This window comes from Plectropomus leopardus, chromosome 6 (genome assembly GCF_008729295.1).
Source record: "Plectropomus leopardus isolate mb chromosome 6, YSFRI_Pleo_2.0, whole genome shotgun sequence".
NCBI classification, from domain to species: Eukaryota; Metazoa; Chordata; class Actinopteri; order Perciformes; family Serranidae; genus Plectropomus; species Plectropomus leopardus.
In genome coordinates this window covers 22,961,676-23,402,391 of record NC_056468.1, presented here as the reverse complement: position 1 = coordinate 23,402,391, position 440,716 = coordinate 22,961,676, and the positions used below count along the sequence as shown (strand labels likewise).

Below are 440,716 nucleotides of genomic sequence, written 5' to 3'. Positions count from 1 at the left end.
AGAGGAGCAGCAGTACCACCTCCAGACCAGCAGGGGCAGGGCAGCCAGGACAGAGGAGGAAAGGAGAGCAGGATCAGGACATAGGCGCTCAGCCAGACAGCCCAACCCTCCTGCATATACTGTGTCTTCGGTAAGAAAATATCTGTAGTAGTAGTAGTGCTGCATGAATGATTCTCTAATGGCACACATCGTCCTTTGTCATATTATAGAAATAAATACCTTTTTATCTCACTCTACAGTCCTCTCAGGGTTGTGATTCTGGGCCTCAGCCTGGGGCTACTCAGCGTAACAGCAGCAGGGACCCCAAGAGTCAGCTCCAGACCCAGGCCCCTTTAACCCCGTCACTCACCCCTCCACACCTCGGTTTGCCTCCACCTTTGTTACACTTCCTGTTAAACACGTGTAGCTCTTCCCAGAAGTCTTTGCAGTTTTTCCTCCTGTCCACCATGGTGCGTCAGCTGCTTGCATGAAATAGGTTGTTCTGTTTGTTTTTCGTTTTTGTTTTCTCCCAATGTCACATTGGCAGTAGTGGAGAGAATCATAGCTGGCAACTATTTTATTCATTTTTTAATGTTGTTTTTGTTTGTTTTTGTTTTCAACGTTCAATTGCGATATTTATATTTTTGTAATATAAAAATATGTTTGTTTGTTTTTTCTTTCATTATTGTCGTGATGCCAGTGGATAACAAATGCAGGGATTTTTATGTCTATTGAAAAAAACACTATTACAGTTTAATGTTTTTACATTAATGGAGTTTGATCTGTATAAAGTGCTTACTAATGTTAAATAGGAAAAAAAGAGTATATAACATTTTACACTACAGGTCTCATCATAGCTCTTAGAGGATTTTAAAAGGAAAAAAAAAATCAGTGGTTCTTCCAGACTGCCATTTTGGTCTCGGTTGGCGTGGATGTATGCTGTTTTCAGTTACAAAGATAAATGTATGCCATATAATTTATTTATATGAAAATTTATTTTTGTAGTGTACATAGTAGTTGTCAAGGTATTTGACAGAAGTATATTTTTAAAGAGTTTATATGTAATGATATACCATAACAGAAAAAAAAACCTTAAGGTGCACACTTTCACTGCTAACTGTCTTGTGAGACAACATCGACACCTCCCCTTCAGTATTATGTTCCGATCCTTGGAGAGAGACAGCTGTTTCTATGGGTTTGTCAAAGGCTAGCCATGAAAGTAGAAAATTGTACTAGCTCTCTAAATATTAATGTTCAAACACTGATAGAATTCTAACAAATAAAAATATTATAACTTATTTGTCTCTTTGTTCATAACTTTAATAAATGGAAACTTAAAATGACTGCTTTGGTCTGACTTTGAGTTGTTTCAAAAGGGTTTTGTGCTAAATGGACAGTCCACCCCAAAATCAAAAATAAGTATATTTCTCTCTTTGTAGTGCTTTTTATAAATCTAGACTGTTTTGGTGTGAATTGCAGATAACGGCTGAAGAGATGTCTGCCTTCTCTTGAATGCTGAGTGCCATCTCGTTCAGTTATATGTGAGAAAAGGCAGATATCTCTATGGCGATACCAAAACAACCTAGATTGATAAACAGCACTTAAGGCAAGAGAAACAATATTTTTTTCGATTTTGGGGTGATGTGTACCTGTAAAGGTGTAGTTTGATATTTTGGGAAATGCGCTTATTGGCTTTCTTCGTTCTGAAAGCAGTGTATTCGTATTTACCAGCAAATAAATGATTTCCCCAAATATAGAACCATTTCTTTCAGATTTAAAGAAATGGGTTTAAAGCTGTTTAGTGAAATCCCAGCACTACAATCATCACCTCCACACAAGTCAGAAATATTTCTGGTATTCCTTATTTTGCATAGCTACAGGTAAACATGACCTCCCCTCCCTCTCGTAGTCGTGTCCTGCAGTTTAAAACTCCGACATCTGGTCTGGAGCCCTGCAGCCCTCCCCTGCAGCCCACCCAGCTCCGCCCCTGCACCCCCCACCTCCACTCCCTGTTCCTTATGATTTTGATTGACAGCTTTATAGACTGCAAGGAAATTGGTTGTAGTTACAATACAGCTGGCCTGTTCGGAGTAATGAAAAAGGGCATGTGGCCTTGAGCTTGCTGCACTGATGGTGAGAGAGAGAGGGAGAGCACCTTGTCAACTGCATGGGTGGCAGCTATTTATTCTCATTCTCGTGGGTTGTGAGAGAAAGTTTTAGACTTGCCGTCATGGAGGAAACGCACAACTGAAGCACTTTGATCGAAATTAACATTATGTTGTAACATATATCTGCAATATAAGTGAACACAATGCTTCGCAAATATCAAGCCGTGTTCTTTCTGTTGCACTAAACTACAAATACAGGATTGGTTTTCCTAAGCCACACTCTCAACGTGAACCTCAAGGAGGATGAAGAACTCACTGACCCTGGTTCAGTGGTTAGACGCAGGCAGTAGGCATGTCATTATCTTTTAAAGCCAATAAAGGCGCACTACTCTGCTGAGTGCTGTCCAGCCAGTGCTAAGAGGCAGGCTGACATCTTACAAATGACAGGGTGTGTTTGGAGAGCAGGGTGGCAGGATGTTTTCTGTCATGTTTTGAACTTTTCTAATTCGGATTGACATTTTTAGTCTGTTGCTTGATGAGAGACAGAGCAAAGGTAGAGACTGACGCAGGTGTTGCCTGTGTGTGCAGATAGTAACGTGGGGCATAATGATGACTTTACAGTCTAGTGTGTAGGATTTGGGGGACATATATTAACAGAAAATAAGTGTATTGCCCTTAGTGTATAATCGCCTAAAAATAAGAATAGTTGTATTTTTCTTGACCTTAGTATTAGTAGTTCATATCTACAAGTCCTCATCCTTCTCCTCTCACGGTTTGGTGAAAGGAAAAAATGTTGTCCTAGAGATTTAAGTAATCATAACCTCTTAATCTGTGAGATGAAATTAGAATTCAAGTCAAATGCAGGTCTTGCATGATCTGTGGAGTAGAAAAACATTCTTCATTCAAGAATACAACTTGACTATCTGGAGGAAGTAAAAGTCGCAACAAGGTCTCTTAATGAACTTGGAGAAGGATCTGTACAGGCAGTTGTCAGCCTCTGTGTCAGGAAAAACAAACTTTTAACATGAAACTGCTTTATTCAGCATTTTTTTTTACTGGTTTTAATCACAGAGTCTGTTTGTTTTGAAGAGGAAGAGACCTCTCCAGGTAATTTGGCTCCTGGTAGAAACCTTGTGAATGTCTGGATCTTAAGTTATGGGAGAAAATTTTGAGCACACATTAGCGGGTGCTGGGATAGCAGCCCGTTTGCAACAAGCTCAAGAGCATTGAAAAAACAATGATCTTTCAAGTGAAACTGCTTTATTCTGTGTTTTTACTGGTTTTAAACACCTGGTCAATTTGTTTTGGAGAGGAGGAGACCTCTGCTGACATTTCGAGTCCTCGTAAAAACCTCCTGAGCATTTAATACCAAAGAAATCCTAACCAGTAGTTAGGATTTCTTTGGTATTGGGAGACGTTTTAGCTGCAATCTGCAATCCCCACTGCTAGATGCCACTAAATCCTGAACGTTTCTTCTTTAAAATGTTAATTTTCATAATATAATACATTTCAAACACTTGTATTGTCACAAAATTCAAATGTGGATTTTGTGACAATACAATAACCTCTGTGGATATAACAATACAAAACCTCTGTGGATTCCTGTTAAGTCATCCACCCCATGCATTAATGCATAGCAGCGAGCCAAAAATGCATAAAAGGTGAAATGTCTGCGACCACCTCATGGTTGTTTGTAAGTGACGTGGTTCATTGAGTTCTAATGTTGTTAAAGTCGAATTCATCAGCACTCCCCTTTTTTGCTGGAGGACCCTAGGTCACCAAACCAACACACCCCCCTCTCCTGGCCCTGCCTTACCCTTTAGCCCCCCTCACCTCTTGCCTCCTCACAAACGCACTCAAGAGCTGCCCTCAGAGGTGGAACTACACATATTGTGAGGGGTGCTTCATTGAAGCTAACAAGCTCCAGGTTGTTAATGAATGAGTGTTTCCTGTACCTGTCCTCTCAGCCAACAGAAAGGGGGTAGGAGGGAGAGAAAGATTGAGGGAGGACAATAGAGGAAGAGAGAGGAGGCAATTAAGAAGTTTCTCCTCTCTTGGACTAATGGACTGTTCTGCCGTGGCTCTCTGCCCAGACTGGGTGACAATGGAGCGGATACATACTGTACAACAAAGCTTTTTTTCTTCCTTACTCCTTTATTCATTCTTTTCTTTTCTTATTTTCATTGCTGTCTTATCTCAAACCTACATGTGTAAAGCCAATTTTACAAAAAGGAGTTACTGACTCCACTGTTCCAGTCCTTCTTTTCCAGCCCTCTGTCCCCCTCTCTCCCTATTTCCATCCCTCAGTCGTTCCCTGAAAGGCTTGTCCATCAACACCTGCCGGCAGAGCTAAACCCTCTGAGTGTATACTCTCCTCCACATGAATGATTGCTCTGTTGACATGACTGCATGGGACACGCACAAACACACCCATGTACTGCCGCCAGATCCAGGGCCAGATTTACACATTCTTTATTTAAAAAAATGAGTTTAAGAATAAATCTGCAGGAAGCATCACACGGTGTGTTGATACAACTCCAGATCCAGACGATTGGGGGTTTACCTTTGAGGCCTCGCAGACACCTTGAAAACCATTCAGCTTAGGACTTGTGTTTGCTTCTGTGTGTGTGTCCAACAATATGCCTGCGAACAAGTGCTGTTTGCGGGATTTGCTTAAAAGCAGCTGGAGGTTTCCAAATGCCAGACTTGAGTGACAGCAAATTAGTATAGAGTGACTAAGAACTGTGTCTCTCAGATTGTGAATTACCCGATCATACATATGACAACATCACATTTGACAATAACTCATTACTGTAGTAGCAGGCTACTTCCATCATTTGACTTTACAAAAAAAATTTTCAGCCTGTCCTTTTTATATCCTTATCTGTGTAGTGATTGACTGCCCAAAGACAAATGGCTTAGTTTAGTATAATGACTGGAAGCAATAAGAAATACAACACTTTTTATATTTTTTTTGTTTCTGTGTGAATAAGAAAGTGCCAAGTTATAATAGTAATTAATAGTAAGGCATTATAAGGATAAAAATAGTGACTTAGGAGCTCAAAAGAATGATTGAGAATCAAAAAATAATCACTTAGTATCGCAGTATAAGGACCTAGCATCTCACAATAATTAGTATTGCAGATTAATGGGAATTTTTCTCAAAATAATGAGAAACAAAACTAACTAATTATTGCAAGATAGTAAGTCATTATCTTTATATTTAGACGCAAATTCATTATTTAGAGATGCTTACTTAGTTTATCATTTCCAAGTCATTATTTTGTTAATACACAAACGTTTTCATTGTTTTGGATTCACTATTTTGATCAAGTTTCCTAACATTTCTGGGATAGTAAGTCATAATTTTAAGATAAGAAAGCCATTATTTCTGAAAAAAAATAAATCTTTTTTTTTCTTTTTCTCCCTGATCATGTTTGTCACTTTAACTCCATAGATCTGCCACTATCCATGCAGCCACCAATTGTCCTCGGACTTTCTTCCGAGTCCCAAATCCTGCACCAGCTTTCCATTTGCAATCATCTGGATGTCCCTCCTCACGCACACACCTGTCCTGCATCGGCCTGATTAATCCTTCCCTGTGCCAGAGTTTTTCCCAGCCAATCAGCTCCCTGGCCGTGTTCTGCCTAACATTTCCCTCACCTGAACTTCTTCGCCCTTTCCCCCACCTGCACTTCAGCCCATCGTTAGGCTAGTTTGTATTAAACTCCTCATTTTCAGTTTAGTTTTTGTTAGATCATCATGATCCCTTTACTTTGCCTGAGTTCTTGTTTTTTTCCAGTTGACTTTTTCTGCTGACTGTTTGCCTGATATTCATCACATCTCAATGCCCTCGTCGTTCTTCAGTTATTAAGTAAGTATTCTTAAGTATTGTTTTTGAATCCACCTGCTTGCTGTCCTGCATGTGGGCCTTCCCTACCTGTGCTGTTTCACTAAGCTGTAACACTAACTCACAATGTAGAAATACTGATTATTTTGAGTCATTATTATTGAAAATTTCTCATTACAATGACTCACAGGATCTTTTTTTCTATCACATTGGCAAAAATTGGTTTCCAGAGTGTTGCCCTGCTAGCAGTTTCCATGTTGTACAAAGGTAATCTGCTGTTGGTTGTGTACAGCTCCACATTTATGTATGGTAGTTTACACCTAAGATGACAAACAGACATGAGAGTAGTTTTGATGTTTTATTTTTTTGCCTCTCAGCAAGTGACTGACCCAAAATGTCAAACTATTCCTTAAAGAAAATTCCCTTTAAAGCACAAAAATAAAAACCACGATGGCATGTGGTGTGTCTCTTCCAAAGTCATAAGTAATATTTCTCCTCTATTCTGTTAGGAGTCTCATAGTGGGTGGTTTTGGGTGGATTTTGGTGCTGGTGTTCAGTCCCACCCTGGGACCAGTTTGACTTGGCTGGCTGCTTTATCTCCCACAGAGGGAGTGCGTTCTTCCCTACAAGACCTATCCAGCAAAATGTGAGGTCCAAGTCCCACATGGCCAGTCTTACATAAACCCAGTGTTAAAGCACATTTCTGCAGGCTGTAGCTGTGAATAACAAGAAAATAGCCATTATGAGAATGACGTGAGAAATATGCTTGGCATTTGTAGATTTGGAGAGCAGGGATGCACGGTTGTCAGGATACAAATTCTGAGTGTATATCTGCTGGGTTTGCTAATGTTGCAAGAGGGACTCCAGCATCTGTTTCCCTCTTGTTCTCTCAGTCTCACTTTGTTTGGTGGTCTGAGAGTGATTAAAGTTGGAATTCCACTTTCTGAAATCAGATGTCTAATGATCAGAGAAGATTTCAGTGCTGAGAGGATGAATTGTGGAAAAAAATTATCATTGGGGAGAAGATGTTTAGAGAAAGTTATCAAATGTGAAACTGAAGGTTACTTTTGACATATAGCAACTGTGCACTTTTTAATACATATCTACATTACAAAACAACAGTTACACTTCACGAATCCTCTACCTTTTTAGCCACGGCATGGCTCTAAGGCAACATCAGTCTGTTGGTCTCTTGGTTGGTCTGTCACTTTGATCCAGTTGGAAATATCTCTGCAACTGTACATTCATCCAAATCCAAACAAACATAAAATCACCTAAGTTAGCTAAAAAGCTGGTTTCATTTGTAGTCCCTTTGACAGATGTTAATAGGTCCTACAATAATAAAAAGAATACAATACGCAGTATAATTTTTAAAAAAATACAAAATTTAGGTAAAAAGATATACAATTAAATATGTACGAGTTAGGCACATATAGTACAATTAAATAATATGAGCAGGTACAGTCTAAATAGCAGTTTATACAGGCACAGTTTGAGTATGAGTGTTGTTTTGTAATGTAAATATATATCAAAAAGGCACAGTATAAGGTCCAAGTAGCCCAGTTTTAGTGTTGACATTGTGGGTTCTCAATAATTTCTTAACATTACATATAAATGAAAAATATGATGGTGACTCTAATTTTGACAGGGACTGCAATGAAATATTGTACAAACATTCATTACCCCCAGATTATTAATTGCTATGACTTTGTTGATCCTTTGACTTTTCCTCTAGCGCCACCATGAGGTTCACAACAATGATTTTAAATGACTTCCCGACAACTTTGTGTTTGATGCATTGCCATCACATTTGGTACAAACATTCATGTACTGCTTCGGATTAATTATAACGACATTGGGTGATCCTGACTTTTGGTGATCTAAAATTCTGTTGACCATGTCTTTGATTTTTGACCAAATAACTTGCAAAACTAATGATATAGCCTATACTATGCAGGATTTTCCTTAAAAAAAAAAAAAAAAAAAAAAAAAAAAAAAAAAAAAAATATATATATATATATATATATATATATATATATATATATATATATATATATATATATATATATATATATTATAAACGCATACAGAGTAATTCCTGTCTATCATCACTTATGACCGACTAGAAGTGTGTGACAGTTTATTTATCTACAGAGACTCTGACTGTATTTTCTGATTTTATTCTTATTTTGCTGTATTCGGGACATTCCTGGGCACAGCATGCAGGTGATGTAGGGATTTTAAAAAGGTAATCTCTGCCAGAGCATGAGCAGCGTGTATCCAAAAGGAAGCTACGAAAATCATTGACACAGCACAAGAGAAATGCAGATATAGCGAGGCGAAATGCCAAGCAGACAAACCTCGACAGTCAATCTGGGGCTGGCGATTACAGTAGTGTTTACAGTAACCAGCATACTATATCTTAAAGCTCAGCCTCATAGCAGCATGTCTGCAGGCTCAGACTTTGCCTTGCTCTCATACTGAACACTAATTTTCTTCTCATGGTTGCATTCCAAAATGGATACATAACATTTTGGATCCGACCTATTTTTTTTTAATAGCCAAATATTCTTTTATTTATACATGACATGTTCACCCCGAAAGCTTTTGTTGAACACATTTTCTTACACTCTGCTACAACTCTCCAGGAATCCTGTGAGAGAAAGAGGGAGAGAAGAAGAGTGAGGGAGACAGAGCAGCGTTGAGCTCCACGACAGCAAGGGAACCGCATCCAATTCTTAGAAACAGATGACATGATTCACTATGCATTCAGCAGCTTTCAAAGGCTTCTGCTGCAAGAGCCAGAGATTGTATCTCTCTCATAGTGTGCAGTAAAAAGCTCAAGAAATTTGCCAGAATTGTTATTACTGTTGGCTGTTCTAAACAAAAGGCTGATGTACTGTCATTTGTAGTGTTTTTCTCCAACTTTCACAGCCTCGTATTTCTTCTGTGCGGTGCAGATTCGGACCACCCGAGTCAAGCTTGAGATCTCAGGCCTGAAACAGGAGGGTTCACTTTGATAAAGTCACCAAAGAGGACATGTACTTTTCCAAGGATTAATAGGGAGAGAAAGTGAGTGTGAGAGAGTAAAGAAAAAGGTGAAATCAAGTCATAATGAAGGGGAAGAAAAAGGATTGGGAGTAAAGACAGATGGAAAATGGCGGGAGGAAGAGAGTAAAGGGGGGTTGGAGGATGGTTGATGGTGGATGGGAGTAGCCGTATGAGAGTAATTATAATGACTGATGTTGTTTACTCCCATTTCCCCTCGCATCATTTATTCTGTGGAGGTGGAAAACCCACCCACTCTTTCTTAGCGTTACAGACGAGTGCTACGGAGCCATGCCAAGCCATGTCATAATCTCTCCTCTTCCGCTAATACTGGAAGCATTTATCCTGCCCTCGGCTTCTCTCTTTCCACCCTCCTTCGCTCATATTCTGCTTCCATCAGACTTCTCTCTTTTCCATCTGCCTTTGTCCCTATCCAGCTCCCTTCTTTCTGTTCTTTTGTTTTCATTACCGCTGTGTTGACACGGCTTTATGTGACTGCCGTGATTGGGCCGGGCACATGTAAGATGTTAGCATGATGTACAGCCGTTTACACTGAAGATGACAAACTGAGGTTGGATGCTGTCATCCTTTCCCTCTTTCGTTTAATGTAGTCCTGGTGGCACTCACACACACACACACACACACACACACACACACACACACACACACACACCAGATGAACACACACCACCCACCTCTTTGTTTAAACTATGCTGTTTGTCTTGTGCCAGAAAACATGCAACAATGTATGGAAACAGATGCGTCATCTTAAGGCGCAACGACAGGGGGTTGAAGAGGGAGAGAGAGAGACAGAAAGAAAACCCACAACTAAATATTTTCTTCTGGGAGTGTTGAGCGAATATTCTGCAAAGCCAAACAAAACTGGAGCGTATGATTTCACATGTCCCTAACACTTTGTACTAAGGAGGAGGGTTTTAAAGTGTAGGTCATAAAGGAAATAATGGTGGTACAAATTACTAAAAGTACAGTAAAGTCGAGGAGGGTCTTTCCTCGGTGATGATGGTAAACACTTTGGAATTTGCTAATGATCTGCCCATTCACAAAGAGGAGAGGAGAGATTTTTTTTCTCTTCCATCTGTGCTTATTGATTCTGGCACCATGACAGATGCCTAATGAGAAACAGGGCTGGAGGAGAGCTCTGAGGACCCCAGAGGGAGCCTCAGTCTGAATCAACGCATAGAAAATATACATACGGATTTGAGTGCACACATTCACGCCTGATGTGAATGCACAAAGATGAGCTACGAGAGTATTGATAGACACAGAAAAAATGTTAAAATAAATGTAACCCATATCCACAAACACTGACCTCCATTTTTTGCCTGGAGCTCTTTAAAGTTTATGTTTTTTTAATGTCATATGGACCATAATAACAGAGAAGCACATGCTGGAAATAAAACATCTTGGCTTGCAGGCCCCCTTTGACAATGCTTAATAAATATGAAACACAGAAAATTATGCAAGTACATAGCAAAATGGCAATCTAAGACATACAACGCATAAGTCAAATATACAATGTATATACAATATAAAATAAAATAATCTAAATGTTGAGGAAGCGCTTGTGACAGGGTAGACATCTGCAGTGTTATGTTAAAGAGGACTCAAGACTTAATACCTCATTGCTATATCAAGTAGGTAAAATTAACTGTTTCAGACACAGAGACTGAATTGATGGACAAGCAGAGATAAAACTAACCTCAATATAAGTATAATGTCACAAAAATTAGTATTGCACTCAAGATAACCATAAAAGAAAAAAAAAATATTTCCTTAGCATTCCTGTTCTTTTCTCTGGGGGCAGCTGTGGGTGGTTCGATTCTCAACTCCTTCTGTCCACATACTGACGTATCCTTGAGCAACACATTGAACCCAGAGGTCTTGCATGGTAGCTCACTGCCATCGGTGTGTTAGTGTTTGCATCAATTGGGTGATTTAAGGCAGACTGTAAAACACTTTGGGCAAAAGTGCCGTTAAAATGCAGGGGACACATCTCACTCAAGATTTAGATCATGTACATTTGTTACCCCTCCAGTACAAACATTACATAGACCAGGATTTTTATTTTGGTGAAATTGAAGACATTTTCACCATGAACTGAGGGGGAAACGCTAAACTGGTGCATAAAGATTCACCAGAATGCAAGAAATTTAGTGTTTTTTACAAAAAAATTTAAGGGGGACCACCCTAAACCCACTATTTCAGGTGTGCCCCCCACCGCCCCCAAATAAACTCCTTTGAATGCAGAATTAAAAACATAATTAGATGTATTTTACCCAAGACTCCATATAATAATGGCACTATAATGGAGAGCTGTTGAGACAAAGAAAAAGAGCAAACTGTGAAATCATTACAGCAAAGTTGTTAAAATATTTTTTTTATGATTTCTTGACAAACCTGTGCCAAAACTAAATCACACACACACATACACACACACACACACACACACACACACACACACACACACAGAGAGAGAGAGAGAGAGAGAAAGAGAGAGAGAGAGAGAAAAAAACACACAACCAGGACAGATGTGAGTTATTTTCTTTCATATCTCGATGCGTGTCATATATTTACTCAGGGTTTGTGGTATATCTGTTTCACTGCTGATGAACCAATACGAATTTGTGGGTCTGCAAACTGACCCTCTCTTTCTAACACACATACACTCACACACGCACACTGAAACTTAAACAGAGACATGATTGGAGTGGAAGCTGTCGGAGAAGGATTTTAGAGCAGGAAGTGTGTAATTATCGTGGACAGAGGGGCAGATAGATGGATGTGTGTGTGTTTAACACTCCCACTCAATTTCCCTGCAATCTACTGGACTAATAGAAAGCAGGTGTGTGTGTGTGTGTGTGTGTGTGTGTGTTTCTGTGCAGAGCATGTGATTGTATGAATACACCTATGTGTGTGCGTATAACACTGTGTCACGGTAGAAACGAATGCACAGCTCTGGTATTGGGTTGTTGAACTTGGACGGTGAATGAGTGACAGGGACAAAGTTGCGTTGGGGGCCAACTCACTGACATTTTCAGGTCAAGTGGAGTCTTTGGGGGCCCAATATAGCCAAAAGGGATTCTAGCATTTAAAACATTATAAGATGAGTGCCCCCCCTTTTTGCTTACACTAATTAAACTATAGTATTCTGAGATTAATAATTCACACAAAGAACATGCACTTACATTTTACAGTGCAGTACAGTACAGTTACGCATGATTATTCAAAACTGTATTTTTCCAGACACCTGTGATGGAGTCATACTTGAGATGGCTTGTTAACACAAATCACAGTGTTGATATGTTCAAGCTTACTAACTTTAGTGTGTAGGATTTAGGGAATATGCTGGCATGAATGGAATTTAATATGATAAGTGCATTTCCTTATGTTTATTGTCACATTAAAATAAGAATCATTGACTTTTCATTACCTTAGAATTAACTATTTATATTACTACTGCTACTACAGTAGCCTAGAACGGACAAACCATATGCTGGCTCAAACACTGGCCCTACATAGGGCCATTCATGTTTTTCTATCAGCCACAGTGGCCAACACAAAAAAGTGACCGGTCCTTCCTAGAGCCGTTTGTCAATTTCTCGGCTTATTGTGGCAGAAACAGCAGAAAACACAGTTGTTGTTTTTTTTGTTTGTTTGGTTGGATTTTTTTTACTTTGAAGTGCTTTATTCAGAGTTTTCGCATGTTTAAAACACTTGTTTGTTTTGGAGAGGGAGAGACCTCTGTGGATTATTTGACTCCTGGTAAAAACCTCCTGAACGTCTTGATCTTAAATTATTGGAGAAAAATGGTGAACACACATTAGCAGGTGATGAGCCAGAAGGCTGCCTCCGACACGCCAAACACCGTTGAAGAAACACTGATTTGTTTTCAGTGTTTTTACCGGTTTTAATCACTTGGTCCATTTGTTTTGGAGAGGAAGAAACCTCTGCCAATAATTCGGCACCCAGTAAAACACCTTTTGAAAAATGAACACTAAAGGAATCCAAAAGTTTGCAATCTGCAATCGTCACTATGAGATGCCACTAAATCCCCCTATATCTTACACACTTGACCTTTAAAGAACAAATTTATGTTAATATATATTAGTGAGTTATTTTTTTAAACAGAAAATGGAGGATTAAAAGTTTAAGGTCAGATGTAACAGCTGGAATTTTATTGACAGTAATTTTCTTACTGACTGATTGCAAATGTGGAGTCTCAGCTGGTCCTCTTCTTACTGGTTGATTACCAGACTGTAACAGGCAGCTGTGTTATATGTAACCATCTTTAATCAGCAGGAGTACCAGATTAACCTGTGGAACACACACACACACACACACACTCACACACACACACACACACACACACACACACACACACACACACACAATCATGCACACACACACACACACACACACACACACACACACACACTGCAGAATGTTATATGTAAAATAAACATATAAAAAAGGTTCCTTCCCAGTTTTTATAGTTGTGAATGTGCTGTTCCCAGTAAATATAGTGAATATGTTTTTTGTGTGTGTGTGTTTGTGTGTGTGTGTTTGTGTTAGTTTGTGTGTGTGCGTGTGTGTGTGTGTGTGTGTGTGTGTGTGTGTGTGTGTGCGTGCCTGTGTGAACAGGCTTATGCATGCAGTGCTGTTTCACATTGGTCACAGAACCTCTCTCCCTTTCTCAGCCAATCCTCAGCTTCCTCTCAAAGCAATAAAGAAGCATGCTTTAAAAATGCCTGGAATTGCCATAAAGTGTGTGTCCTTTTGACTACACGTGTTTGTGCATGAAAGAGAAAGTAGGATGCGTTAAATGTGGGGGGTTTTTTCTGTGTTACTGTTAAGTTGTTTGGTCCCCTGTATTTTACCTAACCAGATCTATAAGTGATTCCCTTATATGTGAGATGTTAAAGGGGTTATGTAAGGTAAGATCTGTTCCTCTGGGCAGGATTTTACACACATCTTCTGTGACTGCTCACACCAGACATTATAAGGCTGTAGAGACTGGGTAGGTCTCTTGATTTCCTTTTAAGGCTTCTCCCTGTTGCATTTTTATTTCCTACTTTCATGTGTTTTTTGTGTGTGTGTGTCATTTTGGTTGAGCGTGACAGCCAAGTGAAACCCTTGAGAAAGGGGTCGTGACTGAAGCAGTGACCGGTTTCACGATACACCACGGTTAAATTATTATGCTATTCCTTTGTTTTTGTGTGGGTGTGTAGCAGGCAAAGTCAGCGATGCTACCAGTCCCTTTTCCTCAAGACAGACTGTCGAGCAAGTATTTCAAGGACAGGCTATCTTTATTGTTGATTCAAATTTTATATGGTTTTCACATGCTGACATACAAGAAAAATGTGTCAGAACGCTACACAAAAAATGAAAAAAAATGAATTTCAGAGATATTAGATAACAACAACATAGAATCTTTAAAATAATTCTTTAAAAAAAATCTTGCTTACTTAAATGAAGCTGGAAATAAGGATCAAGAACTGAAAGGTGGTTATTGCATATATCCAAGAGGGTGAAAAATGGGCACAGCCACTCATAATACCTAAGAAAATTGTCATTTAAAACATCTAATTCTGAATTTAACTTCAGGTTTCAAAGATAAAGTCTTCAGACAGTCAGTTAAACCACACAGTTTTATACCTTTAACATTTTTCAATAAACTGTGATATCTGTTGCTGATGGGATTTAACTGAGAATGTTCACCTGTCAGAAAGTTAGATTTTTATTTTCAAAATTTTACTTTTACTCTGGCAAATGGTAAATGGACTTTACTTGAATAGTGCTTTTTTAGTCTTTTTGACCACTCAAAGCGCTTTCACACTACATGTCACATTCACACATTCACACAAACATTCACACACTGGTGGCCGAGGCTACCGTACAAGGTGCCCCTTGCTAATCCATATATATGTACATACATTCCGATGACGCAGCATCGGGAGCAATTTGGGGTTCAGTATCTTGCCCAGGGATGCTTTTGCATGTTCCCTGGGAGACCTTCTGGTTAGAGAACGACCTGCTCTACCTCTCAGCCAACGCCCACACTGTATAACCTGCTTCCCAACTTTATTCCGTTTATGAAGGAATTCAAATAAATCAATGGAAATGCTATTTAAAAGGAAAAAAAGTAAAAAGTGACTAAGAGCTTTAATGCATGCAGTGAGTTTAGATGTTGTTTTGAGAGGTTAAAATTTGCTTGCTGTCTCTTCTCTTGTTGTTATGGAGGAAAACTTAGTGTCAACCCTGAACTGATATTAATTGTCTAACCTAAACATTGGCCTAAATTAGCACACAAAAGCACACTAAAGAAAAAAACCCACTGCACACACACACACAATCATACACAAACACAGGAAACACTGACAACGACTCCTTTAAACTTTGTGTGAGACACAAATCCATTTATGAGGGAGAGCTGGCCCCTGTCTGGAGGCGCCTCTGACAGCTCTTCTTTATCTTCTGAAAATTCTCTCTCCTCTCCATCTCTTTGCCCCTCTGTCTTTCTCTCTCTGTTTCCTAACAGCCAGACATTCAGAGTTAAGCCCAAACGGATCTGAAGATTTTTAACGGCACATTCCTCTACTTTAATTTGAATGTCTCCTTCCTTCCCCCTCCATTGCTTCAACTGTCCTCAGGCTGAGGGACAGTTAGTTCATCCACAAAAAGACCAGCATTGACACGTAGACTCACACACACACAATACAAATGTTTTAAAGAGTCATGCTGGTTCTGAATGATGGAAAAGAGAGGTAGGGAAGTACAACGTAGATGAGAAAGGAAAAAAAGGAGAAAACAGAAACAATAGTCTACTGGTAAAGGGAAGACAGATAACAAATTGGAGAGTAAAGAAAGACTGAGGTGTGGGAGGCAAGCCTCTTCATTTAAACCCTATTTATTTGAGAAAAGAAAACATCAGAAAAAGTTTTAGAATTAGGGTGGCAGTATGAGAGTTTGAAACAGTCATTGTCTTTGGACTCCTTTTCCTGACTCTCATCATTGTTGCCGAGCAGTTAGTGGATACATCTGAAAACACCAGTCTCACATTGACGTGTGGTCAGAGAATACATAAAATACTCACGCAAATTTGTCATACTAAACTTTTTCTTACAAGGGCTAATGGACTCCCAATCACACATGTTGTCGATTACACATTTGTTTTCTCAGATGGCTATAAAAATATGAATTTGTGATATGATTGAGGGTCTTAATGCAGAAACCCAAGAATGACCAGAAAATACCATCTTGATTACAAGATAGCATTCGTGAGCCGATGATTTTTTTTTCATATATACTTTTCTGGCATCAGAACACCAAAACTGAAAAAACAAGACAAAACAAAAAGGCCAATCATAAGATCAAGATTGAGTTGAAAGTGACAAAACAGACCTTTATTGCTAAGACAAACTAGAGTGCCTCAGCTGCTTGGTCAGTAAAAGGGAACAATCAATCCAATCACACTTCATTTTGACTGGTGGCTTATTTCACCGTTTGCCAGCTGGCATCAAATTGGCTTTTTCAAACTTGTCTGCATTATTGTGAGCATGGTCAGAAATAATGCACTCAAAATAATACCATTTAATGTTATCAAACACAAATTTGCACCTGGGAAATCATGAAAAAACAATACACTGGTACCCATATTTTGGGTTTTTTTGTACAAAAACACTTTCAGACAATAAACAACTTTTGAGATTCCCAGCTTGAAACTGTGCTGCACATAAAAACAAACACTATAGTTGGATTCTCTGATTCATCACTTTAATTTACAATAACAAAATAATGAGGAAAGCAAAAGGAATAATCTGCGATCTGGCAGAAGATACAGATGCATGTAATACAAAATCTAATACAAGACCTTTTTTTCAATGATTATTTCATTGTGATATTGTTTGCTCATTTTCGTGTGTAATTATTTTTGTCTGGACTCTATTAGGACGCAACATGTATGCCTTCAGTTTAAATATGAAAAAGAATATCTGGGGAGGTAGTGCATCAGGGTCTATAATCCAGTCTTGGGCTGCCAAGTCATATGGATCTGTTTTGTTTATCGTGATTAGTTTGTCCAAATGCTGTCACATGGCATCGTGTTTAAAGTACACCAGCTTGACACATTTAAATGTTAAATGCATGCAAGCACAATGCAACCACCTTAGAGGGTTTGGACTCTCCCCACCATAGTTTCACAAAATAGGCGCACCAAAACAACATTTTGAAAAGGACCACAAAAAAAGTTCGAAACAGCTCTGACCTTTGTTGACTTGACAACAAAGTGTTCGTGTATTGAAACTGCAGCGGAAAAAGTCGTTTTTGTGCACTACTTGATGTGCTTTAGGAAAACATCCAATTGCACGCAAGAAAAAAAAAAGACAAAGCACATGCTAACAGAGCTTAATGCTGCTTATCACATAGCTCATATTTTCCTCTTGTGGTTTCCAGCGGGAGACACCACACACATGCACACAGCACTCAAGGCCATCAAACAGAGCAGCATCGGTGTGTGGTGCACTGAGTCAGGCGTCAGGTCACGTAGGGCCATAGCAGCAGAGCCAGGTTGGTAATGGCTTTGGTCTGGACCAGAATTGGTAATAGGATTGGTCTGGATCAGGACTGACAAATTTGTCAGCAGCTGTGCAGCTCCTGGTCTCAGCGAGCCCAGGATAAGCTCCAGAGACTGATACACAAACTCTTAATCTCTCTCTGGCCAAACCGACCATACATCAAAAAAAAAATTAGCAATCATGCACTTTGGCTTTTCCCTAAAATCTATTTATGGTCAAGGGTTTTCAATGGGGTAATGGTTAGATTTATAATTTTCATATAATAAACTGGTAGTTTGGTCAGTAAGGGACATTCTGTGCTTTTAATGTTTTCCAAAATGATCCAGTGGGACAAAATGAGTCGGATACAAGGAGTGAGATAAAGCACCTGAACATGTAAGGCTGCAAAAAAAAAAAAAGACAAGAAAGAGAATGAGTCTGAGTTTGTCTAAAAGATAAAATTACAAATACCCATTAAGAAAATAACACTATCCTCTTTGTGCTATTACGTTTTTTTCAATAGTATTTTATTGTCAATTTGACAGGTCTGTATTCAGCTCATTTTTAGAATTAAAAAAAGTGACCAGACATGGAAATGCTGTTAGAGTTTCCCAGTTGGCTGTGATCAGACCTCCACTCATAGCATGAAAACCCACATGCATGCATACACACACACGCAGACATATGGACGAGTTGCTGCCCCACTGCGTGACAACCCGTCTCTTAGCTCTGTAATAATCACAGAGTAGCAGTACAGTAAAAACACACGTGGTTTACACTACATTTCTCTCAGCATCCATATGTGTGCCCATGCAAGCACAGGCATAGCAACACACATGCACAGCCACAAGGACAAACACACACAGAGACACATACATAAACACATGCATACACACACAAAAACATCAGTGTGTGGGTTTCCACTTTGGGCATCAAACCACACTCTCTCAAGTTTTTGCCGTGGTTTTTCTTTCCTTCTCTCTCCTTTTTTCGAGTATTGCCAGGGACCTTGTTCCAAACCCATATGCTGATGTTTTTACAAGACTTAAGACACACATACACACACACACACACACACACACACACAGAGCACCCTGCACATGGAGAGCCCTGGTTGACCTACATGTTGGCCCAGGCAGGCAGCCAGGGTGGAGCTGATGGTGAACCTGGGCCAGCGCCATATGATTTTAACTGCTGCTTTCGCTGGACATTTACTGATGGAGACACCAACACAAATATGTTACATGACAGTACTGTAATCCAACGTCGGGAACAGTTTTATGGTTTTTGATCAAATGTGTGTAATTAAGGTTAAGTGTGTGTTTATATGCATGTGTGTGTGTCAGTTTCAGGCCAGGGATCTAAATGAAAAAAAATCTTCCATAAAGCCATGCATATCTCAGATACATTCACAGCATACTGAGGAGCACCTGATAAGAAGTAATGGGATTACAAATATTACATTATAAAAGACAATGACATTGCACACATTTCTGAAAAAAAGCGACTTTAGGGGTTATAAGCATTAAAGTCGTTTTGAAAAAACTAAAATCTTTTGATTGAGAAACTTCATAACTTCTGTTATTTAAAGGTTTAGTGTATAGGATGTTGGGGCATCTACTGGCAGAAATGAAATATAAATAAGTATGTTTTCTTTTGTTTATAATCACCTGAAAATAACAATGTTTGTGATTTTCTTACCTTTAAATGGGCCATTTATATCTACATAGAGAGCAGGTCCTCGCCCATGGAGTATGACCACCATGTTTCTCTGCGGGTAATTTGCCTCCTGGTAAAAACCCTCTGAATGTCTGGATCTTAAGTTGTCTGAGAAAAAAAAGTGAGCACACATTAGCAGATCCTGAGCTACCAGCCTGTCTCCAATGAGCCAAACAGTGTTGGAGAAACACTGATTTGTAACTTTAAAGACTTTACTAAGTGTTTCTATCAGTTTAAATCCCCTGGTCTGTTTGTTTTGGAGAGGAAGAGTTCTCGGCAGATACTTCGGCTCACAGTAAAAACCTATCAGCAGTCCTCATCCGATCTGCAATCCTCATCAGCAGATGCCACTAAATCCCCTTGAATCATACACATTGCTCCTTTAATTTCTGATAATATTGACAGAAGCTGATGTGAATGTCACATTTATTTTCTATAGAACCCTGAATCAAAGTTGCCAACAAGTACAGATAAAAGTCAAATAGACTGTACACATGAATCTGAGAAAGCTAATGGTGACTCCTCACAGTTTCAGGCAGATGTGATGGAATATTTAAGCTCTTTTTAGAACTTTCAAAAGATGTTGCACCTCACAGACGTTTGTACACACAGTTTCCATGTTCTCTTCGGAAAGCAGGCCACAAGCACCAAACTGTGAGAGGGGAAACAGCACACGCTCACACATGCACTTACACACATGTTTGTGCACACACCTGTACACACACACGCTCTTGCCCACTCATATGCACACATCCAGGGCCTGGGCTTTCCTACCACAGAAATTCTGATGTCTAATGTGGAGCCACTAGACCACATTCCCCACCTTACAGACAGTGCTGCTGCACTGTAACCTTCAGACTGTGCACACGGCACATACCATGGCTTTTACATGCATATTAAGCGATATTCAAGTGGTAAAGGCATGCATTAACAGCAACTACCACATTTGAGTACACCCAGACACGTGCACAAGAGACATAAAAACAAAGCGTGTTTGTGAAGTTCAAAACCCCACACCTTACACACATATAATCTTTTTCTCATGCAGGCACTAAAGCACAAACACACATACATGCACAAGCCCGTGCAAAAACACACACATGACATTACGTATGTTTAAACAACCGTTTCCTGGTGCACTGTGCTTGGCTGCTCGGGGTCTGGCTGGAGCCTCTGGGTGATTTGTCAGTTCGAGCCATGCAGGCTGGGAACCCCTCAAAGTTTGCTTTGAGTTCCAGAGGGACACGCTCCGGACCCCTGAATTCCTGGCCTTGGTATGCACTCTGCTTCACCCTCTGGACCCTCACCCCCGAAATGAATGACACACACACATGCAGAGAGAAGGTGTACATTTTCAAATAGCAGACACACTTACACATTGTTTCAGGCATTTTCCAATTCCTTTTAACCCCTGAACCGCAAATGAGTGGATGACAGGTTTATCTTAAAAACCAAGACCAGGTAGATAAGTCAAAGACAAAATGACAATGTGAAAGTACAGATTTAATTATTCCTTTACGTTTGCATGAATGTTTGGAAAACATGGTGACATACTATGCTCAAGATATGGTTTAAGTCAGGTCAACCACTGAGATAGCGGAAAAACTGGGATCATCCTTGAATTGAATTATTTTATCCACACCTTTAAAAATAATATTTCTTTCAAAATGAGCCACTTTATTTTGCTAAAGATGTTTACATGAGGAATTTACAAAGTAATGTATTCAGCCAGTTTGTTCATAATATGACAAACATTTATCATAATGCAGTATGTTTGACAAACACTATAGTAAATCAGACTTCATACAGATTAAGGCAAGTGGGATTTAAGACATTTCAGGACCTTTTCAAAGCAAAGCAAGTTCAATTTAACAATAACCCGAACTGAAGAAAAAAACATGAACAGACTCACAAATACATAAAGTGGGGGGATTTTTGCCTAAATATTTGACGTAAAATAATAATAAAAGATAAATAAAAAGATAAATTAATTCAATGCCCTTTTAGACTTTTCAAAGACCCCACGGAAACCCTTGCACGACTCCCACGGCTATTTGACTCAATTTCCCAGCAGGCACTGCTACGATGACGCGATAGGGTGGTGCGACTGTCAGCCAATCATCTTCTTCCATACACGGAACTCCGGGAAAAGAGGGAAGTTCAGTTTGTTTGCTTCGCGGGACGAAAGCTTGTTTTCTTGTCTCGAGACATACATAATAAATGAATATAGCTGACTTTTACTCCGGGCAGATTTCAGTTTGATGGCTGCAAGTCTTTATTACACGTAAGTCCCCACTTCCGTAGCGAACGTTTACACGACTGTAAAATGAGTAACTGGCTAACAGCTAACAGCTGAAGTAACGGTTGCAAAGTCGGAGGAAAAGCAGTTAGCTTGCGTTGTATTCATGGAGTCGTAACTTAACTCCGAACCGTCTGACACGAAGCAGTAGTACTTTTGTATCCTTAAATTGAACTGGCATAGCTTTTCAGCATGTAGCTGCGGTAGGGTGGATGAAATACTGGCATCCTGTGGTTAGGCGAAGCTGTTGCACCCCGCGTTTTACTCAGGTTAAGTTGATGTGCAGGTGAAACTGCCAGATAAAAAATAAGCATGAAACTATTTTACGGCAGATTTTTTGTTTGACTTGGCATAGTAGGAAAAGCACAGGTGTATTTCTCGACATTAATGATGGCTGTGTCCCACATAGGGGACGTCTCACTGACATAGCTTGATGGGAAAATGAATGGACCCGAGCCATAGTTATCAGTTTCGCCTGTGCTTTTCCTACTATGACTCGTCCAAATGTCTGCTGTGGAAAAGGTCTGTTAGCTTTCTGTCTTTTAGATAAAAACGTCCCTGTAGGGCTGAAACAGTAAACTTTGGTAATTAATTTCCCAGTCGCCAGTATAAAGGGTGAGCATTATATGTTTCTTCAAACCGCGAATATGTTACATTTGGCTTCATACATATCGTACAACATGTCTACAGTGACCTAGTTCAGTTTGCATATATTTGAGCTTAGTTTTCTTTAGGAGGAGGAGGAGGAGGAATGGATGGTGGACACTGTGTCACCGGCTACCAAGCACTGTCCAAACCAGATATTTTAAGCCATGTGTTTTTTGTGTCTAAACCTAAACACATGTTGACCACAGCATTGTCACAACATAAAATAGTTTCAATGTATCAGCTGTATCTGAAATGTACAAATGTAACATATCCGTGGTTTGTAAAAACAATTTGTTCTGGCTATTGGGTTTACCTTCTTGGGCTTTGAGAAGATGGGATGATTGGTCTAAAATGGCTAGCCGTTAAAAGAAGTACTTGATAGACAAAAACGTATCTGAAATAAAAGCCGGCAGCCACTGCGGAGAGGGCATTGCCTCTGTATATGGGGCGCCCGCTCTACCCACTGAGCCACCACGTGCCCCTCTCATTCCTTGTTTAGATGAATCACTAATGAAAAATAACCATTCTTTGCAATGTCAGTAATCAGCATTTGAAATGTGCAGCTTTATAGTTGAATAAAACTTCCTTTTATGACTATAATTGAGACAACCCTTACATTACTCTCATTCAATCCAGGTGTTCTTAAATATAACATACTGAAGCACACACAGAAGTAAATTTGTAGAGAGTGATGTTTAACTGAGTTGATTATAATGAAATAATGTCAACAATCTTGTAATTGGAACAGCAAATTCACCCTTACCCAAAGTCCACAAGCTAAGTTTAACAAATCTTCAAAGATAATATTTGACCAGTCACATCTCGTTCCTGCTCCAGAATGTGTTCAGCCAACACCAGAGCTGCTGTCGAGTGTGTTTATGTGCATGTACATATTTCTGCCCAAATGACAGATAGTTGCGCCAACAGAGTTGTGCAAGTACAGTGTATGTGACTGTGAATTCATGTAACTGTCTGTGTGTGATAGAGATTGTGGGTGACTGCCTGTTATTCATCGATTCAGCATGCAGTTCTTTTCCACCTCTGCTTTACTAAAACCTGAGCCCCCAGCACAAGTCAACAAGAAGCGTTTGTTCCTAATTTGGTTGGACTTTTTTTTTCTCCCCCAAAATGAGTATTTATATATTCACATCAGCGAGCCATAGGGGCTTTCCAGCAGAGATGATGGCAAGACATTAAACAAATCGTGTGTAACGAGGTGATCATAAAACACAACCCTGTGGTGTCTCACACAGACCTGTCATTATTGCAAAAAAACAACTAACACACACTATTCTCAGGCTATATACAGACACGAAACACATCCTCACACACATCCTTGTGATCTGCCCCCCCACGTTTTTTCTCTCCATCATCATAAAAGGTGAAGAATGTGCTGTTTATTTCTCAGTAGGCCTTAGTGTGTGTGTGTGTGTGTGTGTGTGTGTGTGAGTGAGTGAGTGTGTGTGTGTGTGTGAGAGAGAGAGAGACAGACAGAGAGAGAGGATGCTTGATCGCCTGGAGCTTTAAAGTTCCATCGTTAGATTGTGGTAATAGGAGCTCACCACCATATTAACACAATATGCCTGAATTCATTTTCCACATATTTTTACTTCCAATTATTATTGTATTATCCACTTCTGCTCAAGTAGAAATTGGGGGATAATGCATCAGGCCACACATGCACATTATAAAATGTTTTTGGCAGATGCGCAAAAACATTCAGTGCGGAAATGTGTTATTGTACAGGGCTATTGCATAGGCTGTGTTTTTAAAAATATAAGCTCCTGTCTGTAATTTTTGAAATTATTCACACATAATGTAAATGGAAATGTGTGATTTAAGTTTTGTATTTTTATTTATATTAACAATTCTCCTCATGTTTTTATTTAAGGTTAAAATTTTACTTGTGGAATTTTTTTTACGTAAACAACATTGCAGTTCACATAAAAATTCCACAAAGTAGTACACAGATTTTTTTTTAATGCAGTGGTATTGGATTGGTACTCTTTATTAGCACCTAAGCAAGCTGAAGTATTGGAATTGGTATTGGGAAGAAACAAATGGTATGGGAACATCTTTAAAGGCACTTTTAGTGGAGAGGGTCTTTGAGGTGAGTTGGATATAAAACACTTTGAAAAGCCTAGAATTTCCTTAAAACATCTATATTACTATTACTATTCTATTCATTGAAATTTCATTTGAAGTCAAGATCGCAATGTAACAAGGGCGACCATGCATTCATACACACACAACAAAAACACCTCCCTATTAAGACTGGTTCATGAGTTATTAAACAGGATGTGGCAAAATGGTTTGTGTATGCCTACCTGTGTGTGTGTGTGTGTGTGTGTGTGTGTGTGTGTGTGTGTGTGTGTGTGTGTGTGTGAGAGAGTGTGAGTGTGAGAGAAGTTTGGCCATGTGACATGAATCTGAACCTTAGCCAACTGGCATGAACACAAAAGCACACCTTCACACACAAACACTTGACCTTCATTTCAAATTTCAACCTCCTAGGGCCAAAACTGTGGCTGCCAAAGGGAGGCGGAATTTTTGGGATTGACCAGCCTATAGAGCAAGCTGTAGAGCTGCTGGTCGCAGCTACAAATGTTAACATTGTGCAGCCCCACAAAGTAATGATGTCTAAGGTCAGATGATTATTTATTTATTTTGTGTGTGTGTTTTCCTTGGTCCTCATGACGGTCTTGTTCTTTGTCTCGCTTAGGATCTCACTCAAGTTGTAAATACATTCACCTGGACAAGGAGCAAATGTCTCAGTCACAGCCACTGATCCAGCTCCAACAAACAACAGAGCCTCTGCTGAACGTCCAGGAGATGCAATTTTGGCTGGACAAAGCAGTGGCTTGGGGCCAGGCCAACAGCCCAGACACTCAGAAAGACACCTGCCTGCTGTTGAGCAGACTGAGGGATTTCCTGCAGCAACTCCTCACACATATCAACAACATGGTGAGCAGATGTAGTAAAAAGCTGAGCATGTGGCTTGACATATTTTCTTTTGTAGACTTTGTCACAATGCAAGGGAAGCCCTGAGATTTATATACATGACAGAACTGGATATACACTTTATTTCCCAGATGCCTGTTAAGTCCAATAAAATGGCCAGTACCCACTAAGAGGCCAGTTTTACAGTCTTGACACACCTTACCTAATGAAATAAATTAGATCAGCTAATCAGTCAGGCCAAACAGCCGCCTGAGGTTAATTCAAACACCAGCACGTCTAACACACACACACAAGCATACATACACATATGCACATGCTCACTCTCCTCCCAAGCCAGGGCTTGAACAGTAAGTCCAGCGTTGGTAGGGTCCTGTGAACAGAGGCTGCTCTGTGCTGTGCAGAGGCTGTGTATGTCTGGCTGGCAGTGCTGCAGTGTTGAGTTAGTCAGGTAATAGCCGCATTGGGACCTCCAGCGCTAACCTAATGTATCCCCATATCAGGTCCAGCAAATGTGGGAAGGGGGCAGAGGACAGGAGGGGTGCAGGACTGTGAGATTTCAGTGTTACTGCGGCCTTGGCTCCTCTGTCTAGCTCTTGCCCCATAGCAATATCTGTCCTTCTGCTTTTTACAACCAAATTTCTCTCCCACATAATATACTCTTTTTCTCACGTAGGAAACCTTTTTCATGTTAGTCTTACAGTCATGGTGCTCTTGCAGGTTTTCATTTCTGATTCTCTACAGTCCATATGTTTTACTCTAACACTCTGGTGATGGTTAGCATCAGTCTTTTGTGTCTCTGTCTGTCTTACTTTCTACTTCCTCTCCATTTCGGCAACCAGCCATATATTTTTTATAGATCAGGCACTATTATTTTTATCTGTCTGTCTCCTTTTCCGTTCGCATTATTCAGGGTATACGTCATGCCGAGGTGGCAGCATGTGTAGGATGATCGAGTGGATACAAAGAAAGAAAAAATAATGGTATAGCTTAATTGGGCCGAAATCCTTTTTACTGGCAGTGGGCTCATAAAAGACCAGCTGAAGATAGCCTGCTTCTTGGCAGCATTTTGCATCCTTTGATGACTTAACTGTCCCGTGGCGTATGCCTAAGATGAGAAATACTTCTAGTTACTATTAATTTCCAGTTTAACACTTGATTAGAAAAGTGGAAGAAGTTTCCTATCTCAATGTTGAACTTTTTTAAAGATTAGTCTGATATTTTTTTGGGAAATGTGCTTATTTGCTTTGTTGCTGGGGGTTTTTATAGATACCATTCTAGTATTTCTATGTTCACTATAAAGCTGGGGCCAGCAGCCACTTTGATTCGCTTAGTGTAAAGGCCTGAAAAAGAGGTTTTCAACTAGCCTGGCTCTGTTCAAAGGTAACTAAATTCACCTAGCACCTCTACAGCACAATAATGAACATTATATGATGATCAATCTGTACAAAACAAAACCAATGTGTAAATGGCTGTCATTATGTTAGGTGCGGTTATTTGGCAGCCTATTTCCTAGCCCGCACAGTAACTTAATTTCTCCTGTGTCCAGCCAAGACATGCCCATAAAATAGACAAAATAGACATTTTTACTTTTCTGTTTTTGTAAGGATTAAACAAGTGAGATATAAATTTGTCAGATGTACAGAGTTCCCACAGTCATGAAAAACCTTGAATAGTCACAGAATTTTACAATCTCATTTTCCAGACCTGGAAAAGTCATGGGATTAATAAAAGTCATTGAAAATTTTGGAAAAGTCAGGAAAAAAAGTGGAATTTTGTTTTGAATAATGAAATTTGAGTAATGAAAGTGTTGCAGTGGATAGCTTTCACATAATGTAACATAATGGCAATTCGTTTTTAAGCTGTCAATGCCACGTAACTTTTATATGTGTGAATGTGAGATAAGTTTTGATTATCATCATGTATATTTCTTCATTTTTCTCAGCGTTCTGTTTCCTGCATGTATTCCAGCTATCTTAAATTATGTCTGATTAGATTTTAAACCGTTTTTTGAAAAACACTGGGCAACTACAAAAAAATAAAAAAATATAATGGATCCTTTAAAAGTCATAAAAAGTACCCTGGATGTAGAGGCGCTGGTAGGTGTATTTGGTTATCCTTTGACAGAGCAAGGCTAGTTGCTAGTTTTTTGGCTTCAGCTTCATATTGAACAGAGACATATAAATGTGTTACCCATCTTCTCATTTTACTTCAGACAGTAAAGCAGATAAGCATGTTTCCCAAAATAATGTTGTCAGGATGTAGAATTTCTACCTTTGATACAATACCTAAAAAATATTGATATTCCATACCATTTTCAATACCACGGGAACATTTGACAAGGAGGACATAACATTTTACATTTGTCAATGACGAATAAATATAACAAGGCAATGACAACAACTTTCCTGTGGCCCAAAGAAAGATGAATGTAGGGTTTGGGAAATTTTACAACACACTCTAGTGTATTTGTGTGCTCACCATAGTAACTTTGCCATTTAATGTTAGGGCTACTCTGATTGTGGTTCAGTGATGTCAGGACCAGAAGTGTTTCCTCACTGTTCTCTTCATGGTTGTCTATAAATTTGTCCCGTTGCCTCCCTGGCTCGCACATAATCAGTCACTTCTGTCTCAGGCGTCTATCCCTAATCAAGACAAGATACACAGTCTCAAAGCCCATTTATAACTAAGGACAATGTTGACAAGAATTTGATGGTGATTTGGCCCTGATAGTGAGTGATAATTACTTTCTGTTGCCATTGTTTATTTTTCTAGGCATTCCTGTAGTCACAAAGCATTATTAAAGTTCTTATTGTAAATCAGCATTCCTCTTTAGTTACATCACCATCACACAAATGCACATGTATACTCACACACACTGTTGTTTACCATGTGTTGTTGGGCTGATAGGAAGGCTGAGTGTGAGGGCTGTAGTCCAGGCAACATTGTTGGTGTTGTGGGGCATTTAGAGATACCATACATGGCTTATTGGCACTCTGCTTCCCATTAATGATGATGTCATCCACTTCAGTGAGTCAAGTTAATCCCCTTGTCTGTCTGATGCTGTTTTGAAAATATAGGCTTAAAGTTACATTTATGTCTTCCTTTTATCCAGTGTGTTTCCATGTTTGCATCTCCTTGTTTGTTTAGAGCTCTCTGATTATTCCTGATGAAAGGTGCATGAAGCAAGATTTTTTTTTGTATACTTATTTTCTTCTCTGAAACTCTTTTTTCTTCCCTATCCCAGGCCCTCTTTTTTCTAACCCATAAATACTTCCTCCATATTCACATACATATATACAAAATATTGCGAATATTGATGATGAGATTAATGATCCTTTGTATATTTACTTACCACGTTACCTTGCATTTGTTAAGAAAACTTCGTTTTTCTCAGCATGTTGAGCACCTCAGCAACTAAATGCAAGAGCAGAGTTCAAACACATGCTTGCCCATGTACACTATATATGCGGAAGTGTTTTAAATAGTAAGGTTGTAGCAAAATTGCATGTGTTTGGGGAGTACTGAGCATATGATTTGATAAATGAGACTTGGATTATACTGCACATGTTGTAAATGAATGTTTTGATATATTTTTGCTGTTGTTAAATGTGGCATTTTCTCAGTTTTTAGTAAATTATATTAAAATGGTCATTTTGTGGGTGAAATAGTCATTTTAAAGTCAGTATATTTTCCTCAAAACCCTATATAGTAGTAGTAGCATTTTCGTTGAGTCATCACAGACAACACAGCAAAGATATTTACAATATACACTCTAATGTACAATTAGTATATACATTTTTGCTAACAACATAAAGTAAATATATGGTGATAATGACTGAAAGGTATAGGCAGAAGCACAATGCTTATATATTATATTTGCCTACCCAACATAAAATCCTGAATTAAGTTAAGCTACCCACCAGAAAATGATAATTAAACAGAAAAGAAAAAAAACAAACAAAAAAAGAAAACCTATTTCAATGTGTTCAACTCTCAAAAATTGCCTTATAAGCCATTTGTTTAAAAATCAATAGTGAGGTAGCTAAGTCGGCATAATTCCAAAATTTAACCCCAACAACAGAAATACATAATATATAATAATATCTCCTTTTAATCCCTTTTTTAGCGTTTGGAAAGGTAAACCTACAGACATCTCTTAAACCATATCTGCACTCCTGACTTGAAGAATCTTTGTACCGGATCGGGCAGTGACTTCAATCAAATCATTGAGATTAAAGATATGTGACTTCATAAACAATGGGTTTGTGTGATCATAATAACCAGCCTTATGGATGAAACGTATAGCTTGTTTTTGTAACTAATTCTACACAGTACAACATATATGGAATTATAAGTGAGAAGTAAATAATATACAAGGATCTGTGATTTAATTTATCCTTAGCCTTGTATGGAATTGCTATGGATTTTGATATTTTACTTTTTATATACTCAATATGTTGTCTCCATGTTCATAATCTATCGCTACCCTGAGGAATTTAGTCTCAAAAACTTTCAATTTTATCATCACAGATCTTTAATTCAATATCCCCATCTATTTCTTTTCTCTTTCCAAAAATCCAAAATTTAGTTTTCTGTATATTGAGAGACAGTTTGTTCACATCAAACCAACATTTTAAAATCTCAAGTTCCCTTTCTATAGTGAACAAATAATGAAATGTTTTGAAACCCATGAAAAAACCAAGAGGTGATATTTTAAATCAGTGTCCATGTTTTTCCCACATTGTAGGATCATGTTAGGTCATGATCACCCAACACCATAAACTTCGCTGTGTGTACATGGCGGTAAAGTAAGCCAAATCATCTCTGGTTGAGCTACAGCACACTGCTTCAATTACAACTGGCTTATGTGATTTTTTTGTGGACTCCCTCTGCATCAAAGCTGTTTTTGACAGTTTAATTAGCTCATAGGTGAAATGCACGATATAGTCTGTTGATACAGGATGAATAAGTAATACTGTAAATGCACGTTGATATGATTCATGCACATGTGTGAAGACGTGCTTGTAAATTTATGTAATACGTCACCTCTTTCATCTGCACTCTGCACTGTGGGTCCCACTGCAGTCATCATATTGTAAAAATAATATCTTTAAACCAGAAAATCCCCCAAATGTATTAAACCCCAAAAAGTAATAAGATTGAACAAAAACAGTGTTGTACACCTTTTTTTTTTTTTTATTTTTACAATGTTCTCCTGAATCAAAAAGGCATTTTCTCAGTTTCCAGTTGGACTTAAACATTTGCGTGTTCTGCCTGAGAGAAGCACAATTAATGTCAAGGAATTTTCTGACAGATTTGCTATGTCTTGTCATTTTAAACTAGCAACAACATATTAGTTGTTTCTGATTCTACAGAACAACCAAGGGACCTTAGATGATCACCTTCTGTTTGGCTCTGGTTTTAAAAAAATAGTGTGTGATCAGCTCCTGTCTTGTTTTTCACATTGACTTGGACATTGCTTGTGCCATTTACAGTCACACTCTTGTTTTCCATGCGTTTCAGCAAGCTGTAGTGACATGTAATTTTAGTTTTTACAAACCAAGTGAAGGTCTCCTGGGAAAATTGAATATTTTCAAAATTAAAATCTATAAAAAGTCAGAATTAAAGGCCATTGAAGGTCTTAAATACAGTGTTTTCCCTAGCTGAAACCCTCTGGATGTTTTAATTGGCTGTGAGGTGAAATAAATCACATGGGCTGTTGTTTGAGCTGGATAAACAGTCACAGACACACACATACTTAAACTGTTATAGGTATAGCACCCTAGACCAGAGACCTGTTCTGCACTTTGCTTCTTTGTATGGTCGACATGACCAAAAAACAGAAAAACAAGGTGATGCATGAGTCATGTACTGTGCACCTGTGCCTGCCACACCCAGCCATGAAGCAGACTTATGATCTTTTGTGTTGGGGCACAAGGTTGTTGGGTTAAAAGGATCAAACAAAAGAGGATGAAACAGGTGAGAAGGTGTAAACATGTTTAATCCAGTGAAACGATAAAAGAGCTTTTATTTTTTGGATTGGTTCCAATTCGGTCATGTTTGAGTCTTGACTATGTGCCAGATGGAATTAAACAAACATAATACTGTATGTGCCTTCAACTCAGAAAACTAACCCACTTATATGATCTGTCTAAGCTAGGCAGCTCGAAGGTGTAAGATTATTCAAAATGAAAAACATATAGATGTTCTCCTTTTTGTGTGTGTGTGTGTGTGTGTGTGTGTGTGTGTGTGTGTGTGTGTGTCTGTGTCTGTGTCTGTGTGTGTGTGTGTCTGTGTCTGTGTCTGTCCCTTAGAGCTCCACAACAGAGACCCTTAAGACGCTGCCCCTCCTCGGACAGTTTCTTGGCCGACTCTGCTGGAACCCTTATGTCACCGCTGATGGTGAGTGCACCTTTGGAAAAACTTTAACACAAACTGTTGTGTGGAGGGATCAGGTCCAGACTAATGATAGCCTCTTTAAAAGAATGACTCAATTTGATGCTTATAATCGGTTATAAGAGTGTTCTGCTAGACAAGAAATAGTCCATCAAGACTGATGAACAAGCCTGTTGTGATTTTTTTGTGTCTTGTTGTCTGCAGCTACAGGCAGAAAGCTGCTGTTACAGTGTCTGTGGGGACTGTACTCAGAGCATCCAGGGAATGCTGTGGAAAGAAAAGCCAACCTGTGGATACGGGTATGGATTGGACTTTCTCTGTTTATAGGGGACTAAGACTGATGTCAGTTAGATATACTTTGATTATTGACCATTTCTAAATATATAAATAAGGCATAGGTTTAAGAAAAATGATCTGTGGTTGCTTTTACATGCCATTTTCAGTCTCTTTATTATTCACTTTATCTTTCCATGTGCACTAACTGGGTGTTTTATAAAATAAATTTTTTTGCATCTCAGGAATTATTGTTAAATTCAGGATCAAGGAGGATCAAGGTAGAGAAAGTGCTTTAGAATCCAGATTTCGGTTTGGGTTGATGCGTCAGTCATTAACTGCAACATCCCTGCTGTTTGTGGTTGGTGTCATGTCAGTCCCTATCTCTTTACCCTAATTTCCTGTAATCTCTTTACTGTAATCTCTCGAATAAAAGCACAAGATTCCCATAAAAACAATTGTCAAAGAAAGAAGGAATAGGGCTGGGCATCATTTAAAATATTTTTTGACACCAGTCCCAATAGATTACCCAGTCTTTGTAAGTGATATAGTTTATGTCACCCCAGCTAAGACAGTCTGATAAATTAAAAAAAGTGCATCACTTTACTATAATGCAGCCTTTAAAAACAGTAAAAGGCAACACTTACCATATCTAACATGTAAGATAATATCCAGCCAAATATCACAGCATTAATGTCATCAATATATTGCCCAAACCCTACTTGTTTGTATCATAACTGTCTCGTGATTATTTCTCACAATGAAAGCTAACTCACTAAGCCTAGTTTGCCTAATATAGAAACATAGTCAGTCATGATGCTACATAAAGTCATTGGTAAAATGCACCCACCTAGTGGGGAGATTAAATATATAATCATAGCTGAGGGAAGCTGTAATAAGCAGAGCGAAAATTCAGAAGTAATTAAAATATTTACGGTTCAGCTCCTTCATAATATTATTTATCTCCTGCTGTATATTCCTATCGTCAGCTGTATGCCTTTTCTCAGTATTTTCTGCTCTGATCTGTTTGCTGTTTAACCTAATTAGTTTAGGACAGATCAGACATACAGATTGATGATCATCCTTTCAACAATTACTCCAACAAACTAAAAAGAATCTGTCTTTAACTGCCTTTGGGCTGCTGAAGAGATTTTCTGTCTAATTTACTTTTAATAGGAGTTCTCTCGCCAGCCCTCTATGTCTCGTCTCCAATGGGACATGGATGATGAATGGGGTAGATTGGGTCTATGTTAGTCTAAGCCTTTTGTGCCCAAAACTGTAAAACATATTTTGAAAGCAAATTAAAATTGACTGTTTCACTGCCTCTTGTCACTGGAGAAGGATCAGCCTCCATATTATGGTTAGTTGATCTTGCTCACTGTGTTTTCAAGGCACACACACACAAAGGAGGGAACGGGAACAGAGGGAAGAAAAGATTCTGCAATTTTCAACTTTGAGAGGGTTCACACAGATGGCTTATGATAAACAATGTGGAACCTTCACATTTTTGCCAGATTAACTGTGTGTTTGTATTCTTTTGATTAATTTCTCATCTAATAAAACAGCTTGCTAATTAAAACAGTGCCTTGAAAGTAAACCTTGAATTTGCCAGATGGTCTTTGACCCATAAGAGGGGAAGCGGAGTGCATATGTGCTTGGTTGTGTTTGTGTCTACACTATGTTTGTGTTTTTGTATGGGCATGTGACTGTATATATGCATGTGCGTGTGAATTGGGCATTAACAGTAGCAAGGTTTGGTGAGAAGATAAGTATGCTAAGATTGTGAACGGTGCACATTACTTTATTAAACAGCAAGAAAATTCTGCTTTATACAAAATAACAGAGATAAACTATACTTACAGGCACAGTTCACCCCAAAATGAAGAATACACATTTTCCTCTTACCTTTAGTACTATCAGTCTAGTAGGGCTGTACAGATTTTACAAGTTGTTCACAACAGATATCTAACAAGTCAGGGGTGTTTTTTCCATATAAAGTTTTAAAGTTTTAACTAGGCTCAGCTGGACACTCAGTGTGACAGTGGCATTCACTTAATGAAGTAACAGTGCTAACAATGGGTTGTAAGTGGACAACAACATTTTTTTGCCAACACTAGATATCAAATAAAATCCAGAGACTGTATCTTATTAAGTTGCAGTGTGCTATAAATTCAACATTTCTAAGCAGAAGAGAGAAGATAATGTCTCAGAGCCTTACAGTGCAAAGTCTCTCTTCCTCACTAGCACAATGGACATTAAAACTGCTGCTCTACTTGAAGCACTCTTAGTCGACTGAGGGGTCACCGACTGATGATTTGAATTTCCGACTTTCAAAGGGCAGCCCCTACAGTCTAGTTTGCTTTAATGTGAGTTGCCATGTGTTGGAGATATCGGCCGTAGAGATGTCTGCATTCTCTCCAATATAATGTAACAAATGGTACTCAGGTTTTGGTGCTTTGAGCACCAAAAAGTACATTTGAAAAACATAACAGCAATGTCTCTTTCCAAAAATCATGACCTGGTTACTCAAATTTCTTTGTGTGTGATCAAATGTTTATTGAGATTTTCAAGAACTGGAGGGGATCATTACCATAACCAAAACGCATGCCATGATGTAGTCAACAAAGCACATTGTGGTGTAAAGATTGTCTGTGCGGTCCCTTCCCTTCCCCTCACCACCCCACCTTCAGATCCTTTACAGCATTGATTTAGGCACTGTACACAAATAAAAATATATAAAAATGATTAAATAAGACAAATAAAACCCCCCAAAAAACCCTACCCATTCCTCTAAATGCCCAACGCTGAATCCTAGAGATAAGGAAGGGACGATGCTAACCTGGTTACACAAGTTAATCCACAGACCTTGTTGTGAGCATTTCCGTGTAGGAACAATTTTCTTATGTATTCTACCTAATAGCGCAATACTACAAGCTCATCTAGCACTGCTATGCTACTTTATATTATAGCTAAGCTGAGGACGCCATTAAAGAGGACCTGTTATTCTCATGTTCATGTTCATACCTCTATGTAAGGTTTCTACAAGAACGTGTTTACATGCTTTGATGGTAAAAACACAAAAAAACTCTTTATTTTCATTATACTGTCTGTGCTTGAACACCCTCTGTTGGGAAAGGCTCCTTTCAGTGTCTGTCTCTTTCACCCCCCCACCCCCCCCCCCACCCAAGTCTATTTTGCCCTGATTTGCCTCTAAAGAGGTTTTTGCTCACATGACTTACTTGCATACGTTTACTTCCTTATTTGAAACTTTGGCCTCATTAACTATGAACAGACTTCACTGTAACACTATATATATACATAAAAGACAAAATATGGAAGAGCATAATAGGACCCTTACAATGTTGATGTTGGGTGCTTTGACCACCACAGGCCGAGTTTCATTTATATTGTCATTATATTTGAGAGAAGGCAGACATCTCCAAGCCTGACATCTCCAACATGCTGCAACTCACACTAGATTGATAAATGGCACTATAGGGAAGAGGAAAAATATTTGTTTTTTTAATTTTGGGGTGAAATGTATCTATAAAAGTTTGAAACAAGTGGTGTTAATCATCCTTGATTAACTTTTAAAAACAGTTTGGGTTTAAACTGTATTTTCAACATTGTGTAGAAGTAGTTAATTTAAGCTGAAGCTGTTGTGATACAGCAGCACTGACATTCAGAGTGAAAGGGTTCACTGGGTCCACTCATTCTAAAATTGCATGCAGGACACTACCGGATGAGAGTGTCCAAAGGGCACATGTAGAATCAACGTATAAGCATCTCTGCAGCTCCTACTCATTTTCCTTCTCTTGTCCAAAGAAGCTTCCACTCGCCACAAATGACAGGAATAGTGGGAAGCACAAAAAAACCTATTCACTACAGCTCATCCCGTCTGGGGGAGCAGGGCAGATGTATGGTTTTAGGCCAGAGATGGTCTGTCTCTGCGTCTCTCCCTGTGTCTGTGTTGTGTTGGACTGCCTGTCCTGGAATGCAGAATGCAGCCTGTTTTCTGTTAGCTCTGTCTGATCTTGCTCCCCAACATTGTTTTCTTGCTGCCTCCATAATAGACTGAATGTCTGGTGCTAAGTGGCACCTAAATGCAGTGTTTGTGTAAGTTTATGCATGTGCTTGCATATGTATGTGAGTATCTGTGCAAAAAACATGTGTTTTACTGCTACTGTATATACGGTTAGTAGCCACTCGTTTTTTCTCTTTAAATTATGATTTTGTGAAGTATTATGTCAGTATTTTACCTTTTCTTCCTCACATCTTTGCTTCACCCCCCAATCCCTGTCTGCCTCCCTCTCCACATCTGAGCTTTCTCACAAGGTTTGATGAATGCTGGGTACAGCCACATCGCTGCGGGCGATGTCAGATAGTCATTGGCTCAATCGGTCTGTTTCCTTACATCCTGTTCTAGCAGGGGGATCACACAGAGTAGCAGTATCATGGCATGATCTTTTGAGGAGATGACAGATAAGTCAAGCATGAGAGTGTAATATTAGAAGGCTGGAGGATGGACGGTTTGATAGCTTAACATTTGACGTGTGTCTTTAGTGACTCAAACAGGGTGAACCACAGGTAGTAAACTGTGGCAGCTTTATCATTGAAAACGTATTTTGGACCCTTGGCTCACATCAGCGGCTACACTGTGTTTTATTTGGAGATGAAAGTGTCTTTGTGACACTATGATTCCTCTTGGGTGGCATGCAGTTACATTATTATTTATATTTCTTCCTTTATGTTTCTTCCCTTAACTTAAAGGAAAAGTTTGACGCTTTGAGAAAAATACATAGTCTATGCACAAACAGAAAAACAAGACAGTTTGTGGTTTTACAGAGTTACCTGCTGTAAAAAAAATTTAGCTACATAATAAAGTTGTAGTATTGTCATCAGTTTGACTAGATGCTGCACAGATACTGAAAGTGGGGCCTCAAAAAATTAGCTTGTTTATTGTAGATTTATCTGATGATTATTTTCTTGATTAATTGATTAGTTGTTTGTTCTATGAAATGTCAGAAAATTATGAAAGATATTGATCAGTGTTTCGAAAGCCCAAGATGTCCTCAAGTGTCTTATTTTGTCCACAACCCGGAGATATTCAGTTTACTGTCAAAGAAAGAGAAGTGAAGAAACCCAAAACATTCACATTTTAGAAGATAGACTCTGTATTTTGACTTTTTATTTTTAATTATTGAATTACCTAAACAGGTAATTATTAAGTCAGTTGGTGGTTAATTCAGTAGTTGACAACTAATCAAATAATGGATGCAGCTGGACTAAAATGAATGAACTGTATTTTTGAACTTTCGCCAGGCTATTTCCCCCTGCTTTCATTTTTTATGCTAAGCTAAGCTACGTGTCTCTGTAATACTGAACACACAGACATGGTATTGCTCTTCTCATACAACTCTTGACAAAAATGTTAAACTATTCCTTAAATCTCTCCTTTTTCCATTTCATGGTTTAAGTAGTTGTACTTGTGTAATGTCTTTCAGATTCTCTGGACTGTTTTTTGAACAGTTTAAGACCCAAATGCGAAAACCATAAGTCCCCCACTCACCCAAAAACAAGCAGACAAAACAAGACAAATCATTGGGATTAGAAATAGCCATCACTCCTAAATTATTGTGACAAGCCTGAACACTTTTCAAATCTAAAACTAAATTTTGGATGTTTTACGATGCTGTTTAAGGCCTATTGACATCAGTGTAGTTGTAGTAAAACCTATATTTTCAGTCCTGATTAAGTGCAAAACACACAAACTGATGATTTTCTATTTTTAAGTTGGCCTCTTTAATTATGTATGTTGAAATTCCTCAAATGCATGTCCTAAAAAGATTCGTTAAGGCCTTTAATTTAGGAGGTACTACTTTAAATTCCACTTTTCTTTAAAGCTACAATTGGTAACTATTATGAAATAACTTTCATATTTGCTGAAACTGTCACTATATTCTGAAAGAAGTACATGAGACAGTTTGTGAAAAAATCATGCCCCTTCTTCTCTTCCTACTGCCTTCAAGTCTCATACGTTCATGTCAGTGACTGTTAGCTTTGGTCAAACTGTCAAACTGCTAGTTCAAACTGAATCAAGATCTGTTACTGCATTGCCTATTTCAATGTTTTCTCGGATGTTTTCAGAAACACATTTTAATGAACTGTTAGCTGTAAAATGATAAAAGTTTGTGGCATGGCCACCGTGTTGAATACAGTCGACTGAATTACCAAGGAACACCTACGAGCCGCACCAACTGTCTCATTTTACAGCTAAACAGTACAAGAAAGCATGTTTATAAAAACATTTCTGGTCAGAAATAGACAATACAGTAAGAGAATCTTAACTCACCTTTGATCAACTCTGCCTAGTTTTACAGTTTGACCGTAGTTCACGAGCCATGGCTGACCTTACAGAGAGTCCTCCTGATCGGTTGTTGCCGACCGCTCTGTGGTCTAATTCTCGCAAATGCATCTGTCTCATATAGTGACAGACAAGGCAAATATGACTAAGTTATTTTCATAAAAGTTACCAAATGTATATTTAAGGTTTAATGGGATTGGTGTAGTTTGTAGAAATTATAGTAACACCTACATTTTTAGACTGATTACGTTTGAAAAACACACAAACTGCTGATTTTTCATTTACAAGTCAACCTCTTTAATTATGTATGTTGAAATCCCCCAAATTCATGCCGTAAAAGATAATGGATCAGGCCATGAATGTAGGAGGAAATTCCACTTTTCTTTATTGCATTCTAAGTCAGTGCACCATGTTTAGGCACAGTTGTTTATAACTTAATTATTTTGCATGATCGGTCTTAAGCTTTCTCTACTCTTTTACCATCTTCTCTCTTTTTGTATCTGCTGTTTTGACCATCTAAAGCTATACTTGAGTCTTTCATTGGTTTTAGGGGAATTCAATCATGGCTTAGTAATTGTTAACAGGCACCCATCAAAACCAACCCAAGTCTTTGCCTTGTGCATTTTTGTACATCCTCTGTTTTAATTTTAGATTTATGGAGGGATAATTTCTATGGCAGCAGCATGTCCAAGCCCCCAAAGCCAGCTCGGTTGCTGTTTTTCTGTGAGAGAAAGATGACTTTTGACCTAAAGTATTTGCCATCCATCTATCCATTTGCCCTTCATCCCATTCCTCTGGTGACCACACCCTTTTTTCCCCACTCTAAATGCAGCCATCGCTGTGCGTTCCAGTCTCTCTGCCATTCCTTCTAACCAGTCTTCCTTCCCTTGCTTTTCCCCCAGCCCCACTGAGCCTCCTTACCCAGGGTGGGATAAGTGTGATTGGTTTTGTATGTACTCAATGTGCAGAGTTTGAGGGCGCTCAGATGGTAGTGATTGGGGTTGTTTTGTGAGACTATGTGGAGGGTAAGCATCTTAGCGTGCTGTAGAGCCTGGCCAAAGAAACCACACAGCTCCACCAAAAGTACTGCAGCGCTCCTCTGCCTGGGATTTTGTTTTTTCTCCTTCACTTCATGTTTTTTTTTTTTTTTTACATATTGTGCCTCTTTCAATCTCTTTCTGTTGTCATCTTGTGTTGATATCCTTTTATCTGCAGTTTGAAAGGGATTTGTTCTTTTCCAGTCTACTCTTAGTGGTGTGGTTGTCTCCGTTTTCGGTTCATTGGAGTTGTAAAAACAGATGTTGATGCTGAAGATGTGAGGTCTTGGCTGTTTCTGTTGGATCATAGTTTTCAGCTTGAACCAGTGAGTCAACTTGAGTCAAATATAGAGGACTATTTCTACAGTCTAAATCAATCCCTAATTCAAAGTGACAGGTCTTTAGGCTTTCGTCACATTTCTGAGCCAATGCCAATTAACAAAATCCTTGATCCATTCAGCTTATCAATCATTACAAAACTTAACGCTACATGGAACCTTTGTTTTTATTTCTAGGAATGTTAACTTTAAATGTAGAACAAGTCTTCCTCCTTACTAGGGTTATTATAAAAAGACACACTAAAAAGAAAATATTAAATATAAAGTTTAATAACTGGCCTCAACTCCTCTTTTGCTATTAAATGATCAAATTTTTTTAATTTGTTGAGAAAAACTATCCTTCAGGTTTGAGAGCCACTCATGACATTATGAATTACAGTACGAGTCTCGTGGTCCCTCCCTTTGTTCCTTCATTATGACTCGCTTTTTTCACAGACGAGAATCAGCGGAGTTTATTAGTCTAGTTTTATCAGTGTATGATGAGGCCCCTTCTGAAAAATGCTTGTAAAACACCAAGGCCCTCTGTAACAAAGAACGTGCATTTCTGAAGTTGCTCATATGCTGCCCATACATTCTCACTTGCTGGAATGCCTTTTCTCCGCTCATGTGGTTCAACTGATGTGACGCCAACAGAGTCGTCCTATATTCCAGTAACTAACGAGCTTTGATGTTATGAATCTTAGGGCAGATTGTTTTAAAGGCTTGTCCACTGATATACACATAAAGTGCCACTAATCTGCTGCATATTATGTTGCTTGCCTTCCCACAGAAAGTGCTGTATCAGCTTGCTACAGAAGAAGACGATGTTGCAGTGCAGGCATTAATGAATCTCATGGATGTACCACCTAAAGAGTACCATCTCAAAGTTCTGAGAAAGGTATTTGCCCTTTGTCATTTTTTTCCCAATTCTGGCTTGCCTTGATATATACTGTATGTAATTATGTCGACATATTTGCAAGTTGTTCCCTGTTCTGCATTTCAGATGGTGGCGCTGTTGCAGGAAAACATTGGGAAAAACTGCAGTTCTTTAGACGACATACATCAAAGGTACAGCACAAAAGAAACTAATGTGAAAGTCATTAATCTGCTGATTGTTTTCTCCATCAATTGTGTGGTCTATGAAATGTCAAGAAATAGTTGGGGAAAAATATGATCATCACAGTTTCCCCGAGGCCAAGCTTATGTCTTCAAATGTGTGCAACCAAAACCCAAGTTATTTTATTTACAAGGTTTCCACAGTCATGGAAAACCACGAGAAGTCATGGAATTTCACAATCAGTTTTCCAGTGCTGAAAAAGTCATGGAATTAGTACAAATCTTTGAAAGTTTTGGCAAAGATTTCAAAATTGTTGTGTGTAATGAAACTGTAACAGTAATTTTTCATGGATAAACTTCCATGTACTATAATATAACTGAAAATGTGTTTCTCAGAACTTGAAGTTCCAATAAAAAATGTTTTTTTTGGCATAGAGTAAGTATGCGGGCATCAGTTTTTGGTTGCCAAAACAAAAAATATGGTTGCCAACTTGAGTACCTAGTTGGCTGTTTCAGGTAATTAATGTACTATGCAGTAATAGATCAGCGAAAAAATTAAAATGTGACATAAAAGAATCTTTAAAGCTTTTTTATGGTAACCGAACAAAATTCTTTGTATGTTGTGGTTTGTCTGATACATTACAAAATACGAATTTTAATTCATTCCATTGCATCCATCACATCCATTGGTCCCTCAGCGCTGAAGTCTTGGATTGTGGGTCCCTCAAGTGACTCCAACATTATTTTTTTCATCAGCCTTAATTTCAGTAATGACCTCCACATTGTCTTGATTTTGTTCGGATAGCTGAATCCTCACATACAGCCGAAGAGACTGGCAGAGCCATCGCCACATCTCTTAAGTCAGTTTAAATCTGTTTTAAGCATACACACACAAATAGTGCATTTTGCTAGAAAGGGTCAGAACACACATTTTTTTTTACCCCAGGAGATATAAATTATTGTCTCTGCAGACCATTGATAAGAAGTCCATGATAATACTGATTTTTTTTGGCTGCCCCTTAAAAGTCAAAGATTCGAGTCATCGGTCAGAGACTGATGACTCGAATAACATCAGTCGACTGAGACTGCTTTAAGTTGAGTAGTCTTGTTTTTTTTTCTTTTCTTTAAGTCTGTGTGCTGTGCAGTTTACTTCAGGATATTTTGGTCCCCAGATTTTGCTGGGGAGTAAACACTCTTGACTTTCATGCCACTCTTTGGTACAGGCTGCAGTGGACACATGCAGCTGCATAGAGAGAAAACGTCTTTCTTACTGTGTATTGATAAATTTATAGCTCAAAGCAACGTAATACAATACAGGCTTTTGTTTGATATCAAGTGTCAGCAAAAAATGTTGCACATTTCCAATCTGCCGTTAGTGCTGTCAGCTTGTTTACTAAATTACAAAAATGCCACTGTCACACTGAATGTCCCGTTGAGTCTGTTAAAACTTTTAAATTTGATAATGGGAACAAAACTAATACTAATATTAGTATTGAACAGCCAAATCTAAATCCACTGGCATAATTCTGAGTTGGGTGCAGCCCTACAGATTTTGTCTGTATGACTCTTTGCAGGTGTTCATGTAACATTCTGGTGATATCAGAGGCTTGCATCCCCCTTGTCTCTTGTCCCGAGGCTGCTCCTCTTATTGGTGCACTCCTGCAGCAGCCGGTGACTTGTGTCAGGGCAGCACTTAGCGAAGACTTCCTAGAGGCTCTGAGCTCTGCCTACTCCAGGTACGAGAACAAACACATACTGAGTTTTCTGTTATGGTTTAAAGACACAACCATGTTTGTAGCTGCAATATTTCAGATGTGATAATAATGTCAGTGCTGTTTTTTCAGCCAGTGCTTGTTGTTGAAGGAGCAGGCAGTGGTCTCTCTGTGGTATCACAACATGTCCAGCCTGGAAAAAGCGGTGCTGGGCCTGCTGGAGGCTGTTCTCACCGACACAGGGTCAACACCACAGAAGGTAGAGAGGCAACTGGCAGAGTCACTGCTGGTGAGTTGGGTTTTTTTTTGTTATGAGGACTCTAAAATCGCAGCTCAAAAATGATAAAGGAAGTAATGTATTTCTCTGATAGATATGATCAGATTTCACAAAAAATGTGTTATATCCTTGTTTGCTTACAGTTGAACACTGACTTTTTGCAATTTATGAGTGAAATAATATGAAATATAATCCAATAATGCCAACCAGAAGTCCTTAGAGGCAGAGCTGACAACTCTTGTTTTGTCCAAGCAGCAGTCCAAATCACAAATATATTAATTTTACAAAGAGATAAAACGAGTAAATATTTATATTTAGAAACTCAAACCTCTGATAATTTAAAAATTACTGAAGTTATTTAAAGGTTTTAATTAATGTTGATATAAGGATAGTTGCAGATTAGTTTTCTATTAAGTGACTAATCAGTGAATTGTCTTATTGTTTAAGCTTTAGTTTAGTTCATAGGAGAAATGCCAGGTTTGTTTCAAATCTACTTTTTATAAGTGAAGTCTGGGCAAGTGTTATTTTACCTCATTTACCTCCGGCACCAACTTCTTTGACAGCATCATTGTGGGAAGGAAGCAGTCCATGACAGCCATGACAAAGGCCAGCGTAAACTCTACTGCATTTAGAGATCTGAAGTTGTGAAGAGTTTACCTTAAAGTGGAACTCTCCACATTTTAGCCATGATACCTGCAGTTACTGGTGTTACTAAATGTGGTTTAACACTGAAGCTCACAGAGTTCTAGGAACAGCAAAACAAACTATTGTCACTTTAACGAAGAAGTCAGGCAATAATAGCATTTTGCACCTAATTATTACAATGATAATAACTTTATTTAGCACCTTTAAAAACAAAGACTACAAAGTGCTTTGACAAACAAAGCAAAGCAGAGGCAAAAAACCCCACATGGATCTGAGGGACAGCAGGGCAAAAATGAATAGTGGTGGTTACCTCGCTAAGTTGGAGGTGTGCAGCCTGTTGCCTACAGCTCACTGTGGCTGCTCCTTCTGTTTCCATTACTTCCTCCAATATTTCAGACTGATCTGCTGTCAAAAATGCTGAAAAATGAACGTTTTGTTATGTAGATGCGCTTTTGATGAATAATAGCAATAAGTGCTAAGCTCTCAGAAAAAGACATTTCCTTCGATTACTTTATGATAGAAGTCAACTTCTGCTTCATCAATTTACTTCTTTTTACTGTGAAGCTGCAGCTGTATAAATGTTTGGTATGCATCAGGAGTAACTTGACACAGCATTTTATTCTGCAGATGTCAGCCCTTGACAATCACTTCATGATACTGCAAATATATAAATACAGCAATACTTGAATCATTGGTCCCATAGGCTCAAGCACCACTGTGTTACTTCATTTGGCAATAGATTGGAGCTTGACAGACATTTATTTAAATGAAAATCTTTGAGATTACCAATTGAAATGTAAGAAAAATATCTAACATCTACTTGTGATACTGTTGAGCAATGATGGTCTTGTTTTATCCTCACAGTTAGAGCTGGAGAGAAACACATAGATTGTTTCACTTGTGTACTGTGGCATTTTCTGCAATTCTATTGCCTCATATTTTGGAAGCGTTGCTGATAGATTGAATAACATATTGCTGTTGTTCAGTGGGTTTGTTATTTACATAGTTTGACTCATCTGACCTGGATTATCACGTCTCACATCAAAAAATCCATATGCTTTTAGCCCCACTTTGAACTACTTTGTAAACTGTGAAACCAAACAGTTTGAATATAAGACCTGCTCATTTATTATAAGACATGGCGGTTGTAATGTTTTTGTATGCATAGTTTTTGGAAGCGTTCCATTGCTTTTTGGTGGATCTTTATTGACTGTTTTTGCCTGGCAAACTCACACCATTTGGCTTTGCTCTGCATGCATCTCACATCATTTGGCTCGCTCTAAACTGCATCTCACATCATTTGGCTTGTGCTACACAGCCTTTACTGTGCTGGGTAAGTACTGAACTCTCTGTCACTTGAGTCCTTGGCCAGTCCTCACTTCATTTAACTTAAGATCATGCCATGTTCAAAAGTCAGAAGTGATTTTTGATTTATGGGTTGTTATTATGATTTGTTGAAGATAATGTCCCCATTACTACAATGCGATCAGAAAATACCAGCAGTGTTTCGCGTGCTTTTCATTTGGCCACCAAGGGCTGCTATTTTTCCCACAATAACTTTGAACATGTTAGACATATAAGTGCAGCTATTGTGAGAAGTAATGGTAATTAAATAGGAGAAGTTTCCCTCTGAGAAATTTGTCTTTTGCACAATGCCTCAATCTGTTTCTTTACATTAGGGGTGTTTTGATATACCTGTATTGGCAATAACTGTGATATTTAAAAATTAAATATTGTTATCTTTTGCTAATACACATATTATGATATTGTGTAAATATTCAAGTGCAATCTGGATGCATTTTCAGTAACCATTAAGTGCAGTTACTCTTTTTGTATGATTTTGTACAGTTATTGTCACAGACTTTCTCTCCACCTTCCTACTATTGAATTTTGAGTGTAATTTATTTGCCAAAAAAAGGAAACGCATATGAAGCAAAGTTCAAAGTTAATTTAACTGCATTACAGGGATGCCTGTCTCTTTCACGCTATCACTCTGTCCTATCTAATGAAGGCAAAAAAATAATCTTAAAAAAAAGTAATATGACAATTCCACTACAAAAGAAACTTGATCACTAAAATTAGGTGGGGGGAAAAAGTGGATATATTGTTATAGGTTTTGGCCAAATAAGTTATTTATCAGCATATTGAATATTGGCAAAAAAACCCAATATTGTGCATTCCTACTGCATTACTGTGAACTCTTTTGGTCGTGATAATTGCGTAGTGAAAATCTGATATCATTCCAGGATTGCTTGAAAACAACATAAAAAACAAGACAGTTGGCATCAGTGTAACTGTGTAACTGTGGTTAAAAAGGCGCTTAGTTTGTGAAGTTTTGTGTAGGCATGGAGAATTTTAAATTGTATTCTTTGTGAAATTGAGACCAGGTTTGAAGGACCAGGGTGATGTGATGTGACAGGCAGCTGAGCTGAACTCAGACAAAACACTTAAATCAGATGCAACAATATATTTCAGAATCTAGAGCTATCTTTGGAGTAATTTCTCACAGAGCAGGCATGACATAAAAATGGGGTGGAGGGGAGGAGATTAATCCATGTAGACATGTTTTCTACAAATTGTTTGTGCCAGACGTCTCTGCGTAGCAATACAATACCTTGTGTGTGCAGTTATGAAAGGCATCCTATTAACCTAGGTTGCTGATTGCCTTTGGTAGCTCGAAAATTGAGGGAAACTCTGGTGGGAAGCAAGAATTTAAATGCCAGTTTGCCTCATGTTAACTGAGGTAAAGTTTGTCAGTTGTGTCACTCCTGTTTTCTCAGATTGATGGTCCAGTTGAGCTGTGTACATAACAGGCTAGAAATGTACACTTTCACTTTAGGAACTGCTCTCACAAATTAAGACAGATTGGAACACACTGGTGTACATGTGTTTGAATTACTAATGCTGCATGTACAGGAATATGCCTGCCTGGTGACTGCACTTGATGAGCCACTAAGTTGGAGAGAGAAGTTCTGTAAACAACTGATTTAACTCTGTGTATACACGTGTTTACTTCTCTGTCCTGTCATGGATCTGTTTGTTTATCCTCTCATCCATCTCTTATTGACCTCTGTTTTTATCACCTTGCTAGTTCTCACGCACATGTGTGCAATGCAAACCCTCTCACACACATGCCTCCAGCCACCATGCTTTGTTTATGATATTGCATCTGGTATAGCGTGTCTGTCGTTAAGAGGGTGGGAGGCATACGTTTAGGTTTCACTTAGCCTTCAGGTTGTTTGGATGTCAGATGTGTGTTCACATGTGTGTAAGTGTATGTGAGTCTTCGTTAGTGTACACGTGTGCAAGAGCAAAGGAAAAAAAAGGCGTGTGAGCTAGCTGACTGGGTTGTGTCTCCTCTCGCCTCCCTTTCACTCACTTGTTTAAACTGCAATCAAAAATGGGAAACATGAAATTAAACTCACATTCCTCATTTTGGCTTGTCCCACCGCTCTGTGATCCAGTGAGAGACACAGGCCCAATAACAATAAACACTCACTTCCTGGGCCTTACTGCCAAAAACAGGATGCTTGTTGTGTGCTGTAATTGACCCTCCTTGAAGTGTTAGTGGTAAGGTATGGAGGAGGACGCTCAAAAAACCCCATCTGTTTTCACTAGGGGGAAACCATGACAGTTTGCACACATGCATGCAGGCTGGCATGCAACCCAGAATCGCACTGACACACATAAACCATATGCCAACGTACGTAGACACTAATATGTCAAGCATGTCATGTTTGATTAATGCTGTTTTCTGGCCAGAGAGGACAAAATTGAAACAACCATGTCAAAACTCAGGATGAAAGCACTTGTTTTGTGCATGTTGGAAGTTGTAATGACACCATATGAACACTGAGTAGGGCTGTTTGCCTACTGAGCTCACTGAGGTTTGTTTCTCAATTTCCGATTTCCATGTATGCCTGGACTGGAGGGGAAATGCTCTCTAACACCCCTTTACAGGATCAGTTGGTAGGTTATCGATACGTATTTGGCCTTTATCTGCTGAAATCATTGTGATATACAATCTACTTAATTATTAACTAGTGCTGCTACTATCGATTATTTTCATTTGAAAATAAAATGTTGATCAGTGTTTCTCAAAGCCCAAGATGACGTACTTTGTCCTTAACCCATAGATATTCAGTGAACTGAAGAGTAAAGAAACCAGAAAATGTTCACAATTTTGACTTTTCTTTAAAAATTGCTTAAATCAGATTTGTTGGCGCTAATATTGTCACAATACTGTGATTTCTAACTTCAATACAATTTCTAAAAGTATTGATATTGAATGCCATTTTTTATTCCAAGGGGAAAAAAATTACATTAATAACATACATAACATTATAACAATTTGGGATCATTTACAATAAATGTACAGACACTGCAGACAATGAGGATTGAAACTCTTTAGACATTCAGAATCAATGTGTGTCAATAGATTGATAATTTTGACAACACTTGTTGGCGATTAATTTAATAGCTGACATGTAATCCATTAAAGGTATACAATTCAGGATTGTAGGTTACTGTTTGTAAACCCGTTCACCAGCAAAATTGTAAGTTAATATCAAGCCCAGATTTGCTCTCATTTTGTGTTTCACCTCACTATATTTCCGTTTTTTGGCGCAATATCTATATACATCCCAAACACAGAAAATAAAACAAAATAATAAAATGCCAGTCTATACATTGTTTTTTTTTTGGGAAGCTGGAATCAGAGAATTTTGATTTTGATTTTTTTTTTCAAAAACTTACTTACTAAAACCAATTAATTGATTATTAAATTAGCTGTTGATTGATTTAATAGTTGACAATTAATCAGTTGATTAACTGTGCAGCTCTGTTATTAATTACTAACACAGATAGCAGGTTTTTATATATAAAAATCATAATAATAATCAGTTCTGTTGCTCCTTTTAAAACAGTAGTAAAAATTCTGTTTTACACTGCTGGGATTAAAACCTATAAGGTAGACTACACATGCTCATATAGTGAAGCGTCCCTGTATGAGATGGCTGAGAGATGTCAGGCTGAATAATTAGGGACTAGAAGATATGTAAACATGTCGAGAGAGGCAGACAGGAACAGTACAGCTGCTAAATGTTTTTGCTGGGGCGTTTTAGAATGTGTTAAATCTAAAACACATGATGAGTGTGCCTTAGGCAGAGATAAGAGTGTAAGTGTGTGTGTGTGTGTGTGTGTGTGTGTGTGTGTGTGTGTGTGTGTGGGTGTGTGGGTGTGTGAAGGAAGAACTAACAGTGGTACGCTGGTCAATGGGGAGAGAGGGCGAACTGTGGCTCTGTGGCAGGGAGGTTTGTGAATGATGCATCAGTGACACCCTGTGGTCAATATATATAAATGGATAGGCTTTATCATATACTTTCTGTACTTTCTAGATTGTGAGCATATGATTTTAATCGGATTTTAGAGTTCATATATTTTGTTGAACAAAACAAAATATATTGTTTTTCTATAATATTGATGTTTTTGTTGTAGGTGTATAAGTGTAAAAATTGGATATTGGTAGCACACATACATGTCATTCCCTTTCCTGCCTGCTTCCTTGTCTAGACTTCAGGACCGCAGTGGAAATAAGTCATGTGACTTTATTGCAATATCCTGATGAGCTTTGGTGCTGTATGCACATTTTTGTACTGTATTGTCATTCATTAAAAAAAATCAATCAATCAGTTTTTGTTTTTGTGTGTTCCAGCCTAAAGCCTGTGCTCAGCATTGCTCCATATTCTTGGTTGTAAATGACATCTTCAGGTAAGATGATGTTCGTGAGTTTGTGTGTGTTGTGTTTATGATTGATGCATCATGTAATGGCCTGCTGCTGAAGTCTGTATTTCTGCAAATATGTTGTTGATGTGTCACAATGGCATACAGCATAATTGTTTGTGTGTCCGACAGGTCCGTGCTCAAGCAAGCTGAAGGGAATGAGTCTTTGAAGTATCTCATTCAAACCTTTACGAGGTGTTTCCTCAGGGAGCGGGCACTGCTGCAGCATCAGGTAGGCCTCAAAACCTTCTCAAGAAAAGATAAAAAAGTCTGGCTTAAATATTTGTTTCTTTTTGGGCTACAAATAATGATAATTGTCATAATCAATTAAAGATCCAATGTGTTAGGTTCAGGAAATATTTTGTCAGAAATTGCATATAACATTTATAGCCATGTCTTTATTTGTGGATTATCATCAGAAAGACAGAGTCATTGTGCCTTACTTACCTTAGAACGAACACTTTAGATCTACATATGGAGCGGGTCCTCTACCATGGAGTCCGTCATGTTGTTTCTACAGTAGCCTAGAAAGGACAAACCTAACACAGACTATTTGCATTTTCACATGTTCTTTTGCACTTGTGGCACTTGGGAGAAGTCTCAGTTGGTTGCAATCTGCAACCCTTGCGCTAGATGCCACTAATTTCTTCACTCTAGACCTTAGATATTCCCTTTTTTTTCCTGATTAATTGACCAGCCTTTCAGTTCCTAGAATAGAGAATAGTGAATGACCAGTCTAAAACCCAAAGATATTTAGTTTACTATGCTAGAAAAAAGAAAAGCAGCAAATCACCTTAGTTTTGGAAAAGTCGTGGAATTTTGTTGTGCGGAATAAAATTAATCTTCCGGGGATAACCTTCCACGTAATGTAACATAGCAGCAAATTTATTTTCTGTAAGTTAGCTGTTGACATAACGTAGCTCTGCTATATGTTGACTTAGAGCTGCACGATATATTGTTTCAGCATCAACACTGCAATGTGCAATCATTGAATCGAAAGACATTCAATGTCAAATAAGCAAATGAACTAAAACACCTTATTTGCTGCTTGACACAAGTGTAAAACTTGTAGTTTATTTTCCATGACTAACATGACTAATACCAGCCAAGCCTCCCCCTTTAAGACAGGTTACGATGATGATCTGACGTGGTGTGGCGGCATTTGTTGTGGGAAGTAAAACTCTCCTGTGTGTGTGAAACACATGCTTTTTCAAAATGGAAATTTTATTATGGGTCCTTGAACAGTCATGGAAAGGTCTAAAACTTTGTCCATGAAAATGTTTGGGAACTGTATTTGAACTACAGTGCCTTTAGTTTACCAAACTTGATTTCTCATGTGGGTAGATTTGGTATAGCTCAGCTTCTTCCAGTGTGAGGTAATTTGTAGCTTGCAAAGTCATGCTTTCAAATAGCTTCTCAATCACTGACTGCTGATAACTTTGGTGATCAATGAATCCAAACATATTGCTCTTTAATGCTCAGTGCCACAGAAGATGAGAACTCTCCAAATTCTAAAGTTTGCAACAGATGTCTAATTATTCTTATCCACCATCTTTGGTGGAAGTGAAATGATGGTTGCTTTTGTGCCCTGGGCTTAGATGCACACACAGGGTGATGAACAATTACTTCCCCTCTGCCTGCAAAATCATTTAACATTTGATGAATCCTCCACATCATTATCACTTTATCTCCAGCTGGGACCTGGCTGCTCACACTACACACACCACAGTTTGCTCCTCTGCCTCGTAGACAATAAATGCAAATCGCTTTTAAATCATCAATTTGTGGGTAATAACTTTGTACAAATAAAACACCTGCAATATGTGGAGCTGTTAACACTGAAGTGACTGTCAGACCCCACAGATTCTCTCAGATATACATGAGTCTGTTGTTGTATAGGGGGCCTCCATCAGTACAGGGTGACAGCAGGGAATCATGTGCACTTACAAGTCAACCATTACTGTCATAAAGCCATGCAACATATGTGTAACGATGTAGGTGTAATGTATTACCTGCTGCACGGTTTTGTGACTGTAGCTTAACTCATTTTCACCCCTATTAGCCAGTAGATGGCAGTGCTACAATGTATTTACAGTGGACTCAGTTTTAATGGCGGTAGTCACACTGCACTAAACGCTACCTATTACACGCTGCATTACACATTAGCACCTACTGTATCACAGTTACACAGACTCCCATTCAAAATGTCATTTTTCAGGCCTTCAGAGCACAGTGATGTATGATTTGAGGGAAATATGATTTACATTTATGGAGCTCAGGAAAATTTGTGCTTTGTGTCGTTTTAGACGAGTGTATCTTTGAAGGCCTTGTTCCCATGGTCACCTCAGAGTCTGCTGGTTCCCCTCTTGACCCTGCCATCAGGTCAGTTTGTGTGTGTGTGTGTGTGTGTGTGTGTGTGTGTGTGTGTGTGTGTGTGTGTGTGTTTCATTCTGACACAATGCACAAAACCCTGTATTGTGAGAAAAGGTCTATTCAGGTATTCTTTAACTGTGTGTCAACAGTTTTCCTGCCGCATTGTGAGTGGGCTCTTGCGGGTCTTCTTCTTGCAAATCAATTACAGTTAATAATTGTTTTAGTGTTTTATGTCAAATATAGAAGTTGACACAGTGTGGAACAGAAGTTATACTTATATGCTTATTATATATAGCTCATGCATTATAAATCATGTCTCACTAATCCAGTCATATGCTTAGTACTTCACCAAATAGACAGACTCCTTTGTCAAAAACAGTATTTTTTTCCCTGGTGAGCACTTTTGCTAGTTTTAATATATTTTTTTTATTTTTTTTTTTTACATAATTTAGTAAGTGATTTTACCTTGTATATCTTATCTCTTTTATTATAAATCTGTATCTTTTATTATGTTTTTATATTTTATTGCTCTTTAAAGCAGTTTGAACTGCCCTGTTGTATATATATATATAATTTTTTGAATAGTTGGGGACAATTTTTCCTTATCCTCTGTGGACAGAGGGATGTCATATGCTGTTAAGTCCTCTGAGGCAAATTGTGATTTACTTAACTATACTGAGACTTAACTGAGTATGTATTGCCAGTGTTTTTGTATGGGAATCTTTACTGTTGGACGGATGCTCAGTAGGTGAGTGCAGGGGCACAGTGGAGCAGTGCTTATCAGTGTGTGCCCAGACTGGCCTGTAGGTAGGAATGATTTACATGAATGGAGCCATTTAGGGACACACTGGAGTCCAGCCAGAACTCTGAGTTAATTATTACCGTGTGTGTGTGTGTGTGTGTGTGTGTGTGCATGCGTGCGTGTGTGCGTGTGTTGAAGGGCAATTTTTCACCGTAGACTGAATGGAAACGGTACTGTGAAATGTAGAAGATCTGAGGTTTTATCATGATAAGTGTTTCCTCTGGAAAAAAGTTATAAATTTAAACTTAGCATAGCATTGTTAAAATCATAGCCTGTGGGTAGCAGACCTGGATCAAGATATGAAGCATTTGAAATATTTGTTAGTTTGTCAACCTCCTGAAGTGTCATTTATGTGAGATTTTCGTGCAACATTTGGTTCGTGGTTGGAAAGTTATTTTTGACAGAACAATGCAGCATGTGACAAAAACCACTCTGGCCTATAAGCAGTAACAGATAACAGCTGGAAAACAGGAAAAAGTAGTTTTGAGTACTAACAGAAATTTATCCAGTTCTGCTTGGAAAATTTTTGTGCCTGATATTTGGAAAGTTGACTATTATAGCTATTTCCATAAATACCATTTCATGCAAAATTAACTTGTGTTTTACTTCACTTTTTTAGTCTTTTATTTTGAAGTATTATGTATCTTAATGTCAGGGTAATCAGACTTTTTGGGGAACACACTGAGTTGATTGAAACCACTCTCATGTCTGTTTGCCAGAATGTTTTACTATTCCTTAAACATTGACTGTTGTGCTCACTTTTTATTTTGTGAAAACTAATTGATTCTAAAAGGCGCATTTATGTGCTACAAGTCATCATTGTGTCTGTATGATCTCAATCTGTTCTTGCAGAGATGCCTCCAGAGTCTTGGAGACATCATCTGAACTGGCTCAGTGGCTCATTACAGAGACTGACAGAGGAGGAAGAGGAGGGAGACAGAGACAGCAGCAGCAGGTTAGAGTGAGAAAGTGTTAATGTGTGTCTGCTTCCACCACCCTACTGAATGCCTGTGTGGTGTTCTTATTTCCATTAACTGCTGTTGAGGGGGTGGTTTAGTCAGATATTTTCCCCTTGCATCATAGCAGAGAGGTCCTGGTGCACAGCGTTGCTCCTCCAAGCGCTTATTAGAGGCTATTAGTTTCGGAAAGAGAAAGCTGTTGAGAAAAACAAGTGTTGGAATGCCCGGTAAGAGTGAGAAAGGGAATGCAAAAAAAGATCCAAAGAAGCAGGAAGTGGACAAAGGTAAAGTATTTCATATTAGCATGAAATGGAGAAAAGCAGAGAGTGAGTAGCCTTGGTTGGATTGATTTAGAGGAAAAAGAGGACGGGGGATGCAGATAAAAAGGAGAAAGCAGTTGATGTCCTGGAGATGGAGACGGCTGACTTGATACCCTCCAGCTGCGGTTTTTAACAGGGCCCATTATCCCCACTACCGCTCCATTCTGGAGCTTCATGCAAAATTCCCAAAACATTGTTGTGAGCCAGCAGTGGGAAAGTAGTATGTTGTGTTGCTCTGAGCGAAGATGCAGCTGCCAGGGCTCTGCAGAGGGGTGCTGCTGTTCATATGTGGGAGCCAAGGGGAAAGAGGGGAGATGAGGAAGAAACCCCTAATGATGGTATTAGGGAAATTCGAGAGAGAGATCCTTATCGCTCTTCTAACTTCAAGTTACAGTCTCGCTGTTGCAGCTGTGTGCCTCTATTTAACTCTGTTGCAGCTCTCTCTCTGGACCTAAAGTCCATCTTGCAAAACTTGCAGACATTGTTTTACATTTTAAAAAAATCTACAACTATGTCCTCTCTCTTTATTCTTTCAGGCTGCAACTAACACTTATTTTTATTACTGATTAACATGCTACAGGCAAAAACCTTTTTTTCATACACGTCTCTTATTTTGAGATTTTTATCTTCTTTCAGACTACTGGACGAAAAACACCCCAAATACCCATTTAGGTTTTTATGTGAGTTCAGATTTCTGTTCCGCAAATATACGCAAAAGGTGCATATTTAATTAGTTAATGCCTGATTTGCATAATTAAACATACAGAAAGTCTGTAATACAAAATAAAATTATTTTAATGTATGAAATTAACTGGGGAATTTTTATGATGATACCTATTAGCTTTATTCTATTCACCTGTAGTGTCTCCCTTAAATTCTTGTCTATCAATTGTCTGATATGGGGAAAAGCACCCATCATAGTCTTCCAGATCTGAAAGTGACATCTCCACCAAAAGAACAGACTACAAAGATATTCTCTTAGGTATCATATGAGAAAAAGAAAGGGAAGAAATCTTGGCATTTGATAAGCTGGACACAGAAGACAGAAAAAGAAACCGATGGACTCAAAGAAAGACAAAAAATTGAGAGAGCCAGGGTGTGTATAACCACAGTAAGTCAAAATCCAAAAAGCACAAAAGAAATTGCACACCAGATTAAATTTACCCTTTCATTCACTTCTATATAAGTACAAAGGACCAGGAAATATTTGTCTTCTTAGCTTAAAAACTAGTAAGACTTAATTTTCAGTTGTGACAGTGACTCATCATCTAAGCGCTGGTAACATTCTTACATTTGCTACCCCTTTTTGTGGTGTGTCATCCCTCACTTGATTCTGACCATGGACTTTAAAGAAGTGGTATTAGATTCAAAAACAAAACAAAACTCGTCAAGATTCAGGTTGGATTTTCTAGTTTGGGATTTAGTGCTATTAAAGCAGAAAACGGATGCTCATCGCTGTTTGCTCATTTCTTTATGTGCTGAAATATCACCAGTTGAAAGAGCCAATCACAGCTGTCCCTCCGTGTGACATCAACACTGTGAACAAATAATGAGCTTCAGTCTCTAATTCTGAATCAGATCTAATTGAGAGCTTTGTCTCTTTTTGATCTTCCATTGTTACTGTCAGTGGGGGCAGGACTAATAGTACTGGCAGACACTCAGAGTTGTGGCTCATTAATAAACTCTTATGACACAAATGACCCCAGGCAGCCTGTTTTTCGAGGATTTGTGTGGCAACTGGAAACCACAGTGTTTGATGAAAACTTTGGTAAAACAACATCACAGATGCATGTCATTGGCAAACAGCAGTCATGCCAATTTGTCAAAATGTATTTATATATCTCCCCTTGCTCTCCTTTATGGCCAAGTTTGTTTTTTTTTTAATTGTTGGGGCAATAACTAAATTACTGGGCGGACAGTTACTAGCCCTTTTTTTACAACCGCACTTTGGGGTAGAACTTGAAAAGGAGAAAGTTGTACATATTTACACACATACTCTGGAGAGAAAAATTGCAGCTGGGAAGTGTCAGGCTATTTAGGAACTAAAGTAGACCACCCAAATCACCTTAGTTTATAGATAATAAAATCTGTTTATAGCACTGCGACCTTATATGATCTGGTAGTTCCACTATAATGCTCTGTTTGTGACCCAACATTACAAACTGAAATTGCACAAAGATAATTGATTTTACAGAAAGTCTTATCACAAGGTCCACTTATGTTCCCAGAGTCTTTTAATTTTTAAGTTTGACAATTGATGATTTTTGCTATAAATTATTCAGTTCCTTTTTTAATTGCAGTCCATGCAGCATGTGCTGGTATAATTATGTCCTCTGGTGTGCTGCAGAGTCATTTGTCCATGCACTTCCACTGCAGCAGCACAGAAAAATCCTTCAGATCCCACAATTCCTGGTTAAGGCCGCTTTCTACCTTTAGTATTAAGAATTGTTTCTCCACCTGTCCTGTAGGGGGCACTATAAAGTGTTTGAGGCCTGGTTCCTGCTGGTCCACTGCGCCCACTGGGTGCAGGTAGCTGTGCGGCTGCTGGTGACATCAGGACCTGAGGACTGTGGCGCCCTCCTGTGGCTGCTGAACTTCTACTACCATCCCACCAACAGGGGGCACCGCAGAACCTTTCAGTTGGTAAGAATTTCTCTAAAAAAAAGAGAGAGAAATTATTTTATTTAACTAGTTTTTAAAGCTGTCAGTCTTCTTTCATTTTTTCTGTTATGAGCTGTTGTTTGAGTTTCATGGTGCCTGTTGTTTACATAGCTAACAAGATTTTCAAAATAACGGCTGACAAAGCCTTAAGAAATCTGGACCAATCACCATACATTTGCATCACTCATGGTTTCTCTTGTGCTGGAAGAGAGTGATACCAACTCTGAAATAGGGGCTTAAAAATACCAATGTATGTTGATTGGTTGAGCACAGCCAATGTAGCACTGGAAACTACCACTTAAAAAAAAAAATTAAAAATTGTAGCCGTGTAAACAGCAGACGGCACTAAACAAAAACCATAAACAACAGCTTGTAACAACAAAAATTGAAGAAAAACAGACAGTTGGACAAACAGTGAAGTCATGGCCTTACTGCACATAGACGCAATGTGGGAAATACAACGTAATTTTGACTCTGCTAAGCGAGATACGTGTAGGCTGGCTTACGTTACTTAAGCATTCTTATTGGTGGTGTGAATGCACACAGAAAAAAAAGCCTTTGAAGGTATGTAGTTTTTGGCAGCGATTCCTTGCAGGCAATTCCTCTCGGGGAGTCCCCAGAAGTGTTTGGTCTGACAACGTTTCTGTATTGACATACTGAACTTTATTTGATATGACGGGAAGAGGAAGTAGTGTGTATCATAACTCAACAACATAACAATGTGGATGGTCTGTCCATTTGCTCTTGGCAGATGTGTTGTTGAAAGCTATAGAGAAAAAACAGAGAAAGAAATAGAATACATTAAAGAATAAATTATGGATGAGCTGAGCGGGAGAGAATGAGACAGAAGCGAGGACAGAGAGAGAGAGAGAAAAGAGAGAGAGATACAGATGAGGAAGGGAGCCGGGTGAAAAGGGTGATGTAGTATTGATTTCTCAGTGAGTGTCTGGCCAGCTGGCCCGAGTTTCATCTCTCTGTCTCCTGTTTGTCCGCCTCCTCTCGTAACCCTAGGAGACTCACAGTCGTCGCCGCTGTCTCTCCCATTACGAGTTTAAGATCAGCTCACATGGGGTTGCGTTTGTTCATCATTTGTGAATTACTAATCTATTGATTTTTATTAGTAGGAAAAATACTTAAAACAATGGGGTTGGTTTCAGAGCGATTTATAAGTAAACATCTGTCGGCTGAACTGAAATTTATCATGTCTTATGTGGTTCCAGGTATGTGTCAAAGAAGCATGGGACCACCTACGCTCCCTGTTCTTGGTCTCAGCTCGTCCTCTTCCTGTTGGCCGTCTGCAGTCGTTGATCACGCTGCTGTCAACACAACCTCAGCAATCATCACAGTCTCCATTATTGATCCTGAACCTCTTAGTCAACTTTGGTGTTTTCTTTCAACAATCGCTGAGCGGATCAACAGACATTTTACAGACGGTGAGGAAACAGAATCTGTTTTCTTTCTCCTCCAAAAAATCTGTTTTCAGTAATTTCCCAATTCATGTTCCACGCATCCCCTGGTTAGACAGTTTTGCACATTGTGATTCATTGTTGATTTTGGTCTGCTACAAGATAATTTGCAAATACATGGCACTTGAATTTCATTTTTGACCATGAAAACAGCAGCTGACCAAAAAAAATCTAACCACAAGTTCCAATATATTGCTTTTTTGGAGCCTGTATCACTCAATCTTCCTTGGCAGGAAGTTATGGATGTTGATGAAGAACTTTTCATATTTTTTTGGTTAAAATTAATACGTTTTTTTTTTTTCACTTATCATTATGAAGTAAATGTTGACTGTGCTATGTAGTGGCTAGAAAATAATGACACCATCTGCATTTAGATTGGTTTTCTTTAAGTATTGCTTTAAACTCTGCAACTCTGTCTACCACTGGGTACAATCTCCTGGGAAAATAAAGGCTCAATTAATAGCTCAAAATCTGTGTCAAACATTGTGCGCCCAAGCAGGAGGATAGTGCTTTTGTCTTTCCCGGCAGCTATCGGTAGCTAAGCCCAGTTACCAAAGAGTATCAGTGTAAGTTCATTGCTGTAGCACAAATGGCAGACATAGACACTATTGTGTTAACTGTGGAAGATCAAATGCATATTGTCCTGTGTTGGCTCTGAGAAAAACAAAGTGGTGGAGTGAGAGGTTGTCTTTGCAACATCGGTGCCAACAATATCACCATTTAGAAACATGAGGAGGGGAAAAGTTGAGGTCATTCTTGACCTTCAAACGTTGCACCACAAGGTCCACTTGGTAAAAACCCACTGCACGAACATACATTTTTAGGTCTGTGATATACATGAAAGGTTCCTTTAAGTGAAAACAAAGTATAATGTCTATGTTATTGTTTAAAATGCAAAAGTTCAAATAAACTTTTAATGCACGATAACACTCACATTTTAGGCACGTGTTTTACACTAAGGTGGTTTTGACAGAAAAAAACACTAAATTAAACTTCTGTTTTGGTTTGCCTTAATAATAAATTTAATTTTACATTGAATGTTAGGTATTTTAGTTTAGTTTGTTTACACATATGTTAAATAAACAAATAAATGAAAATACAAATTAGTACATGAGCAACAGAAATGTTATGGTCAAATGCGAAAAACCCCTCTGAGGGGCTTGATCAAGGCACTTGCCATATTAAACCGTAATGCATTTACTAATTAAATTTTGTCAAGATCGTCAAGGGAAAGATGAGATGCAGCATCAAGTACACAATGTGAAAAAAAATTAAAATCACTAATACACAGGTAATCCATAAGTATAACACTGGGGAGATAAAATCAAACCTTTAACATCTTAATTATACAGACTTTTATTCTTAGAGGTAATTGAGTTATTTCTTATCCAAAATCTCTGTCCATTTATCTCAGACTCTAAGTATTCAAAATATTTAGATGGGTTTGAGTACATATCTATAATTATATTAAGTGTTGTTATAATTTGTACCATATTATACCATGTACTATATCTTTTTGAAATAATATTGTTTTGAAATAATGATGCCTTTTCAGATACCATTTTTGTGTAGCAATATGAGCAATATTCTTTCTGTCGTTGTGTGTGTAAGTCCAGGTGGTGGATCAATCTGGTCTGGTTGATGAAGCAGCGCGTCTTCTCAGCTCTCTGGAACTCAGTTTCAACGAAGGAAGCTGCTCATCAAACAACGCTAACGGAGTTCATCTCAGGATCAAGGCACTTCACAGCACACTAACACATATGCGTGCAGCAACGAACCCTGCCGAGAACCAGGCACACACGCTCACACACTCTAAAACAGGTGAGAGCGCATACACACACAAACACACACACACAAATTAATGCACAGAGTCACGCAGCAGTGAGTTCATCCTCGGCTCAGGGTTTTTTCAGGGCACCTTTGCAGAATGACAAATAGCCAGCTCGCTCTTGTGCAGATACGCTGCAGTGCAATGACAGGAGTGTGTCAAAACAGCACAGCGAGGACAGATTATGTGGAGAGGCTGCAATTATACGCACACACACACATAACATAACTACAAGGCCCACAAGGACACTTGAGCAGTGACAGATCACACTGCAAAGAAGCAGCAGCGCGTACAACGTGTCAGAATCCTCCCACTCATAATTGTCTTACAATATAAATCCTTCACAGTACATATGCCAACTGAAAGACATTTAGGTTTGAGGGACAGGAAAACCAAACGCTAGTTATGTTTGTATGAATACTATTTGTGTTTGATGTTAAAATGTTTACATGAAGAAAATTGCCACAATGAAGATACGATAAAATTTGCTATTTTATTTGCTTTGTTATTCATTAAGATGTAAAAGGACTCTCTGTCCTTTGTGCTTGATTCATAATTGTAAGTGCAGACATTTAAAAATACCCCTGGAGCCAAACATTTGAGAATACCCAACTTGTGATTCAACATAACAGACTTTAAGACTACTGACTGACTGCTGCAGGAGCTGGACAGACTGCAAACTGTTTATTTACATTTCCTTTGCTGTCGAAGCAATTATTGAGATTTTTGGCATCACGCAGAATGACATTTTGTTTTCAGTTTGGTACATGATGTACTTGATTTATGTGCTGATCAGTTTTCCTCCTTTAAAGGAATACTTCTTGTATTAATTACTCACCGTGTGTTACGTTGAATTTGTTAAAAAAAGAATCCAAAAATTGAAAACCTTTTTTATGACTTGAAGTAAACCCCATAAAACTCTGCAGTTTTATGCACGGCCAAGTAACATCCCTCAGCACATGCGTGCATTTAAACTCTGCTCAAGCCGAGCTCATATGCATGCACGTGCTCAGTGTGCCGCTCAGTTTGTGCTACTCATAGGTGGAAGTGTTTTAAAAAGTAAGGTTTATGGAAAATGCATGTGTTTGGAAAGTACTGAGCAGAAGGCTGGATACGTGAAACTAAACTGCAGGACTTTTGTGTGGGTTTGTAAAAGGTTGTTTTGATATAGTTTTGCTGTTGTTATTTGCAGACTCCAACGACTTCAATTCATGAAGAATGTTTGCCTTTTTCAGCTTGTTTGTTCAGCGTTCACTGCAGAGGTGGAAGGTTTCATGCCATCCTGTTTTACTAAATGTTAGGACGTTGCGTTGATACAGGTCTCAGTTTAAGGATTTGAAGGAAGGAGGGGAAATTGTTGTGTAGCATCATACATCAGAGCAGTTTATGCAGTAACCTTCTTTAACACAGAATCTTATCTAAATGTTTCTCATTAGGTTTGTGAAGAAAATATTAACTTGTATTTCACCCCTGTCCTGATAGATTATGCCAATGAAATCTGAAAAGTCAATATGGTTATATGTACCTAGCTGCAAATAAAATCTGTATAAATGTCACAAACATTTTATTCATATGTTTTGCTCCTTCAGTGATGGAATTAGCTTAAAAAAGGCATGCACTTATTTCAAGAGAACATTTATTTTACCTTGAACATATCAAAAATCTTAACATAAAATACAAAAGAAAAAAAGTTAACCATTAGTATTTGTTTATACAGCAGTTAAAAAAAAACATTGTTTACACGTAAAGAAATGCCCCAAGAGATGTCGGTTGTATATTTTCCACTGTTGTTTATGCCCAGAGTGAAGTAATTTGTTATGTATAAAAACCTCAAAGTATTTCCTGTCTAAACTCTTAAGAACCAGATCATGCCTTCAGACTAAACAGACATGAAGTCACACCTACACCTACACCTACACCTACACACACACACACACACACACACACACACACACACACACACACACACACACACACACACTAACTTAAACACAGCAGCTAAGGTTCTTCAACATGGATTGAGGTATAGCATTTCTATCAATGACATATCTCTCTTTCCCCAGTATCTTTTAAAACAAGTGAAATTATGTCATTTTCACTGCAGGGCTAATGTTGACAACAACATTGCATATCACTAGAAACAGCTTGTAATGCAATTGGTTAACTTGTGCCAATTTCTTTAGACTTAAATGGAAAAAGCTGCTGTACTCTAAACTTTGCCAGTTGCCTTTGGCTGTAGAGTAAGAGCCTTTTGGTGTTCACACTGCTGTAGCCTCTCCTATAGAGGAAGAGGAGGTGAGCGTGGACCCTTTACGCCTTGCGTTCCAAACTCCTGTCATCTCCGTCTGTAGTCGGCAATCTGGAAGAGAAAGATATGTTCAGATCTGAGTATTACGGAACATTTTATAGATATCTGCAATCCTTTAGCTGAACTGTTGGTATCTACCTGATAAGCCACTGAAGACTTGTGTGTGTGTGTGTGTGTGTGTGTGTGTGTGTGTGTGTGTGTGTGTGTGTGTGTGTGTGTGTTTGTGTGTGTGTGTGTGTGTGGTGTGTGTGTGTGTGTGTTCGTTCGGTCAAGATAAATAATCTAGTTCAGATGTTCAGATGAAGCCAAAGACACAGAACCCGATCAGTATTGGTGTTGGATGCGTTACCAAAAAATGTGTTTAAAATGTTGACTAAATAATAGCATTTTTGATAGATAGTTGTGAGCTTTCATGTAACGTTTATTATCAAACAGAAGATCAGCAAACTCACTTAGTTTTTGTTTTTTTTATCCAGCACCTGTAAAAGTTTTTTGGTTGTGCGTGCCCTCCACCTTAAGTATTCATTTCACAGTTATTAATCATTAAAAAATCAATTGTATATTCTATAAATTGTCAGAAAATAGTAAAAAATGTTACCAGAAACCCAATCCTAGTCCTTCCATTGCTTGATTTGTCAGTCCCACAGTTCAAAACTCAAAGATACCCAACTTACAGTCATGTAAGACAGACAAAAACACAAATATTCACAAATATTTATCCAGTGAAAAAATTCTTACAGTATTTTTTTCCGGCAATTAACTAATCTACTAAGCAACAAATCATTTTAGCAATAGATCTGTGTACAGTAAGCTGATGATGACAGATAATACAGACAACTAATTTGTCAGCTCTACAAGTTCCAAGTCAATCGGAGGGTCGACGCTGTTTTGTTACGTGTCATGTCTGTTATGCCTCTTTTGATTAAAGCGTATAAATACACACTGTCGTGGAATGATGCTGCTGTCGTCTGCTTCTGTGTAAAAATGCAAAGACAGTTCAAAGAAGGGACTTGGTTGCTGCCCTATAGCGCGATGTCTGTGTAAAAGTAGCTAACAATAATTGTTACCTCTGTAATAATGACCTTACCCCCCCCCCCCCCCCCCCAAAATCTCGATATTTACGTGAATACATTTTTTCCACAACCTCTAATTGGCTCTTGCGTATAGTTCGTTAAAAGTCTGTAGGGACCAGTGCTTGTGTTTGCTTCTGGTTCGATGGTGAGTGGACTGGACTCCTGTTCCTGCTGAACTGAGCCAGTGGTTCTATAGGACTGATTATCAGCTCAGTAGGCACAGGAAGCCGAGCCCAAATCTCTCTTCTCTCTTTCTCACGAAGCACTGGCAAGCTATGAACACAACCCCCCCCCCCTTTCCTTTTTTTTTTTTGGTCTATAATGATGGAAAAAGCAATGCCAACTCAGACTGTGTGTTAAGGCAACGTTCCGCTTTGCCAAACCCACAAGAAACCATACTGCTCTATGTTCATTTAAACAGTTGAGATTTTTGGATTTCACTAGCTGGTGAAAGGTGTGGTTGACACGATAGAAAATCTCACAACAGTGTCAGTGAGACCACTGCAAGAGAGTGGGAGCTATCCAAAAGTATCGGTACATTGTTGGCATAAAAAAAGCTTGTGAGACTATTTCAGGAGTCTGGTCATAAAAAACCCAACTATAAATCCATCAAAATCACATTCCAGCATTTTCTGTGAGTGGCATGCAAACATATTGCATCACTTAAAACTGAAAAAGTTGCCAACATATATTTTGAATTAGAATCTAATGCAACAGCTCCCTAAAATATGCTTGACATTAAAGAGACAATCAGTCAAGTTCAGATGTGTGAAGAGAAGACGGTGTGGGTGGTGTGGGCCGAATAAGTTTATTTTCGGCGTCTTTATACGATGTTGCTTTGTCCTTTGATGTGCAGAGAACCATTTCCCTCCCATTAGAGTGTAATAAATCACCTTTTAGATATGGGCTCTGATGGCAATTCCTCTCTTTTACAGGCCTTTGATGGTCATTACTCTTTTAACAGGCCCTAAATATAGGTCTAAAAATGGCAGGCTCCACATGGCCCTCATTTCTAATTCACACATCTGTCCTCGTTTAGTCGCCATTTTGTCGCTGTGAATATAGAGCGCTATAATACCTCTGTACGCCTCATATTCTGATTGCCAAAAAAAGACTGACCATTTCTAAAATACATTTCCAGCCATCTGTCACTGTTTTGATAAGGGAACGATCTGTCCAGAACGGTTTAGCTTTGCATTAAAATTAGCTGGTATAACAGTGGACTACACCCAAATTATAGCAAAGGTTAGCACTGTGGGTCAGTGTTTCAAACTTAAAGGTCTCAGTCATACATGATTTATTCTGTGCATGTTGTCCAGCTGGAGTTATTGACAGCTTGGATGATGAATGCTCTTAGTAAGAACTTTTCTGGGAAACTTTTTGTTTGTTAGGAAGATGCAAATGGACGTTGTGTAACAGTCCCCAAACGAATCCAGTTCTTTGGACAAGTGAGACAGACTGAGATTTATTGATCATTGTGTTGGCAGACAGGGCATGCTAAATAGAAACTTGCATGATAAACCTGCTCATGTTGCTGAGAAAGTTTGTCCTTCGCTTGTTAAATCGTGTTTCCTTGATTAAAGCTTATCTTGACTAATTTGGGAACCCTCTCTAAGCAGCACACACTGTAACACTTGAAAACAAAGCGTGTGGTGTGACCTAATTGACAATTCCTGCTTTCCTTGTTATCAGTGGGTGTTTTACAGGATCACAGCCTTTTGTTTCTCTGAGACGAAACAATAGAAGCTTATATCGCACAGTAAATCCACTTTAGAAACACTTAATCGTCCCGATAAAGTGAAACTGACATCCGTAAATGATTGAAAGCTCTAAAATCGTTGCAACATTTCCAACTTCTGTTTGCCTTTCCAGTGAGGAAACATGTTCAGTGAGAATCTGTCTGCTTTATGGATCTCTGTATCTCTGCTTCCTCAGACTGAGATTAGATCAGAAATCGATACATATCAGCCAGGGATGCATGGACGGCACTTTTCACTGCCAAAGTGATTTAAAGTTAAAAACTGAAGCCTTTTAAGTGTTTTTAAAGGATGATTTTTACTACTGATTTCCTGCAGACCCTGTCACCCTTATTTCTACTAGTTACCCTGCTGTATCTCAACTCAAATGTTAAATTAAAGGAAGAGTTTGACAATTTTGGAAATATGCTTTCTTGAGAGTTAAAACACATACAAATAAAATGACGGAAAGCCGATTGAGTGGATGTTAATCGCCTTATAGCTGATATATCGATGTTGGTGTAAATGTCGGCTGATAAGTTACTTACAGGAAATTACATTAAGGAAATGTCAAATTAGGTTTAAGGCAATAAAGACACAGTGTCAATGTAAACAGCCTGTGCAGCAAAGGTCACTGACAAGTTGATTTTTCAACTGTAGAATTTTCTTCTCAATATGTATAAAGAATTCAGTCAAAAAAAAAACAAGAATACTATTGGCAAAAACATTTTGTTTTCAGATTTCTTCATCTACAAAATATCAAAAAAGGTATTGTCCTAAAACATCCAGTATTGATTCATCCATACTTAATATCGAACATACAGATATGAGACTGATATCCATCTACGCATCCAACTCTGCAAGAAAGCAAGTTGATATCCTAAAATGTCAAACTATTCCTTCAAAATGCTCATGAAGCAAGACAGGGTGTTCCAGATCCAAACTACTGTAATTACTGGAGTATACTTACAAAATTAACTACACTCAAACTGCAGTGTACACACTAAATGCAGCCAATTATGTGCTATCAATGGACCCTATTCTCCCACAATGCAATACACTAAGGAAATGGAGGAGCTGCTAATGTGCTATTTATTTTTCAAGAGTCTTTAGCCTAGTCATGACGTCTTTGCCCTAACTGTGTCTGCCCTTAACACATTGATGTGATGAGTACTAGCCAATCACAACACAGTAGGGTGGGATTATGCAAAGTGCCCTTAGGGGAAAAAAAAACCCAAAAAAACGCACAGCTCAAAAACGGAATTAATCAAATTAAATTGTCTGTGCTGCTAAAAGCCACAAGACATGATCAAGCAAGGGTGAACATATTTAAACATTTGTTTTTAGTATACAGTGGTAAAGTTAAAGTTAAACCAGTATGCTATGACTATCAATGTATTTATATATACATTTACATGCATTAATCACGGTCAAATGGCACGGCTGCCATTTTTAGTAAATGCAAAACAGCTGTGTTTGATTTGAGACAACACAACACTTGAAATTTATGCACCATACAGAGTACTGAGTGTCTGCTGTAAGAAAGAGAGAATAGTGGAGATGAAGGGCAATGATTATGATGAGGGTGATGATGGAAGCCAGTGCTCCCGGATTGATGAAATATCTGTCAGCAGCATTAGGCAGCGTTTGGGTCTCCCCAGGCCTCATTAGTACTGCAAGTACAGTCTCTCTCCTGAGGTACTTGGCTCTCACCTTCGCTGGAACTACAGAGCGTGCAAACCACCATCATCTGCTAGATTATCTTTCATACTACTGTAACTAAAAGGAGGCAGAAGCACAGAGGTGGAAGTGGAGAGCAAGGAAGAAAGATGAAAGACGAGAGAAAGAACAGGCAAGGCGGGAGAGCGTAGAGCGGCGCTCATTAGTAATGTTGCAGGTTTTGAATTTGCAAGGAGGCTTGTGTATTTAATTCTTTTGAGTGAGAACGTCTCAGTGGAAAGTTTTACAGACACGCAAGTGGAGGAGAGGAGAGTTTTTTTGACTGAGGTTAGACCAAATTAAGGAAAAATGCAGGAAAAGGAAGAGAGTAAAATGAGATAAGAGAAAGAGGGGAAGGATGCAGGACAATCAGCCAAGGAGTCAGAAAACAGTAAAGGACAAAGGTTGAGGAGTTCTGTGACTGAATTGTACAAACACATATTAGAAAACTGAATTCAACTGTGTGCACACAAAAGCACAAGCACACACTGTAAAAACTAAAAAAAGAACATTTTCTGCTATCCCTCTTTTTGTCACACATGCGCTTATTGTCCTCCTTTGTCTGCTTGTCTGGGTCATGCTCTCCTCAGGTGCAGAACTTAGCCACTGTGAACAAAGAGGAAATCAATCACTGTTCACCAATCAGCTAAGCTCTGTGCCTGGCTGGAGAGAGGATACAAAACCTATCTGTTGTACTGATGTGTGTACACACACACACACACACACACACACACACACACACAGACAAAACACCCACGTCAAGACCCTCTGGCTCCCTCATCATCCATTTTCCTTCCTGCACCTCTAAACCATCAACTCAAACACAATCACACACTCTTGGATAATCATGTCTTCTTTAGTTTTAAGTTTCTGGGGGACGAACGGGTGTGCATGAGTGTGTGTGTGTGTATAGCTGGGGCTATGGTTGCCATAGTAGCCGGCTGGGTCAGGGCTGTGTGGTAATCCCTGGCAATGTGATTTTATCATAAGTCACAAATCAGCACGCCAGGAACCCTCACGGCCCAGACATGAAAGAACAAGATCCTCTCTCTGTCTTTATTTTTTATGCCGTAATGCCAGCGATGGCTGAGAGCGGAGGAATTATGTTTTCAGGTTGTCTGTACACCTGGCCATCTGGCCATCCAACCATGTGAGCGCAATATCTCTAGGACGCACTAAAGTAATGTCTTCAAATTTCGCAAAAACATCAACCTGTGGCGGTTATTCGAGTTTGATATTTTCCTGACGTATTCTACTGTGTCTTTTTAAATGACATATTATACTATGACTATTTTATGATATTTAGAATGACATACTAAAGTATGACATTTTTATGCCATTTTGAACAAAATACTTGCTATACTTGCAAAATGCTAGTTTTTAATGCTATCTTGGATGACATACTATAGCATGACTGTTTTTTAATCCTATTTTGTACGACATAGTATAAAATGACATTTTTAGTGATATTTTGTTCTTTATGAATTTCGGACAACATACTATAGTATGACTTTTTTATGCTATTTTGGACGATATACTATAGTACGACTTTCATGCTAATTTGAACGACATACTGTGCTATGACATTTTTTGCTAGATTTTGAACCACATACTATAGTATGACTGTTTTGTGATATTTTGTGATTGATATTTGATATTTTATGGGATTTTCTCATGCATTGTTCTATGACTTTTTAAAAATATTTTGGACGACATAGTATAGTATGAATTTTTTTGTCCTATTTTGGACGACATACTACATTATGACACGTTTTGTTTTGGACAACATACTGTAGTGTGACTTTTTTGTGCTATTTTTACGACATGCTCTACTATGACTTTTTAAAAATATTTTGGATGACATACTGTAGTATGACTTTATATTGTTTTGGACCACACTTTTGCATGGTATTTTGGACAACATTCTGTACTATAAATTTGATATGTATTATTCTGGAAGAATAACTATGATATGCTATTCTGGACAAAATTCTGTAGTATGACTTTTTTATGCTATTTTGGACGACAAACTATAGTATGACTTTTTTATGCCGTTTTGGACGCATACTAAAGTATAACTTTTTATACTATTTTGGAAGACATACTATAGTATGACTGTTTTGTGATATTTTGCACTACATACTATACTATGAATTTTATGTAATATCTTGGACCACATACTATATAATAATATAGCGTGACTTTTTTAGACTACTTTGGATGACATGACATTTTAGTGATATTTTGCATGACCTACTAAACTAAACTAAAAAATATGTCGTATTTTGTACAACTTACGATTGAATTAAATTTAAAGGCTATTTGGGATGCTGCACCGTACTATGACATTTTTTTTAAATATTTTTGGCGACATACTAAAGTATGACTTTTTTATGCTATTTTCGACAATATGCTGTACTATAAATTTTTCATGCTATTTTTGACGACATGCTGTACTATAACTTTTTTTGTGATATTTTGGACAACAAACTATAGTATTACTTTTTATGCTATCTTGGACAACATGCTATACTATGACTTTTTTATCCTATTTCGGACCACATACTATAGTATCGATTTTTGGTGATATTTCGGACAACATACTATAGCATGACTTTTTTATGCTATTTTCGACAACATGCTGTACTATAACTTTTTAATGATATTTTTGACGACATGCTGTACTTTTTTATGCTATTTTGGACATCATAGTATAGTGTGACTTTTTTGTGATATTTTGGATGACATTCTATTGTATGACTTATTTACATTACTATGGAGGACATTGCATGGTATGTCTCCTTTGTGATATTTTGGACAGCATATTATAGTATGACTATTCTATGGGTCTTTGAACAAAATACTTTATTATGACTTTTTATGCTATTTTGGAAGACATAGTACAGTTTGACTTTTTTATCCAATTTTGGACCATATACTGTAGTATGACTTTTTGTGATATCTTGGACGACATGCTATAGTATGACTTTTTCTGCTATTTTGGACGACATACTATAGTATGACTATTTTATGGTACTTTGATCAACATACTATTTTTTGACCACATACAGTTACATGACTTTTGTATGCTATTTTGAATGACATACTTATGTATGACTTATTTATGGTATTTTGGACAACATGCTATACTATGACTGTTTTAGGCTATTATGGACAACATTCTATGGTATGACTTTTATATGCTATTCTGCACGACATACTAAAGTATGGCTTTTTGTAATATTTTCGATGACACTCTACAGTATGACTTTTTCATGCTATTTTGGACGACACACAATAGTATGACTATTTTAGGCTATTTTGGACTAAATGCTATAATATGTCTTTTTATGCTATTTCTGACAGCATGCTATACTATTACTTTTCAATCCTATTTTGGACAACACACTTTAATATGACCTTTTTTGTAATATTTTTGACCACATACTGCTATAGGATTTTTGTATACTATTTTCGATGACATACTATAATATGACTTTTATATGCTAATCTGGATGACATTTTATGCTATTTTGGATGACATACCATAGTATGACTTTTTTTGTGACATTTTTGATGACATGCTATAGCATGGTCTTTTTATGCTATCTTTGACATCATACTATTTTACGGATTTTTTAAGGTATTATGTCTACATCTGTCTGTTATGTCTGTCTGTTGACTCCTTACCGTTACTCTGATTTGAACTGGGAAAATGCTTAATCATTCTGCGCTAATCTTACCAAACATTCTGACAAATTTTCAGCCTGAAATAACATTGACATGTTTAGACTCTGATAAAATTTGCACTTACAGGTTTTCACAAGTCAGCATGAGCCTGGCGAACACACTATCCAAAAGATTCCGTTTGTTTTGTTGTTGTTTTGTTTTGTGTGTTTATTTTTTATTTTTTTGTGTTATTTCTCTTTATTTCTTAGATGGAGAGTAAAGGTAGAGGGACAGCGAATGGATCTGTGTGATAAGGTGCGGAAGAGATCAAAATGGGGGATGAAACGAGGGAGTGATTCTGATTTGAGTAATGTCCCTATGCAGCCATTTTCATCCACAATGGAACTGAAGTGCACATGCTCACATATTTGCAACAACTTCTTTTCTTGCACAGATCAATCAGAGTGTTTTAACTACAGCAACTCTGAAGGATAAAACAAACTTTGCAAAAGAAGACAGTATTGTTACTGGACATCAGAAGTTTACAAGCAAAGGAAATAAAGCTTTATTACTGCTACTCTGGCTATGCAAGTGATGAGAGACTTTACCAGTAGCAGGAATCTGAATGTCACAAACTAAATGGAAAATTTACACTGTCCATTTCTAAATGTGTTAACATGATCAGCTGTAGTTGCATGAAACCGCATGAAATAGCGTGCCGAAACGCTCCATAACATAGAATTTTGCAAAACAGCTAAAAACATCATAATATGGCATGTCGCAAAAATGACCGATAAACAACACTATAGTATGGCAAAATATGTAAAAAAAAAATATACATGTCCAAGAAATAGTTGAAAACTGCTTAAAATAGCGTGCCCAGACATGCCATGGCATAGAATGTTGCAAAAACAGCCAAAACCACCATAATACTGCATGTGGAAAAAAGGCAGAAAAGGCAAGGTTATAGTATGTCAAAACATGACGTGTCCCAAACACAGTTGAAAACAACATAAAATATCTTGCCTAGACACAGCATAGCATAGAATGTTGCATAAAGGGCCAAAAAAACCATAATACTGTATGTCGAAAAAATGATCGACAAGGCAAGGCTATAGTATGGAAAAATGTTGAACAATTACATGTCCCAAAAACAGATCAAAACTGCTGAAAACAGCATAAAATAGCTTGCCTAGACACGCCATAGCATAATATGTTGCAACAACGGCCAAAACAACCATAAAACTGCATGTCGAAAAAATGATCGAAAAGGCAAGGCTATAGTATGGAAAAAATGTCAAAAATTACATATCCCAAAAACAGTGGAAAACTGCTGAAAACAGCATAAAATAGCTTGCCTAGACACGCCATAGAATAGAATGTTGCATAAAGGGACAAAAAACCCATAATACTGTATGTCGAAAAAATGATCGAAAAGGCAAGGCTATAGTATGGCAAAATGTTGAAAAATGACATGTCCTAAAGAAAGCTGAAAACCCCTCAAATAAGCATAAAATAGCGTGCTGAGACACGCCATAGCATAATATGTTGCAACAACGGCCAAAACAACCATAAAAATGCATGTCGAAAAATTGATCGAAAAGGCAAGGCTATAGTATGGCTAAAATGTGAAAATGTGACATGTCCCAAAAACAACTTTAAACACGACCAAACAGAATAAAATAGTGTGCCAAAACAAACTATAGCATAGAACATTGCAAAAACAGCCAAAAACACCTTAATGATGTATGTCGAAAAAATGATCGAAAAGGCAAGGCTATAGTATGGCAAAATGTTGAAAAATGACATGTCCTAAAAACAGTGGAAAACTGCTAAAAACAGCATAAAATAGTTTGTCTAGAAACGCCATAGCATAGAACGTTGCAAAACGATCAAAACCACCATAAAAATGAATTTTGAAAAAATGATCAAAAAGGCAAGGCTATAGTAAGGCAAAAATGTTAAAAAATGACATGTCAAAAAACAGCTGAAAAGTGCTGAAAACAGCATAAAAAAGCTTGCTGAGGCAAGCCATAGCATAGAATGCTGCAAAAATCGCCAAAGACACCATAATAATGAATGTCGAAAAAATGATCAAAAAGGCAAGGCTATAGTATGGCAAAACATGTCAAAATATGACATGTCCGAATAACAGCTGAAAACACCTCAAAACAGCATAAAATAGCGTGCTGAGACACGCCATAGAATAGAACGTTCCATTGTTTTATTGTAATTGTTTTATCTTTGTAAAGTTTCCTTGGGTGCTGAGAAAGGTGCTCATGAATAAAATGTACTATTATTATTCTTATTATTATTAATTTGACATGTAAAAAAAAAAAAGACCGAAAATGCAACAAAATATGATATGTCCCAAAAACTGCTGAAAACTGCATAAAAGAGCATGCCGAGACATGCCATGGCATAGAATGTTGCAAGAATGGCCAAAAACACCATTATATGGCATGTCGAAAAAATGACCCAAAAAGCAATACTATAGTATGGTGAAAGATGTAAAAAAAAAATGACATGTCCCCAAAACAGCTGAAAACTGCATCATATACCGTGCTGAGACGCACCACAGCATAGAATGTTGCAAAAACGGCCAAAAACACCATGATAAAGTATGTTGAAAAAACAAACAAAAATGCCACACTATAGTATGGCGAAAAATGTCAAAATATGACATGTCACAAAAACAGCTGAAAACCATATAAAATAGCATGTCGAAACACGTCATTGTACAGACTGTCATAATGTAGCATGTCAAAAAAATGGCTGAAAACACTATACTGTATGGCAAAAATGCTGAAAACCACATATTTTGTGATATAGAGAAGAGTATGACTTTTTCATAACATGTTGGAGGACATACTACATATACTATGACTTTTATTGATATTTTTGATGAAAAAAAAATCATACTTTGGTATTGGACCCAAGAAAGAACTTATTAGAATTTGGTCATTAGAAGTCAAAGGTCAAGGTGTCCCTCATAAAACACGTTTTTGGCCATAGTGAGTTCATTTTCTCAAATTTCACACAAATGTCTGATAAAATTTAATGATGAAGTTCTGACATTTTATATCAAAGTGTTCGAAGATTAATGGTGTCATCATAATGTTCTGCAAAAAACCTTCTGGCCTTTATTCATGTGTTTGTGTGATGCATCCATGTTCCCACAGACATGGATGTAAACTGTAAATGCAACTTAACTTGCGCACCGAGGCATACAACTGCATGGTGGTATTTCTAGTTTCTAACCTTGTCTACAAGTCTGACCTGCAGACATGAAAATCTCAAACTTAATTTGTCCTCTCTTTTCTCTTTCTCAGTTACATCTGCCATCGAAGCACAGTCATGAAAAACTCGACCTGTAGATCCTAGCTCCCTCTCTCACTCTCTCTCTCACTATTTCCTTGGTTACCCCTCTCCTCCACTCTCATTCGCCACGCTCGGCTAACCCGGCGATATGCCCCTCATTAAGCGGATCAAGAGGGATTCCAGAGGCATGTACCGGGGGAAGAAAAGAACGCGGGAGTGAGCGGGAGGGGAGAGGAGAAAAAAATGGATGGGGGAGACCACCCTTCTCCTTTAAAGGGTTGTGCTTTTTAGGTTTAAAAACACAGAGCAGGGAGTGTGCCTTGACAGACATGTTGTTTTCAGTTAAAACCCTCTCAGCCCGCCTCAGTCTAATCCCACTGTACTGTGGTCTCTGTGTCTGTGTAAGTGTGTGAGGGTGCAGAGGGTACAGGGAGGACTGTTCTACTTAAGAAAAGAATGGCGGGGGCACACAAACTGAGCAGTAAAACATAAATCCATCTCCCCACAGTGCGATATGAAAAAGCAGTGAGATGGTTGCTTCATCCATCATTTTAATTGGAGAGAGATCTGGACCTGAGCTCAGTTGACCAGCATGATCCATTGATGTTTACAGAGTCTTGTTTGGGTCAGTCCAATGGGAAGCAATAGTAAAAGTTAGGATATAAATCTCTAAATGCTTCTTTTCTTCTTCTTTTTTAGGTGTTTTACCTGCTCTGTTTATCCCCCCCCGTACTTGTAGTGTGGCTCCACAGAGAGGTTTAGTGAGAGAGTGAAGGATGATGGCAAAAGATCTGCGGGCACAGACGGATAGGCGCTACATGTGTGTGCGCTGTATGTGTGTGTGTGTGTGTGTGTGTGTGTGTCAGAGAGATTTATCAGGACTGAGCCAGATGCTGAGCACTTGTCTAGAAAGCCTTTCACATCCTGTGCAAATGCATAAAGCTGTCTCTCTATCTGTATCTGTGTGTGTGTGTGTGTGTGTGTGTGTGTGTGAAGATAAAAGCCTGTCTTGTTGTGGCTTGGTCATGGCCTAAAAAAAGGCTTCAGAGCTGTAAGTCACTCAGGTTGATGTGGACAAGTATTTAGCAGCTCCTTTTGGCGCAGCCTGTGTTGACCAAGGTCACAGACTCCTTGTTTAACCTCATACTGGCTGAACTGGAGGTGTGCTAGACAATAACACAGCTGGCTAATGTTTAAGTTTGTGCCAGCACAATCATAAACATGGGGGATGTAGTCAGTCACAATGTTCCCAATGAAATATCAAAGCATCTTCTATAATTACTCTTACCCACCTGTCTAACACAGTTAATAGACCGGTGAAAATTTTAAGTTAAATCTTAAAGGGACAGTGTGAGTTGCCGACTGTTGGAGATATAGGCTGTAGAGATGTCTGCCTTTTCTCAGATATAGGGGAACGTAGAAGGCAGTTGGCTTGTAGTGCTCAAAGTGCCAGAAAAAAATACATCTGGGAAACTCAGTTAATTAAAAAATACTTTCTCAATCAGCTTGTTACTGATAGGTTCTACATGAACCTTTGTATATGAATTTCCTGCCAAAGTTATAAGAATTATAGTTATTTTACTTGACAGATTTCTGGATTAATGTTTCGTCTGTGCTTTTTTCACTTGTTCGAAGCAGGCATGGCTCAGCTGGAAAAGGTTATGTAATGTATTTCCCTGCATCAATCAAAGGTTGATGATGATGGCAGTTGCGGGGTGTTTGGCTTATGTTGCAAGGCATGCCACTGTCAATCAAACCTGATCAAACCAAACTAGAGTTTAACCAGTTAGCCGAGTAATTGACTGAGTTGATAAATGAGAAGAGAATTATCTGGCAACTCTTTTGACACTGGATTAATTGTTTAAGTCCTTTTTATCAAAGTAGAAAAGCCATGTTTCAGCTTCTGAAATGTGAAGATTTGATGCTCTTCTCTGTTTTGCATCATTATAAATTTAATGTCTTTGGGTTTTGTATTTTTGTTTGGTACATACACGTAGCACTCAGTCCATATTGTTTAAAAAGCTTTGAAGAATAGCTGGGTTACTACAGTTCAATTGTCGAGCCAAGATCCGTTTAATTGCCTGCGCTCATTATTCAAAGGTTAGTGTCAGTAATAGCAAGGCTGTTATGAAAAGATCAGAAGCTTCAAAGAGACCTGTCTTCACTCCAGCCCTCCCTTCCGCTCTCTCTTCCTCCCTTTTCTTTCTTTCTGTCCGTCGAAACCATAAATTTCTCTCTTCCCTTCATTTAACGTGAGCCCAGTAAACCCCTCACTTTTCTAAGTCGTCAGAGAACTCAACGGGTGATAGTTGTGGTTTTACATGCACACATATACACTCACACAGCAGAGGAATTCCAGGGTCAACATTATAAAAATCACCCCACATCGAGCACAGACCGTCCTGAGCCCTCAGAAAACGCTCGCTGACCCGTTCTCTCTTTTCTTTCTTCCCTCTCTCGTTTGTTTGAGGAACACATTCCCAAATTCTTTCTCTGACAAACACATCCTGATGGCGCTGCTGTGAAACCACGGAAAAGGCCCCATTCTGAGTCTACAAACACACATGTACGCACACACACGCACGCACACACTCAATGGGATCAGAGAGGAATGTGAAGTATAGGTAGCCAAGTGACTCAAGTGTGGAGAGTCCACTGGGGCAGACGGAATCAGGATCAATCCCACACAAAGCTTTCTTTTTGTTGGTCGCCACCTCAGACTAAAAGGTCAGATATGAGATAGCAATATTGACTTTAATGTGTAGAAATACTTCCAAGTTCCCCTCCAGACACATTTTAAAGTGTGTAAAAATACTGTGCTATGATTTATTATTATTTCATTTATCATGGTTTTCCCACATTACAAAAGTAAAAACAAAACTGCGAAGGGGTAGAAGCAGATCTCCTCTTCCTCCCTCATTAAGGCTTTCTGGATCTGGTCTTGGTCCCTGTCCACCGAAGTCCTCCGAAGTTTTGCTTTCTACTTTCTCCTGCGCTGGCACAGCAATAAAACTAAATGTGAAGATTGAACATTGTGCATCAAGATGGCTAGTTTTAGGGAAACATTGTAGAAATTCGGTCATACATATCTGAGCCTAAGTCAGACTCAGATGAGTCTGTTGTGCACCAAAATTGATAATCGGCAGATGCAACACAAACGTAAGGTAGTTACTTATTTGTTTATGTCGTTCGTCAGCTAGTTAACTTGTAACTGGCAGTGGGTGCCACAGCGTTAGTGGTTAGGAAATCTGCTACCATGCTACAGAGTGTTTAGAATAGGACATTGTTATTAGATAATTATTTACAAATGTCTAATCAAAGTTTGCAGATGGATTTATTCACTCTGACTGATTTTTTTTTTATAATCCATGTAATAATTCCGCTTTGCACTGAGGTTTCAGGTTTCCTTAACGATTTTTACACAGAGATCACGCTATAGGGCTGTTACAAAGTCCCCTCTTTATGCCTCCTTCGCATGTTTACACAGAGCCAAACAACAGCAGCATCATGCCACTCCAGTGTGTGATTTTAAATAGGTTCCTACATTGCAGCATTGTCAGCATTTGCATATTAAACAATGGTTGGTTTTCACATTAGTGGCATACCTAATCTTGCTTGCGCAGAGTATGTTTGAATCTCAGACGGGCTTTAAAATAAAAAGAAAAAGGATTAACAATAATTAGCCTGATATAGATATACTAGATATACTAGAATTCCACTAATTTGCAGAGATGTGGAAATAAATTAGTGTGCAAATTTAGATTTTGTATCTCAGTGTAACTGAAAGAATACTACCAAAGATGCAGAATTACATGACGCGCAGCAGGTGTAACTACAAGAGAGAACTACATAGAGAACAAAAAACTGAGAATGAAACTATACCTCCAATGTCATAAGACCATCTCCTCCACCACTCTGCGTGCAGATTGGTCCATTTCTCCCTGGACCAATAAGAGGCAGCGTCGGGCCAGAGCCTGCTGCGTGGAGTTCTCCTGAACCATCAGCTCCCCATACAGATACACACCCATGGCCTGGAACACACACACACACACACACACAATGAATTATTCGAATCAGTGTTTTGAAAGTGTTCCACTGTATCATGCAGGACAAATGATCAACAGTTGTGTCTTTTTACCTGGTCATGAACTAGAAAGTGTTGCACGTCTCTGTAAGCCTGAGTGTATGCATGTTTGACCACCAGCTCACACCAGCGATGTCGGACCTGGAAGAGAAACAAAAGGAAAATGAGATACAATAACTATAAATTAAATAAGATACACAAAAATGAATTTCATTATTTTAAATGTGACTTTGACATAGAAAGCCTCTTATTTAAAGGTTTATTATGAAGGAATTGTCAGCTACTGTTTGTAAACAGTATCACCAGTGAGAGCAAACCCCAGTGTTGACAGCTTGGCATTATTTCTCGCTATATTTGCAGTGCTTTTTTGGTGCGGTGTTAGTTACATTTAAAGTATCCTCTTGGATGTGTATTGCTCACAGTCTAAACCTTTTTAAAAATCTTTTTATAAAGTTATGACCTCACCTGTCATGTTCAAACCAAAAGAAAATGACACAAACAGACACAAAACAAAAACACAAACAGAGGGCAGAGTCCCTGTAAATAAATATACCACTACATGCTTTGATTGGGTCACAAGTGACGATTTAGATTACTTTTTCGTGAGTCTGTACATTGTTTTTTTTAGGAAAATATTGCATAGTGTATACCTTTAAGAGACTGACCGCACAATATTGTCAGCATGAACCAAAACCTAAGGAATTACATATTAAAATAGAGTAAAAATCCAACTTTTGCTCACTTCAAACATATGCATTTATATAATTGCACTTGCCAGTATCTGTCTTTGAAATGCCCATGATTTCATCTCTGAAGTTATTTAAGGTCACCGCTATTCAAAGCTGATGAAAGCGACCACATTAAAGCTTTACCAATTACACTATTGGTACAGACAATATGAAGCTAGAGGGATAAATTACTCTTAAATATAGTTTATAACACAAATAAAAACATTAATAATAAGCAGAAAAGTGTTGATGGCAGATTTATAAACTGTTGATTTTCTTTTCATGCTTTTGGCCAGTGCACTAACACATTAATGTGAACGGGCCTTTGCCAATGCCCGTAACAAAAGACAAACGACTCATCTGACAAGCTGAGAGACAAAGCTGGAGGAGGCTGCTCCTCTGACAATGAATAGATTTATCTACAATCGGAGTATTAATAGACGTGAACTTTGTTTCAGAGAGGAAACCGTCTCAACTTAAAGTTCATGTTTAAAAGTTTGATTTTAAATCTCTGAAAACTAGTGTGAGTGTGTGTGTATAAGTGTGTTTTTACTGTATGTGTGAATTTGTGTGTGTGAAAGCTAATGCCTGGCCTTTCTCCCAGAGGATCAATAGGAGCTCTGTTGCCGCGGTTACAGGAGAGATCAGAGACTGGCTCTGTCCCTGCCTCAGCCATCATCCTTCATCATCTGCTATGAGTGTGCACGTGTGTGTGTGTGTGTGTGTGTGTGTGTGTGTGTGTGTGTGTGTGTGTGTGTGTGTGTGTTTGCGTGCATGTGCGCGGGCATGGATATGCTGTGCACGTGTATACGGGTTCACTGCTGTGAAGGAGAGAGACAGAGGATGATAAAAGAGACGGAGGAGCGATAAAAAAAATCCAGATGAAAAATCTTTTAAAGCACTGTCACTTCTTTAAAGCCTGACAGTTTCCCTTGGCTGGTTTTTTCGTGGGTATTTCAATCTCCTTCATAACTATCTCCACACACTCCGGATAATAAACTAGTTCTTTGGAGAGTACAGTGACCAAGCGTGGGTGATTGATTCTATTTCAACAGCTCAAGCTTTGGGCATTTCTACAGCGCTTGTACAGATATTCATTTTGAGGTAGCAGTCAAGAAAGGAGGTAAATGGATCTACCTGAGTGCTTTGTGACGGTGTTCACACTCTTAATTGGAGTTTTTGCTTTGTTTGTTTGTGCCAGAAATGTTGCGCTGCCCTCCACCTGTTTATGCAGCAGGAGAATGGAGACTGCTCCATTTAGATGAGCCACATTTCAATTCTCACATTACCTCCGCAACCTACTACATAAACATGAGTTTAATTGGTCTCAGAAGGGCTCTCTAGTTCCTCTTTCGTCCACATTTAAAATATTCCTTTTTCCATATATTCTTTGCCTCTGTTTATTCTGTTTAGGCTGCAGAAATCCCACATCAGACATGACAGAACGCAATGGGTAAAAGTTAAGCGTTTTTCTATCTCCTGCACACATGGGAACAAACAAGTGTGCGTCTGTTTTCATGAATGTTGGAGTTTGCACAAGTGTGTACAGTATGTGTACCCTCTGGTGCCAGCCCTGCCCTTCCGGCCTGCGTAGCCCCAGCAGCTGTTCCCTGCGCTGGGTTACATTCCTGGGGAGAGCCCTGGGGCAGAGCAGCTGCCTGGTGCACCTCTCCTTAGCCCTTTTTTTACTCGGTTTCCTCTCGCTGGGCCTCTCTCTCTGACAGCACATGCAATAACACGGTGACATTCCTTCATTTATTACTGCACTCCTGCCCCTCCTTCACCCTCCACTACCGTTGATTTAGACACATACACTAACGTACTCTGCGTGTACTTGAATTTACCGTGACAAACAAAGAATCTTATAGACAAGACAGGCACGCAAAGCATGCATGAAGTGAAGATGCGAATGCAGTGTTGCTGTAGTCTTAACTTGTCCACGCACTGTTTACAAGCATAGATGCCATGATGCAGCGTCATGCACTGATTCTCCAGCTGAGGAAAGGAAATATACTTTAAACTGTATGTAATCAAAACTAACTGCAGTAAGAAGTGGAAAAAGCAATAACTGTTCAGAGGACAACTTTCTTTTTTATAAACCCCCTCAATCTTCCTTGAACAGCAAAAAATTACATTAATTACTGATTAATCTGTCATTTGTTTTCAAAACTTATTTTATCGTGAAAATGCCAGGAAGTGGTGAAAAATGATCAATCAGAATTTAATAAAGCTGTCTTCAAATTGCTTGTTTTGTTCAGATATATTCAAGACAATAAAAGCAGCAAATTGTCGCAAGTGACAAGCTGGCACAAGGGAATGTTTGGCTTTTTTTTTTTTTTTTACAAAATATATAAAAGGGGTACTTTGGATTTTCAACCAGATTTAAGTCACTGCAGAGAGAGGAATGTGTGAAGATCAACAGTGTCAAAGCAGCCACCATGTCACCAGCCCCTGAAGCTCCCTGCCTCTCCACCGGCCAAAATCTGCTGGATGACCCAGGTGGATAAATACAGGGGGAAATGGGATTGTTGTAATCATTTAATTACTTTCCATAATTTTCTGAACCCTTTCATATATATTACGAACTGTACTTTTCACTGGCTTCTCTCTCTGTGTTTTTCACTGATCCTCTCTTGTTCTATGTTCATAAAAAACTAAAAAATAAAAGTATTAAAACAAAACAAAACTTATTCTGTGTTTCATGACACTATAATTATAGCTGCCATTATTGTTTTCATATCAAGTCTTTACCCAGTGGCACCTATTAGGACTAGAGGGGGATTTCCTCTCCTATTTTTTTGAAGGGAAGTTTTTCTTGTTCACTTGAGGAGCTGTTTTTGTTTCCAGTCTATGAAACCCACTGAGACTGTCATTGTGATGAAAGGCTACACAAATAAACTTAGGCTGATTTTTGTGGGGGGCTTTTTTTCCTAGACACTCCTTAGGTTATTCTTAATAACTTTGTCTCCTGTTCTCAGCTCCAAATGTTGTTGTGGAAGCAGATTTGATGTGGTCCAGTCAAGTCTCCAGTCACTGGAGGAGTGAGCCTAACCTGGGCACAAGCAGACAATGTGTCCTGTGTGCTTGACCGACAGATGGCCTTCGACACACAAAAGCATGCATGTGCGCTCTCACAGAATCAGAAATGATCTCACGAAATTACACACATGCATACACACATACATGCGCTCGCAGACATGGAGTCACACAGTATCTCACATCACATGAGCCTCATATGAAAGGAATGGGAAAAGTCATGCACTCTCTCTCATACATGCAAACACATGCTCCGGCTCACAGACGCACTCACACACGTATTCACGGTCACTCACACCATTCACAAAGCAGTCCCACACTGCACGCACACAGGCCACATATTTCCTTTCACACAAAATCACACACAGAGAATCTTGAGAATCACACGCCAGTCTTCTCAGCACCTTTAACCCAGACAAACTTCTTTATCACATTCCCTGCACAGTGAAACATTATAAACTTCTCTCTTAGAGCAGTGGTTTACAACTTTTTCCTTAAGGGACCCCTTTTCTATCATTGAGTTTTAGAAAAGGGCCCCCCGACTTAGCTCATGTTTAATTTTTTATGTATATTTTATGCTAAATTCAAAGCATAACAATAACAATACAAAATAACTGAAAACCTGCACAATTAACCCAGTGCAATAACTAAAGGCAGTTTGTTGAAGACCAGTGATCTGGATGACTTTTTAACAGATTATTTACATGAGAGATGAGTTTTCACAATATTTGCAGATTTTTTTTATTCTTTTCTGTATGACATTGATGATATCATGAAAAAATAGCATATCATGATATATCACATCATTTATCATACATACTTAATACCCGGCATTATCTTCTAATGCAGGAGGAAGCTGTTAAGCAGAGAGTAATGCTGTGTATAGTTTGTGTTTAGATTTTCACCCTGCCCTTATTCTGGGATGTTTTGTGGAAAGTTTATATTTTGAATAATAATCTAAAAGAATAAATATTTTATCTAGTTTTCATCACAGAAATGAATAAATTGCTGAGATACAGACTTTGGTGACACCTAAGGGGGTCGGGACCCCCAGGTTGGGAACCAGTGGCTTAGAGTGAGACATAACAAAACAATATGTAACAGCAAGATGTGCCTCTATTACTAGATTAAGTTGTAGTAATGAGAAAAAAACCTTATAAAATGGATTAATAAAGTCAATTAAATAGCAAATCAGGAAAGTCGGCCATTAATGTGGCATGAAATCATTGTGAGATGAGATTTGTACTGACAATACAGGAAGAGCAATCTATGCCATGTTTCATCACAATGCATTCTGAGTGAACATATTACTAACTGCTCTTAAGAAGCCATGACAATCACTCATATAATCCAATATTCATCGACTCTGAAAAGCTCTCATTCTCTATGGAGGTAAACAGTGAGGGGCTGAACTGCACTCAGTGCTGTGTTTGTCCAAGAATTTTTTAACAGATCATTCATCTGAAGAGGATGCAGTACCAGACAAGGAAAGGCAGAGTGAGAAAATGAATACGATCAGACCGGCAGCCAGAGAGGGAGAGAGGAGAATAAATGGCCACATTTATAAGGAGAGACGTAGGTGATTAACCTCTCCTGAATGAGATTACTAACATTAGGACGGGACCATTGCCTTTAGACAGGTGCGGCAGGAGTGCATATGTTTGTGCATGAGCAAAAGAGTGTGTGTTTCCATGCACGACTATGTGCATAATGGCCCTGTGTATTTTTAGCGAACACTGAAAGTTTTTCTTGGAAATTGCAGATGAGAATCTGCTTTTATCTGCCAGGAAGTCTGAGTAAAGAAGCCTGAACCTAAAGCTGGACCCGAGGCCAAACGCAAAGTGGCCTTGGCTTGTTGACCGTGAGGTTAATTACTAAAATTAAATGCAAGACAGTTGCATCAAGAAGTGGGTAAAGTCACTTAAACAAACTTATAGCTAAATGCATTCAGGATTCTTGAGTAAAGGACACTGCTGGTGAGGACTTCAACAACAGTTTGGAATGTAAATTATAAAAATGTCCTTAGATGAACCTTTAGATGCCTGGATTCAATAACCGCCTCAACTTACCACGTAGGACAGAACATCTGAGTTACATTACATACGTTACTGCCCCAACAAAACAGCCCGTATAATTAATAAGAACTTGCAAAAACCTAAATATGTATCAAATTTTTCTTTTCAAGACGAGCCATGTGTTAACAATGGAGGTTAGCGTGGACAGTTTACGGGCTCTGACGCAGCTGTGTTTTCACACTCCTGCTCCTGTACTGAGAGGCGGCACCGCACAGTTAAGAACTCTTAAGCCGCCAACACACACAGCTGCAGACGAAAAATACACACACTCACATACTTACAAACATCGTTAATAGTACCATTAAGGAACTTTGTGCAGTACTAAAACATGAAGCGAATACTTGTGGGATCTAGTCAGTAATGGTGGCTGTAAAGAAGAGAGCTGCTATTACAGCAGAATTTACTACACATTACTAAGCGCTGTGCCTTGGGATGGAAAAGGGAGAGGAAACCATCTACATTTCATTATTGGAGGAGATTACGGAGCTTGAATGCATATGCTCACTTGTCTGAGAGTCTCTGTGTGGGTGTGGGTGACAGGGGTGGGTAGTAACGGATTAAAAAAAAAATAAAAATTTGTTTTTCAAGGAAAAAGTACTTTTCGTGTTGCTCTTTTTTTTTTAAACAGTACGTCTACCCTTTACTCTGGTTTATTTTTTAGCCAGTAATCTATTTTTTACAGCACCACTTTTGCCATTTATACCTTTGTTTCAACAAGTCTGCTCTAAATTCAGGGACTGAGTGTAGAGAGAAAGGCAATTGAGGAGCACCTCTACTGCAGATTTGGGTTTTGGGAAAAAAATTATACAACACAGTATCATGACATTTGGTTGGGCAATATTGTATTGATACACTGATACCAACTATCCAATTTTCTATCATAAAAAAATATTAATATTACAAATTCAAATCAAACTTTTGGAAGCCTTCTATGCTAATAATATTGCTTTTTAGGTTCATTAAATCTATTTTGTTGCAATAAAACTAGAAATGATAGAAGTGAGATAAACAGACTGAAAACTTTATCTTATCAGATAAAAACAGATGTTGACCAAGTCCTTCATTAATTTGCAGTTGAAAAAAGGTAATAAATCGCAATGTATTGCAATAAATGTTATCACATGCCAAATAAATTTTTTCAAAAAACAGTTTCTGTCACTGAATTTAGTTCTCATCACCCTGATGTTTGTTCAAGTGTTTGTGTTCATGATAAGTTCGGTTTTAATGAGTTATTAAATTATACAAAGGGGAGGATTTTCCACCATGATTGACAGCCGTGACAGCCAGTTTGTGTGCTCGCATTCAATGGGGCTGCTCGTGACTGGTAGGATGGGTGTTTGGGCGGGAACTCCCCCACCGTGGTTATTGCTACTGTCCAGATGCGGGCTCTCAACGACATCACCCTCACAAGATGGCAACGCTTGTTTCCCGGATATTATAACCTCACTTCAGCATAGCGGGGGTAAGTGGGGGCGTGTCGTGCATCTTTATATATTTTTATGAATTCAGTAACGTTTTCAGGTCTGGAAAATGTGACAGTGAAGTGTGAAATTCTGACTTTTCCAAGTTTTCCAATACCGTGGGAATCCTGTCAAATGGTAACATTCACTTTTACTTGGGCCATTTTTTTACAGGAATAATTGTACTTTTACTTGAGTATAGATTTTCAGTACTCTTCCCACAACTTTTTGGTGAACATTTACATGTGTGTTTTATGTGTGAGATCTTACCTCAGCGTCTTGGTGCTGTAGGTTGTAAGTTCTCTGCAGAACACTCATGGCTGCCACACTGAACTCCTCTTCCTCGAGCAGAAGCTCTAAAAGCATCACTAGCTGCTCCGACGTCATCTGAGGAGACATAAACAATCCATGAGATTCATAGTGCTGACTTATACAAGCTCATAAAATATATGAGACTTATTATTGGATATTATGAGCAAAAAGAGTCACATTGTCCCTTACACCAGCAATTTTAAACAACTAAACCAGCAAAATTATGAACATATTGCATGCTTTGAGTCTGTTCTCAAACACATTTATGTTTATTTTCTAAAAGATTTATTTATTTTCTTGTCAGTGCTGGGAAAGGCTTGATGAAAAAAACACATCAATATGAGACAGGCAATTAATGCAGCCTCTCAAATGGAGGAAAGAGTAGCATAATAAAACAGAGTGGAAATGGCGATTAAATAAATATGATAAACCAAGCGAATCTCGTACAACTGGGAAATATTACAAAACAGGCAAAGGAGGGCAGATAAAGGGAAAGTATTAGGATTTGAATCAAGGGCAGAGAGAGAGGTAAAGCAAAACAATGAAGTTGTCTTTTTTGATATTGTCCTATTGTGAAGAAACAAAGAGAGCAGCCGTTCTCAGGGACACACGCTGCCAAAAAAAGACATCTTTTAGAACATTTAGTCTTTGTAAGATGTACGACTGCGATGAAATCCCTGATTGCGGCGATGACAGAACCATAAAATTGGGCAAAGAAGAAAGGTTTTCAGAAAATGCCTCGCTGTTGCTTCTTAATAGCGCATGTACTGATTGTGCTATCCTGAAGTAAACCTTAAGGAAAGAACCTATTTTCTTCTAATGACTAACATCTTCAGGGACAGTGAAAACTCAGTGGTGAATTTAGACGATTATTCTGAGGATGGATGTGGGCAGCGATATGAGAGAACGACTTCCTCCTCTGGAGAGAGCTGTGCCCAGCCTTGCCTGCCTCTCTCCTGCATTACACCCAGCACTCCCAGCCACATTTTCTCTCTGGTCCCAGTCTGGGACACAATTAATGGCTGACGGCCCTGCAGAGACTGATGTGAAAATAGGTATGAAGTGTGTGTGTGACTGAGCGAAGCAGAGCACAAGAGAGAGAGAGGGGGAGAAAAAAATGACAGAAGAGGAGGAAGACAAAACTCCTCTGCTCAGGTAAACACATCCAGCAAAGAGTAGCTGCATTTGCACAATATATAATTTGTAAAGAGCCTCTCCATGTAAATAAGTATTTCACCAGTATAAAAACATGAAACTAGGCCGTCCCTGCACTAGAATAATGCAAATAATTTTGATGTTCGTGCTACATGACCAGAGAAAACAGAAAAAAGGCCAAGAGGTAGAAAACCTACAGCTACCACAATGCATCACGCCTGGCAATTGCGTATTACAGTGAAACGGTAAGCTAAAAGAATGTTTCTGAAAACATTTGGGGCGAGAAATGTGCAACTCAGTGACTGAATCTTGGTTTATATTTTACTTGCGCTGCTTAGTTTTACCGTTTTTTTAAGCCTCCATTTTCAGTTTGCAGGAAGTAGTAAGGCGCTATGGTGCCCACTGCTTCACAAACTTCACTACTACAGCTAAACACAGCATTTAAATATGTTTCTGGAAACATTTCAGAGAAATATGCAGCGTAGTAACACAATCTTGATTAAGATTCGATCAGCATCAGAGGAAGAGCAGCAGGTAACTCTCTTGATCAGCTGTTAACTCTGTCTGCACTGGTGGCGGCACCTTTTTTTTTACCATGGGGAGAGAACAGATATCAGGTTAGATGGAGGGAAGTTTACCACAGTTCATCCACACACACTACCCACATTGTTTTGATTCAAAGCTGGATAAAAGTTGGCGAAACATTCCTTTAAAGTTATCTTTGGTAAACAACCTCCTAAGCACTGCTGGGAAATACCTGACCTAAAACCAGGAAGTATTTCAGCAAGTAGCTGTTGGAGCTGAGGGAATAACACCCAGACTCTAGCTGGCAAGTGGTCAAATCAAACACTACTGCTACACACACACACACACACAGACACACACAAACACTGATGATCATCTAACTCCATGGAAAATCTGATATCCAGCCTTGCCCTTCACCCTCTATCGACTCTCCCCTCTCTCCGTCCTCTCCTCCCTCCATTTTGTGAAGCCTGAGTGTTTTCTGAAGTGGCGTCTCCATCTCTAAAGGGTCTCTTTGGGGCCCACCCATGATCCTTCTCACTCTCCCACCCTTTGAAAAGTGAGGAGTCCGCAGCAATAAAACACTGCTCTCTCTCACACACGATTACACACATCCGTCTGCTGCGCTGACTGTGAGGTCCTGTTGTGCCTGTATGTACTTATGTTGCTATGGTGGTAATCGATGTGTCTGCACCGGTGTCTCCAAAAACAAATTCCTGGTCAATGATGGTACATTACAAAGCAATTTATATTATTATTATTATTATCCTGACATTTATTGTGCACATGTCTGCAGACAGAAACACGACTGTCTGTCTAAATCATCTCCAGGGTGAAGCCACCAACATCAATAGCAATTAACATCCGCTTCTAAACACCATCTACAGAAACACACACTTACTCAAGTGCTGGACTTTAGTACAACTGTGCGTGTACTTTATTTGGGTATTTCTGTTTTATGCTGCTTTATAGTACTTTTATTGCACCTACTTTCATAGGACAATATTGCACTTGTCACCTCAGAACCTGCATGATTTTTTTTTTCTGTGAATTGCTTCTGCTCAGGTGCAACAAAGATGGACTCTGCAAGTACAGCCATTGCGGGACATAGCACATTTTGTACCCTCCTTCATGATAAGTCACTTTGCGCCTCACTTGTACATTAATCAAAACAAAAGCACCTGCCAAAAGAACAAATACAATGTTAACTTATGTGGAAAAGGTGAAAATCATCCGGCCATGTATGTTTTCACAAATGTGATTTGATATGGTAAAGGATATAGGTTTCATTTTAACATTGATGGGGATACATAGTAAGTGTGGGTAAGGAATAATAAGCAGTAGTATTAAAATAGTAAACTCATAATTTAATGAGAATAAAGTCATAATATTTCCTTGTTGCCTAAAATCCACCATGCATTATGTTTTTTTAGACCATCTGACAGAGACAGAACCTCGTTTGGGACCGTTTCTAGATGAATCAAAGTTGAAACGGCTGTGAGCTGCTCTTCATCAGAGCAGAGGTGAAAAAAACAAAACTAACTAAAAAACACTTCTGATCAGGCATAGATCTCACCAAAGTGTGGCTCTTGGAATCTTCACAGTAGCTGGTGACTTTAATCAACTCATCCTTTCACTCCGAAGATGAAGCAGGATCAAGGACAAATGCAATTTTGTTTTTTAAACTTTATTTAAAAAACGACTAATACATCTATCTTCTGCCTTCTACCTCTTTGTCTACACAAATGTTAACTTCACCGGCTCAGGTCACTGTCGCTTCCCTCAGCTTTTTGTGAGAAGCACACACCATGGGGGCAACAAGTTAGAGGAAGCAGATCGAGCTGACAAAGTCAGATACAGACTTTCACACATTATCAAGAAACTATCCCAATCCTATTAGTGATACTGAGTCATGGAGGCAGGACTCGTAGTAGAAAACAAGATCATCCAACAGTTTATGTAGCAAATACACTGATGGACAACAGTTTTATTACTGGGGTCAATGGTTGCTGGATATTGATTGGGACATGTCCCTACCCAATTCTATGGCCCTAGATATCTGAAAATCTTTAAGTTGTGTCTTTAAGTAATTGCTGAAAACTTCCTCCATCACTGCCTACTGTAGCCTTGTTATCATGTTTCTGAAGGGCTAAACATTTACTTTAAGGCTCCACTTGTAGAAAAATCTTCAGACTGGTAACTAAAAATGTGTTTCAGGGTAGCATGAGTATGAGTGTGTGTGTGGGTGAGAAAGAGGGAGAGAGACAGAGAAATTACGGGGGAAAAGGTGAACTCCATGGCTGAGTACTCCCTTATTAATGGATAGAGCCTGAAGAATGGGTGCACAAACACTTACAAACAGCTCATACACACAACCAAACACACACACGCACACACACACAGTCTCATGTCATGACCAGGTCATGGGTAACTCCAACAATAGCCCTTAATAGTACTTTGCTGAAAGCACTTTACCACTGAAGGGGGAAACGTATCGCTCTCTATTTCACCGATTCATGTGAAAAGATCTCCTCACACAGACGACGCAGAATTTGGCCACAAGAAAGAAGCATTTTTTCTCTATTCTGTCTGTCAAGGCTGAGGAATGCTAAGGGTGAAGCAGACAGAATACACAGTCTTTCTCTTTCTCTGTCTCACACACACACACACACACACACACACACACACACACACACCGCTTGTAACCTCCCTCATACGGACATTATATTTAAAACAATGCACACATCAACGTATACACACTCCACTTCCGCACAAACCGCTGACACGGGTCAGTTGCAGCAGCTCTATATTGAGTTGAGCCTTTCAAGGACCTCTGGGAAATATGCTGCTGAAATGTCCCCTTCACACACTGACCTCCAAACCTCTCCAGAACAATGATACAAATACCACACGTGTGCATTCGTGCACAAATATAGACTGTTTACCTCAGTGAGAGGGCTCAACGAGATAAACAGCTACAGTAAACACAGGATATGATGTTCACCACAAACTATAAATGAAATAAATTATATATAGCCGACTGTGCGTAGATGTATGTGTGTGCTTTTGGTATTCCCATGTGAGCTGGAGAGTAATGGAGAGAAAGAGTCAAAATGAGAAAGCAGCTAAATGTTTTGGTGTGTGTGTTTCTGTACATGTGTGTGGGTGTATGTGACTGAGCAACATTAGTCATGCTACCACTGCTGTATTACATGTTAGCACAGCACAAAATGAATCTGGGCTTTTTAGCCTTTTGTACAAAATGTGAACACACACAAACACTCACAGCATCAACTGAGGCTTTATTGTTATATTTCTACCCTCAAAACCAATCAGGCTGCTGTGAAGCATGAGTTAAGAGTCACAAATAAATTGTTTTCGATAAATCTGAGTCTCAGTTGGCTGAGACTTTTCTGAGATGGCATAAAAGATGAAAAAAAAGGTTGTCCAAATACAAAAAACCCTGTAAATCTTTTTCTGTCCCTTTCCAATAATCCATCACTTGTTCAGCATTTCCATGGCAACAGCACTTAGTACCACTCTGCGTTCTGTACTGTACATAGGAGAGTCAGCCCTTGTCCCTTTTCAGGAGCCTTAATGCATTGACAGGAGTGATCTAAAATATTTCCATCTCCTCCATCTCTCCCTCACACTCTGCAAATCCTCTGAGCTAAAGAGGGTCATGATCTAAACCCCTTTTAGTCTCCAGAGAGGTCACCCAACGTTTAGCATCACATCGCTACGAGTAACCTGAGATAACCTCTGCTAACTGAATCATCGCTCTCCTACGTTTCTGCTTCTACTCACACCGACTTACGAGAAACAAACTGTTCCTTTTTACTCCTATTTTTAGGTTAGCATTTTTCTCACTGGATTGCTCTCAGGAATTTTGGCTTGAACCCTCGATCTCCTTTAGGTTGTTTGGAATGATAATTGGAGAAGGCACTGTAAGTTACTGGTAGCAAGAAATAAAACAGGGAAATGACAAATAACAGGCAGAGCCAGAGAGATAAAGAAAGAGAAAAGACACCACAGGGAATTGTGTAAAAAAAAAAAAAAAAAAAAAAAGTCAACGATTGGACTAACTGACCATAAAATCTATATAATGACTCCAAAGAACATAAAAGAACCTTTCTATGCCCTTGACACCACTGAAAGGAATACAGCGGTGTTGCTAATGCTTTCTTTTCCTCCCATACCTCCCCTCTCTTCCTTGTCTCGCTCCCTACATCCGTACCACTGAGGAAGAGAGTGCTGCTTGTTCAGTCACACTGCATTATGGGGGTTGGAGACATTGAATAACTGTGACATTATAAAACCAAACTGTGAGAGGCCATTGAATTGTGTGTGTGTGTGTGTGTGTGTGTGTGTGTGTGTGTGTGTGTGTGTGTGTGTGATGCCATTCAGCCGCTCGGTTGCCTTTTATTTCTGTCTGACCGCAGGCTCGTAAAAACACATTCTGGCACCAGCAGCTAAAGGCCTCAGCCCACGCCTCAGGTACTAAGGTTTCACTCATTCTTTCCCTCAAATCCCTCCTTTTCTCTCTGCTTCTGTCTCCATGACTGTCTGCTGACCCGTCTCCATACCAACTCCTTTTCACTCTTCATTTCACTCGACCAAACCGGGTGTCTGGCTCCTCCAATTATAAGCCCCTCTTTGCTTCCTTTATCTCTCTCCGTCCGTCTTTATTTTATACTTGATTTAAGGGCCCAAGCATTCATCTGCTCATACTGCAGCGCTGGGCTCAGGTCTCGAGGAGAAACAGTACGCAAAGCAGCTGTTAAGATTCTCTTAACAGTCATGATAGCATAAATAGCATCACAAATACTTACACTTTTAATTAGCCTGTAACTGCTCTATACAGCTGCATAGAATTAAAAAGCGCATCAAAGCAGGGCAGATGGTCAGGAATAAAACAGCAAGCAAGAGGCAAAAAATTGAAAACTAAATGATGTAAAGAAACTGTAGCTCAGGAATATTAAATGTTGGCAAGTAGTCACTGAGTCCTACGAAATCCCAGCACCAACTCTACCACTCTGATGTACTGAGTGTGAGGGCTGCTACTAATGGCTCATTTATGCTAAACATTAGGTACGTATATAGACAAAGATGGAGCCCTCTGTCTTTACTCTGTGTTTACTTCCTTCTTATTTGTGCATGTTTTCTAAAAGCTTATGGATATGGACAAAATCAAGCATAACTACCAGAGATCGCAAGGGCAAAGTAGCGTAGTTGCAGCGAGATACAATCATAGGACACAATGAAGATATCTTAAAAATGGCAAGATGGAACAAATTGGTAATAAAGTGAAAAAATTCGCCATTTACATGTTGTGATGATGTGATGATGCTACATTATTATGACCTCCACTGTCACCATGTTTGCTGCTGTCAGAAACTTTTGACTCTGTCCTCCAGTGGCATCTGTTACATGTATGTATACCAACGTAAAGGATGGACAGAAGTGTGTGGACGACGGTCACAACATTTGAAATGAACATATCTATATTTTTATGTAAAGAAGTATAAATGAGCCTTAATATTTTTTTCATAATTAACCTGCACATTATTTTATCAATTCATTGTTTTGTCAATAAAATGTCAGAAAATAGTGAAACATGCACTGTATACTTCCCAGAGCCTAAGTTATGTCTTCAAATGTCTTCTGTTATATCTGGCCAATAGTCCAAAAATCTAACGCTATTCAGTTTATCATCATGCATCACAAAGAAGAGCATTAAACTCCAACATTAAGAAATAATAAAGCCAGCAAAAAAAAACCTACCAAAATATTGTTCTTCAAAATAGTTGCAGATTAATTTTCTTTCAATTGACTAATTGATTAATTGCAGCTCTACTGTCTATACTTCTCAAGTAAAATGTGAACATATCTACCAATAAATAAAGTGTAAGTGCAACAAATAGTCTCTGAATCTACAGATTGTCTCTTCCTAAGAATAGTAGTATGACTTAGATGATTTTATTTAATTATCAAATGCATGGTCACATATTAACAGGAGGCCCCAACCGTACAGGAGTGGGGGAGTATCTGCCTGCGTGCAGACGCTTGTGTAGCAGAGTTAAGCTTAAAGCACAGCAGTAATAAGAGGACCATATAAATATAAAACCTATAAATATGATAAGTGTCTCAAGAAAAATAAAATCATACACTGTGAGGACATGATACTGCAATCTTGTGGCTCCATAAGGTCTAAAAAGACATTATAAAAAGGCCTGCTGACATCATAGGTTTTGTAAACCAATTTCAGGTAATGGATTTGAGCACGTTCACGAACAAATACACACACCCAGGAGATGCTGAAAGGTCATCTGTGAGTCACACAGTACCCTTTCAACTTGTGAAATGGAGCTGTCGTCTGTGCTACCATCTCCTCAAATTATGTCAAACCTGCTGCAGGACAGTGACGATCTCACAGATAGCATCAGTCACCGACTGATGACCTCGACGATGACCTACAGGCTGCAAATGTTTATCTGCTATCTATTCATTAATGGAATTCAGTCTTTGTTTTTCAATTTGGGATAATTGCTTTAATCAAGAACCACAACATATACAGAGGGGGGGGGGGGGGGTGCATATCTGCGTGTGTTTGTGTGTGGATATGGCTGCTGCAATCAGTCGTGAGCCTAATCAGAAGGCAAAACATACAGACAGCTTTCCAGAGACTCAGTGGGACAAGAGAAAAAATGGCAAAAAGAGAAAGAGGCTCAAGCTTTTGAAGTTTGACCTTGCAATCACAATGACTGTCTGGATCAATTGTCTCATCAATTTATCTTCTGACAAATGCGTTGACAACAAGCAGGGTGTCAGGGATGTTCACCAGCATGAATATAATGGGGAAACAAATATTCGCAGCACGTACAATACTTCGCCAATCAACAGAGCCCATTTGGAAAACAAACAAGTGTGTGTGCCTCATTTATGCTGCATTAGTCAAGTGTGCTGGAAACATTTTTGGGCATGTAAAGTGCAGCTATGGTACGTGCTCTACATGAAGACACTGTGTGTAATTCATCCCCAGTATTTAAAGACATACTATGCAGGATTGTCTTTTATATTTTGTAAACACCAGCCAATTAATTTGAAAGTAAAGGCATACCCCAGACTCACTCTTGTTTGGTGATTTATATTGCTGTTTTAATGGCTTTTTAAATGTATGCATGGTTGTATGAAAGTGTATGGTGTTTGGTATGTATGAGTATAAATGTATAGGTGCATGTGTGTACTTAGATATGAATAGTTTGGTATAAGAGTTATATATATATATATATATATATATATAAGTTCTCCTTTTTTATTATTTAGTTGTTAACTGTGAGCACAAATGTTAACTCAACTCACTCAAACTACATTTGCTTTTTTTTGGCACTGTGTCTGTTAAGCCCTTTTTTCACAGAGATTGTGCTACAGGGACACTACAAAGTCCCTTTCTCACGCCGCCTTTGCATTTTTACACAAAGCCAAACCGCTGTGGTATCATTCTGCAAAAGCAAAGAGGCCTCTGATGGAACATATAAAATACATGTCAGTGCTTTCTAAACAATAACAATGGCATAACATGGCAGTAACAATCATTTATCCTCTCTGTTATATGAAGGATTGATCTTGTCCTCTGCTCAGAGGATAAAGAGCTCCCAACCTCTGTTTTCACAATATGTGGACATTTTCAGTAAGTGTTCTTCTCCTTTGAGTTAGCCACTAACTGCTTCTAGTTGCTTTTTAAAAGACCTGCCAGTCGGGCGCACTATTTCCCTTGATGTCTTAAAGGCAAGACAACTCTGTCCCCTCATTCCACGATCATACGCAGAACAGCAAGGCAGCAACACAGCGCAGTATGCCCACCATAAACAGGCAGTGTAAAAGGGGCTTTAGGTGCTTGCTGCTTAAGGTCTGGCACCTGGTCACAACCTTTTCATAAAGTTCAGACCTCACCTAAGTGCTGTGTGGGTACTCACCCAAAATAAGAAAATACAGGTAGAGGGCAGAGTCTTTGCAGAAAATGACTCTGCCAAACAATCACTTTGGGGTGGCTGTGACTCAGAGGTAGAGCAGGTCATCCTCTAATCGAAAGGTCAGGGTTTCGATCCCCAGCTCCGATGGGCAACATGTCAAAGTATCCTTGGGCAAGATACTGAACCCCAAATTGCTCCCAATGCTGCGTGTGAATATTACTGAGTAGCAGGTGGCACCTTGTACGGTAGTCTCAGCCACCAGTGTGTGAATGTGATAATGTAGTGTGAAAATGCTTTGAGTGGTCAATAAGACTAGAAAAAGTGCTATACAAATACAGTCCATCTGCCATTTACTTCTAGTGGGTCATAAGTGATGGTCAAAGAGATAACTTTTGTATGAGTCTATATACATTGCTTTGTTTTTTAAGAAAAATCCTGCAAAGTTTATCTTTAACCCAGCCATTGGTGGTGCATGTTTGTGTGAATGTGTTTATGAGTGTGTGTTTGATCAGCTGCTGGTTGTTAGGATGGGTAGCCCCTTCCTTCCTGGCCTTCAAGTTCAACGTCTCAGGCCAATCAAAAACCAGCGTGGGGTCACAGCAGGGCTGCGAGTCAGGGGTTAAGCTGAAAAAGCACACACAGTGGGCCCAGCGGTGAGGAATGACTACTCACTCTGAGGGGGAATCAACCGTGCAAACATACACACAGAGAAATACACCTACAAAAAGTGCATTTTCAAGTACATGTACGCGCACTTTCAGCGAGTATGAGGCATGTAGTCTTTGGCTCATTGGGTAGCTTTCTTCAACACTTAATTACGTCTTTGTGCAGCCATGGAAGGTGAACCGATTGTTATGTAAAATTCTGTGTTCCTGCAATTTGGCATTGATCATGGAGGCAATTAACATGTTTTCTCTCCTACTCATCACCGCTCTGACTCATACTCATTCACACACCTCCAAAACAGGGGAAGTTCAATTAATCTCTGGCACTCTGTGCTTTGACGCAAGCCACAAATCTAACTGTCTCCAGTGGATGCCTCCCTCGCCTCCCTCTTACCATTCCTCCTCCTCCCACAAGCCATTGTTCCAATCCCAATGGAGACACAAACAACTCCTCAAACACATTTCAGATGGGCCTCTTTCTGTTTCTCCTCATCCTTTTCTGCACAGTTTTGGAAAGAACAATTCCCCTGTAGGACAGTCCTGTCACTTCTTGTGCGACTGATGTTCCTGGGAGGTAGAGACAGGCATAGGCCTCCTCCTCATTGTTACCTGCCACTTCCACCGGAAGGGTATAATAAGCCCCCTTAGATCCAACTACCCTCCATACAGGTACCCTAACCCTCCAGTAGGAGTCACAACCGAGGATTGAACCCAGCACTCAAGTGTTTTGCCCCTGCATGCACCACCCGTATGCCTTTGAAAGAGAGAGGCCTTTGAAACAGAACTGGAACAAAAGGACTCTGTGTGTGTGTTGTGTGTGTGGTGTGTGTGTGTGTGTGTGTGTGTGTGTGTGTGTGTGTGTGTGAGACACATCCAAACAGCTGGACGTCAGCATAGACAAAGAGAGAGGTGAGGAGAAAGGCATGGTGGAGAACAGAGGCATATACAATTCTTTATGTAATTGCACCACATGGACAAAGTGATGGAGAAAGATAATCCTCTAAAAGTCATAAATCTGTTGATAACCATTCTTTGTTTTTTTGTTTGCTTATTTTTTACACAACAAAGACAGTATTGTCAGTGTATCCAAAGCAGAATATGACTTTTACCTCTGTGCCATTGTTTTCTTTAAGCTATTAAAAACAGTTAAAGTGTTGTACTGGCTGATACATCCTGACTGAGAACTGAGAAAGACTGTTTTAGGAAATAAGTGACTCTTTTTTAAAAAAAAAGTAAAGTATGTATTAGAGTATGAATATGCACATTGATTCAGAATATTTGTAACAGTTTCAATACTCAATATCTGCAGTAATGATACAATCGTACCTGCAACGTGTTTTCTTATGTTCTCTTATTGTTAATGTTTACTAAGGTCACTCTGTTCTCAGCTATTAGCCAAGAAAAGACACACTGTCCTTGCAATAGCCTTGTTTTATTTAGTTTTAATTTAAAGAAAAACATTTAAACTATACATCCTCCATATCAGTTTTTCTCTGTTATCAAATTTGGAAGTGAATATTGACATTGCCATGGTATTGATACAAAGATAGAAATTTTAGTACCATGAAGACATTAGTAGACGGACAGACGGATGAGTAGATTTGTAACCTGTCTTTAAATATTTACGCTTTAAATAAGAAAGAAAGGGCTTGGGACTGAGGGTCACAGATGACAAAATGATTTTGTATGTGGCCTATTTGGTATAAAAAATAAAAAAAACAACACTAAAAAAGGGATGTTAGGGAGATGTCACAGTTAAAAGGGGATATTAGCTTACAAGTTCTTTACTTGTTGAATCCAAACTTAAAAACATACAGATCAATATGCACCTAATAGCTCTTTCAATGGGATTTGTTGGCAGTAACAAAAGCAGAAAAAACACCAAGGTACCCATTTATTATGCAAGCTGAGAATCACTTTCTTTAAATACAAAGATTCATGAGGATGAGTGTTCATGTGTAGCAATTAAACTGACTTCTAATTTAAAACAGCATTTTTGTAGAATTATATGAATATATTCATTGTTGTTGTGGCTGTTGTTGTTTTTCCATATGTCACTGGAGAGCTTCAGATGGTCTGTATCCTGTTTTGGTGGGTTTTCTTTCTGCCAGAAACAAAATTCTGAGGGAAATACTGACATCTAAATCTAAAATCATCACCATATTGGAAATCAGTTAAATCCAGATGCTCAACACAAACGCACACTAACACAATATACTCAGTTATTTCACAGATTACTGCCCACACATAAGGTACGGAAGTATGTAATGTGACTGAGGCTGAAAATAGCAGAGCACCCAGGTTTAATTTCCTCATGTCATTTGTTCTGGCCTGATCCTGAGAGGGTGAGCGCAGCCTTGGGGTCGTGGTTAAATATTATCCCTGGGGGAGAGGAAAAACTGAAAAAAAACAGTGGCTACTAGCCACACTGCAGTTTCCTTTAAGAGGCTGTGGGTAAATATTATTGGTGGTGTACACTGCTCTTTATTATTATTACGGGGGTTAATAGGGCACAGAGTCCTGCAGAAATGTCAAAAAGGAGACAAAAATGGTTGTCAGCTCATGCAATTGCGTGTTGGCAATTTTATCATGCTATTTTGAAGCAGTTGGGTTCCTAAATGCCAGCACACACACATTTATGTACACACACGGGCACCCAGGATTCGTCCATTCAAGCCTGATTTAGCTGGATGACAACAATAATGGGGGTAAAACATAACCATGCACTGCTTATGACCTCCAGTGAGGAGAGATAACATCAACTGCTGCTGAAGGATACACCGAGAAAGAGAGGTAGAGAGCCAGAGAAGGAGGAGGGAAGATGGGACGACTCTGGCAAGCAGAGTCAAACACGAAGAGGGAGTGGCAGCAGAAGACGAGAAGGGAAGCGGAGACGGCAGAGAGAGGCTAACATAGCCCGAGCCATCAAAGAGAAAGGTCATGTTCAGGAAGAGACTCCCGAGTGTGTATTTCTGCATTTGTGTGGGCTGTGTTAACGTACTTGAAATGCAGACTAAAATCTTTGTTTGTTGGTCCTTGTTGTTGTTGTTTGTGTGTGTGTGTGTGTGTGTGTGTGTGTGTGTGTGTGTGTGTGTGCGTGCATGCGTGTGTGTATGCAATATGTACTGTATGTGTGTTGTCTCCTGTGTGAACTCCAGGCTGGCTCCGTTTAAGCAGTATGAGCTGACAGAGGTATGTGGGATGGACTGAGCCCAGATATCTGCTGCACAGACAGACACGCACACACAGCTGTGGAGTCATGCACCACCACAAAGAGCCAGACACACACACACACACACACACACACACACAGGAAGAAAAAAAGAGGTAGATATTAGAGACTGACAGAAGAAACGGGAGAGAGATGGAGAGACAACAACAAGAAAAACAGATGGAAAGAAATTCAAAACTTGTTGTTTACCTAGCATTAAAACCCCGGGAAGACAATCCGTCTGTCTTTGTCCTATGATAAGACCACATCCATCTTAGTAACACATGATATCCCTCACTGGGGAGTGTGGAGCTGTCGCCTGCAGTATGGCTGTTGGCAACAACTGAATTGCTTCTATATGTGGCTGTCTGAATACCAGATTACTCCAGACTTTTGGAAAGATTAAGAGTAGTTTTATGTTGTCATCTGCTGGAAGTGGGAATGACAGCATACATAGTTTCATTGTTACGATACAATATGTTCATCATCACCAGGATTTGTTTAAAAGTACATTTCTTTCCATCAACAGCACTTTGGGCCTCATGCAGGAAGCAACACGGACAAAGGCTCTCCTCTCTTTGTATCTGTGATTTGTTCTTTTTTTGTTAGCACCAATTTTTTCTGTGATTCACCAGTGCCGTCTTTTTTTTAATCTCCACTCTTAGGTAAGAGAAAATTTCATAAGTGCTTGAGAACCCTGTCACCAAGATAGGAAAAAAAGATCTCCTTTTCACAGTCTATAAATTGCCCAATGCTAGAAACAACTTAGATTTGAGGATGAGCAGATTTCAATGGTTAAGAAAATTTGGTGCATCTGGATTTGACTTCCACTAGGCTTTTTTTTTCATCCTGACCTTAAGCAAAAGTGAAATCTGCTGTTTGTCCCAGACCTGGTGATTTTAGTCTTAATAACCTTAAAATTAAAATGACTGGTTTGTAATGCATCCTTCATCTATGTGGTATCACTCTGGGAATATTTGCACATTTGGGTTCTTGGCAACACACCATTTCATTGATAAAAATTTTAGCCCATCAATGTGTCTCTGCTGCTCAGGAACTTAGAATAGACCTAAGCATAAAGAACATATAGCATAAATACAACTGTGACCTCAACAAATGAGAAAAGAGCATCACAAACCATGAAGCTCGGTGAAGACAACCCTCGCCCTTGGACACACCCTGAGATCTTAGACACTTACTTATTGGTTTCATATGCAGGGATTTCGATAATCTTCAGCGTCTATGGGCTTTGTAGTATACAGCTGACATTACTTGATGTGCATGTGTGTATTTGTGTGTGTGTGTGTGTGTGTGTGTGTGTGTGTGTGTGTGTGTGTGTGTGTGTTTGTTTGACAAGGCTAATTGCGTCAGGGCTGTCTGAGGGCGCTGTCGGCTCCCAAGTCATTACCAGGAAAGACAGATGTTTTAGCACTCAGCACGCCGCACTCATACGTGCACACACAGACACACAAACACAACATTATATATTGTACCTACAAAAGCTATGAGGTGACGCCTAAATCAGTTTTTTTGTAAAAAGCATTGATTCATTTCCCAACACTAAAAAGCCAGCTCCACTTAACAGCCAGGGCCAATACTGAACATGACTCCACACTAAATATCTGGCCAAAGCGTCACCGAGTTTAAGGCAGTGACCTCCATGCTACAGTGCATTTTATAGCCCTGCATTATACTCAATGTCTAATTTTGAGTTTGAATTGACTCCAAACTGAACAATGTGTATTTGTGTGACCGACAAAGCGCTGTGCTTGTTTTGTAGGTATTGTGGCAGCCATGTTCTCTCTCTCTCTCTCGCTTTCTCGCTGTCCCTGATGTGTTTTCCATGTGTGCTGGAAAGACAAACACAGCTGCACTTTAATGACACTCAAATGCTTCTGGGATTCAGAATGCATGTGCGTGTGAGTGTGTGTGTGTTTGTGTAAGGGTGTGTGTTCTTTTTGACCACTTCAGTGAAAAGCCTGTTGAAGCTACTCTTGCTCTGTATAACTACCTCTCCATCTACCCACAGAACCTTGTGTTTGCCTGTGTGTGTGTGTGTGTGTGTGTGTGTGTGTGTGCGTGTGCGATCGTGCATGGGTGCGTTCCTCAGAGAGTCATGAAGCCGTAAGTGGCATTTCTGAGCAGCTATGCATACCATGAAATAGCTTGTCAGCATAGTCAATCCTAACTGGTGATATCTTTACACCCCCCCCCCTTTTTTTTTTTTTACTGTATACTCCCCATTCACAAACACTTATACATATACACACACATGCACGCAGACTGCAGGGAGTCCCCGGACGAGATGAGACAGGCTGTGAGCTTCAAATGACCCCCGAAAACAGAACTGCTGCTGAGTGATAAATGAGACAAATACACGCTGGCACTCTCTCTCTCCTTCTCACTTTCTTTCCGTCTCGCTCTCTCTCCCTCATTAACACAACACAAATGGAGCCATCTCCTCTCTCTCCTCTCCTCCCATCTCCACACATAAATCTTCTCCCCTTCTCTAACACTTGCCCCGCTGATGAATCTCTCCAGCTTTTTTTTACTACCTATCAAAAAGGAAAACAGTTTCGCTCTCCATCAGCGCAGATGTCAGGAACTTTCGGATGAAATGGAGCGTTAAACAGCCTGAGTTTGTGTAATTTCCAAGATTTTTTTTTGAGGGGGATTAAAATGGACCTGACAGAACTACAGCATCATGACAAATCAGCCAGACAAAAACACAGCTCTGTCCACCATGTTCACTTTTTTTTTTTTTACACAGTTATTTTATTTTCAGTCAGTTTATACAGTAATATCCTGTCATACTATGGCATGAGTTTTACAAGTTATGCTCTGGGGTCTTATATAGTGAGAGCATTACCAGTTACCACTGCAATAAAGCATGTGGACACGCAGCTGTGTATATGTTCTGCAGAAGTAGTGCCCGGATTTATTGCTCACTACATCAGCTTTGTCACAACACAAAAAGGTACAGACCCAAACGTTTATTCAAACAGGCGCACAAAAGTGGACTGAAAACGTTTCATTGACAGGTAACGCTGGATCAACAGCTTATTGATGCACAGTCGGTGTGAGAGGAGAGTGAATCAAACAGCATTGTTTGCCACACTGATCCCTTCATTCCCACACAATCTGTTTCTATCGGGTCAGCACTTTTCATAACAGTTGCTGAAGAAAATGACAAAGCCGGTAAGATGCTTTTATTGATCTGTTGTTTCACTCCAGCTCTGTTGTCTCTTTAGATGTTCTGGACTCTCTCTCTCTCTCTCTCCTCTGATTCTCTCTAGTGTACCTTCATCTAATGTACTCAAAGGAAGTTAGTAATCCATTCTCCAGGGGCAACAGTACAGTATGTGTCAGTCCATTTATTAATTTCAGTGTCATGCATATGAGAAAGTAGATAAGGGTATGACTTTCTGCCACTGTCTGATCCTGTCTCTTGACTGTCTACAAACCATTCTTCTTTCAGGAATCAGTTTATATTCCAACAGAGGAGGTTAAATGAAAGTGGATGCACAGCTAATAAGCTACAATAGCTTCCTCCTGTGTCCATAATCATATCGTTTCAGTCACTATGCAAAGCTCATCATTATAAATGAGGATTTAAAAGTAGATTAGAGAACTGCACCTCACTGCTAGCTCATTTCACTCTTCACCATGGCCATTTTTTACAATATATGCATGGCCGCTGTTGCTGCACAAATCCACCTGTTCATCTGACAACCCGTTACTTGTGAACATTTTACATTTCAGCCTATTGCCTCACAACATGAAGTCTCTATTGTCCACACAAACGCCATCAAAGCAGCCCGGACAGATCTCACGATGCGAGCAGAAACGAGCCCACAGAATGGAACGCATCGCTCTTTGCTTGACCTGCCGCCTGAAACCTGTCTGCCATGGAAGTCCCTAATCGGGAGCTTGATGCTTCAGGCAACACAGCACACAGTGTGACGGCTGCACACAAACCATTCATCACAATAAGGTGAGGAGCACAGCACATGAATTGGACTCATAAAAGTGAGCCATATAGCCACACATAATAAACTCTCGGTGACAGATATTCATACTGCATTTTAAATATTCCATGAAAAGCAACAGGATTGGTTCTTTTGAGCTCTGTATGGGTTGCCATATGTGTCCAAACCGGGGTTGTGTCTGTTGTTGTGTCTTGGGGTTGTGTCTCACAGTGGTGGACTCAGGGTCTGAGCTGTTGTCCTGATAATAAAGAAACACACACACACACACACACACACACACACACACACACACTCACACTCACACAGAAACACACACTTTTCTTCCGACCATTTCCCATCCTGATGTGATGAAGTCTGGCCGGAAACAGCCATTTCCCTGAATGTTCCCATCTCTCCTCCGGCATACTCCCTCATCCTTGATTCATTGCCAATAAATCACAGAGAGAGAAACAGAAAGACAGAGCAAGAAAAAAAAGTGAAAGAGAAAAAGAGAGTGGAGGAGAAGGAACAGGAGACAGCAGTAAAAAGCAGGAGATAGGAAAACAGAGATGAAGGAAAACCAGATGTGTGATGTGTTCTCGTCAACACTGACTGCTCAGGGGCGGAGTTCGCATTGCCAAATATGGCTGAGTGTACTCTGAAGCAGTGACGTATTATCGAAAGAAAAAAAACAACACAGATGCCATAAAAACACCATTACATAACAGATATGCTGTATTTCAGGGGTCGCAGTCAAAATAGAAATACAAATTTTAAAAAAGAGAGGAAGAGGTAGATTGCACTAGAAAAATAAAATGCTGAACAATTTGCTATTTGAGCTTTCTTATTGCAACCACTGATTAACTACACTTGTGCACACAACACATTTAAGTCTATGCTGACAAAACATGGACACAAATTAAATTCAGTCTGTCCTTTTAACAAAACAGCACAGACTGAAAGCATTTTCACATTTCTCTCCGGTCCCCCCCCTCCCTCCTCCACTTACAGAAGCTTATCATGGCGGAGTAACACACTGAATGTCACTTGCAAACTCCACCCAGCTAAAGAGGCTTTTCGATCATGCCCTCCCTGCTGTTCACCCTCCAAAAGGGGCTCCACTACCTTCCCTGTCCAACAATCAACATCACACCTCAGCACAACACAAGGGATCTCAGTCACCACTTGACTCGCGTCTTTCCACTGTGGGTTTACATTATCTCCTAAAATAGACCGCGGTATCTATTTGTTATAGGAGCATTAATTTTATGTTATTTTAACTCTGAGGCTTTTAGGTTTGATGGCAGAGTTATCATGAATGCAAACACTGATGCAAACACTGATGAAAAGATAGCCGCACCCTTTCTGATGTTTCACGTTGTTTCTCATCTGTCTCTGAGATACTTGGAAAAACAATACTAAGATAGCCACACCAAAGATGTCAGTGTTAAAAAGTTGATTGTACCACTTTACAGCTGTCAAACTAAAGGCCTGAAAGCAGTGTTATATGACTTGATGGTCTTGGTTTCGAGAACACTTTTAAGGTCTCTACCTCATCTCAAACTCAATTGCACTTTTAATCTGTCCCACCTCGCTGTCAGACAAACATGACTTGGTATTTAATTTCAAGACGTCTCAAGACCACAATTGTGGGGATATCACCAAATTTCCTTCTCCTTCGTGTCTGTATTTGTTTTTCTTATGGAAAACAAAGTAAATGTAAGTGTACATAAAATCCACCTCTGAACTGCCTTTAGATTATTTTATCAAGACATTTCTTCTCAGGTACACTAACACATACACGTATGTATGGCAATAAAAGAGGTTAAAAGTATTCTGTGGATGTTTCTATGGGAATGTGGATCTTTCAGATCAGTTTTAGGAGTGCCTTTGTTTGCATGTTCCATATTTTATCGTAAGTATCATGCAGTGTGGGAGTAACACTAGTCTGGTCTTGGTCTTGACACGGTCTCCACTCCTCAAAGTTTTGGTCTTGTCTCGATTTACACTTTGGTTTTGGTCATCATGTCTTGGTGTTGTTCTAGGTGGTCATGGCTACAAAGTGCCCTGAAAGTGTTAAAATCAAACTTTAAATGTGTCAAATTAAGATGCATGGATTCTTTGTTAAACTCGACACCAACAGCTTCTGCAGGTCGATGTTTTTAAGCACCTAAAAATGAAATCTAGATAGGGACAAAAAATCAAGGTCTGCTTTTTCAATTTGTACTAAAGAAGCCTTTTGGATGAAAGGTAAGACCATTTCAAGACTTTAAAGCAGGTCTGTTTGCCTCTGACTTGTCACTGCTAGAGAGATGACTTGAGTTAAGAGTTCAAACTTCACCTTTAGAAATGCTTAAAGTTGTCTTTCAGTAAAATTGGAATGACCAGCCTGCTTTTAACTTTGAAATACTGTTAATTAGTGTCCCAATCCAAGGTACATTAAATGCCGTCTCTTTCATCAGATGATGACACTGTATAGTTTAAAGAGCAGCTTGAGAGGGCGTCTGGTGGCTCAGTGGATAGAGCGGCGCCCCATGTACAGACGCTGCGTCCTCGCTGCAGCGGCCGCTAGTTCGAATTCAGCCTCGGCCCTTTGCTGCATGTCTCCCCCTTTCACGCTCACACTGTCCTGTCAATTACAGGCAATAAAAGCCCAAAAAAATAATCATTACAAAAATAAATAAAGAGCAGCTTGAGGACAGTCTGTTTCTCTAAAACTGTTGCTGTTGTTGACATCTCCTCACCCACAAACATAAACATGTTTTCACATGAACCCGAAGCAACGACCGGGAAGGTGCACATTGCCATGTAGGAGCAAATGAGGCTACAGAGTGACACTGACATGGAGGCTGACTCATCGTCCACTCATTCTGCTGCATCTGTGGAGTTATCGTGGCATGACATCGTGTTCTGACATACATTATGCCTTGAGCCTGTGTCTTGCTGCACAATCTGTGGAGAGATTTGGTGCTTTTTATCATATGTTGCTGTTTTAGCCTAATATTGCAAAGGTTGAAATCATCAGATGTGGTTCAGACAATCAGGATACCAAAAGGAATAATATAATGTAGATCATAAGTCATAATCATGATCTCAACATCATCCAAAATAAGCTTGATGGACACAATAATGATGAACCCTTCGATTTAGAAGTAAGATAAAAATAGTGTGGTGCAGAACAATTTCTGTAGGAATGACAAGAATTCAGGATTACACTATTTCCTGGATTTGTTTATCCAGAGGAAGAGCTATGTAAACACTTTATATATACAGAACCTTATCACATCTGCACCAAAGGCACTAGGATGTGTCACACTGCATCTAATATACTGTATTCCAGTACAGAAGTTTAAAATAGAACCACACAAGGCTACAGTTGGTGCATTATGAACATTTTTTTGTCATATTTGCTGAAACTGTTATTACATCTATGCAATAGCACATGAGACAGATAATCTGTGAAAAAATCATGTTTCTCCTCCTCCTCCTCGTTCAAATGGAATTTGCAAGAATTCTCAACACGTGAAGAAAAATGACCAAATGGAGCCAAGAAGTCTCTAACGCAGCTGTCAGTCATGTCAATTACCGCTGATGAACTGCATGAACTGGGGTCAAAATAGGTGGCGCTGACCAAATATAAGTTCAGAATCTTTTATTGTATTGCCTGTTTCTCACCCCGAATGTTTTCAGAAACATATCTTAGTGTTGGTTCGGCTGGTGGGCAATGCTTAGTGTGTCACTTGACTGTTTTCAACAAGGCAAGCAGAGTCAAAAAGTTTCTTGTTTTACAGCTGAACAGTACACTAAGGTGAGAAATAGACAATATAGTAAAATAATCCTGATCATATTTGATCAGCGCTGCCTAGTTTGACTATTTGACTGCAGTTCACAAGCAGTGATCAGCATGACCGAAAGCTACGTCTCTGACTGGTTGTTTCTGTTTACATGTAGTAGATTCATGTAAATGCCATTAGAAGCACTAAGGAGGAGGAGGAGGAGGAGGAACATGACTTTTTTAAATAAATCATTTCATGTACTCCTGTGTGGATACAGTGATAGTTTCAGTAATTGTACCATTTCTACCAATAGATGGCCCTAAATCGCACACACTGGGCCTTAAGAAAAATTTCATTTTAATTTTTACCATTGTATGCGAAAGAGTTAATTAATGCTACTTCGGATTTGCTGCATCTGTTACCCATTAAGTCATTCCATGAACCCTGAAAGTATTGAACATAATACGCCAAAGCTGCACTCTGAGGTTTTAGGAACGTTATGATACCTATTGATCATCTCTCCGAGGCATTTTACTGTGAAGTCCAGTTGATCAATAACAAATTACAAACAGCATCTTTAAAGAGCTGAGGAGCCTGTCGTTGCCAAAAAAGGCCATGATCTCCCGCTATTCACAGCTCTTTTCCCCTACAGGGTTTCCTGTCCTGATCAGCAGGGGCAGACGGACCCTCTCATTACGGAAACCACAGATGAAAATGAGAGCAAAATGAGGCCCATTACCACGAGGGCGTGACTAATATCCCTCTCAAGCCTCTCCACACACACTGACTGGACACATGCACACTTATCACATGCACACACGCAAGTTACACGTGTTCACAAAAAAACGTGTGCACCAAGATGCTCGTGAATCAATAATGCACCACAGAAACAAAGATGAAAGGGAAGTTGGTAATAAACTTTGGCTCTATTAAACTGACCAGATCTCAGGCTGCTCTGTGGGGGGTGTCTGGCTCTCCACTGTGTGCATCTATAGGTTTGTGAGTGTGTGTGTGTGTGTGTGTGTGTGTGTGTGTGTGTATGTTCCCTAATCATCCATGATGTCATTAGCGCTAAATGCAACCCTGGCTCAGCCTAATTCCTGCTCACAAAAAGTCCTACCTTCTCTATTCCCTCCCTTTGCCATCTCTGTCCTCTTCCTAACCGCTCTTACATCATCTGACCAGTCCAGTAATATTTCATGTCTGGTGTGCTTCTCTCATCTCCTCAAATATCCACTCTCCTCTTCATTTCCTCAAATTCCTGCAACAGATTCATTACCCTGCTGGAATTCATAACCATCAACTTCTACCCCACCACTAGTCTCGCTCTTGCTCCAATCCTCAGCTGCTTATATCCTTACTTACAAATTTCTTTTTCTACCTTTTCTTCGTTCTCTCTTTCTCTTTTCATACTGTCATTCCATCAACTAAATCTGTTTCCTTTGTATTTTTCCACCCAGCCGCATCATTTTGTGGCTTAAATCTATGTTTCCATTTCAATTTGAATGGATCTAAAAGATAACCACAGGGAATATATAATGCCCAGCGGTGGCGTCAAGTGTTGTTTTTCATATTTCAGTCTCGCTGCTCTATTCTCCAGTTGTATCTTCATCTCTGATTCATCCCAACTTTTTCTTCCCCGTTTACCTTCCCGTGTCTCCTGTGTTTTAACCGTCTTTCCTTCTTTTTGCCGATCGGGTCTGCTGTGTGATTTATAGCCCTGCAACAGGCTGGTAGATACGGGGAACAGAAAGGGAGGTCGATGAAAAGAGGAGGGGGGGTTGAGTAGAAATTGGGCTGTTTGCCGTTTGAAGTACATGAAGGAATAATATAAAATACACCTGGTCCATCCATGGGGCACTCTCTGTACCCAGAAACAAAGGAGAAGGGAGGGAGACAGAGAGGAGGAGAGAGGAGAGGAGAGGGCCGCAGGGGGAGAGAGGTGGATGGAAAAGGGAGGGGGAGGGGTCACTTCGTGTTTCCTTTCAGGATGGCTTTTATGGTGTAACTTCAAACGCTGACCTCCCACACCCCCGCCCTTACATCCCCCCTCTCCCTCGCTCCATCCGTCCGTCCACTTGTCCCTCCCTCCTCTTTCTCACTATTGTGTATGACCAAGTGGACAGTAATTGGCCATTCTTTCATGAGGCTGATTTCAGCACTCTCTGCCCCCCACAGGAAGAGGCCCTTTTGCTGCCCCTTAGAAGTATTTGTGTGTATGTGTGTGTACATTGTAAATATGCCAGACGGTAGGTATCAGGGGGTTGGAGGGGGGCTGCACAGGCTGCGGACTCTACAGGCATTTCATTCACTGCGTGCTCCAAATTATAACACAGGAATCAGAGGTAATCTAATCCCGAAAAATCATTTTCCGACGCAATTTTATTTAAATACTCTGTGGACTTCAGGTACAGCTTAAACACGTTTACCATTGCTTAAGAATAAAGCTAACATTACATCTGTTGAAAGCTGCGGTACCAAGTGCTGACGGGAAAATTAAAGCCCTAAAAGTCAGTGGGTATATACAATATTCTTGGCAATGAGTTAGTGTTTTATTTTTTTTCTTTCCAAGACTTTTTATTTAAAGACACCCAGGGGCACTTACCTAACTTATTCATGCCATAAAATGTACTGTACAAAAAAAGAGAGGCTTTGCAAATGTTTCCTACAATATCTGAGCATATTGAGAGTGATATATAAAAGCTGCACTACTCTCGCTAATGACTTCTGGCCCTCTGTGGCTTATAGATCAGTGTGCGTTCATTAATGATGCAAGCGTGTGTGCAAGTGAGTGTGTGTCAATTAGTGGGTGGAGGGGATTAGCCATCCCTTGAGAGAACTAATTAACACTACACACGGGCGCAAAACCATCTTTTTTTATTTATATTTTTATGGCATCTGTCAGCATTTTGTTAGTGACAGGAAGTTTGAGAAGACAGAGAGAGAAGCTACGAAAGTTCAAGGCCAGATTCTGGTGCACACTCCCTCCGGACAAACGTAGACATCATCCCACACACACACACTGGCCATGGCCACACACACAGGAACAGTGGCGGGCATGTGATGTATACAAGCTCTTAAAAGGTTAAATATGTGTGCGACACAACATAAACACAGACTTAAACAAGTGCAGGGTAGGCTGTCCTTGCAGACAACACATAAACAGAATTGGGGGGGATAATTGTGTTGTCACACAAACGGCAATACCGCGCAGCTCAAGAATCGCAGCTCCTTTCAAAGAGAAAAAAAAAATCCACATTGATGAGACGATAGAGGTTTTCAAAAGAGAAAGGGGACACTCCCAAGAGTTTAAAGTAGAGCAAAGGGAAAGTAGATAGAGGTCTTAATACTGTAGAGTGACTCCTACCTCTTTGTAGTTCACCTTGGGCTCTATTCTCTTCCGCTTTCTGCCCTTCCCCTGATGACTCTGACTGAGGAGAATCCATTTTACAACCTGCAGGAGGGAGGATGGGGGGTGGGGCGGGGGGGGGGGGGGGGGTGTGGGGGTGAGGTAAGGTAGTGAAGGCGGGAAAAAGAAGAGAGGGTAGAGGTAGAGAGAGACAACAAAGTGGAAGATTTTGAGTGAGTGGGATGAGACGGTGTGAAGGAGAAACAGGAGAAAGCGATGGCAAACAGAGAGGGAGACAGAGAGGAGAGAGGAAAGGGTGTACCAGACAGAGTGAGTGGTCACATCCAATAGCAGAAAGTAAATATAAACAGACTTAAGGCGCACTTTCCATCTCTCAAGTGGAAAGGCACACACGAATATACATATACACACTCTTAGTGAGCCACTGGCATGCAAGCCTTGACATTAAAGCAGACACACACACAAACTCAACACTCTATAGCTCCTTCTCCCTCTCTCGTACACACGCACATTAATTCCAACCTTTCAGCGCTCACTTGTGGTCCATATATAACCAAAGCAAACGGCCGGCTGAGACAAAAGAGTAATAGTGAAAGTATGTTGCTGTGACGGAGCCTGGAGCGCAGCAACTCCCTACACCATAGATCTCCATTAAACAGCCAATCACTATCAAGGCCAAACTCTATCTCCTCTTCTCCGCTTCAGTTTATGTCTCAGAATAAATAAACTATCTGAAATGTTACAAAAGTGAGGTTTCCCGAACACTTAAACAGCAAGTAAAGTGGACGAGTCATTTCTAAAATGCAAGACAAGACACATTCTTTGTGTTTCAAGATATTTACAACATATGTGGCAAACACTCCCTTCAGCTGTGCTCTGCTTTTATTGAAACAAACAGATTAGTAGGAGAATTGGAAAATACAGGCAAGGCAATTAAGAACAACATGGGAGCTTTGTGGGAAATCTGATAGGCGGCACAGAATGACACGCAACAGATGTACAGCGCTGTGTGCCGCACTTCACTCCGAGACAGACAGAGGGAGAGACTGAAACAGGGAGCAAAAGAGAGGTAGATGGAGTGCATGAGAGGTAGAGATAAGAGATGGTATCAAACATTACGAAACAGAGCGTGCGAATGAGACAGAGAAGGAAAAAAAGAAACCCAGACAGCAGGCAGACCATACAGAGAAATAGTGGCAGAATAACTGAGTGAAGGAGGAGAGAGTGATGAGAATCAGATGACAATGATACCAAGCAGTCTAAGGTGCAATATTTCAAATCTGAGAGCTGCCCCCAAGTCTGTCTGCCACTCCCTGAAGACGAGAAGACTGGAAAAGAGAGAAGAGAAGGGGGAAGAGAGAGTGCTTACCTCTGCTTTGACTTCTTCCACCAGCCTCGCCTGTGACCACACGGCGCTCCTTTCATACAGCCACTGAGCGACAGAGAAGAAGGGAAAGCAGTGAGCCGGGGGCAAGTGATCAGGACTGAGTGGAATGCTTTGCAGAGGCAGAGAGACAGAGAGAGAGAGACAGAGAGAGAGAGATGGAGCAAAGCAGGAAGGGGAGGGAGAGAGGAGAGGTGGGAGGAGAGGGGGGAGGTGGGAGCGCGATCACTTGTTCCTCTGACGGAAACTCGCAAATTGACTCCGGAGGATGGGAGAAAGAGCGGAGGAGAAAGAGAAAAGAAGAGGAGGAGAAGGAGGAAGAAAAGAATCACCTCAATAACTAGCAACTACAGGACTGACAGTCACCTCAGTCTTCTACACATCTACTCCTCTACACACACACACACACACACACACACACACACACACACACACACACACACACACACACACACACACACACACACACACACACACACACACGTAGAGCCATGCAAACACACACCTACACACAGAGAGCAGCTAGTAGGCACAAACACAAAGCACTTACTCTCTAACCTTATTAAGGCTTTCAGCAAAGCCACTGCTCGAGTGATGTGAATCACATATCAGAGTGATGACGGTGAGCGATGTGTGTGTAGGTGTGTGTTTGTGGTAGCGTGTGTGTGGTGGGGGAAATGAGGAGACAGACAGGAGACAGACAGGCAGTGCATGGAAGCAAGGTGTTTGTAATGTCACACAAACAAGAAATGCAGCATCATATTCCTACAATCTTGGATACCCACGTTCCCATGCAGTGTTTCAGATATTTGCGTTACCATAGCCACACACAAAGTTCAATACTATAACTGCATGCAAGAGTACTCCTCTCTGTGTATTATACAACTACTCTAGCAGAAATAGCATGAAGGTGTGTGTGCAGAAGCCAAGGAAATGGGGAGAGAGGCAGACACACAAAGGTACAGGGAGAGGGAGGTGTTAGAGTGGGCTGTATAGAATGTAGTGAGTGTTGAAGCAGTAAATTGGCATTGTGTAACAGGATACCACACGTAGCTCTTTTGCTGCCTAGATTCCCCACGACCATTCCCTGAATAGAAAGGCTTTTTGTCTACCTCAAACTATCTCTTCATCCCGCGCCCCCGTCTGTGTAGTGTCTCTCTAGTGAATCAATATCAGATTGCGTGTTCAGAAGTTACACCTCTCACTCATAAACATGCATGAGGAGCATGATCTGTATCTGCCTGAGATCAATCCACAGTTTCAGTTGAGTCATTTTACTATTTCTTTAATTTAATTGAATCTATAAGAATTAATATCCTTCAAAATCCTTTAATTCAAGATATAATTCCATACAATAATAATACTAGAGTTAGCTTCCAATACCAAAACTTTTTGATTATGCACCATAAGTGTCACTGAAATATAAAAAGCATTTCATTAATTAATACATAATTATACAGGAAAAATTGACATTAATAAAATAATTTGAAATTGTATTAATAATTCATCAATACTTTAAAAAAAGTCCATTGTTTGGTATTTCAGTGGGAAATAAAAAGAGGAATTCTAAAAATCGTTTACAAATGAAATATTAATCCATCAATAAAGGGTTTAAATTAAAAATTTATTTGATTTATTTGGTTTAAAAAAATGTAAAAACAAAAGAAGAAAAACTTTCAAAAAATGCATAATTTAAAAATACATGAATGACTTCAAAAGTATGTTTTAAAATTAAATATTATCTTTCATCTAATCAATAAGACAAACCTGTCACATTCAGCCTAAATAAAATCATGAGGATTTGAATTAAATAATTTGATCAAAAATTACATCACAAATTTGACAGAGAATTTGGTGTCCTTTTTTTTCTGCATTAAATCTTTAATGCAAACACAGGTTCGTCACTACATAAAAAACGTACTGAAGTTCGACAGCCAGCCATAATATTTAACAGAGAAAGTTTGAGCTTCGGTTACTGGCACTCGTTTTTTTTGTCATTACTTCCAATTTAGTTTTTGTTTTGTTTTTTTAGTTTCTCAGGCTTACTACCATGCATTGTTGTGATTTGCGATTTATCGATACATATCAATTCTGAATATCTGAAACTCATTTCCACAGTGTTGACAGACCAGTACTAGCTGTGCTTTCTCACTCTCTCTTATAATAATAAATGTATAGCACGGTCATTCTGCTCTTCCCTGCTACTAATCAAGAAATTTAGTTAGAAATTAGAAATTCCTGTATTGTTACAATATAACTACATTGAGGTTAATTCCAATCCAATTCTGCCTGGAAGAACAGTAAACATTTAAGCCCTTAAATACCAAGTAAAGCAGTTGAAATAACTATGTTACATCAATCTGTTATAGCTGGTTAAAAAAAAAAGATTTTATTGGTAAGCCAGGCAGAAAAAGACACATAAAATGCTAATGTAAGTTGTAGGAGTTAAGCGAAGGTATCAGGGTGAAAGCGCTGGTGAATCGACGGTAGTCTTTATTTAAACAAAGTATCTCAGCCTAGTTCCGTCATCCCAAGGGGAGTGCTTACTCATCTAAACTCTGAGGGCTAAAAAAGGCCAGAAGTGGCCTTCCCATTCTACATCTCTCACTCTGGAATTGGTGAATGTCATTGTTTATTATTAGGCCAAACCATTTCCTGCCTTTCTCCAATTCGAGCACATTGTCCAGCAATTGATGTGGGGCAGAAAGGAGAGAGAGAGGCAGAGAGTGGCCGAGAGAGAGACTTTAAAATGTGTTTGTGTCCAGTGTATACATAATACACAAGCACTTGCATTTGTAAAAGGTTTCAATCGATCTAGCTGATCTTATTAGCCGGTGACTGGCACATCAAACACAAAAAAAGCTTCTGCAAGAACACTTTGGCCATCACCCAATCAGGTGTGAGAAAACAGCAGTCCCTCCATGCTGTCTTTCCCCCCCTCAGAGGCCCCTGAAAGGCTCCAGTTACATCATCACATAATCTGGAAGGTGAAGGTTCCCAGACAGCAACAAGAGTACAGACACACAAAAATGCACATACACACAGTGGTAATTAAGATCAGTTACCATGGAGACGGGAGAATTGAAGAAGCTGTTAAAGTGGATTGATTGTGTGTGTGTGTGTGTGTGTGTGTGTGTGTGTGTGTGGCCTTGCAATCCTAGTATCTATGTGGATCTTAGAGGACAGAGAAGGAGCAGGTAACAAAGGGGATGATACTGATTCAACAACATGGTAATACAATGAACTGTAAGATTAGTTCTTTCAAGAAATAAACAGCCTTACGGAGGGGTTAAGTTCATCATCTATATTGTCATTTGAAAAATTCTCCGCTTGAAACCTCAATTATGTTGTGAGTTTTGATGCATTTATCAGGAAAGCCATCATCTTCTAGCAGTTTTCAAAATGCCTACTGGCTAATAGTCACACGTCATTTAAGCCACAGTATTTATATACTGAAAGCTATTTACTCCTATTATGAGACATAATTGCCATTATGAGAGCGTCATTACTCCGCTATTTACAGCTGTTCAATAGTGAGACAAATGTGACAGCGCTCCTCTCATCTAGGAGCAAAAACTCAGAGCACACTCCTCCTAAAAACAAGAAAAGTTCTTGTAACTAAGCTGGATTTGAACTGTCTCTGAATATCTTCACCTACATTAAAATTTAGTCAGTCGATGAAATGATCTCAAAACCATACTGATTCATTATTAAGGATGAGAGAAAAACTATGAATGAAAAGTAAAGTTAAGTGGTGTTGCCCTTTAAGGATTGACAAAAAGGTTAAGCAATGGCAGCGACAGTAAGTGGAAATGGTCTGAATATCTTAAAGTGAAAAGGTTAAGGCAAAGATGCTCCATCAACCTGTTCAAGCCAAAACCAGAAGAGCGAGTTTCCATAAACAGAACCAGTCTAGAGAGTACACAAAGATTATGAAAATTATGTCAAATACATGCACATGCCATGTATGAGAGGATAACATAAATGCTGTCAGCATCAGTGTCCAAAAACAGCAGCTGTGTGTTAATTTGTTTCCATCACCTCAAATGATAATGAAACAAAGGGCGGGAACATAACAGAACATCGCTTGTGTTTATGACTTAAGAACATGTAAAAAGCAAAAGTTTTGCTAATGTAATCTTTCAAATTTCCTTTTTTTCATCTGTGAAACAGGTGAAGAAATATTGCCAGGTTAAAAAAAATGTTGCCAACATAAATTCTCTAAGTTTCATCTGTAAAAAAACAGATGGGAGATAAAGTTTGGGCAGGTAATTTTTTTTTCTGGACCATTTTGTCAGTGTTTGTTGTTTTAATAATAGGACTGAAAACATTCATGTTTTCTTCCAGGTGAGTTTTAATGTCTACAAGCACTCGAAACACAAGGTACATATATATGTGTGTTGTTAATTATGGAACATTACTTGCTTTCTTTTGGAAATAAATGTATTTTAATCTGCTCTATTCCTCCGCTGGTGTTAGCAAATTAACAGTCAAAAGTAAATAATGCTGAATTATTGTACTATTGTGTATGATTAGTTAATTGTCAATACATTGTAATGATGTGTTTTATATACTAAAATCAAGTGTGGAGTTATTTTCAGCCTCAGTTATTGAACAATTAAATGGTAAATTATGTAGTTAAAATGGCTTGATGTATTTAGCTTTTTACTAAAATATATTATATCATATAAACTATTATTTTAAAGATGTATAAGAGTGAGGAAAGACTTTGAAGTCAGTCATGTCTGACACAGTATGACATCAGTGTATACACACAACTTCAATTACTGTTTAGGAACATTACTACTGTTACTTTTACAGTTACTGTTACTTTTTTATTTATATTTTTCCGTTTGTTTGTTTGTTTGTTTGTTTGTTTTACATGTTCGAAATAAATATCTATCTATCTATTAACATTCTAAAACTCAATCATAAATTAAAAACAGACAGAAAGAAATCAAGCGTCTTCATACCTTTGGAATTCCCGGTCGATCAAGCCAGTCAGCATAAATAGCACCGAGGGTGAGGCCATTTCTGGAACACAATGGCACAAGTGTTAGTATTATTCCTATTATTACAGCAATGACTGTTATTGCCCAAGACACCCTATGAAAACATGGCTCTGGGAAAATATTGTTGGGTTCATGGCCGACTTGAGGTTTAGGCCAACACCTTAAACAAAAAGAGGGGCACACCCACTTTTCAATACAAGAACAAGCAAACAGGCATGCACTGACAATGAATGGGGTTTGTATGTATGCATGTATAATAAGGACGTATGTGTACATGTGTGTGAGTGTGGCTGAGGAGAGGCTCAAGTGGTTTGCACATGAAAACAGTCATATGGCCATACAAAGAAAACCCACACAGTGACAGAACTGGCTTTCAAAGACTAATGGGTATGCAAACAAACACTCCACAAAGTGTCCGCACTGTGTATGCAAAATCTAAAGTACACAAAGTACACATTAAGTCGAAGAGTAACTAGACAACGTTACACTCCCCAAAGCTGCACGTGCTTTCAGGAAAATTCCACACTTGGCTGGTCTGAAGCTATTACTGTACATTTATCTGCAATGTTCAGACCATTAAAAATGGTAAAGCTTTAATTTACATTTTTTGTGTACCCATTTTCTCTCACTTATGCTCCTCTAACTGAAGCTCAATTAGTGATTTCCTATTTTTGCCAAAGATATTTTGTAAACAACTTTAACTTATCAGTATGCATAGCTAAGGAAATCTCAAGTGAACACACTGTCATTATTTTAAAATGGCATTTAAATAAAATCTGTATAGCATATGACACCCTCTCTCCTTAGACTCTTGCTAAAAAAAACTAACAGGGAAAATATAATATTCATTACATGCTTAAAAACTGCTATTATTCATTTAAAGCTTTGGGCTGAGCTCTACATTTGCTGCATTTCAACTTGTACGGCACTGCTGTACTCAACTCAGCTCGCTCTTTTTGTGATTTTCTATTGGTGAACGTAACTGGTATTTAGTCCTTTCCTGGGTTCCACCTCTGTCCTGTTTCAGAGCGAGCTGAGGCAATACTAGAAAGTGAAGTTAAAACACAGCAGACCACTGACTGGTCAGAAAGAATCATCACTTGAAGATAATTCACAAATGAAATCAGCTGAGACTACACTGAGGAGGTATTATCCGTGGCAGGAAAGACAACAAAGATAAATCCCCAGTACCAAAGGTGAGCTGAGTCAAACCATGTAGTGCAAATGAGGCAACTGTCAGACTTGGATCATCTTGCATAACTCAAACTGCTGCCTCTTAACACTTTGAGCTGAAGTCTAATGTTGGTAACATGCTCACAACTCATTCTGTGCTGACCCAAATGTCTGTGTCCAATTTCACGGCCATCCTTCCAACACATGCTGAGATATTTAACTTCAGACCACAGTGTTGGGCTAACAAGCTGAAGGAGCAATAGACACACTGACCAACACCAGCACTGCTACTGAGTATAAAAAGGTTTTAGAGAAACTGGCACTTTGTTGTGAGGTCAAGGCTGTGCTCCTTGCTTTCACACACAAGTAAAGTCTGAGTTCTGTTGCATCATTTCCTATTGTTTATTGGCTGGCAACTTTGGCTGATAGAGAGTGGGCTGTCAGTAAATTGAAGCTCATAAAAATCTGTTCATACTCCACTGTTTACTAGAAGAGGTAATATTCCCCTTAAAGTGCCAATTTGCCCAGAAACTGGACATTAAAAACGTCATCAGTGACTTCAACACAAGATAATTTCCGCTCCTGGCAAGCGGAGTTGAAACAGCGAGTATATAAAGATCATCTTCTGCTGCCACATCAACAGCCTAACACCATAAGATAGGATTACATGGTATTGTGTTAGCATAGTTTTTTTATATAGCAAACAAAAGGTTAATACAGTTAATACAGGACCGCAGATGAATAGGCTTTATGTCTCACGAGAGATGTGTATCTACCAGTTCTTTCAGGTTGAGTTAAGTATCTTTATTTCATTAGTTATTCACTTTAATGGTGATAGATAGAAAAAGTGTCAGTGACGCCTGGAAAACAGTTGTTTCTTATTCGCAAAAACCAATGAACGCATTGATTTATTTCAATGTGTATTAATACTTTTTATGTTTAGTCAAAAAGAGCAGCCATGACCCTCAGCAGTGAGTGTCTATTTTCATCCTGAGCCTTCTAGCGTGTTGTTTACTGAAAGAGGCATCAGATCCAAATATTGACTGTCCCCAACTCCCCCTGTTTAATTCAATCAATCTCTGCTGGTCCAGCAGCAGCACACTCCACATGACAGAAAAAAGACAACATTCAGAACAGACAAAAGAGTAAGAAAAAGAGGGGTGAAAAAAGAAAATGGGAAAAACAAAGTGAACGACAGACAGGGAGAAAGAGAGGGACAGAGAGAGACAGGCTGAAGAAGAGGTTAATGAGGCAATCAGGAGAAATAGAGAACTGAATGATTAAGCGAGCGCAGAGAGGGAGAGAGAAAATTAGAGAGGAGGAGAGCAGGAGGAGCAGTTATCCTTTTACACTTCAATTAATATGAGAGTGGATGAGACTGCTCTCTTAACAGGATTGGTTTTGGGAGCTTTTGCTGGTCATATTTCCACAGCAGGAACAAGAACAGAGGAACACATGCTCATACAAAATTGACTAACAAGTCACATCTGTAGAGAAAAAAAAAAGTTGTGAGGCTAAGTTCAAATTGAAAATTGATGAATAACATATCTTTAATTCGTCTGGAACTGAAAACCAGGCTACTGATACTTGAGCACAAACCAAAGTGGTTTTAATGCGTCTTGGCTTTTTTTTTTTTTTTCATTATTCATGAATTTCACTTGAAGCGTTATTCATAGCCACTTACATACCTCTCCATGTCGGGAAAGGTAATCAGCAGCATTCGCAGAAAATCCTGTTAAACAAAAAAGAAAAGAAAAAAAGGAGGCATTTAAGGAGGTGTGGGAGGAAGAAAAAAAGAAAGAGAAAGGCATACCTGATCTTAAGTCAAGAGTGCAAGGTTAAACAGTGTTTATGTTACATCCATTATTTAGTGCCACTGAAGAAACAGGAGCCAGGTGGAACACATCAAATACCATGCACACACGCGGACACACTCATGCAAACACACAGACTTCCAGGTGTGATCACTCAGCTTCATGGCCCCAGCAGAATAAACATACGTGGCTGAGCTGATGTACGGCCATCAGTTTGAAATGCTGCCGGAGCGTTTTCAACTATTGCAACACAGCGGCAATCAAGCTTACATCAGCTTCCAATTAATTTATGGAAATACCACTGTGCCTCAGAGACAGGTCAGATTAAAACTCAGTTCAAATCTGAGCTCAGATTTTATTAACAGCCTCTCGAGTAGCTGTGAGTCAACGACATTATCCATTAAGTTAATCAAGTTTCCTATACTACAGCCTCACCTGAGACAAAATGAGTTGCCCGTGGTACTTCTTCACAAATAATCTGAAGAAGTCGATGAATTGTTGCTCTCCCACTTGATTGGCCAAGAACCTGAGGAGGAAGTAGCCCTGGACAAAAGAGCAAGACAAAGACAGCAAAACATGATCCTTCAAAGACAATATAGAGAAGCGTTACAAAATCTACATTGATTACAGGTGCTATTCAAAGCACATCCAACAAAGTGTGAGCCACCTAAAACGGCATTATAGGCAGTTGTTCATAGTATTATTTGTTCTACAGCCCTTTGTTTCCTTTTTCTTTCCTTACTTTCCAACCCTCCTCTCCTAGAAATTACATTTACATATAACTAATCTGAAACAGCAAATACGTTTTGAGGAAAACGTAATGGCGAGAAAATTACATTTTCTATGAACATAATGAGAAAATGTTGCCTAATGAGGTACCTGGCAAATCACAAAAATGTTTACAGCCTACTGAACATAGGGGCAAAATATATGACAACATATCTGAGTTTTGTTCCACCAAAACAGGCAATCTTGTAATACAGTAGCCACTCATAGTGACTGCAGTATTATTTTTTTAATGACCTTTTTTTAAAATTAAAATTTAACTGAAATCATAATCTTTCCCTACCTTATCTACAGTGCATTTGTTGCTTAACTGTGACACAGGCGCCTCTGATGTTATGTTTGTTTGGTTTTTTAATGGAAATACAAAAATAAATAAATAAAATTTCCATGACCTTGCACAATGTACACCACCAACAGAACTATATCACATAACTACATGCTTTTCCCCAAATGTTAATGATATTTTTAAAGGCAGTCTGCAAATGTGAAGCAGTAGAGCTCCCAGGGTGGGGGAGTTACAGCTGACTGTTCGGTTGGTCCTTTGGTTCATTTGTTCAAAAAAAGGAAAAAAACCAAGTATGCGTTGGCACTCCGAGCGATAATTTAATGTCCAAGACTGCCCATGTCAATTACCAATCTCAAAAATGTAGTACAGTTCAAAAGTATTAATTGGGACATACAGAAGGTATGGAAACATGTTAAATGGTACTTCCACAACATTATTTTTTTGCTTCACTTGCTCAGCATTATTCAAACATCTCAGATTCAGAATCTGTTAAAACATCATTTCTGCTAGTTGGCATTCTTTTTCTTTTCCACATTTTCCATGACCTTGGGAACTTTATAAGACAGAAATCTGGATGCAGACCCAAAGATCTGGTGTTAAGGTCCTACACTTTCAATGTTCACAATCCTCCCCAGCTACCTTCTTCCAAAGCCTGCACTGTGCAATAATGTAGTGTTTCCTAACCGGAAAGAAACACCTCTGAACATAACCCAGACAGCGTTTATCCACAAAAAGGTAATTCAGAAAGCAGTTTAATAACACAGAAACATAATTTCTAGGAGACAGGGTTTTCCTTTTCTACCACCTTCATCCATTTTTCCCAATTTTACTCCCGTCTTTGCTCACCTTGAGGTAGTGGACTTGCATGAAGGTTTTGTCAGGGTTGAGGGCGTGTTTAACTGTGGACGAGCCAGACTCACTGACCTGACCAGTGTTCTCCATGTTAGGCCTGCAGAAGGACAAAGAGAGCAGAGAAACAAAAATAAACACAAGATAAGAGACAAGTAAAGAAATGTTCAGCACCACCCAAATAAAGAGAAATGTGCTCTGAAAAAGACACAAGCAGAAAAACAAAAACACAGCAGCACTGGAGTATGAAAACCTTAGCACAGAGTTTTTATTTTATCCCACTGCAGACATTTTAGTAGCAGGAAAACCACAATTTCTACAGAGCAAGAATACACTGTCAGCAACACTAAATCCAGCCACTCAGCCGGTCCTCTCAATGGCGAACACATTGCCAAGTTGCCATACTTTGCCCGAGGCAGGCTGGAAATCAAGCTGCAGATTTATAATAGCAAGCTATACTGTTTATATGACCTCACAGCGCTGCGCTCTGACTTTACAGCCCATGACTCACTGAGCGAACATATAACACTTCCACAAAAAAAGCACCCCCGTCTACAAGCACAAAAGAGGCATGCTCGGGGTTTCGCTTTCCCTGTCACCCAGATACAAATCATCCCTTCAACCTCCATAAACACACATAAAACCAATAAAAGCCAAACAAACACAGCACTGACGTGGGATGCTGTGCAATGATAGTTTCAGTTAGGCAGTATTGATCAGGCTGAGCAGATTAACTCAGTGTGCCAATAGAAAGGCCTTGAAGGATCACCCTCCTGCCAAGTCGATACGCCAGGCGCCTGGCCCACCAATCAATACACCCTTCATCACTGGCTAGCACTTTTCCAGAGGACCGCTTCATGACAGGGCCAGACACACACGCACATGCACACGCGTACGCGCGCGCGCACACACACACACACACACACACACACACACACACACACACACACACACACACACATGCACATACACAGAGGTGAATGGGATACCATAACAGTCTAAATCATATTCACACTGATTCATATATGACGCAAAAACATAAATGTTTCATCTTTTAGGTGGGAGACCTAAAGTAGTAGATTAGAAGTAGATTAGGGTTGAAGACGAAGAGGAAGGAGGATGTGTGGGAGAAATCGAGGACAGGAGATAGACAGGAATGTTTGGTTCGCTCAGTGGTCTGAGAAAGGAAGTAATCAACTTCCTGGAATTTCTAAATTCGACTGGACGCTCTTAGAAGGACTTTCATCATGTAAATGAGGGGGTGTTCCTCCGTGACTTCATGTATGTATGTCAGATAAATATTTATGAACATATGTGTTAGAAAATATCCCAACAACAATGATTTGATTTTGGAAATGCCATTTTGGAAACACTTAAGTAATAATGCTCAGTGTCTGCACTTGGGATTATTTTTTCTTTCTCCCAAAATTACACATTTTCCATTCCTGAAGCAGAAGCACACTATTCTGGGAATCTTTGGAAATGTACTTGTTTTTGTATTTTGTGTCTTATATATAGGGTTGCAGTAAAGGACGTTAATATAAAATGTGGCAAAAGTTTCGAATAATGACGTAAACAATGTAAAAGTAATCTCTGTGAGTAAAAACCCCATGCTTTAGACCTTTCCAAGTACTCTGTTTCCAAAGTTTTTTCTACTTTGGCTACAGTATGATTTACTAATTTTAGAGATATATGTAATCTCGGTTGCCAGTGTTGATAATTTCTCCCTTATTTCAGACTATATTCATCACGTTGGAGCATATCTGGTTGTATCTATCTGTTTTATTGCTAATTTTTTCATAATAGAAAGTGCAGCTACTCTCAGTTACAGTCATTTTCCGCACTAATGACATGCAAAGATGCTATGATATGCAAGACCAGTAAATGCAAACCAACCAGAGAAGATGGGGCTTTTTCCGTAGAAAGACATTAAAGAGACAGGCGCTAAAACAGAACATTCTCAGACAGAGCGTGAATACAGCCATTCCTACAAGGCATGACAGTATGAGGAAAATAAAGCGTTTTTTTTGACCATTAAAGCATTTGACCATTAGCATGTTCTATTAGAAACAAAACATAAATATGTACCTAAAAATGAGCATACTATGTCCCCTTTAAGATATAACTTAGGCTACAGTCAAAACACAAGGGTCAGATTTCAAGAAACATTAAATGCAACAGCAAGAAATATCCATATGCCTATTTTAGTGCATTATTTGGTCAGTCAGTCATTTTCTGTAATTGCTTGTCCTCATAAGGGGCGGGCTGGAGCCAATCCCAGCTGTCATTGGTACACCCTGGATAGGTTGCCAGACTATTGCAGGGCTGACACATATAGACAGACAACCATACACACTCACAGTCACACCTAAGGGCAATCAAGAGAGAACCCACACAGACACGAGGAGTACATGCCCCGGCCTACGGACCGAACCCCGTTCCAACCAGGTTTTGCACCAGGGACCCTCTTGCTGTGAGGCAACAGTGCTAACCACGACGCCACCGTGCCACCTGTATCATTTGGTGCTATTATAACAGCAAAAGAATCCCATTAATGTTAATCAAGATTGGAATTAACATAACATAGACGTTACATGCAGCTTGAGCTACATTATTGCTGCAAACAATATGAAATTATGAGTCCATTGCCTGTGATCTGTCTGCCGAGAACAGCCTCATGGAAGTGATTCTTGACTTTTATATAAACAGATGAAATTTGGATGTTTTCAGAGTCATTCTATTAAGCTGAGATAGACTCCAATTCTGTTCATCATTGTTCAGTCTTTTGAAGTCCATGCAAAGCTGGTAGCAGACATTGTGTTGCGTTAGCCTTGTTTAGATGGTAGGACCTACAATAGATGAATTTAGTGTTAAGTTACCGTAGCATTCCTGTAACTCAGAGAGTTACATCCTGTGATGCTTCATATATTTTGTAAGTATCAGCCTGTTTGCTTTACGCTTAAAACATTACTAGTTTTTCCCGCATCCCCGTTATCATATTTCTCAGGAAATATTAAATTGTTTGGATGTGTATTCCCAGCATTAAAACCTAGTTTGTAAATTAAAAGCTGCCTGTCAATATAATGAGACAAGCAGTGAACGGAAGGCTACCGGCAAAAACCTGCATTTTACAAAATACACTGTTTGTCTAAGTTAAAAAATGGCTTGCTTACTTATTCTCCCTGTATCATGGCCACAATATCTCACTTTTTTTTTCATGAAGGTATTTCTTTTACTTCCTTTCTGTCCAGTCTCCTGCCCATCGTGCCCGTGTCTGTCTGTTACAGCTGATAAGATGAAATAGACTTTTCTGAGACAGCAGGACGTGCTGTATCCCTGGGAAATTGTGTGCATGTGTGTGTCAGACAGAGAAGTACAGAGAGAAAGAGGGACTGGGGCAGCAGACAAAAACAATGACAGAACATGTTTTTCTAGAAGAGAAAATGTGTCGGTTTCCTGCGTCAGAGATACCGGCGGCACAGCGCGGCGAGGAAAAATGTTGATCCATCACTGCCGTGTTAGACAAAGGAACTCCACCCTTCCCACTGTCCAGACCTGGGATGTATGGATGTGTAAATCTCTGTCTTTCACCGTCTCTCTTTGTCAGAGATGATTTACTACAGCTTTAAGAGGAATCGCTGCTCGCTGCCTTGGAGAATCACACAATAGCTCAATGTATTGCAGAATAAACAGTGCTCTTATCTGACTCATATGCCCTGTGTGTGTGAGAGAGGGAGGGTGTTTGTCTGTGTGTGTGTGTGTGTGTAGCCATGAATACACCTGGGTGTGTCTGAGATTGAGAGAGAGAGAGAGAAAGAGCGGGAGGAAATCGGGAGCTATTACTGACAGAACTTAATGTAAAACGTACACGCATGCACACACAAACACACACACACACACACACACACACACACACACACACACACACGCACACACACACACACACACAGACACACACACAGACACACTCAGAGGTTTATAGCTCCGCGAGCCATATCCTGACAAATTACGCTGGGTCGACTGTGGAAACCGGATAAGGTAGAGCAGTGCTCCCAGCAGCCCCGTGAATCAGTGGGGAGAATGGCGTCTGGCCCAGGCTGCCCTAAATATAACTCATCTGAAATGGACTGATAAACACTGGCCACTGGGGCCCCTGCTGGAACACGGGGTGTCGATTGTGACCTACTGAACTTGGAAAAGCGCAATCTGCCATTTAGCCTCTTTGTGTGCGTTTGTATGTGTAGGGTGTGATGGGTGAGGTTTAGTATATCTCTCTGTGCATCCCATTGCACTCACTTTCTTTTCACCGGGTTCTCGCTGACATTTCTCTGTGCATTGTGACAACCAGTTTGTGTTTATCCATATTAGGTTTCAGCACGATTGTAATGCTAAGCAGTGGAGCCACATTAGGAACTTGGACAAACAGGCAGTCTAGCCCACATCAAAAGGCAGCATGGCCTCTTCCCAACTTTGGAGTGGACCAAGATCTTAGTTACATCTGAACTTAAAATGCCCCTTGACTTTAACTAAGATTTTCATCTGGGTGATGTTAAAATAAGCATCACAGTGATACAGTGACAAAATCATTAATAAAAGACAAACAAATGCACAATACCATACAAAATAACTGAGTGAACGACATCAGCAGCCATTGAACACTAACAGAGGTCGTTGCTCTGTTGACTAAAAAGGGGTCAAAGTCATCGGCCAGATAGAGATCAAGGACACCAAAAAGGACAACAAAGACCCTCCTGGACATGAGATGAGGTTACAATCTCCCCCCACAGACCATGAGATGTGCTTAAAAGCTAGTAAAGTGCACCTGAGAGTTGAGACTTTTGTCACGTCAAGTCATTGTTTTGCAGGTCAAGTTTCTTTATGCCTCAACATGCTTTACTGTACCACCGCTTCACGAAATGAGAGGATTAAGAAATGCCGTTTTCATGAGCGCCACTTAAGCAATTACTCATCTTTTCAGTTCTAATGTGTTTTCATGTAACATAATCAAAATGTATTCATCCATGCATACAGGCATGTACTTTATGCTGTGTGTGTGTGTGTGTGTGTGTGTGTGTGTGTGTGTGTGTGTGTGTGTGTGTGTGCTGTTTGCATTTTTCAGATGTTAGTTTTCTGTTGTTGACTTAACCCTGTCAGGTGCAGAGAAACCTAATCCTGATCCTCCTAATCGCCCGTGTGTCTGCCTCATAGGGGAACACCCTGATGGAGTGCTAGACAGTCACAGTTCTCAAGTGCATGTTTAACCCTTTCACTCACACACACAGTGTCCTGTTTCAAGAAATAGTCCATGTCCTAATGATTAATTCTACCATGTTTGAGCCTACAACAAATGTGAAACTTCATTATGCACAACTTTTACTAAAGGTTATCAGCATTTCAAAAATCAAACAGTCACATATTTTGTAACACAGTCACCCTTGAAGCACTAAAACCCTTTGAACCCATGGGTCATTTAAAGTAACAAATGAGTAAAATCACTGTTAATAACACTAATTGATTTGAATTCTATACACAATTAATTTCTAAGCGTTTTCATTATGTGATGACAACACATTACCAGTGAAGTGACTCAGATAGAAGTTAGTGGCAAGCAGAAGTGCCATAAAATCAATAACATCAATTTGATGTCACGCTCTGTACGGTCTCTTACAAGTGTTTATGTCAATAGCGCACTATGCTACAAGTTTCATCTCCAGCTTCGCGGCTTTTTTGACCAAAAGGTGAGCTACAATATGAAATGCACAATGCTAACAAGTGTATCCCCACCCTTAAACAGTTAAACTCCACACTGTGGTTTATACCTATAATCCCCAGATGACACTGTGCTTCCACCCTGGTTAAAAAAACAGGGTGTGGGTCCCACATTGTCAGGATCGGATGAAGAGCTTGTGTGTTTGTATGTACTTGCTGTGCTTGTGTGCAGAGCCTTTCTTAGACATGACAGTACACCTGGATTTACTTGCCACACCTGCCACACCTGTACCCCTGGAATGCATTTACCTCAGACTCACGTGTGTGTCTGCACATGCAGACACTAACAAAAGCTTGGCATACTCTCACCTCAAAAAATTGACTGTGCATGCAATGGAAAATAAGGTAGAAGACGACTGCAACATTTCCTCCTCTAGTGTGTGAAAAGAAGTATCTTAAGTACTGATACTAGAGTAACAAAATTAAGTAGTTACACCGATTGCTGATGTTGCCTCCTCTATACATGTTGAACCTCGAGTGGTTTAGTAAACCTCTACTGCAATTTAATGATTAAACTAACAGTGGGGAAGACAATCAGCAGTCAGCAAATGTGGTCAATATCATGTCAGTGTGTTCTGCTTTAAAGGGTAACATCTGTGTTTTTCAACCTCTACTCTACTTTTTCATGTTTTTCTATCTAAGTGATTAATAGGAGGGACAATTTCTGAAACTGGTCCAGCATTGGGTGAGAATGCTGCAGCCACACCAGAGTAACAGGTTACAATGTAATCACTTAGCACATTTGCGCACAATCAACTTAAATCAATCAACTTAAAGTGCTTGTTTTTGCCACTGACAGGCTCCGATTATTATCCTTAATGTCTGACAACATCATGGAAAGGATCCATACAAAGACAGCCTTTTCCTCCACATACAACAGTATGATAATTATTACAGATACACTTGACCAAAAGACACACGTTCACCTGAGGATTTGAAGTGCCTCCTCTGAGTTCTGCGACTCATCCGAGAGCCGTCTCCACCTCAGCAGTGCCTTCAAGTCAGACTGCTCTGCTGTCTCTTGTAACGAGAGCTAGAAGGAGAGATATGTAGTTAAAAAGATGAGGGGAAAAAGGGTTATAGCTGAGCAGAGAAATCAGAGAAGAAAAGATTAAATTGATTGTATAGATTGTGGTGAATTTCATCAGCACAAAGAAAAAGAAACTGCTTAAATGAAAAATCAAACACACAGTATCACGTGTAGTATCACGTTAAAAGCTGCACAGCCCACTACTGCTGTCACTGTGTTTTATTGATTTTGGCAGCAACCACAGGTCTGCAATCTATTTCTTCAGAGTCAAGCACATATCATAAAGGTGACATGATTATACAGCACAGACACAAGGAAAACATTTGTGTAACTTTAGATGGTATGGGAAAGCAAGAGGGAGGATTAGATCTGTATGCACATCAGCTCCCGGATCACAGCTGAAGTTAGTGTTGCAAGCAAAGAGTTCATACTAATGCTCCACCCTCCTCCTTTGTCCTTTTGTTTATCTATTTTTTTTTTTATCTAGGTTATCATTAATCAGTCTTATTAAGGGCTTAATAAGAAACACATCTGGAGCAGAGTGAAGCACACAATCTTCAAACTGTCAGAGGGAGCTTTACTTTTATCAGTGATCCACTTCTTTGAAATTTCCACTTTTGTGAAGAGTACGTGGCAATAGTCCTTTTTTACAATTCACATGTGGTTCAGCTCTGTTACTTTACATTTTAGTACGTCAGGAGGTTTAGGTTTGACAGTTTATTTTGTGGGTGGCCCAAGACTTTACAATTTCATTATATTTAGCCAACTCCTCTGACCTTTTAGTTTCTTCTTTGTGAATTTTTTGCGTCAGGACTTGGATTGCTGTCTTCATGAACTCCTTCCTTGTGTGCTTGATGTATGTTTTTTCCTCAGTAATGTCATGGCCAACTCTACTTGATGTGCACTCCAACCACAACAGTAACATTTGGAGGTCTTGGCACATAATTTGTAGAAATGGAAGGTTGGAAAGTCAAATTGTGTTTTCTTTGAGGTGTTGCATTTTACCAATGGTGTGAAGGTCTTGGATCAGGCTGCATGTTAGTGGTTCTACTGTAGATAGTGACAAAAGAGAAATATAGATTCGAACTGACATTATCAAAAGAAATTCAAGGACTTTCGAGTTCTTTCAAGGACTTTTTTTTCTAGGACTTCTCAAAGCAAATAACTGATTTTCAATTTATGTCATCAATATCTTCCTTTTCAGAGTAGGGTTACTTATTCCACTATTTTTAGGCATAACTATATGAAATCCTCAACAAAACATTGGAATGTCATGGAACCATCTGAAAGGAGCACAAGGGAATAATGCCAGCTGGAACTAAGGTTTCATTTTGTTTTCAGCAGAGCTATTGCATTGGCACACCACTGAAGAGGGGAAAACAAATCACGATGAAAAGCTGACTCCAAAGTCTTGTTAAGCGTAACCATGCCAACAAAGGCCTACTGGTTTTGCCGGGGTTTTAAAAATGGAGCAAAATAAATATAAACTACGCTGTCAGGAGGGGCATAATCAAGGCAGGGGCAAAGGGAAAGCATACCACAGTCAAAAAAAGAAAGAGCTCCAAGATTTCGGATTCTGAGAAATTTCATTATAATGACTTGATGAGCAAAACTTTGGTCAAGATATAGACAACCTTATATGGTTCATTTGTATTTCAATGACTTTTTAAGCACTTTGTTAAAAGAGGGGCTATTCTCAAGAAATTCCAGCACAAGAATTTTCTCCTCAAAATTAAACATTTCAAGAGCTTTGTCAGACTCAGGTATATACACATCATGTATATAAAGTCAATGAGGATGTTTTTCATTGACTGAATTTCCTTAAGACGGCCAGAGCAATCTGGACTTCATAAGTTGGCTTAACTGTATGTGAAAGCTCATGTTACCATTTAAAATGTTGGTCTACCTGGGGCCCAAAAAAATCAGCATAAGAAAGACCACCAAAAGTTACTTCTATGAATTATCTGTAGTAAATTACAATCATTAGGCAGCGATAGTACCGTACTTGTTGTGCTTGGGCCCAGATAATGTCCTCCAGGTAGGTGGCAAAGCCTTCGCTGATCCATTCCTCAGTCCAGTCTCTGGCTCCGATAACCAGGCCGAACCAGGAGTGAGCGATCTCGTGGCATATCCTGGACCCACACAGAGACAGGCTGTTCTCTACAGAACCAGGACTTCCAGCGCACAACACACTCTGGGACAGGAAAATTATATGGGGGCTGGGGAAGACAAATGACAGAAATATAAGATGAATAAGAGGGATAAAGCCAGAAATAAATTATACAAGGGAGGAAAAGATTGAAAAATGAGTGAGGGATAAAAAGGGAAGGAGGATTAGAAGATGGGAAAATAAAAAATGTTGAGGAAGTAAGAGATAGACAAGAAAATAAAGGGGGGAACAAGAGGCAACTGTGTGAATAAAAGCGATACTGTACCACTCTCCAAAAAGGTCAAAGAGTTACTGAGGTAATGCTCCACACACCTATGATTACAGAAAATTCGGCCTAACACGCCATGCACAGTAAGACAAACCAACATGTGTGCGTACTAATGATATGGGAGTCACTAACTGCCCGTCTCTTTCTCCATCTTCTACATTATTATTAGCAAAGGGCAGCTTACTCATCAAGTGCTCTTGCCAAACCTAACTGCCCTGAACAAACATCAAGAAAGAACATCATGTTCCCTGAACTGTCAACCAACAATGGGTAAAAATAAGATCACATTATTTTTTTTGTATCAAATGTTGTAGATTCATCCATGCAGGGCTCCAACTCCTCCACTTTCACTTAGTTTCTAAATGCAAATTCAAGGCAATGATGATAATTTTAGGTTGAAAAGGTTCTTATTGTGCTAATTTTCATGTTCATATTTGTATTTTCAGTTTCTACTAGAATATGTTTACATGCTTAAATGTTCAAAAAGCACTTATTTTCCTCATACTGACTTCCTGAATAAAACTGTATTCAACTCATTTTGGCGATCATCTCTTTAAGCCCCCCTCCAGAAATGCCCAGTCTGCTCTGCACCATAACTGCAGCCAGAGAATGACTGCAATGGCTGATAACGGCACTATCTAAGTGAAAAATCACCAAGCTCCCAAACAAAACCTTCACAACCAAAAAGTTTCTAGCAGGAATATGACCTGAAATCAGAGAGAGATTTATAACATTGGCAACCGGGATTGGATGCCCTGATGTTAGCATGTAGCTACATGCAGCAGTGTACTTGCAGCCAGGGAATTACTGTGTATAGTGGCACTTTCTACCGTTAAGGATCTGGTGTCTGTCTGCAGTATAGGTCAAAAAGCCCGCCCCTCCATGTTAGTGAATGGGACATAGGCCAAACTAAAAACTCAAATTACACGCGAAATAAATTTGTGTGTAATTTGATGTTTGAGTGTTTGTTTTCATGATAGGTTTGGTTTTAATGAGTTATTAAATTAAACAAAAGTGGGATTTTTCACCATCATTGACTTCATGTGCTTGCATTCAATGGGGCTGCTCGCGATTGATCAGACGGTTGTTTTGGCGGGAGTTCCCCCATCACGGATATTGTTACTGTGCAGAATACAGCTCTCTTCTACATATGTTTACCTCATTATTTTAAACTTTAGCTACATTCAACATGAACATCCAACAATGCAACATTACATACATGACAGAAAATAAGGAGAAGCACAATATGTCTTTATGGAGATTTAAATGAAAGTATTGAGAACAAAGTTTGATATATGACTGTATTTAGAAAATAATAAGCACCTGTAAATACTGAAGTTAATTATTCACTGATTTATTGAGTAAGCAACTAAATTGAAACTGAGATTGCTCTCTTCTCACAGGGAAATTTAACATATGGTAATGATTATGATCAAATTTTAGATTATGTGCACCTGAAGTGTATTCAAATCACAACTTGAGTTTGCAGCTGTGCACCCCTGTGAGAACATAATATACTGTAAGTGCAATACTCACATAATGAAATACGCAAAAACCCTTTAAGCGCTTTTTTTGGATGTCAGAGATAAGGGACTATTCTTATTTAAAGGGAAATAATTAACAGTGCTTGTGTGTGTGTGTGTGTGTGTGTGTGTTGTGTGTGTGTGTGTGTGTGTGTGTGTGTGTGTGTGTGTGTGTTTGTCTCACTCAAAAACAATTCAAAAGCCTCATTAGGCTTTTTAGCCAATAACAGCAGTTCATCAAAGCTCTGAAACAACCAAAATTGAAGAGGAAATAAAAAGGCCGTGAGCCTGAGTAAATTCCAATATAATGGTTTGCAAATGTGAGTTGGTAAATACTATTGTATATAAATAATGTTCTCCCTTAATGTCCATTTTAGATATCTGATTAAAAAAGACTAAGTTAAGAACATGGTTTTACTCTCAACTTTTCTTTCCTTCTCAATCAAGGAGGTACGTTTTAGGTTTGAGGAGGGTTTGGAAAGTTTCTTTCACTGCATTCACTAGTTGCCAGCAGAAAATGAGCTGCTGAAATAGGATTGGCAAGAGCACACACCTCAGTCAAAAACAAGTATATAAAGTTCAGTTTGATAGTAAAACTGTAGTTTAGTAAAATATTTTAAGAACTTATGCAACATGTTTGAGGTTGTGATTTTCTTCAAGTTGGCCTAAAAAAAAAAAAGGATTGTAGAGTCAAATATGTGGGATTCCTCCACCATGTTTTGCAAGAAATATATCCATGTAATACACTGATTAGACTTAGAGTCAATAACCATGCTAGCAGCTCTGTGAGGCACAGCTGTGCTTTAAACTGACTGCACACATCTGCATGCTAATGTGCTCACAATGAAAATGCAGCCTGTTAGCATGCCAGCATTTGCCAATTACCACCAAGCCAAGCCTCCAGGAACAGGGCAGGGCTTGAAAGCAAATATGACATACTGACAAAACCATAAAATTACGACTTCTGGGTCCGTCACTTCATGTCATTGAACCCAAAACGACTCTTTTTCCCCATAGACTTACAGTGTTTCCCCTACAATGTTACAGGCCTGGCACACACCGGGCCAACCTGACCCCCCGCCAGGCCTACGTTTGCAAGGTTTGCATAGGACGGCAAAGTACACTGTACTTTTTCTCCTCAGAAGGTAGAAGTCATGACCTGCTCCACTCTGCCTCTGATTGGCTAACACTCTGCACCTTTGCTTGTTAGATCGTGTTATAAGAGTGGCGTGGCTCCTTTAGAGGCAGGACAGTTTGTGTGTTTGTGTGAGCGTACGGTGTGAGTGGTCCAGCGAAAGTGTGTAAGCAGGTGACAGGGGTGTCGGTGAATGCATCGGAGTATATGGAGCAGAAGAGAGAAATGGGTCTTCGCCTAGCAGTAAAAGTAGTCAGCTTAGCAGTAAATGTGCAGAGCAAGTCACAGTTTCCAGTTAATAAATGCTGCTGCTGCTTCTCAAGACCAAGGGAGCTCCCGTCTGTTGCCTTCCAGCTGCTGGTCAAAGTGAACAAATCTCCCTTGTGCTAGCTGACTATGGTCGGGGACCTGAGACAGGAATGGTCAATAATTGGTTACGTTCAGGGTAAAAATATTAGGCAAGCAGACACAGAGGAGGGCGGGTCATGTCTTTGCTATCCTGAACGCTCTGCTAACCTAATTGTGGATAAAATAACATAATCATGAGGTCTCTCTAGACTTTCCAAAGTGTATGGATTAAACTCTAATAGTGAATTGAGTCTTTTTGCATCGGTTGTGTGACGATGAACACAATTTATCAGCCATTTTAGTGTGGCAAACATGGACTGAAGCTCGGCGAGGAAGAGACTCGCTGCTTCACGCTGATCTTCACAAGGTGTTTTGAAAATTGACAGGATTCACTGCCGTTGTGTCTGTGACTTCTTGCATGACTTGCTTTGCAGCTTGAAGCACTGAGAAACTTTCATAGGAATGAACGGGGCCCTACCTCCAATGTTGCATCGTGTTCTCTTTATACATCCATGCACGAAAGCAGCACAAATTACCACTGAGGCTGACGGGAATGTAAAAAATTAATAAGTACAAAGTTAAGGGAGTGCTAAAGTTAATATAATATGTCTTAAGGGGAACATAAACGTGTATAATAAATTTTAGGGCTAGCTATCCAATAGCTTTTGAGGTATTTCCTTAAAAAACAAACATGTCAACCTGCTGGTAACACTAAAGGAAAATTCAGGGGATCAACGAAGCCAGTAAGACACATTGTCTGGGAACCATGAATATCTGCAGCAAATTTCATGCATCCCAAACAAATTTCAAATTTTTCATTCTGAACTTGTAAGTGTTGGACAGACTGACTCGACTCAGGCTCAAGGGATTACTAAGTTATGTTTGCCATTTCAAACCACCTTGTAGTCTGAACCACATCCGTTTCATTCATGATGTTACACCACAACTGTCTGAAATGCTCAAACTGCAGACTCTCACACAGGACATGTGATTTTTAACCATGAGACAGCTCTTTTAGAACAGGACCAATAGGAGTGCTCTGACAAAGCCAAGGTCATGGCTGAAGACTTTTCCGGAGCATTCTTTACTTGTGCCTTATGTAATGGGCTCTGGGTGCCCTGAGGGGTTTAGGGCCGACTGTGCGTGAGAGGCCGGCTATTCTTCAACAGAAGAATGGGTGAGGGGTCACAGAGGTGCTAATGAATGGTGTCTCTTCTCTCCTGGCCCATATAACAACACCGGCTTGTCTACAGTTCCTTTCACACTCCCTAGATCTTAAGTGTCCCAGTCACTATTGACCTGACTTTGGTGGGAGAATTTATGACAAACAGCATGGCCCTACTAAAAAGTATTTTTAGGGTCAAACCACCCCACTACTTTGTCAAATATTCTGTATTTAAAAGTATTCATTATATTATTTCTGTCTAAAAAGTAATAAAGACTAGTTCTACCTTTTACTGCTGAGATGCGGCAGCAACAATTACTTCACCTGTTGGATTGACAGTCTACTCCCACAGCCACAATAAGCCCACATATTGCTGCTATTGATGAATTATAGTATGCTGTAAAATGAGCTGCTCTCATCAAGGGAAGATTAGCATCTTAAAACACCAGATGACAGCAGAGTTATTTTCTTTCCTTGCCATAACCTAATTATGATGACAAGTCAATTATAAAGGAAAACAGAGAGTAAAGACAGGTTAGGCTGGGTCTGCCAGACAGTCTATTTTGGAGGAAAACAAAATCGGATGTCTGAACAGCACAAATACTCTTTATTTCCCAGAGGATTGTTTTATCAGATAGAAGGCAGGCTGTTGCCTTCTGTTACTTAGGAACATGTCAGCATCATACAAAAAGGGTCTTATGGGCATAATATCCGAGACAGCATCTCAAATCTAATCCCATGTTTTTCCTGATTGCACAAACAAAAGCTCTCACTGGAGCAGGAGATGCTAACATTAGCCTTATGAGTTTCTTTGTAGACTAATCTTATTCCCCCACAATTGGATAAGCACGCCTTTGTTGTCAGTTCCAGCAGTGCGTTATATGCGTGCGTCTGTGTGTGTGTGTGAGTGAGTGAGTGTGAAACACAAAGACAGCCTTTCAGAGACGGCGCTTGCACATGCTCCTCTGAGGGATGCGGAATCCATCACTACAGTGACAAATAGTGTCATCCCACCATGGTGGGGATGAATAACAACAGCATCTTTCACATTCACTGATACACTGACTGACATTAGTTGACATCAGGGACCTGTCGGGGATACATGCATGAGAAGACTTTTACACACATTCATGCATGTGTAGCACCTGCACATGTTTGTACAACTTTCATCTCCACTATAGGTCTGAATCTGCTGTAGGGCTGAATGTTTGTCCTTGATCACCAATCAACAGTTTCTGTGCGGTTTCCAAGTAAGGTATTAGACATTAATTTGTAAGCAAATACTATCTTCATCGCACAATGTGCTTCCAAATTCTCTGTTTTGCAAATATGCAAATGTGACTCACAAAACAAATGATTTACTACAGCTGCTGATTACACCAACAATTACAATCAATCAAGCATTAAGTGATGATAACGCAACTCTCAGAAACTGTGTGGGTAAATTATACTCTGTCACACAACTTCCACTCCTTCACGTCTTTGCATCACACACTTGTTGACGAAAAATTCACAAATGCGAACATTTTCTGATATCTTTTTTTTTCTTACCCCCCAAATTATTGTGGTAGTTTACTCCAAAGTGATTGTCTTATTCATCTTCTTTAGCTTTTTTTATGGAGGTATTCTTAACTTTCAGGGTCTGTGAAAATTAAAAATAAAACTCCTCCCATTTATTACACCAAATTATTTACATAAATGATGATGTTTTAACCAACATTAAAGAACTAGTTGCAATGAAGGCCAGTTGCATTGCCTCATGTCGTCATTGTCTTTGCCAAAAAGTTGCACATGAACACACTGCAAATATACAGCCAATGGCTAACCAGCATGAATGTTCTGCACCTGCATGAGAGGAAGTAACTCTCCACACTAGCAGGTGGCGATAGTCTGTATTCATCATTCAAAAAACTGAGTTGAACTGACAATAAATTAATTGCATCCTCCGTAGGGCTCTACGTCTCCGATTCAACATGCTAAATTGGCTGAAAAAAAAACAAAAACAGCCAACAACTGCCAACTAGTGCCAACACTGGAAGACACATCGCCAAAACTGCGGTGACAGTCGCTGCCTAGCGACAGCCCAACATTGACCAACAGCAGACCGTCACCTTGGTAATCAAGGCCTTTACTGGAAGACCAAAGTTGCCCTCCACTTTTTACAGTTCTCCTTTTACTGGTGTTACTGACTTTTACCAGATGGTAAATCCGGTACCATCTTCTAGGTCTTTTCAAAAACATGATGCATTTTATATAAATAAAAGGATCAAAGACAGGTGAGAGAAAAAAAGGAAAAAAATGGTCTTGATCCTCTCGTCATGGTTACTAATAATTTTTTGATGATTAGACATTAAATGAATTTCAATGACGTGATGTCCGATTTAAATTTGACCACTGTCTCCTTTAGAGCATGTAAATTAATCAGATTTGTTGGTCCTGTCTCGTGTCCGTTTTTGATGTCTGTGATCTATGTGTGTTTATTTTTAACTGTCTGGTACAGTACCTGTGTGACACACTGCCCTTCAGTTGTACTAAAGATTTACTCTTCTCTATTTAGTCACGTTCTTGTGAACAACACATTAAAGACACCGAATTACGATGTCTGAGATTTAATTGGATACAAAATGTAAATTTTAGTCTCTTCTGTTAATTATGTTTCTTGTTCTTAATTGCCATCATGTGTTATGTCTTAAGGCTCCGGTGAAACTATTCACGAATATGCTCTGAAAATATGTGCCCAAACACTCACACTCACACATTTGCAGGCAAACACTCTACATTTTCATATGTAAAAGCTTACAAACACTGCTATGAATTCATATCCAGAGGGCGATAAACAAAGCTTATCACGATGAGAGGCTGTCTGCATATAGAATAACAGACAAAAGACCTTAGGTGACCTTTCTGATGGCGGTACCCCATTGGGTCTTAACGTACAAAATGAAATACTGATTAAAGCCCTCCTGTGCTTTCTCGCACAACAACCTCGCGACTCTGAGTCACCGAGGGTGACTTGGCCCTGAGCTTCAGAGGTGTGAGCTGGGGCAAGTCTTCAATTTGGTGAGACACAGATTGCAATAGTTTTTTGCTCCTCCATCTCTCCATCCATTATTCATCCCTCCATCCTTCCATCCATCGTTGCTGGCTGTAGGCCATTTTTTCCCCAGCGGGACACTTACATGCATAATGCAGCAGGGGCCCTATCATAGTCCTGTAATTGACATCCCTAGCCCAGCTAAGCTTATAGCTGGGACACCAGTAAAACAGCCCCATGAGACAGAAGGACGAGGAAAAAGATGATGGGAGCAGAGTGTGCATGGTGCTGCATGTGTAAATCAGAGAGAGAAACAAAGTAAAGAAAAAGATCAAGTTCAACCACAGAAAGAGGAAAACATGAAATTATGAGAGCAGAGAGAAAGAAAGTGATCTGTACAAGAAAGTGAATGATTTCCTGATAAATATTTTTGGGGAGCAAAAGATAAAGCCAGAAGTGAAGAGAAAGAAAGAAAGCATCCTCCCATCTGTCACTCTGTATGATGACTTTTGCTCTTCCCCCAAGTGCAGTGTCAACTACTTTCTGTGATAATTGTTAAACTGCTGAACTAGTGTGACACAGATGGTGTACAGCATTGCTGGTGAAATTTCTCACATTATTTGCACGTTTCTGTAAAGGTATGCAGTTTAGGCACACTTTAAAGACTCAATGACAGACAGGTAAGGACCTGGACAGAAGCCAAACAGAGAACAACAAGCACACAAACTACAATTTTGTCTGTTCTCTTCTATTCACGCAAAGGTTGGAGGACTGGCCTTTCCTAATGTCAGCTTTACGGGAAGAAGCTTTGTCTCCTTTCCCTCCCTCTCGGACAGAGTCTGTGGGCTATTTTAGACACAGGAGCCTATTTGACCAAACTCCTACCACCCTTCGTTCTTTTTTAACAAGTCTGACTTCAAATGTCTGGCATTCCAGGCTGGCTGCAGATCAGCTCTCTGCTCCCAGACGGGGCCCCACAGGGCCAGGCCAAATGCCACTCCATGTAGGGCCTGATCACATGAATGGGGGCCAAGCTGGGGCCCCCAGAGAGCTGCCCCACCCACATACACTGCATCGCATCAGAGCCTGAAAATAAATAGCAGAAAAGATATCAGAGGTCATCAGGAACGAGGAGCCGACTCTGACGCTTGAGTCTGGAGAAAATGAGACTTTGTATTGCCGGCGCATAAAAAATAAGAGGCAGGTTTCAAGGTTATACTGTAGTTTCTAGTTGATCTCAAGTGCTTAATCTTAAAGGCCCATTCATGCATACACAGATAGCTGGCTCTAAGCAGGTCGAATTTGTATCACGAGATCTGTGTGTGTCGTAGCCTGATGAGGTCCAGAATGCCCGTGTACAAGCACGAAGATACAATACATAAAGATGCAATAACTGTATAAGGTGCAGTCATAACAGAGCACCCACATAAACCAGCAGAGAATCTCAGGCACTGACATGCATACCCACAAACAAATACACACCCACATACTTTCAGCAAATCTACTTTGAATCCATATCAGCTGGGAAGTGATAGCAGATGTCTGATCCATCTGATCTCTGAACAGTAAAACAATCCACAGTGCAGTTTGTTCCATGTTTAGTACAGAGTCCAAAAACTGATGTCACACCAGAGGAATGTTCTTAAGTGTGTGTTTGTGTGTGTGTGTGTGTGTGTGTGTGTGTGTGTGTGTGTGTGTGTGCGCGCAGGATGTTGAAGCAGTGATGCTAGAGCACAGATTTAAACACACACTTATTTGTCTATAACGATGAGCTCTCTCTGTGGTTGAATGCTGGCATGTTGCCGATATATTGGAGAACAAAAAAAAAAAAAAAAGCGAGAAATCTCTGTGAATGGCACCACGGGAAACACTCACACTTCCAAGAAAAGACTTGAACAAGCAGTAGGTGGCAACAAGGAAAGAAGAAAACTACAAATGTTCTGACCCAAAAACACAAAATATCAGAACAGAGTCCTATTTTAACGTTTACAAACCTATTCTGCCTGAACTCAACAATTTAATGTGATTAATATAAAGGGGCGTGCACAGTGTTTTAATGAGCGCTAATGCAGTGCAGTATGAGTTCATCTGGCTACAACAAGCCCCTGTCAATCAGCCTAAGGGAGGTGTCGACATGACATTTACATGATATAACCCGCATTCCTGTATCACTGCGGCTATTTGCATGCAAACCCCATCATTCATCACAATGCACTCAGAACCCTCTTTTGGCTTCCACGACCGCCTCAATGAAAAAGACAGAGCAAATCTATTTCACAGGATTAAAGTTTGAGACATTTTCTTGCCTGTAGGGTAATAAATAGACTAATTTTTTTCTCTCTTATGTAACGCAAGAGAATGAGACAGTGAGGAGATGGAAAGTGAGACCGCTCAGTACTGTGGGGCTATATAAGAAGTGTTTGACAGAATGGAAAGATGGATAAGGGCAAGATCGAAGAGAAATTAGTCAGTGAGCAGAGCTGTCTCCAATACAGAGGTTTCAGGCTGCCACCCGGCCAGGCTGCCTGTCTGTCAGAGAAAAACCTGTGGCTGATGGATACAGCGTGGGTTGAAGGTGTTTGATGTAAATACTTTTGTAACAACACATTTACAAAATACCACAATAGATAATCACTGTAAAAAATGTACACAGTGATTATCACGTGACAAATGCTGTGACAAGTTACAGGAACTATCAACAGGTAATATCGTTAATTAATACATTAATTAATGTGAATGCCAAAAAGTGAATGTAAGGTAGAATGTTTAAAAATATAAGGCTGGATATTTTTCTTACTACAAACAAAATACACAAAAATTTCATTTAAAGGAACACTTCCAAATGACCATTTGTATATCAGTTACTCACCCTGTGTAACGCTAATTTATCACAACTACATAACAGCTATCACATAACATAACATATACATCTCATGCAGTATAATCCAAGTCTCATTTATCCAGTCTTACACCCAGTACTTCCCGCACACGTCAATTTTCTCTTGAATCTCTGTATTTAAAACTGAAAGTGAGACTTATGCACAGTATGTTCTATTCAGAGCCAGACTCCATTGACAAAAACAGTAATTTTACTTCACTGCACATGGGAGCTGCTGCTCTTCCACCAGCTCGATCAGATAGTGTCCCTGTGTTATTGTTTGACTTATGTGAGTCTTAACTAACCCTTTAAAACACCAAAGTCCCATAATAAAACAAGCAAACTATAGGTTGAGACAGCAGTAGTCCAGCAGCTCCCAAAAATTACAGTAAAATTACTGTTTTTGTTCATGGAATCTGGCTTTGAAGAGAGCATAGATACATTTCCCCTTTGGTTTAGATTTAAAAGGTAAGGTTTCAGCAAAAATGTATATGTTTAGGAGGTCCTGAGCGTACAACCGGATAAAAAGAATTTGTTGTGTGTGACTTTGTGAACGATTGTTTGATATAGTTTTGCTGTTGTTTAACTCAGGCCCCTCTGGCTTTCATTTATCAAGAATATCTGTTTTTTTTATTAAGAGTGTTTTATTTTATTTAGAGTAAAAGGGCATCAACAACGCCATTAGGATTAATTATGAATGTTTATGCCAAATTTTCAGATTTTATCGGATAAATGAAAAAACTGACCTGCTGGTAGAAAAAGGTCAAAGAATCAGTATCAGGATTCATCCCTTGAATGTCTATTAATATCTGTACAAAATTTAATGACAATCCTCTAAAGTTGTTATCAGTCTAGACCAAACTGGTGGATTGACCAACCGACAGACAGACTGACAGACCGACACTGCCATCCATAGAGCCATGCTGCCAAAACAGCCTATTGCAAAAGCAACTGGTAGACCAGCTTGGAGCAGAGCTCTCTCCCCAAGGCTAAAAGCAAACCCAGACATCGGAAGCATTACCATCGAGCATTTCACAGCACTTTGTTTCAAATATCTCATTTTGGCCGGTTCAGCGCAGAGGTCCCACGGACATTAAGCCGTCTGGCTTTGCACAGACAAATGCAATTACCCCAGCCTCCAGGTTCCACTACCACACACTCGCCCCAGGATGCACACCAAGAGCAGCAGCAGCGTCCCCTATGCCACACAATGGACCCATCCATCACTCCAGGGAATGGGTCCTGTGGACTCATCCATTAGTTAGTAGAATGGGTGTGCAGTGACAGGCCTGTCTTTTCCACAGCCTCTAATCCAGAGTTATGGCACAGTGCGTCTGTGTTACTGTTAAAAGCAGTACTATATGCCAGCTGTTGCCAGCAGGTTCACATCTGAGGGCAGTTCAAAGCAATGCACCATCACTCACCAGCCACTGATGACAATGGATGCATATATGACACCTGGGAAAATACAGCACGTGCAACAGAGGTTATAATTTTGAGCAATGCTGCACATTCATCCGGTCATAAATATAAAATTCAAAAACTGGCATGAATGAATTGTTTTCTGATAATATCTGAACAGAAGGCAATACTCTGCAAATCCTTTGGCATATATTCAATTGAATACAGTATAAAGATAAGCTATTTAATATTTAAACAAATTAGCTATTGTTGTTTTTTGTAAATATACATTTATTCTGAATTTAATGCATGCCGCATGTTCCAAAAAAAGTTGGGACAGGAGCATGTTTACCGCTGTGTTACAAGACATTTTCACTGTTAACACTCTGTAAGCATTTGACCACTGCAAACAAAGGCCTCTTCAAGTATTAAATAAATTTCAATTAGCATGTTCAATACTATTGGCTTCAGCACCCCTGCAACCCTGCACATTACTGTTACGGATTGGGACGTTGTGATTTCTTTATCGTTGTAGTTTTTTTTTTATACTTAATACCAATGTCTGTTCTAAATTTTACATGAATAGCTACATTGGAAAAATGAGTAATGGAAAAAAATGTGACGTGTTGAATACTTATTTCCCCTCAATATGTTTAAAGGATTTGCAAATCATTGCGTTTCTTTTTATTTATGTTTTACACAGCTATGAGTAAATCAGGCCTGTACAACTCCTCTCTTCTCAAGAAGTGGAAGAGTTAAAGGATGGCTCCTTCAGTTGTGAAAAGGTACTGTAGGAGAGCAGGTAAACCTATACTACAGAGAGAGAAGGGAAGTTGAGAGGCCGGAGATAACTAGACAGGAATGTTCCTGCAATAACAAAACTCTCGCTTAACTGGACCCTGCTATCTTCATTAAGAGCACAGAGGAAGTTCTGACCAAGAAAAAAAGAGATGAGAAAGCAAGAAAAGATGGATAGTAATGGCCCATGCTTGTGGGGTTTTGGAGCTGTCTCGTGTGTGTTCAGCAGGAGGCGAGCGGAAGAACAAGGGGAACTGCAGAGCAAAAGAAATAAAGCTCACCTAAAAATCTTAACTACTTGCAATCACTTTAAAAGTGTCCACAGGACACTCCCTCTCCTTGTGTCCAGGTGCAGGCATGCAGAGCTGCCTTTTCAACTCACCAGGCTCTTTTGTGTGGCTACAGAGGAGAGGGAGATCCACTCAAGGTGGGAAGAAAGAAACACCTCATCCTTGACTATTTGATTAACAGCTGTCTCCCGTGCCAAAAAATACGACCCCCCTCATCCCACCCTCCCCACCCTGAACCCCCCGACTGCATCTTGAAAGAGCAGGTCTGTGTCGCACACTTCTAGGGTTACTTTGCAGATCAAACTGGTGGGGAGAGCAGAAAGGCAAGAAATCCACTGAGACATCAGAAAGAAGAGGGGAGGACAAGCAGTGGGAGGACTGAGGAAGAAATGGAGTAAGGAGAAGCAGAGAAAAAGGGGACAAAACAGGTCAACAAGGAGGCAGGAGGTGCAAAGTGATGGGGAATCATGGCCAGTGAGGAGAAAGACTCATGTTAAAATCTAATCTTTTTGATTTGCCTTTTGCGGTCTGTGGTTATATTTCATCTTCGGCTTATTTAAGATAGTAACAAGCATCAATGAAGTTTCCTAAAACTTGATCTTTTCTTAATGATCAGCTTTATCTGTTAAATCCATAATCTTTAAAAATAACAAACAAAGCAAATATGAAGTCAGCTTGTGGACTCCTGTTTTTTAAGCCTCGAATTCACTACTATGGTAGTCGCCATCTTTGTTTTTTGGAGACAAACCTGATCATATCTGGACAAGAGGCTGCCATGGTGGAGGAGCCATGGGTGGATCTGACTGAGAAGCAGAGGGCACTATCTGCACTCAAACAACCAAATGTTAAGTACGTGTAACAGTTGTAATAATGAGGGAAATTAGCTTCTACAGCCAGCTTCAAGTGGCCGTTAGAGGAACTGCAGTTTTGAGCACTTCCATCCCTGTATGTTGCCCCTTGGTCAAATGCTGTTGGTTTTGCGTGATTCATCCCATCATTACTGACCCCTTGGTATATTTGTACATTTTCAGATTTATTTCCTCAATTCCAAGGAACTAGTAGTGCAAAATGCAATGAAAATCAATTTGCAGCAACCCAACTTTTTTAATCCACTATTGTTAGAATCACTCAAAATGTACATCATTATTGCATGGTTTAGAGATGAGTCAGCTGCCATCAAATTCAAATGTTCTGTTTTTTGGAAAACCACGATTCCTACAGCCAAAGGCAGGTTAGATCTAAGACTTTTTAAGGGTTTTTTTTAATGCCACTCAGAGTCAAATTTAAGATAATTTTTACAAAAACTGAAAATAGGGGAGGGGGGTGAGCTGACATTAGTTTTAGTGTTAGGCACAATTTTGCTTAAATGTTTATTGTGACATAAAACATGACTTTCTTTTTTGTGGCAGAGACAAAGGTCAAACAGTGGGAAATACCTGTTGTTTGGCAAGTTTATTTTGAGATTGTACAGTGCAATGTCATAAGAAAAATCATAAAATCCTACTTCCCATGTTGTATTATTTATAAGTCTTTTGAAAAAAAATAATTTAAGACAAGGTCTTATTTTCAGATTTATGAATTTAAAGCTTTTTAAGACTTTTTACGGATCCGCAGGAACCCTGGGAACAACAATTAGCAAACATGTACTTAGTGAAGGCTATAATGTGAATTAAGTGGCTTCTTGCATTAAAAAGGTTGCTGTTTGGGAGCAAGTCTGAAATAAATACCATCTCTTGCGACTGCATTACCATGTGGGAATAACACAATACAAGAACTGACATTAATGAAACCCAGAGTCTCAAAAAACTAGAGGTATGCTTTGGGAAATGGAGGGCAGTAATGTGAAGAACATGTGATTTCTAGTTAATGGGTTAAATCATGTAAAAACATCAGTCTGGTCCTATTAAAGATGAAAATGAGCTCAAGTGGTACACTAAGAGCTCCAGGGCAACGGGGAATCACCCTACAGGGTACTAACTCCCTCCAGCACTCCAGCTCCCGACTTCCTCCCATCAGGGACCAATGGCCAATGTAACTTCCTGCTGGCCCATAAACAAACAATGCAGTCAACTGAAGTCAGGCTGAAAATCCTCCAGTGCCACTTAGAGAGGTCAAGAGGTATACACCAGTCATAATTTTAACCTAGTGCCTGTGACAGTTATATGGCTGCCTAGTTTGTCTGTACTGCAAAAGGAACAAGCAGTTTAACGACTTGATCCTTTTTCTCCCTATATTTTCGGATAGGCAGCCCCCATGAGGGGAATGCTGGAAAGGAATAAAAAAACAGGAGGGTGAGAAATGTACCATCAGGGAACATCATGTAAATAGTTGGAGAAAAGTATTTTGGCGATACATATGTTTGCAATTTTACTTTCATAGCTTACTTGATCATCACTGTTTTGTTTTTTTTTTTCAAGAAGAATAACGCAAACACATTGCACAAACAGGCTTCTTGTAATGAGACGAGTTGCGTTACACATGCATTTAAGAATGCATGTGTGTGGGTTTATCACAGCCCGCCATCAGGTGGTCTCTCCCTTCCCTCATCACAAAAAAAACACCAACAGCAACTACAAAGGATTACACATTAATCTGGCTCAATTACAGCTTTAAAATAAGGAAAACCCAAACATCACAAACATGTTGACTCAAAAAAATGTGTTAATTTCCCCACTGGAGGAAGAAAAGCAGATAACAGGCAATGACAAATGATCTGTTTAGCATTCCTCTGACGTCATCCCATCGCTCTAAACACACATCCTTACACCCTTATTTGAACAATACGCGCATTCATACAAACACAAGCACAGGAATCTGCCTGTCCACAGCGGAGCAAAACAAAACCCTCATCACCCACATGACCAAAAGGCCCGGTTTCAACACTTGTGTCATTTCTCAACAAAAATGCGGGGAAATCACAGCTCTCTCTTGGATGCCAGACATGTCTTCATTTCGGGTACACTGCAAACACGTGATTTCTGATTAGTCCAAGACTAGCCAGCACTTTGGGACGCACAGACCTCAGCTTCAAAGAGCGAGAGGAAATGCTGTGCCCTTCCTGTCACTCCCAGTCGGAACCGAATGACGTGATCGAGATGTGATGAGATTACACATCCAAATAAAAGAAAGAAAAAATAATAGTGTGAGCTAAGCCACATACAAATAAAGACACAAATGTGCAAATTTAAACACTAACACACATCAATAATGTTCAGGAAACAATGGGAGATCTGACCGTGACAGCTCCGAGCAGAAATATTATATTTTTTCATGTCTTTCACTCACTCAAGACAATGAGCTTTTTTATGGAAAGAAAAGTAACTCTAAGGGATTTCCCGACTGTGCTCACTGAGGGCGACTCTTTCACACTGTGCTTTGTTTCTTCGTCTCACACACCACTTCATCCCTCATCCATACTTCTCTATCAATGTTTAACCATACTGTATTTTTCTTCCTCTCCCTTGTCAGCTTTTTGATGTCTTTAAGGTTTTTACTAATAGCACAGACAGAGGAAACAAAGAAGTGCTTCTACTCTCCTCTCCTAACCTGGTTTGTCAGGAACAGAAAGAAACAGCACAATTATAGCTGCTATCAGTGTCAGTCATACCTTTGAAGTTTATTTATTAAGGTTCAAGTCAAATTAAATGATATTTTTTATTTCAAATAAATAGTTTAAGACATACAAATAAAAATATATTTATCTAAAAGGACCTGCATAACGGACCTAATACAGTATATTCTTGTGTTGCATTTTGCACTGGTCCTATTTTGAGAGCTGCACTTTATACCTGTAGGGTATGCAAATTTGCAAATGTTTGAGATATTTGTTTTATGAGTTTTCTGTGAGAATTTTTTTTCATCAACTCATTTTATGATTTTGTGTATTTATTTTAGTTCTTAGGCATGGTTAACAGCATGTTTCATGGAATTTTTACATTAATAAAATCCCTGTAAACGAAGACCTCTGTAATTGAACTGGAGGGGAGCTGCAACAACATAAAACACAAAAAGAAAGATATTGTGTTGCATAAACAGTATGCCTGTTGCAGGCTAATATGCATCTGTTGATAACTTGGACAGCGAAAGAACTCTTGAAGCCAAAGTGGAACATAAGGATTAAGTTAAAATACAACAGACTGATGCTTTTTTTGTAACATAAAATAAACTAAAATTAGGTGAAATCCTATGAACTGCTGACTGGCTCAATCCCCTGAAGGCTACATTTGCGTAAGCCTAGTACCCTTTGTGTGCATTTGTGAATCAGAAAGCCCTATGGGTACACAGGGTACACAGCTCAGCCCATGAATGTAGATCTGCCCTTACTTGACTCCTTAATCTTTGGTTTCCTGCCCTCCCTCTCCATATCTCATAATAAAAACTTCATGGCACTGTGAATCCTCCCCTGTTTTCGCCTCTGCCCTCCCTTCCCCTGTATCACACTATAACAGCTTCATGCCTCCTTGCCACAGCTCCCTGTCCCTTAGCCCCTCCACTCCTGCTGTTTCCACTGGGGCACTGCACAAAAACTGTGCTTGGCTCGGTCCCAAGCGCTGGGGCCCACATACCTCCCAATCTCTAGATTAAATAGTACCATGTCTCTGAAGTTCTTCCAGGGGCTAATGGCTTTTGTTGCTGGGAATAATCCACACATCCTCTCCCACATCCTGGGGGTCCGCGGGCCTGTCGTGAACCCCGCCTTTACCCTCTTCATCTCTCTCATCTCCATCTCAATCTACGCTTCCATTTCGGTTGACCTACCCGCCTCCCGATGGCACAACCCTGTGGTTAAGTGCGGAGGCATGCAGGACCGAACCACCCGCGCTGAGGGGAGGATGCATTGAGTTGACATTGGGTTCAGACCCATGCAGGGTTTTTATAGGGAGTCGGTGCAGGTGCTGTCTGAGGCTTAATGAAGGCCTTAAATCTCCTCTCTGTCATCTGTAGCTAACTGGGGTCTAAGCAGCCAGGGCGAGAGGGATAAGTGCCTGCGAGCTATCCTCATAAGGTAAAGAAAACATCCGTCAAGCAACAACCACAGCAGAACAGCCTCTGTGTGAGCACTTGATGTCCATTCAAAATAAATACAGCAGGGAGACAGATTTTCACAAGATGAGGGGAAGGGTTTTGCGTAGATCAAAGAGCAGTCTGTATTTTAGGGCAAAGTAGTCAAAGTAAGTATGCTAAGTTGCAAACTAGGTCCAGACAGCGACCCTCTTGTCGCCCTCTGTCTTTCAAAATATCGCAGATTGAGACCACTTTTGGCTATAACGTCAGAAATTCGCACTGAATACATATTCAGGTATGAGCTCATATCCTGTCTGGGGCACTTTTCTCCAGGGAGGCCGCCGGGGGAGAGGAAAAAGGCAGACAGAGGGAAGGAGAGACTGCGGTTGCAGACCGCAGACACTGGGACAACGCTCACTGACCACCCTAATCAGTTTACTTTATCAACACAATTTTAAAAAGGCCCAGTCATTGATGGTCTTTATTTTCTCCAATTTTTCTCCTTGCCACAATCTCCAATTTTGACTTCATTCATATGGCTGCCGGCAGGCTCTTAGTCATATCTACAGACATGCCATATGCCAGCAGAAAGTGCTATATTGCAGAGAAAATACAAAAGTTGATTTCCAGGGAAACTACCACTATTGTAGAATGCTGGAGGCCAGACTGGAGAGTGATCGACCGTACAGAGAAGTGGAGAGGACAGAGGAGGATGAGAAACACAGGGGGCTTGAAGATTTAGGGACTTCATGAGGGCAAAGATAGAAAGTCAGGAGATGAAAAGAGACAGTGAAGAGTGAACAGACAGAAGCAGGACATTACAGATTTTCAGAATAGAAGGATGACAGAAAACAGGAGAGTAAGAGAATAAACAGGCTGATTAACATGGAAAATGAGTGGAGGGGACAGGAGCTAAAGAGTTGAGGTTGTAGTGTAAACAAAGAAATACAGAAGGTAGAATTATCTATAGTGCGTAGGACAGTGAATCTGTCATCCTGTGGCTTTGCGCCCACCCATCTGCCCCCAGACCTCAACTAAAACTACACACAAACATACATACATAAATACACACAGGTCTAGTGTGGAGCGGAGAGCCTGCAGACCACCTGAAATCTCTGCTGGTATGAAAAAAAAAAAGATATAACACAGCATAGTATTGACTGACCTGCTGAGTCAATAAAGCTGCGCTCAGAAAAGAGGTTAGCCACCTCTCTCATCAAGAGGGTCAGGGTTTGGGGTTAAGGTTTTCTGGTCTTTAAGGGTTGGAGAAGTGAATAAAAGAAGGAAGGACCATGTTATGCTTGGATGAAGAGACGGAGAAAATACTGTACAGTGTAAACTTGACTGAGCTTGTCAACTTCATGGCTAAAATGTTTTTTAAAAAAAGGTGTGAGAAGGTTAAGAGATGTGGTGGGAATTCGTTATAAGGAGAGAGTTGTTTGGGATGGAAAACGGGATGAAGGAAGAAAGAGGTGGTGAGTTTTGGAGACGTGGTGAGGAGAGGGAGGCGTAGTGTTTGGGAAAGGGATGAAGGGAGGGGAGGGAATAAAAAAAAGTCATGAAAAGTAGTCAGTAAATGATGGGACAATGATAGAAGACAGTACGGAAAAAGGGTTTAAGCAGAGGCCTGGTGAAAAGGCTGAAGATTTCTTTGTCTGCCAGCTTTTATGTGTTTACATTTTGTCTGGCTTCGATCTGAGTATTTTATTTCTCTTGCTGAAAAAAAATCAATAGCAGCAGAATTTAGTCTCAAACTTACAACTGAAACACATCCTTTTATAAGCACCACAGACATGCTAGCAGCTTAGAAGATAAGTCATACAGCCCAGTGTTGAAAGCGGTTATGTTGGGGGGAAAAAGGAAGGATGACAAGTGACTGAACAGAGTTTAGTGGGAGTCATGGTTGGACTCTTTAATTCAGTGAAAGATTCCAATGTGGAAGATCTCCACAAAGACGATTGAGACAGAGTGAGAGGGGTTTGAAATGTGAAGCGTGTCATTAATCATGCAGCCCAGAAACTTTTTACTTGAGAAACCAAACCAGAAGCAGCAGGATAAAGTTAAAAAATAACAGAGTGCTGGCTTTGTCGTGGCAAAACTTTGATGTTTGGTTCCTTCACAACTTGGAAATACTGTCCAATTACCAGCCTTTAAATGACAGCGGAGGACAGCACAAATGCTGAGCCACAAATGCAGAAATGTAAAGACACTCTGTTTAATATTTAATTTTAACAATGGATCACGTGACTTTGTGTAATGTGAAAAGTATTGGTTGCAGTTACACCCCCTATAGATAATCATCACCTTTGCAATTCCATTTTACGGAGCATTTTGCAGCTCATTCTTTTGGTTATACGACTTGAAACTTTATAATGTTGGTTCACTCTCACAGCTCTCATCAGTACCAGTTTCATGCACCAATCAGCAAACAGACTATTTTTGCTACTAGCTGGTAAACATACTGGATCAGTTACAAGTTACAAGCCAGATATTTCCCTGTGAAGTTTGTACCGACCATATGGTGGCCGTAAACATGCGATGCATGGATCGACTCTGACGTCATCCGAATCCACATGTTCACATAAACCACCACTTGTATAAATTGTATAAATTATTTTTTTGGTTTAGAGACCCACACTCACATGGACATTTCACTCCCTCTCTCACAGTGTCTGTAGGCTATGTTGCTCTTTTAATTATGTTTTGCATTTATATATGACGGTTGTCTTTAACTATTTACTTTAATGTATAAAGAGGCTGCTTTCAGTGATTGTAAATGAATCCCATATTCCAGCATTAATATCAGTGCAGCAAATATCGTGGGATTTTTAAGCAGCGAAACTAAAAACTTTAGTTTTAAACTTGACGGAGGAAGACAGATGTAAACTGAAATAATCAGTGAAGTTAAACTGCTATTGCTCATGCCTAAATGCACACAGCATCTCTATTAATGGGTATGCACTGCTGCAGTGGTTGCTACAAGTATTTAATAAACTCAATAACATTAACAGACGTATGCATAAGCCCTGAAGTTCACTTAAGGAGGCTAGTGTCAAATTAATGAACATTTGTTTGAAGATAAAGTCTTCCTTTTTTGGTAAAATGAAAATAGCAACAAGCATTTATCACTTCACCCACCTGCAACCCATCTACTATAAATCACTGGATTAACCGTGGTGCCCGTATTCATAAGTGCAATCTGCACATCGCCTCTGTAAACACCAATCTCCAAATCTAATGTTGCCTTGATTCTGCTGGATAAGTAAAAACGTAAGCCTTTCCCATATCAACTTCAAAGGTGATAATATGTCAGTGCTGTGTTTCAACTTTTTTCTGCTGCCCCAAAGTGTCAAAAAAAGTTACTGTATCCATCCATGACAGATTTTTAAATTATTTACCTTTTCCTTGCATACCTAATACGCAAAATACTTCCTTAAGTTATCGACAAGTTTTAAACTTACGAGTCTGTTCACTGATAGTTTTCTCCCTGACTTTCTTACCCTATCCTCTTAGCAACATTTTGCCCAATCTACACCATCCACCATACTACTGAAGACCTACTGAAGACCTACTGAAGACATCTTTACCTGGCCATGCCCAGACTGGAGAACCCTGCTGGTACGATGAGAACATCAAGGCGGGGAAAGGGATGGACCCCAAGAACGGTGTGTGCTGCAGCCAAACATCGAGGCAACAGCTTCAGGACTCCAATCTGCAAAAGAAAAGCAACATGTGTCTCAAAACAACTGAAGATCAGATGTTTATGTATAAAAACAGACGGGTAGGATATGCAATAGTTTGTGAGTTTGTATTTGCTCTATTGTGTATGTCTGCTGATTCTGTGTGCTGCAGGTCAGAGGATATCTAGAAGTTTCAAGTCAAAGGCAGCTGAACCTGTGGTTTGTTCTGAATGTTTCAGAGAGGCATCATCAGCTCAGAACCGACAGAATCACCTTTGAAATAATACTTAGGACTCTTATTCCAGTTAAATATTCCCATTTAGGGTATTGGGAATGTTTTAAGTGGCCTTTATGGGAATACAGTTTCGTACTTTAACCAAAAAGGCAAGCAACGGCAGTTGAAAACCTTTGTGTAATGACAAAACAAACAAACATTACCTGTTGCTAACTGTTTCTTATCATCTAAAATATAATTAGCACACGTCTCAGTGTTTTTTGTTGTTGTTTTTTGTTAAAACTCCACCTGGGCCTCCTGCAGCAAGCAGACGGGGCCAAACACACGGTGTGGGATCACCCGCTGGGACCTAGCCGACTGCTCAGTAAATCGGCAAGGGTAGTCGCCATGGGAACAAGAGATGCCGTCATCCACCATGCCTGAATAATCAGTTACAGAGAGACCCCCATCCTCAAGGGAAGAGCAACAGAATGTAGGATCTGAGCGGGTGGTCTGGTCTCTGCTGTAGCAGATTAAAAACAGGGGAGAGAAGTTTAAGTCAAGGTTAATAACGATAATTTAATGAATTTTCTTAGTGAAATAATATACAGTTCTTGAGTTGGTGCACCACATTTGGGCCAATGTGTCCCGTCTCTCTGTGCTCAGCATGGAAACAAAAGCAGTGGAAATATGGAATATATACGTCACAAAGGCAAACCACAGTGATCCCAAAAATATCTAGGTGCCGACATGCAATCTCATTTACTCTAAATCCAATATCCAGCGCTAACTCCATCCTCAGCATCAGAGCCGTTCCAAAGGTTTCAAGCGACATCCAAGTTTCCTTCCAGCCATTCACTGAAAATAAAGGCCTTCCTTGTAGCGGGAGATTCCTGGGGCCTGCAGCAGGCTACAGCTGGGCTGCTGCTGGAGGAAAACCATGAGGGGAGGAGGAGGATTACGGGAAACCACTGGCAGACCTGCCAACCTGCTGGCCAGTGGAGAGGGAGACCCCAGCCCAACCCTGCCCTGCCCGGCGAGTCAGCCCTCTAATGCCCCATTCTGCACTTTATATCCTGAACCTCTATAACACGTATATCAGCTTCACTTCTTTTGGTCTCCAAAAATTTCTGCTGGGCTCTGAACCCAATGTGCTATAATACAAGCTTTAATGTACCTGTCACAAAAAGCTGATTGAGTGCTGCACCTCATCCATTACCCTAACTTCACCTGCACCATTTTTGGTATAGCGAAAGGAAAGTTTCAGCACGGAATGTTAAAGGGCCAGACGTGGGTTAATAACAGTCTGGAGAGAGGGAGGTCTGACACGAAGAAAAAAACACAAGAAAAATAATAAAATACCTGCCAGTATTGAGTGTGGAGCCCTTTACTACTTCACTGATGGAGCTTCCAAGTCCAGACGTAAGGTCAGCCTCAGTCCACTCCCCCGGTCCAGACCCAAGTTTGGCTGTCTTGCCAAAATCCGTCCTGTCCCTCACCTGTCTTTCCAATGCCAGGGGAATTTCTGCTGTGACTTGGCACCAGTGGCCCACTGCCAAGGTGAAGGTAGAGGCGGGCATGGGCATCGTGACATAGTAATGCCAGACTAAGAAGCCTGCAGAGAGAAGAGGGAGGGGAAGAGAGAAAAGGATGAAAATGTCAAACTCAGGGAAATGGAGAGGAGTTAAAATGCCCAACTTTACAGCACACACAGGACACAAGACTGAAAAAATGTTCAAAACGTGCACTGCAGGAATTGAATGATGCCACCAGCAGCAACATGCCCAAACCACCAGATGGAATTTTCATAGTAGCTGCTGATTTTAATCAACTCATCCTTCAACTCCAAAGATGTAGCAGGATCAAGGACAAATTAAATCTCTTTTTTTTTTTAACTTTGTTTAAAAAGTGACTAATAAATCTACCTTCTACCCTCTACCACAAATTAATGTTTACAGTCTGGTGCAAAAATCTGTTGGTGTCTTAGCTAATTTCCCCATTCATGGCAATTGTACGGGGAGAGAATTTATATAACTCACCCGTTTGGATTTTATTACGGCTAAAAGTTATACATAATTAAGGACAGACCCTCTAGTTCCAAAAACCAAGGTGGTGACGGCTGAAATGCCGAGCTCAAGGACTCAACATGGGAGTCCACAAACCAATGGATAAAATCAGAGTTTATGTCCATCATTTATACAATCGAAGGTCAATCCCCACAGACTCCCGTGTAAATATGCTTAATCTTACAGCAGAAATAAAGATGTTTACAGCCTGGAACGAAAAACAGTTATCATATCTATCCCCACTCATGACAACTTGACCACTGTATGGAGGCTGAATTTTTATATAACTCATCCATTTAGGTTTTTTTAGGCATAAAGTAATGCACAGTTAGGGTTGGGCCCCTTAAAGTGACAGACTGTCTGCCAGGCAACATCACAGCTAACTGGTCAGATCCACCTCTTTTTACTCCCCAGCAGCACTCTCTTATCCCAGTATGCTCACCTCGGGTCACTTCTGGCTTCAAAAATACAAGATGGTAATGGCCAAAATGCCAAAAAAGTTCAAAACCAGAGTCCACAAACCAATGGGTGAATGGAAAAATACAGCTTTAAAATAAAAAATAAAGTCTTTAAGTCCTAAAGACCTAAATTTAGGATCCAACATTACCCAAATTATATTATTTCACTACCGAATCCACTTTGTTCATTTAACAAAATAAGCCAGAAAAAAAAAAAAATCAGTAACCACATTTTTTTAATTAAGGGTCAACAGATAGAGGGTGTTATATGTTGTTCACAAAGAAAAACCCTTTGAAGCAAATTTGTGATTAACAAAATCAACATTAATAAAATCGACTTGACTTTTACTGGTTGTCATAAATGGTTTATGAAATGACAGCTTACGTGTGTCCCCATCCTCAATAGGTACAGTCTGCTCCTCCCCACTCATCAAAACCACACACTCGCTGGGGGCCCGTACTGTTGCCTGCCATGTTGACATGGCAACAGGCGGCTCCTGGCAGGGGAAGAGGGCTCGGTTGTTGATGGGAGAACCGGCGGTGTAAACACACACCCTGGAAGGGTAAACAATGGTAAACTATAAACAACCCTCAATTCAATGCTCAAAGGATTCACCAAACACACACACACACGTCAACACATGAAGCATCCTCACACAGAACAGAGTATAATAGCCTGAGGCGTGTTTTTGTGAATTAATGAATCAGTATTATTCTATTCTAACATGGCTCAGAATATTACACTGCAATTCCAGCAGCAGAAATCAGAGCAAATGTGCTGCAGCAGCTTTAAAATCTTTAAGAGGACGTATAATCACACTACCAAAGCACTGTTTTATGGAATGGCTCGAACTAGTGAGTGCTGCAGGAATGAGAACTAAAACACAAAATGAAGTTAGCACTTCTGGTTCCTGTGTTTCGAAGTCGATTGTTTTTTTGGTTTAATGTCTGAAATAAAGTCTGTGGTTAACACAAGCTTAAGAGACTTTGTCTTGCACTATTAAATATGTCAGTAAATACCCCACTCAAAAAGTTTGAAGCTTTTGCTTGTCTTTAAAAAACATGTGCTAACAAATGGCTAAATGAGACTACGGGACATCTTTACAGCCTTGTGGTGGTGACGTTGAGTCATGCAACCATAGTGAAGTTTGTTTATAATTCAACGTTAGCTTTTTACTCCTGCGATTGCATTTACGCTTCAAAAATCATAGAAGTGGTGTTCATCTGTGAAGATTATCTTGCTGAACTGTAAGTATCATAAACTTCTGTTTGCCACAGAGTTTATTTTCTGCAATAATCCAAAATCCAACGGAAAATTGGCTTTTTGACAAGGGAACGCTGTTATATTAAGAGACCTGAATACAGCTTCGGAGGCATTCAGTGTGTCATAAAGCTAAAAACATGATGGTGCTGATTCTGCATCATTGGGCCCAGAGAGCAGCGCAGTAAAGACTTACGCTGGCCGAGCTGGCGCCTTCTAGTTTAGTGCTCCTCTAACTTGATTGGGGATTAAATGATTCAATCTTGCGGTTCTTCTAGGTATTCTGCTTGTTATCTGACCAAATAAATGAAATCGTGATAGTGAAAGGAGTCATTTTGTAGGGGCTGTAATGCTAAAAAAATGTATTCACAGATTTACCAACATCTCTTTCCAAATGTGAGTCGATCGGAAAAAGGCTTTTTGGGCTCGATGAGATCACGTGTCGGACTCAGAGTTGTAATTTCAATTTATGGCCTATATGAAAACTGGCTTTAAAGCCTAGCACACTTCCTGGAGGCCTGTGGGGAACCAGAGCAGCACTAACTTCCTGGTCGGCCAAAAAAAATCGTCATCAGTGCAGCACTCTTTTTGTGATGAGACAAACCTGCTGTCCTGGTCTTTGGTCCACCTCACAGAGCCTCCTGTTGGCCTCGTCTCATAGCAGATCCTGACAGCACGAGGGAACTCCTGAGGGGACGCAGCCCCCTTCTTCCTCACCTGCAGACTCCACCGATCTCTCTGAAAATGCAGCGAGGTGCCGTCCTGAGCACCAGGGGCCCGGCTACACAGAGAAAAAAGCTGGTGCTTCTGCCTCCATCGGCTGGAGGGCATAGAGATAACTGACTGAATGAAGGCTGCTTGTGAGTTCACTGACCCTGACCTTTCAGACGTCACCTCTGGTAGGAGGCTAGACATGGCTGACACAGAGGTGACGTCCATCTCTTCCACCTTTGACACATCAAGGTCACAGCAGTCCAGCACTAAGGTGAAATCATCATCACTTGTGGTTTCCCACAAATGTGAAGACTGAATATATTTGGATTCAGCTGCAGCCTGAGCCTGAGATTGAGTTACGTCTCTTCTTCTAGCATCAAACATCTCCATCCTTGTTGTAATCTCCCTAAATCCGTCTGTATCATAATCCACTGTATCCACATCCTGAGATCCACACACAGACGCACCCTGACTCCCTCCAGCCTCTTTATTCCCAGCTCTGGCACCAGCTCCAGGTTCAAGTTCATCCTCATCCTCAATCCTCACTCCAGAGCGAGGCTCCAGGAAAAGAACAACACTACCACTGATGACCTTCCTGTCAAAATGAACAGTCAGGTCCACCACATAATGTCTGACAAGTATGTGGTTTGTATTGGCTCGGAGTGGAAGGTCATCCGTGTCTGGGTTCAGGTCCCCGTCTGGCTCCATGTCACACAAATGGCATCAAAGTTGAGAATGGCTAAACCTGGGAGGCAAGAGCAGAAATACGGCTTTATTTATTTATGGTGGTTTTTCCAAGTTGTATTTATCTTAGGGGAATTTGCAGATTGTGTGTTTATGCATGTTTCAGACAAAACTATTAGTTGATATTCTATAGCTTCCTGTGGGCTGAGGTACTTTACTCTGTAAATTAAGTGTACTGTGATGAAGCCAAATCTGTCAGTGTCCGTGGGCTCAGCTCAAACTTAAATGCCAAACTCTAACTCCGTTCACACATTCCGCAAATGTTTCCACACAGGAAAACGGTTTCATGATCCCATTTCGAACTGCGTTAATGAAGCAGTATTAGCAAAACACCTTAGCCCAGCACCAGGCACAGCAGCCCATGTTAAAGCTCGCCTGCTTTATATCAGTTTGTGCTTTCACAATCCTTCCATTTAGCTTGCTTGGGGCATGAAGCACAGGCTTGGCAAGACAGAGGTGCAATTACCATTTACAGCAGGAAATCCTCAAAGGTTATTCGGTGCAGGAATATATTCATAAAAATATGAGCATACAAAAACAGAGGATAATGTCTAGAGCTACAGGAAAAAGCAAAAAACCCATAATATTTATCAGTATTTTAAGAGGATAGCTGAGAACTTCTGACTTAGGGACTGTTTGTTATTTATGAGGGGGAAGGGAGTGGGGCAAAACAGAGAAGGGATGTCAAATATTTTTTTATGCACTGAGGAGGGCCTTTTTTTTTGTTTTGGCTTAGGTGTAACATGGTTGTATTTTGTATATATTTTAAATACCCTCTAAATGCCAAATCCTTCAGGCTTGAAAGGCATGTTTTCATAATCACACCATTGATCATAGCCAGAAACTGTAAGAGAGAAATGATCATACAGTTTTCTAATTTCAGATGGTTCTTCAACACAGACGTTTTCAAGAGGATTTTCTTTTCGAAATTGGTTGTTATTTGTTGTTGTTGTTTGATGATGACTAACTCCCGTGCTGTTTGCTTATTGCATTGGCTCCAACACTACCAATATTTGGTGTGAATATATTTTACGGTGGAGGGAGGGTGTTGTATTTGCTAGCCCGTGCTCATTACAGACTTTGTCACTACTTCGGCACTACTTTGTCAGTACTTTTGGCTTAAGATCGTGACGCCAAAAAGCACCTGTTGAGTGCGCATTAAACACCACTAGTGGCGTCCGGTGAGAATGCAGCCAAACAAAATCAATCGCGGTTCTTCATACTCACACGATTGGCATCACATGAGAACTCAGAACCTATCACATGCGCATGACACACGTGAGGAGGCATCAGGTTAAAAAGGTTGCCAGTAACGTGCACGGTGGGAGGTGGATGGGTCGAACAAACCTCGACTTTAATGTCGGAGTCTGGTGTTCGCTTCCTGTTTGAAAATGATGTTTTTTTTAACTACACTTTACCGTGTGCCTCCTTCTCTTTATCCTAACCTGGCTGACATCACCTTAGTTGCATCCCAGAACGTAAAGAGCAGACGCAGAAGGATACCCACACACACACACACTCTAATAAATAAAGCACAGTCCCTTATATGTAGGCTCTATATTATCACAATGCTACTCACTTGTAGACTTGATTGTAGTTACTGTATTTCTGCACTGTTACTATAGAGTGGAAAAACAAAATACTGACTCAAAAAGTTTTTAAATGAGCTCAGTGGATTAAAGATAGATATTAAATAGATAAAGATTATTAACTTACTTTGAGAAAGGTTAAACTGTTAAAGGTCAGGGTGAATGCAATGTCCTTGCAGGCAAAGCAGGTAAAAGCTTGCCTTTCATGCATGCTAAAGTCACACCAAGTAAAATACTTCCGCTAGCCTTCATCTTAGCAATAATCACAGGCTGCAGAGCAACAGTTGACACAGTCACTGGTGACTGTTAACGCCTCACTGCACCTTTAAACACATACTGCAGTCGTATGACAGAAAATAATCGCCAAGTAACACGTTGTCGTTCATAAAAGACTGCACAAAGACGAGTCGTCTTGACTTAACGTTTGAAAGTTTTTACGGTGGCGTGAAGCTGACTGACAGCGCTGCGCGCGACAGTTCGGGCTAACTTTGTATCACAAGTCTGATGTTTGTCATTTAAAACTTTACGTCCAAAACTCACGGAACAACAGCGGTGTACAACAAAATAAAGCCCCAGCTTCACTGTATGGTGTATTTAGCAACCCGCAAAAAATAAAACTATCGACAAATTGTTGGAAATCACCGGTACTCGCTTGTTGTGAGTGCGATCATAATACATCCATGAAACAAACCTCTCTGTCATGTCGACGTCGAGCGGTGATGGCGTCACACGAACGCGACAGCAGTAGTTGTAGTTTTTCACGTGGATTCTTTGTCATTTACATATATTCAATCAAAGATTTATGGGACAATTCTTTTATTTCTTTCAGTGGAAATATATGTTTTACTCAACAATAATAAGTCGAATACAATCATTCAGTCTGAAGCCTATTTATGACAGTAAAAAATAAATACATTAAAATAAAAAAAAAATATCTAAAACAACACAAATAAAATGTTAGTTACAGTACCATTTGAGAAAAATATAACTCTATATGTGAATAAAATGAAGCACAAATTATTATAGTGAAATGGCATATTAATGAGTAAATTTATTTGCTAAATCTACAAATATTGTAAGTCTAATCTTTTAAAAAAAAGTCATATGGCTAAATAATAATAAAATTAATAATTGCAGAATCAGAGATTTTAAATAACTCCTTGAAACTTTTTTTTTTAATGTTTTATTTATTCAAGCACATAATTTTATTTTCAACATGTTTTAGCTTTATGTTTTTGCCATCTATTTTACTGGCTGACTTCATTCTTTCCATTTCAACTTGTATTGTGATTGCCATTTCAATTTAAGCTTACTGAAAGCAAAAGTTATTAAAAAAATGGTCAAGCATAAGTGGAGGCAAATGTGCATATATTAAGTTTTATTCAGGTGCTTCAACAGCATTGTATGCAAGACAAGTAAAATTTAGTACAAGACAACAGGTATGAACTTACAAATAACTGATAAAGAAACAAATGCAGTCTCAAGTGGTTGAATGCCACCAATTTATCTTAAAACAGCAACTTTTAGCAATGTATTGCATGTTTCAAAAACAGGTATACAAATAATTTATACACACGCTGTTGACTTTTTCATCTTATTTAGCCATTTTAATAGCATTCAACAGTTTATAAATAAAAGATGTACCTGAAAACAAAGTGAGAAAAATTCAAATGAGAATATCAATGTATATATAAAAGTGTATACCCACTTTTGAAACAGCGAGCACATTTACATTACTGAAACACAGTATGAGCTGCAGCATAACACAAATGAAATGTGCGTTTTCATGGATGTCAAATGAAATCAGGTTGCCACTCTCCAATACTGCAAAGCAGTAGTAAATTTCCCCTCTGGAATGTATTCTGAGATATGCAGTAAACATAATTCACATTGCAAAGCACAGCTGTGTGGAGTGACTTTTTAAAATGTTGCATTTATAGTTAAGTATCTTAGTTCCTAAGTAAATAAGGAAGGAATTAAATTTGGCACCGTGTGTATCGTAGGGAGTCGTCTATTTACAAACCGGTACTGAAACTACTGGAACATACACCAAGGTTGTTACAGTACACTCAGTCACCGAATCCTGCCTACTGAATCATATTTCCAATTCATATCATTATTTCTATTATTTATCTAAAAATACATTTCCATAAAATAAAATGCAAAATAGTTTTCATACCTTTGTAAACATCTTTGTAACTATCTGATGTAATGCCTCTACTATATACAAAAATGTGGATTTAGAGATAAGATGTGTAATTTAGAGCCACAGATAAGATATCTGCCTCCTGTGAAATTACATCAGATAACTCTTAATAAGTTAAACTTTTAGCTACTTGGCCTGATACTGTATGTCCAAAAATATTAAGACAAGAGTGGCCTTAAAAGCTAAGACAGGAAATTGTGTCTATTTTTCCAGTGCACAAATTCATCCATACTCTTGCTGCTCTAACTGGCACATTTCATGCATAGAGTGGAATTTCAGAGGCCCTTTAGCACATCACAGAATCATTTATCATCACTGAGTACAAAGTGACTTCAGTATGGCACCAAAATCTTCCACTCCAAACATTACACACATCCATTCACACATTTACATACACATACACACAGGACACGAGCAGTATTGGCACGCACATACAGGCCCCGGGCCAGCAAGGGCCTCAGAGAGGAACTCCAGTCCGCCTCTTTACTAACCCAGAGGAAATTTTTGCAGCATTATTAGGACTTGCAGATATCTAATAAAAAACAGGAAATCGACAGAGCCAAAGCATCTGAAGATTTTACAGTGAAATGCTCAATAAGCTACACTCTGCTTGAGATTCTGTATTTTTTATGTGCTCTCCTTTTGCTTCCAATAACAAACAGCCATAAAATCATAACGTGGACGTGCAGCAGGAGTTAATAAACACTGCCGGACTGTTGAGAAACTGTGAATCCTCCGTTGTGGACACTGTTCCAGCGCAGAGGAGTGCAGGGGTATCACCAGCAGTTCCTTTCCTCATTTTTCTCCCCTTTCATCTTATCTTCTCTTTTCCTCTCTCTCGGTTGTGTGACAGCCTCCCCTTCCTCTCCGCAGCACTCTCTCTCTCAGACGAGCCGTGGCATCTCAGGAGTTTTCCTCCTGAGCTCTTCGGAAACTTAGACGTTTGAAGGAATCCCTGTGAGACGGAGAGGACAAGTGGATGAGGGGAAAAGATAGAAACGTAAGATGAGGAATGAGGAGGAGGAGGAAGAGGAGGAGGGGGCAGGGCAGGTATGTGTAGGAGTAAGGTAAATGTTTCCATGAGCAACAATAGGAATTTTCATATCGATTTCACAGAGCTTCCAAAAGTAGCAGTGACATTTTTGTCTCACTTCATTCACCCATAAGCTAATGTGAAGCATTACCAAGGCCCAGGTGTTATACATGCTCACACATGGAAAGATTTCAAAAGTAAACTTGCAAACTACTCCCAGGTTGTCTAATCTGTGTTTGTCAGGGTTAGTACTTTTTTTTTTAATCTTGACTGGGCATACAGGGGTGGATGATTATCTCAAAGATGTTGAAACATATTCAACGTGCTGCCAGCTTTGCAGTCACTTTTCAACAGCACACTTTGCAAACTGGATATCTATCTTCGGGTCATTTTGTAGAATAGTGCTCCCACAATGTTAATTTATGGAGCTTTTTTTTGGCTGAAAAAGGCTGAAATCTCAGTTCACCCTGATATTTTTATAACTCATCCTCTCAGTTCTTCAGGTGAGTGGCACTCCACTCTCACACACAACAATTTGGCACACACACACGTTATGTGGCCCCTGAGATTCATATTCACAGAGCAACAATGCAAGAATCAGTACACCAAAGATAGAGCAGCTTCAGAAATTCTTATGATTCTGAAACCATCACGTTGTAACTGCAGTCACAGCAAAACGGTATCCCTAAAATCGACAGGATTTATATGGGCAGTTATTGTCTTATTGCAGATTAATCATGATCTCATGCCTCCTTGTCATAGTTTGCTGCTTGGGCAGAAGTCCCAGTGTTACTGAAATGACACCAAGGGCAGATTTCTGCTTTGTATTTTGATGTAGGATGTCAGGATTAGGCAAGAAAAGAAAGGTTTTGGCTGGGAAAAGGTAAAAGATGTCACTAAAAAACACTGCTTTGAGTGGCACGAACACTATGCTAAGAAGGGCTTTGGTAGTTTGGTTTAGGCTACAAAACTACTTGTTCATAGTTGAGAAAAGACAGCAGATGTCACTAAAAAGCAGTAAACAATGCCCATATGCCTCTTCTCCTACCCAACCCAAGTGGACTTTTAACAGTCCTTAATCTTTGTCCATTGCTCTGAGCATCACAGTGAAGCCAAGGACACTGACCAAGAGTCATATTGTGATGCCCTGGGAGTGAGATGTTTGTATATACCAATGTGTTGATAACGTTATCAGATCACTTTAACCCTCAGGTCAATATTACCATTGACCTTAAAAAAATTCCACTATCAACACGGATATATAATTCTTATTTCATTGATATTTTCATATTTATTTTTGCTGGTGATAATATCAGTCTTTGTCCAAGTCTATTCTTTTAAGAATACACAACTGATTTTGGAAGCTCTCCACATCCCAGAAGGCTGAGTAATCAATGAAAAAAAAAAAAAATGATTTGGGAGATAAGTCTGCTTTTGAAGTGCCTGCTTATCCCTGAGCATGGAAATACATTTCTAGAAGCTGTATCAAGATTACCAAGGTCGATCAAGAAAGCACTTTGTGAGCATTCGGTCTTTACTAACTTGTGGGTGCAAAGTGGCCGTGGCATCTGTTCAACACTCAGTCTGTGTACTGTGGCTCTCATTCAGCTATCAATATTTGCAGAGGTGACGCGGACAGTGTGAATGGATCCCTGCTCAATTCCATTTGTTCTCACTTTCCTTCGGCTTCAGCAATCACGAAGAGTGATAAAAAATCAATGATGTGCTTTTTGTTGTCTTTTCAAAACAGTATTGGCTGTTTGACTTGGTGGGTCTGTTTACCTGTTCTCCAGCCGCGGCCGGATGATTGGTTTATAGAGCTCAGGAATTTTTCTCTCCAGCATCGGCCTCAGGCTCTCTCTCAGGCGGTTGTAGTTCTTCTTCAGCTCCTGTTGATACTCTTTCTGGTCCGACGTGATCAGGTGCTTATTCTTCTCGACTGCCTCACCACACCTACAGGATGGACAGCAGAGCAGGGTGGAAACGGTTGTATAACGCATTTTCTCAAACGACATTGCTTGAGATGAGAAAAAAGAGCTGAATGTACTCCTTGACCTTTTTAATGTAATAACCTCCAACTTAAGAACAGCTTCGACAATAATTCTATGAAAACCAATCTGGCAGTAATCCCCTCTCTGTCCTCAAGCCTTCAGAAATGCACTGCACTGTTTCATGCTAACAACGTCCTGTAACTGCTTGACATAAATTGGACTCCTTTGCAATGCCAGAACTCTAAATGTGAGTTAACAATGTACTCGGCTGTAAAGAACTCCTATACGCCTATTAGATGTGTCCAAGCACCTCAGCTAGAATGTGAACGAAACTGTAAATGACCCACAAGGCTGTTTCAAAACACATTAAAAAAGGGGGGCAGCAGGGATAAATCACCAAATCACAAATGACTAACAAATAAAAAATCCTATTCTCCCTTATGCCTTCAAAACGAGAACCACACGATCTGAGCTGATCTAAGAGTAAAGAGCAGGTATGGGGTCTCTCTGCAGTCCTCTATCACTACATGTAACGGCCAGCATACAGAGCAGTTTACAGGAAATAAGAGAGACTGGGAAGATTGCAAACACATGTCGGAGTTTATCTCTTAACTTTTAAAGAGGGTAATATGGACACAGTAACATTGTGTAACAGTATACAGTAAATACGCAGGACAATGAGCATCAAGGACAGCTCACAAGAGTAAAGGAATTTTCAAGACAGAAAAACATCTACTGATGTGTGACTCTATCTGTTTTGTTTGAAAATTTTAAAATTAATTCTCCTGATGTAACTATAATATTTAAGTGAGACCTGTTATGCTCATTTACAGGTTCATAATTGTATCCCAGGTTTTCAGTAGAACAGCGGTTCCCAACTGGTCCAGCCATGGGATCCAGAAGTCATTAGTTCAAGGCCTCACATCAGATAAATGACCCCATATTTACTTTTATTTCAAATATGCAAACAACACGTTGGCTTAGAACACAAAGTAATGAAACATATTGCAACAATAAACAGAAATGGCACTCTAAATTAAAATCTCTGTGCCAAAAATTCGCTGTACTGAAAAATAAATTTTGTCGGTTTTTTTTACAAACTTGACATGTTTATGAGTCACTTGAGGTCCATTTAGAAGTGATCCGCAACCCACTTGCACGAAACACTTCATTGGAACATGTTTATATGCTTTAATGTTAAAAACACTTTATTTCCCTCACAGTGCCTGTGCTTGACCTGTATTCACCCTCTATCTATCTCTGATGCTCCATTGTAGAGCCTGTCTCTTTAAACAGCCCGCCTGAAAAAGCCCAGTCTGCTCTAACTGGTAACTGTTTATGGGTCCTCCAGATCTCGGTGTCCCTGCGCTGTCAATGCTGCAGAAGAATGACTGTAACACCAAAATAATATAAAATTTAAAAGAATTCTTAACTAAAATCTTCACAACTGGACACATTCCAGCAGCAGTTTGATCCAAAATCAGCAAGAAATAAACATCAGCAATCAAGATTACATTTCCCTGACGTAAACATGTGGCGACATTTAGCAGTGCATGCCAAAGCATGTAAACACTAGCAGTAACGTGTCTGAAGTAGATAACCATATAAAGAAATTTGTCACAATCTGGCATCAGCTTACAGTCAAATTTGAGAAAAATGTTGGAAACAGTATTCACAACAGTCTGAAGCCTGAGTTTTTTTGATTACAGAGGTTTGTTTTATATATATAACCAAATTTTTGGAGATTTTGGCCACATTTAATGCGATTTTTGTTAAGTACCTACAGTAAATAAGAGTGGTGTCTTCAAAAATTCATGGCTCTTCGTGTATTTGTAATACAATGTTAAAAAACAAAAAACTATGGTCATCTTTGTCAGTAATTGATAGTAGATAATCTGGGCAAAGGGGAGATGGGATGAGACAGCAGCAACATCACAGCTTATACAAAAAACATTTATGTATATATGCCATATTCATTCATTCATATTCATTTTTGTCACATTATTCCACCAATAAAAAAAAACAAACACAACTGAGACGCCTGTTGAACAAGCAAACAACCACTCCGAACATTTATCTCTTCAAGCAAAGACGTGTTAGAAATGCCATCAATACACAAGCGGAATTAAGTGGCATCAGTTTTTTAAAACCCATTTTGCTGATTAAATGTATTGATGATGATTAAATTTGTCTAGAGCTGTAGGGGATTTTCCTCTTGACTTCAAACAACAGTTTTCTTATTCCTAGTAAAGATTTTTTATTGCTTCGCTTATCATTTACAATTTCTTTCCTTAAATTTAGACAACTGCCATAATTCCAGGGTAATCATAATTGAAAGTTTTAATTTTCCATGAGTGTATAGTCTGATATCATGCATTAAAAGGAGCACACAGTTTATTGATTAGAACATACAATTTGTAAAGCTTTTGCATAAATTTGCAATATTGTGATACATATGTTCATTAAAAGATTTTTTTTATGTAGCTATATAATGCAGACCTACTCTGAAGACTAAAGTGTATCAATTAAAAGTGATGATTAAGCAGTTAACAAGCTCACAGTAATGAGCTGCACAGCAGATGACATGTTGGAGGCCTGATGTCTGATTCGGTGGAGCAAAAGATGAACAACTTAGAAAACAGTGTTTTCTTGAGTGGATTTATTTTAGAACGCCGCTGTGGAGAAGATTGGCATACAAAGGGTCGAGTGCCAGCTTGCCTGGATTTAGAATAGAAAATAAACCTTTATGGAATTACAGTAAATATTTGCCAACCTGCTTGTAGCAATCAAGGCAGCTGGAATGTGACACGAGGGTTAGAAAATGAAAACCACCTTTTGGAGGCGAACTGCAAATGCCCAGGAGATGAAAGCGCGCGCACACACACACACACACACACACACACACACAAACACAAACACACGTCTGCACAAAAGACACAAGTCTCCTACACAAAATCAGCATATCCACAGATGCATTGCTGTGGTTTTAAATTCTGTTCTGAATATTCAAAATACAATGGAACTCTTGGGAACAATAAACCTTTGCATTTCAAGAAGAAAAGGCACACAGTGATATTAAGAGGAAAAGTATCTTCCACTGTCTTGTAAGAAATGAAAAAATATTCCCTGTCAGAATGGGAAATATTATTTTACAGTTCTCTTAATATACCTGATTGGTTTCTCTAACTATCATCTGGTGTGCGCTTTAGTGGCGATTATCACTTCCATCTCTGCATCTTGACTGACACTTTGCTTTAACTGCAGGATATCAGTCTCCATCAGTCACAGTTGTCTCCGGCGCTCTTTTATCTTCCTACACTGACACCAGTAATGATGTATACATAGAGCATCCTGGAAAAGACTTTCACTCCTTCAAGTCAAGTCTCAAAAATACTGAATTTTCTACACAGAAATCTCTTTGAAGTATTGTTCTACACTTCACCTACTGAGCCAGAGCCAGCCACAGGTAACACTAAGGGGAAGCAGAAATGCAAATTCAAGTAAAATAGTTGGAACTCCTTTAGGTTTCTGGCTCTCCATGAAACTTCTTTATTTTATTTTTTTTTCTGGGGGGTTGCTCATTTTTGCATGACTTTGGTGGTGTCTCTTTGATCGTATCTTACCTCATTATAAACTCTTTGAAACACAGGCGCAGTTTATTGTGGTGACGGAAGAGCTTTGGGTCTGCTGGGATCTCATTCAGGAAGACCTGGGCTACCTCCAACGGGCCCTACAACGGGGGGCAGAGAGGGGAGGAAAAGGGACAAAAACAGACAGAGTTAGAAAGACAAAGAAGGAGAAAGCAAAAACAGAGCGGAGGAAGGAAAGAGAGGAAACGTTTGAGAGCATACGAACAAAGGAGGGATGAGAAAGCCCCTCATTCAAATGGGGGGAAATGACTTCCTAACTGAAAGCTTAATGCATGCCCGAGATGCTGAACTACAACATGAGGAAGATATCAGATCAGAGAGGGAGCCATGATTAGCCTCCTGCATGGCTAATGTCACTGCTAACCCTACATACACCCACCATTTGGCTCCCATTTGCCCAGTATGAGATCTTGTTATCCTAACTTATATTCATCATAAAACCACAGCACGCTCGCAGAGTGCCTGCATCACGACAGGCACAGTTAAACAGCTCTGATTAGCATCATAAACGCATTGGGCCTGGGCCTCAGTCCTTGGTCTGAGCCGCGGACCCACACACAGAAAGCCAGCCTCCTGCGCTGATTACAGTCAAGAGTTATATGTTTACGGAGCTGCTGAGCATTAGCGTTATGTATACAACCATCAGGTCGGAGCGAGGGACCTGTCAGATTAGACGCTGGAAGATAAAGCATAAGGGGGGAGGGAACAGAGACGCTGCAGCTAGCTTCATCATTACTCCAACATTCGCCAGGCTGGCAGGACCTGGAAGCTATCAGATCAAAGAGACCTCCGGTTCAGCATGCCGTGCAGCAGGGACATGAAAGGAAAGAGGGGCCATGAATTGACGTTTTAACTAAATCAGGGGAAAAGCAAAGGAAGGATTAGGGTTGTGGATGGGGCGGAGGCTTTGATGTGTGATCACTGTCATGGTTCCCACCTGCACTCTGCAACTACAATGGAAACTGTAAATGTGATAAGATAAATAGGGGTAAATTATTCCGTTTATTTTCCCCCCGCACATTAAGAAGAAACACTCAGAGGACAAAAGGGCTGTGTATGATACAAAGATAAATCATTTTGGGAGAAAGACCATCATTTGGTTAAGCATGAAGTATGTGATCATGTCAGCGCTAAAAGGAGCAGACAGACGGTAGTGTGCAACAGGAGCAGTACCCTCATTCCCCAAAAAATGCACAAACCTGGTTAACAGTGGCTCCCACGGAGCCTTGTAGCAGCATCTGTAACATCTTAGCATCGGGCTGTTCTCTATGTGTGGCGACTGCTAGCTCTCTAGTCTTCTTCTGCATGTCCTCGATGGCCACTTCAATAGGAGTCAGGTCAAACTGGAAACAAAAGAGAGGTAAAATTGTACAAATGTATTGCTGCAATGACTCATATTTGGAAAAACTGTCCTTAACAGGGTTTCTATAGCATACGGCAAGTTAGATTTAATATTTTTTAAATCTTTTTTTGATGCTACTCAAAATTATACTGAAGACCAATTTAACAATAGCCAAAATCATAATTGCAGGAAAAAAAAAAACAAATACATGAACCAGCATCATTTACATTTACAGTCCTGGATAATTGCATGGATTACTTACTCTCTCATTTGTGCGAATGATGATTTGTCACTGTGTTCAGACATAAAAGTATTTCTGCTTTCTGTCCCGAATGGTGGTCAGAGACCTGTTTCTGCTGACTTTGATACCCGAATCAGAGATGATTTTGGAGGTGTGGCGAAGATGAGAGAAGAGAACTGGGAAATACCTGCCGTTTGCTGGATGGTTTTCTTGGCAATATGTGTTTTTCACTCTGCATGTGGGATTCCACTGCCTTCATGCTGAGTTTGGAAAACTTTTTACATAAATTATATACAGCATTATATGCTTTGCTTTGTACCTCTTTCGGCCATGCTGCGAAATCTTGGCTTAAAGCCAATTTCTGTTGAATTTGCATTTTCCTATATAATTGAGGGTACTAGGGTGACCACTATCATGTTTTAGAATTTTTAAGGACTTGAAAATAATGATTTAAGACATTTTAATTCCAAGACCTTATTTTTAGATTGATGGAGTCAATGTCTTTGAGACTTTTTGAGAATCTACGGAAACTATGCTAAAAGTTGGTAGTTGTTCCAAATCACAAATTTGGCACTGACCTCCTCTTTCTGGATGACGTTGATGCGAGTCTTGACGTAGGGAAAGGCGTGCATGGTGGTGAGGATGGTCTTCCTCTTGTATTGCTCATTGAGTTCTCCCCGTGGCCGTCCGCTCTTGGTGAAGGGCGTGGTGTACATGAAGCGCCGTAGGTTGAAGTTCTTCTCAAAGTTCGTCAGCCGGTCTTTCATCTCATAGTCGTCAAAGAAGGGCTCCACATAAGTGATCTGGATATAAGCCTGGAGAGGAGGAGTGGTGCTTTACGGTTTACTAGCAATTTTTACCCAGTTTGCGCAACATTTATGAAAATGCACCTTGCACATTTTTTGTTATTTACGTTTTGTTTTAAAGAAAGCAGATAAACAAAATTTCTACATAAAGTGACAGCAATCCATTGCTTGCGGGTCCACTGTGTAAGATTTAGGGAGATATGCTGGCAGAGATGGAATTTAATGTAATATTTATATTTATTTTAATCTGAAAAACACTGTTAAAAAAAAAGTTGTGTCATTGTTACCTTAGAATAAGCCATTTATATCTACATAAGCATCTAGTCCTCATTTAGTGAAATCGCCATGTTCACAGCTATGTTTCTGCAATCACTCGAAATCATGCAAACCAAACACTGGCTCGAGATAGGGCCTTTAACATTTTTGTGTTTTCCTCCTCCCCCTCAGTGAAAAGTGGCATTGGACAAACACCAATTTTTTAACGTTAAACCAATAAATTGTCTTATTCAGGGTTTTTACTGCTTTTAATTTTCCGGTCCGTTTGTTTTTAAGGTGAAGAGACCTCTACAGATAATTCAGCTTCAAGTAAAAAACCTCCTGCACGTCTGCATTTTAAGTTATCAAAGAAAAAGAAAAACATTACTAAGTGCTAGGCTAATGGCCCGACTCTGACGTGCCAAAAATCATTGGAAAAACAGTTTTGTAACGTGAAACTGTTTTATTTTCTGTTTTTACTAGCATAGTTAAAGTCTGTTTATCTAGGAGAGGAAGAGTCCTCTGTTGATAATTTAGCTCATGGTAAAACCATGATCATCAACAGAAGAAACTTTGTAATGTGAAACTGCTTTGCTGTTTTTACCAGTTTTGATCACCTGGTCTGTTTGTTTTGGAGAGGAAGAGACCTCTGTGGAAAATTCGGCTCTTGAACAATGAACACTTAAGAGATCCTAATCGGGAGAAGTTTTAACTAATTGAAATCTGCAATCTTCACACTAGATGCCACTAAAATCTCAAACGCTGCTCCTTTAAATAAATGCCTGGGTATTTCAAACTCAATTAATAGTTTTTCATGACAGTACAGACAGATATTCAGCAGCAATCAGTGGTATGACATGATGATCACCTACCTTGCTGGGGTTGAGCTGTTTTCTGTCCACTGGTGTAGAGTCCTTGATCATCACCAATGTGTCTTCTCCAAAACACTGACTATAGAAGTTCTGGGATTGGGTGAAACTGTGTAGTTAGTCCACAGAATTGTTCATAAAACAATCTATTGTGACTTATATGCAAATCTATAACAGATTGCACTGCCATTGAAGGTTATTCATTTAAGAATAAAATGTTTCAAGAACACTTAAGAGCATAAAATAACTTGAATGTCATTTAGAGTCATTGACTTATTTGATTGAAGAGTGAGGCTGACATCGCATTGCTCTTTGTGACATTATTTCTCCTTTAAAGCATGTAAATGAATGCCAAGTTTGCCAAGCTCTTTAAAAAGAACTCACTAAAAGCAGATGGATGATTGTGAGTCTTGCCTTCAGTCATTCTGCTCCACTCAAAGTCTCTCAGTCATTATCAGATTCCACCAGTCCAGCCAGGCACCATCTTCCCCTTTCACTCCACCTCAATCACGGACTGATTCACAACATGCATATCAGCACACACACACACACATACACACACACTCTCTCTCTCTCTCTCTCTCTCTCTCTCCTCTGCCGTACCTCCAGCCTGTGTGATATCTCAGGCAGATGTGTGATCCCTGGCTCCTTGTAAATGAATTCCCGCTCATCCAGGTCGCCGAACTTGGCCCCATAAAAACCCACCCGGAAATAGGTTCCAAACATCCTCTTGTGGCCCTTGAGGAAAACAAAGATTTTATATCAGTCTCCAATCAGTATGACATCAGCAATATATTTTTTGTCATTATCTCAACGGCCTTTTACAAGGTCTTTATTGTGAAGAACATTTTGAGGACTTAACATTTTGATATGCCTGTAAAATGTATGAAAAACTATTCTTGTGAGCACAACAGTGGTGTTAATTGTCTTTTTCAAGGATCTTGATTATCTAAAGTTATTCTAATTGAACAATGTCCTTAAAAAACACTGAATAAAGAAATGTAGGTGACACATTTTTTTTGTAATTGCTTTTCAATTCTGCAATAGATCTTTCAACATGATATACTACAGTATCTCACTCTGTCTTACTTCTGCTTTAACTTTAATTGACTAAACGAAGCGGCCCCTGCAGTGTCATATAGTTATTACCCTCTGAATGATGTTGTCAAACGCTCTCTGAAGTTTGTCATGAGTGGATGACAGTTTTCTGAAATCTCTGTGAGCCTCGAGGATTGGTGTGATGATCTTGTAGACTTCATTCACAGCTTCATAGAGACCACCCTGATGAGACAGACAGAGTGCTGCTTAGTGTGAGCACGTACAGTATAACAAGAGGCTATATTTGCATTTAACACAAAAAAATTAAAACTAAAATTTTCTAGGCAGACTTTCTTAATATTTATAAACTAATTATTATTGACTTGATAGTTACTGCAATAAAAAAAACAAGGGGAGTGCCTCTTCTATTATCCCATGGATAAAGAGACACTTTGTAATGTTAATAATCACAAATGTTGGGGTGACATCTAGCTCACTGGGTAGACCGTGCGCCCCATATGTCTCAGGCTCCTGCAGCGGCCCAGGTTCAAGTCCAGCCTTTGGCCCTTTGCTGCATGTCGTTCCCCATTCTCCATACCACCTTTCCTGTCTCTCTCAAACTGTCCTACAAAACAAATGCCCCAGAAAAAAATCTAAAAAGATAAATATATATTTTTTTTTTAAATTACAAATGTTAATAACAAAGTGTTGATAACAAAAAAATGTTAGAATAATCATAATAATAGTAGTAGTAATGTTAATAATTACTGAAATTAGGTGATAGAAAATAATTCCTCATAAAATTAATCTCATATTTTTGTAAATCCACACACTTCAAGGTACTAATTGTGCAGGAAATTATGCAGTGCATGCACAAAAACAATAGCAGTATGTTGTTGGGACGCCCTTTAGCTCACCTGGTAGAGTACATGGGCGCCCCATGTACAGAGACTGTGTCTCGCTGTAGCAGCTGCAGGTTTGACTCCAACCTGCGGCCACTTGCTGCATGTCATCCCTCCCGTCCCCCTTTCATACTTACACTGTCCTATCTAAAAGGCAGAAGCCAAAAAAAATCTTTAAAAAGATTTTGTGTATACTATGAATTTTGGGCATAGCTACAGACTTCTATAGCCCCTTTTACACTTCGTGTTAATTAAAGGTAGGAATGTTGCTCCTGGAGTGCCAACATGCTCTCTAAAATCACACACTGGAGAGGCATGAAGCCGTCGTTTGATTCTGTATGAAAAAGCAAAGGTAGCGTAATGATGGGGCTTCAAAACTTCATATTGGCCCTATCACGTGACGTCTTTGTAAGAAAAAGGCTTATGTTAGTAACACAAAACATAAATTTCATGAATATCAGTTGCAGCTTCACTGTCTTACATTGCTGAAGAGCTCAGCAGCCTGCTCCAGTAATCCCACCAGGCCGCTCTCAGTGAAGTAGCGTCCTGAACACACCCCGTCCTCATCAGGGGACAGGATGTCATCCGACACCGCCGACTCCTCTAGCACGTTGGGGGAGATGTTCTGAGGAAAAATCAGTCAGCTAATCAATCAATTAGCCCTCTTAATCAAATAATCAATCACGTGGCTGGCTTTAAAAGGAGATGTCCTACAGTGGGAAATGGAACTAATTTAATGACCATCAAATCAATGACCTGCTGACTGCTGCAGGTCAGAGTGTCCTGTACCAGAGGTCATGAGTGTGACAGAGCTCATCGATAACACCATCATCACAGTCACTGCTATAACTGTTTGTTTTCAGTTCAGGGGAACAGTCAGTTCACATGTTCCCACAGGAGCCCGTTTGCCTCTTTTACCCCCTTCAACATCAAAGGCGTTGTGTTAAGCAGTGCCACCAGGGGACCATATTTATATGTTGACGTTATGAGTGTACAGCTCCCCCCTCTGGACACACACAGAGCCAAATTTGGAAGTAATCCAGGGGGAAATATGTGCTGTGGTGTGCTGTGCAGAGGAGGGTTTGCCTCCGTTCAGCAAAACAACCAACAGTCACAACAAACAAAGGATGAATGCTTATCTTATGTGGCTGTAACAGTTCCTTTTGCCAGTCTAGACATGTTTTTTTTATTAAATCCTAGCTAATTTGTGTAGTGTGTATGTCTGTATGTTTGTCCTCTACCTGGAAGGTGACGCTGCCAACAGGCAGGTACTTGTGATCTTCCAGCATGCTGAGATACTCGGCCACCAGGGCAGCAGCGTGGACCAGACACATCGCCGACTCAGTGTAACACTTCCTGTTGTTGTGCTTCTCTGCCATGTTCTGCAGCCAGGTCAGACGGAGGTCAGGAGACGTTTGGTAGCCCTTCGCTATCCTGAAAGGTGGAGGAGAAGGAGGGTATTGTTTTTTTTCTTCTTTCCTTGATTTAACCAGGTAAGTCTTATTGAGATTAACATCTATTTTTTAAGACTGACTTGGCCAAGGGGGCAGCACAGAAACAGACACCACTCCCGATCCCACTGACTTTTTCTTTATACATCCAAGGCCCTTCCCCTGTCCTGTACACAAGCATGAACCCCAGTTGCTGATTGGCCAAAAAAAGTGCTGTGCTGCTCAATTCGAGCCAAACTGTGTTTGTTTCCCATTGACCAACCCATGCCTGCCTGTTAGCAGTATTTTTTTGGCACACGCCAGAACGGACATTTTGGCAACTGTAAGGAGATATTTGCTAAATCCGACAAAAAAATGTAGTTTATTAGTTTTATATTGACTTTGGTGAGTTTTATACTTTTTTTCAGTTTCTTTTGGCATTAACATCGATAATCCACAACTTTAAACCACTGACGTGAGGTGAATAATGTCTTCACATCTTTTTACAATGCCAATCTCAATCTAAGATGTGCAAACCCTGTCAATGGAGGAACTACCTCACAACCCCAATAATTTCTGGGATCTGCTGCCCCAGTGCCAGACACCACAGGACACTCCCAGAGGTCCTATGTCCATGCCTCAGCAGGTCAGAGCCAAGTCCAAACCACAGGAGGGCCTCCTAGGGGTCCCGACAAGTCCTACAGACGCTCGATTAGATTAGAATCTGGGAAATGTGAAGGTCAGGTTGTGGTGTGGCATGGTGCATTGTCCTCCTTGGGGGGGTGGGGGAGGGGGGCTGCCATTGAGGAGGATATAACTGTATCTGTGTTTGGGTTGGCGTGTCAAATAGCATCTACATGAAGGACCCAAGGTTTTCAAGCAGAGGATTTCAATTTAAAAAGTTGATCAATGCTATTCACTTCCCCTGTCAGTGGTTTTAATGTTGTGGCTGATTAGCGTATAACAGTTGTGTATTGCGCTCTATAGATGTGTCGCATAAACCATTACGTCAACAAAAGCAGTTTATTCTTACAGTAGAGCAATAAATATCTCCATGAAGAGGGTGAACATCAAAAACAAAATGTGTGCATGAGAGTGAATGTGGCAGCCATGAAAGGATTTGGGTCGATTAGTGCTTTTATGGGCAACAAAAAATATGGAAAATGTTTTCCTGTTCACTGACTGCATGAATAATCATTAGCCTAACAGCATGGGAATAAATCTAAAACACTGACTGAATTTATTTATAAAGCAGGTGAGTCACTACACTACAGCTACAAATGAATTCAAGCATCTGGAGACCAAATGTCTCGTACATCAATGACCTGTATGTTCAGAGGCTTGGACCTAAAGCGTTAGGGTGAGTCTAGGTGAGTGTGTGAAGTTAACGGGTCACTCCGTGCAGCCGTCAAACACTCACCAGGTGACTGGAATCAAAACTCAAACAGAAAGGTGCATGATAAATGATACATGTAGGCGACATTAGAGCACGGTGAGGTTAAGTGCCTAAATCAACACACAGCACATGTATGCTCTCTTTGTCCCACTGTTTCCCTTCGTCTTCTCTCTCTCTCTCACACACACACACACACACACACACAAACGCACACACACTCGTACACACAGACTGTTTGCATTTGCATATACACAAAGCCAGATCAGAAGACTAAACTGCTACCACATGGTTACCATAGTGAGGGCACCAAATAGAAGCAAAACAGCGCAGACCACAGAGAAATAGGAACCAGCAGCACAACAGAGAGAGAAGCCACAGAGAGATGAGAGAGAGAGAGACTGAAGACAGAGGGAGACAAAGAGACAGCCTTTCTCAGGTGTTGATGGCGCTGCTCACCTGTACATGAGGTCCATGAGCATCTCAGGATCTTCTTGGAACTCCCTCATCTTCACTGTGTCTGACAAAATACTGTTGAGGTTTCTTAGAAGCTCATCCACCTGAAAATACAGACAAACAAATGATGAAGGCATGAGGCTTCGATCTGATCAATATCAGAAATGTAACACAGTAGTATATTATACCTGTGAGGGCAGCTGAGTATTCTTCATCTCCGTGTCCTCCTCTGCGTAGGCCAGGATGGTGCGGAGTGAACGTCGTAAGTATTCCTCTTGGAAGTCTGAGGACTTGCCCACCAGCGAGGCCAGAGACATGGTGACCTGCATCTTCACTCTTGAGAAGTTCTGACGAAGACAGACACGACCACAGTGAGTGTCAGTGTTAAGCATTTGGCAGCGTTTATCGTAACTTGAGACAAAGTGCAAATTTCTGCTATGAAGCTGAAGCCTGGCAAGCCTAAATTTCATGCGGCTACATGTTGCCAAAGACTTGATCATTTAATTTTTTTCCCTCTTGATGCCTTCTCTGCAAGCTATAGAAAAAACATCTAACATATTCAATGGCTGGACAAGGCACACTAACACATAACAGACAAACGCAGCCAACAGTGCAGTGAACATTCCTTCTTCTGGCAGACTACATTTTGCCTCTAAATTGCTTAGTTACCATAAAATGTCCAATAATGGCGAGGCCATGTGTTTTATCAGAGAAAGACAGTACATTGTGTTTGTTTGTCAGTTCCAAATTACCCCATGTGCTTCAAATTTCATGGTAGTCTTTAAAAACGTCCTATAACATACATTACACAATGTACTTTTTATACTTATTGCCCAATAAAACAATAAGACTTACAGATATTACTATTGTTTTACCTTCTACTACGACTACTACTATACTACTTTCATCATGAGTTGTTGCCTCATCCTTATATCAGTAATACCGAGCAAAACATGTCATTCTAAATATGAATTACTTTATCAAAAAACATTATCTTTTTTTGGGACACATCAGTAGGTTACCAGAACATACTTGTGATCACTCTTGCCAAAAAAACATCATGAAATCCATACAAAAACTTGTATCCTAAATAATAATAAAAACTGTATAATGAGTATCAAAGTATTTATGTCACTATAGGTAGGCGCATAAAATATAGAAAAAATGATCTGCACACTTCGATGTATGAAACATTTCTTCTAAGGTGCATTTTGACTCCTAACTAGTAATTCAATCATTCTTTTTTTCAACCTGATCTAAAATCTAAACAAACCTGTACACTGTTGTGTGTATGCAGTTGTTGAATGTATGGAGAAAATTCTAACATGCTATGAAAATATTCAATGTCTTTGGAAATATTTTGCTTGTGCCATTCTTGTTTTAGTTTTGTTTTGCCTATTGACAGCACACAAAATAAGAGAGCTGCAACATACGTCTTTTCTGAATAGTATGAAGCTTCATACACAACGTTGACCTTTGAATTTTGAATCAGCAAAGCAAGCAGTCTATTGCATGACATTATGTCTATTGTCTATTTGATTCCAGTGGTGGCTGCATAGAATTGTCTCCAATTCATGTAATCTAAACATTTCCAATAACTCCAGATTGTAAAGTACACAAGTAAAACTTAATTGCAGAAAAAGTTTCTCAGGGTGATGACATCATAAAATATGATGACAAACATTTGAAACTTCACTTAAAAACCTTGATAGAAGCTTTGAAAGTTGAAACATAACATTCAGTACAGCCCTAATCCAACAGATATATTATACAATTGAAAAATGATAATAAGCAATACTAATACCAGTAAGCTGTTATATTGTTCTCTCTCCTCAATTTATGTCCCGTGCCACCTCCCTTTCCTCATCTCTCCATCCTTCACACTACCTGTCCGAGATAACAGGCCTGACAAACACCCCTCCATCCTCTGCAGCAAGGACTGTGTGCATGTGTGAGAGTCAGCACGCTTGTGTATGTGTGAAGTCCCATCTATCTCCAGCATGACCAGCTAAGCGGGAAATGATCTCCCATTAGCAGAGACATAATCACCCATGGATCATCTCTACGGCCCCATTCTGTTCAACTGAGCATGGAGCCAGAGACTAACCACCCATCACTGCCCTCTAACTCAGTGTGTACGTGTGTGTGTGTGTATGTGTGTGTGTGTGTGTGTGTGTGTGTGTGTGTGTGTGTGCATGCTCAAAAGTACCCTGAATGATAGCTTAAGTCAACACACAACCCTCTTTGTCTTCCTCTCTCCTTTTCTCTCTCATTTTTGCCTTCTCGAGCTTTCTTTCCAATCTTTCTATAACTGGACAAGGTTTAACCACAGGTATCTGCTTTTAGTTTTCCTTTTCTGGAAACAAAACAAAGCCTTGTATTTTCTCTTGTTTAATTACCACAATTTAAAATTGAAGTAAAAGATTGACGGGGGAAAAAAGTGTGTGTGACACACGCAGAGGAAGACGCGGGCGGATGAAGGGATAACAACATAAACAAAGGAAGAGGTGGAGAGTAAGTTCTGTATGGATGAGTCATACGGCTGCTACGCTAATTCAGATCACAGCTCCCTCTGTATACACCATATAAACAAACATACGCTGGGACACACAGATGGGAAATACTCTCTTTGAACGGTAGGTACAGTGTGAGTGTGTGTAAGTGTGCTCGGCTGGTCAGACACCAGCCAGACACACAGGCTGGTCTGACTTTCATTAAAGAGTACAAACTGTAAACACAGGAAATATCGACTGCAACAGCAGCTATCGAACTAGCAGAGAAAATGAAAGAAGATACTCTATCCTAAACCCTCCTTCCTTCAGATCCGTCTCTCGTCAGTCTCCTCCTTTTTTTTATTCCCCTCCATCACCGCTTCACCTCTGGCAAAAGCATTTCTCTATCTCTATCATGTCCCTGCCCTTGAGGTGTATATACTTACACATATGTATGGAAACACACACACACGCACAGAGAGGTCTGGCTGTCATTAGTTAAAGAGGGGTAGGAACATGGGGAGGCAGACAGTGACATATCTCTTTGCTCTCTACTCAGAGACACATCCTTCAGCAAAACTTTCTGCAGCACGCTCAAAATAGACACGGAAAAGACATTAAAGTCGAGCAGGAGAGGAAAAGTGGAGAAGATAGGCTGAGATGTGTGCGACTCCCTGCTTCGATGTGTGCTCATGAGAACATGTATCAAAAGCAATTCTGAACTCTCATGCGCACTTAAATTAAATTTGATCTGACATAAATGCAATTTATCCTGCAAGCTTAGATGTTAAAGAATGTTTTATCTGACAGAAATGCCTGACATTTGCTTTGTGTGTGTATGTACATCCTTACAACCCATTGGAACATATGCACAGGAGCATCTTTTGTGTGTGTCCTTACACTGGCATTGCTGTAGCTGTATCTCATGATGAAGTAGAGGGTGGCACAGGCCTGGCTCCTGTTCTCATCGACAGGGCTGCTGCAGTACTGAAGCACCTTCTGGCACAGGTCCGCACACTGCTCTGCCTCCTCCTCAAACAACAGGTCCCCAAACTGCAAACAAGCACACACACAGATAGATCAAACCAGGTATGTACACACAAACACACACATATATTCATAAATAATTCTGGCTTGTATCAGCAGTTTGCCACCCCCACAAGCAAATAAGAACATTTAATTTAGACACAGATAGTGTTTCATGTAAACACACCAACCCACACAACTCCTCCTGAAATTTTAGTGAGTGTAACCAAACACACACACACACACACACACACACACACACACACATCATGATGAAAGTACCTTGACAACAAGCGCTCTGAGTGTGCTAAAGGTGTGAGAGAGGAAAGTGGTACTCTGGTTGCAGGTGAGAGCATGAAGTAACACCTTCAACACACCACCAACCACGCTGTCCTTACACTCAGCCAATGGCACAGCCTGGACAGGAGACATGAAAAAAAAGAACACCTGAGGATATACTGCGAAGCACAAATGAACTTTAGAACTTTAGGTTTAATATGCAGTCTACACATTTTTATGTTTCAAGCAAATACTGTATCACATGTGTGGATGGTATACTATTGCAAAGAAAGGGACTGCGTGAACGCAAATCCAGGCAAAAACGCTCAGGTGCAAGATAAAAAAACTTTTAACAACAGGGTAAAAAGAAGGTCTGTTGGCCTCCAGGTATATACTATATTTCTCTTATTCTCTTTTCAAGGCAAAAAACAGTGTGCAGACCCCCTTAGTGCCCCGAAGTAGATGGTATGGTTTAATATTGTGTTCATTCACAGTAATTGAAATTATTATCTTTGCATTTAATCTTTTCTTTTTACTAACTTTTATGGTAATTCACTGAGTGATAACACACTGGTTTGGGCAGACGTAATGTTTTAAAGCCATTCTCAAGAAAGCTGATCAGGGTTTACTCAAATATTTAATCATGAACTCCATTAGAAATTCAATTATTCATATAAATAAAGACATTTTAATAGGTTTACTGATGAAACATCATCTCTTGTTGACTCTCAGGTCCCTCTGCAGCTACAAATATTAAGAAAACCTTACTATATAGTGTAACTAATTGCCAAAGCACTGCCTACATTAGATTTTTAATGGGTTCATTTTCTCTACACACAGTGTTGCGATAGGAGTGTTCTGACCTGTACGATGGTCTCCAGCAGGTCCAGCACTATGAGGTTGGACTCTGTGGCTAAGTTTCCACTAATCAGAGCCTCCTGGTCCAACTCTGCTTTAGTCCTGATGGGAGGTGGTGACAGTAGGACAGATATTTAGAGAGGAAAGGAAAGCACAAAAAGAAGGCAGGCACAGAAACAGACAAACAACGATGACGCAAAAGGGCAAATCTTAAAATTGGCCGACATGCAAGTTGATAAGTTACTCACTTATCCTGTCTATCGTTTGTTTGTCTCCACTGAGTGAGGTCTTTCCTCCATCGTAGGTTCTCTCTCTGACCCATAGTCCTATCCATCCCTGTAAGAGATTCAAAACAAGCGAATGAGAAAACAATTATGCATGATTGAGTGCAGATTATATATATTATAACTGTATCAGAGGAATCAATGCAGTCTAAAACATGTATTAACATAATATTTTGTGACAAGAAATGTATTGTATGCAAGGAGAAAATTTGATAATTTGTATGGGAAAACTGCAAATAGAGCATACATTTACAGCTGTATTTTCACAGTACTCATACAAGATTTATGTGTCTCCAGGTTAAACCAATATTTTAAATACTGCTTAACAAAGAGCAGACATAAGTTGTACAAATTCCTCACTAACATGCAAACATTAGCACTGACTGTGTAACCTAGAATTGGTCCTTACACTGAGACTTGCTGCTGACTGCACATTTATTAAATACTGATAATACTCTGAAAATCTACACATTTACTAGTTTTGGAGGTAGTTCCAGCTCAAAACTCTGAAATATTGCAGAAAATGCAGAGTTACATTTGACAGAAAAGCAATTCCAAGAGGCATTCCTTAAAATGCAAGGAGATACATTACCTCCAACTCGTTTCATCATCTCCCCACGGGCTCCCATTCCTCTCAGCAGGGCTTCCTCCAGCTGCAGCTTGGCCTGCTGAGATTTCTGTAAGGCCTGCGTGCTCACTTTGTCACTGCTCTGCTTCCCCTATAAACATATTCCCCAAGTAGAAACACAAAGTACACAGTTTTAATATGTTGTTATAAATAAGGTGAAAACATTTTTTTTCATACACTGGTCAATTTTGAAATTTTGGGCTATTTTTCTTCCAAAACATGTCTTCTTTTAAACTGGTGGAAAAAAACATCCAAAATACACATTAAGGTATTCATTTTAGTTTAGATTTCATCTCTGGAAATGTATGCAAAAAAAGCAAATATTTAATTTGATTTAACTTCATTACCTTTTTTATCCTAGTGTCTTTTATTTTGTCTAAAAATGCATGGAATTTTACAACGCTTATTCTGAAAGTCTGTTTTCTCAAAATTATAGTTTTCTCAGACTCTGACCAAGAAATCTCCACTTCACTAGCACTTACATACACAAAACTTTCCAGTAACATTCCTATCTTTATTCTGAAGATTTTTACAAAGGGATTTATTGTTATGTCATTCATAGCCTGAGTTATATAACATTTTATTCCTAAAAAGTGACTAAAAATGTTGTTGTTTTTTATGGCTTTTGACAGTATTTTTTTTTATTTATGGAGATTAAAAAAGAAAGAGATACCCATAAAGAGATACCCTCTGTAAAAGAAACACAAAAAAACTTTAACTCTACTATGTTAACAAAAAGAAACACAAATATTGAACCTGACTTTAGCCAATGTTCGCATCAAATCTGCACATATTTTATTAAATAATGCCTCATTTGCATACTTAAGTATGAAAAAAAACAATTGTAAAAAAAAAAAAAAAAAAAACAGTCTTAACGTAAGTATTAAAATGGGAAATTTAATGGTAATATCTATATGTTGTAAATTTTGACCTTTTCAATTATAGTGTCTCCCCTTAAGTTCTGAATGATAAAAACAGATGCCATCCCTGATGCAAATTTTCCATCTGTATTTACATAAACAGAAAATGAATTTAAATGACTGCTGGAACTGTACGGATAGAAAACAAGATGATAAATGAGCAAACTGACCCCATACTCAAAGCAGGACACACAGATAGTGAGGAGCTCCAGCAGCTTGTTGAGCTGCGAGGGAGGCATATCTACAGTCCAGCGCTGAATCAGATTCCTATCGGCGTTCTTCATCACCCACAGGAAACACACCAACAAGTGGCGACTGGTGTCTGCTGCCAGGGTGGCTACTGATTTACCTTGCTGGGCAGAGGAGAACAGAGAGATAGACATGATAATGTATAATGTAGCTCTGGATGAAGGGAAAAAGCACCTGCACTCATTAAGAAACATACACACAACATCCATATGTTTGTGTACATTTGCTGCAGGTGTGTGCACATGCATTTGCTGCAGATAGTCAGGGGAATACTTTGATCTAAAATGCTTTACAGCTCAATGAATTCATATATTTCAGTCAAAACTTAAGTTCTTCCCGTCCCACTGAATCATACAGTGTATATAACAAACTAACTGTGTATCATTCATAAGCTTCTCTAAACCACAAACATAGCCGGCCACATCTTTTCACTCTGACTTTAGTGAAGTATGGTCCTCTTCCCCATCTTAATAGGCGTTAAATCTACTGCAGATTAATTTACCTTCATTCGTGTGATGATGAATCACTACTATAGAGGGCCACCGCTGCTTCACTGTGTGGCAGCTTTGATGAATGTAGCCATTAACCTCCTAGTGCTCTAGGTGTCCCACCTAGAACCTGGTTTCCAGGTCTCTCTTTCACAGCAGGACTGAGTGAAGCTCACCAGAACCAACGTCAAATATTCTAACCATATAATCAAAAACATGGCCTGTTTATTTTAAAACATACTCCATGTGAAAAATCATTTTTGTTGCTAACATTGTTTGAAGGGGAACTGCCTGAAAATGTGGAAGGAGAGCCATGTTTGGATTTGTGATGGATACCAGGCCGATGTCTCAGTTGTGTGAACATCAGTTTTTCCACAACAGCATTTCATGTAACAACATACAAGGGACTGATTCATCTCTGGGAGAGAAGCAGAGAACGAGCGGGAGAATGGCAGCGTTCAGTTTTAGTGCCCGTGTTGTTGCTGTAGCTACACTTGATGGATGTGTTTGTCAGAGAGGACGGCCCTGTTCACTTATGATGGCAATGCCTTCCCATAAACCATCTCCCGCCGACGCGTGTGTATGTGTATGTGTATGCGTGATTTTTCAGGATGGATGAAGTGTGTGTGAGGCTCTGACAGCTAATCAATCTACCTCAGTGCAGCTCACCTGTAAGGAGGCAGAATACTCACAGATACAATCACACACGCACGCGCACACACACACACACACACACACACACACACACACACACACACACACACAAACACGCACTTCTGAACTTTTAAAAATAATGAAAAGCACGCTACAATCATTTATCCTCTTAACATTAAGAAATTCCTTCAGAATTTTACCATGGATGCCATGGAAACGAGAACATTCCGTCCCAGCGTGTTGAAGGGGTTCCCGGCAATCGCCATGGCAACAGACTGATTGATGGGTGGGACATTTTCAAGGTCATCATCAAGTCCGCCCGTCTTGTTTTTCCCGCCGCGTGTGTCAGAAACTACGGAGACAGACGTGGGTCAAACATGCTAAATTGATGGATTAAATTCTGGCCTTTTCTTTCTTAACTTTTGAGTGAAAAGTGAGAATTGAAATAGACTTTAGAATCAAGCAGTCACACATGCTTAAAGAACTGATTCATACCAAGCAATATATAACAAAGAAATATAGTAGATAAAAAAAAAAATGATCAAAATACAGTTACGAAAATATTTATATGACACATTGATAATTAGCGATAACTGATGGACAAAGGACCAATTCCACTGTGTAAATACGGACTTCTCTTAAAGGCAGCAAGTTGACCAAACTGTTCAAAGGATAGTTCAGATTTTTGGAGTGGGGTTGGATGATACACTTATCCATAAGTATAAGAGTATCCCTACGGACGGTGGACAGTGGACAGGGGCAGCAACCAAATGCATTTTAGCCACCTAAAAAAAATCAACATCAAATTACGTGTATGCTCTTTTTAAATATTTATACTGCTTTACCTTTCTGTCACACAGACTTTCCAACAGACTTTACCTGTTCTTCAAGCCACTATACCTCGTTGATAAAAACAGTAATTTTATTGGAGAGAATTGCTGGTCTAACACTTCCTCAATTGGTTAGTTTGTTTGTAACTGTGTGACTTGGGTAATTATAAGGGTTAATTTGGATTAACCAAATCCACACAAAAACACAAACAAGTTACTGTAACTGATCAAGGCAGCGGTACACCAGCAACTCCCATGCTGTGCAAGTTACAATCACCATTGTTGTCAAAAGAGTCTGGTGGCTTTGAAGGTAACATAGATAACAGCTTCTGCTTCTGTCTGGAAAGGGCTGTCTGATGGCAAGATAAAGAGGTAAAAATATTCAGTATATGGTGTAAATTTAAAGTAATATTGATTTTTTAGGTGTTTTTTTTAGGTGGTTAACATATTTTTTGTTGCTGCCCCCATCCACAGCACTATATTGCTTAGCTTCCATAGTGATACACCTACCTGCCTCTTTAAACTGTATCGACCGTCATCTACTGAGGGTAATACACTCACTATGGAAAATTGCCCCATATAAGCCCACTTCAAAAAATCTGAACTATCCCTTTAGGAATAGGTGAGTTTGTGCACTACTATGCTTGCAATATTGTGGTCTTATGGTTGCAAAATATATTCTGTTGTGCGTTTTATCCCATGATTAACTTGTGTCTTTATGTATTGTATGAATCAATGCCAGGAATGACAAGATTACATGAATTTTATGGATCAACAATTATTTCAACTGCATGTATCTGAATGAGCACGAAAACAATCTATGTCTCAGAGCACTTGTGTGTTTGCATGTAATCATACCTGTGAAGTCCAGATAGTTGGTGGAGTCAATGATAATCCCCACCAGGGAGAGGTAGAGAGCAGCCACCTTAGCTCTGACCTCTGGTTTAATACAGCGATGGTCGAGATCATGGGAGCACAGCAGGCTGTAGATGGCATTGATGGCCTTTCTCTGAACCTTTCCCCTGTTAACATACATAGATGTTTTAAAAACTTGATTGAATTCACCAATTACATTACAAGTATGCAGGATTATACAGTCTTGAGCATGTTTGGGTGTTAGTTATCACAATGTGTCCATATCAAAGCAATTATTCAGTGAGCAGAAATGCATATTTTTAAGTTTGATTTTTTTTTTTACATGTGCCTTGAAAAAAAGTGGATCAAACTTTGAATGGACCAGCTACGTGATAACAAGATAATAAGGCATATGACAACTTAAATGTGTCTATGTTTCCATACCCCTCTGACTCCATGTCCAGGGCGGCACTGAGCTCTGTGAGCAGCAGACCGGTGAGGTAGTGCTGCTGCTTGAATTCCTGAGAAAGCTCAAACAGCCCCAAGATCCTCTGCTGCTCCTGGAAATTACTCGAGCTGGAACTCTAAATGGAGAGATGAAATGAAGGAGTAAAAGACGTGATGAGAGACACTGGGAAAAGATTTTTCCTTAATGCAAAGTAAAGCACTTTTTAAACAGCTCTTTTTAAACTGAATCCCATCTAATCTCATCTACTCTATCTAATACCTCCCCAAGCGCCCCTTTTCAACTCTCCTTAGCACTACTTGTATCTTCATTTTCCTGGATGTTTTCTCTTACATTGCAAATGTAAAAGCATGAAGGCCACACATTTACACTGCTCACTTTTTGCAGTTCATATGCTGTAGAGACTGTGAGACCTTCTGAGACAAACCATTTGTTTTAGGTCTTTATAAATAAACTAAAACAAACAGTGACGATGAAGCATCACCTGAATTACAAATATACCATTGCAAATTTGACTGACAACTGGGCAAACCTGTGAGGAGACAGATGGACATGGTGAGGCAGGAGCGGAGGCAGGGCTGCTGAAGTAGAGGCTCAGGTTGAGGTAGTGCTCATGGCTGCACAAGATCCGCAGGAACTCCAGACGCATGCTGATCAGTGTGGGCATTGACACACACTTAGCTGACATCTAGGGGGGGAAACAGAGCAAAAGAAAATCAGAAATTAATATATGATAATACCTCAAAAACATTTACAGAAAGGTAATTAAAATGTCTTAGAAACCGTTGCAGAAAAAAGTGGCATGTTAATACACTTCTTTCAGGATCTAACGTAAAATTGATCCTACGAGGGATGTTTGTGAATTGTCAGCTTGCTACTCGGCACGAGACAAACTGACTAGTCAGTTAAAATTAATATTAAAATTATTATTATTTTGTTTACATATAAATCACATATTGACCATATTGATACATATTCAAATGATAGGCTGTTTGCTTTGCTACTGCATCCACCCAGTGAAAGTGCTATTTTAAAATTCAGGCATTTTGCTAAAGATCTATAAACTTAAGAATATTGTTTTCAATAAATGTTATTTGTATACTTTTATTAAGTGAGCTGCTTTGTGTCATTTGTCATGCTTTGTAGGATAATGTACAATTCTTAGAATGTACGGTGCAATGTACAATTTCAGCAGCCTTTTAAGTACAATGTGGTTACTAAAAGTGTAATTAACTATTTCAAAGGGCTCCTATGATATATGCAGAACTTTTTAACCTTTTTTTTAACCTTATAGATAAAATTGTGCCCAATTTTAACTGTTATCTAGAGCTGACCCAAATACTTCAAAGTTTCAATTACCATGCAAATCACCTAAGGTTATCCAAGTTGGAAGCTGAGGTAAATCACTTGCTATGCATCTACCGATGCAGATTGAGTTATTAATATCAACAAAATATCTTTGTCGTCTCTATCACAAACACAGGCAGCAATGCCAAGTCCTCCCAAAGTCAGGTCAGGTTTGGGTGGTTGATCAGCGTAAATGAATAAGATTGATTACTCTCTTCCGTTGCCGCCACCGCCTCCTCACCGGGTCCCATCCTATCAAGTTAAAGCTTTGAATATTCGTAGGTAATTATCACTGAAGCTTCACAGCTGCAGAAATGGTACTGGTACAGCCCTACTGTTTTCTGAGTGTTTTCTTAGTTTTATACTAGTCATCTCGTCCAAGACCAAGTTCAGTTTAAATGTCACAAAATTATTCATTAGGAACATCCCCAGTTCCCACAAGAGAACTGAATTCATGTATTTAAAGACACCTTTTAAATAGTTCTGTTTTGTAATCAGTGTTATTTTACCAGGTTGCAGTAGTTTTTCACCAGCTGAAAGACAAATCCTCGGTCCATGAGAGACAGCAGGTCATAGAGGAAGAAGGCCAAGCTGATGTTGACTTTCTCTGCTTGCTCTACCTCCTAAAAACAACAACAATCGACAAACAGCAATCAGTAAGCTGCTGAGTGGATCTTGCCAAGCATCTAGCTGTGAAAGCTGAGCTTTTGATACCACGGAGGCAAATATAATTAGCACTTCTAACTCCCTGTTGTTTGGAGGACACTGACAACATGTACACTGAGGCTGAAACCGCTTCTGCCCGACCCAAGAGAACAGAAGGTACACAGACACTGTGAGGAGTTTGGGAGTAGGTTACACTGACTGAGATATTCCATCATTACATTTTTTACCTTTTGTTGTTTGACGAGGATGGTCCCAATCTCAGCTGTAACCACCGAGACAATGGTGGTGATGTCATCTTTAAATCGGTCAGAGAAGCGGTTCCTCCGAGGGACGCTGTGTTTGTCGAGATGGGACACATGCTGAGCCATGCTTTTCACCTGTTTGAGCAATCACACACGCGCACACACACGTGAATCATCAGATGAAAACAAAAGAGGAAAAACCATGGAAATGAGTGTTAACTTCAAGTCAAGAGTTACAAATATGCATTTTAACTACTAATTTGTCAAGGAACCTCAAAGATATGAAGCCCATTTCTATTAATTAAAGTGAGCATCCTCTAGTAAAGTTATTGAAGGAAGAAATATAAATAAGTGAGATGAGCTGAAGAGACGAGAGTGAATGTGAGTGATGATACACTTCCAATACTCCATAAGAGTGATAAATTGTCAAGCTGCTTGATAAATTACAGACTATAGTGATTTCAAAATGCCCTTTTGTTCACAGCATAATAAAGCCATCATTTATCTTTTAAGGTGTGTGGCCACGAGGTCAGGTATTGTTTGATGTGAGGCATTTTTATTACTTCATCCATTTATCATTAACAACTTAAGAAGTCCTCAGTTATTCTTTCAGAGCCAAGCTAAAAGCAGCCCTCAGTGAATAAAAAAAAGCACACTGACCAGCAGCTCAAAGAAGAACCAGGCATATTTGTAAGCGTTCTCTCTGCAGACCCCTGTGCTGACGACCATCTGCAGGGCCAGCTCCTCATGAAACTGCTGCAAGAGAGAAAATACACACACACAGTGATGAGAAATGGTTTCCCTTTATGGAATATGGCATATTTTATTAAATAGACCATGCAACTATTACACTGACTATCAGTATGAATTAATTTTGAAATACTGGCTGAGCTTTGAAGGAAAAAAAAAACACTGACCAAAACCCAAACAACCACAATGCCAGCGTTCTTAGTGTCACACTCCCACCATGTGGTAACCGGAGGGAACTGATGACGAAAGCTCCTCATATTTAACTATGCAGTAGCATGTTAAAAGTCTGAGTACTGTTAAATACATGCATATCTTAACAGTAAAAGGTAGAATTTTTTAAAAAAAAGAGAAGAAAAGTTAAAGTTAAAAACAGAACCAGTTAAGGGACAGATAGCATTATTCAATTTATTTCTAGGTCAATATAATGTGTCCATCTATTGATTTTCATCTGCTTATCCTTGGTCAGGTCGCTGGGACAAGAGCACTGCAGCTGGCAGCTAAAAAAAGGCTGCAATGTAATCACTAAAGCATGCGCCTACCATTAATTTACGTCATTTGGGCCACTGACAGGCCCAAATGGTCATAATAAAATGTCTGTCTGTCGGCTGCACAGTGGTGCAGTGGTTGGTATTGTCGCCTTATGGCAAGTGGGTCCTGGTTTGTACCTGGGCTGGGGGTTTGAGCCGGGGAGTGTGAAGTTTTCATGTTTCTGCTTGTGTCATTTTGGGTTTTCTGCAGGTTCTATAGCTTCCTCCCACAGTCCGTAGACATGCAGGTTAACTGGCGACTCTTAACTGGCTGTAGGTGAGAATGTGAGTGTGAATGGTTGTCTGTCTCTATGTGTCAGCCCTGTGACAGTCTGGCGACCTGTTCAGGGTGTGTCCTGCCTCTCGTCCTATGTCAGCTGGGATATGCTCCATCCTACATTATGTAAAAGATCCCTTCTGAGAAGTAAAAAAAATGTCTTAACCCTTTTGCATGATCTGATTTGTTATTGTAAATTTAAAAAAATGTAACGAGTGCACACAGTTGTAAAATGTTAAAATTCAGGTGAATGGCAGGTGCTCTTAAAGTGATACTGGTCAACCGTAGGAAGAAGGGAAGCCCACTGGCTTACTTTAGGCATACTACCACTGAGCCAATCTTGGTTCGGTGCTAGCGTGCCAGAAGTAAGCAAAGGGGCTTCCCCTCTTCCCGTTTGTTACTGTCAACTCAACTGCTGAGACTTCAGAACGAGACTTGTCACTGAGAGAGACTTGGTAACAAACAGATCAGATCAAGCAAAAGTGAGGAAACACATTTTATCTTTTTCTCAGAATGACAATCTGAGTCTTTCAGTGCCAAAACAAGCACTTTCTTTGGACATAAATTTATGGTACGCACATGCCCCAAGTGGTTACATTGCTGCTTGTTTAGCATCTGCGCTCTACTAGTACTAGACCGATTTCAAAAATAGTTGTCTCCATTAGTCACTCACTCGAAACCATGGTAAAAAAAAGAGTCCTGGTTGAAAAGTACCTAACTTTCCTTTAGGTTTAAACCAGTTCTAAATTAGACTGCAGCACAGAAGCTTTGAGCCTAATTGATTGCGATATTAAAAGGTTAAACTATTTAAGAGTTAAACCTCATGTCTTGGCATTCTTTGCTTCCATCTGCTTTTTAGTTTTCTCATACTGGGGAATCTCACCCTGCATCACTGCTGATATTTCATTGTATAACACAATCAGTTCACTTTGTGAATTTGATTAAGTCTCAGTTGGAAAGAATACATCAATTATTATTTAATTATTCCTAATTTATATGCAAATGTCTGCAACAGGGTGCTCCAAACTTTAATCAGGAACCTGCGGTGTATTATCTAACATACTGTACCATGACCAAAAAAAAAGTTAAAGAAAAAGAGACGTTTTTTTACCTTCCTGTTGGAGGGCCTGGTGCTTCCTGTGGAGTTTTGGTGGTTGTTTAAGTCCAAGATGGTGGACATGCGGCTGCCTGGATTGTTGTGGCCCTGGAGACAGAAACACACAGGTTCCATCACATTGAACGTGATGGATGCATTCATTAGAGTCAGTGTCTAGTGGCCTATTAGAATACCTAATGTACTGTGGGGACGAATAGCAAATGACTGTTTTGTGTGTAAGTGCAAGCATATTGGGATATTTGCATTCTGCACTGTGTGTGTATATAGTTTGTCGAATACATAAAACCATTAAAATTTTCTGGTGAAATACGGACTTTCAGTGAAAATTGGAGGCATTTTGTGAAGGCTTATATCAAACATATTTAATGTGTAGCAGTCTCTGGAAAAGCTAAATAATCTTCCAAATACTGAGGTTAATTCATGTGACACTGAAATCTTTACTGTTTATTCACTGTAAATCAATCTTTTATAAGGCCTTAGAGAGATTTCCGGAGGTCTGGTTTGAGGAAACCTTCTGTACCTTGGCAGAAAGGATGTTTTTGACCTCAGCATCTTCAGCAGAGGTGTGTGGAGCGGGGATGTCAGGGTTGCTGCTGCTTCGGATTCTGGACTGAAGAAGCATAGAGCCGACTGTGGCTGCTGTGGCCCGACCCATGGTGCTGTAACGGCTCTCTGCCAATGGTATACTCCCTGAATCTAAACACAGTTTCATGGACACAAACATTTTGTTAAATAAACTTAGTCGTTCAGGTCATGGTAATTCTAAGTGCTATATCGTAGGCAGCTAGACTTTTCACCACGTTTCACCAAGGGACAATAGACAGGATCCTCATGGGAAAGGTGAAATGCTTAACATGGTGTAAAACCGGAAATAAAAGGAAGCTGCGTTACATAGCAGTATTAGGCTCTGTGTGTCCTCTTGTCCACAAATGTCCTTTGAAATCATAGTGGTCCTTATAATCCATGACTTTAGGTTCATACAAAGGGCATTTTTAAAGAGGGAGGGATCTTCCACTCATTTACATGCTAAAGTCCAATCGGCTGGCTTTGGTACAGAAGGAAATACAACAAAGTTTTCAGAACAAACTCAGTATATACAGTACTACATAACTACTTTTTTCCCATATTTTTCAATTTTTTTAGTGGCTTGTCTCAGACAAAAAGTCAATCATTCCATTATATAAATTTTCTGAACTATTTCTATCCATTCAGAGATCATTAGAGACTCTTCATTCAGCTATTTCCTGGCTTTCATATTGCTTTTTTACTACCTGATAATAGTATTTGTAATAAGTATTTGTCCTGCTGTTTCAACTGGTTGGAAGGTTTCCAAAACAGATAACACTGAAATTAAAATTAAGCTCTGAGCCGATCATTTATCTGATCTCTGTATGCAGAAACATTAGGTCGCTCACAAAAAATCCAAAAATGAAGAGAAAAGATACATTTTCAAGTCTTAAAATAACCACAGTAGATATAAATAAAGGAAAAATGACAAAGAGAAGACAAAGCAAGCAAATTCATACATAAATCAATATGTCAGTACCTGCATTCTGCATGTCTTGAGGAGGATCAGGCAGACGAAACACCCAGTAAAGGTAGGTCGCCAAGAGACTGTTCCTACCCTGCTGGTCCCTGATCAGCTCCTGACTGTTATGAAGACTGTTGACGATAGACACCACTGATTCGAAAGCAATCTGGGCCAAATTGGCTGTAGGAGACAGAGAATATCATGCAAAATGTCACCATGACAAATAAATCATTACTGTTCTTTAGCAGTAGGAACTAAATTTGAATTATGCATAATGCTGAGCATTATGATTAGTTTATTGATGCAGTAACTGATCAACTGAAAATTGTTCTGCAATAATTTTAATTTACTGAGCAAAAATGCCAAACATTCACTGCTTCTTGCCTCTCCAATGTAATGGTTTGCTGTTTCTGTTTCACATCACTCAAAATTTTGTATATTTCAGTTTTGTATAGTTGGTTGGACAAAAATAAAAATCTGAAGAGGCTATTATTAGCCTTGTGATGATTTTTCTGAAATTTAAACACATTTCATACTGTGTAGACTAAACAATAAATCAAAATACATATATCTTGACAGATGATCAATGCTTGTACCCATTTTAATTTCCACTGATGGTTCCTTTAAAGTCCTAGAAGTATGAGGACTTTGTCAATAGTTATCAGCTTTGAAAAATGGCCACAAAATGCACGCAACAGCTAGAAATTTCCCAGAATGTCTGAGGTGCCATTTTTCTGCAGCAACAGTGACTTTACTTAGCTATTTGCATCAAGCTAACTGCTCACCGGTCTGTCCAGCGATGACCATGGGCTGCATGATGAGGGTGAAGAGTTTATCCAGCACCAGATGGAGGAAGAGAACCAGAGGCTCTAAACTGGAGGAGGACAGGGAGATGATGCTGAGCTTCAGCTCGTGCTCCAGCTTGTTCTCTGGAATCTTCTCATCTCTGACCCGCAGCGGGAATGTAGCGCCACCTTCCAGGGCGTGGCACAGGGTGAAGAAGCGCTCCAGGTGGTTGTCCTGGCACAGGAAAGGGATTTATTTGTCACAGATTGGTACTTGCAGAGTAATCAGAGAGATACAAAACAACAGAGGAACAATGAATGAGACAAACAGAAACAAGTGTAACAAGGTAAATGTTTTGACTACCTGTTTGCATGAGAGAAAGCGAGGGGAAGCAAAAACAGCAGTCATCATGTTTTTTGGCATTGTGTGTGCAATCACATCTCACCTGTGTATGTACAGATGACACAGCCTGCACCTCCAGATTAAAAAGACCTTTGTGACTCTCCATCCACTTGACCGGAGGATTCTGAGGAGGAAGTTTCTACACAACAAAGACACAGGAAATATAACAGTGTGACTTCCACGGCAGTATTCACTCTTAAATATGTCAATGGCCTCCTATGAACACTTTTGTGCTCAATGTTAGCACAATAGTAGCACAATATTGTCAGACATAATGAATTAGGGCAACACAATATTTTTTTGTTGTTGTTGTTGTCATGGTAACATCAACTTGAGTGATAAAAATATCACAAAAGACTGCGATATTGCTCTCCGGGATTTTTTGAGTTAGTTGAAAGAGAGAATCAGTAGAAAATTGCACTTTAAAATGTGACTTATTTTATTGGTGTCTTGTGTTCAGTTCAATGTTCAATTTATTCAAAGAATGTTGAAAATAATTTCCTTTCATTGCTTTACTTTAACAAGCTACGTGTTGAATTATAGCAGTATACTGAAAGCAGCAGAAAGGCAGAACTGAGAACAATATCTGTTTATTGTCGCAAGTATTGTTGCTATCGCAATACTCAACTGCATTATCACACATGGCATATTTTCCTCTTATGATGCAGCCCTTGAATTCATTTTTTTGCACATACGCAAATACATAATAAATGTGTGAACCTCAGGCGGGTGCAGTGAATAGTTGGCAGGTAGTCGGTCCAAGACAATGGGCAGACAAAACTGACCAGTCTGCAGTCGGTCATTATTCAACATGGGCAGCCACTAGATGGAAAACAAAAACAAGGTAAGCTGTTTATACTTTAACATCAAAAAACATTCTATGTATTCAGTTTTTAAAAAATACTAACTTTTACTAAGTTTGGTTTCTGTTTGTTAAATTTAGAAATAATGGTTGGTTAGAAAAGAACAACATCTCACAGAGTATCCAATGAGCGTCTCGCAGCTGCCGCTCTGATTCTGTTTCTGCTGGCAGCTGATGTGGTAGAAGGTGAACAGCAAGTGATGTTTTTCTGTCAGCTGGGCTGGAAGAGCCAGCTTCACTTCCTCATAGAAGTCTGGGGACCTGAAGAAGAGGGAATAACAGAGGAAGCCACACAGAGGAAGCCAGGGATAGACAGAGAAATAACAAAGTGTTAAACAGATTGTTTATATCACAAACAAAAATACAACAATGTAACACAATAATGTGTACTTGCTTGTTATGGTAGGTAACAGGGGTGTAGACTTCCTGTAAAAATTCAGGGCCACATGATTTCCCAAAAATGACCTGAGAACAGACAGAGGCAGGGGGAAGGAAAACACAAATCAAAAGATAACAAAATCTGAGATTTTCTTCTTTCCAAACAGACCCCCAAAAATTCACATAATACATCTGTGTAGCCTGGGGTTGACAGGGCTATTATATATATCTATACCAGTGACTCTGTAGTTACTGTAACTAGTTCTAAAAAAGTGTGGCTTCCAAAATGTATATAATATACACAATAACATTAATAATACCCTCGTAAAGCTGGATTTTTTAAACTTTTGTAAAAGTAAAAATAAAAACTTTCATAACTGCTGAAAACTATATCCAAACTGTATTACATGATCCATAGTTCACATTCTGGGCAAAACTGTATTGAGAGGTTAATCTGAACCTAATTTAAGGATTCAGCTGTCAAAAAAAGGCAAATTCAGGGTAAAGCCTTTTTATTACAAAAGTCCCCCTTTCTGGTAACATCCCTCCACTGCGGCTCAACGAGGAAATGCATAGGGAATTTTGTGAACCTATCTTTAAATGTTAGTGTACATATTGATGTTACAGTAATTAAGGTACACAGCGCACACACTTCCATGAGCAAATCCAGAGGTATTCTCAGGAAGAATCTAACTCATTGTTATAATAGTGCTGTGAGATCACAGATTAAAAACAGCAGCACTCACAGGCAGACAGCAGGCTGGGTCCTCTCCGCTCATAAACTGAATTTTAATGGTGATGTTTCTCGCTGAAGTGAACCTGTTGACAAAGTTAAGCCTCTGGGGGTAGATGAAGAGCAGGTTCCTACATTGACAAAGGTAGAGAAAGTGTGCCAGGGAAAATTTCTGTTAAATTAATACGTGGAAATAATAATGCAAAACCTTCTACATACAAAATGAAGCAGTTCTAAAACACATCACTAGATGGCACTGTCTGTGCAGCAACATATTAGTCATGTCATGGTGAGGTGACAGTCATGACAAGTCCAAAAAACCAGTGATTTACTGTGACCTGTGGTTGTAACATAACACTGTAATCTGTATTGAAACCTGGAATACAGGGAAATACTGCAGCTTCCACCGAACAAATGCTCAGGGAATGAAATTACCATGTAGGGGACTTGTTCACACATGACGTTACTAATGTTTCATTACAAAACCATTTCGGTGTTGATTAAAACCTCAGCTCACACAGGCTGCCTCCATATACAAGGACGTTTCACAGGTATCCTGGATGGAAAAGCCTAAAAATAGGCACTAAACTAAAAAGAGCAAAGCTGCAAAGTGATGTCAGCTCTTGAGCGATGAGTACTGCATGACTGTTCTTGTTGCCTCTGGCCTTTCAGAGAAATAAACTGTCTGTGAGGGGAAACGAACCTGTTTACACCTCAAGCTATGAATCATTTGTTTTTCGAAACCTTGTTTGTATTTCATTCTGTTCAGGTGAAAATTTTGTAAAGGCGGTTTTCCTTCACTCTTACAATCTACCTGACAGACAAAAAAACATTTCAATTAGAAGTCTTTCCTTCCACTGTGGCTTTGGATAAAGAAATGCCATAACAGTTGTAAAAGGAGCATCTGACCATTCATTTAATATTCAGGGTTCCCACACATTGTCATGGACAAAATTTTAAAAAATGTCCATGACTGTTCATGGGCCCTTAATAAAAATGTTTTCCTCTTGCCCTATTTATATTTTTCAAACATATCAGATTCAATCACACATAAAGGGAGAGAGGGAGCACCAGGAGAAAATAAAGAAATGTACTGTATGTAATGGTAAACAAAACGTTTTGCATCGACTCATAGGCTATTTGAGCTTATTTGCGTCTCTATGGCAATCATTTTGCGTCTCTTTGTAGTTGTTTTAAGTCTCTGTGGTCGTCTTGTGTCTCTTTATGGTTGTTTTACATCTCTCTGGGGTTGTTCTGCATTTCTTTGTGGTTGTTTTGCAGCTCTTTGGTGTTATCCATGTAAGATTACAGTAAAAATTTCATTACGCAAAACAAGATTTCATTACGCATAACAAAATTCCATGATTATTACTAATTCAAAGACGTTTACTGGCCTAGAAAATGAGAAAATTACATGACTTTTCCCTGAATATTACACCTTCTAACCCACCTGTAGATGTTGTGAGGGACGTAAACCTCACTGGATGGGAACTCTAGCACCTCTTTGACTGGCCGGATGTTCTTCTCAGCCACGGGTATCAGAGGGATGAGCTCAGTGGACAAACATGCCAGTGGCGTGTCGTGAACTGGAGACATATCCAGTTTTATGGAACCTGGAAGACACAAGATAAATTAAATTCACAAATCAGAGATGTGCATATACTGTACATTTAAAGTATAATGCATGTATCACATGATATCATGTCATGTCATTTGAACTCTTTGTGTAATCAACACACAAACGACAAACTTGATAATATTAAAACAAACTTATCGCTGCAGCCCTTTGTTGTTGTTATAATGACGGAGTCTATTATCTGCTAGCTTCCTGCTCGATGCTTGTTTGCTAGACTGCATGTTGTTTATATAATGCTTGCTGTAATTGTATGTAAGTAGTGGCTACGTTGTAAATGTTTGGATGTCTCCTACTGTCCTTTTTGTTTTGTTTTTTTCCCACTTTTGACATTTCCATTTTTAGCCCATACCTCCTTCCCTCAAGAGGCTTTGCCTTTGCCAGGCTGCCATTGTAAATAAGGATTTATTCTTAATGACTTGCCAGGTTAAAAAATAGCCAGGTTGAAAAATAAATGAATAAAAATAAGTCAACAATCTGCTGGCTGTAGCCAATCCTCTTAACTCTCTCCAAGAAAGCGAATAAACTAATTTTCCAAAATGCAGTAGAAATATTCCTTCAATTAATAAAATAAAACAAAAATCTCAGAATGAGTGAGATGACCTGGTATTGTCTTGACTCTCCTCTGTGGAGTGGAGGTTTTCTTGATCTCAGACAAGAACTTGAGCAAATCTTCATCACTCAAACGATCCCCCTCCTGCCACACAAACAGACACAACATGCACACAAAGAGCCATTAGGGAAAAAAAACAAATTTTTTTACCCTAATTTCCTCTAAAAGCCAGGGTGACAAGATGCAAAATAAAGCCTCGGAATAAATAAATTAATTGCATCCTTAATATAGGTAAAAATAGAGATTTTTTAGAGAGTTTTAACAGTGAACTTTGGCTTTATGGTAAAAAAAAAAATACTAGAACCTTATGGAACGAAATGTTGACCCAAGAATGAGACAAGGTCTGGCTGTAACCTCAAGCTTGTCTGTCTGTTACGTTGTATCTTGCATCTTAAGGAAATAATAGACTTTTTTTGTGTGGGTGGCAGTCCAACCTGTTTGAAGATGGTGCTGATAGTGATGGTAGCAGGTTTGAAGGCAGAAACATTGCAAAATTGATCATCCATGGTATTGTAACGCTCAGAATTCCTCCTGGGAAGTTGTGCCCGCCGATCAATGCTGCTGGATTTACCTGGAAAAAGAAAAGATCACAGAGCAGACAATAAGCATACAAAGATAATCTATAGTCATGCATATAAATGTAAGTGATCACAAGGTATTACTGTCACACAAAGACACTCATTAGTAGAAAAATACACAAGCACACACCTCCTTTTAAGCTGTCAGAGTCTGTGACATCACGGTCTATCGTCGCAGTGGAGATGACCTCCATGATGTTAACAGTTGCCCAGGCAAAGGGCATGCGATAGCGACCCAGCCTGTGGCAGAACATCTCTGCCTGACCTCGCAGCTTCTCAAGCTTGTCCTTGTTCTGAAAGACCAAAGCACTAAAAATTAATGCTAAAAAAAGCATTTAACTTCAAAAACATAGTAAGAGTAAATGACTAAAGGGGCAGTTCAGCCCCAAATCAGAAATACACATGTTCGCTCTTAACCTGTGGTACTGTCTGTTAATCTAGATTGTTTTGATGTGAGTTGCTGAGTGTTGGAGATAAAGATATTTGCTTTCTTTTGAATATAATGAAACCAGATGGCACTCTGCTTTTAGTGCTCAAAATGCCAAAAATGTACATTTGAAAAACTCAACAGCAATGTTGCTTTCCAGAAATCATGACCCGCTTACTCAAGATAATCCACAGACCTTGTTGTGAGCAGTTTCATGGAGGAACTATTTTTTCCTCTACCAAAATACACCAACCAACCACATCACAGCACAGAAGGAAGTGTGCATCTACTCGTGGATGAGAGGCTCGTCTTCGTGATGGCACAAGATGAAAACATTAATGTCGTCTTCCTCGGCTGGGCTGTAATGTTAGCTAGCTCAGTGGTGATAGGTGAGCTAGCAGAAGATGCACACTTTCTCCTGCATGTTGAAATGGTTGGTGGCTGGCTGAAAGTACCATTATATTGTAAAGAAGGCAGACGTCTCTATGGCCGATATCACCAACGCTCGGCAACTCACACCAAAACTATCTAGATTTATAAACAGCACTACAGGTAAGAAGAAAATGTTTGTTTGTTTTTATTTTAGGGGTGAACTGTCCCTTTAAATGAGAACTGTAAAAGCTCAAAAAATAATTGCTCTGTCACATTACCTTTGCAGAGTCACATTCCCTCAGTGTCATGTAGGGGTCAGCACAATCACTGATCTCCCCCTGCTGAAGAACCTTTTCAATCTAAAACACAAAATATCCTAGGTTTGTTGGCAATTAAGGCATTCATTAGGCAAGAGCAAGTGCTACAAAGACAGCACCACGCTGAATTACAGGGTATATAAATCCAATTGGGAATAGGAGTAAGTTATTTAAGACTAGGAGGAAAACAGCCTAATCCTGTTACTTGAATCCCTGATTTAGCATTTTTTATAGTTGCCATGGATTTCATTATTACCTTGATGACCAGGTAGATGTCTGGGGAAGGGTAGGTGATGGAGAAGACGGCAGATCTGGCCAGAGTCGACTGATCCACGTGTAGAGTGTGAGGTTTCAAGACGTTTTTAAACTGCTCTGTATTCAGATCACAGTAGAAGTTTTCTGATATCTGCAGGGAGACGAGATGAAAATTGTGTGATAATGTAAGAAAACTAGAAAAACGTCTCTTTACCAAAAGCAGATACATGGTTATTTTTCATTGATACAATGTTTATTGTTTATTCAAGGATCCCCTATAATAGCACATGAATGTGACACTAGTTTTCCTAAGGTCCTGCACACTGAAATACAGTGCAAACGTAGAATAAAAGTACAGACAAGGTTTAAAAACAACACAGACATAAAATGAGGATAATGACAACTTAAGACATAAAACAATCTGAATGCTAGAATAAAACCTAAATGAAAAGGAAAAAAGAAATGTATTATAGTAGTCTAAGCAGTACAATTATACAAAAATTAAAAAACCCTCCTCACACATAAAATTCTTAAATGCCAATAATACAGAGTGCAGACTTAACAGATACATACAAGAATGAAAAAAGATAAATTCATAAAAAAAACATACAATCAGTGTTGTTTGTGTTGTTTGGCAAGATATTTCTTCGTAATCTTTTTTTAAGTCATATTTTGAGGCTTTTATGGCTTTTATTGATAGGAAAGCTAGAGAGATGAGAGGAGATGGGGATGAGAGAGCGTGTGGATGAGATGCAGCAAAGGGCCGCCGGTCAGACTCGGACCTGCAGCCACTGCGACGAGGACACATAACTTCTGAACATGGGGTGGCGTTCCACCAACTGAGCCCCCAGCATGCCTCTTTGTAAGCTTTTCAAAAGTAATTTTGTCATTTCTGTTAGATATGATGTCCTTGAAAGACTCTTTTGCTGACAATAAATTCAGGGCGCAATAAAATTCAAAACATCACCCCAAATGTTTTTCAGATAAAGATAGAGGGAGTCAGTTTAGAAGCAGCTATTTTCATGTAAACCAAAGACTGATCCTGAAATATCACCCGTTCAGTCCACAACACTGTTTCTCTACTTGCGTTCCTGATGACCTCAGGCTAGGAACACAGCCATATGTCCTGGTCTGGCCTGGACTGGTGTGTGTCATGTGATCCTTTTTACTGGCAAGCCATTAACCACTCTCCTTCATTCTGCTCGTCCCACAGGACCTCCGCTATGCTGACCACACCAAAGCACACTTCACCAAGACAGTAACTGTGATCACATTACACCCTCAGAAAAGTATTCTAGGTTGATCACTTTGGTTTGTTTTCAATCTGAGTTTGATAATAGTGGTAAAACAAACCCGAAAGCCAAACTCCTGTGTAAATTTTGTGACGGAAATGACCCTGTTGACCTCAACATGAGGCGCACTTACCACAAGAGTGAAACTTCTTAAAAGACTGCAGCGGCAGAGTCCACTTCATAATGACAAATTACTTCTTGGAATCACAGGAATCATTTCTGAATAATCAAAGCCAGCTGACTTAAATAGCGTATGATGTGCATCATATTCTCATGAAACAGAGCAAATACGTCAAACTAAGTACGAGTGTTCACCGAGGTAACATTCATAATTAATTCTAACAACATTCACTTGTGAAGGTCGAGCTTCAAAACACTAAATCTGGACTCAATGGGACTTGAGGAATGTAATAGCCCTTTTTAACATTTCATGTTTGTCAGATCACAGAGGCTTTGTGTCCAACAGGCTGACAAACTTTATTTAAGAGCAAATGCTTAACATTTTCTTATGTGGCACACTTGCACATTAATATGTTTTATGTTACAATGGTGTTTTGAAAAGAAAACAATCTTCTTACAGGCAAACCCTTTAGCAGCTTTCCAGAATTTATCTTCATCCATAGTGACACTCCTGAAAACATGGCCAAGCATGATCATTTATGTAACCATTTGGCGTGGACATACCGGTGTCAGATTGTCTACACTGCAGTTACAGTAAGTACTACAGAGATGACACAGTAAGGCCAGAGATTTTTTTGTTTGGACGAAAAACAACAAAAACAAGAAGGAACTGTTACTGACAGTGACATAAGTATGGGTGTCAAGGTGGCAGAAAAAAGATAGAGCAAAGCAAAGAGTTACAAAGCAAATATGGCAACATATATGAACAGTACCAGCCGGGAGCATTATCCATTTCCGGAGGATGTCATGGCAATAGGAAAGGAGTACCCACACAATAATGTAGACCTAGCGTTAATGTTTCATCTTAACAAGCTGTGACTGCTATAAATTAATCTTGAAGAAAACATGGGTGTCCTCATTATCGTTTCCAAAAGTCTTCTTTTCAGACTGTCTAGATTAAAATGAGGCTCATAGTTTTAAAACTAAAAGGGCGTCAACAGAGTTTTCAAAACTTATATTGGTTTTTCTGGGCTAATACTGATGCTGGTTATTAGTGGTTAATGAGGCCGATAACGGATATTTGGAATTGATATGCATTTGCAATAAAATTAAAATCTTTCTGTCAATATTTAGAACTAGGAATATAAATAACTCCTACACAAAACTTTTTTAAAATGCCTTTAGCACATATTTAATCAAAACTGAAACTTTCAACATCAAATACAGCAAGTTCCCACCCACAAGGTAAAAAATTATTTAATAAGTGAGTAAATAAAAATATTCCCTGAGGTTTTACAAGGTAAAAGTTCCTCCCATGCTGACATGTTCTTTGCACTTTTTAAATAATTAATATTATCGCCAATCATTAAAATTAAACAACGATACAGATAATCGGAAAAATGCCAGAATATCAGCCCCAATAATCGGCCAGGCCAATAATCTGTCCACCCTTACCAAAAATATTCTCAAACACAGCTCCCTGGACAACAGACAGACTGAAACACATAGCTAAGTATCAACTGCATATGTTAAAAAAACACTGTTACAATCACTCATTGTGTCCTCCCAACAGGCTGCAATCTCAGTCCAGCGAAACTAGGCCTGCCTAGTCTTGTAGAAAATACTTTACTCTTCTTTTGCTAAGCAAAAGGCAGACATTTGTCATTGGTTTGCATGTGCAAAAGCTGCCATGTATAATGATACGATGATTATTAAATGCCTGTCATAAAATTGGAATGAAACAGACTGTTCTTTTTGCTGTGCTTTTTGCATGTCTATTCTAAAATATTTGCCTGTTTATATCCATGAATCTGATACCATAAGTAGGCCACTTGTTGGGTCAAATCCTGTGTGTGCACCTCGGCTGATGGACCAGAGGCATGATTAATAACCAGAGGATTATATGGAATTATACAAACATCTGCTGCAGATTCCACAGATGTGAAACAACAAAAATGATGTGAACAAAAAACAAATACAGACACGGCAGCAAAACTCCCTTGAGAAACACAGACTGTGAGGGATGCAGGAAAACAGAGAAAATAAGGCAAGCAGAAAAGTGGCAGAAAGAAAATATAACACACTTGTGGAGACAGAGAAAAAGAAAGACGTGCACTGAAGAGAGTTGCTGAGAGACAAAGTAAAAAAGAAAGTAAAAGGGTTCAGGGATAAATGGGTCAGTGGCAAACACTTCACTGTTCCACTACAATTAAATCTAACTGACAAAACAAGCTTGGCAGTTTCTCCCTCACTCAGATTTCATAGCTCTTTAACAGTCTGGATCTGTCTCTGCTCAGTGTAATAGGCAGGATGTTGTATTAACCTCCACAAGGACACACTTCAGTTCAACACATAATAAAATTAGTCATCTTAAGTGAAACATGCTGTGACAATGTGACACTTCAGCTCTGCTCTCATGGACTGACATCAGTAGGAGGCAGAACTCAAATGTCCTTGATGTATAGAGCACTCTTTGACATGTAGGTGAAGTATTTCATATAGTGCACAACTTGTGCTGTTAAGACCAGTTTATACACAGGCCATTTTTAAAAACAGGAGGCATTATATTGCACTATCTTGCCTGAGAGATCATCTTAGAGCCATCAGTTCTGCAGACAAGCTAAAAAGCAGCTGGACAGCACTGAGAGGAGGGCATGGCCGATAGTTAAAACCCAGTTTCATCTGAGAGATCCATGAGCACTTAAGTACAAACTAAATCCTTCTGGCCCCTTCATTCAAAAAACTATCCAGCTGTGTAAATCCACAGAAAACATGCAAATAGACAAGTTCAAATGGTCGACTGGAAAAATGACGACCCCTGAGACATAAACATGTTGGGATGATGAGACTTAAAACTTCGTAGATTACACTGATCCCTCACTGGCACGCCAACTGCCAACAGAAATTATGAGACCTCCCTGAACCTACAGGAGGCACATGACACACAACAGCTACCATGAAACAACAGCAGAAACATAATAATGCCATTTTTGAAGCCTGTTTGATTTTTAGTGAGATAATCAGAGGTTTGGACTAAATCCTGTCATTTTTAGGACTGTAGTTTGTGATGCCATCAGAGTCACTAACTGAGAGAGAAAATTAAGTCCTTTCCTCCTGAATTTTCTCATATTTTTGTGTCTAAGTCACTGAACGAAAGACATTTTTTGAAATTGGTACAGTATTGAGTGAGACCGCTGCAGACAACAGCAGCGAAACATGCTTCAATGTAACAATTCTAGTCATCACTTTACATGCACTAATATTACTTGTTTTTTTACAACTGACATGTTCAGATTGTTTTTTATATATACACATATATATATACATATACACATATATATATACATACATATATATATATATATATATATATATATATATATATATATATATATATATATATATATATATATATATATATATATATATATATTCTTTTCTTTTTTTTTACCTTTATTAGCTAGAACAGACACAGGAAAGGGGTAAAAGACTAAGAGGGGACGTCATGCAGCAAAGGGCTGCAGGTCAGAATCAAAGCTGGGCTGCTGCTAAGGACTCAGTCCTTTTGGGTCGCATGGTCAACCAGGTGAAGTACCAGGTACCCAGTGTCTAGTTTGCTGTTGTATGTGTCCAATAATGTTATGGAAAAAATGTTTTGTTTAATGAGTAAGACCCATTGTGCTTACTGAAAACAGCCCAGGCAGCGCTATTGCCAAACCCCTCAGACTGCAATTAAATTAACAGTAATTTTGTCATCTTAAAGACACACTTTATCAAAGTTGATAGAAACAGAATAAAACTCTCAAAAACCTTCTTGGTGAGCTTTCCACTGTTCAAACAATCACCAACTCTAGTTTGGTTTATAGAAACCCTTAATTCACCCAGTTAGATGTGGAAAAAATGCTGGCTTAATACATACTTAAATGTCCCCATTGATTTAAATGGAGTCTGGTGGGTTGGCAACAGCAATTTCTAGCCTGTTTCTGGTAAAACAAAAATGATCTTACTCTTAAACAAAAAGGTCTAACTCTGTAGGGATCCCTTCCATAATACTGTCAGACACCTATGACGATATGAGCCTGCAAAAACAAGCACTTTTAGATGACATACACTGACGGTGTGAACATGCCTTGAATGGTTACATCACTCTGCTGGCTGTAGCAATCTCACTCAAAACTGGACCAATTTTAAAAATTGTCATTCCCGTTTGTCACTTAGACAGAAAAACAAAAGACAATAGAGTCCAGGGTTGGACAACACCAAACTTACCCTTTAACTTCCTGTTAAGATACATTTAGACAGTGTTGGTGAGGGTTTACTTGTGACTAGTGTTTCCCTATTTTCTCTGTTTGACATGTGTCATCATGATTTTTTAAATGCTTCCTCATGTTGCATTACCACAAATAAACCCTTGACTGACACTTCACATGGTATTCTTTGGTAAATGGGCTGTATTTCAAATTCTCTCACAGACCCATTCCCTTACAAACAAACACACACACACACACACACACACAATGCAAAAAATTATGGCCTTTGCACATCGTTATGAAAACATATATAGACAGACATATTTTTTTTATTGATATCTACAGTACTAGTCAATTAAAGATGATTTTAACTGAAGAAATGACAGCATTTTGTGTTTTTCAGTCTCAAAAGCATAAAACTAACAGAACAAGTAGGTCAAACACCAACTGACAGACACTCTTACCGTCTCCACAACAAACACACATAATGAGCCTCACCAGGGTAGCATTTACTGCAGGGCTATTGTATTGTAAGTGGTTTGTAATTTTGTCTTACCCTTGTGTTGTGTGTGGAAAGGTGAACATGTTACACAAGCTTCCAGGACATGAGGTATAAAGTACTTTCAGACAACATTAGAAAACTGTAGGGACAACTGTAAAGCAATGTTTTCTTACCTTTTTCTTCTCTTTCAGGTCATACAAGGCCATGGTGGCAAACATGGGCTCAATGTCAATCTCAAACCTGAGCCAAGAAGGAAAAGGAAATCAGTAAAAAGTGTTAGCATCATACTTCACATACTCAACATTATTTACTCTGTTTTTTCCTCTTATACTATACTTAGAGCCTATCTACCATTTTTTTTTGGTTTCGTCTATTCTATTTCCGTGTATTATTGTTGTGAAATGTACTGCAGTAAGTGATAACATGTTTGAACAGAGGGTTGAAGGATGAGGGTGAAGTTGCCAAACCACTGCAAGCTGAGAAATGAGTTCTTTCAAAACTTTTTGGCAGTTTTATGGGTTTTCAAGAAGGACTAGTGAGATCAAGAGCAAAAGGCAGAGAAACCCTGTGTGTGTTCTGAAGTGTGCATGTGTTATATGTGTGTGTGTGTGTGTGTGTGTGTGTGTGTGTGTGTGTGTGTGAAGAAAAAAGAGAAAGATAGAGAAAAAATCCCACAGAGAGAGGGAGGGACAGTTATTCTCTGAAGAACAACAGTCACAGCACACAGCGCTGTGCTGTCTGTCCATCATATCTACTGCAAGTCTGTTCAGAACAACTACTTAAAACCTTAAGTCATGATCACATGTGACAAACAAAAATGTACTGTATGTTAATGCTAAGCAAAAGGTCGTTGTCATAAAAAGGGGGTGTTGGAATATTTGAACTTTAACACAGCTAACTGTTGTTCCCTTGTCCAACTTCAGGCAGCTGTTTAACCCCCCCCCCCCACAGTTTTATGAAAATGTATGACATACTTGATGGCCTGGCATCGGATCAAGATGCGGTCTCCAGTGTGCTCTTTGGGGCAGTCGGGAATGGGCCGGATCTCCACTGCATCTTCCTGGAATACAAAAGCAGAGAGGGGTAAAATACCAGATTTTTCAACTTTGATACAATACTTGTATAAAAAAATACTAACAACCTCTTATGATACCACAGCAAAAGGCAAAAAAAGTCCTAGGCACAAAAAAGGTTTAATTATTTTTTTTTTTATTTTTTAATAAACAACCTAAGACCCAGCATATAAAAATTCACTCAACACATGCCTCCAGTCTTGTGGTGAGTTTGTTTTTGGAGAAACGACCATCACAACCACAGGTGAGGAGCACTTGCTTTTCCTCTAAGCAGCCTTTAGCACTTTTGATATTATCAAATTTATATTTAACAGAGATCATTTGGTTTTAAAAATGTGGTATCAAAAAGTACTGATACTTGTGATGACTTAACAGTGTATTATCATATTTTACAACAAAATAAGCAAATCCCCAACTGAACTTTTGGAATATTTTGAAATATTTGCCTAAAAAAATGTATGTATTTAATTGATTATTAAAATACTGTCATGTTAAAGAGATTATTGTAATTATATAGATATATATATGTATGTGTGTGTGTGTGTGTGTGTGTGTGTGTGTGTGTGTGTGTGTGTATGTATGTATGTATGTGTGTGTGTGTGTGTATTATATATATATATATATGCAATGTTATATGTCTTGAAGTCATACTAATTAATATTCTCACACATCTCATGAACACTAAATGATTGTATATCAAGAAAATAGAGGCAACCTCAAAACCTCAAAATCCTAACGACAGTGAGACAGACAAAACCTATTGGGCAGTAAAGCATGCTGTATATTGGAAAGGAGTAATAGGACTGGTGAACTGATTGTGTCTGATTAGTCTGCATCTTCATGTTGGACAGGGACAGAGAGCAATACAGACTCACTGCAACCCACTTTGTTCTCATATGCATACACAGCAAATGATAACAACTCTCTCTATATCTCACCTCATCTGCTGGTGGGTACAGAGCAAAAAGCTCAGGGTGTCTGTTCCCCTGCCGTGCCTCCTGGTTAAAGCGGTCCAGCTCCTCATGGCTGCTGAAGGCCAGCAGCCCCTCCACTCTCTGGTCCGGGGTCAAACACCGCAAGTTAAAGTCGGAGGAGGTCAGTGTGCGGCCAGAGTCATCATTCAACCCTGCTAGTGTTGGAGACGTGACCTGGGGCAAAGACAGAGAAAGAGAGGGGTTAAGGGTGGGGGGGGGGGGGGGGCAATATGTGAGTGGAGAAGCTCGCACAATAAGACAAAAACAGGAGGAGCAAAATGAGGGGGTATTAAGGCAGAATATCCAGAGGGATGCAAGAGAGACCAAAGAGATCAAAGAAAACAAGTGCGGAGTAAAGAAAAACTATATTAATGGATATTTGGTCAAAGCCTTGTCTTCCTCCATTTAAACAAAATTATCTGCACAGCGTTTGAGTAAACAGAATTAAATGCATCCATAGTTCCCAAACCCATGTAATGCTCCCCCAAGACTTTAATGCTCCCAACCTTAATTAAATTTCAAAATCTGTCTGAACTGTAATGTTTTTTTATAGTAAAATATCAACTCCATACTTCCACAGCATGCTATAAATTATCCACAACATACACTACACTGAAAATGCAGCTTTCATGTTCATGCTGTCAGCAGATGCAACAAACAGCTAACAGGCATTTAGGCAGTCTAGACGGTTGTGTTTTGGCCTGGAGACAATGACAGTCCCTTGTTGGGCTTTTCCTGATCAAGGCTATCTCAATGAAGACAACACACAACACAGGCTTATGTTTATGTTCACTGTATGCCACAGGGAGTGACGTTATACAAGTCTACATGTAAACATGTTCAACACACATTTCCGTCTTTCCTTCCTTCTTTTAAAATTGCAGTTTTCTTGCGGTATTTTCATGTTTACCTGCATAAAAAGAACTCATTAGACTGCAGGAAATAAGGCCACTGAAATTTGCCATATAATAGGTGAGATAGGGTGGTATGAGTCACTAATGACATCGATGCCTTGTACATTAGTTGATTGAGTTCTGTAATCAGAGATCTCCCAGCAGGCCGATGGTTTGCCGGACAAAAATCATAGCAGCAAAGAGGGACGAACTGACAGCCTTGCTTGATGCAGCATAATCCTGACTTCCAGTTACCTTTCAGCAACAGCATGGGCTTGTTGGACAAAAATGAACACCATTTATATTATGTTACACTTTAATATCACATCCATGTAACTATCCATCCATTTTCATCTGCTTATTCAGGGCTGAGTCGCGGGGGCAGAAGACAGATGTCCATCTCCCCAGCAATGTTGCCCAGCTCCTCCTGGGGAATCCCAAGGCGATCCCAGGCTAGATAATCCTTCCAGTGTATTCTGGGTCTACCCGAGGGCCTCCTACCAGTGTGACGTGCCCAGGGGGCATCCTGAACAGATGCCTGAACCCCCGCAACTGGCCCCTTTTGACGCAAAGGAGCAGCAGTTTTACTCCCTCTGGATGTCTAAGCTTCTCACCCTATCTCTAAGTCTCTCAGTTTATCCATCCTACAGAAGAAACAGAATTTGGCCATAATCTCATTCTTACGCTCACTACCCAGAGCTCATGACTATAGGTAAAGGCTGAAATGTGGATGGACGAGTAAATCGAGAGTTTTGCCATCCAGCTCAGCTCCCTCTTTACCGCAACAGTATGGCACAACTTCTGCATCACTTTTGACATTACATGTTCATTGTCAATATGATCATTTTTTCAAAGCAGTTTGAAATACTCTTTCTAAACAGCTTTAGTCAACAAAACTAGATTTCTCCCTCTAGTAGCTTTGCAGCAGTTCAGCTTCCTACACTGTGAACTATTTGGAAGCTTTTCAAAGTAGCTTCCCAAACATTGCAGTGTGATATTCAAATATAGCTCTCAGACTGAAGTAAGACCTGACTGGAGAATCAAGCATCAGATTTGTAAAAGAGATATCTTCTGTTAAAAATATGCATGTTGCTTTGTTGCTTGTGTTAGCTGCCCCTTGTTTTCTGCTGTTTTGGTTGAACATGGGATTCTTACATCCACAAAGTGTGCACAAATTGGTGATACCAACCTCTACCACCTTATACAAATAAATTCAAACTCCGACAATCACATAAACACATCTCAGCTCTAAATTTTTCTCCAGGGAGGGAAGCAAAAGGCAAAATATACATTTTATGAGCATCCTTAAAACTTTCTTGCACCTGTGGATTAAGGTGAAGTACAAAAGCACACCAATGTCATTTAACATGTCCGAAGCTCGGAAGAACTCCTTATTCCTGTTTGATTAATTGCCTTTAACGTGACAATTCATCCCAAAATCAAAAATACATATTTTCCCTCTAACCTGTAGTGCTGTTTATTAATCTAGATTGTTTTGGTGTGAGTTGCTGAGTATTGGAGATATCAGCTGTAGATATGTCTGCTTTTTCTACAATATAATGGAACTAGATGTCACTTGGCTTTTGGTGCCAAAAAATACATTGTAAAAACTCAATAGTAATGTCTCTCTCCAAAAATAGAATAGAAAGATAATCCACAGACTTTGTTGTGAGCAATTTCATGTAGGAAGATTAGATAGAAGTAGATGCCGATTCCTTCTGCACGGTGACACAGTTGACGGTATGTAGTTTCATGGATTAAAAGTATTTTTTGGCGCTTTAAGCACCACAAGCTGAGTCCATTATACTGGAGAGAAGGCAGACATCTCTATGGCAGATATCGCCAACGTTCAGCAACTCACACTAAAACAATCTTGATTGACAAATAGCACCACAGACAAGAGGAATATGTATATTTTGGTTTTGGGGTGAACTGTCCTTTTAAACTGAATTAATGGTAACTGGCTGGAGCATCCACTGGCCCTCAGTAAGAGGATGCTAAGGCTGGCACTGGCACCATATGGAATTACTCAGACTCAGCTACGGGCCAGGGCATAACCTCCCTGCTGCCATGCCACATCCTGCCTGTCTCTTTCACTCCCATCATTCATCAATCTCACATCCCTGCTTTCAAACCACAGGCAAGGACTGACCGAGCTTCAACTCTGGTGAAGCTTCACCCTATCGAGGCTCCAAGGGACCATCACACCACGATCCCAGGGCTATTGCTAAAACAGAGTGGACCATAGAAGAGACCTATTAAGCACTGAGGGACAATAGTGCTGTTCTTCCCGTCTCTGTCACTCTCTCTCTGGCATGTAGCTCGTGGGAAGCCTGCGGCAGTAATAAGGGCCTTTTGGTTTGGGTGATTAACCAGAACCGGCAAGGATGGGGTGACAGGAGGGGGGTTGGTGGTGAGGGATGGTTGGGTAAGTAGCCAGAGAGGCTGGGAGTGGAGTGGCGCTGACTGGGACTTGGATTGGCTGGGACTGCCTGATGCTGAGAGCCAGGGATTTGGCCCCTATGAGACAAAAGAGCTGGAGAGAGGGAAGTGAGAGAGATGGGAACTTGGCTCGAAATAATGTCATTCAACTACTGAGGCAGGGATCAGTAATGAAAGTAAAGGATTGAGGCGTGCAGACGAAAGCTATTGATCTAAGAAAAAATGTGCCGAGCAGAATAGGAAAAAACACACATTTAATAACAACATCTCTCTGACTGTCTGGATAAACACACGGAGGTGAAAAAAGTTTAAGTGTATAATGCTTAAGTTCAGTTTTGTGTAAGCCAGGCTGAGTAAACTAACAAGAGCCACTGCCACAGTGGAAAGAGTGACAGGAATAACAAAACACTGTTGTGTACACTATTAAAGCGGACCCCTGCCACCCCAGTCTCCCACTCCTCCCTCCCATTTCACATCCAGCCTTGATCAGTATGGACTACCATACTGCTCTCACTTAATGGCTTTCCTCTCACAAAAGACATTTTAAGTGCAACATATTGGCATTCAAGGACAAAGTTGGAAAGTTTTTTGTAGTTTTGCTTCAGATTACAATTTGGGAAATACACTTATTTTCTTTTTTGGCTGATATTTAGATTTTAAGATCTGTACCAGTCTAATACACAGCAGCAGGCATTTAGCTTATCTTTTCTTAGCAAAAAAAAACAAAAACAAATAAATGACAGCTGGGGGGCCCATCAGCTGGGCTTGCAGGTCGCAGCACCTTTAAAGCTCGCTCATTAATAAATAATGTTGTATTTTGCCTGTTTTGTCTTTTCATGTTTTTACTTCCATTATCATGGAATCAGGGAGACAGCAAAGTGGATATGGTTTTAGTGGACGAGAGTTTGACAATAAATTCTGGCTGACAGAGAATAATGACAATGGTAAAGGTACACAGAGTATTTTAGAGTATTTTAAAGGTGTGCCGTCCTTTGCAAGAGAATTTACGACTGTTACACAGTTCTTCTCACAAGAAGAAAACTTGGGTGATCTAGACAACTATTGGATATGACTAGAAAAATCACAGAAAATAATAAACATATTACATTCAATTCTCTGTGAAAAATCCAACATCACAATAACAACATACTGTAATGAATGTTTCGTTTGACTGTCCTGCCATCACAACATCAGACCATTTTTCAGTCTTTTTGCCTTCTTGACGGTGTTGTCCATCTGCTGTCTACTGTCTCCCTAATTATATATGAACGCAGTATTTGGCTGCCAGGGGGCACAGCACTTTTTTTTGCAGAGCATGTTAATTTGTGATTTGAGTTTGAGCTCTGGATAGAGCCAGGCTACCAATCTTTTTTCTAAATTAAGATAATCTGCCAAACTAAAATAATCCCGAACTGGTTCATGGTTTGCATCACAGGGACTCTGTTATAAAAGCAAACTTTCTAAGAAAGCAAAGAAGCATATTTCCCAAAATGTTAAACTACTCCTTTACATTTGGACTCTTCAAATGTACAAAGTTAATACAAATGATGTATCCTTAGCTGTATCAGAACTGTAATATTTTCTGTCTTTTTGTTGTCAAGTTAATGGAGCCTTACCAAGAAACGTAGCCAAAAACCCAAAGAAGGAAAGTGAGGAATTGTTCCAGTGTAGCAACGCTGAACACCACGCTTCACAAGAACAACTGTGAAGAAGGCTGTTTGAGGAATCCTCAACCATCAGAGGGTGAGTGTGTGTGTTCAGTGTGTTTGTGTTTCTTACCGTCTTCTGCTGATTGTCTGGCTCAATGTCGGACTCAAAGGTCTGTTTTCGAAGGAGTTTGTGTAGGCCGGCCCGCTCTGAATATGCACTCCAGCCATCACCTTGGCACCTTCACACACAGACACACACACACACACACACACACACACGGTCAAAGACCCAGACAGGCAAACATATAAAAAAAGACAAGCATGGTTACAACTGATACACCTCTGCACCGCTAATCAAACTAGATAACAACAAAAACAGAAGCCTTATGCAACACAGTCTCAGTTTATGTTTGTATTGTATGTGAGTGTGTGTGTGTGTGTGTGTGTGTGTGTGTGTGTGTGTGAGAGAGAGAGAGATAGAGTGAGCACTACAATGTGTCAGACAGGAGATCCCAGTGTTTAATGTTTATCAGGCTCTCTCAGACCTCTTGTTTCCTGTCTCACAAATGTGCAACTTTTCAGACAGTTGGCACCTGCTGCACAGTCACTTTAGAGTAGACACTGGTGAGGGATTTGTTTCTGTGATTTTGGCGATCTCGGGTGCAGCTAGTTTTCCATTTCTAAATTATAAACTCCACATATAGATTTAGTCATTTTAAGATCTCCGTCAAGGTATATATCTGTTTACATGTAGAAAACATTTTACCTTCTAGAGACCAAAAGCCACGGCTGGATGTAACTCTTTACACAGTCTCTCACATGTGGATCCAGCTCCACTCTACAAAGAGAGAGGGATTAATAGGGTAAGAAGACACGCACTGTCATGCAAACACACATGCAAACATTCACAGACAACTGAAACTTTACATTCCTTCTCTGTCTTAATCTGTACTTCATGGTCAAGGTGCAAACACAGGCATGCTCTGAATAACCTAAGATAGCAGAAAGAATCATTTTACACTGCTGTGAGAAGATTATGAAAAATAAGGAAAGGTCATGTAGCCATAAACACAACCAACCTCCCCCGCAATTTAAGGAGAAAAATAACCAATAACAAAAAAAAATGAAGTAAAAAAAAAAACAAGTCTCATGTTTTGTTTTGTAAAAAGGAAGGTAGAGATGATCAACCTGGCTATTCATTTAACTCTATACACTTGATGTATGACTAAATATATTATTTTGAGTACTTTTATCTCTATGTGTTATATTTGTTAAGAAGCTGACTATGACTGATTTAAAAAGTTGTTAGATATACAACTTATGACAAACTTTCCTGAATGGGCTTGAGAATCATCTTTGATTGCAACTGAGATGTTTTTTTGTATGCAGCTTTAAGCTAAATCTTCTGCCAACAAATGAGGATTTAGTAGCTGTAAGCATGAAGACTATTTGACCAACATTAAGATGGATCTTCTTCAGTTAAACTCTAATTTTATACATCCTTTTTTTTTTAGCCAACATTTTAGGGAAGTTTTTTTTGTTTAGTGAGTGTGTGTGGATTCCTCTGTCATCAATGTCAGACATCTTGTGACTCACCCATTTTCGGGGACAGAGTGTCTAACAGTGCGGCACTCCTTCTCCACCTGCTCCACCTTTAGGTCATCATCAGGGAAGTCTCCAAATTCCTGCATCAGGGCCACGTCTCCACTTCTTAGCTGTGACATCAGGAATTCCTCCAGGTCCAAGGGCTCCACCGCTTCATATGACTGAGGCTGCAGAACAAATGGATGGAGGGAGGGAGGAATTAGGACACATAGCACCAACTAAATTAGGAAATCAAGAACATACAGGAAGTAATAGTTGCTATAGCGCTGTTTAAGGATCCTGACAGAGTGGAGTGGATGACCAAATGACTTATTTGCCAGAAAATCCTGAATGTAAATCTAACTAGGACACTGTTGATGTGTTTGTATAGTTCACATGGTGCAGAGAAGTACTGAAGAAATAGAAAAGATAGGAAGAGAGGTGGGACAGGACACGTTGAATCATCACTATTTTCTAATACCTAATACCTGTAGAGAAACAAAAGATTGAAACACATACACAAATAGAAACTGGAACAAACTGGCCTGCATAAAACAGACTTTTTTTTCCATGAATCTATTTTTAGACAAAAACTCTATCAGCCTCCACTCCAGAGCTACAGCAGATCAAAGGCAAAGCTGCAATCACTTTTATGTACAGTGCAAACAGGCTGAAATTTCCATTTGGGTCTTGGAATCAGTACATATTGTTCAAATCGTCAGTGCACATAATGAGACAAATTCCAACTGGCACTCAAAGGGGAAGATTTAACATACTTTTTCATCATTAGAAAGAGTTTGCAGGAAGGAAAAAAAACACAGCTGATGAGATAACACATGGCCCTTTGTCGAGCCAGGCGGGCGTCACAAAAGGGACCTGGGAACCTGCATGGAGCAGGTGTCTCTGTGAAGAGTGGCAGCAAACTGGGCAGACTTCCAATCTGATTACAGTCAGCAAGCTGTGGCCGATGAAAGCAGAGGCCTGGGAATAAACTTATAGAACAATATTTTACTGAAAGATTTCCTAAATAATAATAACAGGAATCCGTCTTCTCAACATTTGTTAATATATACAGCTATCATCCACAACGTTAAAATCACTGACAGGTGATGTGGATAATGTTGATCATATCGCTACAATGCATGTTATTGGGTCCTAACACTCATGTGGATGCCATCTGACACACCACCCACCCAGAAACCACTACAGATCAAGTACACACCCTCGTGGCAACGGCATGATGGCAGTGGCCGCTGCACAGCACACCATGCCACACTGCAAATACTGCTCAGGAATGGCCTGAGGAACGTTACAAAGAGCTCAAGACATTGGCTTGGCATTCAAATTCCCAGAATCCCGAGCATCCGTGGGATGTGCCAGTACCCTAGAGGTCCTGTGTCCATGCCTTCACAGGTCAGAGTCAAGTATGATCCACAATGGGCCTCTGACCTGTGGACACAGGACCCCTGTGGGTACCTTTTGGTGTTTGACATCAGGACATTGGTGCAGCATCCTTTAAGTCCTGTGAGTTGCGAGCTTAGGGGTACCAGCACAGATGCTCAATTGGATTGTGATCTGGGGAATTTAGAGGCCAGGTCGATGCCTTGAGCTCTTAATCAAGTTTCTGAAGTAGTTTTTTCAGTGTTGCATGTTGCATTGTCCTGCGAAGAGGGGCGACAGCCATCAGGGAGTGCTGTTGCCATGAGGGGGTGTGTGCTTGGTCTGCAACAATGTTGGGGTGAGTTTTGCGTGTCAGGTGGCATCCACATGAAGGCCATAGCTTTATGTCTTCCAGCAGATTATTGCATTGTATTGAGATGATCAATGTTATTCACTTCACTTGTCAGTGGTTTGAATGTTGTTGCTGATCGGTGCATAATGCACAGTGTTAAGGGAGAAAATGTTCCTTAGCACTATCCAAAAAGAATAGTTAAAGGGGAAGACCACCTGCATTAAGAATTCCAATGTTATTTCCATCACCTGGGAAAGCTCAACCAATGTTCGTGAACATGAGCTAGCCTCTCAAAGCCAGAAACCAGAAAAGTAAGTCTTAAACTCATTATGTCATAGAGTATTACCTCTGGAGCTGCTCCCTAGACACTGAAAAGGAGCTTGATTTTGTGGACCCACAGAATTTTTTTTTATTATCCAAATGTGCTTTATTCAGTTGCAGTGCACATAAGTCTGAAACTTAAAATGTACCCATATACTCTCATTGTCATCTATAACATCTTTCCTATTTCACTGTCTATGGAGCAGCTCCAGACTTTCTACTTGAGAACATCACAAATTTGAGTTTTAGCACTATAAATTTTTATTCTGAAGAGAATTATATGTTTACTGATATTTTTGTACTGTCTTAGACCATAGGAATAATAGTATGAATTTTGAGAATGGGCATAGTTCCCCTTTAAGCTTTTTTGTGCATACTGTGCCACACAGGAAGCATTTGCATGACAAATAGGTAGTGTGTGAAAGCCTGAACGTGAGAGAAAGTGTGTTTACAGGAGACAGAGACAGAAAAAAAGAAAAATATAGAGCAAAGCCAGCCACTGGCATACACACTCAGATAATATGCACACGCAGACGAGGTAGAGATAACTGCACAAACGGGATGAGTCACTGCTGTACGCAACGTTTAAACACAGAGCAAATTCCATTTGCCCTCAGACATGTTTTTGCACATCAATCCACCCTAAGGGATATTTTTCTCTGCTGAACACTCAAGAGCAAATTGTACCACACGGGTGAGTATTAACATGCAACACAAGGAGGGACGAATACACAGACAGCCAGATGGAACAACTGTATCATTATTATGTTAAATGACAGGTCTACTGTGTAGATGAAATGTTCAACTCCTCCTTGCTATAGAGGAGGCGTGAACCTCAGTGTCTCTACAGTGGCAGCCTTCTCCTTTTGTGTGTTGATCTGGCTCTCTGCCTCAAAGTTCAAACAATCATTGTAGCATGTAGCCTATTTTTCTTGTTCAGTATGGAAGCTAACAAAAACAAATGAATGCAAATCTATGCATGCCTCTGATCAGTGCCGGCTGCTCTGTGGAGTCACGAGAGGACCTAGCAAGAATTAACTCTGCTTGCCAAATGACCGGCCAGACTTTCATTCAGCATACTCATTAGTATTAAAAGTGATGCCTTTGCAACTATTTAAGAGAAATCGTATTGTTTTTACGTGTAGGAAGCATTGCAATCTACAACTGATAGAATTCTGTGCAGAAACATGTAACAATAAATAAATAAAATAAGCTTTTTTTTGATAAAATTACAAATGTTTAAAGCCATTAACTGTTAAATCAATCACTTTTGGAGCTTTGTTTAAGGAACATTTATCAGTTTAAAAAACAATATAAATCTACTGACATCACAGTTCTTGAAATGTATTGCACATCTGAGCAGGGACGGAAAAAAGACATAAAGAGATGAAAAATAATGTTCTTGCAAAATACAGCCACATTTGACCAGAATTACAATATTTAAGACAATCAAGTTTACCAATAATCTCATTCTTAAATCACACTAACAGACAGCTATGTTCATACGGAGATTGGAGACTTACCCTGCCGAAAACTGAACCATAAAAAGGAAGCGTACAAAATGGCGCACTCCGGATATGGGAACCTACAGTGTGCACCTACTGACGCTGAGAGCTTTTTGTTAAAACTGAGCCACAACGCAGCACACAGATCCTCTTTAAACTGATCGGCATATTCCTAGAAGCTAGGAACTAGCTAGAGGAAACAATCAGCATCACAAATAGTGGAAGTGGTGCTTATAGCTAATTAATATGAATGTTTAAGTTTAGCCGTGACTGTTTGAACCCACAAGATGTTTTGGCAGCAGTTTCAAACATTCAGGCAAAGTGTCTTGCAGTTTAGAGTTGAAGGGAGGAAACCGCAAGACATTAGAGGAAGTGACATCAAGCAAGGCGTCCCTCCATCAACCGGTGTTTCAACAGACAGGAACAGAAACTACAGACACACACACACGTGCATGCTGCTTATACACACACACAGGCGCTGCAAAAACACATGTGGCTTTTCCTCTTAATCTCTCAATTTGTATATGAAACCTACAACACCCGTCAGTCAACAGGCACTAAAAATAGCAGGAGAGTAATAGAGAGTCAGAATTGAGATAATCAACAGAGTGATCCGCGTCCTTACATCTCTCCCTCCTCACAACAAACATCTCTCCCTCATCTGTGTGCTAGATGACCACTGCTGAATAATGGGAAACTATCATCCCAGAGATTATAGTATTAAAACCTCTCTCCCGCATCCCAAATCCGGCCATATTAAAGATTTGCCTGTGTAAGCTGCAAGGTAAGCAGGCCCCATCCAGTGCCTATCAGTGGCCAAGGCACTGACCCATTTCCCAAGCAGGTTAGAGATTAACCGTGTTGCATGCTACAGGCTGCGGTGGGATGGACGGCCCAAGTACTCCTCCTCAAACCTTGTCAGCTGACGAGCTCAAGGATCATCACTGGTTAAGTATCAAAGGGCTTCAGCTCAGTTAGTCATGCACACAGATATGTCAGGAGACTTAGCGCCTAAGAGCTTTAGAAAACTCTTAAAAGAGGGAGATGTAGGGCGGCAGGCAGAGAAGAAATGTGAGAGAAAGACAGAAATAGAAAAAAAAGCCAGGAAGACTGACAGAGGAGTAGATGAATCTGGGAGGCAGAGACAGAGGTTCAGAGGGGTACCACAGAGAGACTAAGAGTGTAGTGGGAACAAATCCCTGCAAAGGATTACTGTGCATCATTCTGTCTGCTTGCTTAAGAAAGCAGGAATCACTAACTGTCTACCAAGATTCAACTACGGAGGCGAGAAAACAACCCGTCATAATGATGTTCAATTGTCTGCAGAAACTAAGGGATACTAGGTTTTCTAAACCCTGTTAAATCAAAGAACAGGCAGTGTCACACTGGTTTTAACAAAAGCACATTAAGCCATGACTAAGTTCCCATCTCATCTATTGTAAGAGGAAGAAAGATTCTTCCTGAAAAGAATCTCAGCTCTTTTGCAGAAATGCAGACGGCTGTTTTTGCAAAAGCAGTGCTTACGCTGTGGCAGAAATTTCTATGATTCCAATTATAATCTCATTGACTACACAGCACACTGAGTCAGACCTTCTCAGCACTAATGACAGTAAAGAGGATGTGAAGAAGATATGTGTATAGCCATTTGGGGGTGTCGGCATAAATACAGCAACAGAGGAAACCATTGCACTGACCTCCTCCTCCACTAGAGTTACATCACAGGTATTGAGTGAAGTAACATCACATACACAGTATTCATTTTTAGTCTGTCTACCTTCTTAACCCACTTTACATATTAGACAGCTGTATGAACATAAATAGGAATCCATCATTTGCAAAGTTTGCTGCATTTTTGCTTTTTTTAAAGATATGTAACTTTTTCACAGGAGAAAGTCTAAAAACGACAAGATCAATGGCACATATTTTGCTGAGGTGTGTACTTACATTATCCCAATTGGTTTAACAATGTGTAAACCCAAAAAGTCACATATTGTACATTTAAAGGCAGAGAAGGCCATTCTGGAGAAAAGTGGTTGTTTTTTTCTCATTCCCAGGTCGCTTTGAGTTGGTGGTTCGGTCTGAATATCAACCTATAGCGTCAGTGTCGGATGATCTGGGAATGAGACTCAACAATCAACTATCTGTCTCCAGAGTTACCTACTCCACCTTTAAAGTAAAAAAATATCTCACATTGCTTACTTTCCTTTCTGAAATCTGCCTGCAGCTCATAGCACTGATAGCATGAAATAACTAATAAGCCTTTTAATTCCAGGTGGCAGAGAAACAATCAAAGATACATATCCTGGATAATGGGACAAATACCTGCAGGGTAAAAATAACTAAATTCCAAAAGCCAAGGTATCTTTTAATAGAAGGGAACTCACCACAGTTAGACACACTGATGCCGAAGCGTTGGAGTTTGTTCGGCTGTGTTGAAAGCCATAGTTCCCACTGAAATGTTTTCTGATCTCTGCAGAAGAGTGCCTGGAAAAAAACATGGAAACACACACAGATTCATAAGGTTTTTTGTTCAAGAGGCAGATAATAACACCAGAATGCCATATTTGTGAGCTATTTAAAGGTTAATTTTGTGCAGAAACAGGAAAAAGCAGCCACAGCCTCATGTAAAACCTGTTTTACAATTCCACCAACATGCACACAGCGTATCTTAATGAGAGATGCAACAGCAATTCCACTATTGTTCTGACTCGCATTAGTTTGAATTGGTCAGCCATGGTGATTCCATTCAAACTATTGTTTGCTCATCTCTGCTGGCTGTGTAAAGGCTTTGTCAGGCTGGCAGCCATACAGGCGGTGGAATAAATATGGTGTCCTGATTTAAGGGTCACACTAAGCAGGAAATCAACATGACATAGGAATGGAATAGTATTCAAATATATTGGGGAGTTGGTGATGGTGTGTATGTGTGTGTTTTGTGTGTTTGCCTGTAGCCTTCTCCAAAAAGATGGTACAACAGAGGATGACAAGAACAAAGCTAGTGTCCCAATTTGTTGCCCACATTTCATCTCTATGCCACGCTGAGCTAATGCACTGTCTGTTTCTTTGTAATTAATCTACCATATCATTTAAGCCCCACCATACTCTACACAATGACTGCTTTATTCTCTGCGGTTCAATGATGAAAGGCGAGTTTTGTGTGCAAAAGCATGTGCTTTTACTATGTGTGTCTGCATGTTTTTGATTGTGCATTTTATTAGAACTGCTCATATTTGTGTATATTTCTGCTAGTGTCAAAATGAGTTTACTGCAAAATTGCCACACAGGGGAGAGTTAGAGGTGGAGGACTTAAGTAAATGGGTCACTTTCCCAACTGCTTCCCCTGTGGTCAATCTCATGGGTTCATTAAGTCCCCTCGGCAATTGTTACGTCCACCCTGTTACTAATTACCAGCACAAACCAATAAACACCAGCGCAGAGGAGGAATGCCCACATGACAAAACCACTGAGGCTGCAGAAGCATTTAAAGTCTGTGAGGCAGCTTTATGCAAACAACTGAAAAATAGTAGCATTAATGATCTGCTGCAAAACTGAACAACCAAACCACTTTGCTTACAAGCAGCTTAAAATTGCATGTCAAAACATGCGTTTCTGATAGTTAACAGTTCAATCTAAAGGGGCAAAATAAGTCTATTGGAGTCTGGTATTCATGCACATTCTGTTTCCCCCTCCCTCCTGTCAATCACATAACACACTGAGTAAATACAATAACTGAACGCCAGGAAAGGTTAAGGTATGGGTGGGAGAGCAGTATACAAATATACACAAAGAGCAAAGTCCAGAAGTGCTGCACCATTTTATTGAAACACCTAGCTGCTCCACTCATTTAAAACTCCACAAAAAAATGCACAAATATAAATTGCAGAAATACATGACTGCAAATTGCATGACAAAAAAATCTGATTTAGCATATTACACGAAGCGTATGCACACTTATTCCAACAATGAGCAGACACACACACACACACACACACACACACACACATTCTCTCACACACACGCACAAAGAGGTTTGCTTGGCCACATTATCAACTTTCACTCTTATCAGTATCAACAACATCTGTTATGCAATTCTAAAGTCACTGCATACTTCTCATATTTAACCCTTACATAACTCAGAGAGTAGACTGCAGCCTGATAAAGAAACAGCGCAGGTACACAACATACTCTACAAACACCTGAAGGCTACTCAGTCAGCGCAATCCTCCACTTCTGGTTTAGAGCAGCATGTTTGTTGAAATTGGTTGCTGTGGGATCCCATGTACGCACCCCTCCTTGCACCTGCACATCAACAACCTAGAGTTGCTCCACACGCCCACTTTTTACGCTAATGTTTAAAAGGAATGTGCTGAGTGTCTCCTTGTTAAGCAATGTGTCAGATCACATAAGCTCCTGGAGCTTATAGGGGTTGTAGGTGAGAAACTAAAGCTCCAGCGAGCTTCACATCAACACAAGGATTGACACTCCCCGCAGTTAAACCTCACTTGGAGAGGAGCAAGTGAAGGGCCAGAGTTATGACTTCTGCCTCAGACATCTCCTGTTTGGTCATATTGGTTTTGGCATGTTTGAAATGAGAATGGCTGCTGTTTAGATTTATGTGATTCTGATGTTTTAGTTAGTGATGTTTACTGCTGCAAACAAGAACGCCTTTTACTTGCCTGAGGACAGATAGTCTGATGGGTGTATTGAGTTTGTACCCTAGGCAATTTAAACCCTGTAAAACCTTCTCATAACTTGACTTCAAAAGAAACATGGCCTACTCTGTGTGCAGACTGAGCCCACAACCACTTTACCACTAAAATGTGCCCTCCTTCTATATCTCTGATTGCCACTGGAGAGACAAAGCTCATGCAGCCCATACTATAGCAGAGCATACACATACTGTAAAGTAATATTTGCATACGCATGCACATTCTGTTTGCTTACTTGCACACACTGAGACACATTCAGGGACCGTCTATAAAAAGACCGGGCAAGTAAAACAGTAATCAGCTCTTGCTAGCAGAGCCCAGCAGACATTATTTTACCACTAGTAGACAAACAGATTGTCAAGGCACACAGCATCTGTCATTCTCTTCAACGGGCTCCTGTCTTCCTGGCATCTTTTGTTGCATAAAGCCAAAGCTGTGAGAGGAAGAAGACAAAATCCAGAGTTTGGGATTTTGGTTAAATGATAGAAAAAGCAGCTTCTCTTATAAGTCTGCGTCTTGATAATGACTTTTTGTGAAACCACAAAGACTGAAGTTATGAAATCCTGTGATGAACGAACCCAGAGACTTTAAAGGGGACAAATATTTGACTGTTGACAATAGCTGCATTGCTTTAAGCTGAGAGGACACACAGGGCAAGGGCAGCTCAAGAAGACAGAACAGGAAGAGTTCAGTAAAACATAGCAACACCATCTAATACAGATCTGACCCTGTCTGTAAAAACAGCTGTTATTGAAGCTGACTGTTTTGGTCTTGAAAGCAGCTTCTGAGGTTTTTGTGCCACATCGGGGCACAGGGCTCCAGATCAGACATCTCTGAGAATGACCACAGTGGCATTTCCCAAGAGGCATATTCTTCGGCACCACTCTTTCAGTGTGATGGTGTTGTTCCAAAATAAAATGTGAGCAGCATCAGCAAATCAGTATAGACTGCAACCTCTCTCTATTGAGCAATGCATACGGGAATTCCCAACATCTTAAACATATGATTCAAATTAAAGGGCTGGGCTAAATACCAGAGAAAAGTGCAGCACAGTGATCAGAATTTAAATTTGATTGCAATATGAGAACATATTGTGCAGGTAAGGTTGTTTTCCTAAAATGAACCAGAGTCCTTTACTTGCAGCGCAGCGACTATTAGCCCTTGTCCATACATGAGTCCCGACTTGGTTTGGCTTGACTTGACTTGGCCTGACTCAGCGTGTCAACCCAGTGCACCAGAATTTGCTTCTCCACAGAGCAGGTCTACCTGCTTAACGGTGCGCCATTTACCAATGACACACATGTGCTTGTGAACCAATGGAGAATTTTTCAGTTTTTTAATATTCTTTCACATTTGCATGAACATATGCCAGATGCTCAGCTCCAACAGTGTGCTTGCAATGTCTCTGAAGTGATGTAGCGCTGCTTTTTATCTCCAAGTAAAGAAACATTATATTTGCAGTTTGCATATGGTTGAAATTCATACATGTTTTTTCAAGCACTTGAAGATCCGATCATCACTAAAGAGAGCCAATAAAACAAATGGTATGGTCAGAGTTGTCATATTGACATGTATTGAGTACAATGCAAGAAAACAATCCACCTTAGAAGTGTCTGGTAGCTGCCAGTAACCCTGGCACAGTAAATTAAAGTATTTCTTTTCTCAGTCTAAAGCTAGCTAACTATATCTATGAAGTATGCATCATTCTTCTAATGATGATAATCATTCTTCTCATTTTGCATTATTTGCAATATAAAATTAAATAATGAATAATGACGATGAGGCCAATCTGTCGGTCTTTCCCCGACTCTGAAGATGGTCTATCTTGGGCGCAACTTGGCACAACTAATGATAATAAAAACGCAAATCATTTACATGCCCTGAATTTACTCAGTGAAGCCAAAAGTACCAATAAAAAAGTCCTTAACAATCACATCACCTTGGTCATGTTGAACTTCAGTGTTTATAACAAAATTCAGTAACAATGCACTGTATCACTAAAATACACCTCAAAGAGGTCATCCATGGTTCTACAGTGAGGTAAAGGTGGGGTCTGATTACCAACCTGCTGCATATACACAGTTTTACCGTATCCAGGCTACCTCAGTGCATGTGCAACCTGATACCTCTGAGTAACCTGATTTCTTGTGTCCATGTAAATATACAGCTTGACACTATATAGCATGCATCAAGGCCTTGAGATCAAGCACTAGAAAATCAATTCCAAAATGTCAATAAATGTAAATAAATTCAAATTGCTATTAAGAGAGCATTCTCCAAGCTGAACACAAAGCCTGATGCTAATAATTACTAGTTTCCCCTGTCTGTTTTTCCATGAGATAAAATTAGAATAAGTAATCAACAGTGATGAGGACAGCACTCTTTAAACAGCTGCTATCATGGAGCCGAGCCAAAATTACAACCGACAGCAAACTCCAGCTATAAATCAGGACTGATGACACATTAGGAACACTGTTAACACACATCAAGACTCAGCACATTTTTGGCACTAACATCCTGTTGTTTGTTTATACAGGAGCTGAAAATATATCATTAATCATATCATGAACATCAATTACAGCAGCTACAGCTTTACTATGTCATGTCATAGCACTGATGAGTATAATGATTAATCATTAATCAATTTGAACATTTTGGGATGAAAACTTATTTCCTTAATCTATTTATTACTAGACAACAAATATATTTTAGGAGGTAGGATATAACATGATAGATTAACCAGACTTTGATAGTTATTAGCTGTAAAACATATAATATTTAGTCATGAATTTACTTATGGTTTTCTCCACAGGTTGGTGGTTATGAAAGAAAATAGTCTCTTATTCAAAGTCGATGAGAAAGGCCACAAGGCCAAAAAAACATTTCATCATTAATCAGAATGAAATAACATTTGATAAAGCAGTTTTGTGTGTGAGCCCGTTATTTCAAGAATTTATGAGCTGTCAGGCATACCTTTGATCTATCAGTAATGCTGTGAGACTACAAGCTGAGAAGAGTCATTTAATGTGAATACTAGATATCATCAGCTACCAAACAGCTGCTTTATGTGCCTGTGACATTATAATTATACACTGCAGCATGCTATTTCTCAAAATATGTACCTGCATAAAAGCTGGGCAGTTTCTAAAAGGTCTAAAAACTCACACACATACTGTAAGTTAAGGGACTGTTTGATAACAAGGGTGCAAACAAGGGAGGCATGTCAAATCATTTTTTCCACACTATGGGGACCTTTTATTTTTGTTTAGGGGAGGAACTTTTGATGGTTACATTCTTTATTTATTGTAAATACTCTCCAAATCAAGCAAGTTTGACTGTCATGTTTTCTTCAAAAATCACCGAAATTACACCATCTATCACTGCAAGAGACTGTAAAAACTAAACTGAATTTACTGTCAAATTTGAAATCAAACACATCATGAGCAATGAAGACTTCCATCATTAAAGTCTTTTTCTACTTGTCTCATTTCGAAAACAAACAAAACAAGCTTTAACTTACTAGCAAGAAAATAAAGAAAAAACAAAGATTTTTCAACTCCAGGATTTCATTTTTAACTTTGAATTATTAAACATTAAAGGGTAAGTTTGAAAATATAATAACATCCACTGTGCCAAATTACTGACATTGTCACTGTTCTGCACAGTTTATTTGAGAAAACGATTATTATATGTACATTTTGCTAATGCCAGCTGTGTGTGTGTGTGTGTGTGTGTGTGTGTGTGTGTGTGTGTGTGTTTGCGTACGCGTGTGTGTGTGATGTTTAAGCTCATTAGATTTTGTTGCTTTTGTGTGGTAGCACAGGTGGCTGTCATGCACCAACATTCTGCTAGAGTACACACACAGCTTGTGTTACATACAATTTGTAAAGAGGATTTGCATTTTATTCAAGAAATTAGCTGTTTGTTTTGGAAACTCTCACTCCCATGCTGTTTGGACATTTGGTATGAATATAAAAATATATGGTTATTTATGACGGAAGGAGTGTCATGTATTTCCTCCAGTCACTCAGGGAGGCTCAGGGGAAAATATTTGTAGCTTTGGAGACGGTAAGATAATAAAAAAAAAAACAACAACAAAGTCACCCCCAGCCGCCCCCTCCTCTAATAAACAGAGTATGGTCCTTAAGAAGCCTCGTAGGTTCCAGAGTAAAAAAAACCTTTCATCATCCCCGCTCTATAGAAAGAGGTCAGCCCCTCTTTTGTCACGTCATGCTGTCTATGGCAAGCCGGCACTTGCTGTGTGTGCATATGGTGCGTTCCAGTCAGCATTTCAGGAATCATTGGCCAAGCATTCCTCAAATTGAGTCCCGCTTTAAAACTGCAGTTTCAAAGCTTCTCGTGGCTACATTTCTGATTAGTAGCCCTCTCAGATAGCCAAAACTATAATTTTACTCATGATTATCTCTATTTACGCCTCATGACGTGACTCCCACCAGGCATCAGCCAGGCAGTCTACAATTATCCCTATTATCATCACTATTATCAAGTCAATCCACAGGAGGTGGGTGGCTCCTTTAGCTGCTGCTCTCTCCCACAAGCCCTTTCTCCCTCAGCTGAGCTCAAAAGTAACACAAAAACAGAGATTGGTGTGGTGTACATGACAAGAGGAGGGAAGCAGACCAAAGGGATGCCCCCACTGTGTGTCTCATACTATCATATGTCTCCAGACTTAATGGGTCTTGCTGCTATCAGCCCCATCACGCCTCAGCTTCCTGTCAGAGGGAGGCACGCACAAACACAGCAGTCATTTGGCAACACTCGGGTCGCGGGCGGCTCCGAGCAAGAAAGTGACCAAAAGAAACTTCAAACACACTTTTTTAGCTGCGTTTGAATGCTTTAACCACAGGGCAAGTCTTTTATTCAATGTATTTGGGAGGGCAATGTGTCTTTTTGACACCCCACCCACTCCATCACTCAGTGGCCCACCAACAGCCATGAGGGTTAACAGATGTCATTAACCAGAGCCGCAGGAAATCAGATGTAACTCAATCCGGCTCCCTCTGCCACTGAGAAGAATTAAACGACAGAGGCCCCACGACCACAGCTGTCCGCACACCTGTTACCATACGCTAGTATCTAACATCAGCAGAAGAATATTAAGTGTTCAGCTTCCTCTCTGTCTGCTCATCAAAACTGAACAGTGTGCTACAGTTTAATGCTTTGCAGATTCAACTGACAGTCTTAACAGTTCTACTACATCCCCATCTTTTATTTGCTTATTATTAAGAAAGAAGCATTTCCTGCTTTCAAACTGACATGACTAACAAAAAAGCGAAGTGAAACAGGAGCAACACAGTGTCCACAGAGTGCAGGACTTCCTTCACACTTCATCCTGATAGGCCATGGGACCATGGAGTTGCATTTCATCTCCCCTCTGTCTCTCCCCTCATTTCCTGTCACATTTCAACTGTCTACCATCATATTAAAGGCAAACTGCTTAAAAATAATTGCACATATTAATGCACTTATTGTCTGATCTTGTACATAGCTACCACTAACTTGCACTGGACTTAAAATGATCCACTTCTAAGTCAGTTTACATTTGGTGTTTTCATTATTTTAGGCACCTAATGTGCTGTATGTGATATTACAACACACAAACATTTTCAGACAGCTGTGTTTTACATAATATTTGTACAATGTAGTTGAGTCAATATAAAAATGTTTAAAAAACAAAAGAATTTCCTCACTACAGCTCACAACAGTTTGAGAAATCCCTGCCAACAAATTGAATCTCTTTCTCTTGCATCATCACTCACTGACCGTGCTGTTTAACACTTTGCAACCACACACTCCACAACCCCGACATGCTTATACAGCAGAGCATCTTCTAACCAGCCCCTCTGCTGGCTCATCACTGGATTCAGGCTGTGACCTGAGATCCCTCAGCAGCTGAGCTCAGCTCTGCTCAGCACAGCAGAGCGAGGATCCATGATTTCTCCAGGCTCTTAGAAACAAGAGTACGGTGCAATCGCTGTGGTGGTAGATGGACTGTTTCACACTCACAAAAAAAAATCCAAATTATTATTATCAGACATTAATCTGCAACTATTCAGTTAATTGATGTAGTTTTTTTTGTCAAGAAATAGCGTAGTATTGTGATATTTTGAGTGGAAATATTGTATCGCAATACACAGACACCAAGTATTGGGGATTTTTTATAACATAGTAATATTGCAAATACAAATTCAAATTTTGGTAGTCTACTAAAATGATAAAATCAATTGCTTTTTCAGTTCACTAGATACATTTTGCAGCAATAAAATGTGACATAAACAGACTGACAATGTTGATTGATCTGGTGATTCCTACCGCTAACAAATATTCATTTTCATCCAAGAAAGTCTTAGTTGGTGCACTTACAAGGGCTTGTAAAAGCTGCAAAAACAAGGCAACAGATTTTGGGTTAAGGGTGCCTTAAAGAGAGGATCAAAGGGGATTACAACAGTGCTGCTTATGGACGATGAAAATAAATGTGAGGGTTAACAATTTGCCCCTCCATCACCCGCTATTCTAAATTTGATCACAGCAACTCTCCACCTTCACAGTGTGACTGAACTCTTGTGCATGGTTAACACTTTGACACCTGGAGCAACATCATTTTTCTAGAGCTGTTGTCAGACACCTATCACAAGTATTTAAACCTTTGAGCCCTGAGCAAATTGGTGTGATTTTTTCTTTAAATGTGTGAAAAGGGAAATAAGCAACTTGGTAAGAAATGCTGCACAAACGGCAAGAAATACGTTGATTTAAAAAGTTATTTTTAAAAAAGATAGGAAAAAATGTCTAGGGGAAAAACAAGCTTGGGAAAAACTATTCATGATTATTGTAGTTACATATTTTAAATTAGGTTACAGAAGTATTATGATTTTTAAGCACTTTTTCAGTGTCATTTCTTTGTAGGGGGTTTTTATGTCCTTTTCCTTTCCTTTACTAATTTTTAGGTAATTTTCTTGTATTTTTCAAAAATTTCTTGCAATTTTTTTGAGCCATGTCTTCTTTTGTTGTTCATTGCCCTCTTTTCATGTTTTTTTTTTTAAATGAATCCCATTTGCTCAGGTTTCAAGGGTTAAACTGCTGCAACATCATGCACAAAATGTTCAGCGCGTCAGCACCTCACTTTGACCTGCACATACTGTACTGTAGAAGTGCCTGTACCGCTAATCATAGGAAGTATTAGTATGCTTGTTTTAATGAGTCGCTCCATGGAGGAGTCATGGTACACAATAGACTTCCATGTACATACTTCCTCCACACCTGGTCAGTGTCTCAGCAGGAACTATGACCACATCCCTCCTCATTCATAACAGCTCTATGGGCTTACACACCAGCACAGGAAATGATCATATTAGAAACACTAGATATAGAAACAGCATCCTCATGAGGGGGAAATAGGACTGATAAAATGTAGATTTGTCAAGTTTCACCATTGTTTCTCTACTTTAGAGGAAATAAAGGGCCTATAAAAGATAAATCAATGTACTAATGATTGACCACATGGCTGTCAGTGCTACCAGAAGTTAGCTGTGTCCTGAAAAAAGTTATGCTGGAGAAAACGTCGTTTATTCTCCTCCAGGCTGCTTCCTTTTCTTTCAGAGTGAACTAACCTGCAGCATTAACATTCACAACATGTGGCTGCCTGCTCCTGACATCCAACTGTCAGCACGCAGCTCCCACCCACATTTCTGAGGAGTTCACATTCACTCCTAAAAAGTCAAACCTGACACCAAAACAAGCTGAGAAACCTCCAGCACACTTTACCTGTTGATTTTCAGAGCGAAAGCCCGTCGCTCTGCGCTGTTCAGAGAAGCCATGTGTGAGTCTCAGGTCCGGTTGAGCGGTGTCGGCTCCGGTGTTTTCCTGCGGTCTCTCCGCCTCGCGCTCACCGACGCGCCGCTACTTCTCCTCGCTACAGCTCAGCTGTCATGTCAACACTCATCTTGGCTGTGGCGGCGGCGGCAGAGGCAGCTTTCCTGGGTGTAAACTTCCGCATTTGATTCGAGCCATCCCGTAGAGAGGGTGGGAGGGAGAGAGAGAGAGAGCGCGCGAGCCAAAGAGACGCGAGGGTGGGAGGGGATGATGGGACAGGCTGGATGAGGCACGCGCGCACCCTCGCTGCCGAGATAAGTGTTTGAGTTTATTTAACAAGCAGCCTCAGTTTTCTTCCCTCTGTGAGTGAGAAAAAAAGTGAGAGAGAAACGAAAATTTGTTTCTTATTGTTTCTCTTTTCTGATGAGAAAATGAATTTTATAAGTTATAACAAAATAATTCTTTGTAAAATCGGGGTTTAACCCTTTAAAACATGTGCCATTTGTTCTGAATTCTTCCAAAAACACGAGAAGGTCACCAGCATACCGAGCATCTTCACAAGAAATGGCCCAAAATGTGTTTCTTTGGGTTTGGAAGGGTTAAATAGCTTGTGAAATTTGTCAAAACGCAGCAAGAAAAGTGATATTGATCCAGGTTTCAATAGTGTAGAGGTGGTATTTGACTCTGATTTGCTAACTATTAACGAAAATAAAATGTTTATTTGCCCCCTTAAATAAATCTTGAAATTTTATTTCTAGTATTTTATTATTTATTTATTTTATTTTTCGTTTTTTTTTTGTTTTTCTTATATTTTGTGGTATTGTATTGTGAGTTGCTTTGTAATCCTGGTTTAGAAAAGTGCTCTAGAATTACAGATTAATATTAGGATTATTTTTAGTAGTCGTAATAATAGTAATAATAGTAGTAGTAGTAGTAGTGGTTCAAAAACAAAAACAGAAATCCAGAATTAATGAATAGGCAGATGTTGTTCACTTCAAAAGTTGAAGTACCAAGACGGATGTTCTTTACTTTACTCAAAAGTCCATTCTTAGTGAATGGGTTTGGGTTTAATGGGCTTAAACAGGGTTATAAATGATCACTTTTTCCTTGATATGAGATAAATCTCACCTCACCTCGTGCAGTCACAGCAGTCTGTGGTCCCCTCTCAAACGTCTCCGCCATAAACTGGTTCCTGTCGCCCTCTTGTGGTTGACACTTACATCACACCTATATCGGTCCGCCCTGAGGAACTCTAGCTGGGGCGGAGAGAAAAAAGAAACGTTTGTGAATTTATTATTAAGCAAAATTTGTCATAATTTATTATTTAACCGTCTGTTAACTTTACTAGTATTTATAATGTCCTTCCGGTCCGGCAGACTTTATGTCCCGACTGTGAATGAGAGCGGAACCATTGTCGCCGCATCAGGATTTGAACGGAGCCTCTAATCGTGTCGCACGCTGTCAAAACGTAAAGCATTAGCAGTGCGTAGAGAAGTATTTTGAGGAAACTTTAAATATCTGCACCCACAAGAGGAACAGGTAATTTGTTTATAGACTTCGTAAATTAAAAGAAAGTAGGTTTGGTTTGCTGTCGTGGTGTTACGAAGGATAAAGTCCGTGGTGACTGAGCTGATTTCAGTGAATTTACACTTTCAGTGCTAACACTGTGGCCACAGAGCTGATGTTACACCATGTTTGTGTTGTTTAGTCTTTGGTAAAGCAACCACAAATTCAGCTCATCGGTCTTTTTATTTGCGTCATATTTACGATCATCTTTTGGACTGACAAGTCATTCCCGATTTTAATCCGGCTGAGTATCACAGTAAGCTATGTGGTGTGTGTGTGTGTGTGTGTGTGTGTGTGTGTGTGTGAGAGAGAGAGAGAGAGAGAGCTGCTTGTGAAAGAAATATGACTGCTTATGTTCATTCATCTACCTTTTGTGCAGTTGTGGAAGAAATCCTCGATAAAAGTAGCAATACTGCAGTGTAAAAATACTGTGGTGAAAGTAAAACTCCTGCATTCAAAATTTGACTGAAGTAGAAGCACACAAGTATTAGCATCAAAATGTTCTTAATGTACCACAGGTAAAGTATTTGAAATAAGGAATGACCCATTTCAGAATAATGTATGTTATATTATTGGATTATAATCATTGTTGCATTAATGTGTTCATCAGATGGTCAAGTTGGTGCTATTTTTAATTACCTAATATACTGCTGGGTTGTTTAATCTGTAATAATATATCAAAATTTAGTTGATTTATGTTTTGCATTGATAATCTAAATCTGTGAAGTAAACAGTGCTTTAAAATAAATGTAGAGTACAATATAAAAGTACAATATTTGCCCCTGAAATGCAGAGTAGTAGAGGTGAAACGTAGTACAAAATGGTAATACTAAAGAAAAGTACCATATTAAATAGGGTTCGACAGATTATCAGAATGGCAAATTATTGGGGCCGATATTGGGCATTCTGTTGACTATCTGTATCTGTGTTTTATTTTAATGATCGCTGATCAAATTAATTAATTAAAATGTGCAAAGAAAGTGCCGCCATGGGAGGAACTTTTACTTTGTGAAACTCCAGGGAGCTATTTCTATTTATTCATTTTTGTTTTGTATTTTCACTTCACTTTATAAGAAAGGTTGCTGGGAACTTGCTGTATATCATGTTAAAAGTTTTGGTTTAAACATTTGCTAAAAGCATTTAAACAATGTTTTGTGTTGGATTTTGTTACATTCTTAACTCTTCATTTTTATTGTAAATGCTTATTGGTTCCAAATATAGGTTACCGATCTCATTAACTCATAATAATTAGCACTGGCCCTGAAAAAACAATATCCATCGACCCCTTATATAAAATGTACAGTACTTGAGTAAACATAGTAGGTTACATTCTGCCACTTTTTTGTGGGATCCTTCTCATACTTTGATGTACTAAATGTTTTCTGTACTGATTCATCAGGTCCAGCTTGTGTACCAGTTGACAAACATTATTTCGGGTATGGATGACGTGGTGATGGATGAGGAAGACGACTGCCCAGAGTTGGTGCCCATCGACACCCCTCCTGGTCGTCCTGCAGAGCAGATACCCGTCACCATCATCACAGGCTACCTCGGTGAGAGACTATTAATGACGGCATTAATGAGCTTATAAAGAAGATTATAGTCTCACACACTTGTCAGTCCGTCCTCATCAAAACTAGAAGCTCCGCTGGTCCTGGACCAGGGAATTGTTCACCTAATGATCAGTTTTCTTTATATACTTCCTCATAATTTCACGTGTTTGTTTCTTTACAGGTGCTGGAAAGACGACACTCCTCAACTACATCCTAACAGAACAACACAACAAGCGGATCGCTGTCATACTCAATGAATTTGGAGAGGGTAAACTAATACTGTCCTTCAGAGAAATCACAATTAGTAGTAATTTAAACTGAATATCTGCAGGATAACAAAGATGCTCGAAACTTTCTGTATTATAAACTTGCTGTCAGGCTGGAGGAGTGTTGTGTTATTCCACCAGCTTTCCACAAGAGAGCAGCAGAGTAGCATGTTTGCCCAAAACTGAAAGCAGCTCGTGTGTGTGAGAGGCTACAAACTCTCGTAGAGCAATACGTCATATTTGTATTGGACTTAAATTTGCACCCTTTCTCCAGTATCATTAGTTTTCATTGATGTTGAATTCAGCTGGTTTGGCCGGTTTTCTTTTTTTGCTTGAAATTGTTTTCCCAAAAGTGGCCCAAAAGCCTCTTACTAATTATATGTATATTATTTCTTAAGTCTTTATTCATCTTGCAAAATATACAGAAATATGACACATTTGGTAGAAAGTGCAAATCAGCTAATCTCATTTTGATTTCTCTTCCTCTTCCCTCGCTTGCAGGCAGCGCCCTCGAGAAGTCCCTCGCAGTGAGCCAGGCAGGAGAGCTGTATGAGGAGTGGCTGGAACTGAGAAATGGCTGCCTCTGCTGCTCTGTCAAGTACGTAGAGTATCTATAGTCCATTAAGTGTTAATGAAAACAAAAATTAAAGGCTAAACTTGCTGCTCTGCCTGTGTTTCAAATAAGTTGCTACAGTTTAAATTTTAAAGCCAGTGCTTCAGCTTTTTAAATACATGTCTTAAACGCTGTGCTAATGAGGGTATAAGCACAGATTTATAACACACACCACAATTTTAATTCATATTTCAGTTTGTACTGTGGTCACTGTAGACATAACCTGAGTTGGTGCCTTTTGTTGACATTTTGTTCAAGAGTTCTATAGATGCCTTTTTAAACATCAGTGGCTGTAATGTTTTAGGGACAACGGTCTTAAAGCCATCGAGAACCTGATGGAGAAGAAAGGAAAGTTTGACTACATCCTTCTAGAAACCACAGGACTCGCTGATCCAGGTAGAACACATTTTGCAAAGTGAAAATAAGAGCAGTTTCATATAAATTTGTATTTGATTGTTAAGTAGACTGTTGTTTTTTTTCAAGCTCTGGCCTGGAGAGCATACAGACAGCTTTATGCCTCCTGTTGAAACCTCATGGAGTGACCAGCTGTTTTACTAGGAGGTGTGTTGTGTGTGGGCTGGAGTCAGCGAGAGGACCTGGTTCTCCCAGCCCACACACACACACACACGCACACACACACACACACATTGACAGTCAGGTGGCAAACAACTATTTTATGCGAGAAATTCAAGATTTTTTTTAACTTCTATAAGATACCAACTCTACTGCAGAGTAATGAAACAGGGTCAAACCAGATTCAACAACTGATTAACAGAGCTGAACCTCTCATGACAGACCATATGCCACATAAATATCGACCAGCCTCTGCAATTGATTGGGAGGGGGCTCTATTCTTCACTCTTAAAGTTACTCGGTGGCGCATGAAGCCCAAAAAATTCAACTTCCACTCTGCTGCTGCATTGCTGGGCGCACAGACCAGGCGCATAGTGCGACTTCAGCTGGCCGAAAGGCCAACTGCTGGTTTAGCCCTTTGCTAACTTAAAATGGGGTAAAATGATTTAAACCCTTTGAAACATGAGCAGATTGGTTTGATTTCTTCTGAAAATGTGCAAAAGGCAAAGAGCACCTTGGCAAAACATGTCCCACAAAATTACCTGAAAATTAGTTTAAAAAAGGGGAGGACAATTAAAAAATATGGGAAAATGCACACACACACATTTGCACATTTTGTAGATATTATTATTATTATATTAACAACTAGCAGCTGTAAGTCATGTGAGAGTCAACTTGTGTAAACGAACACTATGAATATTACCATTCTGCACTTCATATCAGTGCATTCATTTTTACTTAAATTAGGACCATCTCTGCTTATAGTCTGTTCTGTCTGTTCTGTGTACGACTAATAATTCCTGGCACAATATTTAGGAATGACCTATGGAAAAACAATTCCCTTTTTTCTCTTTATGTGTCTAGATAATGGTTGCTTGTTGGATTTCTTTCTAAAGCTCACATCAGAAGTGAAACATTTTGCAACTCTGAAGACCAGACTTGTGCTGCTTTGACAGGAGCATCCAACAAGCCCATTTCCATCAGAGCAGCCAAAAAACCCCAGCTGTCTGTTCATCTCTCAGCTTTGAATCAGGAAATCAATATTAGGCCATTACAGGACGAGCGCTGTGACAATTGGGGTGTGTCGCTAAGTGACAGGTGTCAGGAGTTAGTGGTGTATGCAGACACACACCACTTGGCTCCGCAGACAGAACCAACAGAGCACGCTCAGACCGGGGCTGTCCTCACTCCCCTGCCATGTCATTGGCTGAGACAGGCTCGTTATCGACTAGGACAGGTCTGTCATTGGCCCCAGCACTGCTGCCAATCATAAAGGCTCCCGGGGGGAATCTCCGCCTTCCATTCAGGAAGAGGTTGGATGAGTTATGTGAAACATGCCACTCAAAAACAGTGTTTTCATTACGCATCCATCAAATATTTACAATGCTTTCTTATTCTCGCTTGGCAGTTTGACAAAAGTGCATTATGTGAACAAGCTGTGGCTGGCATGGTAACATAGGGTCTTGTAATAACGGCGTCCACAGGAAAATAGAAACAAACCAAATGTACCAGCAGGAGATAAACAATTGAAAGCTTCTGATATTGGTTTTATCTGCTCCACAGAGTTTGGCCCGAAAACAATGCATGTAGGGTTTCTGAATTTAAACACAAAACAATTAAAATGTAAATGCCATTGAATAAAATCAGTTCATTTTAATGTCAAAAGGATTAGGCATAGGACATTAATCCTATGTGAGTTAATAGGTAAAAATTCTAAAAATATGCTGATTTTAGCTTATCAAATGTGATTTTTTGCTGCTTTTCTCTGTTTTACATTATTGTAAATTGAATATCCATGTTTTTTTCACGTAATTTTCAGATTTTATACTGCACTTGGAAAATTTTGATGGGCCTGTTATTTTTATTATGTTTTATAGCCTGAATAATTAAACGAAATGTTAAAAGTAGTTCTGCAAATTAAGCAATATTAAAAATAGTAATTCATTTCGTCCCTGAATTTATTTAATTCAATTTAAATTTTATTGGCAATATGACATAGTTAGGTATTGCATTTGAAATCTAAAAAAAAACATTGTATAAATTGTAGATTGGCTCCTTAACAGATTCCCAACGGTTGTGAAACGTTTATATCATCAGTCTTGTAAATTGTGTGAATCCTCTCTGATGTCTGTCAGTGTAATTTTATGTAACATGCCAGTGGACTGCATTTGTATGCCTGATTTTCACTGTTATTTTAAAGGCCTTGTGCAAAAAATGTTATAGTTTAATCAGTGAATTTATGGACAAAACAAGACAAAAATAAAGAAAACTGCCTCTGTTTCTGGGTTTGTATGTATGAAAGCGTCTCAGCCATGTACGATGTAACTCACCAGTTGATGTCCTCTGGCAGGAGCGGTGGCCTCCATGTTCTGGGTTGATGCAGAGCTCGGCAGTGACATCTATTTGGATGGTAAGAAATATGACACAGTGTATCATTGTTCATCATACACTGATATTCTTGATGGGAATACTATTTTCCTCAGTGCCGTTGTGCAAAACTTAACTTCTCAAACATCACTGATCAAACTGGGTAACTTAAGAGGAACCGTTTGCTGCCATTTAAAAACATGCTAATAAATCTTAGCATGAATTTAAATTCTAAATTTAAAACTTTAGCAGACTTAAAATGCTCTGTTGTAATACTTGGGAATTTCAAAATCCCAACACAATTAACACTGATAGGTGTAATAAATGTCATTAGTTAGACACAATTTGCCCAATTCTTTCATTAGCAGGGATGGTGCTTTTTATTTGTGCTATGATTAAGAATTTCTAAATTTAATGCTTTAACAGCTACAACTATAGTCCAATTTTGAATATATTTTCCCCACTTTGTTTGAAAAGGGTGAAATATTTTCTTGTTTGTGTATCTGTTTAAATGGTGTTTGTGTCGGTGTGTGTGTGTTTGGATGACGTCTTGCTCCTCACACTAAATACTCAGCTGTCCGCTCTGTTGTGACAGGCTAGCAAGCCAAAAGTGTACTTCAAGTAACCTGGAGAAAGTGGTTTGCACAAACAGACAATTTGAAACACCAAAAGGCCATTCAGAAAAGAATGTGCACACGTTGTGTGGCACTACATTTGAGTCACTGATCACTTTTTTTTTTCTTGTTTGTCCTAGGCATCGTCACAGTTATCGATGCCAAGTATGGTCTACAGGTATGTGCTAAGACGATATTCAAGAAGCTTATTATGTCATTTTGAAAATGTCATGTTTGTCGCTGAATTGAATCAACAGAAAATTACAAAAGAGTTGATTCATTATTTACGACGTAAGCATATCAAGAAAAAATGTTAAACGTTCCGGGACCAGTTGACCTGTTTTCCTGTCTTTATTTTTTTCCTGAATGTCTTTATTTTATATATATATATATATATATATATATATATATTGGGTTTTGGATTATTAACCCAATTAAACAAGTGCACTTTTGATTGTGTTAGAATGTGATAGTCATTTTTCAATTTTTTTTTTTTAACATTGTAATGGGCTCTTTGATTAATCCATTAATGACAATGATGAGTTGCAGCCTTAATTATCTTGTTGCCAAACAATAAAGCATCAGCGGTATTTGCCTCTGAGCAATAACTAAATATTTTTTGTTTATTTCGACTTTGAAGGGTAACTTCTCTATGTTTCAACTTAGCCATTATTTCCTCATGTTTTTGTGACAACTAAGAGACTAATGTCAACAACAGTTTTTGAAATTGGTCCAGTATGAGGGAGCGTGCTGCAGCTGGTAGCCGCAATACAGGCTGCAATGTAATGGTAATGGACAATTGCGCACTGTCAGTTTATGTCCTCTGACAAGCTAAGATTGTTTTATTTTTTGTCTGAGAAGATTATGGAAAAGACAGAGACAGACCTTTTTGTAAAAGTGCAATATTTCTTTTTTTTTTTAACCAGAAACAGCCCTGAAAGCACCATCATAGTCCTCACCAGACTCCATGTAAATAAACAGTATTTTTTTTCATCGTAAAACACACTTCATTCAAAGTTGATGAAAAGAAAGTAAACCTCACAGAAAGGTCTTGGTTCATCTTTCGACTGTTCCAACAATCACCAACTCTGCTTTGGTTAAAATAAACCATTTATTCACCCGGTTAGATATAAAAAACAAGCTTGCTCTATACAAGCTTCAATTACTCTCAATTTAAATGGAATCTGGTGGGTTTGGCAATGATGATTTTGGTGCTGTTTTGGGTTTGGTTTGTAGGGATCCTTCCCCTAATGTTGTTGGATACTAGGAATAATAATCTGAGCCGGTCAGTGCTAAAAACCGTCCAGGTTAAAAAACAAAGTTTCCCTTTAAATCCAAAATAAACTGTTAAACTTGTGATTGTTCGTAAACCCCCAGTGCACAGCAGCACACACACATCCTGCCCTCCTTGTGGTATATGAAAGGAACAGGACAAGTGACACCTAGATAATGGCCTCTAATTTGAAGGTGTCATACTCAGTGAGGTGACACATTTCATGGCCTATAGGTGCTGTTCTGTCTTCTCATTGTTGAGAGGCAAGATGAAGGAAATAATGACAGAAGGAAGGAGGAGGATAACTCATAGTGAAGGAGTAATTGATATCCGAGATGTGACCATCGTAATAGGACTGTCACACATCCACTCACCTGCCTTTCCCTTCATCTGTCCCATAAAATATCCATCTGTCTGAGAGGTTTCAAGTTAACTCCCCTGGTTAAGTCCCCTGGCCTCTCACTGTCTGAAAGGCCTTTGTCCCGTGGTACAGAGGGAGTTGAATAAAAAGAATAAATACATTTTTGTCAGTCATTTCTCGAAGCAGTGTTGATGCACACAGTGTGACAGATTAATGTCAGATTGACACACAGGGGTCATGATCCAGATTAACACCTCCTGCTCTGTGTGTTATTACACATTAAACTGTTTTGTAAAAACGCTGCCTGCATCCCCGGCACAAGCACAAGAAACAAGCATGAAAATGAAAAACGATCTCCTGTGGATTCCCGTGTTGAGAAAGTCACTTAGTTCACAAAGATGAAAGACAGGCCTTTCTTTTACCAATTTATCTGTCACATTTTTGTTTTGGCTGTTGCAAACATTCACTGATATTTTTTAGTTTTTCAAGCATGTTTAAAGCTGGAACGGTATGCAGTCCACATGAGCAATTGAGAAACTTTAAAGGATTTAGGGAAATATATATTTGCAGAAATAGAATTAAATATAAAAAAGTATGTTTTCTTTCTAGTGTATACAAAACCATCACTATATTCTGTGTTTTCGTTGCCTTAGAATGAGCCGTTTACTGTGTGTCTATAGCGGGTCCTCGTCCACAGAGTCCACCATGTTTCACTGCCATCTTTCTACAGTAGCCCAGAATGGACAAACCAAATATTGACTCTAGATAGGGTCAATTGTGTTTTAGCTTCAGACACAGTACTAGTAGTAGCCCCGCCTAGACGTAATGTTTTACATGAAACTGCTTTATTCCGTGTTTTCACTGTTTTTAAGCGCTGACTCTGTTTTGCAGAGATAGTGACCTCTGTGGAGAATTCTGCTCCCAGTAAAAACCTCCTGAATGGGGCGGCCTATAGCTCACTGTGCGGCCCATGTGCCGAGGCCTTTGCAGGAACCCTGGTTCAATTCCAGTCTGTGGCCCTTTGCTGTGTGTCTCTCCCCTCTCTCCCACATTTCTTGTCATTCTACAGCTGTCCTATCAATAAAGGGAGAAATCTCTGAAAAATACCCTTAAAAAAACCTCCTGAATAACAAACACTTGAGAAATCCTAACCATGAGTTGGTACTTTGCTCATGGGACGAGTTTCAGCTGGTTGCACTCTGCAAACACCAGATGCCACAAAATCCTACACACTGTCCTTAAAATTCTTGTTTTTTATTTTCTTGTTGCATGTGTAATTTATGTCTTCCATCTCTTTTTTTTAAGCAACTATCAGAGGAAAAGGCAGATGGACTCATCAATGAAGCAGCAAGGTATGTTAGCTGAAGTTGTTTTGTTTTTTCCTATACAAATAATTTGAAAGTTTGGGACATATACTTATTCCATTCCTTACAGAGAGGAACAGCTTTTTTACGGATTAAACAAACATGATATGATATGTTAATGAGTGAGTTTTAAAGACACTGGCAGGTGGGTTTTGGATGAGCCAGGCTAGCTGTTTCCCTCAATTCATGTCTTTGTGCTAAGCTAAGCTAACCAGCTGGTGGTGGTAGCTTTATATGTACCGTATAGAGTTTTATATATTCTGTATCTAACCAGGACAGTTCCCATTGAGATCACATATTTTTTTCAAGGGCGTCCTGGCCAAGATAGGCAGCACAGAAATGATTGTAAACAGATGCAATAGAGAAAAGCAGACGATATTACGATATAAAACATCCCAAAAAAACAGTACAAGCCACGTAAGACATATATTAAAGCACTGACATCCCAATGATTCTGCCTCTAGGCCTAGGTGTTACTTCAGCAAAAAAGTGAAAATGTGTTCCCCAAAATGCCAAACTATTCCTTTAACACTGAACAAACCGCTCAGTATCCACCACACAAGATCACATAGCACGCTATTGAATGCACTCTGCCACCCGCCTGAGTGTCTCCCTGGACGTCTCTCTGTTTGTCTCTTCCAGCAGCTGTGTGATGTTGTTGTTGAACAAATACACTGATGAAGAAAGACCAGTTGCATGACCCTTTGCATTCTTGGTCTTTGTTTGTGTTTTCACCTCTAAACTAAACAGCACTCAGCTCCCATTTGAGTTTGGCATGTATTGCCCACTGCCACCCATGAACACTCACACACGTACAACTTTACTTGTTATATGCATGAAGAAGGCAGTGATGTTGTGTTTTAATGTGTTTAGACATGATTAATTGTGTTTGTTTTTAGTGCATATTCCTGTAATTGTTGTTGGCTTTGTGCAAACTGAGTCTCTTGCTGGATAAATGTGATTTGCTGGATAAATGTGAATGTGTCTTTTTTTAGGCAGATTGCTGTTGCTGACTTGACCATAATCAACAAGACAGACTTGGTGAATGACGAGGAACTCGCTCAAATCCGAGATGCTGTCAGGTGAGCTTCACATGCTTATCATCTACCTTTTTTTTAGTTACAGGGTTTTCAAGGCCATACAATACCTGGAAAAGTCATGGAATTCCACAATGTCATTTTACAGGCCTTAAAAGTCATAGAATTAGTAAAAACCTTGAAAGGTTTGGAAATGCCTAATATTAGCTTTTTACCTCTAGTGATTGCATTCATGCTTAAAAAATCCTAAAAATTGATTTCATCTCTAAAGATTATCTTGCAGAACAAAACGTGTAAGTATCATAAACATTTGTTTGCTGCAGATCTTACATCTGCATTAATCCAAAATCCTATGGAAAAATCCTGTAGACTTTTTGACGAGGGAACCAGGGTGACGCTAACATCTGTGTTGTCCTATACAAAAAATGTCATCCTTGGAGCACAATAATAATTAGTACATTAATCTTTGTGGATTACTTCAAAATTCAAGATTCAGTTTATTTGTCATTTTTCTCATGTATCTGCACACATAAAAAACAAAAAATGTTGTTATCCCAGCCCACAGCACTTCAACAGAACAGAAAAAAACTATAAAAAAAAAAAAAACCCTATATATATATATATAATATATATATATATATATATCTATATATATATATATAACTTAAGTCATTGTCCATGTAATGTCACATCACAGTAAATGTATTTTATGTTTGTCTGCAGACTATGCTATACTACACAGCTCTGTTTATGTGATACATTTTGAATAGTCATGGAAATTGTATTACAGTCCTTTAAAAGTCATGGGAAAGTTTTGAAATATGATCCATTTAAATGTGTGGGGAAATCCATTTTTTTAATCTAATTGATCCTTTTTTGAGCTCCCTATGTAACTATGTCAACAGTACATCTTGTCCCCCTTATTAGGGCAAAAAGAACAAAGTTTTATGGTAGAAGGAACAATTTATCCATCATCAAAGTATTAAACTTTTTTCCTCTCACTTCAGGTCTGTAAATGGTCTTGTCAAGATTCTAGAAAGTCAGAGGTCAAGGTAAGTTTTTTCCGAACAAAAAGTGATGCTTTTTAGCAGCTTTGTTCTGGGTTCTCTGCTTTGTTTAGTGTAACAGATGAACTCCACGTGCTGCTGCTGCTCAGATCTCTGTATCAAAGATGAAGCAGTTCAGGCGTGACTTTGCTCAAGATAAACCCCCCACACACACTCACACACGTATAGGTACACAAACTGCTGCACCCTGAATAAACACCAAACCTTCAATGGTGTCCAGTTACCCACAAGTCTTTGCTCTTTGACCCTGGGTCTTCAGGCCAATATGGTTTCATATGCGTGAACGTAGGAGCGTGCAAATATGTGTGTCTATATGCACCCTCTTTAATAGCATGTCATGTGTTATTAGACCCAGGTAGCATCTGTCTAACGCAAGCAGTGTGTATCAAAGGTTTGGGTGTGTTTCGGATCGGCTGTGCCCCCCTACAGAGTTCAGGCCAGGGTGAACAGATGAAAGACACCGTGCAGTGAGGGGTTAATCGGAAAAACATTCCCACAACTTTTTGCCTGAGCCAGTTCACTCGGTTGCCCCCAGTGTTAGTTTTAGCTGACTTTTAATCAGTGATCGTCTTCCACAGGGTGGATCTCTCTGAAGTGCTGGATCTGCATTCTTTTGACAGCAAGGATGGTGCAAAGTGAGTTGGTTTTGTCCCATTCATGTACAAAAAAAAATTATTGAGTCAGAAAAAATATTGTAATGGCCAGAAAACTTTAAGAAGCACGTACAGTATTTTTAAGTCTGATACCAGTATTGATATTTGAGTGTTAAATTTAAAAAAAAAGACTTATCTGCTGATATGTAAATGATTAATGCATAAATGATTTTAAGGGACACCTGAAATTCAGTCAAGATAAGAACTGAGTGAGACATTTTACAGTCGGAAAAGAAAAAAAAAAACCAGCCCGAATTCTCTAGCCAACAAATCATTCAATGGCAACGCTGTTTTTAAATTAACTGCTGAAACATAACTTGTCAGTGCTCTCTGGTGGGCAAAACATTTAAAAGCAACACTGTTTTTAAATGAACATACTTTATTTTTGACATTTCTACACTGCAATTTCTTGTTACTTATTGGTTAACATACCGTGTATACTCATACCAGTTAGTGCCTCAAGTAATGGTTATTTTCATTGTTAATCTGTTGATTATTTTCTCACTTAATCAGCAAGTTGAGTGGTCTATAAAATGACATAAAATAGTGAAAAAATGTTGATAAGTGTTTGTCAAAGCCCAAAATAATGTCCTCAAATGTTCCGTTTTATCCCAAATCCAAAAATATTCAAATTACTGTCATAATAGATTAAAAAAAAAAAAAATGTTAAATATTCACTTTAAGAAGGTGGAATTTTGACTTTTTTTTTATCCTTTAAAAGGACTCATATCGATTCATCAGTTATCAACTTAGTTGGAGATTAGTTTAACAGTTGACAACTAATCGATACATCTTTGCAGCTCTAGTACCGATGTTACCTCGAATAACATGTATATAGCCATCATTTTGGATTTCAAAACTTGAAAGGTTGAGAACTATTATGACTGCATTGAAGGCCTTTGATAGCGGTCAGTCTGAACTGTGTACCTAACAGTCTTTGATACTGTTGCTCATCATGTTTCTCTCTAATTAACACACTCTTTCATTGAGCGTCCCCCTGTTACACCGCAGGGTGGTCATCATATTGTATCCTCTGCAGATTGTCATTCTCATGAATAGAGTCAGTGTTCATCCTTTCATGTGAATGAACCGGGCCGCGGTGTTAAAGCTCTCTTACATGCCCTCGGTCAGTGTCTCTGAGACCAGCTGCAGAGGATTAGAGCTGTGTGTGTCCACCGGCTCCCGAGGAGTCCCCCTTGTCCCAACAGATAGCTTCTTTCCCCCTGCCTTTGAGAGTCCAGGCCCCTCCTCCCGTCCATCCCACGCTGGCTGTTTGAAGCGACCCCCCGCCGCTCCACCTGTGTGGTACTAACAGCACGCTGGGCTCAAGCTGCTGGACACAACATTTAGCCTCCTTGTGAGGTCAGGGAGAAGGGGGGGGGATTAGGAGGTCTGATGGGGAGAACAGGGACTGTAGTTTGTTTGGGGGTGGTGGTCGCTGTTTTGTAGGATTTATTTGCCGTTTCTAAAGTTTTCACAAGTCCATTCAGAGTCGTGTCATTAAGCACTGATACAACATGTAGTGTATTATACTTTGAGTCAAACAAAAGTAGACCAGAGAGGCAAAAAGTGTAGAAAGGAGAAAAAAACATGGATAAGAGAAATAAAAATAGTACATTTGTGTCCTAAGATGGCCACTTTATACAATTTTACTCAACCAGGAACATAAAAATCTTTTTTTCATGGTAGACCATATTACAAATGACTCACAGCTAAAGCAATGTAACATATAAAACACAAAACTGATCACAAACTCAAATTTAAGCCAAACTGCAATCATAAAATCAGGAATATGATTTAATGTAACAATCATGTAAAATGATTCCCCATTTTGGGGCTTATGCATCCTTAAAATAAAACATCTACTTGCATTCATCCTGCATGTTTTATGTTTTTGTTTAAAAAATTAAAATTTAATAAATACACAAAATAACAAAAATAATAGTTAATATACAGAGGCAAAAAAAACCCAGTGGGCTTATTTGAAGTCTCCACCTAAAAATGTTCAAATTTTACAACGTTATAGAGAATACAAATTTAACAGATAGCATGATAACAAAAAAGGGGCAAACTAACAAATTTATAAATATATATTAGCAATATCAATAGATCTATTCCCCAACTTTGTTTCATGGTTTAGTTTCCTGAGCAAGCATAATGATCCATGTCTAAAAAATGCATAAGTTTGGTCAGTTTTTGCTAAAAATACCCATGCAGCCAAGCCAACAGCTTTATTCTACATATTTGTTATGTTACAGTAGTTTTTATACTGTGTTTTTATTGTATTCTTCTTCTGTATATTTATGTTATTTACTGTTGGAGTACTTTGCCTTTTTTATATTTCATTTATTTATTTTTTTCCCTTTACATATGTTTATTGTATGCACCAAACACCAAGGCAAATTTGTGGAAACCTATTTGATAAACTATATTCTGTGCAGCTGACAGATACATTTGTGGAATAGTTTTAGAATATGACTGAATTTTGTTGAGGTAGTAAATGCAACACGGTTATCTTTAGAACTTTTTAAAGTGTAAATGAGTCTGTTTTGTTGGATGAAACTTCAAAAGTATGTTATGATGTTTAATCATTTCTCTCCTCTGAAAAGTCTGGCAGAGAAGCTTCAGCTTGTGAAAGATACAAGACCACATCTTGACAAGGTATGCTGAACTCATTTATTCTTTTATCCATTAACTGCCGATACTTACCTCCCTCTGCATCTCTTATGGTTTTATTTGCTAATTTATTTCAACACATCATTTCCTCCAGGATAAAGGGGATTCATTCTCCTGAGGCTAACATTGCTCCTTGCATTGCCCCGGGCTGTGACACTGGAGTGAAAACTCCCTCCCTGCTTTGGTTTTTGTGTTGAGGTTGACTTAAGGCTTTTGATGTTTTCTTGTCACACTGCAAATAGACCCGCTCTCGCTCATACACAGCAGCATAGACTCATTCAGCAGACTGCTGGCTAGACTAGAGGCTTCGAGTTACAGCTTAACAGTTGTTTGAACAGAATCCAGATGTCATAAAATGTCATATACAGACCGTGTTTCATGATATAATTAACAGTTGTGTGTGAGGTATTAATGGTAAACCTTTATTGGACTGTTTTTATAAGAGAAATTGTAGTTTCTTGCCAATGTCTACACATCAATTAAGTCCAGTTCTTCTCCATGAAGATGTAAATAATGAAAAATATTTATTTCTCATACCATTTGTCTTGACGTTTTCACATGACTCCTTGCAGCAATTAGGCCTCATCTTGTGCTTTATACCAATGACCTTTTATCACAGGATGAGGAGAGATGAGGGCTGTTTGTGTGGGTAAATAACGGCATTGTTGTCTGTTTTCCCCAAGTTCCCTTTCCCGCATGAAGCTCGACCATCCCTCAGACCCTCCTCCTCTCTCCCCTCCCCTCCTCTTCCCCATGTTGCTCTTTTCATGTAAATGAGAATGCTGTTTTTCTGTTGTTATACCAAATGACAAGGAAGTGTGTAACCTTAACACCCCAACACAAAACCCCCAAATATCTACAAAGTGTCCTTTTAATGCTGTAAGGAAGTTATGGAGAGGAGGGAGTGTGAGTGAGAAAGGGGGGGGGTCGGCAGATAAAGAGGGGTTTCAGGTGCCAAGAGGAGTTGTGGTTTTTGGCACGATCATTGACAAAGCCATCAGCCGGGGCGTAAAAACACTTCTTTTGTTTAACGTTCATAATGACTTTGCTGGTTTCTGTGAACTGAAAATATGTTAAAATTTAAAATCATCAGTGTACTGTAAGCCTTAAAAACAGCCTGAAAATATGAAATTCAAAACATAAACGCCACAAAGATTCAAGTACTGAACTTAAGTACAATTTGATGTATTTGTACCTTACTTGCGTCTTTACATTTAATGCAACCAAATACCTCTATTCTACCACATTTCAGATGAAAATGTTGTACTGCAGAAAACATACGGTCAGTTTATAAATCTGCATTTAAATAAATAAAACACCAACCTTATATACAGTTGATGAAATTGGCTTCTCTAGTACATTTTGCTGATAATGTGTGTGCGCGCTTTATTTGTGCCATTTTTACCTAAAGGGACAGATCACCCTAAAATCAAAAAACACCTATATTTACTTTTACCTGTAGTTCGATCTATCATTCTACATTGTTTTGATGTGAGGTGCTGACTGTTGGTCATATCAGCAGTAGAGATGTCTGCCTTCTCTACGCTTTAATGGAACTAGATGGCACTCGGCTTGTGGTGTTAAAAGCCCCAAAAAATACACTAAAAAAGTGTCTCCTTCCAGAAATCACGACCCGGTTACACAAGATAATCCACAACCCATCTAGAAACTATTTTCTGAACTACTCCCACCAACTGTATCAGCATGCAGAAGGAAGCGTACATCTACACTCATCTAGCATCACTGAACTAGCTGTTACAGCTCAGCCGAGGAGAATGTTGTTTTTGTTTACTTCTCGCACTATCACGACCATCAGCCTCTCGTCTAATAGTAGATGCACACATTATTCTGCACAAATTGACACAAAATGTGATTTATCTCAGTGTAAAATGTTGTAACTTTTGTAAATTCTGAATCGCAATTTCAAGATTTTTTTTTTTTAAACCACAAAATGTCCAGTTTGTTTGTTTACACATTGTTTACACTCTCATATTGTATTTAATCTTGTCCTCAGAGTATTTTGACAGTGACATTTGAAGTGGCTGGAGATCTCTCGGAGGATGCCTTAAATGTCTTCATTCAGGTACATGTCAGTTTGTACCACCGTTACTAATTCGCTCTAACACAATACACTCCTTTGAAAACTAAACAACATTTCCGCGGTTTCAGGATCTTCTTTGGGAAAAGATGTTCAAAAACAAAGAAGGGCAACCCATGACTGTCATTCGGTTAAAGGTACAGTAAAGCACAATAGTCAGCCCAGCGGGAGCAGTAATCAATAACTGCCGCTTTTTATCTGTATTAATCAGTTCTAAATGCCTCATTCAGTGGTGGTTAATGTGTCACTCGTGACTTGTGACTTTTTTCAGGGAATAGTTTCATTTGCAGGTAAAGCTCACCAAGTGATGCTGCAGGGGGTCCACGAGCTGTATGACCTGAATGAGACTCCACAGCTTTGGAAGGAGAACCCGCGGATCAACCGACTGGTTTTTATAGGTGAAGACACACACACACACACACACACACACACACACACACACACACACACAATCCTTTCACATGTGTACCTTAATAGGATTCTTACGCACCACTGTGAAGGCAGAATATCTATTCTATTATACTGAATGGATCAAAATGGCTCTTGTCGACAACTCTCTTTTGTAAAAGCTCTTTTTCTATTGTATGTTTTATTTACATATTTTTTTAAAACAAAGGTCAGATAGAGAAGAAGTCAACAGAAATGAAATCCATGTGCAGGTTTGGTGCAAATCTACTACAGGCTAATCTGAAAACCTCACAAGAGAAAAAAATATATATGTAGCAATAAATAAATAAAAAAGAAAATGATGCGTACAGAAAAGTAAACAGCCCATGTGCTTATGTTCACTTAATGGAAACCTTTATTGACAAATTCAAAGTTTAGAAGTTTTCTGATCTTAGCATAAGTTAGTCAAATTCTATGGTTTAAACCTGCATCATAGTTGCGGAAAGCTTTACTTTATGGGTCCACAATTTTCTAACTATTTCCTAAAAATGGCCACGGAATTTACCTAAAATATTTAATTTGGTACAATTTTTTTTTCAACACTGTTTTAATATTTTACTCATTGCACAGCAGGTCAGTTGAACCTGCAAAATGTGACATTTGTCAACATGCAAGCATACAAGTAAACAAAATGATGAGTAAAATTTCCAGTAATAGCTGAGCTTAAAATGAGGTTTTACTTGAGCTTTTTAGGGAGATTCTCTGGAAATCAAGCACCCAACAAGAATAACTAAAATCTAAACTAAACTCTAAAATGTTATATTTTTGTCTCAGTGTCATCTGTGATTAGTACCAAGTGTGTTATTTCAAGGGAAATCTCTTGGATATTTTTTAGAAAGTTGTTGGAAAATTACAGATTTTATTTTCCTTTTGAGTTTGACTTCTCTCAGATGTCTTCATATCTAGACCTAACCTTGAGAACAACTTTTTATTATGTTTGTCTGTTCTCTGTCCTGCAGGACGAAACCTGGACAAAAACATTCTGCAGGAGCTGTTCATTTCTAAAGTCTTGGAAGAAGCTGAGAGAAATTAGCTGCACGCCCTTCTCTCCTCTTTGCATCGAAAACTGACTATTCTGGAGCAAAAGTCGTGGCTTTGGCCATCCATAAATCTGGGACTGTGTTTCAGACGTTCTCCTGTCCTACAAGAAGATGAGGTACGTCACAGGATGGTTAAGGTTAAAGCTGTGGTCAGTAGTTTGAAATTGTGATAATCCACCACTACCTGCTTTAAAAGCTTCATTACTTCAAAAGAGTGTTTATGTTGCTGCAGTGTCGGATCTACAAGCTGTGAAACTTAGATTGGACATGACCTCTAAAATGTGTGCAAACAAAGATAAAACAAAGCTCAAGAGATGTAATCAATACATTTAAAGAAAGTTAAGATGGCTTTGTAAAAATAAGCCATTTTTAAAGGGTTTGGAGCCCCTGGAGAAGTGTTGGAAGTTACAGTGACGCACATACTGTATCAGCTGTGGTACAAGACTGATCTTTGTAAACAAGCAGATTTTAAAAAATAAATTATTAAAAATAAAGATTTTTCTGCCATGATCAATCTAAAACCAATACATGTTTTTGGCCATTTGTAGTTTAAGCTGACAACAGCCGACTATTAACATAACAACAGACACAACGTGCCTTTGTGTTCAAGTGGTAAGTTCACCATGATACTTAACAAAGTCTGTAAAGATCCTCTAAGAGCATTAACATCTTAGCTTTTATTGTTATTAAACTTATACAAAGAGTTTGTTAACTTCTGCATTTGGTCAGCAGGTTATGGTTATATTAAAAAAGGTGGATTGTTTCACATACACTATAACATACATTTTGTCAGTAAAGCCATGCTTTATGAGAAAAGTTTCCTAAAAATGCCTATAATTAATAATGGACTATAATTATTGTTAAAAGGGGCCATGCAAACCCTTATTATTTTGATAAATACAGATCAAGTTAAATTTATTCAGCTTTCCACTACAGTGAAACAGCTGTTACTGGATGTGTTTAAACTTTTATATAACATATTTGATTGGATTTCACACATACGTCACACATACCAATTCACATATTTCACATATTTAACTACTGAGTATAATAAGTTAAAAGAGAAAACCTTCAAGAGAAACACAACAAAACCAAAACAGCAACTTTGTAGAAACACAGAGTGATTTCAAAACGACTGTTTTATATTAACTAAGAACTACTTTTAATGGTTCCCAAGATGTAATGGCTTTCTCTAAGTGAGGGTTGGGTTTGTTTTTAATAATCTATATGCTTTGTTATGCATTTTCCTTGTTTTAGTAAAAACAAAATGTGTTTCTGTAGTTTCACTTAAGTTAGTGCTTGCAATACATGGCAAATTACAGTCATTTTATTTTCTGGTATTTGTTACTTTATCCTTCATGAGTGAGAACCATCTCTTTCAAACACAGTAGGCCCAGTAAGGTGAGGAAATAGGTGGAGTTTTCCCAACTTGGTCATTTGCAATGGAGATGGTTTAGCAGCACTGTTTTAGCACATATCCGCTGTTGGGCCGGTTTGCTTTGAGGAAGGCTCTGCTTATTCATCCCGGTCATAAAGCCGCGCTGCGCGCTGTAGCCCAGAGCGCACCGCTCAGCTGAGCCGTTTCCTACTCGATTGTGATGCTGATGGCCTCGTTAAGGCCACTATTGCGTCTTTTCTCTGCGGGCTGCGGGAAGCCCTACCACGGCCATTTTCATGGTCACACCACCCGCGGGCATCCAGAGGTGGCAAACTAAACGAACCAGCAGGGGTTCCGAGGGGGAAACACTCTGTTTCTTAGCGTTGGATAAGCGTGGTGTTAAAATCCCCAAGAACATCCAACCTCCGACTGAGCTACTGTAAGATTTGTAATATTAGATGATTGAAATACCAAGACCTAACATCACACATCTTTTCACGTCATGCCAGACAAAGAGCAATGCCAACATAAAGCTCACATATGGGTGCACACGAACTATTAGAAATGTTTACCATAATAGTGCAAAAAGTGATGAGCCAAAATAGCACTAGAGTGATGTAGGTGATGTGTAGAGTCCATACTCATTAAGGAATGTTTTAGCACAGTAAGCTTTCAGTTTTATTCTTTATACTTTAGTTGATTTTGCTTAATTTGATGCAATTGTTTTGTTGGCACTCATTCTAAATGTTAAGCATTTACTATTAGATGCATACATACTTTGCCATATTCATTAAAATACCACAAATTGGCATCTATAAATTGAGTTTGCTTTGCATGAATACGCCGAGCGCACTCAAAGACTCACCAAATCCCCCCACCTGTGCGCTTGCCTCCTCTGACTCCCCACGGTGAGGGGCCACTCTGATAGGTCCAGAGGGTTAATGGGACTGCCCTGCAGGGCAGCAGTCTTCCTGAATATAAAGCCTCGGCCCTTCTAACCACAGCAAACACAAGGATAAGGAACAAGCAGACTGTGGATGCACCCTTACGCATGAATAGGGCCTTTTGGTTTTTACGCACGGGAAATCTTAAATGCCTCTTTGGCACAGTTGAGTCTTATTGCGTTTTCTTAACATTCCGCGAGTGACCATGACTCTCTCCAGTGAGTTTGAAGCTTCACAACACGCCGTTTCGTCTATTGAAGAGGACGAGATTGACATAGTGGGCGAAGATGATCCAAGCCACGGGCGTTTGTATCGCAATGAGTGCGCCGGGTCCTCGGCAGAGTCTGGAGCAGATTTTGACTCCTCAGAGCCAGATTCTTCGGGGGAAAGCGAGAATAGTTTCTGCGCAGACGCACCGCAGTCCAGGAAAGCCCAGAGCAGCTCGGTGAAGCCCCCCTACTCCTACATCGCCCTCATCACCATGGCCATCCTGCAGAGCCCGGTGAAGAAGCTGACTCTTAGCGGCATCTGCGACTTCATCAGCAACAAGTTCTCCTACTACAGAGACAAGTTCCCCGCTTGGCAGAACTCCATCAGGCACAACCTTTCCCTCAATGACTGTTTCATCAAGATCCCGAGGGAGCCTGGAAACCCGGGGAAAGGCAACTACTGGTCTCTGGATCCTGCCTCTGAGGATATGTTCGACAACGGCAGCTTTCTCCGACGCCGAAAGCGCTTCAAGAGAAACCAGCCCGAGCTTGGCAAAGACGGACTTATGTTTTATTCCAACTTGCACTGCTACCGGCCGTACGGGCAACCATATTGCGTACAAGGCCATGTAAGCCCCCCGCCCGCTGCTCCTATCCGGTACATGCCTCTGCAGGAGAGCATCATGATGCCTCCCTCCTCTTATCACCTTCTACCTCAAACTTTGAACACTAAGTGCAGTGGGCCCAAAGACTTCAGAGCGCAGGTTTGCGCATCAGAACCCACTGAGCCAAAGCCCAGCCCGCAGGTGAAGTGCTCCTTCAGCATCGACAGCATCATGAGCAAACCCTCTCCCATCAGTCCACACAACCAAAACCCACAGCAGAGCCCTCGCAGTGCTTTTGGGTACGGTCATCTGTTGTCAGGCCCTGCTGCCTGTTTGGTTCCGACGCTCCTGCAGCCTCCCAGGACTCCTTTCTGCCCTCCTGCCATGCTGAGCACTGCTCCTGTAAGAAACCAGCAGCCCAGACTCTCATACCATCACTGCTGAAGCCTCTATGTGTGATGCTTTGTGAAGACACGTTCGTGTAGCTCGTTTCTTAAAGAAATATTTTAATTGCATGATATTTATGTGCGTTGACATTCAGAGTTTTAAAAAATAATCAGTGTAAATAAGATGAGTGGTAATATATTTGTGAAATTTGCTGCAGTGGAAACCCTCTCTGTGGTTGCTTGTTTTTTGTTATTGAAGTGCCAAAATAAATGTGTGAAAATGATGTGATGTTTAAAGCTCTTTTATCGGATACTTAGAGCAGTAATGTGCAGTTTGCAGATAATTATTTGAGTCAGGGCGCAGTGGAGTAATGGAAGAGGGATTAAAAAACTGTGGATTAGGAAAAAAACTTGCTATAGGCCTAGATGCTTGTTTTTAGATTTTTATTTATGTATTATTTTACTTACACAATAACAATTTTCTTATCTTGGGCTGATGCATAACAGGTGTCAGTATAGAAAGTTTAATTCTGCTCAAATTCACAATATTCGTTATTCAATCCAAACTTTTCAATTATTGTGCCTACATCCTCCCCGGTGTAGGCACAATAAGTCTATTCACTTGCACTGTCATTTGGTAATGATATTTAAAAACTATTTTTAAAAAGTCGATCCATCCTTTACACCTTTAAACACCTCTTAAGCCTAAACAAACAGCTGGCTGTTATGACGATAAAATAACTGAGGTAAAACTTTGAAGAAAAAAAACCCAAATTTAAACCAAGTTTTCAAAGCATGATGCCAGCTTTACACTTAAGCCTTAAAAATAAAAATGATCTTTTATCAGTCATGGAGAAAGTAATCATATCCTTTACTTAGGTGAAAGTAACCTACTAATCCTACATTGGAAAACTTAACTCAAGTTAAAGTATGTAAGTATAATCAGTGAAATATACTTAAAGTATTAAAAGTAGGTTACAAGACAAATTAAATCACTTCAATAAATAATGAAAGGACAAGCAGCAAATCCTCATATTGCAAAAACCTCATAAGCTGGAAAGATAAAAATGTTTTTGCATGAAACATGACTTACAAGATTAAACTATTCACTAAATTTTAATAAATTACTTGTTTCAGATGCTCTTAAATATTTTCACATTGGCCAGTTCAAAGAACTTAATTGGTAAAGTAACTAGTGACTAAAGTTATCAAATAATTGCAGTGAAGTATAAATAAAATATTTCCCTCTGAGGTGGAGTTGATAAGGAGAAAATAGCATGATGTTAAAACACCCATGTGAAGTACAAATACCTTTAATCTGTACTCACAAATGTGTGTAGAAACATTTCACCACTGTCTAAAGTTAAAAAAAAAAAAAAAAAAAGGAGAGAGACTAGGCCTAACTGCAATTTTTAAAAATAGGCTTCTGCATTTATTCCTTTTAATTTTAACACATTGAAAGCACACACAATTCTTCAAATTACTGGCTTAAAGTTACACACTGAAAGTTAATTTACAACACAAAAAACACTTGTGTTTTCTACATTATATTTGTTGTTGTTCTTTCTTTCTCCCTCAAGGTGGCGCTGTTTATCAAATATTGGCACAGACATATTGCAGACTGCTGCAGACTTCATGTGATGACCTTAGCTGGTCGTAGGCTATAATATTGTGAACTAATAAATGCCATGTCACAGATTCAGTTCCTTTTTGCATTTAAAATCTGTACTTAGAAACTACTAGAATTAGCAGGAGAGGCTTGGATGTGGAACTGAAGACCCTGAAACAGATGTGGTTAAAATGACAAAGATAAACTCTGCTCTCATGGAGTGAAGTTTTGCCCAGTGCGCTGTCATTTCCTACATATAAACTCCTATAAGTGACTCCAGTCAGGGCTTATGCCTTCATACCGGGCAGCAGACACAGCCAGTGTCCGGTTGCAGACCGGTGGTCCCGACACAATTCCCCTCCGCCGTCAATCAAAGGTCTATTTTTGGCCCGACGCTCAGCTGATTGTGGGCCTTGAAGACTGTGGCCCTCCCTGATTTTTTTTCTTGTAGTCAGTTGTTGAGGCTTATTAGGTAAAGAGGGAGTCGTCTAAAAGCAGAGGGGAGTCCTGCTGAATGTTAAGTTCAGTACTGAGGGATGCAGCTCTGAGCACAAGTTGCCGAGGTGGGAACATTTTTGGCTGGGTGTTTCCTGTCATCCCTGCTGTCACTGCTCTCAAACAACTGCTTCACTTCACCGACGAGGTCCGCCTTTGTGCTGCAGCCGGATACCACCAGAAGCAAACTTTTAAAAAACTAACTTTTGGTTGGCGTCCTCCCGTTGGGTCCCGACGAGGAGGATGGAGACGAGCCCCATCCCGGTGGTGACGGTCCAAACCGCCCCCTTCGACGACCAGCGGCCCGGTACCAACGGGCTGCGGAGGAAGACGGCGGTGTTTGAGGGGAAGAAGAACTACCTGCAGAACTACATCCAGAGCGTGCTGTCCTCCATCGACCTGCGGGACCGGCAGGGCTGCACCATGGTGGTGGGCAGCGACGGCCGGTACTTCAGCCGAGCTGCCACCGAAGTGATCGTCCAGATGGCAGCTGCCAACGGGGTAAGAAGGGAGGGGGCGACCTCCAGACATGGCATACAGACTGTCAAACATTTGTTCCATTATCTCAACATGCTTGAGACTCTTATGCACAAGAAGACTAAAGTTTCTGAATTACACTGTGAAATTAAAATATATCTATATCTTCACCAGGGCCGTAATCACCTATTTAGCATGGGGGGGCTTTTTAATAGACCCCTTAGCTGTGTTAGAAACTGTCCCCTCACTCTCACTCACTGTTCACTATGTAGTGTATAGGCTGTTAAATAGTGCTCTATGTAGGGAGTTGTAGGAGATTTCGGACACTACAGCTGTGTTCGAAACCGTCCCCAATCACAGATATAGTGCACTTTATAGTATGTTCACCATTTTGCAGTGGTGTTCGAATTCTCAGCGGTTAATTTCAACCACTAGGCTATCTAGTGCACTATAAAATGCCCACAATGCTTGGCAAATCTGAGTGTACATACAATGTAACAATGTAGCATCCAAAATCTCATTCGTTATTCTCTACAAAGTGCACTATTTGATACACAGTACATAGTGAATAGTGAGTAAATGAGGGGATGGTTTTGAACACAGCTTACGCTGCACCCCCCCCCCAACGGAAAATACACGACCGCATTGCATTGTGGTATTCGGGAGTTAAATGTAGAGTTGTTGTAGAGAATGGATCTGCCAATGATGAGCGTTGCTGCCTCGTAACTTAATAATACTGATTGACATTTACTCAATTAATATAGCTAGTTAGTTCAATTTGAGGTAGCTTTACTCGGGTAATTCCATTGGACTACTTTATACTTCTACTTAATACATTTCAGTGGGAAATTTTGTACTTTCTATGATAATAGATTTATTTGACATTAATTTAGTCACTTTTCACAGAGATTTAACTCAACAGAGTTATAAAATATCTGAAAGAGGGTTCAATTAGATAAACTAAAGTGAACCAACAGCACTATAGCTAACGTGATGTTACCCGGTTGTTTATCTAACGATAGAGACCGTACAGAGTTTGACATTCATTGTACTCACAGCAGTTGAGCAGCAGCTTCTGCTGGGATATGACAACACCATATGCACAAACCACATGCAGAACTGCTGTACACTGTAATGCTAGAACCAGTACTAACAACAATAGCAATTTGTTAATTTGATTTAGGATCTATTTGTTTGGACATTTTGAGTATATTACAGTATATTAAAGTAGGCATGAATGAAAATAAAGGAAGGAATCAGTCATCAGAAAGTTAAATCCAAGTGATACTTAAGCTGCTGATCACTGCAATGGAGAGTGAAGATGAAATAAAGTTGCCATGAATGATTATGAACATTTTACCCAAAGAGATAATCAAATTTGGGATTCAGGAGGGAAGTTCATTGTCTAAGCTGTAGCCTAGTGGTTCCCAACCAAGCAATATGAATCTAAAGGGTCACAAGATGTTTACCAGTGTAGGAAATAAGACAAAAAACAAAATTATGCTTACTATAAAAAAAATGCCATTTTTCTTTTAAAATACTGTTTGGGCTTATATCTTTTGGGCTTTAAAAGTGTAAAAATGAAAGTCTGAAGAGTGAAAAATCCCTTTTCTAATTATATGCCCACAATTCATTGACATGAATCTGAACTGTGCATTAAGGGGACACAAGCAAAGAGCATAGGGAAGCATTGCTGTATGCACTGACAGTGATTAGGTGACCCAATCTTTGAATTATTAGGCTTACTGTGAGCAGATATTGTTTTGCCACTTCTTAAAAGACGTAGTATTTTTTTTAAATCAAAATTTATGAATGCATTACATATCCACATGTTGCCTTGCATAGTAAGTAAATATTTGTTTAGCATTACAATCATGGTTGATGTACATGCAAAGACTCCTCAAACCAAAATGTGTGTGAGTTCTCAGGTGTCAGCAGCAGATAAATGCAAATAGGAAAATAGAGAAACAGAGAGAGAGAGAGGAGAAGGAAAATCCCCGTAGCTCATTTAAAACGCTTGTTCCGAGATCTCTGTGATTGGTTTGGGCCGTTTCCAAAGGAAAATCTGAAGGGAATATAATTTGTTTTTCAGATCGGTCCGTTTTTCTGCTGGCCCAGCCAAATGTCTCTTGATGTCGGCCTTATCAGCACTTCCATCCATCCTGCTCTATTTTCCTGCCGACGTGTGTTGCCCCCCTCTCTCTCGCTGTTTCAAGTCTCCAGAGCCAAACTTTGAGCTTTGGGGATCCCCTGTCATGTGGCATTGACCCAAAATGTCAGGAGAGTGGCAACTTGCATGGACTATTCTTACACTAGTCACTAAATAAACTCTAAACATAGTGGGAAATGATACCTTCTTAGATCATTACACGTTACCCTGCAGGCTATATGTGTTTCGAAGAGTACATTTCTCAGGGTTGTCCCTCGCTTTCCTTGTCTTGTCTTTATATACACATAAAACATGCCGGATGTTAGGAGGATACACTGACGTCAGGGGAATGAATTGTTCACCAGTGAGCACACTTTTATTTAGAATAGCTGATATGCAGGGGAATTATGGGATGCTGGTGGTATTACCACTTTTAGAGTAGCATAGGAATTATAAATAGAGAGTGCAGCTCTGTTATTTAGGCATCCTCTTGAGGCAGATCATTTGCTTTTTTAAAGCTGGACGTCAATTAGTCACCTGTAGAATGATGACACGCTTTGAACAACGGTTGCTTTCAGCTCCAATTGGGCAGATGGGCTCTTGAACTTTTTAAGGTCAGGGTAGAAAAAATGGTTGTTTTTTTATTTTGTGGCACAGTCAGCTCAAGAAACAATACCTGACATTATTTTTCTGCTTCATTTTTCCATAGATGGTCACTTTTCCACACAACAGAATTCATATTTATGTAGCATTCAAGGCAGCCACAAAGAAAGCAGACGTTTAAGCAAATCTAGCTGATAAGAAAGTATTCTTACAAAATGTGACATCCTGGATTGATGTACAACTGACATTGCTCCTCCTTAATATCTCTGCTGTGCAGATCGGTCGTCTGGTAATCGGACACAACGGCCTCCTGTCCACCCCTGCTGTTTCCTGCATCATCAGGAAGATCAAGGCCATCGGTGGGATCATCCTCACAGCCAGTCACAACCCCGGAGGCCCCGGTGGAGACTTTGGAATCAAGTTCAACGTGGCAAATGGAGGTGAGGACTGAGAAAAAGAGCTTGTCCTCTGGTTTCTTCTTCTTACTGAGAATGTTTTTTGTCAAAGATAGGGTCTGGGATGTTTTTACAGAACAAAAATGAATGCCAGTGTTCACTTGACACACATCTTTCTTTGTGTGATAGGCCCGTCTACTGACACAGTGATGGAGAGGATCTACCAGGTTAGCCGGACACTGGAGGAGTACGCCATCTGCCCTGATCTACGCATTGACCTGTCCAGGCTGGGAAGACAAGAATTTGACCTGGAGAACAAGTTTAAACCGTTTAGAGGTACAATACTTATTCGCTCTTTTCTTCTTTCTTTTAGGTTGAAACTGACAATTTTCCAAGTCCAAGTAGCATTATTGATGGTGCCACTGTCACAAAGACAATTGAATCGCTTTGTTTTCCTCAGAGCCTAGCAACTACTGCAGTTTCCACAGTTACTTCTGTTGTTCCACTATCCACCATTTCTGCTAATTGAAAACCTACACTGAGACTTTTTGATAACTGAAGAGAACTACCAATAACTACCACAGAAAACAAAAGCACAATATTCTTCCTGTTTTGATTGTGCTGATTGACGCACTTTCCGTGTGCTGTAGTCGAGAGTCAAGGTGTCTTTTTCCCAAGGAGGATGTATCCGGTGGTAGACAGAACTGAATAGTAAAAGTAAAGGCACCAGTCTAAACATTGATATTGTAATAATGATAAATTGAATTTAAACAAATATGTATTTCCACTTTAATGCACATGCTTGCAAACAAATACACCTTGTTCTAACTGTGTCTTCTCTGTGTTTGTAGTGGAGATTGTAGACTCAGTTGATGTGTATCTACAGCTGCTGAGAAACATCTTTGACTTCAATGCCATCAAAAGCCTTCTCACAGGACCACATCAGGTCAAAATACACATAGATGCCATGAACGGAGGTGAGACAACACATCATCTTCCTTACAGTATAGTCCCTGAGCTAGAAGTTATTGGAGATTGAACAGTTTCTTTCTCCTGTCCTCATGTTGTGGTGCAGTGATGGGCCCCTATGTGCGTAGGATCCTGTGTGATGAGTTGGGAGCTCCAGCTAACTCTGCTGTCAACTGTGTCCCTCTGGAGGACTTTGGTGGCCGACCTCCAGAGCCCAACCTGACTTACGCTACCTCTCTGGTAGAAGCCATGAAAGGAGGTGACTTTGGCTTTGGAGCAGCATTTGATGCGGATGGAGTAAGACTTCTGATGTCTACTTTTTAATGTCTTAATTTGGTTTACAACATGGAAATGCTTTATTTGTTCGTAATAGAAGCCCTTTCCTAGATATCATGGGATATCCTGGTTAATGAAGGATCACTCAGCAACACATTCATTCAAAACCTAGCCTTCTTTACTGATAAAGTCTAAATCCATGTTATTTAGACTCCACCCATAGATACCAGAGAGAGCTTTATTTATTTTTTTATTTGTTTTGCTTGCTCATTGATAACAGGAAGACAAGAAATGTACGACTGAATAATACTGTATCCATGGTGATCCAAAAAAGCAGCTCACTTTTTCCACAATGTCATCCAATAGACATTTCTACTGTATACACACACACACACACACACACACACACACCCTTTGCAAAGTAAATTAGCTCAGCATCAGGAGAATTATGTCATATCTGCTCTGTTTCTCCCACCAGGATTGGTATCTTCACAGTCATTAGCACCAGTCGCTGTAATCTCACTTTGTGTAGATTTCTTTTTTGGGGTCGCTGTTACATAATACCGTAACCAATATCTTCGAAATTTTAAACAGTAATTGTTATTGTTGGCAAAAAAGTACTAGTTTTTTCACTTATTTCTGGCTTATATTGTTCATCTGCAGCAGAACTCAAAATCCAACTTTACAGAATATTATAGAAAGCCAGTGTTTATTTTGCTGTGGAGTGATTTACTCTCATAGAGTGGTGAAGGGATGAAGTATTTTTTGTAGGCTGACTAGGACGTTAGCATCGCATTGGTTTTCTCTTAAAAAACCTTATAGGATTTTTTAATAGAATTTTTGATTATCACCAAAAATAAGCTCTGTGACAAACACAAGTTTATGAGACTTACACATTTTGTTAGCATGATGATCTTCACAGATGAACATCACTTTTATGTGTTTTGAAGCGTAAATGAAATCGCCAGAAGAAAAAAGCTATTGTTAGGCTATACACAAACTACATTGTGGTTGCACGACTTAAACATCACAACTACAACCACGGTAAAACACATAAAGACACAATCAAAAAATATTATGAACCGATAAATCTACAAGTTTGAGCGCAACTCTGTTAAGCTGTAAAGGCGGACAAGTGGGTTTAATGAGTTTCTATGTCCGATGTGATGACGTATAACGTCCCCAACAAACACTGTAGTCCCATTTAGCCATTTGTTAGCAATCGACTTTTTTAAGATGAGTAAAACCTTAAAAGCTCAAAAATCATGTTGATATGGATGTATTTTATGTTGCAGAATAAAATGTCTAAATATCTTTAGCCTGTGTTAACCACAGACTTTATTTAAGACATTTTACCAAAACCCATTGAAAAAACCCATGGACTTTAAGACAAGGGAATTGGAAGAGCAAAAAGGCTCACGGATTTCCGCGTTTTAGGAATTCACCACTCTATTTAAATTTGTAGAAATTTAAAGACACTGCATTTTTTCCTTGACAAGATTTTTTAATGCTATTCCAGCAAATCTTTTTTTAGTTCAATCACTCAACAAACATTTTATTGTTGAATGTACGCTGCAAAGTGGGGGGGTCACGTGATTCCTTTGAGGTGGTGCCTTCCGTCATTCAAATCCTAACGGTCAGCCTAGGTGCGCCATTTCACGCAGCCACTGTCCGCGAGGTTACGGTCTCGGTCGAGAAAAGTACCGCGCTCCTCTGATTTTACATATGGCTGGACTTCACCACGTCTCCCTGAAAGAGGAATACATGGACCTTAAAGGTAAGAGTAAAGTTACCATGTAAAGTGGGTTGGGTAGATACTTATTTCCCAGTTTTCATACTATTGTAAAAGTTAAAAAAAAAAAAAAAAAAAAAAGTTAAGGAGTGGCTTTTTGTGGATATAATCTTAGCAGGTAGCTATTGTGTAACAGAGTAGTGGGTTTCCGTTAGCCAGTAAGTGCTGGTTTTATGTGGTAAAATGTAATGTTGTTATTGTTGGTCATGCTATCCGGTTATAATGCTAGGTTAGCCTGTGGCGCTAGCGTGTACCCACCAAACGCGATGAAAAATGATCGCGCCTCAAGATTACATACAAAGTCAATGCAAAGACGCGATTTGACGCGTCATTTTGCCGGGCGACGCGATGGACGCGTCCAACGCGCCGCAAAAATCGCGTCGCGTCCAACGCTCGAGTTGAAATAATTGAACTTTTGCGGCGTCGTCGCGTGAAGACGCGCCGCGACAGCCTATCAGCGTTGAGATCGTCATCGACGTGCTGACGTATGGACGTCCTAGTGTTCCCTCGCAAAATCTAATCAAACCGCCAGAAACAATGGAGGAGCAGCTTATCATCGCCGTCACTGCTCACCCAGAGCTGTACGACAGTTCCTGTCCCTTGTACAGGGACAGGAACAAGAAAAACCAGGCCTGGGTGAGCGTGAGCGAGGTGCGTGGACTATCTGGTAAGTTCTGTATCTGTCTCTTGTTTGATTGCAGCTATTGGTTAGCCCCAGTTAGCATAGCTTGCTTTACTAGCATACTTGTCTAGTTCATTCAACCATAGCTGCAGTACTTTGTGAACTTCAGCCAGCTCCTGTGTTCCCTGTCTGTCATTATTGGGCAAACCTGATTAATCCAGTTGTTTCTGATCATTGCTGTGAGGTCAGACTGTGAGTGCACCTGTGCATAAAGCCAGTTCTGGTTCAACAGTGAAGTCAGGTTAATTAATTAACGTTTAATTAATTTACTTGTGTTGTTTCAGTTGAACAGTGTCGTAAAAGGTGGAAGAGCCTCAGGGACACCTACATTAGGGAGAGGAGAAAAGTGCCAAGGAGTGGGGCAGCAGCAGGGACAGCCAAGAGGTGGAAGTATCTTGGGGTCCTGTCTTTCCTCGACCCCTTTGTCGCCCCAAGACTCACTAGTGGGAACATGGGGCAGGGGGTCGAGGAAGATGGGACCCCAGAGCAGAGTAGGGAGTCGGTGGAGGACGAGGGAGAGACAGCAGGTCCATCACAGAGAGTTTTGTTGAGAAATGAAGATAAACACATAATGTAAAATATGTATATTTTTGATAGGAAGATTACTGAGTTGCATAGATGTCTCTGCAAATATATTTCTTTTTCACAGCCTCAACTAATCATCATTTTCAAAAGTGTTGTTGGGAAATTAGGTATTACTATGCCTGAACTGTATGATTTATGAGTGTATTTGTACAATGCTTTTTGACACTGAAAATGACAGTGAATACACCATATGTACAAACATAAAACTAATACATTTTTGTCAGTAATACAGAAGAAGAATATCAGGATGAGGAGGAGGCTGAGGGTGAGGAGGAGGAACCTGCTGTCTCTCCCTCAGCTCCCGGCTCCCCACCTGCTGCTGCTGTCCCTGCTGCTGCCCCTGCTGCCTTGGCAAGACCACAGTTTAGTACGTATATGACAAATGTTATTGTGATCACCTTTAGTGTTTGACTTGACTTTTTATCTGTTGCCTGATCATTGCCTGACACATGTATGCACACACACACACATATATATATATATTTGTTGGATGCAGTATAATATAATATGGTGTTTTTATGATAAACAGGACGAAAGAAGACCCAGAAGAGGGCGAGGGAGGCAGAGGAGCAACGCCACCAAGAAATTGAGGCCCTGCTCCTCGAGGCCCTGCGGGCCCGGCCACCTCCCCCCCGCTCCGAGGATCAGTTATTCCTCGATAGCCTGGCTCCTTCCCTGGAGAGATTGGAGCCCCAAGTAAAGGCCTATGTTAAATTTCAAATACACAAAATTATTTATGAAGCCAGCACAGTTGTGCTCAATTTGGAGAGTGCCGAGTAGCTTATTAGCTAATGGGGCACCAATGTCTGCAGGGAACGACCAGGCTATCGAGGAATACTGACCTTGTTTGTCCCTGAGGCTCTTCCACTTTTCTTTTTTTTTTTATGTATTATATTTTGTTTTTGTAAATTATATTTTTATATGATATTTAGTGGGTTTTTTTTTATAAATAAATGTTTTCAAAAAGTGAATTATCTTGTCTTTCATCTTCTCTCACCAGACAATTATCAAACTTAAGATATGCATGTGTATATATTTGTTGCACACCTTCAACATTTAACACTGTAAATTTAGCTTCCTGCTCTGCAGAGCTTATTAAGATAAAGTAAACAAAAGAATGTCATTTGAAACCAATTTTCATATTAACATTGAATATTTAAATATACAGTTAAGACAGCAAAAAATGACGATTTGATGAGGAATCCACTGCCCCACAATCAACAATCTGTAGTGTTTTTCAAACTCTAGACAAGACCATCATGACCCCGTTCATAATTTGAAGGGTGAATTTGTGTTCAGGAAAATTCCTGACCAGTTAAACTAAAGTAAAACTGCAGGCGGTCAGCTGCTCAACCTGGCTCTGTCTTCGGTAAGATGCTGGAAAGTTAAAAAGTGCCTAAAAATCCTGTCTGAGAGCCTGTTTTAAGGCCGTGAGTGTTTTGAAGGAAACATTTCTGTTCAGGAGTGAGTAATACACAGGCTAAATTGTATTGTAAAATGTTTTTGCCTGTTAACCACACACCGTTTAAATGATTGTAGTGCCTGCTGTTTGACTACTGTAGGTGATGTTTAGATTATTGCTCGTTGTCAGGTGAAGCGTAGGGATTGCCATGTCCATTTATCTGTGTTGTGAAGTATTGGCTCCACAGCAGCATACCTTGTGGATTGTCATGATTTTTGTGAACACCTGATAAATAAGCAATAAACCCTGTCAATTTTGGTGAGTTGATGACTTTTCCATGAATCTAAATTTTATCTTGTACAAAATAGCACAAAATATGTGGGGAAGATATACATGTATAGTGTCAGCTGTAGGTATCAGAAATGGTAAAAACCTGATTGTTGCGATATTTACTAAAAAGTATTACGCTTGATCTACTTAAGAAAATTAAGGCAACTTTATGCATAAGATGGTTTTGTACATCACGCAAGGCTAGTATTTGTATGATCTACTTAATCTTTTGTGTGTAACAAATACATTTTTCAAGTAAAGTCAACTTAGTTTTTTAAGTAAAGTCAACTTAATTTTTTACAAGTGAAAAATTAAGTTGACTACTTGAAAATATTTCTTACATACAAAAGATTAAGTAGATCATACAAAAAAACATTCTTGCTTGATCTACATAATCTCGTGCAAAAAGTTGCCTTAATTTTTTTTAAGTATAGCAGGCACTTTATCAGTGCAACAATGAGGTCTGTGGCACAGAGGAATAAGCTCAATTCATTTTTAGTGTTGATCTTTTCATAGGATTAGTTAACAATAAGCAAAACAGAATACCTTATCCTTTGATGTCACTTAAAATGCTGAAACAGTCAAGTTAAGTCTGATTGCAGTTCTCTCTTTATATTATTACCCTGGAAACTGATAACTAGACTCACATTGTACTGTATGCTGTGCTTTTATCAGGACCGGTACATGATCCTCGGACAAAACGGCTTTTTTGTGAACCCATCAGACTCAGTGGCCATCATGGCTGCCAATCTCTCCAGCATCCCATACTTCAGACAACTGGGAGTCAAGGGCTTTGCCAGGAGTGTGGCCACCAGCACCGCCCTCGACAGGTACCACACACACACACACACACACACACACACACACACACACACACACACACACACACACACACACACACACACACACACACACACACACACACACACACACTCTTCTTATACCCCTTTTCCACCAACATGGGACAGGTCTCATTCTGGTTCCTACACCTAATTCTGTACCTTTTTGGAGCATTTTAACACAAAATAAACTGGTTTAGAACCCAAAATTTGGTTCCCTGTTTGAACCAAAAAAATAGGTTTTCCTTGACCTGAAGTGTGAACCTTGACGACCTCAGGGGGCGTGTCATATTCTACAGGTTGGAGAGAGGATGCATGATAGACTTCTACATCTTCTTATCATTAATAGTTACTGCTTTTCAGCTTTGCAAACATGGTGATGCTACTTTGTCTTTATCAGAGTCCAAGCAGACAAAGACATAAAAATCAGGCGTACACGTGTCGGTGGATAATTGGTTGAACATGGTTTCAAATGTATTGAATTACTAATCCAAGGGTGTAAGTTTCCAGTGTCCAAGTGCCCAACTCCATACACTATAATCCCATTGGAAACAAAATACATATTTTAAAGTTACAAAGATGGAAGTAGAAAAAGTAAAAGTACTGTGTCCACCAAGTGTAATAAATTAGAGGAAACATGTCAAATTCAGTTCTTCCTTTAGGCCAAAAGGCTCAGTTATGTGAATCTAATACGCCTCTCTACAGAGCAGTGAGTTGAGTTTGTGTTCAGATCAGACAAATCTTTCAAGCTCTTTTAGTTTATACAACACAAACCAGACCACAGGGACATCTCATCATGTACACACCATGTGTGCTGCTGCAGTTTATGTTTAGATCTGAAGGGCTTTGCCTTCTCTTGTCACACCAACTCAACCTCCCTCCACAAACTCCTGCAGCAGCCCAATCTCTGGAGAGGGACGACACTCTCAGATGAAGACTCACCCACTATGAATAAGGCTGTGAGATCACATACACACAACCCCCGTACACACATATACTCACCGCCTATAAATATTGTTCGTTATGTAAGACTAGAGGCGAGCAGAGGGTGCTGAGTGAGAGGATGTGATCGCAGCTAAAGTCATCCCCATTAACATTGTTCCAGTAGGAAGGATCCCAGTTCTGAAACCCAGTGAGGCTTCAACAGAATGCTGCCCAGTGGGAATATGACATTTAACGCCATGAAAGGGAACCAGAAACGATCAACTGTAGTTAGGTAAACTGTGTAAATGTTTAATTTAACGGAAGTATTGTCTTCAACAAGTTGAGATAGATTTAGTGATTTTCAGTTGTCAGTTCAGTAATTTCAGTGATTGCCAACGACAATAAGTTTCTCCTATCTAAAAAATGTAGATATTTGTCTGAATATCTTTACGAGTGTGTTTGCATTCATATGTGTATGATATGTATGTATGCAACTGTATCTCTTTAAGAGTGCTTCACCCTCCAAGCTATCATTTGTACGTCAACCACTCACCCTGTGTTACATTGAATTTTTGAAGAAAACTCCATTTTCTTTGTTTTTTTTTTGTAATTGCATGCCTCCACTGTGAACGAATAATCCAGAAAGGAGAACATTCTTGATGAATTGAAGTCACAGGGGTCCATTTTCAACAACAGCAAAACTAACAGAAAATCCATTTACAAACTCTCACACAACTCATGCATTATAATCTAAGTCTCATTTACCTAGTCATATGCTCAGTACTTCCCAAACACAAAAAACGCAAAAACCTTACTATTTAAAACACTTTCACATAAACAGTCTCATGCATGGATTAGTAGTGTGCCAGGGCAATCTTGTTCATTGGCCATAGAGCAACAGGCATGAGTGAGTGACAGCAGGACTCCTGACCAATAAACAAGCGCTGGAGGCGGGATTTTAATGAATGCATGAACAGAGTTCAAACCATAGTACTTGCCCAGGTGCAATACTGGATAAACAAGACTTGGATTATACTGCATGAGTTGTATGAGAGTTTGTAAACTGATGTTTTGGTGAAGTGTTGCTGTTGTTAAATGCGGACCCCTTCACTGCAGTTCATCAAGAATTTTGTCTGTTGTTGGATTCCTTGTTCACCATGGAGATATGTGAGAAAAACAAATTTTTACTTAACAAATTCAATATAGCACAGGGTTAGTAACTGATACACAGATGGTCATTTTGGGAGTAAGCATTACTTTAAAAATTGTATTCATATGGCAATATTTTGCATTACTAGAGGCATTTTGGGTGAAAGATATTGATACAAAATGGCTTAAGTTAGCAATGTTATTTTTATGGTTAAAGGAAGTATGTACACATTGTTAGAATATTTTAAATAACTCTGATGGTTAAAATTTTTGTTGGACACTGTCCCAGTTACAAACTACAGCAGTCTAAAGTGTATTTGTTGCTGTCAGCTCATTTATTACAATATACTTGATCCTTGGTGAAGTGAGGATAGTGCTGGGTATAGCCATCTGTCATGTGGTCTTTTTAAATACTATGACCGGGAAAGTAAAACAGGGATCATAGTTAATTAACAAAAATGTAAACACTGGCTGCTATAATAGATTCAAAGCCTGGGACAACAGAGTATGACTATCGACCACCTTAACTTCCACACCCTTGCTTTTTGATGCAGTTTTTGAAAACTGCCAGGAAACATATCACTAACCAGAGTAGCTGTATATGAACAGGACTCATAGGTTGACATATGTGTTTGTGGGACTGAGTGTGCATCAGTATGTGTTAACACTGGCAGACATTAAGGAAGTGACCTCACTGCCAGTCCTGATCTCTGTGGGTTTCACAGTGGCAAATATGTGAAGCGGGATGTTACATCACAGAAATATTGGTCATCTTTGTTTATGTAGATACTCCTACGCACTTAGGAGTGTGCGCGCACACACACACACACACACACACACACACACACACACACATATATTATTTGGACACTGCTATGTGGTGTTGACTGCTCCTTGCCTAAGGCTGAGTCTTATGATGCTGAACTGTAATGATCACAGTGAAAGAACAGCTCCAAAGTTTTGCTCACACTGGCTCCCATGTCACCCTCGCCTCATCACACACACACACACACACACACACACACACACACACACACACACACACACACACACAGACACTGACCTAAGACACAAATATCACATGTCCCAGAACAACCCTGAGCGAAAAACCTCACTCCATCACACAGCTCACTAACGCTCACTCACACTTACTGTAGATGAAATAGCCTTTTTCATCAACTACTACAACTACTAAAATCTTCTTGATCTATCTTTATCTATTTTCTCAGCATTTTCCTTTTTTTGCATTGATTATAGCATACATTTAATTTCCTGGAAACTTGGTTTAGCAATCTCCTGAGAAGCAGAATTACCTTACAGTATGATGTCTATTACAGATAACACCTAAACTACAGATAATATCTCGCTCTGGGCTTTCTGAAGAGCTTTGTCAGAAATAAATTGCATTATGTAAGACTTTAATTTTTTTCTTTGTTAAACCCAGTTTCACCGACATACTCGAGGGTATGTGCTCTTATGCAAAGCACACCTACCACTTCTGTGAGCACTTGTCTGATAATTACTGGCATTGTTGCAGGACAGGGTCACTTTGCTCAGCTTCAAAATCACCACTTGAGCTCTAAACGTAGCACTGCTGTCTTTGGACGCAGTATGAACATATCTGCATGACTGCGACAAACCCCAGGAAGTGTTGAAGTGCTTAGTAGTGTGGTGTTGGACCCTGGAGTTTGCCCAAGTGTAGGCCTTTTTAGGAGAGTGAGTGGCCTGTGTGTGTGTCTGCTGAGTGTTTAGACTGAGCAGCCCTCCCCGCTGTGTGTTTATGCATAGTCAAGCAAACTGTGTTACAAAGTCTTGATTAATGTGACGGTGTATATACTGTAGGTCGTTGTGTGTGTTCAGAGGGAGTCAGGGACAATGACAGAGAGAAGGAGAGTGTTTTTGGGCTCAGATGGACAGAAGATCAGAGTCTGTGGGTCTCAGTCTTGCTGCCTTGCTTGAGTGCATGTGTGCTTGTGTCTCTCTTTTCACACACTTTAAGCGAAGGTTGATGTCAGGAGAGAGGGAGGGAGGGGTCAGAGGAAGAGAAAGTGGGAGGAAAATTTTGGCAAAGGAAACATCTGCCTCTCCTTTAACCGTTCAGAGATGGGAGGATGTAGGGAGAAGAAAGGGCTGAGCCATTGGTTTGCTTGTTACCAGGATGAAGTCCGAGTTCTCTAATCGCTGATTAGCATCACAAACGAGAGGGCTCAAATGTGAACTGTTTTGTTGTAGCTGAACTGTTTTTTCTTGTTATGGTGCTGGTTACTAGGATAACCAAGGTAATCAGAGGATTGTATTGTCTCGCACCGCTGCAATTGCCGTGTAAAACATGATGTGCTGCTACCACAGGGTGTGCTTTTAATGGATTTATTTTGAGCAGTGTTCTATTTGTATCATGTTTTTCATGATGTTTTGGTAGATGGAGAAAATAAATCAGGAAATGGTAAACACAATACATCTGTTATGTAATGTAGAGCAGGTGGACCCAAATGCAGGAGACAGGAATTTAAAAAAGATCACTCTATAATCCAAAGCAACTGAACATCACATGGATAAATTAAGTATCCAAGAAAAAAATGAACTGAAAACCAGGACTTAAATACAAACTAGAGTGATGAAGTGCAGGTGGAGAAGCAGGGCAGAGAAGCTCAAGTGAGGGGAATGAGGTGATGAGGCAGACGAACACGCAGGGAGCTGATTGGCTGGAAGACACTCAGGAGCAGGGAGGGACTAACGAAGCTGATTCAGGACAGGTGTGTAGCTGGCTGAGAGAAAATCAGGAGCCTAGAAGAACTAACGAGACTGATGTAAGACAGGTGTGACAGAAAACAGGCGGGAAACAGAGAAAGGCAGGAGGTAATACACCTGAGATAACCTACATAATGATCAGGAAACATAGTGACCTTGATGAATACATGAAACAAGGAAAACCACAAACAGAAAACGCTAAAACAAAGTCCAAAAACAAAACAGAGTATTAATGAAAATCCAGGATCATGACAGCGTTACTGCAAAAGTAAATCCTTATTTAGGTTTCATTTCTGAATGCATTACTTCAGCAGACGGCCCAGTGTTGGTCACAACCTCCCCGTTGATGGCCCTTTAGGCTAATTCATATGGATTCTTCATAGAACTTCTTCATCTAAAAAAACACCACATCTCTATCCAAAGAGTCCAAGTTTTTTTAAGATTTTTTTTTTTTTTGTAGTTCTGGTGAAATTAGCATTTGTACCACTTTCAGATGTTTATCCATTACTTTCAACTTTCTGCTTGTTAAGTTCTCACACAGTTATAAATGCAGCACTTGGTGGTATGATGTTTCACACTGAGAAACAAGTCCCGTCGGTTCCCAACCAGGTCATGCCAGACCAGTTTTGGTAGGGCTGTACTTGTGTTACCATATAAAGTTGCTGAGGTTTTGTTCATTTGCATGTCTGGGAAAAAAAACTGAAATACTTAATAATCGTTGTATAAAAATGTGAAATGCTGTCATCAGGTCTAAATACTGAAGTATACACCAATATTTTGATAGGAAGTAAGATGCAAAAGGTAGCCAAATTAAACATTGACCCAATAAACACACTTCTCTCCCTGATATAATATTATTATGGGATATATTTTGACACTGTTTTGAAATGGTGTCAGAAAAGTATTTTGATATTGATTCCACTGAACAATGTTGGTAACAGCTATAACCATTTACAGAAATCATCTCAACTTAAATTTAAGTTCTGTGTTTTCAAGGATTTTTCCACCGTTAGCCAATATGGCAACATCTTCAGTGTGTTAAATATCTGGGTTCCTGGTTCAGGTCAAGAAGAGTATTTCAAGCCCAAGAAAAGCTTCAGCACGCTGAGCTTTTTGACTTAATGCCAGCCTAAAGCTTTTAAGTTGAAGCTGAGCTCCCTTCAGAGGGGAGGTGAGGCGAGAGGGCACTGGATGCTATGTTTGGTAAAATATCAAGCCAAGGCCAAAAGCTAGCAATATTTCACTCTGCAGACTTAGAGATACTACATACCTCCCATCACTCCTCACTATTTGCTGATGCATGAGAGAGATATCTACGAAGATAGAGACGGAGAGAAAACAAAGGAGATATTGGTTGATTAGTGTGTGTGTTCATTGTGATTCATACTGTAAGGGTGTGGATCAGTTTGAGTGTAAGTTTGTAATCCTTAGCTTTGAGCCCAGAGAGTGAGGATGATGAATGTAAGCTGAGTTTGGTTATGAAATCTCAGCCTGCTCTTAACCTTATGGGGCAAAGCATCTAGATTATTTTCCTGACTGACTTTTTCTACCTCTGTTCAGTTTCATTTCGTCTTACAGACAGGAGAGGTCTTACTGATTTTTTTTCATCGAAGCCTCATCTGCTGCAGTGCTCTCCAAACATAAAGAGAAGTGCATCGTCTTACAAGATGTATTTAAGTAAAAGACAGACCACATTTACTATCAAGTGTGATTTATGTCTAAAGTCTGTTTGAAAAAGGTAGGCTTAGGTTAAGTTTGGAAAGTTACTTTAACTTTCAAAAACTTTCATAACTGAACCTATCCTGATTATTACTCAAGAACAAGGCGTTTATTGTCATATGCTCAGTTAAAACAAGTTGACCTGTACAATCGTGTGTGCGTGCGTGCATATGTGTGTGACATTTCACAATTCAAAAGAGGACTCATGCAGTTTATCACACCGGACAACAGACAGTGAGTTTTAATGACTAAAAGCTAATGTCAAAAGACAAAAACAGCCAGCAAAAGTAAAGGAGCAGGCTGAAGTAAAACAAAGTGCTGAAGAAAAGTGCAAAATCAAAACTAGGAACAAATCTGTAATCAAGGAACATGGGGAGGGAATTCAGCAACGAGCAGAGAGGACCAATGCAGACAAACTGCCGAGAGGCAAGGGGAGCACGAGGAGAGCAGGAACATAATGAGGGACAGGTGAAAAAAATCAGGGCAGGGCAGCTAATCTCTAAGGTGGGAAAACACACACAGGCAGAAAGTAAAATCAGACATGACACATTAGGAGTGAACATACAAAGAAAAGCAGGAAATGGAGTAAATATTACTGAATAACAATGCAACAAGGTAAAACACAACACAAAGAAGCCATAAATCCAGAAGAAAACAAAGTCCTCAAGATAATCGACTACAAATAAGAACCCAGAATCATGACAGTGTTATACAACGCAGTGCACCACTGGAAAAGCTCTAACTTGAGCCTTATTAAATTCACTATAAATCAAATCTATAATTAATAATTATAAAACAGAACGCTTTACTGGCACATTTAATGACAATGATATTAATGTTGTACTAGTGTGAGAAAATGGACATGGATAGACCTTAAAGTTTCACAGTTGAGAGGTCACACCTACACACGGGGGGATTACGGCCCTAAATAGCAACCGTTCAAGTTCATTCCTTGTGTCTCCAGTCACACTCTGCTGCCAGCATTTTTCTGTTTTGGCAAAGCCTGTGGAGAAGGAGGCAGCAACCACTGAACCTGGCTGGTCTGAGACTGTGTACTGTATCTCTTTAAGTACGCCTGAGCATGATTGGACAATTATCTTCCATTGCTTGATTTCGAGATTTAAAACCAAAGAATACATAATTTCTAAATGTGTTTTTGTTTGGGGAATTTCATATTGTGCGTAAATGTAGAATAGGCATGTCAACTGTGTCCCTGAGTTTGTATCAGTGCATGAAGGCTATGTATGGGTATGTGTGTTGATGTTGCTGAGTTAAAGCTCAGCTGATGCAGTCATCAGAACTTGAGAAAACATGATTCACACTATTCTCACACATTTTTGCAGCATCATTTGAAAACTGAGCGGTGGTCAGGTCAGTTTCAAGCTTGTGTTGGCCGTGTACGTGCCGTTTGAAATGTCAAAAGCTCGTCAGAGGGCCCGAGTTTGTTTTCTTTTAGGAATGCCAGGCTTTCCGTTCCAGCGCTCGCTTCCCCAGAGGGGAACAACACTGGTTACTCTTATTTGGTAATCCATCCCATCTTCTTGTAAACATCTGTGCTGGGCACAGTGGAGTTTGTTTGTGTGCATGGATGATGATTGCATGGATGTGCACAACCACTAAAAAAAACCCTGAAACCCACCCACATCCACTGTGAATTCCAACAGCATCCCACAGCACGAGAGACTGACGGTTTGTTTCTCAGGGAGCAACAACTGTTTTGTTGTGTTGAATATTTCCTCCTGCAAATCTTAGCTGGGTCCTGGGAATTGTGTTTACATTTTGCAGTGATTACTGAGGAGTTGTGGATGATGTGGTTGAAAAGTGAAATATGTAGAACTGGAAGGACACTGAGTGGTCATCTTTGTTGCAAAGTAAGTATTTCTGCAGGCCAGCGTGGCATGTGTCATCAATATTTCTAACGTGATGGAGTTATGATTATATGACACATCCAGAGGAGGAGTGGATGGTGAATGGCTTGACACCTAAGTAGGCGAGACGGCTGCAAACCACTGAGGAGACCAACAAGAGATTATTTTTAATGAGTGTTTGGACATTTTCAGCTATTTCTGCTGTGACCAAACTTTGTATTTTTATCCAAAATATCTTTTTCTAACCTTAGCTGAGTTATATTTGTGCCTGAACTTAATCACGCAACTCACAGCGTGAATTGAAAACTGAATATGTAAAATTTGAACATTTTTGTGACTTAAAAAATTACACAAATGTAACGTATCAGTGGTTTGCAGAAAAGTATAACTCCTTCTTTTTTATCATGGCTATTGGGTTTTGCCATCACCTGCTTTACTAGCCCCTGAAACACAATGGAGTTTTTCATCAAATATTTGCTTCGTGACTTTTTCTGAAAAGCTGAAACATTTTAGTTTGCTTCGCTCATAATCTGAGCTACATTTGCATCAACTACTTCACCGCAGGAATTTTGATAATTATAAAGCAATGATTATTGTTAGCATTCCACAACTACACCTCCCATGAGCAGTGCTGTCGTCAGGATTATAGGTTATGAGTCCAAATAATATGGTGAAAGGACAACCCCACTTTTTTGACCAGCCACTAAAAAATTCACAATGCACAATAATCTAAATACTGTTTTAATGCTTTTTCCGCACTATCAGAAATATAATTTCTGTGGTGAAAAAAAATCGTATCCTTATGATACCTACTAACAGTTAAATTTACACTTGAAATAAGTGAGTCTTTCACCACTGCTGGTTGGAAGAAAAAAACTGTAAAAACAAGACAAACATATCACTTTATTAGTTGAGGTGGTATATTTGTTACCAGTTTCATATATTTAAAATAATATTTGCCACCTAATGAAAGTTTATTTCATTTCATTCCAACCTAGCAACTTAGCTTTATCATGGACTCCACCCACTCCCGAGGAACTTATATGACTCTTTAGCTGCTAAAAGCGCAATTATGTGCACCAGCTATCCCCTGCCTTTGTCTCTCTTACGTTTAATGCTGAGCAGATATTGTACAGCTGGTTTATCCGAGCTTATAGAACAGCTGCTGGAAACTATGCCATAAGAGCATTGCGAGTGAACCGTTGCAGGTCATAAAATCAAAACAATGAGATGAAAGTTGCAGAGATGTTTCACAGACCTGAGAGAGACTGTAGAGATGGATGATAATTCTCTTTGGTTTCAACATTACTTCACATACAAGAAATGATTTGATCCTTTGTTGTGATAAAAAATGTTGATAATAGCACCTTTAAAGATGCTGGCTCTTAAGTACTACTTGTTAGCTTTAGTAAATCCACCGTGTAAACTTGTGCGTGTAACTGTAGAACTGTGATCTGTCCCACAGGTCATTAAAACCTTCAGTTTCCAGAAACAAAGATTAGGACATGACCTGGTGTCCTTAACGATATATCTACAACCATGCCGGCGACACTGCTTTGACACTGTGCCAGTGGCTGACTCATATGTTATTAGTGAATGTAAATCCCCACAAACAGCTTTTTAGTTGAAGCTAGTGGGTCAGAGGTTTTATTTATTTATTGGTAGTTAAAAGTCCCATATTATGCTTATTTTCAGGTGCATACTTTAATATGGGGTTTCTGTTAGAACATGTTCATATGCTTTTATTTTCAAAAAAAATTAAGGTGACTCTGTAGCTGACACCAAGATGAGGAAGCAAAAACTTTAAAAGCAGTTTCACCAGAGATGGTGCAGATTCAGGGAATGACGTACGTAAGTTGTCTGCATGACCAAAAGTTGCACCTACTGAGGCAGTTCATTTAATGTGGCCTTTTAAAGAAACCTTACCAGCGTTTCATTCTGTGGTTGTATGAAGAAGACAGTTTTCTCATACAAACGCAATGATGTGTGCAGAAACTTAAATCTGAGTTCATGGTACGCTGAATCGCATTTTCATGGAAGATGAATTTGCATGGATATATTAAATATCACCATAATCAATTGCTAAGAGTTTACTTCACACTGTTAAAAAGACAGACTGTCTTCCAGAATAAAAAGGTATTTATTTATTTTTTTATATTGGAGACTCGTTCCCTCATCTTATCATATAAAGTAATTGTCATATATACACCATCAGCTTTCCTCTTTGAACTTAAAAGCTTATAATTTTGGTTTTGGACTCAGACTCCATGCCAGTGCACCCAGTGCCAAGATCTGATTATTTTTAATTGCGGCTGATTTTGTTTGTTATTCAATATTACGTTATTTTATTTTCATTTTTGTCCAAATGTGTCAAGCCTTCTACTAAAAATGTTCTGCTTTAAAATCATGTCACTATAATTCCCTCAAATTCAGTCAGCTACTTTTGCACTGACAAGTTTTATCAGACTTACACTTTGCCCTTTTCCCCTCTTGTCTGTTTCTTTGCACTCTCTCTCCTCCCACATACTGTTCTGTCTTCACCTTTATCCCTCCCCGGGACCCCCAGCATACACACACACACACACACACACACACTCTCCCATCCTCTCTCTATGTGAGTACATGGCTCAGGTTCAAAGCAAACATCAGCTAAAAGGTTAACTCACTTTGTTCTCGCTGCCTTTGCCTTATTAAGTTATTGGATGAGCTGCTGGCAGATTACACTTGTCATACAACATTTGGTTTGCTTTATTTCAAAGGTCAGAGGATTGTGTGTAAGTTTATCTCTATAGTGGAACTGAGAAAGGTTGGCGTTACATATTAGAGAGAGATAAATACATGTTGTGTATGTGAGCAAAAAGTACTAACTTTGCTTTTGTTTCGTCTTTCTCTCTGTGTGTTTGTAGGGTAGCCAAAGCCATGAAATTGGCACTGTATGAGACTCCCACGGGCTGGAGGTACTTTGGGAACCTGATGGATTCTGGGCGTTGTTCCCTTTGCGGGGAGGAGAGCTTTGGGACAGGTAAAGCCTCTTATGCTTTGGTACACTCCACTCATAAAGACAAATTTCTGAATGCTCAATGTCATTAATACAGAAATCAGATGGCACAAAGTAGGAACAGCCTGTTAACATGTGAAGGGAAGGTCACTGATTTGAATCCCTGGGCCCGCTTGGAAAATGTGTGTGGGTGTGTGACTGAGAAATCCCCTCCGCTCAGCAGCAACTGTTGTTGAGGTGCCTGCAAACAAGGCCACTGCGACAAGACTGCACAGCCAGCTGCTGCTGACTGTGATTATGCAGCAGGGACTCACTGAAACACAAGTGTTTACAGCTAACCTTCCCTCAGATTTTAAGGGAAACTGCAGTTTATTACAACTTGGGTCTCATTTTTGTCCTTCTTTAATATTTGTTGTGATGATACTCTTCTCACCCAATTAAATTCAGCAATCTGAAAATAAATGTGATATCCCTGAAATAATGTGGAAAGGAGCAAGAAACACAAGTGGTCAGATGATCAGACAGTTGAATACATGATTTAGTTTTAAGATACTGTGAGACCAGAAGCTGATTTGAAGAGTAGATTGATGGGTTTAAAAGCTACACCAATGCCAAAATTCTGCACAGCAGTTTAGATAAAGGAAGGATTTTATAAATATGGAAGGTTATTAAGGTGGAAATTATTTTTATCCAACAGAAATGTGCCCAACACAGTGCATTGCCTAATGAGGTTGCAAAGTTGATTCAGGAAGTTGTCCTGTAAACTCCAAGCCCCATTTATGTACAAAGAGAACTGGAAACAGCATTGGAGGCTGGGCTCTGTGCAGTCAGAGTATGAGCTGAGCAAGGCTGAGATGGTCACTAATCTTGGCAACTGTTACGCTCTGCAAAACCACGGCCATCTAGGCGAAACCCCACTTTTTTGGGGAGTCGTGTATGACACCTTCTGTCCTCAGTCCACCAGGAACCAGGAAGTTGTCCTGTAAACTACAAGCCCTTGGGAACAGCACTGGGCTTTGATGCGTATCTGACAAAGGAGCCAAACTATGGAATTAAGACTTCAGGTCCGTTATGTGATGCCATTGGGCCCAAGAAGACTTTTTCCTGTAGACTTCCATCAGGAAAGAGACATCTATAAATCAGCCATATTTTTTTGTGGTACATCATCTCCCCTCTACAAACACTGAAATCATTATGTACCAAAAGCTGTAAAATTCACTTATAGATATATAGTCATTTTCCTCCTGTCAACCATGTGAGCGAGCCAGAGACCGAGCGGTTGGGAGGCGGGGTTTAAGGAAACCCTTGTACAGTTGCACTGCGGGCTAATTGATGCAGATAATCTGGGTGATTTTATACCTGGAGGTCAAACTTGTTATGGCTTTTTGCATCACTGAACAACTCTCATAGAAAGAATCCAGTTGTCTTTAAACCCGTACAGCAATGGATGTTTACAACGAACAGACTTTGTTATAATTGTAATACTTTCAAGGTTTGCTTTTGTTTTATCCTCAAAAATGTTTTGACTAATCAAGGTGTTTGTTTAAAACCTTTGTCATTTGACTGCTTGTGTTTTTTAACCCATTTGACTTCTTTTGAGCCATGTTGCTATATTTTTTACATATCTCTAATTAGCGTGCAATGTAAAATGTTATTACTACTGATTGAAATGACGGCCTACATTATGACAGGAAAATCAATGTGTTAATGAAATCAGCATTTCCCTTTAAATGTGAATATTTTTTTTCTCCAAATTTCCTTTTTCTGTTCTCTTCCACACATCATTGTGTTCAGGTCTGGAGTTGGGAGCAGTGCATCCTGACTGCCTGAGCTCAGTCAGAGTCGAGTAATAGATGTGAGGGCTGTGACCCTGACTGCATGTGTAAATAATCCCCATTCTTCTGCTATAAAAGGAGACGGGGCTCCCTGAAACACTGCAACATGCAGACAGGCCTCTGGTGGCAATGTTTTCTATGAATGCACACACACACACACACACACACAGTCAGAAAATATAAACAATTTGCATGCACAAATAACACACACACACATTTGCCCTCCCTCTACATCTGCCTCTCCTTGCTGCATTTTTTCCTGCCCTTCTCTCCTTTTTCACTTCTTCTTTTTATGGCTCTGGCCTGATGTCTTTAGTTTCCCTCCTCTCTGAGTCATTCTTTTAAATTGAGAAGACATCTAACTTTTAAAACCAAGGACAAAAGGAAGAAAAATACTTCAGTAAGGAAGATGAATGTTGGTTCTGATTAGGAGAGAAGAGAAGCTTGTAAGAAAGAGAGGAAAGTTCGAAGAGACCAGATATGAAAACTATAGACTGGGAGGAAAGAAAGCGAGGGAGCAGAGACATGGAGAGCACAGAGGACTATGGGAGCTTACTCGTTGTCTATCCATGTAAGGCCAAAAGCTCAGAGAGAGCCCAGAGTAGTAAATCATCAGAGCTGTACACCACTCCTGCTCTTAACTAACTCTCATAGACATACACAGCATGAACTATTGCAAGTGTGAAATTGGCCAGTTCTGTCAAACTTTGCTGTTCAAGTTTTGTTTGTTTTGTAGTTAGTAACATATTAAAATGTTGGCACTGTACATTTCTGCAAACTACAGATACATTTGTATGTTTCATACGTATCATATCAACTTTTCTAAAGTAACACAGTTCTGATTAGTTTGTCATCGGGAAATGAAGAGGATGGTGACTGGTGCGACATCTCGGCGAAAAAGCTGCTGAGGTGCAGGCCACTATCTTGGACCAACAAACAAAATCAGTTGTTTTTTACACACATCGGCAGCATTTGCAGCCATGATTGTGGCACCAAACCTTGGAATTTTAAGCCAAAAAATTATCTTTCTTTCCCAACCATAACTAAGTGGGTTTTGTGCCTTGCCATGTTAACCACAATGTTGTTTAAATGTTAAAAAAAAAACCTGTGAAGATTCAACGTATCTGCTACATAATAATGTACAAATGATACGTATCTGTGGTTTGCAGAAACATACAATGTCAACATTTATTCTGCTAACTGGGTGAAAAATAATACAAATTATCTTCCCCACAATGACTCAAAAATACTCATTTCAAATCTGAAAAACATTGGGTTAGCAATAGCATGGTCTTTTTCCATCATTATGCCATGAAATTGTGTTTTTGTGACTTTTTTATAGCAATAAAAGGACTGAGAAAAGGCTGTAATTATGACATATTTTACAGTGTGTGTGTGTGTGGAAAAGGTCTGGTTGTGCTTTGGCTTATAATAATTCAATTTGTATGTCCGATTAGGTAACTCCTCTGTCTCTTTCTGTGTCAGAGAGCGAGACAAAGGGAGACCGACAGTGAGACAGGGATTAAATAATAGCAACTGTCAGTTTCCTAACAGCTGTATAGTGGCTAAAGCCAGGCGCAAAGCTATAGGAAGTACACTCCTTGTCATCTGTGTTTGGTAGAGAACAAAAAAGCAAAGAATTGTGTGCTATAAAACAGACATAATGATACATTTATGTTTTTCTTATAGAATAAATGCACGTTACCTAAAGTAATACCCAACCGCTGAGTCCATTTCCAGCTCCAAGCTCTGCCGGGGAAACATTACTGACATATTCAATCATATTAAAATGTCAAAGTGCCCCCTTAACAGATACCTTTACTGCGCAGCTGTTTTTGAGAACAGAGTGATAGCTCCCCAGTGAAGCAGACCGATCCAGGGTGTGAACTACTCCCTTGTTTGTGTGTATGTGTGTGTGTGTGTGTGTGTGTTTTAGGGTGGGGAGCAGGAGACATTATTTGTGTGGGGATGTTTGGTTCGTTTCCCAGCTCAAGCACTCTCCCCGACCTTCTGTTACATACAGGGGAGTTGAATGCTAAATTCAACTGTCAGTTTACATTTGCATACTGGTTGTAATCTGTAAATCAAATCATTGTTGCATGAACAAAAAAAGTGAAAGGAATACTTTGCGTTGAAGTATTCATAGAGAGTTTGTAAACAGATATTTTGATATAGTTTTGCTGTTAAACACGGTCATGGAGGGCTTCAGAGTTTTTGGATTCTTTGTACAGAGGAGACATGTGAGAAAAAAATATGTTTTCTTCACAATGTCAACATAACACAGGGTGAGTAACTGACACAAATGGTCATTTGGGGGAGGAAGTATTTATTTGAGTCTAAGTTTGTTATTGGACTTTACAGTAATTATTAAAATTGCAAAATACTATATGTCCCACCAGGATAAGCTTTGCATCTCTTTTTTTTTTTGTTCTTTTGGGAAATATGCTTATCCTTTGTCTTACTGAGAGTAAGATGATTAGATCGAAACCACTCTGCAGATGGTTAGCTTAGCTTAGCATAAAGACAGGAAACAGGGAAACAGCCAGCATGGCTCTGTCTGAAGACCTAAAAAAACAAAAGAAGCTGCCTATGAGCTAAAGCTCACTAACAATTGCATTATGTCTCATTTGTTTTATTTCTCTTCCAGGTTCAGACCACATTCGTGAGAAAGATGGTTTGTGGTCGGTGTTGATGTGGTTGTCCATCATGGCCGCCAGGAAGCAGGGTGTGGAGCAGATTGTCAGAGAACACTGGGCCAAGTTTGGACGTAACTACTTCTGCAGGTAACTGGCTAAATAATTTCTCTGAATATCAAACTGTGCTTTAATAATGCATTTGATCAGTGTTTTATTTTTTCAATCATTCATCTCTTTATTGGTCCATCCTTGTTTTAATCAAGAAGCGATTTATATCATCTTTAATTTATTTTTAACCATCAAGCCCTGAGTTTGACTTCCTCTTTTCCCAAAAGTCTCAATTCTTGTGAATCCCTTCCAGAGCCAAATGTGTCTCCCAGGCCTTCACCTTTCTTCCATTACTCCTCCAGTCCTCCTTACTGGTTGTCACTCGTTCTTATTTTAACCTCTCCCCTGTGAGAGGCAGAGATAGTTTCTGCAGTCAACGTTCCCACTGACAGTTGCTGCAGTTTTTCATGTTCCCACAGAGAGCTTTTCTAATGTGATGTACATTTCCCACAACATCTAGATGGAGAGACAGAACAGGCCAAGGACCAGATCCAAAAAAAGTTCATAAAACACAAACATCTGTCATCATTTTGAACAAAATCAACCAATCACAGACAAAACTTGTCTCTTTCAGTTTAGAGCCTTTTTAAGCAAACCCAATGCTGTAACAGAATTATTTTCCTGAAAGCTTTTCCTCTTACTGGTGTGTATGTGTTTGTGTTTGTCAGGTTTGATTACGAAGGCCTGGACCCACGAGCAGCCTTTTACCTGATGAGGGATCTGGAGGGAGTCATCTCAGACAAAGCGTTCACCAGCCAGAAGTTTGCCGTGGGAGACCACATATACAGTGTGGAGAGGGCCGACAACTTCGAGTACATCGACCCCGTGGATGGATCGGTGGCTCGAAACCAGGTCAGTCTGGGCTAAGAGGGGGAAGAAAGAGCGTGAAAAGGAAAAGACAAGTGCAGTAGAGGTACAATGAAACTCCTCATGAAATACGAGGAGTGGAAAATTTTGTATTACTTCCATTAACGGTATAGGCTCTTTTTTTTTTTTTCAACATTTGGGGTTTCGGGCACATGCCCCCACCCACCCAATTTTCCCCAAGAAAAATTCTCCCATAGAAATTTGTAGGATCTAACAATTCATTTCCTGCAGTCTGGTGATTTTTTGGCACCAATTAGTGCCTTTTCTGTATCAGTATATGTTGGAAATGCCATGGTACTTTTTGCTTCAAACGCTGCTTCCTTTGCTTTCTGTTTCGTGGCAGATTGCAAATGTCGTGTTTGACGTTGCATTTTGACACCAGTAACTATACTGGAGGCATTCAATGAGTCGCATTCTAGTGGTTCTTCAAATTAAAAGCCTTTGCTACTTTCATGTTTTTATTGGAAAGGGAAAATTAACACATTCTAACAGTAAAAGGGGATGTGTCCTCTGAACCCCCCCCCCCCCAAAAAATCAAAAAGTGATACGTTCATATATACATAGACATAGCTGTTATAGTGTTGCTGCTCGACTTTACTGATATGGGAAACCTTTCTAGATATCTTTACAATATCTAAGATATAACTTAAATCTGTATCTTCCATTTTTTGGAACTACTCATTTCTAATCTATTTTTTAGGGGAAAAGAAAAATATGAATAATATATATGAACATACTGCATTTTGGCTGCACCTGCACATCCATATGAGGGTGCAGCTAGGTTTCAGTACTCAATACCTTTAAGTTATAAACTGAAATTACCCAGCAGCCAGTACCGAGTAGTATTAAAACTTCCCCAGTCACACACTGGCTGCAATCAACTCTTTTTGTTCCCAGATCTAGGAAAAAATGATTATTTGTATAGTTTTGCTGGCAGCCAATCGCCGCAAGCATTCTTTGATTTAATGCGATGTGTGATGGACTACTACTACTAACACTACTGCAGCAGCTGTTAGCCTATATAGTCTGTGAAGTGGTGAGCGTGATGAGTTTGACAGAATTAGCAGTTAAGTGTGATGAGATGCTACCAAAATGTTTGAAAGCATGGCGAGTACATGCCTGTGGCATCGGATGGCATTTTACGCAACTGAATGCTTCCATTCGCATCATGAGTATCGCATGAAGTAGAAACAAGGTACCAAGTTAAATGTTTTATTGGTATCTGTATCACTTTAAGAATACTGTTGTCACTATTTGTATCATATTTTTTTAAATGATACCCAAGTGAAAGGAGCTAATGGGAACCCATTTCACTGGAATTGTACCATATATTATTTCCATGTGACAAATAAATGATAATGAGGATGAAGTATGGCTGCCCCATGGCCAAAATACAAAGTAACAGACACAGTCTTTAACATGATAAAGGTATATTCAAAACCAGCAATTTATTGTATTCTTGACTATTTGTCTTAAGATGTAGTGTGTGTTGCTCATGTCATCAGACTGTTAGGCCGTTTTGCTATTTTCACTGGCCCTGTAGCAATTTAGGTCATCAACAGATAATGAAGTGGATCAGAAACTGCGGTTCAAGTCAGGTCCTTCAAGTTTCCTGGGGTCAGATCTGCTGAAGACATCTTAAACATGCACACACATTCACACTAACACCTCCTCCGAGCTCTCTTTCAAACACATGCACTCACTCATCAGTCTCTTGTGAGCTGGACCACCCACTACGCTTTACTGTAGCCTCATTAAAGAGGCTCCATGTTTAGATACGATAGTCTATCTTCCATTTCTAACCATAAACATATGCATACACACAGACACACATTACATAGAGCACATATCCCTACACACACTGATAACTCCCTCAGTCAGTGTACCCTCCCTGCCCTCTCCCCCTCAGTCTCTGTGAAGTTTACCCAGCTGACTCCCTCGGTTCTGCCCAGAAATATGTGGAAACTCATTCCTGGCGTCAACACTTCTTCGCCTCCACCCCACCTAATACCACATACACACACAGTGTGCATTTTAGTGTGTACTGTCCATCAGTCCAGTTGTCTCTGTGCGTAAGTGTGAACACATGTGTACACATGCATGGCCCTACACGTGTTCACACATGTGTTTGCGGGCAAGGTTGTGCGTACAGTTTGTTGGTCCCTTTATGTACCTTAACAGCAATAAAAGTCTCTCTGTCCCACTGTGAATACTTCTCCGTGTTACCATGGTTACAGCAGCTCCACAGCTAGTTAGTCAGTCACCCCAAAATGTGATTTAACCTCAGGGGCAAATCCTCAGCATCCCAGTCGCCCCAGTGTGTGTTATTACAGTACACATTCCTCCCAGGACAGAATTATATCAGCTGTCGTCTCACTTGCAGTCGCTCCACTGCAAGTGTGTTTGAAGGGGGAAAAGTTGGCACATACACACAAACACACACACAAATACACAAGACAAAGCATGGGGGATTTACACAGCAGTGGCATGGCAGCCTTTTGTAGTCGACTACTGAATTCATTCTGCATCGTCTGCGTATCAGATAGATGGGGGGGGGGGCAGAAATCATTGCATATAATTTACATATGCCGATACTGCACTTCTGAAATGCAGCATCCTGCAAATAAAATGTGTTTTCAGCTTCCATGTTAATTTAAAGTGGTCAAGAAAACTGTCTACTTTGTTAAGCTTATATATAGTCAATAACAAGAAATCAAATGTAGGCCTCTCTGCGTTGTTAGCTGCCTGTCTGTAAACTCCTCCCAGCTGGCCACCAATGTTATTATACATTGATATGTGGTTGAATGTAGGTTATGATGTTGGGTGATCAAAATACAATGTCAGCACAAAATTTAATACCAATGTCAATTTGACATAGAATACTGATGGTTCTTTACTTAATTTTAACCAGAGACATAGGTACTGTGCATTGCCTTTGCAAAGCTTGTTACAGACAATGAAATAAACACACTGTAGCTGGTATGCGCTCCACTCAGTGCCTCTGAGCTTTACAGCGGACATTTGTTTTTAACAGGCATTAGTCAGCCTTCTGATAACTGCTTCTCTATTGTTAGAGATGAGCTGACACACTCCCAAATAGAAAGACAGACAGACAGGCGGACGGACATCTTTCATTATCGCCGTCTCTCCTCACACAGACTCTGACATGTAACACTCCCGAGCCAAGCTCAGATTAGGAGCAAGGCGAATGGTTCCCTTTACTTTCATAACCACTGACTATAAACTATGAAGCCGAGTCACAGTTTGAGATGGGGTGACTGTCATACTGGAGCGGGGGGGGGGACCCACTTGACAGTGCACCCACTTGACTTTTTACTCCTATAATAGCTCATAAAATTCCTCTGTCCTATACTTAAAATAAACTACATATCATTTGTCTATATCAAGACATGTAGTAGCCCCCTTTATTTTTTTAGCCACGGTGATGGATACGAATGTTATGACAGCACTATTTTGGATTAATGCAGCAGTCGATCACACGATCCTGTCTTGAGTGTGTTTAAAACAAATTAGAACATTTTTCATATTCATGCTCCTTTTTTTCTCAAAACATATTGGTGTCTCTCCCCCTGAGCGTGTCTCTTGCTCTAATGGGATAAGGGAAGAGGCTCTGTGGAATTTAGGACAGATAAGACTCATCACACATCCATTAGTCAAAGAGTCTTATCTTCCTGACGTCAGCCGGCAAGAGTTGTGGTTGGTTACCCCGATACAACAATATCCTGTTTTTCTTGAAAGTGTTGAAGTTGAGTTCAAAGAGTTAACAGTGGAGGCGTTTAAAAATGGTGTGTTTTCCTCTGGTTTTGTGTGAAATTTTTCTCCACTGTCAGAATCTTAAGTAAAAATGGAAATACAACCTTAGTAACCTACTTACAACAAAATTGCCATTTAAGAAATTAATTTAGGAATGAATTTCAGAAGCATTTTTGTAAAAAGATACTGTTCTTCATTTATAAGGAAAGAGGGATGGTGCAAAGGGGGGAGGTATTTCCGAATTTTTTATTTCAATTTTGATACGACTTAGAGGTGGGACATTCAGCTTTAAATGGTTTTTAAATGGTGTTTAGATTTATTTTAAATATCCTCAGAATCCAAACCCACAAGTGGATTTAAAAGGCATGTTTTCTTTACAAATCACCAAAATCACACCATTTATCATAGCCAAAAACTGTGAAATATGGTTATTTATGCTGGAGGGAGGGTCATGTATTTCCCCCAGTCACTCAGGGAGGCTTAAGGGAAAATATTTGTAGCTCCAGGGAGGATCAGATAATATTAAAGAAACCTGAAGTTGCACCCCAGCCTCTCTGTCAATTCTGATAAAGTAGAGTCCCTAACACTTCAATATTTGAGTAGTTATGATCTTACATAACTTTACAGAGAGTACCATGGGGGACAAAGCATGAAGTACATTGACAAGGAACAACTGTTGAACAGTCCCAAGAAAACACATACTGACATCCAGTGGAGGTGTAAAGTTACTGCACATTGAAGACCCAGTTTTTCTTTTTCCGGGCTCTAAAACATTTTATCCTGCTTTATATTGTCTGTATTGATAATTTGCATCACTGTAAATAAGTAAATAAATAATAACCATATTTATATTATAGGAGTTGATAGATTATTAATACATTATAGTTTAGCACTAAAAGATTTATGTTGTATGATGAAGTTCATAATTTGCTTTTATGTTGTATGTAGTTGAATGTAGTTGTAAATTCGTAGTATGCAGTGCTATTAGGAATATTCATTGGATTTCCAGTCCAAGCCATTAATTATTTTTTTGATCGTTTATCAAGCAGATGTAGCATGTACTGAATACTTTGGCACTAGCTGTTTTTATGATCTAGTGACGGCTGTGTGTTCTGGTTCTCAGTCTGTTCGTCCCATTACAGATAAATTGATATTTAATTTGATAATGAGGGAATTTCTTCACATCTGGCACAAACGTTCACTTGGACTCGAGGATGAACTGATCAGAATTTGGTGGTCAAAGGTCAAGGTCACTGTGACCTCACAAGGAATGTGTCTCACCATATCTCAAAAATTCATACGCTAATTATGACAAAATTTTACACAAATTTCTAATAGAATAAAATGATGAAGTGATGATTTTTTTATACTCAAAAGGTCAAAGGTCATTTTCACCGCGACATCATAATGTTCTCCAAAAACACTTTTCTGGCCATCACTGAACATCAGAAATCAGGAACACAAGAGGAGACATTCGGTCGGATACTGAAATTGGTGACACTATTTACAAAACTTGATAGCCCACTAGTCAGTAAATAAATAAAATATGAATATTCAAATTGATAACGTAAACACTGGTTTGTATGTTTCTAGGGTTTAAGGATCGTCTTCAATGATGCGTCCCGCCTGGTATTTCGGATGAGTGGGAGCGGTGGAGGGATGGGTGCCACCATCCGAATTTACGCCGAGAGCTTCGAGAGAGATCCTGAGAGACAGAACAGAGAGACACAGGTACAACAGGAGTAGGATTGTTTGTGTGTGTGTGTGTGTGTGTGTGTGTGTGTGTGTGTGTGTGTGTGTGAATGAATGAGAAACCAGAATTCTGTTTGTGCATGCAAATACAACACAGGCACTTCTGTTTTATTTTTAAGTGTCACAGTAAGCTTTAAAATTATGTTCAAAATAGGTCTTTTGTTATCCACTGTTGCGCCATTTTATCACCGTAAAACAGTTAATATCAAATCTTTATTGACTTACATTAGACAGTAGCAGAACTAATGCTTCATGATGAGACAATGGTCTTTTCAGATTCTGTATATTATACGAATTATATACATAATAGATGCAAAATGTGCATACCGTCTTTTAGATTAATAAATATTTAAAAGTATATGAATGACAACTCCCACACACAACAAATCATCTCTGCTGTTTTGGTTCGGCTGCCGTAATTTTGGCATAATGTTGCCTTTTTCTTCCTTCGTACTGTTAGTTTCCATCATCACTTCTTTTGTATCACAACCCCAGAAGCCACTTGAGCTGTTATTTTGATCTGTGATTTGTATTAAATTGAACAAGAAAGAGAAAACACACAGATCGTAGCAGCTCCTGTGGCGGTAACACAGTTTATCATATAACGCTGAAATGTCATTTCATGTTCATGTGTTGTTGTAATGCAGCTTCATGCGACGCTATTGAAGCTAATTGACCTGTAGACTTTGGAGTGATTAGAAACACTAGCTTCTTGTTAGGTTATGGATGTTGGGATAGGTAGTGTACTTTAACCATACCCAGGGGTTGTAAAGCTGCTGCCACGATGGCTAGACAGCCTCATTTAGGTTTGGCCACCAAACCATACAGCTTCATCAGACAATGTGATCTCAGGTTTATTAACCCATGGTGGGACATTTTTGCCTACACCAGCAAATTAAAAGACAAACAAATAGTGTCTTCATTCTGCATGAAACTTGAGTCAAAGTTTGCATTTGAGAGTTACTGATTGATACAAGCAAGCAAAGTCAGGAATTATTATTTATTATCTAATTCATCATTCATGCAATGATATAACAAATTTCAATGTTAAATCCCCAATTTCTAACTGCAGGAAAAGGGGATCCATTCATCAAGTAATTTTTTTTTTGCTATACATGAGTCAGTTAAATGTCCAGTGTGTAGGATTCATTAGCATCTGTAGTGGTGTAATTTAATGTAATAATACTTTGTTACTCTACTTCAGTATTTTTTGGAAGTATCTGTACTTTACTTGATTTTTTACACTTCTGTCAAATCGACCTTCTACCTTCTTTCACTATAACTCCACTATGTTTCCCCTAAGGATCTTAGTTATTTACTATTTACTATTTACTACTAAAATAGGAAAGAGGGAGGAAGGGATGGAAAGATGGATGAAGGAGTGGGAGGGAAGGGATTTTGTTCTTTAAGTTGTGAAGAAGACCTTGTTTTAATAAAAATGTAAAGTACATTTTAAGAAGAAACAAACTTTTTATTAACAACATTTACTTGTACTTTTACTTTCAACACTCAAGTACATTTAATATAATAAAATTACTTTTGATACTTAAATATAGCAAATGTCAGACTTTTATTCAAGTCACATACTATAGGTGACTTCTTCCAAAGTGAGTTTCTGGTAAGATATGTACCTTTTACTTAAGTGTAGCTTTCAGGTACTTTATCCACCACTGCAGAACTTACACTTCTCCTGAGTGCCAAGCTTTTACTAAGTCACAAAAACACAAGTGGCCCTATCAAGGGCCAGTGTTTGGTTTGTCTGTTTTGGGCGACTGTAGTATAAGATTGGAGGAGGACCCACACAGTATGTAGTTACAAACAGCACATTCAAATCTAACAAATACACAATAAATCTTAGTTTCAGGTGATTACAAAATCATAGTTCTGAAAATTATGTACCGCTTCTGCCCGTAGATGCCCCTGAATTCTACACGCTGGACTTTTAAACTGTGATATTTGGTCGACGCTGTCATAATATTTTCCTTGTTCCCATTCTGAGACCTACACTGAACTCTTGGACAACCTATCATTAAAATTAGATCATAAATTTAATACCTAATCATTCTGCCCCTTAACCGACACACATAAATCATCAGACATGACACACATGATTAGACAACATGCTTATTAGACGAGGTTAATAGTACTGCAAATACTTTTATATGCACCTCTCTCAGCCACAGGCTCAGTTTGTTTGTATTCAGCCTACAACATACTTTTAATCCTCGTTTCTAGTGCATCTTTAGTTTTGTGTTATTGTGTGAGTCTTATTTCATCACCTGTGCAACGAATGGTTAAAAATAACACCATAACACAAAACCCCTGAGTAAAGTCATATAATTCTTGAGCAATGTCAGTGATATATGAAGTGCACTCGTCATTTTAAGAGAAGTTTTAAATGTGTTGAGACATTTTGTTGCATGTGGCCCAAGTTATAAAGCTGTCAGGCAGCAACTCAGCACATCTTCATAGATCATTTCTTTATTGTGCTGCAATGTTCCCACTGAGAGATTTTATGAATGAACCACCTCTAACAGTTAACAAGAACTGGGTGACAAACTAGGCTAATGTCTCTGTAGGAGACATGTGGACACAGCTTTTATAGGTCTGACATAAGTTAAAGAAGGTTATCTGCTCTGGAATCAGTTTAGCTCTCAGTTTATCTGCATTGTGTTTTTAGGCCCCAAACTCACATATCTAACACGTGTGTGCTGTTTTGCACAATAATCCGCTTAAAGATGCACTAACTAACAACTCTGATTTAGTGAGAGACTTTCAATGTTAAAGGGACAGTTCACCCTAAAATCAAAAATACATGTTTCCTCTTACCTGTCGTGCTATTTATCAGTCTAGATTGTTTTGATGTGAGTTGCAGAGTGTTGGAGATATCAGCTGTAGAGATGTCTGCCTTCTTTCCAATATAATTGAACTAGATAGCACTCGCCCTCTGGTGCTCAAAGTACATTTGAAAAACTCAACAGTAATGTCTCTTCCCAGAGGTCATGACCCGGTTGCTCAAGATGATCCACAGACCTTGAGCAGTTTAGATAGATAGATAGATAGATAGATAGATAGATATACTTTATTGATCTCAAAACTGAGAAATTGGGGTGTAGCAGCGCCATGCAGTAACAACAAGAGAATAAAGAGCACACATTATTAATAGAATATAAAGGAATATGCTTAAGAAAACTAAAAAACTAAGAGACTGTACATATATACATATATACATGTGTAAAGTGCGGAACAGTATCTGAATAAATAAAAATAACGTCAGCAGTGTAGAGTGACATGGAGCTAAGACCAGAGTTTAAAGAGCAGACAGAGGTGAGTTATTGTACAGGTGGATGGCTTGTGGCAGGAAAGATTTCCTGTATCTGTCCTTTCGACAGCGAAGCTGAATCAGTCTGTTGGAGAAGGTGCTCCGCTGTCGGTCCAGTGTGCGGTGGAGGGGGTGCTCTGCATTGTTCATGATGGCGAGCAGTTTTTTAAGTGTCCTCCTCTCCACCACCGTCTCCACGGTCTCCAGCCTGAAACCCACCACAGAGCCAGCTTTCCTAATGATTTTATTAAGTCTGTTGGTGTCACTGGCTCTGATGCTGCTACCCCAACAAACAGCAGCGAAGAAGATGGCACTGTAGACAACAGACTGGTAGAAGATCTCCAACATCTTGCTGCACACGTTGAAGGATCCTAGCTTCCTCAGGAAGTAAGAACTGTTTTCTTTCTACTGAACGACATCTGCCAACAGTATCAGCTTGCAGAAGGAAGCGTGCATCTACTCATGGACTGGAGGCTCTTGGGTTAAGACACTGTAATGAGATGGCGTCCTCCTCAGCTGAGCTGTAACATTAGCTAGCTCAGTGGTGCTAGTTGAGCTAGCAGTAGATGCAAGCTTCCTTCTGCACAGTGACATGGTTGATGGATGTGGTTCAGGTGAAAGAGAGAGAGGGGATGACATGCAACAAAGGGTCAATGTTTGGAGACAATCCCAGTCTGCCCAAGTACAAGCCCAGATGAGTTACTGGGAACCCTGTCTGTGGATTATTTGAGTAAACCAGTCATGACTTCTTTTTTTGGTTTGTTTTTGTGCACCATAAACATCTAATGCCATCTAGTTTCATTATATTCAAGAGACGGCATACATCTCTATGGTCAATATCTCCAACACTTGGCAACTCACACCAAAACAATCTAGAGTGATAAATATCTCTACAAGTAAGAGCTAGGGGCTTCCTCTTTAATGTTTTGTTATATGTTCTTCCCTGCAGGTGGTGCTGGGTCCTCTCATAGCCATCGCCCTGAAGATCTCCAACATCCATGAGAGGACAGGGCGCCGCGGCCCCAACGTCATCACATGAGCAACCAGGAAAGCACACACTCTCATGCACACACACATGCATCTAACTGCTCACACAGACAAAAATACCTTCAAATTATTCATTTCTGTACCTATTTGCATTTTTTAAATCCCTTCTCTGTAGCTTCATTTTTCTTTAAAGCATGGGTGCTTATCTCTCAGAATCGAAAGCACGATGTTCTCTCAGCTGTTTATTGGCCACTATCATGTGTCAGCTATCGAAAACATAGAATATTCTAAAGCAGGGAGGCTGTTTAATTATTGCCATGAATGAATAGTGAAAAAACAGCCAACATATTATGAATGTGCAGACTGACTGTTAATGTTTGTGGCTTGTAGTTATCAAGACTTATTGACTAAAGAGCATAAGATCATTTTTTAATTCACCATACTGCTTTTGTACAACAGTGCAGTCTTCACCTGTGATATTGCTTTTACCCGTCCTCTCATGTCTTTTGTTTTTTTCAGCCACGTCTTGCAGAAGTAAACTTTTGTCTAAGTGTAAAATAAAACAGGCGTTGCATCACAACTAATACATCAGCGAATTGCAGTTAGTTTATGTTTGATATGAAATGAATGTTCTTGCTCTATGAAGTAGTGGGAAGTTGTCAGACTCATGCTTACTACCTAAGGACGGGGTATTCAAAATGTAAAATACCAAAATAGGCCCACAGGTAATGAAAAAGAAAATATGTATTTTAGATTTGTTTGCTAATCTGGCTTTTTCTTTAATTTGTCAGTTTAAGCCTTTGGGAATGCCATATAACCATATCTGAATATATTATTTCTTTTTTTTTTTTTTATCCAAATAAACTTTTTTTGTGTGTAGCACTCGCCTTTTTTTAATTGAAACGGACAGGCCTAATGGGGACAAATAAAAACACATCAACGTGAGGTATGTTGCCCTTAGGCATTTTTGGACTTTAATTAAACATATTCTTCATAATTAAGAGCACCATGTTGTGCTGATACTATATGTCATGCGGTGATTGAACATCCTTGAGGAAAAGGAGGCTTTTGTTTTCAGAGCACAGCACCTGCTTTTGAAGCGAGTGTGAAATGTGTTGGAGCTGTTGTGTTGAGATAAGAAATGAAGAGGGTTGATCTTTATACGGCCTGAATGAGACGCAGAGAGCAGGAACTCATAAACACGCTGATTGCCGTCATTATGAGTTGAGGATATGCCAGTGGATATCCGCAAGGATGTGTTCACTCAGTCAGCCAGACATTACCTGTCAGTCATTACAGGTTATTGCCCCATCCAACTGTTTTATAATGTCAGGGGTTATTTCTGAGGTTGGATGAGGATCAATGCCAGTTTATCACCTCTGAATGTGTTTCTGTGGCGGTTTTAGCGGAAAGTGTTCATGTGTCAGTTGCAGCGTCTGATAGGTCGGGGCATGATTAGATAGAAACATTCCTTTTAAGTACTTGGTGATTAAAGTGGCGCCAACAACCGCTCTTTTAATTTATTATCTGCATGAACATAAACAAGCTGCACAGTTGCAGAACATTGTTGCCCCACCAGTATCTTTATTATGGTGAACTTTCCAACTGAGGGCTCAGGTGCGAGTACTCATAATCTATGAAAACAGCTTTTTAGGACAGTAAACGTACACCATGACACAGTAAGCATGTACGAATTCAGCACAGAACGAAGAGACTTGTTTGCGTCAGAAGTCTCTCGACAGACTTCACTTGTGTATGTGCACACTTATTTCACAGTCTTGCAATCATTAGCTCAGATCACAAGACGTGTACCTGCTTTCTGTCCCAGATGCATAGACAGTTAAGAAAGAAAGGCCTCATGTTTTCTGCTTCAGAAACTTGAAATAGTCTGCAAAAGGAATTTAATTCATTAGCCCAAATTTAAGCCTATTTTAGTGTTACTATCTGTTCTAGTATTGTTTTGTTTGTTGTCTGATTTTATATTGATTTGCACTTGTACCTGCAACTTTTTATGCTACGATCACGGCCAAATCTTCCTTGCAAAAAAAGGTTTTCATGCGAAGAAACACTCTATAAAATCAGTCAGTGTCACTTTATCTGGATAGTCCACAGATAGTTTGTTGAATATTTGTAACATTTAAACTGCTTATTAGTTGAGATACAACAATTCAACTGTACTATTTTGTCTGTCAATGTTTTATCTGTATAATATCAGGGACAATTCAATACATACTCACAGAATAATTTAGTTGAAGTGGAAATAATCACTCAGTCTGTGCTGCATAAGTGAATAGTTTAACTTCAGCTAAATTATTCTGAGAATATGTAGGCTATTGAATTGTCACATATACTCAGTAGATAATCAGTTACACATCAACAGAATAAAGCCTAAAAGTTGAATTTTTGTATCTTAACTAATACGCTGTTGAAATGTTAAAAATACTCTGTAAACTACCTGTATGCAGACTATCCAGATAAAATTTTAAAAATCTAATGTATAGGGTGTTGTGGCCAATATGGGTCAAGGATGCCGTCTGTGTAATTCCACTCTCCCTGATTCAAGTCTGACCAGAAACATTTGTAGCATGTTGTCTCCCCTCTCACTCTTTAACTTTAACTTATTTGATGTCATTTAATCCACTTTCATTATTGTTGCTGCAGGATCAAGAGACTATGTGTAGATTTGGTGGGGACATTCAGAACACTTGCATTCATCCTTACTGATAAAAACATGACAGTAGCAGAGGAATTTATTTAGACAGAATTAAAAGACATTTACACCACGAATTGATGCAGAAGAGGCACAAATTGGTGCATTAAAATTCACCAGAATGCAGGAAATTAACTGCTCAATTTTATTTATTTATTTATTTTGCAGGTGACCCCTAAACCTCCATTTCATAGATGTCCCCTCCAATGTTGAAATTAATTTTAAAGTAAGATGAACCTATAGAAGTGATCGACTGCTTCCTGGTATAACGATTGACTTCTAAAGACTAATTTATAAAGAAGTAATATTGTTAAAAGTCTTGAGGCTTGCAAAAAGAAATTTATATGCATAATCTATGCGTGTTTACCAAAGGTTCGTTGTAAACTGAGAGAAATACTTTGAACAAAAGCACTTCAGTATAATGACAAAGTGCAGCTTTAGAGCTTTTTTATTCCATAACTCAACTCAGAACAGCATCATTTACTCATTTACAAACAGTTGATATTAAACTTGTAATAATTTCATATCGGAGCAACAGTGCAGGTAAAAGTAAGTGCTGTTAGTCACTTCAGACTTTCACAGATCCATTAATACTATCCTGGTTATTTTTCACAACGCTAGGCAGCCACTCAAACATGCAGCTTATCCACAAACCTTTTGAGCAACATTAACTCAAAACCACAATTTAACTTATCCTCTTGAAAGATGTCCGGGCTGAAACAGGCTGGTTACATGGTCAGCTCAGACAGGAGAGATCAGAGGTTGAGCACCGGGTGGCACAAATATCAACACGTCTCTGTTGTCCATTACTTTGTGGCAGAGCGATCCAACCCCCTGTAGAGACGTCTCCCAGTCCCTCTGGAACTTTCTCTCTTTGTTCAGTCTGGAAATGTCTTCTGTCCACAATCTCCATTCCTGTTTTCCCATCTGCCAGAGAGGCAAAAAATGTTTCAACAGTCAGTTCAGTGTTCACATAAGGCTTCTTGCCTCCTCTCCTAAGCATCCACCTCTCCCTGCTGAAAACGCTCCACCTGACTGTACCGAGGAGGCTGCTCCCAGCTCCACGTGCAGTCTGGAGCTTCTGAGCTGTCCTGGCTGTACAGAGGAGGAGCGAGGGTCATCAGCACATTTACACCGTCGACCACGACCACAAACTCAGGCGCTGTGTCACGATCTGACTCCTGGTCGCTCTGGGACTCCTCGTATGATGGAGGAAAGGAGCTTGGTCTGCAGAGGAAAAGACACACAGTACATTAGAGACATTAGTTTAGTTTTAATAGTTTATTTATTACAGAGACAATGAGAATTAATTAATAGATAAAGGAAATTATCGAATTAAGGAACTAAATAAGATGGAATTTGCCTACAAAGGTAATTTTTATGTGCTGTCTTTGGCCAGATGTTAGAAATACACTCTAGAAATAGAGCTGAAAATTCATTTTGGATACAAAATGAAGAAACTGAGCAATTCTTTTTGTTTTGACTTTATGCCAACACAAAAAAACGTTAATTTTCCTGTATTGCACAAAGCATCCATTCAACTTTACTTAATTAGTATGATCATTTTGTTAGTAGTTTTAATTATTTTGCATTAGTAACTCACATCAAAAGAAATTGCTTCAATGTTTCTCTTTCTTACCAAAAACAGGTAACAGGTCCTCAACATTTTTGATGTTTTCACATGTATTCCTATACAGTAAAACTGGGTTGTTTGTAATTCAGGGTTTGAATACAAATAAATAGGCAGTTTTTTTTCCAACTATTACTATGATTTCACAGGTGGTCTTACCTTTCTATAGTGTAGACCTGTATGTGTTGTTCATGTCCTCCTCTCTGGTACATTTTGCTCTTCATGCTGTGGCAGATGGTCCAGAAGACTCCGATGAGCACCGCCAGGATGCCAAACACAATCATGATGTAGGCAAATATGACCCTCAGAGTGTACCTGTACTCTGTCTCCAGGGACATCAGGTAAGCCCCAATGCAGGTCAACGCAAATCCCACCCCGGGCAGAACCATACGGGCCAGAGACCATAGCTGTTTCTTCATATTCATCATCATTTTGACTCACTTGTTGCTTATTTATTTGAGTTTTCAGGTCTGTTTCTTCTTTTTTTCTGTTCACTTATGAAGAGAGACACTGGTTTCTCCTGGTTTGATCTCGTACCTGCCTCAAATAGCTTTATACTTGCCTAAACATAAATAAGTCCTCCCAAGTTTGAGTACTAACACATGTGGTTGCAGTTGAGGGTGTGCGAGTCTGTTAGAAATTCTTCAGACATAAGGGGAGGCGTCTGGGACGCACCTGCCTCCTTGGTTGTATATTAACACAGTATTAATCCGCGGCCAGAGGAATGAAAGAGAGAGGGCTGGTAGCGAGGCACCGACTGAAATGAGACGACTAGACCGAACTTCTTCACAATACAGCTGTGGGCTGCACATGTCAGGATATTGTTTAGATGATCAAAACATGGTCTAGATTGTGATTTTAGATTTGTGAATTTATTTCATGTTTGTCAGATGTTGTTCTCTACTTTCAGAAGAGAAGAAAAATGCCCTACTTAGTGGTACTGAAGGCTATGTGAGTTACATACATAACATGCTCACTTTCTCAGATGATTCACTACTGACTGATTTTTTTATGCTGAATTGTACATACATATATATATTGCTATACACATACTACATACTAAAACTCCATATCACTGCTATACAAAATTACAATAATCCTAAGAGTAAAATCTGTTACAACATCAGTGCTAGAACCTGTTTTAATAAAATGAAAGGTTCTGTAAGAGACATTCAGAGCATTATATAACAGAAAACCACTATTTACTATGTGAAGATACGCTGAGTAATGGCGTCCTGAGCAGAGAATGAAGTCACGCTCCCTCTTTCTGTGTTGTAATCTGAATTTTTCTGTTCTTTGTTGTGGAAGCCGGAGGTGCATATTAGTGAATGTGAGCCCTTATGTGTGTATCCCACTGTCTAACTAATCACCATTGTTCTGAATTGGGCTCCTACGGAGGTGAAAGGGCATTGTTACAAAACTAAGCACCCACCCCTCCATTCCCCACAGGTTAAGCTCTGCCAGCACTGTTATCATTGTTAGCACTGTTCGCACTGTTAGCACCTGCTCAGCAGCCTCCATGTTGGGAGCTGTGTACAAGCATAGATCATAGATATGTTATGAATGACGTTCATACAGCACCTTTAATTTGGTTGTATTTATCTGTCTCTTTTGTGTGGTGAAAAGGTTTAAAATCACCCGTACTTTCCCGCTGAACAGCAACAAGGTCTGAATTCGGAGTCTTTTAGACAACAAAAAACACACAATTGTGCGATACTTGTTGTTAATCCTTTGCACACATTGTCTTACATCTCTAGTCTTTGAAAATAATGTAAATATTGGGCAAGGCTGAACAAATACCTCTTCAATTCAGCAACTGGCCATATTTAAACCTGCACCATTGTCCCTCATGTTATCTTTGTTTACCCACTCTCCTCCAAATTCCATGCTCAGGGCCATGCCTACATTTACTATTTTAATACATGAAACTGATACTAAAAAGAGAACTACTATGATACAAACAGGAAGTACATTTCTTATTTTTTTATCATGAGATCATTAAATTATGTAGATAGATTTCAAATCTTCCCCATTATTCAAGCCAACTTCATTAACAGTTTGAAGCGACCAATATCACAAATGGACCAACAACTCCTAAACCTTTTACAACAGAACTTCTTTTTCAGGTTTCTCAGTGATATTTTATTGATTATTAATCAACTGTGCACAGTGCATTTGTATTTTAATATATTTCAAGCAAAAAGTGTGTCCATGTCCATTTAAGGAAATGTATTTTTTTTTATATTATAAACAGTTCTTAGTCATCACTACCAGCTACACAGCTGGCATTGAGCTCACAGTGTGAGACTGTCTGTTCTGATGAAATGTTGCACAACTTTTTTCTTTGACACAGCACAGTGGAGAAGTCATAAGGTCATTTTTTGCTAAACCTGTTTACGTGAACCAGGAAACTGCTTTACACGTCTTCAGCGTGATAGTGCACAAACAAGTTTTAGTTCAGGTTTTTTTTATAGTTTCATTTATTTACATCAAATATGTAAAAATATAATAAAGTAAAGCAAGAATAACAAAAAAAGAGTAGGAAGAAGTATACACTTCAGTCAAACACTCGAACAGTTTACTCAACATTTATCATATATACAACTCACAACACATAGACTTAATTTGAAATGAAAAATGATTTTTATCAGCCTTATTATCATTCATGTAGGTTTATTTATTTATCAGTGTATTTTAGAAGATGAATTTACACATAGTTGTGTCAATTTACAGGGCTAAATTAGCTCTTCTTACCTGGCTGTATAACATATTTTGTGTGTGTGTGTGTGTGTGTGTGTGTGTGTGTGTGTGTGTGTGTGTGTGTGTGTGTGTGTGATTTTATCTTAATTGTTTTTTTTATTTTCCATCTGAATTGTTTCTTTTTTTCTTATCTTTCCTCTCAGATCTAATCTTATGTAAATCCTGCATACTAAATGATAATATTTGCATGTAATTTGGCCATAACACTTCTAACATGCTGTAATTTTTTATACTTCTTTACACTGAAAATACAACTTCCTTGTTACATAAAGCTGAATGATTAACACTGTGGTAAGATCTGGGACAAGGTCAGGTGCACAAAACACAAAGTCTTACATTTTTTGGTTGAAGTCATCTCTTGGTAGATCTCATATCACTCTCTACAGTGGAGGTTTTGCATACTTTTATAAGTACATGCACCAGATATTTTTGGTTTCAGTTGGACAAAGCATGCTTTCTGTGCTGCGTAGGCCTGTTCAAGTGCCTTGGTTTTAAATCAGACAGGAACATATCAGAAAAAAATCACACATTTTGTACAGCTGTACTGTTTTGTGGATTGCTGTGAATTTGCCAATATGGAGCTTTGCAGAGATGTTTATTGGATAATGTAACAATTGCCCTAAATATTTTTGAAAAATAGTAGAAAAAAAGGTTATGTGATGCTACGTGGCACATATGATTTCATTTTCCCTTTGTTCTACCCTTGACCTAAAGCCTCTGCTGTGCACCTCACTCTTTATACAGTATGTAGGTCAGCATCATCATAACTCATAATTTAATGACGTTTTCATTATAAGCATACCTTGCATGGTGTGTTATGAATGAAAATCTATCCACGCCCCCTCATTGCTTGTTATGAATGCAGCACAGTCATCAGAGCTCCTATTGGCACTCTGAGAGTGTAATGGTTTTATGAACCTTATCAGTCTTATCAGTGTGGAGTTAATCCTTTGAGTTCAGCTTGGGTAGTATCTAGATATTGCACCACAGCGATGCTTTTCGACAGGTTAACACACCCCTGCGTCCGATGCCCACGTGAGATAGAGGATTTGGCTTCTTAATTGACAGGAATTACCAAGTAATGAGTGTTAATAGTGGCACTTATAATTGTTAAGTAGATTATAAATTTTTGTGGCTGCGCATTCAGCAGGCTGGCGTAATATGTGATGCCCTGTGAGATTGCAAATTGTAGTACGTCAGACTGTGTTGGTACTTCACCTGAACTGATAGCACGAATGTAATGACCTATAAGAGCAAATAAAACAGGAGAATGACACCGCGATGTGCTACATATAGCAGATAGTCAGCAAAATAATCAGAGACAAGTGTTCACCTGTGCCATGGTGTAATTCTCATCAGGGATTCTGTTATTGCTCGTGAGGATTTCAGTGTCTGTGTCATTATAACAGATCCACTGTAGGTGAGAAATCCTATTTCAAAGTGTTTTCCCTCCGTTCCTCTGGGGGCTTGTTTTATTTGTATAAAATTACTGTATGTATACATGTTTTAGGGCCTTCAGAGGCCACATTGGAGGGAGGTGTTGGCGTTCTAACATGCACCTGTTTGCCCACAACTGAAAAGAGGAAGAAAAAAAAGACACTTAAGGAAACATCATAACAGACACTACAGCCTCATCATGAGCGTCTCTATCATTAACAGATTAGTTGACGTTATCTCTGGTATTATTAGAGCTTTACAGCTGTTCCACACAGTAGCAAGAAGATTACAGTGACTTGTTTTTTTTACAAGTTTGGTTGTCTCTGTCACTTCAATCAAAGGCACTCAAAGGGTCGGTTCACCCAAATCACAAGAAAACATACAGTTTAACAATACCAACCAAAGTGCCAGTAAATAGAATTGTATGTTCCTGAAAACCACAGATATGTTACATTTATATATTTGAAATGTAGTGAAAATGATAAAATCTAATGTTTCTTTAGATTTCAGTTTTCAAATGTATGTTGTGACAATGCTGTGGTTAATGTGTGGTCAGGTTGGGGCACAAAAAGCATTTGGTCAGGGTTTGTTAAGGCTGTATGTGTTCTTTGCTGTTGTCCCTTTCCCCTCTGTAGATCTGCTCAGGTGTGCTGCATCACCTAACAAGGTGCATTGCACCTGGCCGGTGAAGGTGCTGCTTAAAAAGCTCCTTTGACAGCAGTAGAGAAGAGAGGCTTTTGTGCCACTTGAGTAAAAATAGAGTATATACCCACATGATATGCAGAATCAATGCATTGTAATGAATATTTTATCTTAATTCATGTGAATTTAAATAATATAATAAAATATGATAGAAGTTTTGCAGGAAGGAAGCACTAACTGTTGAACATTCAGAGTGTCATGAAATAAACACACTATTTTGCAATAAGTATCAAAACTTAAGGAAGTTTTGATATATTTATATCAACTTAAAGGAAACAATTCAATAAATGTAGCGGATTAAAAATAGCCATGTTGTCCTCTGTATTGTAGTAGAGTAGAAGTATAAAGTATTGTAATGTGGAAATATAAGTAAAAATTCTGCATATTTATACTTAAATGAGGAATTTGACAATGTGATCTTTATTCTTGTGAACTTTATGTGAGTTTTATTCCATCACTGCAGATGTTTTTGCACATGTAAACAACTAATATTGTACAGTACATGACACACATGTTGTCTGTAGAGGTCCAAATTAAGCACTCTTGCCCTCACACACACCCACACGCACACACACACACACACACACACACACACACACACACACACACACACACACACACACACACACACACACACACACCACATACACACACACACACCTTCTTTTAGACCTCATTATTGAGTGATAATTATAGACAGAGAGCCATTAGTTGTGAGGGACGGAGTGAAGGGCTGGTTATTAATCAGCTGGACTCTGATGAGGAGCTGCCATACCCTCTGCCATTAATACACATCACGGTCAGACTGCACACTCAGCAGTACACAAGTTCTACATACACTCACTAAATCTGGTAGGAGGACACACAGTTACGTGGATAATACGTATTTGATTGTTTAAATGATTGTTTGGTATACACATGGGTCAGTTTGTGCATACAGCAGTCATTTGCAGTACCATGAGAGGTCCAGTGGGGGTGGTGTTGCATTATTTTTTTCCACAGTGCCAGTGGCGAGTGAGCAAAAGGCCTGCAGCACTGCTTGGTAAAACTATTTAATTAGAGAATACTTGAGATATATAAGTAACACACTCACTTTCCTCTACACAGCAGGTCCAGTGTGTGCATCATGTGGAGTTAAAGTATTTCTGAGTCCTTCACTCACATGTGTAACTTTAATATGATCCATTTGCAGGCAGGGTGAAGGTTCCAGCCTGCCTGGTTTCGATAACCACGATGCTCTATTTCACAGGGGATTGTGGTTGAGATTTTTCCCCGTTTTGTCACAGATTATAAATCTCCTCACATCCAAACGCTGGATAACATCTTTATAGTGTAAAAACCATTCACGAACGCACAAGCCATGGTGTCATTTTATCATTTGGGAGATGTTATTAAAGATAAAAGAGATATCTCAAATGTGAGCCGTGTATGTTGAGAGGAAAAAAGGTCTTAAAACTTCATAAGGAAAAGAAAGGAGGTTTTAAACTTTTCAAACTTTCACTCCCACTCTGATTCTCTGTCTCTTCTCCTAAGTGGCTCTCTTACCTCTCTTCCCATGTCCACCCTCTGGTGTTACATACGCTCTTGCCTGTAGTGTTTCACTGCTCTGCCCTGTAGTAGCTGTATAAACCCTCGCAGTTGTCTGGACTAGCTGAGGCAGGAGGGGATCAATGAGGAGATCGATAGGGTCCCTGGGAGTCCTAATAGCCCTGTTACTGCTCCCTGACTCCCTGCCTGGCTGCCTGATATAGCCGCACACTGGGGGTGGGGGTATGTGTGTGTTTCGTCCAAATAGTGGCTACCCCACCCCACCCCCACCCCCAAGTCTGTACTTACACTTTGGTCATGATGCAGCACAACAGCTTTTGTAATTGTGCCCATTGACGGAGCTGATGACTGAGGATGATCTGGATACGTGGCCTTCTGCTGTGTTCACTTTCAGGCTGCATGTCATGCTCCCTGAACGTAAAGAAAAATTGACACTACTTTACTTAAAGGGGCACTGCACCAATTTTACCAGTTCACTGTTAGTGGATTTGGATTACAGACTGTATAAATAATTGGAGCAGCTGATTTGACGTCACTTATTGGTTTGCGGATTGCTGTTTTGAAGCTCTGAAATCGTCATTTCGGCTGTCACCATCTTGGGCCTTACAGGGATTCACTCTGTTTTGGAGCCAGTCACAAGTGGTTACTCAATAAACTAAATTTTTTGGCACTTTAGGAGTGGCTTCATTTTTCTGCCTCAGAGGTTGCTGCTTGGTCTGGATCAGAATCATTCAGATTTGGAAGTCCTGTGTTTTGCTATCTGGGATCAGATAATCCATTTAAATTTTATGCTAGTTTTGCATCAGATCACATTAAAAACCAAATCTGGATAACCACTGGTCATAAATGGAACTACATATTACAATTTGGATTACTAGCTATGTAAAGAACAACAGATAGAATAGCAATGTCACTTTTTTAAGTGTTTTTATTCAAAGAGACAGAAAACAGTATGAAAAAGAAGAAGACATACTTTATTAATACCTGAAAGGAAATTCTTTTTTTTCCCACTCTGTTGTTATTTACATTTTACATACCCACAGGCCCAAAAACACACACATGAAAACAGTTGTTCTTAATGTTAGCCATTTTCTTTGATTTGATACTTCTCTTTTTTTCCCTAACTGGCCTAAATGTATTTTATATTGTACAGTTAATATAAACTTCCTATTCAGTATTTATGCTTTGTTTAGAGTCCTAGTGTCTTGTCTCTCTAACCTTTCAAATATCTGGCCCAATATGATTACATCTGACTGTATTTTACCTAACAATAAGCTAAATATGCTGATTACAGATTGCAATGCATGCAACTCTTAGCAACCAAGTTGAATTGCAAGGCAGAAAATAGTAACCTATTTCAGAAGGCTATGCTATTCAAGGAATTTGTTTTGAAAAAACCTTTAAAAATGCAAGCACTTCTTTTGTATCCTTATAAAATAATATTTTGGTGGCATTTGTTAAGTAATATTTTGATAGAATAAACCTTTAAAGTATCCTATATTTATACATTCACCCAATTCACTGGGTGGCGCTGTTGCGAAAAACGAGGGTCCTAGATCTACGGTCCTGAAACTGACTTCATAATACATCCATGGCAGATCCATGCAGATCTGCGGATAAATACTGTTGACCAGAGCCCTGTTTATTCTAGTGCACTACTATTGACTAACTCACACTGACCCCGCCTACTGCGCATGTCAGTGAAAGAAAAGCGTTATGCGCATGCTATGGAGCGCCAGATTTTGAACTTTCCGACCGTTAAGGTTCTGGAACTTTCTGGACATTAGCTAGGTGGACCAATTTGGTGGAACTTTCTGGACCACTAACATTCTAAAGGAATCCTTCTCATTTGGTGAGTATTTCAGAAATCTATAATGTCATATTGTGGTGAAAATGGTTACTCTGTGTCTGGAAAACTAGTATATTTCAGACAATTTGTAACTATTTTTAGTAACTAAAGTGCTACTGACATGAGCGTGTTTGATGCGGTGCTGCCTGGTGGTTAGGCTAACAATATTTAGCTAGCTAATGAGCTAATGTAACTTTAAAGTAGTATTAGCTAATGGTGGAACAAAAGAAGGGAGCTTGCTAAAAAAACGTGGGATTCATGTTCATAGTGCCTTATGGGTGTGCGTATGGCGATTTTAGATCGTGAAGATCTAAGAAGAATATGTCTATGATCCGCCATCACCAAAGGATCGTTGTATCATACAGTGAACATTCTATCTATCGTAGTTCTACGCTCATACGCTCGACGCATCCAAACTTTTTGGCAGGACCGCAAAATGCAGACAGGACACGGGTACGTTTATTTCCGGGTCTGAGCTGAGCTGCAGAGGGAGGATGTGTTAATGATCAGAGAAAACAGCCCCCCTCCGCTGTGTGACTGTGTCTAGCTAAGTGTATTGTTTTGCATTTTAACATATTTCAGGGTTGCCAACTCTCAGGCTCCTGGCGTGTGATACACGTTTTCATCATCAGTCTTGGCTGCACTATTCAGTAACATGCACAATAGTCTTAAAATCCAAAATGAAAAAGAACCGTGATCATGATCCTGCCTCAAAAAATTTCCATATGACCGACCCCTACTTGGACCAATTTTTTTCCCTCCAGTCTGCAGATGAAATCCATTATTGGCAATCAAGTGGCTGTAAGTACTGAAATTTGACCTTCAGTGCAAGTAATGCAAGCTGCATGGTCACTTAATTACCTACACCTACAATCTAATGCTATCCAATACAACAACAGCTCTGCATAGACTCTGCCTTAAAGGGGAACAACAACCATTTAAAAAAGAAGAAGGAAAAAAAAGACATAATTCAGGAGGCTATATAACATGATGGATGAAATACTGGAATCTGCTCATGAACGTGCATATTGAAGAAAAGTCTTAAAAGGCATTGGATTAATTAATCTAAAAATAAGGCCTGGTCAGTTTCCAGTTGGAAGCTAATTTAGCTTGTTAACTCTGGGGCTAACTTCTGTCACTTTAATCAGCAGCTGGCGAGCTAGACATGGGAACATGTCTCAGGTCTTTCAGAGTTGTAGCATTTATTCTTTGACAAACAGCCTCAACTGTTGACACATCACACAGCTGCGTTTCACGTCATACTGTCTGCTCCTTTCGCCACAGCCTCACTGTCACCATCACCAGCACATACACATTTACTCTCCCTGCTTGTGCTCTCGCTCTCGCTGTACACGCTTTCTGGAAACAAAATGAGAATTTTCGAAACAGCCACAGATGCAGTGTGCTGTGGCTCTCTGTTTTTAACCCGTGCTGGGGGGGGGTACATACAATTCCTTTTTTTATTGTACATAGTTATAAATAGACACATTTTGTTTGTTATATCAATAAATGTTTTATAAATACTTCTTTATCAGTTATCTCATTTTGAGAGAAAAAAAATTAACCTCATTATCAACTATGAATTTATGGTTATACATTTATTATGTTACAAATTTAGTATTATATTGTCAGTAAATTTGGGTAAAACACAGCCATCGCTTATCCTGTGTGAATGCGCTCCATGAAACACAGATGTAGGGTGGGTAATTCTGACATAACATGAGGTAATAATAGTCCTGTGCGAATGGGCCTTATGTCTGTTGTGTTAATGGCTCCATCTCCTTATTTTTTGTCTTTCTACCAGTCCGCACTCCGTAACATGGTCCATGCTGGACTTCTGGACTCCAACCCAACACCCTCCGGTTACCACACCAGACTGAGCTACTGCCCCCAAACTAGATCTACAAATAGTAAGGGCCATTTTTATTTTCTTTAAGTCTGTGTTGTGTTTTTGGTCGGCCGCTGTGCCGACGAATCTGTTTGATTATTGATTGTGGCTGCCGTGCCATAACTATCCATCTCTCATCTCTGTAACTATCCCTTACCTCTGGTTTTACCTCTCTATCTCTCTGTCTATCTCTATTTCTCATCCCTCTTTATCTATTTGTGGCCGCTGTGCCCTGACTAGCTCTCTATATCTCCTCTATATTCCTCTATCTGCTGTGAGATGTAAGTGTCATTTAAGGGGCTATTTTGCCACCTTAGAATTTTGAGTTCCTATCTGTGTTCTGAGTGGTTTTGAGACATTGAGCTTCAAAGTTTTGCATTCATAATTACAAAAATTCTTTAAGTTGTCACAGAACAAGAATAATAACATAATAACTTAAAGTCCGTGTAAAGTGAATTCAGAGATTTGTTTCAAAGCACATTATAAATGTTGGAAAATGATTGTTGAAAACATATTACAAAGACCCTTTACTATATAGTACTGACTTGTGGAATTAGACGGTTAACTGTTTTGTCACCATTTTCCTGTTTTAAGATCTTGATGACACACTGGAGCTATACTCAGCACAACCTCGTCCCTGACAATGTAGCAGTATAGGAGACGCATCATTAGCATAGTCCCGCTATTGGGCGTGGCCTCCGCTCCTCCAGCAGACTCACCCCAAGCGTTTCAGATCAGAGAATACTGTGCATTTTTTTCATGATTTTGAGACCTTCTTTAACATATGTGGCGATTTGTTTGGTCATTCAAATTTGGTCAGGTGTTTAATACCACATGACACATGACAAAAACTCAGAAAACACATTTTAATTATCACTTTACATGGACTTTAATAACAAAAATGATATAATGCTGTGGTGGCAGTTTGGTGGTGGTGTTGTTTGGTTGGTTTGATTATCTGTCATGGCAGCCGTGTCATGACTATTTGTTGTCTATATGCTTGGATCTATTAGTTTAGATCTATACACACACACATGCACACATGCACACACAGGACCTATCGACATGCATTAAAGTAATTAGGGAGATGTTAGACTGATGGACATACTCAGAGCTCCAAGCAGTTAGAGCTTCAGTGCCTTGCTCAGGGGCACCATCCTCCAGTTTCCACATCAAGTCTCAGCAAGGTCTACAAAAAGTAAGTGCCATTTTCATTTTTCGTGTGTGCTGTGTTTTTGGTTGGCCGCCGTGCCGACCGATTTGTTTGATTATCTGTCATGGTTGCTGTGCTGACATATCTGTATGGTTATCTTCAATGGCTGCTCTGCCATGACTATCCCTCCATATATCCCCTTACAGTATCCTTCCCTTTCTCTGGCTCATCTCTCACATAAGATATATCGTGTTTTTATTTTCTTAAAATCTGTCGTGTTTTTGGTTGGCCGCCGTGCTGACTTATCTCTTGTAATGATCTTGTATGGCCACCGTGCCATGACTGTCTGTTATGCTTCTATATTTTTTAGCTTGAATCAGTATTGATGCAATAATATATTTTTAATCATTACTCCCTCAATAGGGAAATTCAGTTTTTTCACTCTTATAATCCTTACATACACAGATACACCAAAAATACACACATTGACATACATAGGCATGTCAATAATTGTTGAGTGATGTCAGAGAGATGGAGCTGCTACATAGTGAGCGCTTCAAGCAATTAGGGCTTCGGTTCTTTTTGCTTTCACCATAAGTTGTCTGTGCGTTCCAGTACCCATACTACCATATTACACTGCCAGAAAAAGGAGTATGGTTGGGGTACATTCATGTTCTTTAAGGTACACCTGCTGTTGATGTACTGTCAAAGGGTCATAGTTGGTCCATAAGCTCTGGTGTATGCCCACCTCCTCTTATCCTTCTGTCATGTCAGGCTGTGCTGGAAAGCCTCATTTCCACTAAGCAGTCCTGTTCATATAAGTACCATTAGCCTATATATGAAAACGGCTATTTATGTGGGCTGTGCCTTTTGTACTGTTGTCTTGGTAATGTTAACAATATGGTGGTGGTGGCGCAACCTGTTTATTGTCGTGTAATAACGCTGTAACAGTTAGTTGGGACGAACTGACACGGCTTAGTGCACACAGCTGCACTCATATGCGGTATGTAGACATGCACATAACGGTAATGTAGAACCTCTGAAGCTCGATCACATTTTTTACTCACCTTCAAGCTTTCAATTATATATATATAAAAAAATCAACTCTCTTAAAATCAAAATTATGTGTTTTGTCAATTTTACTGATGAAACATTTAAGAAGTAGCTCATATGTTTATTTTCGTGTGACTCCATTGCGTCACTAATGTACTTCAGGCAGTTAACATGTAGAGTTGCGTATACATTTTAGCTGGAAGTTCCATTCCAAGAAGTATGTTTATAGTTGTCTTAAATGGCAGGAGAGGCTTCGGTACAGGAGAGCCGGAAAGTCTACGGAGGCTGAAAGAGCTCATTGCAGATATGTATCAAGTGGATTCATGCATACATTTTTCAGAAACGTTTTTGTGAAGGGTAATATTTTACAGGAAGGGTATATGAACATTAATGAAGACTCTTTGTGTGTTTTTAAATTCTAGTTCAGATGAGGAAAAATATTTTTGCATTGTGTGGTATAACTGTTCCTTTTCACTTGCTATTTTCTACAAGTGCCTGCTTTAATATGTGAGGACACATTGTGCATGCATGTGTATTCTTGTGGATATTGTCCGCATCTTTGACATATACAAACATATCCGACCTTGGATAGCTCTGTATTTTCTGGTCGTTTGTCCAGTGAGTGAATTTTAAAGTTGTCTTTCCAAAATCTGTGGGAGACACCTTTTAAGATATATATGCCAGAGTTTTCAGTGCTTAGCCTGTGATAACAGCTGTAGTCTATCATGTCCTCTGTGGCTCTGAGGGGCCCCACTGTCTGAAGTCTGGGAAGAAGCGTCTGATGATGGTCGATGTACAAACTAGAGGCGTGGAGTCTTTAAGAGATGGGTGTTTACCAGTCAGGGAGGGTCTAATGAAAGACAGTATATAGTGGCATTATGGGTTGTGTAGGATCTAGTGTTTATGGAAGGTTATACAAAGGCTTCCGCATCAATTAGGATCATTTGGACCGTTGGTGTTACATTTTGCTTGTTGATGTGTGTGTGTGATGTGTTTGGGTCTGTGGGTTCTGTATTGCCTTCAGATGGGTGTTACATATTATTGGTTGCTGTATGCGTTTTAGTATAGAGCACATTAAGCTCATACTTGTAAGGCCACTTGCTGATCAAAATTGTCTTGTCTTTCCTAAATCTCTGGGAGACACCTTTTAAGTATTTTGTGCTTCTTTACCAGATGGCCGGCAACTTTGTTTGACATTGATATTTGATTGAAAATTCTACATCAGGACAATATTGAATGCCAACATCAGTTTCATGTAGAATACTGATGACATATGATGTTAATATTTTGTTGGTTTTTTAAAAAAAAATGCTTAAATACTACCTACACCACTAGCTGATGACACATTTTCAGGTGGAAATACAAATGTTACTGCACCCTTAGCTCCACCTGGTGTGCATTTGGTACTACAGAGGTTTTACTAGAACAAAGGAATCAGATTCTGTGTTTTTTATATTACAGGAAGAAATGTGTGAGGTAAAACTTTTGCAAATTTCGTAGCTGAGAGAATGGAGCCTTCCACATTGTGTCACCCAGTCCTTGTCTGCTACCCCCCTCTGAGCCCACATTGATATTTACACCATGATACAGCACAGGTTCTCTCAGTGTGCCCACTCGAAAATGAGTTGTGAAAAAGTACAATACATCAAGACTGCCAAAGCTTGCTGCTATCTAAATGCCCCGCTGATTTCCCAGATTATCGGGCTTCACACTGGCACCTCAGTTGTGGTAATAAACATGTGTAATGGAGGTGTGTTGGTGAGAAAAGGAGCAACAACAAAGTGAGTCCAGTGGCTTTTTACAATCTGAGTTTCAGGATATAATTTGTGGCAATTAGATCAAAGATCAGGAACACTGAGGGTGAGTTTAGAAAGCAGATTTCTCTGCAGTTGGGTCATCGCTGGGTTTCCCTCAAACATCAAAAACAGATGGGAAGGAAAAAAAGACTACAAATAAGCATGTGGAAGCAGCTACATCTGAGGGGCCAATGGGAAAATATTTTGCAGAATGTGGGCTTTAATCACATTGGAGACACTTTTATACTTGAGGTGTGGTGGAACTTCTGGAAAGACGTGGGCATGGAACAAACCTCAGTAAGTTTCTGCTTCAGCGCCAGAGAGAAGAAGTTCACATTTCTATCATTTTCTATCATGCAGGGATAAGTAATTAAATGCACTGAATATATACAGCTACATGCCCACACCCCCATCGGACAGTATGCCTCTGCAGCCCATTATAGCTCACCACAAATAAGTCCCAGTCATACACCACATACATCACATGCTCTGGATGCGAGGATGTAAAGTTCAAAGATCCGCAGTGGAGTCATGTTGAAGGCAGATGTTGCGCTGTATATCAAGAGTTCCCGCATTATGTTTCTCCTGGGTAAGATGATAAGATGATAAGGCCAGGGCCGTCCTGCATGGGCCGGGGGGAGAGGTAATAATCGCAGCGTATAATTCAGGGTAATGAAGGCTCCGCCACTAGATCAGCCATAAAGAATGATAGGGGAGGCAGAGGGGGAGCCGCTCACGCGTTTGACCTCCACTGGCATCCCTCCACTTTCTATAAATTTGTGCTTGGGTCTGACTCCAGGCAAAAGGGAAGACGAAAGGAAGGAGATGGACAGATGTAGAAGAAAAGGAAAAGGCAACGAGGAAGAGATGAATGACAGAGTAAAAGAGAGAGAAGGTGCACATGATTTAGCCTCAGCCAAGATGCAGGTCAAATCTCGTGCTCTGATCTTTGGAGAAATTTACTCCACTTCTTGCGTCCTTTGAGACTACTGGTCCCAGAGAGGCGCTCCATAATGTATCGAGCCGGACTGAGAAAGGACATGAAAGGAAGAGCCTCTTTGTTTAATTTCTTGTGATTGCAACAGTTTAAGGATCCTGTCAGCTGTGAGTGACACATGAAAAAATCCCCCAAAATAAACTGCGGCATCTATTACCATCAAACAAGAAAACAATGTGCCATCTCTTGCACAACTCTCTCCCACTCAGCGCGTCCCTCCCTTCTCTGTTTTCCCTCCAGTTCATCGGTATGCAGGCGGTGTGGTGGTGTACTGTGGGCAGACTGGGCTGCGCTGCTCTCCTCTACATGTCTGCTAAATGACAGTAATTATTTTCCTGGGCTGCAGGCGACTCATGCATGTTTTATTTCCACCTCCACCTCCCCCATCTGCCTGCATGGCGATGCATGGCACACGCCATGGTGGAATGAAAAAAAGGAGGAAGCAGAGAATTTTATTTCTCTCCATACCTTCCTATGGGTCCCCACTGGGTTCTCCAGCCTCGGTCCCTTTACTGAGGGGGCCCGGGCTTTTATGGTACCAGAGGGGGTTTTGCAGGGACTGGCAGATGCTGTTAAGCTGGTCTCATGATGGTCTAGACACAGATAAAGGTGCCTAATGGTGGTTCACGTACACTGACTGCAGTTGTAAGCATTTTGCCACAAAATGGCCACCGTGTTTCAATTCGGGTCCAGGTGTCACATAGTGTTGGTGGTGACATCCATCAGAGCAAGTTTCTCTTCATTTCAACCTACAGTGGCTCTTAGATAAGGACTGTGACACTGCACAACATTTTCAGCTCCAACTGAAACAAAAGAAAACCAGCCCTGTCAGAACTCAGTCAAGGTTGCCTGATGAATACATCCCATTAAATCTGGAGAACGTTGTCCCCCCCCCCACCTTCATGGCACCGTGTTGTGTGTCACGCCGTCCTGTGACATGCAGCTCGTTTGGTGCGACTCAGGGGATCTCTAATACCCCTGCAGCTTTCATAATGAACATGTGGCTTCTCTCTCTTGGGCACAATTTAGCGTAATTCATAAGCAGAGGACGGGGCATTAGCCAGATGGTGCTGTGGGTGGCATCCTTTCTCTGGCCATCCATTAGAACTGTGCTGGTGACAAAATTCCAATGTGTGGAGACGGACAAGGTATCTGATTTCAGTATACAATTGTTTATGTGTGTGAGTGTTTGTGTGTGTCTGTGTGTGTGTGTGTGTGTGTGTGTGAGCAAGTTGGTAACCAGGATCTCTATAAAACAGGCTTTCGCAGGGGATACAACTCAAACTTAACCCTTTAAAACCTGAGGAAATTGGTTTAACTTCATTCAGAAATATGGGTTGCTTTGACAAGATATTGCCCAAAAATGAATTATTACCAAATAATTCCTTATTGTCACTGTTGAAAAAGACATATTGTGTCGAAAAAACAGTTAAAAACATCATGGAATAGAATGTCAAGAAGACAAACTTTTTAAAAAAAGTCATAGTATAGTATGTCCAAATAAGCCATTGTATGCCTTATTGAAAAATTACATACTGTAGTATGTAGAAAAAAAACTATTAAAGAAGCCATAATATAGTATGTCCAAAAAGTAAAAAAAAGTTAAAAGTTATTAAAAGTTATTAAATTAATACTGAAGACATCAAAACTATGAAAGAACACATACCTGTATGGGACAATTCCATGTGAATACCTTTTCTGAAGAAAAGTTGACATTTTGGGGATGCGACGTAATAGGTATATATTTGATTTTGTTGAATGTGAGTGTAGACTAGAAAAAGATGCAAATTAAAAGAATATATCTAAAAAATATATTAAAAAGGAAGGGCTGATGGTCTGTGTATCATCCACTCATTCAATTATTTAACCTGTGCATAAATGATGAGTGATGACCATACACACACACACACGCGCGCGCACACACACACACACACACACACACAGACAAAAACATAAACACACATGAGAGTGAATCAGCACACATATCAGTATAGACTCAAACGCAAGTGTACTCTCTCTCTCACACACACACACACATTCCGGGCAGCAACTCAGCCTTGCGTGGCTCTCATTTCGTCAGTGGAGGTGTCAGGGTCCCCATGGCAACTGTATAATGGGGCAGGCCTAATTCAATCCCAGGGGCGAATGGTGGGTCTGGCGGAGACGCAGAGGGAGAATTGGTCTGGGTCTGAAACCTATTCAAGTCAGAGCTGATGTGTTTTAGCTGCCGCATGCTCAGTCACTGAAGAGAAAACATTCTGTCTCCACTCATACCCAACTTTCTCATCCACTCTTAATCTCTCCTTTTGGCATGAGTCCTCTCCGCTCTCCTCTTCCTTTCATTCTCTGATTATTTTCACCATGTTCCTCCTCAGACCTTGTTCTCACTCTGTTTATTCACTTGCTTTTCTGTAACTATTTTCTCCCTTCACTTCCTCGCCTTTCTTTCCTCGTCCTCAGTCCCCCTTCTGTCTCTCTCTCTCCCTTTGCTTTGGTCTCTATTCAATCAATACCTCATACACTCCTCTCTCTGCCACTCGCTCTCTGACATTCAGACTCAGAAACCTGATAGGATTTCATTAGTACCTCTGGATCTTGTTGTATTATTGTTATCCCTCCCTGAAGAAGACAGGGATTAGCGCTGGGGCTGGAGACAACTTAAAGTAATAAGCCTGGAGCCAACAGTCCACTATCACACATACACAGATACTGCACACGCACTCCTACACCCACAAAAGGTGAGCGGGGAAGGGAAGGGAGAGAGGAGGCGGCGAAGATCCACATGCAAAAGGGAGGAGGCAGCCAGCACACTATTCCCGTATTGTTATTACCGTACCAAACCAATCACACAGCCTCATACATGCAGCCCAGTGAGAGCGAGGCTCGCAGCTTGTTAGGGAGGGAACAGTTTGTTACAGGGGGAGAATGGAGCGTAACTCCTGTCACTGGTTCTGCATATAGAACGGCCTGGGACTGGCCCGGGGCGATCTGTGTTTGCAGATGGGGGAGGGTAGGAAGGAAGTGGGGAGATTTGCATCCCTTTGACTCTATATCTCTGAGCACCAGGGGGAGAGGAAGAGGGAGAGGAGAGGAGAGGAGAGGAGAACAGAGGACAGGTGTAAGAGGAGAGAAGTTGAAAATGTCAGAGGAGAGGAGAGGAAAAAGGGGAGTGCAGATATAAGAGGACTCAAGGAAAGAAGAGAAGGAGATGAGGAGATAAGATATATAAGGAGTGGAAACGGAGAGGAAAAATGGGGGATCATAGGAGATGGGAGAGGAGAGGAGAGGAGAGGAGAGGAGTGGAGAGGAGAGGAGAGGAGTGGAGTGGAGTGGAGTCCAGGGGAGAGGAAAGGGGCTATAAGAAGAGAGGAGTGGGGAAAATGCCAGAGGAGGAGACACGGAGGATATAAAAGGAGTCGTAGAGAGAGGAGGAGGAGATGAGAGGAGAGGAGATGAGAGGAGAGGAAAAGAAAGCGAGGAGAGGACATGTAAGGAAAAAGGAGATATCGCCTCTCTTCTGGAGAGGAGAAGAAAAAGGGGAAAAGAGATACAAGAGGAGTTGAGGGGAGAGCAGAAGGCGAGAATAGAAAAAGAAGGGGAGGAGAGGAAATATAAGAGGAGTGGAAAAGGAGGAGACGAGAGAAAATGTAAGAGAATAGGAGATACAGAAGGAGACAAGGTAAAAGGAGGAGCAGAGGAGAGGAGAACTATAAGGGGAGAGGAGTAGATTGTGTGAAACACCAAAAAATTATCCTGAAAAAAAACTGTTGGTTGGTAGCTGTTGCTGATTGGTGCCGCCGAGCTGTACTCATGCGAGCATTTAATCCAATCTGATTTACATACTGTAGTGTTCGCCACAGTTGCACTTGACATAAAGTGTTTTTCACTAATACAAGCCCAGCCACACTCATGAGAGGGAGAGAGAAGATGTAGAGCCGAGGCTGCGCTGTTCACACAGCCATGCACACAGGCTCAGAGATTGGCCATTACATTGACTTGAATAGATTTCTTGTGTGCATGAATAGCCCAGTGAGAAAGAAAAAAAGGACTATGTTTCCTCTCCATGGGTTCATATTGATATTCATAGTGGCTCTCCACACCGAGAGCACAAATGTCACTGAAAACGGCCTTGATATATGCTCTCATTCTCTCCTCTTCCTGTCGCTCCATCCCTCTTTCCCCCTTCTTTGTTCCCCGTTCGCTGGACGCTTGGTGCCTGCTGCTGCCGGAAAGAAGAGGAAAAAAAGCAGACTGGATGATGGAGCGAGCGGGGGACATCACGCTGTTACTCATTTAGGCTTTTAATCAACCAGCGATGGAATGTTAAAGCTGTCTCTACCTGTGAAGCCCGCTAACCTTGACTATAGTGTTGTTTACTCCTGCGGTGCAGATCTTCAGTCCATGCTGCACTCACTATAAAATGTCACACTACCTGGAATGGGAAGCTTTTGGCTCTGAGGGCTATTCTGCAAGCCTGAAAAAATGTGGAAGCTGGCATGAAGTCATTATCAGCTCAGACTCCTTCTCTATAGTGTCCTTATCAAAGTCTTTAACATTTTTGCCTTTGCAACACTATAGAAAATCACATCTAATGAAGGCATGGCGCCCTGTTTGATGCATTTCATGTCTATGAAACATATTAAAGGAGGAAAGGGGGAGTCAAGTGGGTTTTTCCTCCATTTCTCAGCTTTCATTGTGACATTATAAACACTGGCAGGCAGATTTAGAGCCTTTGGACAGGCATCCGGCAGAGTGTTGGCAATAACAGTGAGAGATGAAGTGAAGGTATTTTTGGGTGGGAGCGCTCGGGTCGCAGGTGCATAAATCTCTGTATATTTGTTAATTGTCCTTGGAAATCATTGGATGACAGCACTGTTGGCTCAGGTTTGTCACTCAGACTGGGAAGTTATACACAGTGCGGGGATACACGAAAAGAAAGTCAGCATTTGTAACCAAAAAAATCATAACTTGCCTATCAAGATGCCAACAATCACTTCAGAGGATTTTGAAAAGCTTTTGCACTTACAACAACCTGTTTACTGTAAGGTGCATTTGAAAGAGAAGAAAAACTTTATCGTCCAAGAGTCATGAGTGCATCTTAGCAAAAATGATATGCATAAAACAAACACCAGATGAGGCCCTGCAGAGTAGCTGCACATTTCAGGGCACAGCTCCGATCTGGTGGTAGTTCAAGTGACATTTGGCTGACTTGTTATACATAGCTTAATATCTTCCAATAGCTTATAATGATTACCGATATTGGAACCAATAAAACATTTGTGGGCCAGAAATTGTGAAAGACTAAAATTAAATGATGTGTGTAACTTTATTCTAACATTTTATGTCCCTCCAAGGCTTGTTCCGCTCTGCCTGAAAACGGTGAGAATGTCAAAAGAGGTAAAAAAGATGGCACCACAGTGTGTGCTCAGGGTGTAAGTTATGGCTGTAACTTTCTCACTCTGTCAGGCGCTTTAACCGTCTGTCCTGGAGGACACATTAACTTGGTATCCTTAAATAAAGTCCTTTAAATAAAGCTGGGGGAGTTAAATAATGAGAAAGCTGCTCCCACTGTCCTTTCTGCTTTTAAATGAACCTCTGCCTTTCTTATTAATGTCCCCTTATCGCTCATCACGGCCACTGACCCGCTGCTGTAACCCCTTTCCACTCAACCACACGAGAAGCTCCGGCAAGTGGTCGCCGCAGAAGTAATTGAGGGCAATTTTCAAATTAAAATTTAAACCCCTCGTCCATCTTCATGCGGTGGGAGGGAGTGGAGGAGAGGGGTTTTGGGGCTGATGACTTGATCAGGTTTTGCGAGCTGGGCAGGTACTCAGGCTGGGCGAGGTGGGATGATGAACGAGGGGCATTAATCTCTGTGACAGAGAGAGAGGAGTTAGCAGCGGTGATAGCGGCGCTAACGGCTTTAATTAGCATTTAATCAGACGCCTCGGGGCCGATGGAGGGGGAGAGAGGAGATCAAACTCCAACGGCCCTCTGTAAGAAGAGGAGAAAAGGAAGACGGTCCCTGTGGTAGCTAGGCTGATGCTGCAGGCTGTGTTGAAGAACACATGCCTATGATCCTTTTTTGTACTCCTGTAATGATAGCAAACTCGATGCACCACAAAGGCCCTGGACCTTTTGCAGAAAGAGGTAGTGCTAGAGGAACATAGACTCTCAGATACTGTAAATGATCAGGCTTTTCTTCGATAGTTCAACTCCACAAGTACTGAAAAGTTCATTGAAAGGCTTATTATTAAAGACAAAGACAGTTAGTCTTTAAACTGTAAAATTTTGGGGCATATTCATGGAAATAGAAAAAATCACTTATCTTGTGATTTATCTTCACTTAGCATGTGATGTGCCACTAACAGGAAGCAAATGCTCATCCAGTATTACCACTAACTGCTGGCCACAGCTGCAGCCTGGTTATTGTAAGGTACAACAATAAAGAAGGAAGATTCCAAGTTAAAACATTTCTGAGATTATGAAAGTGCCTGTAAAGATGCAACCTGCCGCTGGATAATCAGCCTGCTCTTACTTCCATGTTGTCAGATACAGATGCTTTGCCATGCCCCAACAAACCATTGGCATCTGTTTAAGACACACCAGCATTTCAGCTGACTCAAATATTACCTTATCTGTAGCAATATTAGAAACTCAGATCAACTGACATAGTATAGACAGCAAGAAAGTCCATGGAGACCAGAGTTTGGGGAGGTGGATAAGTCAAATAAATACAGCACTTTCACCCAGGAGACCGCTGTATGTGTTCTTTGTGAAACTAAAAGTCATTGTTGACTTATTTAAACTACACTACTTAAGTTACATAGTCATTTACATGAGGCTATGGTATGTCTAATCCTAGCTCTGTATGAAAACATATTCATTTTAAGACTTTCAAGACATTTTTTCCACACCTAATCAAGTCAGTTTTCTGCCTAAAACCTAATCGCAACGGTTTTTCAGAGTTAACCACGTGTTACACTGTGTTTCATCCAGGAGACCACTGTGGTATCATACAGATGCAAAAGTGAGCCTTGTCTGTATCGGACATCAAGGGGGCATGACAAAGTTTCTGTATTTGATGACCTGGAAATGAGAAGGGGTTGTGATAACAGGTAAAAGAAAAATGTTTCCACTTTTCCAACAATTTGCATGGGGTGTGCTGTGTAAGCAAGTCACATACAGAGTGCTGTTGCTGCAACTGGACTAAAAAAACACAATATCTCAGAAACGAAGTTGAAACAAGAAAATCTGATGGCCATAACATACTCGCTTTGTTTTTTTCACAAGAATGCCATGTAAGGAACAGCGGGGATAACATTTAAAGACAGAGAGGACTGCTAAACTTGTGTGACTCGACAGATTTTAGAATCTAGCAATGAACTGTATAGTAACACCCCAGTTTGCAGATTTTGACTTTTTTTGCATAAAGAGAAAATGTGAGATACACTTTATTTTCGTTTGCAGCATTTTCTAGCGACTATAATCTGTCTTACCCAGTGCAGTTGAACGTCAGACTCAACACTTAGCTTTTGGTTTGACTTGAATATATGCTCTCTATAGGTGAAGCTATAAAGAATAATAGATCTACAGTTGTAGAGGAAAATGTCAAGGCCTTGATGTGTTGTGCAGCCATAAAGTGTGTGTGTGAAAGAGACGGTGAAAGAGAGGGAGTGAATGCTCTAGATAGGAGTTTTGATGGTGATGGTGAGGAAGAGGGCTTTTGGCATGAAAGGGGCCGGTGTGTGATCATGATGTCATTAGGAGTATACAGTGAGACAGACCGGAGGAGGCTGCTGTACTGCGCTACACCCAAGGGACGTCATTACCAACTGGAACTGAGCAGGGACCTGAGCACAGGTCAGACACACAGGAAGTGGTCTCGCGCACGCGCACACACACACACACACACACACACACACACACACACACACACACACACACACACAAACACACACAAGTGTACACTTACTTGCATGGATACACATATACATGCGTGCTTTCATGCTCTGACACACATACACACACACCGTTTCTCACAGGCAGGCATCCATCACATAACAAATGGACAGTCCTGTCTGGCCTCTGACAGCAGACGGCTGCTTTTGTTGCGAAACCTGACGAATTCCTCAATATCTAAGCGGACACCTCTATGGACAAATGTGCCTCATTAATGAGCACACACAGATGGACAATGCACACACAGACACACACACGCAGACGCGGACTGAGAGCTCGTGCTGTGCTAAGTTGCAGTGTGTATACCGGTGTAGCCGTCTGCGCTTCATTACTGTTCACACACAGACAGTTGCAGTGTTTTTGTGTCAATGTTTAATGAGGGGCTGGGAGTCTGGGGACCTTACTGCTGTCAGGAGCTCCTGTAGTCTGGAGCTACCACCTGTTCCCATTCACTCCCTAAAGGCTTTAACACACACACACACACACACACACACACACACACACACAACACAGACACACACAGGCATGCAAACAAGAAGGAGCACGCACAGAAAACATGTCTATACAAACACACACACCTGACAAACTGCATACACTGATTTAGTCATCCTGTGGCACCACTGTCAATGTTAGACGCATGTAAACAGGTTATTGTGGTTGGCTGAGCCTGGCTGGCTGACAGAAGCTACAAAGACCATGGGAATATCAATTGATACATTTCATATTCCCCGTCAGCTCGCCTGAGATGACAGCGTGAAAGCTGCTGCCAGCGAGAGTGATCCCTCTATGGCTTTTTCTGACACTGCTGTCTGATGGAGATCTGAGCGGTTCTGACTGATCGGCACTCACCGATACACTGACCAGCAGCGTGCCTTCAAGCTCACGGGTTGCATCCCGTAACAATCTACAACACACTATTTGAGACAATAGTGCAGCTGCATGGAAAAAAAATTTGAACCGCTACCACCTGGTTGTATGCCTTCATGATACAGTTTTCATCCATGTTTGACCTTTTGGATATAAAATGCTATCACTTCATCACTCTATTCTACTAGACATTTTTGTGTCAACATTTGCATAAAGTTCTGAACTTATGGCCAAAAATACATTTTGTGAGGTTACCTTTGATCTTTACCAAATTCTAACCAGTTCATATTTGAGTCCTAATGGATGTTTGTGCCAAATTTGAAGAAATCATCTTCAGATACTGTGTGCATGAGAAGGAGATGGTCGAGGTCACAGTGACCTTCATCCTTTTTTTCCTATGACCACCAAAATCTAGTCAGTCAATCATTGTATCCAAGTAGACATTTGTGCCAAATTTGAGGAAAGTCCCTCAAGGCGTTTCTGAGATATCGCATTCACAACGATGTCACGGACGGACAGAAAACCCAAAAACATAATACCTCCAGCCATGAATATTGCCAACGCAGAATCACTAAATAATCTGCAGAGGACGTTATGATACATTTCAAAAAACTAACTTTTATTAAAACAAAAAACAAAAACAAAAAAAATCAATTATTGACTCATTAACAAGATTATAAAACAGTGATTTAGTTACATAAATAAATTGATATCGGTGTATCAAATCTTAATTTCATAAGCATGTATACATGGGTCATTGTAATAAATAAAATGGGAGAGCAGAAGATTCCTACACAAATAAACAAAAAAAAAGAAAAAAAAACAGCTAGAAAGACTCGGAGGAAATTGTTTCTGAAGAGAACAAGAGACACTGGACAACGTATTTTTTTCACCAAACACACGTGAGGAATTGCTTTGTTAAAGCATGAGTTACACAGCCATTCACTTACTAATTAAGGACACTAAAGCTGGGACCAAGGTGGGTTGTCTGTCACCTCTTAGAACGCGTTTGGTTGTTAGATAGATCTCCTGTTTGGTTACTTTAAAGCGTTAAGACAAGGCAAGAGAAAAGGCTGCTTTTATCTTTAATGAACACAAGATAGAAAAAGGATGCACAGAAAAAGAAAAAGTCAGACATATAAAGAAGGTAAAAAGGCAAGTAATGACAGGACAGCTGAACATTGCAGAGGAGACACTGGAGATTCTGCGGCGAATGAAAGGAGGAGTTTTTTTTAATCTTGAGCCTGTGCATAATTATCAATGTGTTCAGTTGCACAACTATTAGGTTACTCTGCAAGGGTTATATTAATGCAACATGAGGCAGACTTCAGCCAAGAGATGTCCTAAAATGCATGTAAGGCCGGACACTTAATACATGATTATTAACCAGTTTCATCCCTAATTAACTCCTGTATTATCTCCTGTATAAAGCACATTACATTTTTTCCCCCATAGGATCCTATGGAAAACTAGGCTAGTGCAACCGCTTACATGCATAATTAAATCCTGTATTTTTTTCAAACATTTATTGACCATTGGCCTGAAGTAGTCTACCTCCACCCCCTTTCTATGCTTTAGTCAGCAGGAATGAACATTTTCCTCCACCATCACCAATTTTACTCAACCTGCATTTCATGATGGGATCCAGCGTCTCAAGCATGAGGCCTTGTGAATCCAAAAAGCTGTCGACAAAGTCAGTCAAGTCCTTCTGATATGTTCTGTTTTCAACAAAAGTGGAAAAAAAACAAGAGAAGACAAAAGAGAGAAGGAGAGCAAGAGAAAGAGAGAGAGACAGAGAGATAGAGAGAGAGAGAGAGCAAACTACAGCGGCTTCAAGTATTTCACATTACATAGAATACTCTGTATAAATTAGTTAACATATACTTTCAGATCCTCCATATTCAGACATATACTATGGCATATATACAGAGTACAATAAATGCTCGCTCATGTTGTGTCGTGTTTTTGTCTTTTTCCTGTAGTCAGTCGTTCATTTGTTCCGCCTTTTTTTTTCCTGTGTAGAGAAATCCCTGAGAACGTTCTGGTTGACAATTACTGAAGGTTCCACACAATGAACTTTAACAGTAGAAAGTCTAATTTCTATGATTCACATGCACAGAGGGAAATGACACTGGCCTAGTCTGAAAAATACAATGGTGACGGTTGGGAGATGAGAGGGGACTGACATACTGAATTCGAAGCGTGTTAGAGCCAATTTTTTTTCGGGGGTGTAAGTACCGATGCCGGGGCAGTGACGTACAGCAGAGCCGAGCGCAGAAACACTCAGCGGGACTCCACATCTCCTCATAACCTTGGTCTCAATCTCCTGTTTAATTAAAAATGGTCAGCTATCGTAGATGATACATATCATGATCGCAAAATAACAAAAATGGGAGCAGGTTCAATACCGTATCATGAGGTAGTCGTCTCCCTCTGGGTATCAACTAGAAAACTCAACTTTAATGGTTATTTAGTCAGACTTAGGCTGTTAAAAATCACAGCTGTACTACATTACATTAATGTAACAATAATACTCATTATCTGTGTGTAATGTGCCGTCACGATAGCGCCTGCACACTGTCTAAAACAGGTACTTATTACGGAGGTGGGGAGGATTACAACAATAACAACAACACAAGTTAGCTAAGAGCATTGTTGTGTGTAATGAAGCTAAAACCTGGGACCCAGAGAAAACTAATGGCTGCTCAAGTGCTGCTGCTGCTGCTGCTACTGCTGTGTCTAAAGAAATGCTGATGGCGGCTTTCTGTCAGTGCTAACCCAAGCTGTGCCGAGCCGAGCCGAGCTAAGCTGTGCAGTGCTGGCCAGCGCCCGCCGGTGCGGGCCTGGACAGAGGGAGGTGCTCTGTGTGGTTTAAAGCCTTAGTTTCTCTTTGAGGATGCCGAGACATAGTTTTTTTTTCTTCTTTTATGTTTTTACATGAGCGCTATTGTAGAAGGGCCTCAGCCACTTGACAACATATAACTCAATATATACTGAAAAAGGGAAAAACGATGCTTTAAATCATAAAAAAACAAAATTAAAAAAAAGCCATTTCACTTTTCATTTTCCTCTCGCACACATGTAGAGAAATACACACAACATTCACAACGTGACAAATTTCCTCTCTTCTGAAAAATAAAAACACTTCTGTACACATAGTAGTAATAATATTATTAATAATAATAATAGTAATAATGTTTATAACAATAACAACAGCAAGAACAATAATACCGTGTGTGGCTCTGTTGATTTTTTTGTCTTCTTTTCCTTTCTCTTTTTGCTTCATTCTACAAGTCACATCCCTCTTTTTACTTGTCTATTTTATAAGTCCAAAAGAAGTTCAAAAGGCAGACTCAAGTTAATAGAAAAGTACTAGAGCAGGAGGGGAGCGTTTGGCGTCCCTCGGCCTCACCCTCAGCCGAACCGCTCCCTTACCAGCATCATCAGTTTCTTTTTGCCCTTGTAGATCTGTTTCAGGTTGTCTATGAACTGCGTGAACTGAATGTGTCCGTCGTGCGCCATCATGAAAGTCTCCCTGGCCTTGCCTAGGAACTCGATGAACTCGCTGTAGTGGCGTGGGCTGATGTGTGTAAGCCGCGAGTGCGTGGTGTTGATGTAGGCCCCGATGGTTGCGTCCAGCAGCTGCCTGAGCGGCGCCTTGTCCAGGGACATCAGCTTCCCAGAGTTCCTGCGGCTGTGCAGCGCCGACACCATGCCCGGCGTGGTCAGGGTGCACCGCCGCAAAATGTCCGAGAGCACGGTGGCGCACTTGACGCTCTTGACCACTAGGGGGATGACGGCGGCTAGCTCATTCTTTCCCAGCGAGTGGCTGAGCGCGCAGGCCCAGAGCACGTCGTTGATGGCCGGGTGTGTGTCCTGGTTGTAACTAAGGTTCAGATGAGCCATGGCTAACGTCGCCAGCTTATACGCCCTCATTGGGTAACCGCGGTGTTCCATGTAGCGTGCTATAGTGAACAGCTGTGTGTAGCTCATCCCTGTCGCCGCTGCATCCAGTACAATCTGGTAGGCTGTCTCGAAGGCAATGTGGTCCTTTTCACAGAGTGTAAGAGCAGAGAGGGCGCAGTTCTGGGGGTCCTTCATGGCACACTGCAGGGCGAGGGTGCGGGCAGATGATGCCAGGTTCTCCTGCTGGTGGCAGTCCAGGTGGAGGCGTACGATGGTGCTGTTGGACATGACAGTGGTAGCCACGATACTGGTGGCTTCTGTGGGGGTGAAAAGGGTGAACCAGCTCTGCATGATGCTGTCCAGTGCGTAGACACCTGGAAGACACAAAACGGGCAGAACAAAGAGAAAGTTGGAAGACTAAGTGATTAGATAAAGTGCATCTTGAGACAATCAGACATGTTTAAGTAGTGAGGCACACTTACCCACTTCAGTGGCACATGTGACTAACCAGCGCACCATCTCTCTCCTCCTCCAGTTTAATGTGGACAGAGTTATTCTCATCACCTGAGGAAGATGAAAAAGAAAGAACGGAGGAGGGGAGGGACAGGTGAATTGTAGATAATACATACTTAGTGGAGTTTTTGCTAATAGTTGGCAAAAACTGCCCACGGAAATTGAAATTTCTCTCCCATTCCCACTGAGGACTAGTTTAACATTTTCTTCTACAGTATGACTTAATAACTGTGAAGACAAAGATTGGATTATAGTATTTTCAACAATTATTAAATAGGGACCCATTTTTTAAATAAAAATACTCAAACTATATATGTATATTTTTTAAATATATTTTTCTATCTCTTTATTCATCAATGAGTGCATACAATATGGACATACTAACAATTACAAAAAGGCAAAAATCGATCTACAGATGTTGCTGATGTACAAAACAAAATGATATAGATAACCAGTGTGTACAGAAAAAATAGTGATAAAATAATAAAAAAAACTAGACTGAAAATAAAGAAGACAAGGAGAAGTTAAAGTCAAAAGTGTGAGGGAGGAGAGAAATGCCAGTAAAAAAATGGAGGGCATGTTCTGTTTGGGTTCAGATCCATTTTAGGTGAGCTTTGCAGCATGGGGTTTGGTTTAGTATTATTAGTTATTTTATTCAAACAACATACACATGCACAGATATGTTACCCAATTTGCATGCTTACAGTTACTTTCATATTTGAGTTATTAACCCTCGAGCAAGCCTTCAAAGTGAATACTTATGTAATTGAATGTATGGAAACATTACAAGGAATGTAGTCTGTCCAAGATCAGCTTGATTTACTGCAGCAGTGAAGGCTTGCTTGACTAATGTCGAGAAACTCTCTCGACATATTCATCCAACACTTTTTTTTTCCTTTTAACAATTTGTGTGTGGAGGCCCATGCACACCTTCAAAAACTCGTAGACAGGTTTGTAGGAAGACCATCTCTACAGATAACAGAGGAGAATTCCCACATGCTTTTCTGTCCTTACTTGCAATAAACTGAAAATACACAATGTTACCTGATGAAGGTCCAAGGACTGACATGTTGTGTATTTAAATAAAGTTTATTGCAAGTAATAAGACGGGTGCAGGAATTCTCCTCCTCTAACAATTTCTGTGTAAAATTGTGTCTGACACAGCCAGTGTCCTGTTGTGTGTTACATGTGTGAAAAGGAAACTGGATATTATCCAGAATTCATACTAGAAAACAGCTTAAATTAATCATTATGGCATGTACAGTACAAGAGCTGTAAACATTCCTTGCACAAAGATGATCAAATATCTGATTTCAAGAATTTAAAGTTTCATAGCTGTTTTAGACAGAAACAGTGGCCTTATACAGACCTGATGTGAGTAAAATATCACTCTTAACACATAAATAACAAAGGAATGTGTAAATTTTCTAGACTAAAATGGTGATTCTGCTGAACCTAAAATTTACAATGCCTGACATAAACACGCATTAACATTTACAGCTTGACCTGACAGCCTCCTAAAAAGGTACCAATAAATATAAAGCAGCACCCACTTTGACAAACGACGTGGGCGTGTTTACGTACCTGCAGTCCCAGCTCTAGAGAGACTTTGAGAAGCGTGATGTCAGGCAGGCTGTCCATCAGAGTGGCGATCTTGAATGCATCTTGTGCCAGTTTGAAGATGTGTGATGAGGAGTGAATGTTTTTCTGGATGGACTCCAGGACTGTCTCCAGCCTGCGACTGTCACCTAGTTAGGATTCGAACACAAGATTGCCTCAGACTTTGATTATATATACGTGTGTTGCTATCTAAGAGTCTCCAATAGCATCTAGTAAATTGGCACCAAAGAGCTTTTTCTGTGTACAGTATATATTTGTGTGTATTTGTGGATATATCTTTGCACCTTTGGCAGCAGTGAGCATGGTGGAGGCCAGCTCACACTGCTGAGACTCTATGTGGCTCAAGGTGAACCAGCGAGGGTAGCGGTTGGGCACCACGGATACGATGTGGTGGGGTCGTGACAGGTCACCAGACGAGGCCGTCGACTCCAACACCGGCAACCTGACAGACAAACAGACACAGAAAATGAGATCCACTACTCTGCAGAAAAAAATGAATTTAATAATGTTTTTCGAACACTTCAAATATCTTTTTTAAAGGAGCAGTGTGTAGGATTTAGTGGTATCTCACTGTGAAGATTGCAGATTGCAACCAACTTAAACTTCTCCCATGAGCCAAGCGTGAACTCCTGATTTTTAGCGTTCATCATTTAAGCGTTTATTACTGTTAGCCGCATTATCTGCAGAGATCTCTTCCCCTCCCAAACAAATAGACAAGGTGATTTAAACTGGTAAAAATACTGAATAAAGCAGTTTCACGTTACAAATCAGTGTTTCTCCGACGTCGTTCGGCTTTTTGCAAATAGGCTGCTAACCCAGCACCTGCTTATGTGTGCTTACTTTTGTTTCTCTGATAACGCAAGATCCAGATGTTCAGGAGGTTTTTACCAGGAGCTGAATTATCCACAGAGGTCTCCTCTGTCTCCTTTCCAAAACAAACCGACCCCGTGATTTAAACCAGTAAAAACACAAAATAAAGCAGGTTCACGTTAAAAAATATTTTTTTCCAATACTGTTTGGCTCATTGAGGAGGGGCTGCTAACTATGGTGGCCGATGTGAAAACTCAAATGGCCCTTTCTGGAGCCAGTTTGTGGTTTTTCCATTCTGGGCTACTGTAGAAACATAGATGGATCCATTCCCTAAGTAGATATAAACAGCTCATTCGAAGGTAACAAGTACACAACAATTCTCATTTTAAGGTGTTTATAAACTAAAGAAAACATTTTTATTATATTATATTCCATTTTTGTCAATATGTCCCCCTAAATCCTACACACTGGACCTTTAAATGAACATTAACCTGGGTATGAAAAAGAAGTTTGGGATAAGAAAGAGTGCAGCAGAGAAAAATAATCAGAGAGATCCAGAGAGACACCAAAGCTCCACGAATCATCAAAATCACAGTGAAATCAGACAGAGAGAAATACTGTACAGACAGAAAAAGTCTTCATTATGATGGTCTGAAAGTGACTTCAAAATGAAAATGACTTTAGTGATCACAGGGGGATTATAGTTAGCCGATCCCTGCAATTTACTTCCAACCTAGTATTTAATCACCTAGAAACCAAGGTATAATTAGTATTTTCTTCACTCTAATTGGTCATAATGAAGTCAGAGCCATGCAACACCTGCTAGTGGATGAAGGGGCTTCACTAGTTTCTCTCTCTCTCTCTCATTATAATACTACTGACAGGGCCAAGTCCTCACCAGTACCACACGCACCACAACCATTACTACTGTGGCCGGCTCATCTCCTATTCTGCTTCACTTCTCTTCCCTCCGCTCCCACCTCAGTTTCAAAGGTCTTCTTTCCTTCAGAAGACAGCACAACCTGGCCTTCTCTCAGCCAATCACAAAGCTAATTGAGTCCATGGGGAAATTAAGGAATTCACCTTCCAGCCCCGTAAGGCTGGACACACATCAAACAAATACCGACACACATGAATGAGAAGAGCCAGCACACGCATGCATGCACACACACACGCTCAGATAGACTCACACACACACCTGCCCTTTTGAAAACACATCAAAGCAGCCCAGTAAAAGCAATGCAATGCTAAATGCCAGTTTCAATTTCAGAGCAAAGTGCATGTGATACAGTTGCCACCTGAGTGAAGCCATGCACAAAAACAGCCTCCTCTTCTCTTGGTTTTGCCCATGAGGGGCACGAGCAGGGCCCGTCTCTCCGAGGCAGAGAGAAGGTGACAAAAACCCAGTCGAGATGCGTGCAAGTGTGAACACTGACACTTGGTGTAAAACGGAGATGTTTGGGAGCCTTAGCAACAGCCGGGTTCACTCCACACACATCTAAAGAGCTGCTAAAAGCTTCCACCACACTGGGGCCTTCTGGAAGATTCCTGGGGTGTAGCAAAGCAAAAAAAAAAAAAAAGTTCCCTGGGTAAAGATGGAGGCCTCATCAACATTCCTGTCTTTGTTTGGTTTTCACCAGAGAGCCAGAGGCCTCCATTGGATAGGAGCTTGAGAGGCCTGAGTTGCTGAAAAATAACCTCCTAAAAATGTTGGGAGGAAAATCCATACTGGGCTATTGTTCTGGAAGAAACACGCAAGAAAAAAAATAGCCTAATGGACTGCTTTGAATCATTCAATCGAAGCACAAGTACAGTGTATTCCCTGCTATGGGTGCGTTCGCATCAAGCACCTTATAAATGACTGTAAAACGGAGCACACTGGTTATAAACACGATCATCTTCTCTGCGCAATAACACTATATAAAATCTCAACTCTGTGTCAAGTGTGCTTAAAACATCAAATTAAACTCATATTTCTTTACAACACTGCCATGGCCGGGTATAAATGTTCACTATCAATGATATATAAAACACTACAAACAGTGAGCTGGAAGAGGCAATCAATCCCAGTGTGAAGCAGTGAGCGAGCTGAGGGAGGGGGGGCAGCTGTGGTGTCAAATGGGTCCTGTGGCACAGTAGCACCCTGTCACATCTGAAAGGGACACAGCAATCCTTATCACACCAGAAATATTCAAGGGTGATGATGTGGAGGGAGTCTGCAAGGAATCATGGACGACAGGCGCCATATTATCAGTCAACACGGTTAGGTAATCAGATATTTAGGAATGACTCATGTTTGACTCGCTGTTGAATTGCATTTTAAAGGGACACTTAATCTCAAGAAATACATATTTTGTGTCTTACCTGTCGTGCTATTTATCATCTAGATTTGTTTTGGTGTGAGTTGCAGAGCATTGGAGATATCGGCCACAGGAAGTTTGCCTCAACACAGATATATTAAAACTAGGTTACACTCGGTTTGTGGTGCTTAAAGTGCCAAAAAAAAAAAAATTTGAAAAACTTAATAGTAGGGATTCCCTATTAGTTTTGCTTTCTGTAGCCTGTGACCATTATCTGTTAAGTAGCCTGTAGATAAGTATGAAGAAAAAGAAAAGCAAAATGATGTGAGATAGAAGAGACCTTTTCCTTTAGTCTGATGTTTCATTGACTCAGCGAGCTTTAGCTTTAGTGCTATCCATTTAGAGGTGCTGGAATTTTAATGTGAAACATAGTTCACACTGTGCTGTCTCCACTTGTTAGCTAACGTAAGCGCACCCGGGTCAGGTGGGAGCTAGCTTGCGGGGGTACTCATTAGGCGACTGCTGCTGGTAACTGGACAATGTTGCTATGGAAACAGTGTGACCACCCTCTGGTCTCCCCTGAGGTTTCCCTGGTAAGCAAGCAGCCACATTTTGACCCGCAAAATCCCTCTGGCATTGTTAACAATGTTGGCACCACTAGCCATGCTGACACTGCTAACGTTGCTAACAGAGCGGACAGCATGAGCAAAGTTAAGAACGCTAAAGGGGGTTTGCCGCTCAAAACTGAGCCACTTACTCATTGGGTTGACCTGGGGTGAGATGGGAGGGTGGATGCATCTACTGTTAGCTCACCTAGCACCATTGAGCTAGGTAACGTTACAGCTTAGCCGAGGAGGACACCATTAATGGATACATCTTGCACTGTCCCGAGCACGAGCCTCTGGTCCATGTCTAGTTCTATTACATTTGAGAAAAGGCAGACATCTCTACGACCGATATGTCCGACACAAAGCAACTTGCACCAAAACAAGCTAGAGTGAAAAATAGTACTACAGGTAAAAATACTTATTTTTGATTTTGGGGTGAACTGTCCCTTTAACACATGCAAATCCACATATGTGAAAGATGCTAAACAAGGGAAAGCAAGGAGGATAGACTGAGATTTTGATAAAAAGCAGTCCATCCAGTTTTACCTAAATCCTGAGGCCCTTTGGGAGTTCTGGTCAGCATCACCATGACGACTGACCTCTCTAACTCACGCTCCTTTCCCCCTTTGACTATAAACACCCTTCACTTCCATAATCTATCAAACCCACATCCATCAGCTAAATGTCACATCCGCTGGAAGACCTCCACTTTATACACAAACTTAAAAGTTGGAAACCTTCGTAATGCCTGACAGGAGGGATGATGTTGTACATGACCCGAAACGTAACCCCTAATTTTGGTCCACTCCTCCTAAGTGCCTTGGATGCTTGAAATGACATCTGCTTTGGATGAAGCATTGTTTTCTACACAGAAAGTACCTCATCAGAAAGTCCTCGCTGTCAGGTGAAAAACTCAAAAATATCAACTTCTTAGTAATTTAGCTTTATTTTTAACTTGACCTCTGTGCATTTTTTTTTAGTTTTTCAAGGTGTCAAACAAGTTTTATGAACACAGAGGATTGTAGGATTTTCTCTGTCTCAGCGGTGCGTGATCATTCATTTGAGTTAAAACATGACTATTATCCACAAAGACAGACTTTGGTGAAGTCCTAATTCTTAGATATAAGCTTATGATGTTACTCCATTGTTTTCAAGTGGTCCAATTATTATCTGTATGTGTCAAAAAGTACACTCCAGTTCAATCAAGTTCAGTGCTTGGGGACCATTTTGAGGTACTTGCACTTTACTTGAGTATTTCCACTTGATACTACTTTTTGCTACACCTCCATTATGCACTGCAGCTTAAGCAATTCTAAATTTAAGATAAATCATGTACCTATCACAAAAAAGGAAACACTTGATGTGTCCTAATGTTGTGAAATCTTGTTGTTGCTGATGTTTTTGTATATTGGATATACTGTCTTGTAATTCTATTTTTAAATTATTGTATTTTCAGACAGTAACAGACTGCGTAGGTTGGCTGAACATAAAGTCAAAAGGATGTCAACTACCCACGTTTGTCATTGGTATGTTTCAGTTTATCCTAAAACTACAGTTACATTATGGATTACGCAGAGGATCAAAGGTTGTGGATTACAGCGAGGATCTAGATTCATTAGCATTGGAAGACTAGTATCTCATATGGAAATCTCATATGATAACAGCCGGCTGGGATTTTGTCTCTTTGGCTTCCAAAGAGTTGCGATAAGAACAGTCTCCGGAGAGACAGCGAGCTTCTTCTTCTTCTTCTGTGGCTGCAGTCAAATTCTGGGCAGCCCGTGAAACCAGTAGGCAGCTCCTCTGTTTTTGTGTTGGCCGCTCACACCAAGCCATCTCGCAGCATATGCTGCTCTAGCACGCTTTAATTAACTTCATGCGCGGCGCATAAACACACATACACACACTTTAAAATACTGGATATGCATTTGTGTGTGGAGGCAGTCCAGACTTCCTTGCATAAAAAAAGTGCTGGTATGAAAGCAACTGTGAAGACAAATAGAGAAAGCAAGTGGAAAGTGAAAAAGTGTGTGTGTGTAAATGAGCGAGAGAGACTTTCTCTTTCCTTGTATCAATGATAGTGTTATAATGGGTCCATTAAAATAGCCCTAGTTCCTTTACCTCCTCCTCTATATTTAACTGTCCGCCGTCCCATGGGAGCGGGGAGGTATATGCTATCATATTACACTACGCTACATTACACACATTCATTATGTGCTGAGTAGACACCCCTGGCTCCCAGGAGCGCCCATAAGTGGCCATATTATTCTAAATCGCTGGTTTCACACCACAGGAGTGAGGATGGAGGAGGTGAGGGGAGGAAATGGGGAAGGTGAAGGGACGTAGCGAGGGTGGGAGGGGAGTGGCTGACTCAGGGAAAACAGGTTTGGGACTTGAGTTTAGAGGCGCGAAGGGGACACTCAGCGGTTGGATGTGCAACCTTGAAACCACATGGCCCCTCGATGAGAAAGCCAACCATGTTGTTTTGGTTTTATTTCAGTTCCTGCCACCTCCTAACTGGTTAGGAGAAGTGTGAATGAAGTGTTTATCGTCCTTTTTGTTCTCTGTTTGTCCGACTGCGACACATGATGATACAAGCCAGAAATAAAAATTCACTTCTCATTCATTCACTAATCATTTGCCAGTTTCTCAGCGATGGACTCAGAGAAGCTTTGTAGAAGCACAACAAACATCTTCCCCACACTGCCCTCTCCCTGTTGGCCCTGCATGTGTGTGTGTGTGTGTATGTGCTTCCTCCTCTCATTACAGCCACACTAATTACACTCTCATTAATGTAATTAATATTCACTGATCCAGCTCCCACTAGTCACAACATCAAAACACAGCAGCACAGACTGATTAACACACATACACATGTACACATTGTCCACAGATGAATACACACAGGAGCTTAATATAGAGAGATCACATGGAAAATGCATAACAGGACAGAACCCCAAATGAACACACACACATAAAAACACAGACAAAATGCTCCATATTTTTTTTACAGTCCTTGCATCTCAAAAATGCTCTTATGATAACCATGATTCAACCATGATTAGAGCCTGTCTCTAAAAGTTGAAAATTTGAATCATAAATCATAAACCAAAAATAAATTTAATTGGAGGTCACAATATCAAACACTTTTACAAGCTTCAGAGTTGGATGAATCTGTATGTGATCCTCCTGTTTCAGGTGGTTATTAACTGAAATCTGAATGCAATCTGCAAATGTTGTGAATCAAGTGATGCAAAGTCTGCAGTCAGACGGGTAGACTAAGTCTGAGGTTGTAGTCCCCACTTTACTGTACAAAAACAGACATATTTTGCGAGTAACCCCCCGTTTACGAGTTTTCCGTTGTAATTTTTTAAAAGGCTCCATTAGCCTGAACTTGGGAGGATTTTCTTAATCCAAAGATCAGCATTTAAGTCTTCGAAAGAAAATCAATAAAATGTGATTTACAAGGTTTTGACATGATTACAGCAACACACACACACACACACACAAACACACACACAGAAGACCTACCGCATGGCTCTCAGTGCAATTTTATACGCCAGTTCAGCGTCATGAGGTAGGAGAGAGGTAAAGAGATAGCGGGCGAAGGTGTGCATGGGAACACTCTCTCTGTGGACGATCTCTCCGAGGCCAGAGTACGGACCAGCTGCACAGAGGAAACACACACATAAACAATGGGGGCTGCTTTTAGTGATGGAACAAAGAGGTGGAAGAAATTTACTCATAAAACAATTATCTGTCTCATCAGGTCAATAAATGTTATGGTATGGTATTTAAATTGATAGTATATTCAGTATAAACAGACAACAAAAAAGAATATGAATTTTTATTTTGTTGTATATTGAGTTTTCAATAGCCCACTGAGGACAGACTTCTCCCTCCCAGCCAGGAAGAGGTAAAGCCACGCGGCATTAAAACAAACTGTGACGTCAAAAACCATATGGTCGTGTGTGTGCAGACTCCGGCTTGCGCTCCCTCCTCCCATCTCTTCCTGCACTTCCCCTCGTCTCTGGTGGGTTATTTTAAACCCCAACAGGCTCCTAAGCCACAGACCACATCACACAGTGGCGCGGCTGCTGCAGCCTCCAGGGGCCCGCAGAGGCCTCAAAGCCCGGCGCTGTATTAGTAACGGAGCCAGAGGTGGGTGGTCGCGCAGGGGCCGAGGCAGAGCTGGGGTTTGGGTGGGGACTGGAGGGGAGTCTGACTGGGCCGAGCCCTGCAGGATGTGTCACCTCCCTCCTCCTCCTCCTGTCCTCCTCCCTTTCCCATAACCAAACCTCATTCTGCTCCAGCCCTGTAAATGTACACACTGTTGTGTGTGCACGCATGTGTGTGCTGACACAATACCCCTGGTGTTACTGTGTAAAGAGCTCATTTTGGTCTGGCCCAGGGCAACCTAGCCTCTATTTGCACCACAAAATGAAAGGATAATAAATACTGAGACAGAGTCCAATGTGTTTTTTCCTGTTTTAGCAAGAATGTGTAGGATCTCTGAGCGTGGGAGGGAGAGAAAAGAAAAAAAGGAGGCGCATTTGTACGTGTGTGTGTGTGTGTGTATGTGTGTATGTATGTGTGTGTTTGTGCGCGTAGACGGCTGGGAGATGTAAATGGACAATAAGAGTGACATATTATTTGTTAGCTCCCTCACCTTCAAGCAGAAAGACGGCCTGTTTACGGAAGATTTTCACCAGGGAGTCGTCCAGTTCCACTTCCTGCAGCTTGGCCAGTAGCTGCTCTTCGTTCCGACACACCTTCTCTTGAGCGTACAGCCCGTCAGGCATCACCCGCTGCTGGCCTAAGCCAATCAGGGCTGTCTCCACTGCCAGCGCCACGTACGATTCACCGTCTCCTAGTAATCGCTGCACGGGCAGTCGCTGGAGGTCTGCTCGGCTTACAACACTGGAGCAGTCTGCAAGGAAGAGAGAGAAAATTTAGGAGTTAGATCTGAGGGAGTTGAAACATAGGAACCAAGCTGGTATAAAGTGGTAGTCTGTTATTCTCTGAGGTTTTAGACACTAGATGCGCCTGTCTCCTATAGAAAACCACTGCGTCAGTCACTCAGCAGAGGTCCAGACCCAAAGACCATCCAAAATAAAGATCAGCGCCTCAGGAGCATTCCTCACTCGCTGCTCTACCTCAGAGGAGAGGACTATTTCTGTGAGCAGAGGAGGCAATGAGGGACAGAGCAATCGCTGAGCGTAGGAGAGGAGAATTGAAAAAAACACGAGAGGATGTATGATGAAATAAGACAAAGAGAGTAGAGGTGAATTTGCACTTAAACTGCGTTTTCTAATGTCTGCATTCAGAAGTGAGTCAAGAAATATGAAGGAACTGAGAAATACGATGTAGTATGCGGCGAAAAACAACTCAGCTGCAGTCAACAAGGCAACAATGCGAGTATAAATCATGTAGTTTGTCGTCCCATATTGAAAATCAATTGCTGCTAATGATATAACAGCACGTTGAAAATCAAAATAAAAAAAAGAAAGAATCTATGTATAAATATACAAATGCTTGTGTACTTTTTCTTCCATGGTTGTAGCTCTGTTCTTTTTGTTTAACTCTATACTTATTGTATTGTGGTGGTTAAGTTACTTGTGTGTGCAGTACATTATTATACAGCATACATCATGTATATCAGATAAAAATCATAGTGGTAACCAAGAAAGCATTAATCTGTATAAACAGATTGTGTGTTTGCAGAATCTGTGGGTGGCAGGAAAAGATTTTGGAACCGGAAGTGTTTTGGTTTTCATTTTTGTCCAACTAGTATAAAGCAGTCATGTTTGAATGGCAGGTAAACAGTCCGTCTGGAGAGGCAGAACGCATTGGCTGAAATGCAATCTGGGAACTCATCAGCTGTTGCGTGACAACGAGTAAGCTTTATATTACCCTTTTTAGAATTTGCTTATAGAGATTAGCTGAAATGACCAGTGCATAGAAGAGGACGTCATGGCCCAGATATCTGCTGATGACACTTGATCAGCCCGAAATATTGGCCCACACACCTAAAGGCTTTATCATCGCCAAACGGTAGCCGATAGGTTCCAAGACTGAAGGAATAGATAAAACATAGTCTACAGTATCATCTTTTTGGACTTAATATTTTTTTTACTTATCACATGTTGTCATAAAACCGGCTATATATAAGCTGCATTTAGCTGTATTAAAGTACATGTGCAGATCTTTAATTCAGGCTGCCAGTGGAGCTGCAATGATTAATTGATTAGAATTCAACTATTAAAGTGATCACCAAATAATATGATAATAAGGAAAATGGTTTGAGTAATTTTTAAGAAAAAAAGTCAGAATTCTCTGATTCCAGACTTTTAAATGCAAATATTTTCTGGTGTCTTTACTCCTTTGCGACAGTAATCTGAATATTGCTGGTTTGTGGACAAAACAAGACATTTAAGGATGCCATCCTGGGCTTTAGACTGATTGACATTTTTTGCCATTTTCTGAAATTTTACAGACCAAATATCCAATTAATTTATTAAGAAAATAATTGACAGATTAATCAATGATAGAAACAGTTGTTATTTGTACCCCTATCTGTCACGTCATCACATACCTGAGAGGTCTAAGCAGGTGTTGGAGCCCTCCTCTCCCCCTCGCCCCGACTCTGTCAGGGTGCTGAACAGGGTACCGATGGGATCCAGAGGGTGTCCCACCCAGCCCTCCATGTTGGTTATGGAGGTGTGGCCTTTATGGAGCAACTCTGAGACAAGACAGAGCAGATGAATACACAGTTAATAAAGACAGTGCAGACAATGGGATGATGTCAAAACCATAAACTTTAAAACACACATATTTACACACACTTTTAAAAATAAATGAAAAATTTACTTTTGGAAAGAGGAAAGTGGTTATTTCACCAAACACAAAACATCTCTTTGCGGCTGGCGCTTAATTACTCCAGCTCCCAAAAACTGATGACCCAAAAACGAGCTTCACAGCTGGAGGATTTTGGGAGAATTTTCTCCCTCTTTCTTCTGTCCACATTTTTTACCTTTCCCTTGAGTATTTATGTATGGGATGGATGAAGGATGTCACTGTTTGTATGCATAATAAGCAAATTCGGGAAAATGAGCTTTGCTTGCTAATTTGTATTCTCACAATAGAAAAAGCTTAACCTTTCTTGTGCCGGCGGAAGTGCTCCAGTTGCCTCTGCTGTTGCCGCCGTAACGTGTTCACCACAGCGATGGCCAGTCGAAGGGCTTCTCTCGGGTAACCGTGCGAACGCAGAGCATCCACCCTGGCACAGGCCGTTGGGACATGTTCTGAGGAAAAAAGACAATATTTAGCTCCAACATTCATCCATAGGCTGCTGTACATTCTCAGTCCAACTTATAAATAACTCCTCTGACACATCTCTCACACAAGCATACACCTCCACACACACAGGCTCACCGTGCCACAAGGGCCAGCCGCGCGAGTCAAAGAGGGAGCCCTCTTGGTTGTCATGGTAACAGTAGTTGGCATAGAGGTCACTGGCGATAATGTGCTGGAGGTGTCGGTCCTGCCAGTGCAGGTCACAGGCCTCAATGGCCCGTGTGAACACAGTCCTGTGGGGGCGCATCTCTGCAGGAGGAGAAGAATGAGGGGGAGATGGGAGGAGGAGGTGTGAGGAGATGAAATACGCTATCACCTTCACGTGGTGAGAAAAAGGCAGCTGAGATGCACACACGTGGTCATTTGGTTGCATTTTTGTCTTTAAGTACCAGCGTGTAGCATTGAGGGGGACATATTGGCAGAAATGTAATTTAATAGAGTAAGTAGAATAAAGCCTAGCTTAGAATGAGCTGTTAATATCTACACAGGGAGCAGGTCCTCATCACAGAGTTCGCCATGTTGTACTGCCATGTTTCTACAGAAGCCCATAATGGACAAACCAAACACTGGGTCTAGATAGAGCTATGTGTTTTCATGTTGGCCACGGTAGTTAGCAGCCCCTCTGTCACATTGGAAATATAGATTTTTTCAAGTGAAATTGCTTTATTCAGTGATTTTACCAGTTTAAATCACTGGGTGCGTTTTATTTTGGAGAGGAGGAGACCTTTGAGGATAATTCAGCTCCCGGTGAAAGCCTCCTGAATGTCTGCATCAGAAATAAGGTGAGACCAGATTTAAATCTTTAGAGAAAAAAGGTGAGCCTACATTGGGTGCTGGGTTAATGGCCCATCTGCGACAGGACAAACAGTATCGGAGAAACACTGATTTGTCACGTGAAACTGCCTTATTCTGTGTTTTACAGGGTTAAATCAATAGGTCCACAGTAAGAACCTGCTGAACAACACTGAAGGAATTATAACTGGGAGAAGTTTCAGCTGGTTGTAATCTGCAATTACAATTACTCACCACCACTCCTTGAATAACATGTTAATTTTGGGGACATCAGCATAATTACCATCAGCCGTGCAGTGCTGAAGTTTACTGCTCAAAAGCTTTAAAAGTGAGCAGGCTACATGTAAAAATCACCTTAAACAAGTCGATTGTCTTTAAATTAGTGTAAGCGAAGCAAAAGAAAACCCAAAACATGCAGAGTGATGCTTGAGATAAGCAGTAATGCTCCGTGTGTGAGATAGAGGCTTCCCTTCTGATGTTTACAAATGCAACACGCAGTGTAAAACCTCTCACCTTAAGATGCGTTATTACAAAGTAAATATGTTATTGACAGACATACAAAACTTGTCAATCTCTGACCTTGGTTGCCATGGGCACCCTGAGGCAGTGAGTGGGTGAGGTTGGGCAGCTCGTTGCCGTGGTTACCATCCTCCCAGGGGCAGACGTCCACGCTGTTCCATCTGCGCAGCTGGCGCAGCCACGACGACTTCTGCTCTGCTTTGCAGTGGGGGTTCAGTACGATGCACATCCACAGGGCACCTGGACACCCACACAAACATAAAAACACACACACACTTAAATAGCTGCCCTACTTCCTTGTGTGTGTGACAATGACGTGGTGAGTCATACAATGCAGGTAGGTTTGTCTTTTGAGGTTTAAAAAAATCCTAAATGCAGTTATCACGCATAAACTGAAAGCTGGAGGCAGTTTTCAAAGATGTGCAGCGTGCATAACATTGTTTCTTTTTTCTTTTAGTGCACATTTTGTATGCTGCCGCCATCTTGCACTGGAATACAAAAGTCTGTGAAAACAGAGAACTTAACTAGTCCCGAGGCAACGCTGACTGCACACACATCATTTTGGAGTAAATTGGAACAAACAGAATATGAAAAGTGGCTATGTCTCTGGGGAGCCAAGCACATTCAGGGATTTTACTCTCAAGACTGTTGGAGATATGTACACGCCACAGTGTGTGTGTGTGTGTGTGATGGTGTTGTACGTATGCATGTGTGTAAAGGCACTGAGAGTTTGGGAGGAAGGACGAAGACAAGGACAGAGACAGAACATGAAGAGAGAAAAAGAATACAAAAGGTGCAGAACAGAGGGAGAGCAGAAAAAAGAGAAACAGAAAATGAAATGGGAGAGGAGATGATTTGGACGAGGAGACATGGGTGAGGACAAGTGAATGAGGCTTGGCTTTGTGTCTGGAGGAGAGCAGTAGCTGCGGCTCAAAGAGGAGAAAGACAAAAGAGGGGGAGAGAGGGAGAGAGAGCGGCGCCGAGAGGCAGCATTCACCACACATCAGGGGGAGTGATAAGGACTTGGGAAGAAGGGTTTGAAGTGTGGACTTCAAAGAGACCGTACACACACTTCCAAAAATACGTGGGATTGAAACAGATGAGATCACTGCGCTGTCCTCACAAAGTGCAGAACAAGACCAAAGGGAGAAAACGAACATCATCATCAACAACAGCAGCAGAAGCAGCAGCAACATCAACCGAGACATTAGAGGGAAACAACAAAGACATAAGACAACACGACTGCTGTCCTGGTGACGGGCTTGTTGGTTTTGTGGTTTGCGGGGAAGTGTTTCTGCTGTAGGTACAGTACATCTGTCAAAAGAACTACACACTATATCAAACCAAATGACTGCATGGCGAGCTGCACTCTGTCACATCAACTAAATATATAATGCGAAGTGTTTGAAAACATTACGGAGGTCATAATATTTGGGGTTTTGATGGGGCGCGATGTACTGCATTAAACGCCTTGTAATCCACAAAGACACTCTTGCTGAGCTGCCAAACCTGCATTCACAGTGAGAGGGAGAGACTGGGCTGTCAGTGTGTGTGTGTGTGTGTGTGTGTGTGTGTGTGTGTGTGTGTGTGTGTGTGTGTGTCTCTCAGAAAGTGTGTGTGTCTATGTGGGCTGTCTTGGACACAAAGGACAAATAAAACAAACAGGAAAAAAAAATGCGTGTGTGTGTGCCTTTGTCTCCATGTCTGGGTTCGATCGCCCACCTTGCTAAATCTGTCCGTGCCTGTGCATACTGGGATAGAGATGCGCATGTGAGTGAGAGAGAGTGTGTGTGTGTGTGTGTTCACATTTGTGTAGGACAGTCATTGTGTGTGTGTGGTGTGTTTTTCCCCTCACCTAGCTCGTCCCAGAGCTGTCTGTACTTGTCGGTCATGGTGGTGCCCTGCTGTCTCCACAGCGCCAGCCGAGGGTCGGCCATGAACTGTTCTGTGATCAGTGTTAACATCCTCGCTCCGTTGGAGTCACGCATCTTCAGCATCTCCCTCACCTGCAGGAGGAGAGAGGAGAGAGACAGGTGGACGGGTTACGCACACACACATAGTTTTATGCAAACAGATGCACAAACAGAGAGCAATGAACACACAGACGCACAGAAGAGCTCTCGTAACTCAGGGACAAGACACACGGAAACATACTGGAGGAGAAAACACTTCAAAATAAATGACGGATACACAAGTACACTCACATGGAAGAGAGCACCAAACAAATTCAAGCTATGCTTCTACGCTTTTGTTCAGCCTTATTACCATGTATATCTTTTAAGACAGCCTTTTTTTTTTTAATAGCTTTAGTAATTTATTTGTGTATTTCTTAACAATTCTACATTAGTTTCTTTAAGGTATACTATGCAGAATTTTCCTTAAAATGACCCACTACAAGTATGTGGCTTTGTATTTATCTGCAAAGACTCTGACCTCTGCTTGTATTTCTTTTTCTTGTTTTTTTGTATTCTTAGACGTTTCTGAGTGCGTAGCCACCAGCCAATAGCATCACTGATGTGAGGTTGGGACCTTAATGTGGCAAAATCACAAAGATGCTAATTCTGACGGGACAAATATTATCACATGACCCCTGTGTTTGGCAAAATATAGTAGGTAATTTGAGGAGGAATTTTTTACTTGACAAATTATAGACATGTCAGATAATTACAAATTGCTTGAATTCCCCAGTTAATACTAGTCCTGTGTGAATAAGTCTTAACATGTTTTAATAAGAACAGGCCCATATCCACTCGCTGGGGGTTAAATCTATCTAATAGTTACTGTATGTATTTAAACAAACCACAGAGTCAATGCTTCCAACTGGGCAGTAGTCCGTTTTTACACAGAGGTCTGTGTCTAACGTTTAACTTCCATGGTCAAAAAACAAGTTTGTATGTGGAGGAAAACTGTCGAAACTGAGAGCATGAAACTGGAGCACGTTAAGTTTGCACTAACCAGGAGACAAAATTCCTCTCATACTGTCCTTGCTTTCTGTCGAATGTTGTTTATAGTACTTACAAAACATCTTGACTTGGACAATCGATAACTATTCAAAGTAGTTTGAAGCCCTCTGAATAGTTTGGTGATTTCAGTGTAAAAATATTCTTCAAAACTGAGGGTCAAAAAGAAAATCCATTCACCAACTGAGCCACATTTTACTTGAAGGCTAAATATTTTCAGTACTTTCTTATTTCAGAAAAATTGTCAGTGTTGTAAAAAAGTGAAAATCCAAAATGCGTATATGTATGTGTGTGTGTATGTGTATGTGTGTGTGTGTGTGTGTGTGTGTGTGTGTATATATATATATATAAAAACACAAATCTGTGTGGAAAACAGATTTTAAAAGGACTGTTTGCAGTGCACCCACTCAGAGCTTTAACCCTTTCTTTCCTTCCTCTCTGGTGCGTAACCGGCAGCTGCATCTGCATCTCCTTATTTCTCTTACTGCAAGATTCTCAGAGCCGTCTTAATCGCAACAGGGACTTATTTATTGTAAACTATGGTGGTCAGCATCTTCTAGCAGCATGAAACACAGCCACTTTCGGGTGCATTTGGGGGAAATAAACTCCAGCAAAACATTGTTTTAAACTGGTCTGATACTTTTAAAAAAATCTGGTTACTTTTTGGCAAAAAGCAGTAAGAAATCAAACAGTAATTCGCAACTGTACTTCATGGACATGTGCACATAAGAGGTTGTTTCGTTTTTTTCGCTTTATAGCGAGAGAAGTGACATTTATCAACGAAAACACTCCTAGAAAAAGCACCAGACACAGCAACTCTTACATACAGAAATGCACTTACAGCTCAGTGTACGTACAGATGTGTATGTGACTCTCGGCGTGGGTGTGTGTGTGGACGAGTGTATATGTGGCTGTCAGTAGGCGTGTGTGCTGAATAGGATATATCGGGCATCAAAGAGCACGAAGCAGAGAGACCTTCTAAAAGCTGGGCAGGGTGGATGATAATGGCCTTGCCTTGCAGTCTTTACATAGCGCACGACACATTAATGCCAGCCTAGCTGTGCACTGTAATACAGGCAACAGAGAGAACCACACATGGCTCATGTAATCATTTAATCGCAGGTACAGGGTGGTGCATAGTGCAAGCTTTTCCTCTTTCTATAGCTCTCTTTATGTTACACTTCCTTTCTGCAATTAGCTCGAGCTAAGAGGCAGCCTGCCTTTTAATGTATGTGCCAATATATGTTAAGTTGTTTTGTGTGCGACTGCTTTGAACGGAGAGAGCCTCTTTTCATAAGGGAATAGAAGAAAAGTGCACTAAAGAGTAGGAGAAAATATTTATCAACAGGGTGCAGCGGGGAGGATCAGGGAGAGGCTGTAGACAGACGAGAACACCTAAAGGGAGGAGGTGGACCTACACAGGCAGGATGAACCGTGTGCCTGCGGTCGTGTTGGTCGGGGCCGGTATGTGTTGTATGTGTGTTGTTATGTTCTGCATGTGGATGAGTGCATGTTGCGGGCTCCTGACCTTGCTGAAGAGCAGGTTGAGCTGCTTGCCCGAGCCGTGGTAACCTCCCTGCGACAAGAAGAGCTTGACTTGCTCCTGAACCTGCTCCTCATCCAGATGCCAGCAGTTCTCATCATCCACGCTGGCTCCTGCTGTGGGGTCCGGGGCCCCTTTATACAAACAAACACAAACAGATATGTTATAAATTCATCTTGCAACCTGCATAAGGCCAATGTATTCCTTGTAGAGAATGATTTATAAATAGTATACACTCCTGCAGATTATACAGAAGCATGTTAAAATTCACTACACTTAAAAGAAGTATTGCTAAATACATCTTATTGTTATTGACCACAACTTAACCCCATCATAACCTTAACAAACAGAACCAAATATTAACCCTTGACGGGTGGAGAAGTTGTCTTAACTTCTGAGAATATAAATCATTTAGCTCCACCCATTTATTTGTGTCCTCAAATGCAAGAACATTAGCAAATACACTATTGAGGGCAAAGTGATGTAAAAGAAGAATCAAAGCACTTAATTAGTCGATTAACAGAGAGTTAACAGGCGACTATTTTGATAATCAATTGAATGTTTAACTCATTTTTTCAAGCAGAAATGAAAACTATTTTCTGATTCCAGCTTCTCAAATGTGAAGATCCAATAATTTTGGCATATGTGATAGAAAACTGTAGGTTTTTGGCTACTAATTGGACAAAGCAAGCTACATGTAGACATCACCTGGGCTTAAAGAAATTTAAATTTCACTTTTTTATGACATTTTCTGTGATTATTTAAGGACGAGAAATAGATTGACTTACTAATTTACTTTTTCTATTTTATTTATGGGAAAAATGGGTCACGTTGTAGTAAAATACACTTTTAGAGATTAGAAACATACAACGTAAATACAAATTTGTGCATTATGCTACATTAGAAGACACATGATATAGAGAAAGTAAACAGATGACATCGTATGTACACATGCAGTATGTGCATCATACTACACTACACACTCACACTATACTATACATACATTATACACTATACAACATATAACCATAGAATGAATATAAATAAAAATGCTGCGAAATGAGTTCTGTAGGTTTTCAATATAAAGCAGAAACAGTATAAATAACAATTTAATAAGAATATTTAAAAAAATAACAGTCAGTTAAATGAATTATAAAATTACCATCATTGCTGCCGCAATACAATGTCACTATATGCAGTAACCTGCGACATTCACAAATTATATTTGTGTTTTTCAGCTTTAAATAAAAGATAAATAAAATAAAATAAGCAACTTAAAGCACACGCTGACAATGCAAGTCATTTAGAAACAAATAACAAATCTTCTCAATCATTTTGTCACGAGTCACGATACTTGAAAAATGGGCTGCTATTGCAGTTATAATCAATTACAATTAATTTGGCATACTCTCATGTGATCTGCCATCTTTCATTAATGTGATCCTCAGTTATTTTTCACTGTATTTGACAGTATTTCATGAAAGCTGCCAAAAGCAGAGCTAAACAAAGGATACATTATTCGGCATAAAAAGCATAAAAATTTGAAAAATGTAATGTTAAAGTCAAACAGTGACACAATGTGCTGTTCTCTCAACAAATAAGCAACACAAAGATTTTGTAATATCATATTATAAAGAGAGCATAGTATGCCTGTTTATTTATGTCTTAAAAGTACTGTCAAGTTGTTTCCCAAAGTGACAAAGTGAACAAAAATTTAAATAAGTCTGAAAAAGCTTAAAAGTAAGTAAATAAGCAAATGAACCTGCAAATGAATGCTGAACTAGGCTAAATAAATCGGAGTAATTCATTTAGATGCTTTAATCCAAATGAGTTTTAGTTTTACAGGATTATTGATGGAAGGGCAACAATCAATAGGCTGTCAGTGTCAAATAAAAAAAATACCTCCTATCACAGCACTTTTGCGATGAAGCTCGCTCTCTTGTTCTCTGAGGTGCTTATTTATTTCTGTCCTCCATTCCCAAAAGTTTCTGTCTCAATTGTTCTTTCCATTGCTCACATCTGTCTTTTCGTCCCTGTTTGTCTGTCTTCACAATTCTTCCTCCAGTGTTTTTGCTGTATGCCTCTATTTTTGATTTCCTTCCTTTCCCTATTTTTACCTTCTACTTCTATCACTACTTCAGAGTTTCAAACCAGTTTGACCATAACAAAAGTAAGCTTTTTCTTCCCTTTTTTCACTGCTTTATTTCTCTCTGTGTAGTTTGCCCTTCAGTTTCTCCCTCTTTTAGGTAAGCAGCAAAGTACAGTATCGAACAAGAGATATGCACCTTTCTTTATCTCTCTGCTAACCTCTCCGTCTCCGTTTCTGTGTCGTTCTCTCACTCTCAGAGGTAAATAACGGGTCCATAGTGTTGATTAGAAGCACAGAGTCTCTCCTTTACTGTCTGGATCTCACTAATGAGTAACATTGATCCTGCCACACTTTACCTTCATCGTGCAGTCAATACAAGTATGTGTGTGGAGGCAGGAACACACAAAGCACACACATGCACCTGCATGATCATAAACATGCCCACAATGCTCATTGACACACACACACACACACACACACACACACACACTCCCTCACCGTGGACCTGGTTGATCTCCGAGTTCTGTGACAGAATCTCGTCGGCCAGTTTCTGCGCGGTTGGCAACACTTCTGTGTGGTGGACTGAGATCAGATACTGGACGAACTTCTGCAGCTGGTCTCTGCTCATCTGGAACAGGGTTTCTGAGATGGGCAGGTGCAGTTTGACCTGTTCGGGCTTCCGTACTCTGTAAAGCGACAGTGCCACTACATGGGCGCAGTAGAAGATGTCTTTGTTGCCGCAGGTGCATGTTACCGCTGTGATCTTGCAGCGGTCGAAGCTGACACTGACGCTGCAAACGAGCTCTGGGGTCGAGGGTGTGGCAGGGTCCGTCACTGTGCCGCTGAGATGGAAACCTTTAAAAATAGTGAGAAAAGAGGAAATTAGAAGAAAGGTTGTTTTTTTGAGAGTTTTACAATGTACATAGAGGTATCAGTCCTTCCATCATCTTCTCCTAACCTCTTTACTTTAGAGCTGAAACTATTAGTCAATTATTAATTTAATCAACAGAAATTCTGATGATGGTCAATCAATGAAATCATTTCTCAAACAAAAATGCCAAATTTTCATTATTCCCTTCTCTCCCTCGGTCATATGCTTTGTTCATTCTCTTGACATTTTTTTGTAGGGATAGGCCTACTTCTTTTTTCTAATTCACTTTCAGTAATAGGTGGTGAATCATTATCATCCTCTAACTGCTATTGTTGGCACATTTAAGAATGAAAAGGGGCTTTCTTGCCTCCTTAAAAATGCAATCACATTTGCATCACAACTTGCTTGCCACCTCCTATAACTGAAAGGGAAGAAGCCCTCCTGCTTCTACTGAGTGGATCTTCGGGGTGATGCCACTACTAAGCTTGGAAAAGGCCGGTTCAAAGTTTGTGGATCAGCGGAGAAATACAACAAAACCTTGTATAATTTATAATAATAATAATAATTTAACTATGTCGAAAACTTGTCTTTGACATTAATTACTTTGGTATTCCCATGTCTGTTAAGAGATGGCTGAGAAAGAGAAACATCCAAAAGTCTGTCCAGCACGTGAAAATGTTCCTTTGGTTTCACCATAACACATGCTATTAAGACATACATAAAACGAGAATTTACTGTAGCACGTGCCATAAAAACATACATACAATAATGTATAGGCTATATAAAAACGAGAAAGTCAAAACTATAAGAAATCTTGGCAATACACATTCATATAAAATGCAACTCACAACATACAAGTCTGCAATATACACAATATACAAGTGTCTGGATTTAAAAGCTATAGTGGTCACTTCTCTTATAATTGGTTGTAAAAGTCTATTCATATCATAAGTGTTATTATTTATTTAATTTTATTTTTCTTGTTCTCAATATGTATTTATGTTTCTAGATTTTATATATTTTTTCATTACTTTAATTAAAAAAAAATATTGTTATCATATTGTTGTTGTTGTTAGATACATATTCTTATATAAATACTCTTCTAACTGAATTAACTGCCCTGAGTATGGTCACCTAGAAGGAAGGTGGCGGGAGATTTCACTCATGTCATATCTACTCAAACTATCAGATTTCTGTATTATTGTGATGAAAAGTTAAGATTGTTCTTGTATGATTGTTAGATGAATATCTTTAGATTTTGGACAGTTGTGATGGGCTCTTCTGTCCATTTTCTAAAGAAGAAACGATGCATTTATTTGTAAGAAAATAATCCTCAGACTAATTAATGAAAAAAAACTTTTGGTTGCAGCCCTACTTTACTTATTTCCTTTGTGTAACTCATTTTGTAAAAAAATCTAATAGAGCCATTTTTACTTATTAAGTTTCAAGTTGGGGTACTTGCTAAGACAAGATCAGACTTTTAACCAATCACCGCTGAGTAAGAAAGAGATATCCTGGGTCTATCGTCGAGGTTTGGCCTTAACATCTATTAAATAAGAATTGTATGACTTGATCAACTAATTGAATGTGCCCTTTAGTAAATGACATTAGTGAGTCAATAAATCTCTCAGGATGGAGTTGAACTATTCTCTCGTATGGCCTCAGTCACCTGCCAAAGGCTGCATGTTTCTGTTATCATGAGAGCATGATCAGGACCAGCTGCAGACGACTGTTATGACTCGGAGCGAGAGTCAATGAGCCTGACAGAAATCTAGATGCAGATTGGGGATCCACGGCGAGAGGAATTGAGAAAGAGATGAGGAAGTGAGCAGTGAACGCGGCTGTTACAGTATGAATTATACAGCCTCTTGTTTGAATATAACGTTTGATCTTATCCTGACTGCGCTATCCGGAGGCGCGGCTATAGTCATTATGCAAGGATGAATATGAATGAGCAGGGTGGGGTCGCCGGCAGTGGCCTAAAACACACACTGATGAGCATATGAAAGAGACGCACATGTACGCACACACTGCGCCGCTGCGTGAGATCATGCATTTATTAATAATGGGAGTGGTTAGGAGAGACGAAGGGGAGCTTATGAATGCATTTATGTGCACAGGAGAGATCTCTGAAATGCATGTGGACCAGGCAAAGACATACATCTCTTAAATATGTTTATCAAAGGGCTGAGCACACGCATGGCTGTGATATCAAGCATGTGTTAACGCAGATATCAAAGCTTTTCTGGGCCTCTACTTTAGGTAAGAAGGGAGGGGCACAAGTTGAATATTTCATAGGATATAGATGGAAGTGGGGTGAGGGGTACACAAGCAAGATGAACAGTGGTCAGGTCAAAGCTCTAATGGTTGAGGGGTGCACTTGAGGTCTAGACTCACCAAACTGATATCAAAGAGCTAGTGGTGACGAAGGTAGATGTTTGCATTGCCTCGTGTTGCCTTTATTTCAGCCAAAACTCGCACCTGAACACACCTCAAAGGCCACAGCCAGAAAACAACTAGCATGTACTTTCTGCACCAGTGTGGGAGAAAATTACTCTCCATAGCAGCAGGCGTCTATAATCTGTTTTCATCATTAAGAAAGAGAAACTGAGAGCAAATTTGTGATTAGTGAAGGCATGTCCCCTCCTACTCTCCCTTTGATTGGCTAGCACTCGTTACTTTTGTTGGTTGGGTTGGTTAGCTTTGGACAAGAGGAGTGGGATTGTTAGTGTTTGGGTAATAATGTCAGGGTAAGCCAGTCAGAGGTAGAGTAAGGCAGAGAAGGGTGAGTTATGCCTTCGCTATCCTAGGAAATGCATATCCGCAAACTGGAAGACCAATAGGGCGGATTCAAGACTCTAGTTTACCTGTTCGCACATTATTAGCACAACCCGATGTTGAAAGAACAAAGCATATTTACCATGCAATGGCGAACAGTAACCCAAAGAATTACAAACCCTTTCTGCTTAAAGATCCAGTGGGTAGGATTGTGTGGCATGTAGCCATGAGGTTGCAGATTGCAACCAACTGAAACTTCTCCCATGTGCCAAGCGTGTTAGGAGAACTACGGTCGATGATTCGATAATGTGAAAATGTGAAAATGTGAATGGCCCTATCTAGAGCTAGTGCTTAGTCTGTTTGTCCTGGGCTACTGTAGAAACAACATGGCGGACTCTGCAGAATAGGACCCGCTCAAACAGCTCGTTCATATAACGAAAACATTATGATTCTTAGTTTCAGGTAATTACACACTATGAAAACAGCCATAAATAATACAGTATATTCTGTTTCTGCCAATATATCCTCTTAAATCCTACACACCGGACCTTTAAAAGCTCAGTGGCAAAAAAAGAGTTGTTTGTTTCAGTCTTTTGCACTCATGACTAGCTGTTTGTTTGCTTTTTCACTTCTGTTTCTCTTCTCATGCACGGACCTGCAGAGTGATTTCATTCACCAAAGGGTTCTGTGGTCTCCAATGCCGATTCAACATGCTGAATCAGCAAGAAAAAGAATAAGCCAAAGGCCGACAAGAGCCGCTGGTGCAGGACACACCAAAAAAAAACTAAGGTGACAGACACTCACCGACTGCCTAACACTGACCGACAGCCGACTGTTGGCTTGGTGTGTCAGGGCCTTAAAAATGCAGGTGCACAAAAAGAAAAAAAGAGAACTAAGTAAACAGGGTCACAACCCTAGCCTATAGTGTAACAATGCTCTCAGGATGGATATAAAAATAAGACAGTTATAAAGGCCTTATATTTCTCAAAGCAGTCTCCCTAAAGCAGTTAGTAGAAAGACACATCCAGGAAACCCATTGAAACCGCCTCTACAGGAGTTACAGTACAGTACAATTTTATCAATTCAAAAGGCTCCATTAGCACAGATGTTGCAATCCTGCAAAAATCTGCAAGAGCATCAAAACAGGAATAGCACTGTTTTGTTGTTGTATTGTACAACTCAGAAGTGTTGGCTGCAAATATCCAACAGCGCAGAACTGCAGAACATTGCCATGGAGATATGCTTTTCCATTCTGGAAGCCAGCTGGCAGAGGAAGTACATGTTCGTTAACAATATCCACAGAAGAGGGGTGTGGATCGAATATGGCAGCCACTTGCATCTGCAGTGATCAAAGCTTATATGTGTACAGCTGTGAGAGAGTGAGATAGACAGAGAGAGAGAAACACACTGAATCACTCTTAAATGAGACAAAAAGGTTTACATGGTGCAGCTGGTGGCAGAATGGAGAACTAACTTATTTAGCTGTGTAACAACATACAAATGAGCAATGGCTTTTAATACTTGCTGATATGGTTAGCGTGTGTGTGTTTGTGAGTGTTAGTGTGTGACACAAGCTTATGTTTCAAGAGTGGCCCCTGGTCCAGAGAGGGGAGAGAAAAAGAGAACATCAAAAACATGTGGAGCTGAGAGAGCTCAAAGAAAAATCAACCTCTGATACAAGCACACACTCTCTTACTCACTCGCACACACAAACACACACACACACACACACATACACACACACTTATCACACTGTCAAAAAAGCAGCTGCGTTTCTTTTGCAAATGTTTTCCTTTTTCCCATAGGGAAAATTAACGGCAATACTTTTTTAAAATTCAAAACACATGAAGTATGAAAAACTACGTCGTGATAAAAGACTTATCCCTGTTCGAAAAGTCTGCCGTGTTTCCCCCTCGCTTTAATGGACACTCTCACTCTCTCCACTTCCAAGCCCTTTTCATGCGTCCCTCCCTCCATCCACATTCCCACAGCTCTTTCTCTCTCACTCTCTGACAGATGGGTAGGTAATGAGTTTCGCCTTTCCCCGTCCAATCGTCTGGGCACCGAAAACTGCCCCCCCACGCCAAAAATGCCCTTTTAATTTAGCCAAGCACCGAGTACAGGGCTATTACTGTTTAGGTACACACACGCACGCACACACACACACCTCCCATGACTCCTGGTTGGGTGTGTATGAAACCTTCAATGTCTCATGTGCTAGCTATTAGAGAGCCTGGTTTCCCCCTCACCCAGTCCACCCAGCTCCCCTCCCCGAGTGGTGCTCAGGGCTCTTTTCTGTGCATGTTCAAGAGGCCAGGGTTGGCTTTCAAAGTAACCATGGCGGCCATTTTTAGAACAAGGCCTCTGTGAGGTTGCCCTAGAAACCCCTTCTGACCGCCCTGGTGAAATCACACTTGGCCCGAGGAGCTGTGCGAGGCAGCAGGAACAGTGTGTGAAAGAGCGAGCGAGAATTAGCGTATGTATATATATGTTCAAATCCCACAAAGGCCTGCAGACCACCCACACTTTTTAGGGGGACCCACATCAAAGCATTCCCCCCAAACAGCACTTTGCTCTATCTTCCTCTCTAGTTTTGAACTTGTGTAAGTGAAGATAAGCCAGCGTGCGCTCTCTTGACCGGTGAGGACCACTTCTGTCTATTCAACAACAAGGGGCCCCAGAAATACCGGACTCCTGCTCTTATTTCAGGGAGGAAAGGCCCGAACTAAGACCTGCAGCTCCTTCAACATACATCTGCTGTGACAGAAGAATGCCGCCTTTATACGCTCCCTGTAAAACAGGACTTAGCTTCCCACATGAAGGCAGGAGGTGCGTATCGGAGGCCGGGCCTGAAAGGTTTGCTTGCCTAAGCACAAAAGTGCTCAGTGTTCCAAAATCACTGGAGTAAATTAGATTGAGCAACATACATATATTTCCGCAATCAAATTAAGATTCCAAGTCAATGAAGAAAATTCAGGCCCAGCAGTGGGGAGGTCATTAAGTTTATTGGCTGAATTGGTTCATGAGTGACTGTCACCTAAATCTAATATGGCACCGTGCAGTTCAGACAGCACTCATCCGTCGTGTCGTGTCTGTGTGAGTGTGAGAGAGAGAGAGAGAGAGAGAGAGAGAGAGAGACTGAATACATGATTGATTTCAGTGCGAGAAATAAGATGAAACAAATGGGCTGGTGTGAAAGCGAGTCAACAAAAGCAAAGAGGAAGAAACAGAGAAAGCAAATAGATATTTAAGGCCCATTCGCCTGTGCGGATTTATTTTAGCCCTGAACATTAATCAAATTACCTCATGAGCTGCAGACAGACTGAGAGCAACACCTAAATCTGACTCTGCCCTGCCTGCTAGAGCTGCTCTGATCCACAGGAGAGCACCTGCAGTGTAGTCGCAGCTTTAGCATGACATCCTGTGCATAGATAACCGGCTAAAACCCCTTTTCTGAAAAAAGACAATATTCCTACTAAGCTGTTTACATGTCTAATGAAAATAAATATTCCACTAATACTACACATGCAGCCATGCATGTTCCAGTTAACATGCCCGAACATGATGCTTATCACATTAAAATATTAAATTGAATTGAATCAAATTGAACAGAATTGAATAGAACTGGTTAAGTTTTACCTAAAGTTTAAAAGCAGTTGTGTTTCTCCTTCAAACCAGAAACGTGGGATTCTCTTTTGCATCCATCTCTGCCCATGACCTTTGCAAGTTGTTGGTTTGTGCACAACATAGCCATGACAACGCACAGAGCCGACTGTAAACAGACGAGAGGCCGTGTGTCACAAACTCCTATAAAAACCCCCAGTTGAGACACATATTCCTAATTTTTCAAATATTGCTCCTAAAGCCAGAATAATACCGGAATATCCCCCGTGTCTTATTCGAAAAATGCTAAATTTGGTAAATGGCCTAATTTGGACTATTCAAACAGAATATGCTGTTTCTATGACCCACATAAAATTTAGAATATTGTAATATGAGGAATAACAGGGGAATACTGGTGTGCATGTAACCATAGCCAGTGAGAAGAGGCCACTGGACTGGAAACCAATCTGTTTGGTCGGACTGTACCGAGAGGCCCTGCTGAAAGAAGATCTGAACCACAACTTTAGACAAGCGAGGCCCTGCAGTAGGTCGAGAAAGGGTCAAGAAATGTTGGGCAACCCCCACCTTTATTCCACCTCCACCCCACCCACAGCTACAAGACGAGTCCCCTCATTGCGGCTCCTTGAACTGGCCCAATTAATAAGCCCGTAAAGATAAATACAGGGCTTCTTACAGGGTCGGTCTGTGTGAGTAACAATGAGCACATGCGTGTGTGGTCCTATAAGGAAGCACCCATACAGAGACTGTAAACAGAGATCAATGCTATCCTGCAGGAGACCTTGCTCCAGGCGTGTGTGTGCATGTGTGTGTGTGTCCTAGGTGTGGGACAGGCTGGAATAACACAGCTGAGCTCCAGTGGCGGCCATATTTATGCCTAAAACCCTCTGGTAGACCAAAAAGCCTTTTTCCTCCCTGGGTGTGTTTTCATCACCACACACACACACACACACACGCATGCACCTACACTATCTCTGAGTCTGAGTGCTTATCCCGACAGACACAAACGAGCATGAATTAATGTTTTGAGATATTCTATGAATTTCAATGCTTTTACTTCCGCTTGAGATTCTGACAGCAAAATATGCATGCTAATCATAGGGATGGGAGGGAAGGAGTATGTGTATGGGTGTGTATCAGTCTCTGTCTCTCTCTCTCTCTCTGTGTGTGTGTGTGTGTGTGTGTGCATTGATGGCTGTGTGGGTGATTGGAGTTGTCATCAGCTGGCGGTTGAAATGACAGTCGACTACTGGGCTGCTGCCACTAAGTTGCCATGCGGTACATCAGGAATGACTTGCAATTTTCTAACTATCACTTTCAAAACGGATTCTAATTTTGCTGGATTGGGCCTGTCAGGCAGAGGTGGTGTTACTGCTCTGCTGACTGATCCCAAAGGTTGGCGTTCAGAAGGCTGACCAGTACAGAAAGACAGCAAAGCTTCTCTTTAGGGACGTGATAGACACAAGACAAAAAGAATGAAGTCATGAGAAAATAAGAAACCTGAAATACAGAGGGCAAACCTGAAATACAGAGAGGAAACAGTTTGACATTTTGAAAAATACGCTTTCTTACAGATAGTTGTATAAAAAGACACCATTATCATGTCTTTACAGTGAATGTAAAGCTGGAGCCAGCAGATGGTTAGCTTAGCATAGCACAAAGAATAGAAACAAACAAACAAAAGAAAAATAACAGCTAGCCTAGCTCCATCCTACGGTAAGAAAATCATCCTACCAGCACCTCTTAGGCATTGTATCTTTCTGGTTATTGTGCACACAAATGGAGATTGCAGAAATTAGAAAATGTGGTTTTACAGGGGAACATGTACGCAGGAGATGTGACTTTGTGGTCTCCCCTGCTGGTAGGTGGGTTTTATTACCTTTAAATGGAGCCAAGCAACCGTTTCCCTGTGTGTACAGTATTTATGTTAAGCTAAGTTAAATGGCTGTTGGCAGTAGCTCCAAATTTACTATAATATTTATCAACCTTCTCACTGATGACCCAAAATGTTGTATTTCACTGACCCAGCCCTACTTTTCCATTGACTTTTGTGCCACCAAACCTGGGTGTCTAAAGCCAAAATATGATCTTTCCCTAACCAAAAGTGTTTTTTGTGCCTAAATCTAACCACACATTCACCACAGTGTTGTTGTAATGCATCTGTGGTTTACACAAATGTACAGTTCAAACATTTTTTTATGGTGATCTGTTTGTCTAACCACATGGAGTGTATTTTGAAAAACAAATGGACATTGTTTTTGGGGCCAACAGGCTGTTGGAGAAATGGACATTTGGACTAACAGGGCTTCACAGCTTTTGGCCATCAGAGCAATGGGTAGTCCCTGCAAAATGTCTCCAAAATGTCAACTGTTTTTTTTTTTTTAAATAGAGATAACAATTTTTAATATAGCTCCAAATGCCACAGCTATTGATAACATTCAAAAAGATAACAGCATTGTCCATATAGCTACTGCAAGATAAAACAAGAAAATCAAATTGGATTCTCCCTTTAGCCGCTATTCAACAAATCTCTGTCACCGGAGAAGCCAGTAGCCTGCTAATTCCGTCTCCTGGCTGTACATTAACTATACATTATCCCAATCCATGTGCAAGGTTCATTAGTGTGAATGAAATTACAGCTGGCTGGAAATGAATGTGTGTAATTAGCAGAGGCCTGTCCCAGTAGAGCCACGCACGCTATAGACGGAGGTAATGGGATCCATTGAAAAGCCATTGTCTGGTACTTCAGGGCTCCAGTATCTTTCTAACGACAAACCTATGCAGTCAAGACGTTATAGCGCTTGCGTCCTTGTCTTTATGGAAGACGAGAGTCTGGGTCAATATGCAGTCCATGTTGGGCAAGAAGATGGCACACAGGACATTGTTAAAAAAAAAAAGTATAAAACAAAAAACATGGCAATGGACTGTTTTTATAGGTGTTTGGAGAATGTGTTTGTTAGATCTTGCACATAATTTGCACACAGAAAGTATGCCAAAATGACATTTGCTGTGCCTGTCAGAATTGATTACAGATGCGTTTCTCTTGCTTAATTTGAACTTTACCCTACAAAGCCTTTTAAAATTAATCTTCCTGATAAAACAGCTTTCAAAAATTAGACATCAAGGCTAAGAAAACAATAGAGGATTAAAAAAGTCAGAACAAAATGTAGCAAAAAGATTCTGTAAAGCTAACATACAGACAAAAAGACACCACTGTGGAAGCTAACATGGCTGAAAGTGAACAGAATTCATTTGCATATGAAAATAGCCGCGCTGGACTGAAAACTACCACGACTGTGTGTGCACATGTGCGAGTATGTGTGTGTTTTTAGGTTCACTTGTCCACGCCAGGAAATAACCTTACACTCTTTACCCTTCCCATTTCGTTTGGAAAGTCACCCGACACACTCCAACAAACTAATGCACACACACACACACACACACACACACACACACACACACACACACACACACACACACACACAACCCCACCCTTTGACACACACTCATGATGCCTTCATGCATGCACGCATATTGGCTTCAGTGACTCCCTGCAGTCAACCTCCTTCTGCTCACAAACAGCCCCTCCTTTTTCCTTTTTCTCTCTCCAATAACTGACTCCTCCCCTGTTCCCCCCTCCTATGACACACACACACACACGCACACACACACACACACACACACACTCACACAGAGCATTGCCTAGCCCTAAGCTGACCCGTTGTGTGTACTGACGTCACACACTAGACAAGGGGAGGCATCATTCCAGACAGACACACACACACGTGCACACCCACACACACACGCACAGGCCCTAGCCGAGGGGGAAGCTGCATTCCAGCACAGGCACACAGACACACAAACACACATCACCACGCCTGGCGGTGGGAAGCATGGGGAGCGCTCAGCTGTAGCGGGGAGGTGGGGAAGAGGGCCAGGGGAGGCGAGGGGGGTTTCAGAGGAGGGAGGAGGGAGGAGGGAGGAGGGAGCGATGGCTCTGAGCCAGTGTTCCTCTGAGCTCAGCACTTCCCCTTTCAGCTCCAGCCAGCCGCCAGTTTGCGTAACGCAGCCCATGCAGCCCTGCCGGCTCGTGCTTAACCCCTTCCTTCCTGGAGTCACTGAGGTCACACCCGCTGTTCTCTGTTCACCGGCGCATGCCACATCCTGGCGTATAAACCTGCCCCTGCCCAACATCCTCCAACATCCCCCCTCGCTCAGGCTGTCCCATTACAGCACCGGGCACACTGGCCCAATACTCATACTTTCACATTATTACCTGACACGGATGGAAGCAGATACACACACGTGAGCTCACACACACACACACACACACACACACACACACACACACACACACACACCACAGAGAGAAGATACATTCACCAGGAAGTAGGTTAACCTTTCACATGCCATTTTCCTTTTTAGAATATGTTTCTTCTAAAATACAATTAAAACAAGAATGTGTAATAATCTAAACACACAGGTAGCCTCTCTGAGAGTGACCTGAATTTACAGCAGCACCTTTCTTAAAGACAAATACAACACAAAAGCATTGCAACCACGAAAAATACACACCTATTCATCAGCCATTACCAAGCAATTATCATTGCCAAAGACAAATACACACACGAACCATCTTCGCACAGAATTGTTGGGATTATGAAGTTACAAAGAGTAAAGTACATGTAAGGTGGCGCAGCTATAGTAGCTTTACATTTTACCTATTCAGCTGTATGTCCATTGGCCTTCCAAGCGCTTATGTAGGCCAAAGTGTCCACTCTCCCCACCGAGATGTGAGGCCTCATACATCAGACGTGGCGCCTTACCCCCTAAAAACCCCACTGCAAAGTGTCATAGCTCACACTAACCACAGCAGACACGGTCCACGGCGGAGGGACGGGCAGAGCAGAGGGGGGAGAGAATGAGGGAGGAGGGGAGGTTCTCTTACATTTAATATCACTTGACACGCGTCATCCAGCATCTCTCAAACAGCTGCTGAGCCTGTGTCAAAGCGGCGGCCCTGTCGAAGATACTGCACACACGTATTAAGGGCGCACCTTGTATGTGCACACACACACACACAAAACAAAGGCAACCCAAAGACAAATATCTCAGCCACCTGGCGCCGTGATCGACGGGCTGCTGCAGAGAACAGGAATTACCGGGATGAAGACAAGTGAGGGAAAGAGGAGAGAGGGGGAGCAAGAGAAAGGTTGCATACGTCTCTGCTGAATCGTGGTGGTCGATTCTCTTGCCTGCGGGCTATTCCTGTAAATATTGACGTTGATGTTAGGACCACTCTCTTAAGGATAAGCTATAAAGCAAGGGGGTTAGATTTACTCCGTGCAAACTGTAAGCATCTGAAATCACACGCTACGCTTGGCCTTCTCCAAGCGTGTTGAGGGGAAATGGTAAGAGACTTTCAGGGGTGAAGAGCTGCAACCACATGAGGAAAGTGAGCTCTCTCGGTAGGTTTTCACCTTGGTCCTCTCTCTCACTCTCCCTCTCTAGATGGTTTAGGTTTCCACACTCAAGCTAAAAGCAGGCAGCTGACATCAAAACCTTCAGAGAGACCCCTATTTCCCAGAAACAGCTCTTGTTTCATGTAAATAGCTGCCTTTCATGGCTACATTGAGATAAATTGCACCCTGCTGGACAAGAGGAAGACAATGTTCACCCCGGAGCCTCTTTTGTTGACATCTGTATGCGTTGCCATGACAACACACGTCTGCCCTATGTGAGCGTGTACGTACATGCGTGTTTGCATTCATGAGGTTGCATTTGTTCGGGCACACGCCATGCATACATGTGGGTAAACACAGGCAAGCACACGGGAAAGCGGGCAGGTCCACACACATAGAAACAAAAATATAAATACCTCTCTCATTCTTTTACTCAAACGCACACAAGGATGGCTGCACAAAGGCTTGCAAAGAATAACACATGAGCGTGACCAAAACAGTGAATCAGGTTAGACTTGCTTCCAACTATAAGTCCTCGTGGGAGGCTGCAGGCAGAGAAGTTTATTACTAATCATCTTCACGTTAAAAAGGGCAAAACTAATCCAACTATGACAAAGCCTTTTCCAAAAGCCTCCAGAGGACTGCATGTGTCCAGTCGACTGGGAATTAATCTGCAGGAGGAACACAATGATGCATGACTTCATTTTAATACAAGTAGGTTAAAGATGCCAATCCTCCTATGGGATCAGCGTTACTCCATACACAGGCGCCTCTATCTATCTAAATTTGTAAAGAAATTACTGCGATTGTGCACGCAAAGCATCCACAGTATTTAATCAAATTTGCCCAAGTTACTGTTCTCATAGATGACAGAAGAATAATCATATCCATGTGCAATTACGCTGATTATGTCTCTTCAGAGACTTGTGAAGTGAAGGACTATGTCACCTCTGAGACCACATGAAACAAAGGCCAACTGCTTTGTTTATATTTCACCACGTGTCTGTACTTTGCTGTCCTCATTACGTTCATTTAAGTGCCGAAGGAGGCTACAGCGGGGGGTTTAACGGGGGAATAGAGGAGGGTGTGGGGCACAACTGAAGGGGTACATACCCAGCGCCAGAGCAACCGTAAAGGAGGTTGAGGGTCTGCATATTAATCATAAGGATGAAGAAGAATAGATGTGTGTGTGTGTGTGTGTGTGTGAGTGAGTGAGAGAGAATCCCCTCCCGTGGGCAAGTCAGCATTCACCCATGAAGTAGGTCAGTGAAATTTGCCCAAATTAGGTCAGTGGCAGTCAATGGGTGCCATCCTGGACAAGAGAAAGGATAAAAGGGGGAGAGGGAGAGAGCAGGAGAAAGAGTCTATAAGGTTAGGAGAGCAGAACCAAGCGGCTTACTTAGCTTTAACACTTAGTTAATTACTGCTGCACTGGTCCGTACACAACACACACACATTAAAAAAAAAAAAAGCATCAGTGAGGTACCAAAGCTCCCCCCAAAGCAGAGAGAGTTCTTTACAACTTCAAGCCATCACTTTTTCTCTACTCAAACATCCCTGGTATCAGAATCAGTGTGCATCAAAAGCCCGTTTTGATTGAAAACGCTTTTGAAAAGCAGTCCGATTCGCTTACATTGCTTAGGTCTGATTATTTAGCACCCCTCCTCCCTCTTCCCCCTCTAGCTGTTTGGATGGTAGCGTCTTTGTCATCTGCCTCTGTTTCGTCTAGCTTTTTCCCTCCCTTATTTTTGAAGAATCCACATCGGGAGAGAGGTTGTTGTGCGTTGTTGCCAATAAACGGAGGAACACAGGAACCTTTGAAGTCTGTGGCACGTTGTGATTTGCTTTCATCGTCCCGTATCTGTCAGTCAACAAGAGAAAACGTGACTCCAAAGGAAACTTTTTATTCCTGCCCCCTCCCCCTCCCCCCAATTTCCTTTCCTGCACGTACACACAAAAACCAAAACAAAACAACACAAAATGACAACAAAGACGGCTAGAACGACAAAAGCTGTATTGGGCATTCGACAGACAGGGAGTGGGCTGAATAATAATCTATGAGGAGTTGCGAGGTGTTCCAGAAGATTCTGATGTTGCTTCGACTGGCGCAGACCGACTCTGGGCTTCCTTGGCCCACTTCCACACAAAGGGAATGTGTGTGTGTGTGTGTTTGTGTGCGTCCCGCTGTAGCTGTGGGGTGCTCTCTGAACTTTATTCTGTCAGCCCTCTGTCGCTCATCTCAGAGCAGTTGGGTGTCAGAGAGGAGGAAGAGCATTGACAGGTGTCTTCTGTGGGCAACGTCTGTTCGGAAGAGTGATGGCAGAACCTGGGCCTGCACCTAATCACACCAGCCTGCAGCCTCGCTCTGACAGCCACAGAGGTTGGGGAGGGGCGGCAGAGGGGGGGGACAAAGGCTCCCATCCCTGGGCAGCGATCAAACTCGAGCCCCCGGCTTGCCTGGAGATGTGACAAGGCCCACTTCCCCTTTCGCTGCTTTTCCCCATCCTCCCCCTGCTGCCAATCATGTGTCATACGCTTCACACTCTCGCACGCGTTAGTGTGCCGGGCGTATGTGTTTGTGCCTGTCGATGCAAGTTAAAGAGAGAAGCAAGGAGACAAAGAGATGCACAAAGAACTACTTCGCGCGATGTGTTGAGCCAGAAACGGCCAAATGTACAAGCCGAACGTGGCTCAGAGTGAAGCGAGCCACAATGAGTTACAGTGACTAACGGTACTAGCCAGAGAGAGAAAGATGCCTGGCTGGAGAGGCTGGGTACAGGAGCCAGAGAACTGAACTGCAGCCAACCTGGATGAGGCCTCGGTCCAGATAAGTTGGGACAGTACCAGGGGCCCCAGCTACAGCCCGGCAGAGCAGGGGAGGAGGGGAGCGAGTGAATTAGCAAGAAATACAGACAGGAAAAGAGAGAAAGAGAGAGGGCAGGCTTATAGGCAAAACAGGGAGAGAGCGGAGAAAGAGAGGTTTTGAGGCTTTTCAGCTCCGAAGTGGGATGGAGGGGGATGGTTGGAGGGAGCTGCTGAGAGTCAGAGCTGGAGCCGAGGCTCAGAGGCAGGGCCAGGGCTGAGCTGGGGCTGCTGAGAGAGGAGCCAGGGCTGGAGGCCAGAGGAGGGAGGGATGGAGGGGAGGGGGGGCTGAGAATAGGAGGAGGCTGTGGCAGAGCTGGAGCTGGGGCCAGGCCAGAGCCAGGGGCCCCAGCTTTAGATTTAGTCAGCTGTTCCCCTGGCCAGCAGCTGGAAGGACGTAGGGAGAGAAAGGGAGGGGAGGCAGCAGGGGAAGACAGCACAGAGAGGGAAATTTAACGAAGAAAGTGAGAGGAGATGGAGAGGAGTAAGGAAGGAAAAAAACAGCACTGGAGAGGGAGAGAAAGGAGAGAGAAGGGGGTGGTGGAGGTTTGGAAAGAGGACAGTGGAAAAGCCATTAGATTCCTATGAGAGAGAAAACAGCGCTCAGAGCAGACAGACTGACAGAAGGTGGTTAAGGCTCACTGGCTTCGCAGCCACTCTTCCCTTCCTCCCTCACTGGTCCTCCTGCTCCCTCGTTCCTCTCCTCCCTCCATCCATCCATCCTCCTCCTCTCCTTCCGTCACTGCTGCGCTATTCTCTGGCTACCTCCGTCTCCACCAGTTGTGCCTCAGCAACAGCCCTGCTATTCATTACGCACGACCTGCAGGCATGACCCTAAACACACACTGAGATCCCAAACAGGTGCCCCACACACACATACAGCAGCACACATGACTGGGGGGGGGGCAGGGAAGAGTGAGAAGAGGGAGCTCTCTGTGGCGAAGCACTGCGGGAGGAGCAACAAGGAAAGAGGGAAGGAGATATAACATTGAAAGGAGGAGAAAGAAAGAAAGCGATGTAATTAAAGCAGAGTGCGTACATGCTTTGTTTCCATAAAAGTGGCGAAATGAGATTTGGAGTAGGGGAGCGAGGGGCGAGGGTTTGCCACAGGGCAAGCAGCCTCTGCTAGCAAAGCACTTATGGCTTATTATATTCCATTCAGATGGACCAGGCGTCTGGGATAAAAGCATTTAGTCTGTGCGTTAGTGAGTGACTCAGCACTTGGAGCCTTCACAGGTGGACCCCTTCATAACTACACAATGCATATCAATGAAGTGGCCTGCTCTATGCATATGGATCTGTCACTCCCACACCTCGGCCTCTTTTTTTTTTCCTCCTCCTCCTCCACCTACACCACCTTGTTCCTCCTCAACCTTTCACACATCCTTATGGACACAGTGTTGTTCATTTCATTTTCAGCTGGATTAATCCCTTTAAAACTGGAGCCACATCGCTTTTCTTGTGCTGCTTTCAGACATGTAGAAGTATTTTAAATCTTTGAGCCCTGAGCAAATTTATTTGATTTCTTCTTCGAAAACATGGGGGGAAAGGCAATGATGGGGGGATATGTGGGAAAAATAGGTATTTATATTTGCATATTGGAATCAATCTATTTTTAAAAATGTCCAAAAATATTAGAATTTATATTGCATTGTATTTATTTTTAAAGCCCTTTTTCCAGGTCATTTCCTCATTTTTTTAAAAAAAAAAAAATTCAGGTAATTTTCTTGTATTTTTCATCAATTTCTTGCAAATTTTCAGGTCATTTTTTCTATTGTTGATGTGTTTTTGAAAGAAATCAAGCTAATTTTCTCAGGTTTCAAAAGGTGGAAGTAATTCCACCTGCTGTTCTTTATAAAAGATTTGATCCAGTAAAGTACGAAGGTGAGAGAATGAATGGGAGGCTCCAAAAATCCCTTTGCACATTTTTGTGTTGGATTTTTTTATTCCAATTTTTCTCAAAATTAGGGGGAAACATTTTTGTGCTTGGCCGGAATAGCTGGCCTACCTCTTCTCCTCCCTTTCCCTCTCATTTAGACGGTAGACAGCCCCCCGCATCCCTCCATTGCATCCTCTCCATCACTCTCTCATCTCTCTTCAGCTCTCCCTCCACCCATCTGCCCTTTCCCTTTCGTTCTACCTCTGCGCCTCTCTATCCTGTTCTCTCCTCCCCTCGGTGGTGGTTAATGGCACAGGGATCCAGCGTGGAATATAGATCAGTGCGAGATGGATGGGGCACCAGGAGCTCCGGCCAGTCCCGTAGGTCCCAGACCAAAGATTAACTAAATATTAGCTGACAGGAAGAGAGAGAGGCAGGGACACAGCTGCAGCTGCTAGTGCCAGTGCCGGCAGAACAAACGACGGAGACTGTTTTTAACCCCCTTTGCTCTCGGGAGAGGGAGAGGTGATAAACACACAAGAGATGCAAAAATACACACATAGGGGGTGTACATACTGCCGTGCACGCGTACGCACATGCTATCAGAAGCACCCTGGGAGAAGAAGTCCACTAATCACATTCTCTCTTCCCCCTCTCTGCCGTGCCAAGGCGGATGGCGAGGGGGAAAAAAAGGAATAAATCTTTATTAGGCGATGTGTCCCTGCTTTATCGATCGCTTTGCTCCTTCCCTCCCCTCCTCCCTCTCCACCACCCCCGCTCTCTTTCTCCCCCCTCCTTTTGTTATTTTAGGCGTGTGTCTGCCATCCAGTCCAATTGAGTCAGGCTGTACATCAGAGAGGACCATTACCCATGTCTCCCTGGGCTGGACTGTCACTGGCTGTGAGGGGGGTAGGAGGTGAGGTGATGTAGCCACCCAGAAGGGACAGCTAGCCGGCTAACAGCTAGCCAGACCGCCAGGCAGACAGAGTTTTGGGCAAGAATGCAGACAGACAGGGTGGCATTAACACACGGTGGCAAGCATCCACAACAATGAGTCACAACAATGGCAGATCTGTACTTCACCTACACTCTATGGTTTCATGAGCAGAGCATGGCACAGACACAGCCTGATTTATGGTGCTAATTTTCCCACTAATGAAAGAAAGGAGCCTTTTTTCTGCAATATCTTATGGCAAAAAATGTATCCCAACATACTCATACTCAAACCCAGCACAAAAAACGCAGGGCTGAGTATGGTTTCATATTTTCGTTTTTTAATGCTGATGCCCCAGTTTTAGTTCAGATATGAAATTAATACTTTTTCCACAACTTACTTTGAGAAATAAAAGTAAGACTTTCTACAAAACCAAACCAAAGTTCTGAGGTGTTAAAAATTGTGTAACATAAGCAGTAGCACAAGGACTTTAAAAAACAGAGTCTGAGTTAATTCATGCTCACAGTTAACAACTAAAAAAATGTAGAATTTAACATTGCAAAAATAGGAACCATATCTATATATATCTTAGATATATATATATATATCTAAGATTTTACATAGCCTATAAAAAAAAGAAAAATATGAATTTCTATATAAACCCAGGGGTGATCTCTAGTGTACCCCCATATATGCTGGGGCCTTTACAGAGGCCTGAGTTCAACTCCAACCTGCGGCCCTTTGCTACGTGTTACACACTCTCTCTCTCCCATCTGTCAGCTATCAATAAAAGCCAAAACATCCCAAAAATACATAAAATCATCCTCATACACTTAGCCATGCACCGATTTTAAATGTGATAGAAACAACAATATAGATTACAACAGAGGAACCCAAAAACTTCAGCTCTCTATCTTTTGTTTAATTAAGTTCTGTTTCGTACAGTCTGATTGCTGTAGGCAGGCTGCTCTTTTACACTAAGATTTACATTTAAATCAGGAACTGACTGAATAATACGTGTACAAGATTATGAACTTCTCCACACATTCAATGCTAGCCTTCGGTGCTCGACAATCTTCAATCCTCTACCAACACAACTGACCAAAAAAGTTCTGAGGTTAAATACCCAGCCAGAGTAAAAACTTTGATCCTGTGACGTGAGCTGTGCAATAAAGTATTTAGCATGTCACACATGTTGAACACTTAGGGGTCTTCAAAGGTTTTCGGGACAAGGACCCATTAGTGGGGTCAAAACATTTTTGAATGGGGGTCAGATTAGGTAATGTAAAAATACATAAGGAAGTAGCTGCTTCTCACATGATATCCAGAGCTATTTGAAAAAAGGGAAAAACAAATGAGATAAATGCAATTTATTCATCGTTTAGTGAAAAAGAATTCAACTTTAGACTGCTCCTGAGTGTCGGCCCTCCCTGTCAACTTTACACTTCTCTGCTGTAGGCATGTTTGCTACCTAACAGGAAACGTTCGTTGCTAGGAAACCATTCATTAAATTTTTTTACCATCTGTTTTACAAAAAAAGTGTTGTTCCTATTCAGTGCATGTCAACAAACTGTATGAAGGTGCTGCAATTCTGAGGTACAGAAAATACACAAAGTAAACTTGCTTGATTAACCAATATTGTGTGGCAGGCCATAGATTTTAAGAATGAAGTCGGGGGTATTTAAAATCAGTCTGTGGGCTGCAATTGGCCCCGAGGCTGGACTTTGGACTTGCCTTCCTTAGCTGAAAGAGAGACAGCACAGGGACCCCTGCTGCATATATAAAATTGAGTTGCAAGCTAAACACGGCCGACAATAATGTGTAGGGCGGCCTTATGTGTCATGTATAAACATACCTTTATATGGTGCATGCAATACTAATCTATTAAAATAATTATTGACAGATTTGTATATTTATACATAATAGATTCAGTTGACCAAGATACATGTTAGCTTGCCATCAGTGTTTTGTACTGTAAATTAAATGATTTTTGTTTGTTTGTTTTTACGATTAGTCTGATTTTTCTTTGCTAATAATATGTTTGATTCATGTTCATGTGTTTTTTTCAGACATGAGTTAATTTTGGGGGGAAAAAACCTTCACAAAATGACCAAACAGTATTTTAGTAACTTGAGAAGTCGTAGGGTTGACCAACCTCCTGTTGAAGGCCGATGATTTAAATGACGAACATAAAAATGATGATACCAGATGAGTTTTTTGGGGACAGAGCATGCTGAGCCCTGAAAAGGTTCAGGATGATCCTCAGTACCAAGGAAACATTGGAGTGAAGACCATTAAAAAATCTTCCACCACAGCAAATAGTTCAGGCCCTGTTCCTCTGCTAATTCCAGCCAGCAGTAAACAGAGAGCTTCTAAATGTAGGGAGTGATAGCCCCTGAGGTCTGGATGCAGACTGCTAGCACTCAGCACAGCACAGAGAGCAGGAGCTAGCAAGCCGGCTAGCTTTCCTTTGGGAGATTAGACACAGGAAACACTATGGAAACATGCTGTATCTAGATAGGGGCCGTGTAAATAAGATATGAGTTTCTATTGCCTGGCTTGGGAAATGCAACTGGAAAATTGAGAAGGGGAGAAAAAAGAGATCATGAGAGCTTATAAACACAAGGAAGGAATGCACGAGAGAGAAGAAGGGTATAGGCTCAGGTATGGAGTGATTAGGAGTCGAAGAGCAAGAAAATAAGACGATGGGAAGATGAAGGGCAGGAATGAGGTATGAAAAAACCGAGCAAGCAAGGAAATGAGCAAGAAAGAACTTCTAGACAAAACTCTTTAGAAGGGCAAACTAGATTCCATAGTTGGTTGAAAGGCGCTCTCTCCGTCCCTTTGAATCTCTCTCATTCTCTTTCTTTGTCTGTCTCTCATGCCTGGAGAGCCTTTCTAGCCCTATTCAGCCCCGCTCTGCCACAGAGCAGTGAATGCATGTCTCACATGCCACACAGCCACGACATCGTTGGACCAGGCACAGCCAGAGGCACCTCACACTCCCAGGACCTCCTCCTCTGCATAGCTCACACGGCACTTGAGCCTGCCGGGCAAGAAGAGAGAAGGGGGTAGACTCCCCCTCTCAATCTGGCTCGGGTTCCCGATTGTTCCACAAAAGGACAAAAACAAAAAAAAACTGGGCATGTGCTTTGTCCCCTGCTTTGACTGATTTCTCAGGTGCGAAATTGGAACATGCAAAAGACACATTCAATCAGGCGAGCAGTCTTTTCCTTTGCTCAGGTGATGTTTATTGGAAAACAATAATGTGAGCATGGGCCCGTCTTTCAAGCACAGCAATCGCAACTGGAGGGACCGACTGACCAGATTGACCTTTGGCTTTAGTAAATCCCTGGGGGTCAAGTGAGGAGGTCAAAATTGGGCCAGCTCAATGCTGAGGGAGGGACCAGTCGATGAGTGAACACCTCTGGCAGTGTGTGTGTGTGTGTGTGTGTGTGTGTGAGTGTGTGTGTGTGAGTGATCGGGGTCAGCTGCAGGTAAACCCTCATCCTCTGCTGTTGTTTACTCTAAGGCGCCTAGTCACCGGCACCACGAGGCCAGTGTGTGTCTGAAAGCATGTGTGTGTGTGTAAGAGTGGAAACGGGATAGTGTGGGAATGATGACAGACGGGAATGTCATCCACCCTCTTATCGTTAACATGCCTCACCTTTATTCAGCCTGAAACACGCAGCCATAAACACGCTCGCTGAGCCATTAACACACAAAGTCAAACAAGCACATGCTCGTATTCACACACTGATAAGAAGTTTAAGTCCTGTGTTACTATCTGCTGGAGAATATTTTTGTCCGGGAAGTAGCCACTCTCAACCAAACAATCACTGACAATGACATCAAGAGTCAAAGTTAGTTTGTCACAACACAGACGCGTCCTTGTGGCCTTGATGGCCTCTTCTCGGCGAGCAGCGTCTATGGTAAAAGCAAGACCAAGCGCTGAAAGCTGGAGCCGAGATATTCTTTTCTTTACCCTTCTGTTTTTGTCGGAGATAGATCAAAAAGATTGCCCTTAATCTGGGACAACAGCAGGTAACTTTCTACTCTCTCAGCAAAGTATACAGTGATTATGTGCGCGCACACACACACACACACACACACACACACACACACACACAAAAAATATTGTTTGTAGCCTTTGGGCTGATCCAAAGCTGTTTGGCTTCTGGGGAGAAACAGCTGTTGACCAAATTGCACAGAGAGGCTCTGTTCTGAGGCAACAGTGAAAGCATGTGTAGTCTTTAACACGTATTCTCTTGTAGTAATTGCACGCACACACACACTCACACACAGTATACATACATTGAACCTTCCACTGCAGTAAGCAGAGTCTTGGCCTGCTTTGTGCTTATTTCAGCAGCCCATTGGTGCAAAGAGGAATTCATTAAAAAGAAAAAAAAAAAGTGAAAGGGAGCATCAGATAGGAGAACGCTGAGTGCTGCATTCCCCTGTTGTTATTATTGCCAAATCGAAGAGAGAAGGGTGGCTGGTAATAAAAGTCATTAAATGAAATAGAAAAAAGAGCTTTTAATAGGGCCTTGTCATTGTGGATTTAGTAGCCTTTCTATCGCCTGCTCCCTCTGCTTCGTTCCCTGTGCTCACAGAGAAGAGAGGGGCAGGAGCTCTGTGCAAGGAAGGAGCACTGGATTCCTAGACAGAGTCAGCCAGCCGAGGAGCTGTGCTGACGCACACCCAGCAGCCACAGTCTGGGACAGGAGACAAGTCAAGCTGGAACGGGGACTGGGGCAGACGTTAGAGAGCTCACGCAGGAACTTTATTACTTTAGCTGGTTTATTTTCACAGGAGCGATGCACGCTGATGTTGTACATTGAGCGTCTCTGAGTAGGAGCCAGCATTAGCACGAAGAAGCGTGGTCTTTGGGTAACTTGGTAATAGGACTAGGAGTGTGGCAAGGTGGCTAGAGCTGGAACCGGGAATGGTGATTTAAGAGGGGCGGAGAGGAAACAGCTATGTCTGGGATGAGGAATGAGACTGGGAGGGAGGCTGGCTCCAGTCAGGTGGAAGGACTGGAAATAAGGCTTGAAACGGCACATCTTGTGTACTGTCTTGGAAATGTGAAGTGGAGGAGACCGTTATGGCTTGGTGTATGAGATGGAACATGGCTGGCTTGAGGAAGTTATGGTCTGTGGTGGGAGTCTATCTAGAGGCACATCTGGGTCTGGGAATGGGGTTGGTTAGAGGTTGGAGTTGGAGCTGGGACAAGCATTGGGACCTTCTGGAAACTTCTGATATGCTGGGAACATGACGGAACGAGCAAAAGAACCAGCGGTCATCTATCATTCAATGGATACAGCACAGCAGCGTCAGGGCTTGCTTTATGGGCTCAAACCTTGAGGGGGCCACCCAGACTGAAAGCTTGCTAGGGCTGACTGAGCTTGTGCTGAAAGTCATTATGAGGAGAATGAAAGTAATTATCACGTTAACACATTTCAAATTTACGGTAATGCTTATTTGAACTTCAGTATGATAAATATTTGATGATACTAGAGGTGAACAAAAACCTCACCACCTGGATGATAAGTACATCCAGATATTATCCAACATCAAGTCACAAAGGAAACAAAGGTGACATTTTGGGGTTCTACAGTTGAAGGCAAGTTAGATTTAAGACTTTTTTAATGTCATCTGGAATGAGATTTAAGACCAGTTTTACAGTAATCAAATTAAGAAATCAATAACTTAGGATGAGGTTGCCTAAATGTTTATTATAGCATAAAACATAACATTTTCTGTGTAATAGTGGAGACCAATGTATTACAAAACTGGCATTTGTTTTGGGATTTTCTTGGCAATTATGTGTTTCTCACTCAGCATGTGGGGTTCTGCTGCCTTTATTCCCATCATGCTGAGTCTGAGAATCTTTATGCATAAAAAACATAGAGCCTTGTATGCATTGCCTTGCACTGGTTTCAGCCATAGCCAAAAAAACTTGATTAATAGCCAGTTTTTATTGAGTTTGCACCTCCTTGTTTTATCCTACAGTGACAGCGAGCTAGCAGACAATACTCTGGCCTGGGCACCCCGGCTGGAAATAAAATATTAGAGTTTCCATTATCCTGATCTGCATGACGTTACTACAAGAGGCATTCGGTAAGTCACCAAAAAAAAAAAAAAAAAATAGATGCAATCAATTATATTGAGGTTTTACAATGCAACATGAGAAAAAAACATTCATACATTTCATTTTTAAGGCTTCTGAAAAATGGATTTAAGACATTTTAATAGCAATTAAGGTATTAATTTTAGATGAATGGTTTAAATGCATTTTAGGACTTTTTCAGATTATTTTTAGTTTTTTTTGCCTTTATTATAGAACAACAGGGAGGGTGTAAGACAATGGGGATGACACGCAGAAAAGAGCTGCAGATTCGAACCCAGGCCACCTCTAAGCGCTCAGCCTACATGGGGTGCACGCTCTACGTGGTGAGCTACAGGTCGCCCCTCTCAAGACTTTTTAATGATCAGCAGAAAGCCTGTGCTAAACTGAAAATATTAAAAAATACATATAATGTACAATACTTTCTCTGTAGAAACCTGCACACACACTCGCATACACAGAGACGAAGTTAACGTGTTTCCATTAAGCGACAGCTGAAATGTATCCTATCTTTTTTTCCATTCAGCCGACATAATGGGACAAAGGCCTGGAATCTGCCTCTCTCCTTCTCTCAGATGCACACAGTCAGTGAGGGAGAGAGCACTTTCCCCTAAGACTCAATGTCTCTTCACATGGATGCGGTTGCTGCCCCTCTCTCTCTCCCTCTTGGACAGCCATTTGTTTACACTAGCTCTAGGCTCAGCCATGTTTCCATGACGATACAAGCCCAGGGATAGTCACATGGCTGAGGGTAGACCTGAGGCAGCCGATCCAGGATCGCTGCCCCTTCAACTCTCTCACCTGAGAGTTCGATTGACAGAAGACATCCTAATAACTTACTTTAAGTTACCAGATTCCTCCAAAAAAAGAACTGCTCATCATCAAAATCATTTAGGATAAAATCAAATGTTGTCTGGGGAATGATTTTTCAAAAAGTCCTGAGTCATATAGTGTCAGCGTCTCTTTAAGTCCTGAGTCACAAGTTGAGCCTCTTTACACCATATTGGTTTCACACAGTTAAACAGCACATTCGGAAGCATTCTGTCTCCGTCTCTCTCTGTCTCTGGTGGTTGGCATGTGGGCTCATTCTCGACGGGCATTGTAAAAAGATAAAGGCACTCTCTAACCTAACAGGAAAAATAAAACCAGATCCACCCACATGAAAAGAAACAGCCCACACACACACACACACACGCACACACAAACAAAAAGAATGAGCCCTCACCCACCAGAAATCCAGCTCAGCCTGATAGCGTCTCGCGGACAACATGCTCATGCAAGATTTATGTTTGGCATCTTAAATTCTGCACCTTTGTGGACAAAATGCTTGAAATGTCGACATAGGTCCTCAAGAAGCCTTTTGAAAAGCCTTGCGAATTCTTAGTTCAAAAGTACAAGTGTGTGTGTGTGTGTGTGTGTGTGTGTGTGTGTGTGTGTGTGTCTGTGTGTGTTCTTGCACAAACATGCTCGGTGTTACTCCACCTTTGTAAGTGGTACAGATTTCTCCTTGGCATTTGGCTTACGGCTTTGTCACACAAACAATAACCTACCAGTGTGTGCAAATATCCTTTGTTGTTTTATCAGCCCTCTTTGTTTTGCGGGTGTTGTCTGCACCTATGTGTTGTAAATTATGTCTGATATTGCCACGGTTCTGTCTGAATGCTAAGCACACGTGTGATTTAAAGTCAACAGGAAATGACACATGGCTCTAAAGCTCCTCTATTCACACACCTAGAGCGTGCTTTTATTTTTTTACGAGCTAAACATAAGGTTTAGCAGAGTCTGTGTTATGATTTTCACCATCTGTGTTTTAAAAAAAAGGAACAGGTTAAAAAACAGGGAACCACCAGCCTGGTTGTTATTTCACCGTTTCACTGACATCATGATAAAAAGAGGGTGAGAGAGAGAGAGAGTAGATGACGCAGAAACCTAATTAAGATTCTCCAGAGCGTGAACAAATTAACCTGAGTTATGAGCATGCAGAAGCACAAGACAGACACACACACATGCACAAACACACACACACAAATTCATCTCTGAAATAGGTGGAGCAGAGGAGGATGACATTCACACTCAAACAGGCATGACTGCCATGGACATTCAGTGATATTTTAAGCAGGAGAAAGGCAAAATATTATAGGCTATCTAGTCCAACAACACCACCATGGAAAATACACCAACATTGGCTACAGGATACGCATATCTGCTTTCATTCTGGTCAAATTTCAAACAGCCTCAACAAACCTCATCACTCAGATTTGGGGCAGAGGCATGATAAAATGACATGTAGCTTCATGTGAGAAATTAGCCTAACAAGGAGCGCTGGATAAATAGGCTGTAGCATGTAGCCTAATGACATTGCAGAGAGCGACATATGCCAGGCATCAGTATGTCACTCCATAGGGACATGGGGCTTACGGTAAGAGGATAGTAAGAGTGTGGTGGTGGTGGTGGTGGGGGTTATGGTTTATTTACCTCCTGGCACAAAGCCCTGAAGGCAGACAGAGGGGGTGGGAGCTAGAAACACGGGATGGGGGGGAGGGCAGGAGAGGACCTGTCATATATGAATGAGAGAAGAGGATGAACTTGACCCAGGCTGGAGGACTCAAACAGGAAGGAGGGTAATGAAGTGCAAACATGCTTTGTCATGCCATGTTAGAGCCATAGGATTAGAATTCTATAATTAGAGGACGGGGCACCATAATGCTAGCCTTGCTTTCAGCGTGATGAGCTGCCGAGTCTAAATTACACAAGGGGGCCAGAGAACAGATGCTGCGATCAGAGCAAGCAGCTCTGGAAGTTTTCTATGCCGGTAAACGACGGTCCGTTAAGACATGGACTGACAAGCCAAACTGATCTGACAAGTTGATCTAACTTAAAATGATCTCAACAATTTTCAATCAAGTAAACATCAATTAAGATCAACAGTTATATTTATTTACATTTTTCAAGGAACTCAGTTTCCTATATTTTTTTTAAAAAGTAAAATCCACTTAGCAGATATTACAGTGTCAAGAAAATTTCAACTTGGCACACGGGTGAGATTTAGTGATATTTCTGTGATCAGCTCGCACCAATTTAATTTTCATGTTGTTATGGGACTGTTCTCCGAAGCAGCATGCATATTTCATTACATTCATTTGCAGTTTTTAATGCATTATTACACACAGAGCCTTTTCACACAGGTTGAGGTTAGGTATGTGCTCCACTACCTGTTCAGCGGCTGACAAATTCATCACCGAATCGACAGCAGAAAGAGTGCAAGAGGGCCGGAGCTGGGTTTGTTATAGCACTGCTGTAACGGGGGAAGCAGTGGACTGCTAGATAACACTTGCATTCATATATGAATATTTATCTGGAAGGTTGGCATTGGAACAGATGAGCTCGCATGGGAGAAAGAACAACCCATCCATCTCACTCTCTACCATTCTCTGCGCTTCATTCTTTACTTTCAGACATCCCCTTCTCTTGCAATCACCATTTCAATGCCTCTTTCCTCTTTTGCATTTTCCACCCACTTTTTCCCTCTAGGCTTCCCCTCTTTTTCTTGATATCACCCGATCTATTGCTCTTCCCCTTAAACGCCATCCCCCTATCCGTTCCCTCTGCAGCACTGATGTATGGAAAGAGATGGAGGAAAAAAGGAAAAAGCGTGTGATTAATGTCTTTGAGAAAAAGATAAATAATCACAGGAGACTGGGGGCTGGTAGTTGGCCTTAGGGGAGTAAATATGGAGAGTTTTATAGCTGCTCACTTGGGAGAGAGGGAGGTGGAGGAGATGAGAGGGGGGAGGATAGGAATACAGCGACAGCAGATCCATTCAAGTATATTAGCTTTCCCCCCCATACACAATAACCTCCGCATCTATTCTATTGCTCTACTGTCTTTCATCATCAACACTGAATCCCATCCCTCTGACAGCACACACACACACACACACACACACACACACACACACACACACACACACACACACACACACACACACACACACACACACACACCACATGTATTGGCCCATCAAACACATACAGTGGGTCTGGCCTGGAAAAAAAAGTGCAGGGTGGTTGTGAGGGGGTGTGTGTGTGCACATGAGCGTGCATGGCTTTGTGTGGCTCCTAGTGTGTGTGTGTGTGTGTGTGTGTGTGTGTGTGTGTGTGTGTGTGTGTGTGTGTGTGTGTGTGTGTGCTGTCAGAGGGATGGGATTCAGTGTTGATGATGCTGACAGCCCCCTCCCATGCTGCCCTGCTTTTAAGCCCTCATCCTCCAGTGGCTGCCTGTCCCCTGGAGTAGATTGCATCTTTTATTTATCATTTTCTCTTCCTTTCCTGGCTTTATTTTCCCCGGCACTGACAAAAAAAAAAAATTCTGGGGCGAAAATTGCAATCAGCATAACATGCCCTCCTCCTGCTGTGTACTTGCCTGTCATCCTCCACTCTCTGTGAGCATGCAGGATGAGACTGACAGCCCGTGCAGACGAAGACACACACATGTACACACAGATGCATGCACAATCCCCCTCTGTGTTTATCAAACCCCCCACACATAATCTTTTCTCTCTCTCTTTCACACACACACAAAAACACATGCATGGCCAAAGAAAATGACCCCCTCTTTGTCACACATGAATCTCCTGACTGACGCCGTACACTATTTTACCCCGTGCTGGGTGTTCAGCTTCCTAAAGCCTCCAATAGAGTGAGCACATAAATGAGTCTAATGCTGGGGAATCTGGTAAACAGGCCAGAGAGGGAGGGAGAGCTGCCTGCCTGTCTGCCTGCTCCATGGCTACTATTGTGCACTGCACATTCTCCGAGCCCACAAGAGCTGAAGCCATCTCCACACAGATTCTTTGGAGGGGATAGTAAGCCAAGAAGTGAGAGAGAGGGAGCAGGGGAGAGAGATAGAGAGGGGTGAGGGTGGGAGGAGGAAGAAGATCATGCATAAAATCTTGTTTGCAGAATGCATTAAGATTCAGATGAACTGGGGAGGGTAATGGGATTAGAATCCTGAACCGTTTCCAAGGGTGGGGAGTCGGATTGACAGCTGAGTCTATTGCACTGACGATTGCAGTGAAATATTGTGGCTCTGGCAAAGGCAGCCAGCCAGGCAGAGAGGCAGGCAGGGGGTTGCTGAGCCTACAGCACCTCTGTTTACTCCGAGCTTTACCACAAATAATGCAGCAGACAGAGAAAAAAAAAATGCATCTTTTCCCTTTACCAGCTGCACATAGCCTGGGCTTTAACTGAATATTGGAAAGACAGCAGAAAAGCTTCTCACAAAGGTGTTTGGCAAACAAAATAGAAGCACTGTGGCTTTAAATCACCGTCCCTCCCACCCTTTCTAAATATCGTCTATTTAGCCAGCGGTGAAAAGATATAGGGGGCTTTTGTCTGCGTACCCATTGGTGGGGGCATGGAGAGCTGGAAAGACATAAAAATAGGAACAAAGTGCTAAGCTTCCAATTGGGATGGCTCTGGGCAATTCAATGCGCGCAGCTCAGTGGGCAAAAACAAGGAGAAGTGGGCTACCATTATCTGAAAATAGGCTATTCTCACACAGCTATAGGGTAGACTGGTGTGGAAATACCCTGCATTGTTTATAATACACTGGGCTATGGGAGGCAAGCCCTTTAAAAGTCTGGCGTGGCTCCATAGAAAAAGGCAAACAGTGCGAGTTAGGTGTTTTGTTTATGGCAGGTTGTTTTCCTGCATTTTTATAGTCCACTCACCGACTTGCAATACGTTGTCCACCCAGCCACCCTCCAGCAGAGTGACACCCCGTAGGAAAGGCAGCTGGGTCTCGTCATTATTGTCCCCGCTAGTTCCACTTTCCTCTCCCCCGGCGTTGAAAGAGGAATACATACAGATCTCCTTCTCGCTTCTCGGGAATGACCAGTATACGATCCTCCTCTGGACGGGCTCCGGGATCCTCTCGAACCGCTCCTCCACCCTCTGGAACGGCCACTTCTCCGCGACTCTGCGCGCCGCGATGTCGAGCAACGACTCGGGGTTGTGCGTTTTTCCATTCCCCGACCCTCCCGGAGCGGACCCCGCGCCGCCACACAGGACTCCTCCAGCCCGCTGCCCCTGTCTGCACGCCGGGTTGTAGCCGGGCCTGCAGCAGAGCCGCTTGGCTGGGGGCTGCTGGACTCGCTCGGCCATGATCGCACCGCTTCCAACCTGAAGCGCAGTTCCTCTCCGATCATATAAACGGGATAAGGAAGAGAAAAGGGCAATCTCGCACCGATTGTTTGCCGTACATGGAGAGACTGGCCTTATTTGGAAAGAGAGGCGGCGCCTGCGAGTTCCGTGAAGTCCTTTGTGTTGTCAAAGTAACCGGGATGGGCGGGATCCTGGAGAGCTGCCAGCGCACGAGTGGCGCTATAAAAGGAACTGGAGGCGGAATTCCCGAACGTCGGCAAATCCTTTGTGAAGCCGTTCGGGAGCGCGAGGGCGGAGCCCCGGCGGCCGACGGCCTTTGAAGTTTCCTTCTTATTTGAGTTTAAAGGCGGGGACTTAATCCAGGGGCGGTCTCGCAGTTTCCCACAGGGGTAAAAGGGGGCAAGAAAACTGACTTCTTTTCCTTTGGAGCCTGTGCTACCACCCCAGGCTCCAGCTTCTTCAATAACAACGTGATGGTTGTTTTCAAGGCTTAAGTCCAAAGGACTCTCAGCTGTCAGAGACAGAGAGGGCGTGGGAGGAGGAACATAAAGATATGGAGCTGGACATGCTTGTCCTCTGTAGCCACTACTCAGTCATTTTGGTCAGCTGAATGGCATTGCTTTACTCTGCTGCAGTCTATGTGGACAGTTATTCACAAGCACACTCTGAAAGACAAGGTCTCTCTCTCTCTCTCACTCACTCTCTCACACACACACACACACACACACACAGACAGATCATTTCATTTTAAAGGAGCGCTGCACAGAACACACATGAAGGTATATATATTTTTAACCCTGGTGATCAGGTTCATGTTGGACTGTGACATTAAAATTTTAAACAGAAAAGTCATGCTCTCTACTAAATTGTTTTCTCATGAAGTCTGGACATTGCCTAGAGTGTCTCTTTCACACACGTAGCACACAAGATTAGCTGCATTTACACTGCCTGTTCAAAGCAGAAACATCACGGCATCATGCCGCCTCGCCGTTCCGTATTTGCTAAAAGGAGGGACAGAGTTGTCTTGCTTCTGAGCAGAGACCAGAGATAGTAACAATGTCCTAGAGACATCTGTGTAAAAACTACAGCTGTAAAGACTTGACCATGGGCAGCACTGGTATGTTTTGATGATCTGTTTATGTTTGCAACCCACTGTGGGAAATTTAAAAAGCAGTTGTTGCAATTAGCGACTAATTCGAAGAAGAAGAGCAGTGGCCGTAAATGTCCACAAAAAGTGAAAACAATGAGCTACGTACCCTCCTTGGTAGACGGGTAGGCTACCAAAGAGGAAGGAGGGTCAAGTAGCCTGTTTGTAATTTTGCCCTAACCATCAGAATTTCTAGCTCTTCCTTTAATTTTGAGCTTTGGCCCTTACCGACAGAAGTTCCCAAATCTCATCCTCTCGGTTAGACGTTTTCATTTGCATCTTCATGTAAATGACCCTTCCTTTACACCCTTGGATGTTTGTTTTCTTCTGGTTTGGCGTGAGTCTCATGGTAGAACTGTCATTAACGTGTACGCTCGCTCGCAATGAATTCTCTGGACACTTACCTGCTCAATTCACTGACGGGCTCAATCGGATATTACTCAGATTTTTCACAGGGAGCTGGCAGAATAAAATCTGTTTAATGTCCAATACAACTCAACAATTCTGACATTTGTTTTTCTCACATAGAGCTCCTCTGGGTAATGTCTAGATAATTTCAGGTTTGCAGTGTCAAGGGGCCCCTATTTACTCACTTCAGTAGTTTGAGTTTATAAACTGCAACAGAAAGAGTCTAAATCAAAGGATGTTGGAAATTCCTTTACGTCTGGCTAGACCAGTGGGTTTTCTTGTAATCATTATGACACACACCACTAGTGAAGCTGTTTAACTATAAATTGTGGTGCAGTCATTTTATGGCCCTCCTTCCTGTCTGTCGATAATGCTAGCTGCGTCATGAAAAGGGGGCCCACTTCTGTAGGAGTAAAATAGTCATCAGGGGTTTAGGGTGCGGCTGCATTGCCCACCCCCCGGGGTTCTCCCTGCCTGGTGAGAAATGTAACAGAAGCCAATAATTATAAGGATATAACACAAAAGCCACCAGATTGGGGATGTGTTTTTAAATTGTCTATAAAACTTGGCCCAAACTATTCTGGCAAACCAGAAAGCGTGTTTGCAATGTGTTTGTCCTCTGCATGTGTTCCCAGCTGCCCCTCTCCTTCCTCTGTGAGTAGGTCTAAAAGGCTGGCCTTTGAACCGCTCTGAAAGTGATCCATGCCGTATGGACAGAGCAGATGTGGCCTAACCTGATTTGGTTTCAATACTTCCCCACAGGAAGTTCACAAAGCCAGCAGGTCCTTCTTTGTTATGTTAGTCATCTTTCCCAGAGGGCCAGTGGAGCCTTTTGCTTTTTTTTTTACACAGCTATTGCCTTAGCATTTGTTTTAATCTTCAGACAGAGCAGTTCCACACATGACCAGAAGTTTCAACAGCAAGATGTCCTCCGATTCTATATCTAGCAACAGAGTGGACCATATTGTGTTTTGTATTGTTGATCTGTATCCAATACTTTAGGCTAAAATAACCATTGTCCAGCAGACATTGTTTAATAGCAAAATCATACGACACATATACATAATACTGCTACAGGAAACCCTTACAGACAAGAGAGTGCTTGCTAAATCCAAACTCTTACCGATAACCACCAGCAGCTTTCTGATCATAGGTCTACTGCTCAGTTATTATGAAAACTGATCATAAACACCTTCATTCACTCGCAAAGACACATATGATTTCATTTCACAGAAATTTACATCTTAATATCTGCACCCTAAATAAATAAAATGGTCTCACAAATGTTGATTTCCATGCATAGTTCACAATTTTAAAATGCTTTCAACTCACATTATGCCACATGATAATAATAGTAAAGTTTATCTGTATAGCACAAAACCAATATGACAACATGCTTTACACATAAAACCACAACAATAAAACACACACACATACAGGAGTAAATTTGTAAGAACAATAGATAGCATAAATCTAAAAGTAGTTGGTGAATATCAAACTAAAACAGAGCAGTGTACATGATAATCTCTCTAAAATAGGCTCTTCAAGAATAGCCTTTTAGAAAAGATAAAACAATAAAACGAAGCTGTAACCATTCTAAATGTGAATGTTTATTACTGCTGCTTCCATTCACTACTCTGTACCACATCACAATTAACAATTTGTAGGCAATATTATACAATTTTATAACCACGGTATTAGTTACCGCCTGATTTTTTGCCTTGTGTTTTGATTATTTATCAATCTACCTTTTATGGCAAAAGGACTACATTTCCCATCCTCTATGGAAGACGTCATATCCAATCACGAGCGCGCAGTTGGGACCACACCGGTCACACTTCCCGGAACAGGGAGGAGCTGCTACTTATCTTGGATATTAACACAATCTATACTCATTGGTAAGTATATTCTGTATTTACGGTGTTATTAACACTCATAGACAATATGAAAACACGTATCCGTTATTTTTCCACATTTATATGCGTTGTTGTCGCGCCGTTTAGCTGAAAGTCGGTGTTCTAAAGTTAGGCCGTTATTGATGGGCGGGTTAGCTATCGTGGCTAACGTTAGCAGAAATGTAAATTTCTCATCCGCATCTCGGATATTCAGAGTTAATCCTCGAGGCAGATGAAGTGAATTCGTCATGTCAGCCTGTTTTTATGAGGCTGTGTCCAGATTAAACGGTTTGTAACAGTTTTCCGGATACAGCTAACGGATGCTAGCTGCGCCTCGGGCTGATGCTAGTTAGCTGTTGGTCATCAGCAGTTTTGTGAAGGACTGTGTGGTCGGAGCGCTCAACAAGTAGCATGTAAAAATTATATTAAACGGCTTAAGAAAACCAAATTGATGGCTCTATTTGTCCTGACAGTGATGTCAGTGGTTAGCATTGTGTTAAAAACGGGCTTTGTTGAGAGAACATGCTGTAAAACGCTAAAGCTTTTTGATTTACTTAAGTGAAATCTAGCGGTACAGCTAACTACTTTACAAAACCATTTTATTTGGTACTCGAAAGACATTAATTGTGGATGACCAATGTTTAGGCTGTTTTAAATTCAACAAGAATGAAAGCAGATGTATGCATATCTTATACCTATTTCGAGTGTGTTTTTTTTATGAGGGTGTTGATAATCAATAATATTTTGCCTTCCTTTTGTAAAGTAATAGTGTGTTTTTGACAATACTGTGACAGATTGTACAGCACAGTCAACTACAAAGTGAGGTATTTTTACAGAGAGAAAATTAAGTAAGTTACTTGAGCTCAGAATGACCCCAAATGCCCCCTGCTTCACATTTAGTATTAAACTGCAGAGGTTTTAAGTCTAAGCAGTACTTTCCTTACACTCTTAAAACATTTGAACATGTTAAGCTGTTTATCTCAGATGTTGTATCAGCTCTTTAATGAATGACTGAAAACTTTCAATACAGTACAGTTAGTCCAGTTGCCTTTGACTCAGCAGCAATGGGGATTTTGACAAAACACACTATTTCACTACTTATTAACTGAGCAATTTTAACTAGTAGTTTGACTCATAACAGGAAATTCTGCTAATTGTTATTGTGAATTGGATGATACAGATAAATCCTGAGCTGTGGTATGTGCCCTAATCATTAAGCCACAGGATGTCTAAAAATATTGGTTTAATTATGAAATTATGGTTGGTTTTTGTACTGTTTCTTTTCTTGCATCAATTTGTGAAAGAATCATAACTTATCAAGAATGTAATTTGCTGATTAGCGAGAAAGGTCAGATTAAGGCTAGAACTAACCATAATTTTGGAGAACCCAATGTAACTTTATAATCTTGCTTTTTTTGTGCAACCAGCAGTCCAAAATCCAAATATGCTTTATTGGCAGTACAAAAGATAGACTGAATAAATGACTTAAATAATGAGCTGATTATCAAAATTGTTGGTGATACATTTTCTGTTGGTTAACTGTTTCACTGCTTGTCTGATTGTTTTATGTATGATCAGTTTCTCAATTGCTTCTTCAGAAAATGCACTATAAACTGTAGATTGTATCCATAACACGCACTCGCACACTTTTTATATGATTATTGTTTGAAGGTCCTTCGATTGTTATGATTTTTATTTTTGTTTTTCCATATTACACTGCTTATTGTGTTTCTGCTTTCTCTCCTTTCTCAGGTTTGATTAAGCCTCACCATTGCTGACCAGGATGATTGACGTTCGGGCATGGGCAGAGTACGTGGTGGAGTGGGCTGCCAAAGACCCCTACGGTTTCCTCACCACTGTCATACTGGCCCTCACACCTCTCTTCATTGCCAGTGCACTGCTGTCCTGGAAACTGGCCAAGATGATTGAGGCACGTGATCGGGAACAGAAGAAAAAGCAGAAACGTCAGGAAAACATAGCCAAGGCCAAGAGGACCAAGAAGGATTGAGCCTGTGCATAGGATAAGGGCATAAAAACAAAAGGAGCTACCACCACGCTCACTGTCCTCTTTATTCCAAATACTGACACGGTGCCCTTCGTTGTCCCAGCCCTACTGTCAGCACGGGGCCACTACGCCTCGTGTCCGGGGTAGGAGACTGGCCCCGCAGGCCTAACAGTGCTGAGACGGACAGTACTGCCCGAAGGAGGCTCGTCCCAGTGGGACTTTGGTCAGCAAGAGCACAGTGGTCATCTGTATGATGTTGTTCTACAGAAATCCGCTGATAATATTGTGCAGCTGTTGCAACACCTTGCATTCCATTGTTAGCTCCCATGTTCTGCTGAATTGACGATGTAACGAGCATACTGGAACTTTTTCCCAAATATCCCAAATACTGCTTTCTAATTAATAAAAGTTTTCATGGTTGATAAGAAAATGTCCTCTTTTTGGAGTTAATATTGGGCTGGGAAAAGTGCTTTTAATTCAGTACACATGAAGTATTCATCCCCTCATGTTTCACTGTATTGTAACACTGAGTCAAAGTGTGTAATTAGACTTTTTTAAACTGACAGACAGAAAATACTCTGTCAAGCGGAAAAATCTCTTCAATTCAATCAAAATTAATCACAAATCTGGAGCTGCCAGTCAACTATCAGAAGTTCAGAATTTAGATTAAATAAGATTGCATCTGCGAGTCCCACTCCTGATGACTCCTTTTGTATAACCAAAAAATTAAATACAGTATGAAGACAAAGGAACATCCAAACAAGTCAGAAGAAGGATACAATAAAATTTCCAAGGCACTGAATATTCCTCGTAGTACAGAAAGGTCAGGAAACGTGTAACAGCTGTGATAAACAACTTGCTGCCAAAGATGCCTTGATGAAATATCGACATGGAGGGAGTGAACTAGGATTGTTTGGCCAAGTTTTATTATTATGCGGACAATTATTTTGTTTTATACATGTTTGTTCTTCATTTAGATCTGTTTGCAAAGATGTGTGTTCATTTTGGTCTTTGTTTTTTTAAATTTACAAGTATTACAAAGTTATTACGCTCACTATGACTCAGTGTCTGGTGGGATGGATGCTTGTAGAGTAACTGATTCTTGCATAGAAGCAGTTAAAATAGATGATTCTAAATACAAATAGGTCAACGTGCATATTTCTTCATTTCCGTCTTCCTTCTGTTGAAATGTTATTCCTCTCTGGGCTCAGAGAGTTCATGCTTCTACCCTGCTGAACTTTCTTCAGTAACTTTGTGGCCACCGTGCACTCTGACCTCAAGGGGAAGAACTTGCTACTGTGGATCAATATACTGTAACATTATTCATTCCTTCGACTTGAGATTTACAAGCAGCAGACACCACGTCCATGACAAGCAGAGACATTAACATAGAATTAAATGTAATAGCAGTTTCATGGCACCATCTTCAGGCCTGGGCTGATGTCAGACTTCAAACTGTAGTCAATAGTGATCTTATATTAATATTCCCGCAGGATTTAACTTATGCTTTTACACGCGTTCGCTGAACAAGTTATGCTTTTTTTCCCTTTACAATGTCAAAAATATATGTGCTCTGAGGGATATTCAAAACTACTACACAATTTCTGTCGTCATAGCAGACTTTCCCAGTTCGATTCTCAGCTGGAGTTTAAAACATTTAATACTAATTTCAGAGTCAATAACGCTGACATTATTTCTCACAATATCCCTCAAACATGTTACGGTGCATTAATATAGTTGACTTCAAGTATACAAGTATAAACATTCACATTTTTATTTTTACGGAACAGAACTTTCAACTAGATCAAATTTTTGTGGTCACTTGTTGGCTTCAAGATGAGTAAAGCCTCGTCTTCACTTCCTCTTCTTCTTCTTCTTGTCTTGTGTATACACAATATACACAGAGGAAATAGAAAAACAGAAATTTAAATAATGTAATAGAGTCCAATAAAATAACCTTGATATAATTGCTCTCTTTGTGAAACGGACATGGGTTGAATAAACTCTGGCAAAAATCAGTTTGGTGTTGTTGAATTGGATTCCATTATACTGAAAGTGCTTTTAACATTACATTTCAAAGTCTCAACTAAAAGTGAAAATCAGTTTCACATGGATAGTATTTATTGCAGAGCTTTTTGATTGGATTGTATTACATTGTACAGAGATCTCAGTGTATGTGGATGCCTCACTCTATTTCTTGGGATTGGGAATCCAGGTGCCGGGCTGGAACGTGTTCGCGTTTGTGGTGGGGTCTGCGCTGATCTCCTGCTTGCCGAAGCTGGTGGTGGCTGCATGGCCTTTGGCCAGAGTCTTTACGGGAGTTGCCACCAGACCCTCCTCATATTCCTTGGCCTGCAGGGCCAGATCTTTCTCCTCCACCTCCATGGCCTTTAGTTTGATCTGCTGCCTGTTAGACTCGTTCTGTAGCAGCTCCTGTAAAATACACAGATATCACATTTCTGTCAGTACTTCCTGACTATGTTTAACAATAATTTCTAGTAATATGATTAATTAACTAATGTGGCCTGGACCCAGATAGGTGACAAAAGATTGATGAATTAATTGATGCAGTTCTGGTGAAATCGGCACCTCTTGACCGTGAATCGATGAATTTCCTACCTACAGCGGTTACTACAGCTCTGACAACACTGACTGTACGCTAGTTAATGGTAAGAGACAAATATTTTTTGATCCCATTTAAATGGTGGCATAAAGATTATAGACATATGATGTCTATCACTTAAAAATATATTTGCAAGTTGAGAAAGTCGGATTTTATTGTGAAACAGTAAAAATGTGGAATTAAAGAGATGCATCTTGTGGGCAATGTCATACTCTCTCTTCCACTTAAGATGATGCTTGTGTGTTTTGTACTGAAATATACTCAAACAAGCAACTGGTCTTGCTTGTTCTTTTGCTTCCTGTCTGACAAAAAGACCAAGAGTTGCTGGATAAAACACAGCAGGCTAGATAATGTTACATTTGTGCCTGGAACACACATAAGTTACTTAGCTAGCTGGTTATTGGTGACGTATATTGTGACACGAGATGTAATTCACTGAGCCATTTCACACAAAACTAAATGGTACTATGACAAATCCGTAACAACCTGCAACTTTATTAACTTGCAAAATTATCTTTTAAATTGACCAACAGCATATATGTAATTTATGGCATAATTCAAGCAGGATCAAAAATTATTTTTCTCTTGCTGTGTCGATGGTACATACTTTTTTTTACCAGTTTCCATAGAAGACACCGGAAGGGACAGAACTTTGCCTTGCTATTAATTTACAAACTATGGCTGGCAAAACAATCAAAGGGACAACTAGCATGGTATTAACGATTTGGTAAAATCTCAGACGCATGACAAATTTAGTGTCATTTCACCCGACCCTATCAGTCATCATCTACCAAGGCCGGTGGTGTTGGAAATGTCATGGTCGCAGTTTCCTGGAGATTTGACAAAACGGATTGTGACAACAAGATTACTGACTGGAACCTTCAAACTGTCCAGCATAACCGAAACAATGATATCTCCCCCTCCTTAAATCAACTACCTCTGTTTATCTTAGAGCAAGGCACAAGAAGTCACTAGTCAAAAGTAGCAGAGACATGAAGTTGCACTGGGCAGCTTCCAGGAACAAATGTGTGTGTGGGTTGATTATGAAGTGGGGCATTTACTAGAAACAGAACAAGCGTGTACAGTTAACCTCTGCTGGTCCAATAAACCCAGGTTAAAAATGTAGTGCTTGGAACGGACTGGTAAACTAACATGACAGGAGGCATTCACAATATAAACACCCATCCCAGCTCATGGAAACAATTATAACCTGAACGTGGTCCACCAGTGGAATAGTTACCCACTTGAGCCGCAGCTAGTGTCCAGTGATGTTAGCCTCTCCCTAGCATGAGAAGCCAAAAGGGAAGGGAGGACTGGGCATAATGCTGTTGTGTGTTGGCAGAACTGAAGGACTGGAAAAGAGAGGGGAGAGCTGTGGCCAAAAAGCCCCGCTTTGGGGAGGGAGACAAACATACTGAGCTGCTTTTCCAGCCTGTTAATGACAGGATTTAATCCAATCAATTTATGTCGGCTTGGACCGGGAAGAGAGGGAGCGTGACAAGGGGTAGGGTAATGTGCTGGGAGTGAAGCCTTGGCCACATCAACACTGTCCAGCTGTCAATGGCAGCTATTGGGCAGACGCAAGGCAGAAAATTGGAAGAGAATGTTCTGGCAATAGAGGCAGGGGATGGCATTGGCCACTGGCAGGGAGAGAGGACAGAGAGATAGAAAGAGTGCCTGGGCATTGGCCTTCCAAGGGATTTCCTATAGACCCACATTTCGCCGGCCAAATAATTTCCAGCATTCTCACATTTAAAGAGCAATAAACCCAGTGAGAGGTACACGAGGGGAAAAACTGAACTCCTTCAGCATTCCCATCTTGGAGACTGCCAGAAATAAAACACAAAAAAGCAGAGATGCAGGCTTTTGCTGGAAAAAAAGAAAGTAAACTAGGACATGGTGTCAGTGAGCCCCTTGTTCGGAGGCTGTCTTTGCTCTCCGCCTCGCCATCAATGCACTTCAGCTGCTGTTTATTTTAACACCTGTCCCCCAAAGTTCCTGGATTCAGTTGGAAACTGTAAGATAAAACAAATCAAAGTCTTTTCCTTCTCCATCTTTGCTTCTTTCCCTCCCTTGTAACCAGCCCCCCAGAGTCCAACCATCAGCGCAGCGGGGAGGCTGAGGGGGAGACGTACCTCGACAGAGGGGGGCTCCTTCCGTCTGCCTCGGATCCATGCTGGAGGAGGAGGAGAGAGGAGGAAAAAAAAGAAGAGTGAGAACACCCACACAAACATATGCTGCACAAACAAAACCTGCAGTTGTATTTTAAGGCTGCAGCTATAGCATCACTGAGTTTCAGGGCACTACAGTGGCTCGGCGCAAAAACTGAGTAACCGAGCTCATTTGGGGAGAGAATGTATCGAGGGTTTTCACTTTGTTTTGTTCCGTTTCACTTAGCAAACTATAGGGAAACATGCAGAAAAGTTATACGATACACGATCGACTCAAAACACTAATACTGCTTTAGTGGAGGCAGAGCAGGGCCACTGAGTGCTGTGTCTCAGAAGAGACAGTGTGGATCTGCTCTGATCTTTGAATTTGAAAGTACACACTCTGTCATTCTCCATCAGTAGCTCTGTCCTTCTTTCTCCTCCTGAGTAGAACTGTGTCTGTCTGTCATCTTTTTTTTTCTTTTAAAGGAGCTCTATTTTGGCTGAGCTGGCTGCACAGCGGAGCAGGTTAAAGGAAGCCAGAAAGAGAGACAGAGAGAGAGAGATTTTTCTAACTCTTCCTCCAGCTAGCGCAGGGATTCTGGGCCTCTTTTATCCCTTTCTTATTTGCATCCTGATGAAAATGCATGAGGGATGGGGCGAAGCAGGATGAGGGGTTTAAGGTGGATAAAGCCAGTCTGAGACAGAGGGAACAGTTTGTATCCAGTTGTAAGAAATTTGAAACACTATTTTATGATACGGTTGTATAACACCAGCAGAAGGCGTCTTTGATAAACTCATGAATACGCTTTTCCCAACCCCCATCTCACAGTATGAGAAAAAAAAAGAAGGAAAATCAATGGATTAGCCTAGAACCCAATAGATGCAGCCATGAATTTGTTATTCCGTTTTATTTGTGCAGCACTTTGTGTACTCTGCTGGGTAGCTCTCATGTTAACATTGTCATTATCCCTGTTAGTGATAGTTAAAGCGTGCAACAGTGATGCTGCGGTCCAGACTTACCGTCCCACTCCATCGGTATGCTGCCTTCTATATACTCATATTCTGAAGGATTGGCTGCCACTACCATCCGCTTGGCACGGATGAGCCTTCCTGGGACACCAAAAAAAAAGAAAAAAGAAAAAAAAGTAGAGGCAAAGACAGTGAGAGTGAGATAGAGATGCTCAACAATGATGCATACAAAACGCAAAGGAACACAAACAAACACAAAGAGCCGCAGACACAATGCGCTCTGTCTCCTGCTCGTGCAGACCCACAGACACAGACAGACGCACAGACACACAAATACACAGAGGGATGACAGCGCTGTGACAGGCCATGGATGATTACCTCGTGGCCCTCGGGCCCTTCTCCTCAGATCTCGCTGAGTGGCTCCAAATCTGGGCTAAGCCTTTATGCAAATCAGCCTCCCTTTAACCCAACCAACCACAGCCCCCCTCACTCACAACCTCTTCCAATCACAGCGCTCCGGCTAACAATGCCCTCCAAAATCAACATCAAGCCGAGCAGGAGACAAAAGAGGTCAGATATCACAGAGAACAGGAGAGGCACGAGCTGCGTGGAATATTAAGTGCTCCTTTCCCTATCTGTATACAGCACAGCGCGCGCTAGCAGCAAGGCCACCGCCAATTATTTTTGGTCGAATCTGCTGATTAGACAAGTTTGGCTGGCACACAATGACATGGAGACGGAGGTAGATGGGTGGGCGGAGGGGTGGGCAGTGGAGTGAGATAGAGATAGAATAAGAAGGAACAAGAGATTTAAAAAGAGTGTCTTTGTGTGGTGCTACAGAGCTCACTAATAACAAGTGTTTCCACAGTTTCTCCTCGCAGGTAGCCGGATGTCCATCCATCGCTTCCCATCCCTCTGAGAAATGATGAGGCAAGGAGGGAGGAGGTAGAAGGAGGGGAGAGGGAGTGAGAGAGTGATGATGCATGGCAAACATGGCTAGGAGAAGAGAAATGGATGGGCAAGGAAAACAACACGCTCCAAAACACAGACAATCTGTCAGGATTCCATCACCGTTTCTCCGCAGCTGACTGGACATGGACAAATGGAGGCAACCACCTCCATGCACACCGCAGACTGATGGCCTTAATGTTTGCTTCAGCCATAACAGATAGCTACGGCAGAGGGATGGATGAATGATGGCACTCAAAAGTGGCTAAGTGTGTGTGCGGGAGCCTGCATTTGCTTCTTGGTTGATCTGTTTTCTTCCAATCAACACGAAAACATTCTTCATGCATGTGCTGTTCTGTAATTATGCCTTATGAGGATGATTCCTTTCCATACTTTATCCAGCCTATATAGTAATCAGGTCAGCTAATTAGGCTAGCTTTGGTTCTGCTTTGGTTCCCACTAGATTGTCACTATATGGCCTCACAAGCTCTGCAGCTTTTAGTTTTCTGACGAAAACACAGCGTTCTCTCACCTTATCTGCAAAGCTGGCCCTGCTACGTGTAAAACACATCCTATGATGCTCACATTTGTTTACATGTATGCCTTAAAATGTCTTCAGAGGAACGGTTTCCTAGAAAACCCCCCATGATAGCAGAACAAAAACAACTGCCAGCGAACAAAAGGCTGTGTTCTCTAGGCAATACTCACAAATACATTTAACAGGTATGCTAATTATAAACAGATCCTATCCATATTTGCATTGGTGTGGGTGGCAGTAGACTGAAATGGTACAATTATGATACAGTCCCCACAAGCAATGCGCTTAACTACAGCTAATGCCTAACTAATAAGCATAAAGAGAGGCACCCGCTTTTTTTTCTCTGTCTCTATCTCTCTCCACTAGGTTGCATCTCCCCCTCGCCTCTCTGTCACACTCCAACATGGCTCTCCTCTTGTCTTGTTGCTTTTGCAGCATGACTAAACCCCTTCCACCATGGCTTTTATCCTTGGATTTGAATAACAAATACAGTATGTACATATATTTATGAAACACGGCTGATCCTCCCACCACATACACATTGGGAGGAGGCTTGTCAGTCTGATTGGGAGGAATCTCGCTCTCTCGGTAATCTCTGTGCCGGGACGGAAAAAATACACAGGCCAAGGCTATATACTGTACCATTCACTACAAAGGTTCAAAGAAACACACTTCTTCACCATCTTATTTCCTCATGGGAGTCAAAATTTTAAAGACCAAAAATATAACAGCAACAACCTAACTTGGACATCGGGTTTGTTAATAAAGGATGCAATTACAGCGTATGGGCCAACTCTTCATGTAACGTAGCATATCACAATTGGCCTTGCACATTGTTTGCATAGTAATTTCTCTGCTCAGGGGGCTGCCTGCAACTAATGATTACTGTCATTACTAATTAATCCATACATTTGTTTTAATTTACACTCTAATCACAAAGCAAACTCTAAAGAGAGTAAAAGTGAGTGAAATGGATTACTTTGTTTGACCAACAGTAAACTCTTTAAATGTTACAACTGATCGCATCACAAAAAAACAAAAACATTTTTCTATTTAACTGACTAATCATTAGTTTTGGACACGACAAAAATGATGAAAATTGTCCATCAACAGTTACCTGTGTCTGAGTGATGTCGTAACATTCTAGTTAAGTCATGTCATGTTTATTTATATAGCTTGAAATCCCTTATTTTATGTCAAAATACAAAAACATTTGCCTTCTTTGTCTACAAGTTTAAAAATCCACAAATATTTATCAGCCCTCTGATTTATCTTCTCTACTTTGAACCAGTTTTACACTACATGTTCAAGGCGGGAATATTGTGAATGATTGTTACTGCAAAGTCGGGCCATTGTTATTGTTTATAAAGTGATACAGACGCATTTGTTTTATGTCATACTAAAGGCCGACGCTGTTGTGTTACACATCACATCCGTCACACTTTATTTGCTTTTGCAGTGCCTGCATGCTATCTAAAATCATACACTGTAGCGAGGAAATGATGCAGCTGTTGTTTGGTCCTTTGTAAAAATTTAAAGATGACATAAAGAAGCGACTTTGTAGCATCTTCATAGTGCTATGTAAAACTGTTTATTGTGTTTGTTTCCGTCTTTTGTTTATGTTTTGCTCTGTGTGCGTCTTTGGCTTAAATGTGTTGTGTGTAAAGGTCTATATAAAACTGAGTTGTTTCAAAATCTTTACAGTAAGATTTAACCAGTAAATTGTATTTTAATGTGAATTTATCAGTCAAGATAAGCTGATTATCATAACAGTCACTGCTTAATTCTTGTCATTATCAATAAATTAATAGTCTTTAATTTCACTTTATATATTTTATACTTACGGATACCTGATTCAGACAGTTAGCAAATTGGATGTTAGCTATTTTTCTGCTTCAGTTCAGACTTTAGAGAGACAGAGAGAGAGAGAGAGACAGAGAGAGACAGAGAGAGAGAGAGAGGTATGAAGGTGTTAGGAGCTCTCGATCTCAGCGGGCCCCCTTGTGACAGGTCTGCCTCCTCATCACTCACTAGGGGAAACCTACTTACCAGTCAAACGCACACACATGGTCTCTCTTTCACACACACACACACACACACACACACACACACACTGGCTAGAGAGCAGGCAGATTAACCTGAGGGACAGGAGCGAGGACGCTGCCTCTTACCGTGAAGGACAAACGCAGCACTGCGTTGGAGAGGGGGAGGGGCCAGCAGCAGGAGGAATGAAATCCCACCACATAAATATTCATGAGCCATCTCACCTGTCTGAGCGCGACTCATCTGTGAGCCTAGCTGTGGAACCGGGGATGGGAGGAAGAGGAGGAGGAGAGAGGAATAGGAAGGAAGGGAGGAGACAGGGAGGCAGGATGGGTGAGGGGTTGCCTTGGCAGCCAGATCAGGAGCCAATCAAAAGGTGCGCCTATCCTTCCCGTTCGTTAGAATAAGACGTGATGCGCTTCGAGGGGGCTGCTCTTTGAACCCTGAACACACCCGACTAAACTCCATCACCTGCTTCAACACACACACACTCACACACGCAAAACCCCCAACTTCACACATCAGCTCCCAGGTGAGTGCTACTGGGGGCGACCTGAGAGGTTTTTCACCTCCACAATGTCATTCTGGGGCGTCGTGTGCTGTCTCTCAGGCTGTGTATCTTTCTCCTGCACGCTGTCTTCTGCCCTTTTTACACAGAAATTGTGCTATAGGGACACTACAAAGTCCCGTCTTCATGCTTCCTTTACATTTTTACACAGAACCAAACAAAATGGCATCATTTTGCTCTAGTGTGTGATTTTTATATAGCATGCCAACATCGTGGAACTAAAAGAGACGTGATGGCCGTGACATTAGACACAACAGAGTCGGCCTCTATTGTGATATAAAACATACATGTCGGCTGTGTTTTATAAACAATAACAATGGCATAACATCGCAGTAACAAACATTTACCATCTGATGGCTGATCTTGTCCTCTGCTCGGAGGGTAAGGAGCTAACTGCCAACAGCTACTTTTTAAATCTCCCACACTGGATCGCACGCATAAGACGTCAAAACGTCACACCCATGACGCCCATCAGCCTATCCTGCCAGCTGTCCTGTTTACACAGACACCGTTTTGGCACTGTTACTTACTCCCGTGGTGGTTTAGGGTGAGACAACTCTTTCCCCCCATTCAGTGATCATATGTTATACACAGAGTGGCGAGGCAGCATAAAGACGTGTTTTAAAACTAATTTATTCCTTCCACAATCTTATAAACAATGCTGTTTAAGGCTGCAGGGATTGTGCAATAGTTTTCTGATGTTTTACCACTGGGTGTGTGCAATATGTGTTATGTGCAATGTATGTGCAATATTTTGTGTGTGTAGTTTGGTTTATGTGCAATTTATTGGTTTTATTTTGGTACAGCTAGTGTGCTGTTTTGTTCATACGTAGTTTGTTTTATTGTATGTGGGAAAGGATAAATGAGAGCAGCATCTGAGTCAGAAACAAATTTCCATAATGGGACTATAAAGTATATCGTATCGTATCGCATCGCATCACATCACATCGCATTGTTTAGTTTCATTTTGATTTAATTTAATTCGTTTCACCACCTTAAATAGACAGTGTAAAAGTGGCTTTTGATTACAGAATTAGATGTAAGGGGAACACACTTTGATTGGCAACATCCGGATATGGAGAGCCCTGTAAACTCATATAAGATCAAAACAGAATGAGCTCCAGCTGGAGGACCTATGCTCCTTATTATCAACACCAACGTCTATCCTGTAAACCATTACTTGTCTCTGAACAGATTGCAGGCAAAAAGCTCCCAGTTTCAACTCCAGCTCTCCCTCTTAATCGACAACAAAAAGAGCAGCTTTCTCAGACTTCATGACCATGCAATGTAAAGCAGTGACTTCTAGGCCTGACACTCTGGTGGAACAAAAAGCAGCCTTGAAGCAGCGAGCCCATCAGCCTGGTTTGAGCCTAGTTTATTCCTCTCCAGCTGAGCTGTGTGCTGGAGAGGGATGGGGGACCAATACCTGCATGGTAATGGACAGCTTTATGAAGATGGAGTGATCCGATAAGCATCAGTGATACAAGGGCAACCAGGTACCAATACTGACACCCTCTCCTCCTCCTCTCTCTCTCTTCCACCAATCTCTTTCTGTGTAAAAAAAAATGGAGGGGATGTGTGAGGCCTGTAACCATGGTTACCCATTAGCCCTGAGCCTAGTGACGTGGGATGAGGTTTAGAGGGAAAAGGCCAGCCGTTGTTTTGCATCAGTTCTGGTGAAAAGGAGGAGCTTATGGGCGTAAAGTAGGCTGCTGTTCCGTTTTTTATTCAGCCCTCATTCTGTTTGTCCCTGTTGCTGACGATCCCGCCGAGGCACAAGCGACTCGCGGCAGAACAGAGGAGAATAATTCATATGAAAAAGTAATAACATGCGGAAAAGAATACTCTGATTTCCCACGTGTGTTACTTTTAACTAAACGCAGGCGTACTTGAGGGTGGAAGGGATACTTTGTCCCCCTTTCCACTTAAGACCACCCATCCACTTGAAGTCTCTTCTCTGCCCCGATGGGTTATAGAAAAGGACCATGGCAAGTCAGGAAGTCAGCGTCCTTTGTGAGGCTGTGGAGTGGTGTGGACCCCCTCCTCATACCTTCCAAGCTCCTCTGAGGCCCATACGTGTGATGTCCATACACCAAGCTGTCCACCCCTTTCTATTCACCTCCATCACTTGCATCCAACCCCCTTCTTTTTGCTTCCACTGCACCTTCAGCCCCCCCACTCTCTTCCTCCATTAACCTACCTCCACCTTCCCTTTCTCCCCCTCTATCTGTCTGCCTGTTCCACCCACTCATTTCACCCTCTTTCTGTCAGAAACCCTCCTTTCACTTTCACTCTCTCCATTCTTCCCCCACTCTATAATTTCACCCCATATGTCAGCATCCCCCTTGTTCTTTGTCACTCACTTTCTATACCCCACCTTCTTTTTCCACCCTCCGTGAATCTCCCTCGGCCTTATCTCTCCTCCCGTATACTCCTTTCCTTATTTCTCTCTGCCTGTCTGCTTTATTAAAATATTCTGAATTGAATAAGCAAGCGGCAGGCTCCGGGAGATGTCTGCTTTGTGTCGGTCTGTCTGTCAGTCTTTCTGGCTGAGTTTCTGACAGACAAGGAGCCCAGAGGTGTCAAAACATCTCGCTGGCCATCTGACCAGACAGAGACGTGAATGCACCGGACACAGTGAATCTCATCCATGCTAAATGGAAAAAATAATCTGATAAAAAATATATTTCACCGATATAAAGAGGGTCCTCACATAAAACTAAGCCATCTCTACAGCTGAAAGAAGCAAATACTTTGGTGATTGGTGTCGCATGACCAGAGAAAACAGAGAAAAAGGATGCATTTGCTCAATAGATAGAAAACCTAAAGCCACCAGAATGCATCACGCCTTACCAGACGCTCCCGCTGATGGGTGATGTAATGTCGACCGTCTGTGATCTCATGTTACAGTCAAACGGTTAGCAAAAACATGTTTCTGAAAACATATGGGGCGAGAAATATGCAACTCAGGAACAGAATCTTGGATTATATTTGATCAGCCATGCTGAGTTTTATCGTTTGATCTCCGTTTTTTGGCCTCCGTATTCACTGTGCAGGAAGCTATATGGCGCCCACTTCCTGTTTACTAACGCTCGCTATTGCAGCTAAACAGGGTGTATTTGAAAACAATTTACTTGATAAAGAAGCAGTGTAACAAAATTATTCTGATATATATTTGATCAGCATTGCCTAGTTTTACAGCTTGATTGGATTTCGGTACGAGTTTGAATGAAAAAGAGGGGCCAGTGTCTTGATCAGCTGTGTACTCTTTGTATGCTCAGTTGCGCTGGTTCTCGGTTTCGCCATGGTTTACCACAGTTCATCTACACATACTACCAACATTGTTTGGATACAAAGCTGGTTGAAAATATCTCTTTAATTTGTTGTCTTCCTTCTGTTGGCCTTACATCCATATAAAATTTGTAGGTTGTGAGTCTGAGATGTACACAGCTCTACTGTAGCAGTGCTTAATAGACCTGCAAGATGCTTAAAAAATATTGGAGCTAGGCCCGTTTGTAATGTTCTACCATAAGAAATAAATGTGCCTGTTTCTCATTTTCAGCATCTATCTCTTCAAATGCCTTTTTAATGAAGTAGTTAAGCCGCTCCATGATGCTCCACCACATACACATACAAACACACACTTGGCAAACAGTATAAAGCAGGATGAGCTAAACCCACTTGGTTTCTCTATAATGATTAAACAACCTTCATTTAAACCCCATGCATTGCAAAGCTGCTGATCAATTAACGTGATTTACTGTGGCGGCTCCGGACATAGCCGTTCCATAGTAAACACTGACTTGGTGTCCTACTGTAGGATAGACCTTCCTTCATCACACCCTGGGGATCACTTGTGGCAGAATAAACAGCCATTTGGACCCTCGTCTCTCTCCGCTGTGACTCTTTCCATGGAAATATGCGGCTTGAATCAACGCTCTGATGACACACAGCCATCTGTTGTTGTGTTAAGTGTGTTTGGGCATGAAGTGGAGAGAAAACACACAATCGCAGATTTTTTTTCCTCTCCCTTATTTTAAATACAAAGCAGATACAAATGCGCGCGCGCACGCTGTGTGTAGTTGTTGTGACGCACAAACACATGTACACAATCACAGATGCACGCGCTAATACAACAACACACACACACCTCCTCCCTCGGTCCCCAGAGTCACCCATCCTGAAATAGCAGAACTGAGGCCTTTTCAGTTTTTCACTTCATAGAACAGAGCTGTGGAATCAAATAAATAATAGACAAAGAGAGAGGGATAGTGATAGGACGACAAGTCAATGCATCTTTTCTCTGCAACAGCGTGGTGCACCTCTGAAGAACCTCTGAATCCCTTCCATTCTCTACACAGTGGAGAGGACCAATAGATTAAAACTGCATGGCACACACTGCTAAAATGAATAGCGCTAAAAATACATCCTTTTCACCAAGACATGAAAGGAAACTGCCTTTCCCCTGTCCAGTATTGAGCAGCCATTGATTCCAAGACAAAGGCTACACCTCCTCAAAGAGGTAAGAAAAATAGCAATCATACAGGCAATTATTTTCAAATGTGCCTGCAGCGGCCGATAATGTCAGTGCGCCTCTCTTCCTAAATAAAGGGAGGGAAGGCAGGCGTCAAAGCTGCAGGCCCACTGCTGAAGACGAATGAGCCCATCCGCAGAATGCTTTGCTTTCATCTGGGCAGCATGACATGGCGCCCCATGCAGTGTGAGGCAGAGCCGGGGCCTGGGGGACAGACGCGCACAGAAAGAGAGAAGAATATAGATTCTCTGTTCAGCTCTATGGGGCCAACACCGAGGCAAAGACCTTCTAAAGACCAGTGGCCAGATTGCCGGTGGCTTTCTCTTGTAGCCCTGCCATAGACAACAATCACAGGGGCTCCACAGCCCATAGCACAGTGCTCTCTATGGGGCACAGAAGGCCTCTTTAGCTGGGCCTTTTCTAAAGACAGAGACGGACATTCTCCCTCTCTAGGCGTGTACTTCAGACTCAGCCTTTTCATTTTGATGTGCTGCAGCATCTGAGGAGAGGGGGTTAGAAAGCTCTCTGCTGGGTCTAGCCCTCCACACTGCCGAACTACTCTAATGTTGTGAATAGAAATCTTCACTGGACTTGCTTCAAAGGAGGAAAAATCGAGAGGCAGCAATGACGGGGAGGGGCGAGGGAAGGAAGGACTAACTGGAGGCAAATAAAGAGGTCAACTTAAGGAGAAATCTAGGAGATCAGAGAGGACAGAGTCACATAAAACAAGCAATTGCTTCCTTCTATTTTTCTGTCTTAGCAACCATTAACGTCCTCATACACAGACTAGCACACATGGAATTGCTTACGCCCCAGTTTTCTAAAGTTAACAGATTGAGAGAGGTAGAAAATGGGAGCAGCAAAGCATGGATAAAGGTAGAGAGGGATCGGCTGAACACTAGGGATGGACAAATGAATAGAAGAAGTAGGCAGAGTTGAGAGAGAGAGAGGGAGAAGAGGAGAGAGGCTCCTCACCTACTTCAACCACAGCTCGTGTGCTGCAGTGGAAAGCCCTGCGGTCCATGCCTTAAGGCCCTGAGCCCACGCTTGGCCTATCAGTTTAAGATCAAAAAGAGCCCGCTTTAGCAAGACATATGGACTGAATAATGCATCTGCTTTATTTCCACAAGGCTGGACGGGCTGAGTGGCAGAAAAAAAGAGGAAAACGTGTGCACAGTATATGTCTATTTGTTTATTATGAACATATATACGAGAGTGTATGTGTATGTGCCTGTCTGGCATTTATGAGTGTGTTTGTTTGCTTTTCTACAGGCCAACTAGCCCCTCCACAGTGTCAGTCATTGTGATTGGGCAGTGAATCCGATAGCCTGTAGCGTGCTAGAAAATGGGCTTCTGTGATGTCTCATTTGAATAGTCTGACAGCCAGGGGTGGAGGAGCAGCCTTGTAATGAATTATAAATACGAGGTGGGCGCAAGTTTCCCCGCAAACTGCTGAGAAAAGGTGAAGCACAAAGTCAAGTTCAGTCAGGAAGAAGCCAGGCTTGCAACCTGCCAGAGGTCAGCCCTTTCCAGCAAAACAAAAAACCAAAACAGTTTGGTTTCACCCTCTGAGAAAAGTAAATGTAGGCGCTGTGTGATATCTGTTAAGGCTATGTTAGTGAAAGAAAGGCTTTATTCATGTTGAATAATGTGGCACCAAGAGGGGGAGACAAACATAAGCATGTGTAGGCAGGACATGATTATTCCCAAATCACTGCTGTGTAGTGTAGCTCCCATATTAGACATATACACTGGAGTGAACTCTGCTCAACCATAATTATTCTGGAAAATATCACACGACCCTTTGATACTAATAAGCCAAAAGGTCTGTGGCTGGTTAACCAGCAGTATCATGTCTGGTTGTGCTCTCTGACCTGTGACCTCTGACCTGTGGCCTGTAGTCTGGGTAGGACCCCCGCTGATGTTAATTTAAGGTGATAAAGGCAGGAGAAAGTGTGAGTAGTGTGGACTCTGCTAATGATTTAAACACAGGAAGACAGAATTTACACACACAAAATGCATCATCATGTGTCCCCCTAACCAAGTTCATGTGCAGATGAGGACAGAACACACAGTTTAACAAATTAAAAAAAGCTCAAAATGCCACCAAATTCTCCTTTGCTGAGGAGAGAAATTATAACCACCCACAGCTCTGCTTCTTCTATTGTAGACACACGTCTTAAAGTCACTCTAAGAGAAAGATGGGACGAGTGGAGAAGGACTCACAGGAAGCCTCGGCATTGAGTCCACAAGACCAACAAGCATGTCCTTGGCCTCTTCGCAGTAAGTCGACAGTGTGAAGGACACCATTGGCATGCCACCATGGATTAGCCTGATGACACAGTTCTATTGCTTGGCTTGAGCATTACATACTGTAGCACTGCCATGTCTCAGTAGGGATATATGACCTCCTTCTAAATCCTCATCACAGACAAGTAATCATTTCCTCTGCAACGGAGAACCTGGAGGCCAGTGACAGTGGAGATGCCAGAGTTTTGCCCCCCAAAATGAGTAAAATTTTAACTGCAGTGAGCTGCATTAAATACAGAAAAAAAAATCGTATTAAAATACTTAGAAGGGAATGTTCTTGTTGAGGTGATCGCCCCATCTAGTGGCGAGCTTTATATACTACAAGGGTGAAAGGAAAGACATCCAGCAATACGATTTAGAAAGAGAGCAGTGACACATACAAAAAAGAAATCTACAATGTCAGTTTTCTCAGTGAGAATGAGCACTATTGGCCAGGAAAGTATGTACACACCATAGAAATAGATTTTTCTATGGTATGCACACAACGAATTTGACTGATTTTGTTGGTATTCTCAATGCTCTTGCACAGAAACAGATATATAGCAAAACAACATAAAACAATGTTGCAATTGTGAAAAAAGCAAAGGGTTCTGGGTTAAATATGGGTTGCATTTGGCAGGACATACAGCATGTTTATCTTCATATTGACAGTGATGATGTTTACATGTTAAAAAAAATGTGTATAAATCAGAGGCAGAATGTATATTTGTATAGTTAAACTATTTGAGTCTATTTTTTATGCCATTTTATACTTTATATACTATATACTTTATACTTACACACCTTATACTTTAACTCTATGACACTTCAGAGGCAAATTTTGTACTTTATACTTAACAGCATTTAAAACTAAAACTTTCAGTTCCTAGTTACTTTATAGATAACGATTTTTGCATTAACTTTAAAAGAGTTTATAAAATTTTAATATAAACTAAATTATCAATACATGTATACAGTTACGGTTAAAATAATTATTTTAATCAATTTATAAATTAGCTGGTTGACAGAATATGAATTCACTATATTTTTGATAATGATTTAATCTGTTTCTCTGTTTTATATATTTTGAGTTTTTCGGGGTGTTTTTTTCTGCGTTGGGTTCTTTTACTTTTAATACTTTAAGTACAAGTTCTTGATTATGCTGAATTACTTTTACTCAAGTAACATTTTCGATGCAGAACTTTTACTTGAATCAGTAGTTTCACGGTGTGGTATTAGTCATTTTACCAAAGTAAAGAATTTGAATAGTTGCTCCACCATTGTTATGAATTATAAAAATATGCAATTTACAGGTTCAGTGAAGCTCGCAGTATATATAACATAGTAATAACCACCTAGCCTATTTTAACGCAATGGGTATAAAAAGCAAAGACTAGGCTACATACAGTTCGATCGTTGCTTTTTAAAATATATATATGTATTAGTCTTCAGGGATCAAGATTGTAAACAAATTCACGACTGCCTAATGTTAGCATAACAAGCCTTTATTTTACCTGTCCATGTCCTCTGTTCTGGGATTATGTAATATTTATTCCCCAAAAGATCTGTCCCGACGTGCTCGCGTACTACTCCAAACGTACGCCGCAGAAGTCCGGCGAACCTGCTCATCTTCACAGGACTCCCCGCAGGTTTGTTGGGAGATTTTGGGGTGTATTTCGTGTCCCCTGTTAGCTGCGTGCCCTCTCACTGAGCTGTTTACGCAACAGTTCGTGGGCGGGGAAGAGAACGAATAAGCTGTTCTGTGATTGGACGGCTGTTCCTCACCAGCCAATCAGCGCTTTTGTCGTAACAGAACGTCACGTTCCAACATGGCGGCGCCTTGTTTGGAGCTGCTACGAAGCTAGTAAAAATTCATGTGAAATGAACAATAAATTATCGAAGCATGGTGCCCTTGTAATATTTAAATAGCGCATTAAGCTATAACGAAGCTTTGGGTACGATAACATGTGTTATTGGATGCACCAAATTTCAGTTTGGATTAAGAACGTACGTCAGTGTCGTTAGCATGCTAGCCCCTGAGCTAGGCTAGCTAATTGTAGCACAGGTTGAGTACCCTTTAAAGTTAAATTTCTCTCCAAGCTGAAGCAATGTTGGGGTTCCTGGCAGCAAGGCAGGCCGGTCTGGATGACCCTCTACGACTCAGACGTGCAGAGTCAACGAGAAGGTGAGAGTATGCAAGTAACTCAACCAGAAAGGAAAAGAAATGCTGTTGTGTATACATGTAGTCTGTTTAAGGTAAGGTAGATTTATTGATCTGTTTTAGTCCTGATGCAGTGTGAAAAGCATCTGCTGTTTGGTATTGATGATTTCTGCAGTTTTAGCAAAGCTCCATGTCCTCCACACATCACCGAAGATTGTAATTTAATTTTTAAAAAATTAAATGCAACAGTACATGCAAACAGTTGGCATGCTACACATCCCATGTCTAAATTTTATAGTTGTTTGTTGAGTCCTTTCTTTTTCTTGATATAATTTATTTACCCCTGCTATACCTGTCGTTGTTTATTGCACTTTTTTCACATGAAAAGTTAAAATTGTCTATATATATATAGTTCTTCTGTACATCTTCTGTCGTTTCAAAACAGGGATTGCAATAAACTCAGTTTATAGCACTAAGGGAGATAATTGATTAGATTTATAAAGCTTTATTGTTTTGCATGCTTCATAAGAATGCTGTTTTTAATTTATGACAATCTCAATTATATCAGATTAAGAGTTTAGAGATGTATGCTGATTTTAAGCTTTTCAAAATACACATTTAACGTTTGTTGTGGGGGACAGAGGGACTTCCCTCTTCTCATTTTCCATACCCCAGAAAACAAAGCAATAATTTAGGCAGAAAAGATTTTGCTACTGAGGAAGTGTCAGACATAGATTATTTGTCTCATACACACACATGGGTGCACATACACTATGTATAACCATTTCAAAACATTTCATAGAAGTGAATTTTATTATACAAAAAAAACAAAACATGCTGTATACTGTAATATCATTTTGGGGAAAATATTGACCCATTGGCCACAAAGGACATGTAATAAAAATATGAATTAACAATTCTGAGGGATAAAAATCTTTGTAATATGTTTCTTACATCCTAACTTGTGTTATTTAAAAAAGATAAAATAAATAAAACTTTAATAACAAATTTATAACACATTTACAATCCTGTTCTAAATCACTAAATACATGTACTTTGTTAGTGACTGTTCTGTTATTATTATTATCTAGGTAAGAAGAGGTTTTTTTTTTTTTTTCTGTTTGGGTTTTTTTTGTATTTATTATTATTATTTTGTATTATTAAAATAATTTATTTCTTTAAGGGTTTTTTTTCTTCTCCTTTTTAAATTGATGTATTCATTTTAATTATATGACATCAAGGACATCCGAAGCCAGGAGGGAAGGGGAGATTTACTTTTTTCTTTTGGAGTGTTAATGGACACATATCGATGAGATGCGGCTGGGTGTATTTGATTATTCTATTATAGTGGTTGTTATTTGTTTTTGTACCCTGCACAATTTCCTATGGATTTGAATGAATTAGCCGATTCGTCTAATATTGGTTTGAATAGTCTCATAATTTTGTCTCAGATGCATCATGTTTGTTGTCTGTTTCCTCTGCTGTGTCTTTTCTACTTTTACCGTATTTCGATTACCTACCTAAAAAGGCTTTAAAGATCTGAAATGGATTAATGGACTGTCCAGTGTTGATGCTTAATTCTTAACCTTTCTGTGTCTCCAAAGGCTCCTGAGTCTGAACTTGAATCCTGACAGAGACGTGGACAGAGTCCATGGAAATGGCATCAACACCATTGACATTGAAGTAATAGAGGGAAGATAGTAAGTCCACTCAGTCCTAATTTATTATTACTGATTTATTAATGACTGCATTACAATCCTCCCCTGGAACTGTTACACCTAAAACAGCAACATTTATGAATCATAAGCTGCAGCTTGAATCAAGACAAAGGTTTTTGATAGGATGTAGTAAAATTGAGGTGACTGTCGTTAAATTTTTGGCTACACAAAGCATGGGGAAATCACATTTGAAAAACTCATCCACAGACCTCGCTGTAATGAGTTTTCATTGAGAACTACACACAGTCATACTTTGGTAGAAATGAATTTAGAATCTGTGCTGGAGAGAGTGATGCTGTCTGTTAAATCAGCCCTCTCTGTTGTTCAGCATGTTGTCTGGAGGAGCAGATGGAGTGATCGTCATCTACGACCTGGAGAACTACAGCGGGAAACCACAGTACACCTGCAAGGCCGTTTGTACAGTAGGCAGGTGAGTGTTACTGCATTGACTTGTTGTGTCCATAAGAGGGCAGCATCGCATTAAGTTCTCACAGCAGCATGTCGCTCTGAGCTTGTTCACAGCCACATCCTCTGTGGCTTGACTCACAATGTTTCTGCCCCTATTTTTTTATTCATGTTTTTTTTTACTGGTAATTTGAACAAAAAAATCCTACTAAATTTAATTTTGTACAGTTCAATACATTGCTCTGATTCTGATGCAGATTAACTTGTGATAATGTTTGAACATTTTACTATTGCTTCATTAAACCTCTGTCATGAAAGCATGCACCTGCATGGCTGAACAAGGCTGCAAAGGGACGTAGCATTATGGTTTACAGTGTGAGTATAGCTTTAGTGTCTGCAGAAACATTACTTTGATTTGTTGGTACACATTTGGGGGGGGGGTTGGACATAATTAAGCATGAATCAGTGTCTATAAAGTTTTTTATCGATATTGTCACATTTTTTTACTTTTTTTTTTTTTTTTTTTTTTTTAATTTAGGTCGAGTCGGTATGTCCACAAATTCAGTGTCGAGACAGTCCAGTGGTATCCCTATGACACAGGCATGTTTGTCTCCAGTTCCTTTGACAAAACCATGAAAGTCTGGGACACTGAGACACTGAAGGTAAGAAAGTATCACCCACAGACAGGTTACTCTGGGTTACAGTTTTTCCAAGTTGCTTTGGTACTTTTCTCAAACTGTGAGTACATATTTTAAAACTTTTGTACAACCATCACCACGCAATGGTAAAAGTAGATATTGGATAAAAGTAAATATTTTTGTGTGTGTCAAATAGTCAAAATGCAACCGATGTTGTCAATATTACAGTGAACACTGTTAGTACTTTTTGTTGTAAACTGTGGCAAAGAGGGCTCTTTTTGTACATGTTTTATACAGTTATAGTTACAGACTCTCTCTTCACCTCCCTACACATGTATTTTGAGTGTAATTCGTTTTATAAAAAGAGACAAAACGCAAGATAAACAAAGTCAAAGATGAATTTTACTGATGAAATTTATTTATTTATTTCAATTTTTTTATAGATTTTGAGATAAAACTGTTATCACAGACTATTCTGGCCACAATAATTGTATGTTGAAAGTCAGATATTGTGCCAGCCTAATTTCAATATATGCTGTGTAGTTACAGCAAAGCTGAGTCAATGTATGAACTTAAAAGCATGTTCCCAAAAAACAAGTGACTTACTGCATGTTGGAAATTGTTTTAATAACTAGCTGACATTGTTTGTTTTTTATAGCTCCACCACCCTTTCTCTCTTTTTGCTCTTTTCACTATCTCTTCCCGTCTCTTTCTTATTTTCTGCTTCATGCTTGCTACCTTTCTTTGCCACACAGTCCCATATGGCAGGCCCTGAGCTGTGCTAGAGTTACACTGGCACAACGGTTACCTCAAAAGGTCAGGGAAGGGACAGAAAAGAAGTGCCGACCTTTCATTTGTTTTACTCGGTGCGTTTCTGCCTCTGTATCCCTCACAAACACACACTCATGCCCATTAAATTATTTACTGTGGTTGTGTATTTTTCACAAAAGTGTGTGCTTTGTGCATAGTCAATGTGTACGTGTGGTATTTTTATGCAAACAGAGTCTCCTCTGTGTGTGTGTGTGCGCACACCCATTGGCCGGTGCTGGCACACACTGACAGATGGGGCACAGAGAGGCTTTTTATATTTGCTGAAGAATTTGCATTGTAACCGCCAGTGCTGCTCGAGTGAGCTGCTCTCTGAGCTCTGAGCTGGCGTATCTTCACTATCTGCTTTTTTTATTTTTACCTAATACATCCTTAGAGCTGCTTCCCTGCACTGTGGTCCATTTATACCAAATTTAAACTTTTAAGGCCATGTCATTCTTAAGGTCACGCTTGCAAGTTTTATCATAAAATTAAGATTTTCATTAAGCATACATTCACAAGTATACTGACCCCCTCTGTGTGCCCGTCTCCCTGTCATTCTCTCACTTTGCTTTTCTTCAGCCTGCTGAAGTCTTCGAGTTTGAGGGCAATGTCTACAGCCACCACCTGTCCCCCATCGCCAGGAAGCACAGTCTCGTCGCAGGTGTGTGTGACAAAGCAGCCACAGTTATTACTGATCTCAGTTAGCAGAAAACAAACCAGCCAGACTACCTGCTGACACGTCTGGCCCCAGACACACCAAACTGACATCAGAGAGCTAGTGGTGACGAAGGCCAACTGTTGCGTCATTTCACGTCACCTGTGTCTGTACCAAAAAGTTGCTCTCAAACACACCAACAGCCAACAGCCAACTTAATGCTCATTTATTCTCCCTTTATGTACGAAGGTAGATTTTTCTGTTTCAAACATTGTAAACATCATTGTCCTCATACTTCTGTGCGTCCTTTATGATGGCATGGATACAGCCAATAGATGACGCTGGAGGGCAGAGTGAAAGGTTTCACACAGCAACAAAAGAGGTGACGGTGAATGATGTTGTAATATTGAACCTTTTAAAGGGAGGCAGCGTTGCAGACGGTGGAGGTCTGTGTGGCCATTGTATACATCCCGACATGTGGACGAACAATTCTTTTCAATCATTTCACTATATGTTGTTTATATATATTCAGGATTTGTTCTGTTCAGTCATTATTTAAATTTCTTTGTCATCTCCTGCGGTCGTGTTTCACTTGAATATGCTTCACTGCTCCCATCTCAGGTGGTACTGCTTTGTGTCATCCATATCTTTAAGCTCAGAGAAAACGTGGACAAATTCGGACAAAATGAACACAGAGTACGGACAGAGCCTCCGTTTGTAACGTTGAGCATAAATGAGCCTTGATGTCTCTCTCTGCACCTGGTTGAGAGGAAATAAGTCTTTATACAAGCAGTTGGTGGCAATCTGTATTTGTCAGGCAAAAACAGAAGCCAAAAACAGACGGGACTGATCTTAGATACCAGATGTCGAACGAAGGGTATTTACCATGTGCAAGCAAACAATAACACAAACAATAACGAATTGTTTCTGCTAAAGGGCTCAATGACAAAGAAATAGTCTTACTTAATAAAACAAGTTTGTTTTGAGCTCATGCCCTCTTGACTGAAGTTGTTTGTTTGATTTCTTCACTTCCGTTTCTGTTTTCGTGCACATAGCTGAACTGCCGATCAGAGTGACTGAATTCATTGTCAGAGTCCACCTTTTCCAACACCGATTCAACATTCTGAATTGGCCGAACAACAGCCTACAAGGCAAAGCAATTTTACATTTATATAAAATCTCTTTACAAGTGCGGACTAGTGCTAACTGTGTGGGACACACAGCAAAAGCTAGAGCAACAGACGCTCACATGAGGTCCGACAGTGGCTGACAGCTGATTGTCAGCTTTGTTTGTCGGGACCCTGAGACAACAGTCGCATCAGTTATTCCATCTTTCATCCGTTTGTTTCTCTAAATTGTGCACTGCATGCTTCCCTACAGCACACCGTATAACCCTCCCCTGCCCTATACCCCAGTTTCTTTTTACCCCTGGTTATAAAGTGACATGTTCCTAGAGGGGACAGGAGTGAGTCAGATGCTAGCTGCGCATTGATTCAGGTTCAGAGACAGATTTCGGGGGGAAAAAAAATCGTAAGAATTCTAGCTGCCTCCTCACCACATCGCCCAGCAGGACCAACAGGTTCATCGTGCCTGCTGAGTATGTGCTCATACATGTGCGCACACACACAGTTTCTTTGACACGCCTATTTTCAAAGCGGAGACAATTACAGTCTCAGGGGTGTTACAGATGCTTGTCTAACAAGTTACACCCCCAGAGTCTTTTATTTTATCTAAGTAGACATTTTAAGTAAATCTGTTACTGAAAAGCACCAATAGCTCATTAATTCTGCTTAATTTGGGCTGTTTAGATTTTTTATGGCATCCCAATCATCTTCTTTATGCTGTTAAATTTCACTTTCCCTCCTGGCATACATTGATGGGTGTGTTAGCACAAATCTATCAGAAGTTCCTATCATTGACTTTCCTTATTTACCACACCTTATCTGCAAGAACCTGGAACCTGGGACTGCAGGTTTTATCCAGATTAAGCACCTCTCCCTTACACATGTTGCAGATTATACTCAAAATGTATCATGATCTGTAAACGTGGACACCATTGATAAAAAGGACTGTAATACTGCATAACTGATTTATCCTTGTAATTCCTTTTATTCCAGTGTTTTAAAGGGAGCCTATTCTGCTCATTTTCAGATTCGTACTTGTTTTTTTTAGTTGCTACCAGAACATGCTTGCATGCTTTAATGTGCAAAAAACCCACTTTATTTTTGTCATATTGTCTGTGCTTGAACACCTCTTTTTAACCTCTGTATGACACACTCCATTTTAGTATCTGTCTCTTAAAGCCCCTGTCCTGAAAAAAAAAGTCTGCTCTGATTTATCAATGTTTCCAGATCTTCCGTATCTGTGCTTTCCAGGCCTCCTGGAACAGTGCCAGACTGAAGCCAATTTAACATAGTGGCCAAACAATGAGTTACAACTTCTGCGTTTGTCATGTAATGCCATGGGGCCCAAAAATACTTTTTTCCCATAGACATTCATTGTGAAAGAGACATCTGTAAATCGGTGGATACATTTCTTTGAGCATCATAACCCCTGCAAAATGAATCATTTCACTATTAGAATTTGTTCCATTCAGCCTGATTTTGAAAGTCTAGAACAGCCTCATGATTTACACAGGTTTTCACTGTTATTTCAACCTTTGGCCACTTTAAATATAAACATCCAACATTGTAACATAATATTTATATGACCGAAAATAAGGAAAAGAATTTTGAATCTCGTCCATCAACAGTGTTTTTGTGTCTATATTTACAGTTGGCACCAAAGATCCCAAAATCCAGCTGTGTGACCTGAAGTCTGGCTCGAAGATTCACGTTCTTCAGGGTTAGTGAACTGAACCACAAACACACACGTTTACTTTTACCACTGTTTTTCCTCACTCACATTAACAATAACTTTCCTCCTTCCAGGTCACAGAGCAGAGGTCTTGTCTGTGCGGTGGTCGCCCAGATACGAGCACATCTTAGCCACTGCCAGGTAGGAACCGCTAACTGCCAGCCTTTCTGTGGAGTTTCAGCCTCACCTAGTTTGACCTCAGAGCCACATCAAAGAACAATGTCATGCGCAGGACAGTCCCCGCCATGCTGCGTCCCAGCAGTTCTTGTCATCTCAGTTCCTGCCCATCTGGCCACATTGCAGCTCTGAGTCAAGTATAATGCCACCACATCGCCAGCTCTGTGGAACTCTAGTAGCCCTGTCAGTTTAGCATATGGTGGATACAGTCCCCACCTGTTTTATGCTACATTAGACCTGCTAATTAACCTATTGGGACCGGTGTGCTGCCCGTCCCTGTGGACTGTAAGTGATTTTGAAAACAACGGGCACAGAGAAGTGTGCGATATTCTATTATGGAGCAGCACGTTAACTCACAACAAAAATCTGACCTTTAAAAACAAACACTTGTGGATCTGGAGCTTTGAGCATGAATTGAACCAGAAATCTTAGTGGGATGAACAAACCTGCCCTTATTTTTGAATAGTTTATTAGGGGTGTCCTCATCACGTTTTTTTGCCCCAGATCCCAATCTGAGTAATTTGATATTAAGTGTCTGCTGATATCGAGTCGCGATCTGATACATGTATTAACCTTGATAATACAGCTGCACAACGTACACTTTAAGCATGATAAAAGTTATTAAAATCAATCCAGTGAATATGCTTGACAGTTTAATAGCTCTGCAAAGCAATACAAGAAAAAAATGTCTGCATCCAAACAAGAGTTTTTTAAATTTAATTTTTACAGAAATAACAAAGTAAACAAACTAAAAAGAAAAAAAGTAAACAAAATAAAAAAATATATATTGAAAATTTTAGTACTTGTGAGTTATATTTGTCTCCCTTTGTGTCTTCACGGCTGACTGTCTTGGCCGGGCCTTTCTTGAGAAAGAGATTCTTAATCTCAATGGGGCCAACTGGATTAAATAAAGGTTACATAAATAAAATAAAAATAAATAAATATCACAACTCTGTTAAGTGCAGCATTCGTTCTTTCAACAAAATAACAAAGCAAACAAAGTAAAATGTGTCTTCAGAGTGTAGCCCTGTAACTAAAGTACAGAGCTCTGTAGATGAGTGACAGTTCCAGTCGTGTTATAGCTGAACTTGATCATCCAGTCACAACAAATAAAAATCAGCTTACCGCTCTGTTTATTACAGCATTATAGTAAAACTAGTTCACTAAAAATAAACAACAATGTCAATTCCTATTAAAGTGGTGTAGCAAATCAGTATCTCTTATTGGAGCAGCAGCATTACTTTAAAACCTAAATATCTGCCACAAACTGTGCTCACTGTTTACAACACCTGTGTGACAGAGGATGTAAACAAAGGCTCAGGCAGGATGCATGCTCCAAAACTGGTTCCAGTCAGTTAAAAAATGTGTTGATCGGGCTTGATATCAGTCCCTCAGGTCTGATTGGGACATCTCTAGTTTATATGACAATATTTTCATTAATTAACCAAGAGAGTGCAAAAGAAAAATAACTCCCTCATTTTCCTTCTAAGTGCAGACAGCAAAGTGAAAGTTTGGGATGTGCGCCGGGCTTCTGGTAGTCTCTTCACTCTGGATCAGCACAATGGAGACAAGTCAAAAGTCTCGTCTGAGGCAGGTACTGTTACCTTTTCCTTTCTTGTCCAGTGTCTTTTTCCTCATTCATTCAGTGGGCGGGGCTCTTGGCAGATGTTTCGGTATTTATTTATAGAGCAATAAATACAGGTAATAAAGTGTGCAAAAATTAGTGGATTTCCTTGTATGCCGATGCATTTCATACATTTCCCTCCCCTTGTTCGTATCAATTTGACAATCACTGTCTAAAATGTCCTTTTAGCAATCTCACAGTATGAGATATAACTCAGAGTGCTGCTGTACAGACTTTCTATGTGCATATAACAGGAGCTGAAGTGCAGATAACCCCAAAAACATACACTGTGAGGGAACACATTTATCTGGAGTCACAAAATTTCTTATCATCTTGCCATTTTCCCGTGATGTGACGTATGTCAAGAGTGTTTTTTTGCATCCCCTTGTATGCTCAGAAGTCCATCCTGGCCGCAAATAATCAACATGTTCAATATTTATGACCTGATATCCTGACGTGAATTTGCATTTCCTAGGATAGCGGAGGCATTTTCTACCCTACTCTACCTCCGGCTGTTGCTTGAGTTGGTTCAGGCAGGAGTGAGCTTGGTAAGGGTTAGGTGAGGATGTCAAGGTGAACCAATCAGAGGCAGAGTAGGGTGGGTCATGCCTTCGCTATTCTAGGAATCGCAGATTTACAAGGCATAGCCCCAAGAATCACCAGTGCTCCCGCCGATCTCAGAGATTTCTAATGGATTATCAAACGAGATTCAACTCAGAATTTACTCGCCTCCTGCTCGCACTGTAACATTAAAAGTCTGTGTTAAAGCCGTCTCTGACTTTTTCTTGCCCATTGTCCGCCCTTTTTCTTTACAACAACAAATTAATGCGAGAGATTTGCAAGACTTCTGGCCCTGAGAGTTGGGACTGTGGTTGTTCGTGAATGGAGTCTGTTAGTGTGTGGTGTGCTGTTTTTATCCAAGTCTTTGCTGTCCACACACTGTGGACACAACACTGTTGATTTATCTTAACGTGTCATTATGTGAGGGGTCTCTCACACTTTCAACATCTGTAGGACTTTAAAAATCTTGTAGTAGTGGGCCAGCGTGTAGCTGTGATTTCTTATAACTTTCATGTTATTCCTGTTAACACGACTGAGTGTGTCTCTGTGGAGGAGAGGTCAACACTCTGCACATACACAATCTGTCTCTCCTGCCTGAGGCTCCGTTCGTGTTTGAGTCAACAGGAGCAAATGTCTGGAGGAAACCACTTTGCAAGTTTATCTTAACTGTTCTTTGTAAAAGAAGGAAACAATTGATTTTAACAAGAGTTACACAAAAAGCGTGCCGTTGATTGATAATTGTGTAGAAAAGTATGCACTGTTGGTTGTTGATAATGATGGAGGAGAAAAGAGATGACAAATGCACGTTAACACGTCTCACCTGTGTTTAACCAGTGAACACAGCTCATAATGGCAGAGTGAACGGCCTGTGCTTTACTGGTGATGGCCTCTACCTCCTCACCACTGGAACTGACGACCGTATGCGACTGTGGAATAGTGCCACAGGGGAAAACACATTGGTAAGTTATGTTTGTGTGAGAGAGAGAGCATGAATTCTTTGTCTTCATATCCTACCTGGATTAATACTTTGAATCATGCAGATGCCGCAGCTGCAGACATTTTTTTTCATTGACATTTTTGCCAAACTAGATAATTGAAAAAAGTTTAAAGAATGAATTAATACCTAAAATGTCTTGCTTGATACCTTTAAAACTGGTTTTTGTCTCCTGATCTCTGCTGTGTCTGACACAAAGGTTCAGTCCAGCTGCCTCTCCTGGACCTCAGTGCTTCTTTTGACACCTTTTTTAATTTGTAAATGCCTTCACTTGGATGAGGTCCTGTCGAAAAGTAAAGAAAATCCCATAATTATGCAGAGGATATGGATTATATATGATGATTAACTTGAAGCTGTATTTATTGATATTTTTTTTTACTACTAGGGAGAAGAGAAACACTTCAGAGCTATCACCATATCACTGGCTTAAACAGTTGTTATGGGTAACGTGATGGATAGATGGTGAGTTTAGATAGGTAGTTCACATGCAGGCTGTTAAACCAAAACAATGAGCTACATTAGAGAAAAAGCTCCACAGAGCTGAAGACTTGAATGTTATTGATTGTCAGTGCTTTTGGCAAAGTGATAATCCTTTCATATTAGTTTCATCTGATTCAGTTTTAATTTTTAAATATTAATCAATATTCGTTTCATTCAGGACATCAATCTATGAATTTATTTAAGTAACGAGAACGTATTCGATTGGCAGGCTCTGTCGTGTTTCTCCAAAAAGCCACAAATGAACAGAAACCACTGGTGTAAAATCATAGCTGTACCCGCTGAAGTTTGAGTTCATTACCAGCAGATTAGATCACAGTGACGTCTTCCCCTCTGGGTTTCCTAAAGGCTGTAACGTCTCTGCAGACACATACATACAGAATGTTGCTGCACAGGTTGTAACTGGGGCAGGAGGTCAAATCATACATGTCCTTTAATCTGTTATACAACCCCCAAAGACTACAGAACGTGATTTACACAGCTTCTTGTCATACACACTCATGAACATTTCAGTGTGTCTGTCATAGTACTGCAGAGTGAATATGTAAGCCAAATGTATATTTCTGTATAATACTGTCAAAATAAAGCTGCAGAGTCAAGATTTATTTTTAAATTATTCAAACAAAAAAAAAATATTGAATTTGGTATTAAGTTATTAAATTCAGAGGGAACATGGTCACTTTTCCTCAATGTTTAAAGGCACAGGGGAATTATACAGAGGCTTAATGCATTCACCGGAGAAAAAATATTAGCCCCCTTTTTGGGGGTTAACGAGATTATCTCAGAATAAAGAGAAAAATTTTCATGAAAAACAAATCCGCTAAAATCAAGGTTCACCAGATTTTTTTTTCCCTCCACACAAATCTTTCACAGCATATGGTGGAGAGAGAGGAGGACAAGGGCTGCAGGTTGGCATTGATATTGTGTCAGAGGTCTGAGAACATTTTTCATCGAATCTGCTCTTGTTTTTCTTAACAGGCAATTATTTCCTAAGTTCCCATTTTCCTAAATTAACGAAATAGTCATCTCAGAATTATAAGACAAAAAAATCAAGGTCCGTCAGATTATTTTTTCTTCAACATGAATGTTCGGCAGGGGTATGCAAGCATTCTTGAGAACCCACAAAATCAATTTTTGTACATGTCCATGTAAATTTTTCAGACAATAATCCATGCTTAGTGTGAAAAAACTTTTTAAAAAATCATCATTATTTTTAAGTTTTAGATAATTTTTCAGGATTTTCCCTTTTTTTGATATTACGGCTTAAGAGTGGCAATTACAGTGGAGAGAGGGGAAAGGGCCGCAGGTTAAAATCGATATTGTGTCGCAATTCTGCGAATATTTTTCATGTTTAAAAAAAAAATCTGGTCTTGTTTTTCTAACTTAACAAGACAATTATTTTGTAAATTTTCATTTCCCTACATTAACGAGATTATTATCTCAAAACCAGATTTTTTTTCTCAAGTTAATGCATTGCGCTTTTGTAGAATTGTTATGAATGGCAGTACTTTCTTTCCTGTTTGATATTCTCTGCTGGTGTTAGCTGGTTAACAAGTGCGACAGGAATTTATGTTTGGTTAACAATCACTAACCACTAACCAACAAGCCGCTGTTAACCAAATTTGAAGGCCTTTGTTCAAATGTCAGCTCTTACAGACTCTTTAGGACAGACTCTTTGACTACTTATGTTTTGGTTATAATGATAAAAAAGAGACGAGCAGAAGCCAGACCAGAGAGAGTTTGACGGATGAATTAGTGGTTTTTGGCCAAACTGAGCCAACAGGATGCCAGTCTATAAGAAACTGTGCTTTGTAGCCGAGGGTCTACATAATGATGGTTATAACAAGAATAATAATAATAATGGAAACATTTCATATCCACCTTCACACCACAGAAGCATAACCTGATAACCTAAGAGAAGCTGTGCTTATTGCCCAGGGCTCTCACACACACTCCTGCTCCAATTTCCTGCTCCGCTGCTTCATGCTGCGGTTGCCATGGTGTGCATTTTTCCATCTTCAGGCTGCAGCACAAGACAACTAGTGACTGCAAGGGTAGCTGACCTTCTTTCCTGGGCAAAGATCAGATTGAGATTATAGATGAGGCAGTGGGAATATCTGGTGCACATCGGGGGGTGTAACAGGAATGCGTTACACAATTCAAACCTGTTTCACAGGCATGAATGAAGCCTTGTAATTCTAGACCATCAAGGTGAAGACGTTTGCTCGTTTGTTCCTGTTTGTTTTGATTTCAGGGTCTCTGCATTTCATCAGGAAAGGTAGTTTAGAAGAAGACTGCAAGCTAGTGAGCATAGATGTAAACATTACAGGTTCTGAAATATTTAAAATATTGTTTTAGCAACTATTTTATGATTTGTTAGACCCTCAAGCATACAGGTACATTTTGGTGGGTAACACTTGTAAACACAACTTTTGTTTGTTTCAAAGAAAACTCCACAGGGCACCTTTCAACCTTAATTAAAGTCTTAGCTCTGCGTTTGCTTACAGTTTGCATTTTTGCATCATTTAAAATCTGTCATTTATTCAGTTCTGAAGAACATTGAAAGTTCTGGAATACAACATATTGTAACAAAAAGAGTCATTAATGTATGTTGTCTGTTTTAAAAAAAGGAAAAAATCATATTCATCTCACATTATTTATTTTTTAAAAACGAGTTTAAGTTTAGGAATATGCAGCCATGATCTGAACCTTGTGTGCCTTCACTGTTTGTCCTTCAGGTAAATTACGGGAAAGTCTGCAACGAGAGTCGTAAAAGACTTCAGTTCACCGTGTCACGAGGCTGCAGCCCAGAATTTGTCTTTGTACCATGCGGCAGCTCAGTAGCCATGTATACCCTCCACACGGGAGAGCTGGTCACTATGCTTCGGGGTCACTACAACAACGTCGACTGCTGCGAGTTCCACCCAGACTACCAGGTGAGACACACTGAAGCCCCACGTGGGAACTGTTCCCAGAATCTGGCTAATAGACCCCGTCTATCTGCAGTGCTACCTTTGTTTGTATTTCCACCTATCTATTTCTGTTTGTTCTGCCAGTCAGGTGTAGCTGGTCCCTTGTCTGTTTCTCATTTTATCTCTTCAACTGTTGTGATGCAGTTAGAGCTATTAGAAATTTGCAATCACCATGGCAATGTCAAATAAGCCACTTCTGCCAGACCCATAGCATGGTTAGGTCAACATTTCCGGAGCTATACTGAGCTTCTACAAATGCAAATACAGTCATCTCCTGTGTGCTCTCTGCTTAAATGTCGACCGTGTTGTTTACAGAAGTCCTGGTGAGGGTTTCACTGCACAAAAGTAATGCCATCTCCTTTATCAGAGTCAAAAACAGGTGCTACTTGGGTTTGATTATTATCTGTAGCATACAATACTCTGCTTGTGCTTGTTGCCATTAAAAGAAACCCAGTGGAACAAGGATTTGATGTTGCTAAAACTATTTCATTAATTGAAAAAAAATGTTTTTTTAATTGCAAAGCAACAACAGAAACAGTGTACAAACACACAGGCAACAAAAAGTTTAGTGAGATTGAAAGAAAATAAAAACAGTACACTTAAAATTATACTACATATTCAAGTGACGACAAAGGTGCAAGAGCTGCTCCTAGTAACTGAATAAATATAATATAATACTATATTATATTATATTATATTATATTACATTATGTCTTTATTTTTCTGTCATGTCAGAATTTTTTCTTGGCCCTTCCCATATGGGATTACATGGCACCTTCTGTCCCACATATTTTACATATTCAGTCTCTCCATATACAAAGCATGCACAAAACGTGTGGATAAGAAAAACTTGAAATGTAAACAAAAAAGAAAGGAAAACAATATCCCAAATGAACTATCCACAGAAGGAATCAACATATATATGGAGATTATCTCCATGAAGTGCTTTTCTTCTCTTCTCTAAAGCTTTGTGTGTATAACTGGCTCATTTAAATAAATAAATAACACTAAATAACACTAAATTTTACATCTATTACTAACCTACTATTCATATTATATGACTTGTGGCAGTGAAGGGCTCACTATTTTTATTTTTTAAGGTGATCTGATATGATTTCCATGCCCTTATTTGATGATTCCATTATTGATATACAGACTTTTATCAGGTAATGAATAAACATCAGTAAACAAATAAAAAGTTAAGACTTAAAAAAGACCATTTTAGTTTTTATCCTTTTTTTCTGATTTAATGAAGTACTCACAAATGTTCCAATTCCACAGTTGGCCACATATTGACATAAAAGTAAATCTGACTAAAACTAATATTAGTTTTAATTCAAGCTGTTGGTTGAAATCAGTGACTTTCAAATACATCAGTAAATCTCTGGTAAACACAGTAAATCATTCTTCTTACAGTATAAGCAAAACTGAAGATATAAAGCTGTAAAAACAAAAAAAAACCTTACAAGTGTATCAATATGCTTGTTCAGTTTTGTAATTTGTGTTCCCTTTAAAACTAACCTTAATATATGGCAGCGCACCACTTCTCTGTTTCTACGTGGTGTCGACTGTAATCTTTTTAATTATCAGGTACATGCAGTTCTACATAATCAACACAAATACTCTATACTGGGATGTCTAACCAACGCCCTCATCATTTTTAGTCAATGTCAACATCCGGTGTCAAACACTGGTTTTGTATGTGTAAGACAGGAATGCCGTCTGGCAGCTCGTCACTCTGCAGAGTTTCATGAGAGCAGATCTGTTCCTGAAAATAAGTTTTACATCTCCTGGGTTCCTCTTGTCTGGTGTAAAGACGCTGATCAGTCCCTTGACACTGAGTACGTGTCCCATATGTTCACCTATGTTGCATCGACAGTTTTACGCGTATTCATTATTTAACTCTTGGGCCACGTCATGCTTGTTAACACTGGTGTTCCCCCGGTGCTGATGTCATTGTTCGTTAGTGCTTTAAGGTAAGCGTTACGCTGCGACAGCTCTTTTTTTATATCCTGTAACCAGGTGTGAACTAAGTGTTCCTGTGCTTATTGTATATAGGAGCTGTACAGTGGAGGTAAAGACTGTAATATCCTGGCGTGGGTTCCTGTTCTTCGTGCCTCAGATGTGGAAGAAGAATCAAAGAGTGCCAATCAGGTATCAATATAGATATCAGTAGTCTCAATAACAGAAAACAAGATTTGTAAACCTTACTGATGATTCAGACGTTCAGGACTTTTTTTATCGGGAGCTGAATTATCCTCAAAGGTCTCCTCCTCTCAAAAACAAATGGAACTGGTGATTTGAAATGTAGTTTTACATTACCTTTCAGGGTTTCTGCAACACTGTTTGGCATTAAGATCCAGATGTTCAGTAGGTTCAGGAGCTGATTTATCCATAGTCTCTTCCTTTAAAAAAAAAGTAGATCCAAACAGCTTATTCTAAGATAGCAAAAACACAAGAATCTTATTTTCAGGTGATTATACACCAAGGAAAACCATTATATTATATTCCATATCTACCAGAAACCTTTAAAAAACAATGTGGAATAAATTAACACTCCAAAATGTAACTGATTAACTCTATGAGTGTCTCTTTGAGTGTTTAATGTCATCATGTCATCTCAGTGTGAATACGACAATTAACAGATGTCCTCTTAACTTTCATTTTCTTTTTTTGATGTCATGGCAGAAGTGAGATCATAGACGAGCTTTTTCATCATCTTAGGAATTTAGATTATGACACAGTACACACTGATACACACACAAACACAAGAGTACTCTGTCATCATTACTTAACTGCCGTTGCTGCATTCCAGTAGTGCTTATCCAAATACAAACCTGTATTTTTCCATTTTAACTCATTGGAAGATTTATCAGCTAAACAACAGTCAGTCATGTACAAAGTGTTTCAGGCAAGGATATGTGATTACAGGTTGTGATTTGTTTAGCATATTATGTTTTTGTACAATGTTTTGACATTGAGCTGAATGCGTTGATTCCTTGCAGGCTGCTGCTGACCAGTCGACAGTGAACCCTGCCTTTCAGGACGCATGGAGCAGTGATGAAGATTAACACTGGTGTTTTGTATATGCTGACAAAGTGGCCACACACAGGTGACTCACCAAGCAAATGAGCACACAGCCTTCACAATTAACGTGTCAAAAAATGACAGGTCCAGGAACACCTGTGAGGATAATGATGTGTTGAGGGAAATGTCTCCTGTTTCATCACTGCAGACAAAGATGAAGGCCTTAAGATGAAATGTGTAAATAGTTGTACGACTTTCTGAATATGCACATTTTATGAATGCTTGTTTTTCTACATTGGATACAGCATTGTCATTTTTGCATTTTTATTTTATTTGAATGTAAAGTCATTATGGTCCTTGGTTTGCATATCAGGTTTCATGTTGCTAAAGTCCTCCTGACCTGTCCAAACCAATTTTGTATTTCAGAAAGTTAAAGCAGTCATACCTGCCATCGTTTGTGCAAATTATAATGTTGACTGATTTGGAGGTTTTGAGACGAGCAGAATACATTTTTACTGTCATTTCACAGCACCTGCATACCTGTTATGACACTTACATTAGGTTGAGACAAAGGGAGATAGAGCTCAGAAACATACATTGAGTTTTTTTAAACTGGTTTTGTGTCAGTCTTTCAGTTTGTTGTTTCTGAGACTGCCCATAATGCTCACATGGGAGTAACCAGGCATTATAAAAACACTCATTCTTGTTGTCACTCCTGGAAAAATTTGCATTTGTTTATAAGTTCTGCTGTCAGCCACGGCTGAAACTCGCAGCCAGGAGTGAAACTGAAACCCTAAACTCTGTCCCACCCCTCCTCTGAGTTTTACATATTGCCTAGGTTATCATGTCGACACCAAGAACCCAAACGAGGCTTAATGGTTCGCCTTAAATCAGTAACACGTTTTTCCTCTTACTTGTAGTGCTGTTTATCAGTCTAGATTTATTTTGGTGTGAGTAGCAGGGTGCTGGCGATATTATCTGTAGATGTCTGCCTATCCTAGCAGTATCAAACTGTTAAGCCGCTTTCCCACCTGCTCCAAAAATGCTGACACCTGCTAACCTCTGGCTTTAATATTGAATGGGAAAGGTAACAAATCGAAAGGTAACCATCATGGGTATTTAGTGGCTCCAGCTCCAATCCACAGTGATCAAAAAAGGACACCCAGGTGGACATGCTGATTTAAGCCCCGTTACCGGCACGATGCAATGACACTGCCACAAAATACCATCCATCACTGTCCAGGCAGCGCTCAAACATTTTCCCACATAAGGTTGGCACTGAGTTTGATAGACTGATTAAATAAAAGATATAAAAAGAAGTAACCGCTGTTACATTTTCACTGGCCTCCATGCTGCTTTCTACTGTTTACTAACCTGTTGTCGGTACCTGACCTTAAATGTGACATACCAGTAAAAAAAAAAAAAAAAAACAGAAAGGCGTACTTGTCTTCAGTCTGCTGAGCTGTGTACACTGTTCACATCTACTGGCAATAAAAAAAAAACAGTCTATTGTCATTTTTAACACATTTTTCTGTGTTTCAAAGACCTGCATACACTTGCCAAATTTTGGGGGGGGGGAAAGGGGGGGGGGGGGGGGGGTTGGTTATAATATTATTTTGTTTATTATTATTATTGGTGGGGGAAGTTTTTAGAAAGACAATAGTTCTGCTCACAACAAGGTCTGTGGATTATCTTGAGTACTGGTTCATAATTTATGGAAAGAGACATTGTTGTTAAAGTATTCAAATGTTGTTTTTTTATTTGTTTGTTTGGGTTTTTCTGCTGCTTTGAGTGCCACAGACAGAGTGCCGTCTAGCTTTGTATTTTGGAGAGAAGGCAGACATCTCAAACACTCAGCTACTTACACCAATACAAACTCAACTAATAAACAGCACAACAGGTCAGAGGAAAATGGGTCATTTTTATTTTGGGGTGAACTGTTCCCTTTATACTGACCCCACTCAGGCCTCAAATAACTAAAACACGTCAAAGTAATCAACACTGATGTCCTTTTGAAAAACACATTATTTCTTGCATATCAATCCAGTGATTTTAAATATGAAAACTATTTATATCCATAACGCTGTTCCTGTCTATGTTATCATATAATGTTCCAGCCAGCTCTCTTTTTCCAAAATTACATGAAGTGTCTTGAATTGTACAGTTTTTAACTTGTCTCTCTTATAATAAAAGCACTGGGAATGCTACCTTATTTCTTTTGTCTGCTCAGTGTTTTTGAAAGGTCATGGAAAAAACCCCAGAATAAGCTCCAAACCTGCGTCTTTGTACTGAAACTAAATATTGATTTTGTCCGAGGAGGATATTGGGTCCTCTTACAGAATCCTGACATAGCTTTCGATGAGGCATCACTCAAGAACGAGCAAACATTTTTGACCACGAATCAGCCAATCGGAGCAGGCGGAAGCGGAGCCAAAGCCACGCCCCTCGGGAGCCTCCATAAGAAGCGAGGAGCGCGCGCTGTGTCAGCGCGTGAACAGAGCAGCAGACACACCTGTCGGACAGCCGCAGGTGAACCGGGAGTTTGGAGAAAGACAGTTTGACAGAACAAAAGGGATTTTTGTGTCAGCGACAACTAAAGGTGAGCAATTTGACTTTTTCTGAGAGTAACTCGAAAATTGGACTCCTGAAGATTATCAAATTAAAGTTTGACAACACCGGTGCGTCGACGCAAAAGCGTGCCAGTGATTACTGAAACATTTCCTGTCAGTGTGAGCTGGAGGGGAGCTGTTGGACCTGTTTTCATCAATTTCGTCACCTGGTCCTCATCAACGCGACCACTTGTTGGCCATTACAGTGATACTGGAGTGGACATTTATCTGACACTGGCGAAAATGAACTGTTAATCTTTAATTTTGATGCTTTAAATGCTGCACCATAAACCTAAACATGCTATGTGACCCTCAACTTTAATGATGGCCACTTGTAACCATTACATCGATACTGGTGTGGAAACTATTATGATATTGGATTAAATTATTCTTAATTTTGATGGCTGAAATAGTGTACTATTAGTCTAAGCTTAAGTGACTTCAGTCTACACAGAATAAAATCAATTTTAATGTATAGTTTGTAAGAATGTGTGGCTAGTTAATGTTATAATGTAAAGATGTGTTTTATTCCACATATTAATATGACAGACTCAGTTATTTAATGACTCTGAATGTGAGCAGATTGAGATACTGTGGGACTACATGCCACCCAAACGTGGATTTTATCTTCTGTAAACTGTGGGAGATGACGTTGTGGACGTTTATGGTACACAGAAAGAGGTAGTGTGCCCTGGGAGCAGCAGCCTTTACATCAGGACTATACTAGGACTTAAATTGGCGTGTCAAGGCTTGCTTTGTCCTCATGAGTATAGAGATTTCAGACAGCCACTTTTTTTTCCACCCAAAGACTTACCCCATGTCCTGTTCAAGTTCTCGTTGCATTCAGGTAGACACACCTTGAAAACCTGTCATGTAAGGTTATGTCTCTTATGTATACTTGGCAGACAAGAAGTGATGCTTTCATATTACTCACACAGCCCCTCTCAAATGGGACCGTGCTTCTCGAGACGCTAAAGTAATCGAACTGGTATGTTGAGTTTGTAAAATTCACTTTGACTCCTGCTTTGTGAAAGTGAAGCCCCTAAGAACGAGGTTCACCTTGGCATATCTCCCCAACTACAGACACCTCTCACAAACCAGTCAGTCCTGTCTGTGTGAACCTTTATCTCAGCGAGGTGACCCTGTAACTCTGCCTGACACCACCCCATGTTGAGCAACTGTTACAGAAAGGCTGCGTTTTACACAGTTGCTTGATTTTTAACCAATAAAACCATTAGATTGTTAGGTAATGATAATGGTTGCAACACTTATTCCATGGGGATTACTGGGAAAATTTACTTTCAGTTATGAAAATTGGCCAGTTTAATCTTGGTGACATTCTGACAACAATTGAGATAAATACTTAAAATTAAAGAATTTGTGGGCAATTAACCGCCCTGAAGATCGGACTGAGCTGAATTAGAATAATAAAAAAATAAAATGATACCCAATAAGATAAAAAAAAAAGAAATATCAGTAAATGATAATCAAATAAGACATGTTCAAAAAATAATTAGTAAATGCTTGTTGGAACAGATACGTTTTGAAGAAATGATAAAAGAAGTCACTGATTCTGCAAAGCCGTGCCAAGTTTTCCTCATGGCTGTTGTCAGTAAAGATGCCTTGCATGAGCCATGGCGGCATGCTTTGGTCATGACACATGTCCTAAAATATGTAACGGTGTAGTACGAGTAAATTGTAACAGAAAAAAATGCATTTTTATACCTAAGCCGTGCATGCATGTTTCTTGAATAAATTCTAGACACACTGTTGTTTTGTTCAGTGAAAATGGAGACACTGACTATCACTCATTGTACTCCCCGTACACTCTTGGCTTTGTCCGCCTCCGATGCTCAGAGGGGCAGCAGAGAATGGCTGAGTGACCTTTTTATCTTTACAGTCCCGTCTTTCAGCCCTGTATTACAGCCAACTATAACTGCAAATGTTTTTTCTTTTCCTGCCACTACTACTACAGAGTTGAACAGGGTTCAGATTTTTTTCAGACGAAAAACCGGTTGCACGTGGAGGAGTTGCTGCAGCGTGTTGTCAGTTTCGCTGAACTTTTGGGCGAGACTTACTTCCTGTTGGGAGTTCATTATAAAAGAGGAGGAACAAAAGCTCATTAGTAACCTTGATACTTCCTCAATATGAAACTATATTGTGGTGATTTTTCTAATTGAAATCACCAAATGCAATGTTTTTTTTTTCTTTTCCTACAGCTTTTTAACGTGTTTGACTATTTCAGTAAACAAAAACTTTTTTACTGTTGTTGGACACAAACACCACTGACTGCTCGGTACTGAAAATGCCAGTGACCTTTAGTCTCGTCCAAACTGACTCTTAACCTTTGCCTTTTCTTTTCTAGGTTACCAGCAAGGTTCTTGCCGAAAAATGGAGTTTGATAATATAAAGTCATCAGCTGCACTTATTTATGATGAATTCATGCAAAATGCAGGTGAGTCTTTTAAGCGTTAAAGGTGACTCTATGGCTACATCCTCACTTTTGTTTCTGTTTAAAACCACTTAACATAATAGTTTATTTGTGTATGACTTATCAAAAAAAAAGGAATAACCTAAGAGCAAAACCGTAATGTCACTCCTCTCTGTATCTGAACCTTGTTGATCTCACGGAGCTGTCATAATCTTCTGTTAACAGACCGGCGGACAGGGAGCTGGCCCCTGATGTCGTCTCCTCTTCCCCAAACGATCATCATCGCAGCCTACATCTACTTCGTCACATCGCTTGGCCCTCGGATAATGGAGAACCGCAAAGCCTTTGACCTCAAAGGAGTTCTCGTAGTCTACAACTTCAGCGTGGTGGCTCTCTCGCTCTACATGATCTACGAGGTGAGTCAGCGGTTTATCTTTTTGCATCAGTGAGTTGATATGAAATTGGTGCGACTGAAATCCTTCACCAATGGAACATTTTACACAGCGGTACATACCTCAGGCTGATAGTGAGTCGGTACCTCTCATTGTTTAGAGGAGAGCCATGACACATGCCATTAGCAGTCTTGTGCAACATGGGCTTTTTTTCTCCTTTTTTTTTTTTTTTTTAAGCTTGACTATTAATGTGAGGTTAAACCAGATCTGCAGGTGTGCTGTATTCTGCACATGTTGCTTTAAGTGTGGAATAGCTTTAGTATAACTTCTTTTTGTGCAGCTTTCTCATCAACACTTTACACTTATTTTTATTGCTTTTTCATTTTAGCAGAGTTACATGTGTGCTAGAGATTAAAAAAAACAAACATCTACATTTCCCAGTTTTACAAAACCTATTAATATCCTGCAAAATTTTCACTCTGTTTTTTTTCTTTTTTCATGTTAACATTGTCAATTTCTCCCATTTCACTCCTCTTCAGTTCTCATCTTATGAATAAACAATTCCATATCATATTTTGAGACATATTTAATTTTATTGATGTACTGCATTTCCAACGTTATTAACCTTACTGTAATTGACCTTTTCCCACATTAGAACTTCATTTTACTTCATTATACTACTTTGACACACTGCAGCATAAGTGTATTGCAGGCATACGTTAACATAACCGCAACATTTTTAGATGAAATAAATACATTTTGTGATGATTTAACATGTACAGGGTTTTTGAAATTAGTTAAGTTTTTTTTTCACATCCAGTTACTAATGACTTGCCACTCTGCGCTCTGCTGTTCTCTTCAGTTTATCATGTCAGGATGGGGGACAGGATACTCTTTTCACTGTGACCTCGTTGACTACTCTGATTCTCCGCAGGCTGTGAGGGTAAGTCATTTATTTAGCGTCTGATTGAACATGTATGAGCTCTAGATGTATTTGTTTAAAAACAATATTTAATAGTTCTTTACTGTCTCTTCTAGATGGCAGCAGTATGCTGGCTTTACTACTTCTCAAAGTTCATTGAAATGTTGGACACGGTAAGTCGCAAGATCACTTTTCTTATTTCTACATGTACTGTTGCACTAGACTCAGTATTTCATCAAACAGTAAATTTTTATTGTCAGAAAATAAATTTACTATTTACTTAATTTTTTTTGCCGAAGTAATATTTATGAATACTTAATTAATTTTTTTATTTAATTTATTTTTTTTTAACAAACTACACTTACAAAATATCCGTTTTTTTTTTTTTTTAAATGGTTTTTTTTTGACACAGTTCTTATGTGTGCCCACCTTAATTTTTTTTTCTGTAATTTTTTTTTTTGTTTGTTTGTATTGAAGTGACCTTATAAATATTGCTTTCCTGGACACACTGTACTCATAATCATCCCTTTTTTGTGCAGATTTTCTTTGTGCTGAGGAAGAAGAACAGCCAGGTTACTTTTCTTCATGTCTACCATCACTCGATCATGCCTTTCACCTGGTGGTTTGGAGTTCGTTTTTCTGCAGGTACATTTCCTTCTTCCTTTTTAAATTTAGCCTTTTCATGACATTACATGTGTTTCTTTTGCCAGTTTGTGGCAGTATGGCTGGTACCTTCCAGAGTTGTTATAGTTCTGTATTGTTAATTTTCTTTTTTTTTTGTCAATTACAATTTATATTTTCAGTTTAGTTTCAGTAAGTTTTCAGAGTAATTTTGGTAAATATGCAGTATTTAATTTAAGTTTCAACTTTTTTCTGAAGGATAGTTTAGAGTTTAGATTATTTCAGTTATCTTAAAGGTTTTAACACCTAGTATTTTTTCTTGTGTGGTTTCAGTTAACTGTAATAACCTTGATACGCTCTTTGTTTTCAGGCGGGATGGGGACGTTTCATGCCCTGCTGAACTGTGCTGTCCATGTCATCATGTACTCATACTATGGCCTCACTGCTTTGGGCCCCAAGTACCAGAAATACCTGTGGTGGAAAAAATACCTGACGACCATTCAGCTGGTATGTTAGATCGCCTGACACATGCTTTTTTTTTTTTTTTCATCTTGTGTTCTCAACGTGTGCATTTTATAATGACCTGTGGGAAAACTTGGCAGAAGAATCAAACCTTCCTTTGTGTTGCTCCCCAGATCCAGTTTGTTATGGTGACCAGCCACATCTCCCAGTATTTCTTCACGGACTGCACCTACCAGTTTCCCATCTTTATCTACATCATCGGCCTGTACGGCCTGATTTTCCTGGTCCTCTTCCTCAACTTCTGGTACCACGCTTACACCAAGGGCAAGAGGCTGCCTAAAGTGCTGCAGAATCAGTCTTGGGAACATCACAGCAACGGAGTTATGAATGGAAACGCTAGTCATGAAAAAGACGAGTGATGCAGGACTCGGCTTGCCGGGGGGTTTGGGGTTGACCTCAGTTACGTAAGCAGACCACTGCATTCTGAGGTTCAACCCCAGTTAGTTTGGACTGCATTTTCTCATTAGTTTTCTACTTGCAAAAGACAATCTTCAAACTTGGACCAAAGCTTTATTTAAGAGGTTTGACTCGAGCTGAAGGGTTTTATCTTATTGTTGTTTTTGTTTACAATGAAGGTAGAACCGAAGTTCTGCTGTGGAAGTTTTCGAATATCCCTATTCTCTGCTACAGTATGGTTTAAAAAAAAGAATTTCAAGTGTCCAAAATCGACTCCTCCATTCACACTGACCTTAGGGCTTTACCTATGGTGAGACTGTTGGACCCTCGGCTACACTGTCAAACTGGGCTTCCTCCAAAAAGCTTTGAATACTGAGATAGTTTTAACTTTTGTGATGATACTTCTCAGAGGAGCTTTTTAGGAAATCCAGTTCAGGGTTTTTAGTTGTGCACTAAAAAGTTGTTTATTTCACCTAGCCTTAAATCACATAGACTGTCTTATTTTTTTAAATGGTGTTCAGGCTACACATATCCTGTTGTTGTTAATGGTTACATGTATGCTGAACAGGGTGTTTTGATTATGCACGCCCACTTCTCTATGGTGTGAGTCACAACTGCTGCTGATGGTAGATTTTCAGTGAGAAGCGTTATCTCTATACAGTCGAATCAGTTTATTCTCCTATGAAGCGACGGTGTGACAAAGATGCCAGAGAGGAACACTGATGGCTCGCTGTGGCTCTTGTAGGATCCAGAGCTAGTTTTTACTACTTATTGCAAAATAACCCTTTCTTACAGGACCGCAGTATTCACAATTACATGGATTCACTAGTCAGAAAACAGCCTTGCTTTGCGTGGTTTTTAAGTATTTCGCTTCATGTGTTGAAGTTCTGCGGCTAACGAGGTCTTCAGGCGGCTGAGTCAGGTAGTGCCTTTGGACTGAGGCCTGTAGAGTAGTTTTATATCAGGTTATGATGATGTGAAACTGAAGTGATTGTAACACTCTGCTCCTTCGGTGACTGAGGGCACAGGATCGAGCTCAACGTGGAAAGAGATCCACCTTTTATTCAGGTGCAGGCCCATGTTAACACAAAAAATGTAAAGATTGAATACAAATGGGGGTGACCTTTTTCAGTTCCTTGTCAGATCCCTTATTATACCAACAGTTAATACTTTAAGAAATTATGTGACATGAAATGTTGTTTATATTGTATTTTATATGTATTTATATGAAAATAAATGATCAATGTACTTTGAAATTTGTTTCTCTTGCTTTTCTGTTTCTCTGAATTGGTTTTGGATTTTTTTTTTTGTGAGGTTAAAGCACCTTGCTTGGACAAAGTAAAGTGAGAAAGGTAATATTTGCAAATAAATTTAGATGGTCGAATGTTTTATTTTGCTAAGGAGTCTCATTCAGGATCAAAAATCTTTTTCAGAGACCTGAGGCCTGCACTACAAAACCAGTTGGTGACCAGGGTATCTTTTGATTTTCTGGTGTCTCTAACCCCAACATTGGCCAATCAAGGTAGCAGTCATACAAAATCACAACCTAATAAAGAACATGATATACAAAAACTGAAAAGCAGCTATTAAACACCTCGTGCATGAGGAAAAAAAAAACATACCGCATTCACTGCATTCTTTATGATGCCCTCTAATTCATTGATGGATATAAAAGCTTATAATTTTAGATATTTTTCAGAATATTTCATGCCCAAAGTGCAAAGTAGGGAAATTCGATTTTCTTCATATTAAAAAATAAGATAATCCTTTATTCATCCCATAGCAAGGAAATCTGCAACATCACAGTAGCAAAGGGTTGGGCAAACGGTAAGCATCAGTTTAAAAAAAACAAAAAAAACAAAGCATTATAGTAAGTACATAACAGAGAAAAACACAAAAAACTCATATAAGCTGTTTTAAAAAAAGAAAAATATTTTAAATGCAACCTTAGAGTCGAGTTTACTAAATCAATAGACTCAAACTTCAAAATAAAACATTCATAATACAGTTTGAAAACAAATTTAATGTTGGAGCATGGATATTTTGAAAACGAATTTAATGTTGGAGCAGGGTTACTGATCCAGGGAGGGGAGGATCCACTGGACCCCCCAACAGAGGTCCTGGCTAAGCACCAAAAGTCTTCAAATCATTAAAATGCTCCTGCATACAGCTGACCTGTGTGGAGCTGCTGCTACTGGCTCCTGGCCTCTTGTCATTTTGCAAAATTGCCTCCAGGCAAAATAACTTTAATGTCCCTGTGCACGAGTCAATGGTTTTGTGACATTACTGTTTTTTAATGTTTAGACCTGAGTGTAATGAGCAGTGTTCACCAGTAGGAGGTGCTGTTAAAGTGAGACTAAAGGTTTACTGTGTACAGTTTTCAGTGCATTATAGTGAGAGATGGAGCGCCACACTTAACAATAGATCATTTTCACATTCATGAAAAAACATTATATAGTACCTGTACTATGTACTTAATGCATTTGTTGTAGGCAGTATTTCACAAATGTGTAGATGTACTTAGTAATCGGCAATGGAAGCAGGAACCTGGTCAAAATTTTCATCAGGTGAAAGGTTAATTTCTCTCAACTGTTTATGCTTACAGAAAAGAAAAATTGATTTTTATCCTACCAACCACACATTATTTATTTTTTTTAAGGCTTTCAATACATCACGTGTTTTCTTAAACAGTATAGAAGCATAAACATTTCATTTTTAAAGCTACATGGATGGCTCAAGTACAACATGTTGATGTCCCACAGAGTCTAATCGAGAATTTGTGACATGTGAAAACCTCATGGTCTGCTCCTCTGTTCACCTCTGCCTCTGGGCCCAGCTGATCAAAAGTAATCTGATGAGATTTCAGCTATCCAACTGGGAACAAAATGCGAGAAAAAAAGAATTCTGAAATCGAATTAGATCATGTAATTTATTCTTGGTTTCGATCTGGATCAAATCTTCAGTGTGTTTTGTTCCAATCTATTTAGTAGGATCAGGATCCAAAAATCAGGATTATCCTGATCCCAGCAGAAGGGTGGATTCCAGGGACAAAACATATATATATATCTTTGCGATATGGTAATTACTGTAATTTTAACTTTTATTTATCACTTTATATTGAAGTATTTTCAAACAATTGCATCCCCCATGCTGTTTTCTGTTTCTTCAAGTAAAACACTTGAAAAGTTTGGATCAGGGTGGTCTGATCCAATGTTACTTTAAAAAACTGGTACTAAAGTAAGGTTGATGAGCTGATGCTGCATAGCAAAACAAAGGATTCAAAAATAATTAAAGAATAAACAACTGGGCCCTGGTTTTTCCTCCCTAAACATGTTTGACATATTTAATTCCCCAGACTTGCTATTCTCTATTCAACCACCAGATGTCCCTAGACTTCCTTCCAAATCCCAATTTCCTCACCTGTTTTCCTCCCCACTCACACACCTGTTCCCAGTTACCTCATGACCCTCTCCAGTATATAAACCAGACATTGTCACAGCTTGTTTTTGGATATCAGCTCATGTTTCCTTGTGGTTTCTCTGTGTTCTTGTTTTGTTATTGCTGATTGTTCCTGCATGGCATTCATCTCATTTGCCTGTAAGCCTGTTATCTTACAGTATCTTTTCTGAATCAACCTGCCTGCTGTTCTGCATCTGGCTCCTTCCTGTCTGTGCTGCGTCACTTTAACAGAAAAAGGCTTTTTGCTAATTATGGCCATGCAATGTCAGACCAACATAAAAACTTCCAAGTCTGTGAATGTTTATATTTGCTGTATATCTTTGCCATATATGCACATATTTTACGTTTCAGACATAAAACAATTTATGTTGTATATGTAGTAGATCATGCACCTTTTTTTCCCTAACACTCTCAGTCAACCCACGTGCCCCCTCTCCATCACATCACACCCAGCAAACAGGAGAGCGCACTGACCTGTCTATCTGATATCAGCACGTCCTTCTGCACTTAAGTGGTACATAATGATACTGCCACCAAACAACAGCCCCAGTGCTCTTTATTGAATGACACTCAGCTGTGTGATGACAAATATGAGAGCTTTTTACACATAAAAGGAGGCTGACGTCAGTGTGGAAGTCATTTAAAGTCGGTTTTCTTTCCAGCTCGTGAATAAACTGTGGTACGTGAGTGCTGAAACTAACCGGTTGAATGGAGAAATGAGAGCAGGCAGCAGGACAGCCCAGCCCTCGGAGGGCATGGATGATCGCTCTCCACCATGATGAGTTCCAACAACCCCTGTCTGTCTCCGAGCCACCCTCGCAGGTCCTTCCCTGGTTTTACTGAGGGATAACAAGGTCATTATCAGGCTGAATGTGTGAGACGGCTCATCACAGCAAATATGTGTAACACAAATGAGGTGAGTCAGCGAGCACGGTTTGTTCCTGCCTTTTACTACAAGATACGGCATGGATAAAACATTTCAACATGTTTCGATGTTACAAACATTTGAGTTACATTTAATCATTTCAGTGTTTGTATATGTAATCAAATTTGGTTAATGAGGAACAGCAGAAGTGGCAAAAATCAGACTAATTGTTAACATCTGCCGCCTCCATATTTTACAGACTTGTAAAAAATGCTGCTGATATGTCAAATAACATCTGAATTAACAAACTGTTCATTACATAATGTAACTTTTTTGTCTCAGTTTGGTTTAATAGTGGAAATAAACACCTCGCTTCAACATTATTTAAATATATCAGTGCAATAACCTTTTGTCTGCATTCTCATGTTTAAAATATAATTGGAATACTGACAGTAGTGTTAAAGGGACAGTTTGCCCAAAAATCAGAACACACACTTTTCCTCTTACCTGTTGTGCTTCTTATCAGTCTAGTTGGTTCTATTGTCGGCTCCATATAGTTTCGAGAAATTGGCCTTAGAGACATCTGCTTTCTCTCTCATGATTCAATTTGTTTTCGATTCTTGGGGTCATGATTCGATTCAGAATCGAATCTTGATTCAAAGCGATTTCCGAATCAAAATCGATTCCCGATTAGAAATATAGGAGGTGTAATTTCAGGATCTACTCCAGTCTGTTTTGCCAGTGGCATACTATGTTATGAAAGCAAAGTCCAAAAAATGGACACACTTCTACAAAAATGTCCCATCTTTTTTTTTTGCAGTTGTTTGTGTATTCCATTATCTGTGTCATTCTTGCAAAGCGGCTCCTATGTGTGAGGATGCAGAGGGCCACATCACACTCCTGACACTTCAGAGAGGGGCTTGAATCTCCTGCCTGCTCTGCCTGCAGTGAACACAGAGTTTACATCCATATGAGGCCCTCCTGCTTGTTAGACTGTCTCTTGATTATTATTATTATTATTATTATTATTATTATTATTATTATTATTATTATTATTATTATTATTATTATTATTATTACTTATTATTGTTATTATTATTATTATAGGCGCTACCAGAGTTTATTCTAATGCAGGAGGCGCTACCAATAACACAGAGCGAGAGATACAGCAGGATTAGACCAATCACAGTGCAGTTTGCTCTAGATGACGTATTACATACGTAAGCGGATACAAAGCGTCGAATATTTTATCGGGACCTTGTTCAATAAATCCATGATGATAGATCCGATATTGGGTGTCTTCCGTCCATATTTTATCCATATTTCGATGCTAATGTACTTTTATCATCGAAATATGGATAAAATATGGACGGAAGGCACCCAATATCGGGTCTATCGTTAAAAATTTATTGAACAAGGTCCCGTAAAAACACCTGAATTCCCAGGCTGGATACTGAGGCTCCTAAAAGAGCTACGATGCATCGGAGACATCCCTCTGAGCGGCACAGCCGGCGGCTTTCACCGGCGACAAAAAGTAAGACTTTTCTAAATGATAAAACGTTTAGAGGGTTAAGAATATACTATATTTAGTAAATATAGTCTTCAATCAATGTTTAGGATTTTTGAATCGATTCTGAATCGTTAAAAACGAGAATCGAGATTCTTATGTGAATCGATATTTTTCCCCCGAAACATGCTGCACACCACTGTTCAAAAACCACAAACACCAAGCTGGATGTGTTTTAGTGCGACACCTCTGCCTTTCCAGTGGCTCTTTAGTCACCAAACATGGGTGTTTTTTGAGGACCATTGCTGTGTTTCCACAGTGGATACTGCCACCAAAAGTAACTGTTTTTCATTGAGATGTCACTGTGTATTTAGCTTTGATCGTGTCATCAAAACTGATTTTTTTAGGCCAAAATATTATTTTTTCCTGTTTTTTCGTGTTTTGCCCAACTACATCATTGTTGAAATGTAAAATTTCAATGTAGGCTACATAACAACATGCAAATGTAACATATCTGTTGTTTGCAGAAATGCACAAATCCAATATTATTCTTGCAACTGGGTTACAATATTACAAACAATATTATAAAAAAAAAAGCTCGGGTTATGAAAACAAGATTTCATAGGCTTTAACCCTTTGAAAACTAAACAAATTGGCTTGATTTCTTTCAACAACATGGGATTAAGGCAATGAGCAACACAAGAAGAGATGACCAAAAAATCGCCAAGAAATAAGTAATAAACACATAAAAATACCTGACAGTCGGAAAAATAAATAAAAATATTGAAGAGAGATAAACACCTGGAAAAATGCTTTAAATTCTTTAACATAATTTTAAATATTTTATGATGATAATTAGCTATACTTATAGTTAGCTTTTTAAAAGCAATTTTATATTTCTGTAACCGCTTGTCCTTGTAAGGGTCGCGAGGGGGGGGGGCTGGAGCCAATCCCAGCTGTCAAGTAATTTTATAAATCAACTAATTTCTTGCTGTTTGTAGAACTTTTCTTACAAAGTTGCATTGTCCTTTTCCCCATTTTTTGTAAATTTGCACCAGTTTGCTCAGGGTTTGAGTACTTATGAAAGGTGTCTGAAAGCAGCACTAGAAAAGTGACGAAGCTCCATTTTTCAAAAGGTTAGTGGTGACTCTCCATACAGGATGCCACAGCTGTCACATGATGCCGCACTCAAAGGTGACATAAATATAAAATGAAATGTGGCTCTGTCTCCCTCAGTGATGACTGTCTGGAGGATTCGTGATTCTTCTGAAAAGGCAGAGTCACGGTGTACGAGAGGAGCTGATGGCAGATACAAGAGAGAAAAAGCTAGCTGGTAATTGCTTTTGTGGACACTGTAATTGGCCAGATCACGACGCTTCCAAGCAGTCATCGTTGTTTGAGCATGCCTGGCTTTTTTTTTTTTTTTTTGTACATATTTTTCCTGACATGTGGCAACAGTTTGGAAAAAAATACATCCATGTGTCTCCTGATTTTCTGTCTTGAAGAAAGGTGACAGCACCTTGGAAACTTTCCAGTGAAGGACAACAATGAACAAAGAAAAGTGCTGAGTGTATGAGAGAGAACAAAGAGGGCCGGAGGGGAATCAAGACCAAAAAAAGTACAGAATAAACAAAAAAGAGGAGGCAAAATGTATTCTCTTCCACTTTAAACATATTATATGAGAAGTGTAAACGTGTGGCTGTGCAGTGGCTCAGCTGACGACGGTGATCCCCTTAAATGGTGATTTTTGCTAGCCAGGTGGTCTATTAAGGTCTCGATATTAAAAGAGCAAAGCAGAGCAGGATACTCTCTGTGTGTGTGTGTGTGTGTGTGTGTGTGTGTGTGCGTGCGCACCGCTAAGTCTGTCAGCAGAGAGCAGATGGCTCTCTAAGAATAATTATTGGTATTTTAGATAATTGTAGGTATTTGATTGCCCAAATAATAACCTAATCTTCCTCTGTCTCTTTCTGTGTCTGTTTTTCTCCTCCTTTTCCGACCTTTTCAGCATAAAAAAGTAAGGCTATATATGATTTGTCTCCTTAAATTTTTTATTAACAAATAACAGACACCGTTATCAGTGTGGCAGAAGAGTTACGTGCTGCTCTCATCAGAGTCTTCTGTTATTTGTAACATATTGAGGCTGAAAGGTCCAGTGTGTAGGATGAAGGGAGGTATATTGGCAGAAATATGTTTTCTTTAGTCTTTAGTGGAAATAAGAATTGTTATGTTTTTGTTACCTTCTAAAATAGCCCACAACAGAAAAACCAAACACTGGCTCTAGGTAGAGCCATTTGTGTTTTCACGTTTTCACACTGGCCACCATAGTTAGCAGCCCCTCCACAACAAGAGTGTCGGAAAAACACAGATTTTTTCTTTATGTGATAGTACTTTATTCAGTGTTTTTATATGTTTAAACCACCGGGTCTGTCTATTTTGGAGAGAAAGAGACCTCTGCTGATAATTCAGCTTCAAGAAAAAAACCTACTGAACACACACGTTGCAATCTGTAATCTTCACTGCTAGATACCACTGAATCCTGCACACTGCTGTCAGTTTTCAGTTTTCTTGAGCTGCGTTCAGACAATTTGCACATGCAGTTAAACTTCTGAAACCTAAGAAAATTGTTGTCGTTGTTTTTAATGAGACGCTGGAAAAAACATAATGGGCAGCTTTACATGCAGTGTCCTGCAAATTGGAAAAAAAGTAAAAGGTGACAAGGAAATTAACTGAAAAAAAGATCAATGGGTTTTTTAGATTTGATTTTATTATAAAAAAGAAACAGGGAGAAATTACCATAAAACTGTATCTATTATTCTCTTTATTTATTAGAAAAATAAAAAAATAGTACTTGCTTGACATAATTTTCTAATTTTTTTATTGTTTTTTTATAAACTTGTCTTTCTCTTTTTTGTGCTAATTTTCAGGCAATTTTCTTGTTTTTTTTTTTTTTTTTTACTAATTTCTTGCAAATTTTTGGACCATTTCATATTAAGTTTCTTGTTGCCTTCGCCATGTTTTTGTGTTTTTGAGAGAAACCAAACCAATTTGCTCAGGTTTTAAAGGGTTAAAGTGAAGCTTGCTCTTGAAAGTCAGCGAGTGCTGCACAATCTGGTAGTTTTGATGTCTACCTGGTCTTGAGGCAGAGCAGATCTAGTCTTCAGCGTCAGGGCCATGTGAGAGAAAACACTCAGTGATGTTTAGGGCTGAACCTTTTTTTTAATATATATTATTGGATAATTATGAAATAAGCCCATGATTTGTGCAATTTTAAAACATTTTAAATAAATGATTGCATTTTGGTTTGTATTCAACTCTCCAGTCTTTCCTGTGCACCTGAATCTTGACACCTCTAGATGCATGACTGTGTATTTCCCCCTTTGGGCTTTTTTGCAGAGCGCTGAGTCCCCACACCTCGCACCATGGAAAACAGAACTTTCCCGCTCTGTGAATGTTACTGTCAGCAGCTTTTGCAGTAACACTGGGTGCACAGCAGTGGAACAAAATACAGGATGTTTTCCAGGTAATTATCTACACCACTGCCGTACATTATTTGTCCAAAAGCTGACTTATTGATCACTGTCTTGTCTTCCAATTAAGGCCTCAGTAGAGTGATTCTGGTGTGCTGTGTGTTTGTGTGTTTGTGTGTGTGTGTGTGTGCGTGTGTGTGTGTGTGTGTGTGTGTGTGTGTGTGCGCGTGCACCAGCTGTGGCTGTAAGCTGTCATACCTGCTTAAAAACAGGTGTTAATAAAAGGCTATTTGTAGCCTGCTTTTGGATTTTTCATGTTTTCAAGGAATTTCCAGCCATAAGTCCTTCAGGGTTTTAGAGATTAAAGAGTAAACTTTTCCCTTTTGCTCTCACAAATTACAGAAATAAATTTGCATTAATTTTCCCACTATTTACCCTGTGAATGATGTCTTGATGCAACAAAAGAGGAACAAAGCGTACAACCTTTGCGTGGTATTAGCATAACCCTTCCACTCCTGTGAGTTTGACGAGCCTTAGGGCCAGACAGCCTCGTACAGTAGCACTCTGCTTGCTTGCTTTGCTGAATCCCAGGCTGCATGCCTGTTTGCCTGGCGGCTCCCTGAGGGCCCGCCGTCTCTGCTGCCTGTGTTTCTGCCTGCCTTGCTTCTTGCTCACTTGTTTTCCAGTTATAAAACTGAATTCAGATATTTATTATAAAGTCACACCTTTGATGAAAAGTTTGACATTTTAGGAAATATTCCCATTTACTCATTAAGAGTTAAATGAGGAGATTAATATCTATTTGAGTATAAAACTAGACCTAGATTAGCATTAGGAAATATAGGGAAAATGAGCATGAGTTTGTCCATAGGTTTAAAAAAAAAAAAGAACCTACGTCAGCGTCCCTAAATCTCTCTCTCTAAATGTAATTAACACGTTTGTTTAATCCTTCCAAAACCCAAATAATGATAAAATATAACAAACTGCACATTTTAAGAAAATTAATCAAGTTTTTGTAGGCTGTTAGTGATGAAGAAACTCTGTAAAGTTGCTGCTCCTGGCTAAGAAATAGTCTAGCTCTTAAAATCCAGTAAAGTCAAAGTAAACAAACGAGATGTAACGCCTTCATTAGTGAGCTTTAGAGGTGCCAGTTGGCAGGTTTTCACATGTGGACATAGCCAGGCTGGCTGTTTCCCAATGTTTTTGTTATGCTAAGCTAAGCAAATTGTCTCGTGGTTCCAGCTTCATGTTTAAGGACAGATTTTAGAGTATCATCGATCTTCTAATCTAAGGCCAAACCGGTGACAAGGAAGCAGCGTTTCAAAACAAAAACTTCTCCATGCATATGGGCTTTGTTTTTTAGCATCTTTTCAGAATTGCCCATATTAATACACCTGAAAACGTATATCGTATGACCATTCCCGCACACTAGGGACATGTGTGCCAACAGGAACTGGAGAGTCCACTCTGTGGATGGTTGCTTACTTAAAAAAATACTTAAGAGATGGCGAAATGACTGGAGGTTTGTTTGAGCCGACGAGATAAACTGTTCTTGAAAGTATAAGGCAGTCAAGGCATTGTCCATCACCAGAGGAAGCCATGGCAGTGGGAGAGGTGAACCCACACAAAAGAAGGTTAAAATCCCAAAAGGTATAACCTAAGTATCAATTTTTGGCTTGGTATGCTGTGACTGGAAAGACCCAGTCAGGAAGCGTACATGGGTGTCAGTGTCATTGTCTTAAAAGTCTCAGTTTCTGATATTCAGAATGAAAGGCAGCTTTAGAGTTTTCACACTAAAACGAAGGTCGAAAGCGTTTTCAAAGGTCTCCATTTTAGGGGTTCCAAATTGCCCGGGCAATAATAGTTATGTAATGTAATGTACTAATACGAATAATAATAGTAATTATGCATTTCAAAATGTACTATTGCAGATGTTTTCTAACTCTTGGCAAGAAAGCAAATTAGAATGTTTCACTAAACACTGAACTATTTTTTAGACCGTTCACCAATCTTTTTGTTCTACTTTAAACCAAAAACCTTGAATGATAAATTAAAACCTTTGACTTGAAATGTGATTAGAAATAAAGATTCCTGCATGATATTAAAAAAACAGACGGAAAAAAGATTCTGATTCAAATTTCATCACTTTTATCCACTGTGTGAAAATGTCTGGCTGTTACAGCTGTTCATGCTCTCAGTCAATATTTGGAAGAGAGAAGAGGTACATTACCTTCAGCGTGTATTTATGTGAGCGAGCCTCTTCACTCGGAGAGCAATGGGAACATTACCTCGAAATGTGTTCTCAGAAATTCTCAAAAGTAACAACAACACGGTCACATTGGCTGGATGCTGTTTCCTATTATCTCATCTCTCTGCGTGTTATTGTGAGCTTTTATGGAGCTTTGTTCACTCTTGTTATTGTAGTTGCTGTTTGCAATTTTTAGTTTAACAGCCTGAACATGGATGGAGTGTTGGAGAACGTACAGCTACGGGAATCAGCAAAACAAATAGTACGTGAGTAATATGATGATTTGAGCTGCTTGTCTGGGCGAGAGCCCTGAGCTGAGCATGTTCCAGACATGTAAGAGCGGACGGGAGGCAGATTTGGCAACAGTTGTCCAGAGGGGCCTCTAGTAAGGTACACACTTTAATTTGATTTGATTGAATTATTCCTGATGTTTGCCATACATAATGTTGATACATAGATATGTAGGTGCTGCTTTGCACTCCAAGTTACTCCTGAAGCTGTTCATGGGCTGCTATAATCTCCACGTCACCATTACCTGAGGAGATCCACATGTGCGCTGACTGATTTGAACTTACTTTGACCTGCAGTCCTACTCAGTTTAAAGGGGTGCTCCAACAATTTCATGCTGAGAGACTTGGGAGAGACATTTGAAAAAAAAAAAAAAGATTTGTCAAATGCAATGGAGCACACGTAGTCGTATCCCGGTTTTTGTTCCCTTGTATGGGTCAAACTAATCTCTATAATACACAGATATCTGAATATGTGCAGAATCTGCAGGGGAACGGTGCAAGATTTGGTATTAGGAGACTTCTGGTCTCTGTTTTTAGTCGAGTTGTATTGACGAATCCTGTTTGAGCAGACTTTGTTTGCCTGCAGGTAAAAAGTCCATTTGAAGAGGAAAAGGGGCAGAGTGCACTGGCTTAATGCAATTTCAGAACCCATCGACTATTGTTTGATCATAATTTAGCTTTTTATTAGAAAAATGTTATCTGGACCTTTCTCACATTGCCAGTCAAACTGTAAACAACAAATGGCACATGGAGGAGGAAGCCTTGATTGGGGCATTTGCTGGCTACACCCAATGTCCTGAAATATTGGAGAGGCTTTGATGGGTTTTCACTATTGGGGTCAAGATGCAAAACTGCTGGATGATACATTTCCCATAATGCAATGATACACTGTCTTTTTATTACACCGTTCCTGTCTGGTAAAAGCCAATCTGTATGCCTTCAGTTGTAAAATCTGAATCTTTCTGGTTTAAAGTCTTTGAGCCCGCAGCATGTTGAATTGGTGTAGTAGACCTGTAAATAAATGTACTCTGATTGGCAGTTCAGCACACAAGAAGAGAAATGGAAGTTAGGATTGCAAACAAAGGGCTAAAGTCGAGAGGAAGTGAGGTTAAAACAGAAAATTATTTTTCATTAGCCATCGAGCTTTTAGGCCGAAATGTTTCCTGGTGGTTTGTGTTATTGTTAATTAGCGCTCAGTAAAGATACTGTTCTTTTAACAGTGGATTGTAACGTGCTAACTGGCTATGTTGCATCATGACAGTCTTCCAGTAGATGTACTCGTGCAACTTTTTGGCTGAGACACAGGTGATGTGAGACGACACAGTCGGACTTTGTCGCTGCTTGTCCTTTTGAAGTTGGTTTGTTGTGTCTGGGCCTCAGACTCAAGACTCACAGAAGCTGCTATACAACTATTACAAAAACATTGTCCATTTAATAGCTTTATCCGTAGCTTTCATCCAAGGCAGCAAGTACAAAGCTAAGTAGACCTTGAACTAAAGCAAAAGTTTGCGTTATTGGATAAATACACCTATTCCCTTTTTGGCAGAGAGTCAGCTGAGAAAATCAATACCACATTCATATCTGTCCTTAAATACTAAGCTACCAGCAGCAGCCAGTTATCTTAGCTTAACCCAAAGACTAGAAATGGTGGTAAACAGTTAACCTGGCTCCATCAAATGTTAAGGAAATCCGTCTACTTGCACCCCGATGGCTCAGTACAATACAATGGCTTTGTATCTGTGTACCAATGGCCACTCCACCCTTGACAGAGCACACACCTCACTCATACACATCATCATGGCAGCACCATTACTGTCCAAACAAATATATGCACACAAACATTTGCGTACAATCATTTTTATCGCAGATCCTTATCCAAGTGTTGTAGATAACAAGGCAGCAGCTCAAAGTCCTGCCTGACGAAATTCACCTCATGACTGAGGTGAGAATCTCTCTTGACCAAACACCACGGCTGCAGTCCCTCCAGGGCAAAAAGAAAGGTGTCGAGTGTGTGTGAATGTGTGCGTCAGTGTGTGTCATTGATAGCTTTGAAGCCTAAACAAACATGACAGAGCAGACGTTCATTGGCTCTGCGACACAAGTCATATCTGTCTTGCCAATGTGTTGTTACATACAAAGAACATTTGCAATTCATGTCTCTCTCAGGGTATGCAGTATGCAGCCGTCGTCGCTGAAGCAAGAGAGAGAGTCACATCACCTCTGGGAACCGCACGTGCATCTGTGAGTGTGCTACTGAGTTAAATATGTCATAACAGATTCAGTCTTTATTTTAAAAATGTGTCACAGTTTTTTCTGAGGGATTTTCTCATAAAAACATTTTAATAAGTCAGACGAGGATGGAATTTGAGGATTCAGGTTAATTAACCTGTTTTGCGGTATCTCCTAAAGGAAAACCCTATTGTCCCTCATTTATGGAGCTGTGCTTTCTTGCCAAGAGTAAACTGAAAAGATTGATATCTCTCTCTCAATGTCTGACCACTCAGTAAAAGCTGGAGCCAAGAGCAGGTTATTTTAT

At 40.1% G+C, this 440,716-nt stretch overlaps 12 protein-coding genes and 1 long non-coding RNA gene across 20 annotated transcripts; 7 read left to right on the top strand and 6 right to left on the bottom strand.

Annotated features, from left to right (window-relative positions):
• The first annotated feature begins 21,437 nt into the window (after window positions 1-21,437).
• Window positions 21,438-59,486, top strand: fancc (FA complementation group C). Its single transcript, XM_042488278.1, has 15 exons — window positions 21,438-21,561; window positions 24,947-25,188; window positions 31,500-31,587; window positions 31,786-31,880; window positions 40,363-40,470; window positions 40,576-40,640; window positions 42,203-42,364; window positions 42,473-42,629; window positions 48,976-49,031; window positions 49,176-49,275; window positions 51,350-51,425; window positions 53,071-53,173; window positions 55,966-56,140; window positions 57,379-57,591; window positions 59,241-59,486. Exons 2-15 carry the CDS (start codon window positions 24,991-24,993, stop codon window positions 59,484-59,486), a joined length of 1,842 nt encoding a protein of 613 aa, XP_042344212.1. The 5' UTR covers window positions 21,438-21,561; window positions 24,947-24,990.
• Window positions 59,487-61,208: 1,722 nt separating this feature from the next.
• Window positions 61,209-61,719, bottom strand: LOC121944475. Its single transcript, XR_006105910.1, has 2 exons — window positions 61,404-61,719; window positions 61,209-61,371 (listed from the first exon to the last, which is right to left on the bottom strand). It is a non-coding gene; the product is annotated as an uncharacterized LOC121944475 (long non-coding RNA).
• LOC121944473 (aminopeptidase O (putative)) lies at window positions 61,720-158,791 on the bottom strand. Of its 7 annotated transcripts, none has more exons than XM_042488271.1 (19): window positions 158,587-158,791; window positions 158,450-158,489; window positions 156,017-156,871; window positions 154,537-154,706; window positions 152,990-153,242; window positions 151,937-152,150; window positions 151,321-151,445; window positions 129,725-129,938; window positions 127,616-127,722; window positions 120,918-121,020; window positions 119,435-119,542; window positions 118,874-118,917; window positions 115,974-116,034; window positions 110,986-111,048; window positions 109,614-109,700; window positions 84,932-85,048; window positions 77,417-77,503; window positions 77,161-77,309; window positions 61,720-61,811 (listed from the first exon to the last, which is right to left on the bottom strand). In XM_042488271.1, the coding sequence occupies exons 3-18, from the start codon at window positions 156,832-156,834 to the stop codon at window positions 77,169-77,171; spliced, it is 2,712 nt and encodes a 903-aa protein (XP_042344205.1). In that variant the 5' UTR covers window positions 156,835-156,871; window positions 158,450-158,489; window positions 158,587-158,791; the 3' UTR covers window positions 61,720-61,811; window positions 77,161-77,168. The 7 variants fall into 7 exon arrangements, with proteins under 7 accessions (XP_042344205.1, XP_042344210.1, XP_042344206.1 ...); XM_042488274.1 differs by lacking the exon at window positions 61,720-61,811 and adding an exon at window positions 76,194-76,290; XM_042488275.1 differs by lacking the exon at window positions 61,720-61,811 and adding an exon at window positions 76,194-76,268.
• A 1,029-nt stretch (window positions 158,792-159,820) lies between these two features.
• Window positions 159,821-230,977, bottom strand: dock8 (dedicator of cytokinesis 8). Of its 2 annotated transcripts, XM_042488637.1 has the most exons (48): window positions 230,742-230,977; window positions 220,635-220,734; window positions 214,705-214,880; window positions 213,875-213,946; window positions 213,239-213,347; window positions 208,089-208,298; window positions 207,052-207,137; window positions 206,251-206,317; window positions 199,915-200,064; window positions 199,620-199,700; window positions 198,673-198,835; window positions 198,399-198,535; window positions 197,955-198,048; window positions 197,169-197,331; window positions 195,732-195,849; window positions 195,002-195,072; window positions 194,724-194,868; window positions 194,466-194,567; window positions 193,789-193,884; window positions 193,343-193,577; window positions 192,573-192,737; window positions 191,547-191,722; window positions 191,021-191,113; window positions 189,016-189,111; window positions 188,341-188,490; window positions 187,957-188,070; window positions 186,633-186,788; window positions 186,079-186,218; window positions 185,638-185,801; window positions 184,150-184,301; window positions 182,729-182,911; window positions 181,603-181,729; window positions 180,975-181,062; window positions 180,732-180,828; window positions 179,872-180,006; window positions 179,464-179,616; window positions 176,260-176,418; window positions 176,075-176,175; window positions 174,034-174,226; window positions 173,274-173,417; window positions 172,002-172,133; window positions 171,456-171,590; window positions 170,856-170,945; window positions 169,501-169,737; window positions 168,539-168,682; window positions 167,313-167,419; window positions 163,481-163,651; window positions 159,821-161,620 (listed from the first exon to the last, which is right to left on the bottom strand). In XM_042488637.1, the coding sequence occupies exons 1-48, from the start codon at window positions 230,792-230,794 to the stop codon at window positions 161,569-161,571; spliced, it is 6,282 nt and encodes a 2,093-aa protein (XP_042344571.1). In that variant the 5' UTR covers window positions 230,795-230,977; the 3' UTR covers window positions 159,821-161,568. The 2 variants fall into 2 exon arrangements, with proteins under 2 accessions (XP_042344571.1, XP_042344572.1); XM_042488638.1 differs by lacking the exons at window positions 220,635-220,734; window positions 230,742-230,977 and adding an exon at window positions 218,269-218,447.
• A 973-nt stretch (window positions 230,978-231,950) lies between these two features.
• Window positions 231,951-250,947, top strand: cbwd (COBW domain containing). The gene is made up of 16 exons (XM_042488575.1): window positions 231,951-232,328; window positions 233,755-233,908; window positions 234,090-234,176; window positions 234,676-234,772; window positions 235,092-235,183; window positions 237,711-237,770; window positions 238,482-238,519; window positions 241,281-241,327; window positions 242,335-242,421; window positions 243,384-243,428; window positions 244,022-244,078; window positions 246,706-246,757; window positions 248,787-248,855; window positions 248,942-249,007; window positions 249,142-249,268; window positions 250,277-250,947. The coding sequence occupies exons 2-16, from the start codon at window positions 233,794-233,796 to the stop codon at window positions 250,348-250,350; spliced, it is 1,113 nt and encodes a 370-aa protein (XP_042344509.1). The 5' UTR covers window positions 231,951-232,328; window positions 233,755-233,793; the 3' UTR covers window positions 250,351-250,947.
• A 119-nt stretch (window positions 250,948-251,066) lies between these two features.
• On the top strand, window positions 251,067-254,136 carry foxd5 (forkhead box D5). Its single transcript, XM_042488005.1, has one exon. It carries the CDS (start codon window positions 252,885-252,887, stop codon window positions 253,935-253,937), a length of 1,053 nt encoding a protein of 350 aa, XP_042343939.1. The 5' UTR covers window positions 251,067-252,884; the 3' UTR covers window positions 253,938-254,136.
• Window positions 254,137-255,971: 1,835 nt separating this feature from the next.
• On the top strand, window positions 255,972-293,751 carry pgm5 (phosphoglucomutase 5). Its single transcript, XM_042488004.1, has 11 exons — window positions 255,972-256,484; window positions 259,490-259,652; window positions 259,797-259,943; window positions 260,459-260,584; window positions 260,683-260,873; window positions 266,319-266,473; window positions 277,797-277,912; window positions 282,371-282,506; window positions 283,136-283,319; window positions 288,702-288,839; window positions 293,132-293,751. Exons 1-11 carry the CDS (start codon window positions 256,227-256,229, stop codon window positions 293,219-293,221), a joined length of 1,704 nt encoding a protein of 567 aa, XP_042343938.1. The 5' UTR covers window positions 255,972-256,226; the 3' UTR covers window positions 293,222-293,751.
• A 3,123-nt stretch (window positions 293,752-296,874) lies between these two features.
• Window positions 296,875-297,940, bottom strand: LOC121944220 (transmembrane protein 252-like). The gene is made up of 2 exons (XM_042487942.1): window positions 297,669-297,940; window positions 296,875-297,106 (listed from the first exon to the last, which is right to left on the bottom strand). The coding sequence occupies exons 1-2, from the start codon at window positions 297,938-297,940 to the stop codon at window positions 296,875-296,877; spliced, it is 504 nt and encodes a 167-aa protein (XP_042343876.1).
• A 24,287-nt stretch (window positions 297,941-322,227) lies between these two features.
• Window positions 322,228-377,270, bottom strand: LOC121944365 (zinc finger SWIM domain-containing protein 6-like). Its single transcript, XM_042488133.1, has 14 exons — window positions 376,803-377,270; window positions 347,033-347,389; window positions 344,431-344,579; window positions 341,798-341,948; window positions 340,003-340,182; window positions 338,710-338,880; window positions 338,433-338,579; window positions 337,871-338,017; window positions 335,945-336,205; window positions 334,807-334,942; window positions 327,845-328,002; window positions 327,525-327,688; window positions 325,910-325,991; window positions 322,228-325,801 (listed from the first exon to the last, which is right to left on the bottom strand). Exons 1-14 carry the CDS (start codon window positions 377,233-377,235, stop codon window positions 324,936-324,938), a joined length of 3,402 nt encoding a protein of 1,133 aa, XP_042344067.1. The 5' UTR covers window positions 377,236-377,270; the 3' UTR covers window positions 322,228-324,935.
• Window positions 377,271-380,602: 3,332 nt separating this feature from the next.
• Window positions 380,603-383,120, top strand: smim15 (small integral membrane protein 15). The gene is made up of 2 exons (XM_042487957.1): window positions 380,603-380,688; window positions 382,438-383,120. The coding sequence occupies exon 2, from the start codon at window positions 382,469-382,471 to the stop codon at window positions 382,691-382,693; it is 225 nt and encodes a 74-aa protein (XP_042343891.1). The 5' UTR covers window positions 380,603-380,688; window positions 382,438-382,468; the 3' UTR covers window positions 382,694-383,120.
• A 1,326-nt stretch (window positions 383,121-384,446) lies between these two features.
• Window positions 384,447-401,071, bottom strand: ndufaf2 (NADH:ubiquinone oxidoreductase complex assembly factor 2). The gene is made up of 5 exons (XM_042487956.1): window positions 400,870-401,071; window positions 388,487-388,576; window positions 387,449-387,489; window positions 384,880-385,123; window positions 384,447-384,570 (listed from the first exon to the last, which is right to left on the bottom strand). Exons 1-4 carry the CDS (start codon window positions 400,982-400,984, stop codon window positions 384,881-384,883), a joined length of 489 nt encoding a protein of 162 aa, XP_042343890.1. The 5' UTR covers window positions 400,985-401,071; the 3' UTR covers window positions 384,447-384,570; window position 384,880.
• A 121-nt stretch (window positions 401,072-401,192) lies between these two features.
• On the top strand, window positions 401,193-418,527 carry ercc8 (excision repair cross-complementation group 8). The gene is made up of 12 exons (XM_042488134.1): window positions 401,193-401,540; window positions 403,121-403,216; window positions 403,563-403,664; window positions 404,178-404,301; window positions 405,667-405,748; window positions 408,518-408,586; window positions 408,673-408,739; window positions 410,266-410,369; window positions 411,795-411,919; window positions 415,191-415,388; window positions 417,483-417,578; window positions 418,430-418,527. Exons 1-12 carry the CDS (start codon window positions 401,464-401,466, stop codon window positions 418,493-418,495), a joined length of 1,206 nt encoding a protein of 401 aa, XP_042344068.1. The 5' UTR covers window positions 401,193-401,463; the 3' UTR covers window positions 418,496-418,527.
• A 2,426-nt stretch (window positions 418,528-420,953) lies between these two features.
• Window positions 420,954-427,600, top strand: elovl7a (ELOVL fatty acid elongase 7a). The gene is made up of 8 exons (XM_042488122.1): window positions 420,954-421,050; window positions 423,426-423,515; window positions 423,717-423,907; window positions 424,746-424,826; window positions 424,922-424,978; window positions 425,345-425,450; window positions 425,797-425,933; window positions 426,062-427,600. Exons 2-8 carry the CDS (start codon window positions 423,452-423,454, stop codon window positions 426,305-426,307), a joined length of 882 nt encoding a protein of 293 aa, XP_042344056.1. The 5' UTR covers window positions 420,954-421,050; window positions 423,426-423,451; the 3' UTR covers window positions 426,308-427,600.
• The last annotated feature ends 13,116 nt before the right edge of the window (window positions 427,601-440,716 follow it).

Bases quoted from the DNA above. Each gene is read 5' to 3' on its own strand.
- dock8 (XM_042488637.1), bottom strand. From the start codon at position 230,794: ATGGCTTCTCTGAACAGCGCAGAGCGACGGGCTTTCGCTCTGAAAATC. The intron at 186,219-186,632 runs GTTTGCCCAGTT...CTCTCCATTTAG, and splicing joins GTCCATCTGTCTCCTCACAG to AGTTCCAGCTCGAGTAATTT. The intron at 184,302-185,637 runs GTATGATTACAT...CTGTCTCCGTAG, and splicing joins CAACTATCTGGACTTCACAG to TTTCTGACACACGCGGCGGG.
- LOC121944365 (XM_042488133.1), bottom strand. From the start codon at position 377,235: ATGGCCGAGCGAGTCCAGCAGCCCCCAGCCAAGCGGCTCTGCTGCAGG. The intron at 334,943-335,944 runs GTGAGGGAGCTA...TCCTCTGTGCAG, and splicing joins GGCCGTCTTTCTGCTTGAAG to CTGGTCCGTACTCTGGCCTC. The intron at 325,992-327,524 runs GTACGTAAACAC...CATCTTCCTCAG, and splicing joins CTCTAGAGCTGGGACTGCAG to GTGATGAGAATAACTCTGTC.
- ercc8 (XM_042488134.1), top strand. From the start codon at position 401,464: ATGTTGGGGTTCCTGGCAGCAAGGCAGGCCGGTCTGGATGACCCTCTA. The intron at 405,749-408,517 runs GTGTGTGTGACA...CTATATTTACAG, and splicing joins GAAGCACAGTCTCGTCGCAG to TTGGCACCAAAGATCCCAAA. The intron at 417,579-418,429 runs GTATCAATATAG...GATTCCTTGCAG, and splicing joins AATCAAAGAGTGCCAATCAG to GCTGCTGCTGACCAGTCGAC.
- elovl7a (XM_042488122.1), top strand. From the start codon at position 423,452: ATGGAGTTTGATAATATAAAGTCATCAGCTGCACTTATTTATGATGAA. The intron at 424,979-425,344 runs GTAAGTCGCAAG...TTTTTTGTGCAG, and splicing joins TCATTGAAATGTTGGACACG to ATTTTCTTTGTGCTGAGGAA. The intron at 425,934-426,061 runs GTATGTTAGATC...GTTGCTCCCCAG, and splicing joins ACCTGACGACCATTCAGCTG to ATCCAGTTTGTTATGGTGAC.
- cbwd (XM_042488575.1), top strand. From the start codon at position 233,794: ATGGATGACGTGGTGATGGATGAGGAAGACGACTGCCCAGAGTTGGTG. The intron at 244,079-246,705 runs GTGAGTTGGTTT...TCCTCTGAAAAG, and splicing joins GACAGCAAGGATGGTGCAAA to TCTGGCAGAGAAGCTTCAGC. The intron at 249,008-249,141 runs GTACAGTAAAGC...GACTTTTTTCAG, and splicing joins TGACTGTCATTCGGTTAAAG to GGAATAGTTTCATTTGCAGG.
- ndufaf2 (XM_042487956.1), bottom strand. From the start codon at position 400,984: ATGAGCAGGTTCGCCGGACTTCTGCGGCGTACGTTTGGAGTAGTACGC. The intron at 388,577-400,869 runs GTAAAATAAAGG...TTGGTGTCCCAG, and splicing joins AGAACAGAGGACATGGACAG to GAAGGCTCATCCGTGCCAAG. The intron at 385,124-387,448 runs GTACGTCTCCCC...TGTATTTTACAG, and splicing joins AGGAGCCCCCCTCTGTCGAG to GAGCTGCTACAGAACGAGTC.
- foxd5 (XM_042488005.1), top strand. From the start codon at position 252,885: ATGACTCTCTCCAGTGAGTTTGAAGCTTCACAACACGCCGTTTCGTCT.
- pgm5 (XM_042488004.1), top strand. From the start codon at position 256,227: ATGGAGACGAGCCCCATCCCGGTGGTGACGGTCCAAACCGCCCCCTTC. The intron at 260,874-266,318 runs GTAAGACTTCTG...TGCTTTTATCAG, and splicing joins CAGCATTTGATGCGGATGGA to GACCGGTACATGATCCTCGG. The intron at 283,320-288,701 runs GTCAGTCTGGGC...GTATGTTTCTAG, and splicing joins GATCGGTGGCTCGAAACCAG to GGTTTAAGGATCGTCTTCAA.
- fancc (XM_042488278.1), top strand. From the start codon at position 24,991: ATGTCTCAGTCACAGCCACTGATCCAGCTCCAACAAACAACAGAGCCT. The intron at 31,588-31,785 runs GTGAGTGCACCT...TGTTGTCTGCAG, and splicing joins CCCTTATGTCACCGCTGATG to CTACAGGCAGAAAGCTGCTG. The intron at 51,426-53,070 runs GTCAGTTTGTGT...CTGTTCTTGCAG, and splicing joins CCTCTTGACCCTGCCATCAG to AGATGCCTCCAGAGTCTTGG.
- smim15 (XM_042487957.1), top strand. From the start codon at position 382,469: ATGATTGACGTTCGGGCATGGGCAGAGTACGTGGTGGAGTGGGCTGCC.
- LOC121944220 (XM_042487942.1), bottom strand. From the start codon at position 297,940: ATGATGATGAATATGAAGAAACAGCTATGGTCTCTGGCCCGTATGGTT. The intron at 297,107-297,668 runs GTAAGACCACCT...TTTCCTCTGCAG, and splicing joins CAGGTCTACACTATAGAAAG to ACCAAGCTCCTTTCCTCCAT.
- LOC121944473 (XM_042488271.1), bottom strand. From the start codon at position 156,834: ATGGAGCCAGACGGGGACCTGAACCCAGACACGGATGACCTTCCACTC. The intron at 85,049-109,613 runs GTAGGAGTCACT...ATGTCTCCTCAG, and splicing joins CCAAGGTGAACTACAAAGAG to ATGACGTCGGAGCAGCTAGT. The intron at 77,504-84,931 runs GTAAGATCTCAC...TTTCTCTTCCAG, and splicing joins TACAGCACCAAGACGCTGAG to GTCCGACATCGCTGGTGTGA.